This window comes from Diceros bicornis, chromosome 20, assembly GCF_020826845.1.
Source record: "Diceros bicornis minor isolate mBicDic1 chromosome 20, mDicBic1.mat.cur, whole genome shotgun sequence".
Classification (NCBI taxonomy): domain Eukaryota; kingdom Metazoa; phylum Chordata; class Mammalia; order Perissodactyla; family Rhinocerotidae; genus Diceros; species Diceros bicornis.
In genome coordinates this window covers 50,529,890-51,106,605 of record NC_080759.1, presented here as the reverse complement: position 1 = coordinate 51,106,605, position 576,716 = coordinate 50,529,890, and the positions used below count along the sequence as shown (strand labels likewise).

Genomic DNA, 576,716 nt, shown 5'->3' with positions numbered 1-576,716 from the left:
GAGATAATTTAAATTCTTCCTTCCCAGTTTTGGTGGCTTTTATTTCTTTTTCTTGCCTTACTGCTCTGGCTAGGACTTCCAGTACTATGTTGAATAGAAGTGGTGAGAGTGGGCATCCTTTCCTTGTTCATGATCTTAGAGGGAAACTTTCGATTTTTCATCGTTGAGTATGACATTTAATTGGGGGCTTTTCATCTATGGTCTTTATCGTGAGGAGGTAACTTCCTCTTATTCCTAGTTTGTTGAATATTTTTATTATAAAAGGGTGTTGAGTTTGTCAAATGCTTTTCTGCATCGATTGAGATGATCACATGGTTTTTGTTCTTCATTCTGTTAATGCGATGTATTACATCGATTGAGTTTCATTTGTTAAACCATCCTTGCATTTCAGAAATAAATTCCACTTGGTCATGGTGTATAATTTTTTTAACGTTCTGCTGAATTTGGTTTGCTGGTATTTTGTTGAGGATCTTTGCTTCTTCAGTATTCATCAGGTATATTGGCCCATCATTTTCTTTTCACATAGTGTCTTTTTTTGGCTTTGGTATCAGGGTAATACTGACCTCATAAAATGAATTGGGAAGTGTTCCCTCCTCTTCTAATTTTTGGAAGAGTTTGAGAAGGATTGGTGTTAATTCTTTAAATATTTGGTAGGATTCCCCAATGAAACTATCTAGTCCTGGGCTTTTCTTTGGGGGAAGGTTTTTGATTACTGATTCAATTTCCTTACTAGTTATAGGTCTGTTCAGACTTTCTATTTATTTATGATTTAGTTTGGTAGGTTCTATATTTCTAGAAATTTATCCATTTCTTCTAGGATATCCAGTTTGTTGGCATGTAATTGTGCATAATGATCTCATAATCCTTTTTATTTCTGTGGCATCAGTTGTAATGTCTCCTCTTTCATTTCTCATTTTATTTATTTGAGTCTTTTCTATTTTTTTCTTAGTTAGTCTAGCTAAAGCTTTGTCAATTTTGTTATCTTTACAAAAAAACAACTTTTAGTTTTGTTGGTTTTTTCCTACTGTTTTTCTATTCACTATTGCATTTATTTCTACTATAATCTTTATTATTTCCTACCTTCTGCTAATTTTGGATTTACTTTGTTCCTCTTTTTCTATTTCTTTGAAGTGTAAAGTTAAGCTTTTGATGAGATCTTTCTTCTTTTTTAATGTAGATATTTACTGCTATAAATTTCTCTCTTCTTACTGTTTTTTCTACATCCCATAATATTTGGTATATAGTATTTTCATCTCATTTGTCTCAACATATTTTCTAATTTCCTTTATGTGTTCTTTTTTCACTCATTGGTTGTTCAAGAATGTGTTCAATTTCCACATATTTATGAATTTTCCAGTTTTCCTTTTGCTATTGATTTCTAGTTTCATTCCTTTGTGATCAGAAAAGATACTTAGTGTGAGTTTAATCTTCATAAATTTGTTAAGACATGTTTTGTGATCTAACATGACCCATCCTCTGCACTTGAGAAAAATATGTATTCTGTTCCTGTTGAGTGAACTGCTCTGTAAATATCTTTTAGGTCCAATTCATCTACGGTGTTGTTCAAGTTCTGTTTCCATATTGATCTTCCACTATGGTCTGAATGTTTGTGCCCCACCCCCAAATTTATATGTTGAAACCTAATGGCCAATGTGATAGCATTTGGAAGTGAGGCACTTGGGAGCCGAATAGGTCATGAGGGTAGAGCTCTCATGAATGAGACTGGTGCTCTTATAAAAGAGACCCTGCAGGGCTCCCTAACTCTTTCCACCATGTGAGGACACGGTGGGAAGTTGGCAGTCTGCAACCTGGAAGAGGGCCTTCACCAGAAACTGACCGTGCTGATACCTTGATTGTGGACTTCCAGCCTCTGGAACTGTGAGCAATAGATTTCTGTTTTTCATGAGTCTGTGATATTTTGTTATGGCACCTGGAATGGACTAAGACAGAAATTTGGTACCAAGAAGTAGGGATGCTACTGTAACAAATACCTAAAAATGTGGAAGTGGCTTTAGAACTGGGAAATGGTTAGAAACTGGAAGAGTTTTGAGGTGCACATTAGAAAAAGCCTATGTTGCCATGAGCGGAGTATTAAAAGCAATTCTAGTGACAATTCAGAAGGAGAAGAGGAGAGTTGTAGAGAAACCCTCAATCTTCCTAGAGAATAAGTAGACTCTCTAAGAAGTCATGAACAGAATGTTGGTAGAAATATGGATGGTGAAGGCCATTCGAATGGGGTCTCAGATGGAAATAAGGAACATATTATCAGAAACTGAAGAAAAGATGATTCTTGTTATAAAGTGGCAAAGAGCTTGGCTGAATTGTGCTTGTGTCCTAGTGTTTTGTGGAAGGTAGAACTTGTAAGCAATAAAATTGAATATTTGGCTGAGGAAATTGCTAAGCAAAGTATAGTAAAAGCTGCCTGGTTTCTCTTGGATGTTTACAGTAAAATGTGAGAAGAGATAAATGATGTAAAACAGAATTGGTAATTAAAAGGAAGCCGAACTTAAAAATTTGTTAAATGTTCAGCCTATGCATATTGCTAAACATGAGAAAGCATGTTTGGAAGAGTACACTAATGGTGTGGCCAAGTGACCCTTTGATAAGGAGATTAGTATGGGTGTGAAAGATAAAAATCATACGATACTATCAATTGGTGCATAAAAAGCATTTGACAAAATATATCCTTTCATGAAAAATACTCTCAACAAAATCAGTATAGAAGAAACATACCTCAATATAATAAAGACCATATATAACAAGCCCACAGCTAACATTGTACTCAATGGTGAAACATTGAAAGCTTTTTCTCTAAGATCAGGATCAATAAAAGCATGCCCACTTTCACAACTCCTATTCAACAAAGTACTGGAAGTCCTAGCCAAGCAGTTAGGCAAGAAAAAGAAATAAAAAGCATCCAAATCGGGGGCCGGCCCGGTGGCGCAAGCGGTTAAGTGCGCGCACTGCGCTGCGGCGGCCCCGGGGGTCGCTGGTTCGGATCCCGGGCGCGCACCGACGCACTGCTTGGTAAGCCATGCTGTGGCGGCGTCCCATATAAAGTGGAGGAAGATGGGCACCGATGTTAGCCCAGGGCCGTCTTCCTCAGCAAAAAAAAAAAAAAAAGAGGAGGATTGGCCGATGTTAGCTCAGGGCTGATCTCCTCACCAAAAAAAAAAAAAAAAAAAAAAAGGCATCCAAATCGGACAGGAAGAAGTAAAATTGCCTCTCTTTGCACATGATATGATCTCATATACAGAAAATCCTAAAGACTGAAACAAAAACTGTTAGAACTAATAAATTAATTCAGTAAAGTTGCAAGATTAAAAAATCAACATGCAGAAATCAGTTGCATTTCTATACACTAACAATGAAATAACTGAAAAAGAAATAAAATAGTCTCATTGATAATAGCATCAAAAACAGTAAATTTGACCAAGGAGGTGAAAGATCTAGTCACTGAAAACTGTAAGACATGATGAAAGAAATTGAAGAAGACACAAATAAATGCAAAGATATCTCATGTTCATGAATTGGAAGAATTAGTATTGTTAAAATGTCCATACTACTCAAAGCCTTCTATAGATTCAATGCATTCCCTATCAAAATCCAATGGTATTTCTCACAAAAAATAGAAAAAGAAAATTCTAAAATTCCTATGGAACCACAAGAGACTCTGAGTAGCCAAAACAATTCTGAGAAAGAAGAACAAAGCCAGAAGTATCACATTTTCTGATTTCATACTGTATTACAAAGGTATAGTAATCAAAGCAGTATGGTACTGCCTTAAAAATAGATACATAAACCAATGAAACAGAATTGATAAGCCAGAAAGAAACCCTCGTATATAAAGTCAACTAGTGTTTGACAATAGAGTCAAGACTACTCCTTGGGGAAAGGATAGTCTCTTCAATAATTGGTATTGGGAAAACTGGATAATCACATGCAGAAGAATGAAATTTGACCCCTATTTTACACCACTCACAAAAATTAACTGAAAATGGATTAAAGACTTAAACATATAACCTAAAACCTTAAAATCCCTCGAAGAAATGATAGCGAAACAACTCCTTAACATTGGTCTTGGCAATGATTTTTTGGCTATGACCCCAAAAGCACAAGCAACAAAAGCGAAAATATATAAGTGAGACTACATCAAACTAAAAACTTCTGTGCAGCAAAAGAAACAATCAACAAAACGAAAAGGCAACCTATGAAATGCGAAAACATATTTGCAAACCATACATCTGATAAAGGGTTAATATCCAAAATATATTTAAAAACCCATACAACTCAATAGCAAATACACAAACAATCTATTTAACCATGAGCAAAAGATCTGAATAGACGTATTTGCAAAGAAGACATACGAATGGCCAACAGGTACATGAAAAGATGCTCAACATCACTAATAATCAGGGAAATGAAAACCAAAACCACAATGATATATCGCCTTACACCTGTTAGAATGGTTGTTGTCAAAAAGACAAGAGGGGCCGGCCCCATGGCTTAGCGGTTAAGTGCGCGTGCTCTGCTACTGGTGGCCCGGGTTTGGATCCCGGGTGCACACCGACGCACCGCTTCTCTGGCCATGCTGAGGCCGCATCCCACATACAGCAACTAGAAAGATGTGCAACTATGACATACAACTATCTACTGGGGCTTCAGGGGGAAAAAAAAAAGGAGGAGGATTGGCAATAGACGTTAGCTCAGTGCCGGTCTTCCTCAGCAAAAAGAGGAAGATTAGCACAGATGTTAGTTCAGGGATGACTTCCTCACACACACAAAAAAAAAGACAAGAGAACAAGTGTTGGTGAGGAAGTGGAGGAAAGAGAACGCTTGTATATTCTTGGTGGGACTATAAGTTGGTGCAACCACTATGGAAAACAGTATAGAGGTGCCTCAAAAAATTAAGAATAGAATAACTATATGATCCAGAAATTCCACTTCTGTGTACATATCCAAAGGAAATGAAATCAGGATCTTGAAGAGATATCTGCACTCCCATGTTTACTGCAGCATTATTCAAAATAGCTAAGATATGGACACAATGTAAGTGTCCATCTATGGATGAGTAGATAAAGAATATGTGGTATATGTATATATACATGGAATATTATTTGAAGGAAGTCTTGTCCTTTATGACTACATGGATGGACCTTGAGGGCATTATGCTAAGTGAAATAAGTCAGAGACAGAAAGACAAATACTGTATGATATCTATTATATGTGAAATCTAAAAAAGCCAAACCCATAGAAATGGAGAGTAGAGGGTGGTTGCCAGGGGCTAGAGGTAGGGGAAACGGGGAGATGTTGGTCAAAGGTTACAAACTTCCCATTATAAGATAAATTAGTTCTGGGGATCTAATGTACAGCATGGTGACTATAGTTAACAATAATGTATTCTATACTTGAAAGTTGCTAAGAGAATAGATCTTAAATATTCTCACAACAACAACAACAAAAAAGGTAATTATGTGAGATGATGGAGATGTTAACTAATCCTTTGTGGTAACCATTTCACAGCATATAAGTATATAAAATCATCAAAACCTTAAACTTACACAATTTTATATTGTCAATTATATCTCAATAAAAATGGAAAAAATTATGAGTCCAAGGGAAATCAGGAGAAAGAAAGGATCTCCTGAGCCATGGGGAATAAGCCACTGGAGAAACTTTCCCAGGGGTAACAGGACCGGGGTCTGTTCAAAGAGCACCTTCCATCACCAGGGTAGAGGATGCTTACCACATCTGTCCAGAGAATTTCAGAATTGCTATGGGCCAGTGACTGATTGCTATAGGTGTCATACCCTTCCCCCCCGAATGTGTGTTTCTTATAGTAATCCCGTACTCATTCTCCCATGGTTTAATATGGGTAATTTTCCTTTTTAGTGCATAACTCACTGGATTAAGATCCTCATCGTCGCCTTGTGTGAAGACAATTGCATATCAACCCATAATGAAGAGACCTCTACAATTGCCCAAAGATCCTATACGTTGAGATCAACACTGTGATCAGATAGGAATTTTGAATTTTCTTCCTAGGAGTGGGAACAAGTGTATTTCTGCATGTGATAAGGAGAGTGAACCAAATACCTGGAGAACAGACGATAGTCTGAGGTAGTCATTATCCAATTCATCAAATATTCTAAGTTTTCCTTCTGGGAAAATGGTAGGGTGGCATGTTCCTGTTCTCTTGGAGTCAGGTATGGCCAAAGGGTTAGCTTTGTCCAATGATGTGTGAGCAGAGAGGCAGGTGCTACTTCTGAGTAGAAGCTCTAGGAGCCAGTGTGGGATTCCCCACACTCTATTCTCCCCTCTGACAACAATGCTCCAGATAGTGGCTGCTCCCTCGTCGGGAGGGACTCATACACTATGCGGCCTTTTCAGATTGGCTTCTTTCATTCCATAAAATGCATGTAAGAAAATTTATCTTTTTTTTTTTTGGTGAGGAAGATTCACCCTGAGCTAATATCCATTGGCAATCTTCCTCTTTTTTTTTTCCTGTTTGAGGAAGATTAGCCCTGAGTTAACATCAGTGCCAGTCTTCCTCTATTTTGTATGTGGGATGCCTCTGCAGCATGACCGATGAGTGGAGTAGGTCCGCACCCAGGATCCGAACCTGCAAACCCGGGCCGCCGAAGCCAGGCGTGTGGATGGAACTTTAACCACTCGGCCATGGGGTCAACCCCAGAAAAATGTTTTATTAAGTAAAATCATCCATAATTGTCCCACCAAAATAGAACAAATGGTTTCTAAGATTACCAATAAGTTGTGTCTCCTTGCATAACCAGATTAATAATTATGAATGTTAGCTCATTTCTTAAATCAAAGGACATATAAAATATTTGGCCACTTCTATTTTTACTAAATTGATGTTCATAGTTAAGTGTTTTGTTGTATTTGGAAAAGTATTTTTATTTGTTCAGCACATTTAATATTCATGTAGTCTTTTTTATGCTTTTATTATATCCCGCTTCACTTTTCTATTCCTAATGCTGACCCCCCCACCTCCGCCAGAGTAGTCCTTATTATTTCTCGCAATATTATAAAAGTCTCCTATTATAGCTTCTCACCACCATTTTATCCCTCCCTAATCAATCATCTCAATGATTGCCAGGATATTCCATAATGCATAATTCTGATCATGTCTTTCACCTTAACAAAAATCATTAATGATGACCCCTTCTGTGCTGAATAAAGTCTAACGACCTGACCCCCCCAATCACCTGTCAAAGAGCTTGCGCTCCGTGAGTTGCTCCTACATTTCCCTGACTTTGTTCACATAGAACTTTCCTTCATTTCATTTCTCTGCTTTATCTTAAGATTTTGTATTGTATCCATAATATATATACAAAAAAATGCACACACACAGAGTTTTAAAAATATAAAGAAATGTAATCACTTGTGTATCCACAATATAAGTCAAGTAAGAAGGTATTGCCACACACCAGAAACCCCTACTAGATGTAATCACTGGTCTGAATTTTGTGTTAATTGTATTTTTCCTTTTGTTTTTGTATTTAGTTTTATCTCACAGTTATTCATCTTGAAGCTATAATGCCTAGTGGTGCATTTTTGAATTTTATATAGATGGAAGTATAGAATTTGTTGTTTAGCATCTTGCTCCTTTTACTCAATAGCATGTTTGTGAAATTACTCATGTATTTAGATTGAGCTCGAGGTCATTTGTTTTCATTGCCAGGTGGTATTTTCTGAATATCTAGCTGACACCTGTTAATGGGTGTTGGATGCCATTTTGCAGGCATAAACATACATGGACTTGAAATTCCAAAAAAGAGATCAGGACCTGGGAATCATCGACATATAAGGAGTCATTAAAAGCCACGGTCATGGAAAAGATTGCTTGAGATAGTGCACAAAGTGAGAAGAGAAGGAGGACTTATCCCATTGCCAGGAAACACCAACATTTATATGAAGAAGCAGAAAAATAACAATGGCAAGGAGGTGTTAGCAAGGAAGAAGGAACATGAAGAGATAGGGGTGTTAAGGAAGTCAACAATAATGTGTCAATGGAGAAGTGAAGTAAGCGAAAAATTGATGTAATTGTTGAATTGGGAGCTATTTAGCGAGTGATTTCAGTGGAGTGATGGGGGTAGGTAACAGCCTTATTCCAGTAGGTTGAGGAGTAAAAAAATGGCAAGTAAAAACAAGAAGAGATATCTTTTTTTATTTTTTAAGTAGCTTGGCTGTAAGGAGAAGGAGAAATATAAAATTATAACTGGAGTGGGATATCAATGTAGTGGGAGGTTTTATTTTAAGATAGAAAAGCCTGGAGCAGGCTTACATGCCTAAGGAAAGACCCGTTAGAGACAAAAGGCCATTGTTATGAGGGTAAAGTTAGAGGCATTAGTTCTTTGTAGACAGAAAGCACAATGTAGAATTAATCCTCCAAGTCTAAAAATCTCGTGGATTATTATTAATGTTTTTTTCCATGGATTATCTTCTTACAAACTCACTCTGATCTCTTCCGATGTAATACTGAATAGTCATTTAAATTTTCAGTGACCCAACTCAGTAATCCTTTTCTGCCCTTTTGATTTTTAAATCAGCTTTATTGAATTATGACTTACATAAAATAATACACTAATTTTACTGCACAATTTGTTGACTTTTTTAGAATCATTTTCATCAATTTTAATACGCATTTTTAAAAATTTTTAACATCTATGAAATAGGATGCTTCTTACAATCAATGGCATGTCATAATTTAAATACAAACTTTTTTTTCTGACTCAGTGATACATACAGTATATTTTATGACTGGTATCAGATTTGATGAATTAAGATAATTATGAATAATCCTGGTCATGCCAACGGGAGTGTGTCATTTGTGCTAATATTAACTGGCATGTGTGAACTGGGGGAAAATGTTCTCCCATTTAATCATTGACTTAAAATAATTACCACATACACATGGGGAATTTCTGATTTCTGGCTTTGCCTTTAGGAATGAAGCCATTTTTGAAAAACAACTTTATGGAAAACTATCTTAACAGATCAGCTTTAGGACCACGAAAAGACGGGGAGGAAAAATGTTTTGTTTAATTCTCAGAAGTATTTCTTCCTCCTGAGAATGTTGGCATTCTCAATGCTATAAAGAGGATGTCAGGGTCTCATTGTGGTTGAAAATAATTTCCCCAAGAGCTTTACAGGACATTGAGTCACATAGTGATAATTTGGTTACCTAGATAAATAACTCCATTCTTTAAAAGGCCCTATATTTCAATATATTTTTATTTTTTATTTTTTGTGAGGAGATCAGCCCTGTGCTAACATCCGCCAATCCTCCTCTTTTTTTTTTGCTGAGGAAGACGGCCCTGGGCTAACATCTGTGCCCATCTTCCTCCACTTTATATGGGACGCCGCCACAGCATGGCTTGCCGAGCAGTGCGTCGGTGCACCCCGGGATCCGAACCAGCGAACCCCGGGCCGCCACAGCGCAGTGCGCGCACTTAACCGCTTGCGCCACCGGGCCGGCCCCTTCAATATATTTTTAATTGACAAACTGAAATCAGAGTCTCATCACTCAAACACAACTGTTGACATTTAGGATATATTTCCTTCTGGTCTTTTTTCATAATCATATTTTACATGTTATTGTATATGTATGCAATTCTGTATCTTGTATCTATTTAGTTACAATTGGATTACAAATATTTTCTGAGTGGTATCCAGGCTTTGTTAATTATCATCTTTAATGGCTGCATCAGGGTTTCTTAAATGAATATCCTATATTTTACATGTAATTTTCCCTATTGTTTCCAAAATTTGGCAATATAAAGCTATAAGATTTGGGTATTTTCAAATATTTAGGCAGAGTTTAAGAAACAAGATTTAGGATATCAATTAGTATACATTTTATTGTGACTTTGCAGAGCAATCATATTAGTTATTTGTAACTAATAGTATATCTTGTATACTATTTATAACAGGGCAGATACTGTACGTACTGTACTCTAGTTAATGATGACAATTAGCTTTACTTATATAATTTGTTGACTTTTGACTAATGTATGGAGTTTTGTAACGTTGTAGTTATATAGTGATATAGAACATTCTCTTTACCTCAAAAAATTTCCTCAGGCCCTTTGCAATCAACCTTCTCTACTCACTCCTTGCCCCGGGCAATCTCTGACCTACTTTTTATCCCTATAGTTTTCCTTCTAGAGAATTGCATATAAATTAATCTTGCAGTATATAGACTGTAGTCTCTTGTATCTGGCTTCTTCCACTTTGCATAGTGGTTGTATCAGTAGTTTGTTCTTTACTGTTGTGTAGTATGCCATTGAATAAATGTGCTCCAATTTGTTTATCCATTCATCAGTTGAAGGACATTTGGCTAGTTTCCACTTTCTGGCTATTACTAATAAAGCTGTTATTAACATTCAAATGCAAGTCTTTTTGTGGATGTATGTGGTCATTTATCTTGGATAAATATTTAGAAGTAGAATTGCTAGGTCTTATGTTAACTGTCTAATTTTATAAAAAGTGTAAAATTATTTTTCAAAGTCATACCATTTTGTATTCTCACCCATAATTTATGAGAATTCTATTTGTTCCACATCTTCACCAACACTTGTTTTTTTCCATCATAATTTTAGCCATTCTAGCAGTTGTGTAGTAGTAGCATTGTGATTATGATTTGTGTTTCCCTAATGACTAATGACGTTGGACATCTTTCCACAAGCTTATTTTCCATTTGTATATATTCTTTGGTAAAGTATCTGTTCAAATCTTTTGCCTAATAAAATCTGTATTAGAGTGTATTTGTACAATACTAGTAACTAGAGACTTTATTCAGATTTTATCAGCATTCATATGAACTCATTTATGTATCTGTATGTGTATGTATGTGTATAGTTCTATGTAAATTTATCACATGTATAGACTTGTGTAACCACCACCACCATCAAGATACACAACTGTTTCATCACCACAAATGAACTCTTCCATCCTACCCCTCCATGGTAATACTCCACAATCCTGACAATGAACAGTGATTTTCAAAGAATAAAAGGTTTTGATTTATCAATTATGTTATAGTTCATGCTTCTTGTATTTAGGGAAACTTTGCCTAACCCACGGTTACTACAACTTTCTTCTAGGTTTCCTTATAGAACTCTTTTCCTTATCACACTTACTCTTGATCCATTTCAAGTTAAATTTTTCTCTCTAGAGGTCTTGCACGTATTTTTTTAAGTTTACCTTTAAGTATTGTATAGTCTTTATGCAATTGAAAATTGTATTTTTAAAAATTTAAATTTCACATAGGGACAGGGAATTTTCCTATAGCATTTTGTTGCTGCAGATATTCTGAAATAGTTTCTTGTCATCTGTAATGGATTGAATAATGTCCCTCAACATACATGTCCACCCAGAAACTCAGAATGTGACCTTATTTGGAATAGCGATCTTCGTAGATGCAATTAAGGTAAAGATCTTGAGATTAGACATCCTGGATTATCTTGGTGGGCCTTAAGTCCAATGATGAGAGTCCATATAAGAGACAAAAGTGGAGACACAGAGATACACAGAGGGAAAAACTCGCAGAATGAAAGAAGCAGAGATTGGAGTTATGAAATACAAGCCAAGGCACACCAAGAATTGCCAGCAGCCACAAGGCATGGAACAGATTTTCCCTCTTTGCATCCAGAAAGAATCAATACTGTCGACTCCTTAATTTCAGAATTTTGCCATTTAAAACTGTAAGAGAATAAATTTCTGTTGTTTTAAGCCACTCAGTTTGTGGTAATTTGATATAGCAACTCTAGGAAACTAATACATCACTTAACTGTGGTGGCAATTTCTGAACGAAGACAGAAATTCTAGGTTGCCGAGAGATAAGAGAGTAGACAAGACCTCTTTTTAAGTCACAACAAAATAAATACTGTGAAGACTCAATGGAAAACTCACAGTCATGTAATAAAAATTCATCCAAATTGCCTATATCAAACTTGCGAGGAGAATTTTTATAAACTTGGGATATCTCTCCATTGCGAAGTTTTTTGATGATTTGAAATATCCTCCAGAACTCACTCTTTTCCACAATGAATCTAGAATAACTTCCACATTTCAATGACATTGATTTTTCTGTGTCCCATCTCTAATTCCAAGTTTGCTCAGGTTTGAAACAAATGATACTTAATTCAAAGTCAAGATGGCATTTTTACAATACCAGCATCACCTTGTCATATTATAATATCCTGTATCAGTGCTCATTAAGTTAATTGAACACTTGCCTGTTGAAAGCAATTAAAAATCATTTTTTACCAGGATTGTTTTTGAAACTACAAGATAATTATGAAGGTTAGTTTTTTAATATTAATATTAAGAGGTAAAACTTACTATTGTGTTATTACAAGTTAATCTTGAATCCTAACTTCATTCAATTGTCCTACTGCTGGCTTTCTCTTTCTGCACCATGCGAAAGCAGAGGAGACAGGATGCTTGTTCAGGCTAACCAACACCAATACCCATAAACCACACAAATCCAAATATGGGCAAAAATTTAAACAGTTATTTCTAGGCCACCAACCTATGGTTGCAAAGTAATAATAGAAGAGTTATTCTGTACCTCAGATCCTCCAAACTCTGTCCTTTGTACCAGAAAAAAAGGAAGAGAGAAAGAAAATTTAAACTTATAAGGGCCAAAATCCAGAACACTGACAACACCAAACTCTGGAGAGGATGTGGAGCAACAGGAACTCTCATTCATTGCTGATGGGAATGCAAAATGGTACAGTCACTTTGGAAGACAGTTTGGAGGTTTCTTATAAAACTAAACGTACTCTTACTAAACAATCCAGCAATCACGCACATTGGTATTTACTCAAAGGAGTTTATGTCCACACAAAAACCTGCACACAGATGATTATAGCAGCTTTATTCATAATTGCCAAAACTTGGAAGCAACCAAGATCTCCCTCAGTAGGCAAATGGATAAAAAGCTGTGGTATATCCAGACAATGGAATATTATTCAGCACTATAAAGATACGAGCTATTGAGACATGAAAAGACACAAAGGAAACTTAAATCTTAAAAGGCTGCATAATGTATGGTTCCAACTATATGAAATTCTGAAAATGACAAAACTATGGAGACAGTAAATAGATCAGTGGTTGCCAGGTTGCAGGGAGAGGGATGAATAAGTGCAGCACAGAGGATTTTCAGGACAGTGATAATATTCTGTATGATGCTATAATGATGGATATATGTCATTATATGTTTGTGCAAACCCATAGATGTACAACATCAAGAGCAAACCCTAATGTAAAGTATGGACTCTAGGTGATAATAATGTGTCAATGTAGGCTCATTAATTGTAATAAAGGTACAACTTTGGTGGGAGATGTTGATAATGGGGGAGGCTATGTCTGTGTGGGGGCAGGAGGTATGTGAGAAGTCTCCATATCTTCTGCTCAATATCTGTGAACCTAAAACTTCTCTAAAAAACAAAGTCTGTTAATAATGAATAAATAAAAGCCATGTGTATTGGGTGAGGAGGATGAGGTTACTGTTGTTGCAAGGGAGATTTCCCAGATTTTCTAACAACTATGATTTTTCTCCAATTCCTGATGAGTACCATGCTTCCAGGTTGCTATGGTAACTCTTCTTGGCTGACTGCCCAGAGCCTGTGCAGAATCCTTATGCCGCTCAGAGAATATATAAATTGCTGGTACTTCTGCTAAGATTGCCAGGAGCAACACTACACAGCACACAGGCTTCACCCATCTTAGATGGGGACAGAACAGGAACCTAGAGAAGTTCTAGAAACTCTGTACCCTGGGCTAAATTAAGACCCCTATGGTCCTACATTGTTTAAGTAAATATTTTCCAAACAGTGTTAGACACTGCTCTAGGTGCTAAGAATATAACTGATCAAAAGAGCCAAAGTCCTTGATCTCAGAAAGCTACATTAAGGCTGGGATGAGAGGAGGAGAGAAATTTTTTTAAAGTCAAATAATATGACTCTACATAGTGATACATGATATAAACCTAATAAATAAGGGTTTTATACAGGTTATCTGTATAGTTATATAATTAGTGATCTTGGTGGTGGGGAAAGTAAAGGATAAGGAGAGGAGAAAATCTTTCAGCAGAGATCTAAATGATCAGGAACCAGATGTGCAAAGATGAGCATGCCCAAGAGAAGTAAAAACAGTGCCAAAGACTTGGGGAGGATGGTGAGAGGGGCTTGATGCAGTTGGCCTCATGTGCCAAGAGGTTCAAGTTTCTAGGTACAATTAGAAACTATTGAAGGGCTTTAAAGAGGGAGTTGCATAATCTGATTTAAGGTTGTAAATGATGACTGTGGTCACTCTGACTGCTCCATGGAGACAGACTGTAAAGGGTCAGGGAAGGAAAGAAGAAGAAATAAAAAAATAGTAGTCTATTACATATTACAGGAGTGTAGGGGAAAAATAGAGATATCCTGATACAAGCAGTAGACGGAGAGAAATGGCTAAGCTTGAAAGGTATTTTGAAGGCAGAATCAAACAGATTTCTTGATAGATTGATAGGTTTGATGGGGGCAGGTAGCAAGTGAAGGAAAGGTGAAAATCCAAGACGACACCAAGGCTGGCTTGAATCTTTGCATCAGCACTTTTGCGTAAACGGCCTTAGGCTGCTGTTGATACCTGTCTCTTCCAATCTCAACAACATGTTTTTGAGAGACAGTTGTCTGTGGGTGTCTTGCATTTCTGTACATTTGATGAGCATTGACTGTATTTGTTCTGGACTATCTTTTCAAAACTGATTGTACAGCAAAAGCCTTTGAAAATAGACATAATGTACCCCTTAGGAACAAAGGAAAGGTTTGTTTACTATTCCATATAATACAGATAATGTCTCCCTTAGAGGCAAAAGTCAGACAGGTTTACTTCCCATTATTAAAAAATTGGGGTTCCCTAAGCTCATGGCTCCCCTCTTGTAGTGCAACCTGTGCATCCCAGTCATGTCACCTGCAAACTGGGACTCAGAGAACCAGTGCAAGTACTATACCTTGGATACTCCTATTGCTTTGGGTAATAAACTGTCCTTTGTCTCTGACCCAGTAGTCTCATGTCTTCTAATAGCGTCTTTGAAACTGGCAGTTACACTTGTTAACTTGCAAGTAGAGTAAACCTCAGATCCTTCCTAGTTCTTGATGTTTATCACCAGGGAAGTCTGAAGGAGGTACTCCTTCACTCTATGTCAGACTGTTTCATTTTTCTAATGGATTATTTCCTTATTCCTAAGGAAATCCCTTATTTCCTTTTTCAGAAGCTTCAGTTACCAAGGAGTAACAACATCTTGCTTACCAGACATGGAAAACTCTAAGGAAGTCACAATATATGTCATCTTTTTTTTTAAGTCCCATATCTAGATTAGTGAGTATGTATGATAAGGATAGCTTTCAATATTAGAAGCTTGATTCAGGAAAACAATTTAAAACATTCTTTTTAAGCCCAAAAGACTTATCTTTAGCATTGCCTCTGTAATGAATTACCTCTTTTATTTTCCTTTCCATAATTATGGAGGAGGAATGTTTCCTAATTGGATACACCATGTGTGCCTCTAAGTATAACAAGGAATCTTGATGATCTAAAGAGACAGGGTGTCACATCAGCTGAATGAATAAATGAATTACCATCAGCTGAATGAAGGTACACATTAAAGAAGTGGAAAACAATAATCATTTGTAAGGGAGGGAGGTGGGAGGAGCTTGAAGGAAGGTAAATCTAGAAAGGATGGGAGAGAATGAGAGAGAGATTTAGAATAAAACCAAGGTTGGTTTTAGTAGAGCAGAGTCCAGTATAAATTTGAGGCAATTATCCATTGGAACCACCTTGTTGGAGTAACTGTCCTAGGAGCTCTTGAGAGGAATTATTAGGTACTTAAGTGTGCTTAAAATGAAGCCTTGCTACTTAAGATATTCATGGTCACAGATTTCTCACCAGAGCTATGGGAGTGCAATTAGCCAATCAGGTACGAGGATGAGAATCTAAATTGAAAGGCGAAATGGGTGTGAGGAGGACTTCTTAAATTGGTTTGGATATGGAATCCCACTTTTCAGTGAAATGTTTTGTGGCTTCTATCCTCTATAGAATGAAAAATGTTACTGGTTGTTTCACCTTCAAAATGGTTGGGGCTAACATGGAAACAGATGCAAAGATGAGGAAAATGTACATATATGAAGGAAAAGGGACATTCTATTATCACCCACAGCTGGCATCCCTTTTTAGCGAAGCATTATTTATAACTTCTTCCTTGGTATTCTAACTTTCTAGCCTCTTAAAAATGTCCTCTGAGTTCCAATCGCCTTCACAAGGTTTTAAAAAGAGATATAGAGACATTCTATCCTAACCACCTTCCAATCATGGCCTTCCACCAATATTATCTGTTTGTGGTGTTTAAGGAGACATACATTTCTATTTCAAATTCAGGCATGTCAAGAATATTAGGAAAGCTACTATGAGAGGCAAACCAGGGTGAGATATGAAGCAAAGGTTTTACACATGTATATTCCATTAAATTTTAACAAAGTTCACTTTGAGAGTTTTTTAACCTTCCTGAATTAAGAATAATTCATTTCTGTGCCTGACCAAATTACAAAAAGTAGGTCATACATTCTGATAAGCTTCTTGGGGAGAGTTGATAAATTTTCACTTAATGGTCACATTAAGAGCAATCTTTTTCATTGCTATATTTCATTTAATAAGTTGCAGTAAGTACATGTCTTAATTTGTCCTAACCTACTTAGCTTAAGTCCTTCTATCTAGTCATAGATTATAAAACCTGTAGTAAGTAAAATTTTAAGATAGCGTCTGTGACCTTCAGGCCCTGGTGTTACTCCCGTGATTATGTTACCTTGTATGACAAACAGATTATCCCAGTGGGCATAATCTAATCACACTAGTTGTTTAAAAGCACAGATTTCTCTGACTGGGGACACAAAAGGAATTCACAGAGATAGGAAGCACAAAGACTGCTGCTAGCCAGATGGAGGGGCCCATGTGAAAGGACCAGTTAGTCTTCTGGAAGCTGACAGCAACTCCCAACCCCACAGCCAGAAAGGAAATGGAGACCACAGACTTATAGCTGCAAGAAACTAATTTTACCAACAACCTGAATGATCTTGGAAGCAGATTTTCTTTTTCCTTCAGCCTCCAGATCAGAGTTCAGCCTGTCTAACATCTTGATTCTGGTCTTGTGAGACTCTAAACAAAGAACCATCTGAGCCAGCCTGGACTTCTGACCTGCAGAACACTGATAATAATCAACATGCAGGTTTCTTTAAGACGCTATATTTGTGGTAATTTGTTACACAGAAATGTAAGATTAATACAAAACCAAAAGCCTACATTATGAAATTACGATAATTCCTGCCAATAATGTAGACAGTATTGATAAAATAATCTTCTGATATTTATTTTAAAGGATTTTTTTTTTTAAGAAGAAACTTCCAGGCAGGGTTTGAGGCACATCTTTTTTACTGTATCCTTGCACAGTTTATCTCACATTTCTTTGTTAGTTGTCAACATTTTTTTCAATGAAACACTATTTTGTTAGTGAGCATCTTAGAAAACAAACCAATAAACAAACCTCAATGAATGATGAGGATAAAATTTTCAGCAATACTGTTACACTTGACACAAAACATTCGCCTCCACCTTTATCTATGGTATTTCTAGGCTCCAGGACTTGCTAGAGAAGTTTGCTAAAATTAAGCCTGTTTGAGTTCCGTGACAAGTCAGGTGGCAGTCCCAACTAGACACAGCAGACGTGAGGCAGTGCTGCACAGTGGTAAAGCCTGTGGGTTCCTGAGTGGGTCTGCCTGGTTTCCAATCCTGGCTCTGTCAGTTATTTACTATGTGACCTTGAGCAAGTTTCTCAAACCTGATGGTGTGTTTCTTTATCTGTAAAACTGAGAGAAACAGTATATATCTTAAAGGAGGGATTATAAAGGTATCATATTTTAGGTACTTCCTAAAATATAGCAAATGCTTGGTACATTTTACAATGTTTACTGTCACAGGAGAGCTACCCAAGGCTAAAAACAACTCAAAGGCAATATACTTGCTTCTAGACAACTTCTACCAATCCCAAAACCACAGTCTGTCTTGTGTCTTCACTTTTTTTGTGGATAACCTCCACCATTTTCCAGGTTGCCTAGACTCAAAGCTTCAGAATGATCTGAGGCAAACGTTTTGTAGTTTACTATATTCTGATTGATCCTATGTGATCATCCAAAAACATCCTATTGTTTTTGTTAGAGCAGGCCATTAGAGAGAGGCTTGTGCAAAATTTGGAGGGTGGAAGTAAAGGAGCAGCCATTTTTAGCTCATATATATTGTCGCTAACACGCTGACTCACATCAATGTTCTCCACCCACTCCTGGATCCTATTTTGGCTTCTTTGGCCCCAAGACCAAGTGTGTGTGTTTAGCTGTATGACAAAGAGCTCTGGCTTCTACAAGACATCCATTCCACCTAAGTCAGAAACAGGGCTCCAGCTTGTGCTTGTGGCTATCAGCTCGTTCTTGCTCTCTCCCACCTTACCTCCATCTTCCCTTCCTGACTGCCCGCCATGTGGACTTCAACCTCCAGCATCAGACTCAAAGACAACAGCCTTGCAGTGGCTGCTTAGTTAGCTCCTAGAATTGTCAGTCATGCTGCAGAGACGAGGAGAACTGAACTTTCCAGCGTGTGACTGGATGAAAAGAAATATGAAATTGGCACAAGAAATTAAAAGGATGTATCTGGACTAGCATCTGGGAAAGCAGTTTAACTCCCTGCAGGGGCTTCAAGAAGGGGGTGAAGAAAGGAAACGAAGGATGCACCCTGTTCTGGATGTGGGTAGGGCAAGAAGCCGGGTAGGTTGGGAGAGCTGGTATCTCCTTAGCTCGTGTCTCGGAGCTTGGCACAATGGCTGCTTTAATGAGAGTGAAAAATATGAGCCTGTAGGAAAGCTGATAGGCAGCAATAGCAACAAGATTGGTATTTACATGTATATTGACAGTGTTTGTGCACCCTCAGACACAAGAAGTCAGGAGGAACAAGGCTAAAGGTGCAGATTTTGAGATGCCTCAGGGATGACACTTAGCTCCCATTAACCAATAGGAAGCGGTGAAAATGGGGTTCAAGTTTCGGTTGAACTGCTTGGCCGTGTTGACCTTCTACCTCTCACACATGTCTTCTGCTTTTCATTCAAAGGTCTGTTTACATCCTCTTTCCTTTCTATTTAGAAAATTCAAAGGTGAAGTTGGGCTTAGCAGTTGAAGTAATAAAGAATGACTTTATGCTTTAAGCTAAGCAACTCAGAGATACCCTCTTAAATAGCAGAAATCAAGCAAACCAAGGGCTTGACTGTAGGAGAGAAGGGAGGAGTTTGAAGTTGAAAAGAAAAATGCTCAATGTCTTGGAAATGACCCGTGGTTATAGGAGAGAGAAGAATGAAATGGCAGATCATGTTCAGGATGATGAAGGTTCTGCCTGAAAGTGGCATACATCACTTTTGTCCAAATGTCTTTAGTCAAAGCAAGTTCACATGGCCACTCTTGAGTTCAAGAGAACAAGGGTGTAAAGTCTTCCCACAAGGAACTGCAGAGAAGAACCCAGAATATTTGGTAAACAATGTTGAAGTCCCCAAAATCTTACCAAACTTAGAACAACTTAAAGCAAAGCTACTCTTATGAGAACTTAAATTAGCCCTAGTAGTCAATCAGTCCAGTTATTTTAAGTAAGAATAAGGTAGCAGGCAAACTCTGGAATGGGCTGTTACTGTCTTTTTAGTCTATGTCATAAACAGGCCTAAGAAATAACTTGGCTTTAAGATTATAAAAGCAGAGACCTCAAACTGAAGCCCTGCAGCTGATGGAAAGATGGAGAATTAATAAATTCATTGCAATGGGCAGCTAATAGACAATGGGTGCTAAGCAGCTTGAATTAAAAACCCAACATAATGCCTGCCTATGTTTACTGTCTTATAAGACAGAAATGAAAACAACCAAACAGCCATTTGGCCTATAATCAGTTTGCAACCCCTAGTCCATTGATAACCACATTGAAATATCCTGGTAATTGACTGGATTTTTTTTTTCTGTAATAAAATGGGCGTACATGAAAAAGATGGTACAAAGATCCGTAGATCTTCTACTACCAAATTGTTATATGATCTTAAGTAAATTACTAAAACCCTCTTTATTCTGTTTTCAGCTTAATGGCAAATAGTGTTACTATGTTCATGGGACATTATGGTATGGGCAAATATCGTTTTTGGACAGCTCTTTAAGTTGGGTACTTATTATTCTACCATGAGATCAAAACTAGTAAATCAGGAGCCGGCCCTGTGGCTTAGCCGTTAAGTGCGCGTGCTCCTCTACTGGCGGCCCAGGTTCGGATCCCGGGCGCGCACGACGCACTGCTTCTCCAGCCATGCCTAGGTGGCGTCCCACATACGGCAACTAGAGGCATGTGCAACTATGATGTACAACTATCTGCTGGGGCTTTGGGGAGAAAACGGGCGGGGGGGAGGAGGAGGATTGGTAATAGATGTTAGCTCAGGGCCAGTCTTCCTCAACGAAAAGAGGAGGATTGGCATGGATGTTAGCTCAGGGCTGATCTTCCTCAAAAAAAATAAATAAATAAATAAAACTAGTAAATCATACTACCACTCTACTATTAGGATGGTATAGAATACTTAGTAGCTATTTATACCCTAAGGGTAGAGAAGAAATTGAGCAGCCAGCATTAATGCTTACATGGTGAGAATCATTATTCAGCACTGTCCTGGTCATTCCCACATGCTCATAGCATTTGAGAAAGCCTTAGACATACCCCATGCCATCCAGCACATTTCCTTGAGAGGCTATCAGCCAGATATCACGGTTTGTATAAGATTTTTTTTTACATACATAACACCTTCTTTTGAGATATAATACACATATAGTAAAATTCATCCTTCAGACTGTATGATTCAGAGTTGTGCAACCATCACCACTATCTAATTCCAGAGCATTTTCATCACCACAAATAAGTGATGAAATATATTTATATACATATGTACACTTTGATCAGCAACTCACTTGAGGAGAGTGTTTACTAACGATTGACAGGTCACCAGAAATCTCTGCTCCTCAGTTATGGGAAGGTGGTGGCCTTAATTGAAGGGAGGGAACCAGTTGTATTGTTGTTTTATGTACAAACCTCTGTTAAGGTCAGGAGTGGATGAAATGAGAGTTACCGGGAGAGGGCAAAGCAGTTCAGGCCACAGGGAATTTTCATGAGAGACTGGGAAGGGCATCCCTCGCTGAATCTGGAGGACCTTCCCTGTTGTTTCCATCTTCCTCTCTCTTATCTTGAAAAATGAAGCCTGAAATGTTTTCTTTTCTTTGTGCATGTTACAATATCCCTCCTCATTACTTGGTCACATTAATTACTCTCCCTAAAGTCCACTCCTACGACATAACGAGTATCACTTTTTATCTAGTATTGTGTTTGATCTCACTACCCTTCCCTATTATAAAACGTGCAATGTCCAGCCAGTGCTTCCATTTGTGTAGACCACAGACCTTGAAGTCATTCTTGACCCCTCTCCTTCATGCTCCACAGCCAATCTGAGGAAATTCTGCTGGTTCACCTTCAGAAGAACATCTGACTACCTCTTACCACTTCCGCTGCTACCAGCCAGGTCTAACCTTGTTATCGTTTCTTGCCTCCCAAGTATTCCATACTCACACATAACCACAACCTTTGTCTATTCTGAAAACAGCAACAGAGGGATTCTGTTACATTGAAAGTTCGAATATTCTCATCCAACGTAAATTTAGAGTTGCTCAAAATTTCCCTAGGATCTTTGCATCTCACTCAGAGAAAAAGTCAAAAAATCCTAAAGATGGCCCATTAGATCTCACCTGATCTGCTCCTGCAGCCATGACTTCTCTAGTCATACCTACTCCCACCCTCCCCTTCTCTCCACTCCAGCCTCCTTGGCCTTCTTGCTATTTCTTGAATTCACAGCATGTCCTTGCCTCCAGACATTTGCACGGTCTATTCTCTCTTCCTGGAATAGTCTCCTCCAAGATATCCACCTGACTCACACCCCCACTTCCTTAAGATTTTCACTTACATGGCTACTTTTCAGGGAGGTCTTCTGTAACCTTTCTCTCAAAAACAATACTCCCCGTCACCTTGTGAGGTCACACTCCATGGAGTCAGGATCTCCCCATACACACACACACACAAAATTTGTTCCTATGTCAAGGCTGATGATGCCACACACACGCCAAGAGGATAGAACAGATTTATTACTCATATAATGAGGCTTTCCGGGATGGCAGGCCCAGTTTGCTAAGCAGGTCAAAAAATATCCTGAGAGAGGCTGGCCCCATGGTGTAATGGTTGAGTTTGGCGCACTCCACTTTGGCAGCCTGGGTTTGCAGGTTTAGATCCCTGGAGCGGACCTACACACTGCTGCTCAAGCCGTGCTGTGGCAGCGACCCACATACAAGATGGAGGAAGATTAGCACAGACGTTAGCTCAGGGCTAGTCTTCCTCAGGCGAAAAAGGAGGAAGGTTGGCAACAGATGTTAGCTCTGAGCTAGTCTTCCTTAGGTGAAAAAGGAGGAAGGTTGGTAACAGATGTTAGCTCAGGGCTAGTCTTCCTCAGGTGAAAAAGGAGGAAGGTTGGTAACAGATGTTAGCTCAGGGCTAGCCTTCCTCAAGCAAAAAAAAGGAGGATGGTTGGCAACAGAGGTTAGCTCAGGGTGAATCTTCCTCAGCAAAAAAAACAAAAATGTCCTGAGAGAGCAGGGAAAGGAGAAAGGTTTGGGGTTTCATTATGGTGGTTAGGGAGTGGGGCTCTAGTGAGCATTCCTGCGCTCAGGCATGGACAGGTTTTAACTCCCTGCCAGGGCCAATGGAAGGAACACCTAGATTTTTTTATCAGCTTGCTCAGATGTGGGGCAGGAAGGGAGAGGGTTGTGATGGGCTTGCAAGCTGTCAGCAGTCAAACATCAAAAATGCAATCAGAGGATTTATTATACACTTTTGCCTGCTTTACTTTGTCCTTCCTTCGTCATCATCTAACATACTATTGACTTCACACATTTATCTTTTTTGATTGTTAGTCTCCTCATTCTAGATAGAATATAAGTTTGATTTTTAGGCAAGGATATTTTTCTCTTTGGTCCACCATGTTATACGCAGTTCCTAGAAGAGGACTTGGCACATGGTAAGAACTCAATCAATGTTTGTTGTATGAACAAATTCATCTTTGTGTCTTCTGATAACTAGTATCCTGCACTTAATAGCAATTAAATATTTGTTGGTTGGTGAAAATGCAATGAAACTTCTGACAATAAAGTATACCAGAATGTTCCCTCTAAATTAATACACTTTTATAATAGTTGCATTCATCCCAACCACTTTGATGTCAGCTGACACACAAAATCTTTGGAAAAAACAGTACATCAAAGTATATTATTATTAAAGATAGCAAGTTTGCATTTGAGCTATTTTTTAACAATTCCATAAGTTCTATGATTTATAGATTTTAATTCAAGTTAATATTATGTACAATCTCCAAATAAATGGAGCAGTGATTTGAAAATTCCCATTGTGTCTTGGATACTGCCAACCCAGGAACCTCAAGAAAAGTAGAAGTTATTTGGCCAATAGTGATGAGCTCACTCTCCATGCCCTAACATATCCTAGGCTAGTAAATACTCCAGACCAGTAATGTGTACAGTAGCATTTTGGTTGATTCTTTTTTGTTTATTTTCACTTTCTTTTACATCAAAACATATTTTTTTAAAAGTATCCATAACTTGTAAAAAAAGGCAAAGGAATGGCAGTAGTCAATGATGTATTTTAAAACTCACCCAAAGATAATTTAATTTCTAAAGGAATTTTATTTTGTGTGACTTGCAATCGACTATTGATTAAAGTCCTAGATGTATGAAGTTAGTTATTAAATTGTATAGTTTTGTCAGTAAAGGTGCAAATGTTATCTCTGAATAGAAAACACCTAAGGTTATGTTTTGATTATTCTATAGGATAGTAACCTATAAAATATAGGAATTAGAATGTCCTATAGAATAGCAATATTATTTTAACACCTTTTTTCATTTCTAAATACCTATACATATCTAATTCCTCAAATATTCTTTGAACCAGCTTTACAGTTCTGCTAGATCCCTCATTTATGAATAAAATAATTTTGGACACATGTTCATTCTCTACTTCTACAACAGTCGTGTTTATTATTTAACTTTTAAAAAATTATACTTTCACTTATCATTTGAATGCCTGAACAAGAATAAAAAATAACTTTAGAGGGAAAAAAATAAATGAATACCTTAGCCACCAGCCAGAGTAGGTACTTTGAAATGAGCTTTTTCAAAGAGAGAATGTTTAAGATTATAAGGCAGTCATAAAATCTCAGAATGCCATCAACAAGTTCTGGAATTTAAATGCAATAGTCTATGGCTGGGTGGTATCTAATGTCAGGGACTGAGCAACTTCATCATTTCTATAACCATAAAAGTGTATTTTTTTATGAGTCCTCAGTATTTGACAAATAATATCATTTAACTGCCTGTGCTAGAGAGGTTTGACTTTCAAATCATAATGCCAGTATTTTATAACAATAGATACCTCTTATGCTTCTTTTCCTTTAGCAAATTTTCTAAAAGAATTTTAGCCTCACAAATATATCCCATATATCAGTCCAGACCACGGTAGTCAGACAAGTAATAGTGGTAGGTAATAAACTGAAGAAGGTAATAATCTGAGGTAGGTAATACTGTGGAGCTGGTGGAAATCATGTCACACATAAGTCACCTCTGCCATGTGTATTATTAGATCTTTCCGTTGATGGAGTCAGCCCCACACATATGCGGAATCTCAGTCAATCTCCGTCAAAACCAACTTTTGAAAACACAAACAGGACCTCATCTGAGTCCCAAATTGATTTAAATCAATATCTTGTCAGGTCTCCCGAGCATTTTTAAGTCTTGTTTAACATGTTGAAATGAAATGCTTGTTTTTCCCCATTAAATGCTGTTGGGAGTAATCAAGTCATCAGTGGAAAGTTTTGGAAGGTCAGGAAATCACGAAGCTGACAGTCATGCACTCCGTCTGCACATACACTCAGCTATGCACCCTATTTCCCATCTCCACCCCCACTCCCACCTGCTTTTTCCTCTAAGGTGATTTTGAGACTTATGGTGAGGTCTTTTACCTAATTCCATTTTCATAAAAACTTAATTATTGTCCTTCACACTTGACTGCTAAAAATATCTTTATGTGCTCCCTTCCTTTGAGGCCTCCAAATAATCATTTCCTAATCAATTTTGTTCTAAAATAAATCTTATGCATGCTTACATGGTTGTTGGGATATCTTAAGTCTGCATGAGATGGGGTGGATTTTGAAACTGGGACTTTCCATGACTTTCTGCTTCCCACCTCCCTGCACCAATTATTAAACTAATCCTTGTGACTCTCTAGATATGTTATTCAATAGTCACCATTTCATTTAACCATTAATTAATAGGAAAAGATGAGCATGAAATAAATGTTTTATTTTCTATTTTACATGCATTCTGTTTACAAGAAATTCTTCCAATAAAATAATGTTAGGTAAGGAAAAATGTTCTGGGATGTAAAATTATAAAGAATCAATTGATGTGTAAAAGACATAGTCAGTGATTCTAAGATTGTTGGACAAAACATCATCATTCTCATCTGTATTTTTTACAGATGTATTTTTTGCTTTGTTCAACTTTATGCGATTTGGGAGTGACTTCCCTGCTTTTAATTTTAGGAAACAGGAATCCAGAGGTGTGAATGTGTAAGATTCTTCAGTTAATTTAGAGTTTTCAAATCATCTCTCTCAGGAAATTATTGTCAAATAAAAGACATTACAGCCACAGTAGTGTGGGTTAGCGTGTTGTAGCTTCTTTAGTTAATTGAATAAGATAAAAAGTACATAAAATAATAGCAGTTTTATTTAATAGTTGTACAAACTCCAAACTTTAGAAGTAAATGTATGACTTATTCATGAAAAATTCAATGTACGACAATCCAAATAAACAGAGAAATTATACAGTATTATTGAATTCTAAAAAATAAAAAAATTTACTACATTTTATTTAGATAAATAGTTTCCTTTGTACATATGAAGTATTCTTAGTTTTGCGGTGATCTAACTCAAAGAAGGAGAGATTTATATGTCGTCTTATCATTTTTAGGGTTATTTTTGACATGGATTTCTTTGGCAACATCTTTTATAGAACTCCTTTGCCTATAAAAGAATGTTCTAATATTGTACTAGTTTCATTTCCTTAATGAGGAAGAAATTTCTCCATCTACTCAAGTAGAAATCAAGTACTCAAAATAATAAAATGGCTTTTTCATTGGCTTTTTTCATAGTGTGGCATCCCAAATATCCCAGAGAGAAATACCAGCTATTTAAGCAATACTGTCATATTTGAAAAATGAGCCTTTGCCTTAGTTACTCAAAGAAATGGAAGGATTTGTCACCTACCAGTGCTTCTTTATCATGGTGCTTCTGGATCATTCATCTTGTTGCTTGTCAGAAGCTTTTTCAAATAGAGTCCTTGTTATTACCAAACAACAATTATGGTTTTAATTGAGTGTGGGGGCTATTCAAGGTCTGTTGCTATAAATGAGTTGAACTTTTCCTGAAAGACCCTTATTAGTTATATTTTGTACAGACAAAAACTATGCATGTGAATTTTGCACATTAAATATGGTTGGAAACACATTACCTTAATAGGGGAGAGTAATTTTTCTACTTACCTACTCTAGGTCACGCGTGTATTGAGAACTACACTAATGAAGAGAATAGTGGTCAACAAGGAACTACCAAATTAAATTGACTTTGGGTTAATGAACAATACCTGTCAGTGGATGACTGCTGTGGGTCATGAAAGCACTGAAGCCTTGGAAGCATGAAGGCTATTATCCAAAGCTCAGCCCCACCAGATCTATGGTCTTGGGCATGTTACATACGTAGCCAATAATTTTATAGCCCTTGTAACAAATCCCAAGTGGGATTCTCTGTCCAGTTATCACCACATAACAATTATGTGAATATGTGGGACTGGAGTCCCCAAGAAGGAGCTCATAGTTGTCTAGTCTGGAAAAATGCAGAATTTGATAGCTCAAAGGCCCTTACAAGAGAAGTAAAAGCCCTTCTGCCTTAAAAAACTGATTCTTCCACCTTAAAAAAAAATATGTATATTGTGATAGTCTCTAAAGCTACTATCCTATCTCTCTCCTTCCAAACTACTCATCCTTGAGCTCCCAGTTAAAAGATCACAGCACAAAGGAAGACTTTCCTTTAATCTCCATCCTCCACCACCCCACCCTTCACCCATACACCTAGATCCTCCATCCTCATAGTACCCTGAATCATTTATTCCTAGTACTTATTACAGTTTCAAAATATTTATGTGTGTGATTATTTCATAAATATCTATTCTTCTCCTTCACAAGATTAAAAGCCATTTAAGGACGTGGATCACATCTTTCCTTTGCTTATTTTCATATTTAAAATACCTACCAGAGGCCTGGGCACATTGTAAAGAATTCGATAAATACTTTTTGAGTGAGAAAGCGACTGAAAAAGTTAATGAATTAAAGTCAATGGCCTTTACTCAGACTTTAAGATATGAAGCTAGTTAACACAATAATACTCAATACTCAACATCCATAAGTCACAATTCTAACATATTTCTCATCCTACATCTGAACAATCTTTGTTTGTTCTCTTTCCTGGTTTTTTACTCTTCTCTCTCAAAGATGTAGATATTTGCCAAAGATCTGCCTTAGTCTTCTTTTTAATCTCTATCTACACACTTTCTATCTGTGATTTCATTCATGTCCAGAGTTTTAACTATCTCCACCTGCTGATAACTTATGAATATTTATCTGAAATTGGACCTCCAAGCCTAAACTGAGTTTCAGTTTATTCATTTGTACTATGAAGCATCTGGACTGGGTTATCTCTATGATCTTTTTCTACTGTAAAACAATATCTCAAATTCAATATGTCTAACGTGGACTCCTCCCCAAAACTATTGTTACTCATTTCCCTTTTTTTTTTATGTCTTTTTCTAATTATTTTTTTTTAATTTTTTATTTATTGCAGTAACATTGGTTTATAACATTGTAAAAATTTCAGGTGTACATCATTATACTTCTATTTCTGCATAGATTACATCATGTTCACCACCCAAATACTAATTACAACCCACCACCACACACATGTACTGAATTATCCCTTTCACCCTCCTCCCTCCCCTCTTCCCCTCTAGTAACGACCAATCCAATCTCTGTCTCTATGTGTTTGTTTATTGTTGTTAATACCATATGATTTCCTACTCATTTCCCTTTGCTCTCACAACAATACTATTCTCCATTCCTTGCCACACCTAGATTTGAGGTTCTCCTTTGATCTTACTTCTTTTTTTTTGAAAGATTTGCCCTGAGCTAACATCTGTTGCCAATCTTCCTCTCTCTTTTTTTTTTTCCCTCTGCAAAGCCCCAGTACATAGTTGTATATTCTAGTTTTAGGTCCTTCTAGTTCTTCTATGTGAGCCACTGCCACAGCATGGCTACTGACAGACGAGTGGTGTAGTTCTAGGCTCCATAACTGAACTCGGGCCACTGAAGCAGAGCGTGCCAAACTTTAATCACTAAGCTATCAGGGCAGACCCTGGTCTTATTTCTTTTACTGTAGCTCCTCAGTTTTTTCCTTACTTTCAGTCTGCACACTCTCTAAACCAACTTCCAATGATTGCCAGTTTAATCTTTCTTTAAAACAATAGAAGAAAAAAGTTTGCGAATATATTACTTTCTTGCTCAAAATACTTGCTCCCAGTTTCTTGCTAACTTTACAAATGCCACAGCATGGTATTCCAAATCAGCCAAAATGTGATCCCAATCTGTATGTCTAGTCTTATCTTCTACCTTCTATATGTATATACCACATATTTTGGCTAATTTGTTTGGTATCATTTCTTGAACACAATCTTCCTTTCCCACCACAATTGTTTTCTCATTATCTTCCCTCCTTTTGGAAAGCCATCCCCCTCTCTCCACTTGTTAATATCATCCCGTGGTTTAATGACATTATTTAATGCCACTTCCTCCTTGAAACCTTCCCTGGTTAATCCCTTCAATCAATCAAAATTCATCTCTACCTGCTCCAGAAAATTTTGTTTAAGTTTCATATACCTGTCTTGTGTAGGTACAACATAAATACCTAGTATGTGACATTTAATTCTATGCTTTGTGAGGAGAAACTGTATGTGTGAATAATTTTGAATTCCCTGGCTCAGTGCCAATCACATAGTAGACAGTCAACAAGCAGTGATTGATAAAATAAATAGATGAGAAATAAAAGTGATTACGTAAGAAGAGGAGGTTCTGATCTTAATAAAAAAAAAAAGGATTGGACTGAGGAAACCAAAATTCTCTTTCTAATTAGCTGAGTAACCTTGGGGAAGTCAAAGTAAATTAAGTCAAATAGATAAACTATAAAATCCTGTGCATAGTGAAATATATTTGAACACCCGTCAACTACTTTCAATGAGTATTAATAACTTATAAATATTAGTAGAGACAAAGTAATCAGTAAATTCTAAGGGAACTGGCCTCAGTTTGCTTTAGTTAATAAAAGCCAAATAAGTGAAAAAAAATTCTAAATCATTTCTTCTCTGTTGAATAACCTCTATATGCTCTCAGACCAGGGGACTTCCTAAGTGAATAGGTAATATTTACCTCACACATCAGGGAAGACTCAGCTCCCTGGAAAATCATACCACCATCTGTAGTAATGATTTGTCTAAGATTGGCTGAGGTTGCTCAGCTATCTCCAAGGGAGAGACTTGACCCCATAGTAAACCATGATCTTGGAGCTGTTGGCCGACCTTTTTTACCTTGGTTTAGTCTCTTCTGTTAGTCCCTGATGAATCTGTGCTACACAGCTGCCCTGATATACAGATTACGATGCTCATTTCTTCTGATTTACCAGTCTTCCAAAGTATGGGTAAGTGCCAAATGCAATTCATTATGATTTTACATCTTCAAGCCACTGACATAGTAAACTCATTGTAAAATTACCTAGCAAAATATAACCCGTAATTATATGTACATATTTTAAAATTCTGAGAGTTCCCAAATGTACTAATGCATGCACTGTGAATTTACCCAGATTTCATCATCTTTCCCCAAGCTTACAAGATGAAGAAATAGCTATAAACAGGGATACTGATGGTGGAAGTATAATGCTATCTTTTCTTTACCTATACTGTTTTCAACCTAGGCATTCTATTTTTCTGGTATGACACCCAGAATATGATCCATTTTCAGATAGACAGCGATTTCCTTGAACTTTCCCATATCTGACATTCTAATCCACGCCCCCAACAAAATATCCTAGCATCCTAAAACTGCTCAAATTCCAAAGTACAAAACTAAACTAAACTTTAAGCAATTATCTATAACTCTACTTGTTGCTAATGTAAAACAAATAAGTCCAAAATTACAGAATGTGCCAATCTTTTTTAAAGGTTATTTCAAAGACCCTATAGACAATTATATGCATCAATCCACAACTATACTACAGAAACTTGGGGTTCGGTTATTCTCTAAAGAATGTGGTTCTGCTTCTAAAAAATTTTTAAAGGGAAAAAAGGGGGTTTACAGTTTATAAGAAAACATAATTATCAATTAAATATTATCTGAAACTGTAAATAGGGCTAAAATTGATGTGCTTTCAATATTACAATGATGCAATGATGCAGGTCCAACCAAGTATTATCTAATCATCTGGTATACTATTGGTTGACTTATTGGTTACTATTGATCAGGCAAAGACTACATAAAGTTAGACTTGTAGAAGATTAATAAGTTATAAATGATTTTGGCTGCTAGAGATGCAAATAATTTCCATCTGAAATAAAAGATAACAATAAAGGTTATATTTTTATCGATCTCGAGGACATTAACGAGTTTTGTGTCTTACCTAGCAATCTTATTCCAGCATTATTTATTCTAGTGGCTATACATAATCTGCCCAGAAAATTTTCTTCTTAATCAGCTTTACTATTCCACTGGCTTCTTCATTAAAAAATTAATCTGACACACGCTTTCTATATGTTTGAATGCAAATCATATTGTTAGCCTCTGAAATTTATATTTTAACATAATTACTACAAAAGGGTATCTAGAATTTAGACAATTCCAGTGAGGCAAACGAATAGACTTGATGTTGAACCATTGAGTCCAGCTGATCAACCAACTGCTCCCTGCAGACACTCCTGCACGTTACCCTACTGTGGAAAATAATGATCAGAATTCTACAAAGATTCCTCTCAGTTATGCATGCTTTTGTGGGAATAGATTGTATTATCTTTATAGCTAAATTCTTTCTCTCTTCTAAATTAGAGCTGTTAGTATAAGAATCAGTGAATTATAAATGATATGAGTAGAAAACATGCATATTCCATCCAACAGACGCACTGTTATCAGGTGACAGGAAGAACCATGCTGGAATGTCAGGGAATGAGATGAGCCAATCTGCCTGGAATCCTCTAAGACAGATATGTAAGCTCTGGGGAGACAAATGAGAGCTGCTGCGCTGTTTTAAACGTTATAGTGACATTTTAATTTTATGTAGCTATACGTAGTCTTTGTTAACTAGTTATGATAATTAGAATTACATTTGTGATGCCATTAATGACTAATTACAATCCAGACTTAGTGAATAAAAGAAAACTGACGGGAGAAGTTTACAAATTTGAGTGAACAAAATTTTTCACAATACACCTTTTTTTGTTTTTTGTTTTTTTCTTTTTCCACTTTTTTTTTCATCTTTATTGACACACAATTGACAAATAAAACTGTTATACTTAAAGTGTGCATCATGGTGATTTGATATACATATACGTTGTGAAAGGATTCCCAACATCTAGCTAATTAACACATCCATCACCTTATTTATTTATTTATTTACTATTTTTGGTGAGAACATTTAAGTTCTACTCTTTTAGCAAATTTCAATTATATAATGCAGTGTTATCAATTATAGTCACCATGTTTTACATTGATCCTCATCTATAGCACCCACCTTATAGCTGAATGTTTGTAAACTTTTACCAACCTCGCCCATTTCCCCCACCCCCTAGCAACTACTTTTGTACTCTCTGTTTTTATGAGTTTTTTTTTTTTTGGTGAGGCAGATTAGCGCTGAGCTAACACCTGTTGCCAACCCTCCTCTTTTTGCTTGAGGAACAGTGGCTCTGAGCTAACATCTGTGCCCATCTTTCTCTATTTCATATGTGGGTCACCGCCAAAGCATGGCTTGATGATGGTGTATGTCCACACCCGGGATCCAAACATGCGAACTCCAGGCCACCAAAGTGGACCACGCCGAACTTAACCACTACACCACTGAGATTCCACATATAAGTGATGCTATGCAGTATTTGTCTTTCTCTGTCTGGCTTGTTTCACTTAGCATAATGCCCTCAAGTTCCATCCATGTTGTCACAAATGGCAAGATTTCCTTCTTTCTCAAGGCTCAATAAAATTCTATGGTGTATATATACCACATCTTATTTACCCATTCAGTCATTGACAAACAAGTAGGTAGCTTCCATGTCTTGGCTATTGTAAATAGTGCTGCAATGAACATGGGGGTGCAGAAGGTCTCTTTCAGACCTTCATTTCATGTCCTTTGGATATATACCCAGAAGTGGAACTAGTGGATCATATGCTAGTTCTATTTTTAATTTTGAGGAACTTCCATACTGTTTTCCATAGTGGCTGCACCAACTTACATCCCACCAACAGTGTGCAAGTGTTTCATTTTCTCCACATTCTCACCAATCCTTGTTGTCTCTTTTTGATGACAGCCATTCTAACAGATGTGAAGTGATATCTCATGGTGTTTTTGATTTGCATTTCCCTGATGATTAGTGTTATTGAACACCTTTTCATGTACCTGTTGACCATTTGTATGTCTTCTTTAGAAAAATGTCTATTCAGTTCCTCTGTCCATTTTTAATCAGATTGTTTGTTTTTTGCTTTTGAGTTGTATGAGTTCTTTATATATTTTGGATATTAACTCCTTATCAGATATATGATTTGCAAATATTTTCTCCCATTCTGTAGGTTGCGTTTTCATTGTGTTGGTGGATTCCTTTGCTGTGTGGAAGTTTGTAGTTTGCTATAGTCCCATTTGTTTATTTTTCTTTTGTTGCCTTTGTTCTTGGTGTCAAATCCAAAAAATCATCATCAGTGCCAATGTCAAGGAGGTTGCCCCTTTATTTTCTTCTAGGAATTTTATTGTTTGAGGTCTTATGTTCAAGTCTTTAATCCATTTTGAGTTGATTTTTATGTATGGTGCAAGATAGGTGGACAGTTTCCTTCTTTTGCATGTGGCTGTCCAATTTTCCCAACACCATTTATTGAAGATACTGTCCTTTCCTCATTGTATATTCTTGGCTCTGATAAGGCTTTTAAAAATGTAGAGGTTTTTTTTATAACAAATATATTTTAGCCTTAGGGTTACAAATCAACAATCTTTGTAACTACTAAAGCAAATCTTTTGCTGTTACAAAGAAAACTTCTCATCTTGCTTGGTAAACAGTCTTAAAAAGAAACTCAACTTTGTGATAAGATATGCAACAAGTAGATATACATATTTAATTTAAATTTTATGATAAGATATAAAATATTGGGTAACTATCGTATCTATCTTATATAATAAAATGACTAAGCCAAGGCTTGACTCCTCAAAGCACTTATGTCAACAATCACCTATTTCTTCAAGATTATCTATTAACAACAATTAGGCTAACTGGAAATGACAGACTCTGCTTTTACTAGTTTTCTGTACAAGACAAAATTAAAGAATGTAGGCATATAATTTTCCAATTCTCAGCTCATTGTTAAAAATTATGTTTTCCAGAAAATAGCACACTTGTGTGTATGTGTGAAAATATTACTATCAGTAATGCAGCAAAACAGATACAATCATAGAGAACCACATTGATTTTTGACATAAAATATCTTACATTTAACATCTAACAGAGCTACTAAGCTTCTGAAAGAAAAGTCATATTCTTCTATTTCCCTATAAGTGACTATTGAGCAAGCAGATCAGGAAATATTATATTTTCTATAAATTCTTAAACTTTTCATTTCCATAATATTAACCATATATAACTACAAGCCAAGCTTACATATGAGTTTACTTGTTTTACGTGTCTAGATAGAATATCATTTGGAGACAACTCATGTAAGATACCCACACCCCTCCCCCTCTGCACCAGAAACTCCTGGCATAAAATTCCATGCTCTGGTTATTCTGTCCCTTTCCTAATTCTGCATATTTCTTTCACATATAAGGCCTCTACCAACTCCAAAAGAATGTAGATGAATCATTTAGGGAAATAGAGAAGAGTGAGAATCAAGTCCAAGGTCACTGAGGAATTTACTGGAATAGCGAGTAGAACAAGAAAGGGAGAGTGAAAACATCATTTCTTAGCAAAAGCTTATGGAAAGGAGGAAACGTGTTAGTTAGCAGGCACTGTCAAATCTCATCTATAAAAACCTAATCAGTTATTTATAGTCAAGTAAAGACTAAAGGAAAGTTTACCTTTGCATTGTGCATGGGAAAATGGACTCAACTAGCAAAAGGATAGAATGAACAAAATTGGAAGACATTCCAGAGGCAGATCTCCTTCAAGCACATCAATAGCATCCACCTCTTCATTCAACAAACGTTCTGTACCAATAAGTGGAGCAGGCCAGTGACCAGCCTCGCTTACTGCTGCTTTGATGTGTAAGTCATGAATCAGCCACCATTATTCATTCATTAAAGCAGGACCTCAACAAGGCAATTATCTGTTGTCAATCATCTTGACCTCTTATCTAAATAGAATGCAATTAAATTAAAAACAAAGAAATCTAAACACAAAATCTTTTTAATAGAGGTCCTAATGACAATATAAAATTTTTGTAGAACACTTAAAAAATACTTTTTAAGATCACCTAAATAATACATCTGATTGCAAAAACATTCAAAAATAATTAGAAGAATAATAAGAAAGGTAAAAACTCATCTGAAACTACACAAACCTGTGGTTTTAGTGACAGATCCCCACAAGTCCTGGCATGAACTTGTACATATTCGTCATTCATTCCATTAAAGTAATATTTATATTACATTTTAATATTTATATTACAAATATACATACATACATATATTTCACAGCAGAAATATTAATGTGTTTTATTATGGTATGTTGCCCTTTGTACTTCTTGAAGTGTTAAATAACATATTACTTTTCTAAAATCTAAAACCTACAGAATTTTTAAATATGTCTGGTCCCAGTGATTTCAGGTAAGGGATCATGGAGCAATATATGATTAGATATATAATTTTACATAATCGGATTAGTACATACTTGATTCTTTTTACATTTTTAATCTCCTGTGGTATTTTTACTTGTCTTAGCTATATGTGAAAGGTGTTTTGCTAATATGGATAAGTTTAAAAACTGTAATGTTATTAAAATATTTCTGTCTCTCTCCAGGATATATTTAAATCTAGTCATTGGAAGACTAGTTTTGTTTTTTGTTTTTTGGGGTTATTTTTGGTGAGGAAGATTGGCCCTGAGCTAACACCTGTTGCCAATCTTCCTCTTTTTGCTTGAGGAAGAGTGGCCCTGAGCTAAAATCCGTGCCCATCTTCCTCTATTTTGTATGTGGGATGCTGCCACAGCATGGCTTGATGAGTGGCATAGGTCCACGCCCAGAATCCGAACCAGTGAACCCCAAGCCGCTGAAGCAGAGCACGTGAACTTAACCACTACACCACAGGGCCGGCCCTGGGAGCATTTTTGTCATTAACATATAGCGGACAAATTTTTTTTTAAAGATGAGAAATTTCATCTGGTAGAAAAGTATTTTAACCCTGTGTCTGGGTAAATATGGACCCTCAAATTGTGAAAATCTTGTAGTAACCTAGTCATTCTTCACATTAAAATCTAAGATTTCACAAAATATTTGATCATCATTTCTTTAAAAGAAATGGCTCAGGATAGAAAAAAAAAGGCAGGATTTGCAATAATGGTGTCATAAAAAGGGCTGGCATTTCAACCATCAGATAAAAATTATAAAGCTTGAACAATATTCTAAACAGCAATTTGAAAGCAATAGAAAATGGCCAAAGTGAGGAGAAACTTGAAAAGAGTTTATGCCTAAAAAACACCTATTTCATTTAGCAAGAATTGTGGGTTGATGGCTTTTTAGCCTGGGTGCACTCCTCAATTCACCGAGCTGTGACAACAGAAAATTGCACTCTTATACTTTGAAGTGGTAGATGATAAAGCTCAGGGCATCAGAGCAGATGAACAGAATATTAAAGGAATATGTTCCAGAAGCAAGAGAACCTCAGAAGAGCTGAAGTCAAAAATCTGAGTATAACGTGCCCCCTCCAACCCTGGTCACCCACCCCTGCCATCTCCCTGGCTGAGTGTTAAGCTACACATCTGCACAGGAAAACCAGAAAGCCCAGCCGCAAAGCAAACAGAGAGTAGAGGCTGGTCAATCCTTTAAAGACAGACCTGTTCCTGGTTAAATTTGCAAATTTTCTCCAGTACCCAGCTCAGTGCCTGGCGCAATAGTCAAATAGTAAATATCCAGCGAATGAGGTCATTACCAATGTATCTAGAGAACATGAATTCTCCAGTAAGTTCATAAAGGAACTTGTACCAACAAAGCTGTAAATAGCAAGGCAGAGAGAAATACAAGCAATAATAACTATGTAAGAACAAATAACATGTACTTGCAAACATCACAACCAAACACAGCACACAGAATTTGTTTGGATCCACAATACTAATACAAAGCAGTGCTCGCTCCCTGCCTTAACACTACTGACTTGTTACAGGACTGGGTCAGTCATTCTCTGGAATACCTCATATTGTGGATTTGTCTATTTGCTTCCTTATGGTATATTTTCATTTGTCCCTCAGTTCCAGTATTTTCTATAAATGGGAAGTGAGTTCTAAAAGCTTGATTAGATTCTGGTGCCACCATTTTTTAGCATGGGAGCTGCTATATAATTTATATTACATCATATCAAGAGGAACATAATGTCTACTTATCCTACTAGAATTAGGATAAATTGGTAGCTTCAGAAGGGGAAAGCCTGACCCCTCGTTGTAAAATTCCCATTAATATTTCACCAGGTCATTTATCCATCCACAATCAAGGGTAAAGCCAAAATGGTGATTTTCTAACTTGAGCATTCTTTTTACATTTATTAGATGAAATTTTTCTGTAAAGGAGTACTTCTTCTAATCAATTAGATTATTTAGCTACTCTTATATACAATTTTTATAGAAAAGTCAGGGCAAATGCTTAAGTCTTTCTATACAATTGCCAAATTTCTAAGTAAAGAGTTGGTTTTCTTGCCTAACCCTTATCCTCCCAATTTTGTCATTCCTATATTTTTCTCTGCCTAAAACTCCTATACTAATCTGTCATCCTTATCCTATCTTTTAGTTCTACAATTAGATACATTCAATGTTTATCTTCAGACTTTATGCTAAAGTTTCTGCAGTCATTTTGTGATTAGCTGAAACTCATTCCTAGTAGAGCCCTTGTGATGGTGTCACATAAAATTCCTGAGTTCTTAATTGCTTGTTTTCCTATGATCTTTTACTCAGTTTAAATTTTCACTAGATAAAAAACCTTTGGTTGATGTTTTCTTCCTTTGCATATCTTATAAAAATGTTACTCCATTAGCTTCTAGCATATTTTGCTTTTTATGTTTTATTTATCTTATAAGTTACTTGATTTTTTTGCCAAAAGACCTAAAGATTTTTTAAAATCTATAGTGTTCAATGTTTCTCTGTGTTGACCAATCTGGGACAATATCATAAATTACTAGATGTGTCTTGTCAATATGTAGTTGTTTCATGTCACCAAATTTTGGTCTGATTTGTTGCATAGGAATAGATCATTGAACCATGGATTTGCACCTGGAAGAGGGGACTCTTTGTAAAACAACTAAACTAAAAAGCAAACTTTTCACTTTTCAATTAGTGTTTGGAGGGAATGTAAAAGCTCTAGGACAGTCTTTCATTCCAGGAAAATATTCTCAGAGAGATAAATGGCTTTAGAGTAGTGTTTCTCAACCTCAGTACTACTGACATTTTGGGATGGATAATTATTTGTTGGGGGGGATCATCCTGTACATTGTGGGGTGTCTAGCAGAATCTTTGATTTCTACCTATTAAATTCCAGTAGCACCTCCCAATTTGTGAAAACCAAAAATTTCTCTAGACATCGCCAAATGTCCTCTTCTCCTTCACTGAGAACCACCGGCCTCAGGGAATCAGGGGTGTGCCTTTAAGACACTTTATTAAGATCTCAGAAAGATGTAAAGTAGTACCACACATACCACCTCAGTAAAACAAAAAAACATCTAAGAATCTTACAGCTATGTGTCTTAGTCCTTCTGGGATAGCAAATGCAGCTTCCTAGACTCATAAGGGCATTGTCCTACAGCAGCTTTCTAGAGAGCTCAAGATAGAAGAGGACTTTTCTCACATATTCATGGGTATGGCTTTTGTCTAATTGGGTGTATTATAAATAGACATGTTTCAATATATATAGTGCTTAAAGAAATTGTACCAACTTGCATCAAAAGTGATAAAAATGTAATGAATGCTTCCATCCAGAGGTAGGATATATGCCCCCTCCCCCTTAATATGGGAGAGTTACAACTAACAGAGTATGGCAGAGTAATGCTATGTGACATCTGAGGCTACGTTGTAAAAGACCATGAAGTTTTTGCCTTATTTGCTGGAACACTGTCTTGGAGCTCTGAGCCACCAAACTGGAGAGGCCATGTGTAGGTCTTCCATCCAAGGTGCCAGCTCAGCCAAACTTTCAGCCATCCCTGCCAAGAATGAAGCCATCTCGCACGCTCCAGACCAGCCCATAGACTGACTGAATACTGCTGAGTGGACTTGGCTGATGCCCCATGGTATAGAAAACTCAATATTACTCAAATTTATGACGCACAAAATCATGACAAATAATGACATATAATCTTGTACCACTAAGATTTGGAGATGGTTTGTTTAGCAGCTGTAAATTATTGGAACACTATGAGGTCCTGTTATCAATTTCTGTTTAAAATGTTCTTTGTAGGATTTTTAATTTTGGTATGTATTCCCTGGTTGTTCTGCTTTGTCTTCAAAAAGAGTTTTGAGAAAATATAAAATTTATGCTACTGTCATTTTTCTGCCATAGCCTAAATCCTTCATTTTCCTTAATAATGATTAATGCTTTTGATAGGGATAAAGATGGCAAGTCTGTTGATGATCCAAAGCTGAACAAAAAGAGTTAGTGGACAATAAAACATGTATATACAGAAAGAACCTGTTGGAATAAAATGATGGAATTAATCTAATACAAAGAAACTTATAAGAAGGAGAAATTTTTTCAAGTCATTAATAGGCCATTGGTGACTTTGAGGACATTAGTTTAAGAGGTGTTAGAATGGTATTGTAGAAGCTACATCTCAATGGGAACTAAATCTAAATTCCCTGCAATCTTCGATTATTTGATTTTTAGTAATAAGCAGTCATTCATCTATTCAGCAAATATATTGAATGCTTTATAATAACAGGAAATATGTGCCAGACACCATGATATTTCCTATATAAACAAATTTTTTGAGAAGCAGACATTAGTAGCTCTGTTTAAAATAAAGCCAATGCTCAGGAAAGTAAAGGAAGTTAATTATAAGTAGTATGCCTGGGAAGTATCTGAGCAGTAAATGTCCATCAGACTTCAAAGTACATACTCTTCCTATCACTCTGTTCTGGTGACTAAGACACAGTCCATGCTCTCTGGAAGGTTATAGTGTTTTCTAGGGACAGATAATAAAAGTAATGATTACAGTGCCGTGTGATGAGTGCTGGGCTAGACTATGAAGCTTAAGCTGTGGGAGCACAGATGATGACACCAAACTGACTGTGTCTGTCAGAAAATGTTCTCAGAGGAGGCGGCACTTGACCAAGTCCAGACAGACAAAGACACCTAGCTACAGGGCAGGTGGGGAGAGAGGCAGGCAGGACACAAGAGTTCTAGGAAGTGAACTGCAATGTGCAAAGCCATTAAGCCCTGAAAAAGTTTCATTTAGGAGAGTTTTAGTCAAAAGAGCTCCCAAAACAGATTTTGAGAGTGTGTGTGTGTGTGTGTGTGTGTGTGTGTGTGTGTGTCTGTGACGGAGTAGGGGAAAGAAGGAGGCAATAGATGAATCTAGAGAAAGAAGTCAGAGGTTGGCTTGTAAAAGGCCTTGTATGCTGAAGGAAAGGGGTTGAACACTCGCCACAAAGCTAAGGAGAGCCAAGAAGGAGTTTAAACAGCGGCCAGACATGACAAAATGGGTATCTGAGTGCTGATATTCCCAGAAAAAGTCACCTTAGTCTCCAGCCAACTTCTGAACTAATCACTGTGGCCAAGGAGCTGGGCTTGCTAAGGGTCTCTTCCTGAAGCTGCAGCCGCAGGCAGATCCTGCAGAGCTCACTGCTCACCAGGGGAGGCAGACTCTTGGGGTGGGTCCAGAGGGACTGGTTGTTGGGAAGGCAACCAACCACAGCGTTCAAACACGTTTTCAGATGGCTGGATTCTGGGTTTTCATTTTAATCCTTCAGATGCCTCAGGTGAACAAGAAGATTAACAATCCTTCCTTGTTAAAATTGCAAAAACATTCTTTTGCCCTGTCATATGAATGGAATATTACAGTTTCCCAGAAAGACATACTTCTACTAATAAAAACTATCAAAAGAGGAATGATGTATTCACCATTTTAACTTAGAAGAAAACACAGAAACCAGTAATTATACACACACATACTTATTTAAGTCATATATAGTTTAGTATATGTGGAATACTCATTAAATAAAAAATATTAATAAATGTATGCAGTGTGTTCAAGGAAATTTAAAACACTGAAGCTAAAAATACAAAGTGTACTAAATGACTAATGTATATTTTTATTAACCGACAATTATATTAAGGAATAAGCCAACTGAATTAGAAATGTCATTTGTTAAGCTTGTTTGGAATAAGAGTCTTCTTGACAACTGAGCAAAAACATTAAGGACTTGCCAGAGAAAATAAACAACCCAATACTTCTCATAGGGTTTGTTGTTAGCTGCAGGACACAGCAATTATACAGGTAGATGACAATTTTTTCTCAGCTGGGTAACTAAAGTGAATGTGATGAGTTCCTTTCATATAATATAACAAAAGAGAAGGAAGCCTGAGGAGCAGTGTTAATCAAGCATAATCTAACATGAGATGAAGGAGAGAAAGATAAAACCTCTAACAAGATAAGGTGCAAAAAAGATCTTTAGCAGAAGAACTGGATGAGACTGGGACATTCTGGCAAGAGAATCTTTCCCCTGCAGAAGCTCTTCTCAAAAGATTAAAGGATTGCTTGGAGCGTACACAGATACACAAATATTATCAACTCTCTTGAGAATCAAAATAGGACTCTTACTTCTCAGAAGAAAAGAAATTTACCTTTTAGATTGAATACTGGCCAAATCCAATTATTTCTTAATGTTTAAAGAAAGAATTAGTCAAACATATGGATGAAATGTATGGATAAAAGTAATAACTGATTTCCAATGACATTATACAGATCCACTCAACCCAAATTGCATTTTTAAGGAAGCTGTCAATCTGATAAGTTTATATTAAAATAGATCTTAGGGAAATACAACATGCAACATGGGATGGAAAAAAAAAAAAAGGAATGAATTTCAAATCCAAATGTTCTGGAGTAAAAGTTCCAAACCTGCCCCGCAGTAGCTGTGTGATCTTGATCATGTTACGCAATTTCTCTAACCCACGTTCCTCATCTGTACAGTGGAGAGAGTAGCCCTTACATTATAGAGTTGTGAGTATTAATGAGCTAATATTTTGCAGGGCCTCTTATCCTATTGATACAAGTTTAGTGGGGAGTCTTATTGGTTGTGGTATAAATATATATTGATTTTATATTTCCTCCCACAATTTGCAAGCCTCAGTGCTATTTTATAAATGAAACGAAAGTACCTTCAAATGATGCTATAAGGATCAAGTGGATACTATATGCCCATGGGCTTTGCAACTTACCATACAAGTGTTATGCAAAGCCCTATTCCCTTCACCTCACTGAAGAAAAGATTAACTTTTTGTATTGATCACAAATTGTGTCTTTGACAAGTTTTATAATTTTGGTATAGTTTCAAAGCTATTCGTCCCTCAAATCCTGTACAGTAACATCATTCTTCAGCCAGACTCAGGATGAGTAAGATCAATGTTTTGACAAATAGAATCCTCATTTGAAATGTTGTGAAACAGGACTATATTATAGCTTGCCTCTCCTTCTCCCACATATGCATTTAAATAACAGGCAGTGCGCTCAATGAGCTGAATGGGAGACCCATTACTTGTAAGTAGACAAGCGCTGTCTATACTAAGGGTACTGTTTAAGTACCGCAAAAAGGGTGCTGCCTTAAGAAGCAATTAAACCTCTTAGCTACATATTGTCAGAAAGACCAACTTAACATCAATTACTTAAGCCATATTTTCATTCTTCAAGTTTTAAAAGGGCAATGTTAAATGGTTCTTCAGAGTCACTTTATTGTGATTAACTCTAGTAATATTAGGAGAATTGCACTAAGTTCTACTCAAAATTAGCAGGTCTTTGAGAGACTTTCTGAGATTTATTGTCATTGAGGCTCTTGCCTGCTGACATTTTCTTTTGAATTTTTAATACCAAAAATCAGTTTCAAGTGCAATATGACACAGAAACTTGTACTTATCCCATGTTTTAAATCAAGTTAAAAATTACTTTTTTGGGGGTGACGTCAGCATCATGGCGGAGTGAGCTTTCCCGTGAATTCTTCCCCCACAAGATACAACAAAAGCAACAGCCACAGACCAACAACGGAATCCCAGACAGTGAAAAGCTAGAGCGGAGGGATCCACACTGCCGCACATCTGAGCGCGGAAGGTGCTGGGCCCCCGGAGGAAGTGGGGAGAGGTAAGGAGAACTCCGCTCCCTCCCCATCAGATCAGCGATCCGGTCCGCGCGGCTCCCAGAGAGGGGGGAGGGGCGGCCCTCGGCGGGAAACTGTAGCTCTTCGGTCTCTCTCAGCCAGTGGGAAACTCCCGCACAGAGGGCTCAGAGGAGCCACAGGGCTACCATCAACATCTGAGCACCCCAGAGAGCGGATAAAGAGGGGCAAACGAGAAGCCTCCCACGTCAGGGACCCAGAGGGCAAAAGAGAGAGCTCCCCCCTCCCCGCAACCTGGAGTCTGCAGCTGGACCAGATCTAGCGATCCGAGGCAGACCTGAACAAACTGGACTGGACCCGTGGATCGCAGTGGGGAAAAAACAAAACAAAACAAAACAAAACTGCGGATCGCAGCAGAAAAACTGGGGCAGAGCGCAGGGGGCTTAGACTACACAGCCCTTTACCACCAGACAGTGGCGGCAGGTGGAAATTGCAACCAGAGACTTCCAGGATGAGGAAAATCAAAACCAACACAGGAACCACAATGCGAAAATATATGAAATCACCAGACCAGAAACAAAATGACAAGCACCCAGAAATCAACCCCGAAGACACAGAAATCCATAAACTAAATGACAGAGATTTCAAAATAGCTATCATAAAAACACTCAACGAAATACGAGACAACACAGACAAACAATTCAATGAGATTAGGAGTTTCTTCACAAAAGAGATTGAAATCATAAAGAAAAACCTATCAGTGCTGATGGAGATGAAGAACACAATGGAGGAGATAAAGGAGAATCTGGAATCTTTAAAGAACAGAGCTGACAATATGGAGGAAAGAATTAGTACTTTAGAGGATAGGAACACAGATATACTCCAGATGGAAGAAGAGAGAGAACTAAGACTAAAAAGAAATGAAGAAAGACTCCGAGAAATATCGGACTCTATTAGAAAATGTAACATAAGAATTATAGGTATTCCTGAGGGAGAGGAGAGGGAAAGAGGAACAGAGAGCCTATTCAAGGAAATAATAGCTGAAAATTTCCCAAATCTGGGGAAGGAGCAGGAAATACCAGTAAGCGAAGCCAACAGGACGCCTATATATATTAACAGACAAAGGCCTTCACCACGACACCTAGTGGTAAGGCTAGCCAGGGTCAACGACAAAGAAACAATATTAAGGGCAGGTAGACAAAAACAAAAAATAACGTACAAAGGAACTCCCATCAGGCTCTCAGCGGATTTCTCAACAGAAACTTTTCAGGCTAGAAGAGACTGGAATGATATATTCAAAATACTAAAAGATAAAAACTTTCAGCCAAGAATACTCTATCCAGCAAAAATATCCTTCAAATATGATGGAGAAATAGTAACTCTCCCAGATAAACAAAAGCTAAGGGAGTTCATGGCCATGAGACCCCCACTACAAGAAATACTCAAGAAGGCCCTCAGGCCTGAAAACAAGAAGAGAAAGGGAACACAAAGCTTGGAGTAAGGAGAAAAGTAGGTAGACAAAATCAGAGAAATAGTAGATCTTTACCGGAATAGGTTAGCAACCACTTAAATACTAAACTCAAAGATCAAAGGAAGAAATTCACCAAAAATAAATTTAACCTCATCACTGTAAACACACAGCCACAACACAAGATAGAATAAGGTATAACAAGAGCAACTTAGAAGGGGAAGAGGAAAGTGACTGAATTGACTTAGTATAAGGAAATAGGAGGCTATCAGATAATGGACTATCTCATACAGAAGATTTTTTGCCCAAACCTCAAGGTAACCACTAAACAAATAATCAAATTAAAACCACATATGATAAACAAAGAGAAAACTAGAAGAATCATAAGACAGAACAACCAAACTGAATTGGCAGTCCAAAACAAATGGGACAAGAAACAAAGGAAATGCAAAAGAACCAGAAAATAAGTGACAAAACAGCAAAATTCAGCCCTCATATTTCAATAATTACCCTAAATGTAAATGGATTGAACTCTCCAATCAAAAGATACAGAGTGGCAGGATGGATTAAAAAGCAAGACCCAACAATATGCTGCCTTCAGGAAACACATCTTAGCACTAAAGACAAGCACAGGCTCAGAGTGAAAGGATGGAAGACAATACTCCAAGCTAATGGCAAACAAAAGAAAGCAGGGGTTGCCATACTCATATCAGACAAAGTAGACTTCAAGATAAAACAGGTTAAGAAAGACAAAGAAGGGAAATATATAATGATAAAAGGGACACTCCATCAAGAAGACATATCACTTATAAATATATATGCACCCAACATAGGAGCACCAATGTACATAAAACAACTATTAACAAACCTAAAAGGAGAAATCAACAACAACACAATAATAGTAGGGGATCTTAACACCCCACTTACAGCAATGGATAGATCATCCAGACAAAAAGTTAATAAAGAAATATTAGACTTAAATGAAAAACTGGACGAGATGGACCTAGTAGACATATACAGAGCACTCCACCCAAAAACAGCTGACTACACATTCTTCTCAAGCGCGCATGGAACATTCTCTAGGATAGACCATATGTTGGGAAACAAAGCAAGCCTCAATAAATTTAAGAAGATTGAAATCATAACAAGCATCTTTTCAGACCATAAGGCTATGAAACTGGAAATGAACCAGGAAAAAAAAACTTGGAAAGTGACAAAAATGTGGAGATTAAACAACATGCTACTGAACAACCAACGGATCATTGATGAAATTAAAGGAGAAATCAAAAACTATCTGGAAACAAACGAAAATGATAACATGCCATATCAAACCATATGGGATGCAGCAAAAGCGGTCCTGAGAGGGAAACTCATAGCGATACAAGCCCACCTTACCAAACAAGAAAAAGCCCTAATAGGCAACCTTAAATTACACCTAACAGAACTAGAAAAAGAAGAACAAACAAAGCCCAAAGCCAGCAGAAGGAGAGAAATAATAAAAATCAGAGCAGAAATAAATGATATTGAGACCAAAAAAACAGTAGAAAGGATTAATGAAACAAAGAGTTGGTTCTTCGAGAAGATAAACAAAATAGACAAACCCTTAGCCAGGCTAACTAAGAAAAAAAGAGAAAAGGCTCAAGTAAATAAAATTAGAAATGAAAGAGGAGAAATTACAATGGATACCATGGAAATACAGAGGATTATAAGAGAATACTATGAGAAATTATATGCCAACAAATTGGACAATCTAGAAGAAATGGATAAATTCTTAGACTTATACAACCTCCCAAAATTGAACCAAGAAGAAATGGAGAATCTGAATAGACCAATCACAAGTAAAGAGATTGAAATAGTAATCAAAAACCTCCCAAAAAATAAAAGTCCAGGACCAGATGGCTTCTCCAGTGAATTTTACCAAACATTCAAAGAAGATTTAATACCCATCCTCCTCAAACTATTCCAAAAAATAGAGGAAGATGGAACACTTCCTGAATCATTCTATGAGGCCAACATCACCCTGATACCAAAACCAGACAAAGACAATACAAAGAAAGAAAATTACAGGCCAATATCGCTGATGAACATTGATGCAAAAATCCTCAACAAAATATTGGCAAACCGAATACAACAATATATTAAAAAGATCATACACCATGATCAAGTGGGATTTATACCAGAGACGCAGGGATGGTTCAACATCCGCAAATCAATCAACGTGATACATCACATCAACAAAACAAAGAATAAAAACCACATGATCGTCTCAATAGACGCAGAGAAGGCATTTGACAAGATACAACATCCATTTATGATAAAAACTCTCAATAAAATGGGAATAGAAGGAAAGTACCTCAACATAATAAAGGCCATATATGACAAACCCACAGCTAACATCATACTCAACGGGGAAAGACTGAAAGCCATTCCTCTGAGAACAGGAACGAGGCAGGGCTGCCCACTCTCACCACTCCTGTTCAACATAGTACTGGAGGTTTTGGCCAGAGCAATTAGGCAAGAAAAAGGAATAAAAGGAATCCAAATAGGTAACGAAGAAGTGAAACTCTCACTATTTGCAGATGACATGATTGTATATATAGAAAACCCTAAAGAATCTGTTGGAAAACTGTTAGAAACAATCAACAACTACAGCAAAGTTGCAGGGTACAAAATCAATCTACAAAAATCAGTTGCATTTCTATATGCTAATAATGAACTAACAGAAAGAGAGCTCAAAAAGATAATACCATTTACAATTGCATCAAAAAGAATAAAATACCTAGGAATAAATCTTACCAAGGAGGTGAAGGACCTATACAATGAGAACTACAAGACATTATTGAGGGAAATCCACGATGACATAAAGAAATGGAAAGATATCCCATGCACGTGGATTGGAAGAATAAACCTAGTTAAAATGTCTATATTACCTAAAGCAATCTACAGATTCAATGCAATCCCAATCAGAATCCCAATGACATTCTTCACAGAAATAGAAAAAAGAATACTAAAATTTATATGGGGCAACAAAAGACCCCGAATAGCTAAAGAAATCCTAAAGAAAAAGAACAAAGCAGGAGGCATCACAATTCCTGACTTCAAAACATACTACAAAGCAATAGTAATCAAAACAGCATGGTACTGGTACAAAAACAGACACACAGATCAATGGAACAGAATTGAAAGCCCAGAAATAAAACCACACATATACGGACAGCTAATTTTCGACAAAGGTGCTAAGAACATGCAATGGAGAAAGGAAAGTCTCTTCAATAAATGGTGTTGGGAAAACTGGACAGCCACATGCAAAAGAATGAAAGTGGACCATGTGCTATCGCCATTCACAAAAATTAACTCAAAATGGATCAAAGACCTGAAGGTGAGACCTGAAACTATAAAACTCATAGAAGAAAATATAGGCAACACACTATTTGACATTGGTTTTAAAGGAATCTTTTCGGATGACATGCCTACCCAGACTAGGGAAACTAAAGAAAAAATAAACAAGTGGGACTTTATCAGACTAAAGAGCTTTTATAAGACAAATGAAACCAGAATCAAGATGAACAAACAACCAACCAGCTGGGAGAGAATATTTGCAAAACATACATCTGACAAGGGGTTGATCTCCATAATATATAAAGAACTCACACAATTGAACAACAAAAAAACAAACAACCCGATCAAAAAATGGGCAGAGGAAATGAACAGACACTTCTCCAAGGAAGATATACAGATGGCCAATAGGCACATGAAAAGATGCTCAACATCACTAATCATCAGGGAAATGCAAATCAAAACAACACTAAGATACCACCTCACGCCCGTTAGAATGGCTATAATCACCAAGACAAAAAACAACAAATGTTGGAGAGGATGTGGAGAAACAGGAACCCTCATACACAGCTGGTGGGAATGCAAATTGGTGCAGCCTCTATGGAAAACGGTATGGAGATTCCTCAAAGAATTAAAAATAGAGATGCCCTATGATCCAGCCATCCCACTACTGGGAATCTATCCAACGCACCTGAAATCAACAATCCAAAGAGGCTTATGCACCCCTATGTTCATTGCAGCATTATTCACCATAGCCAAGAAGTGGAAGCAACCTAAGTGTCCCTCGACTGACGATTGGATTAAGAAAATGTGGTATATATATATACAATGGAATACTACTCAGCCATAAAAAAAGACAAAATCGTCCCATTTGCAACAACATGGATGGGCCTGGAGCGTATTATGTTAAGTGAAATAAGCCAGAAAGAGAAAGACAAACACTGTATGATCTCACTCATATGTGGAATATAAACCAACACATGGACAGAGAAAACTGGACTGTGGTTACCCGGGAAGTGGGGGTGGGGGGTGGGCACAAGGGGTGAAGGGAGTCATATATGGGGTGATGGACAAACAAAAATGTACAACCCAAAATTTCACAATGTTAGAAACCATTAAAACATCAATTAAAAAAAAATAAATAAAATAAAATAAAAATAAAAATTAAAATTAAAAAAATTACTTTTTTGATTAAAAGAAACATAGGTCCTACTTGCTGGTAATCTTTGAACTCACCTCCCTATAAAAGTAAAATGGTATTCCTTTCAGGCAAGAATATTAATTAGCCTCCTTAATATTCAAAATCGATTACCAATTCTGTTACACATCTGGCAACTAAAGCATATGATGATTTCCCACTTCAATCAAAATTACGGAATATTAACAGTTCAAGTGCTTAAAAAACATCAAATGTGAGTTGTCTTCAATCTAGGACTTAACCTTTCTTGAGACACATGATATTAAGAAATACTGTCAAGGGCATAATAACTATCCATCCCTCTTTGCTCTCTAAGTAATATCACTATATTAAAATATGAGAAATACATACTCTCATGTTTCTTCTGTGGGTCTAATATTGCCCCTTTGTGCCCAACACGTTAGTAGACTCTCAATCATTGTTTGTCATGTCAAAATCTCCTCGCCATGGTGTCTACTCAAAAATTCTTACTACCCAATGGAAGGAGAACACCACTAACTTTTCCAGAACCCAAATATCTAACCTACAGTGGACATATCTTTCCATAGTGCAGAGCAAGAAGACCAAGGGGTTAGCCCATCACAGCACATTAGGGAGAACAGGAATTGAAACTCTTAATAAATAAGTGTAAGTTTTGAGACCATATGAAGATCAAAGAAATTAGAGTTGAACTGAGTGAGTATGCAAACAAGACCAGATTGGAAATAAAATGAGGATGGAAGAGGTGAGCAAAGAAACAAAGAGGCTCTACTCCCAGCTCCTGTCGAGGTTCCTGGTACAAGATAGGGGCTCAATAAATATGTGATGAGTGACTGAAGGAATAAATGCCTACGTGAATGAGTTGAAGTTGAGCTGGCTAAAACTGTGGATGGTCATTCCCAACCAGCACATCATTCTCTTCGGCATGCCCTACAAACACAAAGTCAGAAAAAATAAAAGTAACAACAACACTAGGCTATCACTTACTGCCTTTGGAACTATTCCTCATGAGTCTCTGTGTCAAAATACTGTTTTTCAACCTCAGCCTGTTTCGCATTTGCCTGTTTTAGATTCTTTTTTAGGCTTTGTCAGCCAGGGTCGTGGCCTAAGCTGCTCAATTCCTGAATTCAGCGTGGTTAGCCTTAGTCTGTGTCCTTGATCATCAATGTCCTATCGCATTTCTGTAGCATCCAAATATGGCAACTTCCTTTCTAAGATATCCTGAATCTATTCTCTTCACAATTTTTATCTGAGCATCTTTTCCTTTATCTTTAATGTCCCATCCTATTCAATTTTGATTTAATTTCCAAAAGTTTCTCCCAATTGTGGAGGTACTGGCAGGTCAGTTTCAAGAGTACAAAAGGGTTAGACTCCTCCAGCCCCTCTGGTTCTTCTTACCCCTGAACACTTGCATTCCCTGCTACTAGAAAAAAGCAAATTCCCTCTCCATCTCAGCTACTGTTCTGAAATTCACCTGCTGTACTTCCAGTGAACACCTGTCGGTTTGTGATTTTTCTGTTTCCAGGTCCATCAAGCGCTGCCTGTGGCTTCATCTTCCTCCATAACACATGCCAACATCATGCAGGTCTTGGGGCTGAAGGTAGGTTGTCCCCAGTCACTTGTATCTTTGGGGCTCATAGGAATGTGTTCATAGAAATAATACTTTTTAAAGATGGCTGCAACAATATCTATCATTCTACATGCTCACGTATGGCTTTAGCCCCATTCCTACTGAAAAGTCGAGTCTGTGTCCTTTCTCCTTGAAACAGGACTGGCTTTTTTGATTGAATTTTTAAGTAGAGTATAGCAGAAATGTCACTAGTGACTTCTTAAGCTGGGTCATGAAGAGTGACAGTGTCCACCTTTCCTGATGGAATACTTTTGAAGCCTTCGGCCATAGTGTAAGTAGTCTGACTTCCCAGAGGATGTCATTCTCTGAGGAAGCCCAAACTAGCTGATTTGAAGGCACTACACAAAGAGACCCTGATACCACATGAAGAGAGTGAGTTGCCTGGCCAGCCCTTAGCTGCTTCAGCATCCCACCATTCCAGCTCCAGCCGCCATCTGACTGCAACCTTGTGAGAGACTTAGAGCCAGAACAACCCAGTTGAGCTATTTCCAAATTTCTGGTCTGTAGATGATAAAATGTTGTTGTTACTTTAGGCCCCCTAGTTTTGGGGCAATTTGTTATGCAGCAATAAATAACTGAAATACCTTGTCACCTCATTTTGTTATAAATATTGGCCATAGGTTCTTGCTATTGAATTACTCTAGCTGTTTTACGTGGAGATTTGGAAAGATTATAAAACTATGCTACCACTGCCACTATCTTCCCAGAATCCCCAGCAGAGAATTTTTAAGAAGTCACTAAGGTGACACTAATGTCCAGCCAGTTTTGAGAACCACTTGCTTACATGCGCTGGTTTTAATATATAACTCTCAGCTCTTGGAGTCAGCTTTATATGTGGGCTTTCCTGTGGGTTTATATGGTCCAATATCACCCAGACGCACCATGAAGTGAGTGAAATTGAACTGATCAGATGTAGAGTAGATTCTCCATACCGCCTTGCTGTGCTTCTACAAATTTACCTGCTAAGAATGTGATTGGTACTTGGCATAATTTCTATGCGCGGTGATTGGCATCTTCTAGTCAACTTTCTTCCTGTTGTTTTGTAGCTGATAGATATCCCAAGTGAATTAATGGGGGAAAATCCATAAATGATAATATAAACATTTCTTTCCTATGTACGTATTTGGAGTGGAGTGCTTTCTGTTTTATTTAAAATTATTCCACCATTTGTAAGTCATATTGACATCATAATAAGTGAGTTCTTTTATGCAGAATGTTTCCAGGTCCAAAAAAAGGGAACATTGACAATAATTAGGGGAAATTGTCATATCTTGTAATTCAACCTGGTGTGATCATTTGGATTTTTTTTCTCTAAACGTTCATTTCCCTCCTTTTCTCACCATGGGCAGAGTGCTGTTGTTCATCATGTTGTTTATGTTCAGTCCGACCCTCTGACTATTTTGGCCGATGGAATGCTACTAGACATGACATGAGCAGAGGCCTTGCAGGGTTTGGGTTGCATCATCCATTCTGGTGAACCACTGTAAATAGAGCTTGCACCAATTACTGCCCCCTGAACCTGGGCCCCAGAACAAAGACCTGTGTAGCAGACCTGACTCAACCTACTGCCAGGATCCAAGCCCAGCCTACCCACATCTTAAAGCAGAGCTACCCATCCTGGATCAGCCAAACTGCTGTTCCTCTGCAGAGCTATAAGCACAGTAATAGATGTTTGTTTGGGGAAGCCACTGGTTTGCATAATTTGTTATTTAGTGTTGTGGCAGCATTCGACCAAAATTCCAGGTATAGTCACATCATGGTTAACTGCATATAGACCAAAAGTCAGCAAACTAAATCCAGCCTGTAGCCAGTTTTTGTGAATAAAGTTTTATTTGTGTATGGTCTATGGCTGCTTTCACGCCTCGATGGCAGGGCAGAGTAATTGGGACAGAGACAGTGTGATCCACAAAGCCCAAGCTATTCACTGTCTGACTCTTTACAGAAAACATTGGTCAAACAAGCATAGAAGACTCATTCATACTGGCGTGATTAAAACCAAGCTCACCCACTCAGACAGCACTGATGCTGGAAGGGAAACCCCAGTAGGGGCTCAGGGGAAGTTGACTGTGGCAAAGCGTACCTCTGTTAGATTTATCTTTGGTCCCAGTTCTTCTCTCCTCCCTATACCTACCTTCTTTGCTTTCTGACTTTGCAGTTTTTCCCACTAAAGATAGAGAGAGTATGTCTTTGCCCCTTGACTTTGGCCATGTGACTTGCTTTTGCCAATAAAACAAAGAGCAAGTGACTGGAATCAGATGTGCCAGTTCTGAGCCTAGACCACAAGAGCCTTCTGTCTTTCTGTTTGCCCTCTTGCTCGACCATCATCAGGTCCAGCCAGCCTGCTGGTGTAAGGCAGAGGACAAGAGATACTTGTTGCAAAGCTGCGCCAGCTAGGGTACTCAAGCTAAGCCTGGACTAAATCAACTGAGCTCTCATCCCACCAATACACACATGTGTGAGACAAAAAAATGCCTGGGGCTGCATGCTACCAGGCTTCTATGGCGATTTTCCATACAGCATCATTGGGGCCACAGTTAACGGATTGTACTAGGCGGAATTTTAAGATGAATTCCAAGATTTCTCACACCCTGGTATACATGACTTGCATTATTCTAGACTGTAAATATGATGTTTACTTCTACAATTAGGTTATATTATATGGTACAGTTGACTTTAAGAAAGGGAGATTATATGGGTAGAACCAACCTAATCACGTGAGCTCTTTAAATCTGGATAAGAGGTCAGACAATGGCAGAAGTCAGAGATTTGAAGTATGAGAAGGATTTGATGTACTGTTGCTGGCTTGAAGATGGAGAGAACCAGGCGGCAAGTAATGCAGGTGGTCTCTAGAGGCTGAGAGTGGTCCCTTGCCTGACAGCCAGCAAGGAAACAGGGACTTCAGTCTTAGAAGCACAAGAAACTGGATTCTGCTGACAACCTGAATGAGCTTAGAAGCAAATTTTTCACCAGAGCCTTAGAATGAGAACTCAGCCAAGACAATGCCTTGATTTCAGCCTTGTGATATCCTGAGCTGAAAATCCAGCCACACTGTGATAGACTTCTGACCTATAGAACTGTTAGCTGGTAAAGGAGTGTTGTTTTAAACTACAAAATTTGTGGTAATTTGTTATGCAGCAATAGAAAATTAATACTCTGATATGACTTCTTTTTACCCCATTTTCATCATGTGTACAGTGGAGATTAAAACTCTCTCTGCCTCATAGGAATGTTGTGAAGATTAATGAAATAATGTAAGTGAGTTTATTACAGTGCCAAGCCCATAGTAAACACCCAACTGCTTTTATTATTTTTAATTACACCATTAGTAGCTTGTAACCCAATCCCATCTTCGGTGTTGAAGCAGACAAACACACAATGAAGCAATGATAAACTCTAGAATGTACAAACATTCCAATAAACATTTGATGAACAAATTAATTAATTAATGCATCTGGGAACTGGAAAGTGGACCTGAGCCTACAAGAGGGATTAAGTTCCATCTCCGGGGAGGAAAAGGAAAGAAGCACCTAGAATCTAGCCTGTGATTCTAGCCTGTGATTATGTGAAATGAAAATATTAATTGATGATGTATTCAGACTTCATACTCTGGGCAATTATAACTGCAAACTTCAACATAACTCTATCATATAATACATCTCAATTAATATTTATTCAGTAGTGAGAGTACTGGATTACAATGGGAAAAATTTATTTCCAAGATTAATTTGTAAGACATTGTTATGGGTAAAATTGTATCACCCCAAATTTTATATGTTGATGTCTTAACCCCTAGGACCTCAGAATGTGAATATATTTAGAGACAAGGTTTTTAAAGAAGTCATTAAGTTAAAATGAGGTTATTAGCATGGGCCCTAAGCCAATACGGCTGGTGTCTTTAAAAAAGGAGGAGAGTAGGACGCAGATGCACACAGAAGCAAGACCATGCGACCACACAGGGAGAAGATGGCCATCTACAAGCCAAGGAGAGAGACGTCAGAAGAAATCAACCCAAATGACACCTCCCTCTCAGACTTATAGCCTCTAGAACTGTGAGGAAATAAATTTCTGTTATTTAAGCTGCCTGTTTAAACTACCTGGGCCATGATACAGCAGCCCCAGCAAACCATACAGACAGGAGTACAGATTCAATTTAAGAGGATATTAGTTTTACTTGGGGGATTTTTCACCTAAAAAAAAAAAAAAGCAGCTTTCTATTCTATTAGTACTATCTTATTGATCTTAGATGTCTACTTTAAAATGTTGAAGGCTCTTATATTTCAACTTGAATATGCCTGAATGGTAAAACTCTCCCTACAGAAATTTTGATCTCTTAGGTTTAGAGACATGCAACAGCCTTCTGCTGAGTGTGGTCCAGCATAATGGTTCTCAGACTACGCCAAATATACTGAACAATGCCTTATTCATTTAAATATATGCATGCATATATTACATTGGATATTAAAAATGGAGCTTACTAGTTATGCATTAAACTAATGGTTTCATCATTTTTGTATAATAGCCACAAAAAATCTGTTTTCCAATCCACGTGTCATGTGATTAGCACTTAACATTTGTGATCAGTCTATTTTGCATTCCGCTACTGAACTACATTTGCCATCTGCTGGATCTCTAAAAAATTATCAGTGCTTTCAGCCCATTTACGTTGTGCTTTAGTCTTGCCATCACTTTGAATCACTGACAATACACATATTCTCTTTTGAATGTCATTGAATAAATCATTATGTGGGGGCTCAGGTTTGAGGTGTTTTCACCAAATTTTTTGATAACTGGAAATATATAACTTTGTGTCCAACACAATCAGATTCTTTGGTGTCTGAGTCAGTATATTTATTGATATGATCAAAGCTGAGAAGGATCCTGTCAGACTTGAGGCTGAAGGGGAGGAAGATTATCCTCTACCCACTCTGGGTCCCTTGTGGCTGGGCTACAAATTAAATTGACATGAGACCAAATAGCAGGAGAAAATCAAACAAAGTTTAATAACATGTGTACAGGGGAGAAACTCAGAAAATAGAAACTGAGCAACTCATCATTCTAACTAAGATGCTCACTTAAGTATTTTTGGCTAAAGGTGAGGAGGGTGCTGGGGGGTAGTGGTTTGGGTTTCAGAGGGGAAGAAGACAATTCATATGGAAATGGAAATGCAACTGTTTGTCAGACAACTCTTTACAGGGCCACTTTTAGAGAATGTGGCTGGAGAGACAGAATTTTTGATAAGATGGGCGTATTGGTGCCTTTCTTATCACATCTATTTTACATTATACTATAGCCATCATATGGTAGTGGCTCCTTCCTGTAACAGGCCTTCTACGTTAAATTCTTTAGGCAGTTAGTGGGGGAGGTCAAATGTCCATCAGAGAAAATAATCAAGATAAAGAGACATATTTTGAGGTAGCCAATTTTGATCTCCCACAAGGCAAACTCCTCCATTTAAGCCTCTCAACAAGAGTAAGGTCCATAAGGAAGGGAAGGAAGCTGAAGCCCAGGAAATAATGGGACTGAGTAAAAAGCTGAGAGACGAATACAAGGCATGTTCAATGGCAGCTTCCACTGTCTTTGCTTTTCTGTGCCACAAGCTCCATGACTACAAAAGTAGCTATGTAGAGATGTTGGATTGAGGTCTCATCCAGTCTCATGTTAGAGGATTTCAGCATTCAGAAAATGGGAGAGGGTCAAAATAAAAAATGTAGATACTGTTAAAGCTTATGATACAACACCTGGATCTCTTGTCATAGCATAGTCATTAAACCCACGCCCTTTGGGATCAGGCAGGACTATGTTCAAATCCTGACTCCCTTACTCTGCTATTAGCTGATTTTGGACAAGTTGCAAGTATCTCTCAGTCCCAATTTCTTCATCTACAAAATGGGGATGATAATAGTCCATGCTTCATAGTATTTTTTTGAGTATTAAATTGTATAATCCTCTTAAGTCCTTGTAAATACAATGTGTGCAATAATACTAAATACCATTGTTATTGTATTAGTACTTTTGTTACACCTCCTCTTAATAATATTTATGTGAGAGATGGCATTCAGAGTTAGATCCTCTTTAGGCACCATTTTATAAGAGATTTTGTTTACTCTTCATTTCAGCTTGTTGGTTCAGAAGACAATGATTTCACCCAGTTCAGATCTTCTCATAAAACATACACAGGGCAATTATTATAAAGGGCTTACAAGCCTTTATAGGGCTTATAAAGACAGGAAAGTATTTCTGGAAAATGAACTCATTCTATGGAATTCAATATATGTAATGATCTAACCCTCTAATGCAATTAACTGAAGCATAGAGAGATGTAGGTAGACAAATATACCTACCATGCACAAGGTCACAGGAACTATAGCTAATGGGCACATGATAGTGCAGAGAGATTCTGCAGTTAATCAACAATTCCTGCCAATTACTTTATTAGAAAGTCCTTGATCATAAGAGGAGAGGATAGAGTCTCTGCCCTTCTGATGTTGGTTTCTGCATCATCCTCTGATTCATTACTGCAGCCAATATTAAAATGTCCATGTGAGTCACCCTACTTAATTCAGAATTAGTCACTTCACAAATGAGAAATTGCACACTAACTGCAGAGACTCCGAGGTCCCCTGGGCTTATACTGCACACCCTTCATCAGATTCACTTCTCTGTCTCTAGATAGTTCTCTACTTTATCTTTCATATGTCAGAGAAGATCTGGCAACAGGGGAGAAGGGTGTCATTCTCCACCAACGTTCATTCATGCTTTAGATTTGTTGTTTACGAAATCTACTACAAAAACACCTAGAAACAGTATCTACTATGTTTTTCTTGTTGGATTTAGACAGGAAAAAGGATAAGTTTGAACCCAGGAAATATTAGCACATTACTCATATAACCTTTGCTTCATGGTGTTCCGTGTCTTTCAGAGTCTCTCTCACCAGTTACAGGAACTTGATTTAAAGATTGTCCATTGGCTGCCAGGGCAGGAATTTTACCCTGTACCTTTTCTGTGGTCAGCTACACATCAGTTATTCTGTACCCCTTTGTGTAGATCTCTTGTTTACACTTGTTTTTCTCCAAATAAAAATTTTAGTCTAAAGTTTAATGATAAGATCCAAGGTGGCACTTTCCATTTAGTGTCTTCAAAGAATTAAGCAAGTGATGAGTGAGCTGTCTTGCCTGGCTACGACAAAACTAAAATGGTGATAATCCATAACGATCCTCTCAGTCTGATGCCACCTGAACACAGCTACCTCAAGTAGTCTGAAAGTTAGCTCAAATTACAGTAAATTACACCTATTATTTCCCTTCAATTACCTTCTCACTTAGACCACTACAGGGCATCCACTCATTGATACTGAGCTGTGTTAGACGCCTGTCAACGTCTCCAGATTAGGGTACATAAAAGAAGGTGGAAACTTTAGACTAAGATACCAAGAGGCCAATTGGAATGGTGTCCTGTAGTTTTTTGTAATTCTCTGTTCAACACAGTATCTGCATGTTCATATATTATCACACTGATTTTACTCCTTGTATTAGTTTCCAAGGGCTGTTATAACCAATTACCACAAACTTTGTGGTTTAAAATAACATAAATTTATTTTCTTACAGTTCTGGAGATCAGAAGTCTGAAATGGGTCTCACTAGGCTAAAATCAGGGTGTTGGCAGAGTGCATCCTCTCTGGAAGCTCTAGAGAGAATCTGTTTCCTTGCCTTTTCTATCTCCTAAGGGCTGTCCACATTCCTTGGCTCATGACCCCTCCTGCCACTTTCAAAGCCAGTAATATGGGGCTGAGTCCCTCCTAATTTCTATGTCTCTAGTTCTTTTCTGCCTCTCTCTTCTCCTTTTAAGGGGCATTGCGATTATATTTGGGCCTGCCCAAATAATCCAGGACAAACTCCCTATTTTAAGGTCATCTGATTAACAACCTTAATTCTATCTGCAGCCTTAATTCTCCTTTGCCTTGTAACCTAACATATTCACAGGTTCTGGGGATTAGGATGTGAACATCGCTGGTGGGGGGGGGCATTTTTCTGTCTACCATATCTCTTTATGTGTGTGATTAATTATTTTAAAAGTTTAAGTAGTTTTGACACCACAAATCTAGGGAGAAGCAGGCACAAAGAGTTTTATCTACAATGAAAAAACTATTTCAAACAACAGTTCAGGGAGGTCTGGCTCCTTTTGTAATTGCCTTTGGATAGAAATGATTTGCAAAGATGAAGTCAAGTTATAATTTTTCTATAATTTCTATAATTTTCCTCAATGATGGTGGATTCAACAAACTGATTGCTCACTATAGCAATATGAAGTATCAAGTCACCATAATTTTTTGAAAATGTTTTCTCAAAGGAACTTTGCAGTTTTAATAATTGCAAAGTTCTGTTAATTGTGCTAATGTGGAATTCATTTTTCTTAAGAAAGTAACAGTAAGTTTTGGTGTCACTTGCTTAAGAAGACTAGCTTTTCACAGTTTATTTCTATCTTTTTTCAAGAAGAAATTTTAAACCATTCTATGAATGCTGAGTTTTCAGGGAGACAGTCTATAAGGTAGAGTTTGAGGGAGGCTTTCCCAATACATAAGAAAAACTTTTAAACTACCCTAAAATTACTACAGTTCATCTGAATGGTAGCACATATTATGCACAAAATCTATTGGCAAAGACTGAAGTTTCTAGAAAGAAGCATAAGGTACATAACATTTTAAAATCTATGCTTACTGGGAAACTTTAACTTTGAAAATAAAAAAGAAATTGCGAGGCTGGCCTGGTGGCACAAGCCGTTAAGTGCACGCAATCCACTGGGGCGGCCCGGGGTTCACCAGTTCAGATCCCGGGCACACACTGATGCACTGCCTGTTGAGCCATGCTGTGGCAGCGTCCCATATAAAGTGGAGGAAGATGGGCACGAATGTTAGCTCAGAGCCAATATTCCTCAGCAAAAAAGAGGAGGATTAGCATCAGATGTTAGCTCAGGGCTGATCTTCCTCACAAAAAAAAAAAAGAAAATTGCAAATTATATTAAAATACTAAGGATTAGAAGTCGAATTCAAACCAGAAGCACATGAAATTCAAATGCGACACTACTAATAATTCTTTGTGCATATGCATAAAATGTCATCCTAGAAGCTTCATAGTTTGAAGAGAAATTCCAAAGATTTGAAATTAAACAAACACTTGCTTATTCACCAGCCTCCACCCTGAAGGAGTACCATCTGGCTAATGAATTTATGCTCAGTTGTTTGACACTTATCAATACTCCGAAAGTAAAGTTAGCAGTCTTGCCCTCAATATGATATTGTTCTATAATTTGAAACAAACACAGGAAATATTGCCCTGATATCTACTGGAATATTTTTCATATTAAAGTAAAACCTACAGAAGGATGGGTGGCATATCTAGAAAAAAATGTTTGTACTATTTTCTTACCCATAATGTATGAAATGATAGGACCCTTCTCACTTCCTCTTCAACACCTACTTCATCCATGCCTGATATTTGCCCAAAGAAATATATGACTTTGAGCTAAGTGTTGTCTTCAAGAGAGTATCCTTTTTTAAATAAAATATTCCTGAGATTGTATGATACAATCATAAGATAAATGATAACAATGATGATGATAATAACAATAATAATAGTAATAACAATTGAAATTTACTAAGTGCTTATCATATAACTGGCACTATGTTAACACAGAAACTACGTCATCAGATCTTCCCCATTTTCCCTATGAGACAAGTGTCATTAAGGCTCTTGGTTGCAAACAACAGAAATCAATCTGACTGGTTTAAGTAGGGAAATGATGTTCATAGAAACCGCTCTGGAGAGCACAACCAAAAACACTGGGTAAAACTTAAAATATATGTTTTTTTAAAGTATTACTGGTTACAAGCAACAAAAAAGAACAAATCCATAGGTAATTGATCATCAGGAGTCAATGTTAATGACAAGATTGATGGTGATCCACAGTGACATAAAGATTGCTTGTGAAGGGACACAGGGAAAGAAAAGGAAGGAAGGAAGAAAAGAAGGGAAGGAGGGAGAGACAGAGGGAGGGAGGCAGGAAATGAAGGAAGGAAGGGTGGGAGGGAAGGAAAGAGGGGGGGTAGGAAGGAAGGAAGGAAGGAAAGACCATATGAGGATTGGAAAAGAAACATAATTCTTATTGACCGCTGATATAAGTGTCTTCATAGAAAACTCAAATTAATCTACAGATTAATTTGTCTACAGACAAATTATTAGAATAAATAAGATTTTAATGAATATCTATAAAGACATTTTAACTTTGCAACAAATGGTGCTGGGAAAACTGGCTATCCACACGCAAAAGAACAAAGCTGGACCTTTATCTAATACCTTATACAAAAAACTAATTCAAAGTGGATCAAAAGACCTAAATTTAAGAGCTAAAACTATAAAAGTTTTAGAAGAAAACATTTGGGAAAAATCTTCATGACTTTATATTTGCAACAATTTCGTGGATATGACACCAAAAGCGCAGGCAACAAAAGAAAAAAATAAATAAATTGGATTACACCAACTTCTTTGAATAAAGGGACAAAATCAACAGAGTGAAAAAGCAACCCAAGGAATGCGAGAAAATATTTGCAAATCATATATCTGCTAACAGGTTAACATCTAGAATATATAAACAACTCCTACAATTCAACAACAAAAAACAAACAACCTGACTGAAAAATGAGCAAAGGACTTACATAGACATTTCTTCAAAGATACAATAAACTATGAAAAGATGCTCAGCATTATTAGTCATTAGAGAAATACAAATCAAGACCATAATCAGATACCACCTCACACCTCCTAGAATGGCTATAACAGAAAAAATGATGAGGATGTAGAGAAATTGGAATACTTGTGCATTGCTGGTGGGAGTATAAAATGGTATGTCTGCTATGGAAAAATGTTTGGTAGTTCCTCAACAAGTTAAAATAGAACTACTATATGACCCAGAAATTTCCACTCCTAGGTATATATCTAACAGAATTGAAAGCAGGAACTGAAACACATATTTTTCATACTACTGTTCATAGCAACATCATTTGCAATAGTCAAAAGGTGGAAACAACCAAAGTGTCCATCAATAGATGAATGGATAAAGAAAATGTGGATAAACAAAATATATATCTCTCTCACATTTTGTGTACATATATATCTATATCATTATATATAATGAAATTGTGGGTGTGTATGTATATATATATATATATGAATATTATTCAGCCTAAAAAGGAATGAAATTTTTATATACCCCACCAAATGGATGGACCTTGAAAGCATTATGCTAAGTGAAATTAGCCAGACAGTTATTATATGATTCCACTTATATCCTTATATGTGGTATCTAGAACAGGCAAATTCATAGAGACATGAAGTAGAGTAAAATTACCAGGGCTATGGGGAAGGGGGAATAGGGAGTTATTGTTTAATGGGTACAAAGTTTACATCAGGGATGGTGAAAAAGTTTTGGGTCTAGATAAGGATGATAGTCACACAACGTTGTGAATGTACTTAATGCCTTAGAATTATACACTTACAAATGGTTAAAATGATAAATACTATGTTATGTATATTTTAACACATGAAATGTCATAAAATGTCAATAAAAAATGACATTCTAGAGCCAGCTCTGATGGCCTAGTGGTTAAAGTTCCACACACTCTGCTTCAGTGGCCTGGGTTCAGTTTCCAGGTGCAGAAACACACCACTCGTCTGTCAGTAGCCACGCTGTGGTGGTGGCTCACACAGAAGAACTAGAAGGACTTACAACTAGATATACAACTATTTACTGGAGCTTTGGGGAGGGAAAAAAATAAAAGAGAGAGAGGAAGATTGGCCACGGATGTTACCTCGGGGGGACTCTTTCCCAACAACAACAACGAAAAAAAATGACATTCTACACCAGCAAAGAACTATTAGAAAATTAAATTAAAACACCATTTTCACTAGCAACAAAAAAATAGTATAACTAGAATTAACAAATTGTATGCCTGAAGATTTTATAAGAAATTATAAGATATCATTGGAAGACATTAAAGAAAATAAAGTACACAACATATCCATAGATGGAAAAATCCAATTATAAATATATTAATTCTCCCTAAATTACTTATAGATTCAATGAAATCCCAATCATAGTCACAAAAGGGTTTTTCATAGAACTTGGTAAGTTAACTAAATATATTTGGAAAACCAAAAGTCCAATAACAGTCAACATACTCCCGATAAAGAAGAATAACCACAAATAGCCTCTACTGATATTAAGAATTGTTAAAACAATCTGTATTTAGTAAAACAATGTACTATTGACACAGAAAAAGACAAACATCAATGTCACAAAAAAAGAGCTTTCTTTGTCTTCAATGGGGAATCATCTGTCATTATAACAGATGACCTGTTGCTTTAAAGAGTAATTTCTACTTCCCTAATCACATCTTAACCCCCTCTGCCTCACATGTACTGTTGGTTCATAAAATGGCCCCCATACATGCAGGGCAAGGAGAGACTGAAGAAAGAGGGGGATCACTCCAGATTGGTAGGTGGCAGTTTTAATAAGCAAAGAAACTTATTTATGAGGCTTGTCTTGGGCAGCTGCAAGACGAGTAGATCTCTGAGTCCACCTATCAGAATCTTAAAAGTTTATACAGAGGCCGTAACTGGGTTCAGTCACATATACCATCCAGATGGTCTCAGCAACACATTGTACTCTTAAAGCTGCATCCTGGAAAATGGCTCCCACTGTGGGAACAGTGGGCAGAGTGTACATTGCAAAGATAGGGCAGGGGATGAGGAGCCTCCAATTGCCCCGGTCCAAGCTCTTGAGTCAACTGGCAGTCACGTTCTCTTGATGACCTTCTCCAACATACACACACACACACACACTTTTTATTTTATTTTTGGTTGGTTGCTTGTTGGGTTTTATTTTTTTCTGACACCATAGAGACACTATGTTGGGATATTGTTATGTGAAAACGTTGGTTTCTTTTTATAATTCTTTTTTATATGTAGGCATTTGAAATTTTGGTAGTTATAGAAAATAGAATCATTTGTATTATGTATTATGCAATGTATTATGTGTATATATATGTGTATATATACATATATGTGTGCATGTGTACATTATTGGCACATATTTGGGGGCACAAAGTGATTAACAGGAGCTTCTACACGAGTGTCATCTTGGTGAGGGTAGTGATGTCACCTCGTAAGCATTGTGAGGCTGTACAAATTATGTTTTCCTCAACATAAACGTGTACATGGGAAGGCTGATTCCAGCAAAGAAGATGCAAAAATAGCAAACCCTTGAGTTAGGGAGTAACAGCAACCCACAGTCTCAGCCAGATTTTCTCTGAGCACCGTAGAGAGAAGATAAAGGCTTGCATGGAAGCCAGTTGCTAAAGGCTCATGAAACTCAAATTCTACTCCAGGCGAATTCATAAGCAAAGACTAATACTCTGTAAAAAGAGATCCAAATCATGACATCTGCATCTTAGGGCAGACCATGTATCATGAGACAGGAATAGAATGGAACACACAGAAAAGCTTCTCATCCATCGTTATGCCCAGAAAGGAGAACCCAGAGAATGTCATCAGAACTGACTGCGCAGTTTTTTGTTCCGTTCTACATAAACATGGGTGATAAAGGGCATGTCGTTCAATTATGGAGTGAGGATGGCATTACACATCACATGAGAAAAACCGCTCAGAGTGGGTTTATTATATTTAATTAGCCACAGAAATAATAAATGGGCCTTTCTGATGAGTCAATTTACCAACACTTTTCCACTTAGACTCTGCAATAACTAACCTATTCTGGTCATATAAATGACACCAGCTAACATCAAAGCATGTTCTTATTTATGACAATTTCAGAAAGATAAACTGCACAATATTAGAATTATATAAACAAGGGAATAAATTTCACTTGAAGCTAAAGTCATTGGAAATATTTTCAAAATGAATGAGAAAACCAATATTTTAAAAATATTTTCTAAAAAAGTAATGTAACATCTAGTTAAAACAAGTATATTTATTTTAGCTTCTCATTAAAATTTAATTTATTAAAAATTAAAATTCTAGAGAGGTAATTTTATATATAGATATAGCAAACTGAAATATACGTGTAGTTCTATGTAAGACTTGTGTCATGTTGAGAGGATTCTAGAAGACTTCATTTGGGTTATTATGTTTTCAGTTTAAATAATACACTTTATGTAAATTACAAAAAAAAAATAATTACAACAAAAAATCAGATTACATTAACCCTCTGAGTTCTCATCCTCCCACTCCTCATGTATAAATATGTATATCTCATCAAATATAAGTTTTACATAAAAACTGAAATCCAGTGCAGCTCTGTTTTGAAGAAGGAAGCTTGTGAGTCTTCCTCATAGATATGTCCAATTTTCACTGATTTGGTGAAGAGATAATGGAGACCCCTACCTCTAAGCATGTATCTAATTATTATCAGCAGTCCTCAAGGTGTGTGGCTGAGGGAAATCACAGAACAGAGGCAGAAATTATAGTCACACTGATTTGTCAGGGTTAGCATTCTAGCTCACCTGTGCTTCTGTAGTGAAATATGCTTAGCTGAGTCCTCTTTTGACTCTTACAAAGTGAAGATATTTGCTACCTGCTAAGGGTCAGTGTTTGCTTAAAAACATAAGCCCATCTTCGCTGAAAGCAAAGAGCCAGGTAAATATTTTGGCCAGTGTCCTATTCATTTATTTCCAGAAAAGCTAGTTGGGTAAGTGCCAGTCGGGTGAGTGAAGCTAGGTGAGAACGGATCGATGGAATTTGAATACTTCATTCCTTCCTAGCAGAGAAGAGAAGAGCTAACTGTTATAAAATTTTGAAAAGGTATTGTTACTAAGAATGAGTATCTTTTATATTGTGAAATATCTGCCAAAAGAGGAAGCAATAGCAAAAGAGTAAGAGATAAGAAAACAAAGGAGATAAACAAGACATAGTTAAAACAGCAAATATGAGAGGCGATTGAGAGATAGACAAGAAATCGGGTCTTAGAACCCTGGGCTGAGGTGTAACCTCCTACCAGTGTGTTCTAATAAGCAGAGAGGTCTGTTGTAAGCCTGTGTTACCAACCTGAGTAACATTTGTGAATGATTGATGTGTTTACATTTAGAGCAGACTCCCATAACTCCCTATAATCTCTTTAATAGAAAGTGCATTTGGTTACACTATCTTAAAGGGAAGAACTATTTACTTTTTTGTTGTCTGACCCCACAGAATTGAAGTCATGGAGAACTCTATATACGTTAACTGGCTATATCAGCCTCTGCTCGGACCTGTGTTGCATCCAGAGAATCATATGCTTGTCCAAATAATCTACCGAAATGTACTTTATATGTCAGTTCCATGTATGGGGTGGGGAGAAGGCTGTGGGAAGACAGAGTTAAGGTGTCTACGGAGACAGAAGTTTGAAGTAAAGATAGAATAAAATGCAGAGGACCTCAAGGTGAACCAAAGTCAGGCTCAATAATCTGAAAGGAACGGACAAAGAAAGCACGAGTCTATTGGTGTAAGGCTCTATCAGGGCCCCATGGTACTCTGTGAAGCCATGCACTGTAAGAAAATTAGTTTAAAGCAAAACTGAAGATGCCTCTCCATAGAACTTGCAGAGGTGGGACAGCTCCAGAGATAGGAAAAGAAAAGGATCAAAAGTCTGCCCCATCCAGGAGTTTCATTTCCTTGGGGAAGCAAAACTTCATTACGGTTACATGGTGTATGCGAATCTTTTGAAATATCTTTGTGAAAGCCTGTGAAAACAGGGTGAGAGATTACAGGTAGGGCAATTTTTCAGGAAAAGGAGAATGACAGGGCTGGGAAAAAGGTAGTGTGCAGTTACAAAGGTGAGGGCTACAGGGGAAGGATGCAAAACCAAGCATTGAGAATCTGGAGACTCTGGCTCATTGTCTCATGGAGTTGTTAATGCCTTGGTGGATTACCTGTGCGTGACATATCCATTGTTAAGGAGACAACTGGAGAGAGCAGTAATAAATCAAAATAAATTATATTTGAGTGGTAACAATTTAAGGCACGGTGGTACCTGGGATGTATTTAAACGTAGAGCATTCTTCTGGTTCCAAAGTTCCAAGAAGACAACTACCAGCCCTCATTATACTTTCTTTCACCTTCTTCTCTTCCAGCTGTTTTGTTTTCTGTTCTCATCGCAGATCCACTTTCTCCCTATTCCTTCTGATTCTTCTCTTCTTTTTCTATCAATCTCTCTATCAAAAGATTTTAAGTTTTAGCAGCTATTTCCTTAGACCAATTTTCTACATCAGGTTTTGGAGTAAGATGGCAGGCAGAAGAGAGTCCCAACAAAACTAGATTGACTCACTACTGAGTTTTAAAATGAACTCTAAGATTTGGAGATCAGCCATTTTTGTTATCATCAAAAGATCACCAGAAAAAAATACATTTTGATTTATTCTAAGAGGAATAGCATTCTGGCACTGAGTCATGGTGGAAAGCTCGACCCATCTAGCAGACAAGGAGTTTGGCAAAAAGAGGGGTATTGAAAGGAGGTCAGATTGCAAGATTAGAAAGGATTCTTAGATGTGAATACTAGAATCCCCTCTTGTTAGCTTAAGCAGAAAGATATGTATTGAACAACATAAGTAGCACATGGACTTTCCAGGAGGGTCAAGAACCACAGCCGGAGGCTAAACAGCTAGCTTAAATGCCCCAGTCACACCTGCAGGCTGCTACAGTGGAGGCTGGGTGCTGCCCTCGGCAGCAAGAACGCTTGAACTTGCATCACTGACACTGGGTGGAGGATTCCTCTGCCAAGACTTCTCCAATGGCTGCCTTGAAAAGACAGACATCTCCACCACATGGGTTCCTCCTTCTTCAGCTCACTCTCTTCTAAAATGAAATTTTTGTCAGATGAATCTGAATGATGGAGCCGAGGTCACGTGCTTAGCCCCAGCTGCAAAGGAAGTGGGAAAGTGGGTTCCTAGCTCCTACCTTGAGGACATGGAACTCATAGGATGGAAACGTCTCACACAGGAGAGACATTCAAGCGGTGCGGGGTATCTGAAAATGTACGCTAAATGTCCACTAGAGTAAGGGAGGTTTAGATAAATACCTCAAGGCTTTTTAAATGCTAAGAAAAAATGTCAAAATGTGTGTCAAATATCTGTGCATATCATTTCTTTCTAGTTGGTTTCTCTTATGGTGCCCTATGCATGAATTTGATAAAGTGCACAAGAATTCTAGCATCCAGTAACAATCAAAGTGGTCATCTCAGAACTCCAGCTTGTCTTTTCAAGCTGTAACTAGGCTTACAGACCCTCTGAGTCAGCTACTTCATTTGATACGTGCATGGAGACTGGATGAATTGGCAAAGATGACCCAAATAATCAGTTGCAGCGCTAGAACTGGAATGATGCAATTATGCATTCTCAATGTGACCTTCACATTTGCTTTTTTCTGGAATCAAGTGTTGGGTGAATCAGTCTGACTATTGAAATCGATTTCCATTTTCATCAGCTCTATAATCCCCAAATTCCCTGTTATTTAGATGGATATCCTGCTCAAACCTATACTAATTGTCCCTTGCACAACCAGTTCTTTCTTGAACAAAGTCTAATTTGCTGGGTGCCAGAATGTCCACACACTTCTATGCTTTGAGTCTTGCCTTATGCTTTTTCCTCTGCCCAGAATATCCTTCCAGATTTTCCAATTGAATATGATCTACTAGTTCTTGGAAGGTAAGTCAAGTATAACGTTTAATCTATTCCGACACACCAGACCCAGGCAGAACTAATGGTTTTTTAAATGTGTGTGTGTGTGTGTTACTTTATATCTCTACTATTCATTTACACGTATGCCTCCTTCAAAATGTGCCAGTGGTATTACCTTATGCATCTTTGAATTCTTAGTAATTAAAATATTGTTTTATCCATAGGGTCTCCTTAAATGTTTGTTGAGTGAATGATGCTATCCAAGGATAAAGTCCACATTATATGTGAAATGCTCTAATAACAAGACTCGGGGTACAAAAATACACAAATATTAAATATTTTGTGAATGTGATTTTGGAAACAACTTATTTTTACTAACTCATACGTCAAGGAGTGTTAGAACAGGTTTTCAGTATACCTAATTTTCAGGGATATCTTAATTTGGGGCTCACTTTTAAACATTGCCAATAGCATTCGTTGAGACATTAACACATAGTTTATTATGTAAATTTGAGTTCTCTCAAGGCTATCTTTCAGTTCATTTATTGAATAAAACTAGACATATCCAAAAATTTTATAATTGGAATCCAGATAGGCATTTTAAAACTGAGGTTTTGTATCCATACTATGGATGAGTGAAATGAAGGAGTTAGTGATGCAAGGTTTGGATAAAATCTTAGTTGGAGAGTTTACTGAGCCAACTTTTCCATTCAAGTTTGATTCAATAGTCATATTGCAAAATAAAAGAGATTGTGTTTTCCAAGGCCAAATTAAGATTACAAAGAAAATTACTTATATGTTCCTAGTGTAGGGCTTTCAAAGTACGGTTAAATAATAAATATTATTTCAGAAGGCAATATTTATCAATTGGGCATTAAAATTTGATGTATGAGAGTTTATAAACATCATTAATCTGGAGCCCTGTATTCCTGTAAAGAATTTCTCAGTCACCTTTTCATTCTGTAGAATTTAGAAGATAGCAATAAAAATCCCCAGTGCACAGCCCATTCCTATTAGATAGGAAATCTGTGAAGGCCTAGCAGCTTTTTACCTTGATGCTTTTAACCCAAAAGCTGATTGTAAGAGATTTCAATAGAACTAGATATTAAATTAATGACTGCATTCATCACACCAAAGGGCTTTTTCAATTAAGCAGAATTCAGGACTGTCTGGATTTTAAAAATTGTAATCTTCCTATTCCATCTTTCAAGGTTGGGCTTGTGTTTGCAAAAACATATTAAGCTTTACCACCTTTTAAATATGAAAAGGGAGGCAATAGATAAAAGATAAAATGCAAATTTGAACAGAAGCCAGTTGGCCGGAACAATAGGCTCAGCTATATACTGAGAAGCAGAAAGTTACTCCTGTGCTTCTGATTTAATTTAGACAATAAAGGAAGCATATATGGGGGAAGAGTGAGGTCTAAAATCTTTAAAGATCAAAGAGGCTAACATTTAAAAATACTTTAATAGTTATATTAGTTTGCTAGGGCTGCAGTAACAAAATATCACAAACTAGGTGGCTTAAACAATAGAAATATACTGTCTCATATTTCTGGAGGCCAGAAGGCTGAAATCAAGGTGTTCCAGGGCTGGTTCCGTCTGACGGCTATGAGGGAAGTGTCTGTCCAGGCCTCTCTCTTTCGCTTATAAATGGCTATCTTCTCTCTGTGGCTCTTCACATCATTTTCTCTCTATGCAAGACTGTCTCTGTGTCAATTTCCCCTTTTTATAAGGACATCCGTTGTATCAGATGAAGATATACCCCAACGACATCATTTTAACTTGATTTTCTCTGTAAAGGCCATATGTCCAAATAAGGTCACATTTGAAGAGGCTAGAGTTTAGGACTCAAACATGTCTATTTTGGAGGAATACAATTCAGCTCATAACAATAGTGTCGCGTAATAATCACTATGTCTACAAATCTCTTCAACTTGACCTCTGTATTTTTGCTGCAAGATCTCTTACTCTCTCTTCCACTGCTGCAACCTTAGTTAAAACTTATGCTCTCACTTTGGCTACAACAGTAGTCTCCTATTTTATGTCCTTACTTGATTATTGTACTTCCTCCAACTCATTCTCCAGAACACTGCAAAACAAATCCTTTTAATATGTACACCTGATAATGTCATTTTCCTACTAAAAACAAAACAAAAGGAACAACAAAAAACATTAATGGCTGAATATGGCTTATAATGTAAAGTCCAGTCCACATTCCTTTATGATATGCGAGCATTTGAATGCTTCAGCCCTAACAAAATTTTTGACCTTATCTCTTAGTCTTCGTCTTCACATGTTCTATCTCCAGCTGTAATGGTCAAGATATGTCAGGTTATGTTGCAGCAATAAACAACCTCTCAAAATCTCAGTGGATTAAAGCAAATAAGCTTTACTTCTCTTTCTTATAACACGTCCACTGTGGGTTGGTCAAGGGGCTTTGCTGATCATAATCAATCAGAAACCTAGGCCAACAGAGCAGTCAAGTCACCATTGCAAACATTATTAGAGGAGAATGTGGAGAATCATGCAGTTTCCCCTAAAACTTCATTTGTTTAAGTCCATCACATGACCACACCCATCTTCTAGGGAGTGCAGAATCCTACCACATGCCCAGGAAAAGCTGGAGCATTTATAATGAGAATTAATGATCCCTCTATCAGCCCAATTGAACTTCTTACCTGATTGTTGATTAAACATTTCCCTCTTTCTGAAATGTCTGCTTCCTCCATGTAAACCTGAATGTCCTGTATGTGAAGATTCCTATCAAATATTACCTCCTCCACAGAATGTTTTTTCATTGAACTGCCTCTAATCTTACATAATCTTCTCTTCTCCAAACTCCTTAGTACTCAATACCTCTCTCATGACACTCAGCACATTATCTCAAGTCGCAATTATGTGGATAATTCTTATCTTCCCTATGAAACTACTTGCGCTGGGGCAGGAATAAGGTTTCATTCATTGGAAAATCCATAAGATAGAAAATGAGGGTCTTATGTAAAATATGTGTTGAATGCTCTTTATCATTAGGTGACACAGGCTTATGGTAAGGTGGTTTATCACTGGATAGTAGTATGAAAAGTAACTTCTATCTTTATTTCATTTTATGTGCTTTGTTGCATTTCCAACCTTTGTATAAATATATTATTTTTGTTATAAAAATAGAATAACTCAAAAATTTTATTCTTTTTGTCAACTTATCTTAATATGGATAAAGATCACCACATACAAGTAAGCAGAAGCAAAGCAAAAATGCCCTTTTGAAGGAAGCTTATTTTTCATAAGGAACTGAGAAATACAAGAAAATATAGCACAACAAACCACATTGACCATTCTCTTGATGCAATTCTCATCTGAACTCACTTTGATACTCTTCAGTTATATAATGTATTATTTGAACAGTTCCTTAAAATATAGTCAGAGCTGGTTATACATATATTAGGTATACACAATAGCTGTATTAAGATCCCCTTGATTTTGCTCAATTGTTTTCATCAGTTCTAAAATATACTTTTTTAGTATTCTAACTTCTCTGATAGCTGGATGTGTCTTACAGTCGATTTCTCCCAGTTGCTGTTGGCCATGCAACCATTGGCATTGTCTGTGAATGCTTGAACTTGTCAGAGTGGTTCAATGTCAATTTAATTGAGTGTTCATTTCTGCTAATATCTGCATGAACTTTATATCCATTTAAAGTGTATTCTAAAAATACTGCTTTGTGACTCAACATTGAATCACAAGTTTACTATTTACACAATTCCAGTCTACAGTCCTCCACTCTACCAGCCAGGCTATCAAAGAGTGCACACAAGTTTACTATTTAAGCAGAAAGGCATGGAAACAGAATAGTGGGGCATACATTCCATGGTAGTGAAACTGAGTGTTAGAGGAATGACTACAATTCTATATTTTCTTTTTTTTATTATTTGATTTTTTTCCAGTTTTATTGAGATATGATTGACATATAACATTGTGTAAGTTTAAGGTGTACAACATAATGATTTGATATACTTGTGTACATATTGTGAAATGATTACCACAATAAGTTCAGTTAGCATCCATCAAGTCACATAGTTACCAAATTTTTCTCCTTGTGCTGAGAACTTTTAAGATCTACTCTTTTAGCAACTTTCAAACATACGAAACAGCATTGTTAGCTATAGTCATTCTTTGTACATTAGATACTCAGAACTTATTTATCGAATGGAATTTTGTACCTTTTGGCCACCTTCACTCATTTCACCCACCCTCCCACTCCCCACCTTTGGCAACCACAAATCTGATCTCTGGTTCTACAAGTTTTGTTTTTATAGATCCTACATACAAGTGAGATCATGCAGCATTTGTCTTTCTCTGTATGACTTATTTCACTTAGCAAAACGCCCTCAAGACCCTTCCATGTTGTTGCAAATGGCAGGATTTTCTTATTGCTTATGGCTGAATAATATTCCATTGTACGTACATTCTTTATTCATTCATTCATCATTGGACGCTGAGGTTGTTTCCATGTCTCGGCTATTGTAAATAATGCTGCAATGAACAAGGGGATGCAAACATCTCTTTACAATAGTAATTTTATTTCCTTCAGATATATACCCAGACATATTTCCTTGCAAGAAAAAAAAACAAAAAGAGTTTTATGGAACCTAAAGGAGGGTAGAATCCACAGGAATACAAAGCTTTGTTAAAATTTTATTACTAAGATACGTGTAAAAGGACTGCCCAACACCACCAAGCACGCAACTGAAGGTGGGATAAATGGCTGCATCCCTAAAAAGGATAAAAGGAGATTTGAAAGTAATGAGAGGCTGATGTGACCAATTTATTAAAGAGGTATAAAAAAGCTCTTACAAAAAGCAAAAAATAAAAAGTCTCAATGACAAGACATGGTTGTGGCCTAGTTTAATCAGAAGTGCTTTTTTCTTTTTTAGTGGAAATAAACTCCTCCTTATAACTGATGTCAACTTAGATTGAATGAAATACAGTAACTGCCAACAGAAGAAGCCAAGGAAATATTTTCAGCCTAGCAGTCCTTTTTCTTTTACTCTCGGAAGCTGAGGAGAGCTCTAGGACAGTATTCAGCACAGTGGATTCGCCACAATGCTTTAAAATTCAGCAGACTGAATTCTCCACAAATGCGTCCTCTGCCTACTTCTCCAACTCGGCCATCTCTCATTTTTTGCTGGCCTTGGTGAAACATCTACTGTGAGTCTCTGTTATGTGCATTCGTATCTACTCACCCCCATTTTCCTACCTGCTTTCTCGGTCGCAAGCTGTACCTAGTTGTCCTCAAGACTACCAATTATTAACCTACAAGTGTAAAACTGCCATCTCTGTTCAAGGCTCGGGATTCCCCAAATAAAATAGAATGGTGCCTCAAGCAAAACTGAAATAAATATTTTAAGTGACTGCCTGATACTTTTCATCAAAAAAAAAGTTAATTTTCAACTAATGGTTTCCATTTTGAAAATTCACCATATTTTAGAGAATTTTATATTTCCTCTTTCATTTCCCCTATCCCTAGAATCCATGATTAATCAAATTATACTTACATGGAGCATAGTGATTTTCATCTTTCTTGTAGTTTCATGTCATCAACAAAAAAGTTGCAGTTCATGAACACTGATTGCCAAGAATTATGCCTATTTCCTGAAAGAGGCAGAGTTGCCATTTCTAATTTTCCCTTACCTTATTTCCAGGCTTCTCTTACAAAATACACACAGATGTTAAATTACTGGGCTGGGAGAAGTGAGAGGTGGAAAATCCTGCATACTGTATCTGCACCCTGCCTGGGGATCAAGGGAGAGAATCTGCTTATCAATTAAACGCTCGGCTATAGAACAAGCTTTAGATCTGTCATGGTATCACACTGGAGATCAAATGTTTACCTTAATAACTAGATCTGCTGCCTCAACCTTAATATTTTCTGCACCAAAACTTAATCCCCAGTCAATCCACTCAGCTAAATTATCCCACAGACATTTACTTCTGGCACAAAATGCTGAAAAGGAAAGTTCAACAACCTCTCCAATACACATCCCACACACGGAGGCAAGAGGGCACCAAAACTCCTTTCCTCATAACGATTTAAGTTGAACACTGAAGGGACGAATTTTATGTTGCATAAAAGCCAGAGAATGTAGTCACCCAAATAATGAAACACAGATTATTGATGCTGATTTTTATGCTAATGAAGCTAAATACTCAGATCAAGTAAATACTCTTTTTACTTTATTCCTCTCTCTATTTGAATAGCCTCTGTTCCCTGCCAACACCTCTCACGCCTCAATTTGAAGTAAGTCTCTCCAAGAATAGGCACTTGAAAAGTAAATCAAACTCCATAAAACCTAAAGAGAAAGAAGATGATTTTGTAGGAAAATGGGGAAAAGGACAAAATTTTATAGAACATTTCTATTCTCTCCCCAAATTTTCTGCTTAAGCAGCACCATTTCCTCTGTTCTCAGTCACCAGCAATGGTTTTTCTCCCAAGAAGCAACCAACCATTCCTCTCATTTTTGCAAGTTGCTAAGACTACTGACTGTGGTCCTGTACAGATATGGGGAATGTTCCCAATTGCTTTTGCAGCTACGCTATTTGCTCATGTGCCGTTTCTATACAAGGGAGTCATACCTGAGGTCAGAAAAGCTGTTGTCCTGATCTGATCTATGTAATAAGAAATAAAATGGTCAAGAGACCATTACCACTCAAATAATACAGTGTTATATAAAGACTATCCTGGAGTTAGAATATCCTTGGACATATACACGCATCTTCTAAGGCATTGTATCAAGAGTGTCTACATCCTCATAATATCCACTGGCATTATTGGCCTTGGATGGAACTGTCCAGTAGGTAAGGCTTGTCTGCAGCAGTACTACTCAAAGGGTGGTCCATAGACTGGTACCAGTCTGCTAACCATTATCCATCCTTTGATGAGATAAGTACAGAAATTGGAAGTGAGCATTTAGATACTAGTGTAGCAATTTGACACTGTCTGATATCTAAGTGTATCATTGGTGAACATGTCTCACTGAACAGGGTGTGAGCCAGGTTGATGTTGTCAAATACAAGTGATGAATCACATCTGGTATGAACTGATATCAATGTTGATCTGCAACAAATTGGGGAAAAATAATTGGTCTTCACCATTTGAAACACTCATCCAGAGCACCCTCCCACCTCCTCTTCAGGGATCTTTCATTTTATGTGTTGCCCCAAGTTTGCTATCCCCAAAGAATCTCTGAATGCTTCTTGGAAACTGTGCTAAGGAACTAACACCTATGAATGTAAATCTCTGTTATGAGTAGATGTTATGAAAATGTAGACATTCTTGATACAACACTTTGATTAATGCTTATTTTTGTACAAAGACCTTCTAACTCCAAATATTCCTTACATGATGCTGTATGATTGTGTGCACACCTGTGAATGTCACTCTGTAGTCCCCACTCCCAACTTCACCCCAACACTTCATAATTTAGTCATGCTTGTTTTAGCAAATCTCTGATAGGTGCGCCATGTCTGGGTAGAAGCTTCTGTACCCCAGGCACACCCACCAGCACCCCCAAACTGTAAATATACCACGGTTATAGTATCAGTGCTTTAAACTAAAGGGATTAATTTGAGAGAATAAGTGAGACTAATCTCAGGAGGACATTTGGGAGCCTGCTGCTCACATCAGACTCTGAGCAAGGACCACACTGTGGACCAAAGAAGAGATAGACACTCTCACCACACACATTACATCCAATGCCCATGCACACACATGCGCACACATGCACACACACACACAGAGCGGCACACACCAGCTGCAGTGTTCATACTGAAGCAGTTATCTTTTGTTTGAAAATCAACACACGGTGCAACAACCAGCAGACTCAGCTTTGGTCTGGGTACTTAATAAAGATAGTAAAGTTCACACTTCCATTTAGACATTGTCATTCTGGGTTAGACACAAACATATAAAAAATAATATTAATATGTTAATATTAACATGTTCTGTTAATATTTATGTTGGTATTTACGGTAATTACATAATTATGTAATTTATACAATTAACATATTAATATAAATAATAACATAATATAATAAATAACATAAATAGTAAATAATAAAATAATAAATAACATGACAAAAATAATAATATAAAAAACATAAACATTAAAAAATAAACATAAAAAAAGACTGTGTGGGAGGTAAAAGACTTTTGCCACATTCCAACCCTATTACTTACTCAGGTATGCTCTCAAGCAATCTCTTCAATTTCTCTGAGACTATTTCTTCATCTTTCAAGTCAAGATATTAATACATGCTTGACAGAGTTATGGAGAGAATTAAATTATTATAAAGTACTTAAAAAACTATCTAGCACATGACATGTGTTCAATAAAAATATCTCCATTCTTTATTCAGTTTTCCTAGGAGGATGTCATTTCAGCTAAGACTTCTTTAAAAGCACATTCTAACATCTCCCTCATTAAGTAGTAGATAATAACAACAACAAACAAACACATAGAGACAGAGATTGGATTGGTGATTACCAGAGAGGAAGTGGGGAGGGAGGAGGGCGAAAGGGATAATTAGGCACATGTGTGTGGTGATGGGTTGTAATTAGTATTTGGGTGGTGAACATGATGTAATCTATGCAAAAATAGAAGTATAATTATATACACCTGAAATTTATACAATGTTATAAACCAATGTGACTGTAATAAACAAAAAATTTTTTTAAAAAAAGCACATTCTATACCTATCTCCTTAGATGTGTCTATAAAAAGCATAATTGGTAAGTTCTTCATGTATGAACATCCACCATCTCCTCTGCCAGAGTCAGACCACAGACAGGCAAAGGAGAGGGGAAAGGGGAAGAAAGGACAGTCCATCTTAAAATCATTGTAGAGAATGCCCCTTCCCAGATTCCAATAAACCACCCCAGGGTCCAACATCAAGGACCTGGAAGGAATCTGTTCAGTTTAGAACACAACTTAGCTCCTCCTGTGTCAGAATCTCAGAGGGAGCAGATATTTGAAAAGCTCTTCAGGCAATACTGCTGTGCCATCACCCTTGAGAACCACTAAGCCGAATGAAGAGAAGGACACATGCAGATCTATTGTAGCTGGTAGTGATGATGCCACAAGAGGCTACAAGCAGAGCCCAGAGGAGAGAGAGATGGGATTCCACTGAGCATCCACAAAAGCTTCGCAGAGGAGAGGACATTTGGGCTGAATTTCTGAGTGTGACCAGCCCAATAAGATACACCCAAGGAAGAAGCTGAGACTGAGTAAATTTGCCTTTAAAAAACCAGTCTAGCTGGAAATGAGACCTCAGTGTTTAGAATAACATTATCAGTTTGTTTTTGCATTGATGTCAGTTTCAAAGATATTAAGAAGACATTAGAAAAGTATTGGCCTCAGGCAAATGTAAACTCCTTTCCCAGACACCTGGCAAAGAGAAAAATCATTTCCACTTATAGCTCTTCGTAGAATACTTTTGTTTCTGTTTTAATGGTTTCTTTGTTCACTATTGCGAAAAATGAATATTCTTGAATGCAATTATAGGAAGGTGTTATGGTCTACTAGAAAAACTATAAATTAACTTAAAAACTAAATTTAGAAATTCTTCATTGGAATGTAAATAGGTTTACATAAGGGACTTCCAACTCATGTAAACAATTTGTTCCCTAATAAATTTCATTCTCGAAGAGGAATGATTGCAATGAAGTATACACTTCCCAAAATGCATTTTGGATGAGGCAGTCCCTTCATGCTGGTTGTAGTGTTTTTAAATAAGCAAAGAGGTATTATTAAAAGGACAAAATGGGAGCCAACCCCATGGCCAGTGGTTAAGTTCAGCACACTTCCCTCTGGTGGCCCAGGTTCACAGGTTTAGATCCCAGGCGCAGACCTATACACCTATCAGCCATGCTGTGGCAGCAACTCACATACAAAATAGAGGAAGATTGGCACATATGTTAGCTCAGGGCCAATCTTCCTCAGCAAAAATAAATAAATAAAATGACAAAATGGTAAGTGTTTTATCGGCTTTAAATATACCAGCAATGAGGGTGGTTTCCAAATTTAGGCTAATGATATGTAATTAAACACTTGATATGTCAATCACTCACCCGGATTGTATTTTCTCAGTAATAATATGTTTTTATGGAATCTGTGCAGTTTGGTTTTTTGCTAGTAAACTACACAATTCATCAGAATTTACAGCATTCCCCCACCTATTTAATTATTAATATTACCTGTCTTATGACTGAATCTTTAAGCCCTTGAGTATGCCAATGGTACACATAGATGTGATGTTGGCATCATAGAAAAGAAGGACAGTGTCAGAGGAGAAATAGAAATATGAGGAAATGGAAAACTCACAAAAAGATACACTTCAAAACTTTATCTCTTCTGAATGGCTATAATCAAAAAGACAGATACTAAGAAGTGCTGGAGAGGATGTGGAGAAGCTGGAACCCTCCTACATTGCTGCTGGGAATGTAAAACGCTGCAGCTGCTTTGAAAACTGTTTGACAGTTCCTCAAAATGTTAAATGGAGAGTTACCATAGGACTCAACAATTTCCCTCCTAAGAATGTGTTATAGGCTGAATTATGTCCCCTCAAAATTCATATGTTGAAGTCTTAACTCCCAGGACCTCAGAATGTAATCATATTTGGAGATAAGGTCTTTAAAGAGGTAATTCAAGTAAAATTCAGGGCAGGCTCTAATCGAATATGACTGGTGTCCTTATAAGAAGAGGAGATTAGGACACAGATAACACGCCGACTGAGGGATGACCATGTGAGGACACAGTAAGAAGGTAGCCATCTGCAACCAAGGAGAGAGGTGTCACAAGAAACCCAACCTGCTGACACCTTGATGTTGAACTTCTAGCCTCCAGAACTGTGAGAAAATAAATCTCTGGTGTTTAAGCCACTCAGTCCATAGTATTTTGTAATGACAGCCCTAGCAAACTAATATAGTATATATCCAAGATAAATAAAAACATATGTCCACACATAAACGTGTTCAAATGTTCAAAGTAACATTATTCATAATAGCCAAAAGGTGGAAACAACCCAGATATTCATCAAATGATGAAAGATTAAATAGAATGTGGTATATCTACCCAATGGAATATTATTCAGCTATAAAAATGAATAAAGTACTGATACATGATAAAACATGGATGAACTTTGAAAAAATTGTGTTAAATGAAAGAAGCCATACATCAAACAAAAGGTCACATAGTATATGATCCTATTTATATGAAGTCTTCAGAATAGGCAAATCCAGAGAAATAGAAAGTAGATTAGTGGTTGCTAGGGGCTGGGGAAGAGAGGAAAGGAGAGCAACTGCCAATGGGCATGAGATTTATTTGGGGGCTGATTAAAATGTTCTGAGTTAGATAGTGGTGATAGTTGCACAACTTTATGACTACTTAAAACCACTGAAATGACATGTTACTCTTTAAAAGAGTAAACTTTGTGGTATATGAATTCTATCCTAATATAGCTACAAAATAAAAAAGAGAAGAAAAGGAGACCAGTCCTGGCTTCTTAATACTTTATCCAGAAAGAGGATAATTGCTTCAAAAGACCTAAAGGAAAGGAAAAAGATAGTCAACTCCAACATTTGGAAATGAAATGCAAAATTACAATCGACTAATGAGATTATAGCTTTTTATTTTATAAATTTGAAATAATATTTTTAAAGTTTTCTTCTTTTTATTTTAACAAAATCACAAAAGTAAATGTGATTACAAAAGCAAATGCTAAAAGTACTAAAAGAAAACAAGCAAGCAAATAAACGAACCAAAACAACTTTACCTCCTGTGAATGTGAGATTCTGGTACTAAGTAATAAAAGGAATTGAGGGAATGGATATGTGGGGTGAAAGAAAAAGCTGTGAAACCTAAAAGAGAATATCAGTCAAGTATTGCAAGAGATGATGGGATGCTTGACTGGGCTTTCTCTTAACATTAAAACACAAATCAGGTGTTTGTCTTCTTTGAACTGGGCACCTCTGCAGTATCAGTGACTTTGGAGTTATTTATGAGGGCTTGACATGGTTACTAGATATCGTCACCTTGTCTTCAAGGTACCTAGACAAAATAAAGACCTGTGGACAGCTTGAGGGATAACTAGCACCAGTCTCACTACCATAAATCAATCCTGGGGACCCCAGCTCCCTCCATGCTCTCCCTTCTGCTCTAGCTGCCCTGAGTAAGAAGGCCATATTAGCCTCTTCTCCAAATTGGGCTGTTCTGAATTCTTCCCTTCAAGGCCAAGCCTGTTACCTTCCTTGCCATTGAGACACCTCTTTCCTAAATGACGGCTGCCTCTTGGGGTCACTGTTGCTGCTCCAGGGTCACTGCTGCCATCTTTGCCTCAGCCACCATCCGAGCAGGCACGTGGCACTGCGCTGACTGGGCTGGGGCAGCACCATTCTCTTTTCAGTGTTGGCATCTTACTCTGGTCCAGAATATCAGCTATATTGATGCTCTCAGCATCTGGTCCCCTCTGCCCCACCCACACCTTCCCTCTCTGGGACAATCAGCTTGCCCTGCCTGTCCATGTACCTCCCTACCTGGGCCATACTTTAGACTATACAATCATTTCCTGCTTCTTTCTAGACTGCTACTTATTGATAAGTAGACCCCTCCCAACTTCCTTTAATGTCACAAAAGCTTTTCTCCATACATCAATGATTGATAGTGCATTTAAAAACAGCAAGAAATCTGAAAATGTTTCATGAATCCAAAAATTATTTTTTTCTGATCTTCCTATTAAAAAAAATATTTCACTCTCCTTTTGCCAAAGACGAATGAAAATTAAATGTATACATTAGGTATCAATGCAAGGTAAATATAGTATACACTAAGTTTTTAAGAAGTTCATAGGGTATCTTTTATTTTCTCTTTGGTGTAGCATATGGTTAAAGTGCATCTGTCTTCTTTTTTGCTGTTATTGATTTCTATTATAAGATGCCAAGGGGTGTTATGTGATAAGTTGCCCTATAAATGGCTTTGAACTCAGACAATGAAATGAGAAATGTTCATCTATAACCATAGTCCAGATGCTTCCTTAAAGATGGAAGATGTTGCATTTAATGCTGTCAAAAAAACTTTGTTTCAGAAAAAACAACAATCTAGCTTCCCTTTAATTGACATACCTTGTTTTATGAAGTCAGTGTCACACAAACTCTAAAACTTCGTGAAAGAAAATGCAATTGCCAGAGAGGGGTGGGGAAAAAAGCCTAAGAGAAAAATCTCAATATTGAAACATTTAAATTCTGATTAATCTTTTTGTAACAAGTTGTTGAGATTAAACTCACCGTTAGAACTACGTAATTTACAGCCACCAATAAAAATGCCATTCCTAATGCCCGGATACGTTGACGGCCAGATTTAAATTATCGTTCACTTAATTATTTGGCAGATCTGTTCTTGGATTATTTCAGAATTAGATGAATTGCTCAAGCTGCAAGTGCACTGAGAAGATTGAGAAGACCCTGGATCCAGAGCCTCCCATGACTTTTAAGAAATCCTTCTTCTCACAGCAGCAAGGAGCTCCCCGTGAAGGGCAGAATAGAGAAAGTGGTTTGTCATAAGAAGCCTGCTTTCATCTACGAAAATATCCAAAAACAGTAAACCATGTAGTTATTTGGCTATTATTTCACTTAAAAATGTGTGAAAATCTATTCTTTTTCCTCTTTTCATGGTCCAACACACTGAAAGAAGCCTATCCCTTGCTTTTGAGGCATAATGATGAAACATATTATCTAAATAAATGTTAGAAACATACCAAGTCCTTGTTTCTTTTCTAAAATTGAGATCCTTCCTACCATATATGACTAGATTTTGAATTGGCAGAGAAAGTAAAACACTGCAGATCTCTTCTTATTGGAACAAGGAAAGAACAAAGGGAACCTAATAAGGGATTTAGTAATAATAAAAATAAATGCCATAAAAGTAATCTCATAAAAGTAATGCCAGTTGTGAGGGATGGAATAAGAATAAAAACTAACACAGATAGTGCTTCATATACATTAACTAGTACATTATTAATTTAATATATGTGCTATATAGAGGAGAAAAATGAATACTAAGTTAGCCAGTTGTCAATGTGCCAGAGCATATTAAACACACGCACAGACACATCCACACACAGACAAGCTTAATGGATTGTGACAATGAAATTTATTTTAAATTTCGTAAGTCCAGATCAAGGTCCCTCAAAAGATTGATAACGGAGATTGATGAGTGATGTATGACAAAGAGGTAGGGAATGTTTGGTATGGCTGAAAGGCCCTGGCTTCAAAGGAGCAGCACGCGAACAAGCCTGGAACTACAAAGATATTAGTTTTTAAAAACCTCAAAGTATAATATATAGTTTTGTAGATAAAACAATAAAACAAAAAGGCAAAAAGGCAGAGGAAGAGCAAATTCGCTCTCTCTGCTTGAGCTGAAGCATCCATCTTCTCCTGCCATTGGACACTGGTGCTCCTGGTTCTCGGGCTTGCTGACTCAGATGGGGGCTTCACCCCATCAGCCCCCATGATTCTCAAGCCTTCAGACTTGGACTGAATTACACCACCAGGTTTCCCGGTTCTCCAGCTTGGAGACTGTAGATCATGGGACTTCTCACCCTCCATAACCATGTGAGCCAATTCCTATAACTAATTAATAAATAAATGTATAGATTTCAGCTTCTGGCTCAGAGTCTCCCACAAGGCTGCAATTAAGTCATCTCTAGGGGAGGATCCTCTTCCAAGCTCACTCACATGGCTGTTGGCAGATCCTCACTAGTTATTGGCCAAAGACATCAGTTTCTTGCCATATGGGGCTCTCTATAGGATTACTTACAACATGGCAGCTTGCTTCTCCCAGAGTGAGGGCTCTGGGAGAGAGAAAGGGAGAAAGGGCACCCAAGACAGAAGCCACATTTTTTGGAACCTAATCTTGGAAATGATCTTCCATCACTTCTGCTGTAGTCTTTTCATTAGAAGCACATCTAGAAGTGCAGACCACCCTCAAGAGGTGGGGATTATATAAGTTCATGAATACCAGGAGTCCAGGATCACTGGGGGTTATCTTAGAGCCTACCCATCAGCTCTCTTTTTGCTTCCCCTTCCTTCGCTCTCTTCTCTCCGCTTCTTTTTCTTCCTTCTCCATTAGGAATTCAGAAATCAGCCCACTGACCCACACCTGAAGCTGAATGAGAGTGGATGGAAATTTGGCTAAAGTCTATTCTCTCAGGGTCACTCTCTTCAAACCACTTGGGCTTTTTATTCTACCATCTCAACTTTTTCCTACATCCTTTGTGACAGTAGAGCAGATAGCAGATCATTCCGGAGCCTCTTTATCAACTACTCTTTAACATAACATTTCCTCTGCCTGCCTACTCTAAAACTGCAACCCTAAAAAAAAAGAAAGAAACAGAGAGGGGGAGAGGGAGGAAAAGGAGAGGGGTCAATAGAGCTAGAAAGGGTTAATGAGTTAAGCAACTCCTTTCAGCTGCTCAACCAAAGATTTTTTCACTGTTTTTACAGACCGTTAAAAATAAGTACCTGTGTTAATGCATGTCTCAGATAGAGAAGGGACATTTTTGTACTGTTTCATTTGTGTGCTTTAGTGTCCAATTTCCTATTCAAGTCATCACTCCACAGAGGATCTCTGAGAATCTTCTATGTCGTTAAAATTTTTATTAAATTACTACAAGTCCAATTTTTTGGACCAGCTGTCTCCTCTCAGGCCCTCAGGGTGTCCTTAGCACGTTACTGCCCCCAGCACTGATAGACTGGAATAGAGACGTCAACATGGCCAATAGCAGTTTTTATTAGTGGCACCAGAACAGCTAATTTGTCTTCATGTTCTAGCAAGTACCACTCTGGGCACCCTTATCCTGTCTGGTTGTGGCCTGTATTGGCATTTGGTAAGCATACATTTTTTTTAAATGATTTGCAATGAAGAGCTGACTATTGAAGCTAAAATCGAGTACGTTTTTTAAGGGAAATTTGGTGATTAGCCTTTGGGAAGCCGATAACGCAGCATGACACATGTTAGCACATACTCACCGATTTTTTAAAAACATCTTGGTGATCTATTTCTAAACTTGCTAGCAAACAATTGCTGCTTATGATACAAAAACTTCTCTTGGTGTATGCATGCACTGATCAATAAGTGATATGTTAATTCTAATTAATATTATATCTGATAAATTTGTGAAATAGGAAAGTTCATTAACTAGCGAAGCATTTTAGATGATGAATGCCGTGAAATGTCACCTACCTAAATCTATGTTGGAGAAAGTAAAAATTGTAATTAGAATTATTCTCTCTTATAAACCTTGACAAAATATTTTCTAGCGCTGACCTTGCTTCTCGAATCTTTTTGGTGCTTTACTAGCAAGGAGAAATGGAGGGAAATAAGGAAAGGCAAGAAAAATAATGTAGAGAAAAGAAGATGAAAGAGGAATAAAAGCCTAACATGTAAAGTAGCAGCAGGAAAAATTCTGTGGAGTAATCAAACCTCTCTGGAGAAAAATAGACTATAGCTAAAATCCAAACAGTTGCGTTTTACTTTGTTTCTTCCTCAATTTCCAATGCAGAATAATTGTACTCGGATGTTTATTAGGAATAACAGAGGCATAGTTACAATTGTTTTACTTTTCTCTTGTGAATATTATGTGCCATATAATAGATGGCCTAGTCCTCTTTCCATTGGTTGCTATGAAGCTCAGGAATAAATATTCAGCACATCTCTAAGAAATACATGTATTTTGTATGGTTTACATTTTATTTTAACTTTCCCCCTGGATTTAACTTATTATTTTCTACCTCTGTTTTCATTGGGAGGGGAGGGTGTATTTGAGGACTTTTTTTTTTTTTTGAGCAATTTTAGATTCACAGCAAAATTGGGAGGAAGTTACAAAGATCTCCCATTTACTCCCCTCCCCGACACATGCATAACCTCCCCTACTGTCAACATCCCCCACCAGAGTGGTACTTTTGTTACAATTAATGAACCTACATCCACACATCATAATCGTCCAAAGTACATAGTTTATATCAGGGTTCACTCTTGGTGTTGTACATCTATGGGTTTGGACAAATGTGTAATGACATGTATCCATTATTACGGTATCATACAGAGTATTTTCACTGCCCTAAAATTCCTCTGTGCTCCACCTAGTCATCCTTTCCTTCCCCTCAACTCCTGGTGACCACTGATACTTCTATTGTCTCTGTAGTTTTGCTCTTTCCAGAATGTTATATAGTACTTAGCTTTTGCAGATTGGCTTCTTTCACTTAGTAATATGAATTTAAGCTTCCTTCCTTCACGGCTTGATAGCTCGTTTCTTTTTCATACTAAATAATATTTCTTTGTCTGAATGTAACACAGATTATTTATCCACTAACCTACTGAAGCACATCTTTGTTGCTTCCAAGGTTTGGCAATTATGAATAAAGCTGCTATTAATGCCTGTGTGCAGGATTTTGTGCAGACATAAGTTTTCAACTTCTTTGGGTAAATATCAAGGAGCACGAATGCTGGCTTGTATGGTAATAGTATGTTTATAAGAAACTGCAAAATTGCCTTCCCAAAGTGACTATATCATTTTCCATTCTCACCAACAATGAATGAGAGTTTCTGTTGCTCCACATCCTTGCTAGCATTTAGTGTTGTCAGTGTTCCAGATTTTGGCCCTTCTAATAGATGTGTAGTATCTCACTGTTATTTTAATTTGCACTTTCCTGATAACATGTGATGTGGAGCATCTTTTCATATGCTTCTTTACCATCTGTCTTCTTTGATGAAGTGTCTGTTAAGGTGTTTGGCCCATTCTTTAATTGGCTTGTTTGGTTTTTTATTGTTGAATTTTAAGAGTTCCTTGTATATTTTGAATATCAGTCCTTTTTCAGACGTGTCTTTTGCAAATATTTTCTCTCTGTCTGTGGCTTGTCTTCTCATTCTTTTGACATTTTTCAGAGCGGAAGTTTTTTTCATTTTAATGAAGTCCAGCTTATCAATTATTTATTTCATTTAGTGAAATGAAATGCCCTTGGTGTTATATCTAAAAAGTCATTAGTGTGCCCAAGATCATCTAGGTTTTCTCTTATGTTATCTTCTAGGAGTTTTATAGTTTTCCATTTTATAGTTAAGTCTATGATCCATTTTGAGTTCATGTGTGTGTGAAGGGTGTAAGGTCTGTGTCTACATTCATCACTTTGCACGTGGATATCCAGTTGTTCTGGCACAATTTGTTGAAAAGATTATTTTTGGTTTGTTCCATTGTATTGCCTTTGCTCCTTTGTCAAAGAGCAGTTGACTATATTTATGTGGGTCTGTTTCTGGGTTCTCTATTCTGTTCCATTGATCTATTTGCCCATTCTTTCACCAATACCACACTGTCCTGATTGCAGTAGTTTTATAGTAAGTCTTGTTGTCAGGTAACATCAGTCCTCCGGCTTTGTTCTTCTCCATCAAGATTCTGTACACTATTCTGGATCTTTTGCCTCTCTGTATAAATTTTAGAATCACTTTGTTGATTTTGATTGGGATTGCATTGAATCTCTATTTTTGTTTTTAAAGGTGATTTTATCCTGTGTATCTGTTAGCTGTTGCTGCCTAATAAACCATCCCAAAACTCAGAGCCTTAAAACAAGAAGCATTTAATATTTCTCAGTAGTCTATAGGTCATCTGCTAATTCTCCTGGTCTAGGCCAGAATTGGCTGATCTCAATCCAAGTTCAAAGGGGAAATAGTTCTTCTTAATGGGAAGAGTTACAAAATCATGTTGCAAATGGTGTAGATGCAAGGAGGAGTAAAGAATTTAAAGAATTGGGGAGATATGTGTGTGTGTGTGGTGTGTGTGTGTTTGTGTGTGTGTATCCATACCACATAACATACATTTTTAAAGCTTTCTCAAACCATTGTTTAGTAAGGTGGGAAAAATAAATTAAATTAAACATTGGTGAGTACATAACTCCTTTTCCATGAATGGCTCTTTTCGTCATGCAGATCTCTGAAAATCCTCCCTCGTCTCTCTGGCACTAAACTAGAACCCATTCAAATATCCTCTATTATATTTCCATAATGTACTTATCATTATATGAAAGTATCTTGTTTTCACATCAGTTTTATTTTCCCACTAGACTATAAGCTTCACAAGAACAAGGACCTTCTCCTCTTGTTCACTGCTAAATCCACAGGGACTGAAACAGTGCCTGTTGTATAACAGATGCGAAAGGGAAAAAAATCCATGTAGTTTTAGCTGTCGATGGGTTTGTCTCGTTCCCCTTACCTGATGCCCAGCAACAAGCCAGCTCACCTAGATCAAGACATTTTGCAGAGAGAGCAGGACTTTGGGGTGATGTCAACCCTGTCCCCAGGGCTCTCAGTATGCAGACCTTTGCCATCAGCATGCATACTCCCCAGCACCGTTCTGAGGTTTGGAGGTTTGTTGTTCTATTTCTTGTTACTCAGAAAAACTAAGTGTTTCCTACCCCCTTGTTATGTGCTGAATTGTGTCCCCTCCAAACTTCCTAACCCCTAGTATCTCAGAATGTGACTGTATTTGGAGACAGGTTCTCTAGAGAGGTCATTAAGTTGAAATGAGGTCACTTGGTGAGTCTTAATCCTGTGACTGGTATCATCATAAGAAGAGGAGATTAGGATACAGACATGCATAGTGGAGAAGATCACGTGAGGACACGAAAGGAAGACGGCCATCTGTAAGCCAACAAGAGAGGCCTCAGAAGAAACCAACCCTGCTGATGCCTTGATCTCTCAATTCTAGCCTCTAGAATTGTGAGAAAATAAATTTCTGTTGTTTAAGCCTCCTGGTTAAGCCACGCAGTCTCTGATACTTGGTTGTTACGGCAGCCCCAGCAAACTAATAGCCCTGTCAGACCAGTGCACAAATATGGAGCTCAGATTGGAAGTGATGTTCTCCCTCTTAGGGTGCTCTTTGTTGCATGTTCAGGCAGCTGGCACAGACATGTCCCTGGGGAACAACTATGAGAGATCTTACACTTTCTTCTTTTCTTATAAGTTACCGTAATTGATAAACTTTATTGTCACCAGCTTCATGTGTTTTGGGGACGTGGATAATCTCGGATCTTGCACAAGACAGATGATCAATAGATCTTAATTGGATGGATAAAAAGACACATTAAAAAGATAGTGCATAAAACTGGAAGTTGGATGAGGCCATTCTGTGGAATTTTATCAAGACAATGGACAGGAAACTTGTTAGCCCTACTAAAAGCAATGTTTTAGCTACTTACTTGAATCCTGATTTGCTCTATCCTGCAAAAAGACATTTGTGATTTATGCATTTAATGAAACCTGCACTGAAGCAGAAGAGTAATATCTCTGCATGAATTTAAAAATCTGTTTCGTAGGATAAAATTAAGGGAAGTTGAACTCTACATTTATTAGAAAATGATAGATAATCCTAATAGATAATATAATGGTACTATAATAAATCAAGGTTCTTCAGACAGGCACAAATCAGATAAAATGTTTCCCATAGGATTAGTCAGTGAACTAAGGGGAAGTATTGAAGCAAAAATATACAATGAAGTAAAAGATATAAATTATAGAAGAATATGCGTTCTCCATGCTTAATTTGCAATGAGAATATATATTGTAAAGTAGAATAATGAACTACTATTAGCTATGAGATTAAATAGAAATAATAATGAGGTGTTACAGAAAGCTAAAAAAAAAAATACTAGAGAGAACAAGGTGCTATTATAGGGATTTCCCAAGAACAGACTCAGAAATGGAGATTTGCATGAAGGAATTTTATTAAGGAACATTCTTGGAAGCAACATCTGTGAGGGAATGAAGGAAACAAGGATAGGCAGTGACAGAAACTAAATTGAGATTAAGTCATGACAGGCCTCAACTGATCCCATGGAGAACTATGGAACTACGATGATCCTATAGAGTTGTTTCTCATTGACAAAAAGAGTCAGAATTTTGATTCTCTCATAGACCAGTAATTGAATTTAGGCTTTTCTTGGGGAGGATGCATAACCCTAAGACAGCTCCTTTGGCTGAAACAAGTCCTCAAGAGAGACTCAGATTTGAACCTTTGGCAAGCATCACTCTCAGCAACTAGAGAAATGAGTGCCTTGGTTCTGAGGAGACGATCTGGGCAGCACACCACATCACCCACCACATTCCACCCCTGCAATAGTCCACTATTAATTGCTATTTGCTTCATAAATATGTTGATGTTATCAAGGATTATCTCCTTCAAGATTAAAATTTGTCTCTTTTCCTGGGGAAAATTACAAAAGGAAAGATAGTGGGGTAAGCTACAGCCTCTGCTGCTGCTAGTCACAGGGCTCCAACTAATTCTCATCATCTTCTTCCTCTATTACCCATTCTAGACTTCCCCTAATTCTTCACTAGCAATAATCCTGGTCTATGCAGACTATCTGGTGAATTGACCTATACCCTCACTCCTGAGAGGTTTACAGCTACTGGTCACCATGCTGTTATCAGGTCAAGAGGGCTTCTCCATCAGAAAGAGGATTCCAAAGAGAAAGTGCAGTGAACCAACTGGGTGCAAAATATATTCTTTCTTCTCTTATTACATAATAGCAACCCTACCTACTTTTGATATTCAGAGTCATTAACTCCTCAAGGATGATCATTCTTTTCCTTGCCAGCTGGTCTCTTGGCACAAGAAGCTCAAACAGATGGGTGGGAGTCATTGCTTAACATTTAGTGGTACTCTGTTTTGTCACTTAATAGAAGATTTCCCCACAGGATAGAATTTTTATCCTACAAAGCCTAGAGGTATGTGGCTGAGACATACAAATTCCCCAAGCAGATCACTGGGAACAATGATAAGCAGGGCTAATCCTATTTCCACCTTTGGTTCTCAGACTATGTTTTCTGCTTATTGGGGACACAATACCATACAATTGTCACTAATTTAAGATATGTACTATATTCTGGAGGGAAGATGGCACCCCATTATCACAGGGTATCTGCATCTTCAAAAATCTGTTCCAGGAGCCGGCCCAGTGGTGTAGTAGTTGGGTTCTTGCACTCCACTTTGGCAGCCTGGAGTTTGTGGGTTCAGATCCCGAGCACAGACCTATGCACTTCCCATCAGGCCATGCTGTGGCGGCATCCTACATACAAAGTAGAGGAAGATTGACACGGATGTTAGCTCAGGGACAAACTTCCTCACCAAAAAAAAAAATCTGATCCACATCCTAGCTTCTGAATAGTGTGATACATAATGGAACCAGTGGATATGCCCTCCATCACACTTCCTTTGTTGCAAATTTCATCCCTTAGTCCAACATATATTAAACAGGATCCTGTATCAGTGTATCAAATCCTGTATAAGTCCTCAGAGAATGGTGCTGGCTCAGGCTCTGTGGGCAGGAAAGATAAAGATCAATACATCCTGAAATATGTGTTGGTTCCATCCATTCAATATCAATTTGCTGTCCATTCTGTAGTGGAACAGATACATTGTAACCAACCTGCCACAAATGGCTGGTTGGCCTTCTCAAAGAATAGCTCCCTATCAGGGGCTCAGCATTGATCTCTGTTTTTTGGGCAATTGACATTCAGCAGAGGATTAGCTAGGTCAGCTTTGGTGAGTGAAAGCTCACTCTGTGGGCTGCCTCTTTCTCTCTCACAATGGCTACTCTATTCATGTGCCAATTGCGCTGCCACTAGAGTGGACGATATTAGAGCTTCCTGACATATGTGTCCAAGTCCTTCTGTGATGTTATCGCCTCTTCTGTGATTAATGCTCTCCAATGGGAATTCAACACGCCATACTAAAACCTCCACACGTTATACCTGCTCCCATAGTAGGTCCACATGATTTCACACGATGTTCTTGTCTTGGACATGCCAATCTTGGTCCTTCAAAGCCTGTGAACAACCAGATAAGCCATTCACCACTGCTCTCGAGTCTGTGTGGACACTAACTTTAAGCTATTCCTTTTTCCATACAAAGTGGATGATCAAGTGTGTCTCACAAAGTCTCCCCGTTAAGAGTACTTCCCCTCATTGCCATTTCTCAGGACCACATCAGATGGGGGCTATAGAGCAGCAGCAGTTTATTTTTGATTTGCACCAAATTATAATAGTGACCTATCCATGAAGTTTGACTTTTTCTGCCTATCCAGTTAGATGGTCATAAGAGACCCTCCCTGCAGCCGCAGGTGTGAGCTAAGGGAGAGATACCTGTGCAGTAGTGGCAGGTGACACGGGGGACCGAGATCCTTGCTCAGTGATCTTATTTGTGTCTTCTGGCATAGCTTGTGCATGATCCAAGATGTACTGCTTCCACCTTACTGTGATTTACTGCTAGATCTGCATGATCTTATGACTTAGTATGTCTGCTAGAACCCAACTCTTTGTTGGCACCTCTAGCCACATGTTCACTTGATGTCACCTGGTCAGTTGCTTCATTTCTACCAGAATTTAGCAGCAAACCAGAAGCTTTGAAAAGTGTAATGTCTTGCCTTCAGAAACATATGGGTCTACATGGTAATCCTCCCAGGGGAGATTATTTGATACAAAGTCCACATGATATTTTTTCCATCACAGATGCATCTAATACCACAGGGTCTGCCAGATTGTATAGCTCAAGTGGAAAGTCTGCTGGTACTGCAAGCTGGACGAACTGCAGAGTCCTTTTTCTATTCTGGACCCCACCTAGAGATGGTAGTCACATGTATCACTGAGCAAATGGATCGGAGCAATATTTCTAAGTTGTGGAATCTGCTGTCTCCAGATCCCAAATCTCTAATAGTCATTGTGGTTTTTTGTCTTAGAGTTGGAAGTGTGAGATACAACAATTTGTCTTTTACTTCATCATGGCTGTTTCAGCATACCCATGACACCTGAACCTCTTAAAAACTTCAATGATGTGGTGGCTTCTTTAACTGTCATATGGTTGATCTCTTTACCTCTGGAGTGAATGTGTCTTACCAAGACTTCGAACACACTTGTCACTTCTCTTGCCCTTAGAGCTGCTTTGTTCTCATAATCATCCTTATTGCTCCTTGTTGATCATGGACCTGTGACAGCCACACCAACCTTGCCCTTTAGATTATAATTGTGCCTACTTTGTTTTGGGATAAATTCTTCCATCTGTCTTCTCTTATTTCCTGTCATCACATAATTCCCATTGTGATTATGAAGCTCAGTTCTATAAGGACATCTCTACCATCATCTCCAGTATTCTGAGTACAGTCACTATTGGACTTCTCCACAATGTTGGTGTCTGTCTCACCAGCACATACCTTTGCTGCTTTGAGGAATTGGAGTGTCTTCCATGCTATCCCATAGTATGGATAGCCAGTGGGTTTTCTAGTTTTTCATAGTATATCCACTCTTGAAGGCCCACTTGTCTGAGATTTTTTCCATTTCCACCATTTGCATGGAATTCTGGCAATTCCTACTTAGTATGAGCCATAACTTTCTCTAAGCTTCAAAAGGCCAACCTAGAAAGCACGTCAGCACCATCTCCTGGTATCCTTGGAAGGTATTTAAATCCTGTATCATAAGAATGTTCTCTCTTATCAATAAATCCTCTTTTATCCAACTTTATGTTCTATCCCTCCCTCCGCCTTGATCCAGCCCTTCAGCATCCAGCCCATAGACACTCTCCTGGCAAGGTCCTACAGCTCCATTCAAAGTAGAGTCTATTTCCTCCTTTAGCAGGTCCAGCATGTGTCTTGCTGGTTTATACTGTGACTTAACCTTAGTTATTTGTCTGGTGGCTAGAAGGGAAGTGGAGGTAGACTCAGACAGAGGGTGGGAAGGACACGTGTTCTCTTGTGAGGCATAGGCCCATGCATCATCTTCAGTCAATATAGGAGTGCTATCCTTTAACAGGGAAGAATGGACCACTTCTGCAGATCTGGAACAGTCAAGAAAAGGGATTCAGGATTGGTTGTCAAGTGTATTGACACAGATGTCTCCCATCTCAAGTCTCAGGATCCCATTATTATCCAGTCTGCTATCCTTGGAATAGCTGACATTCTGAGGCTGAGGACTTAACCTTCTCTAGAGCCCTGGCACCCTTATAATTAGGTTCTGGGACTGATTCTCAGCTTTTTCTGTCCTCAGATTCCAGAAGGTGAGACTTTTTATGTTTCCAGGGAGGCTATGTGAATTTCACACTCAAGCCCAAATGGGTAATTAATCACCCTAAGTGTTTGATTTTCTTTCTGTGCTACATCAATACCACTCACCATGAACCATTTTATCCCATAGTCCTATAACTGCTAATTATCCTAAATGTCTCAAATCCCTGCCTCAAAAACCACTGCATCCCATCCCAATTCAACACTGTTGAAAGTTTTACCATTGCACTACTACTATATAACAGTTACAATAGAGGCCTCAGCCCAGCCCATGGAAAGCTCTGGAGTTGAGCTTGCCCTTAGGAGGTGTCCTAGTTCCAAGAAAGAGGACCAGGCCTTTGAACCCCTTTTATCATTGAGCTATTCCATGTGAACTTCCCTTTGGGAGTGCACATAACCTCCATGAGGCCACTCCCTTCAGCTGCAGGCAATCCTGAGTAGGGACTCAGCTGTGAACCATTGGCAAGCAACACTCTTAGCAAATGGGGGAATGAGAGCCTTGAAATCTGGGTGACACACCATAGCATCCACTATACAAGGTTATTAGTAAATATGCATGGGACCGAAATCCACAGTGAAACTAAAAAATAAATTTAGCACTGCAACAGAATGAGTAAATCTGTTTTCAAGAGAAAAAAATGTCATATAAGTAGGTTGGAACAGTGGCAAAGTTGATACTAACCTGAAAAAATAAGTAATAGGTTTCTATAAAGTCCTACAAGATGTTGAAACAGACTATATTAAACTTGAACGAATATCCTGTTCAGAGAAATCTTACATGGTGATAAAAAGAAATCGCAATCCCACAAAAGAAATTTTAAGGTAAAGGAGCCTTTTTAAAAATCTTTATTTTATAATTAAACTCTATCCATTTATCTCAGTTCTTCCCTGGACTGGATTTTTCAAAAAGGGTGGGTTAATCCTTTCTTTCTCTCTCTGTCCTAAAGGTCATTAACTTTTCAATGGTGGCAATCAAAGAAAAATATTACAAGAGAAAATGACTCACATTGGAATGTAAAGATATTGAAAACCTGTGCCATGTGGCAATGGCACTCATGCACACAATAGACGTCCACCAGATTGTGAGTTGTTGGAGAGCAGGGAGTAGGTCTTATTCATCTTTATATACAAATACCTACCACAATGCCTTGCAAGGAAAAATGCTTGATAAATATTTTATGAGGGAGGGAGCCAATTAATTAAGGAATTAATGAATATAAATTTTGTGCTTACCCTCAAAATTCATTTCAGATGTCTAGTAAATGATTTGTCTGAGGTTGACTAAGACATGTTTTAGACAAAGTTTTGAACATAAAAGTATTCTCACAGACTTTTATTATGGGGATTATATAATTTACTAAAGGCAATTTAAAGTTATTTTTCTAAAAATTGGTATATAGTAGCCTATGTTATTCAATAAACACTGTTAAAGCAAGCATACATTGATTGGGGATGAATTACACAACAGGATGTGGTTAGGTGCCAGGAATACACAATTCCTTCCTCCGGGGAACTTATAGTTTTCTAGTGATGGTAGCATTCATGTGAAAGCTAATTATCATCAAGCAAGATAACATAAGAATTAAGTAGAAGTATGTGGTTGAGATTGATAATTCCCTACTCAGCTACCATTTTTCCCTCCTTGAGTAGCAGAAGTCAATTTTTAGCTGGATAAATGATCCCCTAGAATAATTCTTTCCCAGTCTCCTTTGTAGTTGCAATAGCCATGTGTTGTGAACTGAATGTTTGTGTTCACCCCAAAATTCATATTTTGAAATCCTAACCCCCAATGTGATGATGTTAGCAGATGGGGCCTTTGGGAGGTGATTAGGTCATGAAAGTAGAGCCCTCATAAATGAGATTAGTGCCCTGATAAAAGAGACTCCAGAGAGCTCCCTTGTCCTTTCTACCATGCGAAGACACAGTAAGAAGAAGGCTGTCTTATGAACCAGGAAAAGAGTCCTCACCAGACAGCGAATCTTCCAGGGTCTTGATCTTGGCCTTAGCCTCCAGAACTGTGAGAAATAAATGTCTGTTGTTTAACCAACCCAGTCTATGGTATTTTTGTTATACCAGCCTGAGCTGACTAAGACACCAAGTGACCAATCTCTGACTGCTGGAGTATAAGTGTTATGTGAGAATTCCAAAACAGTCTCTTTAAAAAGAGCTGATTCCTTCCTTTCTGCTGAATCCTTAGGATGAGAACACAAGGACCAGAGTTCCAGAAGCCATCTTGGACCATGAGGTAACTCTGAGGAAGAAAGCCACATGCCTAGAACAGTGAATGGTAAACAGCTTGAGTCCCTGGTGATTATGGAGCAACCACACTATCTGTGGAAAGAAAGAAACTTCTATCATGCTAAAGCCACTTTTTCTCTTTCATATTTGTTTGTATACTTTATCAAATAAAGGCAAACCTAAATCTAGTGGATAATAGAGGAGTGAACAAGCGGTCATTTATTCTAATAGGGTGATTGGTAGTTTTAGGGAGGAGGTATCTTTTGAATTAGACCTGAGAGGATGAGAAAAAATTGTTCTTCTACAAATTCTGAACTCAACTTTTATCATTAGCCAAAAAAAAAATAGAGATATATCTTAAAATATTTGTGTAAAATCTATTCCAAAGGAGTAGTCAGTAATAAGAGCTATATTTATTGAGGTTCAGTTGTTTCAGGCTTCCTATTTAGCTATGGCGATATTTAAATGTTTTCACTGAATCACTCAAATGAAAGCCATAATTTATTTGCCTCTGAAAGACAAAATTCTTATAAAACAGATTGTAATTTTAAAAGCACACTTTAAAAATACATGAGCCAATTACTCTTTTGAAACAATTAATTTTAAAAGCAGAAACACATAAATGTATATATTTTCATGTATATATGAAAATGACCTACTTGATACTATTAAATATAGAGTACATTATTTTGGTATCATGCTAAGTGTATAATAAAATATAGGGCAGGGCCTCTGCAGATACCAATGCAAAGCCAATAGAAAAATATATGAAAAATCTTTACGCTCTGTTGACACTTAGCTACTTGTAGACTGTAGCAATTTTTACAAAGTAAGTTATTGTATTCTTTGACATATATTCCTAAACATATGAAATATAGGTCAACATACATTCCTGGAAAAAGTGCATATGGGGTTTGAAAGAAGGAGAAAGGATCACGTTGGGGAGCTATTGCAAATTATGTAATATTGTAGCTAACCTAAATGTGTTCTCGGAAAGAACACTGAAGTGAATATTTTGGGAAAGCAAATAATATTTCTGCAATTATTTGAAATTGCTTGTCAAAACCTATCAAGAACCATGAAGAGTCTGCGATTTACCCTACTTACAAGCTAACAGGTTGCAAGGTAACCACAGTTTCACTAATGCTCGCGGAAGACCTGAGACTCCTGGGTCAGAAACAAAGGGTTCTGTTACTCATGGCACTGCAAGCAGCACGAGCTTCATGCTCGTGTACATTCCTCTTGCCCCTCAAATCCCATGGAGGCGATGTAGAAAGGCACAGGAGGATCCTATATGCACAGTGTACTGGTCTCACAGAGCCCAAAACTTTCATAAAGTGCTGCAAGCAAACTTTCCTACCTTGACCAAAGAGGAATATATTGTCTTTACTACACAGCACAGTGAACAAATCTGCTCTTTGCTACAGAGAGAGACAGTACCTCTATCTTCCAAGGCTATACAAATATCCTTGAAAAGATAGGCAGTGTTTCTGATGACAAGATGTGCAGAAATGTGAGAAACCCAGGGAGAATTGTCTCTCAGAGAAGTACACTCCCCATTGAAGCAACACAACAAAGCCGTCTCTGGGAAAGGAACCAGGCTGGCAAGTATAAGGGGAATGGAAAGGAGGCAAGGGAATCTATATCTGGAGCAAGTTAAGGAGGAAGAGAGAATAGAATAAGATGAGGTTAGTGAGAGGAGCAAGAGATGGATCATATTGGGACTTTTAATCTATGGAAAGAAAGTGGGTTTTTTTTGTTTTTTTGAGGAAGATCAGCCCTGAGCTAACATCCATGCTAATCCTCCTCTTTTTGCTGAGGAAGACCAGCTCTGAGCTAACATCTATTGCCAATCCTCCTCCTTTCTTTCCCCAAAGCCCCAGTAGATAGTTGTATGTCATAGTTGCACATCCTTCTAGTTGCTGTATGTGGGACGTGGCCTCAGCATGGCCGGACAAGCGGTGCGTCGGTGCGTGCCCAGGATCCGAACCCGGGCCGCCAGCAGCGGGGCGCGCACACTTAACTGCTAAGCCACAGGGCCGACCCGGAAAATGGGTTTTATTCTGAAGACAAAGGTAAATCATTGAATGTTTTCAAGCAAGGAAGGATCATAATCTGCAACATAATTGATATTTTTAAAATATTACATTTTAAAATATTACAAGTATTGGTCAAAGAATACAAAGTTTCACTTATGCAAGATGAATAATTCCTAGAGATCCACTCTACAGTGTAGTGCCTATAGAGTCATGCATCACTCAACAGCAGGGATACATTCTGAGACATGTGTCATTAGGTGATTTCATTATTGTGCAAACTTCATAGACTGTGCAAACTTCATAGACTGGACTTACAGAAACCTAGATGGTATAGCCTACTACACACTTAGGCTATTTGATACACATCTTACGAGACCAGTGTTGTATATACGGTCTGTCATTGACGAAATTGTCATTTTGTGGCACATGACTGTAGTTAACAATTCTGTATAATATACTTAAAAATTTGCTAAGAGAGAAGATCATGTGTTGTGTCCTTATGATAAAATAATGATAATAAATAAAGAGGATGGCAGGAAACTTTTGGAGGTGATGGGGAGAAAAATATTACATTGGCTGCTGTGTTGGGAATGCATTTTCCAGCAGGAGCAAGAAGAACAAGCCCAGTGCAAGCAGACCACTTGTGAAGGAAAAAGACGATGAAGACAAGGACTAGCACAGCTGTGAGAGAGACGGAAAGATGGAACAAAGTCTGTATCTATTCTGAGGATGGAAATGATAGAACTTAGTGACGACGAAGTGAGTTGTGAAGCATTGACTAAGAGGAATAAATCATTAATGATGCCTGGTTTTTTGCCTTGATAAAATATTGTAGATGTTGATGACTTTGATTTGAGCGAGGATCTTGAAGGGGATGGTGGGAATTAAGAACTCCATTTTGAAGATATTAAGTTGGGAATTCCCATTATGCTTTTAAGGGAAGATGGTTGGATGAGCAGTTGGATATATTAGATCAATGGCTAGATTTGGCCAGGAGATATATATTTGGAAGTCATAGGTAATATGACAGGTAAAGACACAGGAATAGATAAGGACACTATATACAGAAAACAATAGGGAATGGAATCCTGCGGCAAGGAGATTCAACACGGATAGGTTAGAATAGGAAGAAGCCAAGACAAGGAGCAAGACGGCGCCACTGACTAGGTAGATCGATATGCAAGGTAGCTTGGTGTCATGCAAATGGCGTAGAGAATGTTTCAAAGAGCTGTGTCAAAAGCTTCTGAGAAGTCAGGTGACACAAAGACAGAGAAGGGCCCATTAGATTTAGCAACATGGAGTTTTTTGATGACCTGGACAAGATGGTTTTACTGAAAGCCAAAGCCACATTAAGATTGGATTTAATGGTTCTTACCAATAAAAAAAAAAAATCATAATTACATGACACGATAGAGGTGTTAGCTAATGCTACAATGGCAATCATATTGCAATATAAATGTATCCAATCAGTACGTTGCACCCTTAAACTTACATGATATATCAATTATACCTCAATAGAAAAGCGAGAAACATGGTCAAGTTTAAAAATGAGCTTTCAGTAGTTCAAGGGCATTTCCGCTCAATACAGTATAGAATATTGTTTGTTATAACATAGTCCCTTCTGCTTTACCACTAAAGTAAGAGATTTTGGAGGACAGAAGCAGTGCCTTTCACCTTGGTATCCAAAGCCTGATGTGTAATAGGCATTTAATCAAAATTTAAAATGAACTAAAAAAAGAGTGGGTTGAGGAGGAAATAAATGAGTAGGTGAGGACTAAAGAATGGCAAGATAGACAAGTCCTTCCTGGAGATCTGCTCTGACACACAACAGAGAACTAGGGCTCCAGGAGTAGATGAGGTCAAACAATTCGTTTTTATTGGGAGGTGGTAGAGCATCCTTTCATATTATTGGGAAAGATCCATAAAAGACTGTAATGCTGGGGCCCCGTGTGGAGGTCAGTCTTTGGAAACGCAAGGAGGACAAGAGGAGAAATTTATATTCCAAAGGTTCAAAGGCAGTTCCTCCACAAAATAAGAAAATAAGTGTAAAATCTGTACATAGGGGAAATTATATTTGTAGTTTTGCCAGAAAGAGGAAAGAGTTCTACTCTAATAAAACTTCTATTTTCTCAATGAGGTAAGTTCCTCATATTTTTTCTTTTGAAGTGTCTTATTATCTCAGTGAAAAATGGAGGTCAGGCATTGAATAAATGGGTGAGGGAGGGATAGGGACAAGTGAGAGGACTGAGAAAAGAAGAGAAAGATGGGAAAAATAAACATATGAGCAAGAATAATTCTTTTAGAAGGTTATGATTTTGCTTGTTCCTAAAGAATGAACATGGATAATTCTAAGAAAGTTGTGACTAGAGAGTCTATAGAGAGCGAAGTTCAAAGTGGGGAGTAATTAGAACAGCTTGATAATACGGTTAGTGGTTAGGTGCACCCTATTAGGTGCCTAGTGTATATTATTTTAATTCTCACAAATCATGAGGAGGGTATGATTTTCCCATTTTACAGTTGAGACGACCAAGGCTCAGAAACGTGAAGCAGCTTTCTTAAGGTTAACTACAACCAGGAAACAGCAGAATTTGGCTTCAAGATCAAGTCTGACTCAAAAGCTCTTGTTCTTCCCATAGCCGTGGGAAGGCATCAGAGACCTTAATTTAGGGAAGGTATGTGAAGAGACCTCTGTTTCAGGAAGATAATTTTATAAAAGTGTGGATACATTGGAGGAACAGAGACAAGAGGGAGAACTTTGAAAAAGTTGCAGTTAGCCAGGTACTTAGAACAGGCTTTAAGTAAAACAATGATGGAGGGATTGAAACTAGAGATCTGGAGGGGTGTTAGGTAGATATTGAAGTGATATATCCAACATCTACCTAATTATTCCTTCTCTGCCATAACAATTTACTTCTTTCCTGCTATAGATGGCTTTAAAAAGGAGACGTTAGTTCCATTTCTCTTTCTTCCCTTTTCACTTTCTCCCCTGACTTCAGAGTAACAGGCTGGAGGTAGGGGATGGGGAAGAGGGGAAGGAATGAGAGGAGAGGACTTACAAAGCACCAAGGCAACCTAAGTCACATTGTCTCAGGAAGTTTCAGGAATGAGTTAGCATGAGCAACCTGAAGTGACTTTAAGTATCAGAAGGGTGCTTGCTGTTTCCCCAGGCCACTGGCAAGACAACTCCACTTCAAAACCATCAAGGGCTTGCGTTGCTTGAAAAGCACATTCCCCTTTCATTTTTTTTTTCCTTTGTGTGTATGTGAGAACTATGGAAAACAGAGGAAAACAGTATTTGAAGACGAGTGATCCAACATTAATTTAAAAACAATTGCCTGTTTTTGTGGACATGGCCTCAACGTTTGCCAAATGTTTGTAATAAGCAGAAACATTCTTCTAACAGGTGCGGCTGCCACAATGAACACCACAGCAGGCACACGAGGCGTTTTATCTACAGTTAGGTCGTTGAAACAAAATGCAGAATAATGGAAATATGCGATTACTCAGATATTTGTAGAAAATCATTTGCCCAGCGGTAAATGATGCTTACTGAGGACAGGGGAACACGAGGAAAGTATTGTGATTCACCCCGTAGTTCTGTTGCCAGCTGGATAACTACTCCACAGTCAGAATATAAAATGTGAATTTGTCTTTGGGGCTTTATATAATTTCGTGTATTTTTTCTGTCTTGGGTTTCCTTTTATTCCTTTTTCACACAACAGCTTTTTTTTATTTTTTTTTTTGTAATGTGCCGCATAGTATACATTTATTTCTCTTTTTTTTTCCCCTCGTGGTATGGGGAAAACAATCCCTGAACAGATGTTGCATGAAGATTGCCAAGCACATTTTGCTTTTGATGTGCCATGCTGAAAGCTACTTTTTGGAGAACCCACTGGAGGAATGTACTCCTTGTTGTGTACTATACATTTAATAGCAGGAAGACAGTTGGAAAAGGATTATAACACAGTTCTTGAAAATGCCAGTGTTGTTGAGCATTCAAAGATGAGCAGAAGGAAAAATTTGGCAAAGCATTCACATGATGAGACACAAAAGTTGCATTTATAAGTCTATCAACTATTAAGAACAATGTTATACTTTTTAAAAAGATATCTATAGTGATGAAATGCTCAGGACAGAGAGGAATTTAACAACAACTCAAAGATGCAGTTTGATAAGCATTAAAAATTAGAATAAAGTGCATGAAAAAAATCTCAAAATAAACAACAAACAGTTAGTAGCAAAGTTTTCCCTAAAACTAGTTGGCAGTGAAACTGCGTAGTTTAGATCCTCGTCTTCCTAAACACAAATACATACACATACACACGCACACACACACACGCCACATTTTCTTCCTATCCAAGCTGATATTTGACACTCAAAGCTATGGTAAGGATTCAATTAAAGACAAGCATTGTGTAACTAGTTTATACATTGGTCTATATTCTTTGTAATGAAAAGTGGGAGATTAAAATGGAGCCACATTGAAACACAATCTATCCTTAAAAGGAAGCACTGCCAGCCTGGCCATTTTTAACTGAGGAAATGCTGAAGCAATGGACAGAGGGGTGAGATATAGGGTCAGATTAAGGGTTCCTGCAGGTTTTATGAAGAAAGGTATTACACAGGGAACAGAAAACATTAGAATAAAAGGAGATGATTATGGAATGCAGATCCCTTGAATGTTTTTGAGAGAAAACTGATGTATTCCAAAAGTGTAGAAGTGGTATATATGTGCGCTGTATTAGTTTCCTAGGGCTGCCATAACAAAGTACTACGGACTGGATGGTTTAAACAATAGAAATCTATTTGCTCACAGTCCTGGAGGCTAGAAATCCAAGATCAAGGTGTCAGTAAGGTTGGTTTCATTCTGAGGTCTCTCTCTTTGGTCTGTAGATGGCCATCTTCTCCTTATGTCTTCACACGGTCTTCATTCTGTGCTGTGTCTGTGTCCTAGTATTCTCTTCTTATAAGAACACCAATCATATTGGATTAGGGCCCACTCCAAGGACCTCATTTAGCCTTAATTTCTCTTTAAAGACCTTATCCCCAAATACAGTCACATTCTGAGGTACTGGGGGTTAGGGCTTCAACCTACGAATTTTGGAGGGACACAATTCAGCCTATAATATGGACCAAATGAACTGACCTAAATTCAGAACTGAGCTACGTGTTAGAGATACACAGAAGCAGTCTCTGGTCCTTGTCTTCAAGGAGCTTACAAACAAGTGTGAAATATAGCGCACATAGATCCCTATAATAAAACACTTAAAACATCCTTTACAGAGCACTAGAACATAAATGTTAAGGGAATACAAATGATGAAATCAAGAAAGATGCACAGAACATGTGACATTTGAGCTGTGACTTGAAAAATGAGCAGGAACTCTCTAGACAGAGAGAGATTATGAAGACTATGTCAGGGACTCTAACACCCTGGCAAAGGCACAGACGTTTCAGAGAGACTTAATCAAGGCATACAACATCTTCAAGGAACCCTCAAAGCACAAGTAAATGAATTAGTACAAAAGTCATTAAAATATTCACTCTAAGAGGTGTAATATATTCTAGACAATTAAAGGAAATATTAAATTATGAATAAAATTCAATTTTAATTTTGAATCTGCATGGATTTTTGTACCAAACTATTGCTCCAAATTTAGAGCCTAAAAACAGTATTCAAAATAGGACATCAGGAATTCCTGATCCCCCAGGAATTCAGAACAGAGATGCTTTTAAGTCATAATTAGGATCAAGCTAACATAGTCAAGCATGTATGTGGAGGTGGCTGTACGTATACCATGTACTTATCTATCAGGGACTCTCATCATATTTAGATATGGCTTAGGAAGTTTTGTGACATTTTTGCTCTCATTAATCTTAGAAAACTCAAGATTTGACTGCCTCATTAACCAGAAAGATAATTCTCTTTCTGTAAAGATGGTGAATATAACCATCTTATGTGACATTGTAAACTTTGTAAAATCATCAATTAAGGATATATACATCTTTTTAGGATAATCTACTCCAATTCAGTTTGTTTCTCTAGCCAAGATCAGTCACACAGTCCTTGGAATGCTATTGATGTAGCTGAAATGGAATTCAGAGAAGTTGAAAAGAATAAGACTTCATGTTGATATGTGATTTACATTTGATTCCTGCCTTAACTATGCATATTAATTACCACAGTCTAGCTCACTCTCTCAAAAATTGCTGTATTTATCTGTAGCACACCTTGTATCAAAACACCTGGAAAAAGAAAAAAGTCTGGTTACTAATTCTAGACCAGGAGCTACCTAATTATTTGCCCTCTCTGAGATGTGCAGTTCTTAATTCTGTGCCTATTCTTGTGTCCATTTGATCTATAGATAGTAATAACTAGAAAAGTCCTCTCGCCAGGACTCAGTGAGGTGACAAATAATAGGTTGAAAATAACTAAAACCACTATGTCTATGAAGATCCAAGCACAACAGACCATTAAGGATATATAGTAGATTCTGATATTAGTCTCCAGGTTCTCTTTAAAGAAGTATTGTGGTTAACAAAAAAGTTTTGACGCTGGATGTCTTCTATATTCCTGGTTTTGTGCTGTTTATGAGTGATGCAGGCTTCTTGCTTCAGAGCCATTTACTAAAGTCTTAGATTTTGAAAATGCAATTGCTCCAAGTGTAGACTTTTGACCATTGGATGTTTATAAGATGATTTCATCAGGATAACTTGCTTCCATTTAATAAACTCAGTTAACTAATACGTGTGGTGGTATGATACTGTGGTGCTCTTTCTGTCACCTAGCACACTGGGTCTGGGTCTCCCAGACCTGGCAACAAAGTTAGATAAGCAAAGGATAAGAGAGAGTTGTTGCATTGAGGGACAAAGGATGACAGTTGCTGAAAATCATCTTTAAGATTTCTGTCATTTTCTATATGCCTCATTAAACATGTCACTAGAAGGATTATACCAGGACTTTAGTGTTTAATTGTCTTGCCCAAAGTGAAGGGTCTATTCAAGCACTAAGGCTTAGTGTATTACATTCAGTAAGCATACACTGATTTTTTTAACTTTGGATGTAAGTCTTGATACCTTCTATAAACAGAAACATTCCAATTTTTGTGTGTGTGTGTGAGGAAGACCAACTCTAAGCTAACATCCAATGCCAATCCTCCTCCTTTTTGCTGAGGAAGATTGGCCCTGGGCTGACATCTGTGCCCACATTCCTCTACTTTATATGGGATGCCGCCACAGCGTGGCTTGACAAGCAGTGCGTCGGTGCACACCTGGGATCCGAACCTGCGAACCCCAGGCCACCGAAGCAGAGCACGTGCACTTTATCGCTATGCCACCAGGCCGGCCCCCCAAATATTTTTTATGTTAGCAGAGCATCCCACCATCACCTAGGCTAGTCTCTGATTGTTTTGTCCAAACATAGCACATTTTAAAATATTAAAACACCAATGTTAATGGATATTTCAAATGCAATATAAATATTATACACACATCTGTATGCACACAGATAATTACTATGTATTTTAAATAGTGACAATGGTTGTTTTATTGATCAGAAAATAATGCTGTCTTGCTAATTAACCAAATTCTAGAAATCCATGGGTTTTATTTTTTTTAATTCATAAAGTTACTAAAAATAATTAGAGATAAGCTCTATTTAACCATTAAGTATTCAAATCAACTCTTTGAGAACATGGAATAGAAAATGTAATAACATCCCAATTACTTATGTAAATGGTCTTCTGATTTGTGCTATTATCCATTTTTGGCACCATTATTCTAAAACGGCATTCCCACTTAAAAAATAAAAGAAGAAAATGTGCAGACGTGTAAGCTGAACTGAAGGAACACTGTGCTCCCAGACTTTCCAGTTGCTAGGGAAACCAGATCCTTTGTATGCCTGTTTAAATGGCTTCCTCCTTGGTAAACTGAGACTGGCCTTGTGAAATTCAGTGAAAAATAAAAGTTGAAGTTATAGTATAAAACATGTATGCATTAAATGAACAGTTCCCAAATTGTACTTAGAAACTAAGAGCGTCTATATTTAGTCAGCACATTGATTAAATTATCTCACTGTTGTTCATAAATAAAGCTAATACCATAGGATCCAGCTATCCCACTACTGGGTATTTATCCCAAGAACATAAAATCAATAATACAAAGAGATTTATGCACCCCTATGTTCATTGCAGCATTATTCACAATAGCCAAGACGTGGAAGCAACCCAAGTGCCCATCAAGTGATGAATGGATAAAGAAGATGTGGTGTATATACAACGGAATACTACTCAGCCATAAAAAAGACAAAATTGTCCCATTTGCAACAACATGTATGGACCTTAAGGGTATTACGTTAAGCAAAATAAGCCAGACAGAGAAAGACAAACACCGCAAGATTTCACTCACATGTGGAAGATAAACACATGGATAAGGAGAACAGATTAGTGGTTACCAGAGAGGAAGGGTGTTGGGGGGAGGGCATAAGGGGTAAAGGGGTACATATGTATGGTGATGGATGAAAACGAGACTACTGGGGGTGAGCAAGATGCAGTCCATACAGAAACATATATAACAATGTACACCTGAAATTACACAATGTTATAAACCAATATGACCTCAATAAAATAATTTTTTTTTAAATGATAGTACTAGTGGGCATAGTAGATAATACTAACGGGCAAAGATACTACTACTAGGCATAGCTGAAAATATCGAAGCATTATTAGATGTTATTTTTATACCACAAATGGGTAAAATTCATTTTTCAATTGACAATTATTTCTGAAGACCTACTGTTTCTAGACATAAATTTGTGTGATATTCATGATTAGTATTACATTTTGCAGAGATATTCTTACACCAGCTCCTCACTATCAAATAAAGTACAACATAGAAGAATTCAGGGCCATATAAAGTCATTATGGGCATCTCCTCCTATAGCACAGTTATGTATTGTCATCACTACTTTACAGGCAAGAAAGCAGACGGCAAGAGGGATTAAATAACTTAACCAAGGGTCCCTCTAATCTTTTGTGTATATTAGATGTTTTTCCAACTAGACTGTATGACTTTTGAGAGTTTGAAGAATAACTTACACTGAAAAAACAAAAAGACCATAAAACATCACAATAACATTCAATATATTTGTTGATTGAATTATGACTTGTAAGTTAGAGTTTCTGACGATGTCTCATCTGATGTTGGATTACAGATGCAGCCTTCTCCACTCAAGACTGAATCCGGGGGTCGGCCCGTGGGGTAGTGGTTAAGTGCGCGTGCTCCGCTGCTGGGGGCCTGGGTTTGGATCCTGGGCGCGCACTGACGCACCGCTTGTCAGGCCATGCTGAGGCGGCGTCCCACGTAAAGTGGAAGAAGATTGGCGTGGATGTTAGCTCAGGGCCCGTCTTCCTCAGCAAAAAGAGGAGGATTGGCGTGGATGTTAGCTCGGGGCTGATCTTCCTCACAAAATAAATAAATAAATAACTTTAAAAAAAAAAAGACCGAATCTAAATTTTATCTGCTGCTGCTTCTCCTCCCATGATTCTCTTCACATCTCCTATCCACTTCGTCTAGCCCATTCTGTTTGATTTGAATACATAACTAATACTTATCACTGTTTGTTATATTTTTACTCTGCAGAGTTCTGCTTATATAAAGGAAATTGCAGGCAGAGTTTCACCTTACCTAGGTCTGCTCTCAGAGGTTTCAAGCACTACATTCTTCCCTCCTATGGCTGTCTCTGCATTTGCCTTGAGATCCTTCGTTCTCAGATGAGGCATCTTCTGCTTTATCCATAAGATGTTCTCCAGGCCACACATAGGCTTCATTTGAATTCTTCACCTGAGATAAATGTTTACATTGATAATTTGGGTTTTCTTGTGAAGAAAAAACTTCGCATGATTTGATGATTATTATTTTTGTCACACTCTATTCAAATGAAGTTTCACAATTGATGATTTGGGGGAAAAAAGAGTAATGGTCCATTTAGAACAGAGGTATTTGTGCCTGTTGGAATGACTTTAAGTTTTGGTTCAAATGGGCTCAAAGTTCTTGTGTGTGAGGGGGAAATCATTTCTATCTGAGGAAAAAAGAAAAGAATAGACGAAAGAAAACAAGAAGATAAAAAAGAGGAAAGTAATAGAAAAGAAAACCAGATATGGGTCATTCATATGGGGGAAAAAAGTCACCTTATGTAGTGGGATTATTTTTCTCTTTTTGCTGTGTGACTTGGCAAGAGTAGAAGTTGTGCACAAAGAATTTAAAGGAAAAAAGAGAAACCTTTCTAAGAATAACTTGTAATCAGGAAATTTTCATGCCTTTCTCCATGAGTGGAAGGATCTGGTACACTGAAGTAATATTCAGGCATGCAGAATGAATTGATGAGACATATGGAAAGTCCAGCGAGCTGATACTTTCAAACCTGACAGGAAAATGGAGAAAATTAAATTATAGGAAGCAGCAGCTTATTAAAGCATAATTTGCACTAGTAATATTTTTAAACATTTGCCTTTCTGTATAATTTTCTGTAACTGTTTCATTTTTCTTATAACTGCAGTATTTTAATACCATGCTCATTTCTTAAAGAATTATAATATGTTTTTCCAAACAATAATTAAGCAGCTAATTATTATATTTCAGTAAAAAATACTATGGGAGTGTAGTTGCCGTACCAGAATGCTATGGTAAAAAATGTGCTGTTCAACCCTTGACAGCAACCCTAATTATGAAACCATCAGAGTGGCATAAACTGCCTCAGGGGTACACATTATTCAAACACAAGACTAGGAAGAAAAAAACAAACATTACGCAGATCAAGTCCTGTTCTAAAGCTGAAAATGTGCACAGAGTAGAAAAATCGGTATGCGACACCTCAAGGCAGCAGAAGTACAGGGCGTTCCTGGCCTCCAAATGCATCATACTGCTGCACCTGGCGCATTTAACATGTCAGAGTTCAAGAGTCTCAAGGTCGAGTTGTGAGAGATGTATTTCTACAGCTATTGACATCTAGTAAATGTCCAATAAACTTTGAATTACTTGTAGGAAAAGTTTTCTCACAAGAAGAGCTACTATTTATTATGAACTGTGAAGTACTTTACACACAAATTACAATTAATAGTAACAACAATCCAACTATAATTATCCTTAGTTTACGGATACGGGTTTTCGTGGAAGTAGGGAAATAGCCATGTTCCTAGAGACAGAGATCAATTGTTCATTGTTCCCTTCCAGAGGCCATTTAAGGTGAGGTCTGGTCAATTCCCCCATCAAGCCACTCCTTGCCTGTAATTGTCTCTTATGGTATCACTGCTAAGTATAAATCAGAGTAATCTGTGTCTTCAAGACCCTTCCATTCATCCACCTAACACTCGACGTTCTCCTGATCTCTTGATCCATGTCTTTACCAGAAGGTCTGCACCTTTGGTAGAGTCTTGAGGCTTCTCGGATCTGAGCACTCATTCAACTTCTCTGGAAAGAAACCAAGGTTGCTAGTGGAGGGTATAACTCTGGGTCTGTGGAAGTCTCCTGATCTGTCGTGACTGTTCCTACAACTTTCCATTCTGAAACACGTAAATGTTCTACAGCTCAATTGAGACTTACTAATTTCTGCTGTAGTGACCTAAAAAACTGAAGAACTGGTTATTGATGTTGGAGACTCATAAGGATATATTAATTTTTCCATTACTCTGAAAATGACATTAGCTCGGACAGAAACACTTTGCCATTTGGTGGGATTCTTGAGTAGTCAGCAGCATCCTCAGGAATTCACTTGTGTCTCCACTGAAAAGGAAATATTGTTTCATACCTGAATTTTTATCAGCAAGTTTATTTCTAGCGGGAAGAGAATGAGTCTAGCCATACGGGCTGGTATGCTATCCCTGCTTTTCCATTCACTACCTGACTGACATGAGGAAAGTTACCTGATGTCTCTAAGGTTCAGTTTCAGCGTCTGCAAAATGATGCCTCCCTCACAGGATTGGTGAGCATTAAATGATAGGTGATATATGAGAGTCTAGTACTGGGGCTGTCATATCCTTTTTATACACACATCTCAGTTTAACAATTAATATTTTATTATATCTTGTTGGCTCACCTTATTGTTCCAAATAGATGGAAATGCTGTGGAGAACAACCCATGTCTTAAAACTCTTTCCTATCTCCTGGGACACCTAGAATAGTGCTGGAGATAATGTAGGCACAGATGAACTCCCAGGAATTGGCAAATCCAAACACAAGACAGCATAACAACTTAGAGTCTTCCCCATCACTTGTGTGTGCCACTTTCCTTCTCCTCCATCCCTTCCGTGGACTTCTGGAAAGTGACTAAAAGAAGCTACAGGACCATTGATGGGGGAAATAATTTAAAAGAGAAACTTGGAAAGGGGAAGTTTGGAGACTTGCATTGTTCAACAGGCCAGGCTAACACTGTCAGCTCCTGGAGGAATAATCAAAGGAAATCAGGTGTTTGCAAGTCTCTAAGATCCCAAGAAGAGTGGTGAAAGGGCACGCCCAGGTGAGTCTTCAAGTATCATATAAATGTGTCCAGTGCAACCACAGCCCTGACACAGGAGGCTTCTGGGAGCACAAAGTGACAGTCCCTTCTCTCAGAAACCTCTTTTTTTTCTTATTAATTGAATTTCCCAATTATCCTCATAAAAATTGGTGATATTAATCACATTCTGAAAGATAGTCAGTATTAATGGCACAATATTTTAAAAGAAATGAAAAATCTGAGACACATTCATGTTGCTTTCCTTCTGCAAGGTCACTGAAAAGTTAGGACTAGAACCCAGATGGTTTCAGCTTTCTAGGTCAAATTTCCCTTCATCAGTTTAAGTATAGGCTATTAGTTTGGATGACATTAGTACTAGAAAAACAACTGCAAGATTTAAAAATGTTCTTAACGGTCTGAATATATATATATATACACACACACACACCTATGTATACATATATGTACATACACGTATATTCATATATGTACATACATACATATATATATATGAATGATTTGGAGGCAAATGTGTTTTCACAGTAAATATAATAATCAGAGATAGGAAATAGCCACTCTAAATCACATGGTATCAGTATTTTTTAGTGTTTAAGTAAATACTCCAATTCCAATGAGTTATTTCATAGCAAATATACTTTCCTGGTTTAATTTTTGCATATTTGTTTCAAAAATAAGTTTTAAAAAAGAAAAAATATCAAGTAAATTACAAACGTTTTCATGTTAAAACACAAAAATAAAAATGTCATTTAAATTTGTTGGCCATTTTTCAGGAAGTTTTCATTTTATTTCAGAATCAATCCAATTTATGGCAATCCACCCTTAACAAACTTATGAATACAACAAATTCCATTTCATATGTAGGTGATTGTTATGTGATATATTTAAAATCATCTTTCAACCATACTTCTTGCTTCTTTAAATAGGAAAAAAGTCACAAAGTATATGAATCATAAATCAAGTATAAATTATAATATTCTTTGGTATGTCATAATCCCATCTTTCCCACTTTTTCATCCCTGTGAGTGGCTGATACAAATATGAGGAGAAATGGCTCCCCCTACAAGTTGGAAAAGTAGGGAGAATCAAGTAGTAACACCTCACACTTTGTGAAAGTTCTGACTTTAGACTTGCCTCTCCTCTGCAGCTCACCGCCCACCACCTGCCCACACCATCATCATATCTTTAAGGGCCTCAAGTTCACGTCAAGTCTCCTAGCTTAGTGCATTCCTGCAATGGGTGTAAGCTACAATTGACTGTGGCCATGACATGCTAATTAGCTTCTCTGGACCACATTGAAAAAAGTTCCAGAGAAGTTGTGTGGAGGGAAGTAAAGTGCAGACTGAGTTACTTAATCCTCAAACCTCCCTCAAATCCTTCAAAATTCACTGTGCTTAGCTGAGGACAGAGCTAATGTCTGCATATAACCATTTGCTCTCTGATTCAAGGGAACATCAAGAGAAACTTTCAGTTAGCAGATGCTCTGCTGTTAGAAATTCATTGCAAAGATAGCTTAAACCCTGAAAAAAATTGCAGGAAACCTGTTAGCTTCTAAAAAGACACATGGAGGCAAAGGAAACTCTTCATTTGTCTGGAAAAATTCCAGACACCAAGAGAGATTTGATTTAATGAATTGTCATGAGGTGTTAAGAGGTATAAAGATCCGTGCGTTGTCAAAATTTGCCTTTCCTCCACGTCTCTCTCTTCTTCCAGAGCTTGTGCTGATGGAAATAGGAGTTCTTTATTTCAAGACAGTCGTTCTTCATCTTGTTTTGGTCAGCAAAAAAACAAAAAACAAAAACAATACACTCCCCCAGAAAAAAGAAAGTACATCTCACAAAACTATAAATTGGTTACAAAAATCTCAAATCTCTGCTCTTTACTTTTTTTGCATAATATTTACTTCTGCTTTAACCTTTTATGCCTTGAAATATAAATTTTATGACCACCCTTTCCCCATTGTCTATGTGAAAAACCAGACTATGGATTAAGACCCTCATAGAACTGGACTGTATACTCTGTGATTAATTCCTAGAATTGGCTTGAATTTTACCCATATCATTGTCACTCTTGGCACTTTTAACTCACTCAACAATATTCGTGAAGCACTTAGGATGTGTAAAGCGCTATGAAGGAGTCAGAGGAGTGCCTGCACTTAGGGGAAGGCCAAACCTGCAGATCACCGTTGAGCTAAATCCAAGAGTACAAAGGCCTTCCTCCCGTGGGACTCCAGCGGGAGGCCGGAACTCTTCCTGCTTCTGTCAAGCTGCCTCCGAATCCCTCCCTCCCCTCAACACTCACAGCATCTCTATCACTCTGTACCTTGGACCAACTGGACTAATCAAACTGTGTGCTTTATGCCTCTTCATCCCAGTCACCACAAAAGACCTGTGACTCCAAGGTCATTCTTTATTCTCTGAAGGTTAACCCTCATCTGGTTACATAAGCTGCCTTTTCTGACCCCATCTCCCACCCTCCGTCTCCTGAAACCTATGCTCCTGAAACTCTAGATCAGTCACCAACCCTCTCCCTTAACCTCAACATCTTCTCTGAAAGTCCCCGTCACAATCTTAATTTGACTGAAAGCTGGCTCCCTCTGAGGACACTGATTCCTCTCCAGCTCTCTTGAGCAGTGGCTCTTCATCTCTTATTCCCTTTGCACTATGGGTTCTGGAGCTGGAGTGAATGCCCCTCTTGTTCCTCATTATCATTTCCAGAACATTCTCCCTCCCTTCCCCATGGAAACTCCCAGCATTGAGTCATCTCATCAGACACCTTGCCTCTATTGCAGTCATCTCCCATGTCCACAGGACTCCACACCCTCTCTTCCTAGAAGCTATTAGCTTCTGACTACTGTCACTCTTTCCCAATACTTTCCTATGATAATTTAAAACCCACATTTGTCATCCTTGCAATAACCTGGACTCCCAATTCCTTGAATTCTTCTCCTCTAAAGATCTTCCCTTTAACCTCACCTTGGGCACTTATTTCCATGGTCATACCTATTGTTACCTTAATTTCAATAATCTCACACACCAATCACTACCTCTTAACTTTTAGCCCACACTATTAACTCATATCTAATGTGATGGACTGACCGCTTCTGTCCTCCTCACCCCCAAAATTCATATGGTGAAGCCCTAACCCCTAATGTGATGGAATATGGAGATGGAGTCTTTGAGAGGCAATTAGGTTTAAATGACATCATGAAGAAAGGACCCCTCTGATGGAATTAGTGTCCTTAGAAGAAAAGGAAGAGAGACCAGAGCTCCTTCTCTTTCTGCCATATGAGGACACAGCAAGAAGGAAGGCTGTTTGCAAGCCAGGAAGAGAGTCCTCACCGGAGCAGAATCTGTAGGTACCTTGATCTTGGGCTCTCAGCCTTCAGAACTATGAGAAACGAATGTCTATTGTTTAAGCCACCTAGTCTGTGACATTTTCTTATAAAATCCAGCTGGCTAAGTTATGTAACAACTCTTCAAACACACTGGGACCTACAATCTATTGATTCAACCACTTTTTTACTTTTCCTCACCCGTGATATCCTCCTCTCTTCCTTCCTTATGCAGCTTAAGTCCCATGTTCAATCATCTTAGTCACTTGCCTGGACACACTTTCATCTCTCTTACTCATCTTGTGCTTGTGTCATCAATTTCTTTCCTCTCATTCTTTCTTGAACCCACTCCCATCATATTTTTGCCTCCACCACTCCATAGAAATCATCTTTCTTGAAGTCACCATCATTCTCACTTTGCTAAATCTAATGGTCATTGCTGGATCCTTATCTGCCATGACCTATTAGCAGATTTTGACAGAATTGATCATCACTTTTCCCTTGCAACAGTTTCTTCTCTTGGCTTCCAGGGCACCTAATTTTCTTTGGTGTCCTCATCTCTCTCTCTCAGTCTCCTTTGCTGTCTTTTCCAATCCCCAGTTTCAAATGTAGGAGTTCCCCAGGGCTTATTTGTTGACCTCTTCTATTTCCTTTCTGCATCCACTTCCCGGTTGATTTCATCCACCCTCATAGTTTCAGATACCATCTATACACTGATGGTTTCCAACTTTGTCTCTCCAGCTCCAACTTCTCCCTTGAATCCCAAACCCACAACTCTAATTATCTACTTGATATTTTTCATAGGATATTTAGTAGACATCTCAAATTTAACATGCTCAAAATTGAGCTTCTAACAGTTTGCCAAAACCAACTTCTCCAGCAGCTTTCCCCATATCGGTTAATAGTAGCTCCATTCTTCTGGTATGAAGGCCACAAACAGTTAGTTATATTTAACAGGTTTTTTTCTTTTACATCATACATCCAATCTGTCCCAAACTCCTGTCTGTTCTACCTTCAACTTATATCCAAGTTTAACCATTTCTTATGTCTCGCTACCCACATAGTCCAAGCCACCATAATTTCTAGCCTGGTTTGCTGCAGTAGCCTCTTATTTCATCTCACATCTTCCACCTTTTCTTCTCTGTAGTCTATTTTCAACACAGTATCAAGAGCAGTCTTATTAAAACTCTAGCAGGCCAGGTCCCCCATTTCCTCTAAACAGTTGAATGTCTTCACACCTCACTCAGGGTAAACAATAAAATTGTTTTTACAATAAAACAGGTCCACACACTATTGGCTCCCTGTAACCTCTCTCACTAGTTTTCCTACCCTTCTCTCCCTCATTCCTCACTCTAGCTATGAAGGACTCCTTGATGTTCCTCAGATGTACTTGCCACAATCTTATATCAAGGACTTTGTGCTTACTTTTCCACTTGGCTGAAAGCCTCTTATCCTAGGTGTCTGCCTGCTGTCTCCCTCACTTCCTTTATTCAAAGTCACCTCTCAGGGTGTCTTTCCTGACCATCCTATATAACTTTCAATGCTGTCTCCTATTTGTTTTATGTGCCACCCCAGATTGGGGCACTTGTCTTGCTTTCAGTTGGAGTAACCCTAGGAATGACAATGCTATTTCCATGGTCATGGAGCCAGGTTCCTGCCATTACTATAGATGGAGGAACCCACTGCAGCAGTAACTCCCAGTCCTTCCTGTTGCTCATGGCTACTGCCCACGAACATCTTGCCTTTATCCCTCTCCATGTACCTCTCATCTCCTGCCTTGCAATTTCCATGTAGCCACTAAAGCCAGAGACACCACAGGATCTGGTCAGTATGCTGCAGGCACAATCTAAAGCCATCAGCTAACCTCCTCTCCCTCTCTCCTCCCTGACATTCTGCCCAAAGACCCAGTTGCTTCACATATCTTCTCTGAAAATATGTGCTGGGAGAACAAGCAACTGCTCATCCACAAGCAGTGGAAATTTCGATAACACACTTTCCTATATTTGCTCTCCTGGAGCGGTCAGTGTTATATTCCAAAAGCATCATTCTCGGTACATTACTCTCCTGGTTTAAAATCCTTCCACAGTCCCCCTTGCCTATAGAATAAACCACCAGGTCTTTAAAGTGGCATTCCAGTTTGGCAACAATCTCCAGTCTTGTCTCTCGCTTGCCCTATGCTCCAACCGAAATAAACCAATCATCATCCCTAGACTACATCCAGAAGTTTCCTAGCTGTGGTCTTGGCTCAGAATTTCACCTCTTCCAGGAATCCCAAGACCTTCTATTCTTTCTATCAACATTCTTTCTATATTTTCATGATCCAGATCAAATGTCACTTCTTTGGTGAAGACTTCCTTGATCTTTCCAAAATAAAGGATTCTCCTTTCCCTGTGTGACAACTTATAATATGCTTCCTGGTATTCTTGTTATTTATGCATTCATCTCTAACTTCTCTCTTAAATTCCGAGCTCCTTGAGGGCAAAAACAGTATTATCTATCTCTATCTCCCTCACAATACCTAGTTAAAAGACACGAGCATATTATATTTGCTCAAAAAAATGTTAACCCTAACCAAATAGCAGGGCAGGCTGTCTGGCAACACCCAAAGACATGGGATGTTCTAGAGAGAGTGAGGCCCAGGAATGCAGCAGAGAATAGAAGGGAGCAAGAGGCCTGGGATCAGGTTGATTTAATTCTAACTCTGCCGTTTAACACCTGTGCATTTTGAGGCAAGATTTGTTTTCTAATTTTTATGAATCTGTGGCCCCTCCTACCACATATAGTACACATGTACATATATGCCACATATAGATAATAGTACCTACCACGTATGATTATGTTGAGAATTGTGTGCCTTTTAAAGTGTCTGGCCCAGGACCCAAAACCTCATGTCCTGACTACATTCTAGAGTCCTCAGGCCTCTCTGTATTACCGCTGAGACAGCAGGCTATGGTCACTGGGTCACAAGGGATGGGACACGCAGAGACTCCTTCTCCTGTTGAACATGGAGTGTGCCCTGCTGGCTGGTGAGGTTCAAGGCAGTGTCTCTTCTCCACACCCACAAGAGCCCCGTGCCAAGGACTTGCCAATGACAGCAGAGGGTGGCTTGAGCATGAGAAACACGTCTTATCTCTCCCTGTTGAGTTCTACATAGAAACGTATGTCCTGAGAGAAGTGGAGCCAGAAAAAGATGTGAATTTTTAAGCAATCAACTTAGCAGAGTGTGAAAAATAAACCCTCAAAGGGAGGAGGGGGCCTTCACCATGCTTTTCATACATATTTCTCTCAGAATGGCTGAACAGTCTTACAAAATTGTGCAGAATTTCTGGGAGACAAAAAAGAAACTGAATAACGCTAGCTCAGAGCATGAGGTAGGATGCAAAGGGGAAGGAGTTATTTCCTCGTCTGTAAGAGGGATAACATTAGAACTGCTTTTGCTGTCAATAACAATGTTAACATGCCAATATAAATGCATCTTGTCTTCAAGCGTGAAATTTCATGTCACAGTAATAGAGGTTTAGGCGGTGTTTATAATTATATAAAATTGCATCGCTCAGAGTGGGAAAGAACTAAGGTAGACCGCACTGACAACAGAGAAGGGAACTCAGAAACACGTTAGGAATCAGTGTAATCTCTTGTGACACACAGCGTGTCACACACAGGGAGGCATGAACCCAGCCCACTGATGATGTCAGCAGTTCCTGCCATGGTAAAAGGAGCACGTCATTTTGTTTTGAATAAAAAGTCACTTCTGTGTCTAAACCTCAAAGATGTCATTCTTAAATGAAAAGAACACTGTGTTAAAGTAACTCAGCAGATCCTAAAATCCACTTTCCAAAACAAGGATTTTACTGGAAGCAATTAACAGCACATGTCCCAAGTTACTTTCCTTTGTAAGAAAACTGGTTTACCTATGTGATTATGTCTTATATACTTAAAAAAATCTGAAGTTATTGTCCAAGAATAGTGTTTGAGTAGAGAGGGAAACAAGTATTTTTATTATATTACGTTTATGCACACATATTTATATACATATATATGTACTTGCTTATGTGTAAATATATTTATACCTAAGACTTGCTCAGCCATTGACTGACACCACACATAATTTATGCCCTATTTATCCTGGAACCCCAGCATTCAGTACAGTGCCTGGAATGTAGTAGGTGATGCATAAATTTGTTCTACTGACCTGTAATCTTTACAGGTTGAGTTCCATTTTGGGATTTAACAGATTCAAATATGGCAGAACTTCTGATGAAATAAGGCCAAAAATTTAGAAAGCTGACTCTACCAAATAGGAAAAAATTCCATTATTTTTCAAAAAAACAAAGTCTTATGAGGGAGGTGAGTAAAAACTGACTCCCAAATGTGCCATAAGCATCCTTCTAATTTACCTTTTTTTCTTTCATTCGAAACTAGCATCCAGCAAATAGTTTTTGTCCCCTAAAGGTAATCTAGACTAGTTTCTGAGGAAACCAAGAGATAGAAGCCACACACTGAGACCCTCAGTCGGTGTGTGGTGAGCCCCAGGCCAGGCATACCAGGAAGACAGCAATACCAATGATCCCTCTACTGACTGGCAGAGAAGGATGCCCAATGGGAGTGCAGGTATAGTCAGCACTAATGGGAACAGCTATAAAAGCAAAGTATTCACTCACTGTTCAGGTCTGGCCTACTTACTATGTTCCAGGTGGGATGCATTAATAAAGAAAATAGGCAAAAATCTCTGTCAATAGACTCTAGTAGGGGAACACAGGTAGTGAAATATAAACACAATCAATAAGTTAATTATATAGTGAGTTAGAAGGTGAAAATTGCTATGGAAAATAGAACAGGGCAAGTGGAACCAGAAGGGTACAGGGTGATTGTAAACGGCAAGAGTGTGGTTGAGTCAACCTCCTGAAGAAGGCGCCCATGTAAACAAACACACAAAAGAGAAGAGATCTAGAGATGAACTAAGTCTTAGGGGGAAATGATTAACTAAGAGATGAGCATTTGGATCTAGACATACAGATATAGCTGGAGGCATTGAAAATGTACAAAAGGAATAGTCAAATAAGAAAATGGAGCGTTTGTAATAGTGAGGTCTGGAACTGGAGCACCCTAAATGAAGGATTTCCTTAGGTTGGATGTCATGAAGAGTGTGGTGAGATGGTTCTTTATTTCCCCTAGCAAAGGTAGGATGCAAAGGGGAAGGAGTTATTTCCTTGTCTATAAGAGAAAGAACATTAGAAAACAAGGCACTGTAGGAGACCATTGAGAACTTTCATTTTGGCTTATGCTCCCTGTAATACTAATCGAATGCTTTGAAAATTATTGCTGAACTAACTTAAGGATGTTCCAGGAAGCCCAGATATGTCTGCACAGCATGGTAATTAAAAGAGGAGAAATTGGGGCCGGCCAGGTGGCGCAGCGCACTCCGCTTCAGCGGCCCGAGGGTTCGCAGGTTCTGATCCTGGGCGCACACCGACACGCCACTTGTCAAGTCATGCTGTGGCGCCGTCCCATATACAATAGAGGAAGATGGGCATGGATGTTAGCCCCCGGCCGGTCTTCCTTGGCAAAAAGAGGAGGATTGGCATGGATGTTAGCTCAGGGCTGATCTTCCTCACAAAAAAAAAAAAGAGGAAAAATAAAGCACTATATTCTGGAAAAAATTAATATTGCTGAAGGCTGATCCTTCTAAAAGAAGTGCCAGTTGACTTTAGGATATAAGGTCAGTGGGTCTTTAAGCCCTGAGCTTCAGTGGACTTTTTATGTCCCTCCATCTATGACCTTCATAGCAAGCAGGAGGAAACGTCATCTGTTCCCTGCCTGGGTTGGTATTCTCCAGGATTTTTCTAGCAGTATTCAAACATTCATTATGTGTCTGTCATTGTAAGGCTCAAATGACACCACAGTTACTATTTTCAATTACAGATGTAGTTATCATGGAGAAGGATAGAAGATGGTGTCTAAGGGAACTGGAATCTCCATCTTGTTAATGGGGCTCCCTTGAGACTAACTGCAAAACCATAACTGCCAACAGATCAAATGAAGGAAGGGTAGATGCTGAAGTTGCTCTTTATTTTTGAGTATCCACTTTCAGGGCCTAAGAGACAGAGATACAAACAGCAACAGGACAATTAGACAGCTGATTTACATATTTTGCATTTGGGGAGGTGCTAAATGTGGAAAATTAGACAGACCCGTCCTTGATGCGTCACAGTCCAATGAGAGATTTAAGAGCGAGCACAACACAAGTACTGAATACTACAAAAGAGGTGTGTACAGAGAATGGAGGATGCTATAATCTGATGGAGGATGAGGGAGAGAAAAATGACACAGAAGATGGTCTTGATAGGGCTTGAAGAACAACTAGTTCACCAGGCAAATAGAGAAGAACATTCCAGGTGTGTGTGTGTGCAGTGAAGGGGTGGGTCTGGGGTGGGAAAGTTGTAAGTACAGAGACCAGAAAACACACGACTAGAGAAAAGTTAAAGGGTTTAGTAACGCTATTTTCCATATTTAGCCTCATTTCAAAAATTAGGTTAAGGGCTTTGCATAGATAGGTGTTTGGGTTTTATTTTTAAATTATTAAAATATTTTTATGCATGTTCAAAGACATTCCATGCAAGTGTTAATAATGTGTTTCTCCAAAGTGAGTAAACTTGCAGAATTTGGAACAATGTTTAGCACTGAAGTTTTATATCTTACAGAGCCCAGCTAGTTAGAGAATGAACTCTGCTCCAATCCATCTTGTCTCCCACTTAGTCTGGTTGATAAAAGGCAAGACAACAATCAGGAAAAAGCATAACTATCCAGTGCTCTAGGGAGAAATATGGACACCTTAGCAAGAACATGAAACCATTATGGAATAACTTGAGTTTGGACGAGCAAAGGTCAAAAACATAACTTCTTGAAAAACGTCATTGACATAGAAATCAGACTCTATACTGGAGAGGTATAGTTCCCTAAAAAGTTTCAAACTTTATTTCTTTTTAAGACTGAAATGTTAAATATACCTTAAAAGCTATGCTATTTAGGTGCACAAAACCAAAATGTTCAATAAAAAACAATTTCAATTGCATAAACAGATGTTCTGTCTCCATGTCTTTCTCTGTAAATGGCTTCAGCATTTAATCCAGTTAATCAAGGAAGGTGACCTCCAACATCACTGAATCATCTCTCTTTCTCCTACAGCCCTACCACCTCGAATGGAAGTCTCTCGCCCTTTCCATTCCTTCTCAGAGACTCATCTCCAGGTGAGCAAAATGTGCAAGCAATATGGAAGGCAGAGAGATAAGGTGGTTAAAAGCTGGTGTTTCTGGATTCTGTAGACGTGGATTTGATCTTGGTCTGCTACTCACCCACGTGTGACCTTGAAAAGTGACCTCATTCTTCTGAAACTCAATGTCCTCATCTGAAACAGAGGTGAAACAAAAATCTGCTTCATAATATTGTCGTGATAATTAACTAAAGTAAATTAAAAATTAAAATTAAATTAACAAATAATAAAGTATTTGGCACATGTTAAATATTCAATAAAATTTAAATATTATTATTGAACTTATTATTACTCCTAGACAACTGGCTAGGAGAAAGTCAAAAACAGTACATGTGAATTTATGTGAAAAATATTAGATATGGTGCTCCATTATTTCACTGTAATATCTAAAAGCTGTAAATAAAATGCATATTTATATTTTTCTGCCTTCTGTAAGAATAAAATATTTTGACATCTGAAGGCCACAATTCAGTTTTCTTGGTTTGGGCAAGCAATTGAACACTAAGTGACTGTGCTTCCAATGCATGTCATTTGCTTCACGGTTCAATGCACTTTCATGGGCACTTGTTGTGACCAGGACCCAAGATGGAAGAAGGAACAGAAGGGACCCATTTTTGGGGGGTTGGGTATGGCCCCCTCATGTGGCATGTGCATGATACAGCATTATTTAACCCTTATTTCTTGCCTGCTGAAAATTCACAAAAATATAAACCACCAACACATTCTCCTGCTCTCAACAAACTCCCTACACCTCCACCGGAGTCATCTCTCTAAATGCAGAAAGAAGTTTAATCCCCAATGGCACACTCATTGTCTGATTCTGTAGAATTTAGCTTAAACTCATTAGCATAGCATCCAAGGCGATCTACAAACCGATGCTAGGCCAGGCTTATCTATTGCCATTTCCAATCACAAATAAAAGACTCTACCCACCCCATATTAATCAGAATTCCTTAATCCAAGTATGCCATGCATGCTCATGTCTTGGCTAATGCTTTTCCTCTGCTGGCAGTACCTAAAAAGATTTTTCCTTGACGTGGTAAAATCCACATTGTGGGTCTTCTTCTCTGACTGCCCCATCTTAGGTTGTATCCCATTCTGTCCCCTACTGTATGGGCCTGGCTGATAGACCAGAGCATGAGGGTGAAAAGTGGAGGCAAAATATTTCTTGCTTTTGGACTTTGTGCTTGAGACCAAAGGGAAATACCAAAAGTTGCATCTGGGCCTGAGAGTCAAATCTGGGGAGTCTGATCTGCTTTTCTATATACCAATAGACATAAATTATCAAAGACAATTACATAAACAAGTCACAGAAGGGGAAAGTTTAGGGCAGGTAGTGGTCAGAAGCCATAGCAGCTGAAAACGCAGAGCAAATATAGGCTTTAGCAGGTAGTCAGGTTGACTCCTGGAGACGAAGCTTGAGATGGAGACGTGCTGCCCTGCCTCCTCTTTGAGGAAAGACTTGTGGCTGGCTGCCTGCAGACAGCCTCTGACTATCAGCTCCTCAAGTCTTCTTCTCAGCTGCAAAGGGCTTCCTCATCTAAGGGATTGTGGGAGTCATCCTTGACTCTTCTCTGTCCATTACACCACACATTCATTTGACGGACAAATGCAGTCATTCTGCCTTTAAGATATTTCCAGAATCCAGCCTTTGCCATCACTTCCACCACTGCCATCTTAGTGTAAGTCAGTGGTTCTCGACTGGGATGGATTTTGCCTTCCAAGGGATGTTCGACAATATCTGGAGACATTTATGGTTGTCACAACTGTGGGGATGTTCCTGCGTCTATGAGTAGAGGCCTGCGATGCTGCTAAACATCCTACAACGCACAGGATATCCCTTACAACAGAGAATTATCTTGTCACAAATGTCAACAGTGCTGAGGTTGAGAAACACTAATCTGAGCCACCATCAGCTATTACCTCGATGATTTCAATATCATCCTCCTGAGTTGCCTGCCTCCTCTGTTACCCTCTTCAGCCAGAGTCATCCTTACAAAATGTTAACTGGTCCAGAGCATACCACTCTCAGCTCTAAGGCTCCTGGTCACATTTGTAACAAAATTCAAAACTTTTGCCTTGCCTCCAAGGCCTGTATGAGTTGGCCCCTAATGACTTCTCCAACTCTCCTTTCCACCTCTCTTCCCTCTTGCTTCAGCTCTATGTTCAAGTGGCTTCTTACCCCAGAGGCCATCCATGACCATCCTACCTAAAACTGCACCCCCTCTTCACCCATCACTCTAGTCCTGCTGTATTTTGCTTCACAGCACATACCAACACCTTACATACTATAAATCTGTTTTCTGTTTGTTTATTGTTTATCTCCCATGCTAGACAGCAGGAACTTTGTCTTCTTTGCCCCAACACCTCGAACAAGGCTGGCACACAGAAGGTGCTCAGTAAATATTTGCTAATTGAATGAAAATATGAAGCCACTTGCAACCAATTTGTGAACATCGCTGTGGGTGAGTGGGGCTATTTTAAAGGGTGGCTAGGAGGGCATTGCAGACTGGTAGAATCTAAGTTTCCCTCTGTAGGCTCCCAGATCATTTACTAGATGGTATTAAATGATTGGTTTATATATTTCTTTCCATCATTAAATTATATGTGTCTTGAGGAGAGGAATTGCAACCTTTTCCCACAAAATTTAGATCTGTGCCCAATTCATAGCAGTTGGCTAATAATGGTTTGATGAAAATAAAAGGGAAAATGTTGTTAGATATTTTATGCCAAAATATGCATAATAGAACAGATTCGATAGCTCTAAATCAAGGAAAATGGCTATTTAAAAATCTCTTTCTTTTTAAACAATATGTGATCCTGACAGGTTAATTATCCTACTGTATAATATTCACTATAGGTACTCAGGGTTTTTTTTTTTTTAATCTATGTCCTATGATATCCACATTCCACTGTTGCAAATGTAATATTTTTATATCAGTCACATTATGACAGTGGTTATTTCTATAAAAAAATACTTTATCCAAAAGAGAGACTATGGTTCTTCCCTATAATTTTAAGTCTTTAGCAATTCTCCTTTTGAAACTATCTTCTAATATGTAGTATTTTCTGAGGAATTTTGAAGAAATAGAGCAACATATTATCCATAATTGCAAAAAATTCTATATTTTCTCTGAGCTCTTATATTCTGGTTAGTGGATTTGAGCTTATTTCCTGACTAGAATTATGTTTGAAATGTAGACTGCAAAACCTATCTTTCAGTGTTATGAGTATATAATAATGCCACACTCTCCATCTATAATCTCCTTAAAGCTTCCCCAGTCTTCTTTGTCTATCACGTATCTTTCTATCTCTTTGGACTTTGTTGTTCAATTCCAGAACACGTAGAGTGTCAAAACAAAAATGTAAGCAGGCAAGGAAGACTTTATTCAAGCTATTGCAATAAGGGATAGAAACTAACTGAGCTCAACTCCACTGAAACAAAAGGCAGGAGGGTTTTCAAGCACTAGGGGAGCTAGTGGGAAAGCGCTCGGAGGCATTAAGGGTGAGGTTGATCAGTGGGATGCACTGAGCATGTGGAGTTATTCTCGAGTTTGCAAATGGTTTTCTCTGTAATGAGGCCATCTCTGTTTGCTAATTGACATCCATCAAAGTTAGGCTCCTACCCTTCCACAGAGACTGGAAATAGGGGCATGGAGGTGCCATCTCACTTGATGTTTAAGTCTCAAAGAGATGGTTCCCAGGTCCTTGAGAAAGACATTTCTTGGGTTGTAAAACTGGCAAGAGGCTGGGAGAAGATTTACATACATTTCAAGGGACAGAGAACAAATTTACAATTGCAAGTTTTTTCTAAAGAAAATGCTCTAAGAAAAGGGATGTCAGGGGCCTATAGTCAGGAAGAAATCTGCCTAAAGTTTAGCCAAGCTGAGGGGAACATTAAAGCTGCCCTGGTCAAGACTGTATCATTAGAACAGCTACAGATGCATACATTTCAGCCATTAGAGTTGCTGACTAGAAGACTCCATTGTCGAATTCCTGTCCCCATTTCCATAAAATCATCTATCATAACACATATGTACTTGTGTGTGTATGGGGTGGTGGGTTCTTTATAAAGTACCTTTTGGGACTTTGAAAGGGTCGTTATTGTTTTTCCTGCTTGCGATGGACTGAATGTGTTGCCCCAAAATTCACATGTTGAAGTTCTAATTCCAATGTTATGGTATTCAAAGGTGGGGACATTGGGAGATAATTAAGTCATGAAGGTGGAGCCCTCGTGATGGGATTAGCGCCCTTATAAGAAAAGGCCAGAGGGCTAGGTAGCTCTCTTTTGGCCATGCGAGGATACAAGGCAGTCTTTAACCCAGAAGAGGGCCCTCGCCAGAACCCAATAATGCTGGCACCCTGATCTGGGACTTCTGGCCTCAAGAACTGTGAGAAATAAATATTTTTTGTTTAAACCACTCAGTCTGCCAGTCTGTGGTATTTTGTTATAGTAGCCCGAGCCAACTAAGACATTGATCACTATAGGCTCCAATGTCGCCCTATTTACAGCTATATTATCTTCAATACTATCAACAATAGTACCAGTGACTGGCCTCCAGTGACGGGCTACCCGACCTCATTTAATGATGATCCAAAGAATAAATTTCAAGGACAGCAACAAACCCCCCAGTTAACTCCCTCTCCTCTACTGCACTGGGACTATGTCTGAGTATATTGATTGTAAAATCTCAATGGAATATAGAGGGATCCCCCTGGAGCACCACAGGTCTTGCATCTCATAAGACTACATTCAATTAGCTTTCTAAAATTGAAAAGTCACTGCCAATTCTGTAATTTAAGTAATTGAATGCCTGAGGAAAGAAGGGCCACTGCAACAGATGGGGAATGCAGACCTTCAAGCCATTCCCTCACTTTGGCTGAGCCGGTGCTCCAGAGCCGAAATAATGGTGATGTATGCCCTCATGCTTCTCCGGAGAAGCCAGCAAGATTGTGACCCCTCAGTTTGAGAGTACAGCCTCTTGGGTTCACAGGGCACAGAACTAAGCCAGCTAGACTTCGATTACTGACCTCATTTTCTACCTACTCAACAAGAAAAGTAATATACTTCATTCTTCCAAATTAATCTTCTAAGTCATTAAAAAAAATAAATGTCACACAAGCAGATCTTCAATGTAATGACAAAATTAATTGGATAAGGATGAGGGAGAGAGGTCCTCAAGATCATAAGAAAGAAATGGAAGGCAATACACCAGAAGCAGCAAAAAAAAAATATATGTATATATATATATGTATATCTTTTCTTATAACCCCAGCTCATAATCAATGGCAGTTAACACACAGAGGACCACTTTTTACCATTAGCTAATTAATTCTCTTTACATCCTTCTCAGAGATAACCATCCCCACAACCCCTTCCACCTACCCATGTGGAGATAAAGCTGGATGTTCAAAACATATTCTTAGAATGGTAAGAACTGAAAATTGAATTAGATTCTTATGTTTCTGCCTGCTTATTGAAAACTTAGATTTCCATTTTAAGATATTTTCTGAAATTGGACTTCCCCAAAGCTTACTTTTACAAAATGGTAAAATTGACACCAACTGAGATGACCTCAAGCCACCAGGAAACAAGCTGTTTAGGGAAGATGTGAAGAATTTTGCTGAATACAGAGTTCCAATAGGATTTCTATCTGTAGTCCTTCTCTTTATGAAAATAGTAATAAACCAATTGCTTGTCAATCCAATTGAGTATATAAATTCTCTATTTTCTTGCTAGTTCTCTTCCTCAATAACAGCATAGCGTTTAAACATCACCTATACCATCACCTTAAATGAAGCAGTAGCTATGAGCAGTAAAGTCAGAACAGATGCACATTAAGTATGGCTTTGAGGGTCAAGATTTCACTTCACTTAAAAATTATTACTTTCAGATAATATTTATTAACTGTCATAAGATAGTAGCTATTAAGCATATCGAATATGTCAATCATGTAAAGGAATCAAACTCTGCCTGGGCTACCAAATTTAGTTTCTATCTTTAAAGTCATAGACTTTATATTAAATAATATCTAATTTTTAAAGAAGGAATACAGTCACATGCTTGAAAAATACAAAATCTAAAAAATATATTTTAAAAATGTCCCTCCAACCCTTGTCCCAAATCCACCCAATTCCCTCCACCATCTTGTAACACAACAGAAAATTGCTATTATTAGTCCCTTTGTGTCATACCAAGGTTTCTTTTTGCATATCCACTATTTATTTTAATTTAATAAATGCTTCTCTGATTAAAAAGCTGATGTAAAACAGAGCACAAAGCAATATTAAAAGAGAAGCAAAAACTAATTTGATGACAAATCATTCTTTTGTTAAAGTAGATAAATTTTTCCACACCATTTTTTCCCCCTTAATATAGCTGAAGCTTTATAATTCTTATTTCCCAATACTCCATTTTTAGCTAATGGTTCAATCAAGAAACATGCCTGTTTGTTTCCAACAGGTAAAGTGAAATTTGACCAATAATTGTGAGTCAGACCTGAGGGGTGATCTATTTTCTGGCTAACAAGCATCTACAGAAAAGAAATGTGCACTGTTATTCTCTATTCTAGCATTGGTGTTTCACAGGGATGCTAATTAATTAGAGGAGTGAGACCTTATCAGACCTGAAAAGTCCTTTGAGATTTCATCTCAAAATAGAGTTCTAACTTTCTCAGTTATACTAGTAACTGAGATTGCAACTGCAGAGGAGGTAAGAAATTACTGGTAATTATCAGCTAAACTGATACAAGAAGCAGAATCATCATAAAAAGAAAGTAGGACAATTTCATATTTCACCGTCAGTAAATTTTTATTGGGCATTGATTTGATGTCCTATATTTGTTTAAACCCCACTCTTCAAATAGATATTGTCCCTGACTTCCAGAAAGTTACAATCTAGATAAAAGTGTGAAAAACTAAAATCAGAACAAAAATCTGATAAAAACTTGTCAAAATTAAAATATGTGTCATAAGAACACTGTTCTTTTCTCAATTAGTGATCGTATTAGTTAGCTATTGCCGTAAATAACCTTGTGTAAAAATCACCCTCAAATTCAGTGGCTTATAGCAAGTATTTACTTTTCTCCCTTATATTTCAGCAGGTTGGTTAGAATGACTTGACTTAGGCTGTCGGTCAGCTGAGCCTGGCTCTAGCCTACAGATTGAAATCAGGTTTGGATCATTCATCTCTTCTTGTCCTTGGGCCAGTGGCAACCCAGGGCATGCTCTTCTCATGGCAAATGGCAGAAGCACAAGAAGGCAAGGTCCCTCAGCTTGTGTCACATCTCATTGGATAATACAAGGCATGTGGCCAGGCTCAATATCAGTGGGGCAGGAAAATACGTTGTGCCCACACCACAGTGGGAGGGCACTGCAAAGGTTCACGGCAAAGCAGGTGGGTACACAATTTATAACAAGACAATGAAGAACTGGGAGCAATATTCCAATCTATGACAGTGGTAAAGAAAATTGGCATTACATCTTCAAAGATTTAGCAAAAGTTTGCCATACCTTGACTGTCTAGCTATAGAAAAATACCAAGAATTGCCAGATTTAGGTTAAACATTACCTTTGGTCGGTAGATATATTTTTACGTTTATTCAGGCATTTGCTCTTCCAAAACTTCCAAAAATATCTATTGTTGCTGTTTGTCGTTGTCACTGTTCTGCTGCTATCACTTTGTTTAGTGACTCTCCTGAACTAACTAGTTAAAGTCTGTTTCTTAGTCATGCGTAGCCACTAAAGTCTCTGCTTGGCTAGCTTAATGGTCAGCTAATGAATGGACAGAGGTTTCCTCAAGTTCCTGGAACCAATAAGTGTTCCAGCCTTTGCCGAGGGGCTCTGTGTATGTTGGGGCATGCCTTAGTAGGCAGTTTACAACTCTATCTTAGCCTTCATTTCCTGCTTGCAGAGATCCTCAAGGTCAGCCAGAGATGAGAACTTGAGGCCTTCTTGGGTATATCCTGAGCATGCACACAGCCCTGTATATGGGCATGGCCTTGCAGATTCCCCGGAATATGTTGGAGCTATTCAAAGCCTTCCTTGGACATGTAATTCCTCTGTTTTTCCTTTAAAATTTTTTTTGCTCAGCTTGTTGTCTGCCGCACTGTTACCACTGCCAGAGGCAGCTGTGATATTAAGCAATTGTGCTCTGTTTTGGACAAATACTCCTGAGAAAAACGTTATTTGCCTTGGGTAAACACTGAGTTAGGTCAAATAAAGACAAGCACTGCAAGTGGAGTTTCCCAGGGAACTGCCAGACAGGTCAAATCATGACAATTCTCTGGGGTTGAGGTTTAACGGGAGATCCAATCACATTCTACCCCTCCTCATGGTTGATAGTCTTTTGGTTTTTACTGTGATGGTGGAGCTGCTGGTTTTCAAGCCTCCCACAATGCTGGCAAGAGGGGCATGGGAATAGGGTAAGTTAAACCACCACTATTAATCAAAATGTCAGAAGACAAAGACAAAGAGAGAACATTGAAAGTAGCAAGAGAAAAGCAACTCATCCCATGATAGAGATTCTAAATAAGATTAACATCTGATTTCCCATCAGAAATCGTGAAGGAGAGAATAATACAGTGGGATAACATATTCAAAGTGCTGGAAAAAAGGTTGTCAAACAAGAAATCTGTATCCAGCAAAAATATCCTTCAAAACTGAAAGAGAAATGAAGACATTCCTGGATAAACAACCCCTTGCCCACTTCCTAGAACTGAGTCAATTTAGACCCAGAACATACTGCCTAAAAGGATGGCCAAGTCCCCAGGAAAAAGGTGCCTGTGACACCACAGCACGTATAAACCGTAATGATTCCCCTACTCTTTCCACAAAATGACCGGTAGCCGTTTACTCGGACAACTTCACTGAGGAAAAAAGAATACCCAGACATTTGGAGGGCTTTTGGACACAGACTCTGAGTGGACAAATTTTATCCTTGTCAGTAGAACCTAGCCACATGAATGCTGTGATTTCCCCCAATTAAGAAAAAGCAATTGAGCCAATAATAATCAGATCCTCTTCCTCTGACTGCGTCTTAGGAGGAAATGTCAATGAGGAATAGTCATTGCCTCTGATGTAGCAGCCTTGGGAGAAGACCAGTCAGGATCAAGACTGATTCTAATGGATACATGTAGGGGACCCAGCAGGGTGGGGAAGGAAAGTCTCCAACCAGACACTCAGTTTTCTTGTTCAGATGATGATCTGTGTCCCAATTTAAACCTAATGACTTTCCTGTATGACGAATTCAAACAGAAACAGAAAAACCACTACAGCTAAGCATGATGCCAGAGTCCATTAACATCACACCCATTTTCAGTCACATCCATTCTAAGAGAGGACTCCTAAACCATGCAAATAACTTACCTTGGCACAAGAGTAGGAGATACAGGGATGATCAACTCCTATCTTTTCCTCCTCTGTCCACAATGTCCCAAAATATTGCTCTTTCCTTTGAAAAATTTAAGTAGTTGGTTAAGAAATTTCAGACATACGCTAGGGAAAATTTAGATAAGCCTGACTTCAATTTCAGAAATTAGTCTTTCAGCAACTCTATTGCACTAATTGAATGAAACTTAAGCTCTGTTGGATTAACTTGGGGGTGTGGGGCATACAAGAGGAGAAATTAGGACTTCATCGCTGAATACACTTACTTTTACGTGCCTTACAAGGTCATATCTTTGCCCAATTGCATATCACCTTTAAGATTAATCCAGAAAGTTTCTATGTGGTAATTGGAACTGGATCTGGGCCTCGGGAAATATGTAAGATTTGAATGGGTGGATAAAAGATGGAAGTTTTATATGAAAAAGGGGGAATATGAGCAAATTTACAAAGTAAATTGACAAATTACAGGGAAGTAATTACTCATTGGACCACTGGATAGGGATGAGGCATGATTGATAAGAGGTAAGATTTGGGAAAGAAATGCTTTTTAATTTGCTAAATGTTAAATTTTTAAACAAATATCAGCTTATTTAATTTTATTTAGTCCTTACGACTAAGGTAGGTAATGTTTTAAAGATAAGGAAATTGGGATTCCAAGAGGCTAAATAAATAGTTCAAGATCACACAACTAAAAGGTTGGCAGCCTCAAGATTAAAACCCAGGTTGAACAGATAAATCTGTCCCACACAGCCTCCATGAAATGAAGATTGGAGGAAAACCAGAAACAAATTCAGGGCCACATAATAAAGATCTTCCATTGTTAAATAAAGATAGTGAATTTTATTCTGTAGGCAAAAGGCTACCAAACTTCTGCATTTCAGGAGTGCTGATTAATGTACAGTGTGGTTCTGATGGAAAACAGGACGATTAGTTGGGAATGAAATGGTTGTCCTCAGGTGAGCGGGCTTTGTCAGAACTACGGTGCCCCCCCTTGTCTCGTTGCCTCATCCTTCTCTTTTCATGCTTGCGGGGCCAATGGAAGCTTTCCAAAACATGCAACCCACAAGTGCATTTCATTTCTCCGCAACAGTCTTTTTGTTTTTCTTCAATCAGGCAAAGGATATCTTGGAATTATACTTTTTGTCTTATCTCTCTAACCTCTTCACTTGTCTTTCTAGTGCAAGTTATTTTGCATAAATTTATAAATATTATACTACAGGCTAGAAACTTCTACATCTTCAGAGGTGTCGTAAAGAGCCTTTAGCTGTAGCTTGTCGCCTAAGCATTTGAAATACATTTGGGCAAAACAGAACCCAAAGGACACATCTATGTTCATTGCAGCATTTTTCACAATAACTAAGAGATGGAAGCCATCCAAATGTCCATCAAAGAATGAATGGACAAAGAAAATGTGGTATATACATGCAATGGAATATTACTTAGCCTTAAAAAAGAAAGAAATCCTATCCTATGCTATCACATGGATGAACATTGATAATTGAAGCCATCATTTAAGTGAAATAAGCCAGTCACAAAAAGGCAAATACTGCACGGTTCCACTTATATAAGTACCTAAAGTAGTCAAACTCATGTAAACGGAAAGTAGAATGGTGGTTGCTAAGGGCTGGAGGGAAGGGAAAATGAGGTGGTGGTGTTTAACAGGTATAGCCAGTTCTGCAAGATAAGAAAGTTCTAGAGATTTGTTACACCACAATGTGAATATACTTAACTCTACTGAATTGTACACTTAAAAATGGTTAAGATGATAAAATTTATGTTGTGTTTTTTCCCACAATTAACAATTTTAAAAGATTAAAATGGGAAAAAAAAACTTAATCAAAGAAGCATATCCTTAAAGAACTATTTGGTGATTAAACATCTTGCCAAATAGGATAAGAAAAAGCTCTTATTAAGCCAAAAAAAATTTAATAAATAAATAATAATAAAAGAGAACCCAAGAGAGCTACTGATAGAGCAGAGCTTTGCACCTCCCTTGGGTCAAGGAAGGCACCTGATGACAACCTCAAGTGTGAGGAGGGCAAAGAGGACAGGGTCCCCGTCAGAGGTTGACAACCACTATGTTTACTGATACATCAATCAAGCCCTCCACATCTTTATTTGCTTTATTGCTTTTTCCCTCTCCCCAGACCCTGGTTCTAAAAGCAGACATGATGGATGCTCTTGTCGTATTGCGAGCCGATAACTGTCACACTTCCCCTCCCGTTCTCACTATAATTTCCTTTAGGAGGTTTGGCTTGCTACTGGTGGAGTTCGAAGAAAGCTTTTCTTGTCAAACTTAGGAGAAAATAGAGAGAAGAAATATGGATTTGTGACTCCAGTTTAAATGAAGAGGTAGCACTTCCCCTGGAAATATTAAATTAGGGGCTGTGATTCAAGATTCCAGGTCTTACTAGGTTACTCAGCTTTCTCTTAAGAAGCAGGAGTTGCAAGACATTTTCAATATTTACCAAAAAAATGGAAAAATCATTTCAGCGCTCCTGTGAGAATTAAGGAGAAAATGGCATAAAAATACATTTCATTTCACAGAATTCCAACTATCTCAGGTACCCAAGGCCTTTGGAATTATTATTTGTGAGCATGGCCTTTCCAGGGAGACTATGTTAGCTTACGAAAGAAGCATCCATAGGGCATGTCTGGCCAATCACGAAGCAGCTGGGAATGTCATGGTGGGCATAATTGATGGGATCAAATCGAACACAAGTCTTGGAGGCAGATCAATCGATCTTGTTGAAAAATGCAGGGCAGCTCTGACAGCCAGTATCAAACTGACAAAATAGGAAAGACAAAGGTGAGTTTGATTCTGTTCTTAAGCTATTCTGAAAGCAACTAATCGAATGATGTTCAACATCTAAAGAGTTTACAATTCAATGTTTAGATGCTACTGTAAATGTGTCTGTGCAAAATTAAGAAATATGGAAGCTCTGTGGATGGTCACTCCAATGCAATAATATCATAGGAGCCCCTGCTTTAAAACGTCAACATATTGAATTCATGCCCCCTGTTGATTCACAGGAAATGTCAGCTTCCAGGAGCTGAAGGAGAAGAGGATGATTTTAGAAGGGGTGATTTCAAATTGGAGGAGTAATTCCAAAATGTTCGGAGAGTTTGTTCAGGTAAGCTCCAGTGGGCACCATCTTCATCCCCTTGGAGAAACAAAATTAGGCTGCAAACCTCAACCAGAGAAAAAAATTCCCACAAGATGACCTACCTTTCATTTTTTTCAAATCCTGTTCTGTTTCCTAGAATTTTACAGATTTTAACTCAGCGTAGACATAAAAGATTAATATCAAAGTTGAGTTCTTAGAGGGGAAAGAAAACTTTGCTTCAGTTTCTCTTTGGCCCTGGTCTATTGTTAAACAATTTAAAGTTAAAGATGCTATCTGAGATCCAGGCAGCAATTTTATTACAAGTGCCTTTTGAAAGTTCACAGAAGGCTGCAATAATAAATGTCATTTTCATTAGAATAATGTGAAAGGTTACACACCACAGAATAAGACTAGGCTCGACTGCCGTTTACCACTCTTTTTGAATTTCCCAGAGTGCATAGCTCTCCTTCAGACCCTAGAGCCACAACACCTCACAGGCAAACCAAATTGAGTAGACATAAAAGAAAACTCTAAGGAACAGAACGCACGGTGCCTCAGCAGAAGAAATCCTACAGAAGTTAAACATTCTCTCAATTTAAACAAGAACAAAAAACTTGCCCAATCTTCAGCATTATATCTGGGAACACACTTCTAAATCTGCAATATGTTCTGAGCCAAACAATATAGGAATAGCAAGAGCCCTCTTTTCTGAACACATAAGGTCATTAAGACCACAGAAAAGACCATCACAGAAAGGAGGAGAAAGCATGCGTGTGTGTGTGTGCGTGTGAATGTGTGCACACTCAGGTGTGTGTTGAGCATTTACAAGGATTCCTGGCAAATTTTAACAACTCTAAAATGTCACACTAATTTGGTTTCTTGTTTATCGTTTAAAAAAAATAGATATACTGTACCAGGATTCCAGGCCGAAATAAAACTTCCTGTGGCAGAACCAAAGTAAGGGAACAATGCTAGGGGGCATCATTATGACGCTGGGAAGTTAGACTTCATAAGTAATTGTATATCATCATTTTATCCTCTTTATACGGCACTTTCAATAAGGTTTTAAACAATGAAATGGTTTAAAGTATAAATCTAAAGATTTTAAGAGAAATAATGGAAATAGGGTAACTTTTAACGAAGTGTAAAATTATTATCAAAGCATAGGAAGGTGCAAGACCCTTGCAAATAATAGCCAATGTGTATTGGATGCTTCCATCTCAAGGTCTTTGAATAAGCTGCCTCTCTCTAGCTATCTGTCCCCAGAACCTGCATGCTCCCTCTCTCAACTTTATTTGGAACTCAACTCACATGCCACCTCCTGAGAGAGCTCACCTATGACTCTCTAACAAGAGAGTATATACCTCCCCTCTGATGGACAATTTTATGTGTCAACTTGGTTAGGCTATGGTGCCCGGTGGTTTGGACAAACAGTAGTCCAGATGTTGCTGTGAAGGTATTTTGTAGATAAGATTAATATCTACAACCAGTTGACTTTAAATAAAGATTACACTTGATAACGTGGGTGGGCCTCATCCAATCAGTTGAAGGCCTTAAGAGCAAAAGCAGAGAAGAAGGATAGCTGACCCCATGGTGTAATGGTTGAGTGTGGTGAGCTCCACTTCGGCAGCCTGTGTCCGTGGGTTCGGATCTTGGGCGTGGACCTACACCACTCGTCAGCTGGGCTGAGGCAGCGACCCACATACAAAATAGAGGAAGATTGGCACAGATGTTCGCTCAGGGCAAGTCTTCTTCACCAAAGAAAAAAGCAGAGAAGAAGGAATTCTGCCTCAATACTATAGTATAGAAACCCTGTCTGAGTTTATAGCCTGCTGACTTGCCCTACAAATTTTGGACTCAAGACTGCAACATCATCTCCTGCCTGAGTTTCCAGCCCGCCCCACAGATTTCAGACTTGCCAGCCACCACAAATCCACAGTTCCGAGAGCCAATTCCTTAAGATAAATCTCATATATAAATATATATACGTATGTGTGTGTGCACATCTCCTCCCTTATTCCTTTTTTCTACTTCATCATTCTTCATTAGAAGTGTCAGCATCAGCTAAGATACATAGGGATTGTTTGTTTATTTTTTACTAGTACCTAGAACAGTGTCTGGGACCTAGCAGGCACTCAACACACGTTTAGGGGATGCGTCAATGGTGTGCTGACTTCTGCCAGTCACTGTTTTAAATGCTTTGCAGGGAATAACTCATTTGCTACTCCCAGCTAGCCTGAGGTTAATGCTGTGTTTTGCTCCTATTTTGCAGATGCTGAAACTGTGGCAGAGAGCAATAAAGGGACTCCCCAAAAGTCACGCAGCTGGCACGAAATGGAGCTGGTCATTGAAACCAGGTAGCTGGGCCCCAGAGTCCAGACGCTCAAACTCCACATTCTAAAACCCCTCGGGGGACTTTTCAGCTGCCCGAGGACATCACCCGGAGAGGGGAAATCCTCACTTAGAAGCTATAACAATTAATGACATATAATAATAAGGTTAAAATACTCTATACATCTGTGATCTTGTGATTCCATGTGATCTGGGGGAATGTTACAAATCACTCTGCTAGACAAAAAACAAGGTATTTTTAATTTAAAGAAGAAAGAAGAAAAGATAGAGAAAGGGAACACCGAAAATCATAGGATATTTCATAGAGTTTAATAAAAATCAATTTCAAAAATTCAAGTAGAGCAAATTGCTCCATTGCAAAGAGTCTAAAAGGAAACACAGCTGAAAGACCACGGGAGACATTTGAAAAGGAAACCACCTTTATAACATCACAAATATCCTAGTGAGGAAGAAACAAAAAAAGTAGTGAAGGAAACCAGAGAGGAGGCAGAAGCACAGAGAGAGTCTCTAGTGAGCCCTGGAATGTGAAGCAAGATGGAAATTATGGCCAGGGTTAGAACACTTTCCCTCAGGCCATACCTTCCACCGGGTCCTATATCCCAGATCCTGGTTCTGAGCCTCCAAGCTTGGCTAAAAATCTACTAAGAGTTTCTGGGACTCTGTCGCCACCTAGAGGTCTCACAGTGAATAAAATGAGATAACTGTGAAGTGCCTGGAGTACAGCAAAACTTGTAGCTATGATGGTCACTGTAAGTCCCTGAGAAACTAGCTTTTACGCGTTTTGTAAGCACTTAGCAAAGGAAGTGGCAGAACCTAGAAGCCAGCAGGGTTAATAATAAGCATGTCAGCCATCGAGCTTTCCCTTGGGATATTGGGTCTTGATTTCAGCAAGATTTTTGACAAAAATTTCATGGATAACTTTGTGGGCAATATAAAGAAATATATGCTTGATTGTTATATGGTTAGTTAGCCTGATAGCTGATTAAGCGATGGCATACAAACATTGTGGATTGTATGTGATGACAAGCTGACATTGAATCTCAGTGGCACTAGACCAGGGAGCTACTGGTACTGCCAGGCTGCTGTGCGATTGCCTATATACCTGATCCCGTCTTTCTCTATCATTAATAGCTGCTCCCTCTGAATATTTCCCCCTTTTCTCCCTCTCCTCCTGGGCTTCTGTGTAACTTTTTCTGCTACTGGTAGAAAGGAGAGGGGAGTCAGCCTCTGGAGCAGAGGCAAAATTTCACGTCTGGACCACATCCACTGCTCTGATGATGTCCAGCTACAGAGACCCAAGGGATCGTGGCTGCCATGGTTGGTATATTTGATGGTGGCAACTTAGCCCAAGACCCTCAACTGAACACTGCCCTTCTGATCTTGAGGGTCTACACGGGTGACATGGTATGACCAAATCCTCACCCCTAGCAGGGGGTCCACCCCCAAGCCTTTATATGGAATTCCTTTGTCTTTTAGGGGCTACTTGAAGATCTAGACCTGCACTAGCTAATCCATTGCCATGGGAAACCTAGGATTCCCTGTCTTGTCAGTCTATTACCCACAGAAAACAGGTAGGAGATGGGGCTCTAGAGATGGCCATGGCACTCTCCTAACCAGCTCTGCCACCTTACCATCTTCTACAGGACTTCCCTGATGCCCTTGAAGCTTGTCTATAGGTACTGCCACTGAACAACCACCAGGTGAAATTGGACCTCGGGCCCTAAGTTCAGAAACATCACAGTCTTTAGGGAAAATAACGTCCAGGGGCTCCTTCCTCAGTGGAGAGAGAAAAGGGGTAGCTCTTCACACTCTACTGCTCTCTGAACACCTTCCACCACATTCTTTTCCTAAGGACCCCTCCTTTTCTTTACAAATCTCTATTATTTTTATTTTTTTGTGGTAAGAACAGTTAACATGACTTCTACCCTCTTAGATTTTTAAGTGTACAATGCAATATTGTTAACTACCGGCACAATGTTGTACAGCAGGTTTATAGAACTCATTCATCTTGCATTACTGAAATTTTGTACCAATTGATTAGCAACTTCTTGTTTCCCCTGTCTCTCAGCCCCTAGCAACCAGCATTCTGCTCTCCTTGGAGTAGGGAAGACACAGTGAGGCTGCCAGCTTGTTCAGCAGTGTTGGCTCTGGTTGGCAAGGTCTCCTTGGAGCCCAGACATTCATTCACAGTCAGCGCAAGTGGTTAGGAACAGTGTTTAATGTCTCAAGTTCTTGCTACAAAAGCCTTCGTAGAACCGTATTACACAGCTTACCGTAAGTCAGCAGTGTGATGTGGCTGCTCGTTAGTTACATGCTGTAAAAATACTGAACTGCTCATAATCGTCAAGGCTCTTCCACTTCCTGACCACATACAGCATTGCATTGTGTATGCCAAAATGCCTTTCCCTTTAAGAAGATTCAAGAAAGCAGAGACTAGTTCCGGATCGGGTGCCATCAGGAAGGCGAGAGAGAAGGAATTCAGTGATTGGATCTTGGTCATTTTCACCTAGGAGTGAGGAGGATTAAAGTGGACTCCAGCCCACTGCTTTTAAAATTGCAGGGCTCTATAATAAGACTCTCCCAAGTCCCTTTTACCTAGCTGCCCCATGGTTCTTCCGATGTCCGCTTTCCCACATTGTAACAAGCTAAATAAATCTAACCTTGTTTGACTCAGTGTATTCCTGTTGATCTTTGGCTGAAGAGAATGGAAAGGGAGACACTGTTGATTGTGACGTATTGATTGGAGAGAGTCTTTAGTCTTCTTGAACGTCAATGTGCATATGAATCACCTGATGATCTTGTTTAATTGCAGATTTGGACTCAGCAGGATGGGGTTGGAGCCTGAGATTCTGCATCTCTAACAATTCCGGTGATGCCCATCCTGCTGGTCTGAGGCACACAATTTGAGTAGCAAGGCTCTGGTCCACTGGTTCTCAAATAAATAGGCTGCCTGTTTCAATCCCCTGGAGAGCTGCAAAAAACACTGATGCTTGGGTCTCACCCCAGGGATTCTGATGCAATCCGTACAACAAGGCAGATGAGTCCAATATGAAGCAAAGTCTGAGAAATTTTGTCTACTATTCTGTGGTGGAGAGTGGAAGGTATTAAAGAGTTAAATTAGCAATTTCAAGGAAAACTGTACAGAAGAGCTGGGGGATGTAAAGGGAGAGAGACAAAACAAGGCAAGAGAACATGCAGAATTGGGAAATAGTTTGCCTTCTTTGGATCACAAAAGCAAGTGAGGTGAGCCAAGAATAGTGGGGCACTAACTAAGGTCATAGGTCTCAGGCTAGTTTAGAGTGTCTTTACTCCAGTCTATGTTACCCTGATAATAGGGCTCTTACCACATGATAATGATATTATTATAAGAAATCCATATGTGAATTAAATGAACAGTAATTAGAGAAAGAGTTCTAATAGTCTAGTCAGCTCCAATGTGAAGAAGGGTCAGGGAGGACAATGGAGGTTTTGAGCCACACAAAAGAATGAAGACATAAAGGAGAAGAAGATGAATTATGTATAAAAGGGCTCAGGAGCCTGTGTTCTTCAAGAGCTTCTGGGTTCTGCTGACCTATAACTTCTCCCACTTCCTCAGGTCAAATCAATATATGTAATAAATTATGTAGTTGCTTCTCTCATCTTTCTACTCTCCAGTTATCACTCCTGGAAAGCAAAAGGCATGTGCTTAACCTCTGGTGCCCAGCATGAGTCTGCTCCTTGACTTACTGTCTCAATCCTTACCCTCACCCAGGGCATTGGGTTTGACCACAGTAGGGATTAGAATCAGAAGCCAAGATAACTATCATGAAATACAGTGATGAGTCCCCACTGCCACACACTCTGCAACAGCTACACCTACTGGTGCAAGAGCCCAGCATCTGTAGGAAGTTTCACCACCAGCAGTGTCTACGAGGGACGACTGCCTTTGCTTTGGGTGCCTCTGCAGAAGCCCCCAAGGTGAATTTTTCACTCTCCAAGGAGTCTGTATTTAAATCAGACCATTCCAAACATACTCTGCAATTTTGATAAAGATCTGTTGTTTGCTGAGCCAGATAAATGAACTGATACAAATATACAGAGAACATTTTTATGTTTAATATCAGATTCTGATAGATATGGATGGTAACGTTCACTCTACCTCCTTCCATGTCCCTTTCCTGGGATCCTAGGCAGTCTTAAGCTTGTGCTTTTTCCTTCAGCAAAACCACAGGAACAAGGACAACCTCCTTCCAACATCAAAGCCCCTCGATTGCTCTAACAGTGGAGCAGAATTCTGCTAAATAGTTTGCAAGGACCTTAGCCATTCAAGGGAAATTAGTGGTGACATATTTACTGTTTAATATTGTTCTGTTCTCCACTTCTCAATTTCTCTACTGATTATGTGTATAATCCCAAGAAGAGCTCTCATAGCACAAAGAGCAGCTCTGATCATGACTGCCAAGATCAAGGCTTATTTGTCCTGATGGTGCTGTGGGAATTATCAGAATGACAAGACCAGCCTCCTGGGTGACATCAGATGACAAGATGGCCTCAGATCCTGGCTGCCTCGGGGCTCAAATTCCAGAGCACCCAGGCCTCTCAGCTCCTTCTTGTTGATCCCTTCAATTTCATTCTTGAGTGATTGTCCCTCAATCACGTGAAAGCTCACAATAGCGCTATATCCCTTATTGTGAATTAAACATCTGAGTGTGTGTTTTGATTTTCAACTCAGGAAAGGGAGAAAGATGAGCAGGCAGAGATAGGTGCGGGGCACAGAAGAATGACTTTCCCTCTCACAAGCAGCCCAACTCAAGATGCTACCTTGTGCTTTGTGCACCTCTTACTTCTCTCTCCCCTGGGGCCCCCTCCCATTTCTAGCCAGATAAGAAACAAGCAGAGGGGCCAGCAGAGACCCCGGGCTCCCTGGGAGAAATGGCGTCCAAGAGGCTTGCCAAACAGAGGCCACAATTGTGACGGATGCTGCCCGTTTTTTCAGTCCTCCCAAAGGACAATCCTTCAGAGCGTGCTGATTTGTTCTTCCTTCCTCTCATCAGTCTTTGCTGCTTGTAGTTAATAGAAAGAGGAGAAGATATTTGCAAACCATACTTCTGATAAGGGCTTAATCTCCAAAATATATAAAGAACTCATGCATCTCAACAACAAAAAAACTAACAACCCAATTAAAAAATGGGCAAAAGACCTGAACAGACATTTCTCCAAAGAAGATATACAGATGGCCAACAGACACATGAAAAGATGTTCAAAATCACTATCAGGGAAATGCAAATCAAAACTACAATGAGATATCACCTCACGCACGTCAGAATGGCTATAATTAACAAGACAGGAAACAACATGTGTTGGAGAGGATGTGGAGAGAAGAGAACTCTCATACACTGCTGGTGGGAGTGCAAACTGGTGAAGCCACTATGGAAAACAGTATGGAGATTCCTCAAAAAATCAAGGATAGAACTACAATATGATCCAGCTATTCCACTGTTGGATATTTATCCAAAGAACTTGAAAACACCAATTTGTAAAGGTACATGCACCCCTGTGTTCATTGCAGCGTTATTCACAATAGCCAAGACTTGGAAGCAACCTAAGTGCCCATCAAGGGACGAATGGATAAAGAAGCTGTGGTATATACACACAATGGAATACTACTCAGCCATAAGAAACGATGAAATCCAGCCATTTGTGACAACATGGATGGACATTGAGGGTATAATGCAAAGTGAAATAAGTCAGAGGGAGAAGGTCAAATACCGTATGATTTCCTTCATTAAGTAGTAGATAATAACAACAATAAACAAACACATAGGGACAGAGATTGGATTGGTGGTTACCAGAGGGGCAGGGGGGAGGGAGGAGGGTGAAAGGGATAATTCGGTACATGTGTGTGGTGATGGGTTGTAATTAGTATTTTGGTGGTGAACATGATGTAATCTATGCAGAAATAGAAGTACAATGATGTACACCTGAAATTTTTACAATGTCATAAACCAATGTTACTGCAATAAACAAAAAATTTTAAAAAAATAAAATAAAATAAATAAAAAAAAATAGAAAGAGGAAAAGCCTTTGGAGCACAATCAGAAGTGAAAGTCTCGTCAGCATCTCTTCCTCAGCTCCGCATTGTTCCTCGCTCATTTTTCTCCTTTCACCTCGCTCGCTCACATCGCATGACCTTCCAAAAGAGAACCGCTAAAAATAGCAACAGTTGTAAAACAATGTTTTATGCGTTATTCCACATGCATATCTGTCTCAGGGTAGGGAAAGCATTTCCAAGCATAGAAATAAAGAAAGAAAATGTAAAGTAAAAGATTGATGGTCTTGATCACATAAAAATTTTAAATGTTTATGCAGCAAAAGCTGCCAAAAGCGAGATCTGAAAAGCACAAACTAGAAGGAAACTGGTACGCCGTAAATAACAGACAATGGGTCATTACTCCTAATACATAAAATCTCTTCCACAGCAGAAACAGATGAATATGCCAGTAGGAAAATTGGCAAAATGTGAAAAGGTGATGCACTAAAGAAAAAATACACGTGGACAATGAAAGCATTTCTTAGAGTTCAACCTATGTGCAAATAAAGGAAATGGACTTCAAACATCAGTGCCATTTTTAACCCATCATATAAGCAATTATTGTTATGATAATATTCAGTATTAAAGTTATGAGAATGTGGCTATTTATATGCCACTGGGCGGAATGTTACCTGCTATATTCTTTTTAATAGGAAATACACCAATATGCATTAAATCCTTAAAAATCTATATTACGTTTGCCTTCCTAATTCTACTTTTAAGGATTTAGTTTGAGGAAATAATCAAAAATATAAACCATTATTTATTAATATAGATGTTAACCACAGGGTTATTTATGAAGAAGAGAAAGAGAAAGAGAAACAACTTATAGATGTGCAGTCTAAATTTCAAACATAAATATGATGAAATATCCATAGCAAGGAATATTTGTCATCCATTAAAAGTTATGTTTTAAAAGAATATTTGATGACATGTGAATATAAATACTCACATTATAAAGGATGAGTTAAAAAGTTATAAACAATATGGACCATAAATTTATTTTTGTAAGTTTGTTTGAATGTGTGTGTGTATGTGTGCATATGTGAGTGTGTGTTTGTGTATCCCTAGAAAGCTCAACACATATCCAGTGATGATCCAAGAGTGGTGTGACCATTCAAGACTAAAGTTTCTCACGGGAGCTTTTTTCTATATTCTCCCAATCTATAACGAATATACACTTCTTTCATAAATATTGTCAGAAAAAAATAAATGGTATTTTTTAAAGTTATATATGTTTTTAATTGATCAAAATGTTGTATTCTGCAACAAAATATTCAATCCACTTTTTATTGCATTCATATCAAAATGCCAATCAAAGATGCTGTGACCCTGGAGGAAGAGAATAATTCTGCTTGATGAACCCAGCAGATACTATGCCCACTGCACGTGGTCGCACCAGCAGATAACTCTTTCAATAATGTTTGGAGCAGTTATCAGCCTCTGGAAAATGAATGTGGGCTCCTAGTGTCCAAATTAAGGTCTATGGATGACCATTATGAAGATCTCAAATATTTTTGAAACATTGCCTATTTAAAATCAGGCTGTAACTAGAAAACTTTTAATATACAGCAAAAAGTTAAAAAAAAATTGCAAGACAGAAATTGCTTTGAATTCTATAGGATAAAAATGCCTATTGTAATTGAATTGTGATGTATGTGTGTTTCTTCTTCTTCATCTAGAATTTTTCTCCTAAAACTGTCAGATGTAAAGTGGTTTAGAGGCTCCACCCTCAGTGTGGTAAGGAAGTAGACTGTAGGGAGAGGTATCATGTACACATGGCGGCCCTAAGCAGCATATGGCCAGGCTCAAATATGGCATTTTTCTATATGCTGACCCAACTGAAAAACAGAAATTATAAAATAATTCTACATCCAGTGATAGGACACTTTCCACATGGAATTCTCCATCTGCTGTCATTTAAGATATAGTCTCTCAATTGGTCTAATTGAGTCTCGGTCTTCTCTCGTCCTTTTGAGAAATGGCAGTACCTTTGCAGTTCGCCATTTATGGTAAACTGCGTCTTTTCCAAAGTGCAGCAGTGCATGGCTCCCCAAAAGGTGTTAATCCTGGCAAGATTTACCTTTCTCTCCCAGAGCCTTCACTAGAGCACCATTCTGCTTCAGGTGTTCATCATTTTAATGAAGAGGCTTGGAGAGCATCTAGTCAAAACAGACTCAGCACTTTTAGAAAAGCTAATGCCAATTCACTGATCCTTCAGTATTTAAAGGTATTGCACTAGGAAAGATTTCTTGAGCCTTTTCTAAAACTGATGTAAGGCCTCTGATTTTTGTCTCACATTGACAACAGAGTTAATTTAGTCTAGTCACAGGCTCTCTGGGACTCAATTTCTTTCTCAGAAAAATGAGACAGCGGTCTGTGTGTGTGTGTTGTATGTTCTGTGTGTGCATGTTATGTGTTCACATATCAAATATACCCTAGGAGGATACATGCCAAAATGTTAACAGTGTTCACCTCTGGTCAATGAGATGATGGGTGACTTTTTTTTTTTTCTTGGTGAGGAAGATTAGTCCTGAGCTAACACCTGTTGCCAATCCTCCTCTTTTTGCTGAGGAAGACTGGCCCTGGGCTAACATCCGTGCCCATCTTCCTCCACTTTATATGTGGGACACCTGCCACAGCATGGCTTGTTAAGTGGTGCATAGGTCCACACCTGGGATCTAAACCTGCGAACCCTGGGCCGCCAAAGTGGAGCGTGAACTTAACTGCTACCCCACCGTGTCCAGCTCCGATGGGTGACTTTTTAAAAGTCACAAATACATGAAATGTTTAAGGAACTAAATAATACAAAAAAAAAAAAAACCCTCTAGTTTTGCATAATCTACCCTAGATTATAACCCTTTAAATTATTGATAAATGTTCAATATATTCATAAAAAAACAAAACTATTGTCTTGTCTAGAAGTTTTTAAAGATCTAAGATATAGTAAAATAACAGCTTGCATACAGTTTTTTTTTATATAGGAACAATGCAATATTATAATTGGGGTTATGAATTAGTTCCTACCCATGCGGATGAGAGTTCTGAATATTTAATAAAAAAATAAAAACCTATGTAGGTGTGCTGAAATAAAAAAAGAAAACAAATAATTATATACATTGTCCAGAAAGGACAACAAAAATATCCTTCTTTTTTTTCTATTTAATATCGCTGGTATAAATTTACAGAAAATCATCTCAAAGTAAAATCTAAAAAAAGAAAGAATATGTGTTTTTCTGCTATTATTCAGATTCAAGGGGAATTGATAAATTCCTTTTCTGAGCAAGTTATGAACCAATTTAAAACGAAGACAAAAGCAGACAGATAAGCAAAATATTACCAATATTGCTGATAAAGCTGATATTGGATAACGTGGCTGGCCTATGTCTGTTTTAGTAAGCAACTTTCTAATGCTGAATCCCAGAACTGGGCTGACTTATACCCTGAGCCGTCGCAGAACCACAGGGACAAGCCCTCCCTGCTAAGCTAACTCATGCAACAAATGATGGAGTATATTGGATCTCGGTGGACGTGCCAACTCCCAAGGGAAAAGGAAGATGAAGCAGCCAATGTACATGCAATCTCCTCCTTGTACTAAACTCTCTACTCAGGTACATTTGAGGAAGGAATGAGTGAGGGGGTGGGGAGAAGTCATGACTATTATACAGGAAATACTATAGCAGGGACTAAAAAGTGTCTTCTGCCAATCAAAGTAGGTATCTTTGTTCTTAAATGGAGTTTAGCAAGATTGACGGCAAATTCCTCTGTTCTGAAACCAAACTCCCTTTGGCATCTGCCACCACACTCAGGATCCTGTATACCTCAGCCAAATGGCTCTTCTAACTCTCCTGGATGGCTTCTCTGTCATGGTAGATTGGACTGGCCAATGTAGGAACTTCAAAGTTGTCTTTCCCTAGAGCTCAGAGGGTTTTGCAGAACCAGGTCTCCTAAAGCCTATTCCTTAGGGCCCAACCCAGTATAGCCTTAGTTTTCTAGCTTCTGCTTCCTTTGCAGAAGACAAACCCAGCCAAAAACTGGGCCCCTTCCTAATATTACCAATTAAAAGAAGAGAAAAGAATAAAAGGAGACACTTCCACTCTCCCTCTCAAAAAATGTCCCCAGTAAAGTTGCCTCCTCCGGGACTCCTAGATTCATATAATTTCACTCTTCCAGCCAGGGATCCTACACCCATGAACTAGAAAGAAAAAGGGGGAAACTCCACTATTCCCTGGATGGTGGAGTTTTTCTTTTTCCTCCTCTTCCCTATTTCTATGGTGCCTCCATTTTTGCCCTTGTTACCTACCAGAATCCCTCCTCTCTGGAAGTGGGAAAAATAGGAGAAGGCATAGAGTCATAACTTTTTTATTATTTCAAGACCGTTGTTACAAGCATTCATTACTGAGATGGATTAGTTATGCTTTGTGACTTGTACAGTGAGGCCTCATGATAAGATAGGAGCAAATATTTAAATGCAGACAAACTTAGGATCAAATTCTTGCTCCACAGATTACTTAACGATGTGACCCGGATCAAGTTAATTCACTTCCTTAAACCTTTCTTTCTTCTTTTATAAAATAGCAAATAAAACCTCCATCTTGGCACCGTTCTGATGATGAAATGATGTCGCTTCAAGCATGCAATAGAGCACTTAGCATAGTACCTTTCCCCCTCCCTGTTACTTTCAATGTTATTGAAATAAACAGGCTGTCTGCCTCTACACATAACATCCTCTACGTTTGTTCACACTTGCCTCCTCTTCTGTCGTCAAGTGTTACTTCTTGCGGCTGTGTGGCCCTTCAGCTTCTAACCAGCTTCTGCACTTTGCGTAGCATTTTTTGACTGATGGCTAAGGGTGTCTCAGTCCTCTTCTCTTGGAGTAGAGTGCACAGGCTTTGTGACAGCTCATCACTTTGTAGTGGGTATTTGTCATATCTGTGCTGTCCAGGTCCTTTTGAACACCTTCCCTGTGTTTCCACTGGGTCAGTTACTAAGGTAGTGTCTCATCTACAAACCAATGCTACTTTTCTTTTTTTGAAGTATTTTTTTGTTTTGTTTCACTTTCTTTTTTTTTAGGAAGATTGGCCCTGCACTAACATCTGTTGCCAATGTTCCTCTTTTTTCTTTTTTCTCCCCAAAGCCCCAGTACATAGTTGTGTGTCATAGTTGTAGAGTTGTAGCTCTTCTATATGGGACGCCACCTCAGCATGGCTTGATGAGAAGCGAGTAGGTCTATGCCCAGGATCCAAACCGGGGAACCCTGGGTGGCCAAAGCAGAGCACACGGACTTAACCACTGCACCACCAGGCCGGCCTCAAACCAACCCTTCTATATTCTGTTATGTGATGCAGAACTGGATCTCTCTAAATCAAATGTCTGCTTTACCTGCTGTTCTCTGTTGTGTTCTGCCAAAGGGGGCTCTAGAGGCAAACTGCAAGGCTTGTCGAATGAGAAGGAACACCATCCTTCCAGTTTGACTCTTGCTCCAATTAGCCTCACTCAAGCAATGCTTCTTCACCTCGAGAGTAGCACTAGTTCTGGTAGTGGCCATTGGTCCCAGTTTGCAATTTTTCTAACACTTACATGCCTGGCCTCATTGCTCCCCCTCAGAGACACAGTATGCACCAACCAGCCAGCACTCCCTCCAGGAGTCTGGGTCCCTGCCCAATGGGATCCATTCTTCAAGCATCTTAAGCATCTAAGTTATAGCATCTCCAATCTCTTCCTTTTGTTCTCAACCCCTAGGGGTGGCCCTGTCACCTGCAGTGTTACTCATGAATGTATCATTCATGGGATTATTTTTTGCCATTTCAGTTTTCTAGTAAACAATTCCATGTACCTAGTTAGCAAGTCTTTGTACCAAAATATTGCTGTTAAAATTACTGGTGTGATTACTCAACCATAACAGGATCCTGACACAAATTCCCCGTCACGAATCCCGCCTCTCCAAGGTGGGGCCCAGGACTCACTTGCCCAGTGGTCATGTCAGCTCCAGCAGAGGTCAACTGTCCCCGTTTGTCTGGGACAACCCTGGTTTTAGCACTGTAAGTCCCACACCCCAGAAACTCGCACAGTCCCAGGCAAACCAGACAGTTGGTCATCCTACCTGTGGCCCATGTGTCACCAATCAGATGTACATTGCAATATTCAGCAGAGAATAATCCAGGAATTTTAGTTGGATTTAGTAATTCTTTGAAGTAGAAATAAGATATATAGAAAAAGTCTGGCACTCTATTTTTTTTTAACAGCTTTATTGAAGTATAATTGACATACAAAAACATGCACATATTTAATGTATACAATTAATGGCACATTTTAATGCTCAACAAATATAGATATTACTCTTGAAATTTTGTAAGTATATTAAATCTATGATGTAAGATCCTTGAGTGTAAGAACCATATTCTGTACGTGGTCTGTATCCCTAACATGATTGTGTTAGTCTTCTCAGGCTGCCATAATAAAATCCCACAGACTGGGTGTCTTACACAACAGACATTTAGTTTCTCACAGTTCTGGAGGCTGGCAGTTCAAGATCAAGATGCCAGCAGGTTGGTTTCCCCAGAGGCCTCACTTCCTGGCTTGCAGACAGCCACCTTCTCACTGTGTCCTCACATGGCCTTTTCTATGTGCACACATGGAAAGACAGAGATCTCTGGTGTTTCTTCCTCTTCTCATAAGGACACCAGTCCTATCAGATCAGGTCCCCACTCTTACGACCTCGTTTAACCTTAATTACTTCCTTAAACGCCTCATCTGCAAATACACTCACATTGAGGGTTAGGGCTTTAATATACGAATTTGGGGGAGACACAATTCAGTCTATAACATTGATCATAAATGAATTGGGGAGGGGTGGGAGTGTTATCTAGAATCTGTGGGATTCTATCTTTAAATTAATAGATATGAAGTGATTAGGAAAAATCCTTATTTTCAAAATGCAGTTTACTTTTTATTAATTTCAGCATATTAGACCTTACACCTTCTTCCCAATTCCATACCAAATAACTTTCTTTCTTCAGAGATTAGTTTGGGATCCAAACCACTAACACATGAGTTGACATCTCTTGTCCAGAGGAGTGATACAATTTCCAAAGACTGACCATGAAGCATTTTCCGTATCCTTCCAGCAGATCAGAAGTAAAATTTAATGGCTTCATGTAATTTACAATCCTCATATCACGTGTTCAAAATGAATAGCACGGGCTTGCCTATCTGGCTATGAATACCTGTCTTGAACAGTTCCTGAAATTACTGAAAAGGACCACTGTCTATTGTAGGAAATGCATTATTATGATTACAGCCCTACTTCAGGTGCCATTATGTGGTGTTTGTCAATGTGAGGTGTCTCATTAATTAATTCCTTCTGAGCTTTCAAACATGTACCTAAGGATACCATCAGCAGGAAAAGGAAAACAACTTATTCCATGTAAAATGGGGATAATTCCCACCCCTGCAGCTTTCATGAAGCTTAAAATGAAAATGCAGACACGCTAAAAGCCTTGGCACATTTAAATTGAAGGTAAATCTTGGGGTGTATATTTTGCAAGTGAAAAATGTGATGAAATTGCATTTCTGGCAAAGCAGAGGAAAGAATGATAGCTTAATCTTATTAATCTTGTTTTTCTTAAAGTTTAGGCTTTGCAAAGTTGCCACGGCAATCCAAGACAATTGAATCTCCCCAGGACTGAATGATTCATTAAGATAAGGGCAAAGAGTGAAGGTAGTGGGCACATTGGAATTACAGCCCCAGGGCATTACCAAGTAGGAGATATGATTTGCCGCTTAAGGATGCCACTGCCCAGTGTGTTGCCAATAGAAAGTTCTGACGTCTATAAATGTCACCAACTACATAGCTGTTGTCTTGGTAGGGACAATTGTAACCTTATGATCAGACTTACAAAATTCTGAGTCAACTAAACAATTTACTCAGCTTAAAATTAGGAAAAATGCAGATACTAAATGTTAACTCAGGTAAGAGAGAGGCAACAAAAGAATTGCATTCAGTCTTTTAGCTGGCTTAGCCTCCTCGGCCTCTTTAAGCCCCAACACACCCAAAGGCCCATGCCTCGCGTGAGGTGGTTACTACTCATCGTTAAGGTCTCAGTTAAGGTATCACTTTCTCTGGAATGATTGCTCTGACAACCACAATCTAGGAGAGGAATGGAGCTCCACGGTCCCCTGTTCCATTCTCATTGTGGGTCTTCTCGTGCTATTTGACTATTTACTTCTCTGAAACACCCCACTTGGCTGTAAGTTTTATGAGGAAAAGGCATGTGTCTCTCTTCCCTCTTTCATTCATTCATTTACTCAGACAGCGAATAGATATTTTTTGAGCATGTGTTATGTGCTACAACCTGTCTAGAACAGGGACACCACAGTGAGCAAAATGGCAAATTCCCTGACCTTGTGAAGCTTGCACTGTAGTAGGGGAGGCAAATAATAAATAAACACATATGCAATACAAGCTCTTAAGCAATCTAGAGTTGAGTAAGTTGAGGGAGAATTATGAGGGAATTATTTCATTCAAGGTGAGTGGTCAGAGAAGACCTCACTGAGGAAGCAGGAGAGAGATGCACGCAATGACCTGGAGGAAGAGCTTTCCAGGCAGAAGGAAAACAAGTGCAGTGGTGCCAAGGTAGGAGCAGGCTCCACGGGCTGAAGGCATAGCAAGGCCAGTGTGATGTGAGAGAAAGAAGCAAGATAAGAATAGTAGAAATAAGGTAGAGAAGAGGTCAGAGAACAGACCACATGGGGCTTTCAGGACCATGATAAAATTGGGTTTTATTCTGGGGAGATGGGAAGCCCTTGGAGGCTTTTTACTGGCTGGATATTAGGTTAAGGGTGGAGAAAGGAGAACCCTCAAGAAGCTGTTGCAGGAGTCCAAGCAAGAGGGGATTATGGCCTGGAACAGAGAAGTAGTCATATTGGGGGTATATTTTAAAGGTAGAGCCAATGGCATTGCTGATAAATTGATGAAGGGATATGAGAAAAAGTAAGAATTAAAGATGACAGGAAACAACATGTGTTGGAGAGGATGTGGAGAGAAGGGAACTCTCATACACTGCTGGTGGGAGTGCAAACTGGTGCAGCCACTATGGAAAACAGTATGGAGATTCCTCAAAAAGTCAAGGATAGAACTACCATATGATCCAGCTATTCCACTGCTGGGAATTTATCCAAAGAACTTGAAAACACCACTGCATAAAGATACAGGCACCCTTGTGTTCATTGCAGCGTTATTCACAATAGCCAAGTCTTGGAAGCAACCTAAGTGCCCATCAACGAAAGAATGGATAAAGAAGATGTGGTATATACACACAATGGAATACTACTCAGCCATAAGAAACGACGAAATCCAGCCATTTGTGACAACATGGATGGACATTGAGGGTATTATGCAAAGTGAAATAAGTCAGAGGGAGAAGGTCAAATACCGTATGATTTCCTTCATTAAGTAGTAGATAATAACAATAGACAAACACATAGAGACAGAGATTGGATTGGTGGTTACCAGAGAGGAAAGGGGGAGGGAGGAGGGCGAAAGGGATAATTCAGCACATGTGTGTGGTGATGGGTTGTAATTAGTATTTGGGCGGTGAACATGATGTAATCTATGCAGAAATAGATGTATAATGATGTACACCCGAAATGCTATAAACCAATGTTACTGCAATAAACAAAAAATTAAAAAAAAAAGATGACTCCAAGGTTTGAGGCTTGAACAATTGGACGGACAAAGATGCCATTTACTGAGATGAGAAAAGGTGAGGAGGGATCTAGTTTGGATAGGGAGGAGAGAACCAGAATTTCTGTCTTGGAGACGTTAGGTTTGAGAGTCCGATCAATATCAAAGTAGATATATCAAGTGGGCAATTGAATATACATGACCGGAACCGTGGGTATGTATTTATGAATCACAAGACTTTATAGGGCATTGAAAGCCACAGGACTGAGATGTCCTAGACCAAAGTCCACAAACTACAGCTTGCAGTCAAATCAGGACACCTCCCTGGCTTGGTAAATGCACAGCCACATCCATTCATCCCTGCGTTGCCTGTGGACAGTTTTGTGCTACAAGGGCAGAGTTGAGTCATTGTGACAGAGACTGTGTGGTCAGCAAAAGCCCAAAATATTTACTGTCTGGACATTTACAGAAAAAACTTGCTGACTCCTGACCTAGAGACGAGTAGAGATGAAGAGAGGAAGTCTGAGGTGTGGGCTGGGAGAATCTTCCAACATCTAAGAAGTCAGGGAGAGCAGGAGGATATAGAAAAAGAGATACAGGAGGAGCAGTGGTGAGGGAACAGGAAAACAGATGGTTTTGTCACTCTTGTGTCCTTCACACCTAGAATAGAACCTGCATGGGAAGGATGCTCAATGAATATTGACGGATGTCAAACTAAGGAATAAATGAAGTAGGGATATTAAAGAAAAAAGAAATAAAAACAATTGAAAACATTTTGCATTCCAGTCTGCCAATACTTCAATATGATTCTATGACAAAAGATTCTGAGGCTACCGTCAAGATTTCAGAGGAAAAAATATGATTTTCAAACCCATATATGAGTAAGATGAAAACAGCAGTCTCCAGAGCTAACTTTTGATCATCTAGATTTCCCTCTTGATCCTAAAAATAGGTTCTGTATATTTTTATTGCAGGATCCAAAACAGCGAAGAGATTGACTAAAATGAAAGGGCGCTGACTAACACTGCTCTTCAAGTTCTACCACTGTAGGAGATGGGCATTTCAAAAGCCAATTTGTGTAGTGTAATTTATTCCAGCTGCCCAGCAGAAATAAGTAATACTCTTGGGCCCTCTCATATTGCAAGATTTTTTTTTTTTAATCTGGACAAGCATTTCTCACATCTTGCAGCTGAATTTGGTATCTAAGAGAAAAATTTGTCACCCAGGAAGGTATGTGTTCTGCTTCCCAGGATCAGGCTTATCATCAAATAGTCTGTACAGCAGGTAACCTCTCCCTGCCTCCAGCTGATAGCCTTCCTGAAAAATGAGGTTTTATGAGGGAAAGAGGAAATACGAAGGGGATCTCAATCAGGGACCCCTCCAATATTTTACAAGTTTTTTAGTACCCCACTCAGAAATATCAAACTTTCTATAAGATACAAGGAAATATATTCAATGCCCACAGTAACAATCATCAGCCTGCATTGAGCACCCTTCTTGCTACATTGTCTCAGGAAATCCTCATAATCGTTTTTGGAAGAGGGTTATTTTCTTTTTATAGGGAAGGTAACTTGAGCTCAGATAGGCGTAGTAAACTTATTCACTATAACCCAACTCGTACCGTGAAGAGCCAAGTTCCGTACTCCAAAGTTGGGTGGTTTTTTTTTTTTTTTTTTTTTTTCACATTACCCCATGCTTCTGAAAAGTACACACTGTGTTATAAATGGATTAAAAACAAATAGACAAGGTTTCTCAGGACTGAATTAAACCATTTAGGTGTCCACTCAGAGCATAGATCCCACTCCTTTATGACATGTGTTAAAAGATAAACTGAGGCGCATTAAAATTTTCAAGAGTTTCTTTGAGCACGCATCGATTCAAATAGGTCAGTGCCAAACCAAAGGCCGTTAGGAGCACTCCACCTACAGGAGCTGGGGAGAGGATTTTGCAGAGAAGATGTGGAAGCAAAGCAAGGAAATGATTTGATTAGTTATAGTGGTTGCCTTATTAGGAAAAGGCTAATTGGTTGTTTGTGATGGCTCTTCTTAAATTTCATTTTCTCAGATGCGAGTGCATTGACTCTGGCTTGGGTTTTGGTTTGCTTACGTAGGCTATGGAGGCATCAGAGCCACCTCAGTCTAATGGCCTCCTTCTTAATTACTTTAATGGAAGCTTGTATGGAGATAAAGTCACCCTCAAGTCACAAAATCTAATGCCAATAAATTTGATGGTAATTAACTTAGATAGTTTCTGAGACCCAGACAAGCTGTCAATTCAGTTTGATTGCATAAGATCAAATAACAGTGCCTAATTTAAAAATTATGCATGGTTACATTGATAAGCTTTTATTCTACTGAAATTCATGCCAAGTAAATATTATCAACCAAGAAACTTCAGGGAGCATTTTTTTAATCTTTACTAATTATTCTGTTTACTAAGCCAAAACCAAATTTCTTATCTAGAATAAGCACTTTCTAAAAAATATCTCGTACTCTGCAGCATGTTTCACGGACAGTGGCAGATGTCTCACCTGATAGTCTTTGGCAAAACTTTTCATCTTTAATCTGCAGGTTTAAATCTGCCATGTTGTTTTTTAATCATCATTTAACTTCTGTTCTTACTGTTTCATTTATCTTGCAGTTCAGAGGGAAGCTGTGAGATCCTGCAAATAATATCCCGTATTGTGTATTCATCTAAAAAAAAAAAGATAGGAAGAAAAATATCTCCTCATATTCTTCAAACTTATAAACTACTCCAAGGTACCTACTTGCTCCCCAGCCTCAAGAAACAGCATCTTGTACATCTGTCTTTTAACACAGTAGATTTTCTTCACTATTCCTCATTTATGCATCAATTCCCAGTCAACAGTCATTAAAAGAAATGACATGTGGGCTCTCTTCTATAGGAAGACTTTTAGACTTTTGTCAAATTCATTATAATTCCATAAGATTTTATCAGGAATCTATGATGTGCTTTGTACAGGGATGGGCAATTTGGTGGATAAGAAATATATATACTTCTTATGTTTGTGCACATATATACATAAATATATTTATATGTACACACATACACACATATATGTATATTTTGCTATAGACTGAATGTTTGTGCGCCCCCTTCCAAATTCATACGTTGAAACCTAATCCCTAATATGATGGTATCAGGAGGTGGGGCCTTTGGGAGGTGATTAGGTCATGATGGTGGAGCCTTCGTGAATGGAATTAGTGCCCTTATAAAAGAGACCCCAGAGAACTCCCTCCACCCTTCTGCCATGTGAGGACGCAGTGAGAGGACAGCCATCGAGGCCAGGAGGCAGGTTATCACCAGACACCAAATCTGCTGGTGCCTTAATCCTGGACTTAACCAGCCTCCAGAACTGTGAGAAAAAAAATCCTTGTTTATAAACCACCCAGTCTATGGCATTTTGTTATAGCAACCCAAATGGACTAATACAGAAATGTACATACGTATAATAGGTTATAACATATATATATAATATGTTACAATTACAATAGATTACGATAGTTTGAGATTGTAATAGAGATGCTCAACTACTTCCATAACCTTGGTAAGAAAGAAAAAAAAACTGTTTACTTTCCTGGAAAGTCATCGTTTTAGTAGTATTTAGCTGAGGTTGGAAGAGGCCACCTACCTATCTATCCATATACACTATTGTAGGCAGAATAATGGCGTCCCTAAAGATGCGGTTAAATTTAGGATCTTAAGATAAGGAGATTATCCTGAATTATCTGGATAGGCTTAGTATCATCAGGAGGGTCCTTATAAGAGGGAGGCAAGAGGGTCAGAGTCAAGGAGATGTGTTGAAGAAAGCAGAGAAGAAAAAGGCAATGATGCAACAGAAGCAGAAAGAGAGAGATTGGAAGATGCTCTGCTACTGGCTTTGAAGGTGGAGGATGGGCCACAAGTCAAGGAATGCTGGCAGCCTCTAGATTCTAGAAAAGGCAAGGATTGGATTCTTCCCTGAGCTTCCAGAAGGAACAGCCCTGCCAACACTCTTTAGAACTTCTACTTCCAGAGCTGTGTGATAGTAAATTTGTGTTGTTTTGAGCCACTAAGTTTGTGGTAACTTGTTATAGCAGCAGTAGGGAACTCACACATCTACCAAATCAATTCTGACAATGAATGAAGTGACAAGTGTCATAGTCAGAGTGTCAATAAAGATTCAGGCATAAGAGAGAACAAACCTCTACTGATCTCCATTGCTGTAAGCTGGTATCTCACGACCGTTGGGGTTGTTGTGTTATGTGGTAGCTTCATCCTTCTGTGGTTCTGTAAACGCTGGGCTCTGCAAGTTTTGGGCTGTGTCTCAGAAGGCGGAGCATGTGAGTTTACCTGAAAGGAGAAATTATTCCTGGGTCAATCATGTGAATAGAGGCCGGTCTTCAACACTGAGAGGGCAGGAAAAGGAACCCATATGTCACCCTTGAGCTGGACTCACCTGAATAACCAAAGCAGTAGTGATCAAAGTGAGAGATCTCCTGTGGAATCATGTCAGGGGCCGGCAAAGGAAGGACCTTGGAAGTAAGTGATTTCTCCCAGGACCCCATTCAAGCTTAGCTGTCTACAATCCTGAAGGCCAATCATATTTTATAAATGCATTTACCTTCTGTCTCTTACCTATTGTAAACTAAAAAAAAAAAAATTAACATTTTCTCAGGTAATCTGTATGACAGGAGCTATAGAAGATATTCATACGAGCGGTCACCATCCCACATTAGGGCCAGAATTTTAAAGGAAAGGCCAGCCTGGCTGCAGAGACAGCAATTCAAGAACAGTCCCAAGGAGAAGGTGATTTTCAGGGATCTAGTAAGGCCAGGGAACAGGGTGCTCTTTCTCATCTGCTCATTTTCCTTCCTCTGACAGCGTTGGTGATGCTAGCTTTGCTTTATTGAGAAGAGCAGCATTTTGTGGTAGCATGATGAGTGTTGTGGGAGAACAGGAAGAACAATAAGCATGGATTGAAAAACTGTTGAAGGGAATCAGGGAGACGTGACCCAAGTCTTAAAGATACAAGAATTTGGACAGGTAAAAAGGAGGAGGGAGAGTGTTCTGAGCAGAGAGCTACGTGTGAGTATAGACAAAGAAGGAGGATAAACCCCATTGTGTCCCTGGAGACACTGGGCTGATTGGAGAGGGAATTAAGGTGGGACCAGATAGGACTGTAAACTATTGCTAACAGGATGTGCAGAATCGAGCCATTCTCTCTGGCAGCAGTGAAACAAAGTGGTGACATTCGCACGCTAGGAAAGCAAGAGGAGGTTGAGAGAGAAAGATAGTATGGATTGGAACATAAACAAATCTCAGAGGAAAAGGCTGGTGCAGTAATTCAGTTATGAGAGTAAGGACTCCTAAGGCAAAGTGGTAGAAGTGGGAACAGAGTAGAAGAAGGGATAAACCTGAGAAATATATACAAGAAAATATGCTAAAACATAGAAATAGACTGGATATAAGAAAAAACAGAAATAAATGGTGTTGCGTTTGACCAAACATGAAGAATTTAATAAGGTAGTTCTATTAGTTTGCTAGGGCTGCTGTAACAAAGTATCACAGACTGGTTGGCTTAAATAACAGAAATTTATTTTCTCACAGTTCTGCAGTCTAGAAGTCTGAGATCAAGGTGTTGGCAGGGTCTGAAGTCTCTCTCCACGGCTTGCAGATGGCCGTCTTCTCCCTGTGTCTTCACATGGTCTTCCCTCTGTAACTGTCTGTGTCCCAACCTCCTCTCTTTATAAGGACACCAGACGCCAGTCTCATTGGATAAGGCCCACCCTAATGACCTTATTTTAACTTAATGACCTTATTTTAACTTAATGACCTCTTTAAAGATCATATCTCCAAATATAGTTATATTCTGAAGTACTGGGGGTTAGGACTTCAACATATGAATTTGAGGGGGCATAACTCAGCTCATAAAAGTAGGATAGATTAGGGAGAGGGAGGGAGAAAAATTCGATTTGAACACGTTGAATTAAGGGGATGTCAAGACAGCCTCCTACAATTTCCTGCTATGAAGATGTCTAAATAGGAAACTTATTGTCAATCCCCAAGTGATGATGCATTTGTTATAGGAACCGTCAGTGTAAAGCAATGTTGGGAACTCTAGAAGTTGATTTTCTATGAGTCCTTCAGCCCAGAGATGATCCTAATTGTCTAGAACTCTACACTTCATTTTATACCAGAATGTCTCACAGCATGTTCCACAGATCATTGGTCCCACAAAATGCTCTGCAATAACAAGCTTTCTGGGGCCAACTAATATGGGGAAGCCGCCATGCTATGGTATCCTTCCTGGAGAACCACAATGCACATTGATAAAGACATTGAAGTCTTTCTGCAAAGAAACGGAAGAATTAGTTTTATCTCATCTGCATTCCCAATGTGATTTGACCATGAAACACTTTTTTTAATATCCTGCAGAATAGATTTGTGTGAAAAGCTGTTCTTAGACCTATTTTGATACCCATATTCTTGCCTTAATCTCATAAACTAATTCCAAGGTTAGGATTTTGAGTGTGACATCAGCTGGGTATGAGAAAGCCCCCTCACATCTGACAATAATGCTGTCTACTGAAAGCACCAACGTTATAGAACCTGTGGTAGGCAGAATAAGGTAATGGTGCCAGCTGTGCTCTATAACCCTTTGATAGGCTGAATAATGGCCTCCCCAAGATGGCCACGTCCTAATCTCTGGAACCTGTGATACATGATTTTATATGGCAAAGGGAAATTAAGTTTGCAAATGAAATAAAAGTTTGCTAATTATCTGACTTTAAGATAAAGAGAGTAGCCTGGATTATCCGGGTGGGCCCAATATAATAGCGGTTCCCTTTAAACGGGTAAGAGAGCAATAAAAATGTCAGAACTAGGGAGATGGCAGCATAAGAAGGACTTGATTGGCTACTGCTGGCTTTGAAGGTGGAAGCAGGCCAAGAGCCATGGAGTGGAGGTGGCCTCTATGAGCTGGAAAAGGCAATAGACTTTCCCCCAAGGCCTCCAGAAGGAACACAGCCTTGCCAACACCTTGCTTTTAGCCTAGTGAAACCCATTTCAGACTTCTGACCTCCAGAACTGTAAGAGAGTAAATTCAGGTTCTTTTAAGCTACTACATTTTTGGTAATTTGTTATGGGCGCAATAGAAAACTAATACAGAACATCACTAGAATCATTTAGATGGATCTTAAAAATTGTTTCTTTCCAAGGGTAACTTATATGCTTGATAGAGAAGTTACATAATAGCTAAATATAAGTGCTTAGTATTCATTTCCCATGCCAGTCATGTTTTAAATATTTATAATCCTGTTTAGATTATATGAGAGCAACACCAAGGCCATCCTAATTATCAGATGTACTTTGTAGATCAGAGCATAGTGTATCTACAATTTGGGGATGGTTTATTTGTTAATTGGAGGTAATTTTTCAGAGCAAATCTGTATTTAATATTAGGATGAAAAATATAACTCATCAACTGTGTGTGCTTCATTTGATTCAGTCAAAGCAGGGCTCAGTCACTCCTGCATTTGTCACTCCCCACGCTGGGCCCAATAATAACAACTCATTCAACAAATATTGATTATGTTGCACCTACTACTTCCTGGGTATAGTTCTAGGTGCTGTGACGGACACAAACGAGATTGCTGTTCCCGTGTAGCTTACATTCCTGTGTAAGTAGACAGTCAATGAAGGAAGCAGACAAATAACTAAATATATTTGCCTCTCAGGCAAAGGGTGGTGTATAGTTTCCTGAGGCTGCCACAACAAAGTAACGTAACTGAGAGGCTTTAACAACAGAAATTTATTGTCTCACAGTTCTGAAGACCAGAAGTCCGAAATCAAGGTATTGGCAGTGTTGGTTCCTTCCAGGGGCTGTGAAAGAGAATCTATTCCCTGACTCTCCCCTAGCTACAAGCCGCAGGTGTCCCCCGGCTTGTAGATGGCATTCTCCCTGTGTCTTCACATCAGATTCCCCCTGCACGTATGTGTCTTTATATCCAAATTTCCTCTTTCTATAAGGACACCAGTCGTTTTTGATTAGGGCCCATCCTAATGACCTCATCTTGATCATCTCCAAAGACCCTATTTCCAAATAAGGCCGCTTGAAGTACCAGAGGTTAGGATTTCAACATCTTTGTGGGGTGAGGGAGACACAATTCTACCCACAACAGGTAGGCGAGAAGGCCCTGATATCAACTAACCGGAAGCACAGAGGCGCCAGTTGAATCCATGGGGATTTCTCCAGTCAGCCCTCTGTCGTGTTATACTGGGAGAGCTATGGTTATTGGCACCAGCTTCAGCTGTTTTACTAAGATTACTCTTTCACTTATTCCTTCACACTCTCCCTGGAATTAGGTTCTTTCAAATTTTCAGAATCTCTTCTTCAAATTACTGAGTGGTGCTCACCTTCTCTTGGTTTCACCATTACCCTCAATCTGCACAACATTTAACTGGCCATCTTCCATCAGAGGCAAGTCTTATGCACTTAGATCATTCAGATCACAATTGATTTAGGCTTGGCCTAAGTTATGGTTGGCTTAAATTAGTTTTCTTTTGAGCATTTACAAATATTGTTTGGTCACCTCTGAAAATGAGAGACAATATAACCACAATGCACATATTTCCGTAGTGCCTTATATGGAGCTTCCCTATAGGTATTTCACATTTAGTCTTCTCTAAACTCTATGAAACATGAGTTAACATCCTCATTTAATGAAAATAAAATAGCCTTAAAGACATTACCACCCACGATTGAGGTCTCAAATCTCCTCAGTGCTAAGTGTGAGATTCAAATGCAAGTTGGGACCATTTCGCTGCTAAAACACGGCTTAAGATCATCTGTCACTCGAAATTATTTGAAATTGGAAAGATGGTCATGATGAAGGGTGAGAAAATACAATGTGATTCTACTACTTGCTAGATAAAATTTTCACCAAAATTATTCCTTCCTGGTGCCTCACATTCCTTTTAGGTGAACTGAGAAATTACCTATTCAGGATCTCAGCTCCCTCCTTACTGTAGAGCTGATAAATCTTTCTTCCCTACGAGAGACATGTCATGATCAATATTTTCCTGCACTGAACTATCCTATGTTCTATCACAAAAGATCTATCTTCTAACTTAATTCCATTTAGTTCGCTTTCATTCTCCTCTTATTCAGATTCAAAAAAAAAAAAATACATATCAAACAAAGTTTTCAAAAGGCAGATTATCATTCCCACATGGAGGGCTGCTCTAAATGTGCTTCAGAGAAAGCTTGATGCTGCCAAACTCACTCAAAGACTAACCAGTCAGTAGGTGGTTATTAATTAAGAAAGAACAGTGTCTGTGTGCTCCAAAGGAGGAAGAAAAGGCTCACTTCTCATTACAGCTCTACCCTTTCTTTTCTCCGTGACCTTTGTTGGAACTTACTAAGTGGCAGGACAGTGCCTGGGCTTCAGGCAAAAGGAGGAGAATACTTAGCATGAATAGGTCAAAGACAGCACCGCCTCATAATGAAATCTCAGAGAGGAGGACCTAATTCCAATGCTGGAAACTTGGAAAAGGTTAGTAGCAGGGAAAATCCATGGCCAGCAGACAGTCAAGTTCACACCTGGAGTGTGCGTGTGCTTATGTTAGCTGAGAAGAAAGCTCTGTCAAGCCACAGTGTGGAAGCCAGGAATCAAATCTCTGGCATGATCCATGCTTCTTCATTTCCTTAATTATCACCCAAGTTGAATATATTCTTTGGCTTGGTTGGCTTCTCAGTGCACATTTTGATAAAATTACGTGACTTCTGCAGTGGTAATTGCATTGGTTTCTCCATCAGTTTTTTTATGTCCTGCCATGTCATGCTAATAAAACAAACAAGAACTTCTGGCAAAGGGCTTATTAGAAAGTTTTGCAAACAGAAAACCTACTTGTTATGAAAAAACATAACTGCATTGGAAAAATTTCAAAAATGGCTTCTGGGTTTCCTTTGAAATGGTACTAATAGATGGTAGGAGATGCAATCTTGTCAACTATTTAGGAAGGAAAGTTGATCATGAGCCAAGAGCCATGACTTGCAAAGGTCTCCCCAAGTAGTGTGCAAATTACCATATTTAGAACTTGGATCTCCAAAAAAGAGCAATGACATCCAGTTAAAGCTGAGCCTTTGGAGAGCTAAGCTCTTAGAGACATCAGTTTTGAAGAGAATTTGTTCAACAGCACTAAGCAATAACTGTCACATCTCTGTTACTCCTTACAGATTACAAAGGACCCATATGACGTCCTCTGATTTCCCCCTCCCCATCCAACTCGATGACCAGGGCTATTGCTATCCCCATTTTCTAGATTAGGAAATTGAGTCTCAGAAAGCCAATGCAATTTGCTTCCATTTCAGTTAATAATTGGCACAGCTGGGACTCATTCTTTGTCTAGGCTACATTTTAACTCACCGATTAAAACATTCTCTCAGCAAAAGAACTATCATATGCTTTCTACATCATCTGCTGCTTCAGTTACCATTTAAAGATTGATGATGCCCAAATCTGTACCTGTGGGAGGACCCACAGACTGGTCTTCCTACTGGACATCTAAACTTGAATATCCCAGAAGCACCTCAAATTCAACATGTTCAAACTAAATGCACCACCAAGCGGGCTCCTTCTCATCGCACCAAAACTCAGGTGGTGAAGGTAGATGCTGCAATTGTTGGAGGAACTTCTCAACACCAGCCAAATGCAATCCACTCCATGACCCTCTCCCTATGGTCTCAGTATTTACAATTTGTAGCATTTATGCCATTCTGTATCTCCCCACATCACAATGTGTGTTTACACGTGTCCCTCTCAATATTTTAAAAGCTTTGGGGGCAGGGATTATGTACCTGTCACTTGGTGCGCATGCCATATACGTTTGCTGAAGTGAACATAACTTTAGATTAGAAAGTCTTTTTTTAATAGCGTTTTTATTTCAGAATAGTTTTAGATGTAGATAAAAAGTACAAGGATAATACAGAGAGTGCTCATACGCCTCACCCAGTTTCCCCTACTATCTCACATTAATATGATACATTTGTCACAATTAAGGAACAAACACTGGTTACTACTAACTAAATTCCACACTTTACTCTGATTTTCTTAGTTTTCACCTAATGTCCTTTTTCTGTTCTAGGATCCCATCTAGGATTCCACGTTACATTTACTTGTCATGTCTTCTTATTCCTCTCAGCTGTGAGACTTTCTCAGACTTCCCTTGATTTGATGACCTTGACAGTATTAGGGAGTATTGGTCAGGTATTTTGTAGAATGTGCCTCAATTTGGGTTTGTCTGATGTTTTTCTCACGGCTTTCTCACAGGAAGATCAAAGAAGCAATGTGCCATTCTCATCACATGATATCAAGTATACGTACTATCAACATGTCATCACTGTTGACGTTAACCTTGATCACCTGGCAGATGTACTGATTGTTGGATTTTTTCACCATAAAGTTATTACCCCCCACCACCTTTTTCTATATTGTACTCTTTGGGAAAATGTCTCTATGAGTAGCCTACCCAAAGGAGGGGGAAGTTATGCTCCATCTCCTTGAGGGCAAAGTATCTACATGAATTATTTGGAATTCTGAACAGATCTGTCTCTTCTCTCGTATTTATTTATTTATTCAATTATTTATTTATGTCAGTATGGACTCATGGATATTTATTTTATACTTTCTGTTATAGGCCAATACTTCTTTATTTATTTTCTTGCTCAAATTGTTCCAGCTTTGGCCACTGAGAGTTCTTTCAGTTGGAAGAAGGCTTTTATTCATAAAAATAATAATATCATTTATGAATGCAAGATGGCTTCTACAATTTGAGAGAATAACATAAGCCTTGTAATTTAGATGCTTAGGACCTGATTTTAATGAACAATAACATTTGGTTTTCTGTTCTTTTTTGATGCTTTCCCCCTCCTTTTCTCATTTTAACAGTCGTAAAAATATATAACTCTTACTCATCTTCGTATTGTCCCTAACTACTCCCCACATCCAGCTTGGCAAGATAATGAAGGATTTTTATCTGTTTTACAGATGAGAAACAAAGACACACAACAGCTAAATGGCATGTCCCAAGGCTTTGCATGCCACACTGGGGGAAATCAAATCTGTAATTCATCACACCCAACCCTCCTGCAGAGAGCTGGGTCACCATTGCCTCCCTCCCTTCTCCAATTATGGTGGGCTTTGCAATCAACATGGTGGTTATCATGCCCTTTACAAAGGCTGGAGCTCTCCAGCAAAGGTTAGCTGGCATTTTGCAGTTCCTCCGGCATGCTTTGCCTTCTCCTGCATGTAGAGCCCAGCGGAGCATTGAAATTTCAGCTGCTTCTCAGGACCACCTGGAGTTCTCAATTCCCAGCTCCCCCAAGAAGCTTCACAAACAAGCTCCTTGTTTTTGCCCTGATCCCACAAGACCTTTATTCAACATCCAGTTGCCTGTTAGGTTTAGCTTTCCTCTCAAAACAAACAGGACTCATTTCTGTTCTGAAAAGCTAAGCCCTATTAAGCCACTGTTCAAGACTGACGGGAGATGAGATTTTGAGCTCCCAGCACTGTATTACGCAGGGAGTGAAAAGGAGAGCAAAGAAGGAAGAATGCACATATGTGGTAAAACAAAAAGTATCTGGGGTTCTATTCAGGGTTTTGCTGATAATTAGCTTTGTGACCTCAGGCCACCCCCTCGTTCCCTCTGGACCTCAGTCTCTGCATCTGTAAAATGAAAACGCTGTGGAGATTAGAGCCTTTGTAGCCTTGTAAATTAAAGCCTTCACAAAAACAATTTCATTTTATACATATACGATTGAAATAAAAGTTTCACTAACCAGTGCTTAGTCTTTCTACATGTGGTTACTCTGATATTTTATATTCTATTCCATATCATGTTTTTTAATGTAGGTGGTTTGGGACTCAGTAAAATTGATGTCCTGACCCATGAATGGATCATGGTCTGTAGTTCTGAAAATCCTGGGGCTAGATGGTATTTGAGACGCTGTTCAGCACTGATTTGCCAAACTTCTAAGTCAGGGTTGGAATAGATATTTATTATCAGAGCCACTAGGCTCATGCTATATTCCTGCCCACTTGCCCTGGATTTTGTCCTGACTCTGCATTAGCTGTGTGACCTGGAGAAAGGAACTCAATTTTCTGAGCCTCAGCGTTTTCATCTCTAAAAAGGCTTGTTGTTAGGAATACAGTGGATAATGCAAGTAGCAATGCCTCAACATTCCATGCAAAACACATGGTGTTATTATTGTTATAAAAGACTGGGATGAGGCCCCTTCCACGAGGAGGGAAGGTGAGCAGTGATAACCTCCCAGTGAAGAGATGGAGGGGAACAAGGTGCCTCCTAGGTGCACTTTTGGGCACAGTTCTCTCTCAGTTATGCCAATTGGCTGTGTTTTGAGGATGCTGTAGGTTACATGGGTGCTGAGAGTTACACTCTTAGATACTCCTCAACTATGTACATCAAGTTCCCTTCAGATTACCATAACAATATTTAATCTTACCAGGTAATTGTCTGTCATACCTCATAAAATAGAGAAATGTAGACTAAAATAAACAACAGAGTCCCTTTCAAATCTCTCTTTACTTTGCCTGGAAATCTCTCTTATGGTACTCCTCACTCTATCCAAGGCCCTTTTTACACGTTCCAACCACCCTATATGCCCATTCCAGGCCCATCAATAGCCCATCACCAGGTTCTTCAGCCATCCAGAAGTGTTTTCTAGGAAGAGAACAGGTTGGTCCAACCAAAGCAATCAGGCCAGCTTGTCAGCAGATGACATCTTTTTTTTTTTTTTTTTGGTGAGGAAGATTGGCCACGAGCTAACATCTGTTGCCAATTTTGCTCTTTTTGCTGAGGAAGATTGGCCCTGGGCTAACATCTGTGCCCATCTTTCCCTATTTTGTATGTGGGACACCGCCACAGCACGGATTGATGAGAGGTGTACAGGTCTGCGCACAGGATCAAAACCCACGAAGCTTGGGCCACTGAAGCGGAGCATGCGAACTTAACCACTGCGTCACCAGGCTGGCCCCAGGTGTCATCTTTAAATAAAGTCTTCTACAACGAAGGAGGACTGTTTTTACCTTCCTGAAACAACAATAAAAATAAGGGAAAAAACTCTCTCCTCCCTTCTCTTAAAGCAATTACTTAGGAAATTTCTAAGGTCTTTCTCTATCTGTTTGAAATATATGTAAATCTTTTTAAAAGCTAAATGTGCTTCTCAGCTTTAAGTCCCAGAAATGTCTTTCTCAAGGACCTGGGAGCCTGGGAACGATATCTCTTTGAAATATGACCATCAAAGACTCTAGAGCCTCTATCTCCTAGTTTCTATGGGAGGGTAGAAGCTTCCAGGGATGGGGCATTTGCTCCATAACCTCTCCTCTCAGTCTGCCCAGGAAAGTGACCAGGGAAAAACAAACAAGTGCAATGAATCAGCAGCCTGCTACAGGGAGCTAAAATCAAAAATTGTCAGGAGGTGACTCGGGTTTTGAGTAAAAGGCCATTGGGACCCTTTGAAAACTTTAATTCTATTCAGTCACTCATAAGCAAATGATGAGGACCCTCTCTTCCACCTTGCCCCTCTCTCAGCCTTCTTTGTCTAAGAGGGTGGCAGCATATCATGGGGAATGTTGGTGGCTAGGAAGGACTCATTTCAAAAGGTGAGCAGACACAGAGTGACTGCAACGTGGATCCAGAGGTAAGGCTGGGATCAAATAGAGACTCAAAGTCTGGAAAAAGAGCAGCAGTGGGCAGCCAGCCTTGCCCTGGGTGGTGCCAGGTTCATGGGATAATCATGGCAAACGTCCATTGAATGCCACCTCTGTGAAATACATTGTGCTAGGTGTTATTGATCACAATAAGCCATGAGATAGAACTGTTACTAGTCCCATTTTACAAATGAGGAAACTAAGCTTAGATTCCTTAAGCAACTTGCACAAATTCTTGCAACTGGTGTGAGTTGCAAATGCAAAGCAGTGTTAGGTACTTTACAGTTAAGGCAAAGGGAATCGGAGAGAGACTCGCTAAATGGAAATTTTATTAACACACTTAGAAAACAACAGAGTGAAGGATTTCCTGGAAAGCATCCCCTGGCTTCCCGGCCACTGTGGAACGGCAGAGCGTATTCCAACTGTGAGGCCACGTCCACTCCACAGGCTCCATCAGAAGCATCTTCCAGAGGACTCTTCAGTGTGGAATTCACATGAAAGACCTGCCGGTCTGAGAACGTCAAGGCCGTCACCTTGTGACGGAGTCTCTTAAAGGGATATTTTACATCTGAGACCTGGCAAGTGGTTCCTTTTCAGAAATATAGGAGGAAGAAGGTGATGTTCCCAAAGACACACCAGTGCAGTGTCTTTCAGAGTGCTGAGAGGGTCAGATTAGGCCATGGAGGAAGTGGTGGCCCTCAGCTCAGAATTCTGTGGGCTGTCTTACTGCATAGCAGCTGCAATAAACAGACCCCACAATTTTGTGGCTGAAGTGCAATCGAAGGTGCTTCTCATCCATGGGACAGTCCAGAGGTAAACAGTCCAGGTGAGGAGGAGGTTCTGCTCCATGCAGATCCAGGCTGCAAGGGAGACTCTGCAATCCTCAACAGAGCACTTCATCAAGTGGTGTGCTGGTAAAAGATTACAATCAGGGGCCGGCCGGGTGGTACAAGCGGTTAAGTGCACATGCTCCGCTTCAGCAGCCCGGGATTCGCAGGTTTAGATCCCCGGCGCGCACCGTCACACAGCCTGTCAAGCCATGCTGTGGCGGCGTCCCATATAAAGTAGAGGAAGATGGGCACGGATGTTAGCCCAGGGCCAATCTTCCTCAGCAAAAAGAGGAGGATTGGCAAAGGATGTTAGCTCAGGGCTGATCTTCCTCACAAAAATAAATAAATAAATAAATGAAAAAAACAAAGCTTACAATCAGCTCTCGAAAAAACAAAACAAAATTCCTGACTTGTAGCATTTGCCAGTTTCCATGGTATAAATATTTTGCCACAGCTGATGCCAAGCTACCAACAAGACATCACTGAACGCAAAGCAGGAGGAAATGTGCACAACTGGCCCTCACGTACCTTGTAAGCCAGCTCCAGCCCACTGCTGCTCCCATCTCTGTTCCAGGAGGCAGCTCTGGTGTCCGCCATTTCCCAGTCGAGGCAGAAGGGGGGAGGGAGAGTAACGGTGACCATCTTCCTTATGAAATGTGACCCCAGAGCTGTGCTCATACCCCACTGGCTAAAGCCGGGTCACACAGCGGTACCCAGCTGCAAAGGAGGCTTAGAAATGTAGTAATCTCTAGATGGAGGGGGCATTGCATGTACTCAGTTGAACCTTGAAAAAGGAAAGAAGGGATATATATTGCCCTCATTTGGTTTAGCCCTAGACCCCCCAAAATGACAAATTTCCTCCCCTTGCTACACGTTGCCTGCAACCCAGTGAAATTCTGTGAATGTCTGCCATGGGATTGCAGAAGCCACGTCATCTTCCATCCTCCACCTAAGGAATGAGGAGTCCCAGGCTGAAATGAGTCTTATGGGCAGGATTATCAAATTCCTCAAACAAGAAAACATCCATTTAAACACTGGAAGCTTTCCTTCAATTTACCGAAGTGGGGAGATATGGCTGTGATCATATAGTGGAACCAAGGGAAAACAATGGACGTACAGTCAAACAAACAAATACTGCTCCTAACCTGGATGTTGGGTAAATCCACAACTGGACCACCTTTTAAGCCCGTGGTTTTCCACTTTTACTCCCCATGTGCTTCAATTTAACACTGTTGGTGGGCACTCAGAGACAGTTATGGTTTCACTACGTTGAGTTTACATATTATTCATTTAACAAACTTTTAGAGCTTCTGCTATGTCCTTGGCTCTTAGCTGTGCACCAGGGCCACAGTGATGAAGATAAGACCGCCACATCAAGCATTCATAATGCTGTATGAAGATCAAGTGTACAATAATCCAGTTAGTTTCAATTCATCGTCTCCTAAGAAAGGTCACTAAAAAATCAATCATTTAGGCAACATATGTTAAGGGTTTTTATAGGTAGTCTACCCAATGTAGGCTTTATTGATGTTTGGTTGTTGTTATCAGTTGAACGTTTGTGTCCTCCCAAAATCCATATGTGGAAATATTAACCCCCAATGTGACGGTATTAGGAGGTGGGACCTTGGGGAGGTGATTAGATCATGAGGGTGGAGCCCTTCTGAATGGAATTAGCGCCCTCATAAGAAGAGACATAGGCACTTCTTCCTCTCTCTGCTCTGCACCAGGTGAGGATACAATGAGAAGACTGACATCTGAAAACCAGGAAGTGGGTTCTCACCAGACACCGAATCTGCAGGTATCTTGGTCTTGGACTTCCAGCCTCCAGAACTGTGAGAAATAAATTTCTGTTGTTTAAGCCACCCAGTCTATGGTAATTTATTATAGCAGCCTGAACTGACTATAAGAAGTGGGTTTTTGTTGTCTATTTCTGAGTAACAAATTACCACAAACCTAATGGCTTAAAACAATATACGTTTATTTTCTCACAGTTTCTCTGGGTAGCTTCGTTCTCCATATGGCTACAATCAAGTTGTCAGTGAGGACTGGGTTCTCTCCTGAGGCTTCAATGGGAAGACACCCCTTCTAAGCCTACACTGTTGTTAGCAGCATGCAGTTTCTCAGAGGCTTCCAGATTGAGGGCCTCAGTTTCTTGCTGGTTGTCGGCCAGGGGCCAGTCTTGGTTCCTTTGCCACATGGTCCTCTCCATAGGGCAGCCCGCAAAATGGCAGCCAGTTTCTGCAAAACTAGCGAGAGAGAGAGAGAGAGACTTCTAGCAAGAGCGATATTACAATCATTTATAATACGATCACATCTACATAATGACATACATTCTGTCACCTTTGTTGTATTCTACTGCTTAGAAGAACATCACATGTCCCTCCTACACTTAAAGGGTGGGGATTACACAAGAGCATGAACCCCAGAGGGAGGGGGTCATGGGGACCACCTTAGAGTCTGTCTCCCACCAGATGGGATAGTTACTCCTTGGGTGTTACCCTCCCCTATACATAAGACATTGAGCATCCTTGGTCCCTGCATACCAAATGCCATAGTGCCCCCCAATCATTGTGACAAACAAAACTGTCCCCATGCATTTTCGAATGCATGCCACATGGAAGTATAGCTCTGGCTGAGAACCATTGCGGTCTCTGATTATCAAATTGACCACAAAATTGCTAAATTTCTGTTTATTTTGTATTCTATGGATTCAACCAATAACTAACAAGAAAATAGGTCTTCATCTTTTTCCCTCACAAGCAACATATCATAGTTAGATGGTATAACCGATCTATCCAGCTGTGAGTTACATTAAGTAAAGCTTAATTGGAAGGGAGACCTTTAAACAAAAGTCACCCTAAAAATATATATTGCTTATTTCATCATGAAAAACATATTTTTCATGTATATGAAAAAGATAGTGGTTTCAAAGAAATTTTAATTCATTAAGCATCCACAAACCTAGACCCCTCATTTTTCTGGTGAAAAGTCTCTGTAAACTTCTACTCAATTCTTTTGAAACTAAAGTATTCACTTCCTCCCACAGCATGGCGGCACAATTGGTAGAATACAGGTTTAAATTCCCCAAAGGGTAGACTTCATTTAATGTCTTTCCAAACTCTCCTCACAATCATTGATACAAGAAAAGATAATTGTGTCATTTTCCATTCTCATTACACTCCGAGATTGTTCTGACAATGGATTTATTTGATGCCTTTCAGAGCTCTTCTCAAAGATATAATCAAAAGGAGAGTGCATCAAAGAATTTGGGGCATTTTTTGTTGTCATTCATTCTTCATGATAAGATAAATTAAAAATAGAGACTCCAAATGAGATCTATTCTTGTTACCTTAAGATTCTTCTGGGACTAGGTTGCTAGTTATAAAAGCCACCTTTCTGTGCTGAAATCTATTTCTGCACTTGTTTAAGTTAGAAAAAGTAGACAGGACCTCACGGCTGTTTCTGAAAGATAGTTGCCATATAAACACACTTCACTTGAGCTTAGGAAATTAGGACCATTTTCCTTTTAGAAACTCTTAGCATCTCAGGCCTGATAATTCAACGTTAAACAAAAAGTATTCTTCCAGGATAAGGTGAGACACAGATTGAAAGCTCAAGTTTGAAAAGCCTGATCTTTTAAGGATATTTCTCAAGCTTTAATATGTGCACACATCATTCCAAGATCTTGTTAAAATGCAGATTCCAGTTCAATAAGTCCGGGATGGGGTCTGAGATTCTGCATCTCTAACAACTTCCCAGGTGATGCTAATGCTCCTGAGGGGGGCTGGATTAGGGTGAGGAAACAGAGGCATTTGCCTCAAGCACAAAATTAAAGGAGATGCCCAAAACCTCAGTGATCAAAATAAACAATCTTTTAATGCAATATTTAAAAAAATCAAAATGAGAGTAAAAATATCCATGATTAAAATACATCAAAAATTTTAACAAAGACAGCTTGTTATTTGCTCTACAGCCCTACACTATTGTGCAACAAGAACAGTTGTTGGCAAACCATACAACCTCGCAGACCCACCACACAGGTTTATGAAGGATAACAGTGGCATGGGAATGGATTGGGCATGGCAGGACTTTATATATTGTAACCTTTTTTTTATATTTTAGAGATTTTATTAATATTTTCTGCTTGGTTTGAATGGTGGTAGAATATTTGATAAGTATATATTGATATTGATAAGTATGTATAAGGGAAAATTTTTCCTTTGGCCTCAGGCTCCAATATGGCTCAGCAGGTCATCACTGCTTGTCTTCAGATCACACTGGAGCAGCAAAGCTGCCATGGGTGTCTAAGCACAGAGCTTTACTCTCCATCTACGTCTGAGGCCTGGCTACTCAACGTGTGGTCACCTGGCCAGCAGCATCGACATCATCAGGGAGCATTGCAGAAATGCTGACTCTTGAGTCCCTCTCTAGATCTTCAGAACCAGAGTCTGCATTTTAACATGATCCACAGATGATCTGATGCGTAATAAAACCTGAGAAGCATGGCTTTATGAATTTCCAATCTCCTTCATCAAGATCGGGAGCTCTTGTTTCTGTGTCCCTTGCATGTGCCCCCTCAGCAGGTCCGGGCCTCTGTATCTGGGTGGGTTTCTGCATGTCTTAGGTGAAGAGGAAAGCAAACATTTATTTCCCGCGGTATCCTTATATATTTTATATTCCTGATTGTATTTCTGAGCCAACAATGATAAACAGCCTCTAGAGAGAATCCTATTCTCATGCGGAAGGAAGAGAAGGAATAAAAAATAAGCAGGCTTTATGGCCACAGGAATTTCTGACGTCTGCCCCTCACCAACTGCTCTCGTGTAGAGAGATGGATAATTTTTCAGGAAGCATGTCAGGAGTGACTGCATTAACCTTGAAACGTCGGTCCCCGTGGGTTGTAAATTTCTGCAATCTCACTAGTGAGTCCTTTTGAAAGAGAAGAGCAGAAGGGAAAAGGAGCGAGGGTGGAGGGAAATAATCCTGCCTCAGAAGCAAAGAGGAGCGTCTCCTCTGAAATTAAATCTCGAACCGTCTCAAGGCCAAAAATCACACTTATCTCTACCTGTCTCCTGAATGAAATGCATACATTCATTAAGTAGAAAGGCAACAATCTACCACTCCCTCCAGGAAAAATGCATTTACTCCTTTTCACCAGTGAGGAACAAGAGTTCTGAAGAATTCAGCAACTTGAAAATCATGGAACAGAATTTTAGTGTTGAAGAATCCTTAGATAGCAATTTGCCCATGATGATTTACAATCCAGGAATCTCCTGAAACAAAATTTCGGTTTGCCATTATAGAAGATCGATATTTTTTAGAGTTCATTGAGAAAAGTGCTATTCAAACAGTGAGATGTAATATTATACTAACTCTATATTCAGAGGACTAGCCACAATGACACCAGGTGAATAGTTAAAGGGATAGGAGCACAGGAGAGAGATGACACTCAATATAGAAGCTGAGGAGGTGGGGGAATATATGAAATTGATGAGGTCTTGGATACAATCTATTTCTCTTGATAATGAAGTAACAAATACTGATTAAAAATTACTTTTATATGATACAATGTGCCCCAAAAGCCACAATTCAATCTGTGCAAAAATATTAGAGACCCCCCTGTTGCACTTGACATAAACAAGTCCATAAAATTTAGTATCAGAATGTAAGAAAACGTTAACTGATTTATAGTAACGTAAAAGGAATCACCTTCCATTTAAACAGCTATCTAACAAGGAGGGGTTACATCTCAGAAACTACGGCTGAAAAATATCACTTTTCTTTTGACAGTTGAGGTCACCAGCAGCGCCGTTCAGTAGCTCCGCATTTCAGACCTGCGAAATCCATTTTTCCCCTCCAGTGTTCTTTCTCTTTATTGCCGTGTATATGCCACTCAGTTTGCCTTGTCTGATATTTGCTTTGACTGTTATCCACTTCATTTCTGCCCATACCTTCCTACTTTGTTTGTTTTGTTTTATTTAGTGCTTCCTAAAGGAGTGAGATTGACAGCCCAAGAGAGCAAAATCCTCTGTTTATCCGGAGAAAAGGTAAAGAGAAAAGCAATGAGACTGTGAGCTTCTCTGACACCCAGCGTGCCCTCAGTCTTACTGCTGAGACCCCAGGTATCAGAAAGCTCGTCCACTGGGCCCTCTGTTGTTATCCCCTAAGGTCTTGGTGACCTGTGGGGCAAGGCACTGTACTAACTTCGAGGGAACTGCCTAACATCTTGACATTTAATGTGGATGGTGGATGAAATCTGCAAGGAGGTATGGAACACATGGGTCTCTTAGCTGTCTCATTTCTTACCCCCACCTGCAGTGAATTTGGCACAGCTTGGGTAGCAAGCTTTCAAAATTCTGTGTGTGCGCATGTGCACAGGCATGAACACACGCATGCATATGGGTATGTATGTACCTGCCGTGAATTCTCAAACTTTCCACGTATTCTATCACCTGGAGATCTTGTTAAGTTTCATACTCTAATTTGAATGATCTAATATATGGCCTGAAATTCTGCATTTCTAGTAAGTTCTCAGGTAATGCCAGTGCTGCTAGTCCAGGGACTAGATTTTGAGTGACAAGGGTTATATATACTGGGGAAAAACCAAAGGTACTTGCCACCAATCAAATTCCTCTCTCAGTTATTTCCAGAGTTGGCTTCATGACAGAAATAAAGAGGTCACCTTGATATATATGCCACTAAATCCCTCCAGAATGAACATCATTGACCTCTGCATCAGTTTATTTCATCATGATGACAAACATTGATGGGATAAGGAATCCATGATTCAGAAGAATCCACATTTGCCTAATAAATACTCTATTATGTATAAAGCACTGGACTAGGAATATTAGACCCACACAGCTTGTAGAGTATAGGATACTCAGATCCTGCCCTCATCCTTAAACTTGGCCTATACGTTAATTGGTACAAGCCCCCTCGGCTGGTTGGGAGCGTGCCCTAGGAGTTTCCAGGTGACATGAATTATTTATTACCCCACCTTCAGCTGGAGACTAGACCAAATTTTATTCTCCAAACAGCTGAGTCTTTTTGTCTGCTGTTATCAGAGTTGTTGACCTTAATATGCTACCATTTTAAACAACAATGAGAAATATCCATATTTAAAAAAATAGCTAGAAATGACTCTTGTCCAATAACTTAAGGTTAATTTTTTTTATTGTGGTAACATTGGTTTATAACATTATATAAATTTCAGGTGTACATCCTTATATTTCAATTTCTGTGTAGATTACATCATGTTCACCACTCAAAGACTAATTACAATCCAACACCACAGACATATGTCTAATCATCCCTTTGGCTCCCCCCTTCCCCCTACCCCTCTAGTAACCACCGATCCAATCTCTGTCTCTATGTGTTTATTTGTTGTTGTTTTTGTCTTCTACTTATGAGTGAGATCATACGGTATTTGACTTTCTCCCTCTGACTTATTTTGCTTAGCATAGTACCCTCAAGGTTTAAGATTAATTTTTAACTTTGGGAGAATTCAATGCCTCATGTACTAGTCTATTCTCAAGGCAAAATCCCAAGGCACTTACTTATATAAAGATGTGACAAGGTCTGTATTAACATTCCCTAGTCAAAATTTTAAATTTATTTCCTCATAATTGTGGGCTATAACAGAATGTTTGACACACAACAGAACCATTTAATGAGTCTCCAAGGAACTTCTTTTCCAAAGTGGTATAAAAATCCATGGGTAGACAATGCACATTGAGGAGAGAACTTTTCATATGGAGAATTTTTATTAGAGTTGGAATTTGAAAGTTTCTGAATGGAAAATTATCAAAAGGTATCACAGTTGGTAGACATCTTTTGGAAAATAATAAGAGGCGTTGTCTGTCTCCATTTCTATATATAGAAACATTAAAAACTCTTACACATGTTTATACAGTAAGAAAGCAAAATTAAAATGTAAGCAAAATTTCATGTCATTTTCCTTTTATTTTATTTTTAATTTTTTCTTTATTTTTCTTACGTTTTTTCAATCCACCATCTTCTTCAGAGCCTAATCAACAAGACATCGCTCGCTTTGTTGAAATCCTCACAGCACTGCACCTCACACCTTGTCTTACTTCCTCTGGGTCTATTCCCCATTTTTTATGGTCTCTGAATGTGATGTTATTATACATTTCTGTCAAAAAACTAACTTGACCTTCTCTATGCTCTAGTAAAACAAACATTACATTATTTTGCTTGAGGGTTTCTTCTCAAAGAAGCAGACCTGAATTTTGCTCCTTAAATTCTTTCTAACTTTTTGTTAAGATGTTTTCTTAAAAATGAAGAGAAACACCTTCTGATTTGTGCAATAAATTCTGTTAAGAATAAAGCAATATTCAGGGGGCCGGCCCCGTTGCGTAGTAGTTAAGTTCACGAACTCCACATTGGCGGCCCAGGGTTCACAGCTTTGGATCCTGGGTGCGGACCTACACACTGCTTGTCAAGCCATGCTGTGGTGGCATCCCATATAAAGTAGAGGAAGATGGACATGGATGTTAGCCCAGGGCCAATCTTCCTCAGCAAAAAAAAAAAAAAAAAAGAGGCAGATTGGCAACAGATGTTAGCTCAGGGCTAATCTTCCTCACAAACAAAACAAAATAAAACAAAAGAATAAAGCAATATTCAACAGGAACCATATCCATTTTCAGAAGCTTCCAGATTTGAGATCACTGGAGTAGTAAGGTTGTAATACTATGTAATAAGATCATATTATATCTGAAAAGGAGTTATACTCTAAGATAAATTATGCTATCTTAGAAATGTTCATTCATTCAGGCCTAAGATCTCTAAGTCCTTACTTTGTCAGCCTAATGCTCTAAAAAAGGTGATATATCTCCAAAGGTTGCTAAGAGAGATGCCTAGAACTCGTTTCCCAAATTGTCTTCCTCATAACATCAGTTATGAGAATTAGCAATAGGTATTATTCTAAACATAAAAATTCATAATCAAGTAAATTTGGAAAGCATTAAGGCAAACACAATTAAACAGGCATTTTATTGCAGGACTTCTCTGACTTTTTAGAGTTCCATAGCAGAGACTGCCTAGGTGCTGACCGTTTCTGTTTTCTACTCCTAGACACATGAGATTACCACATTTTCCAGCTACCTTATTGTTAGCATTGGGGCATGTGACTAGTTCTATCCAATAAAACGTGGACAGAGTGATATGCGCCATTTCCAGGGCTGACTATCAAATGTCCCACCTCCTTCTCTTTACTCCCTTCACTCCTTGGAAAGCTGAATGCAGAGATCCATTAGGGACCCCCAAGGAAATGCAGAAGATGGTGGCACCAGAAAAAGGAAGGAACCACGTCTTTAAATCACCACATGGAAGGCCACTTACCAAACATCTAATCACATTATGACCCAAGTGAAATCTTGCTTGTATTAAGCCACTGAGATTTTAGGGATGCTTGTTACAGCAGATATGTAATAGCCTTCTAATTACCTTTCTGCCTCCATTTGTCATCAAATTGATTTTTCATCAGTCTACTTTCGCCATTGACTTTCCTCTTCAAATACTTTTGTGGGCTTTATATTAACCTTATGAAAGATTTGAACATCTTTATTCAGGTTTAAGGGCCTTCCTCCATTTGGATATAGCCTTATATCCTTCTTCTTTCCAAGATGAAACCTCTGCTCCTGTGGATCCACTGTAAAGCAAAAGGTTTATGTCCCTGCTCCTTTCTAAGACTTAAATCTCTTTATATCATATTCATCCATAAATGTTCAGCTTGAAAACCTAATCCAAGGCATAGTTTAGAGCATTTTAGTTCACAGGGTTCTTTCTCTGCTTTAAATTGTATTTTCTTCCTTTCATTTTATATATTTACATTTTTGAAAACCGCGCAGTCAGCCAATCAAAACAAATGTTTATTAAGCATCTGTTAGGTATCAGGCACCATACTAGGTCCTGAAGATAGAGTAGGAAACAAAGAATCAGATCCCTTCCCCCCATAAGCCAACATTCTAGAAATAAACTACAATTTCTCTGAGAGGATAATGTCTTATTGACTTTTTTCCACATCTAGTATGTAATATAATTCATTGGGGGTACTCAAAACATTGAAATGCCATCACAGTTATAGTCTTGGTGCACTAATAACTTTTCTTTAATTATATGTTATCTTGCATCTTTTCTTTGCATTCATGTATTTTCACCAAAGAATATTGTGGTAAGCACAATTCAAAAGATATCCCCTGAAGATCCCCATCCCTCGATTAGTCAATAAAACACTAATCTAGGTACTGCTCTGAAGGGGCTCTGAAGATATAATTAAGGTCCTGAATCAGCCTACCCGAGATAGAGAAATTATCCTAGGCTATCTGGTTTTGCCCAATATAATCACACAAGCAGTAGAGGAAGGCAGACAAGTCAGTCTGAGAGATGCAGGAGAAGGGGAAGTTAGGTATTTAAGGAGAACACATGACCTGCCATTGCTGGAGGCAGGCCACATATAAGGCATGAAAAAGACTGTGAGTGGCCTCTAGGAGCAAAGACTGGCCCCCAGCTGACAGCCAACAAGGAAATGGAACCCTGAGTCCTACAACTGCAAGAAACTGAATTCAAACAACAATCTGAATGTGCTTGGAAGCAGATTCTTCCCCAGAGCCTCCAGAAATGACACCAGCTCTGACAAAACCTTGATTTTGTCCTTATGAGTCTCAACAGAGAGAACCAAGTTGAGCCATGCTGTGCCTGGACTTCTGACCTAGAATTGGGAAGTAATACATATGTGCTGGTTTTGAGTCACTAAGTTTGTAGTAACTTGTTATGACAGTGATTGAAGACTAACACAGAGATTTACACATTAATTGATTTATTCCTTCAACCCACACCAGTGGAGTGACTAGTCTGAGCAAGACTGTAGCTAGAAATACAAAGTTAAAAAGACACAGCCCCAGGACTTTCACCCAATAGTCCTTGCCCCACCTGGTTGTCCACCCCCCTTTCTCAGTCACAAGGCACCCCTCTCCTCCCTATTGGGGTGGTTTCAGAGGAGGCCTGGTGAGGAGTCAGGATTTTCCCCATATCCAGCAGTAATGAGGCCACTGTGGTGTCAGAGGTGACCACTTGCGGATCCTAAACTCCCAACCCCAGCCAACGAGGAGCCCCCTCCACCAGTGGTCATCGGAGGCCAAATGAGGAACCTGAGCCAAGGGCAAGGAGAGTTTCAGAGAGGGACAAAATCAATGTCCAATCTGGCAGAAAAATCAAGTAAAATTATGGCTTTAAAAAGTGTGTGCTGTATGTTATTTGGAGAACGTTGATGACTTCAGACATTAAGCGATTTGTAGTGTATGGCAGAGAGGTGTAGTGGATGATGCTATAAGTGTAATGAATGTTATGTAACAAGTAGACAAAGAGTAAAGTGTCTTCTTTTCTTGTTTTGACTTTTTTTTTAGGAAACTTGCCTATGAAGGCATAGGGAGAGAGCTAGAGGTAAACAGAAGAATGTTTGTTATATAAGAAGCGAGAGATTTAAATATGTTTCCACTATGAAGAGAAAGATTCTTCAGAGAAAAAGGGATGAACAGCTTCAGAGCAGGAATGATTGTGAAAGTTTTCCAGGAGACCATGGGACTCCAATTACTAGGGGATTAGCCTTGGATAAAAAAAGGCTTCCATCCCTTTCAAGATCTCAGAGCAGGGAGGAGGGCTAAGCAAAGAGACATATGTTTTTAGTGGCAGGGGGTCCAATCAACAGAGTGCTCTAAGATGGTTTTGGGATTTTCTCAGTAGGTTAAAGGCACAGTAATTTGCAAATAGTAAAGAGGAGGAGACGTATGCTTTTAGGATCGTCTAGGACAGTTAAACTGAACCAATATAATTAAGGAGTAATTCTTTGATCAGTAATTATAATAAATTGAAACAACAATGTCTTAGATAGTTGTTTCTTTTGAGCATTCACGTTATTTTTGAAAAATCATTTTTCCTCTTCCTTTGTAATAAAAAAGAACATTAGTGAAATTGCAATGCTTTGCTAGTGGTTTTAAAAAGTGAATTATAGCTCTGCCGTCTCCCAGGTATTTTCAGCCAATTTCTACAATTTATTTGGGAAGAGAAAACCAAAAAAAAAAAAAAAAAAAGGCCATATTTTCAACTACACAATCAGGAAAGAAAAATCACTGAATAATAACATTTCTCTACCTTAATCAGTGCTAGGCTGCATCATTACTTATTGGTAATAAATGTCATGTTCTCCTTTTGTGCCCCTCTCTTTATTTTCTTCCTGACTTGTTACAAACCAAATGTGAATGTGCTTTCCTGTCCTACAGGACAGGGGTGCAGCGCTCTTCTCAGGAACTAGAGCCACACAGCCTGTTTTCGAGTGTCTGAGAGACAGAACCAACAATAGGGAGCTCAAAGACAGGGAAGCAGGAAAGGGGCATGTTACCCTCACAACAGCCAGTCTTATCAGTAAGCTCTAGGAGAGAACTGAATGGAATAAAAATGTAACTGAAGACATGTAAGAGAGCAGAAACCTGGTTAGAAGGCCTTTTGGCCAAAAAAGAAAAAAACAAATAATGTGCTGACGTCACCTAACATCACAGGGATTCCTTCTGCTGTTGCCCTACGGCCTGGCTGAGCTTGAGAGCAATTCTATATACATTTCCAAACTATGTATGTCAGCATGAGTAAGTACATCAGTCAAGCACTAGGATGTGCCAGACAGTGTCATGCTCTGTACAATGGCACTGCTCATTACCGCGGTTTATAATTGAATGTCAACTCTGAAATGAAGTCATACATGAAATACATAGAGGCAGGCTGGAAACAAAAAACTGTCGCATGGTATTCCATACAGTAATAGAGAACCTCTTCGTATTATTACTCTTTCTGCTTCACACATGAAGAAAGGAGTCATTGGATGATTCTGGAAAAGAGTCAGGTGATCCTTGCCTAGGTCCACCATGGTTTAGTTCAAGAACTTCTTCAAGTAACTTGACCCCTTCAGAGATCACACTTTCCTAAAAGGGAAAATTACATTAGAAGTTTTATCTGCTGAGGTCCAGAGACATTCAAGAATCTCATAAAAGTGATGGGCTCCACCCCTGAAATATGAACTTGCGTATAGAAACACAGATTTCAGACACTTCGTGAGTCACTGCAGTCCAGTTACGGACCCTATGGTGGGTTTAATTGTGCCTGCTAAACAATATGTTCAAGTCCTAATCCCAGGTACCCACGAATGTAACCTTGTTTGGAAACTGGGTCTCGGCAGATATAATCAAGTTAAGATGAAGTGTTACTGATAAGGGGGCAGAGGGTGTCCTACAGCCAATATATTGGTGTCCACATAAATAGAGGAGAGGAGACACAGATACACAGGGCGAAGGCCGTGTGATGCTGGAGGCAGAGATTAGAGTAATGAATCTACAAGCAAAAAAATGCCAAATCCTGCTAGAAACCACCAGCAGCTAAAAGAGGCAAGGAAGCATCCTCCCCTAGAGTCTTCACGGAAAGCATGGCCCTGCCAACACCTTATTTTGGATTTCCAGCCCCAGGAACTGTGAGAGAATAAATTTCTGTTGTTTTAAGCCACCCAGTTTGTGGTATTTTGTTATGCCAGCCCTGAAAAACTAAGGCAGACCCCATGCTCAGAAACTCCAGAAAAAGTGACTGCAAGTCGTCTGTCTCTCACATTCACACACACTCCATCAGCAAATTCTGTTGGCTTTATCTGCAAAATATATCCAGAGTCTGACCATTTTCACTACCTCGTACTCTAGTTCTCTGATCCAAGCCACTGTCAATCATCTCTTGCTTGGATGTCATAACATTTCTCCACCTTAGTCGGTACAAGGCTACACCATTACTTATTGCTAATAAATATCATGCTCTGTTTTTTGCCCACCTCTTCATTTTCTTCCTTATCCATTACAAATCAGTGCAGACATGTTTTCCTGTCCTTGGCATTTGCATCTCTTTCTTCTCCACCAGGGGCTGGCAAACTATAGCACATGGGCCCTCCCCTAACCAGAGATTCTAGTGAAAGTGTTTTTCTAGGTGAACTCCAAGATCTACCTGACTTTTTTCTGCTATGCCCCAGACAACACCAAGGCTCCCAAGAGGTTACACAGAAGCTGCTTTCCCAACCTGGAACCTCTTGTGTTTACAAACAAACTTTGTCTTTAAATAAAGTTTTATTGGAACACAACCATGTCCATTCGTTTATGTATAGTCTATGACTTCTTTCATGCTACAACAGCAGAGCTGAATAATTTCAACAGAGACTATAGGGGCTGCAAAGCCTAAACTCTATATTATCTGACCCTTTATAGAATACATTTGCCCCCTGTTCTAGATTATCTGGGACCCTGGAACTCTCTGTCCTAAAGACTCAGATTCCCCTTCTTGGGGCTGCATGAACTTCTTCGACTTCAGATTCATCCCCTCAAGGACAGACTGCGCCTCAGATGCGTACACTCCTGTGCCTTGGCAGGGGTAGTTAAGGGCTGGTGATTTGCTGGGGCGCAGATTATTCTTAGACATGCAAACTGCTATATCCATACACATAGGCATGAGTTCCCCACACTAGAGGATGGAACTTAGAGTAAGAACAGAATGGCTCACCTGTGCTGCCATGTTCCATTAAGAAAATCTAGAGAGTCCAAGAATTCTAAATTAAACCTAGTCTTCTTGACTGTTGTAAATATATATTTGCCAAGGCTGGAGGATAGAACACAGTTTAACATATTTCGGCATAATGTATAACTTAAAATATATGGACATATGTGATGTGGGCCTCCTTTGGACTTGTGCACTGGTCCTGCAGCTGTCCATGGCCTGCACTGGGGAAAAATTCTGTTAGATTTGACTTTCCATTTTCTGTAGGTTAGTTAAACTGGGAGTTTCATTCAATAACACATATAGACACATACACTCTTGCACAGATATTTTATAGTAATCATAAACTGGCCAGCTCTGGTCTAAGTAAAGTGGGACTCCACTCTTTTACACAAGCCCATAAATCATGCTATTTGCCTTACCAAAAAAAAAGTTTGTATGATTAATATTTACAGGTATTGATACCTGACAAAGTTGGAACGTTTGACTCCAGAATGAGGTTCTGTTAATCTACAGATGTTCTGAAATTCAACTGATATGAATAAGGCCTAGGAAAAAGATGGGTTTTTTTGTTTTTGAGGAAGATTGGCCCTGCACTAACATCTGTTGTCAATCTTCCTCTTTTTCTTTTTTCTCCCCAAAACCCCAGTACGTAGTTGTGTATCATAGTTGTAGAGTTGTAGCTCTTCTATGTGGGATGCCGCCTCAACATGGCTTGATGAGCGGTGAGTAGGTCTGCACCCAGGATCCAAACCAGTGAACCTCAGGCCACTGAAGTAGAACGCGTGAATAACCACCTTGCTACTGGCCAGCCCCTGGAAAAAGATGTTTTAAGCTTCAAGTTAATTTCTTATTTTTCTTGAAACCAGTAGCCCTTTCAGCAGTGCATCAGAACTTGCTAGATAGTCTCCCAATCCTTGGGACCATCAGCAATAAAATATGAATCAAGTCTGAAGATACTTTATTTAAAACGTATCCTTTCTTTTACTTTGTTTCCCAATCAGCCATCAGGTGAAGTTAGATATAAATCACTGTGATTATTATGCATATATAAGATAAACACTTAGACTTTGCTGGTGGCAACCCTTAGAAGTTGCTCTGATGAAATATTCCTGACTTTTGCTATGACAAGAGTCACTGTTGAGGTTTCAGCCATAGACTTTCACAACATTCATTCAACAGATTTTCAACAACGATGATAGCCAAGCTGTGCACATAAATAGAATTGCTAATTATGTACCAGTGGAGACATATCAGTGAACAATATAAATGAGCTTCATGCTGTCCTGGAATGTATGGTCCAGTGTGTGAGCCAGAAATTAAACAAATATTAGTATATTAGTATAAAAAATACCTACTTGAATTTTTCTTCCATGCTAGAAAGGACTTTGAAGGATTTGAAAAGCAATTAAAAGAGGTAAACCAGCCTTAGCTGGCATGGAGGGGGTAGGTCACAGGAGGCTTCTTTGAGGAAATGACGTTTAAATTGAGCCAGTGGGATACATAGATGTTAGCAAAGTGAAGCATTTGCCGTGGCCCTGAAGCAGGAGAGAGCTTTGATCAACTGCAGGAAGACCAGTGTGGCTGGAGTGGAGTGAGCGAGGTGGAAACGGTGTTAGACAGGACCAAAGAGGGTGCAGGAGCCAGAACAAAGACAGTCCTCAATGCGGAATTGGCACACTTTTTCAGTAAAGGGCCAGATGGTAAGTATTTTAGGCTTTGTGGACCAAGCAGAAAAATCAAGCACATTGTGTAGGTATTTTATATCAGGAAAGGAAGAAATTCTCACATGTTTTATTGACAAAAATCAAGGTATAATAATAATAATAATTGAGTACAATTTTTATTTGTAATACAGATCTACCAATGAAAAGAATGGAATTCTTTTTGGGGGAGGATAACATTTTGCTTAGGACTTCAAAGTTAAAGTTTCTTATGATTAAAATTGATTATATTTTATGTATTTCATCTCTGAAAACGTTTTTTCACACTTATAGGTCGTACCAAATACTGATATAAATCCACGAGCATATGATTTCACTTGAGCGTGTTCGTCACCTGGAATCAGGCTTTCATAGAATTCTGTTAGATTCTTCTCTTGATATTTACCTTTTAGCATATCATTACTTTGCAGATTAATCATTTCCAATTGAAGTTTAGCTGGAAGTTCCTCAATTGCACAGTTAAATGGATTTTGAAATACAAAATTTCCTTTGCACATGCACTGAGGTCTAAAAAGGGCTGCTGGAATTGAAGGCAGAGTCTACTATAAGGTCATTTGTTTTATTATATTAAATGATGCTGGATAATCTTTCTTATCAAGTCCTAAGAAGGAAAAAAAAATCCAAGATTCTAGGCCACAATTAAATGGTAGCTTTTTATCTTATATGCTGTGCAGTTTTGTCTATTTTTGAAATGTTTGCCTGATTCCTTTAGTAGAAACCCAAGTTTTGACTTTCCACAATCCAATTTGTATGGCACACATTATGTATATTCTTTCTGTTTTAGTTAAGATTATTTTTTATGTTTACCAGTCTTGCGGATAAAATGATCAGGAAACACAGAGCTAACAATTCAGTTGTGGAAGATTTGAACTGAAAGTACGTAACCTCCTCCCAGATCCACTTCTTTCTTAGCTATTCTCACAGCATTTTTCACCATAGAAGAATTGTTAGCCCAGATTTTCTTTTACTCAAAATTCTGTGTCAAGAATCTCAGAGGAACTTTCCACCAAATTATCCTAAACACTTAGACGGCAATAAAGACAGCAAGGAAGTGTTCATTATAACAGCTTCACAGAACTCAATCCTACAGACTTTAACGAAGAAAAGATTTTGCTGAATTTTTCCAGTCTTTGCTGAGAAAACCTCCCAGTGGAGAGATTTACTGTGATTCTGCTCCTCATGGTGCCAAATCCTGATCCCACCAAAGGCAAGCAAAGGAAGAGAAAAATAAAACAACATTGGTGGATGGACTTAAGAGCTGAGTGCTGAAGTTAGAGAGGGATCCTTGATAAATACACTTCTGTTTTAGTTTTCTAGGGCTGCACAACAAATTATAAACTTAGAGGTGTAAAAAACAGCACCCATGTATTAGCTCACAGCTCTGTAGAAGATCTAGCATGGTGTGACTGGGCTCTCTGCTCAGAGCTGAAATTGGCTGGGCTGAGTTCACATGTGGAGGCTCTGGGAAAAATCTTCTTCAGAGCTCATTCTTGTTGGCAGAATTCAGGAACCTCAGTTTGAAGGGCTGAAGTTTCCTTGCTGTCTGCTAGCTGGGGCCACTCTCAGTCAGTAGAGGCTGCCACATGCCTCAAATTGTGACATCCACTCAGGTCCGTTCAGATAATCATTAATTATGCCATATAACAACCTAATCAAGGGAGAAGAAAAAATCCATCAAACTCATAATCTTGAGGGTTATGAAGGTTATGTACACAGTGGGAGGGAGAATATGGGGGGCCATCTTAGAATTCTGCCTACCACAGCATCCGGTAGGATTCCAGGAGAAAAACGGAAGTTCAGTACGCAGACATGTATACCTACACCAGGATGCAATTCTTTTTCCCTTCCTGCTTTTTAGATTTCATTTCTGAATCTCAAAAAGTAATCTTTATTCTAGAGATGGTTTTGCAGTACAAGATTTGTAGCTGAGAACTATGATGTTTTCATAAATAAAAATGAGAAAATATCAGAGGGCAGGAGAGCTTCATGGACATGAGATCTCAAATAATAATTTCATTTCGAAGGCAAACATCGCTCTTCCTTCAACCAAAAATTTCCTTTTCATGTAAACAGTTTCTATACAAGGATTATAGTAGTTGAGAATGTTCAGCCATAAGTATGCAAGAGTGAATATTTGGGAGTGTAAGTATTTAAAATATTCAAATATTCAGAAACTGGAATCTAATCCTGTTCTTTTTCAGGAGAATAAATATTTTTGGAGTAGTAAAAAGTATTCTATTATGAAGAATGCTTGTGTATTGTGTAAAAGAATCATTACTTCCCACAAAATATAAATCTGTAACAGACAGAACATTAAAAGTGAGTGCTTTTTAAATTCTGGGTATCATTAACAAATTTAGACAAACAATGTACATATATATGTACCTTTATTTTCAAGTCTAAATTCAAGGATCAACCAATGTGCTAAGGATTTTCTTATCCATGTAACCCTAAAATTCTTAGATCTCTTTACTAAAATATATATATATATGGGGGGGGCGGCCCCGTGGCATAGCAGTTAAATGTGCGCTCTCTGCTACTGGCAGCCCGGGTTCAGATCCTGGAGGCACATCGATGCACCGCTTGTCAGGCCATGCTGTGGCGGCGTCCCATATAAAATAGAGGAAGATGGGCATGGATGTTAGCCCAGGGCCAGTCTTCCTCAGCAAAAAGAGGAGGATTGGCATCGGGTGTTAGCTCAGGGCTGATCTTCCTCACAAAAAATAAAAAATGTATATCAGAAGAAATCATAGTTATTTTATTTTTACATTTTAGCTCATATTTGATGTCCAATGTCAAAAATATTTTATTAATTTATTATTTCGGGACTTAGCCTGTACCCAACACACTTTAGGTATTTAAAGGTAGTTTTGTAGCTGAATTGAAGAGATTCTTTTGTAATGGTAATCTAGTATATGGCCATTAAGAAAACATTAAAACATTGTAATAGGAAATATATCCATATTAATTTTTTATCAATAAAATCAATCAAAATGCTTCTGTATATAAAATACAGAATTTTTGCCACAGTTACTCAGGTTCTCTGGGGAAAAAATCAAGGAATCAGCATACATAAACATTAAATTCAGAAAGAATGTATTTATAGAAGGAGACAAAGATTGATTAAAAGCAAAGAAACAGTGTATAAATCAATTCCAGATTATGAGGACCGGCTGAAAGGTTGCTTTGCTTTCAGAGTGAACTTTAAAATCAAGACTTCATCTCAGTTGCCATGGAAAGTCAGCTTTTCTGTGCTGACATTTGTTTGCAATCTATTTTGTTTTTCTGATTAACATGCTCTCTGTTAATATAAGGAAAGTCTAAAAAACTAACTTTTGGAATGAGAAAGAAACTATTATTAGACATCTCTAAATTGACTAGGGTGAATTATTCTTTTTTGCTTCTCCTGAAATAAAAGCTATCCCAATCAACTGGCTGCCAGCTCATCAGTTTCCAGTCTTTTTAGGTTATCCATTGCTGCGTAAAGTCATCCCAAAACTTAGTCTTGTAAGAAATTAACACTTTTATTACGCTCGTGCATTCTGTGGGTCAGAAATTCAGACAGCATACGGTGGCAATGACTTGTCTCTGCTCCAGGATGTCTGGGGACTCAGCAGGGAAGCCCCAAATGACAGAGAGTATCTCAAACAACTAGAGCATGGAATCGTCTGGAAGCTTCTACACTCACATATCTTGTGCCTGGGATAGAATGACATGAAGGCTGAGATCAGCTGGGATTGTCTACACGGGGTCTCTCCGTGTGGCTTAGGCTTCTTTCACAGTATGGCAGCCTCAGAGTAGATGGTTTCTTCTATGGCAGCTCAGGGCTCAAAGAAACAGCATTCTAGCACACCAGGCAAAAGCTATATAACCTTTTATGGCCTAACCTCAGGAGTAACATAGCCTCATTTCCTCTATACTTTACTGGTCAAAGTAATCATAAGACCACCCAAACTCAAGAGAAGGGCATATATACCCATATCTCAATGGGAGGAGTGTCAAGAAATTTTTTGCCATGTTTTAAAACCAACATACTCTTCACCACTATTATTTCTCTATTAATTTTCCATTGCCGTTGTTATGAATATGAGTGCCAAAGAATGACGGAGTTCTATGTTTATTAACAATCCAGCAAACACACACTGTTTGGAAGTTCCCAGAAGCTTGTCTGGGTCTTGAACCCACACAATTTGTTTGATTGCTTTGACTGGCTAAGTGATTCATATTAGCTGAAAACAGTACACAAAATGGTTTTTAAACAGCTAACATCAAAATAAGTCATTTAGTATGTGATAATACATACTACTACTTAACACGTAGTAGGGGGATTAAAAACAGGTATTACCCAAAAGAAAAAAAATAGTAGGCATTTGTTGAAATACGATCTGTATGTCCATATTGCCTCAACTGTGTCTGAACTTCTTTTCAGAATGGCCCTGGAGCAGATGACAACTAACACCTTTGTGACTCTCATCCTGCCAGTGCTGCATTTCCAGAACACTTGCATGGCCATGGAACCAACAGAGAGTGAACTAGATTTATGTTGAGATATATATCCTAGTCTTCCATTTACTATGTGACCATGGTCATGTCCTTTACCTCTCCGGGCTTCAGTTTTCTTATCTGTAAAAATGAAGCAGTTGAACTTTAAAAACCTATGAATTCCCTTCTAATATTGAAAGTTTTTATTAAAGTAGTTTTTCTCTTTTATTCACTGATTTTTTTGTTATATAACTTTACATATGGGAAGCTGATAAATAAAAGCCATATATTGAAATGGGTTCAAAAATGGAAATGATGGTAGATGAAGATGGTTCCTACGCTACCCCATTCAACACAGTTGTATGGTATTACATTTCAGCCAAGTTATGAATATATTGATTTGTTCTAGTTCTTCCCCTTGGAGTAAAGTGAAGGGGTATTGATGGACTAAATTGGGAATCTACCCACAATTAATAATATGTATCTTTAAGTGAATGTGCTTAAAGACAAAACTTATGACACATGAAACATACAATCCAACTTCCCAATCCTCAGCCATATTTGTGTCAAGATCAGAAATCAAGTAAAACTGCATTTTTCTCTTGAAACAGTCAGCAGATGCTTGATAACCAGCCAAAAAGAAAATCTCTGTGGAGCCTTATTGGGAGACTGGTCCAAAGAAAGAGAGTTTGTATTCTTTGGTAATTATCCCCCACCTCTTGAAGTGGCTGCTACTTACTGGAAACCTGGCAAGCATATGTACCTTCGGGAAATGAGGACTGTCTTGTCCTCCCTCTTCACAGCAGAGTTCCACTGCCCAACTGTACTTCTCAGCACATAATTCAAGTCATCTAGCTGCTGTCACCTCTCTTTAGAGTCTGAGACACCAGTTAGAAATCAAAATTGTGCCTAGAAAAGAAGTTGTTGGTGACAGATGAAATGATGGTACATCCAGATTGACTCAATCTATTGATGTATTTCCATACCACTTCCAGCATAGTATCAGACAGGGATGCTAAATAGCACCAGACTGGAAAAACAAAATCAGCTTGAGTTCCACAAAGACAATAAGAATTGTGGTAACTTCACAGCAGGGATCCAAGCAAGAGTCAATCACGATTCTGTTCATTATCTGAAACAAGTGAGCCTTAGCTATCAGAGTCAAGAGTTAGTTTCTCAGGAAGTCCTGTGGGGCACTATCTACCTTGGACTCCACCATCCCTAGAACTTACTATGGTGGCTGGTATCTAGAGGGCACTCAACACGCTTTTGTTGAATTAGGTGAATTTAAAAAGAAATGAATTGATGAAATAGATGATGAGCAGAAACACAGGAGACCTGAATTCCAATTCTAGTCTGGTTACTAACTAGAGCTATGCCAAAGGTTTTGAAGCTTTCTGTTAATTTATCTATAAAATCATAAAGACAGAGCAGGACTTTCTATTATCTCATTTAGTACTAACATGTCTGACTGTGTGATTGCTATGTCCTTGGGTTTTGGTTAAAATTTGAGTGAAATTAAAGCACTGGATATGACCCTCAATCCAAACACTCAGATTTCACAAAATTTAAGACAACCTAAGCTCAAAGTCATGTGGGAGGAATGGCTAACCTGGGCCCTGTGTCACCCCCCACTTGCACCACCTTAAACTGCACCTGGGTAAACCCAAAGGCCTCTCTTCTCTAGAGGTAGACATCAATGCCCACTTTGCTGTCTTTGAAAGAAAATTTGGGAGTGTATTTCTGGTAGTCCTTAAAACTCCTCCTTACAAAGGCAAGTTTTTACCAACACCATGAGAAACTCTAGAAAAAAAAATCTAACTCTCCAGTAAAAACCACAGCCAGTTATTCTAGGCAAATGTACCCCCTAGTCATGCCAACTTCCTCCTGTAAAATAGTTCCTGGCTCACCATTTATCTTTCGTCTATGCTTTCACCTCAACATTGATATTAAAGTGTAGGATAATTAACTGAAGGCACTGTGTTATCACAATGCAAAATCATCATATCAATATCTGACCCTTTTCTCTAATAGGAATTTCATGTAAAATTTTTTAATGAAATTATAGAGATAGGAAAACCACAGATGCATACGTAGTGTGTGGGTAATGTCCTATTAGTGAACAGGTGAGGCAGAGATAATTTTCTCTCCAACAAAATTTATACTTCCCCTCATATATTGTGAAGTTATCATTGCAATGTGCCTACCCAATGGGAACTACGTTTCCCAGCCCCCCACCCCCGACCTTGTACCCAGGTGGCCACGTTGCATATTTCATAGATAAGTTCCATCTATGAATACAAGCCAGAGCAGTACGTGTCACTCCTGGGCAAGAGTATTTAGGAAGCATTTTTGTCTTCTCCATCCTCCCCTCTCCTCTATGCCAGATGAATATATAGGACACCAAGGCTGTAGGTGGTGATGGGGCCACAGATGAAATAAATCAGGGTTACTGAGACAAGGAGACAAACTGACCAACAGCACCTACATTGATTTGTTACACAATGAGAAATCGACTTCCAGCATGTTTAGTCCCTGAAATCTTAGGGGTTATTTGTTACAGCAGCTGGAGTTACCCTAACTAACAGATTTAAAAAATGGACAAGATTGGCTAGTCTCAATTTCCTTGCCAGTGATGTAGAGACAATAAAATCCACCTCAGAGTATTGTTGTGAGAGTAAATGAGACAACACATATAAGCAGGCAACCCAGTTCCTGACATACTGTAGCTGCCCAGTGAAAAATAATTACAATGTCATCTGTGCCCTTAATTTTCCACCACTCTTTCTCCCACCTAGATCAGCAGTAATCCTTCAAAAATGATTAAAATTAATTTTTTAAAATAATAATAGTGTTTAATTGCTGTGATTTCTTTCTTTCTGGACAGTAGTGACAAACGTTAATTTAATATAGCAGACCACCACTCACTCATTCCACATACACACATATACAAACAATACAAGCACAAAACCTGCCTTTTTCTATAATGGTTTTGCATCTGCCATAGGTTTGAAATGAAAGCAAGCGTGGAAAGATTGGAAAAAGAAATAATAGGATGCTCACACCTAATAACTCTCTTATTACTAGTTTTCCTGTCATTATTGTCACTCCAAGATATTTCTACCCAGGACTTAACACTGAAATACACACACACATGCAAAAACTACACACAATAAAATTTCACACCACCACCAACTCAAGATTGTTTCCTTTTCCTTGGTCTTGATTGCTATAACTGCATCCATCTGTCTCAGTGGCTTCAATCAAGATAACCAATTTTGTGAGAAAATTGTTAAAATATAAATTCTTAAGCTATTTTGAGAGATTGTATGCCCAAGAAGAGTACTTCTGAATTTTAAGTTTATGCTAAACTTATATTTCTCTTCTGACATGTGACCATTATGGTATAGAGAATTCAGTTTTTAAATTGTTTTTAATAAGTCCTTTTTGAACCCAGACAATGCAGCCCACAGCACTGCCTTGTCAGTCCTTCCCTCAATTTATACCAGGCCTGGAAGTCGATCGTCCCCTGCAACAATGGCTCATCCCCACGGCATGATGGGTTTGGCAATTGTGATTGATCAAGTCCAAAACACGTCCAGTCAGTCAAGCTAAAAAGCCAAGACACTATATAAATTACACACAGTACTGATGCTTATAAGCTATTTTAATTATTTTCACTATGTACTATTTTCAACTTGACTATAGCATGTATTAAATAATTTAGAAAATAGAAGAATAAAATTTCCTATTCCAATGTCATTACTGTGAACCTGTTGGAATTTTTCCTCACTATGCATATTTTGTCCATGTTTGTAAATGTAGAGTGTATGCAACTTTTTACACTGTGACATATACCTTAAAGTCACAATTAGGTGCTCTCCAGAGATCACCTTAGCAAATGGTTTACAGTTATTCTAAGAGTAAGAAATTTCCTTTTCAGAGCCACTCTGTGTGACACCAGCAGAACTGGTATTATAGAACTCACACTGGGTGGCTGAGAGTTTTCCTTTTTCTGAAAAACCCTGCAGTAAAAATGTTATATCTTCAGGCCTGGCATCCTGCTGGGTGAGGTCAATTTCTCGGATCTTTCTCCCCATAGAAAACCACCAGATGAAGTTCCCTACGGATTCACCTAAAAAAACACATTTTTATATTCTCTCTTCAGACATCTTCAAAATAATTGTGTATGAAGGAAAACTTTCTAACACAATTCTGCTTGTTTTCAGGTTCTGCACTGATAAACAGAAGAAAATGATGCTCCTAACGATAATAAATGCCCTGAGAACAAGAAAATGCTCTCAGTGCAAAAATCTCAAACTATGGTAGGTGGTATCTTAAAAGCAACAGAAAGTAAACTCTTGGGAGCGGAAACTTAGGAATTTTTTGGACTACATAGAAATCCATTTATAACTAAGAAAACCACTTAAAAATCTGCAAAAGTGGGGCTGGCCCGGGGGCATAGTGGTTAAGTTCGCGCACTCCGCTTCAGCGGCCTGGGGTTCGTAGGTTCGGGATCCTGGGCGTGGACCTACGGACCGCTCATCAAGCCACGCTGTGGTGGCGTCCCATGGACAAAACAGAGGAAGATGGGCACAGATGTCAGCTCAGGGACAATCTTCCTCAGCAAAAAGAGGATTGGCAATGGATGTTAGCTCAGAGCCAGTCTTCCTCAAAAAAAGAAAAAAATCTGCAAAAGAAAATGGTATGAAAATCAAATATTAAGTGATTATATTGTACAAGATTCATGAAATAATTGTGGGAAAACACTTATGTACAAAGAATAAAAACACTAAAGAACCCATATGTATTAGTTTCCTGGGGCCGCCATAAGAAAGTACCACAAAGTGGATGGTTTTAACAACAGAAATTTATTGTCTCGCAGTTCTGGGGTCTAGACGCCTGAAATAAACATGTCGGCAGGGTTGGTTCCTTCCAAGGGCTGTGAGTGAGAATCTGTTCCAAGCTTCTCCTCTAGCTTCTGGTAGCCTCCTTGGCTTGTAGATGGTGTCTTCACAGTGACTTCCCTCTATGTATGTCTGTCTCTGTGTCCAAATTCCCCCATTTTATAAGGACACAGTCATATTGGATTAGGACTCTATATGAAGTCCACTCTAATGACTTCACCTTACCTTGATTATCTGCAAAGACCCTATTTCCAAATAAGGCCACATTTACAGGTATTGGGGGTTAAGCATTCCCACTCCTTTGAGAATCAGTAAAGAAAAAAGGGGAATGAACTGCATACCCATGGCATTTCAATACCTGCTTTAAAGTATTATATCACAGAACTAGCACATTACCTCTATCAGGTTATTTAATAACCCAAACCAATCACATGCCCACAAAAGGAGTTTTTGGGACAGCAACTAAGACACTTCCTGCTATTTTTACTTGTTAGTTTCACCACCTACAGGATATGTTTGTTGACAAGTTATTAACTCAGAAAAGCACATGTAAAACCTTTCATAAAAGTTTTCTTCTTTTAGATAGCAAGCTGAATTTTCAATTTTTTTTCCATAGGTACATTGACAGCAGTGCCTGTATGTAGCTTTTGAAAATTCAAGGTCTATCTGCTGTCTTTAACTCAACAATTAATTTACTAACACAAAGAAGTGAATTGCCAAGTGGTTTTACTTCTACTCATGGATTTGCATGAACAACATTGTTCTGAAAATGGATTTGACTTTGGTTTAGGGCACACAGTGTTGAAATGGGGCAGTCAGTTTCGTTGGTGCTCAAGAGACCTTAAACAGCATCTATTATTATTCCTTTATTTTGTAGACCAGCTGAATCCCCCAGCAATGCTTGAGCCAGAAGTGGAACACCAGGGTCTGGAGAAGTCCTGAGATCTTTCCTCTACATGACAGTGAGAATACATTTCAGCTGGGAGCAGTGAATTACAGTTTGCTTAAATTGCATGCTCTGCCTAAAATCTAGAACTTAATACGTCTTTCTTAGTTTGTGTCAGCACTGCCTGTCAAGCCCAAGACAAAGTGGTACTTTATGATGTAATAGACAAAGTGCTATTACAAAGGTTATTTTTTTAAAAGGACCTGTCTGAATGAACTTGAAGCCTTCAGAGCTGCAATTATCTCAACTTTTTCATAAGCTGTAAATTGTCAGAGAAAAATCAGAAGCCGTTTCTTGCTGATGTATTTGGCAATTCTGTTCTTGTTTTTCTCTGGGTTTTGTATTACTGTTCTTAGAGAGGTGAGGGCATACAGGTACACATATACATGCATGTGCACATCTACCCCAACAAGAATTGAAAAAGATGGGATGAATGAAGGGGAAGAGTGGCAGGCAGAATTCTGAGAAAGCAGGCAAGATTCCCAGGACTGGTGGACACACCCTATATAATCCCCTCTCCTTGAACATGGGCAGGACTGTGGATAAGATGGGATATCACTTCTATGGTTAGGTTATCTTATAGGGCAAAGGTGAAGAGATTTTTGCAGATGTAATAAGATCCCCAATCAGTTGACTTTGAGTTCACCAAAAGGGAGATTATTCTAAGTGGCCTGACCTAATAATGTGAACCCTTAAACGGGACTGGGGGTGGTCAGCCCAGTAGTGTAGTGGTTAAGTTTGTGTGCTCTGCTTCAGTGGCCCAGGGTTCGTGGGTTTGGATCCAAGGCACAGACCTACGTACCACTTATCAAGCCATGCTGTGCCAGGCGTCCCACATATAAAGTAGAGGAAGATTAGCACAGATGTTAGCCCAGGGCCAATCTTCCTCAGCAAAAAGAGGAAGATTAGCAGCAGATGTTAGATCAGAGCTAATCTTCCTCACCAAAAAAAAAAAAAAAAAAACTGGGCCCCTCCTGGAGTCAGATATTCGAACATGAGAGAAATTCTTCTGCCAGCCTTGAGGGAGCAACTGACATATTGGAGAGAGGGCCTGTGAGAAGGTCACGTGGCAGGGAATGGTAGGAGCCTCTAGGAGCTGAGAATGAACCTCAGCTCACAGCCAGCAAGAAGGGAGGCAGGGGACCTCAGTCCTACAATTGCAAGGACATGAACTCTGCCAACAACCTAGGAGCTTGGAGAAGGACTCTGAGAATAGGATCAGACTGAACCCCTACTGACACCGTGATTTCAGTCTGGGAGACCCTGAGCCAAGGACACAGTTAATCTGTGTCTGGCCTCCTGACCCCTGGAAACTGTGAGATAGTAAATGCATGTTGTTTGAGGCTCCTCGGTTTATGGTATTTGTTATGCAGCATTGTCCAATGAATATAGGAAGTAATAGAAGGGAAAGGTCCCAGGGGAGAGAGGAGGGAAAATTTAATCAACCAGACTTAACACAGCTGGGTCAGGAGGAACTCACTTGGGGCTCTGTCAACGTGTTAGTGTCTCACTCCTTTTGTCCCCATGGCATTTGTACAGTGATGAATGTTGCTGTGGCAACAACATGGGAGTCCAAATGATTTCTTCTAATTCATTGAAATAGTCAAATAAGGCATGCAGTGAGCAACGCTTAGGCTGTGTGAGAGCTCCAGGCACTAGCTGTGACAAATCTGTTTCCATTACTCCACCTGCCCCCTGAAAACATCCCAATAAAAGCTTCAAAATAGACTAAATAGTCTTTACATGTTCAAAAAAAACCCTGTCTCTCAAAGGAGAAATACAACCATCCATATTATGGATAGCTAATTATAATCAGTTACATTATTCTTCATTAATCTGTCTTAAAACTAAACTCCAGGGAAAGTGTTTCAATACTCTTTAGTTAACTATCAATACAGCAACAAGTAAAAGTCATTCAGGTGTTTAGCCTGTAGCTAATTGTTTCCATTGCGAAATGAGCACTTTTATTAGAAAACTTATTTGAAGCAAAACTAATAAAGTTTGACCATATCTAAAGGTTTAAAAAAGTTAAAGGGAGCTCCCAAACAAGTGAGGCGTCATTTTAACAGGCATTTTACCACAATTTAATAATGGTTCAATCCTTAGACTGTCTCTAACCATGAGACTGGAAAGGAACAAAGCAGGAAAATCTCTAAGAGCCTTCTTGTAAGCAGGTATTACTATGTTGCACAGCAACTATAAAAGTAAATATTGAGGCCTCTGATGTCAGTTGCTTACCCATCAGTCACTGCTCACTCCTTTTCTGTAGGCCAAATCCTGATTTTGTTCAGTCTCTTGTGACTGTGCATTTCGGGGAAAGCTGTACTTCCCCCCCAGACCTAGAGGGTGAAATACATTCAGTCTAAGCCAGTGGTTCTCAATCTTTCTCTCTCATCAGCTTCACCTAGAGTTTCTGATCCAGTAGGTCTGGGATGGGGCCCGAGAATGTGCATTGCTAGCAAGTTCCCCGGTGATGCTGATGCTACTGGCCCCGTGACTCCGTTGCGAGAACCAAGCCAACCGTTGCTCTCCGCGGTGAGTGATGGGTTTAGATGGGGGCCCATGATACCACTCTGAGCACTAAGATGGGAAGGAAAATCTGCTGAGGGCTTTGGAACGATTTTCTATGATATTAAAAAAAGAAGAAAGGCCTGAGATTTCCTCCCTTTCCTGCTTCTGAACTTTGTTGATTTTACCTGACGTCTAGAACTTGAGTGCTTATCTTACAGGGAGACAACCTAAAAGAACAAGCCAATGTGACAGGTTGGAAAGTTAGAAAGAACCTGGATTGTGAAGCTGTTGAGTGACTGAGCTAACCAGCCCCGGAATGCTCTACTTCTGCACTTGTTAGTGTACATGGATTATTAGCTTTAAGCCGATGTTGGCTCAGTTTTCTCTCACTCAGAGTCAGAACCATCAAAACTTGGAGCACTCTATTTGTCATTACAGGGTTTGGATTAAATAAAGAAGAAAAAAATGTTGTCATTAACAAAGAATTGTTTATTATATGTCCCACACATTATTTGTGTTCTAGGTCCTATTGCCTTAGATATTGAAATATTCAGTCTCCTATTGTGAAAACTGATCAGATTCTAGACATTATTTTTGATTGATTAAGAAAGTTGGAGGAGAGAGAGTGAGACAAAAAAATACATATTAAAATGTAAAACTAAACTTAGAAATATGTTTAAAATATTAGTATTCCAGACAATTCTAAGCATTTGCATTATTGCATTATTGTCAATAGGGAGTAGTTTAAAATGAGTTAACTGATTAAAATTAAGGGGTTGAATTGCTGGCTGGTAAAAGGTTTCTGTTGTCATTTCATTTTTCTTTTCCAGGTTAATTGTCTGTTTTATTCAGATTTGGGTGAGTCAGAGGCTTCAGGCAGCCTATTTTGAGGGAGAAGATTTAGCATCTGCATGCTCTACCCTCCCTGTTCCTGCCGATGGGACATTGGAACTCACCCTTTATGTCAAAATGGTTCCCTGGGCTTCAAGTCCACATTGAGGCTGCCATCCTTAGTTAAGAATTCTTAGGGCTGTGAAACCGACAATGGGATTTTTGGCTTTGTACACTTGAATGAGGACATCATCCTGGGGACTCCAACTCCTCGGCTGAGAGACCTCTAGTGTCAGCGGTGAGTTCTGCAGGATCCAAGGACATCTTGACCACCCTCTCTGGGAGAGCCTTCCCTGGTCCTTTCTGGAAGTGACAACAAACACCACACCTTTCACTAAGGTGTAAATGGGCTTATTTTTCTCCTCCCTGCAGTGACTGCCCGGCCAAGACTGTGAGCAGTCCCAAGGCCGGCATTAAGGGGAGGCCAGCGCCAGCACCAAGGCCAGGGCTCTGGACGCAGAGCCCGGGGTGAGGGGGGTGCCTGGGCAGCGGAGCCCGCAGGCTCGTGCTCTGAAGTCCTGGAACCCTGTCCCACACGCCTGTCATTTTGTCATCTCGTCATTTTGTTTCGAGCCTACTGTAATAAAGCCTACATTGGCAATTGCAAGGCCCAGATATATGTAAATGAAAAGTTCACTGAGAAATCAGCTTATTACTTTAATTCCGCCAGAATCTATCAAACCCCACCAATGGGAAAGACCCTACAGCGTTCATCATGAATCCTCTACTATGGGGAAAAGAATAGAAACTTATCTTCAGTTATGTCCCGGGTAGTTCCGTTACTGCAGTGCTACAAGAACCTCATTACCGAGCAGCTTGAAGGGTCCCCAGGAGGCCTGGACAGACTAATTACTAACCATCTCTTTAAAGGAAGGAGCTTAGTCACCCTGTCTAACGTTATCAAAAATCATGGCAAATAAACCTGTCTAGAGGCAGAGGGATGGCAGAGTTGATCTCCTGAGATACATTTAAATTAAGTTTCATCGTTTTAAGAAAACAATTTATTCTGAGTTTTCTCTGAGACAAAGGTCTCTTGATCTCTGTATATCATTGCCTCTTTCCTCTCTATTGCAGTTTCTTTTCATAGAATTCCCTTTGCTGGACACAGAAGTACTATCTATAGTTACAAAGTACAGTAGAATTAGAAAAAATGAATAGTCATTTGAAACATGAGATCAGTGGTTTTCAAACTGATGCTGTACAGAAGAACTTAGGCATTCCCCAAAGAATAAAGTATTTTTCACTAAACAATGACTGTTTGAACTGCCTGAAAAACCCACTGAGGGAGCCTACCATACTTATATGTTAGGTTTATGAATAATGTTTTATTGATTTTTTTTATGACTACCGTTAAAAAAATAAAAAAATAGAAAACACAGCCACAGCACCAAAGCAGTAGACTGTAATCAGTCTATTTGAACATTAAACTTCTTAAAGGGAGAAACTTCCCTTTTAACTCATTACTTCTCTGGACTCTAGAGACTTCACGTTTTCAGAATGTGTCCTATTTCCAGGTTTTATATTTGTGCCCCTTCTCCCAGAGACTTTGGAAAGTCTTAATCAGTTATTCTTCTCCAGGGAAGAAAAATCCGTGAAAAGTATATCTTTAAACTTCATTTGCTTTTATTTATTTTTGTGTGTGTGTGAGGAAGATCGGCCCTGAGCTAACATCTGCCAATCCTCCTCTTTTTTGCTGAGGAAGATTGGCCCTGGGCTAACATCCACTCCCATCTTCCTCCAGTTTATATGGGACGCCAACACAGCATAGCCTGACAAGCGGTGCGTCGGGTGCGTACCTGGGATCCGAACTGGCGAACCCCGGGCCGCCACAGGGGAGCACGCACCCAACCGCCCGCGCCACCGGGCGGCCCATTATTTGCTTTTAAATACAATGTATTTTTTATTTCAGAAGCAATACGCATAGAAAATTAGGAAAAAGTGGGAAATAAAAAGGGAAGGAGGCCCCGTGGCTTAGCAGTGAAGTGCGCGCGCTCTGCTGCTGGCGGCCTGGGTTGGATCCCGGGCGCGCACCGACGCACCGCTTCTCCGGCCATGCTGAGGCCGCGTCCCACATACAGCAACTAGAAGGATGTGCAGCTATGACATACAACTATCTGCTGGGGCTTTGGGGGAAAAAATAAATAAATAAAATTTTAAAAAAAAAAGGGAAGGAAGCCATTCATATTTCCAATACCCAAAGACACACAGCACTAATTCATATTTTGATAAATTCTCTTCAAGTCTTTTTTCCTTTTTTTAAATCTCTACATTTTTCAAAACTTACAAAGTTAGTTTTACTCTCTGGCAGTGATTTCTCACTGTGTTTAGCTATTTTCTCTTACTGTGCGTGCCTTTGAAACTTTGGGATTCTTTAACTTCTGACGTTAAACACCTTCTAGTCTTACCCTCTGGTTAATATAATCATTACATTCGGCTTTACCTCATCTATTAGCTGATAAATCCAGCTTCTAGTCACACAACTTTCTGATCATTAAATCCATGTTTCCAATTTCTTGCTGGATAACTCTACTTGAACATGTTTAAACTTAAACATCAAAGCCTCCTCTTTCTTCTGTACTCTCCTAACGTTATTTTGGTTACAAGTAAGAGAAAACCGAAGTCAAACTTATGTAAATAAAACTAAGACTAAAAATAACTTATTGGTTCTAGGTTAGGACTGGCTGGGTGCAGATGCTCCTGCACTGATACAAAGGCTGACTGATCATGCCCCACCTCTGTTCTACAAGTTCCTTTTTATTTATTTTTTTAATTTTGTCTTCAGGTTGATAGGCATTTAGAGTCACAAATGGCTGCCACTCTCTGCTCAACCTACATGCTTCCAGGTCCTAATCAGGCAGAAAAGAATGAAAACCGTGTAGCTGCTGTTTTCATTATTTTCCCAGCATCCCCACCAATAGTTCTGAGAGGCACTTGGGTTGGGCTGGCTTAGCTCACATGCTCAACACTCAACCAATCCCATTGGCCAGAGAGATGCAATGGGCTGCTCTGCTTAGCCCTGGGTCTCACACTTCGTAGGGTCCCTGGGAACCTCCCTATGGACTAAGAATAGGGAACAGAGGAACAGAACCTCAGATGAAAATCAGAGCTGATGCTAGAATAAAGCAAGTGGATGCCAGGTGTTAACAAATACCATTTGGCCCTCCTTTAGTTAATGGCACTCACTCACCCAATTCCAAAGCCTGACATCATGTGAGATACCTATATTTCCTTCCCATTGCAGCCAAATGGTGACAACCCATTCACTTCTATTTCTGCAATGTTATTCAAAGCCAGTCTCTCCCTGCATTCCCACTGTTGCTCCCTCACACATGGCTTTCTCAGATCCTCACAACTGATCCTTTCTGCCACTAGTCTTATACCCACAACATTCATTGAGCCACCAGAGTGATTTATCTAAAACACACATATGATTCTGCTGCCTCACCACTTTAGTGGTTCTCACCACCTCCTAGACAGGTGCAATGCCTCTGCACTTCCCTTCAGGGCGTGGCCTCATCTAGCCTTGCAGCATCACTTTTGAATATATTCCTACACTCACACTTTCTTACAGATACGTTGGTCTATTTTGAGTTCCCCAAAGGCCAGTAGAAATATCTTTTCTTCATCCCTATTCTCTTACCACCATTTCCCACTACTAGTTGAGACCATCTAATTCCCATTGTATTCGTTTCCTATTTCTCCTGCAAGAAATCACCACAAATTTAGTGGCTTAAAACAATATAAATTTATTATTTTCAAGTCTTGGAGATCAGAAGTCCAAAATGGGTCTTACAGGACTAAAATCAAGGTGTTAGCAGAGTAGCATTCTTTCTGAAGGCTCTAGGGGACAATCTGTTTCTTGACATTTCCAGCTTCTGGAGGTTGCCCACATTCCTTGCCTCATGACCTCCTTGCATCTTCAAAGCTAGCAATAGCATCACTCTGACCTCTGCTTCCAACATCACATCTCTTTGTATGACTCTTTCCCCTCCTTCTTTCACTTATAAGGACCCTAGAGATTACATCGAGCCTCCCAGATAATCCAGGATAATCTCCTCATCTCGATATCCTTAATTTAATCATTTGTACAAAGTCCATTTTGCCATATAAGGTAACATATTAGTAGGTTCCAGGGATTAAGTTGTGGACATTTTTGAGGGGCCATTACTTTGCTTACCACACCCATGTACTCCTTCAGAACCAGCTTCAGTATGATCTGATTTTAGAGATGTGTTATCTGTCCTTACATGTATTCTGGGTTGTTCCTCTTTACTTACTCATCACCTTGCATCCTTCACTCTAGCACTCAACAGCCACAATGTTCCTCACACTGACTTCCCCACTCACAACAACTTTGATTTATTCATTTCTGAATGATAACGCCCAGTTCTGTGTCTGACACAGTCAAGGAAATTAATAAATGTATTGTAGTTCTGTAGTCCTCTAACCATCAACCTAAGAGCTCGATAGTTTTTGATCCCCAAATCCCAACCTAACTTCAACGTGCCACAGAGTGACTCACAATGAAATTATTTTACATTTGAATGGAACTTGACCAAAGTTCTTTTTCTTTTGTTTCTAAATTTCAAGCAAATCAACTTGATCTCTAATTCTAGTATTTTATACAATGATGTGTCATTTATATTTGTTGCTCTTGGTCAACAAAGAAACAGAAACTAAATCCTTAAAGTTTGATGTGACTTCTTGGTTTCTTCTGTTCAACAAACTTCCACGTGCTTCCTAGGAAAGAAGTTCTAGGAAAAACAACTAAAGGAACTGTGGAAAGTACACAGCCGCTCATGAATACATGCATTGACAAAAGTGTGCCTTAACTTCCATACTCCGTGTCACATTGACCCAAATGTTCACTCTTCAGCCAGTCTTAGAGCTCTGTTTTGCCATGTGATAGAGTCACTTCTCAACTCGTGAAGCATACACGCATCTCGAGACGCAATGGGCGCCCTGTTAATATCTGTATGAAGCCTATGGCTGAATGACATATTAGTAGAAGTCCAATCACCACCCTGTGCCCTCTCTTTTATTGGAAGCTCTGAAGAAGTCTCAATCATAAGGTGGAATAGATCATAATTCACAGGAGGACGCAAAGCTCAGTGAGCTGATTGTCAAATAACAAAAGGATTGATCCAGGTGGTTTTGATTAAGGTAGAGGTTGCTGCCTCAGGAGTTCACTAAGGAGGAGATCTGCCAAAAACGTGTAAAAAAGCTGTGCAGACGGTCATTGTGTTAGTTCAGTGGAAACAATGTTTCATTATAGGTTGAGCTACTCAGTGTGTCTAACAGTGAGGATGCTGCTGGACAGATTTCTCTAGTGCCACACTGTCACCAAGCCAGGATATGAAGTCCACAAAAGAGGAAATGGCACAGTTGTGGGTAGGTATGCATTTTTCTAATTAATCTGCTTGGAATCACTCATTGCCGCAGCATGAGAACACCTGGAATTCTTGATTGTGATTATAGAGCCTTGATATAAGGTTGTCAGCTATTGCTTTATGTTGGAAATGTTTCTAATGCCTACTTCCATAGAAAACAGTAGATGCAGGAGTCTCGTTCTCATTTGCTCGACTCATCAAATTAGCCATGTATATATCTGTCTAATGGTGTGTGTGTGTGTATGTATGTGTGTTACGTGTATGTAGTGCTCCGGATTCAGCTTCTTGGCAATAAAACAATACTTTATCTTACTGACTGGTACACCAACCTATATATGCTGCCTCTTTAAACCTTCACTTTGTTTCAATAGAATAGTATTTAAAAAACAAGATTTACCTGAATAAGCTCTCATTATTTAAGTTATATAACATATACAGATAGCAGTCAATTAGAACTGAACTACACAGTTTCGGGTAAAACTAGCCCCTATAAGTCTGTCTCCTTAAGTTCTTTGGCTGCTAACTGCTTACCAAAAACATGATCTTCTTTTCTCACTTTGAAAGCATTTAGTATTATTAGAGAAGGCAACTGAGTCCCTGTCCATCCTAGTCACCTCTGGATGGCAAAAGACACTCACTGGATTGCAATTTTTACCCATGGTTATCATTGTAGGAGACTGTAAATGGGGAGTAATTTTGTTTGTTTTGTTTTGTTTTATTCCCCAGGGATGCAGGTTAATTTGGCGTAAGTTTCTTGCGAAGTTAAACTTGTCATATCACACGATTCGGCAATTACACTCCTAGGTATTTACTCAAATGAGTTGAAAACCTATGTGTACACAAAAATCTGAACATGAATTTTTATAGGAGCTTTACTCATAATCACCAAAAACTGGAATCAGACAAGATGTCCTTTAATAGGTGAATGGATAAACAAACTCTGGTACACCCATATAATGGAGTATTATTCAGTACAACAGAATATTATTCAGTGATAAAAAGAAATGATCTATGAAGCCATGAAAAGACACAGATGAATTTTAAATGCATATTGCTAAGTGAAGTAATTCAGTCTGAAAAGTCTACATACTACTATATGATTCCAATTATATAACATTCTGGAAAAGGCAAAATTATAGAGATGGTAAAAGACCAGTTGTTTCCAGGGATTTCAGGGGAGGGTGGGAGGGTTGAATGGATGAAGCACAGGAGATTTTTTAGGGTGGTGAAACAAGTCTGTATAATCCTATGAAGACGTATCCATGGCGCTATGCATTTGTCAAAACCCATAGGCAGCACAAAGAGTGAACATTAATTCTATGTGAATTTTTTTAATGTTATTTTGGAGGTTAGGGATCTCAAGATGGAATGCAGAATATGACAAAACAATCTAACTGTATTATAAATGTATAAAACAACCTTACTGATTAGAGTCGGGGCAAAAGGTGCTGATCTAAGTAACACTGGAAAAGAGTGGAGTCTATAACACGGAAGATAAAGGAAACCGCACATGATCACTGTACTCTAGTTGGTAAAGTTTGTTTCCTATGGCAGGTACAGATTCACAATTATGATATTGCTATACACGTATACTGGAATTGAAAAATTAAGTGAGTGGATGGCACATGGTGAGAGCCAGGTTTCTCACTGTTGGAGTGGCAGGTTATAGAGAGACAGGGGTCTAGACAGACAAGAGACTAGAATGACCCCTGTTGTGATGAATTAGAGTCAGAGACATTAGTATAAACTCACATTTAGCTTAACATAAATACAGATTGTTCCACAAAGAAGTATTTCTGAGATCTATAAACACATGGGTTAGTATACACATGTATAATTCCTTGCCTAGACACAGTGACACCCCAGCAACAATGAGCACACGTAATGCCCACATCTTGATTTCTAACACCATTCTTCAATAAAAGGAACTAGGTCTCCTTAGAAAAATGACTGATTCTAGTACTGGGGTAGAAATATATGTGATGAGCCTGAAGCATCTTATAGTACTGGAAAGTAGGGCACTGATCAAAAAAAAAAAAAAACGCATATACACAATGATGGAGTATGGCAAAGGGGCATAGGAGCCAACATAAAAGCTCACAATTTGAGGGGCCAGCCCGGTGGCATAGCACTCTACTTTGGTGGCCCTGGGTTCGCGAGTTCGAATCCTGGGCACGCACAAATGCACCGCTTGTCAAGCCATGCTGTGACGGCGTCTCAGATAAAGTAGAGGAAAATGGGCATGGATGTTAGCCCAGGGCCAGTCTTCCTCAACAAAAAGAGGAGGATTGGCAACAGACGTTAGCTCAGGGCTAATCTTCCTCACCAAAAAAAAAAAAAAACCCTCACAATTTGAACAACAAAATAAATAAAAATAGTATTAATTTATAACCCCCAAAATAAAATAAATATCCATGAGTCCATAGTGATTTAAATAAATGATTAAATAAATAAATAAAATGGAGAGAATAGATAAATTCTGCACGCAGAATAATTTTAAATAATTTATGGGGATACGCCACCCTCAAGGAAGTGAAATGTAACTCTCCTCTTCTTAAGTGTGGCCATCATATGGTGACTTCCTTCCAAAGAGTACATTATGGAAATGGGAGAGAAAATAACTTTAAAATGAAGAAACCTAAAAGCACTACCTCAATCAGATGATGAAAGTAAGCATTAACAGTGATAAGTGATTTTGAGATTGCATACTCTGGATCTGATGTGATGAAAATGACAGTTCACCTCTGTGATCTTCACCAAAAAATATATATCACCTCAGTCTAATCATAAATAAAACATCAGACAAATCCCAATAATGGAATATTCTATAAAATGCCTGGCCAGTACTTCTCAAAACTGTCAAGGTCATCAAGATGAAGTAAAGTCGTAGAAACTGTCATAGCCGAGAGAACCCTAAGAAGACATGACAACTAAATGTAAGGTATCTTGGATGGGATCCTGGAATGGAAAATGGATATTTGGGTAAAACCTAAGGAAATATAAATAAAGTAAGGACTTTAAGTTGATAATAACATATCAATATTAGTTCATTAATTGTAGCAAATGTATCATTCTAATGTAAGATGTCAATAATAGGAGAAACTGAGTGTGGGGTATGTGGGAATTCTCCATACTCTAAATTTTTTTGTGAAAACAAGACCATTCTAAAATAGAAAGTTTATTTTTTAAAATACCAGCATTAAGGGGCCGGCCCAGTGGCACACGCGGTTAAGTGCGCACGCTCCGCTGTAGCGGCCCAGGGTTCGCCGGTTCAGATCCTGGGCACGCACCAACGCACTGCTTGGCAAGCCATGCTGTGGCAGCATCCCATATAAAGTGGAGGAAGATGGGCACGGATGTTAGCCCAGGACCAGTCTTCCTCAGCAAAAGAAAAAAAAAAGAGGTGGATTAGCAGATGTTAGCACAGGGCTGAATTCCTCACAAAAAAAATAAATAAATAAAATACCAGCATTGAAATGGATAAAAGTACGTTTTACTCTCCATCTTATCCTAATCTTTCTCAATTGACGCAAACTCAGTAGTTTTATTTGCACGCCCCTCCACCCCCACTGCCATCAAATGCCAACACTCCTGTCTACTGTGAAATCTATTTTTGCTTTGATACCTGTGATTGAGGCAATAATGAAGTTTCTGAGGACTAGTTTCTGAGGTACTAATATTCCAGTGATGCTTTGTAGAACTCAAGAAAGCAACATGACTTCGTGGCCAAAACTCAGTCAGAAACATCATTAAACAATTGTTTTCCCAAAACATTTATGACACTATTTGCATTCTCAACCAGTTGGACCATTAACTCAACCAGTTGAGCCATTAGATCAGTAATTGGTCATCAAACACTACAAATTAAAATGAAATGTACAGAAGTATGATTCAAGTCAATATATGATGCAGAGATTCGGTTTTCCTGAAACACTGCAGTTCATTTTTCACACCTATATTTCCTTTTAAGAGACTGCACAAAAAGCTGAAATCTTAATCACCAGTCAGTTTTGATACAACACAAATGTTTATGACACTGTAACTTATTTACTAGGTATCCGAGGTTTTAAAAGGAAATGCTTCAACAGATTTCTATTATCTAGTTCATGTTAATATCTGAAATTTCTTGTTTTTCATTAAAGTTGATGTGCCTGTGATACTACTTCATGTCTATGAATAATGATACATGCACAGTTGCAAAAACTATGTAAGTCACTTGATGCTGAATTTGTGGTTGATGGTTTCAGGTTCTCGTATAATTATAAATTACATAGAAGATATTCCTCAGCCTCAATGGAGAGCAAATTCTGTAAAATTCTCCTGGATATTTTTTTATGACATTATTGGACTTATCTGTTCTTTACAAGAGTTCTGTTGTTATATCTGTCATGTGCGTCCCTGATTTTCTTGGCCTATTTTTTGAAAGAAAGAAAATTCATTAAAAACACATTCAAATAATATATTCTAGACTAGATAAACTACATCATTTTCTCTCAGATCTAGAGAATAGCACAGTTGTAGTTTATTTCTTGCTTCAAAGTCTCTCTCATTACTATGGACAGCCATGTGTCAGTCAAAATATTTGTCAAGAATCATGATGAGGACTCATCTGAGCCACCGACTGAATACAGATTCATTCATTACTCAGCCATGAACAGAGGGACTATAGCCTGCTGGTGATTATTCAGCCATTTAGTTTAGCAAACCCCTGAGTATCTACTTCTGAATGGTCTGTGTATCAGAGGGCAAGAGGGAGTAAACTTGTGTAAAGGGCCAGAGAGCAAATATTTCAGACTTTGTGAGCTTTAAAGAATCTGTCACATTTACTCAGTTTAGTTGTTGTAGCTGGAAAGCAGCTATAGAAAATACATAAATGAATGGGTGTGGCTGCGTTTCAATAAAACTTTATTTACATACAGGTATCTCCTGCATCAAGTCAGATTTGGCCTGTGGGCTGTAGTTTGCCAACCACTGGTCAACAAACAGGGAGAGTGGGAGAGAGAACGGAGATGACAGATACTGGTCACTCAGTGATGTCTAGAATGTTCTTTGCTTCCTTCTCTAACTGGAAAATCCCCTCTCACTGTACCACACTAGCTCACACATTCTTTCTTCCATGAAGTCGTTCTCAGTTTCTTCATATAGAATTAATTTTCTCTTTTTTGCATGGTACTATTATGACTGTTAATTTTCAAATCTACTGTTCTTGCTAAACAATGAGCTGCTAGGGAAAGGGCCACTTCTGTTGTCCAACTAAATGCGTACTGTACACAACGTGGCCAGTTCCCTTGGAGTTGAACAACACACAGCAGCCCTTCTTGGGGACAGGAAAAATACCTCATCTATCTTTGTATCCTTGTACATAGCAAATTGCCGTTATTTAATGAATAAATAAAATATAAAGAAGAAAGTGATGAGAAAAACATATGTAGGACAACAGCATGCTACATGAACTCAGAGGAGGTAGAGAGTACCTTCAAATGAAGGGAAGAGAGAAAGTTACCTAGGAAGCTGAGTATTGACATGTAAATAAAGGAGGGTATGTAAAAAAGGAAATAGCATTTATTCTAGACTCTGTGTGTGATAGGCAGCCATCTAGCATGGCCCACAATGATCCTCACCTCCTGATATTTATGCCCTGTGCAATCCCCTCCTCTTGCTTGTTGGTGGCACATAATGACTCACTCCTAATGAATAAAATACTACAAATGTGATGAGATGGCTCTTCCAAGTCTACGTTACAGGAATACTGTGACTTCCATCTTGCTCACTCTCTCCTTTGATCACTCTGAGAGAAGCCAGCTGACACACTGTGACCTGTCCCATGGAATGTCCTCATGACAAGGAGCTGATGGCTCCAGCCAACATCCAGCAAGGACCTGAGCCACAAGACGGAGCTTGAAAGTGGATCCTCACCCAGCCCAGCCTTGAGGCGACTGCAGCTCCGGCTGACACCTCGATGCAGCCTGTGAAAGAGCCTGAGCCAGAGGCACCCAACTGAGCCACGGCTGGATTTCTGACTCACAAAAACTGTGAGATAATAAATGTGTATTGTTTTAAGCTGCTAAATTTTGAGCTAATTTGTTACACAGCAATAGATAACTAGTATAGTGTGTCAGGTGTTTTAGGTACACTTTCTCATTTAATCCTCACAATAAACCTCTACAGTATACATCATAGTCAATTTTACTGATAAGGAAATAAAGCCCAGAGAGATGATGTGATCTGTCAAAAAATTCGTGATTAGTGAGTAGCAAAAGTGACATTCGAATCTGTGCAACTGGAATCTCACAATGTTATAAACTAGTATGACATCAAAAAAGAATAAAAATTTAAAAAATGATAGGAAGTCACTGTAAGCTTTAAAAAAAAAAAAGTGACATTCAAATCTTTGCTCTTTCAGTCACCTCAAAGCAGGAAAAGCATGAACTAAGTGAAAGATAAGGCCAAAGAAAGAGAGTGCTCTAGAAGCCACATGCAAGATCTGTTCCACTTCAGTAGACGCTGGGAAAACACAGGTGATCCTAGCCAGTTCACCACACAAGCAGGACTCATGGTGTGTCATCATAAAAGCCACTTTTTTTCTTTCTTGAGGAGGTCTCTCATTGTCTCTTTAAATCCGCTCAGCGAGGCTGTTCTTCTGCTCCAGAAAGAAAATTCTGCCGAGTCTCAGAACATTTTTGGTCATTCTTAGGTAATAGAAATGGCTGCTTTGTACAGACACAATCTTCATTCAGCGATTAAAAGCATTCAGTTTGATACATTGATCAACCCTTCAACCTTCATCCAGATGTCATGCCTCACCCTCCTCTCTAGCTACAGATGGGCTGCCTGGTGCCTGGGGCCAGCACGCAACTGACGTTTCTCTCTATGCCATGGACCTCTGTCCCCACATATCTAGCTGCTATTTCTGATCCTGCCAGGGTTGAAGTGGGTGGGGATGGGAAGAAAGTCTTGGGGTGGCTTGAAGAATCTTTCCTTGTCTAGTACGATTGTGAGATGGCTCAGTAATTTCTGGACCTAGCAGCTACTTAAAGTTGACTTCTTACAGCACTTTCTCCAGAGTCTCCCATGGGCCCTCTGCCTGCAGCGTCTATGACAGAAGCTGGACCTTGTCTTCTGCTAGCCTCTCCCCCTCCCCAACCAGCATCTATCGCTGGCAATATACCTTGCACCATTTTACTTGAGCTCCCCTACCCTAACATCTGCTACCTTGGGCAGAATTTCCTTTTGAACAACACCAGATGGACACTCCTTCTCAGAGGGTCAGTAGCATCTATTCTGCTGTAACAGCCTGCTTTAGCTTCCTCACACAGGAGTCAGGTACTATCCCGCTGTGTCCTCCAAATGCAGGGGGACATGTAGTGAGGGCTCTGAGAGGCCCCATTGAAGCATCACTTTTAGTCTTGAAGATCTCCCCATCCCTACCCATTGCAGGAAGGTAGGGCTTACAGTACTACTTTTTGTCTTTTTATTATTGTCTTTATTATTATTGTCTTCAATAATTTCAGCTTCAAAATTACCTCCCATCTTCAGTCTCTCAATTCATTCAAACCTCCCTTATGGGTGGAGAATTTCAGAGTTGTGAAACTGATTCTCTGATATTTCCTTTGAAAATCTGCTTGTGGTCTAGTGCCTGGCTGAAAATTCAATTTTAACATCAAGTTACAGCACGAACAGAGTTTGGCTTTAGGGAAATTCATCTAGTGTGTATAGGCGAGATTGAAGTTTGAAGGCACTGAAAGAGAGAGATTTGATAAGCAGCTATTAAATAATCTAAGCTACAGACAAGTTAGGTCTGAACCAGGGCAGTTGTCGTAGGAATAAAAATAGGAAAATTGTCTCAAGAATCATGGTAGAGGTAGATCAAAAAGAGGTGAATGAAGGTGAATAAAAAAAAGGGACTTGAGAACTAGAAGGAAAGTCTCGTTTGCAATAGAAGTCAGAATTCAGAAGCAGTGCAGTTGAAGGGGAAATGGCATGATCAAGCATGCGCCCCCCCAGGTGCCGTTGCAATATCAGGTAGAGATGAGCACCAGGGAATTGGAAAATGGGCCTCAGGATTCAGAATTGAAGCTCAGCATCATCTGCACGGAAGTAATTATTGAACCCATAATAGTCATAAGACTAACACTCGAAAGTACATAACGATAGAAAATGACTGAGAGGAGAAAGAAAAGTTTCCCCCTAGAGATGGCAAGAACACTCAGAAAAGTGGGAGATGACAAGAATACTCAGAAACGTGGAAATGTAGGGAAAGGCAGGGCTTCAGTGAGGGGTAGTCATTAGGGTCAAAAGCTGAAGACAGGATAAGAAAGGAACTACTGAAAATGGCCCTCAGGAAGACGTCCGTCACCAGAAATGTTTCAGTGGAGTTGTTAAAACCAAGCCCAAATTCCAAGGGTAGGAGAGTGTACTAACTGTTAAGAAGTGGAGGCAACATGTCTAGAATGATCTTGGGGAATTTGTCAGTGAACAGCGATCTCTTGAGAAGACAGAAGGGTCTAGGGGACATTTTAAAATACGTGTATTTGGACATGTTTGTAGGCAAAGGGGGAAGAGCCAGTGAACAGAAAGTGATGCAGAGAAGCAAGAAAGAAGGGAGCGAACAAGGGATAAGATCCCCCAACACATGCAGCAGGAGGGAAGGAGAGGCACAGAGAAATGGGCTGGCCCTAAAATGACACACAAGGCACTTCCCCTAAACTGAAGGAAAGAAAAGTGAACGTGAAGGAAAAGCCTAAGAAGCAGAAGAAGAAAGTTGAGAAAGACCTAATTAGATGGTTTTAAACTTTTAATAAAATAGAAGGTCAGGTCATTTTAGGGGATGAGATGGATAGGGGTTGGTTTCTTACGAAGAGTAAAAAGTTTTGAAGCCATCACTATGTGAGATGGAATTTTTAAACCAGAGAATCAGTCAGATACCAATAAAGGATTGCTGATCCAAATGGAGCGTTCGATTGAAACTAACCTCTTCTTCCTCATCACTCACTCCCTTATTAATGTCATATTTTTTTCAAGGTTGACTAATTGGCACTGAGTTGTGACCTTCTCCAGAAGTGCTTGCCAATTCGGGAGGAGCAGAGAAAGCAGATAGAGCACCACCCTAGGCAAGCACTTGGCAAAGCAGTTGTGGATGCAGGTCAGGGGAGGAGAGAGTCCAGGGCGAAGAGAGAGCAATCTGTCAGTACTGACCACTGGTCATGCCAGCAGACTACAAGAAATAGTGAGATAGAAGGAATTGTTAAGTCCACAGGAATGCCAGATGGAGGGAGAAAGGCAACAGATAAGAATCAGACAGTGGAGTCCTGAGGGCAAGTGTCAAAGTCCCTCGTGTGGGTGGATTAGAGAAATGCAAAACAAGCTGAGAGTTATCAAGCAATTACAAAGACCAGAGAAGGTTGAAATTGTTGTGTGTGTAGCCGCAGTTAAGGAGACCAGTTCTGCCCAACTCCTGATACTTCCCTCCAGATGATCTTTCTATGTATGCAGTCACTCTGCCTCATGGGAGGTGGTGTGACTTTCCTGATTGCTGAATTGGGAAGATAAAACTGAGAATGCTTAGATCATCTCCTACCTTTTCCCTCTTGGCTGTAAGCTCCCCATAGGAAAAACACCATCTCTGCTGCTCTTCTGCGGATGGGGCATGGTTGGCATCAAGCATTTCTCCAATTGGGCAAGTAATTGTAACCAGTCTGGGGTTCTGGTCCGTTTGACTCTCACAGTAAGCTGTATCCTCCAACTTGGCTGTTATCACTCATTTTCCCTCCATCTGCCTCATGGGAGGGAGGAGAAAGATGTGAATTTTTTACTGAAGCTTCTAAGAGACCTTAACAGCTTACTGAGACCTCGTGATGTCTGGAATGCTTCTAGTTTACTTCAGTTATAAACTGAATCTATAGAAAAAATGCCACTTAAAAATCCTCCTTGTTCCTCTCCATGCCTACTTCATGTATGTCATGAGCTTAGTCTGGGAGTCACGACTGTTCAGTTCTCTAATGAATGGCCAGCCATACCTGGCAATGCAGAATGTCTAATCCAGCCATGAAGAACAAGTTGGATCCAATTCTACTAGCTGAGGAAAGTTTCCAGTGACAGAAAATCATAATTCCAGACTGGTTCTCTAGGAAAAAAAAGTGTGAAGAAGGATTAAAATTGGCCACATTTTTTAGATCAGAATAAAATATTGAAGTCTGGAAGGTTAAAAAAAATAAAGTGGACCCAAGATATTTGAATTTGTGTAATAAATAAAGAAGAAATTTTCACAATTTAAAGCCAAATTCCTTGTGTAGATCCCAATTAGGCCCTTGTTTTGAATGGGTGAATTTATAAATACGCCACAATCACACTGGTCGTCGCCCCAGTTCCATATAAGGAACTCTACACGATTGTCTTTATTTCTAACTACAAAGGTATAAATTGCAATCCAATGCTTAAATTAAGTTTATATTATATGTGTGAGTCTTTGAAAACTCTGTTTCTGCCAATGAAATTGTTGCCATAGTAACTAATGCACTTCCAAAGAGGGAAAAATGTGCACCAATTTTTTTCCCCTCAAAAGATAAAAATTAAACTAAACAACAACAGCTCATGGCCATTTCATTAAAAGGTTGTTCTCTCACAAATGGTATTATAAATCTCACACACTTTTTTGAAATAAAGAAATAATAGCCTCTTCTCCATCTTTGTGTTTCTCATTCAAGGGCAAAGAATAGTCTTTGAATAGCACACAGAGAGATTGATGAAGAACTCACTAAGCAAACATGAGAAGTAAATGATTGCATTGCATGCTATATCTCAAATTTTTTTGTTTTATGAGATAACTAATTGGATAATAATAATAATAATTGTCACCTCATGTGTAAGGGAAACACCAATACAGAATATTTAGGCACTGAAATTATACTAAATTCTATTTAAGCTCTAAATTTCAGGGACCTAAAAGAGATCCAGGACCACAAAAACAATCATATTTAGCATATGCCAGTGAACATCTACAAATTAATTCCTTTCCCTTAATTTATTTTGCTGTCATTCTTGGCATAAAAAATCTTTGAGGAAATATTTCTTAATTGGGCTTATTAAACCAATTTTTTTCTCTGTAATCATGTTGAATCACTGTCATACGAAAGGTAAAAGTAAATTCATAAATTTCCATTTAATAAATTTTATATTGTTCAAGTTTACTGACTTGTATATGACAAAATGAGAAAGCCAGGGCAAATGTTAGAATTTAGATTTTGGTTAATTGAATATGTCCTTCTCTAAGAGCCTGCAATAAACAAATAAATTTAGTACTAACCTTGGGATTTAATAAAAACAAAAAGTCTTTCTAAAGCTCAATATTAATTATTTCATTTGATCTCCTAACTGCTATTTTGTCTTTTTTTTTTTCACCATTTAGAAATATCTCCAATAAATTTTGGAAACATAATGCTTCGTATTTTCTGTAAGCCACCAACTTTGAAATCTGTAGAATAAGTCTATATATACTTCCTAGTAATCATTCCTATTGGCATCAGTAACAGAAAAATAAACAATGTGAAATAAACAGAAATAGGAGAAAATAAAATTGCATATCAAAAGATGTGAAAATGTTGTCTTCCTTTTATTAACAACTCTAGAGTAAGAGACAGAGTTCTTTAAATCAAATATTATAGGTATAACTTCAGACACTAAAGCGATGAGAAAATAATATAACACAAAGAGAAATTAGATTTAGATACCAAACAGATGGATGATACACAGATGTTCCTAGAACAGCTGCTATAACAATAATACTTGAACAGTGTTCAGAAAAATTTAGGTGATTACTTTCCATTTATTGAATGAACTGTATTTAAGATTTAGATCTAATAAACACTGCTACTGCATGTGCCTATTAGGCGATCTGAAGCGCAATGAATTGGGCATTCATTTCAAAATGTCTGTGGCTTATAACAGTAAAGACGTTCAACCTCATGGTCACTGCTGTCATTATCAGATTATGTTCCTAACTGATCACAGTTGGCCATAGCTTTCCTGGGAATGATTCTACCCCAAGTGTTGCTGATTACTATATACAGCATTCATTTGGAATGATCGATGGTTTCCAGTACCATGTGAAAACCATGTACCTTGGCTCCACTTTGGGGCAACCCAATCCATCAGAAGCCCAGCCAAGCCCAGAAGACATTTTGGATTTTGCCACGCATGCTGGAGAGCTGACAGCTGATTGAAGACCAAGGCTCCATTTTAATGAGTCTCCCCAGTTTTGAATCCATCACTGCCAGACTGACAAACATCAAAACTTGGCACCCTCCGTTAGAAACTATTTAACCTATAAGACTGCATGGTGTAAAGAACTGCCAGCCTGGAAGTTTGTAATAATGAAAACTTGCTTAGCTAAGCGACAAGATCAGGTGATACATCTGCCTTGCCTATAAGAACCTCGAGGATTGAGGCATTAAACACTGGCTTTTCCATACTTTTAGCAGGTATAAGAAATTATTAAAATTTTGTTTTTTAGGGTTACCAGGATCCAATACCAGATAGAAAAACAAAGCATAAAAATCCATACATGTAAATTATTTGTGTGAAAACTGGTATTTATAGAAACTAACGGAAATATGCCCAGGACACAGCACAGGCCTATCCAGGATAGCCTGGACTCTAAAGCAAAATCAACCCTTTACAGTAGAAACGACTATTGTGGATAGTCTAATGAAGGGATGAAATCACCCACACATGTGAGGCGTGGTCTCCAGGGTGTATGGAGAAAGACATATATGGTCACAAAAATCTGTGTGCTTCTCAACATGTCCCAGCCCTCTTGCAGGTAGCAGGAGCTGAGTGACTACTCTGGACAATGCACTACATGTAGGAATGAAGTGTGCCACTTCTGGTTTGAGGCGTGCAAGAATGGGTATGGATTTTCCATGCTCTTGTCCCCCACTGTATTGATCTACATTTTGAGATGCCAGTGTCACAAAACGGCGGTGCTTCTGTGAGCCTGGGTTTCTGACCACCACCAACAACCTGCACTGGACATAGCAAAGGCAAGAAAAAATTTGTATGTATTGCCAATTGAGATATTGAAATTAATTTGTTGCTGCAGTATTTACCTAACCTGAATGTTGAGAGTAAAAAGTGACCCTCAGGCAAACAGTTGATGTCAGGAATGTACTAGAAAACAGTAGTAGGTGATATCTAACTACTAGAGCACTGTGATGGACAGTCTAGGCGCTGGTTATACTAAGGGTTGTATGCTGATAAGTAGATGTAGGGCCTCAGCCATGGAACTTTTTTGAAGCAGAACTTCATGAATGGGTGTATAAGACTTCATGATTGGAACAATGAGAGGATATGGTCACAGAAACAAGAGAGGTGCTAGTTTATCTGAATCAAGACAGAATATAAGAATAGAACCATCTAAGCTACTGAAACAAGCCTCTGAAAACTCCCTTTGTAAGGATAAGCCTTTTATCAGGGCCTGGGATAGGGATAAAAATACCAGTAGAGCTCTCCAAATCTCAGTTCTGAACAAAGGAGCCTATTCTCAGGCAGAGAGCCAAGCTGGTCCTGAAAATGAATTAAAAAATTTAAACAAGGTTCATGTGATGATCAATTCAATATTTATCATTAAAATGATCAAATAAAATTATGGTGAGTCAGTCTTCTCTCATGCTGGGTTGATTCTCATAGACCATGGCAGCCTAAATGGGAAAGAGCTTTGGGTCGCGGGAGATGGTTCAAAGCCAGATTCCCGCCAAATCTACTTCATCTGTCTATTAACGTAAAAGAAGTCTCTTAGCTCTCCCATCTAAAAAGTTTTTCAGGGGCTGGCCCTGTGGCGTAGCGGTTAAGTGCGTGCGCTCCGCGGCTGGCGGCCCAGATTCAGATCCCAGGCGCGCACAGACGCACCACTTCTCCGGCCATGCTGAGGCAGCGTCCCACATAAAGTGGAGCCAGATGGGCACGGATGTTAGTTCACGGCCAGTCTTCCTCAGCAAAAAGAGGAGGATTGGCATGGATGTTAGCTCAGGGCTGATCTTCCTCACAAAAAAATAAATTAATTAAAATTAAAAAAGAAAAAGAATTAGTAAAAAGTTTTTCTTAGAAATTTAATGTCTTCAGCACTGATAATCCAACTATACCGTTTGATGGCATTAATAGAAGAGTGTTACTCAATGAAAATCAATTCACGAAATTTCTTTCTGTTTCCATACATTTTAGAAAACGTATTTTCCAAAACATGTCTGATTGCCTTTTGAAATGTGGCAATGTGTAAAATAAAAGGATGTCTTTACCTATTGTCTTTGGCAAAGGCAAATAGAAGCCTCCATCCTTGCACAAAAATGCATGAATTTTATTTTAGCCAATGAGCCTAAACATGCCAAAAAAGAAAATCAGAAATAACAAAGTGAATTTAGATTTAGACTTTGCCCAGATACAAATTGGTTTTGCTAAATTTGGAATCGTGAATAGAATTCAGCAAAATACCCATATTGGTTTTTAAAATATCATATCAGCAATTTGACAGATGTGTTTTCTTTACAAATTTACTCTGTCATGTTGTAGACAGAACCACATCTAGTTTTATGAGCCAAACTTTAGATGATTTACAAAAGAAGAAAAGAGTTGCCAGGGAGGAAGACACCTAGAGATTTATGAAGAAGAGATATACATGAAAAGAATTTCATATGGAACTAAGTCTTGTGGTCAGTAGATCAAGTATTTTCTGATACTTGGCCAAATAACCACCATCATCTTGACTGAATAACCACCAAATAGTTGACTCAAATTGATCATTGAAGCAAATGTAAGATGCTGTCAATCAGTTAGTTAAAACAATAATCAACTAGGGGCCAGCCCGGTGGCGTAGCAGTTACATTCATGTGCTCCGCTTGAGCGGCCCGGGGTTTGCAGTTTCGGATCCTGGTCGAGGACCAACACACCGCTTGTCAAGCCATGCTGTTGCAGTGTGCCGTATAAAGCAGAGGAAGGTGGGCATGGATGTTAGACCAGGGTCAATCTTCCTCAGCAAAAAGAGGAGGATTGGCAACAGATGTTAGCTCAGGGCTAATCTTCCTCACAAAAAAATCCACAATAATCAACTTGCAAATAATCAAGTGTTTGAAGTGAGTATTATTACATATAGACAAACTAGGTCTATGTAAAAACGAAATGATTTGATTTGATTAACTTAACTAGTCAACTAAATATTTAAAGTCATTGAAAGAAATTCTTTCTGGTAGTATGTGTTCTTTTACTGACAATAAAAAAGAGTCATGTTCTTTTACTCACTACAAATTAGTGCAATATTTTATACCTCTGTCTTTCAAGCATAAACATTAAACTGTCACTTTGGTTGTTTAATAACCTGATGGCAAATATATTCACATGGTCATACACATCATATACACATAGAGCTTTAAAATACCATCCCACTTAAATCAATAGTATAAAATTTGCTGATTTAATTCCATCTTGAAGAGAAGAAAAAATGAGCAGTAGTGCTTTCTTACAACTCATCATTGTTCATGCAGAGTCTCAAATTTGTTATGATTATAGTGAAATCCAGCTACTTCATGTCAAACTGATGTACAAGTAAGCCAAGAAATTATCAAAGGAACCAGATCATTTTCAAAAAGCTAGTAAACGAAAACACCAGAAAATATTTTGTAGTTAAAGAATTCAAGAACATTAAACTCTTCTAAAACCATATAGGTTATTTTTTTCCTAATTATCACAGTATGAAAATGCTTGGGATTTATTCAAAGTATGGGTAAAAATATGTATATGTGTGTGTATGTTGTGTGTAGACACACACACTCAATTATACACATTCCCCTGACACACTCTATTGCCACAAGTTTCTTAAGCAAAAAATTAATTAAGCAGATCTGTTCTAGAATATCACATTATAGTAAAATAATTAATATAAAATAATAATAATACAAAAATACAATTAACTACCAAGTAAAATACTGAGGTACCTGATAGATGCAACCTTCCCACAAAGATTAACCTTCTCCTCCCTGTAAGTGGGTGGCTTAGTAACCATTTTTTGGTAGAATAACACTGAGTTTACCATTGAAGTCAAGCCTAGCTTCTCCACCATCCACATGGCCTCAAAATCCAAGGCTAAGGATAGGCAGGTGACTCGCTTGCCAAATTTCCTGGGACAGGACAGCAGGTCTTGGTACCTTCAGTGAGGAGAAACATGGGGCTGGGACCCAAGAAACAAATAGAGAGAAGGTGGTAACCAGATGGGAAATATGACATGAAATATTATATATCATAAGAAAGAAGAGAAAACAATGCTGATTGAATTACATATACAGAAGAGGAAGCAAAGGACCCAAATTGGTTATCGATACAGTCTACAAGGCATCACTGACTTCTCTACTAGGAACAAAACAGCATTCCTGCCAGACGAGGACAGCCAGACTGAGTCTCTGAATTGAAGCCGAGAATCGTGTTCCCCTTGGGAATCTCCCAGAGATCAGAGTTGTCTCTTCATACTGAGCACAGAAGTGGAGCTTCTCTCTATTTTATATCATCCTAAGTGGAGATAACCCCCACCTTTTCCTTGCTTCTAGCTGAGACAAGGCTGAAGTGTCAAAGTCTTTATTAGGGTCTGAAGAGAAAAAAAAAAAGAAAAAGAAATTAACATAGAGTGCCATTAATTTAGGCAATCTGACTTGTCAGGCAAAGCAAGAGAGACTGAGTCCCTTAGGCCTTTCTAGGAATAGGTGACTGGTGTCAGGAATATCTTTATATTTCAAAAGAGACCCTGATCTCAACCCCCAGTAGGCTCACCTGACCACTACAGACCTCAACAGAATTACCACATCCTGTTTCATTTTCTCCCTCCAATTAAAAAACAGTCAGGTTTTACTCCGTGAATGAATCCTGCTGTAACATCGCTAATCTACACTGATTCTTTTGTTCTTTGACTTCTTAATACACATATTATGAATATACTCATTTGACATTTAATTCTAGATTCTTCTAAATAATATTATAATTGTTTAATTAAATTTTTTCGACAAAAAAATGACAGTGAGTTCTTTTCTTAATTTCCCATACAGGTCTTGGCATATGCTGTACAGTTAGTACACAATAAATTGAATTATATGAGATTCAAATTCTCTACAAAAATTTTACTTAAAATGATCATTAGCTAATTGCATGATTGAGCACAGCTTGGCCAGATGATATTCTTTCCATGTATACTAAAATTATCTTATACAAAATGTATTCTTATAGAATGTCAAAGGTGAGGCAAGGATTTTACCATGTCCTTAGGAGGGCATTTAACTAGGAACAGGGACTATATTGGGTTTTGTAATCATTTCCAGGAAGTCTGACTTCATGACTTAAAAGTAGATGACAATTTTTGGCACCTATGCCATGAGAGGTACTTTTGAATAGCATAGAAGAAATGTGAAAAATGGTGGGGGCACTCTGGGGAGGCTGGGCATGGGAAGAGACGACGTCACTCCTTTTACCTCTCACCTAATTGTCTGTTTCCACATCCAGGTCCTCCTGAATCCCTGGGAATATAAATATGAGTCAATCTTCTTTGTGTTCAGTCATTGATTCTTTGATTCATTAGCCCAACCAGCATTTGTTATATGCTATTTTGTGCCAGGCACTCAGCTGGGATAGACCCATTCACTAGGCTGTCAAGAGCCCTACTCTCATTTTATCATATTCTAGTGGTAGAGGCATAAATAAACATATGAAGTGACAAATAAAAAGATAACTACAAACTGTGGTAAGTTCTGGGAATAAAATAGCTGAAACAGACAGTAAGATGGGACCTAGTTAACTACAGTGATCAGAACTGGCACCTCTGAGACCTGAATGTTAAAAATAGATAAGCCATGCAATGAGGCTGCCAAAGAACCTTCCAGGCAGATAGTGGTATCCTCAAGGTTGGACCTTATCCTTCCTTACCTATTTATATTAGAAGGGAAATCAGGAATACTTCAGCACACCATCTCTAATGACAGAATTTCAAAGAGTTGAGCTGTTCTCTGTAAAGATCTTTAGGCGTCTTCCCAGCATCTCTGAAATGACACCACAAGACAATTTTGCAGACATTTTTAGTGATATGCATAAGAATGTACACAGAAAAGTAGATGCCTCAACATATTGATAGTTAATCAGGAAAGAAACCACAAATCTCAATGATCCCTACATTACAGCCCAAGACAGTTTGATTATTTTTTCACCGAATGGATCAAATTTTTGTCTAAAATGTCAAATATTTCCTATCCACTCCAATCTAGATAAAAATCTTTCTTATACTATTTATTCAACAATTACAGTGACTAGCATGCCCCCAAGGTTGCCCTACTGAGGAATAACCGTAGGCTCTCCTGTTCTGTGTCATAGAATGAGCCCTCGTTTCCATGCCCCAGAGTCAGAAACATGATTGGGCCACAGGGAGAAAGACATGCAGGCAGTGGGTTGCTCAGAGGACCTATGATGAGCCTTCTCCATATAGCCCTTCCTAAGCAGAGTAAAGCAGGACTTAGCTGAGCCAACCAGATTTTCTCTCTTGGAAATAAAATGGAAAATAAAGAATCACATAGTGAACAGCAAGAGCTAAAGTTGAAAGTAGCTGGGCAAGCCAAAGTAATAGAGGCCTCAAAGCCCTACGGTATTGGGGGGAGAAAATAGAGAAGATGCTGATGCCAGATAATATCAGTAGGAATATGAGCGTGCACAAAGAAGCGAAGACAAATAGAGCACGTTAATAGTGGGACAGTAGTATAGAGATCAGTCAAGTCTAGCTGTGTATATCCCTGGAGCTGCTTCAGATTCAGCTCCAGCCTCCATCAGGCTAAGACACAAGCTTCCTGTACTGGAATCCCTGGAACATCCCAGCATCCCTTATTGCCACATGTAGCCTCACAATACATACAGCTTGGCCGTCCCCAGCTCACTGAGCAGGAGTGACTGAGACTATTCTTTGATACAAAGAATGCCCAAGAGAAATATGCCCCATTACATCAACCTTTCCCCCTTGGAAACAATGACACAATGAAAATGTTACATGCATAGTATCATTGTGGAATCCCCAGAGCCTAAGGCAGTGGCTGATACACAGTAAGCATTCAATAAAGGTTTTTTGATAAATGAATTAAAGACTGAGTGAAAGAAATAAGAAATACCGACAGACGTATTTATTATTTATAAACTATGTTTCCCTCTTCTCAAACCAATGTCTTTACAAAAAAATGAAGTTTTAAAAAAACATAGAAATGTCATTTTATATCACTGTTTCTACGTATAATGTACATTCAGAGACACAAAGAAACCTTAAGAAATCAGTTCAATATTTTTAGGTATATGCAGAGAAACAGTAGTCAAAATGAGCCCCAGAGCAAAGTCTAATCTACTCCATTCCTAGCATTGAACACCCAAGAGATGTCCCCTGCTTTCTCCTACAGTGAAAGGTGGACGACTTCTGGGAGGGAATGAATGAAGGAAGGAAGGGAGGAAGGAAGGAATGAAGGGAGGGAGGAAGGAGGGAGGGAGGGAGGGAAGAAGGGAGGGAGGGAGGGTGGGAGGGAGGGAGGAAGGGAGGGAGGATGAAGGATCCTAAGTCCCCTCCACTCTGCACAGTCCAAGTTTTCCTTGTGTCCCTTCCCCTGTACCACTTGTCTCTCTTTTTCACCTCTCTCCTCTGAGAGCTTTTGCCTGCACAAGCAGAGAAATTCCACAAATGCTTTTTATGGCCGCCTCTCACTCCAGAAGCAGCAACGAGTCCTTGCCCCCTCAGATCCCTACTCCTCTCAGCCTGCCTCACTTTGCTCCCGCTTTGGCTCTGACAGTTAAGTCAAGGTTGTACACTAACGTAAGTGAGAAATAAATTGGAAATTTCGAATTTATAGTATTTAGATTGGAACAGACTGTTCTTTCTTCCTTTCTTACTTCGTTTCTTAAATAATATTTCTTGCACAAATGTGGTAAAATGAGAAGAACATCTCACCATGTTCAGACTGAAACAACCCTGAGTTTAAAAGCTACCCTTTCATGGAGTTGACTAAACTAGGAAAGTGAATATTCATAGATTAGATTTTTATGCTTATGAGTTTTATTCTTTACAAAATTTTTGGATTAATTCAGCTGAAAGGCAGTATTTGATGGACAGAATTAAATGAAACTCACAAGATATTAACTAGTCCCTACATGATCCTCATGCCTAACTTAAGAAAAGAAAGCAGCAATGCCTTGAGTTCATTTATCTAAGCAATTTCTGCCAGAAGTTCACAGGCATAAAAACAAGTTGGTGAATTAACATAAACAAAAGCGTATTGGGATATGAATTGTCATTTTCTTGGTCACATTCAGTCCTAGATATCAAAGGTCTTTGTGTCCATGTTTAACACGGCAATTTATAGCAAATAATAAATATTAGTTACCCCTTGAATTCTCTGTGACTTGCTTTAATTGTTTAATCTTATGATAAAATCAGTGCTCTCTAGCTACCTCAAAATAAAAGATTTTAGCCATCAACTATGGATGAATTTCTTCCATAGTATTTTATTTCAGAAAAGACAAAGTTGTTTGTTAAAAAGAACTTCTTGTTTATGTTCTCTACATGGACATATAAATCATACAATGTAACAAGTCCATTCTTTAAAGTTGCAGAAGAGCAGCACTAAAAAAAAGTCTTCCATATTTATTTTTCCCTCTTGGAGCTTAAAAAAAATGGTCAAACTAATTTTTTTTCCAAAAAATTGCTCCTGGGCTTAATAACTTTTACAATAAGTTACATTTCAGCCTTGGAGGGAAATTTGACAAACTGAGTTATACTCTTAGAAAAACAATGTTATAATGGAGAGTTTGGTAAGTTGTTAGCTACAACTGTACTATAGTATACAAGAATTGTAAGAACTAGCAATCAAAAACTGTGTGTGTATTTTTTTCAGTTAATTTGGGGAACAAAAATCATATCTATATGTGAAAATTATCAATCTTTACATAAAGATCTTTTGGTTCTCCTATATGTGCATATACAATGCTAAAGTAAATACTATCTGATGAGTATAACGCATTATATACATACCAAAGGGAAACAAGGGAGAGTGTAGGGCAAGCATTTCATAACATTTAACGTTTTCCAAATAACAACCTGTTGCTGCTGTTTTGAATAAAACAACGGTAAGGTGGTTGGTTACAGGTAATAACAGAAACAAATCTCCCATGGAAGGATACATATCTGGGATTAGTGCTCATACTTCTCATTGGCAACCTGAATTTAGAGTTCTTGTTTATAGCCCGAGAAGAATTTTCCATACTGACTCTGGAGTCTTGCGCAAAGTAGGCCAGACAGTGCCCCACCGGGGCGGACTGGAATAGCCAAAGGAGGTGGCTTCCGGTCACTAACAATTATATCTGAGGGGTGCCATGACTAAGAGAAATATTGTATAGCACTCTCTGAAAATCCCTAAATTAATTCCTAAACACAAATGGAGGAGAGTTTTCTCAATAGTAGCTTCCCCCAGGGAAGAGTAGAGCACGGAGGTTGTGAGCTTGCCCTAGAGGCAGGTTGCCCGGGGTCAGCTGTGTCTCCTCCACTCATTAACTCCCTGACTTTGGGCAAGTTGCTTAAACTCTGCTAGACTAAGTCTTGTCGTCTGATTATGGTCGCAATATGGTTTTGATAATATAGTAATACAACTTATTTTCATCTATGGCAGACTATTTAATGATATAGAGAAAGATGCTATAACGTTAAATCAAAAAAGCAAAATTCAGGGGGCCAGCCTTGTGGCGTAGTGGTTAAGTTCATGTGCTCTCCTTCGGTGGCCCGGGGTTCACAGGTTCGGATCCCTGGCGTGGACCTATGCACCTCTCATCAAGCCATGCTGCAGCGGCTTCCCATATATAAAGTAGAGGAAGATGGACACAGATGTTAGTTCAGCGACAATCTTTTTCAAGCAAAAAGAAGAAGATTGGCAACAGATGTTAGCTCAGGGCCAATCTTCCTCACCAAAAAAAAAAAAAGGCAAACTATAAAACAGATCCCAAACTTACAAATATGTATATATTCTATATGTTTATAAACTTGTTTTAAAATATCTGGTAAAAAAATACAAAAAATTCACGGTAGTCATGTCTAGATGATAGGAGTCATGAGTGAGGGAGAGAGAGGGCAGAGAGGTAGTGGACTTTTCACATAAGGAAGAGAAGTGAGCTTCTGATGCGAGAAAGGAAACGATACATACAAAAAGGAGAAGGAGGATAAAAATGACTTTGGCAACTAACTTCATTGTGCTGGAGGGAAACCTGGAGGAGCATGGGGAGAGAGGAGAAATGATTAGAAAGTTACTACAGTGTTAGGAGAGAATTGGGTAAAGGACCACAGGAATTTCTAAAATTTTGCTCTATCATTTACTAAATGCTATGAATGCATCCTCCATGACCACATCTCCACCTACTCTTGTGTGTGTTTTGTTTTTTCCTCCAACAACTATGGTGAAGATATAAATTGTTATTTAATTATTTTGTGTGCTGGGTTTTGGGTTTCTTTAAATCGGAGCCAACACCTGTGCCAATCTTCCTCCACTTTATGTAAGGGACACCACCACAGCATGGCTTGATAAGCGGTGTAAGTCCAGTGCCTGGGATCCGAACCCACAAACCCTGGGCCAACGAAGCACAACATGTGAACTTAACCGCTACGCAATCAAGCCAGCCCCAGCCTATTTTTTTTTTTAACTTGATAACGTGTCATGGACATCTTCCCACGTCAGCACTCATGGCCTTACCCAATTATATATTTTTTCTTACTGAGTAGTATTCCATAATGTGAGTAGACCAGGATTTATTTACATTGTTGCTGTGTTTCTCTTACTACAAACAATACCATAATGAATGTCACAGTAAATGTATATCCGCACTTATGTGTAAGTATAATGAAGAGTATGATGCCACTTTTTGATGTTTGACTGCTGACAGCTTTCAAGCCTCACACCACCCTCTTCTTTTGCCCACGTCTGGGGAAGCTGATAGGAAAGACTGTGCTTTCCCTCCCTGGGTGCCAGTGGGAAGTTCAAACTGTGTACCCCCGGCCCCCACACAAGTGTGAACCCTCTCCCCAGTCCCACCCACTAACCACAATAAAAACCCAAACCACTCACTTCGCTTTATCCTCTCAAACAAGTTCAGACTCTCTTGGGAGCCTGCTTGCTGTCCGCAGAAAGCCTCATTATGTGAGTAATAAACCATCTCATGCTATCTCTGTGCACATGTGGCATCAAGACGTCTGAACCAAATTTGGGTGGGTGGTTGATCCTATCCCTCCACAGGGAACCAGGAGACAGCAGTATTTATGTGGAACATATTTCTAGAAGTAGATTTATAACACCAACAAATGGTTTAGTGTCCCATTTTTCCACATCCTTACCAACTGTAATTGATTAGTTATTTTAATCTTTTGCATCCTGATAAGCCAAAATGGAAAATAAAGATACAATTTAATTGCATTAATTTGTAATTCTCTGATTAACAATGGATTTGATATTCTTTTTATTTATTTTCTGGCTATTTGAAAATTTTTTACTATGTATTATTTGCCTTCTGTTCTTATTTTTCTGTATGTAGGACCATTTTACTAAAAATACTAGTCTTTATCTGTGGTACATATTGCATATATTTTATCTCATTCTAATTTTAATCTTTTAACTTTGTTTATGGTGTCTTTTTCTGTAGGCAATTTTTAATTTTTATATAATTAAATCATTTGGCCCTTTTCATTTTACCTTTTTGGTGTTCAGTCATGTTTAGGAAGGACCTCACATCCTAAGATTATAAATTTATCTTTCTATATTTTCTTTTAGAATGCTTATTTATAGTTTCATTTTTTTATATTTATACATTTAATTTATTTGAAATTAATATTTAAATAGACTGTGGTATAATAATTTAATCTTTTTCCTAATGAATACCTAGCTATCTTAATACCACTTATTAAATAATCTGAATTTTCTTTGCTGACTCGAAATATCAACTTTATCATATACAAAATTCCCTTATTCCAAACACACACACACGTATCTCTGTACTTTGTTTTGTTTCATTGATCTATGTGACTATCCATTGCTTTTTAAAAAAAAAAAAAATCTACCTTTATAATATAATTATAATCTGTCAGGGCATCCTCTCCCCACCCCAGGACTTTTCCCCAAATTCCAAATTTTCATTGCTATTATTTGCAATAAACTTTAGCATTAGTTTGTCAGATTCCATGCAAATTTATTAGTCTTTATTTCTATATCTTTGTTTTTTTAGATTAATTTTGAAAAAATTGATATCATTATTATGTTTAATCTTTCCATCCAGGATATAGAATAGTTTTCCAGTTATTTAGGTTTTCTACAATTTCTGCAATTAACTTACGTGCCCTAGATTCTAATAAGTGCATATTTACACACTTTACTGTTTCTGAACGTAGAACGTATTTCACATGTGTATGTTCATGGTAGTATTTATTTTTGTTTTTTCAAAGTGTCATAATTAAATTGTAGATTTCATTTTAGAGTCAAGAAAATATTGTGCCTTTATAATAGAAAAATTGCATTTCTTTACATATTCAAATTATTATTAGGTATTTTATGTATTTTCTGACATTGTTTTTAGTCTATCTTTGGCAACCTTTGTAAGAGTTAGAGGTTATTTTATTGTACAAAAACCTATAAAAAACATTTTGAGTTGTATTTCTAATATATTTGGTAATCAATATTTAAAATATCATGAAGAATCTCTTATAACCAGTTATTTAGCAATCACTTGTTTTAAACTTGATGTGCATAGATCAGATTTCTTTTAATAAAAAACATCCTGTACTCTTTTATTAATGTTTTCTATTAACAGTTGGCACACAAATCAATTTGTGTGAATCAATCGATTCATTTGAATGTTATTAACATTCAGTATTGCAATTAGTGGCACTAAGTTTAGAGAACAACAACTATCTAAGGAAAGCAGATGCTATGACAAGAACATCAGGGATTTGATGACAAGAACCGTCCTCTTAACAATGCTATTTGTCCCCAGGTCAATGGGGCCAACAAAATCAGAAGCCGAGATTCTATAATTAGGAGCAGATAAGTCCAGTCGATATCAATATGTGGTAACAATATTAATCTCTTTATAAAGCAGGCTTAAACCAGCTGTTTAAAAAAAAGTCTCATGTGCCCTTTGAAAGTTTCTCTGAATTGATGCCATAGGGAGGTCCAGCATCTAGGAAGTAATAGCAAATCTATTATGAAGTATCAAGAAGTTTCCCTAGATCTCACAATCTATGAGTGCAAAGGAATTATGTTAATAGCAATAACTCAGATATCTCAGCCCCCTTAAAAGTTTACTCACCTCTAAGAATTTCTGGAGCAGGTGTCGCACAGAGAGACACGAGTAAGTCCACTCAGTTACATGTGACTTCCACTGTTTCCGCCATTGGCCTTGCTGGGACTTTCTCTACCATCTCCCTCCAGGACTGCCCTAGGTACAGGGGAGTTCCTGGAAAACCAACCTCGTACGCCTGAGGCTAAGCAGGGAGACTATGTTACTCTCTTGGGATGCTGGGAGTGAAATTATCTTTTCAGGAGGTTGAGGTCTTATGTGTGAACAAGAACATATAGCGTGTCACTCAGTTCTGTCTCCAGGCTTCCTTTTCTCTAGTACTCAGGTATGAGTTTCATCTAATGACTTTATGAAGAATACACATGTGCCAGGAATTGTGCTAAGAACTACAGATGCAAAACTGAATAAGACATGGGGTCTGGCTTCCAAAAGCTTATGGTCTAGTAAAGTTGATGCCTGTTTTAGAAAATAAATACAACATAGAAATAGGCCAAAATTGCCTGATTGCTTTTGGATGTTTGAAGAAGTCACCTCATTTTTAATGACCACTGTCTCGCATTGTCTTGAATGTGGTATTGCTATTTCATCAATATCTGTCCTTCCGACCCTTGGGAGGCACTACCAGCTATGGTACAATTCAACCTTCACATTCAAATCCAGTCTGGGGCTCTGTTAATACAGAAAAGGGAAAGCAAGCCCATCCATTTGTCCAAAGCTCATCTTTCTATATGCTTACCCTGCAATCATGAGCTGCCCAGTGAAAAGAAATAATAGTTTGACATCTCCAATATACCTATATTCTGATGTATGTTTCCATTCTAAAGTAACCCCTTTAATTTCATGCACATTATTTGCCTGGGATAAGAATGAATGTCATTAAATGGGAAAACATAATGATAAAATCATGCAAATAATTAAGGAATATAGCATTTTGTAGCCAATTTATTTTCTCTCTTTTAAGAACACTGTTGATAATGTAGTAAGAAAAGAAACAATCTTCTAGCATCCATTTTCACTGGTAAGGAGATAACTAGGGTGGCCTAGGACTCAATTTTTACCCTCTTCAAATCAAGTTTAAGTGCTGACTCCAAAGCCACTGTTAACATATTCAAAAAACTGGTCTTTGGGGTTTAGGTTCTTGGCATATGGCCTTCTCCAGTCCTTAGACTCTAATTCCTAATCTACAATGCAGCCTCTGAAGAACAATTGTCAAAGCTTCATGCACATTGGAAAAGAGATTTTCTATCCACTGCCAAATGAAAAGTTAAATACCTATTGAAATGCGTAGCAAAATCCTTTATCACCAGAGGGCAAAAGTTGCTTTCAATACTTTATTTAAACTTACATGTGTTATTACTGTCTGGTGCATAAAGTAGCTCAAAAGCTTTCTAGATGTTTCCTTCACTTCATAGGGAAAAAATAGTCTGTTAATTTTTTCTTTCTTCCACAACAGCATCAGACTATAATTACACCAAATCTCCTTATGCTATAACTAGGGAAAAAGAATGGGGGTGTTTACATGTTTAAATGAAACTCTCAATTCCCTCAAATTCTGCCACAATTTTTAAAAATCTGTTTCTTTATCTCATATTCTGAAGTCCCCCATGACATATGCTACCTATGAATAATATTTTTAAACCCACATATGCCAAATATGCTGTTACTGTTCTCACATTATTAGTCAAGTAAAGTTCTTCACTAATTCTACATAACAAAATGTTCCCAACACTTGCAAAATTTCATATATTTTGAATTCCTTTTTACCTTGAGGCTCACAAAATTAACACTTAACATCCTTGAGGAAACCATGAAATCAAAAGAAGATTTAAGTAGCAAAGCTGCATAACACCCATTAGGCCTTTTAACCATAGCCCAAATTGACGATTTTCATTCAATCTCTTGGTTCATTGTTGCATCAACTTGTACTCCAAGAAATGTTTTGCCTTCTTATTGGGCCATTTTACCTGCTGGCCCCATCTACATAACATTCAACAGCTTTTATTCCAATCCATTAGCCTTTAATGTTCAATTAAAACTCTAAAGGAATCACTACCAAGCTAAGGCAAGACACAGAAAAAGGAAAAGTCTTTGAGAGTCCTCCTCTTTCTGCCATACAATCTTCCAAAGTGCCACTGCCTTTACCAACCCCTCTCTGCCATATTTGAATACCTGTTATGATAATCTCTCTTCTGTCTATCTCTCAGTTCTAGTTTTCTCATCCGTCCATTTCTATCTTCCTAACCCACTGCCTTATTTCATTTTTCACCTCTTCACTCAATTCTTCTCTCATTTTCTTCTCTATTTGGAAATGGAGCCACACAAAATAAGCAACAACTGAAGGGGAGAAAGTCAAATGTTTGTCCTTGGGCTATGATCTGAAGTTTCATTGATTTTTTTTTGCTGTTTTTGTTGCATAATTGCTCCTTGTTTCCCCCAAATAGCTCCAGGTTTGTGGTGGTGTTTTTTTCTCTCACTCTCTCTCTCTCTCCTCACTACCCACATAGCTAAAACCTGTCATATCTTTTCCTACCCATTGAGGGTCATCTTCCATTCTTTGTCTAGCAAATTCATGTATCCTGGTAAACGAGCTGTGCTTCAGAAGATGATTAGCCATCCATCAGCTTGAAAATAAAATGTATTTTAATAATTTTCTCTTGCCTTTGTTCTAAATCAAAGGACTTATTTTAATATTGGGGAGTTGAATATGTGAAATCCTTTGACCTTGCAGCATCTCCCCTAAAATAATGCCACATAGGTAGTTATGTATGTTACTTACACCGAGAGCACAGGCAAGGATTCAGTGTCTCTTCTCCCTGCCAAAAATAGTTACTGTGTGCAAAGAAGAGTAAGCCTTAATAATTCAGAACATTCATTCATTGTTCAACAATTATAGTTGTGTATGGAACCTTCCATATGCCAGTTGTGGAGCTAGGCACAGGGGATATAAAGATAAATGAAATGTGGTCATTGCCCTCAGGCACAGTCCAGTGAGAGATGTACACAGCACCATGTGATTAGTGCTGTGATTATGACCATCAGGTTAAGTTGTGGAAACTGGGAGGAAGGTAGCTAACCAGATTGGATGGAGGAAGTCCTAGAAGAGTTCCAAGTGGAAGTGACCATGAGGCTGGGCTGAGTTTTGAAAGACCAAAATGAGACTGCTGGATGTGAAAATGGCATTGAAAGAAGATGTGCCAGAAAAATGTGCAACATTTACAAACATCTCACCATGTGAAAACCCAGCCAATGGGGAGTAGGGAAACATGAATGGCTCTAGCTCTCATGGGGCTCCAGGAACATTCTTTCCTCTCTGTGCCCTTCAGATTTCCCACTCTGCCAGCCCCTGGGTGCCTCAGTATCCTCTTTCGTTTCCCTTAACCTTGCCACAAACTCTACAGTTTCTCGCTAAAGCGAGATCCATCTCAGTAGAATTCTAGTCCCTGACAGAATTCCACTGGATGCACTTGGCTTATAAAGGGCCAGTGACAACGATTTTATAGAGAAGACTCAAGCATGAAAGAGTGAGGTGGGAATGGCATTCTTTCCATGCTAGCATTCTCTAAAATGTGCTATCCAAAAAGAAAGCAATACCATTGTTTATTGGTAGTACCATTAAATGGAGTGTTAATCCTTTTTCATTAGTATTATGAAGAATGGTGAGTTGTTGCTAAGCAGCTGATATGAAGTTTATTCTTCAAAACCTGTTACTTCTTTAATTTTGAATCCTAGAACTTTTTTCATGAAAAAAGTGGAACGACTCTACATGTGGGAGAGGTAAGAGTACATCTGCCATCATAGCTCTTTTTGGTGCCAAAGTCCCTGCAGGGGGAAGAAGCAATCTGTTGTAGCTATTAATATTGCAGAAGGAAAACCTACAGTGGAAGAAATTGGCAGCCAAACACCCTAAAGTCAGAACATAAAAAAGTTAAGAATTCTTTCGCCACAGTGGTGTTACTCATACTTTGCTAGTGTCTTGGTTAAATACTAGTCTAGATTTAGATTATTTTCACCAGGTTTTTACAGCAAGGATAAATTTTTTTGTGGAGGGAAGGCGGAGAAGTCTCTAAATGATTTAAGAGCTTATACGTTCAAGAGAACTTCTCTTTATTTACCAAACATTTTTTAGCCAAATCTTAGAAGAATAAAGTATTTTGTGAAATCAAGTATTGCCCCTAAAAAGATGGAAAGATGAAGCACAAGGCCTTCTTCTCTTAAATGAAAGCTTCCCCCTGGAAAAGGATGAACAATATAAACTTGCAAAAATATTTTTGTGTGTGTGTGTGTGAGGAAGACCAGCCCTGAGCTAACATCTGATGCCAATCATCCTCTTTTTTTTTTTTTTTTTTTGCTGAGGAAGACTGGCCTTGAGCTAACATCCGTGCCCATCTTCCTCTACTTTATATGGGATGGCGCCACAGCATGGCTTGACAAGCGGTGCGTCGGTGCACACCTGGGATCCAAACCAGCGAATCCCAGGCCGCCACAGCAGAGCGCGCACACCCAACCACTTGCGCCACCGGGCTGGCCGGCCTAAACTTGCAAAAATATTTTTGAGGAAGCACAGTGATTAAAAATTCTTAACAACGCTAGAGGTTGAAAAGAAAAATGGGTAACTGGTTAATAATCAAGTAAACCTATTAAAGTAGAAAAGTATAGATATAGGTCAAGAAGGAGATTCCTTTCTCTGTGATATCTAGTTTGTATCTTATATGTAAGAAACACTTTCTTAGTACTAAACAGATGTAACTTGTTTTAAAAAAAAAAACAAAACAAGGATAATTCTAATGGATCAAAAGATTTATAAAACGATTAAATTAAGGGCTTGTTCTTCACAGTGCGAAAGGATTTGCTGCTTTCCATAATGTGCTGCTTTTCATAGCGTGTCTTATTAAGGCACAAAAGTGTTTTCTAGATCACCAATCACTCCAAAGATGAGTTTTTGGCTTGAGATGAATGTTGACAAGACAGAAACTGAAAACTAAACTTTTGGGATTTGCAACCAATAAGAAATTAAAAATTAAACACAAGCATTTCCAGAATTTAATAAAAATTTTGGTGAGAGTAAGTGTCAAGACAACACACAAGGAGAAAGCCTCCTGCACAGTGTTTGGTACCATGAGAAACTAAAGGGAGTATTTGGTTCAGATATTTTGGAAAAAAAAAAAATAGGGTAACTTCCAGTTCAAAAGAGCTGACAGATCACACACTTTCGCTTCTCTTTGAAACGAGTATCCTACTGATGTGAGTAAAGTGAAACACAACAGAGGATAAATTAAAGCCGAGTCAGAGAAGAGCTTCACCAGCAAACCAAAACAAAGAAAAAGTTCTCAAAGATGTAAAACTGATAGAATCAAACTGATGATAAAACTCAACTAAGAGAACCCAAAATACAGGCGTTAAGATTGGACTAAGATGAAGGATATTTCCACAGAGAACCAGAGACTAACCCCATGGTCAGGGCTGAGAGCAGAGGAAGACTCTGAAGGCAGAATGCCTGAATTCAAGCCCCAGCTCCACACCTCCTGCCTGCCTCAGTGTCCCCACTGAAGAGTGGGGAGGATTACATGAGATAATGTAATCTCAAAGTGCTTAGCAGAGTGTCTGGCTCATGGGAAGTGCTCAGGCATTTAGAACTCAACAAAAATGAAAACATAAAATACCAAAACCTAAGAGAAGCAGTTAAAAATAAACAGAAAAAAAGTCGTTGCTTTAAATGCCTTTATTTCTCAAGAAAAGACTGAAGTGCAGATCATTGCAGACTCTGTGAGTTCCCAGCCCAGATGCCCCATCCCTTACCAGCTGTGGAGTGTGCTCCTGCTAAAAACCTACACCTGCACACTTCTGCAGCGGATTGCCCTTGGAAGATTGACTCCCTTAGGGGTGATTGGAGTTATGTCCCAGCTCCCATTGGCTTTAGTGGCTGGAGCCAATAATACTGGGACACAAAGGTCCTGCATCCTTGCCACAAGTTAGGACAGCCTATAGTGTAATTTGCGCTCTATTTATGCTACAAAGCTCCCCACAGGATCAGGCTGAGTGAGGTTAGACTTACCATTCCCTCCCTGCTACCTCTCTCCTTACAGGTACTTGTGAGCACTCCCATAGCAAACCTTTCACGAGAATCCCATCTCAGGCTCTGCTTCTGGGGAACCCAACCCAAGATATGAGCCTTCAGCTCAGGAACCTAGAAAAAGCACTGTTGCAAAACTAAACCAAGATAAAATATAAGTAAAAGAATTAATAAGATGAGAGTGGAAATTAGTGAAAAGGAAAAAAATATGAGCTTGATAAATTGAATCGAGAACTTGTATTTTTGAATACTTTTGAAATAGACCTCTTAACTGACTTCCACTTATCTAATCTACTGAATTAATCACAACTCTCCATTCATCTTATAAATCAGAGTGCTTTATACAAAAAATAGGTAATTTGGAGCTCCAAATAGTTGATGTATGCTCAAAGAAAGACCTTGTCCCTACATCAAATGTTGTAAATTAATTCTCATGTATGTGTATTGTTAGAATAAATTGTGTCCCATCAAAATTCGTATCTGTTATGTTTCCGAACACTGTTTTTTTTTTTCAGTTAACTAACCAACTGTTAGTACCAAGCCCATTGGATTAGCGTGCTTCTATTCAACTCAAAAAAATACTTCAAAACCCATAAGATAAAAAAGGAAAATAGGAAAATGTACACATATCTGCTCATTTGTGGAAGAATAAACCAGAAACTAACATGATTGATGGATGGGTGAAAATAGGGTGGAAAAAACAGGGGAATGGAAATGGAGTAAGATGGTGAAATGGGAGTGACATTCTCTGAGTAGACTGTTTTGTATACCTCTGACTTTTAGAACCATTTTCATGTTTTATGTGCTCAAAAATAAATAATTAAAATCAAGCAGAAAGTATGTGTGGGCTGGAGGGGAGCAGGTGCTGGTATAGGATGGAGAGGGTCAACTGGGTTCTGTCCTGTGGAGTCCACCATGCCCCTAGGGAGGAACATACCTCCGCTGCTTCCTGCTTCCTGTAAGATGGGGAGAGTCCATAAGGCACTGTCCCACAGGGTCCAAAGCTGAAATTTGTGCAGGGGGGGAAGAGCGGGTGTCACTTCTTTGCTTCTGTTCACCTCAAGCAGGGCAGGTAAAGTCAAAAAGATTCTGTCCCATAGGAATTCCTCTTCTTGGTCCTCTGGCCTGAAAGAGTGGGCCCTTCCTGGGGCTTTTAATGTCTTCTCCCAATGGCAGTTCTGTCTTTCAGGTTGTGCTAGCACCTAAGCAGAGATAAACGGTAGGCAAAAGGAAAAATTCAAGGAACCCACTGCCAGGTCATTCCACAGATCTAGAGATCCTTACCCAATAAGCCTACATGTTTCTACCTTTCAGAGTCTTCTGATAGTTTCTTTATGTATTTTAGTCTAAGGTTATTAGTTGTTGCTAGCGAAAAAGATGAGATAGGGTATGCTTTATCCCATATTACCTGGAACCAGAAGTCCAAAACGCCTGATTTTTTTTTTTCTCAGAATATCAGATTTCTTCTCTGATTGGCTCTGATCTGGTTCTGTCTGGCCATTCTCTGTCCTCTGAGTTAACTTCCCTGGTTCTGTTCTTTCCTTTCAATGGTACTCCCAAAGAGTGATATTTAAATTCTATTACTCCCTTCTCATATATTAAATGAAATTCTTATCAAAAAGAACTTCCTTTCATCAACTATCTGGTTTCCCTGAAATACAGTAATTTTAAGGGAAAGCTGACAAATGTTTGATTTACTCTTTTTATTTACCACCTTTCAGAATAATGAATTGTGACCTTAACAACTTCCAGTGATGACCAATAAGGGGTCTTTTGGGGAGGAGGAGGATCATTATGACACCATAGATTTTTAACCTATTTCAATCCACTGAATTGAATCCTATTTCAATCCACTGTAGTCATTATTCTTTTTGATGTTCACATTTTCCTACTTGTGGCATTCCTTCAAGATGGCTTCTTCATCCTTTTGACATAATCTCCAGCAGTCATGAATATCTTCCTTGATTTTTAATACAACAAGATGCTCTAGGCATACCTTGTGCATTTCCTGTCCCTAGATCTTCGGTTATATATGTTTTCCCCCATGGAACCTTGGTTAACTTTTGTATGATATGGTACTTAGAAACTACAGTCTAGGTGCTCGGGGTGCTCATTGCTACTGGGTTGTTCACAACTTCTGTTTCTTTTCTCTGGAACATACACACTGACAGACAAAAATAAATCATGAGTTCATAGTGATATTTTTCATTTTATGATTATAACTCTCTTCTCATGCAGAACTTATTTGTTGCTAAGGATATTAATGCAATTGTATACTTGCTTTGTCATTATATATATATTTGTTTCAAAAGAACAAAACTTTATTTATTTTAGGGATGGCCTTCTGAATTTTGAGTTAATATTTACTTATAACTGTGTGAACATTTTTATGCTTCCAAAGTCAAAACTATTAAAAAAAAAAAAGACACATTCAGAGAGGTCTAGTTTTCATCACTGTCCTCTTTACTCTTTTCTCCTGTCTTAGTCCATTTAGGCTGTTATAACAAAAATGCTCATTTATTTCTCACAGTTCTGGAGGCTGGGAAGTCCAAGATCTAGGCGCCACCAGAACTGGTATCTGGTGAGTGCTCTTTTCCTGGTTCATAGCTGGCCATCTTCTCACTGTGTCCTCACATGGTTGGAGGGACAAGGGAGCTCTCTGGGGTCTCTTTTATAAGAGAACTAGTCCCATTCGTGAGGGCTCCACTCTCATGACCTGAGCACCTCCCAAATGCCCACTTTCTAATACCATCATGTTGGGGGTTAGGATTTCAACATATGAATTTTAGAGGGACACAGACATTCAGTCCATAACAGTCCCTCTCTTCAAATAGGTAACCACCATTCATATGGGTTTTGGTCTATGTGTGTGTATGTTCCCTTTGTGAAATAAAAGGCGATGTACTCTATACAGTTTGTTATGCCCATAATTTTTTTTCACTGACCTATTTATCCTGTAGACCATACACATCATTACATAGAGATAGTATTCATTGCCTTTTACAGCTGCATCGTGTGCTTATCCAAGTAGTCCCCTGTTGATAGAGATTTGGGTTGTTTCAGTCTTTTGCTCATGAATACCACTACAATAAATAGCTTTGTTCAAATGTAAATTTATAGTTTTTCCAGTGTATCTTCCCAGACACTGAAGTAAAATTTCATAGATGTGAAATTGCTGGGTCAAAGGATAAATGCATATGTACTTTTACTAGATATTGCCAAATTGCTCTCCACAAGATTGACTATTGTTTCATTCCCCCCAGCAATGTATGAAAATGCTTGTTTTTCACTTGTTCACCAAACGAAGATGTATCAGAGTTGTAGAATTTGGTCAATCTGATAAGTGAGAAATGGTGTCACAATGTAGATTTCTATTTTTATCCACCTTATAATGAGTGAAATTGAGCATGTTTTCCTGTTGAATGTCCATCTTTTTCTATGAAATGTCTGGTCGCATTTCTTGCTCATTTTTTTAAATGGTGGTTGACCATTTTCTTCCCAAGTTTTGGAAGGATTAATATCTATTAGGGATATTAACACATTTTCTGTGACATAAACCATAAATATTTTTCCCAGTTTGCCATTTGTCCAGGGCGTTCTTGAATGAAAAAAAGCAAATTGTACAAGAGTGTGTAAAATATATTATTTTATTAAAGAAAAGTATATATGTATAGATATAGATATTCTATTCATATATTATACACCATACATTATATATCATAATATATGGTATACGACATATAATACATACTCTTTATAATGCAGTATATAGTATCTTATATATTCTATACCTAGAAGGATATACACTGAGCCAATATTGGTGATTATCCTGATAAATGGGAAGGGGAACCTCCACTTTTTACCATATTTGGTCTGTTTCGCTTGAAGTTTTTCAATGAGCACGCACATACTTCTTTCATAGTTTTTAAACAAAAAAGGAGAAATAACTCTTAGTTTCTAAGTTTCCTAAAATACTTTGGCAATATCTAGTCCATTTATGTTGTTTAAGGAGAAAACTCTGCAAGTGAACACTCAGCTTCCAAAGTCCAAAGTAGAGAAAAGATGTAAGAATTTCAAAAGAATTGAGCTTATTTTTTGACCTTGATTCAATTGTCTAAAGAAAGGAGAATTATATTAATTGCTTTCCTGACACATTAGACTTGATCCTGTCTTTGCAGAACATTGTTAGCACTACTTCCTTTCTGTGTATCATCTCTAATAGTTGCCTTCAGCAGTGAGTTTGAAATAGATTTTAATACAAGAGACCCATTTCCTCCCTGCTAATTTAGTTTCATAAGACACAGTGGAGACAAGTAATTGTTCCAGTGATGATATGAAGCTATGGCGTATGTTCTCAAATATGTAATTAAAATGTTTCCCTTTTATCTTGGTAAATAAACCAGGCCAATCAACTCTCATCCAAATGATGAGGAATTCTTGTCTATATTTGGAGAAAGGTAACATTAGTATTCTAAGACTTCATTTAATATCTCTCCATGGAGACACAATAAAAGGGAATTACATCATAAAGTGTAATCTCTTAAGGATTTTGAAGAGAAGTTGCAAATGTTCTAAAAGCATAAGAGAATGAATTGTCAATTCCTACAGCATTTATTTCAGACTCTCTTTTGTATTTTCTGAACTACTTTGCAACGTCAGAATTGTTTTACAGCATCATTAACAGAAACGACCAGGTCTTGATCATATATCAGCTTGCATCACACCAACACTTTTGAGCTTAACAAAAACTCAGTGAAAGATTTCACTAAGTTCTGCCACTTTGGTAGTTTGGTCCAATGATGGGAGTATAAAACCACATCCACATTTCCAGGAACTATGGAAAGAATTGCGTGAATCTGGCTACAAAGCACAAATCAAATCATGCAGCCCTGAGGTTTATCAGGAAATATTTGCAGTCGACAGAGCCAACAGACTTGCTGCCAGGACTCTGGATAGGTTATGTGAATATGACAAACAAGAAGACACCAAGATGGTCCCAACCAGTGCCTAAAAGCATCTCCACACCAGTCATACTCAATGCCTGTGGCTCCACCATCGCGATCTTTCCTCCAGCCTAGAACACAGTGCAAACACCCCTGGGAGAAGAAACAGAGTAGACATTTATCATCTCTTGAAGATTAGAATAAAACTGTAGCCTAAAAGCAGAGAGCACAAGTAATTGATGCAGTTGGGGCTCTGCCCTGACAGCTTTGGAGGCAGTGCATCCAGGTTAACCTAGCCTCCTGGTTAACATAACCTCAGGTTAACCTAGCCTCCTGGTTAACCTATTCTCCAGCTGCTTTGAGGGTTAGCTGCTAATGGCTCTTAGCTGCACCTTCTGCAGACAGTTATCCTCAATCTAATGGTAGTTGCCTTGCCTGGGAAGTTCGGCAGCCCTCACCCCGACCTGGGGCAGCCCATAGCCAATCACTGACCGACATGTGGTACAAATGACTGACTCCCATACCTCAAGGTGAGGTGACTCTATGGTGCAGGTCATGCTCCAGAGCATCCAAGCCAAGATGACATCCATCAGCATCCCCCTCCTCTATCCTGCTTTCTCACTTCCCACTCCTGAGAGCGTTCCCTCAATACATGGCATCATCTGAAAGCACGACTCTGCTTCTCAGAACCCTGACTTAAGACATAGGAATAGGTTTTGAAGGAAGGAGAATGGAGAGGTATGCTCATGGCAAGGGGGGACATGACCTAGTTAAAGAACTGTCAAGAGGCCTTTAGCCAGAGGACTAGAGAAAGGTGCTGAGAGGTTGGACCCTGGAAGACGGTAGAGAAGTGAAGAAGAGGGGCAAATTCTGCCTGCTTCTCTCTCCTGAAGGCTATGCACAGTGATCCCAAGGGAGAGCCATGTTGCACAAAATGACATCAGCAGCCCAAGAAGGTGTGGATCCATTGAGGGTGGCAAGCTCTGCAAATCTGGGGGCAGCTGGCAGTGATGCAGAGTCCGCGCCACACAAGTGAATGTCTTTGTCACTTCAGTTGCAAGCCGGGTACATTTTGCTTCTATTGTATTGCAAGGCTTTCCCTTCAGACTCATAATTCCATCTCCCAGAGAAATTGCCTAGTGGCCTTCACCTCCCTAACAAACTCTTTTTTGATGGATTGGCCCCTCTGGGAGAATAGTTACTGTGGAGAGAGTAGATTTATTTCACTTGCCATTCATCTTTGTACCTCCTATAAGCCTAAATCTCTTTCACTCTCTCCTGTCCTCACCTTGTCTCCCAAGAGAAACAGACCAGCTGGAGGACACATCCGTGATGCAGAGGGATGATAACACACATGGTGGCTTTCGACTTCTGTCTCTTGTCTCTGCCTTATTATGTTGAGAAGGCCAAGGAACAGGAGAAATGGAAAGCTTGAGTAAAACCTGAGTAAAGTGCAGTATATAACTAGAGGAAGGAGGTCTCTGATTCAGGCACTGTCTCTCGAGAGTTTGAGCAGGGGAATCGCTTAATAAGGAAAGCAATAACTGATTACCCTGAAGGTTATTTTATTTAAAGTGGAATAACAGAAATCATTTAAATGTGGTCATCCCAAGGAACCCTTCCTGGATTTTTCCCTCAGGGTTCCTTCTAAAATCCTTGCTTATAGTTTATTAACCTAGATGTATCCAACTTTAAGAAAAAGAGAGAGAAAGAAAGAGAAATGTGCTTTAAAAATGAGAGTGAAGTGATCGAATTCTCTTTTAGCTACTGGAAAGTAATCCCTGAATTAAGTAAATTAAGAGGATGATACCTTTGAAATGAAAATAATCACTCAATTTTAATTTATAGAGATTTATTTTTCAACTATTGGGATTTTTTTTCCAGGTGATAAACACTTGCATAAATACTGATTCCACAAAATCGTTGGAGCTGAGACATTTCAACTTGGTTTGTGCTTACAGCACTTTCTTGTTTTCACTCCATGGCCACAATGTCTTTCTTCATTACAAATATCATCTTGTGTCTCTGATACTTAAAAACCTTTCAGTAGCTTCCCATTGCCCATTGCTCATGGAACTAGGGTGGATAGCAGACTGGCACCTCCATAATCTTGTTTCACCCCTTGACTGCTGCTTCACCAAGCCTTTCTCTTTCCCCACCTCCTTCCCCAGACACCTGAAATACACCAAATCCCTTGTCAAGCCTCACCTTAAACATCTCCCTTCCATGGCTTTCCTAACCACTCCGTCACGTACACCCAGTGGTACAGTTATTCCAACTTACAGCACTGCAAAGACCGGCTCATATACTCCAGCCTCTTCTAGACCATAAGCTCCTGGTTTCTGAAATTGAATCCCTAGGACTCATCACAGTATCTGGCACTAGTTGGATGTACAATAAACACTTGAGTTAATTAACGAATTTCATATTAAATTGCAAAATATCTCCTTGCTTCACAGCATCACCAGCAATACAAGATTAAATTCTATTTGACTTACTCAGGAGCAAAATTCAGAAAGGCCAACTTTCTGCCATATAACCTTTCCATGTTAGAGTCAGAAGACTCAAATTTCCACCAAAAGGAAAGAGAAGGAAAAACCTGACATTCTGGAATGACACGTTGTTTGATGTTCAATATCTTGCTGGAAAAAAAAAAATGAAAGCTGTAATATCAAAGCTTTAGCTCCTTAATTTCAAACGAATCACTGTGCTTTCATTACTCTGTCTTCTCGGCTGTTGATCTAATGTAAATTGTGTACTGTAGTTTTAAAGGTCAGTTCGCAAGTATTTCAACCCAAAAGGATAGTTGCGGGAGTTCATTTTTGAACCAGGAAATGTCAGAGTTTAATGTTAGTGTTTCTATCCTATTTTAGGTTCCGTCATTCTTTGTTGTAGGAATTTGAGGTGAATTTCTCCCTGTGGTTTTGGACTCAATAAATAATTGTCTTTGAAAGAATCTCATTGTCGACCTGTCTGTTGTTGCACAATAAAATACATTCTGACAAAAACTGGCCCAAGTAAAAAGAAAGCTGGACAATATCATAGTTAAATAATAGTAACTAGTTAAATAGTTAAATCTATTTTCGAGATTTAATTTCTACTACAATTCATTTCAATATATACCATGAAATTATAGCCAATTCAGACTTTTAAACATTGTTTTTGAAGATTCTAATGAGCAACATGCCAGTGTGCCTGCTTCGGAAGATTCATGGTGCTGAGAGGCTCTTAGTCTAGCTTGGAGACCTTAAACAAAGGCATGTGATTATGTTCCTGGATGTCTATGGAACCTAAACGTGTATCCCTCACAGCTTATAACTAACCTCGTATTAGGGCTTTGATGAGCATGTGATAACATAAAAACCCACTTTGCACCAATATTATCAGTAACGATGACTTTACAGAGACAAGTGCCTGTGCATAAGATCAGAATAATAGTAGCTAAGATTTAATCACCTCTTACTATACACCAGCCAGTCTACTGAAGGCTTTACGTACTTTTTCCAATTTAATGCCCTCAAAAATCCCATACGGTAGATACTTTTAAATCCATACTTCACCAATGAGGAAACCACAGCTTAGAGGGGTTGCATAATTTACCCAAGATTGATTTTTGGATTTCAATAGAATGATATGATCAGACAGTAGACTAACTCACAGGAATATAAATCAGGAAATCTTACATCTTGAAAAGCTACATATTTGAGGAATGAAGAATGAAGATGGGTAAAAGGAAGAGAAGAACAAATGCAGAATTAGGGTTCCTAGTATTTACTTTTGAAAAACTCCGTGAAAGCTGACAGTCTTCACCCACTCAGCTCGAGGTGTAGGCAACCTAGCATGCATGCTAGCCCAGAGGCTTCCAGGTTTCTAGGAGAGAGTCAGTGCTGTCTGCACAAAATACCTAACAGCAACCGTGTACTTGTATCTTGAGAGTCTGCTATGAGCAGTGTACCATACAGCAGTAAACAAGGCAAGTCCTACTCCCAAGTCACCTGCTTTCTGGAGGAGTAAAGCCAGCAATTGGTCCAAGTAGTGTGGGCCTTTAGCTCATCCAATTTGGAGGGACCTCTTTAAAATAGGAATACCACGGGCCGGCCCCGTGGCTTAGCGGTTAAGTGCGTGCGCTCCGTTACTGGTGACCCAGGTTCGGATCCAGGGTGCGCACCGACGCACCGCTTCTCTGGCCATGCTGAGGCCGTGTCCCACATACAGCAACTAGAAGGATGTGCAGCTATGACATACAACTATCGACTGGGGCTTTGGGGGGGGAAAATAAATAAATAAATAAAATAAAATAGGAATACCAAAAGTTATTAATATAAAATTAGGTACAAAAGTGAATATTTAATTTAGAATGAAAAAATTTGCAACAAATAACAATTGAAACCTGGCAAATACCACAAACATCAAAAATACATAACATTTAAATTAATTTCCTGCTTAATGCATCCCTGGAGTACTTTTCCCCTGCATTTTGACTGCATACTCTTTGATGGCTTCTCATATGATGGTTTTCAATATCTTATTCTTTAAATAGAATAGGAAGATAATCTAGTCTTTCTTGTAGCATGGTTGATAAAATTTGTTTTTGTTACTGAGAGTTTAACCAAAGTCTATTTCAGCTTCACGACTTGCTACTGGGAGTGACATTTTTAGCATTTTTGTCAATTTGGGGAAAATCTTTGTCAAGTTTCGTTCATGCATGAGCTGTTTGAGATAATTCTGCTACAGATGTGTGCCCTATGAACAGCAGAATTCTGAAAATTTCTACATTGTGTGATTCCCATCAAAAAGAAGAAGAAAATATATGGTATATCATTGACCACATTCCTGACAGGAAAGAATACTTATTTTGAAAGTTGATGAGAGGCAAATCTTCCTTTGACAATTTTTCATTTTTAAGAATTGGCTCAATTTTCCACAAACCTCTCTCTTTGTACACTTCAAATCCTCATAGGCGCCATAGGACATGCTCATATCTGGATGTGACGTCTGGCCCTGTACCATCCTGTGTCTATGCCAGGTCTGCCAACACAACGGGCTGTGGAGGTACTAGTGGAAGCCTCTCCTTTACCAGGACAACCAGAAATAACTTCACTATTCAAGGAAGTGGCTGCAAATCACATTCACACATCCCTATAAGCTCAACTAAATCAATTTACCTAAATCTCTAACATGGTGGTGGTCACTCCAACACAACCCACCAAATGGAAATGAAGAGAAATTTAGAAGGGAGAGAATATAGTCTTAAATGATTGTGGTTAAAGTATCTTACTTTTGAAACTTCACACACACGCACCATGTGGACACGCTGTAGGACCCCTCCCAGGGCCTTGGGAAAGAGCAGCTTTACTGTTAATCTAGTTTGTGCTTGAGTTAAACCATGGTTCTCAACAGGAGAGGAAGGTGGAATTTTGCCCCCCGGGGACATTTGACAACGATCGAAGACATTCATTTTTGGTTGTCATGACTGGAATGAGGGGTGAGAGCATGGTTAATGCCACCTAGTGAGCTGAGGCCAAGGATGCTGCTAGACATCTTACAATACACAGAACACTCCCCCTCCCAAACCAAGAATCATCTGTCCCACAATGTTAATAGTGCTGATGATGAGAAGCCGTAAGTTAGACAAACCAAACACAAGTAAAGAAATCAATGAACAAGATAATCCAAATGAAGGTAAATGCTGTAGAGGCATCAGATCAGAGTGTGTCTGGAAAGGAAGGACTTCTCTAGATGGGCAGTAAGGAATGACAACTGAATAAAAAGCAATAGGATATATTGGAGTATATGAGGAAGCCATTTGGTTTAAAACTAATTTGTCCTGACATTGTTTTTCCAAGAGGGGCTGACATGGCCTGTTGAGCATGCATTGTGCATCTGCTTTAAACATTTACTACATCCCAAAGAAAAGAATGATGCCCTTAAAGATAGAGATGTGACTTCCCCCCATAGAGTCATTTCTTTAAGGATGAGCATCTCTTCCTGGAAACAAAGGATTAATTATTGACCTGCTGTGTTCACCTTGTGACCACTTACCTATTGACTGCTGACCTTCTGTGCCAGCTAAGCATCTCATGACAATAGTAAAAGAGGTATCCCTATCATATGTGATATATGCTCTTTGTTCCAAGATGGTATGTACCACTCTGTACCCCATTTCTTTGGTGCCCTTCCTTCCTTGGGAAGGAAGGCCCCAGACTATAGTCCCCAGACCTGGACCATAATAAACTCACCTCAATTTTGATTTATAGATTGATTATGGATTATTTGCATCAACAGGAAGGTGTCGCCAAAGAGGGAGAGGGAGGTTTTGAGCTGAGATCTGAATGACACAGAGGAGCCAGGGTGAAAAGACGCGGCGAGGAAGCACTCCAGGCAGAGTGAAGGGTGAGTGCAAAGGTCCAAGATGGTGAGGAGCTTAGTGTGTTGAGAAACAGAGCAGGCCAGAGCAGCTGGGTCCTGGGGAGCAAATGATGAAATCCAAAAGTGCCGAGCCATGTAAACCAGAGTAAAATGTGCAATGAGAACGTGAGGCGATCTGACTTAAAGTGTAAAAAGCTATGCTGATTCTGTGTGGAAAATGGAGGAGAGAAGAGCAACAAAGTTGTCGGGAAGACAGATCAGGGGCCATTATAGTAGTTCAGGCAAGTGACGATGTAGCCTGAACCAAGTGATACTGATGGAGAGGAAAGCGGTGGACAGACGAGGGATTTATTTCAGAAACAGAGCCTAAAGTTCTTGCTGAGGGATTAGATGTGAGGATGACTAAAGAGAGACCTAAAGAATGACCCATAGGTTTTGCAGTTGAGCAACTGAATAGATGTTATTGCAATTTTCTGAGATAGGGAATAGAGATTTTCGAGAGTGACAAAATCTAAAATTTCTGTCTGGCCATTGTGCATTTGAAATGCCTATTAGACGTTCCAATGGAAAGGCTAAGGAGGCAGACAATTGGATGGTGAGTCTGAATTCAGTGGAGAGGGGTCAAGCCTAGAGATGCAAATGTACAAACCATCAGCCTATAGGTGGTATTTAAAGCACTGAAAATTCTAAGTCAGATACATGGGCTTAAAATGTACATTACAATGAACATTAACTACCATTTATTACCTGACATTTCACCTAAAAGAATTTGAGCTGTGCTTAATCAAAAACTGCCAATGACTCCGAAATTCCAAGGACTCACTATTTAGGGACAAAGTTTCTACCAAATGACATGATATGCACATTGCCAAAGACCTCACTCCCCTCTCAGGAGCCAAGAAGCTGAAAACCAGCAAGCCTCTACCTCTATCCCAGAGCAATTCCTTGAGTTTGAGCCTCAAATCAGACCCCACTGACTCAACAGCACTCAACGTAACTGCCGTTTTAGAACACATTCCTCACCCTCCAAGCCTGGGGTCAGTTCCCATGTGTTGACAAAATTGCCAATGGAATTGTTTAGAGCAACTCCACCTGCTATTGGAAGAAAAATTTTAAATGTCATGCTTACTACAATAACAGTAACAGTCGATGTTGATGACCTGTTAAGTAGGAGATGGGGGATCTCTGCTCCACAGAGTCCTTTAGGATTCAGACTGAAGGAGACTGCCATTGTTAATATGTGGCTTCCAAAATTACTCTAGAATTATGAAGCAGACAGGAGACAGGGGAGTAGAGACAGTCAGGAAACCACACCTGCTTCTTAACCATGTTGGCCAAGAAGCAACGCACATCACCTCCACTCACATTCCATTGGTTAAGAACAAGCCATTTGGTCTTGACTACATGCAAAGGGGACTGGGAAATGTGGTCTCACGCCGAGAACCCACTTCCCAGCAGCAACTCTACACTATGGGAGAAGGCAGAGATCTCCAATGCAGAGCTAGGCACATCTCCCACCTGTTTCCTGGTCTGTATCGACCTCTAGTGTGTAAGCTTCCTGAGAACTGTGTCCTGTTCACATCACGTGCCCAGCAGTTAGCACAGTTCCTACCACAAAGGTGGCACTGATACATAGGTCTAAATTGAGGACCCCAGTGATTACATAAGACGTAAATTATTGTCCTAGTGTTGGAGTCTCTTTCAAGGATTTTGTGATTATGATTAAGACTAGGAAAAGAATGACTGCCTACCTGCATCCTGAAATAGCCACTATGGCTGATCCCAGACACCTCCACTGGGAGAATTGACTCCAGTAAAAACTTAAGGCTAATTACATGGCATTATTATTTATAATATTAAACTAAGAGTAAAGGGGTGACAAATAAAGAACCCAAGAAAATGGAGTAGTCCACAAATTGTAAACAAGAGCACTCACCCATGAATGCTGTCTCTGTGAAGCATGGCACAGCTTTCCCAAAGGGAAACTGTCACATTACCCCTGCCAGTCTGCTCCTCCATTTAGCACCTCTGTGCATAAAAGCCTTGGCTAGAAACAATTCCTGATGGTCCATACTGACTTCAACATTGAAAAGATTAAAGCTGTGTAACACGGGACTGGATAGGCAGCATATCTCACCAAACACTTCTGCTTTTCTGTGGCAAGTAGCCAAGCAGTGTTTCCAAGGGTCGGTATGGTCTCTGTAGAATCATCTCAGGTAAGACCATATTTTGAGAGACTACGTAGAACTGAGACTACTTCGTTCCATTCCAGAGCACAACCTCATCTTAGCGATTTGTTTAATGTGAATTGCCAGACACAACACGATCAAATAACAGGTTTCATTAAGTCCCAGAATTTGTGGGCAGAAACTTTGCAGCAAACAGGAGACAGGAGAAGAAAGAGAGTGGAAAGTCTTATTACCCTAAAGCAAATAATTGAGCTGTAAGTTTAGGCAAATATCAGAAGGTGATTTGAAACGTATTATTGACTGAGATTTCTTAAAGAAGTAAGAAGGCTTGGGCATGGAGAAGAACTAGAAGCTGGTCCTGGTTCAGCCTGAAAAATCAACGGGGCATAGAGCCTAGTCTTGGAAAATTGAGGCACAGCTAACGCAAGCATGAGTAGCTGCATACCCAACAGATATGACGCTGCCAGCATCATGCCACCCATAATCATGCAAAGATGACACATCATAGTGAAAGTGGGACCATCCATCCTAAAGGATTATGTCACTGCTCTGCTCAAAGCCCTCCAATAGCTCAAGAGTCCTCTCAGGTGAAAACCAAAGTCTTAGCAAAGGCATCTAATGCCCTGCAAGGTGTGAGCTCATCTCCTTCCACTTGGGCCACACTGCCCCCTTTGCTACTCCTTCAAACTTGAGCATCCTGCTTCCACCTTGGATTTTGCATGGCCTCTTCCCTCTGCTTGGAGGATTCTTCCCCCAGAGGCCTGTGTGGCCTGCTTACTCACAACCCCTTAATCCAGGTTTCCACTTAAAGGTCACCTTTCAGTGGGGTCCTCCCTGCCCACCCTATATAAAAGCAGCTTCCTTCCACAGGTCCCTCAGCACTAACCTTTTGTCCACAGCACTTGTATGTGCTGACATACTGTAATTTTCCTATGTATTTATTTGCCTTACTCCCTTTCTAGAACATAAGTCTTCGAGCGGAAAGACTTTGTTCAGCTTTAGAGGCCCAGTGCAAGGACAGGGCCTGAATCAGAGTAAAGAATGTCTGCCAAATGCATATGGCGGTCCTATAGCCACTGAACCTCCAACTGGCTGTGAGGGTGACTTGTGGGTAGGAACAAATAGTGGAGAACAAGTCAAAACAAAAGTACTTGTTAATGTTTGTACTGTCATGGTTAGGCATTTTTCCAGATATTATTCCAGGTGGGGCATCCACGAATTCAATGAAGTAGGCATTATTGTATCTATATTAAAGATGTGAATATTAAGTGATGGAACAGGTGGATAGTAAGTGACAGAGCAGGACTGAACCTCAGGCCAGCATGATTCCTTGGTAAAAGGAATCTTAGATAAAAAGGAGGCAAAATTTGGGTGATTAAACATGCTTTTTATCATTGTTCTTTCCCCAAGTCCCTAAAATAATGAAGAAAAATTACAAAAAGTGGGTTTAAAATCTACACAGATCAATAGAAATTAAAGAGAAAAAGGCCGAGAGAGAGAGATCGACACATTTTGGGACACAAAGCGATATCAGACCTAGTAGATCTGTACAAGCTTATTTCTAAGATCCTGCTGAAGACAAAGCCAATGATAAGAAAGTCAGTTTGAGCCTCAGAACCCAGGAAAGGCTCAGGTATTGGAGGTGTCAGCTGCTATGGAAAGTGAGGGTAAAGCAAGAGGCTCAAAGCAAATGAATTAGTGGAAAATCTATATAAGGAGAGTTACATACTACCCTTCCCTCAGCACATCCTCCCACCATTACTACCCTTCTCCCAGTTTAACAGGAGATGTAAAGTTATTCTGCAGAGATGCTGAACCAAATGCGGCTTTAGACTGGAGAAAACAACAGGATAAAAGCAACTTACTGAAAACGGAAGCACAAGTTAAGGGAATAATAAAAAGGGATATCCCCAGGCCCTTTCTCCCACTTGGTTCCCAGAGATGGCAGCCGGCTGAGGACTGTCCACTGAAAAGTCCTGCAGATACTGACAAAAAGCCATAAAAGCCACCAATCAACATGACTCACCCGCATCCATAGAGCTTCAAATTGGGTTTTTAGTGCCTTAATCTTACTTATAAATAGATGGCTCAGGCCACCAGACAGGTGAGGAAATCCTGGAACACGAAAGAGACCAAAACAAATCAACATGAAAACAAAACTGAGAGGAAACAGATATAATGTGAGATACAGAAGAAATATTTTTTAAATCTTTAATGAATATCCCCAGAAATATGAAATAGCTCACTCACGAAACATGGAAAATATGATATCTAAAAGAAACTCGAAATACTCCTAGAAATTAATGATCATACAAATAAAACATATACCGGAAAAGGTAGAAGAAAAAAATGTCAAGAAAATATCACCAGATGTAGAAAAAAATAAGAAATGGGAAATAATAGAGAAACAATAAGAAACCTAGAGCCCTTAAACATAGAATCAACAACTAAGTTAGCTACTCAATTTATAATGCCCTAGAGAATAGAGGGGAAGAAATTAGCAAATAAATTATAAAATACAATTTCCTAACTGAAAGGATATGGCAAGTGCCAGCCCAATGAAAGAGAAAGGACCAAGCCAAGTCTCATCGCTGCAAGACTCATCACCAAGAATAAAGACAAGACCTATAAGTTTCTGAGGTGGGGTAATGGTTGCCATCAAAAAATTAAAAATTGAATGGAAACTAAAGGAAAATGAAGCAATAGGCCTAAAATTCCAAATGAAAATGATTTCCAACCAGAATTTTATGTGCAGACAACATCTAAACTAAGAGTGAGATCATAAAAAAGACATTTTATAGTATGTAACATCTCAAAAAAAAAGTAGAAGTGGAGGGGCTGGCCGGGTGGCGCAAGCGGTTAAGTGCCCACGCTCCACTGCGGCGGCCTGGGGTTCACCGGTTCGGATCCCGGGCGCGCACCGACGCACCGCTTGTCAAGCCATGCTGTGGCGGCGTCCCATATAAAGTAGAGGAAAATGGGCATGGATGTTAGTGCAGGGCCAGTCTTCCTCAGCAAAAAAAGAGGAGGACTGGCAACAGATGTTAGCTCAGTGAGCTAACATCTTTTTTTGTGAGCTTCCTCACAAAAAAAAAAAAAAGTAGAAGTGGAACTCAGGGTGAGAAAGGGTGCGACAGGGGACAGCTGCTTTTCATTAAATCCTCTCCAGTCCTACTTGACTTGTAATCTTTACACTCATATTATATCAGCAAACTTTTCTGATTAAAGAAGAGAAAGACAGATAAATTTGCTATGTTTGTTATCACCAAAAATGTGCTTTTCAACAAAGTCAATTCTACCAAATTCCTGATGAAACTAAGTTTTTAATATTGGACTAAACCATCCAGAAACAGTTGACACATACAGACCTGACTGCTCTGCCTGAGTTTCTGAGCTTTTGTGCTACAGAAATTAGTCCCTGCTGGGAATGAATGCAGAGGCTTTTCTTCCAATCTAGATGGGGCCCTCAGGCCTGTCATTCCAGATTCTGATACAGATGGGTCTGTGTGTCATCTTTATTTTGACCCATGGTGCCAGAGCTCTGCCCAGCAAAGCAAGACAATAGCAGAAATATCAGCTATATTCCCTAAATCGTCTTGTGCTAAATTCCTGTTCATAACCACTAAGGACCCACAGATGTCTCTTTACCCAGGAAAATGAACAACTGTTCTGTACCCTCTGAAAATTCTGATGTGGGGACTACTCATATTTCTGCACCCGGCACAGATGCAATCTCAAAAGAGAACTACATACATACTCTTTCTCGTAGAAAGAGCACATGAGTTAACAAATGATAAGAAGTCATCAGTAACTATGAGTCAAATGAACAGTTTCACTTTATTTGAGTTGCTCTGGCTCTGTACCATGTTAGGAGGTGGGGGGAGAAGTTTAGGGATATTTGAGTCTCCTTGGCATCTAATTATAGCTTTTGTTTAGGATCTGCTCTTGTGTCACCTGTTTGCTAGTCATCCCAACAGCCAGCAGAGGAGGCGGTGACAATTTCTAAGACCCTGTCAGAGCAGAATTTCTATTTCCCTTGCTCTCATGAATCCTCTGAGAAAAAACCATAGCTTCCACGGATATTACAAATAGGCATTGTTTTGTCAGGTACTCTGATGGGAAATGAGCTTTGTTCTACGCCCCCATCTCTTTTGAGAAGGAGAGATGGAAACCCTGCTCTCCCCCATTACCAGCTGCCGGAAAAAAAGGGAATGTGGCTCACTGCCTGCCTGCCATGTTGAGCACTGAACAGCAGCTGTGAAGATGGGGGAAGAAACCCTTTCATCCGAATAAAATTGAGGCGTTTCAACATGCTTTTCCCTCTCAATTTCTTCCTCTTTCTAGAAGGCTGTAATCAAATCAAAACTCTTATTTATGAAATAATTTAAAATTAAGTAAAAAGCGTTGAAAGAGGATAGCATTGAACAAACTCCTACCAAGAGTGAAACACTTTACCTCCATTATCGCTCTGATCTGCACAAAGACAGTACGATTATCACTAATTTAGAGATGAGGAGACAGGATCCGACAGTCAACTAAATCACTCTAGATGGCGCTATCTATGGGTAACGGGCATGGAACCATCACACCTGTGATGTGTTCAGAATACAACTTTCTTTTTGTCTCCCTCTGTCCCTTTAAATTGTACCTTAAGATGGATGAAAAGTGGGGCAGACTCAAGACTTTGTTGGTCACTCTGAGGAAATTAAAGTCTTTATGGCCAGAGTAGCCACAATTTGATAATCACGTCTGATGGCTTCCCCAAGCAAGAAGCACAGAAAGGGAACCTCAGTCTTCTCCTTGCCTGGTAGTTCATTCACCTTCTCCTTGACCTGTCTACCATGGCTGCCTCCAGGTTTCCTCTTGATCAGGCAAAGGGAGGGTGGAGGGAGAGGGGAACAGACACCTCCTATCTGCTGATCCTGTCCCATGCTGACTGCCTGCTAAGGGCCTGGCAGATGAGAAATCCGGCTCCTTCTCTACTGCGCACCATCATGGACTCTCTGACAACAACCCTCAAGACCCAGGGGACGCAGTTTTCCTCTAGATGTCCCTTGACCTTCCATCCTGGATTTCTGCTGGTTCATTCCAAGGAAATGCTCTCTCCAGTGGAGTCCCATCACCCTTCAAAGAGATCCTCTCAGGAAAAATGTGAAATCTCTTTCACATTTGGCCCACAGGAAAGACCCATGCAGGACCCAAGACAGCCCCTCTTCCATTAATGCAGCCCTCAGAACACTTTACCAGCCACACTCTCTGGGGCAAGCAAGAGATAACCCCAGGCCATTGTGTCCACCTCAGAAGAAGAACTTCATGCTATTCAAGTGGTCTTCTTAAAGCCTCAAATGATCTCATTAACAGCTTGTGGAGGGGGTATGAGACTCTAAGAAGTCTCTCAAAAAGCATCCTTCTCTCAAATCTTCTCTCTCCATTCTTTTTGAATCTTTTTAGATCCTCCTTACAGGTGATGAGTTTGGGGATTTATGAAGCTGATTCCCACATATTTCCTTTAAAAATCTTCCTCTCTATCTGGAAGTTCCCTTTGGAATTTTTTATTCATTGTCTCTTGATGCCTCACTTAATAGTTACAATGAAACTTCAATGACATGGGCTAAAGACTGAAACCAGAATTCAAACCCAGGCCTGGTGACTCCAAACTTATCCTCTTTCCTACAGGACCATACTGATCCCAGGAACACTGCTGCCATTGATGGGACCACAAGGACTCCCCATAACTGGCACAAAATTCGCCAGCACAGCATATGTAGAGATGGGCAAATGTTCAAGGTATTTGAGATACAAAGACGAAAATAAGGTTGACATTTTAAGAAATATGAGTTGTTGGTAGACATAGGAGGTTTATAATCTGCAAGGAAGCCTCTCATGACCATAAGACATCGAGACAATAAACATTTTGATAGTAAACATACCAAACACAGCCTCATCTAATCTAACTATCCATTGGTTCACCAATAGAGGAGTTCAGCAATTCCGGTTGTGTCATTTCATGAATTATTAGAATTGGAATATCCATTAGAGACCGTCTATCTAGCACCTTCATCTTATAGTGGGTAAATTAAGGCTCAGAGAAGTGAATGACAAGTCCAACTAGCATATGGTAGAACCAGAACAAGGATTCAAGACTCAGGGTACTTTTTCCATGTCTACATGTCTTTCACTTGCCATTTGGCATGGTTTCCCAGAAATTTTTTAAAAAATCAAATGATGGTAGATATGTTTTGAGAAATTACATTTGCAGTGATGAGGCTTGATGAAATTCTAGAATATCATCTACATTTCTATAGAGTTTTGCATTATTACTGCTATGCTGCTTTCTTAAGACCAGGGTACAAAAAAAGTCTGGAGATAATACTCGTTAGATTTCACTCATATGCCATCTCTTCATTTTTATGTACAAGTGTTCCAAAATATGCATTTTGCTGTAAAGATAATTTCCCAAGGTGTATTGAAAAATGAAGCTGAATGATCCAAATTATCATTTATGCTCAGCATGATACACCAATATTGCCCTGTGCTTAGTTAAAAAATAATACTTTATTGCACAATTTATATTTCAGGCCCCGTTTACATCTTTGTTTACAATCTTTGAAATATTTGCCTAGTTAATGTTGACATTTTCTTATGAGACAACTGATTCTGAGAGCTAGACTAAAACATACAGGTGGGTCAAAATATGTGTGTTTCAAATGATAGGAAGCAAGGAGAACAGTGATCCCTCCACCACGTCCTGAGGTACCTAAGGTGCTCAGAGAAAACACAGCCTCCTCTTCAGAGCAGTATCCTTGGAGCAGAGCCAGTTTTCAGTCAGGAGGAAAAAGACAAAGGAAACATTCAGGAAAGTGGCTGTGCAAGAGATCACTGTGTGACAGTGGGTAAAGTGGGGAGGGGCAGGAGTTAGGGCCAGGTTCAGGGGTCTGCAGAGTAGTTAGAGAAAAGGGTTCTTGCAGTGACAGATGGTGTGGGAGGTGAGAACTTATAATGGTGACAGAATGCTTAGGGATATGAGACATGGTGGGTAAAATGTAAGAACATTTTCCTCCTCAGTAACTTGTATACGTTCTGTATAGCTCTGTGCAAATTAACGGAGGCAGGATAGTCCCCCTTACTTTCCCCTATACCTGTCCACTTACTGGGACACTTAGTTCCCTCCTCCTGGGGCCCTGGCCCACAGTAAGCTAGAATAATTGAAAGCAGTCTTTGATGAGAGAAAGAAATGAGACAGATATTCTTTAGCATAATCACCTCCTAGTTTTGTGCTAAGAGATGGTTAATATTCATAAAGTAAGAGTTAGTTTTGTATACAATCTCCCTAAGGCTGGATGAAGTAGGGCCAATTTTTTCATCCACTCTCCCTACACACAGAACTGAGGAGACCACAACTTCCACCACCCTGTACAGAAGTTAAATCCAGATTGAAATGGATAGCCAGAGCCAGAGGATAAGAAAAGAAGGGAAACCAAGAAGGCAAAGCAGTTAAAAAAACAAGACAGACTGAGAGGACCATGGGGGCACCAAGGGACAGGAGAGGTAGGAGAAGGAGGGAAATAAAAAGCAATAAAGAGGAGAGGTATCCTGACACTCATCCCAAGTCAGCTTGTCATGAGTCAAAGGGCACTCGAGGAGCCAAGTGAGGATGGTTTGGGACCATCATCTGAACTTTGTATGATGATTTATCATCAAATAGTAAGATTTGATTTCTTCTAACAGATAGCTTATCCGTTCAGTAAGCATTTACAGGTGTTTATTCATTATCTGTTATTATAATTCATTATTCATTAATTCCCTGTTAACATTAATTGCCTAGAATACAAAGATGAACAGGACAAAGTCCAGAGCCAACTTTAAAATGTTCACAGGTTGGTGGGCGAGGTAAAACAGACAGATAATGCCTTGAGGGTATGTGCTAACAGAGAGCCGAGGAACGAGCTCTCAGCTGAGCCTGGGTGGCATCAGAACCAACCAACCTCAGATGTTATTGTTTGACGAGTTTCAAGGTCAGTTTTCCAAAAGGAAAAATGAGGGCATGTGTTTTCCAGGCGGAGGCACCTGCTGCAGTTAGGAAGGCCCGGGAAGAAATCGTAGCACATCCAAAAGGCAGAAGTCTGGCTTATCTGGAAGTGTGGTGGGCCCAGGCAGGGGCAACAGGTGGAAGATGAAAATGTTAGAATAGATCTAAAAGATGTGTAGAGACCAGACTATGAAGGAGCTGAAGCTGTGATTTTATCCTCAAGTTTCTTGGAATTCCTGAAGGATGTATGTCCGAGAAATCAAGCAGACGGTTGATGAGTTTCCATTCTACCTTAGAAAAAATGACCTGGTGAGGAAATGGAATGAATTGGAGAGGACAGATGGAGGGAAATAGGACTAATCAGGAGGCCATTGCAATAGTTAATCAAAAGAGTGAGACGAAAATCCAACTGTGATAGAAACAATCTAAAAACTAAAAGACAGAAGTTGATTCAAGCCAGGGTTTATAGTCGTTTCATAATGGTTAAGTATCAGACTGTTCAGTAGGGCCATTACCATTTATTTTCCCATTGCTTCTATAGAGGCATTTGATTCAACTTACATCATTTTTACTTATATAGTTAGTGTCAGGCATTAACTGCTTGGAGCATGAGAAGAACCTAAACTAATTCTCTGTCTCAGGAAAGCTGAGAAGCCTCACACACATCTTGGGCTCCTCTAACAACATGAGTACAAGAGCTCACCACCCACAGACCCTCACTGAAATAATCACTTATTAAAGCAGGCTACAAAGTATGTTGTTAATTTTAAAACCTTTGAAAAAAATTGCACTTTAGTATGTGTATTAAAATTTAAGGTCCCAGTGGCCAGAACTGAAACAGATTGAGCAATAAAATAAGTAGTATTGGATTATAACACGAAGTTTCAAATACATATCCAGGAGTCCATACTAATTTTTTTAAATGATTGAATGAATAAATAAATAAAATGGAGAGAATAGACAAATCTCCTGTACAGAAAAATTCCAAATAACTTATGTATAAACTCTGGAGGAGTGTAAGTCCCCATCCCTACATGTAGGCTGTGCATTATGATTTTCTTCCAAGAGCACAGTATGGAAAGGGAGAGGAAAAAGAGTCACTTTACAGTGGAGAAAGCTGGCAGACACAACTCAGCCTCCAGAGGATGAAGGTCAACCTCCACGGTGAGAGGTCATGTTGATAGCATGTATCCTTGACAAGATGTGATGAAAGTAGCACTGACCTCTGTGGTCTTCCTCCCCAAAACCCGTAACCCCAGTCCAATCATGATGAAAACATCAGAAAAAGCCCAACAGTGGGACATTCTACAGAAAACCTGACCCGTACTCCTCAAGACTGTCAAGGTCATCAAAACAAGGAAAGTCCAAGAAACTGTCACAGCCAAGAGGTGCCTAAGGATACATGATGATTAAATGCAATGTTGTATTCTCAATGGGATCCTTTAACAGAAAAATGGTATTAGGTAAAATCTCGGAAATCTGAAAGAAGTATGATTTTTAATTAATAACAATGCATCAATGTTGGTTTATTAATTATAAAAAAAATGTATCATACTAATGTAATATGTTAATAATAGGAGAAACTGGATGTGGGATACATGGGAAATCTCTAAATTATCTCGTTAATTTTTCTATCAATCAAAAATTTTTCAAAGATAAAGTTTATTTTTAAACATTTTAAAAATTTAAGGACTTTTAACTTCCCAGAAAGAAAAAAATGGTAATAAAGAAAACTTTATTAATTATCCAGGCTGTGGCAAAAAAAAAAAAAATAGAATGAAAGAAGCAAAAAAAATGGTAAATAGAAAAGTTTAGAATAAATCCAAATATATCAATAAAGTAAATGCAAATCTTTTTAAATCACCCATTAAATCTCAGAGTACCTTAGGGGACACTACAGGGCATTTAAAATGAAAGAAGTACTAAGTGAAATAAGTCAAAGAGAGAAAGACAAATATCGTATGATCGCACTTACATGTGGAATCCAAAAACACATACATGCACAAAAATGAGCTCGTAGGTAAGAAAACAGATTGGTGGTTGTAGGGGGCAGGAGTGGGTGAGATGGGTGAAGGGAGTCAAAAGGTACAAAATTCCAGTTACAAAATGAATAAGTCATGGGGATGTAATGTACAGCATGGTGATGATAGTTAATAATACTGCATTGCATATTCGAAAGTTGCTGAGAGAATAGATCCTAAAAGTTCTCATCACAAGAAAAAAATTTATAATATGTATAGTGATAGATGTTAACTAGACTTGTGGTGATCATTGCTCAATATATACAAATATCTAATCATTATGTTGGTACACCTGAAGCCAATGTAACGTTATATGTCAATTACAACTCAATAAAAAATAAATAAATAAATGAAAGAAGTAGATCATGCATTAATGTGGATAGATCCCAAAAATGCAATATAGGATGAAAAACACAAATTGTAGACAATATGGTGACATTTATGTAAAGGTTAAAAGCACAAAAAATAATTATATATGTTGTTCATGTAAAAAGTATGTATATAGGGAAATGTAGCTAGAAAGAATACATACAACTTTAAAGGGAGTGATAGAATTAAATTAAAATTCTTTTTTAAATCCTTCTGGGGATAGAGAGAAGAATGGGATTGCAGAAGGGTACAAAGGAGTCTTTAACTGTATTTGCAAGCTTTTATTTCTTTAAAATTAAATCTGAAACAAAAATAAGTACTATAGTACAAATTCAATTGTTTTAAGGTTATTTCTGCATTAAACAAAACAAACCAGAGCAAGTCTGACTCGTATTAATTGACCTGTATTAACCTCATCACCCTAGTATTTATCTCATTATATTACATGAACTATGAAGCTATGAAGTTTTTAACTATATGACACAAAAATTCATTAATCATTAACACATGATTAAGTACAATTGAAGCCATTTATTGACTTTTTAACATAATGTTCAATTAACACATGACCTGGCCAAACATGACAATGAACCTCTGGGGGAACACTTAGTCTCCATTACAGGGATGAAATTTAGAATAGAGTTAAATTTAGAACAGAGTTAAGAGTTTCCATCAGGATGTAACTGAATCTTTCCACTCATTCCCAGGGAACAGGAAAAGCCTAAAATTAGTACCTGTGTTTCTTTTCATTTGTTTTAATTCCAGCTTTATTTAATAAAAATGGGGGAGGGGAGAGGAGAGAGAGGGGCAGAAAAGGGGAGGAGGAAAGGAGAAGAGGAGAGAAGTGAAGAGAGGAGAGGGGAAGGGATGGAGGGAAAGGGAGAAGAGAAAGGAAAAGATCAAAATAGAGCCACAGAACCAGAAGAGGAGGGGAGCGGAGGGGAGGGGGAAGGTGGGGAGGGGAGGGGAGGGCAGGAAGTAGGAAGTAGAATGGAGATTCCCTTACCAGAGAGACAATGTTGCAAACACCCCAGATCCTTGATTAAAAGAGATGCACAAGGCTTAAAAAATCTTTGTTTTCTCTTTGATAGAATTACGTCAGACAGAGAAAGCCATACACCATATGATTTCACTCACGTGGAAGATAAAAAAAAATGATAAAATAAAAAACACACAGACACAGAGAACAGATTGGTGGTTACCAGACGGGAAGGAGAGAGGGAGGAGAACAAAAGAGGTAAAAGGGCATGTGTGTAGCCTGATGGTGACAGATGGAAACTAGACTTTGGATGGTGAACACAATGTAGTCTTCACAGAAATTGAAATATAGTGATGTACACCTGAAATTTATATCATTTTATAAACCAAAGTTACCTCAATAAAAAAAAAAAAAACTTTCTGATATTCAAACCGTGTGAATGATTTACCTATTCAAAAATTTAAATAAAAATGTTTACTTAAAAAGAATAGAATTAAAGACAGGTTGCTAGTACCTGGAGTAAACAAACATTGGAACTAACTCAAGCAGGAGCATTTAATTTGGTCAAAAAGAGTGGGACAAAATTAAATAAGTCAAGAGAGTACTTGAAAATGACGGCTTTACAGAAAATGTATATTCCCCAGCAACTTGTTTTTCACACATTGGCAAATTTTTAGGGCATCATAGGGAAGTTCTGTAATCCTTCATGTCATTTTCAGAAGATTATTCCCTACTTTATTTTTTTTCAACTTTTAATCATTTTTTTATTCCTTCTCTGTGAGATTTGTATTAGAAACACTTAATTTTTAAAAATTACAATAAGCCACACGAAAGTATAGACAAACAGTATAGACAAAAGTTTAAAAAAAGAAACACAAACTAGTGATTGACAACATTAATTTCCCTCCAATTTGCACGATTAAAAAAAATTATACAAACTTTGCCAAATATAGCAGACATAGTTGACAAAAATTTATATTTTAAATTAAACTTTCCAACTGCTTTTATTTTTATAATTTATGTTACTTTGTCTTATTACAAAAATAATGCATTCTCATTACAGAATATGCAGATTAACAAAAAGAATACCCATAACCCCAGCAACTCAGAGAGAGGCATCCACTATTTACACTCAAAAGTGTCTTGACATTCCAACAATTGTTTCTATAAAAAAAATTTGACCAGATCACCTGGAGCCCCAGCCATTTATATTCAATAAATGCCAGCAACAATTTGATCCATTAAACTCATAAATTGTCTTCTGATTTCCTCTTCAATCTATAATTTCATGTTATCCTTGGAAGCACCAAATGGTTGTGATTACTATCAAGGGAGCCTGGTGTCCTAGCGTGTAGAGATGGCAGCGGAGTTAACCAGCCCCAGGCTGGGCAATGCCAGTTCATGAAACAGCTCTAGGTTGCTGCTACAGCTGCTTGATCTCTAGGAAATGTTAAAATTTCACTTAATTAGTTATTTTTGCCTTTATGTATTTCAATGTAGTTTCTAATAGCAAAGACTCTTTGGGGAGGAGGGGGAAACCTCAGGATTTGTTTTTGTACTAGAGATGAACAGAAGGTGTTCTACCAAGGACCCAAAAACGAAAAAAATGAAAAATGCAGCTATGGGGAACTGACAATAGAACCAAGAATAGAAGCAAAATAGGAGATAATAAGGATGAACCAGAAATCACCCAATAAAAGCCAAACTGTGCTTTGAATACTGTGTGCTGACAGAAGACCCTAAATAATCCCCCATAGATGCTAAATTTCCCATAGGAAATTAAAAACTAGTAAAACTGATTGAACAGCAAAAACTACACACTAAAGTTTGGTTATGAAAGCATAAATGCATTTTGCAGGACAGAAAAAGGAATTGACCTAAAGAGGGGCTTCCAACATTCAAAAATCTGGATAAACTTAGAACTCATGATTTCAATAGAAAAATATGAATTATTTACCAACTTATTTATTCACTTGTTATAATTTCTATTTTTTTCAAGTACATGACTACCTTATGAGATGGTTCTGAGAGTACTTATCTTCCACTTAAGACAGTGGTTAACTGATTCACTGTATAACTTTAGCCAAGTGAGAGCAATCAATGGAGGATTCTAAATTATATCTAAATTAGGACAAGGCATGATCTAGCAATCTCACTTCTGCATATACATCCAAAGAAAATGAAAACAGGATCTCAAATAGATATATGCAGTCCCGTTTTCATTACAGCATTATTCACAATAGTTGAGATATGAATACAACCTGTGTCCATCAGTGGATGAATGGATAAAGAAGATGTGGTATGTGTGTGTGTGTGTGTATATATATATATATATATATATACACACACAAAGGAATTCAGCCATGAGAAAGAAGGAAATCCTACCATTTGCAACAACATGGATGAAACTTGGGGGCATTATGTTAAGTGAAATAAGCCAGACAGAGAAAGACAAATACTGTATTATATCTCTTATATGGGGAATCTAAAAAAGGCAAACTCATAAAAACAGATAGTAGAATGAACGGTGGTTGCCAGGGGCTGAGGAATGGAAGAAATGGGGAAATGTTAGTCAAAGGGTACAAACTTCCAGTTGTAAGATGACTAAGTTCTAGGGATGTAATGTGCAGCATGATGATTATAGCTAATATTGTATTATATACTTAAAAGTTGCTAAGAGAGTAAACATTAAATTTTCTCACCAGAAAAAATAAATGGCAATTATGTGACATGACAAAGGTGTTAACTAACACTCTGGTGGTAATTATTTCACAATATATGTGTATCAAATCAATGTGTTGTATATCTTAAACTTACACAATGTGATATGTCAGCTATATCTCAATAAAGGTGAAAAAAATAAATAAATTAGGGCAATGCAATGTTCATCCACAATTGCTATAGCGTACAAGCCTGATTAAATCTAATGGCATATGTTGTCTTTGTATCATCCACGTTTTCTCCCCCACACTGGAATATAATCCCTATAAGGCAGATAGCAAGTCCTTGTTTCCCCCACAATACTTCACAAAGCACTTGGCAAAAGTAGACTAATATAAAAGGAATGTCTAATAAAACCAAACCACTTACTCTTTTACAAAAGCTAAGAGTATGCCACAATTTTCAGCTATTCACTGTAAAGGTAACTGAAATCTCCAGGATAAAATCGTGAACTAACCTGGATTAAAACGTCCTAATGAATTTTAAATCAGTGAAGTCATCTATTTTTATTTTTCTTTCAAAACAGGGCTTGCAAAGCACTTGCAGAATTGAATAGGCTTTTATTTAGTTGCTTTTTCACATCATTGGGTGAAATGTGAATTTCTAGTGGTAGATTTCATTGATTTCTGTCAAACTGGACAACAATTTGCAGAGTTAGTCTACCCTTTCAGGAAGAAAGGTAAGAAAGCTGCTGTATCAAGCCTTCTTTGTCAGCAAGATATTGGGGGAAATCACTCTGTGTTGACTTCTAAAAATCATAAGATACACATCTCAGAATTCAAGCCACATGGCTTAGGCCACTAGTGATATAGCTTATACAAAACAAAGAAATAAAGAGAGCTCTCCATTTTATCAGCTATATCTGAGTAGTCTGGGATGCTATACGATGTCCTTCAACCAATTCCAGGCAACTGCTGTGGTTCACAAATGATTATTCAAAATTCCAGATGGGAGATTTCCTAAGGCAGTTGCTGAAAGGCAGGCACAGACAAGAAGCAGCCAACTGAGGGATGTGAGCCACCCAGCAGAACGGAGGGCTCTCACCCCAGCTTTAGACTCAGGTCTAGATACCACTTCTTCCAGTCAAAGAGTAGAAGAAGCACAATTTAGAGAGGAAAATTCAAAGATAATATACTATTAGAAGATGCTGATTATAATGCTTTGGGAATTGAATGAACCAAGTTAAGAGGAAGAGGACTCCCGGGCATTGTGGAAAAATTCTCAAAAATATATTACAGTAGCCCAATATTAACTTCAGCAGAAGCGTGTTGTCAGGGTGCCAACCCCCTAACTCAGGTTTAGTCAGGTCTAGGGTCAGTGTCCAAAGCCCAAGCATGGAGAACTGAGCTGGACAAGTGGTTCTAGCCAAAGCTTTGATTGCTTATTTCTGAAAGCACCACTTGAACCAGCTGACTGTGTATGGCGATGTGGAGAGCTATACACAGTGTGGCTGTTCCTAATATGTCCAATGAAAACAAAATATCCTGTCAGCTCTATTCTTCAACCAGAGAAAAATAGAATATACAAAATGCAATTGGGGCAAGGCCCTAGATTTCTCTGAAGGTGATGCTTCAAGTCCAGCAAAGTAACTGAGCCACAAGTTCTCAGAATAATGCTCCTCCATGCATGACTCTTATCACCGGAAAACTGTAGGACACTAATTTTTCCAATTTTCCATATTTATTATAGCAGAAGCCAGTGGCAAGATACCTAGATTCTCTTAAGTCACTTTGGAAAAAGGAAAGCAGACCAGAAAGTTTCATCATAAGAGTTACAGAGGATGTTCCATGGAGCAATCCCCCACCAAAGGATAGCCCAACCTTCTCCAAGAGTCATACCCAGAGTTTTTTTTTTTTAAAAAATGGATTATGAGAGACCAGCCCCGTGGCTTAGTGGTTAAGTGCGCGCGCTCCGCTACTGGCGGCCCGGGTTCGGATCCCGGGTGCACACCGACGCACCGCTTCTCCGGCCATGCTGGGGCCGCGTCCCACATACAGCAACTAGAAGGATGTGCAGCTATGACATACAACTATCCACTGGGGCTTTGGGGGAAAAATAAATAAGTAAAATTTTAAAAATATGGATTATGAGGAAATTTTAGCTTTCAGTGCTTTTTTCCATGTCAAAATATCTGTGATGATGGTGACTATAGTTAATAATACTGTATTGTATATTTGAAAGTTGCTAAGAGAGTAGATCTTAAAAGTTCTCATCATGAGAAAAAAAAATTGTAACTATATGTGGTGATGAATGTTAATTAGACTAATTGTGGTGATTATTTCACAATATATCCGTATGGAATCATTATGTTGTATACCTGAAACTAATATAATATGTCAATTATATCTCAATAAAAAAATATTTGTGATGACTTATTCATGGCATCGATTCATAATCGACGCAACTTCTGTGTGGAAGTATTCTGCTCCCCTTCCCTCTCTGTAAACTTGGTAGGGGAGAGTTTTGAATCAATACTTCTATTATACACTAATTTTATGCACTTCCTCAAGTTGTATGTGCATCTCCTGCCTCCTGGACCCTCCTTGGGGCCAACCAGTCCCTTCTCCTTAATTACCACCAGCAGCCTGGTCCATCAGCCTTGCTCGAAGTGTGCAACTCCTGCCTCTGCTTCTGGAATTCAAACAACATGGCTTAGGTTAGGCCACTGGTGATATATAACTTGTACAAAACAGGGAAATAAAAAAAAGAATGCCATCCCACAGGATGGAATTTGATATCCTTAATGGCCACAGGCAGAGCTGAAAAATACTACTCAAAAGTACAGGGACGTCAACTCTCTGAGGACTGAACTTTGAGCAATGATCAATAAGAAAGAGAGGGTAGCCAAACCCCACCCACCATGGACTGCTCTATTCGTGTGGGCCTCTTTGTCCTCCCCTATGCGGAGGAGATGCACCTGTGGGCCCAGCTGTGTCTTGTCACGGCTCTTTGGGATGCCGCAGCTGGTTTGGTAATGCATTCCTTCACCCTTTTCCCTCACTCTCACTGCCTTAGTGTGGCATCTCCCAAGTAATACATTAGTACTTTAAATCTTTGCCTCGGATTCTGTTTTCTAAGAAACCAAGGCTAAGACTGAATGTAAGAAGTTTCACCTAAATTTAACTTTTGAGTTATTTTGTTCATCCAAATTCTAGACTTAAAATAGAATCAAGAGTAAGTTCAAATTAAAGGTGTCAGGTCCTTGGGGGAAATATTGAGATATACACAAACTCACCAACTTTAAATCAAGAAAATATCCTTGGAAATTTTTACAATTAACTATCCTCCTTCAAGCACTCCAAATAGTGTTAATAAAAATGTTACTGTAAAAAAAAAATCAATTTACCTAAAATCAAAGATCTATGAAACTCTGGGGAGAACAACCAAAAATTGTCAAAGATTATTACTTATCCTCTTTAGCCACATTATAAAAATAAATATAGGCGACAAGTAAAATTCCCATTACAATGAGTTTCATGGTCTAGACAAATTGATTTCTTGTGGCTCAAAACTTGTACATCTCTCAAGTGGCTGGAATTCATATCCTCGGGCAGCTGAAAATGAAATAGCTATGTCCAAACTCTCTAAAATGATTTAGCAAATATAAACAACTGCTCTAAACGCAGTTAAGGAAATGAAAGATAACATGAATTCTCCAAACAAGTAACTCTTTGTACAGATAGTATAATTATCTTTGGGAGGTGATCAGCATCTTTGAGAAGGAAGGGGATGATGAGAATCGGCTGTGCAGTTGAGTTGGGCCCCGGGGGTTCAGAAATGAATAAGATACAGTCCCTGCTCTTGATGAACTGACAGTCTGATTAAAAAAAATAGAGAGAGAAATAATAATTCACTGCAAAAAGTGTTATGAGTAATATATTTCATGTTTTGGAAGAACAGATGACAGTTGCTGACTTGACTTGGAGGGGGTTAGGGATACTAATAGATGTTCTAATTAACATGCTACTATTAGCTGAGATAGGAATTGGTTTGAGGAGGAAAATAGTAGATTTGGTTTGGGACATGATGAATTTGAGGTAAAACATACAGATAGAAATTAATCTGTAGACACATGAAAAATCAGGCCTGATGCTCAGGAAAAACTTCCAGTCCAGAGCAGGAGATGCGAGAGTCAGGAGGGTTCAGATTATAGTTAAATGCATGAATGACAAGGCCCAGGGAGCATGTGTCAGGAAAAAAGAGGAGTGGATTGAGAGGAAGCAAGAGTCCAATTTTGTAATCCCAGGCAACACAGATATTTAAGATGAAAAGGGAATTCGAGAAGGAGGAGTCAAAAATTAGGAGGAAAACAACACGAAGGAATATCTCAAATGAAAGTGGGAAAGGTCCAAAGAGGAAGAATGTGCTCAGCAGTTTTCAATACTACTAAATAGCCAACGGAAATAACTGAGAAAAGTCACCGTGGGATTTGGCAGTTAGCGGGTCACGCTGAGAGGACTTTTTCTGAGGTGGGATTGACTAAAGCCAAGTTAAAATGGGCTGAAGATTGAAAGGCAGACAGGGAAGTAGAAAGGGTGATGAGACACTAGCCTGCAACACTGACACCACATCATACTATTGGGTCAAAAAAAAGGAAATTGTGTAAAACACAATTGCTGTGCATGTGTGGCAGCTTGTCACAGCTCTTTCTGAGGCTACATCATCTAAATTCATCTGGTCCATCTGCAGTTGGATGCTCTTTGGTGCCATTTGTTGGTGCCAAAATAAATATCTTTAGGGGACCATTCTGGTTTCAGTGGCTAGCTGGGATTTACACACTTTTAGCTCCCTTTTCATAAGCTTGAAGCAGGGAGACTGGGCTGAGACTCACATTCTGCCTCGAGTTTCCCAGGAGAGTTCTCTGCTATTTCCTGCTTTGCCTCACATTCCCCTCCAGAAGTTAAAAAGCTTCAGCTCCCACCACACTCTCCCTCCCCGCAGCCCCCGCCCCATCCATCTCACTGCAAGATGATGAGAGGCTCATGGACAGGAAGAAATGGCAGCTATAAGATGAGAGGAGGGATATAGATCTTTGTTGGCAGAACAAAGGAGGAAGTAATAACTTAAATACAGATGTTTATTCTTTGGTTTCATCCCAGCTGCTTTCCAGTTTTATTATTGTCTGGTCTCTCATTTACCATATAATGGCATATAATCAGGTACCTTGATATTGAGAGTAACTACTGCTTGGATAGAAAAGAGAGACTTCATACATTATATGAAATTATTCTTGTACAGAAACTGTGCCAGTCATGTGTCCTTTGCTTTCAAATACATTTTCCCCTCTTCCTGTAAGGAATTACATTTCCAAGTCTCCCTTGTCACCTGGATTCCATGTAGGTTCAACCCGGGAGAAGCACTGGCAAAAGACTGGGGGGCAGGAGGAGAGAAGTCAGGTATTTTCCCTCTCTTGCTCTGTTTCATGCAGCGCTCCCAGCGATGGCTGTGTCTCCCCTGTAACTCCTGATTCCACCATTTCCCCACTACAGTCACTCCCTGAAGGTGACCCTGGTTCCTGGATTCTGGTAACATCACCATCTCCCATTGTCTCTCCAGCCCAAAGGGTGAGCACAGCTTCCCGTGGTTGCTAATTTTGGGGATGCATCAACCACCGCTATTGGCTTCTCAGATCTTCCATTACCCAAAAACAAATTCCCTGGATTAAACTCCCTCTGTTGAAAGACCTAAAGTGGTTTCTACCTTCTGATTGGACCATAACAGAGAAACCATCATAACCAGATCTAGGAAGCACTGTTTTAGGAGGATTATTAGCAAAGACAGGGAAATATTTATCTGTATCAGCCTTTATTATCACACTCCCCTACACAACCCTCAACCAAAAGTGATAGAGAATTAACAACGTCCTCCTAACCAGAAAATTAAAATCTATTTGAAAGCAGTAAACATGGATACAAGGAAAAACAATACCCTGAAGAATAGAAATGCTGTGAAGTCAGGGCTCTCAGACAATGAGGGCTGATGATCCTAGAGGGCAAGTTAGTTGAAGAAAAGGGGGGATGTATTGGAGGTCAAGAGCTATTAGAAAGGGAATGTATGTCAAGATGAGATGCACAGAAAAATGTGCAGAACAAAAAGAACTGGGGTGATCTCTCTGCTTAGCAAATTTAAAATTTCTGAGATCTGTGGGTTGAGGGGAGGTAGGGCTCCAGGGGAAGGGAAGAGAGAAGGAAAGAACTGCACTAGGAAATAGGAAAAAAAGGGAATTTTTTTAAATTCAAGAGAAACAACAAGTATACTAAAGAGTCTAACTGTTTTCAATATTAGGTTCACCTGGGGTGATCCATCTGAATCGCCAAAATGAGAACAGAGGCAGTGACTGATGGAGGAGTCCAAAGAAGATCAAGGGTTCCATGCATAGGCCGAGGAAAGGAGAAGGGAGGAAAGGAAGAGAAAAAGCATCCTAGTGAGGAAACAACTATACCAGAGCTAAAATTGGCATAGAAAGAAGAAAGATCTCGGCATGCAGATAGATGCTATGAAACAGAACAGCAGTGAAGTCATTCAGGTTAGAGAGTGGGTTGAGATATTGATTGGAGCCCACATGGGAGGAGGGGTCTGTATACGTACATATGATGTAAGCATAGAGGTATATACATATGTATACGTGTATACGGGTATATAATATATACATATTATTTATTAATTAGCATATAAGCCACAAAAATACTAAAAATTTTAACCAGGACAGACTCATAGATTGAGAACATGCAAGAAGTCAAGCCAAACTTGAGGGAATCTAGAAATTGAAAAGATTACAGTTTAAATAAAACGAATAACTCTCCACACACACCCCTCTCCTGCTATCCTCTACCCCTTCTCCACCCAGCACCGTCATTATACTTCAAAAAGAAGCTATTGTATTACCATAAATTGCCCAGCCTGTGACTCAAGTCAGTTCGAAGGCTTATAGAAAAGTGGACTAGCAGTTCAAATTTTCTAATACCTGCTATTTAATTTTAAAGTGACCTTAAAAAGAAAGGGAAAATCTCATTATTCTGTGCCTTAGTCTGTTCAGACTGCTACAACAAACTACCGTAGACTGGGTAGCTTAAACAACAAACATTTATTTCTCACAGTTTTGGAGGCTGGGAAGTCCAAGATCAAGGCGCCAGCAGATTTGGTGTCTGGTGAGACCCCACTTCCTGGTTCATAGAGGGACACTGCGTTCTCACACGGTGGAAGAGGCATGGGAGCTCTCAAGAGTCTCTTTTATAAGGACACTAATCCCATTCATGAGGGCTCTGTCCTCACCACCTAATCACCTCCCAAAGTCTCAACCTCCTAATACCATCACATCGAGGGTTAGGATTTCAACATATGAATTTGGGGGGGACATAAGCATTCAGTCCATAACACTCTATATATACCTGAATTGAAATAAAAAAAAAAATTAAGTAGTTTATATGATCAACATATAACTAGCAGCCACCAAATGAAGAATAAAACATTAGAAATGCATCTATGTGTATTAATTGCCCTTCTTATCACAGAAATAATCTATTGTTAAGAAGAGTCTTTTGATATCATAGATAGGAAATGAAAATGTGCTTTCTTTTTTGCTAGTGTATTTAATTAGCTCTTTTGTAATTGTACGCCCCCCCAACCCCAGGTTATAAGAAGACAAATTATTCCAGACGTAAACAAGGTAAAAGGCTTTTCTAAAACAAATGATTCTTGAAAATGACTTAAACTTCAGCACAGTCCCTTAATTTTTCACTGTTTTTGTTGCACTAATCAGCCTTTTTCTCTTTGTTTCACAATGAAAAGCTAACCTTGCAGAAAGAAAAAGAAAAAAGCACTTTGAAAAAGTGCATAACCTCTCAGCATGGGCTCCTCCTGTGCAAAACAAGGGCAGCAAGGCCGGCGTGGTGCCTGCTACAGCCAGGGGGCGCTCCCAGCAACTCACAGTTATCAACTCGCTCAGTCCTTACCACCATGAGGTGGCCATCCTCCCCGTAGGGGTGAGGAAACTGAGGTTGGGCTACTTGTCCATGGTCGCATAGCAAAGGAATGAGGACAAAGTAAAAGTTCAAGCCCAGGATTTTGGCACCAGTGTCTATGCGATTGGCCACCATGCTGCAGTGTCCTGTATAAACATGCTAATCATACTCTTAGGAGTCTTCTGCAGACCAAGCCAGACAAAATTACATGGAGCACTTAATACCTTGGGATTATGCAAAAGTAAGTTATCATTTTTATGTAAGTGCAGGATCCCTGGATGAAATGAAACATTCTAGGCTATTATGGATGACTGATTACCCCCAAGACCTTCACTCAAAAGTTATCCAATTTGAGATGTCAAATAAATGGGATAAAAAAAAAAAAGACTTTACACACTTCCTAGTATCATAAAATATTATTACTGACATTATGTCTCACCATGAGTAAAATAAAGTCTTGATAATCTTCGACACCTTACAGCTTTGGTGTTCTGATTAAATCACACAGGAAAACTATAACTTATTTTATAAGTGTGGTCATATTGGCTCAGGCTATAAAATTTTTATTTAAACTCACTTTATATTTTAGGTTAGATACAAGTCACGTTTAGTGTGTTATCTGTCACTTCCTGAGAAATTTCGAATTTTTTTTTTCTAATTCATTTGAAAAACTGTAGTGCTGTGATGATTAAAACTAATTGTTCAGTCTTGAACTTAGGTTACTTCTATCAGCAAGGAAATATCACAACCTCAAATTTAGACTTTTATTACTATTCCTTTTAACTTCAGTACTTCAAAAAGTATTTCCCATTGTTTTTGATCATTTACTTATAAATGTGGCGGAGATGAGCCACATCCACATGAAATATCATAGGATAACATTCATAAAAATAGAAATGTACAAGGCATAGTTAAATAGTTACAAGGATATTATGAAAATCACCAAAAAAATGTTAGAAATTGTTCATATCAATGTAAAGCATCACAATTTTCATTATCATTATTTTTAAACTTGTAAATAGTTTGATATCCACGAAGCATTCATTTCATGGATTTCAGAATCTTATTTCTTTTCATCTGTGTCATATTTTTGAGATATATTTTGCTTTCTTCTCTTGCTGTAACCTGCTTAAAGTCATCAAACTAACTTGAACTTTGCTGATAATTAGTTTAACAAGCAAGAACTTTGTGTGGTAAGTTGTGGAATGCCTCATGGTTTACAATCAAAAGGGCAACCAGTGCAATGTAGCAACCTTGAAAAGACTCTTAAAGATGCCCAATCCTAAGTCTTCCCCGCGGGGTTCTTGCCTGAGTGATTTCACTCCATCAGTGGGTGACCCTCAGGTAACTAGAAACATCTAAGAAACTGAATAGCCCAAATTCCCACACAGTAATTATTTGAAGGGATATGGTATATAATAATTTCTTTAAGAGCTCAATGATATCCTAATATTTAGTGTATTTAAGGATGACGTAATGATTATAAGAAATTGACTAAGTGCTAACTTTCTTCCAGTTGCTGGAGTAAGGGCTTTATGCTCATTACAGTTAAAAAGAAAGAGAACACATTCAGCTACATATACAAGGGACTTATGTGGAGTCAGGAAATGAGATGGGTCATTAGGAACCTGGGTTCAGTTTGGTGGTATTTGATGATATTTTATTCCAGGAAGCTAAGAATGCTCCTATTTGTCTTTTCCGCTGAGGCTATTGATGATTAATAGGAAAAGCAGAAATGAAAGGCACTTTGTTCATAGTAGGCCAATGCCTAATACATTTCCAAAGTAAAATTCCTGGTGAAGCTGGATGGGATCCCATAGCTCAGGCTGGAAGCCTAACAAAGCCTTGATTTTCCCAGGTCCTTGCCTGGACTGATGGGCACGGTGAAGAACAGGTATGAGAAGAGGAGAGAGAAGAAATATAACAGGCTCCAAGGGAACCATAGCTGACTTACTAATATCACAGAACACCAGCCAAAGAAGCAGAGATGAGCCACACACACATAAAATGCCATAGGATAACTTCATAAAAGGAGAAATGTATGACACATAGTAAAAAAAAAAAAAAAAGCACAATTTTTATAATAATTCTTAATATGCTTCTCTCAATATATGGGAGATAAAGTAGCCAGAAAGCATTTCACAAGGGTTCCTATCCTAGTTGGAGGAGTGTGATGGTTAATTTTGTGTGTCAACTTGGCTAGGCTGTGGTGCCCAGTTGTTTGGTCAAACATTGTCTAGATGTTGCTGTGAAGGTATTTTACAGCTGTGATTTACACAAGTAAAGCTGTGAGCGCATCCAATCAATTGAAGGCCTTAAGTGTAAAAGCTGAAGTTTCTCAAGAAGGAGGAATTCTGACTCAAAACTGTGACATAGAAACCCTGCTTGAGTTCCCAACCTCCAAGCCTGCCCTGCAGATTTTGGACTAGTGGCTGCAATTTAGCTCCGACCTGAATTTCCAGCCTGCCTGCCTTCCCTACAGATTTTGGACTTGCCAACTCCACAATCATGTAAGCCAATTCCTTAAAATAAGCATTTATAAATAAATAAATCTCAAAAGAGAAGAAAGAGAGAAAGAGCTAAACTCTGAATTATGTGAAATGATTAATCAGGTACGGTAGAGATGAAGGTATTTGAGAAATAGTATTTAGATGCTTAAAATATATAACAATATATTTTGTAACCTATCAATGACATTTGTTTTCATCTGGCTAAAAAATATTGATTTAAAATGATTGCATTTAAGATAGTAAAGAAATTCACAATACATTCCCACCAGTAGAACTTTTTCTAACACACAATGCACTAATATTAGTACTTTAAAAATATATATATATGAAAACTCAAAAGACAAAAATAATAAAGAAAAATGAATATAATACAAGCCAAAATCTCCTAAGCTACTCTTGGATCAAAGTGGAAATTTAAGTCTCTAATTCTTTTTTCTTTTTTTAATTTTTTGCTTATTGCAGTAACATTGGTTTATAACATTGTGTAAATTTCAGGTGTACATCATTGTAGTTCTATTTCTGCATAGATTACATCATGGTCACTACCCAAATACTAATTACAACCCATCACCACACACATGTGCTTAATTATCCCTTTCGGCCTCCTCCCTCCCCCCTTCCCCTCTGGTAACCACAAATCCAATCTCTGTCTCTATGTTTTTGTTTGTTGTTGTTATTATCTACTACTTAATGAGGGAAATCTTAAGTCTCCAATTCTAATTGACAATAAGGTATATACCAAATGGCTATATTTGCCTTCCTCGCTAAATGTGTCCCCCACAAAACTCATATGTTGTGGCCCAATCCCCAGTGTGGTAGTGTTTAAAGGTGGGGCCTTTGCGAGGTAATTGGGTTTAAATGAGTTCACGGGGCTGGGGCCCCCATGATGGAATTGTGCCCATATATGGAGATGAGGAGACCTGAGCTCTCTTTTGGCCTTGTGTGGATACAGTGAGAAGGTACCGTCTACAAGTCAGGAAGAGGACCCTCACTAGAACCTGACCATGCTAGCACCCTGATCTCACACTCCCAGTCTCCAAAACTGTGAGAAATAAATATTTGTTGTTTAAGCCACCCAGTCTATGGTATTTTGTTACGGCAGCTCCAGCTAAGGCCCTCATCTTCCTGATTTTCTGCTGAAATGAGCCAACCAAAAGAAAGTGGCTGGGAAAATTGTACACTACCGTGGGAAAGTCACGAGGCATTTTAACTGCGCGTTCTAAATGTCAAGGAGCAATAACTTGTAAATAGCACAGTTAAAAATGAAATTATGACAAAGGAGGAGTGTCAACCTCTGCCACCACTGGCCATATCAGGAAGAGACACCACAGAAGACAGACACCTGCCTTGGATTGTTACTGCAGATAGAAATAACCTGGTCAAAAGATAATTTCTGAAAAAAGATAAAGTATGACTTTCTTATACAAGTACAAAAATGAACACATGTTACAGATCTTACTTAACTTATTATTGAGGAAACTGATGAGGTGTCACAACCAGTTCAAGGAGTGAATATTACAAAAGTACAGAATTAATTTGCGTGTCTATAGACAAGAATTATTTTGCGTTACTACCAGTTACCTACAACTTACATAGTTGTGACATAGTTCCCATTGAATCAGAATCACATGATGTCTTTCAGACAGAAAACTAGATAGATGCCCTGGCAAATTATCTGTAGAATGCAGAATTTAACAGCTCTGGTTATGGTGACTTCTATGTAATCTACTACAGTAGATTTTCCTCCTCCCCATCCATTTTAAAAGATCATGATATTTATCCATTTAAGTTGAATGGTTGATATTTATATTACAGGCTGAAGAGATGACCAGGTCCCGCTCCAACCAGGCTCTTTATAATTCCTTTGTTTGAACACTGTAAAAGACTGCCCTAAACCATCAAACTACACACCAAAACTGAGCAATATTCATACATGACAAAGGACAAAAGAATGATAAAGAAAATTTATGTGTGGGGTGAACATCCTTCTGTTCATTCCAGATTCAACATTCTTTAGGAATTTTTCTGATGTGATTTTTCCTTTGATGTGCAAATTCTTAATGAGTATAATTAACAGCATTTGTTTCTCTCCAGTTACTCTGGCCTGGATTTCTAGGCATTTTAATATTTGGAACAAATTCCTTTAAATTGGAAGAGATATATGTGTATACATGGAAAAGGACTCAGAAGGGTCAAGATATCCTTGGTTATTTGTAGTTATTCGTGATTATATGTGGATAGTGAGATTATGGGTATTTTCATTTTCATATATTTGCTTTATTTATTTCCAAATTTTTCTACAATGAAACTACAGTGATTTGAATTGAGAATCAATATTTTTTATCTGATTTTTTTAAAGGCCATGAAACAATTTAGATGTCTGTTAGAAGTTCATGTTTGTTTTATCTGAAGGTACTATGTGGAAAGCCTTAGGGAAAATATTTAAATGATATACTACTCGTGAAAAAATTGTACAGTTTATAATTATAATAATTAACTGTACTCTTCTCATGTTTTTAGAGGACACAAGTCCCACTCACTCCACCTCAAGAATATGATGGGTGTATTCTTTATGCAGGTCTCATTGACTTCCTGTAGCTACCGAATTAATCATCACCATCACCATCACCATCATAGCTAATTAGTGTGTTTTATGGGCTAGACTCCATTCTAGGTACTTTACATATATGTCACCAATCCTCATAACTATCCTATGTGATGTGCACTACCATCAACCCCACTTCACAGAAAAGAACGTGGAATTGGAGAGAGATTATTTTACTCTTCTAGATCACACAGCTAGATACCAGATCACAGTCTCCAGAACCCAACTTCCCAACTCCCAACCTCTCTGTTTTGCTGTTGTGTGAAGCACGTGAACAAAAAGGAGAGCTGGAATAATGAAAGCTAACGTGAAGTTCACACACTTAGAACTGAGCAGAAATGGGCAGCCTTTCTCCCCCAGCTGCACACTAGAGTTTACATTGACGAGCTGTATGTCTTCCCGGCATGAGTACCTGAGAGTGTTCACCACAAACCTTCTCCTAGAGGTTTTCTGCTGAGTCGTATTTATATACCAGGCCAAGTGGAACATGGGTAAAGAAGGTTATGAGTCCTTGGAACTATACTTTATGTATGAAATAGGTGAAAGTGGAATGAAAATCTAACACTTTCAGTTGAGGATGAAGGTGGAGTCCAACCATGGCCACCTCATCTTTCTGCCGTGCCCACCTCACGGTTTACCAACCCTGGGAAAAGCTGACCATCTGTTCTCGTTCATTTCCCACTCCCACTTCTACGCTGCAAGGAATTATCAGAAAAGAAACAAAGCCATGGCAGTTGGCTTGACTATGAATTCTCATTATCTACCTCAACCCAGGCTTTCAGTAACATTCAGGAGCAATTTTCATCCAGATCTTCATGATTTCCCTTCTCCACAGAGGCTGATAGCTGAAAACGTTTTCCCCTCACTCCGTTCTTCCATCTCTACTGCCTCCCTCACGCTCAGCAGATTGCCTGCATCCCATTCTTAGAAGGTCGAGACTGTCCCATTGGAGTTTCCTCCACTTCCATCCTAGCCATCACAAAATCTCTCTGCCATTCACTCTCTATGTATTTTCATTCCTGCTCTCAAACAAGGCACATCCCTCCCCTTGACTGCACTGGTCACCTCTAATTAAGCTCTTTGCCCCTCGTCTTTCTGCATTTCCTCGCTATATTCTTTATTCCTTTGCTCTTGGAAATATGTATTATCTCCTTCCTTCCTTATGCTTTCAAATTTGGCCATAATTTCCTGCTATTTAAGCCAACTAAGGGTTGCCAACTTTCTGGCCTTCCGCATCTGAGCCTTAATATTTTGCCTCCACATCTTCCTCAGTCAACCAATTCTTTATCTCATTTATTTGTTCAACAAATATGTATGTGCACTCCTAGAATCCAGCCCTAGTCTAGTAAGTAAAATGGGCAAAAAGACCTGCCTCTTGGTGCTTACATTCTAGGGAGGAGACAGGCAATAAAATGGACTTAAAAGTAAAATATGTCATATATTAGATCACGCAAGAGAAAAAACTAAATCAGGGAAAGGAGATATAAAATGTCAGGGGATAGGAGGTTGAAGTGACAGAGAGGGTGACTAGAAAAGAAGTGCTGGAAAGGGGATTTTTGAGTAACAGCCCGGAGGACGGGAAAGAACTTGCTGGGCAAATATTTGGGACAATAGTACTTCAGGTAGGAGGAACAGCAAGTGCAAAATCCTGGAGGCAGGAATGTGCCTAATGTAGACAGCAAAGAGGTCATGGGGCTGGAATTTGGTATATGCAGGAGAGAGTGGTAGGAGACAAGGTCAGAAAGATACCAGGGGTTGGATGCAGGGAACCACATCGAACATGGTCCGTGTAGGTCTCTGTAAGGATTCACTTTGGCTCTGAAAGTCTGTTTTGGTTAGAACAGAGAATTGACCCAAGAAAAGAGTGCCTTGGCAAAATAGGGAGTTAGTTTTCTCACATATAATATGCAGTTCAGAGACAAACACTCCAGGACTATTACAATCATTGTAACTCAAGCTCCATTTATGCTTCTGTTCTGGTTTCATTAGTCTGTGGCTTCCATCCTTAAGATGACCTCACGGTCACAAAATGGATGCTGGAATTCCAACCAATGCCTGCATTCCAGGCAGGGACCAGCTGAATAAGCCCCTTTAAAAGACATTCTCAGCAACTACCTCCCAAAGACACGTTCTTACGTACCACTGGCCATGCCTGTTTTATAATAGGGGTTAGAAAATGTTGAATTTAAGTAAATATATTGCCATCCCCCCAAATTAAGAGCTCATTAAGGGAGAAAGAATGGGTGAGCAACTAGCTGCCGTAGATGATTAAAATTTTTATAGCTGTTAATCAGAAAATGAAGTTAGATAAATTTAAAAGTGAAACTCTGAATTTGGCAGTCACTTTATCCACAAAATAAATGTGTATAATAAAAATGCTATTTAAAATAAATGAGTAAACCAATTTTTGAAACTATTTCAATGAGTGTTCCATCAGTCGGAACATTTTAAGAAAATTTGGAAAGCTCTCTTACTTTAGTATGGGAATACAACCGAAAACACGACTCTCAAAGATAATTATGAGCAAAAAGGAGCAAGAGAGGCATGGGTCAACTCTATACTTATTATGGCAGAGAAAAATATTTCCATTACGGCAAACCATTCCACCAAATGTGGGCCAAATTGATATCCTCTGAAACACTGGAGTCCAAAAATCCTCAGAAGAGATTATTATGCTTGAACATCATATTGCCAACTCCAAATATTACTCACATATACATGTGGCAATATCATACAGAGGTCAAGAAAGAAAAAATAGATACAAGATATAAGCTAAGTATTGATAAAATAAAAAATGTGGAAGCAATACTAAAAGAAGAGAAAAACATTCAGTATCTCTGCTGGCATATTGAGTAGAGAAAAGAGGGAGATATATTTGCAATTTTAAGTTCTTCTTAAACAAGAAAACTCATAGTTTCTAGGCTCTTTATTCCTGAAATCCTCTGTTGAGGTCCTAAAATCCATTGAAGCCCTTACTGTTCCCATTTCCAGGGGTGATTTATTTTTTAAAACTATTTCAGATCCTGTAAGGTGGTTTTCACCAACAAGACCAAACAACTTTCCAATGCAGGGGAAGTTTTGTTTCTGTCTTCAGGAAGCAATAACCCAGACTCATTCTCTGTGGGCGCTAAATGAACATTAATTAATGATGAACGGAGGATACTTTACCATCTGTTCAGCACTGATTCAAAATATATTCCTGTTATTTAATTGGATTATTTTTAGTCTTGTAGCTTCAGCTGGGTGAACACTAATGGCTAAAGCTGTGAGATGCCCAGGCAAATCATAACTCCCATTTTGAATTCCTTGTCTGGAGGGGTGACTAATTATTGAAAGATAAGTGCATCCAAATAGCAGTGAAAGAAGGTCTTTTCTAACATGTGGTTTTCTTAAAGTGATAAAGCATTTCCTCTTCAGTAAAATAATTCAAGTCATGTACAACAAGTGACAGCCTGGAGGACTCGGAGCTAATGGAAGAAAGACAATGAAAATTTTTTTTAAAGGAGAAGAAAACAAATGGGATTTACATATATGGTAAATAGTACAACATTGCCTTTTCTGTCATTAAGCCCCCCAGCACTTCCAAGTATATATCAGAGCTGTCATGCTGTGCTGCCCTCTGGAGGTACACACTGGGATGTGCAGTGGAACCAGCAAATACAATTTCAATTCAGTCATTTTCAATTTATAATATGATAGCCATTTCTTCATGAAAGAGAAATTGAGCTGTTTTTAAAATTACTTAAGGCGAGAGGTTTCTGAGAAGTCATATTACATTTTTCTCAAACTTTCAACTTAGAATTAAGAATAAGAAGTAAGGATATTTACTTAGGTATGCAGGAGGGCTGGGGCTCAATTTTAGTGTACTCTTTCTGGGTTCATGGATTGCATGGTAGAATGATTTATCAATAGCTCCAAAAGCTTTATTTGCCCCAATGAAAGACTTTATTAAAGGTGTGATTTTCCCTAGTCTGCTTTCAACCGTTCCAACACAGCATAAAACGAGCTCAGATGTTCAATGACATCGGATTTAAAAGACGATCAAAAGCATGCTTCTAAGAGGCACGCTCAGATTAGCAGATTGTATTACAGAGGCCAATTGCCAGCACTCAAATCCCAGTTCCACCAGACGCCATATATGTAACCTTAACCTCTGTAAGTCTCAGTTCTCCCTCAAAGGAAAAACGAACATTTTAATAAAATCTACATCACAAGATTGCTTTGAGTATCACACTAGATAATGCATATAAGGTGTTTTGTACAGTACCTGACTCTTCCCATGTTTTCTAAAATAAGTGTTAGATAGAAATTGCCAACCACACCACTTGTCCTACAGGAAGCCTGAGGGCTGCTACTCACCCAGGCCCCTTCTGAAGGGTCATTTGCACGTGAATCTCATCATCTGAACTCAGGCCAAGGTGGATTTGATCAGGGCAGGGAGGCTGGTACAAGGACGGTCAATCCATAGGCTGATGAGGTGACCTAATGCAAAATCTTTGCTCTAAAGGTATGACTGTAGTTAACCGAGCCAAGAAAAAACTCTCTTGGGCAAGAAGAATGAGAGATATCAATAGAATCTAATGACGGCAGGGGCAGAAGCTACATGACACATACGTACATACTTGAGACCACAGAATGCACAAATAATCAGAAGCACGAGACAAGGAAAGAGTCCTTCTGTAGGGGCAGAACTGGTAGGAGAGGCCCAGACAATGGGAACAGGAGTCAACATATTGAGAACAGAGCAGGACACAATCATTGACGCTTGTTGCTGAGGGGGGCCTCACAATATCCTGATCCCGAGAGGGGACTGCCTGTGCATTCTCGCCAGCTGGGCCCATCCTGCCTGGGCACAGGCAAGGGCAGAGAGGGTATTTCTTGCAGCAGCTTGCCCAGATTGCTCAGAAACCAGGTCAACTTACATAGGGCACCAGGGCTGTGAGCATCCACTTTTTCTTAGTCCTCAGTCCCCAAGGTCTCCACGCGTGCAGCAGCGCCAAAGAGCAGACACAGTGCAGATACAGAGCTGCCTGCTTTACCAGCCACGTGCACCAAGCCAGAGTCAGCAGGAAAAGCTACACTTTTTTAGTTCGCAGGAACTATCTGGAAAATGCAGGCTCAAGTTAGCCCTTTATGCGTAGTGTCTTAGCCCATGACTTTCCCTGATTCTCTGACTCCCCTCTTCCAGACCTTCACTTCCTCAGCTCTTCCTACGTTTGTGTGGAAAGAGCACCTTACCCCTTAATATTTGCAGAGATTCTGTTTTCCTGACTAATACTACTTCCAACCCTAATTAAGAATAACTTAAAGAGCTAAGGGTTTTTTTTTTTAATATTTATCTTATACCAGACACTGTTCTGAGAATTCTACACGAATTAAATGATTTTCTTCCTCACAACTCAATCAGTTGGTATTATAATAATCTCCATTTTATAGATGAGAAAGCTGAAAGACAGCAATTTTAAGGAATTAGTTCAATATCCATTCCCCTGAAGTCTGTAGATGTGGCCGTTCATGTTTTATTTGCTTCTCCCCATACCATTATAATAAAGTCCGAATACCCAGTTTAACATGTATGTGTATTGGTTTCCCAAAGCCTTTAAAAAGCGCCTGATAAAATCATTTAACATATTTTCGTATGCATGTGTCCTTAAATATGTTTCTTTTGAAAGCCAGAGTCAATACAAAGAGATTACTTACTGATGCAGATTCATAAAGAATCATATTTGTGCCCAATACAAACGACCTCGGTATTGTTAAGAAACAGAGGGCCAGTGTGGCGTTACAAATAGAAACAAGAGGAGAGTGAAAGGAGGTGGGTCAGAGTGGTAGCTGGTGGCAAGATCATAAGAAGCCTTTCAAGTGGTGGTGCGGATCTTGATAAGGCCAACAGAATGGCAGTCATTCGCAGGATTTTGAGCAAGGGAAGGGTATAACGTGATTTGTGTTTTAAAAGTATAACTCTGGCTGCTGTTTGAAGAAAAAACAGTTGGGATGTGAGAGAAGAAGCAGGAAGACCAACTAGCAATCAGTTACAGTTATCCAAGCTATAAATATTGGTGGTTTTGATTGGAGAGGGAGGGCTGAAATATAAAGTGACAAGATTCCAGATTTGTTTGGGAGGTGACTGGCAGGGTTTGCTGATGGACTGGACGTGATGTGTGCATTCGTTTCCTATGACAGCACAACAGATTACCGCAAAGTTAGCAGCTTAAGACAGCAGCCACTTGTTATCTCAGTTTCCGTGCATCAGGAGTCCAGGCGTGGCTCATCTGAGTTCTCTCTTCAGGGTCTCACAAAGCTGAAATCCAGGTGCCAACTAGGCTGCATTCCCATCTGAGACCTCAAGAAGGGAAGGATTCACTTTAAGACCTCTTCGGGTTGTTGGCAGAATGACTTTCCTTGCTGCTGTACAATTCACAGCAGCTTGCTTCTCCAAAGCCAGCAACAGAGAGAAAGAGAGTCTCTGCTATGTGAATTCTCTGACTTCACGGAATATCTGGGTCCTCTAATAACAGGCTCACCCGACTAGGTCAGGGCCACCCAGGATAATCTCCCTTTTGATTAACTCAAAGTCAACTAATTAGGGACCTATCCCTTTACTTTTACCATAAAACATAATGTAATCACAGGAATTATATCCTAGCAACTATGCCATATTCCATAGCATAGAAGCACATCATAGGTCTCACTCACACTCAAGGGGAGGGGATTGCACAAGGGTATGGATACTAGGGAGCAGAAATCATGAGGGTCACTTTAGAGTATGTCCCCCAGAGAGTGTAAGAGAAAGAGAGGGGGTCTGGATGACTCCAGGTTCTTTGCCCAAGCAACTGGAAGAATTGAGCTTCCACTTACTAAAATAGGGAAGATAAGGTGGAAGGTTTAACATGGGAATGGTAAATCAAGAGCTTGCTTTCAGACGTTGTATTATATTTGAGATGTCTATTTGACATCCTAGTGGAGATGTCAAAGTAGGCATGGACAAATTGCAAGAGACGTGGATGGACTGCATGATTGTCCAGACAGAAACCAACACGCGGCACCCGCCTGGGTGAATTATCCACATTGCAGGTTCCTTGCCTTCCATCTTGATTGTTCTGAAATGTGATTGGGTCAATGTTCCACTGCTGATCACACTGGGTCTTCTCACTCATAAGACACTAGAGTACTAAGAAGAACACATTAGTTCAGTGTATTAAATGTCACTGTAAAGCAAACTGGATATTCATATAAATATGGTGAGCACTTCCCCTGTAGTGCTCACTACAGGTCTAGGGTGGACACTGCTAACCTTTGATCTAATGACTCCCATCTTTCTACGATTCCATGACTGACCACCTCCCCTACCAATGAACACATGCTTCCTTAACTCAGAAATTTTCACTCCCATTCCCACTGTATAATTCTGAAATGTGTCATGAGTGGGATTACTTCCTCTTGAGAATCTCTGCTTTGGTTTCTTAATGGGATGCTGCTCTGAAATGTTATATATTAATTTCATATCTCTCCAAGAACAATTTCATCACCTCATTTCCCAGTTTCTTGAGGTTTACCTAATTGTAGCCACATACTACCCAATACCTAATAAGGCATACATAATTTCCAATTTTACAGATGAAAATTGAAGATCAAAGAAGTTAAATGACTTCTCTAAGTCCGACATCTAGAAAGGATCAGGGAAATTTATACTCAAGACTAGAAAATCCCAAACACCATGTTCTTTCTTAAATATCTACATTTTAAAAACTGTGCTCTGTGAAGGCTAGGGTGGTGGGGAGGAGTAAACTAAAGAAAATTGGAAAATTCTTCCTTCCTGTGTGGAGCAATTAGAAGTTAGTTGAATGGTCCTGGAGAACAATTGTCTGGCAATCTCCCAATATAGTTTAACTAAGTGAATGAATGAAAGAATGAACAACTGAATGTTTTACAGTCTCTGACTGTCACTATCATTGCAATGGTGTAATGCCAAGGACGGATTTCTCCAAGATGGAATTCTCTTCTAGTTGGTTAAACCCAACAGTAAACAAGTTAAAATGTGGATTCCAATTTACATCCCTGGAACACGTATAACTTCAGATAATAGACAATAATCGTTCTTATTTACGCAGTATATGTTTACTTTGTGCCAAACACTGTGCTCTGCCCTTTGCATACATCATCAGTTTTAATCCTGACGAGAGTATGAAAAAGTGAATACTCCAATCCCCATTTCCTTATGTGTAACTGGTACTTAAACTATCCTGCAAAATTCACACTTTTAGCATGTTACACAGCTAGGATTTAAACCCAGCCTGTCTAATTCCAAAGTTCATGCTCTTCACCACTAGTATATAATACCCTTGAAAATGTTGCTAAATAAATCAAGGTCTGTGGTAACTCAATGTGGACGAAAAAATAAAACAGGTCCAAAAGCTTATTGTTTTGCTTTCGTTTCTATGCCTGTTTATTCAGGGCCTCAGGGTGTGTATACCTTTAACAGCTATTTTATTGGGGGACATTTAGAGTGACTCTCTGGAGAATCTCTTTGGTCACTGCAGCATCTCAGTTTGGTGCTGGTTCCAGTGTGTCTGATAAAGCTGTTTCATCTGAGGTTTCTTTGCATTTAATGTGTGTGTGTGTGTTTCACTGTGTCCAACAATTCTGGTAGCAGCATATGGTTAGTCTTGTTAATTGGGCTTTTTGTTATGCTGTGTCTGCAAAGCTTCTTTTAATTTATATTCAAATGTTTGTCATCCTCTGGCAGTCTGTTTTGGGATGTCTGTGTTTGTTTTGTGACCCATGACTATAGCATGTTTTTCAAGCTGTGTTCTGGCACGTTATTTGAAGATGCCCACCATGTGCTGGCTTCGCACTTCAATATAATTCCTGCTCTGTTTCCTTAACTAGCCAGCAGAGTTGGCCCTGGAGAGGGTAGAGGAAGGGGAGAGTCATTGTTTCAGCCCATTCTAGGCAACTATGTTGTTAGGAATGATATAGGTGGCATGAAAGTTGGCTTGTTTATCAAAGACAGAATGCTAGATGGTTCATGTAGCAGCAACATTCATAAAAGCCTACCCTTTGCCAGGAACTATTCACGGGCCAGGTTCAGGAGACTTAGTACAAGGAGATAAAGTAGAGAAGCCGCCAAGAATGGTGTTGATTCCAGACTCTTGAACCTAAATACCTGGGTTCAAGTCTCAGTTCCACTACTCACCAGCTGTGTGACCTTGGACAAGATACTTAACTTTCTGTTCCTTGGTTTTCTTGTCTATACAATGTGGGTGACAATAATATCTATTTCATGGGATTGGTGGAAAGATTAATGAGCTAATACCTAAAAAGCACTTAGAATAAGGCCTGGGATACAGTAACATTCAGTAAATGTTAGCTGTTTTTGCTATTATTATTTTATATAATTTCTAATAAATATAGAGATCTGGTTAGTACAAGGGGTACTGCAAACCAGAAATAAAAAACCCAAAAGGGTCTAATCAATATTCTCCAAACTATATTCTGCAGAAAGTTAATAAATTTAAATAAAAAATGTTCCATGGTTAAATACGTACGAGAAATGCTGAGTTAAACACAACTGTGCATGTCACAGCCTGTGTTAGGCTGATGTGGATTGTGACTCTCCCCAAGGAAAGGGAAGATACAACTCCCGAGTTTATTGGATACAAGAATTCCTTCTAGACGTGCATCTTAAGGGACTAGTTCCCATCAAAAAGTCTTTGTAAAGTCCTGATTTGGGTAAAAGTTGTAGACAATCACAACTAGCAATTAGAGAGAAATTAAAGATATTAAACATGTTCCTAGATGTTTAAGATTGAATTCTTGGAGGTTTATGTGAAACTGCAATTATGTGACACACATCCACACAGAGAGAGAGAATTTATCTACAAAGGAATCTCTGGTGTCACCATAGTAGACCAAATCCTGTGACATTTTTGGTATCTCATTCTTTCTTGAATGACATTTCTCTGAGGAGAAGCCCAAGAACCTCCAAACTCCCCAAATGGAAGAGAGATAAAGTGCAGCTGGGATTCTGCAGACTGCTGGGAGCTCCCTGCTGCTCATGTGAAATCAGGAAGATAGAGAATATTATCTCCAACTTTGCTTCTGGTAGAGAATGTAAAAATATATTAATTTGCTTTTTCGGCCTATAATTTATCATGTGCTTCTCTAATTATGAGAGACTTGAGGAAGAAAGACAGAGGGTAAAGAGGAAACTTAAAGGAATGTAATGACAATAGCCAGAAAGTCATAATGTCTGGCAAACATCACTATATAGACACATTTCCTCTCAGCTAAAGAACTCTTACATTTGGCTTTTTAAAAAAAAAGTTAGTATGGAAATATTTGACCAGTTTTAATGTGAATATAATTTTTTTTTCTTTTGGCAGGAAGAGATTCTCCCCAAGTTAACACTGTTGCCAATGTTTTTTTCCCCTCCCGAAAGGCCCCATGCATGGTTGTATATCCTAGCTGTAAGTCCTTCTAGTTCTTCTATGTGAGCCAGCGCCACAGCATGGCAACTGACAGACAGGTGGTATGCTTCCGCCACCGGGAAGTGAACCTGGGCTGCCGAAGCAGTGAGAGCGCTGAACTTTAACCACTAGGCCATCAAGGCTGGCTCAAATATAATTCATAAACATTCTTTCTACACTGTGCTAGATGCCAGGGAGAAAATGATGGAACTGACACAATATTTTCATACCTGTCCTCACAGGCAATCACACCATTTCAATTCATAGCTCAGAGTAAGGTAGTGTAGGAGCTGTGAAAACACATGGATGAGTCATTTAACTCCAGCTGGCTGGGGAAGAGGCAAGGGATTCCTCCCAGAGGAAGTGGGAGCTAAGCTGGGAGCTAAGCTGAGAACTGAGGAGTGAACAGGAGGTAGCAAGGTGCTGGAGTGCGGGAGGAAGAGACGAGTGTTACAAAAGAGAGAGGCTCGAGGGCAAGACAAAGAAGAGCAGGGCTGAGAACCAGAAATAAGTTAATATGATTGCAGTGCAGAGTGCAAAGGAGCAGAATGATGAGGGATGAAGGGAGAGGTAAGCCGGAGTAGATAGCGAATGATTTCACAAGTCAGGTTAAAGGGCTTGCAATTTCTCCTGAGGATTATAGGGATCTGTTGAAGTATTCCAGACAGAGCAGGGCCATGATCAATTTGCCTTTTAGAAAGGTGACTTCAGTTCCTATGAGGAAACTCACTTTGGTTGGGAACAATATTGCTGGCCAGAAGACCATTTAGGAGGCTGTGTTTGCAAATAAGGCAAGAAATGATGGGAGATGGAGAGATGTGAGAGAAATTAAAAAGGTAAAATATGTGATTGGTTTGATATGGGAGATGAAAGAGAAGAAGGATTCAAGGGTGACCCATAATTTCTTAGATGTGGGTGCCACTCATTGATTTGGGGGAACAGAGAAGTAGAACAAAGGATGAAGACAGTTAATTTAACTTGGAATGTGTGGAGTCACACATCGACATGGAGATGACCAATGGACAGTTGGATATGTGAGTCTGGATCTCAGTTGTGAGTCATCTATGCTGGAGAAACACTTGGGTGGTGTCATCATGGAGTGAGATGATGCCTAGGGAGAGTGTATTGAGAAAGAACAATTTCTAGGGTGATACCCGGAGAGACAACCAGCAGACAAAGAACCCCCAGGGAGACTGAGAAATCTTGAGAATAACTGGAGAAGGAAAACCAGCAAGAAGAATGAAGGCATGCTCAACCATGTCACGTGATGCTATGAGAAATGTTAAGCCTGAGAAGCACCCTTTAAATGCAGCACCACTACCACTGTTTCCAAACCAGTAAACCAGTAGCAACAGTGGACAGAGTGCACTAAAGACTGAGCGAAAACAAGGAATCAGGATGAGGATGTGCTCTCAAGAGGTTTGGCGTAAAACAAGGAAGAGCGATGTAATAGGGAGCTGTGGGAGGATGCAGGGTCATGGAAGGAGGTTTTCTCTTGATATCATTTTCATTTAAAGAGAAGAAAGACTTAGATGTTTAAATTCTGATGTGATGGAGCCAGTAGAGAAAAAAAAATTTTTTTGGAACGGTAGATTGAGTAAGATCTCTGAGGAGATAAGAAGGAATAGGATCCTGAGCTCAATGTCCTTGGTTTTGTGTTCGTACCCCCCAAAAATCACAGGTATACATCTATTCTATTGCCCCTCTGTGGGCCTTTTAAACCTCCTTTGCAATAGCTGTCTATAGTGAGCTCCAAGCAGGCAGGAACTACGTCTATCTTATCTTTGTATCCATCATGCCCATAGTATAAACACGCATCACTTAACGACAGGGATACGTTCTGATAAATGCATCATTAGGTGATTTATTCATTGTGCTAACATCATAGTGTGTACTTACACAAACCTAGATGGTATAGCCTACTACACATCTAGGCTCTATGATACAAATCTTATGAGACCAATGTCATTGATCAAAACGTCATTATGCAGTGCATGACTGTAGATGCTCAGTAAACATGTAGTTAGATATAGCAGGTGATTTTTAGTATTTCTATAATGCAAGTTTTAGGAAACAAGGCATGGCATAAGAACTAGAGGCCATAGCATGTTATTTCGATGCCTAAATGTGTCTCAAACTTAGTTGTAGCTCAAAGACATCCTTTTCTAACTTAAATCTCAAGATTCTATAAAGAGGCAGCATAGTTTAGTGCATGTTCAGTCTGCTGCCTTTGGACCCAACAGGTCTGGGTTCAAGTCCCATACTCGACCACTTCTTAGAAGTGGCAGACCTCAGGCAAAGTGTCCCATATCCCTTAGCCTCAGTTTCCTGATCAGCAGAAGCTGGAAGGAAGATTGGCCTGGGACAGAGGGCCAGGAAAGCCCCAGGGCAACAGAACCCTCCACGGGTTGTCAGGGAGCAAATATTCAGAACCAAGGGCTGTATATCTTAGCATCCAAAGCTTCTCAGGATTCTGTAAAGAAAAAATTAACAGAGTCCTGCCAGATAGATATTTCTAAGAACTTGCCTTAGTCATAAGAATGATTTTTTATTAATATTGATAAAACATCGAAATTGTACATAAGACTGTTTAAAACATTTGTTTTAAGCTCTTAAGCTCCTCTCCAGTAGCCTGATGATCCCAGGCTTTTGCAAATTGATTTTTCTATTTCAGTTCTCAATTCTCCCTTCACAGTCTAGCTGCCAGCAGAGCAAATTTTATCTTTATTGCTATATATTTATATACTACATATTAGTGTTTATATATATATTCATTGAGTTCTGCACTTATGATATGTGCACTTTCTTATCCTATATTATACTTAAATAAAAATTCACTAAAAACAAAAAAGAAATTAATTTTCCCGTTCCTACTCCGCCTCACTTCTCTTCGTCTTCCCTGATTTTTGGTCTACCTCCCCCGCTGCACTGCTGTCCCTTTCTAGCCCTGTGAGTTAGTGGACACCCTGCCTTCTACCCAAGCCCTCCTCAGAATGAGGCTGCCCTCCGAGTGTACACACCTTCCCTGAGAAACCAGCTCCCCTTTCCTCTCCTAGGAACTACCCTCCCGCTTCTCATAGGAACCCCCTCTGGCTGTGCTGGGCCTTCCCACAACCTCTTACCGTGGTCTCCTTCTGGGAGGGGAGGAAGGAACACACCTTTCACCTTAGGTTAGTTTTCTACATATTGGGTCTATTTTCCTCTTGTCTTCTATATATTTCAAAATGATGCTGATATGGGGCTGTTTATTTCAGAAAGTTTCCAGCTGAAAAATACCATCTGGACCTCTTTGACTATGATAGGTAGATATACACATGTCCACATATATCTTAAAATCTTTTGGTGACATCATAATGTCTTCTTTTAGTGCCACCCAGGTACACAAGATCCCCAGTTTTGTTGTGATGTCTGAAACCATGAGACTGTATTGGTTTTCTACGTGATGTTTCAGAATGGACTTTTTATTACATGGTGGCAAAAGAAGAGAAAATAGCTTTTTTTTGAATCAGGAAGATTCTTTTCTCTTTCATTTTTTTTTCCTTTCTTTCTTTTTTCCTTTCTTTCTTTTTTAATTGTAGATGCACTGAAATAACATCTAGTTCTGTAGAAAGAAAAGTTATCATAACTGACCTAGAAATGATTATGAAGCTAATAGGAGAAGCCCTGTGATTATTTTTAAGATTACCTTGCTGACACCTACTGGATAGGATTTTTTACACAAACATATAATACAAGTAAGGCAATAAAGATTTTCTACTCTAATTGTGATGCATGAGATATTTTTTTAAAGAATAAAATGGATGGGATTAACTAATAAATTTAATTTTTAATTTCTTTGTGTGGTCCAAATTAATTTTCTTTTCTTTCTTTCTTTCTTTTTTGTGAGCAAGGAATGTATAAAGGTCAAACATTTCAAATTTTTTGGTTTGGAAAGGAAAAGTATCACTTTTCTTTAATACAGTAATGAGTTGAGAAAATCTGCACTTAATGAGCTGTATCTAAATTGTCATATTCCTGCTGGTAGATCTCCCAGCTTAACAAAACAGATAAGATGAAAAAATATTATATAAATTAATCAGCTGGTTTCCAACGAGAAGTTATGTGCTCTCTTCACTCATTACATAAGGCCCTTTTAATCTCAACCAAGCATTTATGGAGCATCAGGAATTCCAAAATAAACAAGAGGTTTACTTAACAGTTAACCAGGGATAATAAAGCTATATCTCTTAAAGCTGTAATTTTAAAGGCCTTAGTAAGTTTACAGCTACAAGAAAACTTAAAATTTATTTAGTTTAAACTTTTAATTTTTAAATTGCACAAGGGTGGGGAGGTGTCCAACAACTGAAATGACAAGAAATGCCAGAGTTGCACCTAGAACCCGGAACCTGAATCCCAGGCCAATGCTTCATACAATCTCTACTGTATCATTGGTCCTTAAATGTTGACTTATGATTTATCCCTTGATAGCAACTATTTACATTATATTATAGATTAAGATAATTACTCACTTCAACTCATTGGTTCCTCAGATGCTAACAATGGAGCATATGATCTGGTGACAAATTTGGGAAAAAAGTGTATTAGTTGTCTATTGATGCATAATCAATAACTACAAACTTAGCAGCTTAAAACAATACCTATTTATTATCTACACTTTCTGTAGATAGTATCTACAGTTTCTGTGGGTCAGGAGTCCAGCCAGAGCTTAGCTGGGTCCTCTGCCTCAGGGTCTCACAAGGCTAAAATCAGGATGTTGGCTGGGGCTGTGGTCTCATCAGAAGCTCAACTGGAGAAGGATCTCCCTGCAAGTTCTCTCAGGTTGTTGGTAGAGTTCATTTCCTTGTAGCTGCAGGACAAATGGCTTCATTTTCTCACTGCTTGTAGGACAGAGACTGCCCTCAGCTCCTAGGGGCTGCCTGGAGCTCCCTGTCGGGTGGGCTTCCCCAACATGGCAGCTTGCTTCTTTACAGCCAGCAAGGAAGCTCCAGCAAGACAATGCTACAACTTTATGTAACATCACCGCAGAATCATGTACATGTAATCACAAAGATCCTGTCACCTTTGCCACATTCTCTTGGTCAGAATCAAATCACAGGTCCCACCCACACTCAAGAGAACACCAGGAGGTGGGGATCCTGGGGAGCCACTGTAGAGTGTGTCTCCTACAAAAGAGATCCAAAAATACCAAACTCACGTTCATATCCAATTGACATTTAAAAATGTATAAGTGTCCACATATTTAATTTTCCTTGAAAATGTGAATGTGTATATATTTAATTTAATATAAAACAACACCTAAGGGCTGCTGGTCCCTTCCACAAAAAGAAACAGCTCCAGTTAAGGGCCTAGAGTGAGGCAACATTTTGATGGCCAGTCACCATCAAAAACTGCAGAAATATTCCTGTCACTCAAATGAGGTTGTGAATGTTCTTCTGGGAAAGATGATAGATGTGGTGGAGAAAAGCTTGTCTCAAAACAGCTACAAAATAGGCAAAAAGAATAAAATAAATCCATTTGCATGAACCCTACAGACACATAACTATTTTAAGTTTTAAAATGAATTATTTTGTAGGGAGTACAGCCAAAATATTTATTGCTGATAGTATACCACATTTTCAACATCTGTTTCAACTGTCTTGATTGTATTTTAAAATAACACACATTCAAGAAGCTTCTACTATGAGCCAGGCAGTTACAGTTTCGTCAACTTATTTGTCCTCCATTAATTCTTGGAATTCATGGACTTGGATTTGAGTAGCACCATAGATAGTGCTAGAACAGATGTAGATGATGTTTTATTAACATGAAGAAGCAATACTAACTTGTTTCCTATATTGAGAGAGTTTGACTATGGCAATATGTGAGGATAATTCTGCGGGCTTTAAAGATGAGTTACAACTAATTAAGCATTAATTCAGCAATGTTAGCATACTGCCAGATTGATAATGGACATTCAATAAGCCTCATTTAGTCTTCAAAATAACCTTGTAAGTCACAGTATTACCCTTATGTTATAGATGAGGAAACCAATGCTTAGAAGTTAGGCAGCTAGCCCAAGGTCAAGCAGATAATAAGTAGGAGCGTTCTGACTTCATATCTAGTGCTATTTCCATCATAGAACAGCTACCTAAGATTCTCATTTTAAATTAACTTAATTTCTTATATCTTAAAATATCTAAATGAAATATCTTTGCTCCCAACTGACATTATTTGCTGGAGCTGGTCAAAAGAGCTTATACGTACATCTATTCTAAGCTGATTTGAAGAGTGTGAGTGTTTCCTTCACAATTATTTTTTTTAATAAACCATGGATAAAGAAAGGAATGTATAAAAAACAGAACGTCCTTGGTTATCCAAATGCTGCCATGACAGTGGTCTGCACAGAATGGAGATCTCAAGTTCAGGTCTTGGTTGGAGGTGGCTGTGAGAGCCAATCCAGGGAGCTCCCTAGAGAAGCTATGGAGCTTCCATGACGTGAAGTGCATTGTAGCAAATGGTGGGGCGATCAGTCCTCTGCAATGTGTGTATATATGGCAGTTTAGATTTCAAAAACGATGTCCATTAAAATCAACTGAGGAAGGGTGAGTTATCCAATAAACAGTTTTTGGAAAATAAATTCAAAAGATACCTCTACTTCACACCGAAACCAAATTCTTGTCACATTAAATATAATTGTAAAAACATAAAAAATATTATATACTTATATTAGGAAAGGGCTTTCTTAGCATATCACCTAGGTACACACACACACAACTATAGAGATACTCTATTATTCTTTCTTGCCAGTATCCATTCCCTCCTTTTTTTAGTAAAAGAATGTTTCTGATGCTTTCAGGAACCATCCCTTCTGTTGCTCAATCCTTGTGTCTCACCATCCCTTCTCTCCAGTTCTAGATCAAAACCAAGCCTAGGCCCATCAGAGCCACATCCTTCAGGCCACTTCATATACTTGAGAATGTAACCTGAGCCAGCCCAGGCAAAGCCTTCCAAGGCTGAAAGAATTTTTCTGCTGAAATTCTCAGAAAAAAGACTCTCTTTTTAGGGTCTTGGGAACTAAGGATCCAGTAAGTTGGAATCTGCTGAAGGAGTGAAGGAAGAGGGGGAGTGGAGAAGAGTAGGAGAGGGGAGGGAGGACAGCAGGAAATATAAAGGAGAAAAAGGGAAAGAAGACAATGATCAAGAATCCTGGCCCGGCCCCATGGCTTAGCGGTTAAGTGTGTGCGCTCCACTACTGGCGGCCCAGGTTCAGATCCCGGGCTCGCCCCGATGCACCGTTTCTCCAGCCACGCTGAGGCCGCTTCCCACATACAGCAACTAGAAAGATGTGCAACTATGACATACAACTATCTACTGGGGCTTTGGGGGAAGAAAAAGGAGGAGGATTGGCAATAGATGTTAGCTCAGAACTGGTCTTCCTCAGCAAAAAGAGGAGGATTAGCATGGATGTTAGCTCAGGGCTGATCTTCCTCACAAAAAAAAAAGAAAAAGAAATCTGCCTATGCAACATATCTTTCAAATAAATTGTCTTTGCCTTGGAATGATATTTAAGCCCAAAATTTACTTTGAATTATGGAATGGAAGGGAGTTACCAATTTTCAAGGGTTGAATTTCTTTAAATGACTATATACAATCTTGCTGTGTTGGAAAGTCCCTCAAAATTAAGGCAGAAAAATGATCCACTGATGGGAATGAAAAATACTTCCTTTTTAAGAAAGGAAGCTGCTAGTTTGTGTATCTTTCTATTCTGTTATGTCCTATGCAGGAGTCTAGCGAAGAACCCTTTTCATTTCCCTTCATCACTCTCTATTGAAAATCACGGAGTTTAAAGAAACATTAAGGATAACAAGGAGGATGTAATTTATTATTATTCAGAAAATTTTAATCATCAGAGAAACCAAGAACTTATGTTAGCATAAAATACTTAATGTCACATTCTGTATTTACCAAAATGAATGCATAATTATGTCAACTAATTTATACTTAATCCATTGTTGGAATAATTTATTTATGAAAATTAACTTGAATAACATTGCAATCAGTGGGACAACTGGGATGGGGGAAAGCATAAGCAGCATAAATAAATAATGAAGTGAAATAAATAAGTGAAGAGGGACTATAGTTTGCCCTTAGAAACAAGTTAGTGCTATGTGTTCTCCCCTTATATGGAAGATGAGTATAAATGATTTCATGTGCAAATGTCACTGAAATGTGGAACAGGTTGAGTTCCTGGGTTTCAGGGAATGGCTTTATTTTACACCAACCAACCACTGTCTTGAAACATGTTCTCTCCATATTCTTGTCCTTGCCTTTTGCCAGTATTGGTAAAAGATTCCATTTTTTTTTGGTCATTTTCAGTTTTAAGAACTTCATTCAGGTAACTATTAAGGGCGCTTATTCTGCATTCCTCACATATCCAAGTGGAGGAACATCCACTGGAGGAAGCTCTCACTTCTCTCTTCCGCCTTCCTCACCACCTCTGGAATAGCAGTTGTCCAACACTGCCTATGACTGGGTGAGCAAGTTAATTCTGGGACAAAGTTTCAGCAAAGCTAAGTGAGGCACAACAGAAGCCTCATTCTCCAACCAGCTTTATCCGTAAAAGTTTGAAACAATACTGTATCTTAAATTTCCCTCTATCCAACTTCTAAATCCATCAGTTGATTCAGACAGACATCAGGCAAAGAAGAGGGATGTTAAGTGTTGGTTCCTTGAAGCCCAACAATAATTGGGATGCACTTTCAGTCATAGAGTTATGGTATAATACTATATTTAAATCAAAACTTCTCCTCTTCCTTCCTGCAGGCCTAATCCATGGTCCACGCACCTCCAGTGGGGAAAGGAGTGTGGTTCATTCTTTCACTCTTCTCCTCTCCCTTATTCATTAGGCAATGTCCTCCCTTCCTGAACTCTGTGATGGCCCTACTCAGCTCTCCTTTCTCATAGCCTAGGGTTCCCTCACCCCAGCAAGCTGCTATCTTGGGTGGGTTCTTTCAAGATAGCATGAGCCCAGTCCCCCCCCATGAGAGGCAGTATGGCAGCCAGACTGGCAATATTTAAACCTGAGGTTTTCATTTACCATCCACACGAACTTAAGCAAGTCTCCGCGCCTCATACATAAAATGGAAAACCTAGAATATCAATATCATGTGCTTGCTTAAGGATTAAATGAATTAATATACATATAAAGTGTTTACTATAGTGCTTTGCACTTAGTAAGTGTTGTGTAACTGTTAGCCAAGGACTAAGATGCCTGGGTCCCTTTCTTGTAGCTATTCCCAGTCTTTCCAATCCATTCTCTTGGTGCCCTTCACTTACCTGGGATCAGAAGCAGATCCTCACCACTATCTCTAGCCTGACATCCACCTTTTCTCAGGAAGTCCTCCCATGAACTTCCCTTTAGAGTCCAGTCTTCTCCTTTCACAGGCTGAGTGGAGAGTAGGGTGAATTTCAAAGGACCAGCTTAGCTACCTCTTAGCAAGTCCTGGGATAAAAGTGTGTGGCTTCTCTCTTTATGATGTGAAATACTAACTGCCAACTTAGGAACATAGCCAATATTGCAGGCAATAGTTAAGCAATTATTTAAGGAAAGCCTTCACCATGTTTAATAGACTCTAACACAGTGACTGAATGACAAGAAGCCTCAACCAATGTGAGTCAACTCTGGTTAAACCACATCTAATTAGGGAGGTAGTGTCTGAAACACCTAGTTAACAGAGGTAGCAGGTCTCTATCTACCTGTCTAGTGTCTCATCTCAGCATGCCTATACTCTTTCCTTTTGTTCTCGCCAAACTATTTGTAATAGACCAAACCTCACTTTTCACACCTTTCTGCCTCCCTGTGGTTCCTCTGCTTGGAATGCCCTTGATTCCTTCTTTGAAACTTTATGTTGCCACCCAGAAAGCAAGTGGTCCCCATAACTTCTGCATGTACTCCCTATTTTAGCCTTCACACACAGTTACTGTGGGTTATTCCCATGTCCGTCTCTTCTAGAAGATGGAGAGCTGCTCAGGTGTAGAAATCCTCTCTGATCTTGGCCCCAGCACAGTACCTAGCTCTTCACAGCCATTTAGGGTTTGAGTAGATAAGCAATACAAGAAAATACACCATGGGATTATATTTGTTAACTTAAAATCTGGGTTGCAGAACTCATCCTGGGGGAGAGGAACTAACTTTGTTTAGTAAACAGCTTAACGGGTCATTTTTGTTTAGAGAGGAGGATTAGAAGTAATAAAACTAAATTACTCTGCATTCAAAAAAGCAAGAGTTGTTTGGGATGGGAAAAAAAGCAAGGAAGGACAAGAGAAAAGGTCAGGCAAGAGAAAGGATGGCCAACTGTATGTTGGGAAGCTGGAGATTGCACAAAAGAGACAACCGGTAAAAACTAATTGGGCAGGCAGGACTTCTGGAATGGCTATATGATAGGCTTAGTGTACTCTCAACACAACAACCCATTAACTGATTAAATTATAAAAAAAGAAAAATCATGTCACATCTCTGGTAATTGTCTTGAAGATATAGAGCAAAAGGAGAAACACGTATTCAGGAAAATTTACTAAATTTCAGTAATAGTGAGAGTCTGTGGCATTTGAACTATGACTTCCTCCTACTCCAATCTCCAGCTCTGTATTATGGGATCTTTACACCAGAGAGGTGCATCCAAGAAGATAGGGCTTCCTCTCTGCTCCCTCAACAACTCTGAGTCTAAAGCTAAGCTTTCACCTCAGAAGGGTCAGGCAGCTAATGTCTCTCAACATCACAGTTCTGTGTTACAGAAACTCTATTCCCGGTGGGCATGGTGCGGGGGAACTGAGGCTTCCTTCCCTACCCTGCTTCCACTTTTGGACAGAAGCTCTATCTCGGGAATGGCAGGTCCAAAACACTGGGGTCCCGTCACCTGCGCCCTGCTCATGGAGCAGAGTTTCTATGCTTGGAGAAGCAAGACAGAAGACCAGGGGCTATCAAAACCTCCTTCTAGTGCCCTCTTTCAAAGCAGGGAGTGCTCTCGGGTTCTTGCCAGAGAGAGAGGCAGGCCAGAGAGGTAAGCATTGAAGACAAGAGCTCTACAGCTCTACCTGAGGGCACCAACTTTATTTGGAAGACAACATGAAGAATTGCATACCTAAGTGTCAAGAACAATGGAGATGTTGATGGTAAGTAATTAAGGGGGGCTGCTATTTCCAGGACAGGGGAGCAACAAATAAAATGGAAGAGAAACGTAAGTTCAACAAAGAAAGCCGAGGAAAAAGACAACCAAGGAGAATCTCGCAGGGGCTGCAGTCAACTCTGGCATTTGGGAAGACTGTGTGCAAGCAATAGACTGCAGCACTGAGAGCAGGATGTGGGATAAACTTGGAAGCACTTCCCAAGCCACACAAAAAAGCATCAGCAAAGGGCAGAAGGCGTACCGGCTCAAGAGGCTTGGTAGGCACCACATCTGACCCAACACTGACTGAAAAATAAGCTTTTCTGACACAGGGGAGATTCACAGGAAGCTAGGCTTTAAAATAAAATCGCACTCATCCCTGGCGGTCTGGAAAACCAGGCAAATGTTCAAAACTTCACCCTCTCAGGGGTGACTAGAGAGGGAACTTGTAAACTACTAGTCCCTAGCTGAATGTGGGACAAAAGTCATAAAGTCCCTAAGCTGTGAAAGCAGTCTCCAAGTCACACATACATCCAACAATAAAGAAGGAAATTCTAACTGGCTAAGAAGCTAAAGCACAACATTTGACCAATGACCCAGGAGCTGATTCAGGAGCTACTCCTAGGTAGATGCACTAAAAGACAAAAACAAGGGGGAAAAACCTAAACAGAGACATCACAGCCTACACACTGCTGGGAAATAGACTTCACAGAACTAATTCAGCCAAGTTATCTAAACAAATAGAAAAGTGATAAAATAAACAACAAAAGCAAGCCCCGTGGAGGAGGAGTGGAGTCAGTATTCAGATTTGCTACAATTTATTACCTAAAATTGTCCAGTTTTCCACAAAAAAATATGAGACATGCAAAGAAACAGGAAATTTGGCCCATACTCAGAGGGAAAAAGCAAGCAATAGAAATTGCCTTTGTGGGAATCCAGATGTTGGACTTAACAGGCAAAGACTTTGAAGCAGCTGTTATAAATATGTTCACATCACTAAAGAAAACTCTGTTTAAAGAATTAAAGGAAGGTATGAACACAATTATTCATCAAGTAGAGAATATTGATAGAAATTATTAGAAGAATCAAATGGAAATTCTGAAGTTGAAAAGCAAGATGCTAAAAAGAGAAAAAAGAAATCACTGAAGGAGTATGTATTAGTTTGCTAGAGTTTCCATAACAAGATGCCACAAACCGGGAAGCTTGAAAAACAGAAATTTATTGTTTCACACTTCTGGAGGCTAGAAGTCTGAGATCAAAGTGTCAACAGAGTTGGTTCATTCTGAGGGTCATGAGGGAGAAATCTGTTCCATGCTTCTCTCCTAGATTCTGGCAATCTTGGATGTACCTTGACTTCTCCTGCATCACCTCAATCTCTGCCTTCATTTTCACATGGTGTGAAAATGTGTTCAAATGTCCTCTTCTTATAAGGAGACCAGTCATATTGGTTAAGGGCCCACTCTACTCCAGGACAACCTCATCTTAACTTAATTAATGACATCTACAACAACCCTATTTCCAAATAAGGTCACATTCTGTGGTACTGGAGGTTTAGGGCTTTACACAATTCAATCCACAGCAGAGTACAAAAGTAGACACGAGATGATAGAAGAAAGAATCAGCAAACTTGAAAACAGATCAATAGAGATTGTGAAATCTGAATAACAGAGAGAAAAAAGAATTAAGAAAAATTAACAGAGCCAATGAGAAATGTGTGACATTATTAAACACAACAATATATGCATAATGGAAGTACCAGAAGGAAAGGAAAAACATATTCAAAGAAATAATGCCTGAAATGGATTGGAATTAGAGGGTTGGAAGTGGGGAGCAAGAAAATAGGTGGGAGGCAGGAAAATAGATGGGATAGAAAAATGGCTTAACAATGTTTTATATCAGAAATATCTGTTCAATTTTAATTTCTATTATGTGCTGGGCTTTGTTATTCCACCACCATAATACCCAACTCTTCAGCAAAAATCTACTATACACAACAGCCATATGTGATTAGCCTTGGGAAAATTTTTAAAAAGAACCACTGATATGGAGAAGAAAGCACTGGGAATAAATAGTAAAATGGGAGAAAGATCAAGAAATCAAAGCCAGAGTAGACTGAGCCACAAGCAGCCAGGAATAAACTGCAAGGAATGTTGGGCTTCACACTGCACTTAAGATGGGGTTTAAACTGGTTTTAACAGAATCTTCAGGGACAGGGAAAAACCAGCCAGGTTGCAAATTTTATTGTAAGTTCAAAAATGGAGAATACAATTATTGTCCAAATGGTACTAAAAGCTTTATGGAAAAAGAACTTGGTCTTAGTTGCTTTTTCTTAACTTGCCACATGGCTTCAAAATATGTCTAAACAATGAGTTGCAGAGCGTATGGATTCATACTGATTCTTTTTGCCTCAGATAAATGTGTGTGTTCTTTTTTCTTTGAGGATAATTTAATTCACATCACATTTTTGCATACCTAGAGGAATAGGAGTAAGTTGAACTTACAACCATGATTTCTGCTGTAAGACCATTTCTGCATCCTTCCATATGAATCTTTTCACCAGTGGGAAAGGTTTGCAAACTGCTGGGCTGCAGGCTCACTTCCTAATACATCAAAACCTCAGCTCTGTCCCAGCAGCAAGCCATTCCAGAAGGGACCTGCCATTCTCATCATTTCAAATCTCTTCAAAAATGGTGCACTCATTTTGTTCAAAGTGAATCCTTTTGTGTAAAAGGTAAACACTCTACTAAAGAGTCTGTAAATCTTAGATCTCAGGAAATCTCTGAACAGTAAACAAATACATGTGATTGAAGAGAAGAGTGAGGTGAGTTAACAGGAAAGTCTTTGACTGAAGAGAATTTCATCATTGCGATTTTTATATTTTTAATGACATGTACCATCATAGCTGTCCTTTTTTCCTCTATAACGCTATAAGAACAGCCTTTTTCTTGAGTGAGAAATGCTAACTATAATATCACCCTTTACCTTGGAATAGAAAATTATTTTTCCTGGAGTTAACAAGTAACCTGTGGCTGAGACTTAGCAAAGTAAAACCACTACCGAGAAATGAGCAGTGAGGGTTCCAGCCCTGAGTCAACCTGAAGGTCAAGGAGCATCTGAGAGAGAAAGTGTTTGCTCCAACCTGAATTTCAGGGTAAGCTGATAAAGACTAGCTAAGATTAATGCAGGAAAACTGGACAGAATCCTGAGTACCTAGAGGGATGAACACAGCACTTCAGCGAGCTACGCTGCACCATTTACTGACTGTGCAACCTGGCCCCAGGTCAAGTTAACTTTTTTGCGCCTCTGTTTTCTCATATGTAAAAGGAAGATAATACACTTTACCTCACAAGATTGTTCTGGGGCATAAATGAGACACTGTGGGTAAAACACCTATAAGCTAATTTGGCAAATATAGGGGTTTTTTTTTCCTACTATCATCCTCAACTTAAAAAATAAGTCTAAAATAAAATCTTTACAAATAAGGATTGATAATTCTTGGTGAATATTTGTTTTAAGAAGAGTAATTTTGTGTTAATAAACTTGATGTGGAGAATTCATGACCATAATTTAGAATGGAAGGAGGTTTGAGGTGAAAACAATTTTTGATGCTCAGATAAAGGAGAGAAAAGGGAATACTCTTGTCACTCATTCATGTCACCCAGGAGCATCACACCTAATATTACTTCCTGAGAAATTAGTAATTCAAATCAGCAGACATAAAGTTATTAAGAGACGGGAAATGCCACAAAGCCCTTGTAACCCCTCTCATAGACCGTAAACAGGTTTCCACCACCCTGTGATTCAGTGTCTTCTTGTCAGTTTTTTCATCAATGCAAATGAACAGGAGGCAGATGGCAGGGTTTATAATCATTGTGTTCTGGTTCTAATTGGCACTTTTTATTTTCTGCAAAATAAAGTCATTTCATTAACTAACACTCAAGCAATTGACTAACTGATCCTTTTAGCAAGTCTACAGAATTTATCTAGGATGATATTATACAGAAATGCTGTTTTTAGGGAGCACCGTAGGGCTGATCTTGAGTAAATGACTAGCTTGGAGAAACTTAGAACACACTATGAACTCTTGGGACTTACAAGGGCTGCTGGAAAATAAGTTTCCCTGTGTTCCTAAGGAGTCAACATCCGTTGTTTGCTGTAGGAAGAAGAATGGTATCATAGACGGTTACCAGCACTATCTGGGAAAAGATAGATGTGGACTGGATTATTGGATCCACCCCTGCTAATTAAGTGGCTTTGAGCAAGTTACCCAAACCCTCTAAGCCTGTGTTCTTCATCTGTAAAATAGGTAAATACCATAGGATTCAGCTATTCTACTTCTGATTATTTATCCAAAGAACACAAACACACTGATTTGAAAAGGTAGATGCACTCCTGTGTTCATTGCAGCGTTATTCACAACAGCCAAGACTTGAAAACAACCTAAGTGCCCATCAACAGATGAATAGATAAAGAAGATGTGGTATATATATATATATATATATATATATATATATATATATATATATATATATATATAAAATGGAATACCACTCAGCCATAAAAAAAGACGAAATCTTGCCATTTGTGACAACGTAGAGGGACCTTGAGGGCATTATGCTAAGCAAAATAGGTCAGACAAAGAAAGACAAGTATCCTATTTCACTCATATGTGCAAGATAAAAAAACACACACACAGATATGGAGAATAGATCCGTGGTTGGTTACCAGAGGGGAAGGGGGCAGGGAGAGGGGGAAAGGGGGAAAGGGGTACATGTGTACAGTTACAGATGGCAACTAGACTTTTGGTGGTGAACACGATGCAGTCTACACAGAGGCTGAAATATAATGAGGTGCAGCTGAAATAATGTTATAAACTAATGTGACCTCAATAAAAACATAATAAATAAATAAATAAAACAGATGCTGACAAAAATACCTACATTATAGGGTATTTATGAGGGTTAAATAAGTTAATACTGAAAAGAACTTTCTCAAACATTAATGTTCAGGCAAATCAGTAGGAATCTTGGTAAAATACAGACTCTGATGGAGTAGATGTGATGTGAGACCAAGATTATGCTCTAAGGTATTTCAATGCTTCTGGTTCTCAGACCATCTTTTCAGTTTAGCAAGTCTTTTAAAAAGTTATCTCAGGCGGCTGGTCCCGTGGCTTAATGGTTGGGTGCGCGAGCTCCACTACTGGCGGCCCAGGTTCGGATCCCAGGCGCGCACCGACGCACCACTTCTCCAGCCATGCTGAGGCCACGTCCCACATACAGCAACTAGAAGGATGTGCATCTATGACATACAACTATCTACTGGGGCTTTGGGGAAAAAAAAGGAGGAGGATTGGCAATAGATGTTAGCTCAGAGCCAGTCTTCCTCAGCAAAAAGAGGAGGATTAGCATGATGTTAGCTCCGCGCTGATCTTCCTCACAAAAAAAAAAAAAAAAAAAAGTTATCTCAGGCCTGGCATAGTGTATTAGCTTTATGATGATGATTTTTATTAATCAAAGACCCCAAATCTGCATGCCGTCCTTCCTTTCAGTATGGAATGCCTCCATAACTCTCTACCAACCTGCAGGAACAGTATTGTGTAAGCAAAGTTCGCCTACAGAAAATTAAAATAACATTGGGATAGCAGGCTGAATAATGACCACCCAGAGATATCACGTCCTATATCAAGACCAAATATACAGATACCTAGAACATGTAAATGTTACTTTATAAAGAGAAAGTGTCTTTGCAGATGTGATTAAATTTAGAATTTTGATATGAGGAGATTTTCCTGGATTACCTGGGTGGGCCCTAGCTGGCACCTTGATTTTGGACTTCTGAGCCCCAGAACTGTGAGAAAATATATTTCTATTGTTTTAAGCCACTAATTGGTGATAACTTGTCACAGCACTCATAGGAAAGGAATACAATTGGTTTAAGTAAAATATTTATATGTATACAAGTTAAATGGCTAATATCTCAAAAGCTAAGCATTTTACAGAATAAATTATTCTCTCTTTGCTTAAATAAATGTTCTGAACTTCATGAAAAACATAAAGAGATTGACAGCATATTAACAATGAGATTTTATTTCAGGAAATTAGTAAAATCCTACATTCTGCTTCCACATAAAATGCAGAAAGTTTCAAAGAAAATTGTCCCCAAAACCAGATAAACTATAAAATTATAACTTTTAATAGCTAGAGACCTGGAATTGAAGAGACCTCTGTTTGTTATGCTCCACTGGCCTAGATTATTCTTTCACCTCTCAGGGAACACTCCCAGAGTTTTCACTGAAGCATTTCTTCAGTGTAGGGGTGGTTGACCCGGAGGGCATCTGAGGCCCTCGATGCTCTCCAGGAAGAGGCAAGGGTGCACCTGTGCTCACCTTTCACTTCTGAGAGTACCAGGTTTTATCAGAAAGCACCCCACCTGCTATCCCTGGAAAGAACTGGAAAAGAGAAATGGATTATTTGGTTATCACAGTTTGTTTTTCAAATTTAACCATATGTTAAAAGGAGTTTCAAAGAAAAAAGTGACAACACAGAATTCTATACACAATAAAAAATTTAGGTGAAATAAAGACTTTTCTGGACAACAAAAGCTGAAAAATGCCAGCAGAAATGTCCTTCAAGAAATATTCAAAGAGGGCTGGTCCTGTGCCTAGTTATTAAGTTCAGCACGCTCTGCTTCGGCAGCCCAGGTTCAGTTCCCAGGCACGGACCTACACCACTCATCGGCAGCCATGCTGTGGTGGCGACCCACATAAAAATAGACAAAAATTGGCACAGATGTTAGCTCAGGGCAAATCTTCCTCAGCAAAAAAAAAAAAAAGAAAGAAAGAAAAGAAATGTTCAAAGAAGTTCATCAAGCAAAAGTAGTATAATACTTAAATCTACACAAAGAAATGAAGACTGAAGAAAATAGAAAAAGTAAGGTAAATATAAAGGATATTTCTCTTATTTCTAATCACCCTAAAAGATAATTGACTAAGACAAAGATAGTTACAATGTATCATGGAGCTCATAACACATGTAAAAGCAGAATGTATAATAATGGCAGAAAGGATGACAGGGAGGGATTGTAAGGTTCTTATGCATGAAGTGATATAATTTGAAAGTAGACTGTGATAAGCAAAAGTGTATATTGTAAACCCTTGTAAAAGAAAAATTGCACTGAACACTTGTTAATAACAGCATGGAAGACTTTATTCAAGACTATTGCAATAGGGGAGAGAGATTGAATTCAACCCCACTGAAACAAAAGGCAGGGGGATTTTTAAATGCTGGGGTGAGCTAATGGAAAAGCACTGGAGGACATTAGGGGGAAGATCTGTAGGTGTGATTAGGTCATCTGTGTTTGCTAATTGTCACTTATCAAATTTAGGTTCCTACCCTCCCACAGAGACTGGGAGACAGAGGCCCTATCTTTCTTGACTTCATTTCAAAGGGATGGCTCCCAGGTCCTTGAGACAGATTGACATCTCAAAGGGGCAGAGAAAGGATTTACAATTATAAGTTTTCTAAAGTAAATGCTCTAAGAAAAGGGAAGTCATAGGCCTATAGTCAGTAAGAAGCTTGTCTAAAGTTGAGTCAAGCTGAGGGGAACAACAAGGCCATATTGGTCACTCTAGGACATTCATCAAACAGAAAGGAAAATGAATGAGCTGTAACTAATAAACCACTATTGGAGACAAAATGGGATAATAAACAATAATCCAAAAGCAGGCAAAAAAGAGAAGGAAAAAAAAAGGAACGAGGAAGAGATAGAACAAATGGAAAACAACTAATAAGATGGTAGATTTAAATAAGACCGTATCAATAATTATCTGAAATATAAATGGTTTATACACTCCAATTAGAAGTCAGAGGTTATCTGATCATATTAAAAAGCAAGACTGAACTATACAAGAAACCCACTTTAAATATAGAGGTATAGATAGATTAAAAAGATAGAAAATTAAAGGATGGAAAATACAATCACAAGAAAAGTGCAGTGGCTGTATTAATAGCAAACAAAGAAACATCAGAAAAAGAAATATTACCATGGATAAAGAGAAATATTACATAATAATAAAGGGGTCAATTCACCGTGAAGACATAGCAATCCTAAATGTGCGTGTATCTAAAAACAGAGCTTCAAAATCCACGAAGAGATATTATATAGTGTCTTGTCAGCAGCATTGGGACCATCTGGGAGGTTGCCAGAAATGCAGAGCCTTGGGCCCCATTCCTGCCCCACTGACTATAATCTGCATTTATAACAAGATGGCCATGTGATTCAAGTGCATATTAAAATATAAGAACACTGATAAAGTGCATTATGCCACATTGCTAATAAAGAACAAGCACTCAAGTGGTGTGTTTTCAGAGCAGTTTTCTCAACCAAAAAAAAAGGGGATAGCTACATGAGGTGATGGATATGTTAATTAACTTGATTGTGATGATTATGTCACAATGTATATATATACCAAATCATCAAGTTTTATACCTTAAATATCAAAATTTTTAATTGTCAATTATATCTCAACAAAGCTGGAAAAAAATTCAATTAAAATGTATAATCCACCAGGAACTCTCCAGTGTAAATTTAAATAAGATGAAACAATTCAATAAAACTGTGAAGAACTCAGTCCAATAATTACAATTATTTTAATGTTTAAAAAAATAATCTTTGGGGCCGGCCCGGCGTAGTGGTTATGTTTGCAGGCTCAGTTTCAGCAGCCTGGGGTTTTCGAGTTCGGAACCCATGCATAGTCCAACGTACCACTTACCAAGCCATGCTGTGGCAGGCGTCCCACATACAAAGTAGAGGAAGGTGGGCACGGATGTTAGCCCAGGGCCAATCTTCCTCAGCAAAACAGGGAGGATTGGCAACAGATGTTAGCTCAGGGCTAATCTTCCCTGCCAAAAATAATAATAATAATAACAATAATAATGATAATATTTTAGCTTCATGGGTTCATAGGGGATACAGAATTCAGCAACAGGACTTTATAATAAAGATTTGCAAGTTGGAGATTAAAAGAGACTGTCATGAGAAACATTCTAATATTACCTTTTTTTAATTTTCTTTTTTATTGAGGTAGCATTGGTTTATAACATTATATAAATTTCAGGTGTACATCATTATATTTTGATTTCTGTGTAGATTACATCATGTTCACCACCCAAAGACTAATTACAATCCATCACCACACACACGTGCTCTGTCACCCCTTTTGTCCTCCTCCCTCTTCCTTCTGGTGACCACCAAGCCAATCTCCATCTCTATGTGATTGTTTGTCGTTGTTTTTATCTTCTACTTATGAGTGAGAGCATATGGTATTTGACTTTCTCCCTCTGACTTACTTCGCTTAGCATAATACCTTCAAGGTCCATCCATGTTGTCACAAATGGCCAGATTTCATCCTTTTTTATGGCTGAGTAGTATTCCATTGTGTATATATACCACATCTTCTTTCTCCATTCGTCCCTTGATGGGCACCTAGGTTGCTTCCAAGTCTTGGCTATTGCGAATAATTCTGCAATGAACATAGGGGTGCATGTATTTACACATTCATGTTTTCATGTTTTTTGGATAAATACCCAGCAGTGAAATAGCTAGATAGTATGGCAGTTCTATTCTTAATTTTCTGAGGTATCTCCATACTGTTTTTCATAGTGGCTACAGCAGTTTTCACTCCCACCAGCAGTGTATGAGAGCTCCCTTTTCTCCACATCCTCTCCAACACTTGTTATTTTCTGTCTTGTTAATTATAGCCATTCTGACTGGAATGAGGTGATATCTCATTGCAGTTTTGGTTTGCATTTCCCCGATAATTAATGATGTTGAACATCTTTTCATGTGCCTATTGGCCATCTGTATATCTTCTTTGGAAATATGTCTGTTCAGATCTTTTGCCCATTTTTTAATTAGGTTGTTAGTTTTTTTGTTGTTGAGATGTATGATTTCTTTATATATTTTGGATATTAACTGCTTATCACATATATGGTTTGCAAATATCTTCACCCAATTGTTAGCTTGTCTTTTTGTCTTCTTGATAGTTTCCTTTGCTGGGCAGAAGGTTTTTAGTTTGATGTAGTCCCATTTGCTTATTTTTTCATTGTTTCCCTTGCCCAATCAGGCATGGTACTTGAAAATACAGTGCCAAGACCAATGTCGAAGAGCATACTGCTTCTGTTTTCTTCTAGAAGTTTCATGGTTTCAGGTCTTACAGTTAAGTCTTTAACTTATTTTTGAGTTAATTTTTGTGTGTGGTGTAAGAGAATGGTCTACTTTCATTCTTTTGCATGTGGCTGTCCAGTTTTCCCAACGCTGTTTATTGAAGAGACTTTCCTTTCTCCATTGTCTGTTTTTGACTCCCTTGTCGAAAATTAGCCGTCCATAGATGTGTGTTTATTTCTGGGGTCTCGATTCTGTTCCATTGATCTGTGTCTGTTTTTCTGCTGGTACCATGCTGACTTGGTTGCTATAGCTTTGCAGTGTATTTTGAAATCAGGGAGTGTGAGACCCCCAGCTTTGTTCTTTTTTCTCAGGATTCCTTTGGCTATTGGGGGTCTTTTGTTGTTCCATACAAATTTGAGGATTCTTTGTTCTATTTCCGTGAAAAATGTTATTGGAACTTTGATAAGGATTGCATTGAATCTGTGGATTGCTTTAGGAAGTACGTACATTTTAACTATGTTAATTCTTCCAATCCAAGAGCACGGAATATCTTTCCATTTCATTGTGTCTTTTTCAATTTCTTTCAACAATGTTTTACAGTTTTCAGTATACAGATTTTTCACTTCTTTGATTAAGTTTACTCCTAGGTATTTCATTCTTTTGGTTGCAATTGTAAATGGGACTGTATTCTTAATTTCTCTTTCTGCTAGTTGTTGTTAGTGTATATAAATGCAAGTGATTTTTGTATGTTGATTTTGTATCCTGCAACTTTACCATATTCATTTACCATTTCTAAAAGTTTTTTGGTGGATTCCTTAGAGTTTTCTATATATAAAATCATGTCATCTGCAAATAGTGACAGTTTCACTTCTTCCTTTCCAATTTGAATCTCTTTTATTTCTTTTTCCTGCCTGATTGCTCTGGCTAGGACTTCTAATACTATGTTAAATAAGAGTAGTGAGAGTGGGCATCCTTGTCTGGTTCCTGTTCTTAAAGGGATAGCTTTCATTTTTTCACCATTGAAGTTGATATTAGCTGTAGGTTTGTCATATATGGGCTTTATTATGTTGAGATACTTTCCTTCTATACCAATTTTATTCAGAGTTTTTATCATAAATTGGTGCTGTATCTTGTCAAATGTTTTCTCTGCGTCTATTGAGATGATCATATGATTTTTATTCTTCATTTTGTTAATGTGGTGTATCATGTAAATGGATTTGCAGATGTTGAACTGTACCTGCATCCCTGGAACAAATCCCACTTGATCATGGTGTATGATCTATTTAACATATTGTTGTATTCGATTTGCTAGTATTTTGTTGAGGATTTTTGCATCAATATTCATCAGTGTCTAATACCACTTTTTAAAAATTAGTTTTTGCCATCTCAGTTCTCTTCAGTTGCATAATTGCTCTAAGCTGTTTGAACCACAAATACGTTTCCCAGTTATGTTATCAATGAGTGTTTTTAATAGTTCACACTTTTTTATGATTTAATGGTTCTCGATCCTTGCTGCTTTAACAGGAGGCCCTCGCCCCTCCTCCAGATATTTTGATTTTATTAGATTGTGGTGAGACCTGAGCATCAATATTTTTTAAAATCTCCTCAAATGAGTCTAATGTACAACCAGGGTTAAGAACCATTATTTTAACAAATTAAGATTTTTTTTTAAACAAACAAAAGTAGTAACTTTGAGTGCAACTCAATATCCGTTGCTTATTTCACATCTCATTTCTGTCATCTCATATATATGGTCACTAGTTTGTGAATGAAATAAATAATCTGCCTCGCTGGACTGAACAAGCACAAAGGAAAAGCAGCATCATTTGACAACAGTGTGAACATCAGCATCAGACACAGCATTAAATGGCATATTCATATACATACTTAATATATTTATGACACACCATGCAGAGAGAAATCATAGAGGTTGGAAAGCTTTACTTTGGAATTGACTTACAAACGGGCTCACATCAAAACAATACAAACAAAAGGAACGCCAAGAAATCAGTTCTCTCTTAAATTGAAAACAAGGAGGAATGGCATTGATGGAGATAAAGCTAAGCTTAATACCTTATGAGGAGGAGAAGAAGGACCACAGCTGCTGACCATCAGGGTCACCTCCTAAAGAAGTGTCCTCATGCCGGGTAGTGGCAGCCCGCCTGTCTCCTTCTATACAAATTGACCTGTAACATGTAAGGGGAGAGGACTTGACCTTTGCTGAGCACTGCTTTGTCCTGGGCACTTCCTAGTTATTTGTCTCTATTGCTCTTCACAACAGCCACACGAGGAAAGTATTGTGTACCCATTTTTCAGATGAGGAAACAAAGCCTCAGAAATGCTAAACAACTCTGCCAAATTTACCCAGCTAGCAAATGACAGATCCAGGGTTTGAACCAGTCTGTGGGCTCCAATGCTCCTCCTTCTTTGGTCACCCTCCTACCTCCCAGGCATCACAGTAGTTAAGAACGGGTGTGCCCAGGTAGCCAACTGGGGATAAGGAGTGTCTTGGAGAGGAGGGATTTTTCTAGGTGGGACCTCCAGAGCCTAGAATTACTCATACTCCTCTTCCTGCGGTGCCCCAGACGGTAACAGCCATCAGGTGACTTGAGCTGGGCAAACAGATGATAAAGGTGAGAAACTAGAACCTTCAGCACAGCAGGGCTGGAAGTAAGGGCTTGAGATGTAGGTGTGGATAAGGGTGGGAATTAGCATCCTAATTTTCAACTCTGACTTTTTCCCATGGACATTTTGTTACAGAGTAGGCTCTGTACCTATGATTAGTGTCACGATTATGTTATAAAGATGCTCATGGTTAACAGAGCCTTTAGTGAGCTGATTGGAGCCAAATAATATGTTCAAATAGAGTGATTGGCCAGGAGATTCCAGATTTATAACTATTGTCCTGGGTGCCATTTGGTTTTGGCATTCTGGACTTTTCATTTTTTAAGAAAATCATATTAATTTCTATTGAAATAAGTCAGGATGGGTTTGAACCTGAAACTTCTATCTTGGTCTCATGTGTGAGATGCACAGTTCTCCTTTCAACATGGGGTTAAATTTGAAAGACAACCTGTGATATCCAAGGGTCAACCACTGCCTACATAGTAAAGATGCTTCCATGAAGATTCTGGCTGTGTTTCCTGAAGGGCAAAAGAATAGTCTTTTGAGCTGAAGCAGAGCAAGCAAATGTCTCTTTAAGTCTAGGTCTCTATCTAAATGCCAGTAGACTGAGAACCAAAGATATGACTGAAGATGGCAACAAGGTAGAGGAAAGAGTCTTTACGCAAAGACACAATCTGATGGTTTCACAACTTGGCAAAGGTTTGTCCCAGTCTGTATAATCCTGTAGACCACCTTGGGATTTACAGTAGAGGCTGCAGATCATGTAATGCCACGGCTCACCCTAAGTGTTCTCCTGTAGCGAAGACTGTGCGCTGTGGACTCTACCCCAGTACAACCACGAGGACATCGTTGCAGCAAGATACAGAACCACACCACAGGCAACAGTATGATGAGGCTCTGTCTGGTGTCATATTTCTTCTGTAAGATATATCATTATAAATTATGAAAAGGCTGGCATGAAATTATATTGCTAAGATCTATTTAATTCCCAGACGATTCCTCATTCTCTTACCATTCACCTAAAGACCAATTCATATTATATAAAAAATGAACTTAAATTTTCCTGAATAAGCTAGTTAATTTTTATTCACATACAAGCATGGATTTTAGAACATTACATATTTGTTCTGTGTATTGAACATAATACATATTTGTATTAGCAACAGTATACTTACATCTAAATGCAAGCACGTTAGTGTTAGAAGGATCAAAATAATTAAATGTGCAATGATTCCACACCTCCAACATCAACTTAGAAAAGTTATCTCCCTATTCCACACTCAGCCCAAATTTATCAGTTTATTCCCCACCCTACCATGATACCAATATGGTTAAATAATGTGTTCTGCTTTCTTCCACAACAGACTATTCGTAGATTTTTAGCATGGGGAAAGCAAACAACAAACAAATAAAAATAAACCAAAGTAGGCTAAAGCAAACAGGCATATTCGTGAGCTGTGTTCTCTACTTAATACTCAATTTTCTGATTTCTAATACAATCAAAATCTAATACCTAGAAAAACATTTTTGTTTTCCAAGAATATAATTCATCTTACAGTGATCACCTTTTTTTAAAGTCCCAAATATGTGCCCCTCATAAATCTTTGCAATCAGTGGTATAATGTATCAGGGGATATAAGGTGTGAACAATAACAATTTATTATGTTCTCAAGAGAAGACACTGAAAACATTTTCACTAATCGCTAGAATAGCAAAAAGTTTCATTGGTGCATGCAAATGATCACTTTTCAAATGATAAAACGCTAAAATGCTTTATAAGCTCTTTTTCTACAGGTGTCCTGGGATTTGTTTTATTTGCATAAATAAAGTATAAATGGATACATCACAGCAGACTGCAAGGAGCAAGGTGATGCTCAGCAGAGCGAATTTTAAACTGCGCCCGGCAGTAAAGAGGAGTGTTCAGTATCAGCGAGAGCACAGGTTTTGCTTCAGAATCTTACACAAATCTCCCCCTTCTGTGACTTTCCAGGTAGTCTCTTCCGTGTCCTTCACCACATTTAATCTTTCTCCCTTCTCATGAACACTCTATGTGGCCTTATTAAAATCAACTCCTGCACAAAGTATTGGGGAAAACTTAATTGGCTTTCCAGGCAAGCCTGCTTGTGATTACATTTGATATGAATGCTCTGCATATTAGCCTAAGTGAAGAAATAAATTAAGAAAGGTATTAACAGTACCATAAAACATCATCAGCCTGCACAATATGTCTTGGCTCTGCCCATACGACACGCAGCAAGGAACAATAACGTGCAGCCCAAAGGAAAATGGCATTGGGCATGCAAATTAAAGGGAGGGCAAGACTCCCAATCACAGCTCTGCACCCACCCAGCATAAACTCAAACCTGGAAACAATTAAGCTTGCCTATAAATCCAGAGCCTTGGGAAACTAAATGGAGTCCTAAATCAGAGAGGGCACAAAGAAGACCTAGGATGAATACTCATTAGCCAAACCCACACAGTGGTTTTATGGATGTTCCTAAAAGAAGGGAACTGATAGGACTTTTATAAACCCACAAAATAAATCACTTAAGGCATTGAAATTATAATATTAGGTCATAATGCTTTTGGCATCTTGTAACGAAAACTTTGAAATCTAGGGGATAAACATGCTATTTTTTAAAGGCTCATTTGAGGAGTTTTGAGGGGATTATTCATTTGTTGTCTTGATCTGTCGGAGTTATTGCTAATGATCAAATTCTAACAGTGTCTGAGGACGAGAAACCTGACGCTCCTTATTTGCCATCCCACCCCACTCAGGATACGTCCTTCCACCCTTCAGGTTCCTGCCTTCTGACCTGTCTGTACATATTTCCCATTTCTTTTCATGCAAATGAAAGGAGAGAGCAGGATTCAACCCACAATTACTGTCTACCTGGCTGCTCAGCCTTATGGTCCTCCAGGCTGAAGAGCAGAACCAGAAAAGCCCTTCAGCGTGCAGATCGGGCAAGCAACGCCTTCTGCTCTTGCACTGATGAAGTTCATTGTGCTTAAAGGACAACAGAGAATGGGGCTCACCATTCAAGACAGGTAAGAACGCCTTTGTGGATTCACAGCATCTCAGCCAAATCTCACGTCTGATTCTAAAGCTGACCTTGGATTCTCTTCTATCCTTCACTGGAGGTATTTGTGGACACTTAATATATACATGTTGCAGGGAACAGGTGTCAGTCAATGGACCAGAATGCATAAACTTTGAAAATTACTAGAACTGAACACTAGAAAAATTACAAGCCCAAACTACTAGATTCCCTCATGTTTTCATAACCTACTAATTAGTTTATTGGTTTTCCAAAGTATTCACCCAATCTGGAGGACCATATTGTGAACATAAGTGTACCATTTGTTTACCCTTAAGAGGCATTATTTTGATGTGATGACGGGGGCTACTAATCAAAAGTAATCAGTTGCATAATATAATTTTTTAAAATGACTCCTAAATCTTGCAAGAGAAAAGTCCTTAAAATGTAAAAGTAAATATGCGCCTCACCAGAGCCTGACATAAGAAAAAAAAAAATGTGCTGCAGATTTGGGGGGAGGGGAAATTATGTCTTTAACAGAAAATTGCTCGTGTATGTGTATTTTATTTACATCATTACTAAAGATTTTTATGTCGCAAAAACTTTATAAACTACATCATCAGTATGCATTGGCATATCTAATTTTTTATAATGCTACACCTTTGAACAAAAACTTATCATTGATAAAGACAGCGTTGATGCTGTATATTTTGTCTATACAGGAGAATCCTGCAAGTCACTTAGCTATAACATTTGTGGTTTGTCTTGTCATGTCACTTAATGCTGAATTCTTTATAAGATTTTTCCACTGCAAATAGTATTTAACACAAAGAAGTACTTCTCACTTCAGCGACTTGGAAACACATGATTTCCATCAGCCACTATTCTGTAGTTGGCAGCAGTCATAACAGGGTTTGAAATTTCATTTAGAAAGCAGCCCTCCTCAGCCCTGCACTCCAGGCCAGGTTTCCTGTCACCTCTCCTTTAAGCGCTGTCTTCACTTCCTCCCTTTAGGGAGCAAAAGGTGAGTCCCCAGTACGTGGGTCTGAGATGTTTTCCCTTTCGCCTTCAGATCTAAATTTCGCCGTCACCTCCACACAGCTGCCCTTCCTTACAGTGCAATCAAATTAGGTCTCCGCAGGGAAAGATCGTGCATGGAAGAGATGTTGCCCAAGAACACCTGGGCTGTGACTCTGCTGTGTCCCCTGATGGGGACATGGCCTCACTGATGCTGAGGTGGCTCACAGAAGACTGAGGTAAGTTGCTGTGGAATGGTGATGTTAGCCCACTCAGAAAGGGACAGTTCTGAATGTGGCAAAATTTTCTCTTTTGTCTTAATTCTGGAAGGACCCTACTTACACAGAGAGGGTCACTGGGAGCTGTAAGCTGCACAGGGGAACCAGAGGACCAGGAAAAGCTAGGCAAGGAAGCACAGTTTCTGCTTCAGCTCAGGGGAGCTCCTGGCTGGGGTTACGTTCTATGTCCTTGTTAAAAATAAATAAGGATGCGGTAGTGTGGCTTCTGTCTGCTAATCCATGACACCTGAATAGCTGCAGGCTCCCCTTGTTCTTCTCACTCTTGGCATCCAGCATTTTCCTTCATAGCACTTAACCTCCTAAACTTTATATCTTTTTCTGCGTATCTCACACACGTGTCATGTTATACAGTCATAAATTGAGGTCATATAAAATAACATACCTAAATAATTGCTTGTTTTCTGTGTCGAGTCCTCTTACGTGAATTCCATGAAATGGGGGACTGCAACAATTTCTTTTCCACCATTATTCCATCAGTGCACCAGAGTGCCTGACACACCAGAAGTACAAAATAAATAATTATTGAAATAAATCAATATTGAGACAGGTGCAAAAGACTACTCTATTACTGCCATGGCACCAAGACCCTCACTGTGGTTTTCTCCATGTCCAAGGCAGTCAGTGACTCTCTCTATCACCCGGAAGAGTCAATGAACTCAATAAAGATTCAATCCCTTGCCCCCTGATTCAGTACAATGCTGCGTCCCCTTCTACTGGGAGCTTCTGCTGGGGGTGGGAGGTGGAGGTGAAGCAGAAAGGGGCTCATCACTGCTTCAGCAACACTCCTCACTGAATTAGTTCCTAAAAATTCCTAGTTGTTTTCATGGTGTCCTTTTCTACTTTGGGTCTCCAAGGCTCACACATATATACCAACGGGGTGTATCTCAAAATTATCTGAATTAGACATTTTTAAGTTATTTGATTTAAAAAATCCAGTTTTGAAAGCTTATTTCTGGATACTCAATGACACTCACCTCCTTGCTAATAAATAGCAATTACAATTCAGACATTCATTAACAACTTTTTATTAATTCACGTCATTTTTACATTTTCACTATTTGTTCTTCAAAATAAAATTATTGTTCTACACACAAATCAGAGAAAATTTGTTTTACACACAAATCCATACAAATTAACTGATATTTTAATAGAGACCAAAAGAAGCTGCTCAAATGAAAACAGTATTGTCCAAGTTGGGTAGAAATCACATGAAACACTCAGGCCTAACTCTCATCATAATTAGCATAAAATGATACTTGTCACAGAGCAGAGCCTAGCAAGAGCGACCCACACCTGTCTCCTTGTAACCCTTCCTTCCTATAAAACCCTTCATCAGCAGAAATATGAAGTTATGCAGATCTAAAGCTAACCAACATTTGTAAACCACAATTCTAATACTGACCAAGTTTTCTAGCCAATAGGTTATAGAGGAAGCAGTTTATTATAATTTATAATCAGAATTTAAAATAAAAACATATGAAAAGTTCCTTAGATAGTATTTTCTTAATTAATAAAAGCCCATGTGAAGTCCCCACACACCATCTAAGATTTTTATCTTTTTCCTATTCTTTTCTTCCAATCATTACATCTTTTCATCAACTGACACTTTTACCATGCTGTCACACCTGCTTTTATTTCCCCATGTTATCTTCTCATCTCTGTCCACACGCAAATACATTTACTGTTATAATCACAATGTACTTACTATTTTTTAACTATGTCTTTCACTATGTGCTTACCGTTTCCATGTTACGAAATTTTCATTGTTGTTTTTCATGGCTGCCTAGTATCTCCTAATTTCCTTAAACATAGACTTATTATTGAACATTTAAGGCATTTCCTTTTTCTCTGCTGTTAAATACATTTTTATACATAATTTTTTCAGCCTTTTAAAGGGTTTCCTTGGTATAGATTTCCAGGAGAGAAAATAAGGGTTAAAGTACGTGAACATTTTTATGGCTTTTTCTTTGCTTAGTTATTTAATTATTTCACAAAAACGTGGGATCAATTTACACTGTTCTAGGAATCTGTGACTGCAGCACTTTTACAAAGACCTCACAACAATTCCCTTTTAGCTTTATTTTTTTTTTATTTTAACAGATATCAGTATTTCATTATTAATTATCAATAGGGTTGAACATTATTCTATACATTTATTCTATAGGTTTACATGAACTGTCTATTCATCTGTTCACATTCTTAACCCATTCTTCTATTTCCATCCATTTTTTAAAAGGTCTTTTTAATTAGCTGCTTGAGCCATGAACATAAATCTCTTAACCTGACCTAAATGCAAAAGGCAATAGAAGCAAAATCAGCACAAACTTGCCATGTCACCTTAGAAAACCGGGCTGTCACCAGAACCTCATTAACAAAAGAATAATCCCTCCAAGGGAAATATTGTCTGCTTAACTTAGTCAGTCTTTAGAGTTGAAGGAAGAAGAATATGTATTACTGTGGATTTGAGGGCCACACTTCATTAGGAAGTTGTACATTTTACTTTTAAATCACCAAGCAACTTTTCAACAAACACAGTGATTCATCATTAACGACAAAACAGGTTAATGTAATTAAGCAACTATCTAAGGAGTACGGAAAACCCATGCAGTTCGTTAATTCACCATCAACCTGATGTACACACTGTCCAGCACTCGTAGAAGAATAAAGGTTATGATCACTTGGATCTTGCATTTTCCAAAGTATTGGGTGGGGGACACGTCCCAGGTTATTTGACATCGCAGAGAAGGGCAACCCCACGGAGCACCCAGTGTTCAGGGGACTGGGCCGTCCTGAGATCCACGGCGGCGATGTAGTTCAAGTCCGTTCGGTCTGGCTTCTTGTAGATAGGGCAGGAATAACACCGAGGATCTCTTTCACCTACAAAAAATTCATAAAAAATAAAAAAACCTTGGTGAATTTCTAATTTAAGCAGCCCAAACAAAGTGCAGAGCCACATTTGTGCATTTTGAAGGTCATTCCAGCGAGAAGTGGGTTTAGTAGAAGGAAGGAAACTCTTCCTGAGGTCAAGCAATCCCCAGATGTGAAGTAGATGCGACTGCAGGTTTCCAGTGGTTGTGACAAGACACCGAGAGGTCCTCAGGTTTACCCCACTGGCCTCTTGTCCCATGTCCTTGACAGTAAATAACCTCTGCCCACATGACATGACCACGAACCTTCCATTGCTTCCTCCATCTCCTCTCCACCTGTCAGTTCCACATTCCCCCTCTACCCTTTCTCCTTTACTTCCCCACCAAATCATGTACACATACCCTCCATATTTTTCCCTTATAGCTTGCCTTTGGCACAAGGCACCTGTCACTTTTAAATCAGACATCCAGCACCAGTGAGCATTATTTCACTATTATTATTATTTCAAAATCCTGTCTTCAACCCCCTGTACCATAGTCCATACCACATTTGAAATCACAGGACAGAGGATGTTCCCCACTCCTACCAGATGTTGTGAGTTCTCCGTGTGTAGAGGAATAAAAATGCCCAGAAGCAGAGAGCCATGGCACAGTTCAGCTCCCTGAGATTCAATCTACCTTCTTGGAGTAGATGAATAGATGGAGTATTCAAAACCACATATGCAACGAAAGACAATCAGTGTATGTCCATCCCTCAAATATCCTCTCTAATGCATTCATTCTAACCCAAGGCTCACTTTCTCTGTAGCCTTGGGAATCCCATGATCAGACAGATCCAGGTCTGTGGGGCCTTACACTTACACAATTTGGGGTGAGGGGTGTCTTTAAGAAAAAGAGTAAAAATTTACAAATGCAAATTTCGGCTTTGGAAGGAGCCTCTGCATTGAGCAAGCCTGAGGTTTAAGCGTCATCAGCTTCTTGTTAAATCCACTCTGCCCGTAGTAGTTTATCTGCACATCTCATAACATCATCTCAAGAAGCAGTATCTTGTTTCCTCTTTTCTACCAGATTCTGAATTATTTCAGGACAAAAGTAGTGTCTGCACCCATCCTTGCCCTCCTCCAGAAGGCCAATATTATAAATGACCCTCACACAACTACTAAGACAAAAACACATTTAACTAAGAGGATAACTTTGCTTCGGTGAGTTAGTGTTAACACACATGGTCACTGAAACACAGAAAGTTTCTAAACGCAATGTTGATATATCAAACTTACTGAATTTATTTCCTGAAGCTAACTTGCTCAATAATTTAGCTTTTTCTAGCAAATTACAAAAGCAAGGCACTATCATAAGTTAAAGTTTCATTTTTTGAACCAATAAAACTTTCATCTTGCTGTACCATGTGTCTTTATACTTCCACTATAAATTTAAGGAATTTTATTGGAAGAAGTTAAACATTTGAATATGATAATATTATACATAAGCCTCAACATAAAATAAAAATTCTAAAGCAGCAATTCTTAAACAGGAATGATTTTACCCCCAGAGCACATTTGCCAATATCTGTCGATATTTTTGCTTATCACAACCGTGGGGTGCTATTGGCATCTAGTGGGTAGAGGCCAGGGATGCTGCTAACATCCTATAAAGCATAGGACAGCCCCTCACAACAAAAAGTTATCTGGACCAAAAATGTCAGTAATACCAAAGTTGAGAAACCCTGTTCTAAAACAAAGTCACAGATATTTTACCATACTTGAAAACTATGTGCTTGCTTAATCCCATGAAATTAATCATTAGAAACAATCTAAATTAACGTTATATACCTAATTTTTAGATCTAGGTGTTATTTTTTTAAATTACTATGAGACTATCATTAGTAATAATAATTAGGCAAATGTACAAAAAATTCTGATTAAGTGAAGGACAGTGAATTAGTGGAGCGCAGCTAATATTAACTATACTAACTGATATATTTAAACTCGTTAATGCTAGGATCTGTAAACATAAAATAAATATATAACTAATTGTTCTTCTTGATGCAAATTTGGCTAACAACCTTTTTATAAATCTTGAAATAAGTGATTGGAGTGTTACATTTGAACCAAATGATAATTATAATAATTACACCTTGGGAAGTATTTGATTACTTGGATTTTAATCCTGAAAGAAAAATAGAATTGGAAAAAAATAGCATTCTTTTCAATAAGCTGGTAAAAAACAATTCTCTGAAACGTTTATCCAGTTTTATTTATTTTTAATTGCTCCAGAACCGAAGGTGCCCACGCCAAGTCACAGCATGAAGCAAACTTTTGTAGCAGGACTAGAAGCCACTGAAAATATAATTTCATAGTGAAAGTGCTGACAGATGCTAAACAACCACATAAACAGATGATTTGAAATCATTACCCCTAGTTAGGCAAATAACTCTGAAGACAAAAAAAAAAACATGCTAGGTAGGTAGAACAAATCAGCTAAGTATGTTTAAAGCCTTAGGGTTCCAGAAGGAGGAGCAGAGAGAAGAGGCTGTATAAATTGCTGAACCAAATGCTTTAGGATCCTAAAGGTTTTAATAAAACATCTTGAGGGAATTTCATTTTCTAACTAACTTCCCTCTCTAGCCTACATTTTTCATCCAACTGCTAATATATCATCACATCATATATTCCTTCCAATATACAAAATAACCAAGTTACATAGAGATTCCCTATATAACCTTTAAATCATTCCTTTATTTAACCTCTCTTTTGTTAATAACATTTAAATTATTACATAGTGCACTGTTATATTTGATATTTCTTTTAATCCTTCAACAAGCATGTGTTACACATATTAGTAACAGTAATGATAATAAAATGATTTATTGTATGCTAACTATGTTATGGACCTTGTCAGTTTGATTCTCTCAACAACCCTATGAGATGGGTACCATTATTAAATCCATTTTCCAGATGAAAAAACTGGCACATAAGGAGGTGAGTGACCCGTCCAAGGTTACAAAGCTGCGGGTGATAAGAACTGAACCTGGCCAGAATGGATCAGGAGCCTGTGCTCTTTCTCAGCAATAGTTTAGGATGTACTGCACGTGTGTGCCTCTACACCTTCGCAGGAAGATGTGAAAATGAACCGCAGCTCACTGAATACCTGACCTCGACTTGTGGCATATTTGAGACTCCTCCAAAGCCACATGACTAATTACTAGGGTGATAAAGCCAGGAGAGCAACCCAAATATCCAGGCTCCTGGCTCACTTTCTTTTACCTGAGAACATGTGCTCCTCCCCCCCCCCCGGGGGGGAGGGGATGACCACCGTTAGCCTGCAGCATGGAGGGAGGGAGGCCACAGGGAACAAGAGCACACATCCACACAGAGCAGATGCTTTTACTGTGTCTACTTCACCATGGACCTGAGAAAAAGAAACTCATGACTTCAAAATGCAAGGGAGGGGCCAGCCGGGTGGCGCAAGCGGTTAAGTGCGCGCACTCCGCTGCGGCGGCCCAGGGTTTGCAGGTTCGGATCCCACGCGCGCACTGACACACCACTTGTTAAGCCATGCTGTGGCGGCGTCCCATATAAAGTAGAGGAAGATGGCCACGGATGTTAGCTCAGGGACAATCTTCCTCAAGGAAAAAAAAAAGGGGAGGAGGATTGGCATCAGATGTTAGCTCAGGGCTAGTCCTCCTCACAAAAAAAAAAAAAATGCAAGGGAGCTGTCCTCATGTTCAATTTAGCCTTTATTTTCAAGCTTCATCCCAGACACCGCAGAGACTCCCTAAATGCACTGTCTTAAGCAGAACACTAACCCCAGGAATTCCCAGAGGTTTGCATTCATCCCACAACAGACAAATGTGATTCTGATACCAGCTGTGGTAGCCAGGAGTTATAGGCAAGTTACATAATGTCTCTAAACCTTCATTTCCCCATCTGCACAATAGGCATGATATATCTTACAGAGTTGTTGTGAAGATGAAATAAGTTAATATATGTGAACGTCTGGCATGTATAATGCCTGGATGCAGTAGAGGCCTGAGATGTGTTAGATTTCTCTTCTCTCTCTCTATAGACACACACACACACACACATACACACACACACACACACACATATGCACATATACACACACACTTACCTTTTCACTAAAACAAATTCCCCAGACTCACGTTTCCCATAACTTGAACAGAGTTCCAGGTTTACACCCTGAAAGTGGATTAAATGCTATGGGGCTCAGGAGTCAGGAGGTCTCCACTTCCCGGTCACTGCATGGGGCTTTTCCTACCCCCAACCCCTCATCTGCAGGGCTGGATCAGGGTGGGTCATGGGATGTTCTCAGAAACACTTTTTCCCTAGCAGGAAATACCCTCATTACTGCAGGGACCCTGAGATCTTTCTCACCCTACTTAGTGACCAGAGGGACATAGAAGTCTTGCTTTGTTCCCCCAAATGTTTTCATCACTGTTTTCCAATCACATCGGCTACAGCACTGAAGTTCATTGAGAAGCATCACTCCGTCTACATAGTAAATCTGTGAGGAAACATATCTTTCCTGTACCTGCCTCTTTTTAACTTCCTTTGAGATCAGAGGAGCTAGGGTTGGTGTGGGTGGCTTTATCCTCTTGGTGAATTTAGTACTTTTTGGGTGACTTCTCACGATGTCCCAACAAGAAGTATGAATAAAATAAACATTTGGGGATACATCACTCAATTTTTAGAGTTAAAATAAATCTTTGGCTTCCTTTTGAAAACAAATAAATCAGTCCTGTACATAAAATTCAATGATGAATTATTTAAACTGAAAATTGCTCTTCACATTAATATAAAAACAACTCATTATAAGAATTCTAATTTTAAAACACTGCACTTTTGGAACGTCCTTGGTCATTCACAACACTACACCTCTTTACCTCAATTAGAGCCCTATTCAGTTCTCAAAATTGAATGAAAATTAGATTTACAGTATGAAAAGAGGGATGAGATGTTAGCTTTTCATCACTACAAAAACACATCTAACAACAAAGCTATTTGGTAAAACACGCTTCAACTAACTTCTACTGAAACCAAAAGGAGCATAAAGAATTAAAGATTTTTTCTCTCTTTTTTTTTAAGTACTTTGAAATTAGAAACTTTTTCCTTTGCTTATTTTATTTCCTCCCTTACCTGCTGCTAATGAGCATCACCGCTGACTAATGCCCAGTAGGGTGAGTACAGTTCATCTACAAAAATCTATTCTTAAATAATAAAGAATTGCTTTATTATAAAATTATTACTTTATTACATCCATGCTGAGATATTCAGTGTCATATTGCACTGGATTTTTACAATTTAGTCACAAGAAATAAAAAAGTAAAACACCTGACTCAATGTGAGACAGATTTTTCTTTCACTTTATAAGGAAAACATTTTTACCTGTTGACTAGATGCAATGATATGATAAAGCAAAATTTCTAAAATATTATTTTTGGCTAAAAGAACATTTGATTATTATTTCTATAAAATAATCACTACTCCAAGATTTCGCACCATCCTAGGAATCAATAAATACAAAGCCCCAGGCGGCATACTTGCCCAAGCCCAGGCAGACACATTCATCCTCTCAGATTCAACTAGGACACACTGAGCAACAACATGAGCCAAGAACTGTGCTGAGCCCCTTCTGTTTCTTTTCTGTGCTCAGCTCTCTCCGTAGGCTCCTCTTCCTTCATACAGCTTCTTTCTGTTCCTCAAACCCAGCATTTCCATTGCTACCTCACGCCTTGGCACAATTGCCTTTGCTCCTGGAGATTAGCAGGGCCACTTTCTGTCACTCAGATCTCAGTTCAATGTTCTCTCTTCAACAAGGCCTTCCTCGAACCCCTAAATTATCTCACTCCCTAGCATACCACGTGTGTGTTTCCTTTATCAAAACAAGAACTATCTGAAATCAGTATGTTCATTTATAGTCGATTGTCATTATTCATGAGACTTATGTATGTCAAGTCTCTATGAACACTGAATTAGCGACTCCCAAACCATTGCTCCGAGGGCAAATACAGGGTTAGGCTCCTGTGAGCCTCTGGTCGCAACATTTTTGTCAACCCATCAATACATAATCTTGGTTTACGTGTGTTTTCTGTTTAAAGACACCTTTTAATATACACTGTTGCTTCATTAACATTGAACTCAAGGCCAACAGCACTGTGCCTCATGCCTGAATGAAGCGTATCTAATACACGTATTTTCTCCATAACGCCCATCATAGCCTTCTTGCGCTTAGGAACACTAGACAGGCTTCAGCACTACACTTGGGGGCCATTTTAAACAGTGAAAAGTACAAAAATGTGAAAAATGTAGCACTAAATAAACCACAAAAAGGACACTTGTTTACAGTGTGAGGGCTGAAATAGGAAGGCAGAGTGTCGCCTTCGTCAACCTCAGCAGGAACGTGTGTGTCGTGTGACTCACATTTTTCACTGCTTCCTGCAGGGTCTGCAAATGACCATGAAAGTGCCACAAGCATTGAGTTGGGGGCTAGAAATAAATTTTAGAGTGTAGGCAAATTCATAAGTACAGAACCCATGAGTAACAATGATCGACTGTATTTGTTTGCTTCTTTTTCAGCTACCCTACCCTCTTTGAGACTGAATTCCATGAGAATGGGGATTCTGCCTGGGCTTTTCCACTGTTGCATCCCCAGCACTAGAGTAGTGCATGGCAGGTGGTCAAGACCAGATAAATGCTCACTGAATGACTGAGTGAACTAATGCTTATCTCCCTCAAGAAAAGTCTAACTCTAGCTCCCCGTCACACTCATTCTCGTCCTCCAAAGCACATCTCAGAAGCCATCTCCTCTAACCTCCAGGCCTAGCTATGTTCTCCTTCAGGCTCCCTGAGCACCCGGCGTGTATCTTTTTTGTAACATGCACCAAATTCTATTTTAATTATCTATTTACTTAACAGTCTTCCTCACTAGAGTGTGCGTCCCTTGTGGGCAGCTGGTTCATAATTATTTCTCTATCCCTTGCACTTAAGGTCCTCGCTGGTATATATTAGGCATCCAGCAAATATTTGCCTAGAAAATAAATACACACAGTTTATAAACTCTCTTCCCTTGACCTGTATTTCTAAATGTGATATTTATCTAAAGGTCCAGGATACTAAAAGCTGTCTTTTAAAGAGAGATTATTTTATCCCTTTTTTAAAGAAAAATCTTCTTTGCTTCTATGGTAAAATCAGCACTTCCTTGGAATCTGCTATCATGGCTACCTCTAGAGTTTATGGCTTATAGGACTCATTTCACTGTGTAAATGTATATCAAATCATCGTGTCATACACCTTTAATATACACAATTTTTATTTAAAAAATAAAATGAAGATAATTTCCTCATGTGCTGAAAGGTGGTTATTGCCGAGGAGATGTTAGCTGAGTGAAACGCAACCAAAGTCTCCAGAAACCATCAAACTAACAGTGAAAAATAGTCTAGGTATTTTTTTTTTTTTTTTTTAGTGAGAAAGATTGTCGCTGAGCTAACACTTGTGCCAATCTTCCTCTATTTTGTATGTGGGTTGCCGCCACAGCATGGCTTGACAAGCAGTGTGTAGGTCCACGCCTAGGATCCGAACCTGCAAATCCTGGGCCGCCAAAGCAGAACACACAAACTTAACCACTACACCACCAGGCCAGCCCTAGTTTAGATGTTTTTAAACTTGTCAAATACAGCTTTGATAATTTTGTCAAAGAATACGTGTGTGCTTCATAGAAGTGTTAGTACATATATAGGCTGAAATATGAATCCAGCAGTTTACCATTAGCCACCAGATTAAGCCAAACATTCCTGAATTCAACCTGGATTTCACAGCCTGGCTTCAATCTCTAATCTGGTAGAGCCACTGCCTCCAGGTGGGCCCTGTGCAGCCCTGCCTGGAAAGCCTTCTTTCTACCTCTTGCACCATCTCATCATACCAACCCTTCCAAGCCCTGTCCAGGCCAACTGCTCCTGAGCCTCAACCCCTGACTCCTTCATCCCACTCTTCCTCACCCTCCTTTCCCACCACTTAGTAACTATTCCAAACACTTGTTTCTTATCTCATCAGCTAACGTTTCATGAGTATCCATATCTGCTTTATTAGAGAGGCAAGAACTATCTAGAACCATTGCCTTCCAATAGCATCAAGAAAGTGCACAGCAGTCAATAAGTCCTCATTAAACACAGGTGTAAATGTCAAGCTAGTTGATAAAATAGTAAAATTTTTATTATATTATAACAAAAATAATGAGATCTGTGTTTATAATGTCATCCAATTTGATAATACCAACCACCCCTGAATGGGCACGACAACTTACTATTGTTCTCTGCATAAATCCTTATGACGGGCATCAACTCAAAGAGCACTTTTGGTTTGGACTCAGTGAGTTTCACGTTCCTCTTGTCCCAGCCAGCACCTTCCAGATATAGGCCGTAGACGTAGACACCCTCTGTGGGAGGGGCAGAAATGTCATCCTTCATCCACTTGGTGACTTCATTGCAAAGCACCATATTGTCCAGAGCCCAGCCTTTATTGGCCCGAGTTATTTCCTACTCAAGTCAAGAATAAAAGCAGAGGATGAAATCAACAATTAGAGGTTTGTCTTAATATGAAGAGCAGAGCAGTGATGACAATGTAGCCCCAAATTACCCTAAGTCAAAGGAAGCAGAATAGCATTTACAGAGTTAAAAAGAGTCTCTCATAGACAATACTCGTGTCCTCATTTAACACTCTACTTTAAAAAGAAATATGATATAAAGTAATATATAAAAATAACAAATAGATATTTTGATTTGAGCTAGCAAGCTGAGAACAAGTTGCTGGATTTATGTTCAGGACAATGTAACTACTGGTGCCAAAAAGAGAGAGTCATTCTCTGTCTTAGTATATCCTTTAAAACTATAATGAAAGAAGAAAACCTTGTAGAGGAAAATTGTAATAACACAACTGGTGCAAATCAGAGCTCTTACCTGTCGCATTGCAGTTAAAAATCCTTGGGGGTTAAAAAAGCCCGTCATCCAGAAGCAGTGGGGTCTGCCATTGAAAACCCAAGAGGTGAACTGGCAGTTTCTTTCTATAAGTTCAGTAAACCAGAAACCCAATGTGCTTGAAACCCAGGATGCCTGAAATGCATACATTAACACAACTAATTAGTTCAGGTTTAGTTCTTTTGTATAACTGGCTATGTTCACAAAAAAAATGATGAAATATCAATTTCACTTTTAGGATGTAAAAGTCCCTACGACATGAATTTCCCTTGGATTCTGACCTTTAAGTTTTCAAATTATTCTTCCTCTGTAATGATATTAAGATATAATAGAATTGGCTAATCATCACATGAATTCTCGATCAATTCAGAGCTCAGTGTGCTGTTCAAGATACCTGATGTCAATAGAATCACCTTCCATGTACGAATACATTCATTACCAATTCTGCTATAAAGCAATTAAAACAACTAATTGAATTAAATTTAACAGGTTTCAACTATTTTTCCTTAGGTTACATTTTCAATAGATATACTATAAAACAAGATTTCTATTTACATAAATATGCTCATGGCCTCATCAACACTTTAAAATACATTCAGTGGATGATAAATCGTAGAAGCCTTTCTTTACTTATCATTTTTAATGAGGCAAACATCAGTTATTTTCTGAAGTTTTTGTCCCTTAGAATGCACTTTTATTTCCTCTGATGAAGGAGCAGAAATGAAAACACAGGTCCTTTGATCATCAACAAATTAATTGTATTCATTGCCTGTAACATTCTGCCTGAATTCACGTGTGGAACTTCTATTATTACAATTGGCACAGATATGCCATTAATGTTAGGAGCAGCCACACTGGTAGATATCTCCAAATCATATTTTATAACATTTTACTGTAATTGCAATATTTTATGTATGAATAAATGTAGCGATCAACCTGGGTAGATACACCACTTGAATTTCAAATATCTTAAGAATTAATTTGCCTATTTTTCAAGAGACACTGAGATTCCAGAAAATGAGTTGTGTAAAATAAAAACCTGTATAAAAAGATCATAACTTAAAAATTAGGTAACTCATTCTATTCTCTCTTTATAGACACCTTAACTAAAGGAGATGTGTTTATACCACATTTGATCTGAGAGCACAGGGAACCATTAACGAGAGGGCGCCTCCTGGCGAGGATCCCTGTCCCAAAGGCTCCCAGGTACGGACAGAGCTGGGTGAGCTGGTTTAGGGGAGAATGAACCTACAATGGCCAGTGACCAAGTAGGTTCTCCTTCTGTCATTGGCAATGAAGAGAGGCAATTCAGGTAAGAAACTCTCCGGCCTTGGCAATGAATTTATTGAAGGTGAGAAGGAGAGGAAGGTGTCTGGTCAAAGCTGATTCTGAGTTTCTAAGCTGTGTGACTAGAAGGATGGATGGTGATGTCACCAAATAAGATGGAGAAGACAATAGGAAGAGTGTTCCCCAGGTACTTGCAGGCTGCCTGTGGGACCCACTGCCTTGGAATCTGCTGAAGTCCTGGGTGAGATATCAGAGGCTCTGCACTAAATAAGCCTCTTCTAAGTGACCATCAGTTCTAACCCCATCATGTCTCACCTTTCCATTTACTTGAGTAACCTCCAAAAGGTCAACCCTCTAGTCACCGAATGGCCCAATCTCATCTCTATATGCTGCCCTCCCTGTACATCTGCCAATCTGACCCAACCCCCAACCTTCCCACCCTCTCAAGTCTTTCCATTGTACCCTCAGGATCTTCAGTGCCATGATCAGCAAACTCCTCTAGATCCTTCACCTCTTCCCTGACCATTCCCCTCAGCTCCTCTCTTAACTGAAATATGCTCCCCCACCCTGACCCAGGAAAGACTGCTTCCTTTGCATCCTTCTCAAAATGTAGGCTACTGTTTACTGTTACTAGTTTCATAGCCCTCAGGACTAGGAGAGGAGTAAGTATCTTTGTTGTTTCTATTATTGTCAGGTCATCATTTCCCACTATTCTCTTCCTTTGAGTCTCATGCCATCTGGACATACAATCCTCATCCCTTCTTGTGTCTATCACCTACTGATCACTTCCTCTTATTTATCAAGGAATTTGGTTCTTGGTTCACTCTTTCACTCCATCCCCAAAATATCATAAGGATGATGATGATGGTGGTGATGGTGATGGTATAAATGCCGGTGGTGGAGGTGATGAAGGTGATGGTGATGGTACTGATAGAGGTGGTGGTGACAGAAGTAGTGATAGTGATGGAGGTGGTGATGATGGTGGTGGTGGTGATGGTGATGGAGGTGGTGATGGTGGTGGTGGTGATGGCGATGGAGGTGGTAGTGATGGAAGCAGTGGTAGTGGTAGAGGTGGTGGTGGTGGAGATGGTGATGGTGGTGGTGGTGGTGGTAGTGGTGGTGTGTGGTTTTAATAATAATAATAGCAAGCACTGACATAACACTGGCATATGCTGGGCACTGTTCTAAGCACTTTACATTCATGAACTCATTTAATCCTCACAAGAACTGTAGGACTTTTGAAGAAATTCAGGCACAGCAAGACAAGTAGCTTATCTGAGGTTGCACAGCTTGGATGTGGCAGAGACATGATTTGAACTCAGGTATTCTGGCTCGAGAGTCCAGCTCATAATTCATACACTGCATTTATTTACTTTCATTAATCATTCTTGGTGACACCAGGATCCATGTGAATGACCCACTGAATACCCTACCTTCTTATCTCATGACCTTTGATCTCTAATGATCTTCATGTCCTTCCATTTCATTCCCCTACCCCCACACTCACACTTGAAATCTTGTCATCATCAAACACTGTCCTGTTGGGCGGAGCACATTTTCTCCACAATTGCATTTTGTTCCAAAGAGAGAGAGCTCCACTTACACAACACTCCAGGCTCCTCTACCCCCTCACTCCCCTCACTCCAAGCAGGTAAAGAAACTTATCTGACTGGGAGGGGGCGTTTGCAGAGACAGTTTGTACTCATCAAATATCCCATGTGCCCCATATACTTCCCAGCCTCCCATGCAGTTGATTTGGGTCCACAGATCTAGTTCTGATCCATGGACTGAATGGAAATGACATTGGTCACTTCCTGACCCAGAAAGTTTAGACCCAGTACCTCATCCATCTCTCTCTTCCCCCGACTGTGATGACTTCAAAGGCCATATGATCCAGGTGGTACAGCCACCACCAGATGGCGAGGCCTCCACCAGGTAGTCCCAGGGTAGCTGTAGAGCTAAGGACTCACCTGACTTATGGAGGAAAACAGAAGTAGGGTGCTGCTGTACCAGCAAACTCCCAAAATATACGTCATTAGCTCAGCTCTGGGGCAGCAGGTGGTTAGGAAAGTCCTCTCAGCAGTGGGAAAGATGGAGATACACATTCGGAAACCTAGCCCCTTTCTCTTTTTTGGGGGGACTGAGATGCCTGCATAGTGCACACACTCTGCTCTGCTCCTGCATGCTCTAGTGTCACAAGAAGTCTCTGCAGGGGAGCCCTGCAAACGCCTGGATTTTGGACTTCCCACCTCCAGATCTGTGAGACAATAAATGCTATTGTTTAAGCCACCGAGTCTGTGGCAGTTTCTTATGCAGCCCCAGGAAATGAACGCATCTTCCAGTGCACTTGCCTGGCGAATGCCCAACATGGGACAACCTCAGTCATCCACCTTTCCCGGCCTGCTCCCAGTCAGCTGAGTCCCGCTGGAGGAAACTGCACAATGGCACAGACCGGGTTCACTTTACATTCGTAACTCCAGATTGCAAGTGGGTGAATCCTGTCACATTTCTCTACCTGCAGCTATCCCAGTTTCCTCCTTCTTCTGAACTTCCAGCTGTGGAGAGCGTATGCATTCATGAAGTAGAGTAGAAGGGAAAATCTTGGGAGCAGAGACATTCGGAGAGAGCTGCGAGGTCAGGACTTGAGTTCCCGTTGTGGGCGCAGGGTCACCCCAGGTGACGGCAGCAGCCAGGTGGAACGGGAGCACACGGCAGATCCAGATTTCTCGCGAAATACGGGATACAAGTACAGCAACACCTCCGACCCTTTTCCCATGTCTTTTCTCCACATAATTAATCTTGGCAATTTCCCATACATCTCCCCACAAGATGTGCTTGCACACACCACACACACACACACACACACACACACACACTTAAACACAGCACAAAGAAAAGAATATACTTTAGATTCCATTCCCTCAAATACACACATTTCCCTACTTACAAAGACATTCAGGTATTTATTTTACTTTTCGAAGTAGGAAATTATTTCTTAAAACCACATCTGTCATTTAGCACAATTACCAACAGGTAATCAGTAAGCATAGTGTTAAATTATCATCTTGTTATCTCGAGGTATAATCACATATCTACAGACAAAGCAAGGAAAAATGTTTCTCTTTGATGTGACTTTTGAGATCTGTGTGTGTGTGAGTGTGTGTGTGTGTGTGTGTGTCTAGGAGCAGTCCCTTCTATGAAACTAACATCCTGGGCTTTGAAGGCCAAGCGCTTGGGTTTAAATTTTGATTCTTGGGCTTCTTGGGTACGTGATTTGTGAAAAGATCTAACCTCTTTCAACCTCAAGTTCCTCATTTGTGAAATGAGGGCAATAAAATGCAAGATTCAAATGAAATAATGCATGTAAATTGCCTACTAGATCCCCTGATATGTGGGAGATGCTAAATAATTTCCTTCCCTACCTACAATCTAAAAATACAAGGCTATAAGGGGATTAGTCCCTAAGCAAAAGAACGCTTTTAAATAAATTATCCTTAGATGCTTTTCTGCTTGCCAATTACAACTATTCACAACAATAAAGTGATTAGGCAGAATAAGAGCAGACTTAAACGTACTTTTTTCCACCGAGCAGGAATTCTGGCGTCAAACATGCAATTCAATGCATCTCGTAGATTTTCACTCATGATGATGGTGCCATCAATAGCAAGTTTCAGTTCGGTCAGGGTGCTTCGGACCAGAGTGAGTACCCTCTGCATTCTGTCTATCTCCTGCCTGAGGAAAATGTTCATCGGCTGGAACGGCCCCATCTTCTTCAGCATCTCTTTGACCTGCCATGGAGATATTCAGCGCATGTTAAAAATTGGACAGTTACTAATGTTTATGCAACTGGTACCCTCGGGCTTCTGAAAAGGCCTGAAATTTTACAATGCCATAAATGGTAAGCTTTTATTTTTTTTACTGCCAGAAAGCAGAGAAGAAATAAAAAAGAAAACATCTGTTAGATGACCAGCCAATTTTTTATCCCATGTGGAAAAGAACAGGCAGCCATTAATTCACAAAAGAATATAAAATGTACAACCACACAGCCTTCCAAATAGCAAATGCACCTACTGGGAAATATTCACTTACTGCCAATCTCAGATTTCCAAACACACACAAACGCACATGTACACATACAAAACCATTCTGCTGGTTGCCTCAAAAAACTAGACTTTGTTTTAAAAGCTTTCTATTTTTTCCATTGGAGCATCCATTCATTCATCTACCCACCCACCCGCCCATTCATTTCCATCTTGCAAGTATTAATTGAGAGTCTTCTATGGATCAGATATTGTGCTAGGGTGAGTTGCTTTGTCCTAAGGCAGCACTGACAAATTCAGCAAAAGTAGAGAGACACTTCTAAACCCCATTATTTATCATATTTATTTAAGTAATTATTATTATATTTTTAGATATTTTTACTGCTTCATAAATATTTCAACCCTTGTTAGACAAGAATGACCTCTTTCCTGATATGATAATGAAAGGTGCTTATGAAAGCTGATAGTAGTATTGATTTTCTCCAAGCAAGTGATCAGAGTTTCTTCCCAGGGAAATAATTCCCTTGGTGACAGGTCCTTGAGTTCAGTCTGTAGTCCTAACAGCCAGAATGGCCTGCTTTGTGGAAAGTAATAGGATGCTAAAGAAAGAAAAGGCTGCAGGTTTCCTTTTGAAAACCAGGTGGAAGAGGGGTAATAGACAAAGAAACGTGGTGGTCCTGTGACAAAAGTATCACACAGTTAGTCCAGGTCATCTCATAAGACTCCATGGAAAAAGTAAGCCACTTACTTTTGCTTTTATCAAAGATTTCAAAATGTTACCATGGTAAATCTTTTCACAATATTTGGTAAAATGTCTAAAAAATTAACTTTCATAATCATACATTTTGCTTAGAAGTTACTCACCTATTAAAAATACAAATCAATTTTCAAAACCTATAAGATGAAGAAGCTGCAAAGAGCTAATGATATAAATATACACTCCCTGAAATTAAGAAGGCCTGAAATTTAAGTTGTGCATTAAATTACACAGCATTTATTTAAATAATCAGGCGCTTTACTCTAAGAATACATTACTTTCCTTTGAACAAATGACAACGTGAAGTACGTCATGGGAAAATTCTAGAAAAGCAATCCTAACCCATCAGTGTAGACACTTGTAATTTATTTATGAATACTAACATTATCATCAGGCTTCTTTATGATTATATTTTGAAATGATTACATTTATAGATTTAAAAACTTCTTTTTCTGGTTCTTCAGGAAGTGAATTTTTTAGATAATTTTTTAATTTCAGAAAAATTATAGTTGCCCTCGTTCCTCAAGCCTCCCAACCAGACACATGCACAGCTGACATTTTGTCAGGGTTTCAACTCACTTCAAATGGACCATAGTCTGGGGGCAGCTTTTCCAGCATATCATTAGCCAGCCGGGCCACCACAGCCTCCCGGGTCTCGTCCCCTCCTGCAGAGCTGTCCTGGGGCTGGATGCCCAGGATGGTGTCCAGCACATCCTTGCCCAGCTTGCTCTGGTAGGTGATGTCAGCATTGGGGTGCAGCCCGAACACCTCGGGGCTGTCATAGGTGGGCAGGCTCTGAAGGACAAGACCCCACGTAAGCACAGACTACTGATGCAAGCAGTTAAATTATACTGTCTTAGGAAATACACACGTTTTTGTTAGGATAAGCATTTACATGATATGTCTTACTTGTGTCAGGCTACAATCTCAATAATTTCTACAGAAAAGGGTCAAAAGTTTCCTTGAAAAAAATTAACATTGAGAAACATTATTCTTTAAGGTCTGTACCTCAAGTAAATTTAATCAGAAATACTGTCATGTTTTATAATATGTGAGATGGAAAGGGACCTGTGGATTGGTATTTTGTTTTGTGCAGATCTAATCTAACTCAAACCAGTTGTTTAAATGTTGTATAACTAATGGTTACTACGATTAAGACACCAGAAAATTACAGTTTTAACAATTATGACCCAAATAAGGCTGCAAGTGGGAATTGTACTCTCCTAGGGAGAAAGACAGAGATTAGGAAAAAAGAAGTATTGAGAGAGCAACAAAATCAGAGACAAAAACAGACAGCAAAAGACAACCAGAAGTAGAAGAAGTAGCCAAAAACTCCTTAAGCTATTTGAAAAAAAGAAAATTTACCTACAATTTGACGTATATTTCTTTGTGTGAATTGTATCCTTAACTTTATTATTGTCTTATTCATATTTTCCCTCCATTCTACTCCCTTATTTGATTCCTTTTTATATAATGTCTTCTTACAAGCTATCTCAACTTCATTGTGAAATTAGGTGTATATAAATAAATACATGGACAGGCATACCTAAATTTATACCTTCATAGGCATTTTTCTACTCAGTGCTAATGATTTAAAGACACATATAGTACAGTTAAGACATATACACTTGTTGATTTGAATGAATAAAAGTGTAGAGGTGGTAATATATGATAAACTCATTACATTTATATATCACAGAACCTCTAAATGTACTGATAAATTTAGCCCTTTGGGGCTGTTGTGCTTTAGTTTGTTGACTCTGAGATAAATCACAGATAGAGGCAAAAGAGATTGCTAAATAATGATCTAATGAATTCAAGGTATAGAGACAGGAAATGTAGTTACCTTGAAACACAAATCAAATTTTTTCCCAAGTTTCCTGTCAAAATCTTATTCCTTCTTAGAGCAGTGCTTCTCACTCGGGGGTGTTTTTGGCGATTTGGTGATGTCTGGAGACATTATTTAGTTGTCACAACTGGGTTGGGGGTGCTTCTGACATCTAGTGAGTAGAGACCAGGGAGGCTGCTAATGATTCTACCAGGACAGCCCCCCACTACAAAGAAGTATCCAGCCCTGAATGTCAATGGTGGCGAAGTTGAGAAACCCGGTCTTAGAGGAAGCTCTTGTACAGAGCGGGTTCCCGAACCTACTCATATGCTGCCCATTAGGCCAGGATTAAGGAACAGATGTCACAGGATAAGGCAAGTGTTTTGAAAAATAGAACAGACTGAGACTAGAGGCTGCCTTTGTCCTATTACCACAGGGAGCTGAAGTCTCATGGGTGAGAGTTCCAGGGGATTTGTGTAGGTTCTCGAGTTCTAAATCTGCCCCATCTATCATCTCCCCAAACAATATTCCTCACTGAGGCATTAAAAGAGAAGAGAGGGAGGGAATTCACACAAAACACACACTCAGAACAAATATAAACATTCTAATCATTAGATGAATATAAACATAGGAAGAAAGCATCTATGGTGGAAGTTTCAATATGTATCACCATTAAAGTTTATTTTAAAAGAAGTACTTGCAGTGTAAATAAATATTGGAAAGGTCAAATGGCTGTGGATATTTGCCCTATGCATAAAATTCTGAAGTTGACAAACCTGAATATAGTGAAGATAGTTATCCACCGTGCTGCATTTTGGAATATTATATCCTTGGTAAAAGCTGAAATTTGGTCCAAACATATTTTCACTGAACCAAACCTTAGCAAACGTGTTCAACAATCTCTTATCGTAGTCATCAGTGACTCTGCCTCCATATTGAATCTCCCCTATCATGTAGCGGATGGTGGTCCAGGAGACGCCCTGGGAAAATTTATAAAATAATATTGTAGAACTGACTACTATCTCATCCTCATTTTCCGTGCCAAGTAACATCTATGTTCATTGTCATCGATGTCATTCATTCATTCATTCATCTATTCATTCTTCATCAGTAATGCGAAAAGTCCAGAAAGGAAATGCAATAGGCAAACACGAACATTACTCAAAGTTCGTGTTCATGATTTGAGGGAAACTCCCTGATGCATTCATACGTTTTCATACTTTAATTTCAAAGGAAAAAATGTTCATTTTTTTAGAATATTGAGGCAGTTCTTTAAAAAGCACACACTTCAAAAGTAATCTAGACTCTTATTTTCATTTTTTAGGATTTTAAAAAACAAGTTTCCCCATTCAGTTTCCCCCCACCTCAACAGACCCTTTTAGGTTGTCTTATATGTAATGTCAACTTGCCTTTGAAAAATAAAAATATAATCAAAATTTGTCCATTTTTTACCTGAACTTAAGAGGCAAGTATGACCCAAGTTGCTATGATTTAAAGATTATGACTTTGCAAGCACAGAAAATCATCACTCTTACAGGATTTACCCCAAAGCTGGGCAGTCATGTTAGATCCAAGCCCACAATCCCCAGTGGCATGAAGCAGTGCACACAACAATACCTTTTTGATATCCATGTCATCCAAGTGGTTTTGGATGAACTGCACAGTGGCATTAAAGTCGGCTTGATTGAATTCATAGGGGATGTTCCACCCCAGGGGACCAAACTTCCGCCTCTCCTGGACCGTGGAGTGCAGGAAAGCCACTGCGTACAGCACGGGCTTCCACTGGGCCACGGTGCTCACATCCAGCAGGTCTTGGCTCACACCTGTCATGGCCAGTTGGGTGAAAAATTGTGTCATCTCTCAAATATCTTTATTTTCTGTTATTTTTATAAGTTATTAATTATTTTTGTAAATTCCTGATATTAAACATCGTTTATCATGAATAATTTTTATCACATTCATATGACAATTATAATTTAACTTTTGGGTGTCTGGAGGGCATTTTTCTCTGAAAGCTGCAAAGAGATTCGGGGAGTGAGGTCTTGCTAATATGGGTCAAGTTCCTGCTGATCTAACAAGATAATGTGGGGATAAAAATAGAGGTGGAAGAGTGATGGCAATAAATAAATACTACTACTACTGCTGATAATAATAATATATAATAAATGGAATAATTATATATATCATAATAATTATTATTATTTGGGGCATGTACTCAGGTTGCAATATGCTTTTATACACTACTAATAATTTAAAATTAATTAATATGGTTTATATAGAAGCCCACTGCAGTCTGACTATATGTCCCAAATAATTATGATTATTATATACGTATATATTATTATATATCTTTTCATTTGGTAATTTTTTTAACTGTCATGATCCTTCCACATCTATTTTATCCCCATATTACCTTGTAGATTGGCAGGAATTTGAGCCTTGTTAGCAACTCTAAAAAAAAATCTCTACAGATTTTTGAGATTGACATGTAACAATTATTATATTCATTATTATTATTAAGTACACTATTTTATTATTAAAGAATAAAATTTTATTAAATAAATAAATTTTATTAAAATGTATTCTAATTGTCCCGGATAGATTTTATTGTCCCTATTTTGCATACAAAAAAATTGAAACTCTGGTTGTTTGAGTGACCAGCCACCAAAAGAACAAAGCATTTGTTCAGGAAGGACCAGAATCAGGATTTCTGACGTCGAGGTCCACGCTCTTTTCATGACCCCGAGTTCCAGACAGGAAGCTATGAAGCAGAGGAAGCAAAGGCAAGGAGAATAACCTCAGTCCCAGGTGTGATTGGAGGGGCATTCTCATCTGGTTCGCGGCTATTGTTTGATTTCTAACTTAGCTAACATTCTGACATATGGCTTCATGAAATGAAAGCAGGCCATAATTTTAAAACAGCCTCTCCTCTTGGAAGAGGCTACTGTCCTACTTTAGGTATGGAGCATGAAGACCATAAATGATGAAATTATCAATTTTAGATGTTAACATGAAAAGGCAGGTGTCTGGCAGAGAACAGCAATATTGGGAAGTAGAGCAATATTGGGAAAATAGGAAAAATATAAGGTGGGAAATCCCAGCTCTGATGCCCTAACATTGCCAGAGTATATTCCACACGGAGCATGCCCAAGGGGTCTATCCCCTCCCATCATGTTAAATAATAGTACTATGTGCTATAATATCTCAGTCAATTCTGTTTTTACAATTTCTTTAAGAAAACAATTTAAGTACAAGAATCCCACAAACTTGGAAGTATTCCTTGACTTACCACCATATGTTCTTTTCAATCCTGCCCGGAGGCCCTGTGGAGGCTCATTGGCAAATTTAATGGACATCTGAAGGAGTGTAATGGGAAACTGCTTATGAACCTCAGTGGTCACCCATAGGCGGAAAGCATTGTGCACAATCTCAGTTTCTATAATTGTATCCATTAGCTCATCCATGAAATCGAGTCCCAGATGACAATTCTGCAGAAGGGCCCATCCTCCCTAAGTCAACAACAGTAAATGGAAATTAGGCTACTTTGTGTTTCACCCAGAGATTTAAATTAGTATGTTCTTTAGAAATTAAGTGAGGAAAATTTAATAGAAAACCACAATAACCACTTTAAATTAACCTAGGCCAAATCTAAGGATAAAATACTGTTTAACTGACATAAGATATATTTTTTTCTTGTTCCATGTATTTGTCCCACAGTATACTAGCATGCCAATTGTAGTAATAATATATGGTAGGAGTTATGAAAATAACCAAAGTCAAACATAAAAAGAGATAAAAATACTTCCAAGTAAAGATGGTTGCTTGAAAAGATCTGTTTAGCTCAGCTCCCTCCCCCAAACTCCATGAAAACTACAGTGAAGGGACTTTTTTAAAGGCATGAACTCTTAAGGATAAAGACAGTGAGGGTGAAAACAATATCAATTACATTTAAAATGGACTCAAGAAAGCAGAATTCGCAACTGGCATTTGGGGAAAGCTGAGACGCAGCCTATTTGTACTACATAACTCCCCAAACACTCAAGAACAGGTGACGAGAGGTCCCTCTGGAAGTGGAGTAAGAAGATAGGCTAACACAAGATTGCAAGTCCAGAACCCTGACATATTCCTGGCTCCCCTAAAGCAAGATGGAAAGCCGATTTTCTTTGGACAGCAAAACAGACAGGGTTTGGAGTAGAGACATCACCATATTAAGGGTATAAGAATCTCACTGAAAACAGGTAAAAGAAAGTTTGGGGCTGGCCCCGTGGTGTAGTGGTTAAGTTCAGTGTGCTCTGCTTCGGCAGCCTGGGTTTATGGGTTCAGATTCCGGGCACGGACCTAACCCACTCATCAGCCATGCTGTGGTGGCAACCGACATAGAAAGCGGAGGAAGACTGGCACAGATGTTAGCTCAGGGCCAATCTCCCTCAAGCGAAAAAAAAAAAAAAAAAAAGAGGAAGATTGGCAACAGATGTTAGCTCAGGGCTAATCTTCTTCTGCAAAAATAAAATAAATAAAAATAAATAAAGTTCACCACATGAATTTTGAGACCTACTCCTCCCTTCTCCCACTGAGTTTCCAGAACACTGGCAGCAGGGCATATATTCTCTAGAATGTGGAAGAACCTTCTCTGGGGAATCTGACCACTCTAAGAACAAGAGCCTTAGAAAATAATAAGCCATATCTTTCCTATAAATTATTCTATAAGAATAAGAAGTTTCCTTGCATAAAGCAACACAAGCAAAATTTTAGGTCACGCATTAATAATTTACTCAATATCTAATCTATAGAATACTTTGCTAAAATCATCTACAATATCCAGATCATAATCTTGAGTTGTTTTCTTGATTCTGTAATTTTGGATCATCTAGATTTGTCTAGTGCAGCCTGAGTTATTTCTCTTTCCAAGAAACAAAGCAAGCACCAGATCAAAAAGCTTAGTAGAGTTACACATAAAACTGATCATTTTGGAATTTCACACATTCCCTTATATTTTCTTCAGAAGTATAGAGCCCTGCTGAATAAACAAACTATCTAATTTTTGTCCTTTGAAAAATTTAATTGATACTGCCCAAAATTCAAAAAAAAAAAGAAATTAAATATAAAACATAACAGCAAAAAGCCTTTAGTTGCTCGCTTGCATCCAGCACACAGGTGAATCCTCATCTAAGTTTCTTAGGTAATAACTTGGATGCTTCAGTCTTCACCCAGGGAATCCCTCAGCCAAGATTATTCTTGGGTACTGCCGCATTCTGTACTAAATGTTCTGTGTTCTTCTTACTGAGTAGATCATCCATTTTGCTACTCTTGGGTAGTTGGTTCATTCTATCGTATTGCCTCAAACCTTTCTTACAAACTTTTAAAAAACCTATTGTCTCTGACAAGTTATAAGCATGCTAGTAATAGGAAAAACATTTTTCATTTTACTTAAAACTAAACCACTAAACAGAAAACATGAATAAACTGAAGGCTAAAAATATCCCATTTAAATTCTAATTTAGTTGCCTGAAACTATAATTATTAGTTATGCAATTATTTATTTTAAATTCAAGTTAAATAAGTGCCCTATTAATGTTAGTGTTTTTGTTCCAAGTACAGTAATAGACAGAGGGAGAAATAGAGGAGAAGAGAGGAGGGCGGGGAGAGGAGGGAGGGGCCAGGATGGAGGCCCATCAAGCCTTCATGTTGAACCAGACCTGGGATTCTTAAAGATAGATGTATTTTTTCATCTCTGGACACAATTCAATCACACCCTTTCTGCCCTTTCCCTCCCAACTGCAAACTAAGTGCATCAGACACAGCATGGCACACGTGAGGGGCCCCTCCCTTTCACCAAAGCTGGGGGGAGGGTATGGCTTGGGATGCAAGTGCCTCAAGGTAAATATGGAGATTCTAGAACCCAGTGGGCTCAGTTCTAGACCGGGGGAAAGGGACCAGGAGGTAGCACAGTGGTAAGGTTCTAGATTTAGAAGCCAGGACCTAAAACTCAGTGATTTCATGGCGGGCTGAGCAGTTGGCAGTTGGGAGAATGAGAAACAGCCAGTTCTATCCTCAGTAAGGGGATTCCCTGGAGAGCACAGAAGGAGTCTTGAAATATGGGGGAGAGCTCAGTCTCAGGGAAGAAGTAAGGTCTGGTCCAGAAAAGTCCAGAAAGGGCCAGAGAGGCATCTAGACCAAGACTGCATTTTCTCCAGTAGGAATGAGAAGCCAAGTGGTTCTGCCACCTTGCTTGGCCAAAGTGTGGAGGAAGAGGGGAGCAAGAGTGCAGGGATCCTCCAGGCAGAGCCAGACAGAAAAGGCTAGACCAAAGTAAATACGTGAGTGCCCTGTCCTGGGGCCCAAGTTCTGGAGTTGAAATGGAGGGCCTTCTGCATTCAATTAACTTGAGTCCATGAAAGTCCCCCAGCTCTGGCCTTGATTGTCCCTAGCAGGGATGCCATGTGGTTTCCAGCACTTAGAGGCTCCCACGCCAGGCCTGAGCATGACATGCTCTGTATGCTGTAGACTTTACAAGCCACAAAGGGCTCCAGGAGCCCCACCCTGGAAGGCGACAGGCCAGGTTTCCTAAAACCTCGGGCACTGTCTCAGGGTAATCACAGATTCCTGGCCTCTGGGCCAGGGGCCAGGCCTGGGGGACTCCAGGGCACAGATTATGCATTCTGGAACCCAAGAAAGGTATGGCATTGTGGATTCTGGAGTGTTGGGGACTCCAAGAGCAGAGCTAAAGTGGCTGGAATATTTGGGGGCAGGGCTGTGAAACCCACAGAGGTTTGGGATCTGGAGTGGGTTTAGCATTACGCGAACTGGTTGGGAAATAAGATGTTCTGGTTGGGTAAGTTTTCCATAGGTCAAAGCTCAGCATAAAAAGTTTTAAATTGTATCTGTTTTTCCACGAAAATTTTCTAGAAGACATCATACTTTTCTCTATTTAGTAAACAGCATGCAGTATGTAAATTTAAACTCTTAATGATTCATAAGCTCTTTCCTGCATTGCTATTCCATAACCCGTAAAAACAACAGCACAACACAAAAGTGGACATTTGGCCTCACATTTGCCATGGTCTGCTGTAAGAGCTTGCGAGCATGCACTTCCTGGCCCTGGCCCATGGACACATAACGGGTTTCTATTTTTAATCTCTTCCCCAAGGCGATGATAGAATCCGTGGGGTCTGAGCCCATAGACAGGAGACAGATGAGTGGCGTCCTCGGATCAGATTCCTCCCACGTCTTTTCCAAGTCCAGGATGACCCCTTCTGCATAGTTCGCTCCCATAGAGTCCGTGATGTACTTGCGGGCCTGCCAAAAACAGTACATGCGTCACCAAAACTAGTTCCAACTCCTTCATGGGTATAACGCAGTGTGCTTTCCAAAATTCAATTTTGCAGATTATCTCAATGATGTCCACAGTAACCCTGCCAGTGAAATAGAGCTGAGAATTCTTGTCTGTTTGAATCCCCATTCTGTAGATGGGGAGGCAGTGTGACTTGCCAAACTCACAATCATACAGTTAGAACCAGAAGCCAAGTTGGCTGACTCCTCATCTGGGATCTATAACAACACAATGGCTGCTTCCTGTTGGACATAAAAAATAAAAACATTAGGCAATTCTATTATTTAGAATGCTTTGAGGGAAATGTATGCATTCGAATCATCAAGTAAGCAGCACAATGTCTGGAATTTAATGGGTACTTATCAAATAAATAATTACTGAATGACCACTTACTGAATGAAATTTATTGGATACTTATTGAATTAAAGAATGAATTTTTTAAAGATTTAATCCATAAGTTTTCTCCTAATCATTGTCACCATCCCTTTCCGTTTTTGGTTTATCCCCTTTACTGTTGATTTTTTCTTTTTTTACTTAAATCCATGCTCACAATATCACAGACTTTGTCAAGTACATTATCAACTATATAAAAATATTTCTAATAACAACATAGTCCTTTTTTCAAACAAGGTAAAGAATTATTATTTATTTTTCAACAAATACTATTGTGAGTATGACCCTTGGTATAAATTCTCCCCCTGGTAAATAATTGGATTCCCTCAAAAAATTTTTTTTCTTCCTATTCTGATATCTTCTCCACCCCAAGGGGGTAAAACCCAAGTTTCTCTCCTCAGTGGGATTCCCCAGAAGAATCATTCTCGCATAATAAGCAGAGTCCAGCTGTGGGTGCAACATGACCCATAATCTTTCCAAGGGCTGGGTAAGCGAGCCTCCCCACTCCCATTCCTAGAGAAACACAAAACAGCTGTAGGCAGGACTTCCCTTAAATCAGAGAAGCTTCAGATAGACCTGGACCAAAGAGGAGGTGGAGATGGTTAAACTGTTGTCTTTGACTTAAAAACATCCAGAGTTTGATTTCAGTCAGTAATATAGGCTCTGCCTCCACTTTAAGTATCTAGCTACACTCTATATATCCTCGAAGTTATTGCCGTACCCCAGGTCTCTGATATTACAAATTAGGATGATGTCCCCTGCTCATGTTTACCATCTTTGCAGGTTAGAGTGGGAGGGTAGTGGCTACATAAGCGAATCTTCCAGCTTACCTCTCTATCTCCTCTCGAATCTTGGTAAGAGGCAAAATGGGTGCCAGCTGTCTAGACTGTTGAATGCCCAGAGTGTTTCTCCTGATTCCTTCTGGTTTGTGGACACTCCCCAAACAATCTTTATCATCCACATCACGGGGTAAAGGATCTCTTTTCAAAGTAGTCTGCCATGAAATACCCATCTTCCCCATAAGAATGCAAAGATAAAGATGTGCATTCCCATTCCCTAAACTCATAGTAGCTAATTCGGAAAGGGCTGGGCCATTTTGCTATGGGGTCCCTTCTCCTTCTTTCAAGTCATAATCCCTCCCCATAATGTTCAGGCCACCACATCAATGGCAGATTAAGAGGCATGCCAATTTGGTAAAGTGTACAGGTTTTCCTGCCTTGGCAATTATCTCTAGATGACTTTGGGGAAAGGCACCCCACCCGGCCTCCCAAAGGTCCAAGAAGCGGCAGTTGGGGCCCCGGCTGGCAGTGTTTGGCCAGTGGCAATGAAAGAACCCTCTGGTGCATGGGCCCCCCACTCACGGAGATGATCGCCCATTCCTCACTTCTTTACTAGCTTCATTGCTTGGGAGAAGTTCTGATGAGGTGGACTTCAGTCCAGTTGAATTTGGAGCACAGGATGCCATTTATTTTTGTATCTCAATATTTCTTCTAGATTGGCCACATCCAGTATCAAATTCTCTAACCTAAGTATAAATGCCTGCACATTTTTTCTGCAGGCCTCTGACATGTTCTTTGGCTTCTCTAAAAGTCTTCTCTAGGTATGCATTCAGTCACAGTCACTGAGGCAGTGTGCTTTGTGATCAGGAAGGACTTCAAAGGCTGGATGCTTAGGCATTCTACAAGTTTCATTCTCAGCCACGGGTACTCGCCAGCACTGCAGCATCTCTATAATGTACCTCATCGAGATCCAGGTGCTTTCCACTCTGGGAGAGTGAGGAGTTCAAAGTGGCCAATATTGCCATAGAACTCAGCATTGACCCAACATGGACATCACCATCCACGTTATGAGCTAACATGCTCTGTTGCATACATCAGGGGCCAGACGGTAAATATTGTAGGCTTTACTGGCCACACAATCTCTGTTGCAACAACTGAACTCTACCATTGCGGCACAAAAGCAGCCATAGATAGTCCATAAACAAATGAGCATAGCTATGTTCCAATAAAACTTTATAGTCACTGAAATTTCAATGTTATATAATTTTCAAATATCACAAAATATTATTCTTCTTGTGATTTTTTTCAGGAATTTAAAAATGTGAAAACCATTCTTAGCTCACCAGCTGAACATATACATGCAGTAGACGAAATTTTATTAGTGAGCCCTAGTTTGCCAATCCCTGTAATAGACTATGGGGAAGTCTATTTTGCAATTAATGGAAATTATGACTGAAGATCCTTTCTGGGGATAAAATTCTTGTTCCTGGGAAAAAGACATTTTATAATAGGGTAACAGCCATTGGTTTAAACTGTGTCCAAGTTTAAGTGTTGTAATGAGTCTGCGGCACAAATACATATTATGTGAGGATACTCAACCGTTCCAAATAAGCCTGCAATGTAGTGAGCATGGAAAAAAAGCATGTGTGTGCTAGAAAAAGTATGTGCTACAAAGAGTGCATTTCTCCGTTTTATAAAACTTAAACTCCAATCCAACACCCTGCACTGAGCAAGTAACAGCAAATAAACTAGTTTTAGGACTTTACAGCCTACAGGGTGATATGAAACCCCACACAGATTATTCTTGCAGGAATATATCAGAGAAGGCTCCCTCATGAAAGGAGCATTTAAGGTGATGCTGGGATGATGAGTGGGATTTATCTAGACAAAGAGGACAGCTAGGAGAGTCAGAGTGGTGAGCATTTCATGCAGAGAGCACATACGCAAGACCTTGAAGTAGAAAAGAGCAAGTCACCAATTGGGGACAGAAAGACATCCAGTATAACCCATGTAAGATCCCAGTGTGGGCCAGCCAGGCTTCTGCACAGCCTGCTGATCTATAAAGAAAGCTAACACCTCATTCGCATGAATGGAAATAGAGTACCACATTTTCACAGGTTACTCTTCACACAACCCTGAAGAACATTTTTGTCCCAATATCTGGTCCCAATGACACAGACTCAATCTTTGAGTCAGGGGGAAAAAACTGAACAAATAAACCTCTTTACCTGTTCTGACCTCTCTTTGTTGAGTATTTTTGAGACACGAATGTGTATGTAGCATGAGATGCCCTCTGACAGTGTGTCATTCTTGCAGTTGAACGTCCCCTGATGTGGGTAGTCATGCTCAGCGAAAATGCTGAGAACAAGCCTGATGCTGCTTATGGGGAATGGGAATTGAATGCATCAGCACTGCAGACCTCCTAATATGCTTCCAAGAAAGTATCTGGTTGAAAATCACCAGGAATCAAAAGGAATCTAATGCGAGAATAACAACTTCAGAGGAGAGAACATTTTTCCAGAGGAGTCTTCCAGATCTTGTTTAAGACTTGGGTGTTATCAAAAGGGTCATATTAAGCCATTAAAGGAATGGAATAATCATATTTCCATTCCTTTTAGAATATGAAGGATGGACTAGAGTGGGCAAGAATGGACTACAGCAGCCCACTTAGGAAGCCATGGCTGTCATCAGTCTATGGATGACAGAAGGCAGGATGCAGATGACAAAGTAACAAAGGAGTGGGGGAGACTTAAATTTCAGCATTGAACCAAAGGAAGTGTTACGGGTTAAAAAAGTGGAAAAGGGAGGGAAGGAGGGAGGGAGGATGGAAGGGAGGGAGAAAGGAAGGTAGGGAGGGAGGGAGGGAGGAAGGAGGGAAGGAAGGAAGGAAGGAAGCAAGCAAGCAAGCAAAGAGGAGAAAGAGAGAGAGAGAGAGAAAGAAAGAAACTAAAAAAGGGAAAGCAACTACGTGACCCTTCTATACTGCCCTTAAATAAGGCAATTGTTTGACAACTCATTTGGGTAGAATAAAAGTAATAAAGTTGAGAAGAAAAACTGAAGGAAGGGTGATCTCAGTGCCCTGAGTTGCCAAACTCATTTTTCTTTTCTCAGTAAATCATTGAAGCTAGTTGTTTTCATGATTTCACAGTACCTAAGTGGACTTGGAGGTAGTTACTCCATACGTTTTTAATGCTCCCTCTGGAGAGTGACAGGAAAAACTTCCTACATTCTATTACAAACCCAGCCTATTGCTACTCCATGGTTTATGTGAAGAAGCCCTTAAGGAATCAACCTATGCTGAATATTAAAGTTAAATTTTTAATCGTGAAGGCAAGACTCAACAAATCTTTTTAGTGGGTAAATTTCCATGATGGTAGACCAGCAGATTAAAAGTCTATGAAAAGATGGATCTTCTGGAGGCAGGATTTACATTTCAACCACAGGTAAAATTTTAGGCCAACCTACTTTCTTGCACCGAGGGTTGTGACATGTTCTGGGGAAATGACTACGGGTTTGGGAATGCTACACTTCCCTCTAGTCTATGTCTCCTCCATAGTACCTTCACATCCTTCCTATTAAAGAAACATTATTTTATTACTAGCAAAATGGAGCAGCCATATCATTTTTGAGTTAATATAAAAATGATATGGAAGAACAATACATTACTTTTATGTTATACTTATACACCCACCTTAAAAACATGGTTTTCTCACTCATTCTTATCGCACCATTTAGACCAAGTGATTATTAAATCACTTAGCGCAAATGCATATACCTCGGTACGTTTACTTTTTATTTACTTTTTCATTTTTCACATTTGCCTTGCTAGAAAATTACATAGAAGCCTACAAGAAAATTCTCATTGGGATTAACATTTTAAATATTTCTTTAAATTTAAAAGGAAATTCTCCTTTAAAATATTCTTCTATTCTTTTTGATATGACCTTTTTACCTGGGCAATGGTTCTGTCAGGACACCAGGATCTGATAAGGAGAAGACGTCTAAAGCAGTCAAGAGATTTATCATAGGCATTTGGAAGAGGTTCCTCCTCAGGGTTTTCCTTATCAAACCATATTTTCCACATTTTCTCATTTCTTGATATCTGAAATACCAGGGGGTAAGAACTATTTCACACCACAGAAAAATATTTCAGTAATAGTTCACAGATATTTTTCATCAAACCTTCTGACCATTCCAGACATGTGTGAGTGATGTCCTTTGACATTTTTTAAATGTTATATTCCAGTATAGTTATATTCTAGTATAGCCAAAAAGTTTGAGAGTTTAAAATCAAACTTGCTTGATTTGCTTGTGATTTGCTCTAAAGTCAGTCTGTATCAACACTAGCCTATAGCTAGCTTTCAAACTAGGGAGAGTCCTGGGGTGTTTAATTTCTTCTACACCTTTGTGGTATAAAAACAAATTTATAAAGAATAAAGAAGTCAATGGAAACTCATCTTTATTATTTTAAGGAAATCTGATTTTCTCCATGAAATCCTTGCATGATCAGGAAGCAAATCTCATTCACTTACATGTCGTCATTTCCCAGGACCACTCTTAGAAGAAAAAAACACATTTAATACATTCTTATTATTGAATGAAGTTTTTTGGTCAATACTCTATTAATCTAGAGTAATTTGAAATATAACATTTAATATCATCATCAAATGAATAATCAGACACTTGCTTCCTTTAGGCAGTTGATAAAGGAAAAGAACACAGTCCGTTATCCTTTGGAACTTAAAAAATCAAAGAGAGATGAGCATTACATGGGCAAGCATCTCAAAAACATAGAACAAACAAATAATGTCTGCAGATAAACACAATCTTATGTTCTCTGGTACATTCCCTTTGATTAAAGCCCCAAGAGTATTTCTTGAGGTCTAATCAAAGAAAAAACCATTCAGGTTTGTATTTAGAAAGTATCATGTAAGAATAAAAAATAATAACCTCCTTCAGTCATGAAAGACTACATAATGTGGAGGGATTGCAGGCATAACATGTAATCTCCAGGAGATAGCAACTTCAATAACAGATAATGGTCTGGGAAAAGGGGAATAAACCAGAGTGCATTAAAATCTTCCAAATGAAAGTTATTTAACCCAAAAGAATGGTTTGTACTCTAATTACATGGCAATCACCAGTTGTAAGCCAAAATATAAAAATATAGCAGAATTTAAGCTTCTGGTCAACTTAAACCGGGAAAGTCAAGAACCAGCCTTAGGACACTTTCTGGTCAAAAGGAAGCCTTCAACTTGTAGCTGAATAAAGCCACCTCGTTATCAATGTGATTTCTCTCTGATCATCCAATTTTCAAGAACCTATTTCCTGGCTTGTCCCAATTCAACTCTCTATACCCAATTTCCAGGATCCCAACATATACACAATTGATGGGCATTGACTGATTATGCAAGAAAAATAACTTCTAAAGAGAAGAGGCCAAGTGTTTGCATTCATACCCAGATGCCTAGCTAAGGCAGGAGAATGGGAGGAGCAGGAGAGGAAGAAGATGAGATGGAGGGACAAGAGGCAAGGAAGGATAGCTAGCGCTTAGGGGCAAGCTGTTCATATTTCTTTTCATTTAATCTCTAGAAAAAAAGCAACAATTCCTAAGTACACCTAAAGATTTAATCTACTTGAATCTATCAGTTTTTCTACTTGTAGATCTCCAATTGGTGATACTGACATACGGCCCAGGATAGCCCTAGTTAAACTTTCTGCGCAGATAATTTCTTCCTGCAAGACTGGTGTGCAATGGGTGAAGTATGCTTTATCAGAGTGTGAGCGAGCTGCGAGGAAGGTCAAGCACAGGTAACACCATTTTAAGAGTGACAATATTAAGAAATCTCTCTCTTTCACAAATATTGTAGCTAGTGATAAATCAGAAAGGTGCTCACAGTCATTATCTTATGTTTATTCAAAGCACAAGTTACCTGATCAAGGATATCTGAAAACTGTCTAAGTTTGCTGAGTTCCACCAAATTCAGCCAGGTCATGTCCAGGATCCATTTAGATGGCTTAGGAGGACAAGCTTTAAGGTCCAATGAGGCACCACCTTCCAAATTAAACACATAAAGTTATCAGATTTTTCTTTCTTTACTGTAAAACATCTATTTATAAAAACTTTTGCTTAAACTATTTTAATTTCAATTTTACTACCTTGACATTTATTAAGCTCAGAAATATAAATCATAGTGATGAACAAACTTTAAAATTTAGTAAAGGAATAAATGATTTTAGAAAAACACATTTAAGAATCAGTAATATAGGTTTGGAGCCAAGAAGATGCTGGATTCTGTCCTAGCTCCACCTGGCCAAGGTCTGGGTTATCTGTTTGAGCCTCTGTTTCCAAATATGTAAAATGGGAATAATTAAGCCTGGGTATTGTGATGATGATAGAATGACAGAAAATATATGTGTAAAGCACACAGAACAGGATCAAGAACACATCAGAAGGTCAGTGAATGAGCACCTATTGTCAATATTAAGAATTGCCCAATGTTGGCACAAGCTCATTTTAAGCAGAGAATTTATCTAGAAATGTTAGTAGCACTACACATGCTTGAAGGGTTCTCTTCTATAAATCAGTATATTATTTACATCCATTTTGAGCACACTCCAAGGGCCCTGTGCTATATCACTTACATTTGGTCAATCTAACCACAGCAAACATCTCCACTGGGTACTGACTGCTATCTTTTTGCTGATGATTTACCTAAGTTCACGTAACTCATATAACTCTCACAGCACCATAAAATAAATGACACCTTAAAAATGTTATTCTTGCCCATCTCAGAAAACCTAAATGTGTGAACAATCATATTTTAAGTCAAATAAAGAGTTAGCAAGTCATCTATAGGATAAAATATGTTGTTTAATAAATAACATCTATTAAAGTGTTTCAGGGAAAATATGCTGTAAGCATAATTCTTAAAAGGATATAACCAACCCACTGGGCTACTTTTAAAATCCTTTTCTGAACAGAGCAGATCATAAACAAATAATACTCAAGCTATTTATTGAGCCGATCTCTACTTCATCCAGGCACCATGGATCCCATTAAATTGCTATCTTTTGCCAAATCCATCTTAGTATATTTCCAACAAGGTAAGTGTGGCCTTGAAGCCATTTCAATGAAAATATTAGCTCATAAAATCAAAACAGATTGCTTTAATGCCAGGGAGCAGTTAAAGACCTAAGGACAATGGCATTGTGTTGAAAAATGTCACACCAACTTCCATGGAGACTGCCCATTTTCCAACAAATTGAAAAGAATAAGGTATTCACCAGGGGTTTAGGGAGAAGCTATTTATGGAAAGGAAAGGGTGTTCCCTGCAACCAAAGCATCATTCATTGTTTAGTTGAGGGTAACTGTGACACAAATATCTTGCCTGCCTTAAAGGTATACAACGGGCCACAAACAATGATTGTAATGGTGGTCGGCATATTCCTGGGTAGTATAGCACCAGATTAGATGGACTCCAGATGAATAAACAGCTGGGATAGGAATAATTCAAAATAAATTCTCAAGATGATTGAGAATTATGCCAGTCCCTTCACTCCTCAAACCCTTGCTTTGGGAAAAAGTGGGTTTAAATTTCTGCCATAATACTTTGTAAAAATGATACGTGCTTATAATGAAAGATGTATACATTATACCACACAGTCACAAAGTGTCATAGCTAAGGCAGACTTAGAAAGTTGTCTAGGCTGATCTGTTTGCATCTTAGAGTAAATTAAAAGACCAGTATCAAAACACTATGGCTATCTAAATAACATTTTTGAACAAGAGATTTTAAATTCCTTACAGAGGGAGTTCATGTCATTGGGTAGCTCTCACCAACATAACTAGCAAAGGACAATCTTACAACCTAACTATGTTCCAAAGTTTCCTCTGAAAGTCTGTTTCATAAAGCAGCATTATATTGCTGTTGAACGCCAAAGGCCCACAGAAGCCTGCCCAACCTACGCAAGCCTCAGACTGATTGAAATAAACTAAAATACTAAAGATAACATGACAATGCTTATCATTTGCTGAGCATATTCTATGTTCCAGGGTTTACATAAATTGTGTGAATTCTCAATAATCCTGTTACGTAGATTTGACTATCCTTGTTTTATAGATGAGAAAACTGAGGTTTGAAAAGGTTAAATAACCTGCTCAAGACTATTCACCAAGAAAGTGGCAAAGCCAATATTTTCACTTAGAGTCTTCCTGACTCTAAATCCCATGTTTGTTATCATTATGCCAAACTATAACACGCTTTAAGTATTCCAACCAGACCTGGATGCTATGTTCAATGTCATTTCTTTCAACAGTCTTCCTCTAAATGCCCCCAGGACCAGCGACCCCTGCCCACTTGTCTATCTCTCAGGCAGGCCTACCCCCTTAGAGATCCCATTAAATATCCCATTTAAAATCTTACACCTCCCCCACTCCACACTACCTGTAACTCCCCACCTTCCTCACTCTGTTTTGTTATTTCCATAGTGATTACTAGCTTCTCACATACTACATAATTTACTCATTGTTTTTTTATGTATCCCAAGTGCTATTCTGTGTCCCAGCACACAGCAGGTTCTCGATAAATACCCATCCAATAAATGAACAAATAAAATATCTCATGTTAATGCAATCTTCAATGAAATGCAAGGAAACTGTTATAGCCAGGAAAAAAAAATACTGCAGAGGACCTTCACAATAATTCCTACATCTGCACCTGTGTACAAAACTTTCTATTGTTATATTGACCTTTGATAAGAGTGAGAAACTCTTCATGCTTGACTCGGTTCCTCTGGATGTCAATCTTCAGGGTAAGAAGCAAGGTGAACAGGAATTTGTGCTCCTCATACAACCCCCGGGCGGTGTATTTATAAACCTCATAGGTCATGTGCTCAATGATATTAGCAATCCTCTTGCTTGTAATTGGGCTCTTGACAGACCTGGAGGAGAGAACATTTACATCAGGCTTATCCCACTGCCTTTTTCAATTGTCCATAAAACAACATCGTTAATGGAGAATAAGTAAATTTGGAGGACCAATTCTTATTTTTTACACATCAAGAGTAAGCCTCCTAAATCTAAAATAACAAGCATTCTCTCAACACGAAATAACATAACAGGATCCTAATGTTGCCTAAATCAATTTCACCCACAGGGCATTATCACTCACAACAATGTCTTGGGGATTTTCTTGTTTAACAGAATCACAAGAAACCAAAGGAATCAATCAACGAATGAAGAGTTGGGAGAGCTTTCTCTGAGCATAACATGACAAATGAGAATGATTTGTTAACACACTGGTAATTACACTAATCTTAGATTACAAAAGAAAAAGACTTTTAGTAGCAAAGAGAAAGGAATTTGTTAACATAATGTCATCATTCCAGCCCACAGATATGGAATTCAGCTCAGCTTCCTGAGTTCAGACGTACCTGGCTAAGGAAAGGTCAAACAAGCCGAGAAACTGACGGAGCGAAGTCTGATACATCTCATTAACCAAGCGCATCTCGGCGATGAGAAAGTAGAGGATGCTGCCCCGTGCAGCCACTAGAAGACAAAGAGCAAGGCTGCAGGGTGCTATGACGGTGGAAAATAAACGACCCATGCACATATCAGCCTAAACGCTAAATGAAAACAACAAGTTTTATTTTTATGTCTTCTTAATGACTATCGACCAGCAATGGGAGTCGAGAGAAATGCTCATGTATATATATTTAATTCTTACAAACATTGTGTAAGTAGTCTGCTATGTGTGTTTATCAAAGGGTCACTTTCCATTTTAGAATTTCTAAATCTCTCATAAAAATTATTTTACTGTTTTTTATAATAAAAGTAGAAAAGATAACCAAAGGGATAGCAAAGATTATCATACCCAACAAATTGTGTCGGCATTGTAAGGATCTCATTCTTAAGCTCCGTGAAGAAGCCCTGACTAATCTGGGCCTCAAGTTGGCAAAACAAGGCATCGCAAAGACGATGTTCCTGACTCTCCATCAGTAGATGATATTGTTTTGATTATTTTTCCAGGAGGAATGATAAATTACTAAAGGAAATGGAATTCTTTCGGCAGGTTCCTCTTGTAACCAAGGAACAACATTGATTTGCAAATCGGTGGATAAGACTGAAGAGGTCCCGTGAGACCAGAGAACCATCTTCCTAACACAAAGACTACAAATAAAAGACTGGTTCACCATTACCAAATGACAAACAACTAGTGCACAGCCCTAAAATGTTGCAGTAATTCCTCAGTTTTCACTAATTTGTACTTAGGTGTTCTTTAAAAATTCTCCCTCCTTACTTTCTAGTTTAAAAATAAGTTCATAAGAACCTTAAAGGATTTGCCAACTATAAGGAACTACAAGCACCTATAAAATTTACACCATTATAAAATTTTTTCTTCTCAGTGTTACTGAATATTTCCCAAAGGAAACATAAGTGGCCACCCCACCTCGCACGGTCATTTGCATAATGTCCTTACTTCCTTCAGTTTCTCTCATTTTCTTTCTTCCTTCCTTCATTTTCCTGTGACATTTGTCTTTCATTATCAAACTCACCAGGTCTATATTCCTCCCGGGCTGAGTTAATTTGAATTTCTGTCTCGGCCGAAATTTCCAGCTTCTGTGTCACCTCCTCGGCTGTCTTTTTTGTGTTACTCAGCACAACAATGAGACTCTCATCTTCCACCAAGGACCCCTGGGTACTGGTCAGGCGGTAAAGCAAATTATCTTCTAGCTCCTTCATCCTTCTTTTGTTTGCAGTTACGTCTTCCATAAGATGAGTTCTTTCTTTCTCCAGTTCCTGTTAATTTGCATAAATATATTGTCTTCCTTAATTAACAACTATTGTTTGACCGCTCCTTAAAAAGTGAACCTACAGGGCTGCTCGCAAGCTCCTGGGCTGTACTTATTATGTTTGACTGCAGGAAATACGGACATCAAAATAAGAGGAGGAGAACTGATGGAGGAAAGAAGAACTGGCGGCAAACAACATGAAATTGGCTAAAAATATTACCAATATGCCCTTTACCATCTATTTATTTCCTAAAGTCAAATCATTTTAAGTGACTTTTGTGATTTAAGCTTGTTTCAAAGGTGAAAAATATTCGAAAATATATTGAAATACATTTGAAGACCAATATATATGTCTCGGATTAAATACACTTACTTCTGTTTAGTTTCTTGTTTACAAGAGCCCTGTTGTTTGAATGAGATTATCTTCAACTTGCTAGTTGAAAAAGTATCACTTCTGTGAAAAGCAACTGTCTAAAGAGTTAGGTAGGCCATCTGTGCTGCTCCTGCAGGTACCCTCCAATTAAAAAATCATCTTAGCTTGAAAAGGTGCTGTTCACTCCAAGAGAAGTAAAGTTCTGTATCTTTCCAAAAGGACCTGTATAGATAGCTGGGGAGAGAACGGCCCTGGAAGATTACTGTCCTTGTCGGCTATTTCTTCCTCTTGGTAGTTTGGAGAGGCAGAGGCAGTGGAAGAGAAGGAAAGAAAAGATGAGGCTGGTGAAGGTGGGTAAGGAGGAAACGGCTATGACGCGGAACACGCCAGAGGAAGCGTGAAGCCCAGAGGCTGGTAGACAACAGGGCAGATATGCTCCTGGCACCAAGTCAAGTTGTGCATGAAAGTCAAATTGTTTTAGGAGAGACTCTAACTTTGAAGCTAAAAAAAAGAAACAAAAAGGATTTTGAGAAGAAAGGACAATGAGTAAATAGTATTTAAAAATTTGAAAAGAAATATGCATTAGCGAGTTCACTTGAAAAGCTTTCTAAATATAGTGTCCATTGACAAGGTATCCATGCTTAGCCACATTAATAAAATAATGCACATTTTGGTATAAATACAAAATGGGAAAACTAGGGTTCAATGCAGGTGACTTCAACATAAAATCACAGGAAAGCATTGTTGGTAGTTCCGGTTGTGACTTGGTGCAGCCGCCTGGGCAGGTGGTACCAAGCTCAAATTTCTAGAGCACTTCAGAAAGATAAATATTTGACTGAGTATTCTGAATATGGTGCAGTAGGTTTTATAGATTCTACTCTCAACTGACAGAACTAGAAACCTAAAGTTATGCAGTGATGAATCATAAGAAATCATATAAAATACAATGGGATTACTCATTAATAACATAATTAATTAGGTGACTTACCTTTGTTCTGATCCAGAACTCACACAAACATCAAGGGAAGGGAGAGGCCACATGTAGCCAAAACTGCCATTGCTGATTGCTACTCAAGTTATTTCACTTTAGTGCTTAATACATTTATTCACTTTAGGACTTTCTTTTTGAATATGAGAAACTTCTCCCCATAACTACTCCACAAATTACATCTTGTTTTAAACACTATCAATACGCTGATAACTCCCACACTCATATCTCAGCTCTTCATCAGCTCCAGATCACACACCCTTCCAATGTCTCCACCCGAACATCTAAGAGATGTCTCCTACCAGCACCAGCAGCAAAATGGAACTTCTGATCGGATCCCTGCAAACTTGCCCCACCCCGGCCTTCCCCATCCCAGCAAACAGTCACCCCATTCTTCCAACTGCTCAGGCCAAAACTTCAGAGCCCTCCTTCACAGCTTCCTTTTACTCAAACCCCACATCCCACTCATCACCAAATCCTATCATCTCTACTGCAGAAACAGGTTCAGAATCTAATCATTTCTCACCACTTCTGCTTATCCAACACCCTGCTCCAAGGTACGATAACTTCTCCTTGAAATTATAGGATCCAAACAGGTCTCCCTGCCTCCACTCTCACTCCTCATAGTCTATTCCCAACCCAGCAGTGAGAATGATGCTTTGAAACACACCTCCTCTCTCCAAACCCTCCAAAGACTAACCATCCCACTCAGAGTAAAAGCTAAGACCCTTACCAAGGCCTGTGAGGCTCCTGCTTTATTTTGCTCTAGCCACACACAGTCTTCCCTAAATCAGTGGCTTTCAGTAGTCTGGAGCAGGGCCTGGGAATTTGTACTTCTAACATATTTCCAGTTGGTGCAACATTGCTACTCCTATTCCGGGCACCACGCTTTGAGACACAATGCCTTGAACATATAAAGTACTCTCCTGCCTCAGGGCCTTTGCACTGGCTGTTGCTCTGTCGAGCCTGTTCTCTCAGATAACCCACTCCCTCCTCTCCTTCAAGTCTTCCTTAAATGTTACCTTCTCAGTGAACCCCACTTTGACCATACTGTTTAAAATCACAGCCCACTACCTGATTCCCTAGCTCTCCCTCTTAATCTACTCTATGTCTTTCTTTTTAATGGCATTTACCACTTTCTAACATAACACACAATTTACTTATTAGTTATGCTCCAAGGATTTTTTGGTTCATTGATACATTCGCCAATTCTTAGCACAAGCCTGGTACATAGTAGATTCTCAATTAATATTGCGGAGTGAATGATTAAATGCTATACCCATTTCAAACTGATAAACTGAAACACATAGTGAACTAGAAAATCTAGTCATGTCTTAGTGCCAGAAATAGACATGAAAATTCTCACAGTAACTGAAAACCATGAAGTTAAGATTGTGGTAACAAAATTGCATGAAGGCAAAGAGCAAAGACCGCTGGCCTCTTCTGCATGTTCCAACTAGTTAATCACCACTGGTTGAACAGTTATGGTGGGTAGAACCCTATCAGGGTCCCAACTCATGCTCTGAGACAAGTGAGTCAGGTCTGGGGACATTCTAGAAAAGAAAAAAATCCCTCTTTAAGCTAAACAAAAGCTCAGAATTTGCATTAATTCTGAATTCTTTGGGATTTAGCAACTCAAGCAAAACCTGCTCTTCTCATCTTTGCTTCCATCTGTTATTTGGTTACATTTGAAAGCTTCCTTAGTGGTTATTTTAATTCATTTATTCACTACATAAGAATCTCAAATTTGAGACAATGTAGAAATTAGTACAAACAAGTGACATTTAATGGCTCCTATAAAATTCCTCTCCATAAGCAGTTATAACAAAAGCATTCACACTATGGTTACACTAGGAAATAAAGTGATAATAAAATTAAAGGGAAAAAATTCAAATATTTTTTATTGCCATATTCCTAAATTTCACACACTATTGTTTCTGAGTTCCAAAAGGTGAGCCTTACAAAAGTCCTCATTCAGCAGACAGGTAAGGGGAGGAATGTAAAGCAGAGGGAAGAGGGAAGGTTTTGATGTCACGAAAACGTGTTTGAATCCTAACTCCCAGAACTTAGAAGCTGCAAGACCTTGGCCATGTTACACAACTCTATAAGCCTCAGTTTCTTCATCTGCAAAATGGACACAAAAAAAGCTCAGAAAGTGATTGTGAGGAATCACCAGGAAAGCAGTTAAAACAGTCACTGGATCATGACAGCAGCTCAGAATATGTCTCTTCCCTTCTATCCCCTCCTTTGACTCATTTTCAGCATGGACTGTCAGAAGCGTGATAATGTTTATTTAGAAACGAGTTTGAAAAATAAAATTATAAGTTACGACAAGATAAATCATACTTTAGAATTTCACATATCATCATACAAGCTTAATAAAGTAGCTGAAAAGGGTTAAAAAGAAAAAGAGAACTTTCTAATCTTGTACTTACAATGCTAAGGATGCATGCTTTCATGCCTGCTGGGGATGAGACAAATCTAAAAACTGCACCAAGTCTTACTGAGTCTTCCTGAATAATAATTTTTCCTCTGTCCTTTTTTTCCAATTACATAGTCGCTGCCCTAATTTAAGCTTTAATTATTCCTTAGTGGACTACTCTAACAGTAACTGGTCTCCTTGCCGATCCTTTTCTCTGCCATCACCCCTTTTTCTGCTCCTAGTCATTCTGGGGATCTTCCTTAGCTATTTGGAAAGGTCCAAAATTCTCAACATAGTTTGCAAAACCTGTTACAACCTACATTTCCAGCCTCATCTCCACTTCAGAACTATGGGATTGGGACTAAAATTATGTCTCCGTGTTGCTTATGAAAACCATTATTAATAAAATAAACACAGTTATTAGTAATATACACAATAAGGGGCAAATTATTTCATTACTGATTTAAAAAGTAGTCAGTCAAAGCCTGGACATTATTGAGATGGTTGTGGTCAATTTAATATCATTGTTAACAACACTAATTAAATAAATTTGTCAATTAAAGTGACGCTTATATTCCCAAAGGATTAAAATAAGGCTAAGAAGTACATTTCCCCCAAAGTTTGAAACTGATGAAATAATATACTCTAAAGTAAACAGTACAATTTAAAGTAGTATTTGGGGTTATGAAAGTAAATTGTGTATTAAATAGCACACCAGTGGCCAAACACTACAACAATAGTTATGAGAAAAAGAAAGTTCTCTCTGAAAGAAAATAGGACAATTGCTGTTTGCTTTTCATTCAAGATATAAAAATGGAAAACCTACTTTGGGATAAGGTTTTAAGCATATTTTCTTTTGTATGACTGATTTAAACATATTTCTGTTGAAACATATTTCTACGACTTTAGTTCCATCGATATCTAAGAAGATAGTTCTTTTACAAATTAATATGAAAGGACAAAGTTAATCAAAGTAATTTTGTCTATAAGCATTTTTCCCACCAAAGGGATTATCTCTTAACATAAACACACGCAAACACACACACGGAGCAGTAACCATTTGTGCTATGTATTCCATATACTAAGGCTACAATGTAAAATTTTATATAACTTGGGATAATGTAAACAGTATCCCCAAAGTGAGTAAGAAAGTACAGCAGTGATTCAGTGCAATTTCATGAAACATACTAGTTATTAATTAAATGATCAAAAATTAAGTGGCTCAAGAAAGATGCAAATGAAAACTAAAATTCTTTATGAACATAAATTGCATCTGTAATAAAAGTTTTGAAATCCAGAAAAGGAAAGAGATGACAGCCTTTCAAGTTCTCATTTTTAAGGTGTCACTCAGGCTTTCATTCCCAAAGATTCTCTCTCTTCTGTACCTTGCACTGGTAATTAAAATGGAAAGATTACACAACAGAACTCAGAAACAGACATATGTTTTCTCCACCACCAGTGAGCTGGTAATAACAACGTCTGTTTAGTGTCTTTATTACATTACTTCCCATGTCAGTTCCACGAAGCTCAGGTCCTTCCACCTCCAAAGGAAATAAATCAGACACCCATTTGCTCATCCGGAATTCTGAACAATGAAGACCCCTGAGGCCTTGTATTGTGAGATAAGTAGAAGCTATTAATCAATATTAGTATTTTTCTCCTAAAGGTACATAGTTCTCTTTGAGTTTCTGTCTTGTTCTCTAGGATCAAGGCGAGAGTGAGCCTAAGAGATTGGGTTTCTTTAAAGGAAAGTTGCTGGAGGGCTACTGGTTTGCTGCCTGCTTAAAATGGTTTCCATATACCACCTTCTGGTGACAACAGCCAGCTGTTTAAACCTACTCACAGCATGTCAACAATTGAACACGGCCTTGATGTAAACTTGAACAGCTCATGCATTTGCAACGACTGCCTTGAAGCACACAGAAAAGTGTAAAGTCAGTTAAAAATCTGCCTTCCTTGCAGTCATACGTTCTGAAGTTTCCCTTTGTTTCTGAAGCAAACAAACCCGATGTCCCGGCAGGCTGTACAGCTGAGCAGTCAGGAGAGCAGATTCCATGTGATAATAAGGCTCCTCACTGCCCATATTCCCAGGACACTGGAGAGCTGGTAAATTTATGGAATCAAAGAAGAATGGCCTTTCCCTTGTATCATAAGTTACTGTTCCAAGCCGCCTTTCACAAGAAGAATCGACAGACCAGTGAAAGCATAACTCATCCTGACTGAAGAGGTTCACCGTTTGTTTCAGCCCCACATTTAAGGGAAATTCCTAGATGCTTTCCAACATCAACTTCCTACCTGTGGGATCTTCCTAGTTTCCAAAGCCCTCCCCTGCGTGGTTCAATAACATTTTATATTTATAATCACCCAAGAAGTAATCATAGTCAGAGAGACCCCTTTGTCACTGAAGTCAAAGGAATAATTAGTGATTATTAATTTGCTGCAGAGAAAAGAAAATACAGGTTACACACTGTATAATAATGTGATTCAAGGTAAGATGACCCTCTATTATTCTAAGAGAATAAGTGTCACATTACTCTGGCCACAGTTTTTGTAAGAATTATTTACTGTGAGCCTGGAATGGATTCTGATAATGAGACAATAGTCAAGGAATAATTTCTCAAGACACTCAGCTCTCCCAGGAAGTAAGGAAAAGCCTGGCCTGGGAGCCATATTGGCTTTTCAAGGTTGTTCAAAGTCTTTTCAAAGGAACTCAAAGTGCTCCTTGCTTCATCTTAAACCTTTGCTGTAATAATTATGGCTCAGTGCTGGAGCTGTTCTGTTTTGTTGCAACCAAAACCTATCAGGCCAAATTACTTTTGCCAAGGAGACTGTATTCATCTCGCCTGAACAGAAAAAAAACCAAGGACAAGGATACTATTCAATCTGCCGTCAGAGCCCCTTATCTCCCTGAAACCAACACCACAGGTGAAAGCAGAGCCTGAGCTACGGGTAATGGATACTGCCCCGAAGACTCCCAGGGATTCCCCTGCTCAACATGACACGCTGTTGATCAGGAATCCCAGTCCTTCCTGAACTAATGACATGGTTATTAGTCACCCACCTCTGTTGAGACTCCAAAAATAAACAAGTACATATTTTGAAGGCTGTTATTACTTTGATAGCTAGTCTGTGGGAGGAATTCTAGCATCAATCAGTTCCAGCCATACCGGGGTCATAACCAATGTAATTTACAAAGTCAGATTAAATGCCCTTAACACAACTTCCAACTCTGACCCTATAATTTATGTACTATACATTTAAAAAATAAAAAGAGAAGATCTGTAAAAAAAAGGAAGTGGGGAGGGAGAGAGGAAGAAAGAGATAAACATATGGACGGGCTCAGAAGAGCAAGCATGGTATGACATACAGAAAAGGTAAAAATAATGGGAGGCAGAGATTCCAAAGATTTTTCCAATACTTTTAACCTAAATAAATCTTTAGGTCGGTGTAGAAGGGGGCCATAAAGTAAACTAAACTCCTCATTGCTATCGAACCCAGGAGAAAATCAATAATAACTTTCAGAGTTCATGCAGTTTCACCAAAGCAGTCCTATTAAAATCCTCTAGATCTCTTTGCTTAAGACTCACATGTTCCCTAGAGAAAATGCTAACTCCGAACAAGGAAGTTTGTTCGGCAATTACTGGCCATTTTTCCTTGAGAATTAAGTTATCCCATAAAATAGAAGTAGAGAAAACAGATATGGAGTTACGCTTATAGAGCATAATTAAGCAGCAGCCTCTAGAAGGTGCCCAGTGAAACTCTGGTCTCACAAACTTCTGTCCTCTCACAATATACACGGAGGTCTCTTAGATAAGAAATAAGAACTCACCATGTCATCTGTCATCTGAGTACAACGTTTTAATTTTATATTCCAAAATCATAATAATGAATCGAATGAAAGAAAAACCTAGACATGTACTAGAAAGCTACAAGTCAACAGGTGAATATAACTCACAATCCAACAAACTCTTCAGAAAAATAAAGAAATATAAAACCAGAATAACGGTGCTGAAAATGAGACTGATATTCTCATAGTTACACCATTAGTCTACATAAAATCAATTGGTGATATATGTGATTTATGAGATGCGGATGAAACATATTGGGTAGATAATTGGTTAGTAGTTATTTAAAACACTTGGGAATTATAACAGTAAAAATCATAGAAATAAAAAGGGGAAAACTCAATCCTACTACAACTTTTATCATATTATTTTCGTCAATGAAAGAAGCACAACACAATACAGAAAAGAAGGTGGCCATACTTCACTTACCTGCTTCTCTGTGAGAATGACTCTCCCCAGTAACTGGTCTTCTAGACCTTTCATGGTGACAGTGAAGTCAATGATGGAGGTTCGAGCACTTATTTCAGGGGTGTAGGCTGGATTGGGCAGTTTGGTGGTAATGTAGAGTCTGAAGCCATCCATCACATCTACTTCCTTGTCACCAACCTTCACCTTTTTTATAAACAAGTAAGTTAAAAGTATTAAAACAGAGATACACCTTACTGTGTCCTTTCTGTATAGGATCAAGTGTTGCTTTAAATAATTATGTACCTGGAGATAATCTGTATACTAAAAAAGAAATGGTCATTAGGCATTCACAGGGCCTCAAGACACTAGGACAAAGGAAGGAGGGAAGTTAGTTCAATATATACTGAGCAATAAATACATAATTTATCACCAAAATTGTTGTGATCATACTAGAGAAGTGAGATGGATTCCGCACCCAAAATTTGGTTCAGAAGTCGAGACTGACGATGTCACATGTGCACCAAAAGGGTATAAAAAGGTTGATTACTCACATAATGAGATTTTCTGAAGAGATTAGGGTAGGCTCCCAAGAAGATCCAAAAAGTAGGAAGGGGCGGCTGTTTTAGGGTTTTATGGCGGTTAGAGGATGGGGCTGAGAGGAGGGTTCCCACACATGGGCATGTACGGGAGTTGCATGGTTTGAATTTCCCACCAGTGCCAAAGGAGAGAGCATCCAGGTTTTCTTATCAAGTTGCCCAGATTTGGGGTGGAAGGGGAGAGGGGCATCATGGGGCTTGAAAAGTGTCCAGTCAAACATCAAAATGGAGTCAGACTTTATTACACAAGTGAGGTATATATTCCTCAAAGAACTACTCTGGAATACTTTAATCCCAACCAAGGAAGTGTAGAAGAGGAAAGCAAATGCCTCTTGCCACTGACCCAAAATTGAGCTGCTGCCTATTGAGAAAATTTCATCTATGTCACATTAACCTAGCTTCATGGTAATTGTTCTGCACATTGTGATCAACAGGTTTAACCTACCTTAAAGGTAGACCCAGTCTTAATGAAGTTTCTCTCCAAAACATTATCCAGGGCTGGATCTAGTTCCTCCCCAACATCTTCGATAAGCAAGGGTCTTCCAAGGGAAAGACTGTCCTCCAGGTGGTTTCTGAAGTACTTGTGATTTAGAGATGTGATCTAGAAACAAGATCAAAACGTTGCTCTTGACAGACAGTATCATGATGCAACGCACAGAGATAACGGATAGTAAATGGTGCGTAAGCATTCTATCACAGGAGACAAATTCAGAAATTTTCAGAGACCCTTACTTGGAATGAGACTTGGTGAAATGGAACAGAAAGCTTTCCATTCCTTTCCTTAACATACAGTCATTCTCTTTTACCGGGAAGCAAGTAAAGGTTCTGCGTGGCAACGCTGCCTTTTCCTCAGCACTACCACTTTTGTGACAAATAATCATGGAATAATTATGAAGTGCTCTTATAAAGTGCTACACAGTGTGATACAGCTCTGCCCTGCTCTGTGCATCTAAGAGAGACTTAGGCCCCAACAGAAGAGAGTCTGAAAGCTTTGAAAGATGGCATTAGTAGAGAGCGACACAAATGCAAATAATGCAATTTTTAGAAGTTATTTCTAAATATTAATATCTAAATATTAACACCTAAAATTATTTCTAAATATCAAATATTTATTCTTGATCTGTGGCAATAAAACTTGACTAGTAACATAAATATACTCAAACACAAATTACCTGGAGTTCATTCTGGCTTTCTTTATTTTTAATCCAGATCTTGCCTTGAGTCTGTGGATCTACTAACAAAGGATAGCGAGACGCCTTTGTGACAATAATTCCATTCTGAATGGACAGGTCATCATTTGGCAGGCCTTGGAGGTTCCATTCACTAATAGTAGGAGCATCGATCAACATCTCATTGAGATTTAGATTGTCTCCAAACGGAATTTCCCGGGCTTTCATTTCCTTCCGCCAGTCATTTAACAGCAGATTGCGAAATTCTTGGTTAAATGGACCAGAATAAGATAGAAAAGCTGTAGCCAACAATACATCCCCTAAAATGGAAGACGAAACATCACTGAAACACTTTATGATCAGCTTTGCAATTGTGCAGAATATTAAAAATGAAAAAAACAAAAAGAAGACAGCCATTCTTTTAAACTAAATTCCAGAAACCAAATTGTAACCACATGTTGCTGTGTCTTGGTTTGGTTCATTGTTTGAATAAGCAGTAGTTTGGTTCATTGGTAAAAAGCATCTACATGATCCACCAAGTAATAGCTGCTAGCATCAAGCACTGCATTATTTTGACTCTTACTGAATGTGAGAGAATGACTTTTGAGTTTACAAGATACAAAACCTCAGAAGACAGAGCCTCCATTCAAAGTGACCTTGATCAATATGACCCTTCACTCATAGGAGAATTTAAAAGAGACCTGATAATAAGAGATTTAAAGGTCATTAACACATCTAATAAGGTCTGCATAGATGCCAAACCAATATTCATCCTTCTGAAATAGCTGGAGAGACACACACACACACACACACACACACAGAAGAATCTTAAGAAATCAAGCATTGGATTGCATTCTGATTAAAGCCTAAATGTGCTAACTCCCTATCACAGTCAACACATAATCTCATTAATAAAGAAATTTACATACCTACAAGCCTCTTAGTTTGTGAAGCAAACTCTTTACTTTGCTCCGTCCATCTTTCTTTTTCTCCTGCCAAGCCGCCAATCAGGGCGGAAGCAGTCTGCATCTTATGTCTGCACCGCTCTGCATCTTCAAGCAAGGTCTAAAAATGGCCATAACCAGAAGGAAACTTTTGTTCAAATAAATATAGCCTCTGGCTCAAAAATATAATTTTAAAACATTATATATTATCTGCCTGAGACATGTGATCCATTTATTACATAGGAAGCATACAATTAAATTTCCGTGTGCTTATGTGAGCCCAAGCCTGTCTCTTAAATCCTATCAATGGAACCTGGATGGATTCCTCATGTGGGGCCCTGAGCCAACTAGTGAGACCCTCCCCAGATGTTAATAACTGAGAGATAATGGAAATTTGCATCATTTATGATTTCCTTACAACAAAAAATAGAAATAAAATATAAGCATACATGCTAATATCATAGACCACAAAAAAAAAAATGTAAAGAAATACATAGCCCCACTTAAAAATTAGGAATATTTCTCATGTTAAAGTTTAGCATCATTATTGCTTTATCTAAGTCCACATCTCCTTTTACTTTTGGCGAAACTTTAGATTATCCTCAGATTGTGGTGTTCTGAGGCTTATTCACAGATTCCAGCCACACTTGATTCAGCAGGTCCCTCCCTGCTGCTCCTTGTGTCAATAAAGGACCTTTAACCAGAATTCTACACACTGTTGCCACTCAGTGCTTAGTTCTTAAAAACAAATGGTTCTGTTTCTCCATGTTTAAGAGAAAATTGCTAATTCTACTTATAAACACTTATGACATAATAATAGGTATAAAAATTCAGGTATGTGACCAGTCACTGGAAGTTCATGTATAATATTTATATACATTTATATAATATTTAATTATATTTAGCATATATATGCCAAATGTCTAACAATATAAGATTATTTAAATAGATTATGGTATATCATGAATAAGAATACTCTGAAGCCTTTAAAAATTATAAAAATTTTTATAACCAAGAGAGTTAATCATGATGTATCTTTACCTTAGAAATTCAATTTATAAAGCAATATGTACCGAATTATCTGTTATATATTTTAATGGATTTAAAAATACAGTCATGCATCGCATAACGATGTTTCAGTCAATGACGAACCACATATACAACGGTGGTCCCATAAGATTAGTACAATGTAGCTTAGGTGTGTAGTAGGCTGTACCATCCAGGTTTGTGTAAGTACACTCTATGATATTCGCACAAGGATGTAATCACCTACCAAGGCATTTCTCAGAATGTATCCCCATCATTAAGCAATGCATGACTATATATGTAAATCAAAGCATATGTTCAGATATGAAATGATAAAGAGCAAAATATTTTTATTGTTCATCTGCACGGTTACCTATGTGTATTTTCTATAAAGAACATCAATTGCTTTTGTAATAATAACACAATACAGTGGTTTTCAAAAGCAAGATATTTATTCCAGTTTGTGCTAGTCTATTCTCTGTTCTCCTTCCCTCTAGAGTTAATGCAGAAAACCTAAAAGCCCAGCTGAGAGGTGCACCCTCACATCTACACCACTCATATTTGTTTGTCTATTTCACAAGAAGAAAGACGCCAGCTGGGAAGTATACTACATCATCTATTTCTGCCCACCTTTGAAACAAACTTTTCATGTAAAAGATATTTTTGAGATTAACTTGTCTTCCCGAAATTCCCCATCCCCACTCCCAACTAGCAAAATAAGAAAATGGTCAGCCCCTCCTCTCCTGGCTTTTGTTTTCTGGAAGCCCAGGGCCCTTTAGGGGATTGGGATATGGGAGAGGGAGAGGAACAGAGGTCTGAGAGTACAGGAGGGAGAAGCAGATTTTCCCTCCAAGACTGGTTGGGGGAGTGTGCAGAATTCACTGGGTTCTGTGAGTAATGTGTCCCTGCACCGGCCCACTCTCTCATAGCGGTCCCAGCGTGTGATGAGCTGTCCAGAGGGCCCAGGGAAGTGAGCCCTAAGCACAGGCACTGCCCTGTTCAGAGAATAGCAGGACACACACTCCTTCCAGGACCACCCAGGCCTGAGTCGTGAGGTTACCACTTGTGACCATGATGAACTGTAGACTCAAGGCCCTTCTGCCGTCTTGTAGCCCATAAGCCCCCTGGATTCTCAGGGAGCCCTATGGAGGGGGAGGGAGCAACAGAATGACTAAAGGTCAAGTTCACTCCAGCATGTTGGGGGCAGGAGGGCTCATAGCCATATTTTAATTTCTTAATTTAAAAAAAATTGATATTTGGAGGCCGGCCCCACGGCCAAGTGGTCAAAGTTCCACACACTCCTCTTCGGCAGCCCGGGGTTGCCGGGTTCGGATCCCAGGCGCGGGATCTACTCCACTCATCAGCCACAATGTGGAGGTATCCCACATAGAAAGTACAGCAAGACTGGCACAGATGTTAGCTCAGGGCTAATCTTCCTCAAGAAAAATAAAAAGAGGAATATTTCCAACAAATATTATTAGCTCAGGGTGAATCTTCCTCACCAAAAACAAAACAAAACAAAAATAAAATTTTGACATTTATTGAAACTCAAGTTCTAAAATTAGAGCCATAACTTTACAGTAGGAGTTCTTGTGTGGTTTTATAATCGCTTACCTAACAAATAGTAGAAGCTCAAAAGCAAAAAAGCTGATTGAATGAACTAATGCAAAAATGTTAAAACTGAAACACAAAATGAGGCCGTAAAATATTTTTACTCTGTTTAGTAATGCTTCCCAATATGTGAGTGTCCAGAATGGAAGAAATTATCATGTCTTCCTCATAGTTCTAAAGTAGACTCTTTCAAACTGCAATGTTAATTTTCTCTTTATATTATAAGTGAATTCCATAGGGCTTAAGTAACAAACCCAAATAAGTGCTATATAATTACTTCTCCAAAATTTCTAAAAAGCTCTTATTTTGCTTTCAGGAGACTTATCTTTAAGAGGAAATATCATACATTCTGCATATAGTGAAACTGAAATATTTATCTAAATTCCCTCATTGGGACTCCTATAAGAGAACAGACTAAAAGAGCAGGAATCTCAATCCAGCCAAGTGAAGGCTGAGAAGGGGCAGAGGAGAATTCCATACAATCATCAAGGAAAGCGCAGCATGAATCTAGCTCTTATTTACCAAATACAGGATTCATCAGAGGCAGACACAGATTTTGTGGGGCCAGAAGCTTACATAATCTGGGGACCACTTTAAGAAAATCATTAAAGAATTTTTACTAACACAAAATACCAAAGTGAACATGTAGTTAGAATGAGGGGAAACAAATCACTACAAAGTCCTGGTGACTTAGAAACGCAGGTGCCTTTCCTCTGAGATCTCTAGGTATTTTACCTGAATGCTCACACACAAATGCTTGCCAATTATGACCTGGTTTCCCCTCCCTGTAGAACATTCCTCAAATCCCAGTAACCTCGGCACTCATGGGGGCCTGTGCAAGTCAGGGGCCATAAAGCTTACGCTACATTAGGTCTATGTTAAATCCGCCTTGATCACCAGGAGGAAGGAGGCCCCAGCGGAACTAGAATTAGTAAAAATAAGATAAAGCGTTTTTTGCTCAGTGAATAGTAAACGTATGAGCCTATATTCTGAAAGGCTCTAAAGCTGCAACAAAGCTCTCAAAATAGGTTGAGAAGGCTGTGGATGGTCATTGTCATCAGGATACAGCCATGTGGTCAGTCACACTGTCCAGCAGAGAGGCCTGAAATGGACCTCAGGAGACCAAGGTCTAGTGCAGACTGTCCAGCCCTATGACTGGGGACCATTCTCTTGTCTTCTCTGGGCCTCAGTTCTTTTCTCTAAAATGAGAATAAAATAAAAATACCTACCCTGCCTACCTTGCAAGATTGTTTAAAGATTAAATGAGATAAAGTGGGAAGACATGATTTAAAAAACACAACAAAAAATGCTACATGAGATGCTGTTATCATCATCATTAATAAGGAAACTTAGAATGTTCACGTTCCAGAACTGACTCCTGTTTTGGCTGAACATCCCTACGTCTCACCAAAGGTGCTTGTGCCTGTTAGAAACAAGCTCCAGGGCTTCGGGAGGAATTATATGCTGTGTATGTATTATGTGTAAATTAAATGAATCCCTCCTGGAAACTAAACCCTTGGAGAGAGAAAGGAGAAAAGGAAGGAAGGGCTTACAATAGTCGTGTAGGTGTGTGACAGTCCCTCCCATGCCAGAGGACAGGTACCTGCTTTTCAGTCATGGCCTGTTCATACTCGGCCTGTACCACATCAAGCTCTGCCTGCTTGTCATCCAGCTCAGCCTGCGCCTTCTGCAGATCCTGCATGGCCAACACGTAGCGATTCTCCTGCACCACCAAGTTGGCCTGCACAGGACACACACAAGGTGAAGGGATGGGCAGCAAAGCACACATCCAACATTTCAGAGTCTGAGAACTCAGCCATGTCACATGGTTATACCTTTTCTCTGTTCCATCCCTAGAGTCTTTTCAAATTGCATTGTCAAGACCAAATCTTAATGTGAACTTGACATAAATGCTTATAGGCAGAAAATTACAATTTATTAGAGCAGAAGTCAGCAAATATTTTTCCATAAAGTGCCAGATAGTAAATATTTTTGGCTTTATGGCCCAAGCGGCAAAATCAAGGCTACTATTTAGGTAATTATTTAAAAACCATTTAAAATGTAAAAAGTATTCTTATTTCACAAGCCACAAATATAGGTGGTCAGTTAGATTTGGCCAATGAGCCATAGTTTGCCAGCCCCTAGATCAGAGCACTCTAATATTAAATGCATATAGGTATATTACAGAACATTGTAATATTAAGATATGCATAAAAAGAAAAAATTAAATATTTAGAACCATCTGCATAGCAGGACTCAGCACTATTGACGAGGATGTTAAGACAAAGGACAGAACATAATTATTCACTGAATATAAAGATCTAGGTTTTGTGGGTGGTGGTGGTCTTGATGTTGTTCCTGTAATTTTCACATATTGCTTGCTTTCCAGAAAAGAATTGATATCTTGAGCTGTGACCAATTAAAAATATTTGTTTTAACGAAGCTACTAAATTATAGACTCAAAAGACATAATCAAAAGTACTATTAGCAAAAGACGAGGCATAGAAAATAGTCCATGCTTACAGGGATTTAGATCCTTTTCAAAAAATTTTTGAAATCAAATTTCTCCCTTTTAAGTCTACAAAATGTTAAAATGAACTTTAATAGGGAGATCCACTACTAGAGTGATATTCTTTCTGAGGTTTTTTAGAAGAAAAGATTATCTTAAACCATTTCTTCTGAAATAAATTATTTTCCTATCTGAAAACCTCAAGTTCCCAAATTTTGGCAGAATAATTCGTTATGGGAATGTCAGAGTCCCATAACCGACTAGAACCAATGACAGGCAAAAGCATGGCTTAAAAATTACAGTTTAAAAAGAATCTGACTCTTGGAACATTTTTCTCTCGGCTCTGCGCTAAGCTGCACCTGTTGCCGTGGCTTAGACATGCAAGGAAAGCAGAGCCACTGTGTCAACTCACTGAAGCCACCCACTAATGTCAAAGTGTTGCAGCCCCCAAATTTTTGAATACTTTCTAGGACTTTACTCAGAAAAAATAAATTTAAAAAATTTTGTAAATGAAGCTCTCAAAAGTTGCTAACTAAAATGTACAGAATCCTTCAAATCCAGTGGCTCACCTTAGGAGCTGTGGAACTCTACTCAGGTTACCTATGAGCCTCAGTTTCTCCACTAAGATTTTTAAAAAGTATTCCTAGGATTTGTGTGTATGTGTGAGGATTAAATAAGATAACATATGCAAAAACCCAAGTCTGGGACCTGGCATATAACAGGAGTTCAAAAATAATAGACATTGTTATTGTTATTAACCATGTTCAATATTTAAGCCTCTTCTGTTGTAATGTTTTCTTTATATGGACTTATATTTACTGGTTTTCATAGAATTTGCACAGAGAAATCTCATTATAATGAACTTGAATAGAATCTAAATTGCTATTGTTGTAATTCGTATTTTTTAAAGTTTATTCACTACCAGAAGTCACTTGGCCTGTCTATCGGGATTGTAAAATGGTTATTAATTAGTGTTAAAGAGGTTCCAACTGAAGTTTAAGAAGTGTCCTCAATCTCTTCTAACTTAGGAAGCAGGAGTTTGCAAGCGAAGCCCCTCCAGGAATAAGTGAAGTGAGAGGCCTTGGTCTGTATTTCTTAATATCATAAGCAGACTTGCCCAATGATAACCACTCGCTTTGTCTTCTACTTCTGCCTACGCAGCGAATATGGAGGATCAGTGTAACTGCACTTATTTTTCTGACTGCCATCTGGAGGGACCTGACAAACTGAATGCTCTCAGATCCTGAATGCTCATAAGAATATAGGAGGGCACTCCCAGACCAGACTTCTGAGGAAGAGAAGCACAGGTTCCAGGAGCAAGTAAAAGGTTCCCCCCTTCTGATGGTGTTCTCTTCACTCCCTACTTTAGGATCTAGATTGTCCTGGGACTGGTGGAGGCTGAAATGTACTGAATATAGGGGAGGAGACTTCATTGTTGTTATGTAAGCCTTGCTCAGAACGTCCATTATTTTGTACTGATTTCAGCTCATTTTATTTAAAGCAACCACAACAAAATAAAAACTACCCATCATGAATTCAGAAACTACGTATGCTTGCCCACCAGAAAAATGTACAAAAGATGCCCTGTACTTCCCATTTGATACGGTGGTTATAATTCAGTCAGTATCAGAATGTCCATTTTTGAGCTATGCTGGTGTCTTCAATGGTCTCCAAATCTAAAATGTCAGACTGCATGACATCAATTATTTGCTCTAAAATTCTCTGAGCCAAATGAGTCTTTGCTCTTTTAAGTTGCCTTACGACCCCAAGGGCTTCAACAAGTGAATAAATGACCTTGGGATGATAACAACTAAAAAATAAAGTACGACTTGCAACTCTATCCCTATCTATCTCCTTCCTACTTTTGATTATTTTTATCAAGAGTATTAAGTTCTGGGCCGGCCCCGTGGCTTAGCGGTTAAGTGCGTGCGCTCTGCTACTGGCGGCCCGGGGTTCGGATCCCGGGCGCGCACCGATGCACCGCTTGTCGAGCCATGCTGAGGTGGCGTCCCACATACAGCAACTAGCAGGATGTGCAACTATGACATACAACTATCTACTGGGGCTTTGAGGAGAAAAGGGGATAAAAAAAAAAAAGGAGGAGGATTGGCAATAGATGTTAGCTCAGGGCCGGTCTTCTTCAGCAAAAAGAGGAGGATTGGCTTGGATGTTAGCTCAGGGCTGATCTTCCTCAAAAAAAAAAAGAGTATTTAGTTCCTTGGGTATTTTATAAGTATAAGTTGGATTTTAGTTGATGGTTGAGGGAGATTAGACTTATACAAAAGCAAAATAATCAACCAAGCCATAAGGTGTGATTTTTGAGACATCAATATTCCATTTTCATAACATGTACTTGCCTCTCCACCTGCTGAAGACTGAGTGTCAGTGAATGGTGGGGGAGTGTGTACAAGTGAAGCTTAGAAATGCAATTACTCAAAGGAAAATATAGGCATATTCTCAAATCACATTCGATGACAGAGGATATTCAGTTTCTTTCCTGAGGGACAAAGGAGAAGAGAGGAAGTCCTATGTCATGCCATGCAACCAAGACCAACCACCAATGTCTATGTCTTGACCCTGCCTCAGTCAGAAGATTCCCTGGCAGGAGATCTTGGACATTATCAGGGGATTCTATGCCTCGGTTTTCTATGTTTCTTTTTTCCAAGTTGACATTGTGGAGGAAAAATATCCAGCAGCCCACAAGGGATTTAGTATCCTTATAGAGAGTCCATGCTTAAAGGCTCCTACAATTCTGATTGGAGTAGGATTACAGACAAGAAGAAACATCCTGTGCTTGGCCTTTCTCTCACTTGCTCTCCCTGCTGACTTGAGTACAATAACACCAGAGGCCACAGGCTCCGGTGCAGCATGAAAAGATAAGACCAGTTGACCTACAGACCCCTTGTAGGCACGTGTCCCACAGTTCTACCTAGGAGGCTTACCTTCAGAGGCAACACTTCTCTGTTTATAGAAAAGAAGGAAGCCATGGCTTTGGTCCAGGAACAAAGACCGGCGACATTCCCACATACACGTTTAGCAGTTTCGATGTTGTAGTCTGCCATTTCAAAGTAAGGATTCAAAAATTCTATCACTTCCTCATTGATTGTGTCTTTTGGGAATTGCTATGGAAGAAAAGAGTAAAATAAAGTCAAAATACTTCTTTCCATGAAGTCATACTCACATTATATTCACAATGCCACTGAAATTGTTGAACAACCAAGAATGGATGAATTATATCATATTTTGTCGATATTTCAGGATATTAGGCAAAAATCCTGGAGTTGAAAACAGAGAAAGCAGTGAGAGCAAAGAAGTCAGAGTATACTTTATCTTCTGTGGACAAGAGATACCAAGTGTAAATAATTTTCTGGGATCCAGGGAAAGAGTAAATTATTTAGGTGATGAACACTAACACGGTTATTAGAATTTCAAAGGCAATAGAATTTTCACGCCATTAATTCTAAATAGGTGAATTACAAACCCATAAAATCAACAATGGAAGCGCACACAGGTATATTCAGCCCAAGGACACACATATATGTAGCATTTAGCAGCAACTAAATGCTTAATACATTCAGACAGAGGTTCTATTAAACTCACCTGAAATGTGAAGATAATAACTTGGAGACTAGGCCTTGAGGGTGATAAATTCATTTTTAATCACAGAACTATCAAGAATATGAGAGAACAGTTATCTTCTGGAGAGAGAAAATTTAAAAACAGTAGCAGAAATGGATTAAAAATGCCTTCCTGCATCAAAAGAGAAGACTGGCCAAACAATGAAATTGAATCTTTTAAAAGTGGTGTTTGATCATCTAAAGTGGATAATTAAATGTTTTCCAAGTAGAAAGAAATTGAGTACCTAAATAATTCAGAGAAACAAGCCCTCACAGAAGATACATAATGTAGAGTGAAACACACTCCACTCAGACCTCATTTAATGTAAATTTCTTTTATGAGACTTAAAAAATAGTGAAGCCAGAAGAAAGATCAGAATATTTGGGAGCAATAGAGGGGTGGTGGTGACAAAAGACAAATAGCAAGGGAGCTTCCAAGAGCAGTGGCTCTGGCACCAGGTATATAAGGCAGGAGCCTAGAGTCACTTGCCAGCATCCTATTTAAAGTCCAATTCCATTGTCACATTCTTCTGTGAAAACTTTTTGAGGTTCCCCTGTCACTACTGCCATTCCACACTCACATGATCAGAGGTAATCACCACCTCCTCTCCACTCGATAGCGTATTATTTCTTCACACTGGCACTTTCATCATAGTCTCAGATTTTAATTATCTGGGACAAGTGTGTGGGGCCCACTAGTTTCATATGCTACTTATTGTGATAGCTGCTGTAAGATGCCTCACAAGATGCTCTAGCCACCTGGGCAATGTCGAGTTGAAAACTGAATGCAAGATAGTGCTAAAGTGATTGCTTGGGAAACGGATGTGGGTTCGGTATTCCCAATTAGTTGTCTCAAGATCTAAAAATGAAACATAAAACAATAAAACTTCTAGAAGAAAACACGGAAGCATTTATTCTGTCTTAGAGATGGGCAAAGATTTCCTAATCAGAACACAGATAGCACTATTAAGGAAAATATTGATAAACTGGACTACATTAAACTTAAGAACATCTGCTTATCCAAAGATACCATTAATGGAATGAACCACTAGGCAGAAAGTGGGAGAAGATATTTGCAAGTGTATAAATGACAAATTCCTCATATTTTATATATAAAGAAATTTTACAGACTAATAAATTTAAATAGACAAGAGACCTAAACAGGCATTTCACAAAAGAATTCTCAAGAAGCTCATAAACCGATGAAAAGATTTTCAGCAACATTAGTCATCAGAGAAATGCAAACTAAACCCACAATAATAAGACACTGCTACAAACCTATCAGAATAGCTAAAAATGAAAAATGGTTAAGATACGGAGTAACTTATATACTGCTAGTGGGTGTGTAAACTAATACAACCATTTTTGAAAACTCTTTGGCACTATCTACTAAAGCTGATTAAATGTACAACCTAAGACCCAGAAATTCCACTCCTGAGTATAGTGCCAACAGAAATGCAACTATGCCCACCAAATGACCTGTAGAAGAATATTCATAGTAGCTTTATTTATAATAGCTGAAAGCTAGCTACAACCCAAAAATCCATCAACAACACAATGGACAAACAAATTGAAGCATATTACAGCCTTTCACACTCATGCTGATTCATACAAGCTCATGAGAAATGATTTTCAGGAGTTTTGCAAACTGGTTGTTAAATATAGCTGTTATTAAAAATTAAATTATGTAAATTTTAAATATATTTTATTTAAAACAAATATAATGTATAGTCAGAAGTCATCATTTTCTAATTATTTTACTACATTTTACTATCTATATATTTGACATCATTTACATCTGTTGTACCTATATGGTGGGAATATTATACAATGGCATGTTACTAGGCACCTCTTCCAAACTCTACATTCAGCAACATCATTTTGGTAGCTTGAAATTGGCCATTGTCAGGATATTTAAACCATGGAAATTGGCAAACACTACAAATCAAAGCATTTTTTCTTTTTTCTCCCCAGAGAACCAGTTGTTAAACATTTATCACACACTACTGCATATTCATATACTGGAAAGCTATATAGCAATGAAAAAAGAATGAAATACTGTCCTGTACAACAGTAAGAATGAATCTCAAAGACAAGTTGAATGAAAGAGGTCAGAACAGAAGAGTTTGTATGATATGATTTCATTATGTAAATTTCAAAAGAGGCAAAATTAATTATCAGGATACAGGTCAGAATAACTGTTATCTTGGGAGAGGTTATTGACTGGGTTGGGACACAAGAGAGATTTGTGTGGTCTGGAAATACAAATCTTGATTTCAGTGTTCATTAATAGGTATGTACATATTAAATATTCATTAATCTGTGTACTTAAAATGTGTGCATTTTATCATATGTAAGTTCTATCTCATAATAAAATTAAAAAGATGAAAATTAATACTCAAAAATTACTATTGAGACTTTCAAAATATAAATATATATATATCTGTAATCATATGCATACAATACATGCACATATATATTGGTTCCTTAAAATGACTTTTTTTAACTTTTATTGACCTCTGTCACTGACGATGCTTTAATACACCTAAAATCTGTCAGGAAAAGCTCTAATGCTTACAATGTCTTATACTTGAAAGACAAAATTCTTCTCTGAAAAAATAGTTAACTACATCGTCAAAATATGTATACAGGATATTATTCAGGCTTAAAAAAGAAGGAAATCCTGCCATTTGTGACACATAGATGGACCTGGAGGACATTATGCTAAGTGAAATAAGCCAGATGCAGAAAGATAAATACTGCATGATCTCACTTAGATGTGAAATCTAAAATAGTCAAACTCATAGAAGCACAGAGTAGAATGGTGGTTGTGAGGGGCTGGGGGAGGGGGAACTGGGCAGATGTCTGTCAAGATGCAAGATGAATAAGTTCTGGAGCTAATGTACAGCCATATGAAAACAGTTAACAACACTACACTGTATACTTGAAATTTTCTAAGTGTTCTCACCACAAAAAAAGGAAAATGGTATCTATGTGAGGTGATATGATACTTTAATTAGCTTGACCGTGGCGATTATTTCACAATGTACATGTATATCTAAATATCAAGTTGCACACCTTAAATAAATATAATTTTTATTTGTCAATTATACCTCAATAAAGATGGCAAAAATATTTAATAAGTAAAAATATGTATGTACAGTAAATTCTTTTTAGAAACTTGCTGTATTAAAGGACTACTCAGATACTCTAATGAAATCTGAGTCCTTTCTTAGCCTGTGATTATTGAACCACCAACCTGTAAGTTCTGTAAAAAGTTCCCTGCAGTCATCAGTTTTAAAGATTCCTGCCAGGAAGGAATTGGACAGCTTTTTTCCAGGTCAATTTTCACCGCATTGACTTTCCTTTGAAACAGCAGCAGTACACAGTCCATGATCCGCATGATGAGGTGAGGGGGTCGGCCCAAGGTGCGAACTGTAGCAATGTCCGAAGGCTTAATGGTCTGGGGGAGGAAAGGAGGTTATCATCAATCTCAGATAAGCAAGTGCAGACAAACCAACCTTTAATCTCTAAATGCTACTATTTTGACAGAGAAAAGCAAACATTTTCAAGTTAGATGCAATCATAGGGGCTAGATGGACATTTAATCCCAAAGAAACACACGTTCCCCAAAGTTCAAATTTTTACAATTCAAACTGACAGCGAGAGGACAGACAGTGAGAGAAATGTTGGCGAGCAGATAAGGAGCTGTGACTTTCCTAAAATTGTACAGACCACTTTGTGTCAGAAAACAGAAAAGTGTAATCTGAAAGAAAAAGAATACTCAACATTTAAGCAGAAACCAGGGATTCTAAACCAGGAAAATGCCAGTGTTTGCAGGGCATTTTTTACTCATTAGTTATGTAGGTCAAGGATCCGCCTCTCTCTCTTAAGCAACTCAGACTTGTCACAGGGGACTGACACCAGCGGGTAGCCTCAGGGCTGACAGATTGAATAATTAGAGGTTTCTTAGCTGGGAACTGACCTTTAAATGACAGAACTTGAGCAATACGAATTTCACTCAGCTCTTAGAAAAGTTCCGTTCCATTTCTAGTACAAAGATTCTTATAGAGTAAATTATTTAACAGTCACACAGACCTGTTGTGGTTGATAAGAACTGTTCTATCTCTTATACACTTTACGGAATAAGTATTGGAAAAATATTAAATATAAGAATCTGATACAGCTCTATTTCTAGAAAAAATAGTGGACATTCATTCCTTCCAGATCTTGAAAACCTTCCATCTTACTTGCATTTGCATCCCTCTTATCAAAAGAAGGTAATCAATGACCTTCTCATCAAAGCAAATGATCTTTTTTCTGAGGACTGAGAAAAAAACAGAAGAAAACCACTGAACTTGGTAATTACGAATGTAACTATACACTTTGAAAAGGTTTATGTCAATAGACTAGCATTTGTGAAAGCTAGACTGCTGGAAGTGAAGGAGAATTTGCAGGACCGAAGTGGAAATGGCAGAATGACTTTTATTTGAGATGTGTGGCTATAAAAGAAAGGAGAGAAATATAGTAGCAGCCACTGGGGAAAGTAGGGTCAAATTAAAGTTATATAACACGTAAGAGTTGATGTAAGATGTTTATTTTTACTTTAGTTTCAAAAGGGAGAATTTTCAAACAGAATTGGGCTCTATTATGTTCGATATTCAGATAGAAGAAGTTGGGAGAAGGGGTGTTTCTGAAGTTAAAACTATTTCAGCTAAGTATTGGATTCCTCTTCTCTCTGAAAGCAGAGCAATATGACTGTTACATAATTTCCTAGACATCACTGCAAAAGAATAGTTATTTAACATCTGAAGGTATTTTGTATGTTTGTGTCAAGTCAGAGCAGCATTGAGTTAGGAAGAGATACATTCTTCGCTGTTACCTTATTTGTTGTCTAGATTTATGTATCCTGATGCCAAAATGTTAGAGTTTAAATGTGCCTGGAACTTTTTGAGTATAGATTGGTAGCAACACATTTCAAGGTTTCAAAAGCTCACAAAGAGGACATGAAATGGCGAGAGAACCAATGAAGGAAACTATTGAAAATCTCCCCCACGCACCCCGTCCCCTTACCCCCGTTCCCACACGTCTCTGTACTGATGATTATGCAACGCAGAATATTTTAGTGGTAGAAAGCATGAAATTAGGAGGATACTGAAAACATTTTGTAATATCAAAAAAGATGCCAAGCCTATTAAATCTCGGAAAAATGTATGCCTTTAAGCATGAGCTGAGATGCCATATGCTCTATTCCTATGATGCCATTAGGTATATGAGTTCAATAAAGGTTTACAAGTTTCTTTACACTGTCATTGTCTTCTCTCTGTTGACCAGAGATTCTCAGTGAAGCCAAAATGCCCAAAAAGGAAAGAGGGGATGAGAATCGGAATCTTGAAGAGATATTTGCACCCCCATGTTCATTGCAGCATTATTCACAAGAGCCAAGATATGGAAGCAACCTAAATGTCCATCGATGGATGAGTGGCTAAAGAAAATGTGATATATATACAATGGAATATTATTGAGCCTTAAAAAAATTAAATCCTTCCATTTGAGACAACATGGATGGACCTGGGGGGCATTATGCTAAGTGAAATAAGCTAAATACAGAAAAACAAACACTGTATGATTTCGTTTATATGTGGAATCTAAAATAGTCAGATTCATAGAAGTAGAGAGTAGAATGTGGTTGTCAGGGGCTGGCGGGAGGAGGAAACGGGGAGGTGACAGTCAAAGGGTACAAATTCTCAGTTATCCAACATAAATTCTGGAGATCTACTATACAGCATAGAGCCTATAGTTAACAATATTGCATTATATACTTCAAATTTGTTAAGAGGGTAGATCTTACACTAAATGTTCTTACCACACAAGATAATAATAAAAATAATAATATTAAAGGGAGTGGAGGAAACTTTGGGAGGTGATGGATATGTCTATGGTTTCATGGTGGTGATGGTTTCACAGATGTACTATATGTATCCCCAAACTCTTCGAGTTATATACTTTAAATATACACAGCTTTTTACATGTCAAACATACCTCAATAAATTGGTTTTAAAAAAAAGGGTCAGGAGGAGATGAGATGCCCCCCAATCAGAGAGACTGAAGATCCTGGAGGACTTCAAAGATTAAGGAGAACAGTTTAGCTAGTACGAGGAGGAATGGAGAAACAATGAGGAAAGAAAGATCACATGTAAGAATAGTGTGAAATGTTGGAGAGATAAAAGAGAAGGCAATATCTTCATTGTCTCAAAAGAATAGAAATTCATATTTGTATATTGACTCAGAAAGCTTAAAGACTTAACTTGGACCAAAAAGATTTAGAAGTGTATCAGGCAGTGTCCTAAGTGGTTAAAAAATAATTACATAATCAAGTAATGACACATGCTCAACTGAGGTTATATATCTTGAATTAGCAGTGGACCGATCAGCAGTGTTCTATTTCTCCAGCCATTTTCTAGGCCAGGAGTCAACAACATAAGGCAGTAGATGAGTAAGACTGAAGTCAAAGCAATGTTAAATTGAGCCCCCAAAAGATCTTAAATTGAGTCTTCAAAACTAGACCAGCCCTTTAAGGTGTGGCCTATTTCATTAAACTCATCATATTTTCTCAGAAGCCAACCTCCTTTCTAATTTCACCATTTCTGTTATTGCTACACAATTACATTGAATGATTGTGTTGGAAACCTGCTCAAACTCTGACTTAATGAGCTACATTAGATCAGTAGTTCTTTATTTGGATAATTCATAGATACCCTCAGAGAGTTGTATCTTATAGACCTACTCCAAGGTCCTCAAGGAATGAGTGAGGAAATGTTATTTTAGAAATTTTATGTGACTTTCCCAATGTCATACAGCTTACTGGTGACAGAGTTGAAATGAGAATCCAGGACTCCTGATCACCATTATATGACGCTGCCCATCATTCATGAGTGAGGAAAATGAGATGTGAAGTAGCACATGCAAAATCTAAAAAGAGCTAATCACATCTCCAAGCAGAAAATATTACTTGAAATCATTCCTGTGGAGAGAGCTGTGGCGGGGAGCAGTAGAGCATCTCCTGGTTGTGATTCATCTTCTCTGCCTTAGCCCTCCTCCTAGGCCCTGAAGGATGGTATCTATTGTATCCCAGAGATTTACCTGCAAGGCTGCTTCCGCTTCTTCTAAAGCTGGTTTTGCTGCTTCCAGTTTTTCTTCAGCAATGGCTTTATCTTTAGAGATGCCGTCTACAATGGCCTGGGCTTTGTCCTTCACCTTCTGTACCTCAGTCTTGACCTTTTCGGCAGCCTGGGCTTTCATTGTCACGTCTTTTAAGACCTAATTCAATATAAAACAAGAAAATACCTCATCAAAAATTACCAAATACGCAGCACGTTCTTGCCTTGCGTTGTTGATTTTGTCCACTTACACAATTTTTCATACATAAAATTAAGAGTACTCTGTTCTAATGGAAGTAAATAATTTATACTTTCATGGTTATAACTTAGTGAATATGCATATACCACTAACATTTATGAACTGGGAATTCAAAATGAATATGGTGCACGCGTCAATGTCCACCCACCGTGTCGGCTTTCGCGTTGGCCACCTGTAGCTCCTTCTCTTTCCCTTCCAGCTCTTTGCTCAGGGCTGCAACAGACTCCGAAGCTTCTTTTAGCTTTTCCAATCCAGTATTCATTCTGGGATTGAAAATCCAAGCAAGCAATCTTAAAATTTATGGTACTTGGTCACATCTTCCAAGTACCGGTCCACTAATATAGATAGTAATGGTCACATTTGAAGAATGAGCATAGAGACAAATAGCAAATCCAAGAGGGCTTGACCAAAAGGCTACATGTCCAGGCTTGATTCAAGACCGAAGACACTTTTATGTTTTTCATAGATCGCATGTGGGAAGAGGGAACCTGCTAAAAATACTGTGTGACATGACAAACAACAGTGGGTCTAGAATCTGGATCACACAGAAAACATGCTTAATGAAGTTTAGCTAAATGACAATAGACTTCAAATGCTTGAAGCCCTGTCATGGAGGAAGGTAAACAAATGACTTTAGTTTTTTAAAAGAGATCAACGAAGTTAAAAGAAGGTTTGGGATCAAGAAAAGAAACAAACTTAAAGCCATCAGAACAGCCTCATGAAGGGACTAGCTGCCTGTCTGAACCTGCAATGACGTGATCTTAAAGACTGGAGCCCTCAGAGTCACTTAGCCCAATCAACCACCCAGGGGTCCCTTAGGTAGCAACCCAGGCTGATTCGGGCCATATTCAGGCAGAAGATGTAAGTGTTCAGAAAAGAGCAGGGCAGAGTAGAGAAATCTGGAACAAATATCAGTGAAGTAGGCTATTTGCTATGCAGCGAACATAAGCATCAGCCAGACTCTTCTGTCCCAGACACTCAGAAAGTGTGGGAAGAGAGGGACAAGAGGAGGGAGGAGGGGATGTCTGTATTCTCAACTTCCTTCCAGGTCTATTATTTCTATCATTAAGTCATTCAATATTATAGAAAGTGGTGGGCCACATAAAAACTTGGCAGTATTTTATCCTATTGGGCAACAATAAATTCCCTAGCAACCATGGGATAATCCTTTGGATAGGCCCAAGAGGAGGGTTCCTCAACCACAGCACTATTGCCATTTTGGGCTGGATAATTCTTTGCTGTGGAGGACTGTCCTGCACACTCCTAGGATGTTTAAAAGCATCCTTGACATCTACTCATTTGACGCCAGTGGCACTCCTCTGCCCCCTGCCATCCGAGTTGTAACAAACAAAAATGTCACTAGTCATTGCAAAATGTCCACTAGGAGCAAATTTGCCCCCAGTTGAGAGCCACTGCTTTAAAGCATCTTTATATTTGAGCATCACAGTTACCTGTTGGCCAGAGTTTGCACTTCCACACGCTTTTCTCCATATATGAACTTATAGCCCTGAATAAAGGAGAGGTACGACTTGGGCGTCACATGGGTAGAACGTCGGAATCTCTGGAAATAATCAACAGACTTCTCAGCTACCCCATCCTGGAAGGAGCCCATGCACTGGACCACTTCCTTCTTGGTTTCCAAACTGCAGTCAATGTCATAGGAAGAGAGGAAGTGTTCAGACACTAGAAAGAATAAAGATGACAGCATGTGACATATGAATGCGAATTAAAAGTTAACTGGCTATTTCAAAAAGATTTAGACATTTCTTAGGCCTGCAGACCACTTTTATAGCCCTAGCTAGGTATGTACATATCAGCATTTTTGGCCCCAGGACTATGACATCAACAATTTTATTTTCCCTTTCATGTACAAAACTATAACAGACTGTAAGCCTATCATCATTCTTTGTTTTCTGGTACTTGTGCAAAGAAGTCTCTTTGATGCAGCTGCAGGTTCTGGTTGGCAGCCAGCCTGTTTTATGGTTTACATAAGAACAAAATGGTACAAATAACTCAGAAATCAGTGACCACCTGGTACTTATATTTAACAATCTCACTTATTTTTTCATTCAGAACCTGTCGTACCCTTAATTCCCTCAGGCTCTGACTGCATTTGGCATGGGGAATGTTCACCACTAAATTTTTTTATGCCTGGGCCATCTTGTACTTAAATGTGGCAGCTGGCCATTTGTAGTTAATTCTATTTACAGTGTCCTTTAAAAATGTTTGGGTTAAAATCTCCTATTGGAGACCTTTATCTTCCTAATGGTGCCAAACAGGGGACCAAGCCTAAGACAGTATTTCCTATTACCAGAATAGGCCATAAAGTCAGAGCTAATCAATCACCATATCCACACTGAGTGTCTGTTCCACATCCATCACTGTGATGGGTGCCATGGAGTGAAAGAGTTTTATGAAACTTGGTCTCAACCCCAGGGAATTTACAAGGGTGGTGCACAATGCAGTTAAAAATTATCACAACTCTCTTTATCTATCTTAGAAAAAATGGCCTATGGATTTGCTTAAAAAGTACTTAACGTATTGAATAATGTACATAAGAGTTGCAAACAGAAATAGGGCCAATAAAAAGGGAGAGAAAGAGAAGGAATCAAATGAACAGACGTATCAGGTAACAGTTGGCGAAGGAATAAAAAATGGTATCTTTTCACCATTAGTAACTGATCACTAAACTAAGTTCCTCGTGCAGTAACTGCGGGGCCGTATTCACATTTACGCAAATAACAGAGACCATTTATCAGCTTGGTTACAAATACAATTTATCATACACACTGAAAGGCAATGAATTAAGACCCTCAGAAGTCACTTTTCTCATAAGACTTAAGCAACCATTATAAAGAACAGCTAAAATTTTAGGAAGTTTAAGTCTGGTCACTGGAAACAAAGGAACAATTCTTGCCCATGGCAAATTTTTTGCAGGTGTTAACCACAATGGCTGCAATATTCACTATGTGCCAGCCATGACACTCAGTGCCTCACTTGGTTTTACGGGATATCCTCAGGAAAGTCCCCACTTCTGAAAATTTCCTTGTAATTACTATGCAATGATTTTTTTCCTTCTTAGGTGAACAGAGAGTATCAATAATGGTGACTTTTTTCTTTATGTGGCAAGTTGTCTTTTTGTCTCTTCAAAGAGTCAAAGAGAATAAAAATGGGATGGATTTGAAGTACGTTTTTCTGAAGACCCACAATCTCTGATGCAGGAAAGGTTATAAAAAGGACCGGGTCACTTCCTCTAAGGATGACCCAAGCCTGCTGAGACTCAGACAAGGAGCCACAGAAAACCATTCCCCCATCTTCAAGATCCAATCAGCGAGGCAGCCATGCCAGTTTGGGGGTCCACCTTCAGGCTAATGTCTGAGGTTGGTGTGGGTCATACCCTGGTATTATGTGTTCTTGTCACTTGATGGGGAATGAGGTGAGGTATGTGTGGATTAGAAGGGAGGACAGAGGGCTCAGTCCCTGAATTTTAGTGTTCTCAAATTTCCACTTTATTTGGATTAAAAGAACTGAGGTAACAAAGTAAAAACGGCACATTAGTTGCCTATCCAGTATTCATCCCCTTTCTTCGTTACTAAAAGAATCCCAATTTTGCTCAAGGTAACAAATTGCCCAACTAAAGCTCTTTCATTCCCCAGACTCTCTTGTAAGAGAGAATGACCCCATTCTGGCCAACGACACGGTAGACAAAAGCTCCTGGGAAGAATCTGGTCCTGAAGTAAAACGCAAAGCTTCGTGAAGCGCCCACAGACACAAGGCCTTGAGATGCAGCAGCCACCTTACGCCTAGAAAAAAAGAGCCACAGCCTAAGGACGACAGCAAGGTAGAAAGAGTAAGATTTCTAATGGCATAGCCCCGGACTGCGCATCTCTGCATTTTCTTGGTAGCAGGAAAAATTAAAAAACAGCCCTCGGGGCCGGGCCATGGCTTAGCGGTTAAGTGCGCGCGCTCCGCTGCTGGTGGCCCGAGTTCGGATCCTGGGCGAGCACTGACACACCGCTTCTCCGGCCATGCTGAGGCCGCGTCCCACATACAGCAACTAGAAGGATGTGCAACTATGACATACAACTATCTACTGGGGTTTTGGGGAATAAAAGGAGGAGGATTGGCAATAGATGTTAGCTCAGAGCTGATCTTCCTCAGCAAAAAGAGGAGGATTGGCATGGATGTTAGCTCAGGGCTGATCTTCCTCACAAAAATAAATAAATAATAAACACAGCCCTACTTGTTTAAGCCACTACTTCTCTGGTTTTCTCTTACAGCCAAACACATTCTTAACTGATATATTCAGAGAGCAAGCATATCTAATCTTGGCTGATCCTACATAACAAAAGTTTACCAGTTAATCCTTACAACATCCTAAGTGATGGATATTTTTATGTACATTTTACATACAAAGAAAATGAAGCATAGAGAGTTTGATTCTGGTTACAGAATTGGAATTCTAACCCAAGTATGAAAGACTTCAAAGCCTACATTACCTTGATTTAGAAATTCAAATAGAACCCATCCATGTAGAATCTTCAGAGTACTAAACAAACATTTTCCATTGAAGCCCAAAGTTCAAAAACATCTACTGGCCAATGAGCTTCATAGACAAAATATACGAATTTTTCAGGGAAATGGTAATGTGAAAAAAAACAATAATAGGCTCAAAATGGCCCCCATGACAGCAAACCAACTGTAATTAATTGCAGTTTCAACCTCTCCCAGCAATATAATCTTAATCAACCAGTCTGGCATTTTCTGGTCAGGACCAATGAGGTGATCTGTCATGTAGGCCCTCTCCATCCCCCAGAGTAATGAGAGGCAATCTATATGATAAAACCCTTGTGGTCCCTTCCCTCTCAAAGACAAGATGTCCTGGCCCAAATAATCCTTTCTTTTCTTTTGCTAATATCTCCCTTCCCCACCCTTCTTCCTATGAAAACTTTCCATTTTGTACAACCTCTCAGAGTATCTCTCTGCTTGTTAGATGAGATGCTGCCTGAGTCATGAATCGCCTAATAAAGCCAACTAGATCTTCAGATTTACTCAGTTGAATTTTGTTTTTTAACAGCGAGTAGTATTGTGGTTGGTATTACTTTCTGAGGGGTTATTGTGTGCAACTGCCTCATTTCTCTTTACGCTACATCATTAGTTGTGAGCAGCTGTAGAAGCAGCGGTGGCTAACTTATAAGACCAAAATCCTGTAGAGTATAAATCAAGCAATTTTCAAAGACAGTCATTTTATTTACATAATTAAAGTGACCTTCTTTGAAAAAAATACATATGCCATATATATGCTATTGATTTTGTTGAGACTTTTTTCCAAGTGAGGATGGCCTATTTTAATAACAAAGAGCTGATTTAAAATGGAGTCTAGAAGAACATTAATAATTATCTTTACCTTGGAGAAATCTAAATGAAGTTAATTGATTTAGTAGCGACTTTGGAATCACAGAGATTCATTAAGCAATACAAGACCACCAGAACGAAGATCATACAGATATTTAGAAAGAATTAATTCGAAACAACTCCACATAAGGCTAAAACAAAGATTTGCCAAAATAAAGACTACTAAATGACAGGAAGGACAAGGACTTTACAACATAAAACAAAGCAGATTTTTCCTTAAATGTTTCATCAAGAGATTCAGTCAGTGTAAATTCATAGATATAAAAAACTCACTTTTTTCCAAAAGCAATATAGTTATTAAAGTACTACAAAATCTAGTATTTGTGGTGTATGTGGGATAAAGGGGGGGATACTTGGCTCCTTCTGAGTATCTTTACATTAGAAAAATACTCTGAACAATAACAACGAACTATCCAAAAAAAGAAATTAAGAAAACAAGCCAATTTACATTAGCATCAGAAAGAATCAAATACTTAGGAATAAACTCAAGCAAGAAGGAAAAGACTGGTACACTGAAAACTATAAATACTAATGAAAGAAACTAAAATAGACATAAATATATGGAAATATATCACATGTTTATGGGATGGAAGAATTAATATTGTTAAAATGTCCCTACTACCCAAAGTAATCTACAGATTTAACTCAATCCCTATAAAAATTCCAATGACATATTTACAGATACAGAAAAAAAAAATCCTAAAATTTATATAGGACCGCAAAAGACCCTGAATAGCCAAAGCAATTTTGAGCAAGAACAAATCAGAATCACCTACTCATTTCCAAATCTATAACAAATCTACAGAAATCAAAACAATATGGCACCAGCATGAAAACAGACATGCAGACCAATGGAACAGAATAGACAGCCCAGAAATAAACCCACGTATATATGGTCAACTGATGTTCGACAAGGGAGCCAAGAATACTCCATGAGGAAAAGATAATCTCCTCAATCAACAGCACTGGGAAAACTGGATATCCACATGCAAAAGAATGAAATTGAACCCTTATCTTACACCATACACAGAAATCAACTCAGAACGGATTAAAGATTTAAACTTAAGACCTGAAAGGGTAAAACTCCTAGAATACAACATAGGGGAAAAGTTTTTTGACATTGGTCTTGGCAATAATTTTTTTGGATGTGACTCCAAAAGCACAAGCAACAAAAGCAAAAATAGACAAGCGAGACTACACCAAACTAAAAGCTCATGAACAGGAAAGGAAACCATCAACAGATGAACAGGCAACTTACGGAACGTGAGCAAATATTTGCAAACCTGAAAAAGAGTTAAAATCCAAACTATATAAGGAATTCCTACAACTTAATAGTAAAAAAAAAAAAAACAAGTAACCTGATTGAAATGGGAAAAAAAAATGAATAAATACTTCCCCAAAGAGGACACACAGGTGGCCAACAGGTATATGAAAATGTGCTCAACATCACTAATCATCAGGGAAATGCAAACCAAAACCGCAGTGAGATATCTCCTCACATCTGTTAGGACAGCTATTCTCAAAAAAAAACCAAAGATAACAAGTGTTGGCCAGGATGCAGAGAAATGGGAACCCTTATGCGCTACTGGTGGGAATGTAAATTGGTACAGCCACTATGGAAAACAGTATGCGGTTCCTTGAAAAATTACAAATAGAACTACCACAGGATCCAGCAATCCCACTTCTGGGTGTATATCCAAAGAAATTGTAATCAAGGTCCTAAAGAGATATCTGCACTCCCATGTTCATTGCAGCATTATTCACAATAGCCAAGACATGGAAGCAACCTAAATGTCCATCAATGGATAAACAGATATTGTTGTATATACATACAATGAAATATTATTCAGCCTTGAAAAAGAAGGAAATTCTGCCATTTGCAACAACACAGATGAACCTGGAGGACATTATGCTAAGTGAAATAATGAATATGAATAGAATGAATAGGTCTGGTGGCCAGACCAGAAAGACAAATACTACAAGATACCACTTATATGAGGAATCTAAAACAGTCAAATCATAGAACCAGAGAATAGAATGGTGGTTGCTAGGGGCTGGGAGCAGGGGGAAATGGAGAGGTATTAGTCAAAAGGTACAAAGTTTCAGTTATACAAAATGAATAAGTCCTAGAGATCTTCCGTACAGCATAGTGCCTACAGTTAACAATGCTGCATTGTATACTTAAAATTTTCCTAAGAGGGTAGATCTCATGTTAAGTGTTTTTATCGCAAAATAATCATCATAATCATCATCATTAAAGAAGTCAAGAGGAATCTTTTGGAGGTAATGGATATGTTCATGGCATAGCTTATAGTGATAGTTTCACAGATGTTTACTTATCTCCAAACTTACCAAGTTGTATACATTAAATATGTACAGCTCTTTGTATGTCATTCATATCTCAACAAAGTGGTTTAAAAAATAAAGTGCATCTTAAAGAATAAAATAAATAAATTAGAAAAATACACAATAATCTAATACTTTTATGGGAAATATTTACTGTAATCTAAATGAAATATATTCAACACAAACAAAATATTTCCTTATTGATGTGGCTGGAGATAATAATTTAATTCAGAATCAGCATCCTTAAGGCAACTTAAAAGATGGTTTTTCTAGAAATCTTGTTGCTGATTTTCTAAAAACAATAAATAACACTTAAATCCCTAAGTGTAGTAAGTACGAATACTCAAAGAGGGTATTCTTTCAAAACAACAGAAGGCAGCTTGGTATTAGGTGTAGATGTTGGTTTTCCCAAAAACATTTTATATTGACTAAAGAAAGGAGCTATGTATCATGTCTTATAATTATTTTATCCACTACTGTGACTAGCCCAGTACTAAATATTCACATAGTACGCAGGCTGTAAATACTTACTAAACTAGATTGGAGACATAATCACAAAAACTTACCGGTTATCAAAAGGTTTAAAAAGATTTAAACGTCCAGGTGCATTACGTAAAGTTTAAGTGCTATAGATATAGGATGTCCAAGAAAAGGGGAAAAAATTTAAATATCCCTAAGTGAACAAAGGAAGAGCAAAGGATGTGATGAGACTCAATTAAGCTTGGAACTTAGATAAACAAAGAAGATGAGAGAGAACATTCTTGATAAGGGGGACAATTGTGGAATCATAAGGATGATTAAAGCATGTTCAGAGAACAAACAAAAAAGAGAAGATTTGTGTTGAGTTAGAGAAGATCGTAAGTAAGTTAGAGCCATGTTATGGAAGGATGATGAATTTTGACAGACTGATTCATTCATTCAACACGATAAGTGTCAGGCACTGGTAGCTGCCAAAACCGTGAACAAAAAAGATACATAGTCCGGGGCCGGCCCGGTGGCGCAAGCGGTTAAGTGCGCGCGCTCCGCTGCGGCGGCCCGGGGTTCGCTGGTTCGGATCCGGGCGCGCACTGACGCACTGCTTGGCAAGCCATGCTGTGGCGGCGTCCCATATAAAGTGGAGGAAGATGGGCACGGATGTTAGCCCAGGGCCATCTTCCTCAGCAAAAAAAAAAAGAGGAGGATTGGCGGATGTTAGCACAGGGCTGATCGCCTCACAAAAAAAAAAAAAAAAAAAAAACTTTTAAAAAAAGATATATAGTCCTTGACCTCATGGAGTTTTTAATCTAGCAGGACAGATGTGCATTAATCAAATAAATCACACAACTAAGTATATAAATTGCAAACTGTGGTTAGTCCCAGGAAGGAAAAGGACAGAGTGCTGTGAAATGGATACAGGGAAACGGGTTTACTGGGGGAGAGGGGCATCAGCGGACAGTTTCCCTGAACAAGTGACATTCAGCTGAGCCAGCATTATCCAGGCAAAGGGAGGAAGGTGTAGGGAGGATGGGAGGAGGAGGGCATTGCACGGGAAGAAAAAGGGCATGTTCAAGATCAAGGAGAACAGAGCAGGAAGAAAATGTGACCTCAGGTGAGGCTAGGGAGGTAGGCAGAGCCAAACCTTGAAGCCCATTCTAAAGAGGTGGCCTTTTTCCAAAGAGCAATGAGAGGACATGGAAAGTTTTAACTAGAAAGCAATGTGATTGGGTTTGTGTTTTTATCACTGTTCTGTCAGCAATGTGAAATGGACGGGACACAGGTGAAAGAGGAGGAGAGATCATTAGAAAGCTATTTGGGTTTCCAGGTGAGTGACAATGATAGCGTGGCCCAGGATGTCAGTGAAAGGGAAAGAGTTGGATAGATTCCACTACTATTTAGGAGATAAAGTCGACATGACCTGATGATGGAGGAGACTTGAGAGCTGAAGGAACGAGAAGTGTAAAAGACAAAGAGCTCTTTGAATGTACGGTCTGATGGACCATGGTAAGACTTTCTGGGAGAGGGAGACCAGAGGAGAATAGTTCAGTTTTAGACATTCTGAGTTTAAGGAGCCTGTGAAACATCCATGAGAATGTGTCAAGCAGGCAGTTGAGTGCACGGATTTCAAGCCAGAGGACAGACTAGACTGGAAATAAAAACTGATGAGCCATTGTTATATAGGAGGCTGGGAATGAGCTTTCCTGGGAAGAGAATCTGGAGTGAAGAAATGAGTCTGCCTTGCCTTCCAATAAGCCTGGCTCAATAAATGGCATAAGGTTCAATAAGCATGTTCTGAATAAGTGAACAAATAGAAACAGGCATGAAGGTGAGGACACTTGCTAGAAACTGAGGACACAGAAATGAAAGTTTTCCTCTCCTCCATGTAATCTTAGCTTGAGTTGATGTGATGAGATTTAAAGGAATGGGGCAATTTGTGAGAAATTAACAAAGGAGAAAGATCAATAAGACATTTGTCTTGTAATAGAAGGGATGATTGAAATTGGGACTTGGCAGGAAAAGCTGTATATTTAAATTAAATCATCTTAATTATGGTATATTACAGTTTATCACCTGAAGGTGTTATTTTTATTATTAATAATAATACCTTACATGATATTTTACAAAGTACTTGCATACTAATTATCATAAAGTCTCGCACCACATTACAACGTTTCAGTCAACCACAGACCACTTATACAACGGTCTCATAACATTAGTACCATACAGCCTAGGTGTGTAGCAGGCTATATCATTTAGGTTTGTGGGAGTACACTCTATGAGTACACTCTTTGCACAACAACGAAATCACCTAATGATGCATTTCTTAGAACGTATCCCCATAAATAAGTGATGCATGACCATATTTCATAGTAAACTTGAATAGAGCTCTTAAATACTGTCATTTTGTGCTCTGCCTTTATATCCTACTTCAAGGAATTTTCAAGTTTTACCCTTAGTTGTATTTACATTTTAACAGAACTTAAAATTTTAAATCACTGGTTTTTTCTCTAATCTTATAAGACAAAAGAGAAAACTGTACATTGTACTTCAAATATATTAGAATATTCTGTGTTTAAAAGCCACAGATTGGGAAACCATTATCGTCATAGCAGTGGGTTGAGAACAAAACTTCCCCAGAGGGGAAGGAATTTGTTAAAAAACAGATAGATGATAGATAGATAGGTAGATACATACATACATACATAGGTAAACACATAGGTAGGTACATAGGTAGATACATAGATACATCTCTATATATCTGGGTTCTAGCCCCAATGCTGATGCTACTGGCTTCCTGAACCTCTGACAATTCCCTCAGCTTCACTCTCCCCAGTCTCTCCATCTATAAAGGACAGGAGATGGGTTAATCAGTCGTTCTCTCACTGGGTACCACAAAGCTGGGAAGGCAGATGTGGGGGTAGCAGGAGTGGGGTGAGGTGAGAGGGCAAGCCTCCAAAATCCTTCCTCCCCTCCACTTTTTACTGTAGGAGTGGGGTGAGGTGAGAGGGCAAGCCTCCAAAATCCTTCCTCCCCTCCACTTTTTACTGTTTCATCTCTTAGGGCTACCTGTAATGTTTTCCCGGGAAATAAGACTCTTCTTAATTATTATTAAAACACAATAATCAGACAAAAAGTTTGAAAGCCACTACCCTGAATCAGGATTCCCCTGAGATTCTGATACAATAGGTCAGAGGTGAGACCTGTTATATTGTTTAAATCATTCACAGATAATTTCTCACCAAAAGCTGAAAAAACGCATAAACTACATGAATGATCTCTAACATCTTCTAGACTACTTTTATGTTCAATTCATTTATAGAGTAAGAGAAGCATTAATGTTCCATAGGATGGAACATTAGACAGAAGGAAGGACTTCAGCCATAGGACACTGAAGGTTAACATCCTTTGTCAAGGATAGAAACCATCAGAGGATTGTTGGATAGTGACTTCTTTTTTGATTCTAGCACTGCAGCCACGAGAAGGAAACATCCAAGAGACATTTGGGTTTAACTACTCTGAGGCTGACCAACCTACTTAAGAAAGAACACAAATGCTATCAAAGATATTAAGACCTCAGTGCCTTCCTGTGACATCCCATAACCTGCCTGGGGATCCACCTGAGACAAAGTCTTCAGGCAGCACTGCAAAGATGAGAATCACTGCACATTAATCCGAGGGGTAACAGACTGAAGATCTCATTCTCTGACAACCACACTCTGGGAAAAAATAGCTATTAAATGAGAAAGAGCACCATCTTGCAAAAATCCTCAAACACTGGACAAAGTGACTTTTGGCTCAATCCAGTCCAGAGGTGGCAAACATCACAGAATGTAAATAAACACTGTAGACCAGAAACTCTGGCATAAAATTTCCACTACACTAACCAGCAACTAAGGCATCCTTAGGCCATCGGCTGAACCAGTCAATGGTACATCCTGAAATAAGGGCAGGGAACTTCAAAGCTCGATTTCGGAATTTCTCCCCCACCGGTGAAAAGCAGAGCACAATGTGAAGGTTCTGTCGGACCCGGCCCATGAAGTAGTCATACAAGTTCTCATTGGTTGGAGGGCGCCTGGGATATTCTTTTTTCATGCCGGATATGAGATCACTACTAATTTCATCAATTTCATCACGAGCAAATAGGTTGGAGACCTGAAAAAGAAGTGCAGACATTCAAATTCAGAACAGGCATATGAAAATAGATCGAAATATATAGCTCAATATGTTAGCATAATGTCTTTCCTCCATTTGTGCTCTCAACCTCACCTTTACAAAATTAACCAAAGGTCTTCAAGATGAAATATACCACATTTTAAAATACATAGACAATTCTATTATTAGGTGCAAAGCCATAGCCCTCTAAGGAGGTAAATGGACATATCAATAATCCAATTAGCTTTCCTTGTAATCTCCCTCTTCTGTTTTTTCATTCGTCACTTGGAAGAGTCATTGACATTTTAAATGCATAGCTCCACATTTTGACTGGAAGTTTTACTCTCCAAAAACCTGATAGAAAAAGCCATTCTTCATACTGATCACCTAATCCCCAATAATAGCACTTACTCAAAACTCTAATGCAAGGAAATACAGACAGCTCTAAAGCTGGAGGGAAACTGAAGAGACAAAACACATGAAGAATAAACGAGTTCCTACCTCCCCTGATGATAAAACATTGTTCATATATTCCAAAAATGACTCATCCTTAATCTCATTGTCCGTGAAAATAAACGTGATTCCTTTGCCTTGCTGACCGGCTGTTCTATACAAAATCTTCAGGTCTTCCATCAGATTTGATGTGTTGTAGGATCTAAAGAAATACTGTGTCATTAACCAAAACTATTCTGATGAGAAGGATAGATCCTTATAACGATGCTTTATTCCATTTGGTTAACCAAAAAAATGCTGATATTGTTTCATCAGATAGGTATTTTATTGTATGTGAATGTTACTCATTCACTATATTTACTTATGAAGATGAAACTGATTTTTTTTTTTATTTCTTTCCGTTTCTAATAGCTATTCCTTTGGGAGGAAGAGAAGTGCACCATCTTAGTAAAGTTCTGAGTACTTTGCTGTTCACTAAAGCCAAAAACTATTTTTTTATTGAGCTATAATTGACATATAACATTATATTAGTTTTAGGCGTACAACATAATGATTCAATACTTCTACATACCATGAAATGATCACCACAGTAAGTCTAGTTAACATCAAGTTAAGTAGTATTTACTTGCAAAGATAATATCGATTTTTAAAACTCTACATTTTATGAAACACTATAATAATTTTTTTCTACACACAAAAAATCTAGAGTGAAAAGTCAACGTGAAACAAAAATATAATTTTTACCACAACTAAATGTCATCTGAATGTGTATATGTTTCATTTTGAAAATATTTGTCAGTAATGATAATAGAAAAGTCAAATTGGAAAATTTCCTAAGCACCCATCTGCAATAATATTTTAGAAGATACTTTATAAATTAAATGAAACTAAACTAAATCATGTCAAGCCTTTATTATACAGGGTGAAGGAGATGCCCTATTAGAAATGGTGCCCTCCTCATCCCCCAACATAATTATTTCCATTGCATCTTTGGATTCCACATGAAAGGGTTTGCTGAGCAATCAGTACACTGTAGTAGAATAGCTAGAAACATTAGGAGATATCCCATTTTAAACCTTCTTGCACTGTCAAAAGCAATCCTTCAGTGGAAGTCAGCTTGCAATCATGAAATGTTAGAGAGGTGCCAACATAGGGTAGCCCATTACTGCCAAAAGTGAAAATAAAGATATTCCCCTCCTGGAGACTCAGACTTACTAAATTACTATTGAATCTTGTGTCATTAAATAAACTCAGAGTTTAGAGCACAAGAGCAAACGGCCTTCTGATTTTTTAAAAGCTACTAAATATTTAACTTCTGTACTTTGTGCTTTTTTTAACATAAAACCTAAACCCTAGAACCAGAAATACCACTACTATGCATCAATATTTTAGGAAGACTTCTAGAGAAGTGAGATCTGAGAAATTAGAAAAGAATTTTAAAGATACAGTCCCCCTTAAAAAAAATAAAGACAAAGGAAAATATCTCACCCTAGCTTCCGGGGATAGGGGAAAAACTTTCAGCCCAGTGCCCTGGGGCCCTAGTCCCCTGGATCAAGGGCCCCGCTGCCTCAAATAATACGACCTGAGTTATCTAACAAATGACTTTGCTTCCCAAACATGAGGCTCTTGCTTCCTGAGCCTTGGCCACACGGCTGTGCAAAGGCTTACACAGTAGAATAGTCTCCCGAAGGCGATGAGAAGGCAAGGAGGCCTTGACCCTCCTTTTCATCAGTAATGGAGCACTCCCAGTGGGACATGCAGAGGAATTAATTTATCACAGAGAGAGGAGTCATGTTTTCACTGAGGCAGTGTGGTGCAGCAAAAGTCAAGCCAGACCAGAAACCAGAAATATCGTGATCAATTCCCAGGTAGATCTGGGATTTCAGACGAGTCACAGCCTCTCTGAGTCTCAACTGTAAGACAGGCTAATGTTACGTGCCCAGCTAACCCACAAAGTTCTTTTAAAGACAAAACTAGCTTGTGCATCTAAAAGTGCTTTGAAAACTTAAGGTTTTACACAAATATTAGGAACAAAAATCTCAGAGTCCAACCCCTTTCCTGTATAGGTTATTTTTTATCTAACTCTGCTTCTATCCACAAACTAGAAGAATTATACACAAGGTATTTATTGGATTTATTCTCCAAGCAGAACCCTATAATTCAGACCAAATAAAAAGTGTAACGATAGCAACTTGAATACCTGGATCTCTAAACCCAACGTTTAATAATTTTCAACCTTCGTCCTAGCAGGTGACTAGGGACCCCCATGAATGAGACAGATCAGCTGAATGTTTTACCCTCCTGGGCCAAGACAAAGCTCTATATCAATGCCCAGGAGGCAAGACTTCCTGCTCCCATACCTAGAAATTAACCTCTAATAATTATCAGCCCAACTAAACTTCCCCAACCGGCCTCCTGCTTCTCATCTTCTCTTGGTTAATCCTGAAAATCAGTTTAGCCTCTCTGAATCACCCCTGCTTATCTTTTCATGTTGACTTTTCACTTCTTAATTCTCCCTGCACTACACACATCTATCCCAAGGGCATCTCTTCGGGGGTTCCCTATTTGGATAAGTAGCAGCACTGTCTATCTGGTTTCCCAAGCCAGAACCAGTATGTACCAAGTCCAAAAGCCCCAACTTCCTAACCATCTCTTGAATCTGTCCTCATTTCTCCATTCTCACTGCTCCCACTCAGGACACCATCATCTCTTGCCTAGACCCCTGAGACAGGCTTATAACTATTCCAGGCCAGCTCCTTCCATCCATTTTCTGTCCATGCAAATCTGACATGCCCTCCCTAGTGGTAACTCATTAAAGGTTTCCTATTGCTCTAGGATGAAGTCCAAACTCCTTGTCACACCTTCTAAGGTCTCCATTTCCCTTCCTTTCCTACTTTCTACCTTCCGCTGTACACCTAGCCATATTTAACTTCTTCCACAGCCTCAAGTATGACTTCCTATGTGCTGATCCTTTTGCCTGGAACATTCTTTACCACTCCTCTTCTCTGAGATAATTCCTACTCATATTCAGGTCTCAGAGCAAAACATCTTTTGCTCCAGGAATCTTTTTTCTGACCTTCCCCTAGCCTACGTTAGGAGTCCCTCCCTCATGTTTCAACAGAATCCGGCCTGCATTTATTTCCTTATCATAGATATCATAGATAGCACTTACGTATCCCACCTTACTGAATGAGGTGCTCAGTTGTCTGTCCCTTTTGAATTACTATAAACTCCATGATGACAGGGGCAGGTTTACCTTGCTTACCACGTATTCTCCAGCACCTAGTCAGTGACTGATACATAGTTGGTGTTCAATAAATATTTTTAAATGTATGAATGAGTAAATCAATATAAATTTTTCATCTATTTTTCCAGTTTATTAACATTCTTGAAATCTGAATTAACACTTAGTAGGGATAAATTTCTTCTGAAATCTATCAAAAGGAATACACATAACACTCATATCACACATAACATAAAAACAGTGAGGAAGTTCTTCATTGCAATGAGAGGCTGAAATGTTTCAAAAGCAAATTGTTAATGTGCAACTTTCATGGTCTATGACAGAGGTTGAAAGGGGAAGATGATAAGTCAACATTAAAGAATAAAAACTATTATGATTCTTCATGTATAAGAAAATTGCATCGTTAACTTCAGGTGGTCTCTGAGAACCTTTTATCAAAATCCATTTCAGGGGGCCAGCCTGGTGGCATAGTGATTCAGTTTGCACGCTCCTCTTTGGTAGCCCAGGGTTCACAGGTTTGGATCTCGAGTGTGGACCTATGCACCGCTTATCAAGCCATGTTGTGGCAATATCCCACATATAAAGTAGAGGAAGGTGGGCACGGATGTTAGCCCAGGGCCAATCTTCCTCAGCAGAAAGAGGAGGACTGGCAACAGATGTTAGCTCAGGGCTAATATTCCTCACCAAAAAAAATAAATGAATAAATTCCACTTCAGGTTAATTAAAGTGAAAGCTTGTTACCTTGTCAGAGTGATCTGGAAGGAAGTATAGCCAGCAATGAATGAAGCCAACCTTGTCAGGCTCTGCTTTCCTGATCCTCCCACTCCCACCAGGAGGGCATTTCCCCGGGGAGTACGAATGACCCGTGAGATCTAGAATATGGAATAGAAAAAGCATATATCATTCAACATGTAAATAGTCCATTTTTTCCTATTTACTCAATATGAGCATTTTGTAACACGTAGGTGTCCAGAATCAGAATGGAAAGATATACTGGTTGGACAAATGGAAGCATTTCTGAAATCGAACAGTGTTTGGAAGCACTGGACAGGATGGGGAGTGTGGGCTGTGTCTTTAGGAAACCAGGAGAAGACCAGTACAGAAAAGTCAGCAGACAGCCCAGACTGAGGCTTGCTCTGGGTTTCCAAGAAGAGAAATAAAGTAGACTGTAAGGTTTCCTTTTAGTCTGCCCAACTAATGCAGGAGGATAGGAAAGAGAGCAGAAATTTCAAAACAACGTATCCTAAGAATATACAACACGCAGTTGATTAGAATATCCTCCACATTTGAAAAAGGACAGAGAGTTTAAACTGAAGTGAAGAAAATTCCCAAAATATGGCATAGATGAAGGAATTTTTTTTAAAAAAAAAAAAAGATAAGCATAAACACCCTCCTAATATCCTAATATTTGGTCAAGAGAGTGATAACTAAGGTATCTACCAAGAAGTGATTATGGGTGGACCTGAAGTCCACTCTGTGCCAGTCAGTAGCCCCAGATCATTCCAAGTCCTCCTTGTTGACAGAATTCCGTGTTTCTTGGCTTTTATTGGTATTGAATGAACTTCTTATACCATCAGGCCTCCAACCCCACCTAGAGGGGATTCAGTGCAAAATTCTCCTTGATGCATTCTTCATCTTATGTGATAACTATTTATCTTTCCCTCCTAACTGCAGTTTAAGCCTGGGGTATTGCTGTAATACCCACTTTTCTCTATTACAGAGATAGATGATAGAGATAGAGACAGATGATAGAGAGTGGGATGGGGGCTGAGAAGGGGTCACTTCTCTGTGGCTGGGGAAGCTTCCTGGGGTAACCTGGGCTCTGCACTTTGCCAAGTTTTTGTTAAACATCTTTTCTCAGGATTCCTTCCACTGGCAGAGGCTATGCTCTGCTCCTTTTGGGACTACTCTTTATTTTTAAATTATTTCCCCCAACTTAGTGTGATCCCAGGAAATGGAGACCATTTTCCTGTCTCTGCTGTGGACCTGAGAATCTGTGGGATAGGCAGGTGATAGACCCCTCTCTTCCAGCCTCTTGCTCACCCTTTCTCCATGTGATTCTCTCCAAAGTTGTTGTAGGCAGGGGAGGAGGGGTACTGGCAAGAACTCTTAGGATTTTGCCAATGTCTATTCATATTCTTTCCCAAGTATTACTTCAAGAGGCACAGATAATGCAAGTAAGGAGCAACCGCAGGCCATACTAGAACCTTCTGTGTCTTTCCTTGGTTAACATATGGCTTTTGTCATAACCATTTCCTTTTGTTGATGGGACTGAATATATTAAGGGTTTAAATAATTGTTGTTAATTAGGTACTGGGAACCTTCACCCCAACGTCTCTTCCTGTAACTGAGTCTAGGTCTTAATAAAAATATTTTCCATTCCAGTTATTAGCACATGGTAAATTCTTAAAACCTATTTGTCAAATTAACATATACAGGAACAAATAAATAGAAGGCTTTAAAAGCAGACTCAAAAAACTCATAATTTAGTTAAAAACAGAAATTATAGGAGAAAACACAGTCGGGTGAGACCTTCAAATGGGGCTATTTTGTCCTATTATACACAGACGGTGAGATAGAGATATTCATTTTTTAATTCAAATATTAATTTTTTAATTAAACATTTAGCAAATATTTTAAAAATTCAGAATGCCCACCCTTCCCTGCAGGTGCTCCACTCTAGCAGGGGAGAGAGCCCTGGTGGATGCAGGGACAGAAAAGAAAGACGGCAGTAAGAGGAAAGGATGTAAAGGAAAAAACACTGCTTGATGGAGGCAAGGCTTAGGTGTGGAGCTAGAATTTGATCTGGATCTGGAAAGATGACTAGAATTGATCATACAAAGAAGGTGTCATGCCGGGTAGGAGTTGGGCTACATTTTAAGAAGAGGGAATGGGAGGCACAAAGTCTCAGAGTCAGCAAAAGGCTTGAGGTGTCCCCATGGTGGGGGGGACTTCAGTACCAGGTACGGAAATACCAGGAAATGAGGTAGCAAAGGGCTGTTTAGGGCCATATTGGGCACTTGGTTAAATTCCAAACCTATTTATCAAGCATCTCAAATGTGTCTGTCTCAGCAGAACTCCATCCTGTGAACACTGAGGTGAATAAATTGGGTGCCCACCCTCGCAGAGCTTACTGTCCAGTAGGGAAGAAAAACACACAGAGAGAGAAATTCTACACAAAGCAGCATCTGCTGGGAATGCAGTATTGGTGAGGTGCTCTGGAACCAGGATGTGTTTAATCATAAGCAGCTGCTTTTTCTGGATTACACGCCAAGCAGAGCCTGACTCACAAGCAGTAGAGTGGTAGGAAGGGGCTAGATTGTGAAAAACCACACATGCCATGGTCTGAACTTTAACCAAAGAGGCAAAAGAGATATCACAGAGATATTCTCCATTTTGAAAGAAAATGGTTATTTGAATTAAGAAAGGAACTAAGAAATATGTGTGGTCTCATATCACATCCTGTTTTGCTGCAGTTTTCATCTTCAATTCTGTCTCTTGGCTTCTTTCATGTCTTATAACTAGGTCACATATTTCAAGGCTCACACTCACACAACACAGAGTTTGGATGTACTGTACACAGAAAACAAGAGTGTAGAAGAGAGGGTTGGCCTAGAAGACAGTAAGGAGTGTAGTATTTTAGCTCATAAACTCCAGTCACAGATTCTCTTGCCAATCCTACAGCAGACACACTAGAGGCTAAGAATGAGGGAAAACACAGTCAAAGAGCCTGTGCTGAGGCATGCATGTCTCAAACGTCACATCCAGACAAAGTGAAGAAATGCTCATCGCTCATCATCTGTGCTGTGAAACAGGGAAAAAAGACAGTTGTAGCAAACTTCCTCAAGCACAAGACTAACACAAATAAACTCATCTTCAATTTGAACCATTATTAAATCCCAGGCTGATCAGATTTTGTCTCCAATAGACACCTAGTCATGAAGTTGCCTTTGGTATTATTTATTTAGAAAATATGTTTTCTTTTTTTTCTTCTTCCTTTTAATGATTAAATATAACAGAATGTCTATTCTTCCTGAAACACTTAACCCTTAATCAACTATAAATTAGGAGCTAATTTCAAAATGTTATTTATATTTGGCTTTGGAAGAACATTTGCGCTCATAATTTAGTATGTACATCTCAGGTTCTGGAGAATTCAGAGTGTCCAAGCTAATTGCCCTCATACTGGGGAGACCCAACCTCAGAACAAACTCTCTGCCTTCCTCCCTCCCAGACTTACTCCAGCCTCGCAGAAATGCCTGTCTCCCACTCTTCTATTTTCAGAGGGAGGGTTCATGAGATAACTTCTAAAACCCTACCCATTGCTAAGATTCAGTAATTATTAGAGGTGACAATTTGTAATTATGAGATCGTTCCTCATGGTTAAACCTAAGTAATGGAAGACAGCCTCAAACTGTCTTCTTTTTAACTAAAAGGATGTAGTCTGAAAAAGTAGCTGACATTAACAAAGTGAGAATATCAACAACAGATTTTAAAGGGCACTATCTTCCACTACAGATAAATTAGGTCACATAAATTAGCCAGTAAATAATATATTTTACTTCCAACCTTTGAAGATCAACTGTCCTATGAATGGATACTGCAATGACTTATAGGACAGAGTAGAGAGAAAACTGTACTTCCCTGGTGGATTTCATTCTACCAGAATTTTCATCCAGCTCAAAGTCAATTGTTTATGCACTATTTTTAATCATTATTTCTAACTGTGGTAAAATACATATAATATGAAATTTACCACCTTAACCATTTTTAAGTGTATAGTTCAATGGCATTAAGTATATTCACATTGTTGTGCAACCACCACCACCATGCATCTCCAAAACTATTTTCAAAAATGAACCTCTGTACCATTAACACTACCCATTCTCCCTCCCTGCCAGCCCCGGGCAACCACCTTTCTACTTTCTATCTCTATGAATTTGACTACTCTAGGGATCTCACATGAGTGAGGTATTTGTCTTTTGGTGACTGGCTTATTTCACTTAGCATATCTTCAAAGTTTATGCACTATTTTTACATAGTTATCCTTTGCATGATACAAAAAATAAGCAGACTTTTTTTGCCTCTGCTTTGAACTCAGATGTCAACCATATTCGCGCTATGTAGGGAAAACACTGAGCTGGAAGCTGTATAGTGACACTGAATAAAATTATCATATCACACATTTGAAGTACACACGCTCTGATTTTAAGCCTATAGGTGTGACATGTTGCATTCAATTTAGAAATTAAATTGAAATAGAGCATTGCACTTATTTTTAAACTGAATATTCTCCTAGGAGATGAAAATGAAAGAAGAGGGAAAAAATTTTAAAGCCAAGCATCCATCACTTTGGGGAGGCGCTACTGGGCGTGGCCACTGACCTTGACTAAGTGAACCATTGCATCCACGAAGAACACCAAATCCATGCCAGCGCCACGGACGTTCTCATTATAGAGCTGCAGGAACATATTCAAACGCTCCTTTAGGTGATCAAAAGATTCAACTGGTTCATAAATTTTGGGCATTTCAGCATCAGCCTCCTCAGATGTTTCACCTGGGGTGGAGGAAGAATAATCAATTAAGTTTCTTCAAATCGCTGGACTTTACTACTTTCTTCAACCCAAATTAACACACTCAGCTCTACAATTGAACACTGAATAATATCAATTTTCATCCAATTTTGTATCATGTATTTTTAGAAAAGAAAAGAAAGCAAATAACAGCAAAAGCATTAGAATTTTTGAGATCATATGCAGTCTTAGTTCTTTCCTGTCTAGAAAGGGCCAATTTCAAATATTATATGCATTGAATTTAATTTGAATCCATAATTGAACGTCGGCATTTCAAGGTCCCTCCCAGAAATATTTGCTTAATGGTCAAAATGAAGATCAAAAAAGCAGGGATTTAATGTCAAAATCAGCAAGACAAGGCAAGAATTAAATGATTTTTTAATAAGAATAAAAAGAAAAAGGTCATTGGATTTGCTCAGGAAGTTTTTATGATTTAGGAATTTCAGGTTAGTGGTGAGGATAGAAGTAAATTTGAGGGAATGGACGTGGAGGGTTGAGAGAAAATAGAAAAATGATTTCCTAAATAAATAAACATATTGAATTATTTCACTGGGAAAAGTATTTAAATCAATATAGTTTTTAAAATTTAGAAACACATAACATACTAGCTTAACACTTTCCCAACTTCCACTATAAAGCATAATACCAAAGAAAAAGCTAATCTAGGCATATGTATGTTCATGATCAGTTAACACTAGTAATAGGAAAAAAAGTGACAGAGTTGAATATACTAATAACAACTTAGAAATTCACTGGGTACTAGAAAAGTGAGTGGATCTTCCAATTCTAACGGTACATACTTATTTTCAATTGACCCTGTCCTAACATAATAGTATATTAACCTTTGTATGACAAAGCAAGGAAATTGATTTAACATAATCATTAAGACTGGCCTATTTGCAAAGCTCTCACTAATCGAATTTCAGTAGTCACTTCACTGTTTCATAAATGTTCAACTCAAGCTTTGAAAAATAAAGTGCTTTGAAGTTACAAAAGGTTAAGTGTTTGCCTCCCAACACCCCCTGCCCCAAAATACAGCAGTTGTGCTTTGCTCCACGAAAACCATAACCTAATTATGCATCCTTCTGAATAAGAGGAAATAAAATATATAAATCCTAATTATCCTGTAAATGCTTTTACCTTTATAGGATTTTTGTATGTGTGTGACCTGATTTAAAATAAAATGTGTCAGCTTCTTTCTGGGGAAGGATCCTTCCAAGTGCATAGCCAGCAATAAATCTCCTTTTGCAATTGTCACTCAGAAACTGGATAGATCACACATATACTTATCAAATCTAATAAGGGGCTGCCTGGTCATTTTCAATCATTTAGACAATATAAATAGCATATGTTTAAACATGCCTTTTTAAATATGGAAGTTGACTTAAAATTCATCCTCAGTATTAGAAGAGGTAATCAAATGACAGAAAAATATTCTACTTAACTCAGTTATTTCTGAGGGGAAAAAAATAATTGGAGTACCGCTTCTTTTCACAAGAAAAGTAATATATATCTCAATTTTTCATGGAACCATAACTACAAAGACTTGCCTCCACATCATTTATCTCTTTCCAATTGTATTCAATGGCCCTTTCAGATAATTTGAGATTTTTCTTTTTATTTTCAACACTCAGGGTGGCCCAAATAATAATTATCATTATTTTTGCTACCTTTCATTCAGCAGTGACTATGAGTCACAGACTGCCCAAGCCATTCTACAGATAACGTTTCATTTATTCCCCACACGACCCCATGATGGATATATTAACATTTCCAATTTTTATAAATGAGGAGCATGAGGTTCAAGAAAATTCAAAGACTTGCTCAGCTAATGTGTGGTAACTCTCTTCCTCAAATCTACCTCTGTGTGACAGCTGTAAGTCCTGTGCACTTTCTTCTATCTCATCCTGCCTCCCAACTCTACCTTAATATCCAAGATTGACATGCATAAAAAGTAATCTTTGAACGCCATGAGTATGCACTTATCCACTCATTCCATATTTATTGAGCACCTGCTAGGTCCCAGGCTTGTTTTAGTAAAGTTTACTAGACAGAAATTCAACATCTCTAAACTGAACCTTCTGTCTTCAGACAACCCTTTGGGGAATTTCAAATTCTATTTCAATCATTTACCTGTAGCTTCTGGCGCATCCCTCAAGAAATCCACAAAATAAGTGTCAACTCCACAATCCACCAAGAGTTTTTTCTCTTCACCAAACTCCTCCTCCACCAAATTTACTAAAGCCTTATCAAACCAGGTCACATCATCAGACATCGTGAAACGATCAGCTATAACCCGTTTACACTCATGCTTCCACAGCCTTAACAGGTCCTGTTGAAAGCATAATTCACGTGCATTATGATTTCCTATTTGCCATAATTGGGAATTCAAGTTGACGATATTGTACAGCACCATCCTTCCTGATTTAAGATGCTACATTTTAAAAAGTGAAGGTTGCAATATACCTAACTTCATTTCAAATTGGTCTCAATCAAGTACATTAAATAGAAAGTAGTGTCTATTCATTTCCGGTCTTTAAATTAAAATGAAAACATCCCTAGAGAAAATCTAAAATCACTCTGATCAACCAAGAAACTAATATTCTAAATAAAAGTCTTAAATTTGTGACAAATTAGTCTGTTTGGATAAGACACCTACATTCATGCGACCAGAGCATAATATAAAATGCAGTATGTAAACCACTTCCATGTATACAACTGAGATTTTGCAAAGGTATATTTACTCAACACAATGTGAAGAAAATTTGTGGCAAAAATCTGGATTATCTGAACAAAGTAATCACCTAGTCTAGATAATCCAGGCCCAAAGTTTCTGGAAGTTGAGGAAATTAAGTACCCAATACACCTATTCCTATAGCAAGAATAACAAATGTTTATCTAAGCTCAATATTTGATCAGAAAGACTGGTGGAAATTTCTTAACTTGGTAACATTTTACAAGTTAGAAGATTTTTAAGCCATTATGTTACTAATGATAAAATGTTATTTGGCCAGAATATAAAAGAAGTTTAGTAAAATATATTCAATGATTCAGTTAAGACACAAGCTCATGATAACACCAATTGCTGGAACTGTTCATGCTGATTTAAAATAAGCACCAAAAACTGGCTACTCAAAAAGTCATATTAGAGAACTGCATTCACAGTGCCATTAATTGGCAATAACTTTGAGGAAAAAAATCATATTAAAATGTTCACTGCTGCTAAAACGATTCTCAATTCTCTGTAACAAGGAGAGTGAGTTTTCTACAAAATGCCTTGTCCTCAAGAGTCAGCCAGTGGGGTTACCTACTTTGTGAGCATCAGGGGCACTTAACGTGCCTAGTGACAGTTTGGTCAATATCTCAATTGTCTCTGTGTGTTTATGTGGAGAAGTCTCCTAAAACCCAACTGCTTAACTACCTCCTTGGTTCCATAAAAGGCTGAAAGAGAGCATACAGGCCATGCTTTGGAAAACAAGACATACTGGATTTTTACATAAGGTTCCTAGTTCAAAGGGAATTCTTATAATGCTAGGAACTGTTATAGTCAAGGATATGTACAAATGCTCGTTTTTCTGTCAAATGAAATTTCTACTCTTCTGTCTCTTTTCAATTTACCAATATACGTAATTCTTTTAGTGCATCTAGTTACAGGAAAAGGAAAGATCATGGATGATTAACAACAAAATGATTTCTTCAATTTTGAACGTTTAAAGATAATTACTTTTTTTAAGTTAAAATGTCAAGTTTAAAATATGAAGACTATTACATAATAAAATCAATAGTGATGCTTTCCAAAATTTCGTATACAAAAAATATCTTATGATGGGAAAATAAAATCGTTTCCTTTATTCTATTCATTAGAAAATAATTGTGGGCCGGCCGGCCCCGTGGCTTAGCGGTTAAGTGAGTGCGCTCCGCTGCTGGCAGCCCGGGTTCGGATCCCGGGCGCGCACCGACACACCACTTCTCCAGCCATGCTGAGGCCACGACCCACATACAGCAACTAGAAGGATGTGCAGCTATGACACACAACTATCTACTGGGGCTTTGGGGGGAAAAATAAATAAATAAATAAAATTAAAAAAAAAAAAAGAAAATAATTGTATATACTATTTCCTTAAACATAAACTTAATTTAATTGGAATTTTTTTAAAAAAACTTTCTGACATACCTTTCTCTTTTTTATGTTAGTTGAAAAGCAGCAAAGAAAAGGATATCCATGCTAAAATATCCTAAAATATTTTCATAATTCCACTAAAAATTACATTACAAAGAACATTTAGGGTGTAAAATAAATACCAATGTCATGGTTTTCCCCTCTTATGTATCACTTACATCTGGTTCCTTGATAACCTCTGAAGTAGTGTTCAGCATTCCCTGCCAGATCCTAGAAAGATCTCGAAGGTTAAATACATAATGGAATTTTGCAGGGGTAGGGAGCATTTTAGTCTTAGTCATCTGCCATAGTCGGCGGGTCAGGGGCACCAATTTCGTCACTGACTCTCTTACTTCTTCTGAGAAACCCCTTTGGGTACAGTAGTAGCCTATCCCAATCACACCTGAAAAGGGAAAAAAAGTCATAACATTTAACTGGTGGGTCAAATCAACTAAGTTAAAATGAAAAACGTTATAAAGTAAAGTTTGCATAAACATAATTAAGTATTGTAATAGATAACCACATATTAAAGAAATTTATATTAATTAATGTTCTTTTTTTTAATCTAAAAAATAGAAAGAGCTTCAAGCAAGTTAGCATTCAAATACCGAAAAGTTGATTAAGAAATACTACTGAAAACTCTAGCTGAACTAATTCAATGTTATTAATTGGGTAACTGATAAATATATAAAGTTGCCTTATAGAAGATAAGAAAAAGGGAGGTTTCATGAATCCTCTAAGATTTTTCCATTCTGTTGTTGCCTTTCCGTGCATTATAAAATATTTTAATTTACTTACTATGTAAAACTTTTCAGGCAAAAAAGAACAATTAAAAGTGATAACAGTCATTCTTTCTGGTCCATTTTACTTTTCCCAAGTTTAGATAATTCACGTGTTATTTGGTTTTCCAACCTTTGCCCACTGCTGTGATTGAAGGCAGATGCTGCCATACTCCACCAGCCTAGGGCGCTAAGATGACATTTTAGTCTGCCAGAAATTAATTAGGATAACCCTAATGAGGTTTTTCTCAGCAGCAGTTTCAGAAATGGTAAATTAATACCTAACATGAATGCATACATAACTTTACACTCTTTTTCTGCAAAGAGTAATTCCAAAATCAGTTATAAAGTTATTTTCATTACTCAGCTAAATAATTATGGTTAGCTATTGGGCTACTGTTTCTTCAATATAATTATTTCTGAAAAACTACATATTTAATCAATGAATAACTTATTACAATCCTATAAATTACCCTGAAGATCAGACTTAGGCTAATCTCTGCTCTTCACAAAATTATTTCTTTGGCCAAAATCATTATATGGGTTGGTTAAAGTATCAGCTACATAAATTTTTGGCATGGTATTATATCAATCCAGACCTCAAATATGTTTATCCAGGAGGAAACAATTTCATTATCTCCATGTTCACTTAATACTTAACCTCTTTGCTTAAGAAGCTAGCAGCAGTTACTTTAAGAAAAACCTAGGTAGAAAAGATCTACCTAGGCACCTAATTCAGCACATATATATAATAAATCCTTATGTAAACAAAATACACTACTTTAAAGTGATGAGGACAATAAACTAAGAAGCCACCCAATGTTCCTTCTGTGTTGACCCCTGGGTCACTGACACTCATTTTACCAAAGATCTTGTCCACGGAAGCATCAGAGGGCAATGTGCAGTTAAATATAGAGAACTGCCTCTTGAGTCTTTGGGGTATATCATTGCGTCCACCCCCAGGATGGATCATGGCTGCCAAAAACTGGATGTCCACAATGCTGGTAAACTCCCCAGGCTTCTCTAGGTTATAAAATCCATTCTGTTCCATCAGCTGTCGTACTATCTCATTAGTAACCTAAGAAAGACAACTTTCAGAATTAAAATGTCATTCCTTTATATCCCAGAACCTAACTCCTTGAGTGTTTCCAAATAATGGACTTTATTAGAATTCAGAAATTGCACGTTGACAAAGTAGAAAAATATTTACTCAACAAAAGATAAATCAATGCTGAATTGAAGAAATAAAATTCACAATAGGATTGACATACCTGGTCTCCCCACTCATTGATTACTGGCATATTCAAATCATCAATAAAAACAGTCATCTTCTTTCCTGCAGGAGGACCATATGTTGTACCCACGCGTTTATCCACATAGCTCTCTATCGTCCTCTGTTAAACAAGAAAGCCAACAGAAACGTCTGTGAAAATATCCCCTAAGACATGGTAAATTATTTTAAAAATCCAGAAACATTTGAATCGACAGGAATTACTCAGAAAAACTCCCCTTAATTCTCGAAAGTAGGGCATAAAGTACCTAAATCATCTTGTTTAATCTTTACAACCTGTGAAAATCTGGTTTAATTTAGGAGTAAATGAAATTCTGATCAATGTAAATTTTTAATGGGATGAGACTCTTCGGTCCATTTCTACAGATTTACTTTTGTCTCATTGTGCCTACGTTGATGACACTATAACGCACAACCCCCATTATTCAAAGGGTCCAGCCCTGCTGAAAGTTTCCCTATAATCAGGGACAGAGTTACTCAGGGCTACTGTCCAAGAAGCTTCTTCTTAGGTCTGCGCTCTGAGCTGCACAGCCTGTCATCATCTGAAGACTGCCCTCTCCATTGAGAAGGCTGCCAACTGGCTTCTGTAGCCTGACACAATCCAGATCCACTGCTTTGGGGCAAATGCAATCACATTGAATTACTTCCCATCCCCTCATACAAAATGGAGAACAATGCCCACCTGTGTCTCCTCTCTCATTTCTACATTCTGAGCTTAGAGGGTACAGGAGGACACTACACTGTGTTCTACAAAAAATTTTCCTAGCAATATGAAAAAGAACATTAAAACTGATGAAACTAATATAATGTTATATGTCAATTATACCTCAATTTAAAAAAAACTGATGGAAAGCGTGTTGGATGGAGTAAGGGCGACATGGGGGAAGGACTCCAGACTATTGACTACAGTATTATCATTTCCATGTAGTACAACATAGTTTGGAAATCAATCATTAAATCAAAATGTGTGTACTGAGTAACCAGAGCTAGCACTGCAAAGAAAACAGAAAGGGCTTCACGGTTCTCATGCTCCAGAAGCTCAGTCCTAAGGACTCATTTCATTCCTACCACTGTAGGAAGCTACTGATCCATGAATTTAAGTCATCTTAAAGTTAATGTATAAATATAGGAGAAAGTAGAGGCATATTGAGATAAAATGCATTCTCCTCTTATCCAAAAAAGTTTTCTTATTTTAGGATGAAGAGTAAACCAGCTAAAAATGACTTTAATAATCCAGGATACAACCACAAAATAAGGCCAAGATATAAGCAAAGAACTACACACCAGTCCTTGGAAATCTTCATAGTTTGGTAATTTCAAATTGTGTGTTTCCATCATCATTTTAATGAATAATAGCAAGAGGTGAAATTTTTCACCACGTTTAAATAGAAAGGTATATAAATATATCACATTTATTCAACTACAAAACAAATCTCCCATGACAACAGTACAATGGCAAAACAAATTTCATATTCCCCTGACATAAAAGCAAACTGTTTAAAGTAATGTACTAGGCTAAATTTAGCTCTGCTTTTCAATGAATTTAAATGTGTAAGGCAATTAATATTCTCCTGACACCTCCCTCTGGCAAACTAGAGCCTTTCAGGCATTCCCTCGTATATTAATAAGAACTCACAGGCACAGGAAGACTTTAGGCCTCAAGGGGCCTTCTAAGACCCAAAAAGCCACAGGTGGAACAGGTGAGATAATACGGAGTAACTGGCACATACCTGCACTTTCTTCCCCTTCATTCTGACCCTAATTTCTTTGAAATAGCAGGAAATTACTAGTAAACTATGTAAGTCATAAAAGAGCTAAATTGACAAAAACAAAAACAAAGGAGGGAGAAAAATTAAACAGCTTGTGAACCTAAAGTTGGGACTTCTTTCTGCTTTTAGAACTGCTGCCTATTAAATAGTTACCCAATACATTTTGGAGTTTGATAAGACCCCCTGAAGGCTTAAAGACACAGTAACTGGATGTTCTACTCCATCAGGTATTTAGTTGGGAATATTTGGGAAAACCGTATACTTGGACTGGTATCTCCAACTGGACTTCACCACTTAGATGTTCCATAGCTTCACAAAATCAACATATCCAAACATAAATGCTTCTTACCCCAAAGTCTGCACCCCCTCCTGGGTGCTCATTTCAGGAATTGGCACCAACTACCCAATTGCTTCATCCAAACATTTCCACATCCAACAACGATAACTTCTATGATAATTTCAATATTGCCCTTAATGTATCTCCTCCTCTCTGAACAATGACATGCTAGGTCAGTTATTTGTCTTTCTTACGGGGATTAACATCACAACCTCTTAAATTTCCCTCCCTGCCTCCTCCAGTCAGTCTGGAGACTTCTTTATAAGTCATATACACTGTCTATATTGTGTGATTTACAATTTTATCTAGAACTTTCTGTCTCCCCAAAGAAATCAGTCCAAAGAATTACTGATCATCTTTGTAGTACCCTGTCACCCACTTTCTCCCTGATCTCCTGGATCTGTGCTCCCACTTCATCCATGGTTTTGGCGGTATAAACCATAGTCCAGTTAATAAAAATTCATTTATTTGATTATTGTCTGTCTCTCCCACTAGAATGTAAGGAGAGAAGGCATCTTATTTGTCTTGCTCATCATCGCATCCTCAGCGTCTAGAAAGGTATCTGATACAATGTATTTATCAGTAAATATTTGACACATAGATAAATCAAGACAAGAAACCTGGGAGCCATATTTAACTTTTTCTCTCTCTTCTATGCCTCTCCTCCAACAATATCCATTCAGCCAATAACAAATCCTGCCAGTTCTGCTTCCTAACTACAACTGGAATGCATCCTGCGTTGCTTCCAGTCCCACTTTTATTATGCTGGTCCAGCCCAACCTCCCTCCTGAGGAATTACTGCAACAATCGCCTCTCCAGTCTCTGAGAGCAGCCACATCTCTTCCATCTTGTTCTCTGCTCTGGATGCAGAATGAACTTTCTAAGGGGCAATGTAATCCTGCTCAATACTCCAGCGGCTCCCCATTAGTGATTTATAAGGAACTCCATGATGCTCCCTGCTTACCTCACCAGATTTATTTCTAAACACTCCTCAGTCTCTTTGCTCTGGTCCCTCAAGGTGTTAATTCATTCATGTTCAGGTAACAGTAAAGCACATACCATAAAATGATGCTCATCTCACAGGCTGGTTTACAGAGTTCATTATGAGGTCCTTATTCACATATTCCTAGAGTAGCCATTTCTGAGCCAAAAAATCTCTCAGGATTAGCGTTAGCCAGACACAATTTGTGAAATATTGATTTAGATGAATGATCTTCCATAAATGTCACTTCTCTCAACTCATCTATTAATAAAAAATTGAAATCTCTAGCAGGGGCCTGATTAAGAGCAGTTTACACTGTTTTCTGAGAAGAAACAAAAACTTTACTCTGAAATAAGAGAATAGTAGTCAGCATGTCATCTTCTTAAGCAATTTTTGGAACCTAAAAATGATTCTGATCTTGCCGTCTATCTATCTCACACATACATGTGATACCAGGGTTAACCTCACCTGTGATGGTGGCATTTGAAGAAATAAAAACTAGATTGTTAGAAATCCAGATAGATTTAGGAATGGAGGTGAGGAAAGCTGCCTTTCTCCTTTCTAAGCCAGGAGCCCTAAAACTAGGGGCGATTCAATTTTCTGAATTGATTTCTTAATAGACAATTCAGCCTCTAAAACTCCTAAAAAATTAATATAATATTAATATAATGTAAATATTAAATTCCCCCAAGTAATGGTCAACTCTTTCAATACATTCATTGATTTCTAATCCCCTAAAGAAATTAATCCTCTCCTCCTCTGGGCTCCACAATACTTAGATTACACCATAAGTAGCACTTATCACATCAGCTGTAATGGACTGTGCACATGTCTGTTTCCTCAACCAGACAGAGGGAGAAAGACTGCACCGGAAGGGGTATTGGCAGGGTCATGTAGAGTTGAAAAGGTTGTGCACCACCCAATTCTTGGGTTTACCATTCATACAACTGTCTCTGTGAATGGGACACACACGAATCTGCATAACTTGCATGGCCTTATACAATAGCTCTGACTAGATTTAAAGTCAGAAAAAAGGGCTAACTGAAAGCACAGAAAGAGAAACCACAAATAAGAGGGGCCTGCGATATTACATCCAATTAAATTGAAATATAAAATATACTTAATTTTAGGCTTCCATATATCTGCTATTTAGCTAAAGGATAAAAATGGAGACATTATGCTCTCTGTTAAAAAATTTACTGCCTAAATAAGATCTTCCCACTTTATTACAATTCACCAAAACCAAGTGAAAACAGTCTTACATTAGTGAAGTTTAAAATGCTCAATAGTACATTATAAGAAGTAAAATGAGGGGCTGGCCCTGTGGCCTAGTGGTGAAGTTTGGCGCACTCTGCTTTGGCGGCCCAGGTTTGGTTCCCAGGTGCGGACCTACACCATTCGCTAGTGGCCATGCTGTGGTGGCAACCCACATGCAAAGAAGAAGAAGATTGGCACAGATGTTAGCTCAGGGCAAATCTTCCTCAAGCAAAAGGAGGAAGATTGGCAATAGATGTTAGCTCTGGGCGAATCTTCTTCAGCAAAAAAAAAAGTAAAATGATATCTAAAACATGAAAATACAATAATGCATAACTAGACGCTAAAAATAAAACAAATGCAGTAAGTGATAAATCAGTCATTTGAATATTAATGTGGATAAAGAAAAGCCATTGGAAGGAGGCAAATGGCTAAACTGGAAAAGCACAGCAGAGCATACAGGGACCTGCTTTCTCACTGGGTTCTGCTACCAACTAAGTATGTGAACTCAAACAAGCACTTTAATTTCCTTCCACCTGGGTGCATTAATATTAACAGTAAAACCTGACATTTTTAGAGAGCTTTACCATGAAAAAATACTTTCACATATAATCTCTTATGAATCTCCCCTGGAAAGTAGTCTTCAAACTGTGCTCTGAGGAGCCAAAAGGATTTTCTGCAGTCACAGGGGCCCTTCAGGAAGCTGGATGAGGTTGAAAGGGATTTCAGGAGCCCAGCTCCAATTCCACTGAAGCAAATGCATGGTTACCTGTTTTATAGCTTAGTCTTCTGCATAACATTTCATTTGGAGAAGTGGTTCTGACTCTAGAAAAAAATGCAGAATTTCCTTCCAGCTCTATGATTTCTCATTTTTAAAAAACAAAACCTATTGCTATGCAACCATTTGTAAGATGATTGCTGCATTCAAAACACTTTAAGATTATTTTCAGAAGAGATAAATCTTTTCAGAAATTCTCTTAGAACACTTTCTCTTTCTTCTTCTTACCTTCCTGTATTGTTTAAATTTTTAAATATATGTATGGATTACTTTCAAAAATAGAAAAAAAACATTAAAACAATATTTGTTTCCAAAAAAAATATATCTCTTAAAAGACCAACAGAATTCCCTTAGCCAAAAAACAGGGAGACCACATAATTTTGTCCTAATCACACACATCTGATAGTGACAGGGGATGCCATTAATTGTTAATCTGAGAAAAATGGAAGTAACGTGGACTGTCCTAGGCAAAGAGGGACAGATAGTCAGTCCTCCTACTGATAAAAGATGTGGAAGTGACACCGTGGTGAAAACAAAGGACACCCTGATGAAAACAACCTGTCGAGTAACAGACATGTGTCCTTGACACATGTGCCATCATGGGAACACAGGAGGGACGGACAGTATCTATTTTCTCATCTACCATGTCAATTTGGTTTGGATCCAGACAAGTGGGAGACCAGAGACGAAGGCTCGGCTCCACCAGCCCCTGTTTAGCACGAACAGCTGAAAATTATAGTGAGAATGTTAATTACAGCAGCTTGGCTAATTGAAAGCTTTCTGAAACTAATGAGTCCAGTGTACTAGAAAGCTCTGACGCTCAGCAGTCAAAACAGGCACTCAGCAGAGCAGATGATCCTATGATGCTTCTGAACAGAAGAAGAAACAGGAAAGAGCTGATGCCACCTTCACACTGAAGGACAGGAAGGAATGAGGCTAAAGCTGTTGTGAATCAGATAATGGCACCCTAAAGGATACAGATTTTTATGTTTTAAAAGCCCGCTTTATTATTCTTCTAATTATTCTACTTCAACGTGGTACCACTTCTAGAAATGTATTATATAGTTTATAAATTTGTATAACAAACAGGTTGCTTTCTAGATCATGTATGCCTTTTTGCAGGAAATTAATAAATATCTCAGGTTAACCACAGATCTTTACCACCTTAAAGGGGTAAATATCACCAAGAGTTGCTAACAAAAATACAGTGATAAGGTCTTGTTATATACTAAAGAATTGGCTGGGCTTTGCCCCTGCTTCCTAGGTTGAGCCTTTAAACCCTCGGAATTTCCTGAGTAATAGGAATGTCTTTGTTATTCATGGTGAGTCCCTCAGACCACTCATGACAGAAAGACTAACCATTTTATTTGAGGGTTGGGGCTGTGAACCACATGATTGATATCAGCTGACCTCTTGGGAGGGTAAGAGGCTTGGAGATTGAGTTAAATCACATGGCCAATGACTCAATCAATCATGCCTATGTAATGAAACCCCAATAAAAACTCTGGACATCGTAGTTCAGGTGAGCTTCCTGGCTGGTGATACACACCGGTGTGCCTGGAGGGTAACACATTCTGAGGACACCGAAGGTTGCATTTGGTACCCTTCCAAACCTTGCCCTATGCTTCTCTTCTTTTGGCAGATCCAACTCATATCTTTTATAATAAAACTGTAATCATAAGCATAGCACTTTCCTGAATTCTGTGAGTCATTCTAGCAAACTATAGAAACTGAGAGGATCATCAGAGCCCTTGAATTTGTAGCCAGTTGTTCAGAAGTGCTGGCAGCCTGGGAACCCCTGAGCTTGTAGCTGGTTTCTGAAGTGAAGGAAGTCTTGTGAGGACTGAGTCCTTCACCTGTGAAGTCTTTAGTAACTCCAGGTAGTTACTGTCAGAATTGCACTGCAGTCCTAAAGATTTAATCCAGTCTCAAGAAATGTGAATAGCTAGATAATTACCCAATATAATGAGAAAAGAAAACAACACTTTGATTTAATGTTTTAAAACCTGCATCACAAGTAAAGTTATAATTATAACCTTTAAAGACGATGTCTCTTAAAGTAAAACTAACGAAAGTTTTTTAAATGTAAAACAGTATCAAGGGAATGTGTATAACGTTAGCATCTTGCCAGCCTAGGATCATTTAATGTGCTATTCCCCAAACTCAAAAATACCACTGCTGAGTCTCTGCAATTTGAGGTTGACCTTCCATCCAGACCTTCCCATCACGACACTGTGTAAATGGTATTCATCTGATAGAAGGCTAGCCAGTATTGGAAATTCCATCTCTAACAGAGGAGCATAACATAGATGATAGTCTCATTTAGAAACTTAATCAATGATCTTAGTTTATTGTCACTCTGCATTTACCAATTACATTAAGTGATAAACGTACATGATTTAGTGATGCTCTCAACAATTTTCATTGCTCTTTGATATTTTCATTCCAACAACTAAAGAACAACAAAGTTAATCAAAAGCAAAGCTCTTTGGATTTAGATTCTCCTACAAATTTCCCTTCCTTTTGCAATTTATGAAATGTATCTTTTTTATTAATGTATTCATGTTCTAATACAGACATGAGAGATGATTTGAAAACAACTGAAGCATGAACTGACATTGAGGATTTTCCTCCCCAGTTTCGATAGGGTCTTAAACAACTTAGGAACAGGAGAAAAACAACCAGTCAGCCACTGCCAACCTAGTCATTCTTGACAGTTTCATTGACAAAAGCAATGCAAATTTGAGGGTTTTTTTTTTTTTCCTGATACTCTTCAATGATGTGATAGGGTAAAATCTTTAATATGCTAAGATTCTAAGATTTTATTCCTATTGCAATTGATAATGGGAGCCACTGTGGAATATTAAGTCAGGGAACAACAAGATAAAAGCAGCAATATAGGAACCAGAGATTGGAAGAGGACTAAAAGTTAGACTGGAAGAGAATTATACTTGAACCAAGACCAGCTGGGAATTCCTCCAGGCTAATACTTGGTGTGGAATCACGAAGAAGTGGATTATGCAGAGGTGGACAGGGAGAATGAAGAAAAAGGATGAGATGTGAGAGTATTTCTTTAGATACATTAACAGCCCTTGATTCAAGAGAGACCCATTAAAGATAACTCCAACGCATTTAGTCTACAGGCTAGAATAATATCAACACCCACCAAAAAGCAGACAATAGAGAAAGGAAGTAGGTTTAGGTAGAGGAATAAATTATTTCTTTCAGTTTTGGATTTTGTTTGTTCACAGGCTTTTCTACATAAATATTTTAAACAGTACTGAGGCCTTTAATATCTTATATAAGCTTTTCATTTCTCCATAATTGAAGATGTTTATGTATCATAACCTAACTAGGGAGAGAGTCTATTGCAGTTGAATAGAGATAATGGAAGACATACGCAGGGGATTTACCACGGCTGTGAAAGTGCAGATTAAGTTCAGTGGGCACAGGCAGAAGAGTAAAGAGATCTGAGCCCCTAACGTTTATCACCAACTTGGGCTTCATGAGCAATACCAAAGAGCCAGTACCTGAAACATTAGTGGGGTGGTTGCAGAAGAAAAGTTCAGACTCTTGATCACATGACTTTCAGGATCATATTTTGACATAAATCCTTTGATTATGACTGTTTTGGCTGTTCCTTGTTCGCCAATTAACAGCACAGCCTAAAATAGGAGTTGAGAAAGAAGTCCAAGAAATACAATTAAATGATTGTCATGGGCTGAATTGTGTCCCCACAAAATTCATATGTTGTAGCCCTAACCCCCAGGACCTCAGAATGTGACTGCATTTGGAAACAGGGTCTTTAAAGAGGTGATTAAGGTAAAATGAGGCCATGAAGGTGGGCCCTAGTTCAATCTAACTGGCATCCTTATAAGATGAGGAAATATGGACGCACACAGAAACAAGAGGGATGCACACACACAAAAACGATGTGAGGACACAGCAAGAAGACAGCCATCTGCAAGTCAAGGAGAGAGGCCTCAGAAGAAACTAAACCTGCTGACACCTTAATCTTGGGCCTCGAGCCTCCAGAATTGTGGGAACAGAAATGTCTGTTGTTTAAGCCACCCAGTCTGTGATATTTGGTTATGGCAGTCTAGCAAACTAATATAGTGATCCAAAAAGAAGGACTTCTCTTTGGAAAAACAAGTCAAAATTTACTTTCTCTCAACTAATACATGAGAAATAATTATTTAATTATGAATTAGAACTATTTGACTCTAATATTCTTACTGGGGAATTATAAAAGAAGTATACTAATTGGGGTAATATTTTCATTCATTCTAAACAGCAACATAAAACATTCTAAAATAAATGTAAGATGCTTCTTGTTTTCAGGTGACATTTTAAAATATGCTGCTTTTAATAAAAGTTAAAGAGCCATACCTTGCCCTGTTTGGCGATGGTTTTAATTAGAAAGTCAGTCCTCACATTGTCAACATTTGGCACCAGGATGGAGCCATATTCTGGGGTGACATTAGATGGATACACATATTCCTCCGTACACGTGTTCCAGTGCATCCATTTACCTGAGGTGCACAGAGAACATTTACGTCTTCATATTCCTAGTAATAATTGAACTCCTAACTGTAATGAGCAGACATCTTCCAAAAACTCCCATAAAATAAAGATCATTAGAATCAGAGTTCTAAGTATTTAAGTGAGTGTTAGCCCAGTCAGAATTTCCCAAGGAACTATCCCCAAGTGGTAATATTAGGAAATATTAAGAAGTAACTTGAAATTTTCTTTTTAAATAGGTAGGTTTTCAATAACATAAAGTGTATATAAAAATTTAGAACACACTGACAGTAACAGGTACCTGAAATCATTTTAAAATGTCTAATCTCACAAGCTTTTCATCACACACTTCCTTAATTGTAAGACCAAAAATAAAAGATATATAAATATTACATATATATGAACTTTATATATGTGTGTATATGTATTTTATATACATATGTATACACACACAAACAACCTTAAAGAATATATGTAGATATAGATGTATAGACACATACACATATTTGGTAAAAATACACTTCATACTTTGTAATTTTTATGTAAATTGCTGATTATTTCAAATGAATGGCTGAAATAGATCTGATTTGGGATATGTTCTGGTTTTAATTCATTCAAAAATTCACTACACAATATATTTAACAAGAGACAAACGGGCATTTGAAACACAATCAAAATAAGTTTTTTAAAAAGAAACAATTACCTTTCTTTGCACATGAAAATTTCCATTTTCATTTTACAGCCACAGTTTTACCTACCATTAGAAAAATATATCTATTTCGTGTAAATATTGGCCATTTGGGAAAAACTGTTCCCGCGTGTTATGTACGAACGGTAAGCGAGCATCCTCACCATCGGACGCGACGTAAAAGTCAAACATGGTGCCGTCGGGCCCGGCCGGGGGCGGCAGATCCAAGCTCAGCGAGTCCTGCGAGCGCAGCCAGAGCTCCACCCGCCGCCGGCCGTCCAGTTCCAGCGCGGCCCCTGCGCTCCACATCAGGGAGAACACGTAGAGTCTCCCCAGGTGCTCTGGCGTGACCTCCACACCTTGCTCCTGAGCACGAAGGTAACTTTTTTTAAAATTACTTAACTCTCAAACAAAAACTTTGCTTTGAGATTTAATGAAAAGAGCAAAGATATAAAAGGGACAACAGTATTCCCCAAGACAAGAACAAAGGAAAGATGAATAAAACTGGAGAACAAATGCGGAACGCATCTCAAGGAATACCAAGCTGGTTTCCGAAATAAATTTGGGATGCTTATTAGATGATTGTGAACCTGCAACTAAATTACAAATCCATGGCTTGCTTTGTGAAAAAAAGAAATGAAAAAAATACAAAATATCCGGGGTCCATGTTTGAAACATTCCCCCTCTCCCATAGCTCTAACACAATCAATTTCAAATATTGTATTCTCTGCACAGTATGGCTCGGCTAATAGAGAAATTTCTAGAAAGTTGAGTGGTTTACCTTTGGAGGGATCAGGCCTTGAAGCATGTTAATGCTTTGCATGATTACAAAGGCCTCCAGCATCTCCATCTTGTATTCTAAGTTCTGAATACTGAAGCGATACAGATCTGGAAAAGACTTGATGTACAGCTGACGAAGAATTTCAGCTTCTTGAGGCGAGCGTTTTTTAAGAAAACCCTGTTAGTTCACAGATTAATGCATTAATTAAACTTATTAGCACGCCAGGAAAATGGCCATTTTTAGACAAAAGTTTTTAAAATATCAACAATAGTACTAATATCTAATGAGTATTGCACTTATGATGTGCCAGGCCTTGCTATAAATTCTTTCATGTATTAACTCATTGAATTCTCAAAACAACTCTATGAGGTAGGAGTTATTAATATTATCCTCCTTTTACAGAGGAGGAAACTGAGGCCCAAGGAGTTTAAGTGCCTAGGATCCCACAGCTGGTAGGTGGCAAGGCCAGAATTCAAACCCAGAGTCTGGCTCTAGAGTCCACACATTCAGCTAGTACACTGTGCATATGCTCAGGTCTTGAAGCTATGATGGATAAAATGTCTTCACCTCTGGATTAAAATATGCTAGGAGAAAATGAGGAGGCTTATATATGGAAATAATTTTTAAAAGGAAAAGGAATGAAGATCAACAGAGGAAATCCATACCCAGATTTTTTAAATGGGAAACAAATATTTATCACAATTAGTTGTTTCCTTTTATTTCTTCTAACTTAATTAATAGTCAATGTAGCAAAATATCAAAGAATACTCAGGAAAATGGAGAACTGAGTCATTTGGGGAACCCAATATGAGCAACGTGTGTGCCAGTCATAACAAAATACTACTTAACACACAATATTTTCTTAAGGTGAGGCAAGTTCTCTTGGCAACCAGAGATCGACTCATTCATACAGACTCTGAACAGAAGCAATAAAATGTTGACTCCAAATTATTCATCAGTTCATGAATTTACCATGGTTCCATAGCAACAAAAACAAAATATAGCACTTTTGAGTCGATGGAACCAAAAAACATCATACACTGGTCCAAGTAATTAGGTTGGCTCCCAGAAGCTGACAAATTCCCAAGAATATAACTTCTCCATTGGTCTGCCTGCCAGTAACTCTCTCAGAGCTGCGTTGCACTGCTCTAAACATTTCCATGTGATTCTTTGTGAGTCTTGCTTCTTTCTAACCATTTGCAAAAAGAAACTGCATTGTTTAAAAGCATGTAAAAATATTAGGTAGGTGTAGCATTAATGTAAAGGCCTTATTCAGCTTCAACATGGACAGAATATAATAGAAGCTTATTTCATAAATAGCAAACTCTAAATATTCATTAGCTAGTAGTGTAAAAGTATTTTTAAAAAGCCTTTGTGAGTTTGCAGTATTTGTGGAAAATCGCATAAATACATATTCACTTGGAGTTTGCTGTATCTGTGGTTACCAAGCCTGAATCTATTGTGATGCTTTGAAAACAACAACAACTCCTGCTTCTCCTCCCAGAGATGCTAATTTGGTAGGATTGGGGCATGACCCAATCATCTGTATTTTAAAGAACTGTCATTGCTGATTATTTTTGCAAAGCCAGAGTTGAAAACCCTTGCTCTGCATTCTCCGTAATGGATGGATAATTTAATCGTGAAACCTGAAAATCTTGAGAAGCATTTTTAGTGACATATCACAACTACATACTATTTTGCTATATAATCCCCTCCTTCTTCAATCTTCATACTTCACCAAATCTACACCCTTTTGCAACCCAGAGCTGTATAAATTCTGAAAAGATATTATTAAAAGTTAGGATATACCCATATAGAAATAGAAGCACAAAAATGTAATGGCAATATAAAATAAACAACTACTTTATTCAAATTACGAGTTCATAAGTTTTCAATCAAAATCATCTTCCAAAAACTTATATATGGGGGCCAGCCTGGTGGCGTAGTGGTTAAATTTGCTTCAGTGGCCCAGAGTTCACAGGTTTGGAACCCAGGCATGGACCTCCGCACTGCTCATTGAACCATGCTGAGGCGTCCCACATTTAAAGTAGAGGAAGTTGGGCATGCATGTTAGCCCAGGGCCAGTCCTCCTCAGGAAAAAGAGGATTGGTGGTGGATGTTAGCTCAGGGCTAATCTTCCTCACCAAAAAAAAAAAAACACATATAAATGAAAATAACGAATGTGACCAAAAATGTCAAAAAAGATTTACAGATGGCTTATCTAATAAACATTCTGCCTTACATTATAGTATTTATTTAGTAAAATATCTAATCATACAAGGCATTTAATTATACTTTGATTATAATCAATATATTCTAGAATATATTGGTGGTAATAAAATAATCTTACCTTATTGTGAAGTGAAGAGATATTATCTGAAATATTATTTCCAAGTACAAATTTAAAACTAACATTATGACTATTGAATCTCATAAAAATTCCTTATATGCAATTTTAATAAATTGTCTTCTTCAAGTTCATATTCAAAGATGTTTGCTCCCAAACATTATGCAAACAAGCACCTTTCAAAAATGTCATGAATCCCCAAAGTGATAAAATTAAATTTTACTTATTCAATCACAGTTTGGCAGAATTATTGATTCACCTAGGCTTTGCAATTACTCCACAACCCACAGGTTGGAAATCACAGGTCTAATGTGATATTAGAAGAATATGGAAGAACCCATGAGGAGCAATCAGAGTTTAGAGGTCCCAGAGCATCAAGGATCTGCCATAAACATTAGCAGGAAAATGCAATTACACCACAGGTCTGCAGAAAAATCAGCAGGCACACTACACGAATGCTAAAAGATCTCTTTTCCTTTTTAATTGTACAAAAGAAAGACTCCAATCATACCTCAAGAATAGGACTCCAATCGAGGACAGAAGAACTCATGAAAACCATCCCATTTCTTGAGACAGTAGCAGGTGAAGCATTGTCAATGTTATGAGGTTCGAAAACGATCTTGCAGTTTGGAGCCATGGGAATCCGATCGCCATTGGCAAGGGTTAGAGTTTTGTTGTCATCCAAAACGGAATTCAGATTTTCAATCCAGATGGCATCTACTGGACCATCAAGAACTATCCAGATATGTTCCCCTAGAATATCCCACCAAAGGAGGGGGAAAAGCATACATTCATATATATGCATATGTACACAACTATGATGCTTGAAGAAGTATTATAATTTGACGCAATTTTCATTAATTTTTAAATAAAGCTTTGATCTAAAGGATTATCTTATTTTATCACACAGGATTTTTCCGATTCTTTATATAGCAGTTGTTTAAAGCCCATAATCAAGGCAAAAAGTCATTTGTTGACTGAACAAATTCATTGAGCACCTTCTATGGATCAGCACTGTTCTAGGGTCTGGGGATATTGTGGTAAATAGGACAACATCCTGACTTCACAGAGCTTACGTTCTAAGGGGAAGAGATGATAACTAAACCAATAAGCAAAGAAATATATAAGATAAGAAAAATTAAGCAGGATAAGAGGATGGGGCATTGTTTTAGATAAGATGGTCAATGGAATATTTCAGGAGTAGGATGAAGTGATGTGAAGATCTAGAGGTAGAATTTTCCAGGCAGTGGGAATAGCAAATGCAAAGGTCGTGAAATGGGTACAAACTTAGGGTGATCATGTTTCATGAACAGCAAGAAGTTGAAACTGTTTAGCAAGAAGAGGGGAAGGGGGAGAGGGATGTGAGTACTAATCAGAAAGATGGGGGGGTGAGACAGGCAGAGCCCCGGAATCAATTCTGGTTTGCACATGTCAAGTCTGAGATGTCCAACAGAGATCCCATAGAATTGTGGAGTTGGCAATTCAAGGGAGAGGTCGAGGCTGGAGATTAAAATATAGAAGCCATCGGCTTAGACATGGCATGTAAAACCATGGACTGGGTAAGTTTCTTCTAGATAATAAGGGTAGATAAAGACAGGAGGTCTGAGGACAGAGCCACTTCAATCTTTAAATTTCTGGTAGGGTCTCCTTTGCTGGCTCCTCCCGCTGGTAGACCTCTCGATGAAGCAGAAGTGGGAGAGCCAGCAGATTAGGTATCCTTGAAGCCAAGTGACGGAAGAGTTTCAAGAAGGGAAATGATGCAGTGTGCCAGATGCTGCTGAGAGCGGGACTAGACCAAGAATTGACAATTTGTATTTGACAAGCTGGCAGTCACAAATGTCCTTAATAGAGCAGTTTTGGAGGGACACTGGGGAAAAAACCTGATGGGAATCACTTAAGGAGATATTTGGAGGTAAAGAAAGTGACAAAGATCAGCGGAATTCTCAACAGGAATGCCACTGTAAATTTAGGTATTCAGTTTAATAGTTTCTCTTAACTTCTTAACCACTAGTTTCTCTTACTCACCAACACCATGACTGAGTTTGTAGTTCTAATTTTTATTTACTATGTAACAACTGTGGAATTTTCTATGTCAAATAAACTGCTTTCAAAATCCTAATTATACTCATTTGACTCAAATTTAAGTAAAATGATGATCTAATCACCAGAGTCACTTTAAAAGAAAAAGCATATGTTGCCTTTTTTAAGGAGGAAAAAAAACTACCTTTCTGAGCTCCTATTTCTTGAGGTAACATTTGGTCACTGGATCTGTGTTTATGCAAGATTAATGGAACAAATCAGAAACAAAATTTGATTTATTTCCAGTAAAACAACAACAATTTCTAATATGAGCACACTCTAGAAATTAAGCATTTTCATTTCCCTTTGGACGATTGATGTTAGGTTGATCAGCTACAGTCTCTAAATGAGGACTATGGTGGCACCACCTTAAACATTTTTCAATAGAACGCTGTTGCCCAAAGCATAAACTCATAAATAATGTCACAAACATCTTGTCCTCCTATATTCTTTCTCCTTGCAATTGCATTCACTCTTCCTGTCTTCTACTCACTCAGGAGTGAGAAAACACGATGAGAAGAGAGTTAATATCACCTCTTCCATCTGAGCTTATATCCTGGGAACATTGGGTTCAATTTACAGAGTCCATAAGTGCGAGAATATTCAGCGTGAACCACTAGCCCTTAACAAGTTTCCTTACCCAACAACCAAACACCAATGTACATCTAAACAGAATAATTTGTTAGTTCAATATATGATCCATTTTTGATATACACAATTTTCTTCCCAAAGAAACCCATTTCCTCCTGTGGTTTTATAGGGGAATCAGTTTTCTAAAAATATGCTGTACTTAAATAGAGTAACATTTTAAAAATATTCAGTGAAAATAGTTGTGGTAAAATCACTTTATTCAATACTATCAATTTTCCTTAACAGCTTTTTCTATTTTATTCTAAGATATCACAGGGATACAGAAATGTCTTTTCAAAAGGAAAACAATTCTCTTTGTAACCAAAAAAAAAGGTAGAGGAGAGGGATATTTTAAATACACTAATCAATAATTTCAGTATTTCAACATTCACAAATATTTTGATTTATGATTTCTTAGCCTTGGCTAAGATATTATACGGAGAATACAGTTGTTCCACTAATTCTAAATAGCCACTAAGGATTTTATTTAGGGGTACATGTCAAAAATAACACTTGTAACTCATATTCTACCTTTCTTAGCCCTTAATGTTTTCCTCCAAAGAGTAGAAAATATTCCATCGGTCCAGTCATTCGTGGCCACGTCGAGCCGACCAAACATCTGTGGGGCCGTAATCGCTTTGGGATTCATCCTCATCTCCCGGTGTGGTTTTCCACAATCTACACCAAGTAAATCCAAATTTTAAACAACTCAGATGTAGAGTGAACCATCATTAGGCGACATTGCACTAATTTGCGGTGTACTGTCAGCAGGCGTTCAAAATATGAAAAATGCAAAATTACATTGAAAATATATGTCTTACTGCATTCCAAGTTATCATAATTAGCCTCATTAGATTTCATTGATTAGAGCACTTTTGCTTTTATCTTCTGTAAAAGAAAATTACATGTTACATAAAGGGAGAAAAAGAATACCATGTTGGAATTGACGAAGAAATTAATGCAATCTGGAAGTTCTTCAAATTTCACAACTCAAAATCTTTTGGTTTATTGTGTACAAGAGTAAATCTTGTATCTGAAGTTTCACCCAGAAGATGCCTCATTCTCTCCTTGGATTTGCTCCTCTCAGCTTGGATTTGCTGAGATGTGTTCTTGCTCATTTGGAAAAAATATGCTAAACTAAGGTTGCAGGAATCAAGGACTTCTCTTTTGTGGTCAACCTCAAGAAAGGTATTCAAATCTTTCAAACCCTAAAACTACTCTTAAATGGGCTGGATTCTGTATGTAAGGGACTTTGGTTAATCAGGAGAAAAGTGAAGAATAAAGTTTAAAGTATAAAATCATAAAAATATAAAACACAATAGGAATCAACAAACACAAGCACACATACATATATATGCACATTAGAATAGGTGCTACATTAAAAGCTGTTTAGAAAATTGACCATAGTTCTCTTTTTTCAAAATCGCAAAAAGAATCAGGGTAATCATTTGCAAGATTTTATGGTACTGAAGTTCAACTCAGTCACAATCCAGCTTTTTCAATAAATGATACCCATAGACTGACAACACTTTTTAATCTAATCACACTTTACAAAAGGCCAGCAAATTCTTAAAGTGTATGACAGTCGCAGATGAAAACTGGACTTGGTCTGTTGCCCATACAAGAGAAACTATCAACTTATTTCATTATGGTAGTAGGTAGAATTGTATCATTTTTATTTAAAATGCCTTTATATTTCTATAAGAGCACTTTAAGAAAAAAATGCTTGACTTTCAAAATGGGAGTTAAACTAATTCCTCTTAATTCTGGCTGTCAGAACCTTATGGACTGCCATGCCGCCCCTCTATCCCGCAGTCTATTCTCTACATGGCCACCAGATGGCCTTCAACACACAGGGTTGATCATACCACGCCCCAGATCAATGGCTTCCCATCACCTACAGGATAAAACCTAGGTATTTAGTGTGACTTACAAAGCTCCTCATGCCATGCGTACTGTATTAATTTGAATTCCCCCTGAAAGCAAAGACTGAAAAACAAGGAAGTGGGTGCTGGGATTCTGGAGTGAGAGGAAAGAGAGTGAGACAGGAAAGGAGAGAAAGCCAATAATGGGCTCATTGGTGAGCTGGTCACAGATGTAGTGTCCCTCCCATAGATAAGAGGAGGTAGGACATTTGCCTTCAAACTCTTCTCCTCTGGTGCTTGAGGGTATGGCTGCCTCAGGGGCATTAATTCCCACCCAACCCCTACATCCAGGCTGAGTCAGTTCCCTAGCCTCAAGGAAAGTTATAAGGCTGAAAAACTGGGAGATATCACTAGAGTTTTGGGGAGAAACTGACCAACAGCTGCATCTGTGGCAGGGGAGGGCCAAAAGGATGTGGCACTGGGCACCAACAGCATCTGCTACACCTCTTCATCTCCCCCACACACAAATTACATTTCATCCACGCCAAAGCAGTTCCCCAGGTATATCACGGTCTCTCCGGTCCCTCCTACCTGCACAGCTCTTTGTTCTGCTAAGAATGCCTTTTTTCCATCTGCTGCTCAACCCTCAAACCTCAGCTGAAGTAGCACCTGCCCTGTAAGCCTTTCTCTAATTCCTGAGAAAGGTTTCTGATCTCCTTTGCCTCTGCTCACAGCATAACTGTCCAAACCTTCTCATAGAAATTCCATGTTGACTTATAATCATCTGTGTCACTCTGCTACACTGTAAGCTCCTTGAAGACATGACCATTTATTTCATGCCTCCTGACCCATATCTAGTACAGAAACTAGCAGAAGCTCAAAGTACGGAACATCAAAGATATCTCATCAACAAATATATGAAGAATAAGAGAACAAATAACATACACGGATCTAGGAGAAGTTCAACCCAATTACCTTCTCAATCTTTCGGATAATTCAAGTTTCAGCAAAAACCAGTGTTTCACTTAAGATAACAGATGTTTGCCCTATATACTAAAACCAAGAACAACTTAATAAACAGCAAATAGTCTAATGATTAATTCATCTTTGCAAACAACTTCTCCAAAACCAGTGAGGCCATATGGATTACATGATTTAGACATATCATTCATAATGTATCTATATTGTTTAATATTTAGTACTCATTGTGTTCAAGTACCAGGTGCATTGGTAGTTTATTGTTAACAGAAGACACCTACATAACAACAACAAAAGTATTATTAAGCATAATTTGAGAGGAAAACACACCATTTTAAAGCAATGTAAAAATCCCCAAACGGAATTTTAACAGCAAACATGAAAACCTCATGGTAGGTCCTGCAGGTGTGAGCTCTCAGTTTTGGCAAAGGTAGATGATAGCTGAGAGCATAATCCTGTCTCAGTGTGAAGACTCCCTGGTGGAGTCTTGATGTACAGAATTCACTTCATCCCACAGCTGAGGAAACTGAGACTAAATCCAGGACCCTAGAGCTAATATAGACAATTTCCAGCAACCACCAACTCAATGTCAGTGCATTGGGGTTCCATGAGCTGACTGGAAACCCAACCAGCCACCTTTTCCTGTGGGATCATGTAGATGCATTCCAACAGCCAAAGTTCTGTGAAATTTTGGAACTCAACTTTTCCATGGCTAAAGAATTTTAGGAAGAGAGTCATCAGTGTTCGATCAGAACTGGAGAACACAAGAATAATCATGAATGTGGCAATGCCCGTTATCCTTAGATGACCTCGGGCTAGGGACGTAGATGTAAGGCTTAGGGACATATGGAAATTGAAAGCATTTATTTAACTTCAGTAGAAAAATATCTGATTCCAGGTGGGAAATTAGTTTATGATTAGGATGATTTTCAACACATAGATTTTAAGAGTTTGAATTGGAATTATTTTTTATTTATTGAGAGATAGCATGTTGTATTAAGTCATTATTGGGAAGTGGCATGGTATATTGGGAAAAGTCTGGGTTTTTCATTAGTGGGCCTTGACCTTAATTCTGAGTCCCATCACCTACCTTTGCAACCTTGAACATTTCTGAATGTTCATTATGAAACATCTCAAGATCATTATGAAAATTAAATGACATAACATATGTAAAACATAACACAGCACATGAAGACATTTTAAAAAATCTTCTTCCTGCAACATTATTCATAAAAGCCAAGATATAGAAACAATCTAAGTGTCCATCAACAGATGAATGGATAAAGAAGATGTGGTGTATATATAGATATACACACACATATATGTATGTATACACGTATGCTAGAATATTATTCAGTCATGAGAAAGAAGGACATTCTACCATTTGTGACAACATAGATGAAACTTGAGAGCATTATACTAAGTGAAAGAAGTTAGATAGAGAAGGACAAATACTGTATGATATCACTTATATTTGGAACATAAAAAAATCAAACTCAGAGAAACTGATTATAGATTGGTGGTTACCAGAGATTGGGGGGTGGGAGAAATGGGGAGATATTGGACAAAGGGTACAAACTTCCAGTTATAAAATTAACAAGTTTGGAGATCTAATGTACAACATAGTGATTATAGCTATTAATACTGTACCATATACTTGAATGCTGGAAGAGAGTAGATCTTAAATGTTCTCACCACAAAAAAGAAATGATAACTATGTGATGGGATGGAGATGGCAGCTAATGCAAAGTAGTAATCATTTTGCAACACATAAATGTTTCAAATCAATACATTGTACACATTAAACTGACATAATGTTAAGTGTCAATTATATCTCAATAAAGCTGAAAAAAATGTTTTTCCCCTCTGGTCCATTAATGTAATATGTTATCTCTAAAATGTACCCAATAATCAGTAAAGCAACATTCCCTCCTATAAAAATATATTAATGTATCTACCTTTGTGTCCCTTTTTGGGGCATTCAAATGTGTCACCCAGAGCAACAAGCTTGGCTGCCCCCTTACCTGTCATGGCTTTCATCAAGGTGTGGATGCAGGTGGTCTTCCCTGCTCCACTAGGCCCCAGGGTCATCATTCCATGCCGTACTCTCTGTGTTTCAAACAGCTGGATGACTTTCAGTTTCCAAGGAGGATGGTTGATTAAACCAGCTTCTTCAACCTGAAAACATAACAAGACTCCCACATTGGGCCACATTAACTACAATCTGGACTTACCATTGTGCTCAAGATAAACACAGACATGGAGTGGGGGTTAGAGGGATGGGGAGTTAGTGTTTAATGGGTATGGCGTTTCAGTTTGGGAAGATGAAAAAAGTTCTGGGGCCGGCCCCATAGCTTAGTGGTTAGGTGCGCGTGCTCCGCTACTGGCGGCCCGGGGTTTGGATCCCGGGCGCGGACCAACGCACTGCTTCTCCAGCCATGCTGAGGCGGTGTCCCACATACAGCAACTAGAGGGATGTGCAACTATGACATACAACTATCTCCTGGGGCTTTGGGGGAAAAAAGGGGGGAGGATTGGCAATAGATGTTAGCTCAGAGCCGGTCTTCCTCAGCAAAAAGAGGAGGATTAGCACAGATGTTAGCTCAGAGCTCATCTTCCTCACAAAAAAAAACAAAACAACAACAACAACAAAAAAAAAGTTCTGAAGATGGTTGGTCATGATGTTTGCACAATAATGTGAGTATACTTAATGTCACTGAACTATACACTTAAAAAATGGCTAAAATGGTAAATTTTATGTTATATATTTTACGACAATAAAAAAAATTGCAGAAAATATATATATATACGTAGACGAAAAGCAGGCTGAACATAAAATGTTTTCCCAAGCTAACAAGAAATATCTGAATTTGTCTTTGGGAATTAAATACATTTATATTAACATTTTGTTGAATGTATGTCTTAGAAGTAAGTTAAGAATAAAGGCTCAAATATCAAATGTATTTTAAATGTTTAATTTAGAAGATATTGAATAACTGAAAAACTTTGTAGCATATAAAGTTGACTGAAATTTTATATAGACTTCAAGCTATCTTTATAAATCTTGGTAGTTTTTATCTATAAAACACATATATGGAAGTTACTCTGCCAAACACTATTCCAAGTTTAATCTTCATAACACCACCCTGTGATCGGTACTATTGATATCTTCATTTTACAGATAAGGAAACTGAGGCACAGAGAGACTAAACAACTTACCCAAGATTATTACTTGTAAAGTTGTGGAGTTGAAGATTTGAACCCAAGAAATTCAGCTCCAGGGTCCATGCTCTTAACCATTATGTTATACTTAAACCCCCTATAAATGACACTTTTATTTTTATTTAAATAATTTTTGGATAATAATCATGTATCATTATATGCTATGTATTTGCTCATCAGATTTTTCATATGCTACAAATTACTAATGTAGGTCACCTTATAAATTACTTTGTATTTATGCCTTTTAGGCAATACTGCAATTAATTTGGCCATATGATAAAGAAACCACTTGTAAAATGCATTATCACTCTTACTTGATTACAAGATTAAGATTTTTATATACTGACTTTTTAAAAGAAAAATATCCATTAAATACTACCATATTGGATTTTTATTACAAATATCTGCAAGGGACTGAAATGTATTTTATACATATGAGCCAATCACCACTTCTATGCAACTTTTTTTCCCAAACTATTCTTCATAGGAAAGGAAATTGAGGCACAAGGTTTACATGATTCATTTCCATTCCTAGGAAGAATCTAAAAAGTTAAAGCTGCACCAAGGATCATGGGAAATCCAGACACCTAATGATCCACATAGCATGGTAGATCCTGCAGAACTCGAGGAGGAAATCACAAGTGATCCTGGGCCTGGGGGAAAAGTAGGATTGCTGAGGAGCCACATGAGATCACTGCAAATGACACTCAGAGGCAGGAGTCTGGAGATCAAAGCAACGTGGCAGACACCAGGGCCCCAGACAGAGCCAAGCCCAGCACAGGCAAGGCAGCCAGATGAGCCCCACTGGCTCCAGCTGACCCATCACATTTCATTTTGGAATCTGGTGTGGACAGGTTTCCATCAATAATAAGGCCACTAGCACATGGCCAACTGGACATGTGGACATGTGGTTGTGCAATGGTAGGAGACCCCTGGCTGGAGGAGCTCTGTCAATGGCGTGCAACAGTGTCTCTTAAAACAGTAGTCACTGCCTTGGGTGTTGTTCTCGCAGAAGCCATAGATTTGGTCTACACCAGTTCCACTTGATTCCTATAGTGCCCATCAATGGATGAATGGATAAAGAAGATGTGGTATATATATATATACAATGGAATACTACTCAGCCGTAAAAAAGAGGGAATTACGCCATTTGCGACGACATGGATGGACCTTGAGGGTGTTATGCTAAGTGAAATAAGTCAGATGGAGAAAGACAATTACTGTATGATTTCATTCACATGTGGAAGATAAACAAACAAACACATAGATATGGAGAACAGATTGGTGGCTACCAGAGGGGAAGAAGGCAGAGGAGGGCAAAAAGGGTAAAGGGGCACATGTGTATGGTGACAGATGGAAACTAGACTTTTGGTGGTGTGACCTCAATAAAATAAATAAATAAATTTTAAAAAATAAAATAAATTCAGATGAAAGAGACACTGTGCTTGATGCCCTGTGAAATACCTGTCTACTAATTGCCGTTTCCAGTTCAGGGTACCCTGCCTTGTCCAGGAGAATATTTGGGAAGAGATCTTCAATCAAACTCAAAAATAAAGGTTCATCCTCATCAATCTAAAAAAGAAAAGAAAGGGAAATCAGACCAGCTATTCTGGCACAAGAATAGCAATGTATAGATAAACTGGAAATGTCCAACACAGCCCATAACAGCCCATTAATTAATGATTATTTTATAATAACTATTAACATATAAAATATCAACTTCATTGAAGTTGAGGAATATTTGCTTCAAGTTGCCCATAAATTAAAAATTATTTAAAGAAAAAAAAGAAGAAGAAAGGGAGGAAAAAGAGAGAGAAAAAAAGGATGGAAATGGAAGGAAAGAAAATATTGCCTACACGACAACCTTTCCATAAAATAACCAGTTTGAGGAGCTACTACATAGCCTACAATTTCTAATTTTTTTTAAACAGTTTTATTTATTTATTTATTTATTTATTTATTTATTTATTTATTTATTTATTTATTTATTTTGTGAGGAAGATCAGCCCTGAGCTAACATCCATGCTAATCCTCCTCTTTTTGCTGAGGAAGACTGGCTCTGAGCTAACATCTATTGCCAATCCTCCTCCTTTTTTCTTTTTTCCCCAAAGCCCCAGTAGACAGTTGTATGTCATAGTTGCACATCCTTCTAGTTGCTGTATGTGGGACGCGGCCTCAGCATGGCGGGAGAAGTGGTGCATCAGTGTGTGCCTGGGACCCGAACCCCGGCCGCCAGTAGCTGAGCGCGCGCACTTAACCGCTAAGCCACGGAGCCGGCCCTACAATTTCTAATTTAAACTAAAAAGAATTTTTTAAATGAGAGATAGCAACAAATTCATGAATTAGAATTTGGTTTATACTTTTATTTTGAAATAAAAATATAACATTCTGTCATCCTGTACATAGATTTACTGATGCTGGACAACTGATTATCAGTGTCTACTGTGAAATGAAAGAGTATGAAATTATTACACACTTTTAACATTTACATAAGATTTCCCGCCAGGCTCTACAGACTTTAAAGAAGGTGAGATTTTAGCTCTAAAACATAAAAATGATTCAAGCTATTTGGAAACTTAACGTGTGGATTTTTAAAAATCCATTTCAGTTCTATTGGAATAGGCGTATGCTAGACTAAATGTGAGTCACCACAAAAATAACTTCTGAAAAAATATAATTTAAAGTTATGCTCTCTAGCACTTTATCTGATAATTAAGCATTTTAAATGAGCATTTTAAATAAATATTTCCAAATCTCATTTGTGCTTAGTTAGTTGAACTGATATTAAAGCAGATGGAACATTTTCATCTGTGAATCTTACCAGTTTAGAAAGGTTCATGTCTCGCAGTACACGCATGACGATTGTGGATTCTGTATCTGTGGGGTGGGCTCTTTTTGCTGCTCCCAAAGTTCTCAGAACTGACAGAATGTTACGCAGACCAAAGTCATAATGTACCTGAAGAATTTAAGGTACACTGGGCTTATTTTCAATATTAACTTACCTATGGAAACTATACAAATTTGACAGAAGACCTATTCGGAATAATGAATATATGCTGATTTTCCTTTAGAAACTTTGTACAGTTTGTGGAGCAATAAATCTTTTTATCAATATATTTTTTGAGCAAATAGAGAATGCCCGAAGGAGTCCTCTCATGTCCCATCATTAATTTAAGCCCTTAGATCTGAACTAATAGGTATATCTTGACAGAGAGAAAGGAAGAAATTCCCTCTTAGAGTATACACGTCCCCTTGAGACTCTTCTTAATCAATCATTCATAAGAAAATTTTCTCAATCTCTAAAGCTAAAATTCTGAACCAAAATTAAACTGAAACCTCACTCATGACACATACAGATATATAGATAGATAAGTAAAAAGATAAGCGTATTGAGGAGGAAGAGGAGGAGGTACATTCCAGGATTACCTAGAAGAGGGAAGAATAAAAACAAATCAGAAAACCAAGACCCCAGCTTTGTTATTCCCTTGACATAGATATTTATAAAAGCTCAATCATGCCAAATTCCAGCACATGTAAAGTGAATAATTAAAAATCAATTATCCAACCACCATGGAAAACAGTATGGCAGTTCCTCAAAAAATTAAAAATAGAATTACCATATGATCCAGCAATTCCACTTCTGGGTATATATCCAAAAGAATTGAAAGCAGGGTCTCAAAGAGATAATTTGCACACCCATGTTCAGAGCACCATTATTCACAATCGCCAAGAGGTCAAAGCAACCCAAATGCCCATTGACAGATGAATGGATAAATAAAATGTGGCATATATCTATGATGAAATGTTATTCGGCCATATAAAGGAAGCAAATCTTGTCACATGCTACCCCATGGATGAACCTTGAGGACATTATGCTAAGTAAAATAAGCCAGTCACAAAAAGACAAATACCGTATGATCCACTTATATGAGGTATCTAAAGTAGTCAAATGCATAGACACAGAAAGTAGAATGGTAGTTATCAGGGGCTGAGGGGGTAGGGAAAGAGAGGAGTTGTTGTTTAATGGATATAGAGTTTCAGTTTTACAAGATGAAAAAGTCATGGAGATCTGTTTCACAGCATTGTGAATATACTTAACGCTACTGAACTGTACGCTTAAAAATGGTTAAGACGGTAAATTTAATGCTATACATTTTTTACCAAAATAAAAAAAAAAAAACCTATAGAAAAAAACTGCTAAGGTAATTGGGAGCAGTATGCATCACTTAATACTAATCATTTGGAGGATGCAGCACATAAAAATATTCAGATTGAATTCCTGCCTTCAAGGAGTTTAAATTCTAACAGAGATAATAAAATAAAAATGTGAGTGAACTTGCATAAAAGTAAGGATGACTTGAAAGTGCTGGTGGGTGGAAGTAATTAAGGAAACCTTATCAAAATTGGACTCAGTTAAATCTGTAGGCATGAAGTGAGATTCACAGAATGTACACCAAGAGATCAGCATGGGGCCAATCTTCTTGTATGCATTGACTCATTTCATTTCACAATGACCTTGTGAACAAGGGCTGTAGGAGTGAAGAAGTAGAAATAAAGTACTAGAGAAGAAGAGGGCAGGAGTCAGTGACGTGGGGAGTTTTTCTAGCTGCAAGAAACAGCATGGAAAAATATTTCTTTGACAGAGGAAAAAAGAAGAATGAGTAAAGGCTGCAACAAGCAGCAGAAACCAAGAATGTTTTGAGTGGGAATGTAATTTAGTTGAACCTATGAGTATAAAAAATAATCTAGATTCAAAGAAGTTTGGAATGGAGGCCAGACTGAGGAGAGGGATCAAAGTGTTCTACATGTTAGGAGGTTGTATTTATGTTATATTTTTATGTTTATTGCAATGTATTATCATTTTGAGCATCCTTTTAGTGATTTTTATTTATATGTCATAGAAATTCGTGGCATGATCCCTGCCTCCTGGTGTTTGTTCCCTTGTAGGAACTTTTCCCCTTGAGTGTGATAGGATCTGTAATTTGCTTCTAACCAACAGAATACAGTAAAGATGACAGATTGTATGTGATTACGTGCATGTGATTATGTGGTCACATTACATAAGATTTGTGATGGTTAATTTTGTGTGTCAACTTGACTGGGACACGGATGCCTAGATAGCTGATTAAACTTTATTTCTGAGTGTGCCTGTGAGGGTGTTTCTGGAAGAGATTAGCATTTGAATTGGTGGACTGAGTAAAGAAGATGGCCCTCCTCAATGTGGGTGGGCACTATCCCACCCCTTAAGGATCCGAATACAACAAAAAGGTGGAGGAAAGTTGGCTTCACCCTCTCTCTGCGTGATTGCTGAACTGGGATATCAATCTTCTCCTGTCCTTTAATGCTCCTGGTCTCTGGCCCTCAGACATGGACTGGAATCTACACCATCAACCCTTCAAGCTACACCATCAGCTTTCCTGGGTCTCCACCTTCCAGATGACAGATCATGGGACTTCTTAGCCTCCATAACTGCATAAGCCAATACCTTATAATAAATCTCTTTATATATATACATATATATCTTCATTCTATTTCTCTGGAGAATCCTGACTAATACAAGATTGTAGCACTCATCTTGCTGGAAACTCTTTCTCTTGCTGACTTCAAGAAAGCAAGCGGCCATGTTGGGGAATCCCAATTGCACTTAGCCTGTGGGAACTGAAGGTGGCCTTCTCTAGCTGACAGCCAGCAAGAAACTGAATCTCTCAGTATTACAACCTCAACAAACAGAATTCTGCCAACAATCTGAGTGAGCTTGGGAGTAAATCTTTCCCCAGTCAAGCATCAGATGAAACTGCAGCCCTGGCCAAGACTCGATTGCAGCCTTGTTAGATTCTAAGCAGAGGACCCAGCCAAGCTGTGCTGGGACTCCTGGCCACAGAAACTGTGGAATAATAATTGTGTATTGTTTTAAGCCAATAAATTTGTGGTAACATTGTTACACAGCAACAGATAACTAATACAGAAGTAATATATGATTAATTTCATGCCTCTTAACTCTGAAACCATATGATGTCAGAACTTGCTACTTCAAACAGTACAGGAAACTAGCAAGAAAGTTACAACAGATAAGACAGATAATTAGCAAAGCTTGGCCGAATACCTGAGTGAGCTTGGAAGTGAGAAGAGTAACTGATTAAGAGGTTCCTGAAAACCATGGGGACATATAACACATATTATGATGAATGTACAGATGGGATAAAGAACAAATATTAATATCCATAAGTTTTTGGCTCTTAAATCAGTTCAGATAGTATTCACTTCATTTCTATGCTGTAAATATTAAATTCTTTAAATGCATTTCTTAATAAAACGAGGCATATAAAATTATTTTTGTAATGATACAACTTTCTACTTTGTATCAATATGGTACTTTGTCAACAACCCCAGTCACAATTTTCCAAAATGAGAACATTTAACTGAATAGAAAAATTAAACATGTATAGTACAGAGACCTTCAGAATGTCACACCTGCTTAGAAAGCTGCTCCTCACACAGCTTGTAGAGTGTGAAAAACTTCCTGGCCAAAACAATGTTATCAATGAAGCCACAACTAGCCAACTTCACCCTTATGATAATCTGTCTGTCAGGGACCATCATGGCCACGGAGCGGAAGTTAATCTTCAAGTTTTCAGGGAGTTCCTGCCGCCCAGCATAGCCAGGATTCTACACAGAAAATAAAATCCAAGGAGGAATGATACAATCATGGGACAGACAGACATCAGCATAATATTAAAAGATTCATTATGTAAAACAACAAATCTGGAATGACAACCAGAGAACTCATTTACATATCTCACTCTCCTTTTAAGTGGAGAGACTAAGTCATGGGTTATTAATACGAGCTTTGTTTAACACCAAAGGCTTTCAAATCAGGAGTGAAAATTACAGTCCTAATTTCCATTCATGGAAAATAGGTAACAATGACCAGGAAGATGCAGGAAAACTGTGATAAGAAGGCTGAAATTCAGTAGCTCGTCTTATGGTTCCTTACCATGGTTAGAAAAAGTCCAAATTCAGGGTTCATAGTCACGTTATCTCCATCAGTAAAAATAAAAGATTTTTTACGCTCCTTTTTACATGTCAGAATAATGGAAATTTGCTGGGCTGCAACTGAGAGAACTGGTAAATCGATACGATTAAATTCATCAAAACAACCCCAGGATCCAGACTGTGCCAGTCCTTGGAAAGGGAATTAAATAGAAAATCCAATTAGTATGTAATTCTGGAAAGCCAAGGAAAAGGGCATTATGAAGCTGCAAGACAAGCCAGAGATAAGTTTGTTCAAAAATAAAATTGAACAAATAGATTGTTCATAAAGCGCCCCCAAATAGCTCACAATGTGGCATTTTATCTGTAAACACTCAGCCTGCAGTGATAAAAAAACATTACAAAAGGCAAATGATATCAACACTTGACCCACACAACACTGGTAAGATTCAGATTTTACAAAAAGTTTTACAAAGTTGAAGAATGACTCTAAAACATAGCCAGTTGCTAAAAAATCTTAACAAGATATTACTCCTTAACTGAAATTGCTCATCAGATAAAAAAAAAAAACATAACCCTCACCTTTAAAAATCCGTCCAAGTCCTCGGAAATCCATCTGATCTGAACAATTGAAGACCACAACGTATTTCCCAAGACATCGTCCCATATCCTTGGTAGTCTCTGTCTTGCCTGTTCCTGCTGGTCCAGCGGGGGCTCCCCCCATGCTCATCCCCAGAGCTTGAGCCAATGTGATATAACACCTTGAGGGGGAGAGACATCACTAGAACCACACCATGGGCATCTCCAAGATACTTCTGAGGCATCACAGTGAACTGAAACCCACACTAAATTAAAAAAACAGAAGATCCAGGCAGGCCATTGTCTCTACATAACATTTCCAAAAATGCATCCTAAAATACACTTATCTTTATGAATATTAACATGTAGTGAAAAAATAAGAGGTGGTCTATGGTCAAATAAGTTTGAAAACTCCTTTTTAAAAAGGTTAAACAGGCTTTATTATGATAATGTATATTGAGCGCCCCCAAGTATGAAAAACAGCACATAGCGTTCTGAAACTTATTTGGCAACTTTTTCGCAGAAATCTACCAACATCTAAAAAATAGTATTCTAGGAAACAGATTGGGAACCATTAAAGGAGTCCTAGAGGGTTTGAGTGCCAGCACAGCGGTTGCACTGAAGCCCCGTCTAGCAGAGAAACACTCAGGTATATCTCATGGAAGCTGTGAGAATCCGTCAGAGAAAGGGGCACGTTGTTAGACCTGTCTACATTTCTTATCAAGCAGATGAGACGCCTCTATCAGCCTTTGATTTCTGCTGCCCTCTGTCTGAAGTGACAGCAGTAGTTAGAACAATTCCAATCTTCTCTATCTGTGCTCAGAAGTGGAAGGAAGGACTAATCATGAAAAACACTAGGACCTTTCAGAGAAAGGTGCTATATATTGTTATCATATTATAATGACTATTTTATCCTCTAAAATATCTGCAACTCCATCCACATAACATCGAGCTTCCCAGAGACCACAGCAGCCAGTGTTGTTGAATTTTCTCAGGGCAGTCAGCGAAAGGCTGACAAGAAGCCAATGCCTCTGGCCTTTGACTATTTTTAGGTATTAATTTTAGTGAGGAATTCTTTTGTAAAAGGGCAGCAAAACTTGCAACGGAATCCCAGTGGCCAGCAAAAAATGGTGACTGACTTCACCCATAATCAAGTCAGAGAAAAACAAACCAGTGAACACTTAGGGTGAAACAGGCTGAAACAAACTTCATATCACCTTCACTTATATACTTATCAATACTACTTTGCTTTTAAAGCTCTCAAATTTTTAATACAGAGCAATGTACAAGATAATAAATATAGTGAAAGAATCAAGTTGCAGAAAAGTTTGTGTAGTCTGATATCTATATATAAATATTACATATTTTGACGTGTATATAAACATGTGACAGAACCAGTCTAGGAGCAGTGAATAAATCATGGGGGTTTATTTGGCAACTTTTTAAAAAGAGCTGACATCCTAAAGGAAGGAAACAGATTATTTAAAAACAGGAAACAGGAAAAATAAAGCTGGGTAGGAGGGTTGGAAGTGTGGAGATTGCTGCCTCAAATGTGGTGTGTCCAAAGACCCCACTGAGGTGACATTTGAGCAGGGACCTGGGAGGTGAGGAAGCGAGTTATGCCAGTATTGAAGGGAAAAGGGTTCCAGGTCAAAGGAACACAAGTGCAAGGGCCCTGAGGTAGGAATGTGCTGGGGCTATTCAAGGAATGAGCAAGGAGCAAGTGGCTGGAGCTGAATGAGGAAGGAGAGACAGAGAAGTTGCAGGTGCCAGATCATGCCGGGCCTTGCAGGCCAATGTGAGGACATTGACTTTTACTTTGGGTGAGATGGAAAGATAGTGGAGAGATTAAGGCAAAGGGATGACAGGATATGACTTATATTCCAGTGTCTGAATTGAGAACAGACTGTACGGGGACAATGACAAAAGCAGAGAGACCAGTTAAAAGACTATTGCAATAATCCAGCCTAGAGATTATGGTGGCTTGGACTAGTGTGATAACAGCAAAGAGGTGAAAAGTGGCCACACTCTAGATGAGTTCTGAAAGTGGTGCTGACCAAACTTGATGATAGATTGGATAATGAGGTGAGAGAGGAAGAAAGCCACCAACGATGCTCCAAGGATTTTGGCTTGAGCGACTGAGGATGGAAATGCCATTTGCTAAAATGGAGACGATGGCAGGAGGACGAGTTAGCGGGGGACAATCAAACATGTTAAGTGCGAATTCCCTGCAAGCATCCAAGTAAACACGCTGTGTGGGCAAGTGGATGTGTGTCTGGAGCTCAGGGGAGAAGCCTTGGCTAGGTGTAGAGATGGGGGAGTCAACATTTAGATGATGTTTAAAGTCATGTGAGATCACCTAAGGAATGAGTGTAGATGGAGACAAGAAGAGTCTTGGCATGTTCTATGCTTAGAGGTTAGGAAGATGAAGAGGACCCAGTAGGAGAGGGTACAAAGAGACAACCAGAACAGGAGGAGCCCAGTGAATGTGGTGTCCTGGAAGCTAAGTGAAGAAAGTGTATCAAAAAGGAGAGAGTGACCAACTGTGCAAATGCTGCTGATGAGTCAAAGAAGATGAGAACTAGAAATGACCATTGGATTTAGCAAGACGAAGGTCTGGGTGACATCTTACCAGAGAGGGGGAAGAAAGTAGGATAGGCAGAAGAATGGCCCCCTCAAGGATATCCATCTTCTAATCCCTGGAACCTGTAAATGCTACCTTACATGGCTAAAGGGACTTGCAGAAGTAATTAATGTTAAAGACCTTGAGATGCGAAGATTATCCTGGATTACCTGGTAGAGCCAATCTAATCTCATGAGTCCTTAAAAGGGGAAGAGGGAGGCAGAAGAGTGGGCCAGAGACAAGAGACAGAAGAAGGAGGAGAGACTGGAAGCATGAAAGGGTCTCAAACCATCTTTGCTGGCTGTGAAGATGGAGGGAGGGGGCCATGAGTCAAGGGATGCTGCAGCCTCCGGAAGTTTGGACTAGCCCTCAGCAGACAGTCAGCAAGAAAATGGGGACATAGGTCCTGTAACTGCAAGAAGACGAATTCTGCGAACACTTGAAAGAGCAGGAAATGAATTCTCCCCTAGAGACTCCAGGAAGGGGCACAGCCCTGCCGACACCTGAAGTTAGCCCAAGACATGCGTCAGACTTCTGACATACAGAATTGTAAAATAATTGATTTTTGTTGTTTAAGCTTCTGAATTTTTGGTAATTTGTTATGGCAGCAATAGAAAACTCATGCAGAGGGCCTGACTGGAGGGAATTCAAGGTAAAATAAGTGGAGAGAAATTGTGCTTTTGAGGATTTTTTGATGGCAGCACAGAAATGCGAAGGAAATCGGAGCGTTCACGATAGGATTTTCTTTCTGGAAGAAATTACAGCATATTTGTACATTGATGAGAATGATCTAGTAGAAAGTGAAACTTGATGATGCTTCTAGAGAGGAAATAACCGTGTCGGTGGAGGTGTTGGCTCTGGACTGCAGCACAAAACCTATCCCGAGAACCAGGAGAGAAAGCCGACTGCGTGAGGACAGCTGGCTCGGTGAGCAGACGTGACAGTGGGAAATGAACGTACGTTCTCTCCTGTGATAGCTCTATCTTCTCAATAAAATAGGAGAGAGGCCTCCGCTGGAGAGAGAGGAATGGGGAAGTGCTGGAGGCTTGAAAAGAGAGAAGGTGTGAAATAAAGGCCTAAGCCAAGTGTTTCAAGGAATTCTTCACATTTTGTGATGATCCATCTCGCCATGTCAAAACAAAGAGAAAAAACTCCAAAAGGATGTCAACAGCATCCAGTATAGATCATCTTCAATCCAGACATTAGAAGGAATATAAAAATTTGAAGATGAAAAGTACAAAGATGAGAAAATGATAGAGGAAAATGACACAGTAAAATCCTTCATTCTCAGTTGAAAGTGAGCATTTCATTTAGCATCACCAAGGAGCAGAAGAAACTATGTAGCAGATGACAGTGCTACTATGTCAAACTTTTACGTTTTGTCTAATGACATTTTCAATCTAACAGCCCAGAGGTTCATTCTGTGAACATGATTGATACTCAGCTTCAGTTTCCACTTAGGCCTAATAATAATTTTAATGCTCAGCCATTTTGTCCAAAATAAGTATTCAGTGCATCCCTGAACAGAGCTTATACCATTACCTCTGATGACACAAAGTTCAAATTAGACTAAGTGAATTACAGAGTAATAGCCATGGAAGGACACTCCAGTTCATCTTACAGATGAGGAAACTTAGTCCAGGGAAGTTGCAATGCAGCTCTACTAACACAGTAGGTAAATAACAGGCAGAGGGCAGAACTAAGAACCCCAGATGTCCAGGCCAATGGCTGCCCCACTATTTTTCACCTGCACTGATACTCAAGTTTTTTCTGCTAAAAAGCCATCTTAATTGTCTCTGTAATGACAACAGGTGCCACAGTCCCCAAAGCAGCCCTGAAGACCCACTGTTATTCACACCTATAGACATATGGCAATTAATTCCCTTTCTTGTCCATTTGATGTCCACTGAGGTCATTTGAACTTTGCCTCTATATGACTGAAGGCAAATGAAGCAAAGTCTGTTTCCATGACAAACCTAAATCCCATGTGAAGACAGGTGTGTAAGGCTAAAAATACCGAATTTCAAAGACTTGAGTATAAAAGAGCTTGTAAACCCTAAAGAGACGTTAAGTAAAAATCCCCTGAGCAACTCCAGAGAATAAAAATGTCAGAGGGGCGGGAGGAGAGAGGTTGTGGAACCACAGAATCTTTCCATCACCTGTCTGTGAGTGGAGTTATGACAAGCCTGTCAGTGCAGCCTAAAAATTCATTCTGGTATACGAAAGCCACATCTGTGATGCGAATCATCATCTTGTCAGAATCTTCATTAAAATAAAATCGGCACTGTTTCAGCCATTCAAAGTCTGTAGGGCTCTTGATATGCATGTGACACTGAAATGCAAAAGGTACATGCTAAAACTGAGATGAGAACCATTTATTAAATATGCACATTAGCATTCACATAGATCGTAATGCAAAGCAAATGGAACTCAAAGACAACTCAACTAGTTCAGAAATGTCGACTACATCGCCATCCAACCCATTCATTTATTGATCAGCAAAAAAGATACTTTAGAAGACACGGGAATGTGAAAATTCAAGAGAAACCTCTAATTGTGCCCCCTAATTTAAACAGCATGATATGTTTTAATAGTAAGATATTCTGTTCTTAAAATTCACCCTTAAATGCCCAATACCATAGTCCTAACCATGAAATACAGTCTACAAAAAACATGTTTTGGCATACAAAGACAGAACTAAACAACCTCATTAGGAAAAAGGCATCTCTTATTATTATAACAAAATACACCGTTGGGTTTTTTTAAATCCATTAATTATTTTTCCTAGGATTTGCAGAGGGCCAAAATTTCTAACATCTAAATGGCAGGCTATTGCCCAGCAATGCTTTTGTCTGAGTTTTTTTAACCAAAATTTTAAGCCACTTGAATCGTTTTTCTTTGACAAATAAGAAATCTAAAATTACCCTGAGCCCTTTATTTCTCAGAAAGGCAAATAGTGGGCTTAACTATTAAGAGAGGAGATTAGCACACAACAGCTTGGATGTGCTGCCTTCATTTCCATTACATCAGAACCAATCTTTCATCTTTGTTACGTAATGAGGTGAGACACGATCCAGAAAATTATTATGAAAATAAGAGCTTTTTGCTTCTTATCTAATGTGGTATTTTATAGTAGAGGACAAATTTCATTTCTTTTCACATTTCTCCTTTTTTATAACTATTAAATTCTTTTCCACCCTGTTTTTTTCAAAAGGCAAAAATCTGCATGACACCTGAATGTCACCAACTATATTAGGAAAGACCATTTACAATCAATGACATAAAATGTAGCAAAACTTGTTAAAGATGTGATTTATCAAAAGCCTTAAAGGGAGTACTCAGCAGCTCTAGTAGCAATGTTACTTATTATTTCCGTAGCAAGAAACTGGTAATCTTCAATTAATAACTAAAAGGAGCACAAGACAAATGACAGCTTTTCAGGATGCTACATGGCATTTTAGCATTAAAAATCATCAAATACAGACTTTTAAAATAAAGCCTAATTGCCTTAGTAACATCTTAGCAGAAATCACGGGAACATGGCTGAAATTTCAGCTGAAGACTGCAAATAAAATCTGACGACCAAGCTCTCATCATGAAGACGACTCTGCCTGAATTTAACCTTTTCTTTGAATTCATTCAAACTAATTCTGGTGGGTAAATACAGACAGTGTCTTGTGTTTGCTTTTCTGTATATGCCACAGCATTTAGAAAGCATTTACCAGGTCATCGAAGATATCCCTTTGGTGCACATGAATAGTAATCAAAGTCTCATATTTAACTCGTTCCATGGAACTCAGATCCTTTGTTGTGATGTCTATCAAGGTATTCAGTAGCTCCAGGAAAGATTGATTGGTTTTCTGCATGATTTTTTTATCAAACTTGGCATTTCGAAGGGCTTCTTCTGAATCCCGTGTCCATATCATTTGAATTCCTAATAATCCCACCTTATGGAAATAAAAAAGGCTTATGAGTGTTTATGGCATACAAATACATTTAAATAGAAATTACAATATAGTGAATAGTTGTGATTATTATGCAAATTAAAGTCAGCCTTGATCATATCAACTTGCTATGTTGCTTCAAAATCTATGGAACCTCTACTCATATTATTTACCTGACAACTAAATATGTGCAGCCTCATGAGGTGTCTAAAATTTTTTTCTTGTAATTTTAAGTCATTTATTGTTTAAGTCATATTTCTCCCTAGACAGATTGTAAGTTACTGGCAGGGAAAAAGATGTTTTAAACCTGCTTTCCCTAAATTAAGATAGGGTTTACACATGTAGATACTCACAAAATCTTTATTGACCACAATGACTAAGAAAACACCATTTTCTGTATTCTAATGCTGAAATACATTTCTCATTTTTCTGGTAAAGCATATACTCAGTACATTTTTATGATTTATGTACTAAAGACATTCAGTAGGAAAAAAACTTTTAAGTTAAATAAAATATACCAAATACCTCTACAACACAAATACATATATATATACATATGTGTGTGTGTGTGTATATATAACCAAATAATCTATAGTTGAAATCTTTAAGTTTATCTATATTTACCAAATCCTTATAAAAATCTTAACATTGGTCCAGAGTTAAATTGTAGCCAGTTGTGTAGTTTACAATAGACAATGTATGAGATCTAAAATGACTATTCTGTAAAAAGTACTTTCCAATTTCATTGCACTGACCTGAGCAGGGAAGGAAGAAAGAAATTCAATCAGTTGGAAACCTGTTTCTTGAATACTTGCAGCTGCCTGGCGAATCACAAGATGTAAGGAGGACTGAGATTCCTCCAAGAGAGAATTAAGCCAAACTTCCACATTGCCCTCTGCCATCACAGGTTTATTCAATTCAATCGTTTCACCCTCTCGGGAGGAAATTGACAGAATGCGATCATAGATCTGTTAGAAGCCAAAAAAAACCTATATTTATATAAAGAATGAATCCTCCATTGCCCTCTTGTCAATGTTATCCTTCCCATAGAAAGTTAATCTACGGATTATAAAATAAAAGGCAAAATATGATATAAAATCAATTTCAAAGCAATAAAAATAAGCTATCCATGAAATCAAAAAGAGAACACTAAATCAATTCCAAATAGTCTATACCTGAGAGGGAAAATTTGTTTTCTAAGAGAAATATTCAATACAAATGTGACGATCAAAAAATCACTAAAGTTTCTCCAAACGAAATGGGATTCTCTAAGAGCCTGTCATCCACACAAGCTTATCAAGTTGACATCAGCAATGACCTGGCCAATATGATCAAGGCAAACACCTTACAAGGTCATTCCAATTCTATACTAAGCAGTGTGCTCTTTACAGGAACTCTTGGTTGCGTGTAATGTTTTCTAATTCAAACCCAGCTCCAAATCTGGTCATTTCACTTCAGTTTCCACGCAGTATGGCATAATGAGAACAGCATGGTATCTGAAGTTCTAAAAGATAGGCTCAAATGAGGCTCTGCCATTCACTGACCACGTTGGAGGACACATCTCTGAAACTAAATTTCTTACCTATAATTAGTCATTAAAAATCATGCTTATTTACTTCCCTACCCACCTCACACAGTGTTCATGCCCATTAAACAAAATAATGCAAACTATAAAGTAAATACAAATGTTTGTTGTTGTTTCTGTCCTTTCGTAAGTGGAATATTGTTTCCTTGGTCTCAGATTTAGTACTGTATTAATGAAATCCCCCTTAGTTGTAGATAGAAGTAGTCTACCAAGAAGCAAATTAATTCTAAGTTTCATGGCCCCTCACTTGCACAGATCCTTCTAGGTCCTGAATATAAATTTGTATTTATAATTTTATAAGATTTAGGACACAGAAAATCAGGATCTGCCCCTGGTTGTAGAAACCTTATGGCAAGAACAACAACAACAACAAAAAGCAATGCTATTTTAAGAAGTAATTGCTATGAACAGAGTCTAAAAATGAGGAAGTTTAAATTATCTTCAATGCACAATGAGACAGTGAGAAGCCTCACTCTAGCACTGTGAAGTCCTGGTGCTATAGCAGAAGGATTTGAGCAAAACATCAGGAAGAACTTCCTGGGTAATTTAATCCCCTCTTTCAACCCACACATCTAGCAGATCTACAGGAAACACTGATTTTAAACCATTAAAATCCATACTGTCTTCCCTTCATCAAGGCTTCGTTGTAGCAGCTCAGCCTTTTCCGTCCCGACTTTGCAATCACTTCTGACACTAGCTTCCTTGCCCCCTTCTAGTCCACCTCCTACACTGAGCCAGAGAACCTTTCTGAAACACAAATCAGGTCACTGCCCTGCTGGAAAACCTCCCAGGCCTTTTGTCCCATTCACGGTGAAGTGGAATTCCATAGTATGATACACTTGGCCTTTTGGAATCTGGTCCATGCCTCCTTCTCCCCTTTCTCCCTTTGCTCATCACTCCCTGTTGTGGGTTAAAATGTGGACCCCAAAAATCTATGTTGAAGTCCTAAGCCCTGGTACCAGTGAATATGCTTATTTGGAAATAGGGTCTTTGCAGATCTTATCAAGTTAAGAGGAGGTCATACTGGATGAGGGTGGACCCTAATCCGATGATTGGTGTCCTTATAAGAAGAAGGAAATTTAGACACAGAGACACAGACACATAAGGAGAATTTCACGTGAAGACAAAGAGAGATTGAAGTGATGTGTCTACAAGCCAAGGAACACCAAGGATTGCCAAGTGCCACCAGAAACCAGGAGAGAGGCATGGAACAGATTCTTCCTCAGAGACGAACACCTTAGTTCTTCCTGAACACCTTAGTTCAGACTTCTAGCCTCCAGAACTGTGAAAGAATAAATTTCTGTTGTTTTCACCCGGGGTAGCCCTAGGAAACCAATACATTCCCGCACATATCCACACTTCTGACACCCTGGGCTGCCCACACCTCCAGGCCCTTGCACTTGTCCTTCCTTCCAACCAGACCACGTGTCTCTTCTCTACCTGCCTGGTTATGTTCCACTCACCTTCAAAAAAATAAGTTCAGACACCACATTCTCCTTCAGGGAGCCTTCTCTTACACCCCTTACACCCAGGTTAGGGCTCCCTGATGGGTATTCCCATGCTCCTTGTGCATAATACAAGCATGGCAAGTCAACAATTATCGACAGTTTATTTGCCAAATTTCTCTTGAATGCTGTGCTGCATAAAAACGACTTTAGTTTGATTACGATATATTCTTCCTTGGAACCCCAAGACTAGCATCATGCCTGGCACATAGCAAGGGGCTTGAACTTAAATGACTGTCTTTTAATTGCTTACAATGGAATAGCTCTCCCACTGCACTAATTGCACTCTATAGACTCCACGAGAGCATGAGTTCCATGAGGATGGTATATTCCCATTGTTAAGCATGGCACCTGGCACATGGTAGTTGCTCAACAAATGCAAATTGCATGCTAGAATGAATAAATGAATGATACTGAGGGTTTGTATGAAGAACCAGAGGGGGACTGGATACATATCAAACTGGAAGGGTCACTTTCCTAGCGAATTTTGGGTGAAGGGATGGATTAGACAATATCTTCTGGCAGCTGTGCAAATGGAGTCTCCCTCCCATTGAATGACATTTTGGGTCCCATACAACTCCAGGATTCTAGAAACTTCTTGAGAGTGTTAAAAAAAAAAAAGTTTCAATCATGCATGATGGAAAACAGGGAAGACCATCATGCCAAAAACTTCTGAAGCCTGACAAAAACAATCAAATCACTGTGGCAATTCTGTTGAGTCAAGGCACTATTTTACAAGCAATCTTTGTTTTGGTTGGTTTCTACGTTTTGTTGAATTTCTAAACAGTTAACTTGGCATGTAAAACCATGAATGCTACATATGTGCATTCCTAATCATATTTAAACTATTTGTTATTTAAATCTACACTTTTGATATTAAGAAATCACATAGTTCTGAAGGCAAATTGGGCCCAAAAGTTTGATTTTCATCACTGGCTGAGAGTTAATGGACGGGAAAGTAATCCTTTGTAAACACAATATCAGAGAGCTATTTAATAAAGACAGCTGAGATTCTAAGATATGGTCACTGCTGGCCAGCAATTAGAATCAGGCAAACCTTCTCGTGGAACTTGACAGATTTAATGTTGTCAAACACATTCAGCAAATGGGCTTGTATAGTGTGCGCATCTGATGCCTGCCCCAGAATCTCCAGGAGGGCAGGGTCCGAGACGAAGAAGAACCGTGGGAAGCAAAGGCGCTTTTTCTCCAAGTATCTAAGGAAGGAAAAAGATAAACTTAACAAAAACACAAAACAGGCCTTTTTAGAAATCAATTTGGATGGTAAAAGGGGGAAAGATTTTGAGACAATCTGATTTTCCCATGCACTGTTCAATGTTTTTGTTTTGTTACTAATTTTACCAAGTGCATTCCATTTCCAGATAGGGAAACAATTTTTTTTCCAGAAGTAATGAGAGAATTTTTCACAAGTGTAACGTATATATTTGACATGTATACATCTGACTTAATCTGGAAAAACTTGTCTTTTCTTTGTAGAGAATTAAAAAAATACAGGGATTTTTTTTTGTTTTATTTGGTTCGCCAACACGATGCTGTGTCAGCTAATGGCTGTGTCTCATTCTTGGAATTCTATCTTAAAAGAATCCAATGAATCCAGAAACCAAAGCGGAAGCAAAATCCAGCTATGAATGAGCCATACAAAAGGACCCTAGCACTGTTCTCTGCCTCCAGGAGCAACCAAAACCCAGTGAGTGTTCCTATCATCACCTTGCTCTCAATTGCACTTTTGTTTCTTTATTTCCTTTATTTTATGGTGATTCCTTATGCGATGGATATTTTTTTCTGTTATTCTCATAACTATACCTCTGTATCTTCATTTTCTAGCACATTTGGTTTAATTAATGCAGCTTAAATTGCAGTTTCTTTTTGAAATCTTATCAGAAATCCTTTCTAAACTTTGTTTTTTTTTTTTTAATTTCTACTCCTTCCTGTCATTTGTATTATTTATTTGTTCCCGGTGGAAAACTATGGGGGAAATATTTTTACTTCATAGAAGTAGAATTCCTTTTGTAGGGAAATAGAGTGTTTACTAAAGGACTACATAGATCGGAAGCTGAAGGCAGGTGGCAATCTGCGAGGGCAGTCATGGGGAACTCTGGACGGTCCATACCCAGTCCACTGCTGGACTTTTGTTGTGTGGGATGTCCAGGATGAGGGCAAGAGTGAAATTCCTTTTTTCAGAGGCTGAACGAGGCAAAGCAAGGAAGGAGATAGAAGGAGAGGCTCATGGTAAGCGAGAAACTTGGGGAGGAAATGGGCGTGTCTAAAGTGATGGTCATGGGTGAGCCTTGCTGGATGAGCTTTCTCTCCTTCTCTCACAGGATACTCAGTAAAACAGACGTGACAAGCTATCATTGTGGCAACTGGGTTTATTCCCTTCGGGCCTGTGAAAAACCACAAAGTCGGGTCTCAGAAAGGGGGCAGGAAAAGAGCAGAGGCTGCCCAAAGAGTCTCTTTTCTTACATCTCTCTGCATTTTCTTAAAGTCTTACTTTTATGTTCATAAAAACTTTGTTTGTTTTAGCTTTTTACTTTCCTTACTTTAAATATGCTACTTTATTTTAAATGTACCAACCCATCTTACTTGTATAACTTTGATTTTTATTCTTTTTTTTTTTTCTGTGAGGAAGATCAGCCCTGAGCTAACATCCATGCCAATCCTCCTCTTTTTGCTGAGGAAGACTAGCCCTGAGCTACCATCCATGCTGATCTTCCTCCAATTTATGTGGGACGCGGCCTCAGCATGGCCTGACAAGCAGTGCGTCGGTGTGCGCCCAGGATCCGAACCAGGGCCGCCAGCAGCGGAGCGCGTGCACACTTAACCCCTACCCCACAGGGCCAGCCCCGATTTTTATACTCTATTGAGAATAATTCCCATCCCTTACTTGTTGCCCTCTTCACAGTAGCCTGGTCTGATTCTGGTGAGAAACCAGGTAAGGTTTTCTATGCAGTTGGACCAGGATGGAAGAACATGTGGGATGTGACAACCAAACCTCAGTGAGGGAGTAGAGAATACAATTTATTCTTGATCTGTATGAAGACCCTTCCTATCAATGCAGATCCTGATCAGCTGTGGGGCGTTGTTTTTGTGTAAGCATTAGTACTCATGCGCTTACTCAAGTACTCAAGGGCTCACACATTTTGGCTTATAACCTCTTCTTTGTAACAGAATCAAAAGCCAAGGAAAGCTCAATAAAAGCTCTGAATAATTTCAGAGTAGACTTTTTCTCTTAGGAGTTATAAAATAATGCCAAAATGTCAAATGATATAGTAGACTATGTCCATGATAAAAAGACAAATGCAAGAGAAAAGAGAAAAATTGTGTGTGTGTGTGTGTGTGTGTGTGTGTGTGTGTGTGTCTACCCATGGTGGCAGGTGGAAGAGAAGGACGGGAAAGAAAAGTAACAAAGCCAGCAGTAGGTAGACCATTGGTGTGATTCCTCAGCAAGTTTCTCAGCGATAACTGAATCCTGCACAATGTCCCAGTGGTTCAGTCCCCTCAGTCTTTCATCTTGAAGAGCCCTGGGAACATGGAACCTCTCTAATCTCTTTCCTCCTTCCCTCTGGCCTGACCCTAGTGGTAGACTGCGTGGCAATCATACCAGGTTTACATCCAAGAACCTTTAGCAGTACCTGCAACACGGTTGGTCGTGCTAAATAATCATTATGGTTAAAAAGAAAGGCACAGCGGGCCGGCCCTGTGGCTTAGCGGTTAAGTGCGCGCTCCGCTGCTGGCGGCCTGGGTTCGGATCCCGGGCGCACACGGATGCACCGCTTCTCCGGCCATGCTGAGGCCGCATCCCACATACAGCAACTAGAAGGATGTGCAGCTATGACATACAACTATCTACTGGGACTTTGGGGGGAAAAATAAATAAATAACATCTTTAAAATAAAAGAAAGGCACAGCAACAACAGCTGAAAAACAAAAATCCTTCTTTTTCTCAAATGTCCTTCAACAGTTACTTGAAGAGATTGAACAATTTTATAAAGCAGATCAAATCGTTAATACCTGAGTCTATTTTTCTAAAAATTTATGTTGGAGGATTTCCTCACAAGTCATTTTGCCTTAAAGTAGACATTTAAAGGGTGTTTTACTGATATTTTGATTGGCTATCATGATGTTTAATAATGCCTGCTTAGGACAATTTTCCAAAGAAAAAGTATTAGCATAGGCCCATAGCATATGCTTGGGGAGATTAAACTTGCAAATATTTGCTAAGGAAAATCTTGGCCCTACCTCTAGCTCCTGCTGAACCTGCCTACCCATATGTGGTGGGGTAGACATCCATTTGGGCATGGTCTTGTTTAAGCTCTTCAACTCTCCTAAAAGCATACCAACTTCATCACCTCCCCAACTGAATGCCAAAGTCTATGGATTTGTCCTTAACCAGAGCACAGGTTGTCAACCATCTAGATTCTTATTGGGGTTTAAGTCTCTCACATTTTATGCTGCCCAATATCTTCCACCAACTTGGATATGAAAATGACATTCAGGAAGGTGTTTTTGTGGAGGATGCAGTCACTCCATTCTCTCATTCCCCTGGCATGTCATAAGTGTCAGTATACATCCCAGCACAGTTATTATCCATGATGCTGCTCCAACCCACAACTGTGATAATTGTGATGGCTAATTTTACATGTCAACTTGGCTAGGCCGTGGTACCCAGATATTTGGGCACACATTGTTCTAGATGGTTCTGTGAAGGTATTTTTCAGATGAGATTAACACTTAACTCAGTAGACTGTGAGTAAAGCAGATTACCCTCCATAATGAAGGTGGGCCTCATCCAATCAGTTGAAGGCTTTAATAAAAAAAAAGACTGACCTCCCTGGAAGAAGACTGAATTCTGCCAGGACACTGCCTTTGGACTTGAACTACAACAGCATCAACTCTTCCCTGGGTCTCCAGCCTGCCAACCTACCCTGCAGATTGGAACTCGCCAGTCTCCACAGTCACATATCTATCGTTCTCTCTCTCTCTGTCTCTGTCTCTCTCTGTCTCTCTCTCTCTTTCTCCTTATTTATACACATATATATATATACATATAACTTACCCAAAATTTCTCTGTATATACTAACTATTCTAAGGAGATTAAATGGGTTAGATGGGGAGATATTTAAAAGCATGTATAGATAACTATGTTTAGAATATTACTATTTAACATATTTCTACTTACATGATTTTATCTTGATTAGCCAAAGGGAAAAAAAGAAAAATATTTATTACTCTTGGAACTCACCCAGTCTACATATACATAAGTGTGTGTGTGTGTGTGTGTGTGTATTGGTTGAGTATAATGAAATATTTTGGCTCTTCAGATGTTTATCCAAGAAAAATATCAGAAAAATAGGTATATTAATTTTAAACTGCTAGGACTGTATGAGAATGTTTCCAAGATCTTGTCCTAGCTATGGAAGTAGCCTAAGTCCTATGATCCAACATCAGGGCAAACCTAGTGAGGGCTAGGAGGGAACATAAGGCTCCAAACTATCAGTTATTTCTGGGCAATAACGTTAGACATGAATTAAGTCCTAGCAAAAGAAAACCAATTTGGCAAATGCTAGCCAGTCTCTCAGGTCCCTTTCATCCCTAGGATGCTAAGAGGGCCTTCATGGAGCCAGTGTACAACTTACCCAGTAAGAGATTTCTGGCATATTTCCAACTGGTCCAGCAGATGTGGTAATAGCTGCCCCATGGTCTCGTCTCCGACGCAGCACTGAACCACGTTTGGCATTTCATGCGCACGACTCATGATCTTCACCCAAGATTTATCTATGTTGGAAAAGCGCTTGGCTTCCTATGAGAACAAGGTAACCAAGCACACTTGGACACGTCTGTGATCTCGAGGACAGAGCATCTCACATACCCCCCTCAGAGGCCAGAGTTGGCCCAGTCTGGACACCCCAGCCATACACACCGAACGTCACACCTGCTCTATTTCAATTCTTCTCGTGCCTTTTGCACCTTACCACTCCCTTTCTTCAACGAGAATCTTTAGCTCACCCGGTACCCCCATTATGTTAACAAAAAACAAGAAACAGATACAAAAATACCATATGGGATAGTTTGGGAGGAAAGCACACTCGCAACTGTTTTCACCAGTTATCTCTAAATGAAGTGAATTTTAAGTTTTTCAAATTTTCTACACTGAGCATTGAATTGTCTATTTAGAACATAAATGTTTAAAAATAAGATACAAAATTAATTATAGTATATTTTTTTTAATTTTTTTAAAAGATTTATTTTCAGGAAAAAAATGGAAAATACACAGATTATTTTGAGTGAGTAGGATATTTTCTTCCTTACTCACTTTCTTCATCACGGATATTTTCTTCCTTAAAACTTTCTGAATTTTACCAATGAGCATGTACTATTAAATAGGAGAACAAGAAACCCCACCTAGATCCTTCAATATTGTAGGTGAAAGTTTCCATTATTAAGTCCAATTTAGGATTCTTCTCCACCCATCAAGAAGGAAAAAACACCCAAATATAAAAAGAAAAAATAAATAAATACATACTTAAAATTTTAGTGTATGGATACATTTCACTGGTGGCCAAAAAATAAATAGGCTAACAGATCTGTCCGCTGTAATTAAACCAAAAACTAAGCAAAGAGAAAGCTAGGAAACCTAAGTGAAGAGAACACTCAACATAATCCTGCTTCTAAAACCCAAATATATTGTTAAGATGTTATAATTTTGCAAACAATTTAAGGTAATTGAATAAGAATCCTTGAGATTTGGTAAAAATGTTTTTTAAAAAAATCTCAAAATACACTGCATACATACCAAGCAAGATGATTACAATTTAATGAGAGAAAACAGTCAACATCTTGAGAAAAGGGACTTTTTGTTTTAGAGCTTTTTTCCTGCAGATTTCCACCCCTCAATTTTACAGTACAGATATAATTGGGCATATTGTATAGTGTGAGTTATTTTAAACTGTTAATAGTAGAATAACAAATTATCCTATCATTGTCAAGATAAATTACTCCATAATTCTACACTGTTCCAAATTCTACCTTCAAATTATCTGAAGAAGGGTCTCAATTATGCAGGAATTCATTCTTTGTTTTTCTTAACCTTCTGTTTCCTATAAAACCTCACAGTTTTGTAGTATTCTTACTCTCTGATTTTCACCCCCTTCTTTTCCACAATTACTCTCTCTTTGAAGAACAGTTCAAGAACAACAACAAAAAGATTGGGGAGGGGGTGGCTCACTAGAGGTTGAAACATTATTGCACTTTTAAAGGAATTATTAGTTATTAGATAGTTCTCTAAGTTAAAAACCTGATGAAATCATAAAGAAAATTCTACAACCTTGGGAAGCTGCTTGGCAATGTCTCCTCCCACAAAGACGGCTTCTAAGTAGATCCACAAGTTTTGCACCATCATCCAGTTCTCGATGATGTCTGTTGAGTTAGAAAGGTACTGAACCCATTTTTGAATCTGGGCTTTGAATGGCATATTGTACCTAAAATGAGAAATACATTCAGCATTTGTTCTTTTGCTGTTTTGTTTTTATTCTTGTTGTTTTCGAACTAAAAAGATTCTTTTTAATCCTAATTTTTACCTATTTCTCTACAACTTTGATTATGTTGCTGCCTGTTAAAATAATGCTACCAAGGGATTATTTCATCACCATTTATTGGGCATTGTTAAACTAACATTTTCCCTTTTGATCCAGAACATAGAGAGGTGGGAGACATGTCATCTACGGAGCAGATCAGGCATTAGACTTGACTCCACCCAGCTGCTGGAATAATATAATTCAGGTCATTGTTGCTACAGCCAAGAGAATAGTATTCTGTCTACGGAGCTTCTGTGCCTAGTCCACGGAGTCTCTGGTTTTTCATTTAATATAGTACAATTACAGAGCCATTGGTGGTGGCCAAAGAACTGATTCAATTTCCAAATGTGATAATATCTGGAAAATCTCTTTAGCCTCCCCACTTCTTGGTATCTTTCCAACTTCCCCTCACTGATGTCCAACCCACTCATGCCCATGTGTGTATGTGTGTGAGGGATTATGCATGTTACATATAAACCCTGATAGCCACTTTCCCACCTCTCTCACAGTTAATCTATCTTCCCCTTTTTTCCTCTTGAGGCAGAAACTGACATTGGCCTCCCAATGTCTTTTTCTCCTTCTTCTTTAGATATAGAACCCCATTTCTACCTGGACACATAGCTGCCCAGTTAAAATACTGAATTTCCCAGCTTCCTTTGCAGCAATGTGCAGTCCCAGGACTATATTCCCATTGATAGTTCTCAACCTTAGCTGCAAAATTGGAATCCTCCGGCAAACGTTAAAAACTTCCCCTGTCTGCCGGTGTCTCGCCCCCAGAGACTCTTTCAATCAGTCTGGGATGTGGCCCTAGTGCTGGGATTTTTAAAAGTTCCCTGGGGGGGCCGGCCCGGTGGCGCAAGCGGTTAAGCGCGCGCGCTCCGCTGCGGCGGCCTGGGGTTCGCTGGTTCGGATCCCGGGCGCGCACCGACGCACTGCTTGGTAAGCCATGCTGTGGCGGCGTCCCATATAAAGTGGAGGAAGATAGGCACAGATGTTAGCCCAGGGCCGTCTTCCTCAGCAAAAAAAGAGGAGGATTGGCGGATGTTAGCTCAGGGCTGATCTCCTCACCAAAAAAAAAAAAAAAAAAAAAAAAAAAAAAAAGTTCCCTGGGTGTGTCTAGTGTGCAGCCAAGGCTGAGAACCACTCTTCTAGAAGAGAAGTGAGTGACAGCATTAGATGTTAGGGGTAGTATGGAGGAGAAGGGCCACACCTGGAAAGACAGAAGAGCAAGCCAGGCAAAGCATAGGTCCCTGGTGACATGATGGAGCCCCCACTCCAACCTGAACCATCCACCTGGGGACTTCTTTTACATGAGAGAAAGGTAAACTTCAGTCTTGTTTAGGCGAGTTGTATGCGGTGCTTCTGTTATTTGCAGACAAACTGAATCCTAAATTATTGTACTGCCTGTCATTGTTTTTCCTTTTCTCTTTTTTCTCCCTGTATTGATCTCTCCAGTCCAACAGAATATGGATTTGGACTCTTCTCAGATATTAGCGAGCTTAGTGAATAAAATTTCAATTTCCATATTCTTAACTGTTAAATAGATTCTTTTAATATTCCTCACGTCTTTCTGGGGTTTTTTGTTTATGCTTTTCATGAGATCTCTTTTATTTACTCCACTATCCATAGCACCTACAAGAGCGCATGGCACATGGTAGGTGTTCACTAAATTTGTGTTAAATACATGTTCCTCACACAATTCTGTCTGTGGATTCAATGCCATTGGTAAGGAAAGTTTCCCCCACAGATCATTTTTATTTAATTAAGTCGTGCGCTTTCTACCTTCCCAGGGTGTGCTGTCTTCCATCTGTCTTTCATTCTGGTTGGATATGAATGGTAACCAAATCCATTAAAACTCACCAAATTCTACACAGTCCAAACTTGAATTTACCAGTGGGCCAAATCTCTAAGATAAAATTTCATATTCTATATTACTTATTTCAAACACTTAGGTGTACCAAGTAAATGGAAAGGGGGGAATTTTTTAGTCAAAACAGTATTAAGTAGTTACTACTTCCTACATTAAAATTATTGATACACATATACACAGAGAATAGAGTGACATTTTAGACATAGAATAGCACAATAAATTCATATCTCAATGATACTCACATTCTACTCAATTACCCTATATGTGAGAAGATCCTGGTAAACAAAAAATTATTTCAGAAAGAGCAAAGGGAAGCAAGGAATGGAGGAAATGTAAGTTCATGAGTCTATGGATTGCGTGTCAAAAGCACAAGGGCTTTGCTGTTACTGTCAAATGGAAGTGTTAGAGTCGCATTGGTCTGTGCTGCTTTACCTCTCTTTATGAACTAGATTCATTCTCTATCTTAATCTGTCATCTCATTAAAGTATGTACACAACTAAGAGTTTCTAGTCCCTAGATGTTGGCAAAAAGGTTTTCCAAGTAGAATGATTATTCTGAAATTCAGAATAATTTTCCCCCTGAACTCTAGAGCCTGTTGAGCTGTCAGCTGTGCAGTGAGGCTTGTCATCAACAACATTGAAATGTTCCGCAAGATCCAAGAGGCTAATTACATGTTGCATTATTTTGTCCAATTGATGGTCTCAGACACAACCCACAAGTAGAAGACAAGGAAATAACAACAGGATTACACATGCTGTGCCAAACGCTAAAATTAAAACAAGTATTTTTAATATGGAGTAAATTGTATGAGGGATATTGTTGCATTTTTAAAATCGATTTCCCTTGAAATGTTTGTTATGGTTCTCAAGTCTCAGGAAAAAGATGGATGGTTTTCCTACCTGTTGCTCAGTAGCGAGCCCAGCAACATTAAGCTGTCCTCCATGGTGGCAATGATTTCCGAGGTACTGTCTCCTCGTAAGAGGAGCTCTCCACGAGTTTTAAAGCTGCCGAATGTGAATGTTTTGTTGTCCCATTCATTAATGACTTGCTTCAGCTTTTGCTCAATGTCTCTCTCTTTAACTGCACTGATGCAGATGTCCTATTAAAATTACAAGCTCTCATTTTATCACATGAAAGTCACACATCCTTCCCAAATAGTCTAGAATCAGCAGAGGTCCTATCTTCACTCTTTGCTTCATATGTGTCTATAAATATTCATATTTCCAGGTCTAAACTGCAATATAATAAATGGTGTGTATGTATATGCAGATATAGATTTAGGGATAGAGATATTACTAAGTAACAGAACCTTAATTAGTGAAATTTCCCACCAAACTATTCCAGAGAGAAAGATGACAGAAAAGATAGGCAACAATGGAATATTATTCAGCCGTGCGAAAAAAGGAAATCCTACCATTTGCCACAATATGGATGGAACTCGAGGACATTAGGCTAAGTGAAATAAATCAGATGGAGAAAGACAAATACTATATAACCCTTCTATGTGGAATCTAAAAAACCGAACTCAAAAAAACAGAGCGGAATGGTGGTTACCAGGGGCTGAAGAGTGGGAGAATGGGAGAGATGTGGTTTAAGGGTACATACTTGCAACTAGGAGATAAATAAGTCTTAGAGATCTAATACACAGTACAGTGACTATAGAGAACAATACTGCATTATGAACAATAAACGTGCTAAAAGGCTAGATCTTAACCGTCCCCGTCACTAGAAGAAATGATAATTATATGATGTAATAGAGGCATTAGCTAATGCTACAATGGCAATCATACCACAATATAAATGTATCATACCAATATGTTGTATACCTTAAACTTATTCAGTGTTATACGTCAATTATATCTCAATTTCAAAAATCAAGATAAAATAAGATATGCAATAACTTTTTAAATTTTAGAACTCTAATCGCAGACAAAATTTAATATAACTCTGATTTAACTCTAAAGTCAAATCAATGCAGTATGAGAGGAGGGAATTAGCAGAAACCTGATTTCTTCCCAGCCCTATGATCACTTTCCCAGTCTCCTCTACAGCCTTATCTTCTCCTGGACCATTAGTCAAGCCCTGTCCTTGCCCTCTTCATGTCTCACACTGCACCCCCTCTCTGGGTGAGCTCATCTATGCCCATGCAGGCAGTAACCTTTTGTACCTCCAGGCAAGACCCACATCCATTTGCCTCCGGGGCTTCTCTGCTTGGATATATCAAGGGAACCCCAAACAAAATCTGTGAAATAGCAAACTCATGCCCAAAATCAAGCTCACAGTTTTTGCACCTTCTCACTCAACCTGATTCCCTTCCAATATTACCTATCTCAATGATAAGCACCATCATCCATCTAGATCTCTCAGCAAGAAATCTAGGGTTCATCCTTAGCCCCTCCCCTTGTTTCTCCTACCATGTTCCCACCACCAACAAAACTTACCCAGTTTTAGCTCCTAAAGCTCTCTTTAATCTCTTCTCCTCTCTCCCATTTCACTACCTGCCTCCTCGTCCAACACACCATTATCTCTTGCCTGGGATATTCTTATAACTTCCCCCTTGCCCTACTCCAATCCATTCTCCAGTTTTCATAAAGAGTGATCTTTACAAAATGCAAATCTAACAATGTCATATCCTGTTCAAAATACATCTCCCAGATGTCTCCCCATTGCTCCAAAGACTGAAATCGATACATGTTCTAGCCCCACTGCACCTCCCCATCCTCAGCTATCTCCTCTCTCCCCCATCCCAATACCCCAGCCACTCTGGCCTTCTTCTGGTCCCCCAAACACACCTCACACCCTTCACACATGCTGTTCCATTTGCCTTGCATTGTCTTCTTTGCACTTTCCGAGCCCCTCACACCCATCACACAAGCTCACTCCCTTCACCCGGCAGTCATTTGCATGCACTCCAGCCTTCCCTACATTTATCACCCTTTACCCACCTCCCAGATAGGTCAAGACCCATTATTGTAGGCTCTCATAGAGCATCATACTTTTCCTTCAACGGTATTTACCATGGCTTGCAACTATACCCTTATGTGTATAATTATTTAATTACACAAATTATTTAATGATCTATAAACGCAAGAATGCATCCTCATGTCCCCAGCACTTAGCACAGAACCTGTCACAAAAATATTTGTTGAAGGAATTCATAGTTGAATGCCAGGAAAAGAGTTTTAATTGTCCTGGCATGGTTTACTGAGCCAACATTCCACAATGTGGGAACACTTCAAATAAATCCCACGAGACTTTCCAACCATCCCACCACTCTTATCAATTGTACCTCTATTTCCTCTTTGTATTTCAGAAGAGGTGCCTCCATGATATTTCTTAACTTAAAAGTTTCATTCCCCACATCCAGACTATGCCCAGTGAGAGCAGTTATCCTTTCCCAGTGCCTCTCCATCATGGCCTTACTGGCCAGGTGCTCCAGCAGGGGGCAACATTCGCTGAAATCATCAATGGTCTTCTTCAGATCCAAAAAAGCCTGCCAGTCCTTCAAAGCCCGGGGCAGCTTCCGACACCTGCAAAGGGAAGCCAACACGAAAGGTCATTCGAATATGAGCCCAGAAGCCTCTAGTCCAAGATTGTCTGCTAGCACTTCTATCAAAAACAGTCACTTCAAACACCTATCACATTTTTAAATCTCATGACTCAGAGGATACTTGTTAATAGAATATACTTTTACACTACAGAAAACTGCTCCTCCCAATCAGGAAAGAATTTTTTTCAATCCCTCGTAATAATTAACCAAGTAAAAGGCATTATTTTAAGGGCTAGAGGTGCCTCCTGATTCAATTCAATTCTACAAACACGTATTAAGATCCTGCTAAGTACAAAGCACAACAGAACGTATCGAGCTATCAATCAAAAAACACGACAAATGATCTTCTATTTTCTTTGGGTTCAACACTTAAAACGATGTAGAAAAATCATGGGGCTCTTGCTTTTATTCTAGGTAATCATCTAACATAACCTTCAAATGTTTGATAAGTACAATATAAATAGAGATCAGTTCCCTCCAAGCTGCAGAAAAGCCCCTGACAAGATTTATCCGGGTTTAAAGGATGTGCTTGTCTCGCCGTGTACACACAGGGGCAATTAATAAATAGCATTTGACAAGGGTGATGTCAACAGACAACAGCAATGCAGCATGATGTGCTTTCAAAACATCTGGCATGAAAAGAAAGCTTGACAGCCTACCAAAGAAGAAAGCATCTGAGGTTCAACAGCTCTGGGCATGCTAAACATTTAATTTCTCACCTGTTCTGAAACTCTAAAAGTTCATTGTTGATTTTTTCAATATTCACTTCTGACCAAAGGATATCGTGATAGCTATTTACGGTTTCTATGACGCTGTTGTATAGAGTGTATATTTTTTGTAGAAGACTTAATTGCTTCTTTATTTCGAGAAGCTGAGGATACTGCGTAACTGGCAAACCAAAAAGCTCCTCTCCCCCAGTATAGGTGATGTATTTCCGATAGATATTATCAAATTGATTCTAATCAAAACACAAGTGAAAACTCATCAAAATGATTCACATATGAACAAACATGCAAATGAAAAAAGAAGATTGGCAAATAAGCAAACATGTATGATCTCTGAGCACATATAAATAGGAATACCAAATAAGTATAATTAATTACATAGAAACCAACTCTAATTATAACCATGCCAAATCACGTTTTTTAAAATGTAAGTACATATCATATTCCACAAAAGGCCTTTCTATATTAAGAAAAAAAATGTATGTGTTTAAAACACATTAAGGTTTTGGTTTTAGAAGGTCATAGAAACTAAAAAGATTACCTGAAACATGATGAGCCTATCACTGGCTTCCTGGGGTTTCAAGCCACTAGCCATTGGACCATTCTGAAACAAAAAGTTAAAGATAAAATAGAATGAAGAGCTTACATACAAATTTCAAGAACTCAAAGTATGTCAGTATCAAAATTAGCTTTCACCCAAATCACATACATGATAGGAAACAGTTTTTTACTTGTAAAAAAGGACTCAGGAAAGTGACTCTTTTGGAAATATTTTCAAGTTTAAAAAGGCCAAGTTAACGCCACAACTTCCATATGTCAAGAAATTCTGAAAACTAAAAATATATACTATTTATTTCTTAGGTGACACAGGCAAAGAAAGCTCAAAAACTATTCTATAAGAAGCCTATACATAGAGTCTGATTTTGAACTAGAATATTAATGCCACCTAACTCACAGATTTCACCACTCTAATATCTATTTGTCAGGTGATCTATAATCTTAACATTCCAATTAGGTTTTCCTAAATTAGAATGCCTTAAATATGCGGATGTCTGTGCTTCTTCATCCACGAAGATAGAGCATAGATCCAACCTCCTAACTTTATTCACTTTGTGGTTTGGTGTGCTGCTAGTTAATAGATACAAATTTACCCTACACTCCACATATTTCTCTTATGTAACACACTATAATTGCCTAGAAATTGGTCGCGTTACCCACATATTCCCAATAGAAGATTCAGCACTAAAACTCACATACGTATGATTAAAATATGCACTCCATCTGTCTTGTCCATTTTTGTGTCTTCAGCGCCAAGGGCAGCACCTGGCACACACTGGGTGCTCTACAGTATTTGTGGAACTAATGAATGCTGTGGCAAGGTCGACCATTATAACTACATCGAATAGTATTTGTCTACACAAATTTAGAAGGCATCAAACAACTCCAGTAACAAATCAATGATTAACAGCACTTGTAAATTTCCTATTTCCTGTTGAAATTATTCTGGCTGAACTCTAAAGGGAAAGGATTGCGAAAGGGAAATGTCTTTGCTCTCATGAAAATAAAATTCCCATTCCTAGAGAATTTCATCGAATGTGATATGTAATCTTTAAACAACAACCACATTTTACATGCTCTATTCACTCTTCTCCAAAAATACACACAGAGAAAACCAGAATCGTACCAAATTATAGTCCGAGTAGAACTGGTGACAGTCTTGAAGGAAGACCTCCACAGTACTAATGAGCTCTTTCCTGAAGCTGGGCTGCAGAGAGACCAATTCATTCTGAACTTCGCTGGCACGTGCCAGAAGCTTCTCCCAAGCATAACGCAGAGTATCCACTTTGTCCATCTCTTCCTTTGCTATCAGAAGTCCATATTTGTTAAGCAGGGCGTAAGATTCCTACACAAAAGAAGAAAAATTTAATTTCTGCCGGTCAGATGCATAAATCTACACAAAGTCATTTATTAAAGCATTAGAATGGGAAAGACCAGCATGATAGGGAAACCGCCCAGAAAGTTCTAGTTCTTCTACTTGCAAACTGTAAGATCTTAAGTGAGCAATTGAGGCTCTAAGCTTCAGTTTCCTCACCTGTAAAACAGGAAAATTCCCTGACTGCTTCACAGGATTTTTGTGAATATTGAAAAATATCATTTTAAATGCATTTTGAAAACTATAAATAGTTATACAAATAAAAGGTATTTTTACTTAGGCCCGTAAATTGGTTTTGAAGAGTACAAAATTATATCAAGTAAACGAGAAACATAAGACAATTTAACTGTTAATATTAAAATAACAAAATAAACCAGGGTTTTAACTCTATCCCATTTCACTTCATTGGCAAGAGATTCCAACTGTAGGACACAAGAGAGCATTCTTGAATCAGAGCCTGAGCCAAGTCATGGCCCTCAGGTTGCAAATTCCTAGACTACTCTCATGGCTAGAAGATTAAAATGAGGCTAACGTTGGTTTTCATGAGAAAAGATTTTCCTTAAATATCCCTGGCCTCTTCTCCCACCATTACTCCTCCTCGTAGAGGTAGAATGGATACCTGACTGTTGATTTGGGGAAAGACTGGTGATTTGGACAAGCATAGCCCAGTGCCTTTTCTCCCTCTTCCCTCTTTCTCCTCGAAGGCATGCCTGTGGTCTGCACTCCAGCACCAATCAAATGGAGCAAGGTACTAGAGAGGCCTGTAGCTTTCCAATGCTGCCTCTGATGGATGAGTAAGTACAATTCTGGAATTTAGTATTCACAAGCCCATAGTGTACGTGCACAGGGCAGGGAGATGAAGGGGGGTGTAATGGGAATATGTGAGTTGTACACTAAATCATGTCTCCCAAATAAGTTCTATCAGTAATAAAGACTGTATTTTGATCTTCACTACTTGACTACAGTTTTGTCTTAACTCTCAGGTGGAGGAAAACAGGGTTGTCAGTTACTGATCCTCCTCTTCAAACCCCAGGGTCTCCCCTGGTCCTACACAAAGCAGAGGCTCTTTGCCTTGATGTTTCAATTCCCAAGAAGAACGCCATGAACCATGTGATTTTCCTGACACAACACAGCAGAGGTGCAAACGTGCAGTCATCTGAATCATTTCACGGTAATTTGACATTTTCCAAAATTCAAAGAAGGATGCAAAAAACGTGAGACTAGAGTAGGATCCTAACTGTCAGAGTTGAAGTTCAGACATTCAAGTTATGGTGTGATGAAAAGATGTTTTCATCTGGAACTGTTTTAAAGCTACAATTATACTAGTTTCATTTAATAGAATAAATACGGTGACCCATTCCTGATAAAACATTTTAATCTAGAAAAGACAGTATGATAATAAAAACAAAAGTCGTGTGCAACACTAATCAAACTGCATAAATTCTTTGACCCTCAGTTTCCTTAGGTGTAAAATGCGGGTTGTAGCAAAGATTAAACAAGTTAATACAGGGTTAATACTTGAATGGACACCATTAGTGCACCATCCAGGTCCTATTTATCAGCTGGCATTTGCATCCCTGACTGCTGGGAGCATTGGCTGTAGGGATCAAGCTGCCTTCTTCCCTTGACAATTGTCCTCAGCTGAATAGGAGCTTCCTCATGGGAGATTATGGTCAATGACCAACGGACTTGGGGGAATAAATGACAGTCCCGCTTTCCTCAAGGTGGAACCAACTGTGTAATACCATTCGTCCTCCAGAGCACCTGTGGGATCAGGCTGAAACCAGTCTACAGCTAAGATCACATCCTCACTTAGCTCCCCCACCCCTGAACCAACCTCATCCTCTCCTGTTTCCCTCTTCCCTTCTCATGTGAACATGCATCAATAAATTACTTGTACAGAAATCCTCACCTCAGGCTCCGCTCTTAGGGACTTCAGATGCCATGGAAAGGACTAGAACTGGCCCATAGAAGGCACCCTATAATGTTAGGTATCATCATTACCGAAATTGTTGTTCTTAAGTTTAGCATCCATTTGTAATATAGACCTGGTCAATATTTCAGCTAATATCTCCCATCACGTGGAAATATTTCTATAGGAACAAATGATTATTAGTTACCTCGATAGGTCCTACTTGAAAGTCAATGGAGATTTGCTGCTCCCTGATTTCCTTCAGTGCCACCATAGCAATCCGAATATCATCGAGGTCTCTAATTTGACGATTCAGCTTCTTATTGAATTCGTCAACAAGTGTAAAAATGTTTTCCATCTCACTCCTGTATTTTTTGTTACAGTGACGGCCGATGACAACCATCCAGGCCTTCGTCTCAGCAGTCAGAGTGAACTTCAAGTCAGCTGTAAAACCCAGATGTCCACAGTTCAGTTTGAAAAACTTGAACCAGTATGAGAAGACCCAGTGCTACTGTTCACCAACAGTAAATACTTTTAAGCTTACAGCCCTCTAACTCATGAAAAATCAACCTGGAAAAACGTTAGTTTTTCCTAATCATTATATATTCATCATTTTATGAAGCTTGTTTTGCAACAATTCTAAACATAATTCAAAATGCTAAAAAAAAAAGTACATATCAAAACCATTGGGATCGCTTCTCGGCCTTTTGGCTAAGATCAAGTGCAAAACCATTGGAGATAAGCCTCAAATGTTTGTTATTATTTATTAAAGATAAATTTTAATTCCAAATACAACAGACTCATCCCCTTTCTCTGAATTAGCATTTATTCTCAAGGTTTAGCACCACAGTGTCCATAATATTCCAGAATAAATAAATATACAGAAAAGAATTAAAAACAAATCTACAAATTTATCTTAAAGGTTGAGGCCCATAAAAGGAAAGCCAATCTTTAAGATAGCAAAAACTCTCTGGAATACTAATCTAGGTAAAGAGACAAAACAATACCATTGAATTTTTATGACTATCTGAAAGAAAATGAACCAACCTGTGTACAGAGCAATGGCACCCACACAAATATATTCAGGCTCAGCATTAATTTCCTGCTCTAGGTTTCGGAAATAGAGAATCTCAGATTCAAATTCAGAAAGCAAGGGGTTTTTCATAATAAACATCATAATGGTTTCTTCTTTCTCCTTTTGCCAAATGTGATTGTAGCGTTTGAAGCAATCCATGGATGTAACAACTTCCTAGAGTACAAATAACAGATTTGTGTTGAGATGGAAGAAACGGCATCATGGTATAAGTGAATATTTGCCAATTGCTGGTGGCCTCCATGGATTTCTTAAAATGTTTAATTAGTGAACTGTGTGACTAGTTGGAAATGCCACAGAGCTGGAACTGGATACAACTGTGTAAATAGTAATCCAAGACTAGTAACAATGAAACTGTTACCAACCCTAGCCAAAAGGAAAGGGGGACAGTTTCTAGGAAAAAAAGAGAGAGTGCATGAAGACTCTTGTGGACGGGGCCCTCTTGATTGGGCTAGACCTTAGGTCAAAAACCATAGCTCAAAATCATGCCACAGAGAGGGTGCTGTGGGAAAAAATAGTCTGAGGTCACTCTCTTCCCCCATCCACCCCCCAGACCTCCTCCAGGACTCTCATCGGTCAAATCTACTGGAGGCCTCAGTGTAAACCTATTGATTTGTTTCCTAAGGTCAGAGGGTGGAGATTAGCTCTGGAGGGGCAAACAGAATATATCCAGCATCAAATCCCATTGAGAAATTGCATGAAATCGCATATAATGTATAAATTCATCGGATAAGGGTTGACATCTGTACGATATTAAATCTTCCCATCCAGAAACATAGTATGTTTCCAAATTTTCCCATCTTTTATTTAAATTCCCTGTTAAGTTTTAGAGGAATCTTCACAGAGACCCCACACACCCCACACACTTATTATTATGTATGTCCCTAGGTATTTTTCAATGATGTTGTTATTGTAAACAGGATCTTCATTCCACTGTTTTTATAACTGGCTATGGATGGCATATAAGTTAAAAAAAATCTGATTTTACTTTTTTTCCTCTCTCTTTTTCTTATTGAGGTCACATTGGTTTACAGCACTATATAAATTTCAGGTGTGCATCATTATATTTTGACTTCTGTATAGCCTACATCGTGTTAACCATCAAGTCTAGTTGCCATCCATCACCGTACACATGTGCCCCTTTACCTATTTTGCCCTACCCTTACCCCTTTCCCCTCTGGTAACCCCCAATCTGTTCTCCGTATCTATGCATTTGTTTGTTGTTGTTGTTGTTGTTGTTTTATCTTCCACATATAAGTGAAATCATACAGTATTTGGCTTTCTCTGTCTGACCTATTTTTTAATAAACAGTCCTGTTTGCTACAAAGTGTGCTTCTGTGAGATGATTGGCTCACTCGCAACTGGTAACTAGGAATGATGTCAATAGAATGGGGAGGTCTCATATCAAATGCTGTTTTTCCCAGCCCTTTGTTCTGTACCAGCTGAAGTAGCAATCCTTTGTGCCATGCTCCCTCCGCCATTTCTTCCTTTTGGGCCAATTTGGTCACCACTTTGTTTTGAGAATGTTCTTTGCACAGTTCGACCTGATCTTTGCATCTTTTACCCTTATTTCTACAACTCAGCAGCTTCAACTGTTTCTAACTCCACCTTCTACCAAGTTCCTTTCACCTTTTGATAGTAAAGTTGTATACTTATTATAGAGTTATTAAACGGGTTAATATTTTACTACGATTGTTAATACTTTTGTTACTACTCTGGTTACAAAATTTCCTAGGTTTTGTGTGTCTGCCTCAACCCTGTTTTTCTCATAATCCCTATTATATTAAATGGGCAATTTTGCAAAACAGGATTTTCAGGAACATGTTTATTGCATTACAGCAGAAATGCCTATAATTATCTTTCAACTGACTACTAACAACTCTTATTGGGCCATATGTTTTTTCAGATTAGCCTCTTGGATTTACTTGGTAGATAATCATATCATTTACAAATAATTAAAAATTTGTCTCCTCATTTCTAAGTTTATTACCTCTTGGGAATCAACTTTTCTATTGGCTTATATTATAATTTCAGAGTTACATCTGCATGAGAAACAATTTTCAAAACTGAGATAAAGTCCAAAATGCCATTATTTGAAAAAAGAGAGCATTACCAACAGCATTCTAAATGGCCCAGTTGCTTTAAGTGAATTTCACCAACCCACACCAAAGCAAAGAGTAGCTTCACTCCAACTTCCCACACACAGCTAAAGTGTCCCTCAGAGCCTCAGGTTTAATGGGCCTTGAGACTTCCCACCCTTTTAAATGCAGAAAGCTAAGCCTGCCGCTGCTTCTCCCAACCACAGCTGATGCCCTGGCATGGGCTGAGAAGCTGACATGCATACCCAGAATGCATTGCAACAGCATGAAGACATATTCACAAATGTATGATGACCTGGAGAATGAAGTATAGATTATCAAAGATCTTTGCATATGGGTAGAAATTCCAGAATCTTGAGCTCTTTCAACATCCAAGAGTTTTCTATATTAAGACTATATCCTAACTAAATAAATTTTAGATTCTCATTTATTTTACCTGAAAGTCACAGTCTTTATTAAATTGGAACTTTTGTGTGTGTGTGTGAGGAAGATTAGCCCTGAGCTAACATCCGTGCCCATCTTCCTCTACTTTATATGGGACACTGCCACAGCATGGCTTGAAAAGCAGTGCACAGGTCCGACCCTGAGAACTCCAGGCCACCGAAGCGGAGCGCACAAACTTAACCACTACACCACCAGGCCGGCCCCTATTAAATTGGAACTTTTTTGAGCGGAGGTAACCTAGAGCTTAAAGGAAAAATTACACGAACTGCATATGTAGAGCTGTTCTGCTTGAGTCATTTTTATTGCCCAGGCTATTTTATTGTTTGGTCCAGCTCATCTTTTCAAGCCAGGCAATGTTGTAAGTTGACGGCCAGCCTATGGACATACTGAAGGTAGGTCAGGTTTACGTTCTGATCCAATCAGCTATGGCAAGAGGAAAGGGGCTGGGATGATAGGATTGTCTGTGGTTGAGGGAGAACCATTCAGTAGGGTCTATGGCTGTGAAGGGCTGGTCATGTCTAGTACTATCACTAAGTGTGTATTTATTCTTCCAGAAACAATCTATCCATCCTATCAATCTGAAAAAAGTCTTTCACATTATTCCAAGTGCTAACCCTTTCTCTGATTTTAAGGAAGACTAAGATCTATATATTTCCTTCATATAATATAAAAGCGAATGCAACAAAAACACAGATAAGCATTTTGTTGCCAGCGGTATGTTAATTTCAACTACTATGTCTTACCCTTAGATTTTCATAAAAGTGGCTGCTTATATTCAGAGAAAGTAATGGACTTTATTATTGATTTATTTTATTGTGTTTTCCATGATTACTGAGACATCTGAAAATATATCTGAATATTTATCATCATAGAATACTCTACTTGCCTTTATCATTTACTGTAGAGCTTGCTAAACTAAGCAATAGATAAATATTTGTTAAATTGAATTATGTGAACACTGCCCCTAGGGCAAAATTAAATACGGGACCTTCACTATATTAAGAAAGGAAAATTGAAAATGCATAAATGCAAAAGCTTCCAGTTCCCTTGGGAACACATTAAAATTAAACTGAATAATATTTCCTCACACAGTTTCAGCAATGGTGGCTTTTCAAAATGCTTTCAAGCAAATGCAACTCATTCTGTCAAACTCAGTAGTAGAAAAGAGGTATTTACTGAGTGACAACTATTCCCTCAACACTCACAAACATTTTTAAGGAGTCAACAGGTGTTAGTGGCAATGTGAACACAGACATTTTTAAAGTAGAAATTGACTTCAGGGTTTTGAGTCTTTTTGACCACAACAACAGATTTGCCTGAACAAAAATAGGAAGTCGAGAGAAGAGCAGGTTGGAACTAAAAATTAACCCAAATTTATACCCATGTCCAGTACAAGTTTGTATTGATAATATTAATATTTTCTTTATTCTCAGTATTATCTGATTTCTATGTGGCAATATACACAAATTTTCATCATCTATTTTATAAGATTTGCCTGGCTACACAAATATGAAAAATTGACTGTAAATCTTATTCTATTTCAAATGTACTAGTATCACTGACTCTTTGGAGGTAAATTGTAACACCAGTCTGATCTGTGGTTTGGGACACAGCAAATTTTTTAACAGATTTATTTGTACTAAATAAATAAATAGGTTAAAGGCATTAAACAGAATACAATATAAAACATAGGAATAATAGATATCTTTCACCTTGCAATATAGAACAAAAGATCTTTAGTTAAACAAACACTTGCTGAGCACATACACGATGCCATAAGCCGCTCACTGAAGGCACAGTGGGTGAGCCCCAGGCTGCGTGTCAGACAAGACTGTGATGCTCAGCGTCACACAAGCACATATTGTGAAGCAAAGGGGCCCTGGCAACAAATCCTCTTGACCTACCTTTTTGGTGGAGTTAATGATAGTGCTAAGCACAGAGACTAATTTTACAATCTCTTTGTTGTCAGAAATATTCTTATAATAGTTCCTGGCTTGAACAGGAATGGGTAAGTTTACAGATGCTATTTCAAAGGTATCTAAAAGCAAAAGAAGAGAGAAAAGATTATATCGACAGCATAGAGAACATGCTTTAAAAAGATGAGGGGATTTCTGCAATGATAAAGTACGGACCTCTAAAAATCCTCTTCTTTATAAAAGTAATTGAAAACAGTGGGAAAACTGGTCCATATCAATTTTCAGGACTCTGAAAATTAACCAAAGCTTGCAACAATCCAAGGAGTGCTTGTTTATTTAAGAAAATATTCTGACTCTTGGTAACACAGTGAGTTTCGTGGTGTTTCAACTGGGTCTCTGTCCACTGCTCCCTTACCAGTTACGTGGTAGTTTGAGAAACAGGAGCCTTGCAACCACTGTGGCCATGAAAACCACAGCCTAGCAGTAGCCTAGAAGTCACCAGAGGGGCTAGATTGGGTTTGGAGCTCCTCAGGAAGCCCCCACAGAATTGTCACTATTTGACTTGTCTGCAAGCTGCCTGGAAAAGCCCCATTCAAAGAGCTTACATTTATTTGACCTGACTCAGAACTCACGGAGTGAAAAAATCCCGATCCCCAAGACGTTTGTCAAAAAACAATCAGCGACAAATAACTACTTTTACAGAATATAAATGAAATATAAGTGAAAACCATGAGACATACAGCAAAAATCACAGCATGTTAGCAAAACAGGACACATAATAGGTCCAAATACAAACTATCTCTTAAAGGTCAGGAAATATTCATTGTGATGAGAAGTTTCTCTTTAAACTGTGAAACTAAAATGCTTCTTGTCCCCCAGTTCTCGTCATTACATTGGACCAGAAATCAGTGACGCAGCCACAACTGTAACACACTCGCTAAAAATACGCTATTTTAAATGGTGGTATTAAAATACATGGATCTTTATATTTTATAAGCTTAAAATTGGCTCATAGATTAATATTCTGATCTAATCTGATTTGAGAATTACATAGAAGGAAAATACATTTTCACTCAGTAAATGTTGGTTTACAACAACCAGTCAAAAGAACAGAGGTCTGGCCCCATGGCCTGGTGGTTGAGTTTGGTGCACTCCGCCTCAGCTGCCCAGGTTTGGATCCCGGGTGCAGACCTACAACACTCATCGGCAGCCATGCTTTAGCAGCGACCCACATACAAAATAGAGGAAGACTGGCACAGATGTTAGCTCTGACAGAATTTTCCTCAAGCAAAAAGAGGATGATTGGCAATAGATGTTATCTTACAGCGAATCTTCCTCAGCAAAAAATGAAAAAAAAAAAACTGAAAGAACATTTACCTTGAGGTTCATTTTCTCCCATTTCGACATCAGAATCACTGTCTTCACTATTCTGCAAAGTAGCCATTTTTCTTTCATGCATCTTTTTCTGCAACATGAAAGGATATTGTTCAGCTCGGTCCCATCTATAAAAGAAGCTTCCACATGAAATGATTTCTTCATTGCACACCTACCTTGGACGACAGCTCACTGCTCCACTGTCTAACCCCCTTGGTGACGTTGACGATGCACTCCACGGCTTTGCTCAGGGTCTGCTGTATGTCTTCCAGGGCAGGGGCCATAGCAATGTTGGGAATGGCCAGAGTGACGCCCGCCCGGAAAATGGGCAGACTGTTCCGCTTCATCTTAGAGGCACTGTTACTGTCTGAGTTAACACGAAACAGGGAAGATTTAATCTTTTAAATTTAAAATGGGATTTATTTCATTCTTAACCAGAAAAATTAAAGCATCAAGAACAATAGATAATAGGTGTATAATCGGACAAATATTTTGAATAAATGAATGAATGAATAAAAGCTAATGGAGGATCTAGCTTTGTTCAATGTAACAGAGCAGTTCAGTAGAATCCAAGTCATTTTCTGCTAATTACAACCTTCTGGTGCACCCTCCATAAAGGACACTCATTGTGTGGGGTCAGACTTGTTATGTAAACACTTATTTAAAATATTAAAGACCATACTGTCCAAATAACAGGATGCCAACAAATTAGCTAAATGTAGAATAAGTAAGCAAGGCATGAAAAACAAGAATAACTATCAGAACAAGCCAAAGTCAGAACAAATAACTGGGTTCAAATTTCAAACAAAACAAATACCTTTCCTACCACTGTGTGTATAATCCAAACTCTGAGCAGTTAGAGAGGGGAGAAGAAATAAAGTGTGATTCACCATTTATATCCAAAGGGCTTTTAAAGTTGGACATAGGCATAGGTATGTAAATACAGATGTGTGTGTGTGTGTGTGTGTGTAACTTTTTAGATACAGTTGGAAATACCTGTAATATATAAAGTTGGGAAAGACATGTGATTTAATAGTCAGCATATCAACCAACAGTTGATAAGTTCTAATAACATCCCTATGTCAAAGAAAAGGACTATCCTCCATTCTGAAATGAAATAAAACATAATAAACCATGCCACCAATCAAAAAAATTCTTTCAAGGGGCCAGCCTGTTAGCACAGTGGTTAAGTTCCACCTACTCCACTTTGGCAGCCTGAGGTTCACAGGTTCGGATCCCGGGCACAGACCTATACCACTCATCAAGCCATGCTGTGGCGGCGTCCCACATACAAAATAGAGGAAGATGAGCACAGATGTTAGCTCAGGGCCACTCTTCCTCAAGCAAAAAGAGGAACACTGGCAACAGGTGTTAGTTCAGGGCCAATCTTCCTCCAAAAAAAAAATAAATTCTTTCAAGGTTTCCACTTTTACACAGCCACTTTTAATTAAATATTAAAGATGCTTTTTCTTAAATGCCAATATTTAAAATGAATAAAAAGGTTTTATTATCCTATTCCTTTTCATCTTTAATTACTGTTATTTTATTTTTTTACTATTTTTTTAATTTAAAATTTAGTTTCACAATGTCTCTAGACTTGATGGATTTTTGCGGCCCATCTGGGAAATGCAACACCTATTTTTGAACGGTGCTGAGGAAGAGATGATTGTATGGAGAATGAGGAAAACAGCTGGAAAGTATATTGATACAAAATAGTAAAAAATACAAAATATTGCACAAAAATAGTAAAAAATTTTCCATTTTGGAGAGGAAGGCATTAATAAGATCTTTATCACCTTATAAGACTAGCTAATAACTTAATAATTCAATGATGAAATTATCTTTCTATATATCTTCTTTGAAAAGTATATATTTTTGCTTTCACTAATTAAAATAATTAATTTTACATTTTCACCTTACAAAAAAAGATTAAAAGTGATGTCAATTATTATGTAATTAACAAAAGCTAAGTGACTTTAAGCAAATTACTTAACCTCGCTGTGCTCGGTTTTCTCAGTTTGAAAATGAGAGTAACAACGGCATCTACTTCACAGAATTGTTGGGATAATCAAAGTTCACAATGTATAAACTTATAAGGAGGCACTCGATAAATGGTGGATTTTTTAAATTATTTAAATAGAACAGGAATACACAGACACACACAATCAGCAACGACGCCTGGCCAGCAAGTAGGCAAACTGTGTGAGATTATTACCCCGGAAGTTAATCATATTGGAGGAATGAATGCGTCTGCGAATGGCCTCTAGTGTATTCCTCGTAACTTTCAGAAGAGCATCCATATTTTGATGGTTGAAATGAGAGAGCAACTCGCGGGCTTCTTCCTCTAACATCTCAGTCTCTTTCTTCTTTCTCGTGATGGTTGTCAAAGGCATGAGGCCTGCCCCAGCATTACGGGAAGATGTCAAGGTGTCGGAATTTCTTTCTTCTCTTTTTGCTGTTAGAAGATGAGAGAGATTGAGAGAGAGGGGGAGAACCATCTATTACAATTAAAGAGAAGAAAATTAAGATAAATTACATGCAAGTTTAATAACAAACGTCACACTTCTTAGAAAGTGAAGCCACCAAAGGATAGGAAGAGGAAATGGGGGCACCAGGTGGACTGATGGAGGCCTCTCCTCCTCAATGTGAGGAAACAGGAGAGGCAGGAGCTATGGCTGAAAAAGCAAGACTGGGCCTCAGGAACCTGGGTTCTTGTGTTCTCTCTTCTACCAACAGCCAAAAAAACCTTGGGAGAATAACTTTCCTTCTCTGCCTCTCAGTGTCTTCATCTGTCCCACAAAAGATTTGCTCTAGTGTAGACATACTCTAACGGGAATTCCAACCTATAATCCATCCTACCCTACTGATAAGGTGAAAAAACATGCACTCATACCTACATGCAAAGAGAGCTAACAAAGGCCAATGCAAAGTACATGTTTGTAGAGTTTAACAAAAAATAATGGGAATTAATGACATAGAGTCATTACAATATGCTCAGAATCATAATTTCAGATTTATAAATGTCCTTATAAAATTGGGAGAGTGTTTATAGAAGCACGAAATCAATTGCAATGTAGAAATTAAATTTTAGTTTTCAGCAATGTCCTGGAAAAAGACCTTCCATGACCCCATCTCTTACCTAAACTTTGATTTTTTGAATCAGCACCATTCACAGTGGATACTTTTTCACTTTCTTCTTTAGATGGAACTTCCACATCCAGCAACATATTTATTAGCTCATTGACTGCTTCCTCCACTAATGAGCTTTTACAGTGTAGTATCTGAGCACCATTTACACAGAGGTCCTATCGGAAAAAAATTAGCACAGTGTCATATTTGTTTACCTAGCTCTTGCAAACACATCAGGAATGGTAGTAATGCCCTAGGTTCAGCCTCCACATGAGATTTTGGTCTCCAACAATGCTTGGCCACACCTCCTACACTAACCCAGACCAGGCATCCTGTAAAGGAACGTGTTAAATATAAGAGAACAAATTGGAGCAGCGTGGATAGACCAAAACTACACTTACTTCTCCAGCAGTGGAGGAAATAACTCCAAAAGCCATGAGCAGCCTCTCTTCCCATGAAGTTTCTTTCATTTAACGTAAATCTGCTCCAGCCAGCCTTCCTTCCCTCCTCACCTTTGCCAATAAGCCACAGGCAACTCCTAATTAATTTCAGATATTCCCCTCTCCTGCAACTAGATGACACATTTCTCACGAATAAGATTAAGTAAATATAAACTAATGTGATTCGGGCACTATGATCAATTCTGTAGGATGACAGATAGATAGATAGATAGATAGATAGATAGATAGATAGATAGATAGACAGACAGACAGACTAGAGATAGATGATGTAAACAGTAACTGATTTACCACCTAGTTGGAAAATAAGCTTATGAAGCAATGGACTCGGTTGGTCACAGTCTCCAGCTCCAACCAAGTTCCACCATTATTCATCTCGAGACTCTAATGTGCTCATGGACCATCCATTCCAATATCAGCTTCACAATTCATTTACCTCCTTATTACCCAGAACCTTCACCTCCACTCCACTGCAGGGCACATGACATTTTGATTTCATTAACACAGGAACATTTTGATGTGTCCTGAAACTATTAAACTTCTCTGTCATCAAATAAAGTATAAAATAACAACTTCACTTCCAACTCAGAACTTCACCCAACTACCAATCTCCATCCCTAGCCCAGAGACAGTTATGAAAAAGAGACAGAGATATTTATGAAAAAATCAGAGATTGAGTGAGGGATAGGATAGAGTTAGCATCATCCAGTAACAAGTATAGACTCTGACACCAAACAATGTGAGTTTAAATCCTAGCTCTGTGTGATTCTGGGAAATCCTCTGGGCCTTGATTCCCCATCTACAAATGGCGATTATGGTAGAACCCACCTTAGATTGTTATCAGTATTCCATAAGATAATGTTCATAAAATGCTAACAACGGTGCCTGCCGCAAAGTAAATACACAAGAAGTGCTTCTTATCATTATTGGTCAGCAAATCACATATAACCATAGAACCTATGTTTGCCAAGCTTGTTCATCTCATTCCATATAAACTAGCACCTTGTTCTCTGAGAGATCACTAGTATATCTTCTTTGTGTGTGTGAGGAAGATTGGCCCCAAGCTAATGTCTGTTGCCAATCTTCCTCTTTTTGCTGAGGAGGATTAGCCCTGAGCTAACATTCGTGCCCATCCTCCTCTACCTTGTACGTGGGACGCCACCACAGCATGGCCCAATGAGTCTGCGCCCAGGACTCGAACCCACAAATGCCAGGCTGCCAAAGCAGAGCGCACGAACCCAACCACCAGGCCACTGGCCCAGCCCCAAGATTGCTAATATATATATATATATATTTTTTTTTTTGAGGAAGATTATCCCTGAACTAATATCGGTTACTAGTCCTCCTCTTTTTGCTTGAGGAAGATTGGCCCTGAGCTAACATCCATGCCCACCCTCCTCCACTTTATATGTGGGACGCTCCCACAGCATGGCTTGATGAGCGATGTGTAGGTCCATGCGGGGGATCCGAACCTATGGATCCCAGGCCACGGAAGCACAGCACGTGAACTTAACCACTATGCCACTGGGCCAGCCCCAAGATCACTCATATTTTTCAAAGTCTGCATCTTAAATCCTGTGACTCTACACACCCTCTCCTAATGACATGACTTCTCACTTCAACCACTCTTTGCCAATGTCCTTTACTTGATGACTCCCTCAGCCTTCCACTGCCCCAGCCAGGAGAAACCCAGCCCAAATGAACCAGAGGACGTACTGTCTCCACTTGCACACACAGGTCATGGCAATGCAGGTTCTTGGCATTGGAAATTCATGGTTCCTGAACTCAAGCAGGCCCCAGTGCTACCCAGGAGTCATTCTATATGACTCCAGTCACGTTTCTCACCAGGCCCCATAACAGCTGTGTCCTCTAATCCCCATGTCCCCAAATCTTTACACCACCCACCTCCATCGTACTCAGCTAATAACCTTGATTTCTCCAGCACAAAGCAAATGGAGGCCATGACATGGGAATCAGCCAACTCCCTGACCCCATGCCCTCACCCAGAAGACAAACCAGCCTCCATCATTAATCCCTTTTCCTCCTTTTGTAGTGAATGCAATGTTTCTCCTTCTATTTAAGAATAACCACACAATCTGAGTTCTAAACCACAGATTCTCCTGCTTCGTCAGAGACCATGCTTACCAACCATTCCCTTTCTCCTTCTCTACTTAATTTCCCCCCTCAGCATATAAACGTACTCAATGAACTTCAGCTCAGCATCTTCCTCCAACTACCATAACAAGCTTCTGCCTCAGGGCCTTTGCACTTGCTAGCCTCTCCGCCTAGAATCCTCTTCCCCAAAGATATTCACATGCCTTGCTCCCTCACTTCTTGTGTTCACATATAATCACAGAAGTCATCCCTGACCATCAACATAAAATCACAACTCTCTATCAGGTACTTCTTTTCTCCATTACCTTCAATTTTTCTCTGTTGAACTTATCATCACCTGACACATTATTTATTGGCTTTTTTGTTTGTTTGTGTTTTTGTTTCCTCCGCTTGAAAGTGGGCTCCACGATGGCAGGGATCTCCTCTGTTTTGTTGACTGCTGTATCCCCAGCAGTGATTTGCATAGGAGCTCCACAAAATTTGTTGAAGGAATAAATGAATTATAAAAAGTCAACAAATTCAAGAAAAATCATTCATTTATATTGGTAACCATTCATTTATATTGGTAACCATTCATTTATATTGGTAATCAAAAATGCAAATTAAAATTAGGTTCTATGATTTTGCCGCTTAACCTAAAATTTATAAATTCTAATAATTTATAATTTATTATTATAATTTATTATAAGAGAATTTATCATATTTATTTATAATGAATATTTTATTTATTATATAATCTATTGTAATAAAATTTTTATTATAACTTATTATAATTATAATAAAACAGTGTTTGCTGGAAGATAGTGAAATTGGTGCCGTCACATTGCTAGTGGCATTGTAAGTTGATACCACCCTTTTGAAAAGCCCTTGCCTACACATATTAAGAGCCATTAAATGAAGCCACATTCTTTGCTGCAATAATCTTACTTTGGAGGAGAAAATAATCCTAAAGAGGAAAAAAGCATGATACATGTCAATATATTCATTGCAGCTCTTGGCAAAATAGCAAAACTTTGGAAGTTATCTAAATGTTCAGCAACAAGAAACTAATAAGTAAATTCAGCAACAAGAAACTAATAAGTAAATTCAGCAACAAGAAACTAATAAGTAAATTCAGCAACAAGAAACTAATAAGTAAATTAAGATACATCAACTCAATAGAACATTCTGAAGGCATGATTAAAATGGTGGCTATGAAAGCCATACAGCAACATGAAAAATACTTTGTGAAGAAGAGTCAAGTGGGGAAAAAAAAAAAAAAAACCACTCTTCAAAATCTGCTGTATCTATGGTAGGGATCACAAATTTATTAAGAGGCATGTAAATAGGTAAGGCATCAAAATTATAACAACAGTGGTGTGATGGGTAAAAATGTTATTTTTTCCAATTTTTTTAAATATTCTAAAACTTGCTTTTAAATTAAAAGAAATGCATTTTTATAAAACAATCATAAGAATAGAGGTAATATTAAAACCATGGAGCCAAGTGATTTCTCGGAGGGGGAAAGCATGACAAATAAGTGGGAGGGACAAGGGGGAGTTTGGGGTCTACCCACAGTTAGTGAGTCTGACAGGAGGAACCAGAAATTTCTAAAATGTAGACACTTAATTTTGATTATATAATGATAATTTAATATAAACTGAAGACTGCCACACATGCAGAAAAGCGTCAACACTGTAAGCTGAGATTGCTATCCTGCTTGCGAGGTTGGTCTTTGGCTGGCGTCTGGGAGCTTGGATTTCGGGAGGATTCCCACAGTTCCCCAGCTGACAGTGGCTCGCTGTGCCTGGACTGCCGGTGCAGACAGTGTGGTTTATGCTGAAATCCTGCTTTCCTTTGGGGTGTCTGGAATTTGGGTCCATGCTGGGCAGAGGGTGCCTATGTGACAAGACCCAACAAGCACCTTGGGTGTCAAGTCTCTAATGGACTTTCCTGGGCAGAAATGTTGCACACGTGTTGCTGCATTTTTGTTGCTAAGAGGAGAGAGCTCTGTGTGGCTCATGAAAGAGAGAGATCTTAAGGAAGCCCGCATACGCGTTCCTCTAAACTCCACCTGTCTTTCCCTTATGGTCTGACTGTGTATCCTTGCTACGTTGCAGTAATAGGTCTTAGCCTTTAGTGCAACTAGATTCTGAATTCCATGAATCTTTCTAGTGGGGATGGTTTTGGGGACTCCTGACATACACATTACAATCACCATTGATGAGTTCTTATAATCAGGATGCCCACTGGAAACACTGTAGATGATGCTAAAGTGATTTTCCCAAGGGGCACTTCATGGAGCACTGCTCCCAGGATCTCAATCCTGGCACAGGGAAGCAAGTGTCCCATTTGCAAATGTTTGAGAAATAACAGGTTAAAGAAAGTTAAATGGGCTCTTTTCCAGGACACCTTTCAAAGACCTTTATTTTAATATGTTAATGTGTAAAGAATCTGTAAGAGGAAAGGAGGGTACAGTTTTTACCCTAAGCAGTTTGAACACAGACCCCGCCTCTCCCAGGTTTCCTAGCAACAGCTCCAGGACCGTGTGCCACAGAACACCAGTTTGGGAAATGCTGCTCTATGAAAAGTTTAAAGAAGAAATTCTATCCAGAAGATATTTAAAACAATTGTTTTATTAATTAATCTTAGCTTACTAAAAGCTCTTCAGCAAAATAGCTCTATTCTTCAAAAAATGGTAACATGAGAAATGTGTTCTACAGCAATTTCTCTTCTGCTGATCTGAAAAGAAATGATTTGTTCCTCATGTCTAAGTGACTCCTTAGATACATCCCTCTTCATTTTCAAATTATTGTCAGAAGGCTCCATGTTTGAATCACATCTATCACAGACCAATCATGGGGAGAGAAAAAAATGTAATTTGTGCTTCAAAAATGCCCTTTATAGAAAAATGAATCACAAAAAAAATATTAAAATAAAAACATCAATCTTCTGATAACCTTAGTCATTTGGAGAAACTCTTCGCAGGTAAGTGGCTCCTCCTGGGGGAGTTGGCAAAGAGGCGTGCTACTCATTTCTTCTAGAATGGCGTCAATGCGGAACTCTATCAGATCATTGACCCTGTCAAGCAGCAATTCCAGGTCCTCTTTGGAAAAAATAAAGGTGAATAAAAGAGATTAAGCATTTTGTTTTAAAAAATAAATCAACACGATTAAACTGCAGTCGCAAAAGTAGGATTAAAGTCGCTCCACACTGCAGTTTCACACCTGGTTTTCCCACACTGTTCTTTCTTGAACCAGTTTCCCAGCCTTCTCAGCATGCCTAACTCTGACTCAGACTGGAAGATTCAGCTCAAATGCACCCCCCGCCCCCAGGAGGTTTTCTGTGAATCTGCATGTATTCAAATGGCCCCCTCCTGCTGTGCTGGCATTGCCCTCTGAGTATCCTTCCATCTCTGTGTATACCACATTGTCTGCTCATTGTCTTATCTTCCTCCAGAATTCATCTTTTTTATTCTTGCGTCTTCAACACTTAGCCCAGTGCCTCTTCTACATGAGTATTCAACAGATATTATTGAAGTGAAATTCCCTCAATTTTTCTTTTACTGTTAGTATCATAAGGTATATTTTTTTAAGCTGTGCTCAAGTAATATTGAGCACTAAGTTCCATGGATGGAGAGGCCAATTCTGAAGGAAATTAACAATTTTACATCAAAAGTAGAATTGATGGTTAATGGACCTCCACCTAAGGGGTAAATAGATTTTTCAACAGATATTATACAGTAAACTCTCTTTTTTTTCTGATACTATTTTCTTCTAAGAAATCAAGTTAAAGTCAAATACAGAAAAGCCCATGTTATACCCTCATGATGTATCAGAGATGTAAACACTTCCTTAAAAAAGTAACTTTACTTCCTAAAGATTAAAGACCTAAAAGTTTTCAATCATTTCTAAGCTAATTATTAAGGAGGCTACTCAAGATACCAAATAGTTCTGCCTACTAAGCTTATTCCCTACTAAAAGAGAGCCAATGCTTTTATTTAAGCATCTGTCCTCAACAAAATTCTTTACTATTTCTGATTCTTCAAAGCATCTTCAAGGATATCTGTGGCCCCCTAAGGATGTCCACATCCTAATCCCCTGCAAATACTACCTTATATGGCAAAGGGGACTTTGCAAATGTGATCAAGTTAAGGATATTGAAATGTGGAGACTGTCTTAGATTATCCAGGTGGGGCCAAGTTAGTCGTAAGGGTCCTTATATGAGGGAGGCAGGAGAGTCCGAGTCAGACAGAAGAAAATGTGACTATGGAAGCAGAGGGACAGAAAGGAAGAGATTTGAAGACACTACGCCGTTTTGAGCCAAAGGATGTAGGTGGTCTCTGGAAGCTGAAAAGGATTCTCTCCCTAGATCCTCCAGAAGCAGCCATCCCTGCTTATACCTTGATTTTAACTCCTTAAGACTTATTTTGGACTTCTCACCTCCATAACTGTGTGATGTTAAGCCATTAAATTTGTGATAACTTGTTGCAGCTGCAATAGGAAACTTATACAACAACTATGCATAGATTGTGCAAAATCATGTCAATAGAAGTCCTGTGTGATATATCGAAGAGTGGTCAATACTCTCTTAAATGCACAATACAAATAACCACCTGTAAATAGAAAGGTTGGGTCACTAACCCAATAAAGAATCCAACTGTTGTTAAGACTCAACAGTTTGCCTCCCAAGGAAACTTAATCTTTGTTTGACCTCAGTTCCTTTGCTTAAATTACAAAAAGAAAACAGAATCAGAGAACTAACAAGAGTTTCTTTAAAAATGACCTTCTTGTCTCCAGCTAACACTCTAATAAAACATTCAAATTGTTAACACTCTAATCCTAATATTCTCTAGGGAGATGTTACTAAAGTCTACCTTAGTAGCCTGTTCTAATTTGGTTGCAATAACTCTTATTACAAAGTTTTTATACGTTTTATAAATGCCTCCTTTTAGAATTTTAGCCAATTTCTTCTTATTTCTAGATCCTGTGGAGATAAATTTTGGAAAGAATATTAGCTTAGAGGCAAGGAAACTGGGTGCTAAACTCATCCTTACTACTTACATCTATACAACATTAGAAGCCATTTAACATCTCTGGATCATAGTTTTCCAACTTTAAACTGAAGGTCTTGTTTAAGATTATTTCTACAATCTTCTGCACTCCTATAACGCTATGGGTGTCTGATCGTGCATTTTATATTATTCGACCTCCAAACTTTAATGAGCCTCAAACACATCTCAATCTATCTAAAAATCTTTTTACAATTTGTCTTTGAATCCAGCCCCAACCTATGAGGCAAAACAAAGATGGCAGGAGGGTTCAATCACTAATTCCTCACTCCACTACCCCACCCAATCCAGCACCTCTCAAATATTCTTGAGTATACAGCACCTGGTAAATTAAACAGCTGGACTCTTCTGAGGTCTAAGTTATTTACAAGGTACAGTGAAAACCTACCAAGGAGATAAGCTCTTGACAACTTAGGCTATAAATAGACTAGGTACTACTTTAGCAGCCACAAATACAAGACCAAGAGAAAGACTTGAGGAAGAAAGAGAAAGAGAGAGAGAGGGAGAGAAAAAGGGAAAGGGAGAGAGAGAAAAGGTTGATAAAAGGAAGCATCATGATAGGTATCTAGAAAAGAGGTCCAGGAAGGGGTGACCCAGAAATGAGGTGATGGGATCAAAGGGTAGGAATGGGGTTAGGGAGGTAAAGACACAGAAAAAGACTAACTGTATAAAACTATTGCAATTATGAATCCATAAGTGTATGAGTGTCTGGTACGCACCCAACAAAATACAAAAGAAATATAAGAAACAGCCTGATTTTCATGCCCTTTGCAGTCAGTTTGGGGAAAAAGATGGAACTCTACTAAACCATTAGAAGAAATCAAAATATAGGGTCTCTGGCCCCAACCGTAAAGCAACAGGAGGCCACTGGAGGAAATGGTCCCACACAGTAGAACACTCCGAGTGGGCTTCTTGGGAGTGAGACTTACTCTGGTCTATAAAACGTGGAGAAAATTGGGCCATGAAGAGAGGAAGGACAACGCATAGGAGAGGAGAATGTCTAAGTCTTCCCAGAAAACCCGCTCTGTTACCACATTCCAAACTGTGTTCCACTGCCCACCACGGAAGGTCTATAAGCTGTTAATATGTTTTCCTAGAAGGCAGCCAAGGAATTCTGGGAAACGCTACCTACAAGAGCCCACTTTTGGAGACCTAATGGACATTGGCATATTAAAGGCTCTGAAAAGTCCTCCAGAAAAGAAACCTGCCTGACTTTGCTTAATCTGGATTTGCCAGACTTATCTGAGCCCAGACTCCTTTTTTGCAACATACCTGTACACATTCTGGGAAATCGTATTTTATGGAATATACCACCTTACATATATTTTAAAGCATATTATATCCCTCATTAAGAAAAAATATTCGCTTGAAATTTTCCCATATATCCTATTGTTCAGCATTCTACTCTGTCCAAATCTCCAATCTTTCAAATCAGGGTCTCAAAACACCCTAACCTACTAATATAAAAAGCTGAATGATTCTAAAGATCCTTTAGATTCTAATGTCCAGCAATAAGTATAATTTTAAAATGTATTTAATGTCTGGGGATAAAATTAAATAGTGAATATATATAGTTTCCAGGAAATTAATTAATTAATATATTTTGGTAAAATTCCTTATGGAACAGCTTAAGAAAAACACTCCTCATTTCATTATTTATAGCACAATATCTATAAGAAATTATACAATAGACATTAAGAACTCAGCCTTTCGAATTGAGAAATAATAACCATTTAGACAGACTTACTGATCTTTGCAAAAGTGGTTTTTAAGTACGCCTCAATGTTCAGTGATGTCCAGGTCAGTGCAGCCAGGCCAGGCTGGAGAGCTTCATCCACTTTGGCCAAATGAGGGACCATCAGTTGCTCTATGGTGGGGGGCATTTTTGACTTCACTCTCTGATACTCAGCCAGCATCATCTGCAATGAAATGGGGGTTAAAAAATCAATTAATATCTCACTTGTAATATCTATTAGTATCTCATTTTTTTATCCAAAAGGATGACTTTTATTTAGGGTCCAGCTGTAGGGCTCCAATAGCAACCTGGCAGGTAGAGCGACTAAAATGAAATAAGAATAGAATAGAAGATGAGAAATCTTTCCATAAATACAAATTCCTAATCCAATAAAATACAACTGAGGAGGAGAGAAGAAGAATTTAAAGGAGTTTCTCCACCCCCAGCTCCCCATCCAGCACAAAACGGGAGGTGACTTCTGAGGTTAAGTGACTTTTCTAAACCAGGTTAAGTCATGTTGTTAGTGCCTTAGCCTGCGCATCACTAAGCATATTCATTCAACTTTGTACACTGGCACCACGTGCTTCCTGCTCCTCTGGGCACTTCCTACGGACCATACTCATCACCCAGTGTCAGAGTCACCAGAAGTCTGTCTCAGCCCATTGCGAGGATTATAGACCAAGTCTTGATGCAAGACCCAAAGCATACAAGGAATCAGGAATCACTGTTGATGTCAAAAAGAATCATGCCTTTAAATATCATCCATATGCCAAAGAAATGCAAATTTACATCTCCAGCCCAGATCTCACTCCTGAAGTCAAGATTCATATATGGCAACAGCCTACTCGATATCTCCACTTGAATATATAACAGACATTTCAAACTTAACATGTCCAAAACTGAAAGTTTGTTTGTACCCCAAACCTTCTCTGCTCACAGCATTCTCCAACTCAACTGATGGCAACTCCATTCTTCCAGCCCTCAGGCCAAACCTGCAGTCATCCTTGATTCCTTTCTTTCTCTCACACTCACGTGCAATCCACCAGGATATCTTGCTTGCTCCGTATTTAAAAGAGATCCTATATCTGACTTGCTTACCATATCTACTGCTACCACCATCTTTGAATCTCACTTAAATTATTGTAATGGTCTACCATGTCTCCCTGCTTCCACTCATGCCCTCTACAGCCTATGCTCAATTTAGTAGCAACAGTGATCCTTTCAAAATGTAAGTCAGATCATGTCCTTCTACTCACATGGGCACATGGCTTCCCATCTCATTCAGGGCTACAAGTTCTCATGTTAGTCTGAAAAGACCTACCCAATCTGGTCCCCATTACTTCTCTGATCTCATCTCCAATCACTCTTCTCCTCTCTTACCTGCTCCTGCCGTAATGTCTTCCTTGATGGTCCTCAGCCTCAGGGCCTTCACATCTCCCTCAAATAGTTACTCAAATGCCACCTTCTCAATTAGGCCTATTTAAGATTGTAAACCATCACCAAAACCCACCATACTCTACCTCTTTGCCCTCTCTATTTTTTCCATAGTACCTACCACTTTTTACCTATTTATAATATTCATTGCTTCTTTTCTGTCGTACCCAACTAGGATATAAGGACAAGAATTTTGTCTAAAACAGTCCAAAGCACATAGGAGATAATCAATATTTCTCTAATTAATTAATTAGTTGTTATCAGAAGGAGCATTTGTGATCAGAATCTCATAGATTCTGGTGCTCTATTGAAAATTTACCTGTTGTATGATGTTGAACTGTGTCAGTATTTTGCTCATATGTTACCATTTTCAAATAACACTAATAGTCCTTCCAGCCTACCTTTTAGGGTAATGTCACTATTAACTAATTATAAGAAAGTAACTTTAATGCACTTCTTAAATACTATTGTTTTAAGCTCATATTTGTAATGCGCATGTTGTTATTGCTTTGTCATTAGATCAATGTTTCCCAAAGTGTTTTGCCTGAAATACCAGCCTCAAGAGATTCTGTAAGAAAAATGGTCTCTGGATGGGCAAGTTTGGAAAGTGCTATATACAATATCTCCCCTCTTGGACAGTCGATTAATATTAATGATTCTGAGAAAACTACAAGAAGGAAATAAGAAGCCCAATGGACTTGGTGAATCATGTTAAACCCAACATTTCCCAAATGGGCCACGTAATCTTTTCTTCATATAATACTTTTCCACAATTTCTATATATCCTTTCAATTTCCATGAAAGCCACAAAACTTCCAGCCATTCCATCAAAGAACCAGACATGAGAATGAGACTATCTTGGACCTTCCAGATCGAACATCTGCCAGCTGAACTAAACAAACTTAGTCAATGCCACATGGAACAGAAGAATCACCTAGCCAAGCCTTGCTTAAATTCATTAATCATAAAATCATGAGATATAATGAAATGGTTGTTTTAAGCCACTACATTTTGGGATTGTTTGTTATAGGCAACAGATAACTGAAACAGCAATTCTGTGGACAAAATTATTACTAGCAATTTTATATTCTGATAAATGTTATTTCTTAGTGAAAAGACTATTTTCTTTGTAAATACGTAGATTTACCAAGGGATTTTCCTAATATGCAAGAAGTGTCTAAAAGGGAATCCCAACATGCTGGCTAGTATTTGATGAGCCCACATTTGAAGAACGTCTGTCCATTGCCAATATTAACATTTTAATGTAACATGAAGGAGTGGGAAAACAGTAGACCACAAGTCTGAGGTCTGGTCCTACTTCTGCCACCTACTAGCTATGAGACCTTGGCTAAGTCATTTAACTTCTCTAAGCCATGGTTTTGTCATCTATAAAATAATATAATAGTATTCCGTCCCAATAATCTAACATGGTTGCAGAAAAGATCAATGGAATAATGAACATGAAAATGATTTAAAATGTAAAGCATTATGCAAATGCATGGCCTGATTGGCCTTATCCTCTGACGTTAACCACTATACAACTGTAACAACAGTTTCCATGTTGTCGAGTCTCATGGCTGCATCTCTGACCTCATCTTGATCATCCTCTGGGCAGCATTTGTCACTGCTGACCAGTCCCTCCCTCGTGAGGCTTTTCTTACCCTTGGCTTCCTTGACACTTGGTTTCCCCCCACCTCAAAGGCCAATCCTTAGTTTTATTGGCATATTCATCCTCTTCTATCAGATCTGTTAACATTGGAGCAACACAGGGTTTGGTCAAGGCCCTCTACTCTTCTTTATCTACATTCTCTTCCTCGGCGATCTCATCCAGGACAATGACTTTAAATAACAACTATATTCTGATAACTCTCAAAAGTATGCCTTCAATTTTGACTTCTCCATTCAACTCCAGATTAATTGCATGGAAAACTTCATCACTTGGATATCTAAAAATCATCTTATACTTAAGATGGGAACTATTGATTCCCTCCTATCTCCCAAAATACACTAGTTCCAGTCTTTGCCATCTCCATAAATGGAACTTCTATTCAGAGCCACTGCATGCTATTGAGCAAGTTGTGCAAAACACAGCCTACACAGCAATATAGAATAGACCTACTTTGAGTAAATCCATTGAGTTGCTCACATCAAAAAAGCAGGAATTATCCTTGAGTTCTCTCATAACCTGCCTGTTGACATAACTCTCTAAATCACTGATCTGTTCTGCTGCCATCCTAGTTCAAGCCACCATCATCTCCATCCCGAACCAGTGCAACAGCCTGCAAACCGGCTTTACACCAACACTGTTACCCCCTTAAAATCTATTCTCCACCCAGCAGCAAGAATGATTTGTGTTGTAAAAGACACCATGCCTTTTTCTCCCTCTCAAATTCCTCCAACGGCTTCCTGGTGCACTCAAACTTATAAGCTCAGTTTACAAGATCTGTAATGATCTGGCCAACTCTACAGCCTCACTCCATGGCACTCTCCCCCTCACTCACCCCACTCCAATCGTCCCGGGGCACTTTATAGTCCTCAACAGTGACCACCACCATATTTTTTTAATGCAAACTGGAGATAGCTGGGAAGGGGGAAAAATCAAAGTACTACACCTTCATGCTACTGAAGTTCTTTTTGTATATATCCCGTTTCCAGAAAAGGGCAGCTGCAAATGGCGAAACTTCCAGACCCATCTGTGACATGCACGCTGTTTCTCTAAATAAGGTTAATATCTGAGGATCAAAGTTTACAAACAATTCTCCCGTGCCTGGAGCCTTCACCAATAAAGAAGCCTCAAGTCCTCTGTGAATTTCTTCAGTCTGTGAGAAGAGATCAACATTATTACTATTAGAAAGTTCAATGTATACACAGGGTTTCTAGCTTGGCCATTTCTGGGAATGAGGATCATTAAGTGTTCTTCCTCGGATTTGAGCTTCTCAAATTAAAGACAGTGGGGTCACTCATTCTTCTCCTAAATTCATTTTCAGAAAAAGGCCTTCAATTTTTGGTAGTAATGTTGCACAGTCGATTCAACAAAATGCTTAGGTCATGATTCTTACACCTGACAGATACGTGGATACTGCAATAATGGTGACTTTTCAAAAGCCATTTAGATCCCTGATACCTTCATGCTTACTCAGTTATTTTTCCTAATAAAAGTTTCATAAAACTTATTAAACTCAGTTTTCATTTATCTAGAAAAGCAATGAACACCACTACGGAGACTTCTCTGTCATTGGCTCAGACACCAAAAATTGAACCAGGAAAATGAGGTACTATTTTAAAGGCCTTGTAAGGCTGAATTTTGTCCTCCAAAATACTTCCTGCCAATCTACAAAGAAATACAAGTGTTGATAGAGTATGAAATACAATTTGATTAACCTAGTACGGCCAAAGAAAATTTAAGACTTTGTTTAACAGACATACTAGTGTTTACTGACACATTAAGGAACTTAATGGAGGAAAAAAAAGAACGAAATCTTAACCAACCAGGTAAATGAACCAATACAGGATCTTCTCCCTTAGGAGTTTGTAAATTAAATACAAATGAGTTTTTGTTACCTGGCTTATGATTTTTTTTTTCAAAATTAATCATTATTATTCTTCATGGACATATTACACTCTTTGATTACCTACATTCAACCAAACCTATCTTATAAAATATCTGCAAACCCAGCTTTCTATGGAATAAAACTGTCTACCGCTAGCAGAGGGTTTCCCACTGATTTGACAATGGAGACACCTTTCAAGAGTATAAATGCAGAGACGCACTTGCTGAAGCCACGCCCTGTGGTAGAGAACCTCAAACTCCAGGAGGACCTTGGCCACCCTGTTGTAACTGCGAATCACAGGTTTGGCTTCCGCCGTCCGTAGCACTGCTGGGTGCTGCTGCAAGAGCTGCATGGGTTGCTGAATCCTGAGGAAGAGCTGCCGGGCCCACAGAATCTTCCCCGCAACGGGAGGCTGGTCTCGGGCCAAAGGAGGATCGCATTTCTGCTTTGTATACAGCTTTGAGATCACATCAATGTCAGCCCCGTAGTGTTCAAGGATACGCCGGTATTTGTCATCAATACCAAGATTAGGTATATTCAATCTGATTAAAAAAAAAAGTGAAAGGTTTGAATTAATGGGAAGACACCTAGCAATCTTCCTTATTAAGATTTATTTTAAAATATATGCGAATGGAAGAGAATGAGATATTTATTTGGTATGTTACAAACATTGAAAGAGTATCAATCCACCAATCATATCTTAATAAAGTGGTTTTAAAAAAATAGTATCAATCCTTAAAATCTAAGCAAAGCTCATAACTTGGTAAGAATTTCTTCAAATTACTTAAACATTAACTAATATTATGATAGGCAGTCTAAATGTCCTTCAAAGCTCAGAGGAAATTAAACAAATCCTTAATCCTCTGAAGAAGTTAAAAACTGTGACCTTGTTATCCAGATTGTCAAGAGAGGATTTTCTTTCCATTAGAATATGAAATAATAATGATAACATAAACTAAACTGTATTCATATTACCCCAATTTTAGAAAATAAAACTTATAAAAAGTTTCCAGTTTTTACCGTTCAAATTTCTTTAACAGACTTAGAGCTTGATTTGTGTTTTGAATCTTTTCAAATGTAACATCCATGAACTTCTGCAACTCATTCTAAAATAGAATAAAGTCTGATTATGGACAATGAATTAGCACTGCAAAAAGTTCTATTTAGCAACAAGATAAGAGAGCTCCCCATTCTCTACAAACACATATAATATAGGATAAAATATAACAGAAAATTTAATATTCACCTGAGCTTGAAAGAAAGATAACTGCCCAGAAACCAGAACAAAGAGGGACTAGAAAGTGAGAGCACTCGGGGGTTGGCACATGGCGGGCTCCAGGGGTACTGGGCCAGATACAGGGCCTGGGGATAGGGGCTTTATCACAATGTGGGTAGAGCAACTGTGGGGTCCTAACACTCTTAACAGATCCTTGCAGAAAACCAGGGCCTTGAAATGCTCTCCAGACCACAAAAGAGGGGTTAAATGACTGTCTACAAGTTGGGGAAAGCAGCAGGGGGTTTGCCATCTGCCCAGGGCTGCGAATGAATAAAATAGGCTCCTAGAGTAGGATTCCACACTCTCTCTGTAAAGAGCAAGATAGTAACTCTCTTCAGCTATGCAGGACATAGGTCTCTTTCACTCCTCACCAACCACCACAGCGCTACGGCAGCCCTAGACGATCCATAAACAAAGAGGTAAGGCAGGATTTGACCTGTGGGTAGAGTTTGCTGAGCCCTACCCTAAAGCAACTGAAATCTATCTGTGCCACACCTAGATGAGAGGTTGAATTTATACTACACAGGAGATAAGAGGGGTCTAACCCAAGACATTAATGTAACAGCTAGTCCAGGATGGCAAAACCACTAGGACACCAGCAGAAGGAACGCAAAGCCACACTATAGAATCCCTTCAAGGGCCGTAAGACCTCTACAGGAAAATAAATAAATAAATAGCTCCTAAGAAGATAAGTTCAAAAAGATGACTTAGGGGCCAGTCCAGTGGCGTAGTGGTTGGGATCGTGTGCTTTGCTTCAGTGCCCCGGGGCTTGCGGGTTCGAATCCCAGGTGCAGACCTACACACCACGCATCAAACCATACCCTGGGAGCGTCCCACATAAAAAATACAGGAAGATGGGCACAGATGTTGGCTCAGGGTGAATCTTCCTCACCGAAAAAAAAAATGACTTAAATATCAAAGTTTTAAGAAATACTTCTTTCACAAAGCCCTCGAACCTATTTTCCAAAATGATCTTCATCATGGGTTGTCCTGAGAACCTCACATATCTTATATTATTGTACAATGTTGTCACCCCCAAAAATTGCACCAAAAAACAAAACACATGATTTATTCTTTGTTCATTCTAAGATTTAGTACATAGTCATCATTAAAATCTAAATTGACTTAAATAAAAGGCAGAAAAATTATTTCATTATTTTCTATTTCATGCTTCAAGGTAAAGTTCTAATCAACCCTTTTTTCTCAATTTACTGGGCAGAAGTTTTGAGCCTCTACCATTCCAAAGAAATCATTAATTTTTGTAGTGATAAAACTGGAAAGCCAGTTGCATATGCAGTGAGAATTAGTACCTGGATGAGCTTGATTTTACATAAGTAATTTGTCAAGATAACCAGTGGGAAATATCCAGGAAATCCCTAGAAACCCTTAAAACTGGAAAGACATTGCTATCTGGGGGCAAGTAGCAATGCTCCCTGCCCCATTCAGCAAAGCCAAAAGTTGAAGGATCGCTAAGCCTATTATAATATTGCCTGCAATACTTCTCGCTACTTCTACTGAAAGTATAAATATTATACATATATAAGCTATATATATGCTTTATATATATGTACACTTTACATATAAGTACATATAAAATATATATATTTACATTTTTTTAAATGATGTTATTTCTTCTGCAAACACCACATCCTAGGATCGAGAAATTTTCCTGCACTACAGAACAGTACAGTTAGCCTACCTAAATAAACACTCAAATGTTTTCACTACATAAGAAAATCCCTATGTATAAAGTATGCACAACTAGAACATTGGCAATGCTCCCACTCCCTCCTTGAACTTCAGACATCAGCACATCTTTACTGAGACCTAACACTTGGACCTGGTTTTTCTTGTTTTCCACCCTATGTCTTCACAAAGGCCTACACTGAGCTCTCTATGAGCATCTAAGACCTCAAATTAGTCTTCTTTTCTCTCTGAGCCTTAGGTCCATTCTTACAGTCTTTTGGAACCTAGACATGGAATCTTCATACTAGTCCCCTTATTAGTTCTGGGCTCTCAGCTCCGACTCAGTTTTCTCTTAACTCAGTCTACCACCTCAAAAGCTTGTCCTTTACTAAGTCCTGCTGTAGTCAGTGGACGTCTTGACTTCCAATGGCCCACCTGGTTCCAATGTACCACCTCCCTTTGACCTGTAGTGCCAGCATGAACCCTAAATCTGGACAGGCTTCCAGGCTCTGATCCCCTTGACAGTGGAGCCCTGGACACAACTCTAATCCAGATCACTCATGTATCCCCCACCCTCCAGCCCTTCATCTTGGAGATGCCACAGTTACTGGTCCTCTCCATTCCTCGTCTCCAAGATGCATCCCCCTACTCACTCCCTCCAGAGTAGTAGGAAGGTCAGTATTTTCACCCCTGCTTTATAAAGACAAGGGATGAATTCATGATAGTGGGTGCTTGATTTAAAGGAGAGAGAGTAGAAAGGTTAGTTAAGAGAAAGAGTATGGAGAAAGGGACAAAAGTCAAAGGAAAACAGTCATCCAAACAAAGAGAGAAGTGGACCATTTTTGACATGGAAAATAAGATGAATAATAGTGTTGAATTTTAAAAAAAAGAGAGAGATTAAGGAGAATAGGAACCAATGTCTACAACTAATGCTTAAAAATCAGGCTGTAGAACAATTATAAAGTTATATTCTTGGTATTATAAAAAGTGGGCATAGGTTTGAAAAGGTCTCCCTATCACACCCATTCCTCCTCGTTTTACTCGGAAAACGTAAACACTGTTCTAGCATCAAGGACAGCCACCTCTCTGAAGCCTTTCCTAATCCCAGTCAAGTAGAAGTATGGGATTGTTTTCCTCCTGGGTTCACATCCTACCAAATGGGTTGTAGCAATTCTCAGATTCTATGCCCTGTTTTGCAGGCCTGTCCTCCCTATAAGTTTCTTTAGGACTTCTCTGGACTATGTCTTTTTATCTTTGAATCCTTACTTCCTGGTACAAAATCAGAATATTATACTTTTGTAGTTTGTCATTTTAGCCACTATTTGTCCTTTTTTTAATGATATATTCATTATTCTGTTCTAACATATATGTACTTATATTTCAATTGTATCACATGTCTGCTTCTGTCTGACTGTGAGCTTCGAGGGCAGATCTACTAAATTTATTTCTGTATTCATAACCCATAGAATAGAAGCCCAATACATAATAGATGTACAATAAAGGCTTGTTTAATTGCAACAAACCTAGTTATTGTTATTTCATTACTCACACATTAGTTCAGCCAATATTCTTCGCTCTCCAATAATATAAAGTGCCATCCCCTAGGCTCTAGACTCAAATAGGAATAAATACAATTCCTGCCCTCAAGGTGTTCACCATCTACCTATATCCCACATATAAGCTACTGAAGTACCATGTGATCAGAAACTGCTGGAAAACACAGATGAAGACTTGACACATGAACACTGACCGTGGAGCAGAGAATCAGGATCTGCCACTGTCCATCAATTTCCAACAAGAGATCAAGATCTATTGAGATCAAGTCCTTATGTCTGAATTGGCCCCCAAAAGAGGTCACTGCTTGAATTATTACAGGCACTATATCTTCCAATCAAATGAAAAGTGTCTTATAGCATAATAGTTAAAAACTTGAATTCTGGAGCCAGGTTGCCTGGATTTAATCCCAACTCTACCACTTGTTATCTTTGTGACTTTGGGCAAGTCCCCCAACCTCACTGCACCTTCTTCCTCCTCTGCAAATGAAAATAATAAGAGCACCTGCTTTATAGGTTTATTGTGATGATTAAATGAAGTAATACGTATAACATACTTAGATCAGAACCTAACACAGAGAATTAGCTAGTTTTATTATGATTCTTTTTGCCATTGAACCCACTCCTCCAAAAATGCATCAGAGCTCTTTTTCCCTTGAGGTGTACCAATTTATTTCAAACAAAAAGTTCTGGATAAGAAGTAACAGAATGGCCATTTTCCTTTTATAATCAGAAAGGTACACACTTCGCAACTCACTGGGATAAAAAGAAGTCTGCATGTGAATTATGGTAGACACCTATTGGGTTGTCTCCCCACCTCACCCTCCTTGATGCCCCTCCTCCAACACAAACATTCCCAACCACCCCAGGGGGTCCCATCCCCCTGCTTTTACCACATGACCCCACAGGGTGGGGTTACACCCAGGGTGAGGCACCCCACTAGAACCAGTCAACCCAAACTCTTCCTTGTTTGGAGCTGGGGCTGGTCCTCTGATATGTTCTCAGAAGCTGAGGATAGCCATATGCCACTCATGTGGACTGGAAGTCAAGATGGCTGGTCCTCAGTGAGTAGGAGTAGGGGTAGGGGGTGAGGAAAGGGTCCAGAGGCTGAGTCAGTCCTGGTGCTGCTGTTTCTAAGGCCAGCTGCAGCCCTGCCTTTGGGATCTGCCAGCCATCGCTGACCATTTGTTTAAGCTACCTCTGGTCATAATCATTGCTATAAAGTAACAAACAAATGGAAACAAATTTCTATATTCTAACAACAGTACGCTTCAACAGAAGATGAAAGTTAATTTTCTAAGAACTAAGATGGAAAACATGCAGAAGTCTGTGATTACAGATCATTATCCAAGGTATATTTATGACCCTTTCATCCATGAAAAAGAGCCTTCAGTTATTAATCTGAAATCACAAAATGCAGGCCGAGGTTGCTCTCAGTCACCTCCATGATGAAGACGCCTCTCCCTTCTGAATGGGTAATGATTAGCAGTATTATACAGATGGAAAAAATAAACACGCTACTGTCAACAGGAATTTTATTATACAACCTACATGTAGGTCATTAGTCTGCTTGCAAAACTCTTCATAATCTTGGTCAAAATCCATTTTCCGCTGGTCTAAGAAATTATAGTCCTTTTTCTTTATAGTGGCAACAATATCCTGAAAAGTTATGAAAGAAATAAGACAATATTTCAATATTCTTGCATTACTTAATTAAATGACCTTTAAGTATAAAACCTGTACAATCATTTTCAAAAAAATCAACTTAAGGGGCCGGCCCGGTGGCGCAAGCGGTTGGGTGCGCGCGCTCCGCTGCGGCGGCCCGGGGTTCGCTGGTTCGGATCCCGGGCGCGCACCGACGCACTGCTTGGTAAGCCATGCTGTGGCGGCGTCCCATATAAAGTGGAGGAAGATGGGCACAGATGTTAGCCCAGGGCCGTCTTCCTCAGCAAAAAAAGAGGAGGATTGGCGGATGTTAGCTCAGGGCTGATCTCCTCACAAAAAAAAAAAAAAAAATCAACTTAAAAGGAGCCTTATTTCTTTAATTACTCACATTGCTTAATGCCTATTACAGGCAGTATAATGTTGCCTACTGCCTTCAAAGAAACCATTTGGAAAGCATTTTCATGAGGTTTCATGTATTTTTAAAGAAAAATAAAAAATAAAAATCACATCTGAAAAGTAGGAAATGTGTTTTTCTCTAAAAATTTCTTACTAATCACATCTGAAGTAACAAAAAAGAAGCCCAGAGGAGAAGGTACTAGAATATTTTTTATTAAAAAGTTTGTCTTCTCAGAAAGTAAATAAGATGTTAACAGAACACAAATTTAGGAAGAAAATGATTACTTTATAACATCTACAGATGAAATACTATCTTCCAAGCCTCAAATGTCTTAAATAAAATGTCAAACCACAACCTACCATTTAAAGAATCTCTAGAATTAATTGCTTCCTCCTGCCCTGCAAAGCTGCAGTCTGTGACTACAAAAGTACAAATTAGGCAATTTATCTCCTTGCAAATACTATTATCCGAAGTTTTGTTTGCTCTGAATAATGAGCTATAATATTCTATGATCATTCTTAACCGGATTCTAAGCCATTCCCAAACTCGGAGCCCACACTGTTGACAAAGGCATATAATTTTTATGCAGAGTGGTGGCCCTCTTTCCACAATCGTCTCTTCAAAGTCATTTCCATTTAAACATCAGTTCAAATCTCTCAAGAGACAAAAGTGTATAAACTGCATAACTTTGTGAATCAAGTTTACTAGTTAAAACAACCTACTCTTGCATGCTGTATAACTACAAAATGAGTTCTATTTAGAAATTGTATATATAGAAGACAACCCATCGTGTTATATGAAATGTGTAAAAGCAGTGTGGAAAAGCTGCATTACATTTTAATGTGATAATTAAAAAGATTTGGGGACCTTAGAAAATTCTGCTCTATGATTGGATTTAATGGTCACTTAAGAGTAACGAGTTAAGTAAATAAATTGATTAATCGTGACCTCTAAACCAACTAATCAAACTCAACCTACTTAATCATTTACTTGACAGATATTTATTGCACATCCATTAGGTGCCAGTAAACTCTGAAGATACAGGAATGAACAGAACAAACAAAAAACCCTGCCCTCAGGGAACTTACATCCTGGGTGGGGAAACGGAGTCAGAATGTATGTAAGTCACAAATAAATGAACAGGATAATTTCAGACAGTGATAAAATGAGTAATGTGACATAAAGTGATTGAGGGGAAACAGAGAAAAAGGAAAACTTAATTGAGACAGTCATTTAAATTAACATCTGGAGGCCAAGGAGGAAATAACCATGATGATCCAGGGGCAGAACTTTCCAGAAAAAAAGCTCTGCAAGCCCTAAGGTGGACTGAACTCACCTGTCCTATGCCTGGAAACCATGGAATAAGGAGAAGAGGATCAGGTGAGGAGGCAGGAGGGGTGGGAAACGGCTTGATAGCCTTGGAAGGAACCTGAGTTTTATTTCTGTGGACACCACTTTGAGCTTCTAACACTGGTATTAATACACGAAAATCTCCCCTTAGGCTTTCATGAACCATCTACATTTTATCTCACTACCCTCTGGTACATCCATTTTAATCAGTATTTCACTTTAGATTTCAAAGCCATTTCTCTTCCCAGTATTTTTACAGGTTAGAAAAGTCTTTATCTGCATTTAGATGTACAGTTCAACTTCTCATTCAAAAATAAACTCTGAGGGCCCGGCCGAGTGGCATAGTGGTTAAGTTCGTGTGCTCCAATTCCGTGGCCCAGGGTTCGCAGGTTCGGATCCGGGGCACAGACCTACGCATAGCTCATCAAGCCACGCTGCAGCAGGCGTCCCGCATATAAAGTGGAGGAAGATGGGCACGGATGTTAGCCCAGGGCCAGTCTTCCTCAGCAAAAAGAGGAGGATTGGCAACAGATGTTAGCTCAGGGCTAATCTTCCTCACCAAAAAATAATTAATTAATTACATAAATAAATAAACTTTGAAATATGTTCCAAAGTTACTTATTCTTTATTAAGAATAGAAAACAAATAATTAAATTCCAAATTGAAAAATAAATGGACATATTCCCTCTTTGTCTTGAAAAACTGTCACTTTCAAAATATAGATTATCCACCTTACAGACTACACACGGCTCACCTAAAACATTTCCTGCTATATAAGAAAGGTCTTTTCTTTTTCTCTTCAAAAATCTGTTGTACTCAGGAAATTAAAAAGACTCCTTATATTGGCCTAAACTGTTAGAGTACAAAAACCAATGTGCAGCAATAAATTATATGATCCTTTTCAAATTCAAGTACAAAAAAAATTCAAGTTTTAGTGTCGCTGTCCCCAAACTAAGAAAAAATCGACTATATCCCCATTAAGAATTTAAAAACATTTTGTTTGTAAATTGTTTTTTAAAAATCATCAAAATGTTATTAGATCACTGTGCCCACTTTAAAAACTAAGATTAGTCACATATATACCCTTATAAGATAAAGCAGTTAAAAATCAAAATAATTAGGAGTGTTAGAGCTAAAATAAAATCTGGTCCCTTTTATTTTTTAACATGTGTCCAAACAAAACACTTATATGTAGAAATAATCAGAAGCCACTCAGAACTCAGTATCAACTAGTGCCTAACATATAGTATATGCTTCATTAAGTATTATTTCTTGCATGAATAAATGAAATAATAAGTCATATTTAAACATTTTTGTTGTGCTACTAATGACAATGTTTTTACTAACAATGATTAATTTTAGACCATTGGGAAGTCATTCTCATAACCACGCACCTGGAAAAAACCTATTAGCACCATTACACAATTCTCAAATAAATTTAATTCTTTATTGTTTAAGGGCCATGAGCTTATATTTTACCTTATAGAAAATTTCAATCATTCTAACTATAGTTATTTGCATAAAACATTAAAGTTTTGGTTATGGATAAGAGTAGAAATTCAGTTTTCAAGTACAATACCTGGTATTTAGTGACCATGTCTTCTAGCCCTTCAATTTTAGAATCCTGCAGGACTGAATATGTCTTAAAGGCCGTAAAGATGTCTACTATCTTGGCAAGGCGTCGGTGGAAAGTTTCAAATTTTCCAAAAATATACATCTCACTAAATTCAAATTGTTTTTCATTTGGATCTTGTTTAAGCTTTTGTTTTGTCTTATGAAAGCAGTGCTGGTATTCCTTACAATAAAAATCCAAAAATATAAGAAAGGGAACATAATAAAGATACCAACCTTATTCTCTTAAGTGAAGGTGATGACAAACTTAGGATGGAATTCCAAGCCCGTTCACAGTTTCATCCCTTAGTATCTACTCACCCATCAGCCTGGAATATCATCTTTTCCCATCCTCCAATCTAGCAAATTTCTAATTATTCATGATGCAACTCAAAGATGCAGCCTTTCCTTCTTGGTCCCACCACGTTAGTAACAGCCTCACTCTAAGTCCATCTCCCCATTTGTCTGTAAGAAGCTTAGGGAAAACTACCTCATTTTAGTCATCTTTGTATCCCTAGTACTTAGTGTGATGTCGGGACATAGTAGGCCCTCAAAGAAGTTAGAATAAGTGAATAAATTTTCTGGAAAGGCTTATTAATACTCAATTTTCTTAACAGTAAAGAATTACTGTTCTTTTGAGCAACAAATAATATGCTAACTGCTAAGTAATTTAAGAAGCATTGGCCAAAAAAACATAAAAATAATGAAACATCATCTAAATATCTCATTAGGCTGACCCTTACCTGCTTAAGTTTAATTGCAGATAATATTTTTTCCACAACAACATCCTGTGGCTGGCTCCAGATAGAAGCAGTTCCATTGTTGGTAATATAAGCTTTACATGCAGATATCATCTGATTGGTCACCTGGAATTTTCCAGTAAAACGATGTTATGTACATAAAACAGCCATCAGTTATAAACTGGACTGAGGGGTCCTCTTCTACCTCTCCAGTGTGCACAGTCTGTGAACTCGAGCTTTGGGTTTATTTTTTTCTATGACAACTATGACCAAGCACCAACCCTTTTTTTTCTAGCTTTATTGAGGCATAATTGACAAATAAAAATTGTATATATTTAAGGTGTACAACGTGGGGATTTGATATACATGTACATAGTGAAATGATTACCATAATCAAGTCAACACATCCATCATCTCACAGTTACAATTTGTATGTGTGTATATTGAGAAGACTTAATATCTACCTTCTTAGCAACTTTCAAGTATACTGTACAGTACTATTAACTATAGTCTCCATACTGTACATTAGATTCCCAGAACTTATTCGTCTTATAATTGAAAGTTTGTACCCTTTCACCAACATCTCCCATTTCCCCCAAACCCAAGCCCTGGCAACCACCATTCTACCCTATGCTTCTATTCAACTTTTTTAGATTCCAAACATATATTGTCAAAATCATTTGTGAAATCACAGAGTTGGAAGCACCATGGAAAAATCAACAATTCAGGCCGCCTTGTTTATGCAGGATGAATGTCTTAACCACCAAGAAAAGATTCCGTTCCCTACCTAAAAGCTGTTGAATTTCCCCGATCTCTTTAGGTGGCTTGCTCTAACACTTCACTCACAGTTTCTAAGTGCTGTGTAAAGGTCTGTCCACCCTGATCATTTCATGCCACCATGATCTGTAGCAGAAACGTCCAAGGAGAAGGTGACAGAGAAAAGAGTAAAGCTAATGTACGTAACCTCTAATATTTTATTCATCTATCCAAACTTTAAAAAAAACAGAATTTTCTTGGTGATATTTTAATAAATTAAAAGGAAAATTAAATGACTACTGTATGCATGGAATGATGTGATGGCTGGGATTTGCAGTGCAAAGGTCGGGAGTGTGAGTGAAACAAGATTGGCCATGCGTTGACAATTGCTGCATCTGGATGATATGTACATGGGAGTTCAGTATACAATTCTCTTTCCTTTTGTACCTGCTTCAAAATTTCCATAATGAAATGTTTTTGAAATTTAGGTAAACTGTAGTTTCACAATTTTGTTCACAAACAAGACTTGCAAACAATACGCATGAAACCTAGAGTAATAATGCATATTGACTTTTGAGACTTCTATGCAGGGAATATCCCTCACGTGTAGTTTTAAAGTATGAAGAATTTGGGAAAGGATCTAGAGGATTTCCCTCCTTTCTACTTGAACCTGAGAGCAGAAGGAAGTTTCCCATCGAGCTCTCAAGGCTGGATCTTCCTACCATCAGGAACAATCATGCCTCCTACCGCATTAGTTATTCACAACACGAGTCCAGATGAGTTGAAAATGCCTCTATTTTAATACAACACTTAAAATTTTTGCTTGGTAACATATAAGTCATTTACTATTTAAAGACTGCTCAAAATAAGAAAAGCAACAGTGCTCACCATAAACACTTAGGAGTTAGGACATAAGCTTTAAACATTGTTATGCTTTTTGGCAGAATCATTACAATTGCTTTATGGATTATTGGAACATTGCAAGTGGCTTTTATTTCCATGATTATTGTTCTAATAACACCAAGTAAACAACTATGGCATCAAATAAATTTGGAACAGTGGCATATAAAATATGGAGATAGCCAGTAAAATATATTTTTTCTTAATTAAAATTTACCCAATAGGAATAAAATAACTTGCTAAATAACCTAGGAAAAGATATTCCAAAAAGAATCTTTTTTCATTTTTATTATATAACACAATATTCATTATAATTATTATTTTGAGAAATAATGCTTCATGATTTGCTAGAATCAGCCTCTCACATAAACAATTCTATCTCTATTGAGAGATTAAGCTTTTTTTTTAATTGTAGGATACATGGATATTGGAGTGTGTTAATGTGGTAATTTTTAATTATCAAAAAATTGACCATTGGCAAAGAAATATAAGTGACCACGGACTCTACATCATGCACCTACCTTTACGAACAGAGACGTGATCTTCTCAGAGGTGTTATAGTGATGAGAGATACTATAGATCATTTTAATTGCATTGATAAGTGTAGGAATAGCATCAATCATGGATATCTGGAAAACACCACAAACGTTTTCAGGGAAACAAATATCAAATTCAGCAAAATTCTAAGGTCTAATCATTCCATCTTCATTAGAATAAAGTGTAGCTAAGAAATTTTTATTTAAATTTTTTAACTATTATCTAACATTTTACATAAATATATTTAAGGGTAATTTTATTTTTATTGTTTAGTCATATGCAGTTAATGCATGCAGTTAGTACAATGAATGGTTTCAATGCATTAGCTTTCTGTTAATGACGAGGTTGTGTTAACAGTCAATTTTGTAATCAATAAAAGCAGGTACTTCTTAAAGTTAAAAGATTGAAAAAAAAAAAACCAGCAATGACTCTTCCTAAAGTTCTTCAAGTGTAGTGCAGAATGTCAATTGCAATACTTAATGGAAAGTGGAATATGCAATAAATGTTTTTAAAATATAACATGATATATACATCTTCGATAGATAGATGATAGATAGATAGATACATACATAGATAGATAGATAGATAGATAGATAGATAGATAGATAGATACAAATAGATATATAGATGTGTGTATATACATATAATTTTCTTGAGAGTAAAAAGAAGTTTCTAAGACTTTCTCAACAGACCGTAAAATTTACAAACCAAAACTCCACCTCAATTCAGCTAGTATCAAAGGACCATCAGTAGACTAAGGGAGCAGAAATCTTTAACTCACAGGGTCATTGCTGTACAAGGGGTCACAGCACTTTTCAAGTGTGTACAAATATTTGACATTGTCCTTCGCTTCATTAGCTGCATCAGTGATTCGAATATCCGTCTCTCGCCAAGTCTAAGCACAATACAGGAAAGCAATTTTAATGCAATTATTAATAGAGGAACTTCCAAAATAACAGCTGCTAAGAGTTACCACAAGTCCCTTGGGTCAGACTTGCAGTTTGTCCTGTGCATCTTGCATAAAACTGAATCCAGACAGGTAAAGTACATTGCCACACTAAAGAGCAATGTAAAATTTTTGACTAAATTTTTAAAGGTAACTCCTGCAGGCCTTCTCTTATAAAATCTATTCAATAACCAGGACAGAGTATCAAGAGGGCAGCACCTCCCTTTAAACCCACACCTTCTCTCCTCCACTGGCTACTGGATCCACTTTGCACCTCACTCCCATATTTTCTATCTTCCCTGTATTCTAACCTGAACTACCTTTCCCTATCACCCTATACTTTTGTTCATCCGTTCATGTAGCAATTATTTATTAACTGATAACCATATGCCAGGACTGTGCTATGAGCCAGGAACTTCAAAATGGAAATATATCTAAAAGTGGGAGAAATAAAAGGAAATGATTTAACACAAGCCAACATGTTCAATTGACTTCATGGAAGTCCTACTGATAATATTTCTGAACTGTAGCACAATGAAATGATTACATCTCTTTGAGCAACGATATAAGGTAAATCCAAAGCACAGTTATTGAAACAAATTACTATTGATTTTTTAAATTATTTTCATAGATTGAAACATCCATGCAAACACTAATGTGTCTTTATGGCACCAATGCTAGGTGTGGTAGGCAGCCTCTACAATGGTCCCCAGTGATTACGAACTCCTAATATTCATGTCCTCGTGTCATCCTCTGCCCTTGATCGTGGGCTGAATCTAGCAATTCACCTCTAATAAACAGAATATGAGAGAAGTGATGGAATGTCACTTCTGGGATTAGTTTACCAAAAGACCATGGCTTTTATGTTGGGTGCTGTCTTGCACTCTCTGATTTACTCCTTTTAAGAGAAGCCAGTTGCCATGTTGTGAGCTGCCCTATGAAGAGGTCCACGTGGTAAAGAATTGAAAGAAGCCTCCAGTCAACTGCCAGCAAGAAATCAGATCCTGCAACAACCACATGAACAACTTGGAAGCAGAGTCTGCCCCAGTTGAGTCTTCAGATGAGCCGACACCCCAAATGCAACCTCATGAGACACGTTGAGTCAGAAGCACCCAGCTAAGCTGCACCCAAATTCCTGACCCAAGACAGTGAGATAATAAATGTTTAAGTTGCTAAGTTTTTTAGTAATTTGTTACAGAGATATAAAACTAATATACTAGGGTTAAAAAAAAATAGGTAAGGTAAGTTTTCATTTTTACTACATCTAGTTGGTCTGAATTCATAATATATATAAAATCATGTTATCATGCTACATCTTAATTACATGCAATGCCCTCTAATAATACATACACATACATATACACCAGCCAACAAATATCTTTAATTCAAAGGCTATTTCCACAGTGTCCAAAATTATAAAAGGACAATATTATCCAATCTTGAAGATTTTTTCATAAAGGTATAATAACATTTTTCTGTTTCTAATTACTCTATGACATGAAAATACACCTAGAGAATTTTCATTCCCATTTCCTAGCACAAAAAGAAATGGCTGATAACCTTCAGAAGTTTCGACTTAGCAGCAGCGAGCACTGCCAACACAGCCTTCACATCTGGGCTTTTTAATTGATCCAAAAGGTAGTTAAATTTGGATAGTCTTTTTTTCCAGTGCTCCAACTCTGCTCGGGGCCCAAGGTCATCTGCTTCCTTCCGCAGCTGATTGTTTTCAGCAAGGACCTGTAAATGCACAGGAGAACCATGAACCATTGAGTAGGACTAGAGATATGAAAGTTATACATAAGCAAAAAATAAGGAAATAAGTAAATTATGCTATCTGAATAATGATGCTTCAAATGACAACCTTTTACTAACTTAACATGTATCCATTTTTAAAACTTCAACAAAAATGTAGTTGACTTCTTCTAACTGTAAACTACTTACGTAAGGAGCTTGAATGAACTTTTGGAGGACCTGACCTCAGCCTTGGCTATTCACTTACTGTATACCCTCAGAGCAATAAAACCTTGGAAAGCTCCCATGCCTTAAGTTGGTTAATTTTCATTGTGCTTACTTTTTGATTAAACGTCCACCTTCACTTAAGACTTTTCTGAAAATACCTTTATAGGTTAAGTCTCAAGCTTCCTTTTAGAGGACACACTGAGTTAGAAAACTCCACGTACTTCTACAGAGGTTCTCACCAAAGTAAATTATACCTTGAGAAAAAAATCGGCAATGTGCAGTCTTCTAGTTATATAAGTATATAAAGTTATTTACATTCACCTCTTAGAATTCTTACTATCTCTTAACTAATGACTATAAATTAAAACCATGTAGAACCTGTCACCTTTTAGGAACTTGTGGTAAAAATAGGCAAATGGGAATGGCATATGATATACCTTCTTCCATTGGCTTGTTCAGTAATGTGGCATCTGAAACTGATGTTTGGTTTCGGAAAATTACCTGTTCGGTCTGTTTGATCCATACTTTCATATAACCTTCTATTTTTTCCAAAGTCTCAGGGTTATTAGCTAGAGTCAAGTAGTCTATTGGTTCCTTCAGGGTTTTCAGGTCAAATATGTCACACTTTTGAAGCTTCACCTAATTAAAATGAAAGTTAAATAATAAGTTGATGCTTTTGTAAATACACATACACACACACACTCACATACACTTCTCATTGACCTCTCGGCTTAGAAGGATCTTAAGGGAATCCTCTAGACTAAACTACCCTCTCCCTGAAGAAAGATCCCTGAAAGCATAGTGGGATATAAAATGCCCAATCCTCCCTATGCATTGAGGACACCACTCAACAAGACTGATTCTGAGGTCAAATTTTGGGTAAAAAAAGAAGAATGAGTGAACTAGAGAGAGAGACAGAGTCATAACATCACAAAATTTGGGAATTAATAGAGAACTTGGAAATTAAAGCACCAACTCATGAAACCAAAGAAAGTGGGGGAGCTTCTAGGAAATTGACTGAGAGGTGGGGTCATTTATAATCTACCACATTCTTTTTTGAAACTAACCAGAGGAAAAAACTCTCATGTCCTTATCCGATAACATTGATACAGTTAGCAAGTTCAATGGCAAACACACAGATTTTTTTGGAGGGGGAGCGGGAGGAAGCAGGTAGGGAAGGAGATGTGTTGAATTTTGACTTAACAAAGAAATCTGTTGTATTTTTAAACACACATAACACAAAATGGACCTTAATATTTGATAAGGACATTGTCCTGCCGGTAGAGGTGCACCTGGCACTGTGAATCTCTAAATTCAGATCTCAGGCCTGATCCCACTGTACCAACAACAGAGCTAGTATGTTTCTCTCAACTGGTTCAGAACCAGCAGGAAAGGGTATGGCTTTTTGTCACTCAAATGCCGACAGGGCCGACGAGCCACTTCATGAAGCCCGGGTCCTAAGGGCTTCTTGGTAAACCAAGGTAAAACCAAAGAGTGTGCTGGGAGATGTGGAAGGCGGAAGGTGCAGGCTGGGGAGCAGGGGGCGCCAGATGCTGGGTTCATACTCTGCCCCCTTCAAACCAGCAGAGAGAGGCCTGTGGGATGAGGAATTGGCCCTGCTACCGGGGCCTGCCACAAGGGAACACTGCAGCACCTGGACGGCCCGCTCCAGGTTTCCTGTTTCCTTCACTTGGCTTCCTAATAAAGCCTTGCCAGCTCCGACCTCTGATGGCCCCCAGTCCTGGTTCCCAAGCCCAGCCTTGCTCAGAAGCTCTATGTCTGCCCCATCCACATGGGGCTCAGAGGCACCGCTCTGTCCTCCCTGATCCTGGCCTTCCCACTCCGTGTTTTTCACTTTGCTGTGCTCTGACAGAGCTCCGAAAACCCACGGGGGCAACCACACACCCTATCCCCCTATGCCTTTGCTCATGCTGCCCCCAGCCTAGAAGGACATCCCAGCACGCCTCCACCCCTGCCTCCCCCACGCTGCACCTTCCACCTGCCAGATCCAGAGGACTCCTTGGTTCTACAGGGGAGGGCTCTGGGCTTCATGAAGTGGCACAGCCTTCCTCCTGTGTGGGGATCCATCTCACTTTTTTTTTTTTCGTGAGGAGTACTAGCCCTGAGCTAACATCTGGTGCCAATCCTCCCCTTTTTTCTTGAGGAAGATTGGCCCTGGGATGACATCCATGCCAATCTTCCTCTACTTAATATGGGATGCCGCCACAGCATGGCCTAACAAGCGGTACGTCAGTGCGCGCCCGGGACCCGAACCTGCAAACCCCGGGCCTCTGCAACGGAGCGTGCGCACTTAACTGCTGAGCCACCGGGTCAGCCCCCCACTTCTTTTGTAATACCTCTACTACAATATGAAGTGGAATCACATGACTGCACAGCTTTTTTAGGTGGAATAGCAATTTAATTTGGGTCAACTTGCATTTTAGTATGGCCTGCATCATAGTTAATAGCAAATATAACTCAGATGTTAACTGGAATCATCCTTCCCCTGTCTGGAAAAAATTATTCAACTCCTCCATTCTACATCTTTTAGAAAGCATAATGCCTCCCTCCTTCCCAATATCCCAATAGGTCCCAAAAGGTCTCAGTATCCCCTGGAGAGGGGTGAGTGCTACATTGTCACTGGTATCATGGGATCGATTTCTCTACCTCCCATACATGCCTGATATGGGCTGTCATCTGTCATGGTTTCACACCCAGCACCCTCTACCCCAAGTAATCATTTACACAGGCTTATTGTAGATAGCACAAATTTTACAGAAGCTAAATCCCACACTTGCCAAATTTATTATTAAAGGCCCTTCGGTCACTACCTCAACCAAAGAACCAGACCCACTCTCTCCGGATATCAATTCCTCTCTGCTTCTCCCTTCTCTTCAGGATTTCCTCCATCTCTACCCACCATCCACCACCCACCATCCATCACACACACACACACACACACACACACACACACACACTCTCTCTCACTCTCTGGTTCCAAATCCCTTTCCTTCTAGAATGCAGAACAATGCCACAAGCATTTCATACTCTTCTCTTTTCAGTCAAACATCCGACATGACTGAGTAAATGCTCCATCATAGCCAACATTTCTTTGGAACCCCTACTGCATTAATCACTACAAACTATAGGAACTTAAATCTAGTCACCACCACATCTTGAGGGGGCAATAAAAATGCCCACAAAATTTTTTCAAGATTTGCAAGGTAGTGGAATTAAGACCATCCAAGAGAAGGATTACACACTTATATGTTGTCTTAGTTCACCATCTGATAATTTTTGAAGGAATAACTTATCCATTCTTACCTTCTCCTTCAAACTCTCCTGTGCGCCCGACAGGACACTCACAAAGCCTTCCAGAGAGCTCAAGAACTCCTGCTGAATGCTGGATGCTTCCTGAAGACCCTCGAGCTCACCCCAACCATGGCTCGTGGCCCTGAGAGCGGGAATGAAGATGTCGGATAGCAAACGTCTCATGCTATTGAGCAGGCCTCCATCTGCAGCATCTAACATATTAAAGCTCACCTCCTGAAAAACAATTAGGAGATCCTTTATTATAAAAATTATCCTCAGTTGCAACATAGCTACTAAGTCATTTCTGAATGTTGTTAATTAGCCAAATATCCTATGGAAATAAATGAAGACCAATCAAATGAGGAAAGCAAAGGCTGTTTTTTCAGAGCTTGCTATAGCAAGGGAGTCGGCCACCATCACAGAGGAGTGGGGAAGATTCAGAGCAGAAAACAGGGAAGGTGTGCCCTGGTTGGAGGCTGTTGGCATGGGGAAGCTGGAGACAGGCTAGCTAGAAAGGGGATATCCTGTGTGATTGGTTAGGGGTACACATTTGGGTTTCTCTGGTTGGTTTCAAGTTGGAAGTGGGGACAAAAATTAAGGAAGCTGTCAGTCATCAATCAAGTCCTGGCCCTTTTAGCCAATTGTTACAGAAATTATTGTTTAGCTTCCTAGCTGGCTTCCTGCAAGTCTGACATAGCAGGCTGGCTACCTGGGTTGTTTATCGTAGATAAGGAGGTTAGTTTCCCAGGTAGGTTGCTGCAGGTTGTTGGTCAAAGTTCTGTTTTATATATGGTCTGGCCATTGTCCATTTGCATATTCAGTCTCTCAATCCAGAAAATTATTATTGTGACCCCTTGATTAAGACATAAGCTTTATACTATTCTAAATTGCAATCATCAAAATAAAAGCACGAAATAAATAGAACACAGGATGTTTACCAGTTTATTTGGGTGCAGATAATGCACCCACTGAGGGCAGGGGAGACTGGTACAAAAGCACTTTACTCTGAACAAAAAATAAAGTAATATATCCATTTTTATAAATGTTATTTTAAAGGTATGAAATTTGACATTAAGTAAATAACTTATGGGGAACTCTTTTTCGAAGGAAAGACCTCACTTGTTACGTGCACACACACACATACACACATGCACGTACTTACATAAAATGTTATATCAATTTTTGTTAATTGAATATTAAGTCCTCTTACTCAACAGATTTAAAGGAAACGTCCTCTTAATTGCTTGCTTTAAATGCTTTTAAAAATACTCCTTTGAAAGTAGTTTTAAATATTTAATGAACACACTGGTTGTCTCCATAGGGAAGGATGTTTTTTGTAGAATTTATGTGGTTTTTGGTAATTCAGGGTAAAGGATTGCTCTTGCCCCTTACCCGATGGATGTTCTCAGAGGTGATAGCTCTGGAAGGGTCGGTCCTGATGAAGAACACACATACCCCCATAAGAGCAACATCTTTTCCCTCGGTCACGAACACCTTAGGCTTTTTAATCTTTCCAGAAATAGGATTTACTCCTCCTGGAGAGCCAAGTTGTCCTACAAATGCAAAAAAATTTTAGTTTCACAAATACTATGTACAGTCCACACGGTCGCCTCTTGGAATGAAGTTTTCTTGTTAAAATATTGTCATGTTGACTCGTCCGTGTGCTCTAGAAGGCCCACCACTAGGACAATCTCTAGCTTGAGCCCTAAGGAGGCCTAAAAGGATCTGTTTGATTTCAGACCACAAGTTCATTTCAAAATTGTTGCTCTAGGAAGAAACAGGAATGGGAGGCACAGGAATAAGAGAGTTTGGTCCAGAGCAGATTCTTGCTGAACCTACAAAAGTCATCTCCAACTGCGCTGGGCCTTCATAGGGGCAGAGAGAGGGGGTGAGGGAGAAGACACCATCTATGGGCATGTGTTGTGTCTCAGGCCCTCTGCCTGCCAACTTGTCTACATTACTAAAACTCATCACAACCCTTAAGGCAGCTGTGACCTCTCCTAAGTCACCCAGCCAACAGGTGGCAGAGCCCAGATCAAAAACCAGCTCTGCCCACAGCACTCCAGCTCTCCGCCTCCCCCTGCTTCCCCTTCTCTGTCACAGTCTGGTTGGCTCTTCAGTATATTGCTGCATTCAGGATCGTGCAGAGGCAGGACAGCACTGTGATGAATGGCGTGGGCTCTCGAGTCAGACTCCCAGGGCTTCAGTCTCAGGCTTCACTTCCTAGCCATGTGACCCTGCGCAAGTCACGTAATCTTTCTGTGCCAAGGCCCAGAGAATGCCAGGTGCCAGTCAAGCAAAAACTTCCCTGGCACCTCTTACCTCTTGTCCCTGCCCTGCTTCAAGCCTGACACAGTCAGAAACTGTGATTAACACGATGTGGGAAGGGGTAGGGATAAGTTTAGGAAGCAGAGGAGGGCCACATGCTCCTCTCCCGTTGCAAATATCCACCTTCAGAGGCTCCTGCTGTGAGGGAGGGGGTGGAAGAAAGAGGGAGGGCCAGGAGTGAAGAAGATTTCACATTAGATCAGCTAGTTTTGATCAACTGGATATTTTTAATTTCTGAATTGAGACTGTGCTTGTAATCTGAAGCAACCATAGGAATTTTTCTTATCTAAAAATATCCAGGGCCAGCCCCGTGGCTTAGCGGTTAAGTGCACACGCTCCGCTGCTGGCGGCCCGGGTTCGGATCCCGGGCGCGCACCGACACACGGCTTCTCCGGCCATGCTGAGGCCGCGTCCCACATACAGCAACTAGAAGGATGTGCAGCTATGACATACAACTATCTACTGGGGCTTTAAGGGGAAAACAATAAATAAATAAAATCTTTAGAAAAAAAATAAAAATATCCAGAAAAGTCATGGGATTGTCTGAATTTTAATCCAAGGTCAGAAGAAAAGCTACTCCCACTGAAAAGGTTTAAAGGGAGAGTGGGAAACCAAAACAAACCTGCATTTATGTTTACATCCCATGAACCCTTTTGTTCAATGTAAGGTTTATACACAAAGGCCAACCTCACCCAGTGCCTAGTCCATGGGTGAACCCAACACTTCTTCTGAGCTTAGGGTTTTCAATTGGGGATGAAATTCAAAACTTCTTCTTGTTTTGATTTTTCACTTGAAATATAATGGATTTTCTAGTCACAAAATATCAGATGGATAATTTGGAGAAAATGCCAGTTATTTAGAGTATGCATATATAATTTCCTCAATATTTAAACAAAGAAGCATAGTCATACTATATGCCAACAGCAACAACTATTTTCCCTTTCTTCAAAAAGGTCATGAAAGGATGGCATATGATATTTTAATATAATCATAATATATTTATGTCCCTACTTTGGCTTTAAAATTATATGAATCCATGTAAGAGTTGAATGGGACATGCCGGTTTAATCCACACAAAGATTTGTGAATTTTTCTTAAGTGAAAATAACTAAACCTGTCATTCAATATTACATATTTGAATCATAGTCAGTAGAAAACAAACATAATGTGATATTCAACTGGAAAACTCATGTTATGCTTATCGGCAACAATTCCAATGTTTCAAAGAAATAGTGCCTATATAGAGAAAAAACAGATGTCCACAAGAACATAACTGCATATGCTAGCACATAACTGCATAGAACCAACTAGCATGTAAGGAAAGGAAGTCTCAAAATGCAACCTACTTTATTATTCCCCAATTATGAGCACAGCCTGAAAAGAAAAACAAAACATCCCAAATAAAGTTAGAACAACCAGGCTAAATACCCACCATTATCTGTCCCCTTTGCTTGAGGTGAAAATAGAACCTGAAAATAGAACCTCACCCACCACACCTCACTGCTCCCCACCTCTCCCACCTCCCAAGGTGAAAGTTCTCACAGTGGCCTTCTGCTTCATGCCATCCTGGGATAAACCTTATAACAACATACGTCTGGGTTACGTCACATCAAATTTGGATACCTGTTTCTGCTACCTCCACGTCCTGATAGTAAAACATGAGGTGACGAAGACCTCCAGCAGCAAAAAGCTGATCAATTCTTTCAATCTGGGAAAAAGGAAAGGCAAGGTAATGACTCTGTTCTGAAGTAGAAACATGTTAATCAGCATTTACTATGATCTTTCTTATTCAGATAGGACTGCATCTAATAAACCGTATAGAAAGAATCTTTTTTTTAACATAAAAACCATGAAAGAATAAATGTTTCACCATAATGAAGATTCAGTTCAAAGAAGTAATTCAATTAATAATAAAAATATTTGCTACACACACACATTTGAAGAGATTGTCCCCGTTTTTTTTGCTAATTTCCTAAAGTGTTGAGCTGTTGAAAGCAAACATAAATATAGATGTTTCATTTTCACTCAATTGCAGATCAGAAAGAGAGAACAAACCTTTCAAAACCCAGTCTAACACACTGGAGATAATCACTATTAAAACGCAATAATCACTGAAAACTGCCATGAGAACACACATGACTGCAGAACACTCCATCAAATAGCAACCTGGAATTCAGTCCCACCCATGAGCTTCCCTGCATCACTAGAAGTCTGTCAACTGGCCTACTACCAATGCAAGTGCTTCTATAAATAGTTAATAGTACAGTTTTGAATTGAAATGAGAAGAAAAAGGATAAAATCTACACACCCATTAGGATGGCTACTCTCAAAAAAATAGAAAATAACAAATGTTGGCAAGGATGTGGAGAAATTGGAACGCTTGTGTACTGTTGGTGGGAATGTAAAATGGTGCAGCTACTGTGGAAAACAGTATGGTAATTCCTCAAAAAATTGAAAATAGAATTACTACATGATCCAGCTTACTTCCACTTCTGGGTATAGACTCAAAAGAATTGAAAGCAGGATCTCAGAAAGATATTTGTGCACCCATGTTCATAGGAGCATTATTCACAGTAACCAAAAGATGCAAGCAACCCAACTGTTCATTGACAGATGAATGGATTACAAAAATGCGGTATACACATATGATGGAATATTATTCAGCCTTAAAAAGGAGAGAAATTTCGACACGTTACAATATGAATGAAACTTGATGGCATTTTGCTAAGTGAAATAAGCCAGTCACAAAAAGACAAATACTGTATGATTCCACTTATATGCTATATCTAAAGTAGTCAAATTCATAGAGACAGAATGTAGAATGGTGGTTTCCAGGGGCTGGGGGAAGGAGGAATGGAGAGTTGTTGTTTAATGGTATAGAGTTTCAGTTTTGCAAGATAAAAAGAGTTCTGAAGATTGGTTACACAACAATGTCAATGTACTTAACACTACTGAACCATACACTTAAAAATGATTAAGGTAGTAAATTTTATGTGGTGTGTATTTTACCACAATTTAAAATAAAATTTTTTAAAAGGATAAAATCTAGCCCGAAATTTAAGTTTGAAAATGAGCCTCCTTCAATTTCTACCATGTTATACATAAAACCATCATATATAAGGAAAAGCGAGTTGCTCTGTTTTCTTTGTTACATTTCCTTGATCGAGGATGCTATGGGGATGAGTAGGACGGACTCATCGAGACTAACTTCCAAGCCAAGAATGTGGTGAAGGAGATACTTCCATCACGGCCAGTATTGAAGCTCCGGGCCCTCTAGCCTTGCTTGTGAGCCTGAGCCAGGACGCTGTCTTTACAACCCCAGGTTCTGACATTCCTGGGTCCTGGATATGACATAGCAGTTTGACTTGGGCTTCCTACAGTTCAGAAATTTTACTCATTTATTCCACCTGCATTACCCCAAATCCAGATGTCTGAATTGGGAAGTAGGGAAGAGCTAAGCATTTCACCTCTGGAACAATCTCTCCAAGACTGAATCAGCTGTGTGACCCTCTCTCCCTCTATGCCTCCATTTTTGGGGAATAATATCACCTACCTCCTGATATTATGAAGATTAAATGGGATTATAGATGAAAATCACTTAGAACAGAGACTGACACATGGTAAATAGTCAATAAATGTTAGCTGTGATGAAGAGGAAAAAGAGGAAGAAAAGGACATTTCTTCAACTCCTGATTGATTCATCCTGTAGTTTAACCATCTGACTGTTATTCACCCTTAATTGTTCCTCTGATTCCTACTAACCCCATGAGAGTGGCACGGTAGGAAGGAACAAAGCCAGGAGAGTGCTGGAGCTGGAGCTGGCTCATACTGGCTCATGACAGCCAACTGATCACAACTCTTCCCAACTTAGCATTTAGTGACACCATGTTGGTAGTTTGGAATCAGCCATGACGGGAGTACTTACACCACAGAAACCAGCAAACACTCAAATTAGTGCCAGACCCTCTGTGCCCTCCATAATCCAGTCAGCGAGAACTCAAATGCATCGCACCTGATTCCCCTCAAGAATGGCATCCTCCACTTCAGTTTTGCTCAGGTCCACACAGGAAGCTACAATCGCAAATAAGTAGTCATGCCTACCATCCAAACGTGCCCGCTTGGCTTCCTTCTCTTCCTTCAGTCTTTGCTACAAGAAAGGAACAGAAATCTTATGAAGCAACTGCTATTCTCAAATGGATTCATTTTGTAATAATTTCATACTATCATTGCTTTTTCAAGTCTTGGGTATTCAGATAACAGACAGCTTAATGGTACCAGGTTTTTTTGTACTATCTTCTATTTTTATGAATAATGTTATTTCTATTATGAAAATAAGGTGTGCTCATTGCTTTGAAATTGCATAATACAGATAAGCCAAAAGAAGAAATAAAAATCATCTGCCATCCAGAAAGTATTACTGTTAACATTTTGTTCTAAATCTTTACAGACTTATTTCTATGCACACATAAGCATTCAATAGACACACAAGAAAAGAGATATACATTTTGTAAACATTCCCTAAGCCACTAAAGTAATATTCTTCTACACTATCTCCTATCTTTATTGTTTGTCTACAGGTTCACATCTGGTCTTAAAATTAGTTTCTGAATACCATTGCTCACTTTTTAAATGTTGATTGTTAATTACAATAACAAGGCATGTTCAATGTAACCAGTTAGAAGCCTATCTTTCCATATGTGCTTTGCTCAGACAAACATATGCAAACGTATAGAGATGTGTGTACATCTATATGTCATACTATAAAAATTTTTCATGCATTTTCCCTTAATAATACATCACAGACTTCTTTCTAGTTTAATACGGACTATTCCAACCTATGTAATCGCTGCAAAATATTCACAATATGGACGTACCATAATTTATTCAGCCATTATACCATTGGTGAATATTCAACTTCCAATTCATTTCTTGAATTAAGTGTATTATCTTTAATGTCAACCAGTAGTTCCTACTAGGAAGAAAAAAAAAGGCCCCTCTGGATCCTTTCTTTTATTCAACAAACAGTTATTAAACCCCAAACATGTGCAAGCACTGTAGAGGCAAATGCAATCCAGTGACCTCAAAAGAGTTCACAGCCTGGTTGACAGGGTGTGAGCAGAAAAAGTAAATATGACAGGATGGCATTACGGTTGTTACAGGGGCATCAGATATAGCCAGGGACATTTATGGGTCTTCAGAAAAGAAGCCGAAAGAAGTATTCCCCACTTTAGCCTGGGGCTGAGGAGGCGTAGAGGTAGCAATACAGGCAAACTTTCAGGAAGAGGTGGCTTGAGCCTAGGGTTGAAGGAGAGTTGGCCACACTCTCCTGGGATGGGGTATTTCTGCGCATGTAAAGGCCAAGAGACATAAGAAAGCACAGCACATTCTGGAAACCACAAGGCAGCCAGGATGGCTGAACTAAAAAGGTCTAGAAAGACATGACCGGAAATGAGAAAGAAATCAGATCATAAAATAAATTGTGGACCACATTAGAAAGTTTAAACATTATCTGAAGTCCACGGCAGATCACTGATGAGTTTCAAATCAGGAGAGATGTTTAGTTGTCTGTGCCGCATCAAAAAATCAGTCATTCTGACAGTAGTGTGGAAAGTGGATTGGAGTGATGCAAGCCTGGAAGCAGGAAGGCCAATCTGGTAGGTCATGGTGGCATTCCCAGAGCCTAAGACAGACAAACAATTGGGAACGTGGATCTGGAGCTCAAGGAGAAATTGCATTGCAGATACAGATATAGACGGAGGTTCTCAATCCGGCACAACTGATGTTCTGGGCCAGATGATTCTTGCTGTTGGGGGCAGTGCTATGTACTGGAAGGTGTTTAGCAGCATCTTTGGTTTCTACTTTCTAGATGCCAGTAACTCCCCACCACTGAGTTGTGAGAATAAAAAATGTCTCCAGACACTGCCAAACGTCCCCTATAGGACAAAATCACCCCCTGCTGAGAACCATTGATATGATATAAAATAGGTATGATAGAAATAAGCATAGACATAGACGTAGCCAAGATAAAAACTACAATGTAAATTGTATCTTTGGAGGTCGTGCAGCACAGAATCTGCACAATTATGTAATCAGCTCTTTCATCCAGCAGGAGGTATGTGCATACTAGTTATTCAATAAATACTTGTCAAATGAATGAGTAAATCAAAGTTTAAACCATGAATGTAAATATGATTTTTTAAGAAAGAAATGGAGAATGAAAAGACAAGAAGGTGAAGAACCTTGGGAAACACTAATATGCCAGCAACAAGGAGGGAAAGAAGAACAAATGGAGTGGGCTGAGGATGAGCGGGCAGCGAGATGAAAAGGGACCAGGAGGCAGCGCCACCAATAAACCACGGAGAGTAGCCAATAGTGCTAATGCTATAGAGGACTGGTTGGGTCAATTAGGATATCCATAGCAATTGCATTTATGAGATGGCTGTAGCATCCCACAGCTCCTTTGTAATGTGACTGTACCACTAACCTATCAAGAGATGGACTCTACTTCCCCTCCTCTTGAATTTGGTTGGTGCTGTGACCAGTTTTCACCAAGAGAATGTGGGGAGAAGTGAGACTGTAAAATTTCCTAGGCTACTCCTTAAGAGACCTTCAGCTTCTGCCTTTGCACTTGGGAGTCCTCCCTTGGAACCCAGCCACCATGTTGTGAGAATTCCAAGCCACATGGGGAGACCACATGGAGAACAACCAAGGCATTCTGGTCAACAGCCCCAGCTACATCCTAGCTGACACCCCAGCACCAATTCGCAAGCTATCTTGGACATTCCAACCTAGTCAAGCCTACAGATGATTGCAACCCAGCCAATGCCACATGAAACAGAACTGCCCAGCTGAGCCCAGTCACCCACCCAAGAGAGACAATAGGCAGTTGTTGCTGCTTTAAGCAATTAAGTTCTGGTATGGTTTGTTATGCAGCAGTAGATAGAATAATCCTTGTTAGAATAATTTCATTGGTTGGGCAGAAAGCAAATGAACGTAGATTTAAGAAAAAGATGATTGGGAAAAGAGAAACACAAAGATATCGAATATAAACTACTCTTTCCAGAAACTTGACTATAAAGGAAAGAGGTGTGGGACTAGTGGATAGAGAGGAATTTAGAGTCAAAGTAGAGTTTTTTAAGATACAAAAGACTTCAGAAAAAGTAAACAGGAAAAAGTTAGAGATTTCAGAGTGATCGAAAGGCCGTCACTAGACCTATGCAATTTACATGCATTTTTCGGAGCCTGGAAGGACTGCTTGAGAGAAGAATTAGTTGGGGGTAGGGACAGAGGGAGGGTTTAAGGTTTAAAAAGAATAATCTACCTATATCCTTGCCATTTCTCTAAAAAGGAACTAACTCAGGTCCTGACACATAGTATACAGTCCATAAACGTCAAATAGAAGTAAATTTAAATCTCTTTTCAAATGTGGCTAAAATCAGGAAGGTGTCTGTTGTTTTGACTGTTTTCTACCTCCTTAGCAGGAAGGAATAAAAGGCTTTTCTCAAAGTGATCTCTGAGTTTGTACTAAATGTCTTCAGCAGCTTGAGAACACGGTGGCCACCGGGGAGCCAGGAACTGAGCAACAAAACGAGACGGCACATGCTGGGTGGCCGAAAAGAAAGAAAAGAACCAGGAAGCCAGAAGAGTCAGGATGTAAACCAATTGAAGGCTTCCAAAGAATACAGAAGCTTAAATACGATTCTGCCATGGCAACACATTACTCTGTGACCCGATTTTATAAGATTCCAAAAAGGAAAAATAAATATTCTAGCAGAGGAAAGGTGAGATTGGTCCCTAAAACAGAACACTAAATTTTTCTATTTTTATTTAAATATCCCAGAGGAAAAACACTTCCAGAAGCATATTATGTATACAAAGCAAATTATCAGTGTGCGTTTAAAGGAAGCACTTTCAGAGTTATATTAAAAGGCATGTTAAGCTTTGAATACATTCTTACGTAAACTGATTGTTCTGTCTCCAAATGACAAGCAATATGAAGTAAACCCCAGTGCCCTGTAGACAAAAGACCACAATGTTTATCAATCTCAACTTTCATTGCCTTATACTAAGGTATCCTCCTACAATGAGGGACTTTCTTTTTTAAAGACCACAAAATGTCAATAACGTCAAACAAATATTTAGTCATCAGATCAGGCATTGTCCGTCCATAAACTGAAACCAGCAGCTTTCTGGCTGCTAAGGAACTGCAGCAACAAGCAGTCAGATGACTAGCTGTCCGGAGGTGGCTTATCCTGTTGGCCTTTGAAACATTTAGGACACCTGGAGAGTGAGGGCAGAGTGGGATTAAGAGGGTGAGAAGGAAACGATGGAATTTTTTTGGAGTCACATTAAAATTGTTCTGCATTGCATGAGCAAGCACCAACTGATGGGGGCAGGGAGGATGGCCAGAAACCTAGTCAATGTCCAAGGAAATCCAGAACAGTATTAAAACCCTTCTGCAATTTGGCGACAGGGTATGTTGCGCTGGACTAGGTGACAGCTAAGCTCCATTCCTTCTCTAACATTTGGGCTACTTCTCATTGGTTCAAAAGTTAATACAGACCACAGACTTGAGATTTTAAAATACAAATCCCAATCAAGACCCAATGCCATGTACTTTCAAAATAAAGCTCAGTGACTTTTTCTCATGACAAACCCATCCATCTAAAATTTTTAATATACTAACCTTTGCCTTTAACTCTGTAGAACCCAAGCCCAAGACTACATGGTTGTATATGTAAACTGTGTATGAACTACATACACTTCATTTTGGCTCTAGGTTGATAATCCCCAACAATGTGAGAGACCTTACCCTCGTCTGTAAAACGGAGAGAAAAATCCAAACTTGAAAGGTATTTGTGAAGACTAAATTGGGTGCGGTCTTGATAAGTTAATCAGCACTTGAATTTAAATGGCATGACCAAAGCTTTGACCCTGGTTATCAAAATTTAGGGGACATAAAACCTTTTTATAACGATTTTTTAAATGTGCAAATGTTTAAGCTCCCTCTACTCTTAGAAAGCCCGGCCCTGCTGGCAGGCTTGTCTCTCATCCAGGCCCACCCCACTGACGTCACTGGCAGCCAGAAATGGATGGAGGATGGAGCCATCAGGTCTAGGAGCCCCTCTGGGGCTGAGCAGGGACACCCTTTTCCCCAACCCTCCTAAAGGCGTCAGAGTACATTTTGCTGTTTCTCCTGGTTGCATTGCTAGCTATGGATCTGCTAGTCATGATTTGCTTACTGTGTTTAGGTTTCATTGTCACAAAAGCCATATGAAGCAGACACTATTACCTCCACACAAGGAAATCGAGACTATGGATGATTAACAATTTTCCCAAGAGCGCACAGCTTAGTAAGTAGCAGGGCTGGGGGATCAAGCCTTGGTGTGTCTGCAGGGCCAGGCCAAGATACAGGGGGTCCCAGGCAACCAAAAATTTTGCATCCATTCAAGTTGATATTCCATAAACATGTTTTCTTTAAATTTCCACTCAAGGGTTATCTAGGGCACTCTGGGGGGAGACCCCATATACATTGCCTGGGGTATAGCAGGAGTTGCGAGTGGAGATTGGAGTCAACTAGCACCAATTTCAGAGTTATACTGGTGATATTTTAGTGTCAGGATGGACTGGTACCCAGGGAGCTTCTAAATGGCATGCCCTGTGTCCAGCTCTCCCACAAGACTCTTGTGTCTCAGTAAATGGTATCTCCCCACTCCATCTTTGACTCCCAAAAGCACTGGGGAGGTGGGCTCCCTGCTTGGGCAGCCAGTCGGCTGGGCTCCATGCTTCCCCCCACTCGTGGCTGCTTCCTCCTGAACAACTTCACTTTTATTTACATCATACTGTATACACTAGGTCTTCATACGATGCCTTTGCACAGCAAAGTGAGTGGGGCAAGGAATGGGTTCTGCAACCAAAAAAATATATCTTTGCTTAAAAAAAAGAGTTTTTCAAGGCAACATGATTAGCTTTATTGCATGTCTGAATCTGAGAAAGAGAAAGAGATCTGTTTTAATAAGGGTCTGTTGCATATTTTTCAATGAATATATTTCTATTTATTGGATGTGGGTGTTTTGTTTTGTTTTGTTTTTTGTGAAGAAGATCAGCCCTGAGCTAACATCCATGCCAATCCTCCTCTTTTTGCTGAGGAAGACTGGCCCTGGGCTAACATCTGTGCCCATCTTCCTCTACTTTACATGGGATGCCACCACAGCATGGCTTGACAAGCGGTGCCTGGGTGCGTGCTGGGATCCGAACTGGCGAACCCCCAGCCACGGAAGCGGAGCGCGCGCACTTAACCGCTACGCCAGGGGCTGGCCCCTGGATGTGGGTGTTTTCTTTTTTTATGTATATGTATGCATATAGCAATGTAACAGAGTAGAGTAGAAGACAGTATAATACAGATTAAAATCCCCACCGGAGATAATGGTAAATAATGTGGAGTCTATGAATTACAGTTGAAACCTCTTATCTTAAATCGCCAAAGTCAATACCTCTGAGACTGATTTCGCTTTGGCTCCCAGTATCAATCTCAAGTCCACAGATAATTAATTACCAGATGGAACATAGGGCTAAAGAGGCCAAGGACACGGTCTGATCATCTTAGGCCAGTTAACTTCACTTTATTCCATTTTCCCCAACTGTGGATAAATGAGGGCAAATCCATGAGCAGAAGGGAAAACTACTCAAAGTATATGCCCAGCTGAAACACCTGGTTATTTGTAAAATATGTATTTCTTTTCTTTTTTTAAGGAGGATACCCAAATGGCCCAGGCTGGTTTAGCTCACCTACCTGCCTTATATATAACCTGATCCTTCTTATCTCATGTACAGTCAAATAAAATCAATATCAACTGAATCTCACCATTCCTACAAGAGTGTCAGCTCCACAGGGAGGGATGTTTTCTATTTTGATTTTTGCAATATCCCCAGTGCCCAGAACAGTGCCTGGCACAGAGGAGAGCCTCAACTGATATCTGATCAGTGGATAAATTTACCAAGTTAACCATTTTACAAGTCACTCTCAAGTAATTAAGGGCTGTAACAAATTATTCTAGCTCAAGGTGAGTCCATGATTCCAAGCTCAGAATTCAGTCAATAAGCTCCTAGATCTTCAGTGCTGTTATGACTTGGGCATAAACCAATGCATGAAATTCTACCATTAGTATAGATTACAGCTGTCCCTCAAATTACAGCAAATATACCTAACCTCGCTTAGTCTACATCCCATGTAAATGTGTTGAATTACGGAAACTGAGGGAAGCAGTTTCTCTTACTCATTTCCATGTAGGGCCTTCTCTACAAACTTAACCCAATTTCCGTGTCTTCCAACAAAGAAAAGCCTCCCTCCTCATCTTCCAGCATTTTTGTTTTAACCCACAGGGCCCCATTTCCTCCCTGAGAGAGGCTGCTCCGTTATGCTTCCTGGACCACTCCAACCTGCTCTTTAATTGGCTGGGAGAAACACAAGTTAGCAGCTCTCTGCTTCTAACTGTACTTTTCATGTCTTGTCTTTCTTACTGCCCTTTCATTTCATTTCTCCAGGTGAAGGGCCACAGCTGCAGAGGAAGTGCTGCACGTCCTTCCCACATTAAGAGCACTTCAGCAAAGTGGTTTCTGGAAGGAAAAGACACTCTGCGCTGGCTAATCCACTCACAGCAGGTGCTACAGTGAAGCCCTCCTTTATTTAACAAGAGCTGCACTCTCTCTCCATTGCTAAGAGATAGCACTTAAACAGAGAAGGTCCCATCAATTTTCCTGTGTCTTAAAAGTAAGCTCTGGAATCTTGTCTCTTTTCACTGGAGTTTTCAGGACCCCTAAATCTCCCCATTTACTAACTCACTGATCTGTCATTCTTTCCAAGCAAATAAAAGATCCCCTCTTTACCTTTTACTACATAGGGATTTCTCACCCAAGCCGACCCAAAACCTGCTCTAGGGGTATCCCCATCACCACGACCTCCTCTCCCCACAACATTCCATCACCCAAATTCTAACTTAGAGTCCGTTTTCTGCACACCAAATTTCTACACCTGATCGAGTCTTAGCAAACCTTCATATGGCCATATATGTTATCTGCTCCCAATGCCACAGTTGTTTTACTCCAAAATCAGGAATACCTCTTTTTAAGGAACTCCACTAGTTCCCTCTGGCAGCAGGGGCCATATAACTCAAGTGGCTTTCACCCATATGCTAACTAAATATAATATGTCATTATTCACATTTTATATGACACAGGGGTGAAATTTCCAAACTTCTCCTATTCATCACAATAAACCAGAGCGCTTAAAGTTGGCTGCTCATTAGAATCACCTGGGAGCCTTAAAATACTGATGCCTGAACCTCCCACCACTCGGAAACCCTGACTTGTGTTGTCCGGAGTGGGGCCTTGGCATTGGTATTTCTCAACAGCCCGCTTGGTGATTCTAATGTGCAGCCCAGTAAGAACATTGCTCCAAAGGAAATCATTGTATGAATTGATCATGATTGATTAGTACTACCAGGCTCTTACTCGAGGTAGGAATTTAATACAGAATGTACAAGGGAATAAATTTTGGATCCCTCCAACTCGAGACCTCTTGTTTTTTCTCATTAGCAGAGTTCTACAAAAATTGATAGGAAGAACAAGTTTCAGCTCTAAACTCCATGAGGTTGAGAAGTGCTCTTCCCTGCCATTTCATGGAGCAGAGTCTGGCACAAAGTAGGCATTCAATGGATATTTGTGAGATGGATGAGTTTTACACTTAGAGTCGCATCCTCCCAGGGTCTAGCTATGACATGATTACCATGTGGGTATCTTGGGCATTAACTCATTCAGGCTGAAGAGTACTCACCTGGGCATTAACAAGCAGTGTCTGTACCCTCCCCACTCCCCAGCGAAATCCTAGAGCCATTCACCTCCCGAAGCTCCAAGGAAATTGTTTTGACCTGTATACGATGTGAAATCTCTTCACTGAGCCAAACATGTCTGGACCTGATTAACACAGGATACTGAAACCGGTTTGGCTATTTTGCCAGAGAATAACAAAACTGACATCCCTTCAGCTTTCAAAAGATATCTGAAAGCAAAGGTTCTTTTCTGTCTTGGCTTCTACTATGCCCTCCCACGGGGACAATGGCTGCCTCCCTGCAGAGTTTCTCAGCAGGGGAAGGAGATGGGCCTCCTGAGAGGATCGTGCCCTCTCTCTCCCCCTCCCCCCAGTCTCTATCCCCACGAGAATCACCTAGAAATCTGAAATTCCATAAGCAGCAGTATTCCCTAGCAGAAATACATACAGGGTAAAACATTGAATACATTTCCCTGCAGCAAAGGGAGAACTGTCTTCTATTTTAAAACCAGCTTTGCAATCAGGTGAATTTAAGTCAAGAACTGTCATAAACCTTGCAAGTTCTTTTTCTGGAAGTCAACAAAGTCAACCAACAAAATTATGTATTTCAATTTAATTTTAGGGAAAGAAAGAATAACAGAATCCACAAGTCTGGAATTCATGTCCCTTGTACACTTGTCACTTGGTACTAAGCATTCTTCATCTATGAGAAAAGCAGAAAGAAGGCAGACATCATATCTGGATGATATTTTTGCAAATAAGCAAGTGAATATACACAGAATTATTTCAAGTTTTTTCATTGAAAAGTATTTGGGCTTATTATACAAAAGAAAGGATATATGGCTTGACTATTCTAAACCCATAGAGTTTACAGTACATTGGCTATTTGCATGTCAATTATTATATTACAACAACCTAGTTATAATATAGCATTGTTAGAGTAATAATTCCAGACCAAGGTTAAATAAATACAGATTTATAGTTTTTACGTTAAGTAGCTTTGGAATCTTTGCCATTGATTATTTTGGTTTACAAAGTTATAATTTAATAAATTGTCATATCAGCATGCTAAATAGAAAATGTGTAATTATTTATGTAATATACTACAAGATTACTAAGGTAATTCTGTTAATATCATACTTCAGTGGCATGAAGAGAACCAGCATCCTGAATATATAACGAAACCTCCAAAAAACTTAACTTACTCCCAAAAGGCAGCTCATGCCAAGGAAGAATCTAATTCATTAAATATACTCGAGATTTTATCACCGATTTCAACGTTTTAGACTTGGTAGTGAAAGACAGGAAAAATATTCAGATGTGAAAAGTCCAATTCATTCAATTTATTGCACAAGCATGAACTAAGCCGTATTGGTATCAGGCTCTGTGTTAAGGGAAGGCTATTCAAAAATGGAAACTGTCATCCCTGTCCTCACAATCTAGTGAGGGAAAGTGACATGTAGACAAATGTCATTTCACTACAGTGATGTGACCAGGGCTCTAATGGACACAGAAGCAAGGTGCTGAGAGGGCACAGGGAAGGAACTCTCGCCTCCTCCTCAAAGCGGCAGGGAAGCTTCTCAGAGGAGGCGACACTTGGATTTGCTCCTAAAGAATGAGAAAGTGTTTGCAGGCAAACAAGTTCAAGGGCTTGGCTGGAAGATGTCGACCTTGGGAAGGATGCATCGGAATCGTGGCACTGGGGAAGTGGAGGGTGGCAGGTGGTAGAATGAATGCAGAAACATTCTAGAAATATTCCTAGAAAAGGCAGAGACAGCATTCCTGCTGTTTTGTGGGGAAACAACAGGCTGCAAGGCCAGACGGAATCATCTGGGCTGTTGGGGATGCATAAAAGATACAGAGATCAAGCCCTGAGAAAGCATGGGTTAGAGTTGAGACGGGAGTCCTTAGAGAAACCTCCATTTTCTTCTGACATTAATTGGCAGGGGAAGAGGTTCCAGATCCCTCTCTTGGCATTTGCATAATAAAAAGCTCCTGAGCTGAGCCCAGTGCGAGGGAAGCTCATTCTTCAGTGTGACTCCAAAGGCACATCCATGCATCTCAGGGTCTGTGACCTCATCTCCAGGCCTATGGAACGGGCAGTAGAGTGCGATTCCAAAGAGCCTGGAAAACTGGCAGCCTAGACTCTGCCTTAACTCTCTCTCATCACCAAGAAAAGCTTACAGGTCTGAAAGAATGCGAAGTCTCCAAAGCACCCTGAATGTGTTTTTTCCCTCAGGCGAGCATTGTCCCTAAAGACACAGCATGTACTTCTAAAAGTAGTTATAGTTTAGAATGCGAGGTACAGAAAAGCCTAAGGATGCAAACCGTTTTTTTTAAATTTGAAATATCAACATGTAGCCTTATGCACTATCGAAAAATTAGTAGACAAATATGTTTCTCACAAATTCACCAGTGTATAACTTTGAACTTTTTTAGCTATCTTTCCACACAGGTGTGAGAGATGATAATCCAAGACCCACGTGCAATTTTACAGACAGTGGCTCCTTACCGTTAAAACTCGGGTGACACTCTGCTTCCAGAGCTGTCTCCTGCCCATCCTAAACATCACAGCAACCTGCTCAGCTGATGGACTCTTCCAGAATGATCTTCTAACTCCTGGGAGACCTACTCATCATTCAACAGGTTTTCAAATGAAGAGTCCTCGGAAGGACCAGAAGTTCACTTTTACATTTCTAATTTGCATGTATTATTCAACATATATACAAAATAAAAATTAAAAGTACACCTATAATATTCAAGTTTTCCTTCTAGAGTTCTCCCCTTGGGCCTCTCCTCTGTTCCAAAGCCTCGTGTTGTTAGGGTAATACTGTTTATATGCTATACGGTTTAACTGTGCCTCTTAATCATGTTTATCAACCAATCAAAGCATTTGAACTGTTCAGTTGCAACACTTCTGATGTTCGTTTAATTCTATACACTGCCCAACAATAAGGCTGGAGTCAATAGAGATATTTGAATAATTTCTTTGAACAGTGAGAAACTTTAAACCATATCAAAATAGAAAGCAGAGAAGCCACAGCTCTGAATAAATTGCTCAAGAAATTCAGTCTTACTTTGTCTAAACAACTTTGTGTGCACGATTAACTGCCAGCATTGTGACTAATTGTGACTAATTGTCAGATAGGCTAATTGTGACCCAAAGGAGCCATTTTCTCCCCATAAAGAACAAGAAGCTTATTTCATATGCAAATAGCAAATGGTGTCCATAAATTACTTGTGCTCACACAGCTGCACATACAAATAAACCAAGGTAATTTATTCTATGTGGCTAAACATCTTGATCATCCTTACTGCGAAGACACAATGGGAAATCACAGCCAATGTGATCTAAGAGATCTAGTACATATGATTTCTCCCCACAAGATGAATAAAAGGCAGGACATTTAAGGTTGAGCTTGTTGAATTCAGGATTTAGTCCTTGGAATTCCAGTTTCAGGGACTCAAATCCAATGAAGTCATCCAAGGATAATCAGGAAAAAGGGAACCCATCCTGCTAATATCCTGCTAAGCAACCTCATAAGACTGACTTGAAAGCTAGGGTGATAAGCTGGTTTTAAGATACCTACTGCTAATTTGGTATCTGAATTTGGGAGAGTCCCTTGGTCAGTAGCCAACACTAGGGTGTGGCTTCCATATGTAGAGTTAATAAAGAGACAACATTTAGACCTGAGTATTATTTGGTAAGCAAAGAACTAGAGCACAGGAAGTTAGAGTTTGTTTATGGGATATTTTTCAAACCCAACTCTGGGTATTGGTAAGTGGCTGTTTTCTCTTCTAATCATGAATGAAGACGGTGTCTAGATTAGAAGTCACTCTCCTCTGTGTGGTGCTGAAAGCTCACTCGCAAATCGCAGTATTTTCTCATCCTCCTCGCTCAGCATCTCAGTGCCAGTCCCAAGAATCCTCTGCCAACACATGACCTCAGGACAGGGGTTACAATTCATTGTATCACCGCTCATCTTTCATTAGTGACATTTAAATCGGTGCCTCCCTAATGGTATTTTAGGCACCATCCTCATTTCATCGGCAGCCCATTTACAACGTTATCTCTTGGGGAGAGTGACTTTCTGGGAAGGTTTCCACAGATGGCTGACGGCATTCATTTTGTGTTTGGCAGGCATAACCATGGCTCTCTCAAGGTTTCACAGTAAACTGCAAAGTCTTCCAAGCTCTTTGCCTGGATTGCAACCCTCTTTGGGCAAGGTAGAGGCAGTAGGGCTCCCCTTGAGGTTCCCAGACCGCTGAAGGAGGCTCACTGAGAATTGTCGTTTAGCAGTACAAACAAAGCAAAACACAAGCCTGAATCTACATCTGACCACCTGCTCCCTAATTGCCTGCCTGAAATAAAATTGATTTCTGGTTGTTGGAGAAGAGTTATCAAACATTGCTCAGTGGGAGACTCAGGAGGGCTTTCCTACGAGTGATTTCCACCAGGCAACTGCTTGGGCAGGTGAGACTCCTCCTACAGGAACTCTTAAGCTAAAGAGTTCTTCAGGCCTGTCTGTATGGATAATGCACCCTTCCAGGCAGAAAATATTGGCCAAACACAAATCTTGTCAGACATAATGAGAAAACAAGAGTGGACAATGGGCCTCATGTAGGCGGGGGACATCATCCAGAAATCTAAGCACCTTCAGGCAAAGTTTAAATTTCCACTTTCATTCATTGACTTAGTCATTCATTCATTCATTCATTGAACAAATGTTTGTGAGTGTCTTTTATGGGGTCAGGCTCTGTACTACATACTAAGCATAGAGCAGCTAATTAAAATACACACTTAATCAAGCATTAAAAAAATATTAATTGTAAGATGCATAATTACTTTATGGAACAAAGAGAAAAAATAAAATGCTGCCAATTAAACTTAAATACACCACCAACTTTAGGATGTATTCTGAATTCACAGATAGTAAAATGTGAAAAATGTACATCTCAGAATCCATGAAAAACCATGGTTCTTGCCTTCACTGGGGGAAGATATTAAACAGACAACATGTAAATAAATACATAATTACAAATAAAATATAATTACAAACTGTGGAAAGTGCCATAAAAAAAAGAAAATATGGTGCAAGCTTCGCTTGGATCTGTGTTCTGAATTATCACCATTTTATGCTTGCATTCTAAAGTGTAAAATTTCCTGAACTCATCCATAAATTATGCAGAGTCACCTATTTTGGGCTTTGCAGCCCTGTATGTACAACCTACGCCATGAGGCATAATAGAAAAGTGCAAGCACTGGGGTCAGACAGACCTGGATTTAAATCCCAGCTCTGTCCCCTTCTAGCTATGTGACGTCAGGGCTGTTGTTTCCTAAGTTGTACATTGGAAATAAACCCACTTGCCTAACAGACTTGTGATGATTTAAATATATGCAAAACTCCTGGATCCTCACAGGCACCTAATAAATGAAAATATAACTATATTTTTTATTCGCAAAAAAGTTATGACTACAATTAGTGACGATATTAATGTAGCGGACAAATTCCCAAGGAATTTAACCTAACCCACAAATTCTAGTCTACAGCTGTTTGGAAATTTTGCTCTTGATTTCTGAGTATGTCCCAAGAAAAAGAGTGGATCCAAGTTTTATCAGTTACCGTCTACACATTTGTCATAGATTTCCATCTCTAAGAATGTCTTACTGAGGCCCAGTAGAATCAAACACAATCATCAGTTTAATGGCCTTGTAAACAATGATACAGGGGCAACATATAAAAATGGTAAATGAGCTCTGTGGGATGAGAAAGTACGATATTTCATGCACTCTGGGTTGCCCTTTTTTTTCGCTTTTTACCATATTGAAATTGGGTGCATCTGATATTCAATGTCCCCTTATAACTGCTGTTGGTTGGCAGCCATCATGACACAGCTGTCATTGCCAGAGTTTGTGCAGACTCTATTGTCATTCCAGGCGGCACAACAGGTCCACTGCAGCACCTTGATATTATAGTCAACAAGCCATTGAAGATCCACTTGAGGAGGCACTGTGTGTCCTGGTTGCTTTCTGAAAATCTTCCAGTGACACCTTCTGGGAAGATCAAGAAAACACCAGCTTCTCAACTTACAGAAAGGATGACAGTGGATGGAAAGAAAATCCTGGGAGAGTCAGACCCTGAATGAGAAGTTTTAGAAATTTCTTAACCTCTTCATTACACTCATATCTGTACAGATGCACAAGGGTGATATATAATTTTTCTAAATCTATGTTTAAGTAAATCTAAAAGAGCTTTTTCAATTAAAATAAAATAAAAATCAAAAACAGCAATGCATCCTAGTTTAATCGACAGCTGTTTTTCTATCTTAGTGGTGAATGAAACAGTGGCATGTCTTTTATCTGGTGATGGCTTAGATCAGATGAAATACAGTTTTGTGATATCTAATGATCAAAGAAAACTACTTTGAGAAGGTAGGACTTAAGTCAAGCCTTGAAGAAGCGTAAGATTCAAATAGCAAAAGGTAGGACATACCTTATGGGAAAGATAGCACGAGGCATGGAGATCAGAATTCAAAAGAGAGTCTGTCTTGTGCTGCAATTGTGAGGAAACATCATTAATTAATCTCTGAAAGGTATGTGGAGGCTGAACTGCGGGTGTCAACCTAAGGTAGCTGGTTCTTGCAGGCTTTAGGGAGTCATTGGAGAATAAGTCAATGAAAGTCTTGTTTAGGAAGACTATGCTGGTCTTTGAATGCAGCAAGGATTGGGGTGAAGATTGAAGTATCCTGGCAATGAGGAAACAAAGGATTTGAGAGAGGGATGAGAGCAGCCATCATCCAAGCCACCCAAAAACAAATAAACAAGCTAAATAAAAAGAGGCAAGTCCTCTTGTCCCATCTGCCATTTTGCTCCTCCTATATAGAAATCCTGGTTGAAGAAGGAATGGGAAGGAACAGATAGATGGAACTTGACAAGTGGTAATGGAGCAAAGTAGACACAGTTGTCAAAGATGATTTCATTTTGTCAAGATTTGGTGTGGTGAAGAATCATATATCTCAAACAGGAACGGGGGAATCTAGAGAAAGGGTATATTTTTGAGACTAGATGACTAAACAAATGTAAATAAAGCTCTGATTCTTTACTTTTCCTATTGGTCTTTTCATCTTGAAAACATGAAGGTCAGTATAAGCAAGACCAAAAGCATCCAGCCTCTTTCTCTTTATTCTATCATAATAAACGAAATTCATAATAGAAAAAAAGCCTCATAATAAAAAGAAAATAAAAGAACCAATAATATATTGATTCAATAACCATTTGAGCTGCCTCCCCTCAAAAAAAAATAATGACTTTAAAAGCTTCAAATGAAGTGGTATGGTTTGTTGATTTTGCCACCATTTCCACGAGTTGAAATTGTGCAGCAAAAGCTAAAAAAGATGCACAAGTTTTCTAGAAGCCTCATCTGTCAAAATTCAAAAGAGAGAAAGGGGGAAAGGCAGGAGAAATCCCAAAGATTCTGCATACAGAAAGCTGATGCATTTAGAGTAAAGCATACACTAAACAGAACATCCAGTTTCTGCAGGTACGGACTGGAGGAAGAGAAATGCTCAGTGCTGAATGCACATTCCAGACGTTATTTTGTATAGTACCTTCCAAGTGGAAAGTGTAAGAATTAGGAATGTTTGGCCCTGGGAGAAGGGTATACCAAGGGAAAGGAAATCTCAGGAGCATCCTTCCAACTTCTCTTCCTGTCTTCCCCTGGTGACACTTGCACGTATCTCCATAGAAATAGTGTTGTGCTGGCTTTGGGAAGCCACGCTTCTGATCCTGAATCCCACACACTGGTTGGTTGTATGACATTGATAAACCTCCAGCCACACTGGCCCCCTTTTCCCCATGAACCCTATGAGGTAGGTGGCCAGATGATCTTGCAGGGCTGTCCAGCTCTAAGCAAAATGCATGGCCTTCGTGAGTGATCTCTGCCACTTGGATCCCAAGCACACAGCATGCTTCAAGTTATCAAAACGTTATCTTAATATGAATTCTGCAAGTACAATCTTATAACACGGCATACAAAACACTGGAGAAATTGTGATATCACTGGAATCATCTGAAATGAGGTTGATCATTTCAGCATTGCAATGCTGTGACACCTTTGATAATACTGTTTTCCCCATAGGAAATTTTTTTCCATTCTAGATGACCATATCTTGAACAAATGATGCTCTCTGGACCATGATACTTGTTCTTTGTATATAAAGCTACAAGGCTTTACAAGATTCTTCTCTGAAACCTAAACACGAAGCCCAAGGGCTCGGAGTGAAGACATGGAAATCAAATTTTAGGTGCAAATCACAGAGCTCATTATAATAAGTCCTTCCAGCATTCTGCTTTTGGGTCGTCTGCTTGGCCTGGTTATAATTTTTCATGTTGAACCTTTCCAGTCATATTGCCTAGCTTAATTATCCCAGTCACTCCTTGTTTGGGACCAAAATTTCAGCATTATATCATATACAACTGAGAAAAATAACACTTCTTTAATTAGAATCTTGTTTGTAGTTATAATCTAAAGGGTAGTCAACAGCTTGGGACTGATCCTACACCTTAATTACTTGTTCTTTCAAAAATTCAAGGTCAAAACAAATACATGACCAGTATTAATTAGAGAGATATGAAGAGAACCCTTATTAATATGATAATTCTTGCTTCGTGAAAGTAGCAGAGGCAAATGGTCTTTACCTTTATGTTACCTTTTAGTTGCTATTGTTCCACTTCACACATGGGCATCCTAAGGCACCAAGGCATGATCATTTTCCCAAATATAAAGCAACAAAAACTCCAATTGATATTCCCTCTTTTTTGGTTCTGATTTACTTTATCAGGTATTTATTTAGGAGAAAAACTATTTCATTACGAGTCACTGCCCATACCAAGATCTGGTCTCTGATATTGAAGACATCAAGGAGCACTAAATAATACTGAGAAAGCCCTCAGCTCACATCCTCCTGTTCCTGCTGACTCCCAGCAACAGACACATACCACCCTGCAGAAACCCAAGACTACAGCCACAGAAATGAGGATCAGGGCCCAGGTTTCACTGAGGGGTTATTTTGAGGGCTATCTGCTGTTAGCGCAGTTGTGCTTGTTTTTGTTAAACAGGGAAAGAAAAAAGTAGAGAGTTAGGTTCACCAGCAAACATAACAATTCTCACTTAATCCTGCATTTAGTTCCTCTTTTTTTTTCTCTTGTGCCAAAATATCACGAAATGGTAACTTCAAAATCTTGTTCCTTTCCTATTTAAAGAGAAAAGTGAGTCAGATGTTACTTGGTGTAAAATCAAATCCTAATATTAGGAATTATTAGTTGATTCAATCAAGAGACTTCTTCTAAAAGCAACAAAGAATAACCCCACCCCAGGGCCTCTGACACCACTCCATCAAAAGCACATTAATTAGCCACCATGATAGAGGAACTTCCCAACTTATGATAGCTTGACTTCGCAAATCTCCGTTTACTACTATTTTTATCATAAACACAAACCCATGAAAATAACCAAGACATATTTGTAAACACAAATGGTTAGCACTCACACCCATGCCAAGGGGTCTGGTAGTAAACTGAGATGCATTGATTTGTGAGGCAGAAAATCTTTTGATTACAAGAACGTGATCAGATACCAAAAATCCATTTACCTGAAACCAAACAGTAATTTCTGGAAAGAATGTTTTATCTCTCTTTGAAAAGCTTAAGGGTAGACTTGGGGAGACATCAAAGGACAATGTTTCCAGCCAGAGTCAAGAGTGATTTGATCACCTCAAAAGAAAGCATTTGGCAGAAGAACAGAGTTCATGGGGAGGCTCAGATGCTCTGCTTTTGGTGACCTCTGACCTCCATCAATACCATTGCAAACTCTCAGAGGTCAGGGATGCATGTCTGTGTCACAGCTGTATCTCTGGGTCTTCTTACTGCTCATTAAATGAACGAAGAACAGTCCCATTTATAACCTCATCCAGGAGCTAATTAGGTCTTTAAACCCCAAACTACCTACAGTTACAAATGAGTTACTCTGCTACCAACAAAGCAAAATTTATATTGCCAAGGAAGACAAAAATAACCGTCTGTTCACCTGTGGGTGTTTTCTATATTTCACCCTTCTTAAAGACCATAAAATAATTTGTAATAAATGTCATACTACCTATAGATTTCACAAGGCAAATCTCAAACACTGCTGTTTCCTTCAACAGCAAAAATGGAAAAATAGCATTTCAGAGAGCAAATATAAACTCCATTACCACATACATAAAGAATAAATTCGTTTTATTGCTAACAAAACTAAATTATATAAATGCTATGCAGACCAAATGCTCTTTCAAAGCTTCTTTAAGGATGAGCTTCAGTGTTTACTTCCTACCAAAACCAGCATCACAACTTTCCTGACACAGCAGAGATAAATGGACACCCAATTAACATTAACTAATTAACGTATACAAACATTTCTTATCATAGGTACATTTACCAATTGCTTTATAAGGCAATAGCTAGTTCCTGCTTCTTCGAGAATTGCCAGCTTGCTAATTTTCCATCTATTATTAACTCTGCCACTGAAAACAGTTAACACTGAGCCTTGTATTCAAAGGTAGCCCCCAGGTAGATTCAAACATCCAAATGAAATGGTGCCATTAATTATATAAATCAACTTTCATTGATCGAAGTAAATTCCAAGTTGGGAACATAAACGTACCTAGAGATGAAAACATGAAGGCCAGGATAAGGCAAGGATTTTGAAAATGCATCCCTTACCTACATTTTCAGTATTTAGTATTTAGTATTTGACATGAAATTAACCTGAATGATTACTTTCTTTGGATTGTTTTAACTTTCAAATATTATGTCATCAAAAAAAATGTGGGAAGGTTCCTGTTTACTAGGAACCAAAGATAGCAAAGGAAGACCCTAAGGATCAAACCTGGTGGTATAATTCCTTTTCTATGAGGTAAGGAAATTAATTCCATATTTTTAGGTGTGATTTAAGAAGTGTTATATATTTTAAGAAAATGTTTTGGTATAGCTCATTAATCTCATCAAAGTCAACCACCATTATATTTATTGAGCTTCTCTGAAGCACCTAACACAATGTTATTCAAGTATAAGATATAAAGAGTTTATAATCTAGCAAAGGAGATAAAACTACAATTAGTCAACAATAAAGTACTAAATTGTCAGAACCTAGCAAGGGATATGGGAATCCAGGCTTCTATATCAAGCTCATGAGTCTATATATATAAAATATATCCTTAATATGCAGTCATGTTTAAAAGAAAAGAACTTTTCATAAAACTCAGTGTTGAAATTAGTCTAAATCACTTAAATAAAGTAGGAGCAATACCACATCTAAAAATTAAAGGGAGAAATTAAAAAGCTAAAAAAAATCTGTACTATTTTCCTTTCATAATAGAAGAAAATAAAGAAAAATATGTTCCTGAGGCAAGTGTTCTGAAAGTGAGCTAGAGCACACTAGGAGAAAATATTTTCCCTCTGCTTTTCCACCTTCTTTCTCCCCCTTTCCCAAAGCAAAGGGTTAACATTTGCATCTACTCCAACAGAAAATTCTAGAAAGAGGACAGCACCTCTGTGTTCCCCAAGAAACCACCCCAGCATTCGCATCACTGCCACTGCCTGAGGGAGCCTCATTCCACCTTCCAATTCTTCCTTCTCTCTTCACCTCCCCATTTGCTTCAGTCTCCCTCCTTTCTTATCCTAAAGCCTAAAAGAAAATCATCTCTCAACCAGATCCCACGCAATCTTTTTCATATCATCACTGATTTTTTGAGCATCATTTTAAAACAAATTAGGATCGCCCATCAACATTAAGGCTAAGGCAGACCAAGGAGCATTGCTTGGTGAGTGGGTTTCCCTGCCAAACAATGGAAGGAAGAAAACACGATGTGCCCATTTGCCTATTACATAATAATAACAAAGCATAGAAAAACACAAACTGAAGGCGTTAATTCATTGAGTGATGTAGAGCAATAGGAGAAAATCTATTGCTTTTCTAATCCAGAAAATGCACAAAGCTGAAAACAGCACTCTCCTAAGAGAAACTGTGAGGCAATTACTACTAAAAACACTACAGTCGAAGGCAATTTTTCTCCAAACTGTTATCCCCATTTGGGAATTACATTTCTTTCTCTCTCTTTTTTTAAGAAAATTAATGAAATGGAAAACGTTTTTAAATCACAGAAGTTTGTCCTGTAGGAAGTCTTCCAAGCAGTAAGCAGTTGGTTTAGTTATTTTCCCCTACTTAGTTCTATTCAACTATTGTAGAGATTAAATATTAAAATCAGTTCAAAACTCTTATTTAAATATTAAAATTTTATTCTAATATATAGGGAAAAGTGAGATCTGAAGGGAAGGAGAGGTCCTTGCCAAGAGTGTGCAACACTGAAGAAAGGAAGAGCCTCAAGCCACTCCCTGCCTTGCCCTACAAATCCCCACCTTGTGCAAGGACACCACCCATCATCCACTCTCACCAGTGGGGACACAAGCTCGTCTCCAAACGCGCCTTCAGAGTCTGTCTGAAACACACTTCCCTCCTTCCGTGCAGGTCAAAGTCCCATTCATGGGTCAAGAATCTGTTCCCACTTCTCTTCCTCTATGGAGTCCCTGAGTCTCAGGGTTGCCGTCTCTGAAATTCTATTGCTCTTTCCTTGATTCTAACAGTTTTCATCTTGAATAATAATTACTTTTTAGAAATAGAATTTGTACTAGGATGTTTTTTAAAACAAGGGCTTTGAATGTTGTGATTAGCACAGCATCTATCACACAACAGGTGCTCGTTAAAAATAAATCAAGTGATCTTTTTTTAAATCATCTATACTGTATATGGTAATAAACCAAGAATGATACTTCTTTTTGTTACATACCTCTATTTTTTTAACCCTCTTCAAAGTGTCATTTTTCATGCTGTTGTCGTTCTCATTCTTGTCTTTTTTCTGTTTTAATTTGTTGCCATGGGTAGTGATAGTGTTGAGTGTGTGCGGTAGAAAGAATCATTGATAAGAGTAAACGGCAAATTCCAGCCCCTCCTATAGCTGTCGCTGTTCCTCCTCTGTGCCCCTAAATAGAGGATGTGTACTTGCTTATTCTGCATTTCTACTTTCCTCCATTAGCCTAGACTGAAGCATGAGGTTTACGCCATGATCAACTCTCACATTTTTTCTTGCATTGAAATATACAGGCAGGCCCTCTTTTTTATTGTTATTTTACTGAGTGATTATCAAATGGGATAGAACTGCAAACTGGAATTTTGTGAACCGAATTATTCATAAGAGTGAATTTCAATATACTGAGCATCGACTTACCATTGCTCTGCGCCATCAGCTAAGGTTTACAAATATTTTCCTTACAGGGAATTGTTGTTGCAGTATTATTTGTAGTGTGGGAATGTCAAATTGGTAAAGCTCTACTATTAATAGTGGATCTACAGACGCATGAAAGGAGCACTGTGCCTGCAATCACCAGGCTTAGGTTTATCGGGCTTTTTACGTTTCCTTTTAAAAAGAAATCCTCAGAATTCCAGTTACAAGATTTACAGCATTTCAATCTTATGCCCTATAAAATCTTATGTTTGGAGGTTAATAAAATGAGATTGATCCAGAGATACTACATGTTGGGTTCTTTTCTTTTTTCCTTTCAAGCACAATACGTTAAATGATGCACAGTCTAACACTATGGAAAGGATTCTGGTAACAGCTGACTACTAGCGGAGGTTAGCTGCCATCCAGTGGCTGGAAGTATATCTCACCCGTACCCACTGCCAGAAGAGCTAAGGAAAGGCAAGACGGACCCATGTCTCATGAGGATGTCAACAGTTATCAATAATTTACATTTACCATCTCATATTTACAAAAAAAGACAGAATGATGGGGAAATTGTTGAATGCTTTAATGGAAGAGAAGCCAAAGTCTCCTTTTTTATAATTCTAAGACATGAGAAATTTGTTATGTTCAAATGGCTTCTTTCAAAAATTCCCTGTTTAGAAACTTTGCCTATCTATATCGTATGAACCAAACTAAATAATGAAATAATTACGAATGACAAAATAGATCTGACTGTATAGAAGATGTCACATTGAAGAAGCAAAATTTTGATATCAGTCTCTAAAGAAAAACACGCAAATATATCCATATAGTGATCAGAGTATTGATACAGTTACATAGTGAATTCACTTGGAATGATTTTGACCATTTTCTCTTATGTAAAAGGTAATAGCATTCTCTTCTTTAAGATCTTTAACCTCTTTTAAACAATTCTAATACTAATAATTTTAAATACAGTTTTGATGTTTTTATTATAAAAATAATATACATTTATTGTGGAAAATATAAGAAAAATAAATATCACCCTAATCTGAGCACTATTAGCATATTTTCTTCCAGTCTACTTTCTATGAGAAATGCCCTAGCTCCCATTTTCTTAAAACTATATATATATATTTACACATATAATGTATATATGTATATGCATATGTATACCTTTATTTTTAGTTTACAAGCTATCATGAAAATTCTCATACTACTGAATGTTCTTCAAAATATGATTTAATGGTTGCATATCATATTGATTAGATGAGCCTTCATGTATTTAGTCAATACTTTTTTATTTAACTTTTAGATTGGTTCTAATTTTTCACTACTATAAACACCACTATAATGAATATCTCTGTGTACAAATTCTTGTATAGATCTCTGCTTATTTATTTCAATGAATTACTAGAAAAAATTTATTCCTTAAAAATTATACCCTTTGGTTCCCACGAGAAATTTATTTAATTTTGTTTCATCTTTGCCTACATGATAGATGAGAAATGATAAGTCAATATTATCCCACTGCTAGTGTAATTTGCAAGGCTTTGACAATTGTGAAGCTGAACAGTTTAAAAATATTTATTGGACATTTGTGAGCTTTTTTACTTTTGTGAATTGCCTGTTCATGCCCCTTCCTATTTTTCTCCCGGTCATTTTATTTCTATTGATTTGTAATTGCTCTTTTTAAGACTGGATAAAAGATACAGCACATATACAGAAAACGAACGCTGCTTCAACATTACTATCATACAAAGTAGAATTCAAGACAAAAGCCTTAAAGATTTGGACCAAGACAGGCATTTTATTTTTATAAAAGGTATAATCCACTATGCGTATATAGTAGCAATGTGCCAAAAAACAGCATTAAAATAAAATAAGCAAAACCTGTTAGAAACATAGTCATCATTAACAGGAAAACCATAATAAAAGGATATTCTAATAGAATGTTTAAATACAAATATATTAAATTTTATACTCCCCAAATATTATTCTTTTATAGTGGCATAGATGGTTAACAAAATTAATCATTTATTAGAACACAGAAAACCTGAATGCATTTTAAAGAACAGAAATCACAAAAGCCATTTGGAATATAATAAATCTCACTAAAGACTCAAGAGAACTGATGACCAAAGAGAGGGAAGAGAGGGACATGCGTGGATTCACTGCCAGCATCCAGGGAATGCGGGCGGAGAGGGTCAGGAGAGGGGTGCCCCTAGTCAGGCTGACTTGGCCACACCACCCCCTACTCAAGGACGGGCCCTGTCTCTTGATGCCTTGAGTGCAGGTCTTTCAGGACCAGCCCGGCACCCAGGACAAGTCCTTGGAGCTCCCAGGTGCTTAAGAGAAGTAATGGGGCACAAAGGTGGGAGTGGAGCCAGGGCAGAGAGAACAGGTGGGAAATGGAGGTGGTTTTACCATGTTAGGTCTCCTTATTCATTCCTTACCTGGTTCCCAGGTCCCTCTCTGAAATTCTAGGTGTGTTCTATCAAAATTCCTCATCACCCTCTCCACAAAAGGTGCCCCCAAATCTGGACTCAGTCCGTGCTACAGTTAAATATGAAGATCAGAGTAGAAAATGAGCGTCCTGCTTCTCTATAATATGAAGAAAGCCCTTTTCTCATTTTCAAAAATATCCAAACCGTCAGTGTTCATTCAGTATTCTGAAGTTCTTTCAATCCCAGTAGACTTCAAGGAATTTGTTTGGTTCACAACTCTGGGGGAACAGGTGTAAGAAACAAGGTGAGGAGAAACTGGGATGGACTCTGCTGTGATACACTGAATGTGAGGAAGGTGCACAGATAAGTGAACCCCAACACTGGGGAGGTGAAGATCTGGGCACTGAGGGGCCCACATCATCTTGGTAAGGTGTGATTTAAATCAGCATCCCCTTCTTCAGCATTCCTAATGTCTGGTCCAGAGGTTGGCAAACTATGGCCCATGGGCACAATCTGACCCACTGCCTGTCTTTGTAAATAAAATTTTATTAGAACACAGACACATTTATTCATTTATGTATTGCCAATGGCTGCTCTCATGATACAGTGGCAGAGTTTAGTAATTGCAACTGAGACCCACAAAGCCTGTAATAGTTATTATCTGGTCCTTTACAGAAAACATTTGCTGACTTCTGGTCTGGACCAACATTATACACAACTTGATTATGCCTCTCATCAGTATAGGGGGAACCCTTTAAGACCCTGGACAAGGCACAGCTCAGCTGCATCCTGGAAATCTGTCTCTGAGGCTTCCGTTCACCTCCCTCCACAAGTCCCTCAGCATCCCTCCTGCCCAGCTCCACCACCTCCCCACTTCTACGCCACATACAGCACGCCCACTTCCTGTTGACTCGGCCTCACTGCTCAGCACCTCGGAGCTCAAGTTTGCCCAATGCCACGAGGTCCTCTTTTTGGTATCAAGTACTGTGGGGTGGGGCTGGGTTTAGTTTCACGAGAATGGAGACGAACTGGAAATAAGGCTGTAATTCCTTTCATGTCATCCTCATACCTTCTTCCATATCCTGAAGGCCTAAGAACCTTCCACCCTTTCCCAAACCTCCAAAGAAGGGAAGAAATTGGAATACGGGTTTCCCCAGGCTCAGTTCTGCTGTGGGCAGGTTTCTTTGAATCAAGAAAGGCAGGTGAGGTGAGGAGCTTCTTGGCTGAGTAAGTTTTCCGTACTTCCCTCCATTGACCACTTTTCAGTTCTTTTTTGCAAAATTTAATAACATAAAAATCAGCTTTTTAAAATAAAAGTGGGTGTTACTATATTCATTTTCCAGAAGAGGAAACTCAGAGTCAGAAAGGTAAAGAGACTTGTCAAAGCCCGTGGGAAAAAGTCTCTCCACGTTCATAACACAGCATTTTAAGTAGTCCTCTCTTTAAGACGCTTCTCTCATTCTTTCTACTAATCCTTGACTCTCAATTCCTTCGCCACCTGACTCACAACATACCTCCTCCAAGAAGGATGCTCTGATTGACACTCTCTCCTGACTCTGAGTACTCCTCCACAAAGAATTCAACTCTTAGAGTTTTTCTTATTTGTTTACATTTATTTTTTTTATTTTTTATATTTTTATATATTTTATATTACTTTGTATGTTTATGCTTTGCTTTAAATTCAAAGCAGGTGCCAATATGTATAGATACTTTTATATAAATTAGATAAACACCTGAATTACGGTGTGTAAATTGAGTTTTAGAAAGTCAGATAATATTTTCTCATTTACATGTCATCATTTAAGTTTGTCACAGAAAAAAAAAAAACACATGACTCCAAGAAATAATGAAATATCATGTGTTGACACCTTAGAAAACAATAAGTTTCTAATAAAACATTCAATGTGTTTAAATTTTAATATTATAGAACACTTCTTTTTTTTAAGATTCCTCTTGGATTGCAAGGAACAGAAATACACTCATAAACACAGGTGTGCAAGAGAAACTGCAAAGGACACTTGTTAAAAATGGCAAAACAGATTTTATTCAAGCTACTGCTCTAGTTTGGAACCGAGCTTAACTCCCAGTACAGCAAAGGCAGCTGGGGACTGACAGCCACAGGCAGGGCTCAGTGGATAGAAAATTACTAAGCGGAACTTGATTAGATATCAAGCGGAGAGATGGGGAACTTGATTAGATACCAAGGGTGGGGGGATTTTCACTCTACTGGCTTAGCAGGATTCTTGCTAAAACTGAGCTTTGCAGGCCAAGAATGAGGCCCCATCATAAACGGGGCTCAGAGGAGCCTGACTAAAGTTTGGTCAAGGAGGGGGTCCTTGTCACAGATAATAGGAGTTTAAGAATAAACGAGCAAATGAAAAACTGTCTCGGCAGCTGCTCAGCCAGCCTCACAGAGAAGTGCCATGTCCATCACACGCCACAGTGGCTCTGGTGGTCATCCATCACTGCAGTGGTCAGGCCCCAGGAGCAGAGAGCATTCTCGGTGCCCAAGTGTTCCACCATTTTGATGACTCTGCAACCTTCTCCCTCTCCCTTTGTTTCTACTGTTCCTATCACAACTTGGATCAACCAGAACGCCTATCTGGAAACAACTGGAATCAAATCTGGACAACTGGATAAATGGCAGGAAAGGAATTTATCTGAATGATATTGAAAAAGGCACACAGGACAGACAGGAAGACTAGAGGATCAGGCTCAGAACTGGATGAGAACTAAGGGAGGCTGGAGGTCAAAAGATCAGCCAAGGTCACACTGAGAGACATAGGCTCCCCCTGACTCTCAACCCTCCCTCAGCTGCCACCACAAATAGGCTATCAACACCTTGACCTTGTACCACTACCTCCAAAGTCCAAGTCCCAGACCAGGGCACCTGACTGGAGGCCCTGAATCGAGGCAGCAGCCATAGGCATGGAGATGAGACAGAACTGACAGCACCTGGTGGCTGAGCAGAAGCTGGGGATGACAAGATCTGAGGCAGATGCTAAGATTTCTCATTTGAACAACATGGTAAATGGTAAAGCTGAGATAAGAAATACCTGAAGATGAGCAGTTTGGAGGGAAAATTGATGAGTTTCACTTGGGGGCGTATTGAATTTGAGATCTCTAAAAAACACTCATGTGGAAATGTTCGATGAACAGTTGGAAATGTAAATCTGTATCTCAGAAAAGAGATGGGGCTTAGGGATATGGATCTGAGAGTCATCAGCATAAAAGTGAGAATGATGTAAATTAGCTCCCCCATGGAGAAGGTGGAAAGTGAGAAGAAACCTGAACCTGGGGTATCAGGAAACAATGAGATTCAATGTGTGAGCTGAAGGAAAGTAGCAAATGATAGAAACTAAGAACAGTCAGAGAGGAGAGCCAAGAAAGGGAAATGTATTGGAACTCAAAGCAAAAAAAAAATGTTTCAAGGGAAAAAAAAAAAGGAGTCAAGATTGTTGAAGCTCAACTCAAATGTCCATCAACAAGAGACTGTCTGAATAAACCATGGTACAACCATGCAATGGAGTAAAGAGGCACGATGAGACCTCTATATCCCTCTATGAGTGATCTCGGACACAGTATCAGGCGAATAAACCACAGTGCAGAGCAGTGTGTGTTGTATGCCACTTTGGGTGCAAAAGTGGGGGAATACACAAATGCATGCATCCCAGCCTTTATAATACTGAGATTTTTACATAATCAGAATTTCCGATAACAACTGCGGTAGGCTGAATATTATTATTCAGCCCCCAAAAATGTCCCATGTCCTAATCTCATAAACCTATGGATATATTACCTTACATAGAAAAAGAGACTTTGCAAATGTGAATAAATTAAGGATTTGGGGAGGGGAGAGATGATCCTGGATTATCCAGGTGGGTCCAATGTAACCACAGGGTCTTCATAACCGAGAGACAGGCAGGTCAGAGTCAGAGAGAAGCGGATGTGATGAAGGAAGGAATGTTAGAGTAATTCGAGGAGGGGGCTGTGAGCGAAGGAATGGGGTGACCTCTAGAAGCTGGAAAAGGAAAGGAAATGATTCACTCCCCGAGGCTCCAGAAGGAGTGCAGCCCTGCCAACACCTTGATTTTAGCCCAGTGAAACTGACTTTGGACTTCTGACCTCCAAAATTGTATGAGAATAAATTTGAGTTGTTTTAAGTCACCAAGTTTGTGGTCAATTGTTACAGCAGCAGTAGGAAAATAATAAACAAGTCTTCAAGGGTGCTTGTTGGCATGTCATATTAAAGGTCAAAGCCAAGCCTTCAGGTTCCGTGAGAGATGGTCCAGTGCTGTGGTGAAGAAGGACAGCTCTTGGGCTGCGCTGCCTCTTCGATTGCTCTGCTGCAAAGCTTCTTTTCTGTGCTTCAGTTTCCTCCTTTGTAAAATGGGGAGGAGGAGGATGCTCATTATAGTGTCCAAATTAATCTTCTTTTAGAACATGCATGGCACAGAGCAGCGCTATATATTTATGTATGTATTCATTAATGCCTATGACAGGTTGGCATTGGAAGGATTTTAATGAAGTTCTTCCATTAATTGGAGGTCAAGTTCAACAAGAGTGGTGAAAGGGTCTTTCCCTGTCCCAAAACCACCCCCACAAGTCCCATGCATCGTCTAGGGTCTCTCTTCTGCTTCAGGAGTACCCATCATGTCCAGGGAGACTGAAATGCCAATTGGCACCTGGGTGGCCTCCATTACTACTCACCTTCTTTCCCCAACTTTCTTATAACCAAAGTCCTAAGGAGACCAGTTTCTATGAGACTGTGCAACTGCAGTTTCACGGACCCAGATGGGCACCAGGTATTTGCCCATTGGGGTGACAGTGCTCTCACCATCTCCCCACCATCTCTGGGCCTACTTGGCCAGGAGGAGACACGTGGATGGCCCAGAAGCCATGGAAAGCTGGTTTAGGCAGTTAGGAGGCTGGTAGGGACCAGGGTGGCCCTATGACATGCTGCCCTGGGGCTTCCCTGGAGCTGGGGACTATCGGTGGGGCACAGACTGACCCCCTGGAGTCCACAGAGGGGGAGGGAAAATAACAGACATCCAAGAGGCAGAATTTTAGGGGCATTGATAGACTTGAACACCAGCAAAAAGAACAGATGCCAGCCCATAGCTCTGTCCAGGAAGCAGTCATTATATTGTTAGATAATGGAGAAAGTTTGAGGATTCCAAGTGAGGGGACAGAGTGGCCAGGGCAACACTGCGGCCCTTGAGGGTTCTGAAGCAGAGTTTACTTACCATATGGAATCAAGGTACTCAACCTTTCAACGATTAGTATTAGTACTAGTACAAATCTGCTGAATTTCAGCCTTATATAAAACTCTATTTTGCATTCTGCAGTGGATATTGAAGATACGCTCATTCCATCCATGCCAATCCATTTCTAGTATTTGGTTTTTGTATTGTAGTAACTTGAAAGCTAAAAACTACATTTCCCAGACTCCTTTGCAAACTCTCTTGCAGCTGGGGATCCATACGTAATTTAGGTTCTTCCAATCAGATGAACTTGCATGAGATTTTGATTCAGACTAAGCTTTGAAGAGAGGTAGAGTGTGAGACATCCATTTTGCTAGTGCAAATTAGGCAGAGGTGATGTGGTCCTGGAACCAGAACCAGGATAGCAGCTCACTAATCACAGAGAGGCTACGTTTCCCTCAGTGGCCCAGTTCTGTGGTGTGATTTTGGAAGCTCAGCCTACCACTTATTTTATTCAAAACTCCCAATAACTCAGTATGATAGCTGTACCCCTTGATAAGTCTTTTGCACTTTAAACAGCTGAAGTGGATACTAATATCTGTAACTGAAAACAATAACCAAGTAAATGGTACCAGAAGTGAGATTCAGGAAACAGCTCCCCACAGGGATGTGGGATCTGACTTATATCCAGATGCCTTCAGACATTGGGACACTAACAGTTATGGCACACAGTGGCAAAGCAGTTACTTAAATTGTCACTTGTGGTTGTCTGGAATGAAGTGACACTGAAGGCCATGGCCTTAGAAACCCCAAGGTCTCCTGCAACTAACAATTACAGGGAGCCCAAAGAATACAGAACTGTAGGGTGGCAGCCACTGAGTAGGGTAACTATACACTGGGGAAGGGAGATTTCTAGACCTTTGGAAACTAGTGAATCCAGCTCTGAGCTAGCAAAGCATGGCTTTGTGGGCTACCAGACAAAGTGGGGCGGGGGGGCGAAGGGGGGAAAGTGAGGTTAGTAATAAATGGTGCGTGGTGCCAAGTCTATCTCATAGTGACCCAGTGGACACATAAACTCATCCTGTGACCCAGCGCACACAGGAATTCATCCTGTGGTGACTTCTACAACGCCTAAGTGTATAGTCAGAACAGATATCTTTGGCAAATGGCAGAAATCTCCATTTTTCCAGGTATAGATTCTCCTGGAACACTCTCTCTCTATGAACACAGAAAGCAGTGCCACCATCAGAGATGTGACAGACGCAGGTGGCAATCCCTACCACAAATCCTTTTAACTCTCCTGTTCTACCAGTACCTTCTCAAGACAGACGATCTTAGAGCAGGGCTCCTCAATCTTGGCACTATTGATACTTCGGGCTGGATAATTCTTGCATCGTGGAACATTTAACAGCATCCCTGGCCTCTAGCCACTAGATGCCAGTAGCACACCCTCCCAGTTGTGACAATGCCTCCAGACACTGTCAAATGTCCTCTGGGGAATGAAATGGCTCTTGGTTGAGAAGCACTGAATGACATGAAACAAGCTTAATCAGAGACTGATTCCAATTACAGCCGCTGTTCCAGATATGATTTCTGGAACTAAAAAGAAGCACAATTCTTGTTGAGCTTCTTTGGATTTTGGAGGCAGTGTATCCCATATTTGGGTGTACTGCTCCTGCCATGTACATAGTAATGTATATGGCTTCCAGCTTTGAGTGGGGCCCAGGGCAAGATATGGCTCCCTCTGGTGTAAGCCCTTCTGACTCTTTGACCCAGCTTTAAGTTTCTGGGGAAGATGGGATACTGCCTGGAGCTTGCAGAAGAAAATCATAGCAGAGGTCTCTTGACCACTTTGGAAATAACTCCTCTCTTTTTTTAAGCAGCTCCTGGCTTGCTGCTGAGCCCAGCAGACCCTCCAAGTGACCATGGTACCTCAAATTCCCATCATGAACTCAGTGTTTTCTGATCCTTCAAGTCATACATTTGGGCTTCTGCAGTGACTGTCCACCAGGTCCTGCAGGCACAGGTGAGTTCCATGAGCAGGAAGCTCACATTCCTGGTTCACCTACACCTGTGCACTGCCACCTCCTTCTCAGCTCACACCTGTGGCCTCTTGGGGGCAGAGGTCACTTTTGCCTCTCCTCCTACGCATCGTGCAATGCTTCTGGTTTGCTCCCACTCTTAGAACCTGAAAGGTGGAATCCTACAAGATCATCTTTTCCAATCTCCTCACAGGACAGACTAGGAAACTGATACCTGAAGAGGTTTAGTCACTTCTCCCAATGGTGGAGGCAAATGGTGACCGGCCAGGCCGAGAACTCAGGGATCCTCGCTCATGGTCTTTTTGCACATTTTAAGGTAAAGAGTTGGTGTAAGATTCTCTAGTAATAAGTGATCCTGCATCCTACGTCAGCCCTTTCCTTAACATTTATCACACCCAGAGAAAGAAAACATATCAGTCTGTTACATTTCACAACTTGGTTAAACTTCCAGAAAAATAGAGACAGTTTTGACTATATAACATAAAACCTTCTCATCAGTCCAGGTCTGTTTCATTTCTCCATCCCTAGATGGTTTATCTGGCCTCTTCAAGCTTGTAGGAATCCTTACTCAAGTCCAACGTAATCATAAGCACTCTTTGTCCTAGATTTATCTTAAAACTGACATAAGAGAGTGCATTAGAATTGTAAAAATAATGCTTTGTGCAAGAAATAAAGGGTAAGCCATCTGGAGTTTTGTTTTGTTTAAGATATTAATGCAATTACAAAGAGTCAGTATCACCTGATGAAGCGACTTCATTCCCTACGAAAAATAACATTTATAAATTTCACATAAAATGTACTGGTCTGAGTACATAAAACTTCAAGCCAATTTCAGAAAAGAGTGATAATATTAAAATTCAAAGGTAATTTGCCTCAATTCTTTAACCTCGAGCAGTATGTCCCTAAAATATTTTTAGGCTTCTCCACAAGGTGGAGCTAGTCTCCAAGCAACTCCGTTGCTAAGGATGGATGCATTGGTGTTTTGGAAACGTTCAATCCCAAAGTGTCACTCACCATAGCTGTCTTGATAGGATGGCTCATTTCCTGCAACTCCAGGAATCACTAGTTAAGGTAAAGGATAAATATTTCTAGCACTGTTTGAGGAGCTGTAACTTCTCAGCCTCTGCTCACTCACGCAGTGGTCTTCAAGTGCAGGCTTGAGCGCTACATCGCCCCAGTCCTCGACTTCACTGGGAAGGCCAGCGTGAAGGGCGTGGGAAGCATGCTGCTCTTCCGTCTTTGTTCCCAGTGATCGGCACTTCCTTAGCCCCCATCCTCTCAGAAAAATGTCATGCCAAGTGTCAGAGGTCTTTAGAAGATTTCCATTAGCTCCAGAGAAGCAGAAAATCTATTCAGGTCTATTTAGATGACAGGCAGGGCAGGAAAGTGAGGACTGGGGAGGCTCAGTCACCTTTGCTGACCAAGTCCTGTGTGCCAGGAAGCCCTCTACGTGCCTCACCTCACTGGACCCCCACAACAATGCTGCAAGGTAGCTTGATTCACCCCATCTTATAGAGGAGAAAAATGCAGCTTTGAAAAGCATCTCACTCTAGGTGACCCAGCTGGAAAGCAAGGGTCCATCTGATTGCAAAGCCTTCAGACTCCTGTACCACACGTGGTCAAGCAGACATCTGTAACCCTACTTAGAAAGCTGGGAGTCCTGTGGCTCAGTCTCACCATGGAGTCCTATATAAAGTATGAAAGTCCTGGAGCCAAAAGTGGCTGAAAAAAATTCTAATTTTTGCTTGACTATCTCCAAGAATATTAAAGGGGGTTCAATTCATAACCCAGAGCAGCATTTCTGAAAAGCCCCTGCCTCTGCCCCTCATTCTCTCACAACCCAACGCTGTTGAAGGATTTCTCACACACAGACCTTCCCTAGCTTCTCTCTCTCCCCTCGCCTCTCTCCTCTACCTTCCTCTTTCTTGGCTCTGACTAAACCCCTCCCCCTTCTTGCCTCTCAGGTGTGTTGCCAGACTGGAAGCTCCAAATTTTCCTTTGGAGGTGGAAGGAATCGTCACAGATCTCTCACTTCAATATCCCATCCCAGGCCAAATGGGATTCAAACACACCTGGACACATGTGGACACGTGAAACGAGCTGAGGAAGTCCTCACAGAGAGTGATTCATAAGAGTTGAATTACTAAGAATTTTAGGGGATTTTCTTTCCTTTCGCTTATTTTGGCGAATGGAGAAAAAGGATCCACAGAAGACTGCACAGGATCTCAGGGGAGAATCAGGAGGGAAGAACAGAAAGGTGTCTCTCCCAGATAATATTTCAGGCCCTAAACTGAGTCTCATGGGAAGAGGCTGCGCATGAGCTCCACGGGAATTCTGCGAGAACTGAGGGGAAAGCTGGTGCAGCTTTGATGCTCATGGGGCCAAGTGTCATCCCTCATGAAAGGAGGGATCGAGCACATTCATGCACAGACACATCATGGCTTCAGTTTTGTGATGGCACCTGCCTCCCAGCCAGGTTATAAGAACCAAGAGATGCCTCGACACTGGAACCCAACATCTTTCACCACTCCTGTGATGGTGAATTTTATGTGTCAACTTGGCTAGGCATGGTACCCAGATATTCGATCAAACACTAGTCTAGTTGTTGCTGTGAAGACATTTCTTAAGTGAGATTAACATTTAAATCAGTAGACTTTGAGTAAAACAGATTACTCTCCATAATATGAGTGGGCCTCATCTAATCAGTCGAAGGCCTTAAGACAAAAAAGATGGAGGTACTCTGAGGAAAAGGGAATTCTACCTCCAGACTGTCTTTGGACTTGAGCTGCAGCATCAACTCTTCCCTGGGTCTCCAGCCTGCCAGTTTAGCCTGTAGAGTTTGGACTTGCCAGGCTCTACAATTGTGTGAGCCAATTCCTTAAAATAAGTCTACATAGATAGATAGATAGATAGATAGATAGATAGATAGATAGATAGACAGACAGACAGACAGACAGCCACACTCCAACCTAGGGCTTTTGCACCCATTGTCCCCTTTGCTGCAGTGGTCTCCCCGATGCATTCACATGGCCAACGCCTACACATCCTGCAAGCCTCCCCTCAAATATCACCTCCATCACTGGGCCTACTCAACCACCCTATTTAAAATTTCAATCCCCCTAGCCATACACAGTTGAAGCTCCTTACTCTTCTCTCACCCTTTTTTCCATGATCATCTTCCAACATATGAATAAAATGTGCTTGTTTCGTATTATTGAGTATTGTCTCCCTTGACTAGAATGTGAGCTTCATCAAGGTGGGGATTTTTTGGTTTAGTCCACTGATGTAACCCAGACCCCTAAAGCCGTGCCTGAGACATGGTAGGTGCTCAACAAGTATGTGTGGAACGAATGAACTCCTCCTTGATCCCACATCCCCAAGCCCAGCTTCTTCCCCTCTCACCACAATGCCTCTAAAGAATGGTTTCTACTCACTATCTGCCACTGCATTCCTCCTTCTCTCTTGAAGTCACCCCAATCTGGCTTTTGTCCCCTCAGCTACACTGAAACAGCTCATCAGAGGCACCAGGAACTCCACGTGGCTCAATCCAAGGGCAAGTGCTGTCTTCATCTTGCTTTCAGCTGTATTTGGCAAATACACCCTCCTTTCTTGAAACGCTTTCTTCACTTGACCCAGGACACCCCCTCTCTGGATTCTGCTCTGACCCACTGGCTTTTCCTTGTCTCACCCTCCAGACCCCTGAAGGTCAAGTTGTCTCAGAGCCCAGGCTCAACCATCTTCTCTGTCTACTCTCACCTCCTAGATGACCTCACTGAACCTTCAAAAACCTATCTCCAACCCGGACCATTCCTCTGAACTCTAGCCATGGAAATCCAACTCACATTCTCCTTGCGGGTGTCTCACAGACATCAAACTCAGCATTTCCCAAATCATGTCCTATTTCCCTGCCAAACCTGCTCCTCCCACGGTCTTCCCCATCTCAGGGAGGGCAGCTCCATCCTTCCAGGTGCTAAGGCAAAAAACCCCGGAGTCATCCTTGACTCTGCTTTCTCTCACCTCCTTTCTCTTCTAATCCATCACCAAATCCTTTCAGCTCTGCTACAAATACATCCAGAATCTGACCACCTCTTGGCTCATCCAACACTACCACTCCTGCCCAAGCTGCCATTATCTCTCACCCAAATTATGACAATAGCTACCAAATGCTTCTACTTTTCCCCTTCTATTTTCCCACACAAACCAGAATTGTCCTTTCAAAATGGAGGTCAAAACATGTTCTTCATAGTAGGTGCTCCATAATCTCCCCATACCTCTTTTACTCCATCCTCTACCACTTTTCCTCTTTGCCCACTCCCCTCCAGGCACAACATCCCTCATCTGTTCCATTAACATGCCAAACACGCTCAGGCCACAGGACCTTTGCACGTGATGTTCCCACGCCCTAGAACCCTGTTTGCCAGTTATCCACATGATTCTCTGAAGTCCTTCAGGACCCTGCTTAAATGCCCCCTTATCAGTGAGGCAACTTCCAACCACCCTATATAAAAAACAAGCCACACCACCCCACCCACTCTCCAGAGTTTTCCAGCCCTTGCTTCATTTATTTTTGTCCATAGCACTTATCAGCAGCTGGCATAGTACATACTCTCCCACTAGAACGGAAGCTAAGGAGGGCAGGGACTTGGTCTGTTGAGTTCACCGCTGTATCTCCAGCACCTGGTTCATAGTAGGCGCTCAGTAAATATGTGTCGATGCTTTGGACATCGGTGGTCTAGGACACACTTTTCTGAAGAAGACTGCACCTAACTGTGAGCTCTTTGGGGCCAGGATCGTGTCTTGTTCACATTTGCCAGTTCTCCTTTCTTCTCCCCCGTCCTCTGCAAGGCTGCTGCCTGGCTGCTGTCATCCTTTCTAGAAGGGGCGGCCCTGAGAGAAAGGCCTCTGTCATCCAGCTTGCGGGGAAGTCTGAAGAGCTTCAGACAGAAAGCTATGTTTTCCACCCAGCTTTCTCAGTACTGACAGATAAATATTTTGATCTCCATCAGTCTGACATCGCCTTGATCTCTCTATCCTTCCGAGTCAAGGAGAGAAAGGGGGCGATTATTTGTCAGCCCCTCACTCCCAAATTAGTTCCCTCCATCTTCTCACTCGCCACCTCGTCCCACCCCATCTTTCTCAGACTTTTGGTGTCTGTATAAACAATCTCCATCTCCTGATCTTCCAAAAAGGGCACAGCTGGCAGGTTAGGCAATCCTTCCTAAACCTGGCAGACATATGAATTATCTCAGACGCTTGGGAAAAATACAGATTCTCGAGCCTAGTGCAAAGCCACCGAATCGGAACCATTGTGCCAAGGGCCCAGAAAGCTGTATTTTTCCTGACCCCCAGTTGAGGCTGACGCAATCCCCCAGCAGCAGCCCCACGTCAGGGTGAGGGTTCCAGGACCACCAGCAGAGTGAATACAAGTGCTCAGCCCCTCCCATTCTGGAGGAAGGCGAGGATATCTTTCAAGAGTTTTATTCCTCTTTATTGAGCTTATGGGCAGGTGCGGCGCTCCAGGAGACACCCCCACAGTTGCTGGTTCCCATCCAAACCTGGAGGCTGAAGTTGTTAAATAGCTGGCGCAGTGGTTCTCAAACTTTGATGTCTCAGGAACCCTTTACACTCTTAAAAATTATCAAGGACCCAAAGAGCCTGGGTTATGTGGGTTATATCTATTGTTATTTAATGCATTAGAAATTAAAACTGAGACGTGTTTAAAACACAAGAATACACAAGCACACATTCCATCAGCCATCAGAGCAACGGCACTGCCACACGTCACGGAGCCACTGGACAGCAACTCCACAGGCAAGATGTCTTAGGATAAGTATGAACATAGTTTTGACCTCAGGGATGCCCTGAAAGGATTTGAGGCCCCTTCCCCACAGATCCTGGACCACACTTTGAGAACCTGTGGGCTACGGGAACGGGCAGAGTCCCCAGGCTTCCTGCAGGAAACTGATGGATGATGAGCAAACTCTGGCTGATATTATTTCTTGCTTAGATTGGAAGCAAGGAGAGTTCTCAAAAATGAAATCTGTAAGGCAATCAGCTCAAGTTTCATGGAAGCTGCAACATCGGAACTATTCCAAGCTTGCCTCTTGCTCAACCCCTCGGACAATTTTCAGACTCAAGTGCTGGCACCCACAGAAAATACCTATTGTAACAGGCAGAATAACGGCCCCCAAAGATGTCCACATCTTAACCCCCAGAACCTGTGAATATGTTAGGGTACATGGCACAGGGGAATGAAGGCTGCAGATGGAATTAAGGTTGCTAATCAGCTGACTCTAAAATAGGGAGATTATCCTGGATTATGCAGGTCAGCTTAATGTAATCATACAGGCCCTTAAAAGTGGACGATAGAGGCAGGAGAGGGGGTCAGAGAAAGAGATGTGACTAAAGAAGAACGATCAGAGAGATGCAACATTGCTGGCTTTGAAGGGGCCACAAGCCAAGGAATGTGGGCAGCCTCTAGAAGCTGGAAAAGGCCAGGGAACAGATTCTCCCCTAGAACCTCCAGAAAGAATGCAGCCCTGCCAATGCCTTGGTTTTAGCCAGGTTAGACCTGTGTCTAATTTCTAACCTAGAGAACTGTTGATAATAAATTTGTGTTGTTATAAGCCACTAGGCTTGTGGTAATTTGTTACGACAGCCATAGGAAATTAACTTACCTGTTAAAGCTGTGTAGCATTCGAACCCTGCAACTAACAGGAAACTGCCCAGAGAACCCTGAAGGAGGGATGCCTTCCTGTGGGCAGAGCTTCGAAGAAACAGACCAAGCAAGGAGCTCACAGCATTGGCCAGTCAGCAGCAGGATGCCATGAGAATCCCTGACCCGTCATCCTCCTCGATCCCCTGTCCACAAATGGCTTATGCTCTGAACCTGTGACCAGTCCACAGTGGTTTCACTGAGGTTTCTGATCCTTTCAGTGTTTTTCAAATGGGCATTTGGGTTTCAGTGGCCCTGTTCCCCAACCCCAACCCCTATGACATTACATCAGTTGTCTTGAGGATGACTATCTAATTTCACACTTCATTCCCAGCTCTAGAAGCACTCCCTGGCCTGGATCATGACCACACCGAAGGAATGCCCACCATCAGGAGACCTGGAGACATCACCACTAAGTGCAAAAGCTGGACACAACTTCAGGTTGTCTCCTGTTAGGGGCAGAGGGGTTGGGGAGGCAATGCATTCATTATGGAATGAATGTTGGAAGGAGTACGTGTGTGCATTCTGAGCAGCCCAGCAGCCCAGAGACAGAAAATCATGTATCAACTGGTGTATCAGCCCAGAACAGAGTACAGCCCCCTCCACCCTGGTAACCTCCCCTCTATGGCCTCTAGGCCACTGGGAGTCATTTCAGAATGGCCTGGCCCCTCTACCCCACAGGGGTGGTTGGATCAGAGAACACCTGACCCAACTGGAGAGATTCCCTTCCTGGAATTTGGAATTAGAACTAAGAGAGAATCACCTCTTTGGTGGTTGCAATTGTGAAAGCTCAGAAACTAGGGGTTGGCTTCCTCCGCCTACATGCAGACTATGGACGCAAACAAAGCCAGTCTTCAGAAAGAGAGAGACGAGAATGAAGCAGAACCCCATGTGTGCAGAGATGAGAGTCTGGGTCACCTGCCAGTCCTGGCTCTTGCACCTTTCTCAGATCCAGCCTCATTACTACCCACACTATGATTCCCCGAGACAACCCTGGCCCATTCCTGGCCCATTCCCGTTTCTCTCCTTCTGTTGGTTTAAGTTTCTTGCAACTGAAAGAATCCTAATCCATATGCGACATCACTACTATAAGGGCATGGAATCCTCCAGGAAGCATTTACTAGAAAACATATTAAGCTCTAGAGCCAATATTTCTTTAGTTCCTCCATAGTTTCTTGTGAGCAGCATCTGGGGTCAACGCGCTAAGCAAGGTCATTGGGTCGCACCCATTCATGCACCACCTTTCGCCCCTCAGCCTCAGCTGTCTCTGGGGCCCTGGACCACTTGTTCTGCCCCAGCTGCCAACTGCTGCGTCCAACTCCGGGTGGGCACTGACCACTTTCTCATGCACATGACCCCCCATCTTTCACTTCATGCCCAGACTGCATGCTTCTCTCCTCCTGCCCCAGGGCTTCCCTGTTGCCACAGGACACCTGGAATCTGCTTGTCACCCACGATGCACAACCAGAAGAGCAGGGGAATTAGTGTCAATGAAGCAAACGTTCACCAATGGGAAAGTAGAGCATGAGATAAATTCTCTTCCTTCCACCTACTGGACTGCCGGGGTTCATGTGGCCTCATGGCAGATCGTCCCACCAGACTGGCACCTGGAAGCGGCCAGCTAAATAACACGCCCTCATATTGGTTCTCCCTCCTTCTCTACCTCCCTCCGCGTTCCCTCCCTCCTGCTTCCCTGGGATTGCACTCCTAATAAATGGGTAAAACAAATCCATGCCTCGGGCTCTGCTTTTTAGGGAACTCATTCCAAGATGTTCTTGATTTAAAGGAGGTCTATGGTAAACTTAGAAGCTGAATATGGTAGAGATGAAAAATTCCTGGCGAGTTTTCTTTTTTTGTAACTGAAAATGCATTCGGATAGTATAGTAACTGAAACACAAGACATAAAACAATTGATCCCCCTACGAATGGGTTACACCAAGAGTTACTTTGGTAACATATCCCCAATCCATTTCTCATACAAGAGAATGAAAGATCATATTAGCAAATAAACTCAGTTTAATGCCTCACTATCCACCAAATATGAGAGAATGTAATAGGACGCTTCAGTGGAGACTCCTCAAATAATGACTACTTTTGCCTGGAGAAAAATGAAGACATAGTGTTCATTTATAACACATATATAAACCTGTCAGTTGCAAACCAAATCCAAAAAAGGCCAATTCAAGGAAGCCACTCCCTGGGCAGCCACTAGGTGGGGAGTTTTAACCACTCCTTGGATTCTTTGCCTCCTTAAAGAGTCACTCCAGGATTGGCTCTGCTCTTATTCTAGTTGATCAGAATTTGCTATTTTGACAAATTGAAATTTACATGCAATAATCTGAGAATTTAAGAAACCTCTAAATTTAAAAAGTTTTAAATTGTTTTGTTATAGATACAATAAAAGTAGGATACGTTTATATCACAGAGAATGTTTTACTTGTCCATTAGCTGTGTGTAGTTTGGTACTACTACTTTAGCTCCCTACTCTTGAGAGGGAGGCATTTTTATTAGAGAGTGTTTGATGAGGTCTTTGGTTCACTTTAATTTGAGGGGTATATGTGTGTTTGCTGTCTAAACAAGGTGTTTTGGTAAACAAAAAATCTCCTAGAACAGCATTTCTCAGATGAAGCCAGGGCAGAAGTGGAGCCCAAGGGAGGTAGAAAGGGCCAGGGAGTCGAGGGTGTGCTGCTTGTAGGACGGGAGGAGAAGCTGAGCGATACTGGGATAACAACCGCCAATATACATTTCCTTGTAATTATTAATATGAGAAATACTTTCCAACAAAACCTTTACAGCTTCACAATAAGAGATTCATAAAATAATTTACTGTACAGTTATACAACGCAATTTATGCACCCCTTAAAAATCATGTTAAAGCAGCATTTTAATGAAATTGAAACATGTTTGCGATATGTTGTAAAATGAAAAAAAAATCAGGCTCCAAAAGTACGTGAATCAATTTTTGTAGAAAAATTAAAAATAAATAAATGAAGAGTACATTATATGTGGGGATAGAGAAAGACTATTGATAGTGATTATTTCTGAGACTGAGATGTAGGCTGACTTATTTCACATTCTTTTTGCTTATCTGTATTTCCTAGTTTTACTTCTGTCTTGTTTTTATTTTAATTACTAGCATTACTCTCTACTAGGCCCTGTTCTAAGCACTTTATAAATATCATCTCACTTAATCCTCACATCACGCCTATAAAATAGTTACTATTACTATCCCATTTTTATAGATTAAAACACTGAAGCACAGAGGGTCAAGTCACCTACTCGAGGTCACACAGCTAATGAGTGGTACAGCCAGGATTCAGACCCAGGAAATCTGCTTCAGATCCTGCATGCTTAACTAATAAAACAAGAGAGGAAAAAAAAAAAAAACATAAAGAAAAAGGAAAGAAGGAAGGAAGGAAGGGAGAAAGAAGGGAAGGAAGGAAGGGAGAGAGGGAGACAGGAAACTGTGTGCTACAAGGAAACAACAACATTTGCTTTAAAAAAATTTTTAAAGCTGTGTAATGCCTCTAAAATGTTATTATTAAAGGGAATCTGGGTTTTTTTTAAAGGAAAACTGTAAACTGAAAAGTAGGTAACAAACATTGAAATGGTTAATCCCAAATAAATTAGCTGCAAGAATACAGAAACATGTGAGTAAAATGTCTTAAATAAGAGGCTTTAAAATTTTTTTTTTTTTCCTCTAAATCCTCAAGCTGGCTGCTCCCCCTCCAGGAGCACAATAGGTGTCCAGGGGCTGGATTGACACCTCTACCTACAAGTCTGGATGCCGCCTCTCTAGAGCGTGTCTCAACCTGACTAGCGTGAAAGCCATCATTTTTTTTTTAACTAAGTAAAAGAAAACCAAATTGTAAAAACCGAAAAACAGAAAAGGAGAGGAAAGGCTTAACACTCAAGCTGAAAGTATGACAAACCTTAAGTCTAAGTTCACACTCCTCACGTGTGTGTTCTTCAAGACCAAGGCTGAAAGAGAACAAATGAAGTCTATGTCTGCAGGAAATCAAACCAACTGCCGCTCTGCTCAGCACCACGTGAGGAGGGAAAGTCGCCTGAATTATTCCCTCTGTATAGACACACGCTTCTCAGGTAGACCCAGACCCAAGGGGACGGGGTGGGGGTTGGAGGAGAGGAAGGAAGGGAAAAGGGAGAGGAGGAAGTGGAAATGGAGAAGGAGCAGGAAGAAGCTGGAGGAATGAGGAAGAGCGGTGAGAGAAAGGAGGGAGGAGGCAGAAGACAGAAAAGAGAGGGATGTGACGGAGAGCTCTTCGTTTTTCTGCTACTGGGCTTTACGTGTTGAGGAAGGGGACACAAACATACGAGGAAACTCATGAAGCCTAAAAACAGGAAGAGAACTATTTCTCTCTTTTCCTCTGTCCCTCAGCGCAGACTTCAGGCAAAAATCCCCACCTGCAAAGGTGGTGAATGTGTCTTTATCTCTTAAAAACATGATCAGGATTAAGTTTTGTGAAGAGATCTGAGTGTCGTATGTAACAAGCATTAAGCAAAATCCTTGATTTCACTGCAATATTCTCCAGTACACAAAGCAGGAATTAACAGACTTTTAAAAAAAAGTAATCTTTATATAAATAAAGCAAGTGCTGTTCAGGAGATGAAGACTCAACCCCAAAAAGCTGCAAAGTCGCGTCACAATCTCACAAAGAATGCGACAAAAGTTCATTTTGTTCATTCAGTTCACCCACTTACCTACCTTCCAGGAAACAGGTATTTTTTAAATAGGATTCAATTGTTTTAAAAGCATATTGTTCACGTCACTGCAATTGCCAAGTCTTGTTAAAAGGAGCTCTCCACTCCACACAACGGAAGGTTCGTCTGGCAGGCATCCTCACAAGACAGGCTGGGTGGCCGTTGCTATTTGAGCCGCAGGAACAGGTATTACTGAGCTGAATTGAGCAGCTTTGAACGGCTTGGAATTCTTCAAAACCCCAACATTCCACATGTGATGACTGATTATCCTCATTTTCTCCCCCATGAGCATACAAATCCCAGACCCCAACCAAAAAATCTGCCATATTCCCAGATTATCCGCAAAATTGCACATAGCGCATTTAAGAAATTCAGAGAAGGAAAAAGACAAAGGTGAGAATGAAGGAAGCCCATGATATCTCTTTTCAGAATTTTTAAATCAGTGTTTTAAAAGATCATTTGCACCTAATCTTTGCTCTTTAGCCTTTGACCAAAATATAAAAATTTTAACCTAATTTCTTTGCACTTACTAATTTACTAGTGATGTGTTAGGCCCTATTTTACTTCATTTTGGTGCCAGGGGCCTGAAAACATGACTTTCAAAGTCTATTTTTAAGAAATTCCACTGCCAGAACACATTTTTATATCCGAGCGAGTCCCTTGTAATGGAGCTGGACTTACGTAACATACTTAATGAAGAATTGCCAAGCTATTGGTATTCCACGCCCATCTAATGTTATTTCCCCATTCTAAAAGGAGATCAAGAAGATAAGAATACATTATTAGCCATTTTTAAATCTTTGTATAGGGCATATATTTGCACACAGTGACCAAGACATAATTAAAACTCCCAAAGTGAAACTTAATCAGCCTCTCACCTTCCTAAACCAATCATCACGGCAGAGGTTGCTGGACAGTGACCCAGATACTTCTTTAGAGGCCTGAATGATCCCAGAAACACCAAAGCTCTTTTCTGAGAAGTGGAGATCTATTTCTGTTATTCATTAACACCCTTAAAGCGTATATAAGCCAATGAAATGGCAATGGGGAGTCACAAACACAGGGCGTGATTAACATCCTCAATGAATGGACGCCCGCCCTTTTCCTTGGCGGTACCCGTCAACACATGCTTAGCTTTAAAATGGAGAATCTAGAATTCTAACAAAGATAAAATTAGGTCCCAAAGTCATTGAAGCTAATGAACAAATGTAATCATGATGCAGATGCTTCAACATGTTTCAGAAAGAAGTTAAATACGCTGTTTTTTATTACTCTCTCTAAATTTTCTGTTTAAGTAGGTGGAACATATTTTAAAGGTAAATGAAGTGACTGGGAGGGATTTCTCATTTTTAAGTTTCTAGGCCTACACAAGCCTGGGAAAAGGGTACTGGATACCCAAGTGTTCTGACATTAATTTTTTCAGCAAAAAGAAAATCAAATATTCCACCCATTCCATTATTAACTGTAAAGGTAACAAAATGTAGATTACATAGAATTTAGTCTCATGACAAGACTATTCGATTAATAAGCATTTTAATTGCATAATATACTCAGCACTGGGCTACAGTTAGGCATAGATGTTTCCCCTAATAGCACAAGAGAATAAACAAAATGAATCCTATACTCCAACCTTAAAAAAAGTTTAAAAAGCATGAGCACAGTTATAAAAAGATTTGCTTCATGGATGGTTCTGGAATCAGCTTCGCTAATTTATAGTCACACTCCATGCAATGAGATACCCAGAAGTCAGTTGTGATGTGCTAGCCTCTTGAGATCTAGATGAATCTGGCCCAAGCTCCCATTCCGTGCCCTCCTCAAGATTTCGGCAGCCCCCTAGGGGGCTGAAGGGCTCAAGATCACCTCCAGCTCTGAGCTTTTTCCTCTGAGGGGGCCAGGTGTACGACACAGCCCATTGCTCAAATTCCATGAAACAACAAAGTGGCTCATAAATATAGCAGACCTGCTCATAGAACAATTTCCAAATGAACCCTAAGCATTCCCATTCTCAGGCTTTCTGCCCATCTCACACTTGAGGGATCTTTCCGTGACTCTGCCACTGCACATGTCCAGCCTCCATCTTCAGGCATCCCCCAGCCTTCCTCCTGAGCAGCTCCATATCTCCTCCACCTCTCACCTACTCACCCACCCTGCCAGACAGGGAACTTGCTATAAGCCATTCTCCTGGGTTGTTCTGGCTTTCCCCTCAGGTCTCATCTCCTATCTCTAGTGACTTAACTGGAGTTTGTCTGTTTTTCCCAAAGACAATTTCCTTCCTCAAAAGGAACTGTGATATTGAGATCATTAATATTTACGTAGACCTTCCTGAAAAAGGTCAGCGTCAAGTACCATCATCAATTCTGTAATAGCTAAAAAACTAAGATACATTAAAGAAATACAGACCTTTAAAATCATGACTATAAGAAACTTCAGTGAAACAGTCATACCGTGAAGAACAAAGGGGAGTAGAACCCTGTTGTAAAATGACTCATTACGCATTACAGATATGAAAAGACACCTAACCCTGGACACAACTACATATCATCAAAGCCTGCCATGACACGGAAAATAAGGTTATCCTATTCTTCAGCATTATTATTATAAAGGAGCCACCAGAGATCTGACAGTCTTCTCCACTAATAAGCTTAGATGGAAAAGGAATCCTAAGTTGGTTGGGGAGGAATGACCTCAATTTGAAAGCTCTTCACCAGGCTCTGTCTCTTTTCTCCAAGACTGCTGCTCTCCCAATTTGTCTGTCTGCTGCCATTACCACATTTGCTATAACACTTCTACCTGCATGGCTAGCTGTTCACTTCCTTAGGTTCACTTGGAACAACTGTGTAGGTTCATTGCCACAATCCATCTTCAGCAGCATCTGTCCATCACACGAGTGGCAGCAAACCTGAGTCAATGCAGGCTGACCGACCACGTTCCAGGAGCTCCCAGTCACACGCCTGTCATCAGACAGGACTCCAAGTGGCTGATGGAGGCGTATTTGAAGCTCTGGCCCACACTGATCCCCACCATGCTGTCCACGACATGATAATCCCATGCATTTTGTGCTGGGTTGGTATTCATTTTAACTTGTTTAGGGTTTTCAGCAGTGTTTGGCATGCTTGTCTTCCCAACAAGACGGTTAAACGTTTTTGAGAACAAAGACCCGTATCTTCAGTTTTTAAGTCTCCCACATTGCCTTGTAGAGTACAGCACATTCAATGGACATTTAACAAATGATGCCTGATGCCCCCACCGCCTAAGCCAGCCAGAGGGAAAATTGTGACAAAGGGAAAATTAATCTTTGGTTCCTTCCTTCCTTCTCCTTCTCCCCTCCCATCCTTCCAGAGCCATAGTTCTCAAGTCACCCACTATAGCACTTATTTAGGCCAATGTGGGGTGGATCTCAATTTAGTGGGGCCTGAGGCTTATGCAATTTGGGGAGTCCCACATTAAGAAAGAGAATACAAAATTAGGCATTAAAGTGGATTTTTACTTAGAAAGAAAAAATAAAATATAACAATTACAAATTTTTAAAAGCTGACAACACAAAATCCAGAAAAAAAAATAACAGAATATTTTTAACTTCCTGAAAGACTTCTATATCAAAAAAGATATAAATAGAGATAGGTTTTTGGCTGCAAACTCTTTGATCCCCTCTTCATTCAACAGCTCTGTAATATCTTCTATAGAGTGAATACAAAGATAATTCAGTCCTTCCTCCAGCAGAGTTGATTGAAATTTGTCTTTTATTATGGAGAGATGGGATGCTCAAAACACGTACATTCCCACACAGGTCTACTGGCTCTTTGTAGCACAGTTTACAGATTTGTACCCTACAAATACAGGATTCTGATGAATTTTATTTTGCACAATTCCTATCATAATAGAAAAAAAATGTATCATGTGTTTATAATTGTATCACTTCACTATCAAGACTAGTCCTGACGGAAGAGAATTTCCATTTTTGAATAGACATTGACGAGAACCAAATTCTCTACTTTCGGCACATCTGCTGATTAAAGGTGTTTTCCATAGACTAGCTTCTAGCCCATCCATTTCAAACCTAGTCTCTCCTCCATGGATCACATAATTCCATGCTGGGCACATTCACATTGAATGTGACCTCAGCCCTGGATCTTCAGATCATGACTCTGGAAGAATGGACACAGCAGGAGGAAGGAGAGTAGCAGGAACATATATAGCAAAATATATTTGTGCTAGCGCTTCAATATATCCTATAAAACTAAAGGGAATGTTTTCTCATCTCAGCTTCCCCTTAACTGGATCTAAAAAATACCTATTGCCACGCCAACTCCACGGGACAACAGGGGAAGCTGGATGAAAGAGAAGTTAGAATGGAAAGAGTTAATTGCAATCAATATCTCCTATTTCTGCAAATTTTACAAAAACATCTGTCCATGAACACATTGGTTGGCCCTTCTCATGTAAGCAAGGGGCCCTGAAACCTAAGCTTCATTAGTTTTACTGTAAACCCACCTCTAGACTATCCATTCTGAGTTGGGAAAGTGAGTAATATTTATTAAGTACCTTCTCTTACCTTGTATTTTACATTTACTAACTCATTTTGTTCTAAATATTACCTTGCAAGGAAGGTAATATTTCCATTTTATAGATGAAAACATTGAGATGTATAGAAAGTTTCTAAGAGGATATTCAAAAAAAACTATTGAAATGATTGCTTCCAGTGAGGGTGCTGGTGGACAGGGCTGGGCTAAAGACATACTTTGAATTGTACGCCATTTTACATTATGTGAGGGGTTTTTTTTTCCCATTAACTACTTTTTAAATTAAAAATTATATACAATATATTTGAAAGAATAAGAATTCATACTAAGAGGAAAATTATTAATAGATTGATGCATTATATCACTGTTACATGTTGAATTGTGTCCCCCAAAAAAGATATGTTGAAGTCCTAACCGCCCAGCACCTCAGGATGAGACCTTATTTGCAGTTTGAACCGAGTTAAGATGAGGTCATTAGGGCAAGCCCTAGCCCAGTGTAACTGGTGACCTTATGTGAGTGAGCATCCTTCCCATTGAGAGTGGGGTCTCCACCCTACAAACGGGGAAGGGAGAGGTTGTGACTGTTCTGACCAATAGATTACTGCAGAAGTAACTTCCAAGTCTAGGTCATAAAGGTCACAGCTTCACCTGGCTTTCTGGAATACTCTCTCATTGAAGATTTCGGCCACCATGAAAGCAGCCAACTGCCCTGAGGCTGCTTTGCTGTGAGGAAGCCCGTGTGGAAAGACCACATGGAGCCATCTGAGACTCATGGAGAGAGATGCCACCCCAGCCCCCAAACACCAAAGGAGATTCCCTCGTAGGGGAGCAGAATTTGCCGCCCCAAAACGTGTCTCTTTGGCTTGATTATTTTTAAGAACAAAAGACTCAGGAAGAAACTTTGACCTTCCCCCTAACTGCCTAAAAGAATTTAAGATAGAAGGCCTGTTCCAGGAAGGAGCTGTCACCATAGATAACCATAGTATAATACGAACTAGGTGTGGTAGACAGGGAGGAACCCAGCAAGGCCCATTGGATCAAAGTCCTCTCCATGTCTCATTGTCTCTGTAAGGCACGGCAAACATTTGCTTACCAAACATTTGCTTTTCCATCTCCATGTGAATTGCCTCCCTCGCCTTTGACATCCCAAACCACTACCCTCAACATCCTCCTTTGTCCTTAGCTGAAGATGGTGTTTAAGGTGGTGGCTTTGGCCATTTTGGCAAGTTACTCAGTTTTCCTGGGTTTCTCCCATGTATACGTGTTATTAAATTTGTTCGATTTTCTCCCGTTACTCTGTCTCATGCCACTTTCTTAGACCAGCCAGAAGATCCTAGAAGGGTAGAGAAAAATTTCTCCCTCCCCTACAGTTGGTGACAAGGAGGGGAGAAAACTTAAGTGGCTGGATGCTGCTCACTCCAAGACCACTGCAGCTGCGAGATCCTGGACCTCTGACAAGAGCCAGCAGGAGGTAAGAGTTCTTACCAGTCAGTCTCCCGGCTCTCTGCCTGCAGGGTCCAATGGAAGTGAGAGTGGTGAGTTTATTCCTTTTCTAAATTTAGATTAGCAGGAGAAAATATTTGTGAAGCTAGTTTCTTGGACTCAGCAACTCTGGGAAATTTGGTAGAGTTCTCCTTGGTTTTTATTGCTCCTTCTCCCAGAGATGCACACTGTTTTTCCTTGTCTCTGTCTTTTGTGTCATTTGTCATAAAAAGGAAAAACCATAGGGCAGGACACAGGCATAGGCCCTATAAGCCTGCTGTCTGGGCTGGTCTAGCAGTCTGGTGCTGGCTTAATAGGCACCTCAGCTATAAGCTATTGCTAAGGGACATCTTGGAAGCCAAAGCTGCAAAATTGGTGGGCAGGGGTCAAGCATTTAAGAGCCGTTAGGGCACTCACCACCTCAAGAAGACAATACACAATCCCCAACCCCATGGCACATCCTTCTGAGGTATTAGTTTGGCTCCAAGAGACCCAATGCTCAGCTAAAGCTGTTATGTGCATATAAGGAAAAAAAAAATCGGATCATGTTTTTCCTTTTATCTTGTTGTGTCTTGAGGGCCTGGCTTTGTGACCAGTGAAAATATCGTCTCTGGCCTCTGCTACGCAGGAAGCACACACCAGCGCACACCTCGGCAAGCAGTCGAATGGACTGGGGTTCTGAGGCGCACTCTCTTTGTCCGGCTATGTCAGCCCTCAGGGGAGTTTGTCATGAGGGGTACCAGTCCATAAGGCGCCTTTGTTGCCTCAACCTTCACTGCTTGCTAACGCTGTTTTCGCCACGCCATGCTGAATGCCTGTGCAATGAAGGCCTTTGCTTTCTTAAACTATTTTTGGGAGCGAATTTTCTGGATCTCGTGAAGGCTGCTTCTTTTGCATTCTCTTTTGGGGATGCCTCTTACCTCCATGGTTAAGCCATAAAAGGCTTATTGGTTGAAGTCACTATTAAGATCCTACTCATCAATGGCCAAACAATGGGTCCTTAAATTGGAAACACTTCTAAATTGGGAAAATTTTTAGAGAGCTCTCATCATAAACAGTTGTTTTATTGGTACCTATGGAAAGATCAAATTAAAAAGAAATACAAAGAACTAATAACTAACCTTGAGAACTTAATAGAATTTGGGGTCTCAGCTTCCGCTCACGGTATTACAGATGCTAATGAAAGCATTAAGTTAATTAACAAGAGAATGGAAAGAAGCCAAGGAGAGAATAAAGGGACACTTCCCAACAAGGTGGAAATTTTTTAAAGGGTTATTAGGAAATAACGTAAATAAAGCAAACATTGAAAGGGGGGAAAACAAAGAGGAATCAGAAAGAGAAGGGTCATGGGACTCATCTCAGCAGGATGGAAATCTTTAGATGGTTATTTAAAAACAGGATGAATAAAATGGACATTAATGGAGTTAATACAAAGGTTTTAATACACGACTACCTAAGGTTGGGTGGGCCAAAGGGACTCCCTACCAGTCCCCACAACATTAAAGAGCCCCAAACAAGTCTGCTCTATTTACCCCAGTTTGGAGATATTTAAAAACCTGGAAGGTAGAGATCACAATGAGAAGCCTGACCAACAATTGCTTGGGGCAACAGTGAGGCCGGTTAATCACGTTAAAGACTGACAAAAGGGCCAGGATCCCTTGGCTCGACCTCTCAGTGGGGATTCAAAGCGTTTTACACAGGAATGGGTAAAATGATCGGTAGATGGAGAGGAGAAATTTCCAAGACTCCTTGATGCAGGGACCCCATCAGCTATAGTACCAAAACCTATTGATGGGACTCAGGCTACAATTAGATTGAGAAAATGTAAAAGTGTAAAGTTTATAGGATTAAAAAATTGGAATGTTTGAGCTAGTATTATACGAAGAAGTCACGTCAACTTTGCCTGAGTGTTGTATGGGAATAGATGCTATGTCTGTCCAGGAATGCCTCCTCTACCCAATATTATAAGATCAAGACTTGTTGATGGAGTCCTAATAAAAGCTATGATTAGAAGAATAAGAGTGGATGGAACTAAGATGAAATTCTGTAGGAGAACTGGTGTATTTAAACAGCCTTTATGTGAAGTGATTGCATCTCTTCCGCCTGATTGGATATATGGGTTGTGTTATGGGGATGGACATTGTGTTTCACTGGGGAATGTTTCCCCTGCCTGATATTGTACAACAGAGGGCATATAAATTCGCCCTTTAGGCAATGTTAATTAAACATGCTAACAGGAGTCAATAAGGTTGCCTGAGCCCATACAGTGTGAGACAGAAACTGGAGACTGATATGCCACCGCTAATAGGAAAGATAATGGAAGCCCACCTGCAAGGTGAATTGGTCTAGGATTGAATTGTGCACTCATGAAGAGAGTCTTTGTTAAACGCTTTGTGCAGACTTTTTATTTTTTCCCCCCCCAAAGCCCCAGTAGATAGTTGTATGTCATAGCTGCACATCCTTCTAGTTGCTGTACGTGGGACGCAACCTCAGCATGGCCAGAGAAGCGGTGCGTCGGTGCGCGCCCCGCAGTGCGTCGGTGCGCGCCCGGGATCCGAACCCAGGCCGCCAGCAGCAGAACACGCGCATTTAACCGCTAAGCCACAGGGCCGGCCCATGTGCAGACTTTTTAAAGTTGTTGTACATTGTCCTGAAGTTTTAGAACTTAAAAAATCTTTTGATTTACCTCTTAGTAAAAAACTCCCTGATATAAAGAAACAAATTAAAGAAAATGTAATTGGATGAACAGATCAGCCTTTTGATATCATTCAGGCTACAACACAAGCATTTGAGAAATTAAAAGCAACTATCTTTGTCCTGCAAATCTCTACAAAATCAGAAATGTAAACATAGCCCACAACTGCCTGAGACTGATCCCAGTTAGCTCAATTGATGCAACCTAAAAAAAAAAGAGAGAGAGAGGAAATGTTTGGAAATTTGGCAAATTTTTTTTTTAAAAATCTTAAAAGTTCTCTCCACAAATATTAGTAAAAAGATTTAACAGGTGAACTTAACTCTTTCCAACTGCTAAAACAAAATTTGGATCCAATTATTCTTTTATAAATTTTATAAATGATTTTTTTGAAGTTTTATAAATGATTCCTATGAAATTCTTTTATAAACTTTATAAAAGTTTTGTATTGTACCTAATTCATAGCAAAAATTGAACAGAAGCTATACGGTCTATGTCTGTCTGTGTGTTCATGTATGCCTATATATATATACATACATATATATGTTGTAAATGTGAGATACTTTTTTGTCTCTGGATGGTATGGCCAAAATTAAGAGCTCTATTTAATTGGCTGAAGGTAAACACTTATATAAATTATTTCTAAATGTAATAGAAACTAGCTCAAATGTTTTTCAAGTTAAATGATATAAAATAATCTTTGGTAAATAAAAGCTTATTTAAGTTTGTTGGTTTGATTGAAATAGGCATGTCCCAGAGTTATCAGCATCAGATATGATGCAGACGTGCAGCCTTTATTTTACCTGAGTTTTTTACTCAAATAAGCTTCTGTTATCTCTGTTACAAAATTTGTCAGCAAAAATAATAACTTAGAATGATAGCTAATTTTGTCTAATGTCTCATGAAGTTTTTGTGGGTAATCTAAACAAAATTGTTGGGAGCAAATGATTTAGATAGATGTAAGTGAGATAAGAGTTTATAGATAATTTTTATTTAACAACAATTATATTGTTAAATATAAAAATAATTCTATTTTATGGCATGTGTCCTTAAAATAGCTTCAAAAATCTTTTTGGTAACTTGAAACCTTAGAGTTTTGCTAAATTAAGTTAAATTAGAGCTGATTAAGTTAAGTTAGAACTAGTGCATGTTTTCAGTAAAAGAAGGTACAAGGAATGGATATATTTTTGTTTATTTTGTTAAGAAAGTAAATTTGTCCTAAAGTAAAACTGGTTATAGGAAAGAGGAAAATAATTTTTGTTCTAAGGAGAGGCTAAGAACGAGGGAAGGCATGGGACAAATTCTGAATGTAAAAAAGAAAGTTATAGTAGGTTTGTGGAAGAGGAACCCTGAGAAAAGAGTTTTGTGCATAGTCAAGTTGGCTAAGATTGGAATGAATTTAGTCAAATAAATGAGTTTTAATATCAAAAGAAAGCTAGAGCAAAATTAGAATTTGGTTTTCTCTCTCTTAAAAGTACAGTTTTCTTGGACTTTTAGTCTGCTCTTGATAATGAGATTATGAAAGGTTTTTCCTTACCTTTGAGTCAGTTTATCTAAAAGGCAAGGATTCTCATGTTTTGTGAAAATAATTTCCTATGTTCAGAAAGCTGAGGCTTCTCTATTAAAAGAGCTTAGGTTTTTTAACTGTTTAACTTTCTGTGTTTTGCCTTTAACATCTTCTGTTGTCACTTTGGTTAAATGAATAAGTAAGCATTGTTTCACAGTGACCTATGATCCTATTTGACCAAGAGTTTTTAAATCTTTTGATATTTTTTGACAAACTTCCCAAAATTCAAATCCTAAATAAAGTCTTTCTGTTGACCTGAAAGTAACTTTGAGAATTTTCAGTGAGTCCCTGGGACTTCTCAAAGAATTTGTTCTCTCTTCCTATAAAGAGGGAGATGTTAAACTAATTAGGCTTATTTGGTATGTTAAATTGCATGGGAAGCACTGTCAAATAAATGACAATAAACCATCTTAGGTTATATTGCATGGGTAAATGTTATTAATATACGTGTTCTAAAAAAATCTACATAAAATTCCTAAAAATCTGACACGCCCTAGTATAATTCAAGTTATTATCTTAAAATGTGTGTTACAAAAATAACCAAATTTCCTTGTCAATTGCATGTAATCAGATCTTTAACCATGTCATTTTAAATCTTTTGTCATTTACAGACAGTCATTGTTTTACTCTGATGATTTTTCAAATATGTTTCATCTTCAGTGAGATTCATGGAAAGGATTCTGACACTCTAGAATACAGGTTTCTAATAAACCTTCAGATCAGAAAACAGAACTAGGTAAGAAATTCTAGAACTCTAACAGACAAACTGATGGCTTCATAAAACTGCTAACAAAAGATCAAGATCAAGAATTGATTACATGGGACTGAATGAACTGATGGAGATGATTATAATTTTTATGACTTTTTATTTGAACTACTGCTTTTTTTTTAATGTTGTGGTCTGCCAGATTTAAGGAAACCTTTTCCTGTTTTCTCTTAAGCTAACTATGACTTATAGAAAGTTGGTAAATTATACCTTTGTAGTAGAATTGAAACATTTATCTTTTTCTCTCTACCTGATCCCTCCAGAATTTGGAAACTCTTACTAAGTATGTATTCCTATTTTCATGGCAATATAGTCATTTACATAAGTTCAATAAGAATCTGTTCTCCTTAAAGGGAACCCTCATACACTGCTGGTGGGAATGCAAATCACTGCAGCTACTACGGAAAACAGCATGGAGATTTCTCAAAAAGTTAAAAATAGAAATACCATATGATCCAGCTATTCCGCCACTGGGTATTTATCCAAAGAACATGAAATTAATAATTCAAAAAGATTTATGCACCCTACGTTCATTGAAGCATTATTCACAACAGCCAAGATGCAGAAGCAACCCAAGTGCCAATCAGTGGATGAATAGATAAAGAAGATGTGTGTACACACACACACACACACACACACACACACACACACACACGCACAATGGAATACTACTCATCCATAAAAAAAGACAAAATTGTGCCATTTGCGACAACATGGATGGAGCTTGATGGTATTATGCTAAGCGAAATAAGTCAGACAAAGAAAGACAAAGATTGCATGATTTCACTCATATGTGGAAGATAAACAAAAAAACCCATAGATAAGGAGAACAGATTAGTGGTTACCAGAGGAGAAAGTGGCAGGGGGAGGGCAAAAATGGTAAAGGGACACATATGTATGGGGACAGATAAAAACTAGACTATTGGTGGTGAATACAATGCAGTCTATAGAGAAACTGAAATATAATAATGTACACCTGAAATTTGCACAATATTATAAGCCAATATGACCTCAATAAAATAAAATAATCTGTTCCCCTTGTAACAGGACACAATTGCAAACAGTGATTATACTACCAAGACTTTGACTAAAATGTCATATTTGAGAGAGACATGCATAGACTCAGACATGACCAGACAGCTTTAAGGAACAAAGGTTGACTTTACGGAACAAATAAAGCCCCTTGGAAATATCAGCCTGGTATCTTGCTTACAGTGTTCCAAGTAAACTTACCAGGTGAGTAAAGAAGGTCACTTCCTGGCAGGTGCAAAAACCTCAAGATATTTTGGGAACCTTGATTCACTCAAATCTATAGGCATTACAGGCAGAGTGTGATGACAAGTCCTTGGCTTGGCTTTCCTGGCCTCAAAAGGCCTTTAAAAGTTCAATCTGAGATTCCTTATGATAAGTTCCAGCAAAGCAGATTTAAAAGACCCTGTATGATCAATCAGTACTCTTGTACTTATGTAAATAAATAGGCCAAGTTTATGAAAACCTACTTTGCAAACAAATTACTCTTAATTTGGCTATCTTTGGTACAAGTGAGGGTGATATATAGAGAAAAATTGTGTTTCAGTAGCACACCTGTGTGGATATTAGATTCTAGTTCTGCTAATTGTCTTTGAGGTTTTTGTTTCCTACTCATAAACTGGACTGGATCCTAAACTCTTCCAGTTTCCTCAAACGTCTGGCTATAAATCTCCAAACTAAACATTTTCGATTTTTTCCATCCTTTTGATCTGGAATCATTGAGAACTGCAAACTGAGGCTGGGCAACTCGGTATAAACTTAAAAAAGATCACCATGATAGCCCATACTTAGGCAATCTTCATGCCCATTGCTGTGTAAGCCACATAGAAAGATACCTGAATACTCAACGATATCATCAGAGACATTTCAAACTGCAAAAGATGCTTCGACCCTGACATCTAGAAATCTTGACTGGCTGTGGCCTGGTCTCAGAAACTGGTTTATAATTTGCTCCAACCATTAACTTTGTTTTTCTTTTTGTTTCCATAGAAATACCTCTTATTAAATACCTGATTGCTTGCTTACACAATATAGGCCTAACTTGGGGAGCTCACCTGCACGGCTGCCTCCTAAAATGAACTTAACTAGACTGACCTATTGATAGGCCTCAGAGACTGGTTCAATGAGATGGAACAATCTACCAAGTCAGCTTCTGGACTATGAAACCTTGATATTTCAAAGGCAGGAATGTAGGGGAGTATAGTTTGCTACCCCAAAATGTGTCTCTTTGGCTTGATTATTTTTAAGAACAAAAGACTCATGAAGAAACTTTGATCCTCCCCCTAACTGCCTAAAATAACTTAAGATAGAAGGCCCGTTCCAGGAAGAAGTTATCACCACAGATAACTATAATATGAACTAGGTGTGGTAGACAGGGAGGAGCCTAGCAAGCCCCATTGGATCAAAGTCCTCTCCATGTCTCATTGTCTCTGTAAGGCACGGCAAACATTTGTTTACCAAACATTTGCTTTTCCATCTCCATGTGAATTGCCTTCCTCCTCTTTGAAGTTCCAAACCACCACTCCCAACATCCTCTTTTGTCTTTAGCTGAAGATGGTATTTAAGGTGGTGGCTTTGGCCATTTTGGCAAGTTACTCAGTTTTCCTAGGTTTCTCCCATGTATACATGTTATTCAATTTGTTTGATTTTCTCCTATTATTCTGTCTCATGTCACTTTAATTCTTAGACCAGCCAGAAGAACCTAGAAGGGTAGAGGAATTTTTCTTCCTCCCCTACACCCTCAAGCCAGAACCAGCCAGTTGAGCCTGCTCCTGGCTTCCTGACCTGCAGAAATTGGAAGCAATAATACAATTCTTGCTATTTTAAGCCACTAAGTTTGGGGGTGATCTGATGTGCAGCAATGATAACCAGCACAGTCTCCAATGTTCTAGAGATTCCTCCTTTATATGAAAGGAAATGCTTCTAACATTACAGCTTAGTGTCTGTGTAATATCTTTTACTGTAATATAGGGGCATCAGATCTAGGCCAAGAGTCCTGGCCCAGCTGTTCTTTATCTGAAAGGTAACAGCCACCTTTCTGCCATGAGTGGTGGGAAAGCTAGTGAAACGCTTTTGATGCCTAAAGCAGAGAAGGCAAAAATCATGAGTGCCAAACCACAGATTTGTTCTGAAATCCAAGCAATGTGGGGTCAGCACGGCCCAGTGGGTCTTTAACCCTGAACAGCAGCAATTTGAGCTGAAGTCTACTAATGAGGAGTCATTTTCTATTCCCTTTACCCTCTTACAAACCAATATGGGTGGACATTCCAAACCATTGAGGGCCTAAATAGAACTAAAAGGCAGAGGAAAGGGGAATTTGTTTTCTGCTTGAGCTGGGACATCCATCTTCTCCTGCCCTCAGATATCAGTGCTCCTGGTTCTTGGACCTTCAGATAATGCTATGGGAGATCAAGATTTGGCCACCCTGAAATCTATCTCTTTACCTTGATTGTTTTCTCTGATGGACATTTGACCTCCCGCACTAACTGCCTAAAGAATTTGACATAGTAACTCCTTCCTGGAACAGATCTTCTATCTGATGGCTGTAATATAATGTAAAATAGATGTTACAATAGAAAAGGCACCAACAAGCCCATCTTATCGGAAGTTCTGTCTCTGGCCACATTCTCTGGATGGCCCTGTGAGGAGTTGCCAGACAAACATTTACATTCATAAGGGAAATCTCCATTTGTAAAGGTATCTCCCTCTCTGTATTGGGAAGAGGGGGGATGACCTCATTTCTAGAAACTTATCGATGTGGAAAGTGAGGCCTTAAATCTGCATAATAACCTTACTCTTGTTTACTGTGCTTTAGTGGTGATCTCCCGTAACTGACTCCCCCAACCTCCAACATCCTCCTTTGTCTTTAGCTGAAGATGGTATTTAAGATGAGAATTTCTGCTATTGTGTTGAGAAACACAGTGTCCCTGCTTTCTCCCATGTATACATGTTATTAAACTTGGTATTATTTTCTCCTGCTAACCTGTCTTGTTAATTATTTGGCCAGCCATAAGAACTTTAAGGGAAAGGGCAGAGGGGGATTCTCCCTCTTCCCCTACAATGCCCTCCTGCGATCGTCTTTACATAGTCTGATTCAAACACTAGTCTCTTCTGGAAACACCCTCACAGACACATCCAGAAATAATGTTTTACCAGCTATCTGGGCATCCCCTAGCCCAGTAAAGTTGACACATAAAATTAGCCATCATACAGTCTTTAAAAAGTTTTACTCATTGAAATTTTCTGTCTCTTCCAGCTAAAGTTTGAACTCCCTGATGGCAGAGACTTGAATTGAACTGAACTGCTCAAGTATCTTCTTATACCATTTCTCTTTCCCTAGCCTCTGTAAGCATATTCTCTAAATTGGAGAAAATACTAGAAGAAACCATTCGTTCAGCAGATTCACAACCATCAAACCACATGTGGGACCTGGCAATGGGGTGGGCCAGTCCGTGGGTGGAGGGGACAAGTTGACCCACACACTGTCTTGAATGCTGCTCCACACTTGAGTGTAACTCAACAGTCTGGGAAACTGACATATCCCTGGTAGGCAATTTACTCTTGAGTTGAATCTATTGGTTCTTATTCATAAACACAGTAATAACTGAGCAGCTGTTCCACCCTTTTTTTTTTTTTTTTTGTCTGGTAAAAGCAAGGCTACAAAAAGTAAAGCCAAATGCAAACAGGAGAGAGGTATAAATAAACAGCCACTGCGCTCACTGCCAGGAAAGAACTTAGCATGACTAAAGGATAAAATGTAACAGGTAAACTTCCTCCTAACATTTCTTACACAGCAGGAGCCAATTCCTCGAAATATCCACACTCATAGCAGCCTTCATCCACACTTATTAGCAGCCTTTTTCCGAATGCTGATACTAGCCTCAGACATGCCCTTTACCTGGACCTGGGAGAAAAACAGGACCCCCTACCTTCCTGAGGGGAATTTAAAGTTCTGCAGACTTCACATTTCCCAGATGTAACAATTTATATACTTCAGTCTATTTGTTACTATTTTTCCTAAATAATGTAACCACCAAAATCCATGTTTGCAGCATTGATGATAAATTACTACGGCTGCTAAAATCCTTTCCACATCACCCTCGGATTAGGGACAACAGGCTGCCACTGATGAGGTTTAGGAAAATGATGCGGTGTAGGAAACAGTACTAAGCCATACTGCTCTTCACATTGATCCGGGCATGCTCATTTACCACCTTCTGTTTCCAATTTATGTAAAATAGGGGCTGCTCACTTAGCTGTGGGAGAAAGCACAAGTTGCAAAATAGTGTTTACGAGGATGTGGCCCATGTGCACGGAAAACAGAAAATATTTACCAAAGGATGCTTAAGTTTGTCTTAGGAGAAAAAAAGTTGTGTAAACATTTAGGGGGCATTATTCTCTATATTTTTTTAACTATAAAATATATATATTTATAATTTATAATAATATATTTGTATTTTATTTAAATGTATAATTTATATACTTAAATATCATAATTTATAAATATATATTTATCATATGTATATTCATCATGGAAAATTTTTAAATAACAGCCAAAAAAAGAAAGTTTAAATCCTCTTTAATGCCACCAGCCAGAGATAGTTAGTATCAATATTTTGGTGTATGTCCTTTGAATATATATAGTTTTCTATACATATTTATATTACCGCACAAAGGCCATGATCTGCTCACCACGAGACAAAAGCCAATTGTCAAGGGGCAAGATGGTGGAAAAGAAAGGGCAGTTTATTACAGCTTGCCAGCAAGGGGGCAGATGGCCAACTAACGTCTCAAAGAACCATCTCAAGGGGGCACAAAATCTTACAGCAGTTATACAGGCCAGTGGGTTATTGGGGAGGGGGTTAGGAACCTTGACCTTCTGGTGTTACAGACTGGGAGTGCCACACCAGATCTTCAGTTTTCATTGATGACAGCTATCAGCAGACTCCCTGTTCAGGAGTCATCACATTCCTAAGGAACTCAAAAAAGCAAAGTTATCATCTTATCGCAGCTGGGAGACACATGCCCAAGCAGAGGTCATAAAATCTACAGAGCAGTTAGATCTCCCAGATGGTGCATATCCAGCTGGGTTAGTTTGTCAGAGGTCATTCAACGTTACAATAGGGTTTCTTTTCTACAATATGGTTTCTCTCATGTCAACCTTGTGTTGAGCCGGTATCAATTACATACCTTTTTTATTTGTATAAAATTGGAACGATATTGCTGTAGTGACCTACTGTTTTCACCTATTAATTGTGAACACTTTTCTAGGTTATGAAACATTCTCCAATAACTTTCTTTTTGGTCTTTGCAAGTTTAGTAGGTAAAAAGAGATATCAATTTAATTTCCTAGATTACTACTGAGGTTAAACAAGAAACATTTGATAATTTTTAAATTATTTAACTTCATCTTGAACAGACCACGGGAAAAGTAGAAGAAAAGAGCAGAGCACCTCAATCTTAAAGCAAGCATAATTAATAAAACATAAGAACATGGTATAAGGCTAATAGCCATGTTTTATATCCTTAAAGGGTAAAACTGAATAAACTTAGGTAAGATTATATAATATATAGATTTATAATTAAGACACAAAAAAGCCATTGGTTTACTGGCATTGGAAGTGGCAACGCCATCTGTCATTTCGGGGTCACTATTTTCTTTGACAGAAAATGGGGAGAGGAGTCACTAAAAAGAATTAACGAGTATTTGTCTTAATGAAACACAAAATAGATAAATTGGAAATTCCAAGTACTCATGATATCTAAATTATATGAAAATAAGAACATTAATATAAGTCTACCATAACAAGATGCTCACAAGAATAAGACAGCAAATTCTGAGCAAACTGAACATCTACAGAGAGGAGGAAAACGTTGAAGTATTATTCACATAAACTATCCACATGGCTCTTAATTAAATAAGTATAAATTTACATCTATTAAATCATGACAGGGTGCATACCTTATTCTTAAAATAATAGATTCCTACAGTGATATAGCTAGAGACAGTGTAGCTAAGTGAAAAAAATATATAAATACAATCTCCCTTGAAGGTAAATGCAAAAACAAGTATCTGGATTTTCCTTCATTCCACAGTATTCATTTAAAAGACAGAGACAGAGACCAAAGGAAGTGAAAGCTGATTTAGATGCACAGAGTACGCTTCCACGTTTCTCACCTGCTGTGCACCGAAGCAGGTGTAAAGAACAGGACGAAAACCACCTAGTGGGGCTTTCTCTGCACACCATCCCTCTCCCTCTCTCCAAGGGAACTAAACATTTGCTTTCGTCCAAACCCAAGAGCTAATAATAGTAACAGCCAACAACTCGACACAAAAGCAGCCTCCGCCACACCTGGATATCTTTGATGCTCGCTATGGGACAATGGGTTGCTTGGGTCCATGCGGTTGACCACCAGTGGCCTTTCGGCAGAAAGAGGAAGAGAGAAAACAGCAAGTTGAAGATAAAGCAGAGCGGTAGTCCCGGAATCTATTGCTTTTATATTTTATGGGGGCCCTGGTGCACGTGATTGCCCACCACCCCCTGAGAAAAACCTGCAAATCTCAAAACCCAGCAGCTCTAGCCGGACAAGCTCGAGAGAACGCTTTCAAGCCGCACGCTCCGCAGTTGAAGCCCAGAACAGAAGCCCGCCCCTCGCGGCCCCTGCGTGGACCCGGGGGAGCCGGGGGCTCCGGGCAGCTCGGCGGCTGCGCACGCGCCGCGGCGGGGCGGGCGGGACGTGGGAGCCGCGCGGGCCGAGCGCGCACAGTACCGGCTGGTCCATGGCGCTGCGGCGCGGCGCTCCGCGGGGACACGCAGCGGGCTGGCCGCTCGTCCGGTGCTGGGCCCCGCCGTCGCCTCCGTGCCCTGCCCGCGCTGCTCCCCGGCGTCCGCTCGGGTCGCCTGTCGCCCGGCTCTCCCGGCTGTTTGCTGCTCACGCGGTTGCCGTGGCGACCAGCAATGCCCCGCCTGGACCGGGTCCCTCCTGCTGCCCGCCGCCCCGGCCGCTTAGGCCGCAGCCCGCTCGGAGCCGCCTCCCGGAGAGCGGAAATCCAGAGCCTTGGCCACCGAGCCCCGGGTGCCATTTCTTGACTGTTTTCCATCACCTTTCTGTTAGGTCTCAGCTGACTGTTACTTCTAGCATCAGCCAAGTCCACTTATTTTGTTTGAATGTGGAATTTTATGTGTTTCCAGCTTCAAGAGAAAAAAATTCAAAATGGGGGGCCGGCCTGGTGGCACAGGCAGTTAAGTGTGCGCTCTGCTGCCCTGGCCCCCGGGTTTGCAGGTTGGGACCCCGGGCGCGCACCCACCACGGCTTGTCAGACCATGCTGTGGCGGCGTCCTGTATAAAGTGGAGGAAGATGGGCACGGATGTTAGCCCAGGGCCAGTCTTCCTCAGCAAAAAAAGAGAATTGGCAGGTGTTAACTCAGGGCCAATCTTCCAAACAAAAAAAAATTTCAAAATGGAGTATAGAATGTTTCAACTTTAATTCACACATCTTTCCGCAGCCTTGACTCATGCTTCAGTTCCTCTCATTGCTTCCTTGTCAAATAC

At 39.0% G+C, this 576,716-nt stretch overlaps 1 protein-coding gene across 3 annotated transcripts; it reads right to left on the bottom strand.

The window, feature by feature from the left end:
• Window positions 1-314,527: 314,527 nt before the first annotated feature.
• On the bottom strand, window positions 314,528-576,005 carry DNAH5 (dynein axonemal heavy chain 5). Of its 3 annotated transcripts, none has more exons than XM_058564331.1 (79): window positions 575,934-576,005; window positions 513,846-513,980; window positions 511,457-511,541; window positions 508,898-509,058; window positions 507,518-507,739; window positions 504,695-504,832; window positions 503,795-503,971; window positions 502,070-502,183; window positions 501,273-501,380; window positions 499,099-499,221; window positions 498,324-498,539; window positions 494,884-494,991; window positions 489,838-489,923; window positions 489,038-489,359; window positions 487,879-488,085; window positions 483,845-484,016; window positions 479,987-480,132; window positions 474,485-474,650; window positions 473,561-473,800; window positions 471,522-471,712; window positions 471,349-471,436; window positions 469,960-470,093; window positions 465,467-465,668; window positions 464,628-464,863; window positions 462,259-462,477; window positions 461,116-461,178; window positions 460,569-460,807; window positions 459,589-459,829; window positions 457,199-457,398; window positions 454,180-454,333; window positions 452,492-452,655; window positions 447,895-448,051; window positions 444,503-444,715; window positions 443,526-443,750; window positions 441,963-442,135; window positions 437,184-437,362; window positions 436,606-436,793; window positions 436,083-436,277; window positions 432,433-432,567; window positions 431,076-431,183; window positions 428,414-428,567; window positions 424,078-424,224; window positions 421,349-421,590; window positions 418,491-418,667; window positions 417,874-418,075; window positions 416,890-417,032; window positions 416,031-416,165; window positions 407,361-407,483; window positions 406,954-407,167; window positions 405,490-405,713; window positions 403,285-403,483; window positions 400,963-401,135; window positions 396,320-396,450; window positions 392,383-392,536; window positions 391,614-391,881; window positions 380,943-381,174; window positions 379,640-379,754; window positions 379,216-379,392; window positions 375,332-375,535; window positions 371,398-371,577; window positions 367,550-367,687; window positions 363,295-363,430; window positions 362,369-362,685; window positions 361,642-361,797; window positions 360,622-360,804; window positions 352,328-352,571; window positions 351,206-351,320; window positions 350,523-350,713; window positions 347,704-347,825; window positions 345,723-345,872; window positions 340,274-340,564; window positions 336,558-336,777; window positions 334,886-335,091; window positions 334,045-334,248; window positions 332,020-332,235; window positions 330,219-330,431; window positions 325,339-325,491; window positions 324,687-324,918; window positions 314,528-316,377 (listed from the first exon to the last, which is right to left on the bottom strand). In XM_058564331.1, the coding sequence occupies exons 1-79, from the start codon at window positions 575,943-575,945 to the stop codon at window positions 316,226-316,228; spliced, it is 13,875 nt and encodes a 4,624-aa protein (XP_058420314.1). In that variant the 5' UTR covers window positions 575,946-576,005; the 3' UTR covers window positions 314,528-316,225. The 3 variants fall into 3 exon arrangements, with proteins under 3 accessions (XP_058420314.1, XP_058420316.1, XP_058420317.1); XM_058564333.1 differs by having other exon boundaries at window positions 340,319-340,564; XM_058564334.1 differs by lacking the exon at window positions 498,324-498,539.
• Between the last annotated feature and the right edge of the window lie 711 nt (window positions 576,006-576,716).

Coding starts and splice junctions, on each gene's coding strand:
- DNAH5 (XM_058564331.1), bottom strand. Junction 432,568..436,082: donor AGGAGCAGCTTTCTAAGCAG/GTGTGACATTCT, acceptor TAAATTCTTCAG/GTACATTATGACTTTGGTCT. Junction 360,805..361,641: donor AGACTGGGTCTACCTTTAAG/GTAGGTTAAACC, acceptor TTTATAAAAAAG/GTGAAGGTTGGTGACAAGGA.